Source organism: Macaca fascicularis, chromosome 12 (genome assembly GCF_037993035.2).
Source record: "Macaca fascicularis isolate 582-1 chromosome 12, T2T-MFA8v1.1".
Taxonomy (NCBI): domain Eukaryota; kingdom Metazoa; phylum Chordata; class Mammalia; order Primates; family Cercopithecidae; genus Macaca; species Macaca fascicularis.
The window spans coordinates 105,605,326-106,167,120 of NC_088386.1; the positions used below are offsets into that span (position 1 = coordinate 105,605,326).

The 561,795-nt window shown below is 37.3% G+C and overlaps 5 protein-coding genes, 2 long non-coding RNA genes and 3 pseudogenes across 78 annotated transcripts; 5 read left to right on the forward strand and 5 right to left on the reverse strand.

Moving 5' to 3' along the window:
* The first annotated feature begins 12,086 nt into the window (after positions 1–12,086).
* On the forward strand, positions 12,087–242,693 carry UNC80 (unc-80 homolog, NALCN channel complex subunit). Of its 25 annotated transcripts, XR_012421433.1 has the most exons (66): positions 12,087–12,686; positions 13,626–13,674; positions 16,458–16,614; positions 17,834–18,135; positions 26,959–27,082; positions 30,819–30,892; positions 34,434–34,573; positions 56,991–57,252; positions 58,348–58,482; positions 60,243–60,459; positions 61,171–61,311; positions 62,362–62,630; positions 63,669–64,037; positions 69,341–69,487; positions 72,660–72,807; positions 73,785–73,933; positions 76,358–76,524; positions 77,268–77,366; positions 81,365–81,579; positions 82,684–82,790; positions 84,500–84,596; positions 91,606–91,778; positions 118,577–118,789; positions 124,399–124,570; positions 127,443–127,576; positions 129,854–130,019; positions 135,849–136,052; positions 138,005–138,105; positions 146,427–146,627; positions 154,810–154,917; positions 156,071–156,209; positions 159,778–159,959; positions 160,532–160,663; positions 163,529–163,715; positions 164,566–164,697; positions 169,520–169,663; positions 172,524–172,624; positions 173,623–173,709; positions 176,458–176,641; positions 178,355–178,449; positions 179,507–179,596; positions 180,192–180,293; positions 182,169–182,349; positions 183,760–184,028; positions 185,918–186,052; positions 187,583–187,721; positions 188,388–188,484; positions 197,520–197,690; positions 201,184–201,276; positions 202,661–202,696; positions 203,031–203,249; positions 211,252–211,452; positions 213,608–213,731; positions 214,674–214,799; positions 216,048–216,171; positions 216,908–217,114; positions 219,943–220,127; positions 220,722–220,887; positions 222,326–222,505; positions 225,637–225,775; positions 227,637–227,689; positions 228,296–228,352; positions 235,597–235,678; positions 236,750–236,861; positions 237,501–237,700; positions 238,766–239,116. XR_012421433.1 is itself a non-coding variant. In XM_045367643.2 (65 exons), exons 1-65 carry the CDS (start codon positions 12,595–12,597, stop codon positions 239,030–239,032), a joined length of 9,975 nt encoding a protein of 3,324 aa, XP_045223578.2. In that variant the 5' UTR covers positions 12,087–12,594; the 3' UTR covers positions 239,033–242,693. The 25 variants fall into 25 exon arrangements, 20 of the variants coding, with proteins under 20 accessions (XP_045223578.2, XP_005574199.3, XP_065382075.1 ...); XM_045367643.2 differs by lacking the exon at positions 227,637–227,689 and having other exon boundaries at positions 81,365–81,573; positions 124,399–124,534; positions 238,766–242,693; XM_005574142.5 differs by lacking the exon at positions 227,637–227,689 and having other exon boundaries at positions 238,766–240,635.
* On the forward strand, positions 51,081–53,463 carry LOC102127508 (zinc finger protein SNAI1 pseudogene; annotated as a pseudogene).
* Positions 242,694–244,556: 1,863 nt separating the features above from the next.
* RPE (ribulose-5-phosphate-3-epimerase) lies at positions 244,557–263,219 on the forward strand. 9 transcript variants are annotated; one of them, XM_015432713.3, is made up of 7 exons: positions 244,557–244,697; positions 248,042–248,135; positions 251,623–251,702; positions 257,606–257,745; positions 258,135–258,269; positions 259,111–259,197; positions 261,310–263,219. In XM_015432713.3, exons 2-7 carry the CDS (start codon positions 248,107–248,109, stop codon positions 261,430–261,432), a joined length of 594 nt encoding a protein of 197 aa, XP_015288199.1. In that variant the 5' UTR covers positions 244,557–244,697; positions 248,042–248,106; the 3' UTR covers positions 261,433–263,219. The 9 variants fall into 9 exon arrangements, with proteins under 9 accessions (XP_015288199.1, XP_065382107.1, XP_065382108.1 ...); XM_065526035.1 differs by having other exon boundaries at positions 244,557–244,686; XM_065526036.1 differs by lacking the exon at positions 251,623–251,702.
* On the reverse strand, positions 263,065–403,105 carry KANSL1L (KAT8 regulatory NSL complex subunit 1 like). Of its 21 annotated transcripts, none has more exons than XR_012421439.1 (16): positions 402,872–403,105; positions 385,040–386,156; positions 360,405–360,546; positions 345,149–345,346; positions 340,616–340,737; positions 317,776–317,980; positions 315,407–315,458; positions 285,203–285,365; positions 281,686–281,793; positions 273,094–273,222; positions 271,056–271,174; positions 270,122–270,246; positions 268,584–268,638; positions 266,714–266,826; positions 265,660–265,828; positions 263,805–264,799 (listed from the first exon to the last, which is right to left on the reverse strand). XR_012421439.1 is itself a non-coding variant. In XM_005574155.4 (15 exons), the coding sequence occupies exons 2-15, from the start codon at positions 386,125–386,127 to the stop codon at positions 264,569–264,571; spliced, it is 2,967 nt and encodes a 988-aa protein (XP_005574212.3). In that variant the 5' UTR covers positions 386,128–386,156; positions 402,908–403,105; the 3' UTR covers positions 263,065–264,568. The 21 variants fall into 21 exon arrangements, 16 of the variants coding, with proteins under 16 accessions (XP_005574212.3, XP_005574211.3, XP_045223582.2 ...); XR_012421441.1 differs by lacking the exon at positions 315,407–315,458 and adding an exon at positions 337,881–337,936; XR_012421438.1 differs by lacking the exon at positions 402,872–403,105 and adding an exon at positions 402,063–402,464.
* LOC135966614 (uncharacterized) lies at positions 264,681–296,376 on the forward strand. 4 transcript variants are annotated; one of them, XR_012421444.1, is made up of 5 exons: positions 264,681–264,820; positions 270,008–270,107; positions 273,851–274,167; positions 276,528–276,614; positions 276,697–276,866. It is a non-coding gene; the product is annotated as an uncharacterized lncRNA (long non-coding RNA). The 4 variants fall into 4 exon arrangements; XR_012421443.1 differs by lacking the exons at positions 264,681–264,820; positions 276,697–276,866 and adding an exon at positions 295,840–296,376 and having other exon boundaries at positions 269,600–270,107; XR_012421446.1 differs by lacking the exons at positions 264,681–264,820; positions 273,851–274,167; positions 276,697–276,866 and adding an exon at positions 295,840–295,919 and having other exon boundaries at positions 269,600–270,107.
* Positions 330,478–331,786, forward strand: LOC123567945 (large ribosomal subunit protein eL6-like; annotated as a pseudogene).
* A 6,240-nt stretch (positions 403,106–409,345) lies between the features above and the next one.
* ACADL (acyl-CoA dehydrogenase long chain) lies at positions 409,346–458,762 on the reverse strand. Of its 14 annotated transcripts, none has more exons than XM_074010008.1 (11): positions 458,500–458,762; positions 453,804–453,959; positions 451,154–451,291; positions 449,570–449,734; positions 442,716–442,782; positions 438,168–438,332; positions 437,109–437,210; positions 435,554–435,667; positions 427,218–427,345; positions 424,819–424,905; positions 409,346–409,735 (listed from the first exon to the last, which is right to left on the reverse strand). In XM_074010008.1, the coding sequence occupies exons 1-11, from the start codon at positions 458,574–458,576 to the stop codon at positions 409,636–409,638; spliced, it is 1,299 nt and encodes a 432-aa protein (XP_073866109.1). In that variant the 5' UTR covers positions 458,577–458,762; the 3' UTR covers positions 409,346–409,635. The 14 variants fall into 14 exon arrangements, with proteins under 14 accessions (XP_073866109.1, XP_065382087.1, XP_065382086.1 ...); XM_065526015.2 differs by having other exon boundaries at positions 457,707–458,762; XM_065526014.2 differs by lacking the exon at positions 409,346–409,735 and adding an exon at positions 418,990–419,293.
* A 25,176-nt stretch (positions 458,763–483,938) lies between these two features.
* On the reverse strand, positions 483,939–488,812 carry LOC135966450 (uncharacterized). The gene is made up of 3 exons (XR_010579770.2): positions 488,694–488,812; positions 487,753–487,819; positions 483,939–484,730 (listed from the first exon to the last, which is right to left on the reverse strand). It is a non-coding gene; the product is annotated as an uncharacterized lncRNA (long non-coding RNA).
* Positions 488,813–533,357: 44,545 nt separating this feature from the next.
* On the reverse strand, positions 533,358–559,178 carry MYL1 (myosin light chain 1). Of its 4 annotated transcripts, none has more exons than XM_005574168.4 (7): positions 558,925–559,178; positions 545,576–545,603; positions 541,498–541,641; positions 537,319–537,492; positions 536,793–536,870; positions 534,141–534,183; positions 533,358–533,585 (listed from the first exon to the last, which is right to left on the reverse strand). In XM_005574168.4, the coding sequence occupies exons 1-6, from the start codon at positions 559,048–559,050 to the stop codon at positions 534,155–534,157; spliced, it is 579 nt and encodes a 192-aa protein (XP_005574225.3). In that variant the 5' UTR covers positions 559,051–559,178; the 3' UTR covers positions 533,358–533,585; positions 534,141–534,154. The 4 variants fall into 4 exon arrangements, with proteins under 4 accessions (XP_005574225.3, XP_015288205.3, XP_005574226.1 ...); XM_015432719.3 differs by having other exon boundaries at positions 533,358–533,597; XM_005574169.4 differs by lacking the exons at positions 545,576–545,603; positions 558,925–559,178 and adding exons at positions 545,856–545,880; positions 546,623–546,696.
* LOC102135435 (ATP synthase subunit f, mitochondrial pseudogene) lies at positions 550,405–550,833 on the reverse strand (annotated as a pseudogene).
* Positions 559,179–561,795: the final 2,617 nt, after the last annotated feature.

Sequence of the window (561,795 nt, forward strand, 5' to 3'; positions counted from 1 at the left end):
AACCATCTATGACAAACCCATAGCCAACATCATACTGAATGGGCAAAAGCTGGAAGCATTCCCCTTGAGTACCAGAACAAGACAACGTTGCCCATTCTCACCACTGTTATCCAACATAGAACTGTAAGTCTATGTCAGAGCAATCAGGCAAGAGAAAGAAATAAGCATCCAAATAGGAAGAAAGGAAGTCAAACTATCTCTATTAGCAGATGATATGACTCTATGCCAAGAAAACCAACATAGTCTCTGCTCAAAGGCTCCTAGACTGATAAATAACTTTAGCAAAGTTGTAGGATACAAAACCAATGTATAAAAATTAGTAGCATTTCTATACATCAATAACATCCAAGCTGAGGGCTGAATAAAACATGCAATTCCATTCACAATAGCCACAAAAAGAATAAAATACCTAGAAGTACAGCTAACCAGATAGATTAGAGATCTCTACAATGAGAATTACAAAACACTGCTGAAAGAAATCAGCAATGGCACAAACCAATGGAAACATATTCCATGCTCATGGTTAAGAAATATCAATATTGTTAAAATGACCATACTGCCCAAAGTAATCTACAGATTCAATGCTATTCCTATCAAACTATTACTAATATTTTTCACAGAATTAGAAAATAAAATTCATATGGAACCAAAAAAAGAGCCCGAATAACCAAAGCAACCCTAAGCAAAAACAATAAAGCCATAGGCATCACACCATCCAACTTCAAACTATACTACAAGGCCACAGTAACCAAAACAGCATGGTACTGTTACAAAAACAGACGTAAACCAATGGAACAAGCTAGAGAACCCAGAGATAAAACCACACACCTATAGCCATCTGACCTTCAACAAAGTGGACAAAAATGAGCAATGGGGAAAGGACTTGTTATTCAATAAATGGTGCTGGGATGACTAGCAAGCCACATGCAGAAGATTGAAATTGGACCACTTCCTTTCACCGTATACAAAAATCAACTCAAGATGGATTAAACACTTCAATGTAAAACCTAAAACTATTAAAAGAAAGCCCAGAAGAAAACCTAGTCAATACCATTCTGGACACAGGAACAGACAAAGATTTCATGACGAAAACTCTAAAAGCTATTTCAACAAAAACAAAAATTGACCAGTGGGACCTAATTAAACTAAAGAGCTTCTGCACAGCAAAAGAAATTATCAACAGAATATATAAACAAATGACAAAATGGGAAAAAAGGTTTGCAAACTATGCATCTGACAAAGGTCTAAGATCCAGAATCTATAAGGAACTTAAACAAATTAACAAGTGAAAAGCAAACAATCCCATTAAATAATGTGCAAAGGACATAAACAGACATTTATTTAAAGAAGATGTACATATTGGAAGCAAAAAAGTATATATACACACACATATATTTACACATAAGATTGTAAAAATATTAGAAAAGAAAATCAGTACTTACAGGTTGAATCAACATCAAACTCCATATCTATGTAAGCATTGAGCACATTCAAAAAATATAATTAAAGTAGGCAAATTAGATTTTGAATTACTTCTCAAAGGAATCAAAGAACACTGACTATTACACACTATGATACATACTTTGTGTTAGTCCTGTTCCATGTTCAAATGTTAATTAAAGGCTTAATGGTAGAAATTGGTAGACTGTCTGCACTTTGATGGCATGTTTTTTCTGCTTTTCCTAGTGGGAAAAAAAAAAAACTCCACTTTCTTGGCTAATCCTTTTTATACAACAGTTAGGATTGTTTAAGTCTACCTTTCAATTTTTTATGTAGCCATGTTTTCTATACTAAAATAATAAAAATCAGATAATTAACATTTTGTTCCTTTAACATATTCAGCCTTCACCTTTGGGTGGGGCTACTTACCTGCTTTTACTACTGCACATCTATTTTGGATTCAGTTGGATTTAGGATGCCATGCTTCATTCTGTTTGCACATTAGAATCATCTGCAGAGCTTTGGAAAAATATTCAGAAGCTTGCCCTCCCACCAAAAAAATCTAATTTAATTGATCTGGGCTAGAACTCAGATATTCATACTTTTAAAATTCCTCTGGTAAGATTCTAATAACTAGAATTTTAAATCATTAGTTTTGAGAAGCCTACCCAACCTCTTCTAGATACCTAGTTATTCAACATGAAGATTGATTTGTGGCTTAGTTCTCAATGACATAAAATAATATTGATCCAGGTGCACACCACTTTGAATCATGAAACAGAAAAAGAGATGGGTCTTGGTATATTGGTAACTCAGAGGTGCCATGTGAAATGTCATTTCACAGAGGGACTTAGGAAAGCTTATGAGATCTTGGTTTCATCAATTGGAAGGATAATGCTGAAAATAAAGAAAATTAAAGTATTCCAAACCAATTAATATTTACTTGTGTTAGTAATACTGCCCAATCATAATCACTACTGTTATTCACTTTCAATGCCAGCTACCCTCAATTAGTTCCTTGGTTCTATTAATAGATATTGCTTGCCTCTTTAAAAGAGGAAACACTAACTTTCAGAGTTTGATGATATTTAAAATCAAATCGCAAATGCTTCTGCAGATTAGCTTCCCCTCCTTTGGGGAGAAAGTGCTTCCCATGATTATACTGTTGGGTTTTCTGGAAGCAGACTCCTGGATACACTTGTGGGTACAAAAAGTAATAGTCATATTCACTGTGGAGTGAGACATTTCTCTCTACTAGGGAGAGGTCAAGGTCTGAGGTCAGCACTGCTGTCCTATGGCTGAGTCATGGACAGAAGCTGCCATTCTGGGAGAGAGCACAAGTGAAGAATGAGGAATAAAGAGACAAGAGCAGCAGCAAGGAGGAAGCACTTCAGCAATACCTTCTCTCCCTGTTTCACAAGGCAGCTTAAGCATTACAGCCTCTCTTCACCAATTAAGGTATTTCTGAAATTTCCAGTCAGTCACACACAAACAAACATTTCATGAATAGAAAAATGTCAATAGAATATTTAAGTGCAAATGTTGCATTTCCACATTTTACAAGAATACACTTTTTAAAATAAACTATTTAATTTTTTATAAATTGGCTCCTCTGAAGAAATGGTTTAGAAGCTAGGAAAACATGAATTGCAGTATTGTTTAACAAGTGGTAGTATAAAGAAGGTTTTTAAAAATTTTTATCTATACTTCAAGGAAAAATTAAAGATATGTTGTTTTCTAAAGGGCAGTTCAGCATTTTTCACCTTAATAAAATGAAGCCTCCTCCATTATGACATAATATGAAATGAAAGCTTGAACATCTTCATCATCATCATATGACAAACAGGATTAAAAATATTTCAAACCATATTTGTGTCAAAGGAAAATGAATACTGGGTGACTCAAAAAATATGGCTTCTAGCACCACGAACCTTTTATACAATTTAAACACTGAAAGATGTGATTGTCTATAAAACAAGAAACAAATTAAGGAGGCTTTAAGATATTGAAGTCTACCTGAAGTACAATATATACATTTCTTTCTGCCTTCTTAAATCTCTGTAGAAGAATAAGATTTTGTACTCCTGAAACAGACTGTGAGACAATTGATAGGAATCAGAGAACTGGTATAATTTTTTTCGGTGAAGCCACTGAAATTAAAGTTAAAACGGATATCTGGCCAATTAAAGAATTGACCATTAGTTAATGGTCACAATGATTTCAAATATGTGAATCTAAAATGGTGTCAGGAACTAGCATCTACCTCTGTACTGTGCAGGCTTCAGTGTGTGATGCTGAGTCACTTAACCCTGTGCTTCAGGGATGTGTTGACTAATAAGCCCTAATAAGAAGTCAAGTGAAAAAAAATGTAAGTGCATTGGATTGCAATATTGAGACAGGATGAAAAAGAAGACTGAGCTACAGAAGAGTTCATTTGAAAGGCTAAAAGCCTATGTCATCATGTGAAAAGAATGTTACTAATGATATAGTAGAACAGGCACTGTTCCAAGTGCTTTATCTATATTGTAGTAATTTTAAAACTTTCCAAAATTTCTTTGATACTCCTCCTCATTGAGATTTGAGGTTTATATCTCTTCCTCTTGACTCTGGAGCCACCTTGGCGACTTGCTTATAACCAATAAACTGCAGCAGAAATGTTGTTATGTGACTTTTGAGATTAGATAAGAAAAGACTGTGCAACTCCCTTCTGGTACTCTTGGGATGTTCACTCTGAGTGAAGTGAGCTGTAAAATGTCAAACCACCCTGAGACTGACACTTAGGAGAGGCCCTGTGTATTCACTCCAGTGGACAGTCCAAGTTGAGCTCCCAGTTGTCAGCCATCATCAACTGTCAGCATGTGAGTGATTCATCTGCTGTACATGGTCCATTCAAGTCTTCAAAATAACAACAGCCCCAGCCACATCTTACTGAAATTGCAGGAGAGACTCTAAATGAGAACGTCTTGCTGAGATCTCCCAAATTCCTGACCCATAAATCGTGAGCACAACAAAATGGTTGTTTTATGCTGCTAAGATGTAGACTAACGATTTGTTATAAAACAATGGTAACCAAAAAATATATTAACTCTAATCCTCATAACAACCTTACAAAATAGCTACTCTTATTCCCATTTCTTGGATGAGGAAATTGATTCCCATTGATATTAAATGGAATTCCCAACGTTACATGACTTGTGGGCAGCAATGCTGATATCTGAACCCAGGTAGTCAGGCTCCAGAGTCATTTCTCTTAAGTATCTTGAAATGAATGTTGTCATGTCTGAATTTATGTGCCATTTCAGATCCTTTTGGCCTCACCTGTCTCTGGAGCCAGTCACCACTTGTTTCAGCTGCAGTCACCTCTACAGAGATTAATGCTAAGTGGACTCTTGCCAACTTCATCTTGCCTAATGCCCCTGCTACCTACTGTCAACTAGTGACCCAGAAATTCCCTATATTGATGCTACGACATGAGATGCTGTAGTACCCTCTCTGAGCCCACACATATGTGTCTAGGCAGTGTGGAGGAGCTAACACCCCATAAAGCAAAATGTACCTCCAGAAAGAACTCTTCTCCTTTTCTTCTGTAGACAAACTCTCCTAAGAAGCAGTAGTTCCAAAAGTGGGCTCCTAGAAGGTAGTCTCCAGATCAAATAATCAATTGCATTTGATATCAAGTAGTACTCAGTCTGGTAATGCACCATCCTATTAGCTGTGCCTTCTTTCCCACTTCTTCTGCTTTTCTTCACTCCTGCCGCCTTAGATTGTACTCACCAATAAGAACTAACAGATAGGCCAGTGTTTCAAGTCCTGCTTTTTGAGAAGCTTGGACCAAGATAATGTCTAAACATGTTTTTATCAAATTATTATGCCTATATATACCTAAAATATATAGCATTGTTTTGCATATTTTAAACTAAAATAAATATTATTATACCATAAGATCATTTCACAAGTTGTTCACTCAACACTGTATTTTGGAAATTTCCCTATGTAGCTATATGGAGCTCTAATTCATACATGTTAAATGTTAAATATTATGTTATTGTATACATATGTTACAGATAATTTATGTATTCTCCTGTTTATGAATATGCATAGGATCCCTAGAATTCACTACTAAAATATTAGTGTAATGAACAATTATTGTTCTTCTTTGTTTGTGTGTGCATGTGATAAGTCCTCCAGGGGCTACTTAGAAAGAGAATTGTTAGATTGAAGTACGCAAATGTTGCAATTTTACTAGATATTTTAAAATTGGTTTCCAAATGATTTTATAAAGTAAATCCTTACTGGCACTTCTGCAAATTCTTAGTAAAACTCGGTATGAGTCTTTTAAAACTCATTTAATTTTGTGGAATTGGAAAATAGTGAAATTGTTGGTTTTATTTCCCATTCCCAGATTATTATTGAACACACTGATTATTATTGAACACACTGATTATTATTGAGGCTACTGATGAGATATGAGCATGTTATCATTTCTCATTTTTTTTCACTTTTTGTCTTTGCTTTTTGATTTTGCAGTAATTCTTAATATATTCGGGGTCCTAGTTCTCTGTCGATTGAATGTATTGCAAATATCTTTTCCCAGTATAGAATATCTATTTTTATTTATTATGGGTCTTTCATTGTAGAGACTACTTAATATTTTAAAAGATCTATACTTTCTTATGTAGCTTTAACTTTTTTTAGTCTTTTACAAGAAAAATTCAATTTATAAGAAACCAGGAGTTTAAACAATCTATGTTTAAAATTAAATTTTACTTTTCAAATTTAGGTCTCTAACTCATCTTAAACTTACTATTTGGTACAGTTTCACATAGAAATCTTATTTTTTTCTCAATAGAGACAACACATCCCACTGTGTCACGTGATTTTCTTAGATTTCATTGTTGGACATTTTATTCTTTTCTACATGTTAATTTTCTATTCCTATGTTATTGTCACATTGTCTTAATTACTATACAGCATTATAATTCATCAACTAGTTTCTTCTTTTTCAAACCTATCTTAGCCATTTTTGATTCTGTACTTTCCTATCTGAATTTTAAGAACAGTTTTTTAAGGTTGCATTAAAAATCACAAAAAAATAGATTTAAAGAATATCAAAATATGTCTGTATTAAAATGAGTCTTCCTCATTTTTGCAAGTCTTTATACCTTTAAACAATTTATTATGTTTTTTCCACAAAGGTATTCAATAATTTTTGTTAGACTTATTCCTGGTTACCTTACAGACTATTATGCTATTCTCTAGGCTTAACATAGCAAACTTTAAAACAAATAAATATGATATATTCAGAGAATGATGAATTTTATGAAGTAAAACACAGAAGAATGTAATAGAACATTTCTGGAACATGATAGGGTAGACTATTTCAGGCAAATTAAGAAATAGCCTCATATGAGGTGAAGAAGTTATAATTAGACTGGTGCCAAGCCACATGAAGATATGAAAGAAAAAATGCAATACAATGTCCTCAAGAAGCCAATGTGTATAGAGTAAAATGGAGCAGAAAGAGATGTATGAAATGACATCAGAGCATGGAGAGCCTTATCAGCTGGTGTAAAGAGCTTACATGAGTATAGGCCACGGGCTTTGCAGCTTTATTCTGGCACTGAGGTATTACTGAGACTGTCGTCTTTGAACAGATCCGCTATTTGGGCTAAGGATGAACAAGACACATGGGATGTATCCACTTCCACATAGTGGGAATGACCCCAAGGTAAGTGTGCCCTTTGTAATCATGCTTCACCTTCAACTTCTAATGGGTTGCCACAGAGTAATCATCATACACTCCTGACTGACGCATGATACAGCAATCATACTTCACCTTCAACTTCTAATGGATTGCCATGGAGTAATGGTAATGGTAGGCTTTTTTCAAAAACTGCTTTCATTAACTACTATGACTATTAATATTATTAGTAGCTTTCATGTACTTACAAAGCATTCCAGATTCTGCCTACTGTAGCAATATTTTCCAAAACCCAGCCAGAGTTCTCCTCTGTTCAGCCTATCTGCCAAGAATATTTTTATACACATCTGGCAACTTGGAATCTGGTCACTATGAAAGTGTGTCCTTCTGTTAAAAAAAGAAGATAACCTTGAGGGTCGACATACCTTTAGTTACACCTGTCTAAATCTTAGAGTTTCCTTTCACATGCTTCCTAAGGTCCAGTAACCAGTTTTCTCTCCTGGCTCAAGGTCACTACGTCACTGGGCACCATCAATGGGAAAGATCCACATCCAATCCAATGTCTTGCACAGTGAGATGGTAATAACATGTAGTGATTACCATAGAGCTGGTTCATTGGCTGTGGTGGTGTAATTTACCACACAAATTCAGTTCTTAACTTTCCTCCAAAAGTGCTTACCTGAATTCAAAATCAGACGTATGACAGAAGGCAGTGCAGATAAACTATTTAGATAGGACAGGTTTTTTCTTCACACATGAAATATTTGGGGGTTTTCAGTGAGTACATGAGAAGTAAACCACAATGGTAATATTGATTCTTCACTGAAAAGTTATTTTAAAATCTGATATTAACAATGCTTATTATTATAGATTTCCCCACAAGACTCACTGCCTCAAGGGAACTTGGGAATGGAAAGGGACATTAGCTCTTCTTTATTTTTTACCATCAATGGAGTAATTCTTTCCCATGTCCTTGAGCAGTTTTCATTCACATGACTTACAGCACTTCGTCCAAACCCTCACAACTAACAATATGCAGTATTACAGTAGAAAGTAGGAAGAGAGCTTTGAAGTCAGACTTCCCAGTTTCCTTCATTTATTGTATAACCTCAAGCAGGTTGTAAAACCTTGCTATGTCTCAGTTTTCTCCTCTTTAAATATTGTTTTAATTGACTAATGTGCTTAAAACAGACCTTGACATATAAAAAATATTCAATGTAAATTATCTGTACATTATCCATTAATATTTTTCTGAAAAATGCCCTACTCCTCTGCCTTGAAATCTCACTCTTACAAAATTACCTTGTCAATTCCTTTACAGTTTACGTAGGACATTAAGCCTGAACTCTTCTATTCTTATCCTTCCCCTTTTCCTGCTAACTTAGCCTCTACCATTATTACTTTTTAATTTCCCATTGTAGGAATTATTCCTGCAGTCAAGGATGATCAATCCAACTATGCCTAAAATGTAGTCTCTTTCAGAGTCTTGTTTGTTAATTATTTCCCTCTCTGAATTATTCTTAGCATTCCTTTTTTTAATGACCCTCTATTTCTGACCCATAAATATGTCCAAGTCTCTTAAAAAATATGTGGTAGAGCCATTTGGAAGATATTTTGGCATTTTCTACAAGGCTTCTCATAGTCTTAGCCTACAATTCGGCTATTATGCTACTAGGTATTTAACCAAATGAGTTGAAAACTCACATTCACAAAAAAACCTGCACATGAACACTTGTAGGAGCTTTATTCATAATTGTCAAAAATTGGAAGCAACTGAGATGTCCTTCAATAGGTGAATGGATAAATAAACTGTGACATATACATATAATGGAATATTATTCAGCAATAAAAATAAATGAGCTATTAAGCTACCAAAAAACGTAAAGGAAACTAAAATGCATGTTGCTCAGTGAAGAAGCCTGTCTGAAAAAGCTACATCCGATATGATTCCAATTATATGATATTCTGGAAATGGTAAAAACTCTTAAGACAGTAAAAAGATCAGTGGTGGCCAGAAGCAGGCAGAGACAGGGAAAGGGGTGACTTGATGGAGCATAATAGACTTTTAGGGCAGTGAAACTATGATACCTTCATGATGGATTACATTATTTGGCAAAATGTATAGAATTATATATTACAAAGAGTCAACTCTAATATAAACTATGGACTTTAGTTAATAATAATGCATCAATATTGCTTCATTAGTAATAACAAGCATACCACACCAGTGCAAAACTGTTAATAACAGAACAGACTATGGCTAGAGGAAAAAGAGTGTTTATATACTGCAAAGCTGCCCTAAGAAATAAAGTCTATTAATAATATTATTAATATTTAAAAACTCAAGAAGATTAATACAAATCATTTCCCAGCAGCACTTAGATTAGCATTTGCTTGAGTAATTGGAGGAAGGTGTGTGCATATAACAGGACATGGGAATCTTGGGGGCCGTCTTAGAATTCAGCCTATCCCACTATCCTATTCTATCCTGTCATCCATCAACAGCATTTTTTGTGACAATAAAGTTGATGTCCCCTACACTTCCAAATGGGGCCTTTCTTTTCTCTTTCCATTTATTTGCCTGGATTATTTTATGTACTTCCAAGGTTTTAACTACTTTTTATACAATGTTAACTAAAAAATCATTCTCTTCTACCCAATTAACTCTTTTAAATTCCACACAAATATTTCTAGCTACCTCCATTTCAGATTTCCAAAAAAGACTCAAGGAAAACTCATAAATGCCATTGTATGCACACATAAAATAAGAACACGATTCTTCTTGTCAACTCTTTCTCTTTGAATGAGATCACCACTTACTCAGTTGCTCAAAACAGAAAACTTGGAGCTTTTGCTGACATTTATTGAAAGCTTAGTATAGATCTGAGACTCTTAAATTCTTTTTTTAAATTTTTATTTTAAGTTCAGGGGTACATGTACAGGTTTGTTACATAGGTAAACTTGTATCATGGGGGTTTGTTGTATGGATTTATGTATGTTATCACTCAGGTATTAAGTCTAGTACCCATTAGTTATTTTTCCTGATCCTCTCCCTACTCCCAGATTCCACCCTTTGAAAGTCACCAGTGTGTGTTGTTCCCTTCTATGTGTCCATGTGTCCATGTGTCCTCATCATTTACAAGTATTAACATTCAGTCCTCACAACATCTCTATGGGGGAAGGTATTCTTTGAAAATCTTAGCAGAGTTTTTTCACTTTTCTAGGATATTATATTTAGTTAATGGTAGGGCTAGAGCCAAAACTGTCTGGCTCAAAACCTAAGCTCCTCACCAATGTGCCATTTTTCTTTTCCTATACCCACTTGGTCACACGTCCTATTAATTCTACCTCTGCAATATTCTTCAAACTCACCCCCTTGTCTGTAGTTGCTATTATGATCAGGGTTCAGGATCTCATAAAACATTTCTCCAATCTCTATACTGGTGTTCATTAATACAAGTCTTGCCTGTTTCAAACAATCCCTACGTTCCTGTCATGTCATTCACACTTAAATGGATATGAAGTTTCTACTTCTCTGCTTAAAGGTCTTCTAGGCAAACTTTCTAGCCTGTCATAGAAAGTCTCCATCTGATTCCTGCACATAATTTCTGCCTTGACCCTTTGTTCATAACTGAATCTGCATTCATATCTCCCATGATTCTTTTCTCTTTTCATGTCTGTCTTCTCTTAATATTCAGACTTCCTTGTGAGCAAGAGTCCATGTAATTCCATATAGCTATATGAGTATATAAAATGCACTCAACAAATATGCCTTGAATAAACTATATTTAGAATCTTTCTTTGTTTCAAGATCCATATTTGAGATCATAAGATCCATATTTTTGAGTTTCATAATAAAAGATATCTTCAAGAAAGTAAATGAAGAATTTATTTCTATGGTGAAAAGTATCAATATTTACTATGTTGTTAATTATATATGAAATATTACATCTGTTGAGATTACGACCTGGAGTCTGATTCTTCACTTCATCGATTACACAAATATCTTTGCTCTGAAAGATGAGGCCAGGCATGGTGGCTCATGCCTGTAATCCCGGAACTTTGAGAGGATTGCTTGAGCTCAGGAGTTTGAGACTAGCCTGGGCAACATAGTGTGACCCCCCATCTCTACAAAAATAAAGAATTAGCTGGGAATAGTGGTGCACACCTGTAGTCCCAACTGTTGGTGAGACTGAGCTGAGAGGATCTCTTGAGCCTGGGAGGTCAAGGCTGCAGTGAGTCGTGATCGCACCTCTGCACTATAGCCTAGTTGAAAAGTGAGATTCAGTCGAAGAAGAAGAAAGAAGAAGAAGGAGAAAGAGAAGGAGAAGAGGAGGAGGAGGAGGAAGAAGGAAGGGGAGAAGGAGGAGGAGGAAGGAGGAGGAGGAGGAGGAATTGCAGGTAGTTACTATTCCGATTGCTTCACCCCACCTCACCCTCCTCCCCGGCCTACTTGTTTTACTACTAAATAATATATCTAACAACAATCCAAATATATATATATATAAAACATATAGGCATTTGACTATTACAACTGAAGGAAAATGGTAGCTATAACTGTGGGCGAACAGGATCACCCAATTGCATTTAATGGACTGTAATAAACCGCATTTCCTCACAGCATGATTCAAATGTTCTTCCTCACTTTGCAATTAACTGATATCCACAACTGGTTACTTTGGGAACTTTGTATTCCTGCTTTAAGAAAACAAAAGGTTTATTTCTTGTGGTTATCATATAAAAGTAACTTCTCACATGTGAGATCTTTCAAGCTTCCTCTCACTTGCCAAGCCTGCCTCCCCTTCCTGGTTTACACATTTAATAATTTTTATGTGTTCCTCTGGCTAAACCCTGGACTCCTGACCTCCTTGTTAGAGGTGAGAATGATGCCAGGGTTAGTGACTGCTCTGCGGTTCCCCAAAGCTCCTCCTACCCAGACGGTGACAGTTTGGATGCTGAGGTCGGAAAGCAGGACAGGGGACACTCCTGAGTGCAGCTCGGAGCGGGGAAAGCCGAATTCCAGGGGCTGAAGAGGCCACGCAGGGGACCAGCGCCTGCGATGCGGAGCGCGGACTTCTTGGGCCATACCTCTGAGGCTCAAGCTGCCCCGGATTCGCTTCTCCGGCAGTGCAGCCCGGCGCGGGCCGCTGTCCACAGTGGGAGGTGCTGAAAGCAGGGAGCGGGTGCGGGGGCGGCGAGGCGGACGGCTGCTCCGAGCGCCCCCCTCCTCGCTCCGCGGCTCCTCCAGCCCTCCCCTCCTCCCGCAGCCATGTTCCACGCGCGGGGAGGGGTGGGGGGAGGGGAGAGGCACGGGGGATCAGGGCGGAGAGAGCCGGCTCTGCCTCGGGGAAGGAGGGGATGAGAGTTGGGGGGAGCAACGGGAGGAGGCGGCGGCGGCGGCTAGCGAGGAGACAGAGCTGGGTCCTGCAGTAGGACTCCCGGGAGCCACCATCATGGTGAAGAGGAAGAGCTCCGAGGGCCAGGAGCAGGACGGCGGCCGTGGCATCCCCCTGCCCATCCAGACCTTCCTGTGGCGGCAAACCAGGTGAGGGGCGCAGAGGGCGCGCCGCGGGCCGCCCTGGGCTGGGGGCGCTCCCGGGGCCGCCCGGGTCGCCGCCGCCGCCGCCGCCGCCGCTGAGGCCGCGCCACAGCCTGCAGCTCCCTCTCTGGGGCTGGAAAACAAGCCCTCTGCACCCGCTTAAAAACACGCATTAAAATATGTATATATATATTTCAGTGAAGTTTGACGACAAGCAGATTGGCAGTTGTCGAATAAATGTATACATTATTTTAGGGGGTGGGAGGGCAGAGAGCCTGGGAAGAGGGGGCGGGGAACTAGGAAAGATAATTATGACTGGTTGTGCTCCTGCGTCCAATTCCCCCTCCGTCTCCTGCTGTAATTCTAGCCCGGTGACCTGTTGTTTTTCCAGCTCCTGTTTGGCGAATATCTGCTATGCCCACTTGTTAACCATTTTGCTCAGATTAATCTCCCCAGTTAAAGCTCCTGAGGATCTGTGATAAGGGACCCTCCCCCCTAACCCTGGAAAGGCCTCACACCTATTCCAATAAACAGAAAAGGTTTTTTTTTTTTTTAATTATTATTGTTATTTTAGAGATTTATCAGGTAAGAAATTAGATTCTGGAAATCGTGACCCACAAGCCGTGTTCAATTTTCAGTTTTTATTATGGCTGTACATGTAAGTAATGCACCACTTCTGACCACTGACGATTTAAAATCTTAAAAGTCTTCAGAATAAGAGTGGATACCAAAAACCATCGAGATCCACTTCTCTTTCATATATGCAATTACACGCGTAAAAGAAAATGTCATCAGCTGTTCAACACCTGCTCATTAAAAAGCTATAAGGAAGCATGAAATTTGAATTTCATAGCACCCTGTCTTATTCATTGAAAAATATGTCACAAGGATGCTTTAATAATAATTTTACTTATGTTTATTAACAAATATCTATTAATTTTTCAGTGCATTTTTGAGGCCCAAACTGGGGAAGCAATATGAAGCTTCTTGTGTGGTATGTGATTTTCACCATTTAATAATTATTTCCCTATTCTGTGTGGTGGTTTGAACCCAAAGACAGGTTTTAAATCAAATGGACTATATATATTAATTCACTTGGCAAATATTATTGATCACCCACTGTGTGCCAGGCACAATTCTCTGTGCTGGAACAAAGCAATGATAAAAACAAATAGAGTGTTTACATCCTAGTAGAAAGGGGACAAGCCACAAACAAATAAGTATATACATAGTAAGCCAGATGGTGGTAAGCACTATGGAGAAAAATTAAGCAAAAAGAGATACTAGGTAGCACTAGGGAGGGGAGTTTTATAAGCAATGGATAGATAAGGCTTATCTATCTATTAATGTGAACCTTGGCCAAAGACACAAGGGGAAGGGAGGGAAGGACAGCTGAGGGAAGAGCAGAGGAAACATGTTAAAGGAAATTAGCACCTACTGGGGAATAAGTGAAAGGGTGAGGAGGGATCCAGTGGTAGAAGAGAAGGCAGAGAGACAACAGAGAACCAGGTGGTGGAGGGTTTTTTTGCCCCCTGCAAGTGTGAAGTCGAATCCTTAATCAACAAAACTGAGACTTACAGTGGAAGTTCATATGATAGAGTGCCTGTGAAAGAACTACTTGAACAAAATATATGCATCTCTGCACTTTTATGTCTTGCATATGTTTTCCAATTCTAAAAATGAATAATATAAAATAATTGTGAAAATAATACTGCTAATATTTATACAAAATAAAATGCATTTGTCCTGAGATTCTAAGGGAATCTTATATCCCTATAAATTCTTATTTTACAAATTGAGAAAATAAGACATGAAATCATGAAGCAAAATTAAAATGGACTTTTCACAGCCTTCATTAATATTTGGAGCTTACCTAAAAGTCTTTACATTGCATATATTATAACCTAAAAATGGAAATCTACCAATTTGGATATTGCCATGCATATTTACGAATAGCTACGTGGATGACCTTGTGGTAAGGAGCTCTGAGATGTGTTAGGGCAAAAAATTCTGATGGAAGCCAACTGGAAAGTTAAACACATACCTGCCCATGCAATGTAGGAATTTGTTTCGTTGCATCTCCTGTCTTTCAATGTTGTCACAAACACATTTTTTTTTTAAATATAACTTTCTTATAAGGACCTTTTAATGGAATTTGTTGTTGAACTTAGCTTGTTAGAGTAATTTGACACTTGAAATCTCAGACTTTCTTAACCATGCTGACAATTATACTAGCTTAAAATAATCCTGACTTTTCTCTGTTCTTGGCACAGATATTTCTGACATTTTTAATGTAGTCACACAATATCAAATAGTAAGTTACATTAATGGATAGATAGATAGGGATAGAGATACATAGATCTCAATATAGAAAATAATTTCCCAAGTTTAAAAAAAAATATTAAAAGTTGTATTAGTGACACTTAAGGAGAAACTGACATTACCCAGAACACTCTGAGATTATGAAATGCATAACTCATCCTCTACAGTATAGTCATTAGAGTGTATAGATTCTTTATAATCTTTTAGTCTCTAATATACACACCCTTTACTTAATGAATACTTAGATACCTGAGGACTGGTGAATTTTATAATATTTGTATTTATATCACCAACATATCTAAAGGCCTTTATCTAGTTTCTTAAAGCAAAATATTACATCTCTCATTATGCTCTTTGCCAAAACATCAGTGTGCCCTTCATTATAAAGGTGAATTTTTTATTTTTCTTTTTTTGAATCAAAAAGTAAAAAGTTTTCTTTGGAAATCTCTGTAGTAAGCCATATTAGGATACCTGTCTTTCTCATAGGTATTGTAATAATTCCAGTAATACAGTTTGAACACTTGGTACTTGTATTGTGATTATTATATAGAACATTTATATAATTTTCTTGACTGGGGCATCAAGTGCCAATCATGTTCTTACAAGTCAAACGTTTATTAAATTTATTCTAATATTTGGTAACTACATTTTCTCCAACACCTTACAGTGATATTCTCTCCTCTCTCAAAAGAAAAAAAAAATAATTGAGTAGGTCAGAGTTGTTACTTGTTCTGGAGTGCTACGCTCTCTGATACTCTCTGAGTATCTCTGGCAAGGATAGAAAATTTAATAATCAGCGAAGTAAAGATGGCTTATTTTCCTCCTCCCTCCCTCCTTCCTGCTCTCCCTTTCTTTCTTTCTTTATTCCACAGATATATTAAGTATCTTTTATTGTTCCAGGCATTAGGTAGAGAGTGTTCTGTGCCAGGTCATTGTCAAGCCATGAGATAAATCAGGGATTCCAAAATCAGAATCCTTGAAAAAGTTATATCTTAGTTAACACCAGTTGAAGAAATTGACATAAATTCTATTTCTCAAGACACTTTGACAAAAAACTCATTTTGGTCTGCAGTTGTGACAGCCTTTTGGATGACTCAGCAACATTTTATAAACTATACATCCAAAAATCTCATAAGGTTAAATGTTTTGTTCCTATTTGTTAGAGGAAGCTTACTTTAACAGAAATAAAAATCATTTGTTAATTCAAGCCATTTACTTTGGCTCAAAAGCCTGCAAATGGGTAGATAATAGAAAATTATTACTGACCCATTGCACATCAACATATACAAGAAAATGCAATGAGTTCTCCCTAAAGAATTTGGTCCAGTAATTTGCACCTTTTAAGGGGTACAGTACCTTGCTGTTCATTTTTTCACTAATCAGAATCTTCCGTTTCTTAGTTTACATGGTTTTGGATTTTGGCTTTTCTTATTGTTTTTGTTTTTGAATTTACAGTCCTTTGAGCGAGTGTTGGTAGAAAACAAGCTGCATGGCCTCTCTCCAGCTCTCTCTGAAGCCATTCAGAGCATTTCCAGATGGGAACTGGTGCAAGCTGCTTTGCCTCATGTCCTCCACTGCACTGCAACCCTGCTTTCAAACCGAAACAAGCTAGGTTGGTGCCCTGCCTTACTTCTTTATTGCATGTCATTGCCCTTTGTGTTCAACACTCATCATAGTAACCTGTATTGAGTAGTTTCTCTTTTCTTAAGCACTGTGCATACATTATTATCTCATTTAATTATCACAAAATCCTCCTCACACTTATACTATCATTATTTTCGTTTTACCAATAAAGAAACTGGCTGTCTTGTTTTTAATTTTTTAATTTTACAAGTAATATATGAATATTTTCTCCTCTTAAATATTGAAATATGCTGGTTGTGGTGGCTCATACCTGTAATCCCACCACTTTGGGAGGCTGAGGCAGGTGGATCACATGAGGTCGGGAGTTTGAGACCAGCCTGGTCAACATGGTGAAACCCCGTCTCTACTAAAACTACAAAATTAGCCAGGCGTGGTGGTGCGCACCTGTAATCCCAGCTACTTGGGAGGCTGAGGCAGGAGAATCACTTGAATCTGGGAGGTGGAGGTTGCGGTTAGCTGGGATCACACCACTGCATTCCAGCCTAGGCGACAAAGTGAGACTCCGTCTCAAAAACAAACAAACAAACAACAACATCAACAAAGTTAAAATATTAGAGGTAAGCTAAGACCTTCACCTGCCCAAGATGAGTCCTAGCCAAGGTCATCCTTTTTGTTCTCTCAGTTCCTAAAGCAACCACTCTCATGAACTGGGCATATTTGCCTCACACATTTTCCAACTTTGTAGTACTGTGTGTGAGTATGTGTGCACATGTGCGTAAGAACTATTTTTTATAATATTTTACAGATTGCTATTCTCATCTGGCAATGTGTCCTACCCATGTACCCCACGTTAGTGTACATACTCTTCTCCACCCCATTTCCTCCCCTTGTTTGAGCCTCTGCTCAAATATTACTTCATAGAGGGACCTTTCTAGGTCACATTGTCTAAAATAGGATCGCTTTTATCTTCAGAGCCTATATTTTTAACCACTATGCTGCCTATTTGGAAATATATTTGGGTACCTAACTGAAGAAAAGTGATTCAGCAGTTTCTGCCCCCATGGCAGCATATCATTCTGCGGAGATTACAGCCAGTAGGGGAGTCCAAAAAACAAGAACGAGCCCTGCTAGCAGTGGTTGTAAGAAGTGTAGAGAAAGCAGGGATATTCTTCCCAGACCCAACGTTGACATCTATTGCTCTGGTCACAGAGTTTGCCTTAACCTGCCTGTGTAATTGTCCCCTGCAGGCCACCAGGATAAATTGGGTGTTGCTGAGACAAAGCTCCTTCACACTCTACACTGGATGCTTCTGGAGGCCCCCCAGGACTGCAACAATGAGCGATTTGGGGGTACAGACCGAGGCTCCAGCTGGGGTGGAAGCAGCAGTGCTTTCATCCACCAGGTTGAAAACCAGGGTTCTCCAGGGCAGCCTTGCCAAAGCAGCTCTAATGACGAAGAAGAGAACAACCGAAGAAAGATCTTCCAGAACTCCATGGCTACCGTGGAGCTCTTCGTGTTTCTGTTTGCTCCCCTGGTACACAGGATCAAGGTAAGCAGAAACCCAGTGTTAGAGCTGGAGTGGGTGGAGATGTGGTGAGGATAGACTTCAAATGATATTTCCATATTTGGTTGGGCATGTCTTTGTATGACCTTACAGCAAGTCAGGGCATGGAGAACTTTATTTCTGTGTTAAACTACTGAACATTGCTTCAAAAACACAAATTTCCACATAGCTTTTACCTACTTAAAAAATCCTCAGTGGTTCTCCCTCTGCCTCACCATAATGCCTAACATATTAAACATAAAATAAAAGATCAACTATGACGTAGGGTTTAAATTGCTTTCTTGATTTATAGACTATTGGTCCCTACTGTCCACCTCATGATCCAGCATTTGAAACCATGGCAGCCGTTCTCTGAATATGCCCTTGCTGATTGCTGTACTCTCCTTTCACCCCTCTATTCTTGTCATAGTGTTCAAACTGCAACTTTAATGTCATCTTTAACATGAAGCTATTCCTTGGACCTCACCATCTAGACTTCATTACTACCTCCTTCGCATTTTTATAGCACCTTGTAACTACCTCTCTTATAATACAGCGTCTAAATTTTAGTGGGGTGTGGTGGCTCACGCCTGTAATCCTAGAACTTTGGGAAGTGGAGGCAGGTGAATCACTTGAGGTCAGGAGTTGCAGGCCAGCCTGGCCAACATGGCAAAACTCCATACAAAATTTAGCCAGGCGTAATGGTGCACACCTGTAGCCCCAGCTACTCAGGAGGCTGAGGCAGGAGAATCTCTTGAACCTGGGAGGCACAGGCTGCAGTGAACCTAGAACATGCCACTGCACTCCAGCCTGGGTGACAAAGCGAGACTGTCTCAAAACGAAAAAAAGTAAGTTTTAACTTGTTATGTTCTGTAGACTTTTAGACAGTTGGGTATAGCCTAAGAATTGCTTTTTAAAATATTTTTAAATGCTTAAAATACAAAACATAGGATTACATGGAAACCAGTTATCTCAAAATACAATCATATCCACTTGGAGGAGACAATATAATTTGAAATCACTGTGCCACCACTTTTTAGCTGTGTGATTTTGTTGATATTACTTAACCCCTCAGTTGCTGTAACACAGGGTGAGTATATGTAAGACAGACACGGCAGTTCCAATGCATGAAAAGAAATCAAGAACTATTTGTTACTTCTGTGAATGAATAAATTAACAAATTTCACTTAAGTGCTAAGATAAGAATTGATATGTTCATCTACTCTTTAATAGAATATTATAATCCAGTGAATGGATCAAGTTAACTGTGGTTCAAGTTAGCAATGTATTTATGAAGGTGGTTCTGAACATTAACAGTCACCATGAAGGGAACAGACTAGAGAGTATTTTCATTCATTTTTAGTTTCCTAAAAAATTCACTTTCCGTTAACTCTCCCCATTGCTAGGAGAAATAGATTTGAAACTACCTATAAATTCCCAAAATGCAACACATACACTGACCGCATTGCCCATCAAACATACTAAACTCTTTAGGTGTCAAGTCAAATTAAATTGCCATTTTAAAATCTCTAGCTTTCCATTTTAAAGTATTTTATACAGGTGATACTTAGTAAGAAGCTCTGCTTTAATAGGGACTGTCCACCTGGCCTGTGAGCCCTGCAGGACCTACCCCTGCGTACCTCCTGGGCCTCAACTCCCTCTATCTCACTGGCCTTTCTCTCATTCACTAACCCCCTTCAGGCTTGTGGGAGGCTCATGCTCAAACTTGACAAGTGCATTTTTGTGTTCAGATCCTTGCACTGTTTTTTTCAACTTGAAACACTGACCCTACCTTCTACACTCAGATTTTCACATGGCCATGTACTTGTCATTGGTTTACTCACAACTCAAATGGCAACACTTCAGAAAGTACTTCCCTGGCTACTCTCGAGCAACTAGCAAGCTATCCTACATTTTTTTCCTTGTTAGCACTTACCAGAAGCTGGAATTATTTATGCATTTGTCTGCATGTTTGTTGCCCTTCAGCCTCACTGAACAGAAATCCTTGAGTGAAGGGAGTCTGCCTTTCCTGATGACAGCTGTATCTCTAGTGTCTCAAATAGTGTCTGTCGTATATGAGGCTCTCAATAAATATTTAATGACTGACACACTGAGTAGACTTGTCATTATCAGAAGCTGATCCAAGTGCTAAAAACAGCATATTTAGAAATGAAGCCGTTAAAATGGAGAGGACAGGAGAGAAGTCTTCTTAAAAAGTAGCCCCAAAAAGATGTTTATATGTTGACAAATATCACCTGGAAAAATGTGGAAATATAGGAGTGCCCAGGGTGGCTGTAATTTTATTTTTAAGACATGGATGGGTGTCTAAGTTTTGGAAACAGATAGGCCTGTATTTGAATCCAGTGCCTGCTGCGCTCTATAAGAGATTGTGCAAATAATTTCTATAAACCTCCATTTTCTCAAATATAAATTGGACCTAAGAATAAATGTATAGGGCATTGTGAAGATTGAACAAGTTATAGTATTCAACCTGATACAAAGAAAGTCATTAACAAATGTTAGTTGTCTTTAGTGTTGGTATTTTATTGCTGCTGGTATTATGTATTATTAGTAGAAAAGAAGCAAGGTCTCCTTTCAGGAGAGACTACTCAAATAATTGGAAAAGCTGGCTGAAGATCCTCATGTTTAACTTATAGCTTGGGAATGGAGCATTTAAAAAGGAGTAAGACAATTCATACAAAATACTACACAGTGGTTGATATACATAAACAATTATTGTTAGTGGTATTAATAACATTTTTATCATTTTGTATTATATTATTATATTATCATTATAGTTTCATCATTTTGTCATTGCTATGAGGAAAGCATTGTTCTTGATGCTGTAGAGAATAAAAAGTATTCATTTGATAATTTTTGCCATAAGGCCTTCTCTGCTTGAGAGATATCTGGTTTTTTCAAGTTGTTGGGAATGTACAGTCTCTAGATCAGGATTTCTCGGCCTTGGCACTGTTGGCATTTGGGGCCAGATAATTCTTTGTTGTGGGACACTGTTCAATGCATTGTAGGATATTTAGTAGAGTCTCTGGCCTCCATCCATTAGATGCCAGTAACAACCCATTGCCCCTGAGTTGTGCCAACCACAGATGACTCCAAATGTTGCCAAATGTTCACAGATGGGTGTGTGGAAGGGAATTGGTCCTGATTGAGAGCCACTGCCTTACATCTTTCATTTGCCTGCCGTTATCAGGCTCTGTTGGAGCCTATCGTCTTTCCCTACCCATGTAAACTTCCCCTCACCAGCATCATTAACATCCTTTTATCCCTATGCTTCTTTGCAGTTGTCTTTCATGACTCCAACTCCAGATCAAGACCAAAATTCACATTTTTTTTTTTTTTTTTTTTTTTTTTTTTTGAGACTGAGTCTCTCTCTGTAGCCCAGGCTGGAATGCAGTGGCCGGATCTCAGCTCACTGCAAGCTCCGCCTCCCGGGTTCACGCCATTCTCGGGCCTCAGCCTCCCGAGTAGCTGGGACTACAGGCACTGCCACCTCGCCCGGCTAGTTTTTGTATTTCTTAGTAGAGACGGGGTTTCACCGTGTTAGCCAGGATGGTCTCGATTTTCTGACCTCGTGATCCGCCCATCTCGGCCTCCCAAAGTGCTGGGATTACAGGCTTGAGCCACCGCGCCCGGCCAAAATTCACATTTTCTATCCCCACCCAGAAATCTGCATGCTGCTGGGGAAACCACACAACCATCCAGACTAATGTTTCTGCAACACCGTGGTCTCTAAACCCAGTGTGCCGTGCTGCCCCACTTGTCAGTCCTTTCCTTGATTTTCCCCCTCAGGTTCCCACTCAGCACTTAGTGTTGCAGGATGGGGCTTGTATAAGACATGGTGCTGTAGGAGGCATGGGAGCCCAAAATTTAATCAAAGCATGAACCCATGCCTCCATATCCTCACCTCCCATTTATTTACTCTTCAATCTTTTATTCTTGCTTCTAGTTGCTTTATTATGTGACAGAATATTTTCACTATCATTTCTAATTTTTACAACTACCCACAGGATGTGTGTATCTTTTCTCCATTTTACCAGAAGGGAAATTGAGGTCCATAGAGATAATAGTAAAGATTGTGAGTAACCAAGATGGAATTTAAACCCAATCCCATCTGATTTTGTATAAAACTACAGTTTTTTAGGTTTCTGTACCAGAGGTTTTTTTTGTTTTCTTTTTTTTTTCCACTCAGGTCATGAACAACCTCTGAGTTGTTGAATCTAATCTCTATTTGCAGCCCTCATTTCATTAAACCTCAGCTGCATTTGAAATTACCATCATGCCCTTTTCTTTCAGTTCTCCTGATGACACCACACCCTTCTGGTTCTTCTTGCATCTCTGACTCTGTCTGCTCTATCTCTATTGAGAGCTCATCTTTTCTGTCTGCCCCTTTAACACTGGGGCTCCCCAGAGATGCATTCTTCACGCTTTGTTCTTTTCACTCTCCTTTCTCCTAGGAAGACTTCCTTCGGCTTCATTTACCATGTGTGTCCTGCATGCTGAGGTCACCTAATTATACATTTCAAATCCAGGCTCCTATCTTTGCCTGTTAGACCAAATTGTCAAATGACTTTTCCAAATAGATAATCCATGGGAAATTCAAACTGCACCTGTAATGAGCCCCGTCCCTAGATTCTATATTTTAGATAATGGATGTATTCACAAAAACTCAAACTACCTTTCACTATCCCTCATCCTTACTTGCATATTCCACTAATCACAGAGTCCTACTCATTTTTTATCCTAAATATTTCCCAAATTTATTACATATTTTTCATTCCTACTTAACTACCTTAACCCAAGCTTTTATCATATCTTACATGGACTGTTTACTTCGACCATTTTCTTACTAGATTCAGTCTCCTGGCTTGTCTCATAAAATCTAACCTCAACACCAAGGTGACCTATCAAAAATGTAGACAATATCACCAACATACTTAAAATAATTTGGTGATTTCTCATCATACAGAGAGTACAACTCCAGCTTCTTAGTCTGGTAAACTGGGCCCTCTATGACCTGTCTGACTACTTCTCCTGTCTGTGAACTCCAGACGTTTGAAGTCTCCCCAAGAACATAGCATACTTTTTTTCAGATCTTTTCTCATGTTGGTCTTGCTGACTGGAATGCCCTCATACCTGACTTCTCTTTCTAGAAAACTCCTACTTATCCTTTAGGACTTCATTTGAGATCCATCTTTCCCTCTTTCTCTACTTCCATAATATTCTAGGTACAGCTTTATTTTTATACTTTGTTTATTATCATCTCTTTATGTGGCTGTCTCCCCCACTAGATTCTAAATGGTCTGTTTGTAGGAATTATCATTGTACACATGATAACTAACATAGTATCTGTGTTTAATAGGTATTTAAATAATATTAAGTGAATAAATTAGTTCACTAATTTGTAAATAAACCTAATATAAATGACTAATGCTTTTGTAACACAGTGTATTATTCAATGCATATTTTATATTCTTTTAATTTATAATTAGCTAAAATAGTTTATATAAAATTCACAGTCTGAAAATCCTGTGTAATATATTATTAATTTTAGACCAAATTTAATTTTATCAATGAAAAATGATGAATGTTTGTTAAACTAAGGCATCTTCTTTAAATATGGTATCAACGTTGTCATGATTTTGTCATGTTCACTTATTTTTTCAACAAATACTTATCGAGTGCCTGCTATATGCTAACTATTGTTCAATGTCCTGGAGTAACAGCAAGAAATAAAATAAAAAGCAAGCCCTTCAGGAGATTTTAACAAAATCCATATGTGTAAAGTAAACAACTTTAAAATAGAACTTAAAATAATAGTTGTTTCTTTAAATCTCTCAAAGCTACTAGTAAATACATTCAGAATTGCTTTATGTCATCATGGAAACAGGTTCTCAGTGAAAGCAAGAAAAGTATCTGAAATGTGGGGATATTACCTCTATATGTGCTTACATTTCTGGCTTTTCTCAGGACCTTCTAGACTACCTGCTTCACAACTGTTTGGATGATAAAGAGTGTCCTCTCCAGTTATTGAGTTTCTGCTTGTGTATGTATACATAGCATTGTGTGTTCTATTAAAAGAAACTCTAGAAGAGACATTAGAGGCCCAGAGTTTATACATTCATCCAAGTTAGGAAGACTTACAAAGGAAGATACCAGCACAAGAGAAGGCCACAGGTGCTGCAGGCATTCAGGTCTGAAGAGTGATTGGATTTATTTGGAGAAGGTAAAACATGTTCAATTAATGAACATGTTAGTTTGGTATTGTATTGATGTTCGAGGAAGTGCACAGAAGAAGGAGATCTCAACTTGTATTCAAGAAATATACAATCTACTTGGAGATGTATCAAGTAAAACAAAATGATGGCCATGACCATCAGTGAGTGCTGTGTCATGCTAATAGATCAGATGTTAAAGCCCAGGATTTCAGTACAAGAGAGATCACTCCCTGCTGCAGTTTCCACTGGAGTTTTACTTGTGTTAACATTTCTCATGAGAAACATGGAAAAGGACTGAGCTCAGAAACCAATAAATCATTAAAACAAGGTCAATTGAGGTTTGGTTTCCTGTATTTGTGGAGACAAATCTAATAAGATTTGCTTAATGTTAATTTCCTGTTTCTACATACAATACCATGCATACTTCGTCGTGTCCATTCCAAGGGAATTTGGGTTACTCTCCTCTTAACTTCACAGCTGTCTGTCTAACTGCTTACTCGGTATCTCTAGCTTAATGTTTAACAGAGATCTCAAACTTAACATGTCTAAAACTAGGCTTCTGAAATCCCCAAACCTGCTCCTACTTCATCTTACCTATCTTTCTTAATTGCAAAGCCAAAAATCCTTGACATCTTTTTCTCTCACACTCCACATCCAGACAATTAGCAATTTCTGTAAGTTGTATCTTCAAAATGCATTGAGAATCTACCACTTATCATTTTGCCCTCTATTAGTACCCCTGTCTAATCATCTTTCACCTAGATGATAACAATAGCTTCCAAAATAGTCTCTTCTTTCACTGTTGCCCTTTCTCAAACTATTTTCAACAGCCTGAGTGAACCTATTAAAATATACATCCAATCATGTCACTCTGCTACTTGAAACCTTCCAGTGGCTTCCCATCTTAATAATTGCTAAAGTCCTTATCAAGACCTATCAGGCAGTATATTATCTGGCACTCAATGACTTCTCCCATTTTTTTTCTACTTTTCTCACATTCACTTGACTCTAGGCACACAGTCTCTTGGCTATTTCTGAACACACTAGGCACATTTAGGGCCTTTGTGTTTGCTGATCCTCTTTCATGGAATACTTTTCCTGGAGATAGCCACATGACAGCTCCTTCATTTCATTCCGAACTTTACTCAAATGTCACTTTCTCAATAAGGCTTCACCTGATTCTCTGGTCTAAAATGACAACACTTTGTCTGAGACAGCCCTTCACTTCCTCTCTACACTATGAACAGAGATTTTTGTATGCCTTGTTCACTGTTGCATTTAAAACCTAGAATAGTACCGGGTATATGGTAGGTGTTCTATAAATATTTACAGAATATATGCAGAATGAATTTAACCAAATGCTTTATGTGCTTTTCTAATACTTCCACAGGGAATTCTAGAGACTTTCCCATTGTGGGAACTGTGTGGCTCTGTTGCCAAGTGGTGTCAGAATCCCAGTCTAGCCTTTAGGTTTCTTTTTACTAGGTACAGAGTTGCTTTTCTTTTTCTATTTTTCCAGTTGCTTCTGAGTTCTTTTCCTTCAATCTCAATGGTTTCCAACCCCAGCTATGTGTGAGAGTCATCGGGGGATATTAGAAAATCTCACAGGATTCTAATTTAATGGGTCTGGGTAGGAGAGGTAAGTGATACCTAGGCCTCTTAGGTTTAAAAGCTCCCCTGGTGATTATAATATGCAAGCTGGGGTTGCAAATCACTGCTGTAAATGAGCTCCTGGATCTCAGCTGTATTCGTTAATCTGGGATCACATTCTCTACTTCTATCTTTACATTGTTTTGAGAGACTGAGGTGTTTAAGATATAATCTCAGAATGTCACATATTTGTACTTATACAATATGATAGCAGAGGATATGCTCTTGAAAGATACTTTGAATCACAGATAAATTGAGTGAGTATGGGTTATAAAGTCAGCCCTATTCAGCAAGTATTTATTGAGTATCTGTTGTGTACCCAGTTCCTAATGCTATGATAAACATTGTGATGATGCTCGAGGCTGAGAGGGAAGGAGAATGCTTGATTTATCCTTGCCCTCAAGAAATTAAAGGTTATTAAGAAGACAACATTACAAAATAATACACTATGAAGGGTCAAATTATATGTGCCTGATTCCCTAAAATGTAAGAAAAGAGATGGACTGGATAATAGAATGTCAAAATAGCCATTATCTGAGTATTTTGCCTTATAAGGGAGAAGTAAGGACAGTTAAATAATTAAGAGGAATGATAATAATAACCAAAGTGAAGAGATCTGCCAAGACTCCTGAAAAAAACAAGTTTCAACCACTGCAAACAAAAAACAATAGTTTGTGTATTCAATGCTTTGCCCAAAGCTATGTTTTGATTGGTCATTAGTTTTGGATAAAGCAGACAACTGGGATTTTCATAGTAATTGCAGTGATAACTTTTGGTCATTGGTTTACTCTAGAAACATTCATCTGACTGATGAGAGAAGGTTTGGCAGATAAATCCACTCTGAAAATAACCTTATGAATGATATTAATCCTTGCATTGATTGGTCCCTTTAAGCAGTTGTTACATGTCAGTTATTGGACATAGATCTTCTCTTCCCCCCTAGGAATCTGACCTCACCTTCCGTCTGGCCAGTGGGCTTGTCATATGGCAGCCCATGTGGGAACACAGACAGCCCGAAGTCTCTGGCTTCACCGCACTGGTGAAGCCCATCAGGAACATCATTACAGGTTTGTAACTTGGACACTCAGCGGGACAGTTTTAGCGGATTCCCTCACACGTAGTAGTTAGAGTGATGGGATAATTTGCCTCTAAGAAGTCAAAAAGAAGCAAATATCTCCATGGAGTTATTTAAGTGTCCTGATATAGGGCTTATTCACATGAGGAAAAACTACTCTGAATCAAGTGCATGGACTTTGGGCAATTCATTTAGACTTCCTGTGCCTCAGCTTCCTCATCTGGAAACTGAGAATGTAAATATCATATTAATACTACTTCCAAGATCGTTACGAAATGGAGCTAATATATGTAAAACTGCCTAGAAGAATGTCTGGCACATAGTAAGTGGCAGCTGCGATTATTATTATTATCATTGTTATGTTATCATCATCATCATGGTAAATGGAATAGAGGCTCCTTAACAAAAATCATCTTAGTGTTGTATTGCTATCTAAGCATTTCTCTTCAGGAATTGTCTAATGACATAGTCCCATTGTTCAATTGTAGAAAGAACACAACATGATAGATTGAAAAGTGCATGGCAGGCTCACACTATCTCTAAATCTCCAAATCTATCTCTTACTATGTATATAACCTAACTGTCCTAAGCATTTCCATGTATGTAAAATTGAGGTGATAATGCCACCTTATAGGGCTTTTTAGTAAGAAGTAAATGAGAGTGCATTAAGTGCCTGCTTTATAGTAAGTGCTTAATAAATTGTAGTCTTCTATTCCCAAATCTATTTTTAGCATTAATAATAAAATTTAAAAAGAAATAAATTATGTGGAAAATCTACAGAAGCATATATATACATACGTATATATTTTTAAAATACACCATACACACACACACATATATAATTTGCTTAATTCATAAGGGTTTTGTGCAGATAATAAACAACCTTTTTATTAATATATAAGCTATAATTTAACACATATATAAAAACTACTAAGAAACCATGTCCCTCCATGGAAGTACTTGGGCTTTTTACCTCACCCTCCTTTGGTTTCTGGATGATATTCACAGTGGGTTTCTTTTCCCTCTGCCTGATGCCTGTGGACTTGAAGCAGTACCCAGCATCTGAGGGGAAATTAGACTCAGCTTAGACAGCATGGCCAGAAGAAAAAGCAATGGCACATGGTGACCTTGATAAATCACCTTCCTTCTCAGCACCAGTTTACTCACAATTTGAATGAGACATTGCCGTCTTAGTTTCCCGCTGTTCCTAGTCCTCAGGTAAAGATGTAACTGATTTGAATTTTACCTCCAGGACAGCTTAATGTAATAGTTAAAGCACAGACTATAAAGTCAGTCTGGGCTATAACCTTCATGCAAGGGTCAAGTGACCTTGGGCAAGTTTAGCTCACTGTATCTTAGTTTCTTCCCCTGTAAAATTGGCATAATAATATGGTAGTATTGTTGAGTTATTTTAAGGGTTAAATGAGTTATAGTTTTGTTCCACATAACAGCATTTTGGTCAATGACAGTGTGTATGACAGTGGTCCCATAAAATCATAATGGAGGTGAAAAACTCCTGTCACCTAGTAGTTTCATAGCCATGGTAACACAGTACAAGGCATTACTCATGTATTTGTGGTGATGCTGGTTTAAACAAACCTACTGCACTGCCTGTTTGATAAAAGTATAGCCTATACAATTATATGCAGCACATAATACTTTATAATAATAACTGACAACTATATAACTGGTTTATGTATTTACTATACCATACTTTTAATTGTTATTTTAGAGTATATTTCTTCTACTCCTACTATCCATTTTTATGATTTTAAAAAAAGTTAACTATAAAACAATCTTAGGCAGGTCTTTTAGGAGATGTTCCAGAAGAAGGCATTGTTATCATAAAAGATGACAATTCCATGTGTGTTATTGCCCCTGAAGACCTTCCTTTGGGAAAGACCTGAAGGTGGAAGAGAGTGATACAGATGATCTTGATGCCGGGTAGGCCTAGGTTAATGTGTGTGTTTGTGTCTTGTTCTTAACCAAAAATGAGAATGCCTGGCACATAGTGAGTAAGCAGTAGCTGCACTTGTTTTAAAACAAAAAAGTTGCCCAGGCGCAGTGGCTCACGCCTGTAATCCCAGCACTTTGGGAGGCTGAGGTGGGTGGATCACCTGAGGTCAGGAGTTCGAGACCAGCCTGACCCACACGGAAAAACCCCATCTGTACTAAAAATACAAAATTAGCCGGGCTTGGTGGTGCCTGCCTATAATCCCAGCTACTTGAGAAGGCTGAGGCAGGAGAATCTCTTGAACTTGGGAGGTGGAGGTTGCGGTGAGCCGAGATCACGCCATTGCACTCCAGCCTGGGCAACAAGAGCAAAACTCCATCTCAAAAAAAAAATTCTTTTTAAAGTAAAATAAATATATGAGTATAAAATAAGTGTATAAAAACCATAAAATATACTTTTATACTTTTTAATACATACTATACATACTACATACTAGTATATGTAGCAATATATACTATAAAATACATTAAAAGTATAAAAGATAGACGGGCAGATCACGAGGTCAGGAGATCGAGACCATCCTGGCTAACACGGTGAAACCCTGTCTCTACTAAAAAAAATACAAAAAACTAGCCGGGCGAGGTGGCAGGCGCCTGTAGTCCCAGCTACTCGGGAGGCTGAGGCAGAAGAATGGCGTAAACCCGGGAGGCGGAGCTTGCAGTGAGCTGAGATCCGGCCACTGCACTCCAGCCTGGGCGACAGAGTGAGACTCCGTCTCAAAAAAAACAAAAAAACAAAAAAACAAAAAAAAAAGTATAAAAGATAAAAAATATATAAATAAAAGTAAAATAAAAATACAAATTTATAAATATATGACTATATTAAAAAACTTATAGAATAGTTAGAAAGAAATTAAATATTTTTGTGCAGCTGTATGATGTATTTATTTTTAGCTTAGTATTATTACAGAAGAGTCAAAAAGTTTAAAAAACTAAAAAGTTTATAAAGTAAAAAAGTTATAGTAAGCTAAAGTTAATTTATTATTAAAGAATAAAAACTTTTAAAAAATAAATTTAGCAAAGCCTTCATATTCACTCACTACTCACTCACTGACTCACCCAGAGCAACACCCATTCCTGCAAGCTCCATTCATGGTAAGTGCTCAGTATAGGTGTATAATTTGTTGTCTTTCATACCGTATTTTTACTGTATATTTTCTGTGTTTAGATACACAAATACTATTGTGTTATGATTGCCTACAGGATTCAACACAGTAACACACCGTACAGGTTTGCAGCCTAGAAGCGCTAGGCCATGTAATATAGCCTAGATGTGTAGGTGGCTATACCACCTAGGTTTGTGTAAGTAAACTCTATGATGTTTGCACAATGATGAAATTGCCTAACAACACATTTCTGAGAAAGTATCTTTGTCCTTAAGTGATGCGTGACTGTATATGTAAAATGCTTAGAGAACTTTGTATATATAAGGTGCTGAGTAGGTGTTACCTATTATTGTTATTTTTAGTATTGCCAACTTTTTAGCACCTTAACTTACTGAGTCAGACTGAAGAGATGAATATCTACATTGATAACCCAAAAAAATGCTAATATTTTTGAATTGGTTATTTGAATTTCTCTTACAATATGCATTAATGTCTTCTTTTAAAGTAATAATGTTCTATTAAAATAGCTTTTCTATTTGAAAATGAAATGCACTTATGAAATAGAATGGAACTTCTTATAAAATGATGGAACTTCTTCCATCTTTTCAGCTAAGAGAAGTTCTCCTATCAACAGTCAAAGCCGGACCTGTGAATCACCAAATCAAGATGCAAGACACTTAGAGGTTAGTTTATTATAATTATAAGAAGAAGGGAGGCAGTAAGTCCTTGGACATAGTGTAGTGTGAAGGTAAAGACATGAGTTCTAGAATCATACTACCAGGCTCAAAGCCACTCCTCCTTTCTGAATGTGCAACTTTTAACAGTCTCAGGTTTTTTTATCAGTCGTGTATGAAAATTAATTTTCTGTATCTCCTCAAAGCGTGGAGGTGCGGAAACAAGACAATATACAACTAGTATTTTATCTCAGTGCTTAGTGTGTAATGAGTTGTGCTTTATATCAGTGGCTTACATGTAACACTCAATAAGTGTTAGTTATCATTACATCCCAGATTAAATAACATATCACCTTGTTCTCAATTATTGAATCCCCTAATGTTTGTTAAGTAACTCTAATGTAGGTAGAATAATGCTGCCGGAGGTCAGGAAGAGGGAGTTGGAAGGAGTTATAAGATAGTCCTACCCCTTAAGGAATCTTAAAGTTTAATGAAGGGTCAAGACTAACCCACATAAAACAGAAGGTGCAAAATATGATATAAGATGCAGAATATAATTCAGTGCAAATTTGTCATGTTTGATCAAGAAAAGAAAGAAATGAAGGCCAGAGTAATTGAAAGCTACATAGAAATCGATACTACCATTAACTTATGGCATTAAATGAACTGCTTTGACTTTCAATTCAACATGTGCAAAGTGAAACTTGCTGCCTTCCATCAAAATTGGATCCTCTTTCCAACTGTTACTGCTGCCAGGAAGATTATCACTCTTTTTACCCTTCAACCTAGAAATTTTGGAGTCCTATTACATCTACCATTTACTGAGCAATTACTAAGTACAGACACTGTGATTTATATGCTGTAAGATGTATATATTTTTCACATTTAACATATTTGAAATTGAGTATGCTTAACAATCTTTGGCCTTTTATAATCTCCCTACTGGTAGCTGTCTTGATATGGTTGTAATTCTTGTGCAGCATGAATTTGGTCATTTCCAGCATCTAAATTTGCATCATCAGGGTCAGTGAATTATAAGCATATGTCAGAGGGAATAGTGGAGAAGTATTTTAAGAGATAACACTCTTGATACAGAGGAGGTTATTCTTTGGAAAAACTCAAATATTAACAATTCGGGGTTGAAAATTTTAAATGTGAAGTAGTTTTAGGAATACCTACACCAATTTATTTCACTTATACTTTCCTCTTACATATACACAGGATGGAAATATAATAAAAAAGCTGTGCCTATAAATAAATGTAAAATAGCTCTTTCAACAAGTATAAAATTAAAAATCCCCAATGATAGAAATAAAATGTCCTAGTTTAATTAACAGGGTATTTTTTTCTTAACGTTACATAAAATAATGGTGTGTCTTCTAAATGATGACATCTTAGATACAATGAAATACATACATCTCATATTATGTTATACTTAATCCTCTTGATTTGATTTCCTGGTAAGTCATATTGTCTTCTTTTCTTTATGTTGCTCAGATGTTTTCTTTATTCTTTATGCCCACTGCTATCCTCTAAATCCAGGCCCTCATAACTAAATTGCAGTTGAACCTACCTAATTGAATTTTCTACTTCTAGACTGTTCTTCTTTGCATAAATACCACTAATAATTCCTGACTAATTTCCTAATATATCATTTATTTATTAACTCACCATTCCACGTAAGGCATTTTATGCAAGTGCCATCCTTTTATCATGTCCCTTTCTCCTTAGGAACCTATAGTGGATCCTATTGACTGTCGCTGCAAGACCAAATTCCTCTCCCTGTTTTTTTGTGCCTCCCACCACTTGGCACCACCTTTGCTAAGTGACCCTGTTTCTGATTATCCCTTCAGTCAGTTATCTATTATCTCTTAACTTACAGTGCCTGCTCATTTTAGCCTCCAAATCCTTGCTCAGATTGTTTCCTCTAACTAGAATCTTCTCTTTCTTTCATCTAAATTTTATCCTTTTAAGGACCAATTAATATCTCAATTTCCCCTAAACTCTTGTCCAATTAGTCTAAGCCTGCACTGTCCAATATGATAGCCTCTAGGCCTGTGTGGCTATTGAACACTTGAAATACAGCTAGTCTGAATTGAGAGTGTAGAATGTACATCAGATTTTGAAAATGTAATATAAAATAGAATGTAGACTTGGCGCAGTGGCTCATACCTGTAATTCCAGCACTTTAGGAGGCTTAGGCAGGTGGATAGCTTGAGCCCAGGAGTTTGAGACCAGCCTGGGCAATATGGCAAAACTGTGTCTCTACTAAAAATAGAAAAATTAGCGGGGCATAGTGGCACACGCCTGTAGTCCCAGCTACTTGGGAAACTAAGTGGAGAGGATCACCCAAACCTGGGACATGGAGGTTGCAATGAGTCATGATCACACCACTGCACTATGAATTGGGTAAGCGAGACCCTGTCTTAAAAAAAAAAAAATAAAAAGTAAACATCTTAATAATTTTTGTATTGATTCTATGTTGAAATGATAATTAGGGGTCAAAAAGAATATATTATTAAAAACAATTTCACCCGTTCATTTTCACTGTTTTTAATGTGGTCTCTACAAAATTTAAAATCAGATATGTGGCTGTTTGTGGCTTGCATTATTTCTATTGGACATGTTTCTCTGACCTATACTTACCTGTCTTGAGACATAACTGTAAGCTCATGAGCTTAAGGGTCAGATTCATCTAATTTTTTAAATCTCTCAAATCACCTAACATGAGGCACAGATAGTATGCTTATGCTAAAGAATTTTATGGTCAAGTGCAGAAGACTTAATTCATGGAATTTCTAGCTGTATTTGTCTCTCTTTCCATCATGATTGAATAATGCCTTATTTTGGTGTGTAAAAATTAAAATTGTAAGGGCTAACCTTCCAGATAGACTGTTGAGGGTCTTTATACTTTAGTAAAGAATTTCACCTATAATATCTATGGAAAAATATCTCACATTACCTGGGCAGAATTACATTTATCAGCTAAATGTAATTAAAATAAGCTACCTGGTAACAGAACTGCTGAATTGTACTTATAAATCAGAATAAAGGTCATTGTGTCTGATTAGGAAAGTGTATTGCATCTCTCCACTGATGAATGAAGAAAAAGTTAACCTTGTACTTCTGTTCTCATGTTCTGGCTTCAATTTGTTTAGCTCCTAGTAACCTAGTGCTTCTATTTTAGCCTCATGCTTCCATTCAGTTCACCTCAGTATGATGAATTCTTGATGTGTAACTCTCCTGTAGATACTGGGTACGGAAATGAAAAAGAAAATAATTAAGAACAAAATGAAACAAAATATATGAAATTACTTTGCCTGATGCTTGAAATGACACGGGTGATCCCTAGAAGTCTGTTTCTATTCTCTCTGAGATGAAATCAAAATCCCTTGGCCCATAATATCATAATTAACTATGGTGAAAAAAAAAACCCATATATGGAACCATGTTGTGGTATGGTAGCTAATTCTAGAGGATATAGCTACAGGGAAAACAAAAAACAAACAAAAAAAACCAAAACCTAATCTGCTATCTCTACCTCCAAAAGGGACTCCAGGTGGTTTGTGAAACATTCCAGTCAGATTCCATCTCACCCAAGGCCACCATTTCAGGCTGCCACCGAGGAAACTCCTTTGATGGAAGTCTGTCCTCCCAAACTTCCCAGGAAAGAGGCCCATCACATTCCAGGTACCTGATTGCAATGGTAGGGACAAAATGTGTCACTGGTCACCAAAAATCAAATATGCATTTTAACTACTTTTATAGCCTCTGTTCCTTACAATATGTGTTTGCATAATATGTGTATACATATTCTTGGTCAAGGCATAATTAATAATTGTAGAAATATGCTATGAATGGCTTTTTTTTAAACAAACTAGGGCAAAAGTGGAAAGAAGCTTCTAATTAATGAGATGTCTGAATTAGATATTAGTTAAAATGTTTAAGTGCAGAACTCAAATGATTTTATCAGAAGATTATGTTGCAGAGATGTTAAAGGATCTGTTTTAATATATAAGGATATTTTATACTGCTAGATCCTTGTATTAAAATTAATGCTTCTAAATTACATAGGAATTTAAAAGTCTATTCTTTGTAAATATTCTAACCCTGCCCCTGTTATTTGGTGTACGTAGTGAATTTGCTTACAAACACCTTCCCCAGAAACAAGAAATAGTCTATTTATTCTTATTCCCTGTTGAAATTACAGACACCTGGAGTCATGAGGTTTGACACTCTACCTATGGGGCAAGAGCTCCTGAGACCATTTGTATATCCCTATTTTCAAATAAAATTATAGCCTAGTAACGTATAGTATTTTAAAAAGGAACATTTTTAAGACTAGTTTTATTGAGATGTAACTTATATACTGTAAAATTAACCTATTTTAAGTTTACAGTTTGATACGGTTTGGCTGTGCCCCACTAAATCTCAACTTGAATTGTATCTCCCAGAATTCCCATGTGTTGTGGGAGGGACCCAGGGGGAGGTAATTGAATCATGGGGGCCGGTCTTTGCCATGCTATTCTCATGATAGTGAGTAAGTCTCACGAGATCTGATGGGTTTATCAGAGGTTTCTGCTTTTGCCTCTTCTTCATTTTTCTTTTGCCACCACCATGTAAGAAGTGCCTTTCACCTCCCACCATGATTCTGAGGCCTTTCCAGCCATGTGGAATGGTAACTCCAATTAAACCTATTTATGTTCCCAGTTTCGGGTATTTATCAGCAGCATTAAAACGAACTAATATAGTAAATTAGTACCAGTAGAGTGGGGCATTGCTGAAAAGATACCCAAAAGTGTGGAAGCAACTTTGGAAGTGGGTAACAGGCAGAGATTGGAACAGTTTGAAGAGCTCAGAAGAAGACACGGAAATGTGGGAAAGTTTGGAACTTCCTAGAGACTTGTTGAATGGCTTTTCCCAAAATGCTGATAGCGACATAGACAATAAAACCAGGCTGAGTGGTCTCAGATGGAGATGAGGAACTTGTAGGGCACTGGAGCAAAAGTGACTCTTGTTATGTTTTAGCAAAGAGATTGGTGGCATTTTGCCCCTGCCCTAAAGATTTGTGGAACTTTGAACTTGAGAGAGATGATTTAGGTTATCTGGCAGAAGAAATTTCTAAGCAGCAAAGCATTCAAGAGGTGACTTGGGTACTGTTAAAGGCATTCAGTTTTAAAAGGGAAACAGAGCATAAAAGTTCAGAAAATGTGCAACCTGACTATGCAACAGAAAAGAAAAACCCATTTTATAGGGAGAAATTCAAGCCAACTGCAGAAATTTGCATAAGTAAGGAGCAAGGAGCCTAATGTTAATACCCAAGACCATGGGGAAAATGTCTCCAAGTCATGTCAGAGACCTTCACAGCAGCCCCTCCCATCACAGGCCCAGAGACCCAGGAGGAAAAAGCAGTTTCGTGGGCTGGGCCCAGGGTCCTCGTGCTGTGTGCAGCCGAAGGACTTGGTGCCATGGGTCCCAACTGCTACAGCTTTGGCTGAAAGGGGCCAATGTACAGCTCAAGATGTGACTTCAGAGGGTGGAAGCCCCAAGTCTTGGCAGCTTCCATGTGATGTTGAGCCTGCAGGTGCACAGAAGTCAAGAATTGAGGTTTGGGAACCTCCATCTAGATTTCAGAAGATATACAGAAATGCCTGGATTCCCAGGCAAAAGTTTGCTGCAGGTCCAGGGCCCTCATGGAGAACCTCTGGTAGGGCAGTGCAGAAGGGAAATGTGGGGTTAGAGGCCCCACACAGAGTCCCTAATGGAGTGCTGCCAGGTGGAGCTGTGAGAAGAGGGCCACCGTCCTCCAGACCCTAGAATGGTAGATCGACTGACAGCTTGGATCATGCACCTGGAATAGCTGCAGACACTCAACACCAGCCTGTGAAAGCAGCCGGGAGGGAGACTGTACTCTGCAAAGCCACAAGGGTGTAGCTGCCCAAGACCATGGGAACCCACCTCTTGCATCAGCATAACCTGGATGTGAGGCCTGGAGTTAAAGGAGATCATTTTGGAGCTTTGAAATTTGACGGTCCCGCTGGACTTTGGACTTGCATGCCCCCTGTAGACCCTTTGTTTTGGCCAATTTCTCCCATTTGAAATGGCTGTATTTACCCAATACCTGTACCCCCATTGTATTGAGGAAATAACTAACTTGCTTTTGATTTTATAGGCTCATAAGCGGAAGGAACTTGCCTTGTTTCAGATGAGACTTTGGACTGTGGGCCTTTGGGTTAATGCTGAAATGAGTTAAGACTCTGGGGGACTATTGGGAAGGCATGGTTGTTTTTGAAATGTGAGGACATGAGACTTGGAGGGACCAGGAGTGGAATCATATGGTTTGGCTGTGTCCCCACTAAATCTCAACTTGAATTGTATCTCACAGAATTCCCATGTATTGTGGGAGAGACCCATGGGGAGATAATCGAATCATGGGGGCCGGTTTTTCCTGTGCTATTCTCATAAGTCTCAGTGAATAAGTCTCACGAGATCTGATGGGTTTATCAGTGGTTTCCGCTTTTGCTGCTTCTTCATTTTTCTCTTGCTGCCACCACATAAGAAGTGCCTCTCACATCCTGCCATGATTCTGAGGCCTGCCCAGCCATGTAGAACTGTAAGTCCAATTAAACCTCTTTGTATTCCCAGTTTCAGGTATTTCTTTATCAACAGCATGAAAACGAACTAATACACAGTTTAATGACTTTTAGTAAATTTACAGAATTGTGCAACTACCACTGCAATCCAATTTAAGAATACTTTCATCACCCAAAAAAGTCCCTTGTGCCCATCCCTTGTGTCACTCCCATTCCCATTCCCACACCCAGCCCCAGGTAACCACTAATACACTTTTTATTTCTATTGGATTGCATTTCTAGACATTTCATATAAATGGATTCATACAGTCTGTGGCCTTTTGAATCTGGCTTCTTTCACTTAGCATAACGTTTTTGAGATTTACCCACATTATAGCATGTATTAGTAATTCATTCCTTTCTATTGTTAAATAATATTCTTTTTTTTGCTTTATTTCTTCTAAAAAAAACCAAACAAACAAAAAACCAGACACATGTGCAGAACATGCAGGTTTGTTACATAGCTATATGAGTGCCATGATGGTTTGCTGCACCTATTGACCTGTCCCCAAAGTTCCCTCACCTCATCCCCAATCCCACAACAGGCCCCGGTGTGTATTGTTCCTCCTCTGTGTCCATGTGTTCTCAGTGTTCAACTCCCACTTATGAATGAGAACATGTGGTGTTTGGTTTTCTGTTCCTGTGTTAGTTTGCTGAGGATGATGGCTTCCAGCTTCATCCATGTCCCTGCAAAGCACATGATCTCTTTCCTTTTTATGGCTGCATAGTATTCCATGGTATATATGTACCACATTTTCTTTATCCAGTCTATCATTGATGGGCATTTGGGTTGGTTCCATGTCTTTGCTATTGTAAATAGTGCTGCAATAAACATATGTGTGCATGTGTCTTTATCTTCCTCTGGGTATATACCCAGTAATGGGATTGCTTGGTCAAATGGTGTTTCTGGTTCTAGATCTTTGAGGAATCACCATGCTATCTTCCACAATGGTCAAACTAATTTACATTCCTACCAACAGTGTAAAAGCATTCCTATTTCTCCACAGCCTCACCAGCATCTATAGTTTCCTGACTTTTTGATAATCGCCTTTCTGACTGGCATGAGATGGTATCTCATTGTTTTGATTTGTATTTCTCTGATGATCAGTGATGTTGAGCTTTTTTTCATATGATTGTCAGCTGTGTAAATGTCTTCTTTTGAGAAATGTCTGTTCATATCCTTTGCCCACTTTTTGATGGACTTGTTTGTTTTTTTTCTTGTAAATATGTAACTTCCTTGTAAATTCTGGATATTAGACTTTTGTTAGATGGGTAGATTGGAAAAATTTTCTCCCATTCTGTAGGCTACCTGTTCACTCTGATGATAGTTTCTTTTGCTATGCAGAAGCCCTTTAGTTTAATTAGATCCCATTTGTCAATATTGGCTTTTGTTGCAATTGCTTTTGGCATTTTAGTCATGAATTATTTGCCCATGCGTGTGTCCCAAATGGTACTGCCTAGGTTTTCTTCTAGGGTTTTTATGGTTTTAAGTTTTACATTTAAGTCTTTAATCGATCTTGAGTTAATTTTTGTATAAGGTACAAGAAAGGAGTCCAGTTGCAGTTGTCTACATTTGGCTAGCCAGTTTTGCCAGCACTATTTACTGAATAGGAGATCCTTTCCCCATAGCTTGTTTTTGTAAGGTTTGTCGAAGATCAGGTGGTTGTAGATGTGTGATGTTATTTCTGAGGTCTCTCTTCTGCTCCATTGCTCTATATGTCTGTTTTGTACCATGCTGTTTTGGTTACTGTAGCCTTATAGTATAGTTTGAAGTCAGATAGTGTGAGGCCTCCAGCTTTGTTGTTTTTGCACAAGATTGTCTTGGCTATATGAGTCTCCTTTGATGCTTCTTTGATACCATATAAAATTTAAAATAAATTTTAAATTTAATTTATTGTAAACTCATTATTTTATTTTAAAAAAATAAATTAAGGTTTTTTTTTTTTCTAATTCTGTGAAGAATGTCAATGGTAGTTTGATGGGAATAGCATTGAATCTATAAATTACTTTGGGTAGTATGGTCATTTTCATGATTTTGATTCTTCCTATTCAGGAGGATGGAATGTTTTTCCACTTGTTTGTGTCCTCTCTTATTTCCCTGAGCAGTGGTTTGTAGTTCTCCTTGAAAAGGTCCTTCACATCCCTTGTTAGCTGTATTTCTAGCTATTTTATTATCTTTGTAGCAATTGTGAATGGGAGTTCATTCATGATTTGACTCTGTGCTTGCCTATTGTTGGTGTAAAAGAATGCTTGTGATTTTTGCACATTGATTTTGTAAACTGAGACTTTGCTGAAGTTGCTTATCAGTTCAAGAAGTTTCTGGGCTGAGATGATGGGGTTTTCTACATAACAATCATGTTGTCTGTAAACTTGAGACAACTTGACTTCCTCTCTTCCTATTTTAATACCCTTTATTTCTTTCTCTTTCCTTATTGCCCTGGCTATAACTTCCAATACTATGTTAAATAGGAGTGGTGAGAGAGGGCATCTTTGTCTTGTACTGGTTTTCAAAGAGAATGCTTCCAGCTTTTCCCCATTCAATAGGATATTGGCTATGGGTTTGTCGTAAACAGCTCTTATTATTTTGACATGTATTCCATTAATACCTAGGTATTGAGAAATTTTAACATGAAGGGACGTTGGGTTTTATCAAAGGTCTTTTCTGTGGCTATTCAGATAATCACGTGCTTTTTGTCTTTAGTTCTGTTTATGTGATGAATTATGTTTATTGATTTGCATATGTTAAACCAACCTTGCTTTCCAGGGTTGAAGCCAACTTGGTTATGGTGGATACCTTTTTTGATGTGCTGCTGGATTTGGTTTGCCAGTATTTTATTGAGGATTTTTGCATCAATGTTCATCAGGGATATTGGCCTGACATTTTTTGTTGTTGTTGTGTCTCTTCCTGGTATTGGTATCAGGATGATGCTGGTTTCATAAAATGAGTTAGGGAGGAATCCCTCCTTTTTAATTGTTTGGAATAGTTTCAGAAAGAATGGTACCAGCTCTTTGTATTTCTGGCAGAATTCAGCTGTGAATCCATCTGGTCCTGGGCTTTTTTTTGGTTGGTAGGCTATTAATTACTGCCTCAATTTCAGAGCTTTTTATTGGCCTATTCAGGGATTCAGCTTCTTCCTCGCTTAGTCTTGGTAGGGTATATGCATCCAGGAATTTATCCCTTTCTTCTATATTTTCTAATTTATTTGCATAGATGTGTTTATAGTATTCTCTGATGGTAGTTTGCATTTCTGTGGGGTCATTGGTGATATCCCCTTTATCATTTTTTACTGTGTCTATTTGATTCTTATCTCTCTTCTTCTTTATTAGTCTAGCTAGTGGTCTATTTGTTTTGTTAATTAAAAAAACAAACAAACAAACAAACAAAAAAAAACCTCCTGGATTTGTCGATTTTTTTGGAGAGTTTTTCATGTCCCTATCTCCTTCAATTCTTCCCTGATCTTAGTTATTTCTCGTCTTCTGCTAGCTTTTGGATTAGTTTGTTCTTGCCTTTCTAGCTCTTTTAATTGTGATGTTAGCATGTCGATTTGAGATCTTTTTAGCTTTCTGAAGTGGATATTTAGTGCTGTAAATTTCCCTCTTAACACTGCTTTAGCTGTGTCCCAGAGATTCTGGTACGTTGTCTCTTTGTTCTCATTGGTTTCAAATAACTTCTTGATTTCTGCCTTAATTTCATTATTTACCCAGGAGTCATTCAGGAGCAATTTTCAATGTTCAGTTTTCATGAAATCATGTGGTTGTGAGTGAGTTTCTTAATCCCAATTCCTAATTTGATTACACTGTGGTCTGTGAGACTGTTTGTTATGATTTCAGTTCTATTGCATTTGCTGAGGAGTGTTTTACTTCCAATTATGTAGTTGATTTTAGAATGAGTGCCATGTGGCACTGAGAAGAATGTATATTCTGTTGATTTGGGGTAGAGAGTTCTGTAGACGTCTACTAGGTCCACTAATTTAGAGTTTAGTTCAAGCCCTGAATATCCTTGTTAATTTTCTGTCTCATTGATCTGTCTAATACCGACATTGGGGTGTTAAAGTCTCCCACTATTATTGTTTGGAAGTCTAAGTCCCTTTGTAAGTCTCTAAGAAATTGTTTTATGAATCTGGGTGCTCCTGTATTGGGTGCATATGTATTTAAAATAGCTCTTCCTGTTGAATTGTTCCTTTCACCATTAGTAATGCCCTTCTTGGGCTTTGTTGACCTTTGTTGGTTTAAAGTCTGTTTTGTCAGAGATTAGGATTGCAACCCCTGCTTTTTTTTTTTTTTTTTTTTTTTTTTGACAGAATCTTCCTCTGTTGTCCAGGCTGGAGTGCGGTGGCATAATCTCGGCTCACTGCATCTCTGACTCTTGGATTCAAGCAAATTCTCCTGCCTCAGCCTCCCAAGTAGCTGTGATTACAGGTGCCCCCCACCATGCCTGACTAATTTTTGTATTTTTAGTAGAGACAGGGTTTCACCATGTTGGCCAGGCTGGTCTTGAACTCCAGACCTCATCATCTGCCCACCTTGGCCTCCCAAAATGCTGGGATTACGGGTGTGATCCACCATGCCTGGCCAACCCCTGCTTTATTTTTTTATTTTTATTTATTTAATTATTTTTGCTTTCCATTTGCTTAGTAAATTTTCCTCCATCCCTGTATTTTGAACCTATGTGTGTCTTTGCATGTGGGATGGGTCTTTTGAATACAACACAGAGGTGGGTCTTGACTTCTTATCCAAATTTGCCAGTCTGTGTCTTTTAATTGGGGCATATAGCCCATTTACATTTAAGGTTCGTGTTGTTATGTGTGAATTTGATCTTGTGATCATGATGGTACTTGTTTATTTTGCACATTAGTTGATGCAGTTTCTTTGTAGTGTCATTGGTCTTTATATTTTGGTGTGTTTTTTCTGTGGCTGGTACCGGTTTTTCCTTTCCATATTTAGTGCTTCTCTCAGGAGCTCTTGCATGTCAGGCCTGGTGGTAACTAAATCCCTCAGCATTTGCTTGTCTGGAAAAGATTTTATTTCTTCTTTGCTTATGATGCTTAGTTTGGCTGGATATGAAATTTGGGGTTGAAAATTCTTTTAAGAATGTCGAGTATTTGCCTCTGATCTCTTCTGTCTTGTAGGGTTTCTGCTGAGACGTCCGCTGTTAGTCTGATGGGCTTCCCTTTGTAGGTGAACTGGCCTTTCTCTCTGGCTGCTCTTAAGAGTTTTTCCTTCATTTTGACCTTGGGGTATCTGATGATGTATCTTGGAGTTGATCTTCTCATGGAAGATCTTAATGGTGTTCTCTGTATTTCCTGAATTTGCATGTTGGCCTGTCTTGCTAGGTTGGGGAAGTTCTCCTGGATAATATCCTGAAGTGTGTTTTCCAGCTTGTTTCCATTCTCCCCACCTCCTTCTGGTACTCCAATCAATCATTAAGTTCAGTCTTTTTATGAAGTTTCGTATTTCTTGGAGGCTTTGTTCATTCCTTTTCATTCTTTTTCCTCTATTCTTGTCTGCATGTCTTATTTCAGTAAGGTAGTCTTCAAACTCTGATATCATTTCTTCCACTTTGTCGATTCGGCCGTTGATACTTGTGTGTGCTTCATGAGGTTCTCATTTTGTGTTTTTCAGTTCCATCAGGTTGTTTATGTTCCTCTCTAAAGTGGTTATTCTAGTTAGCAATTCCTCCAACCTTTTATCAAGGTTCTTTGCTTCTTTGCATTGCATTAGAACATGCTCCTTTAGCTCAGTGTAGTTTTTTATTACCCATCTTCCGAAGCCTACTTCTGTCAATTCAACCATTTGATCCTCCATCCAGTTCTGTGCCCTTGATGGAGAGATGTTGTGATCATTTGGAGGAGAAGAGGCACTCTGGCCTTTTGAGTTTTCAGCATTTTTTGGTTGATTCTTTCTCATCTTCGTGAGTTTGTCTAGTTTCCGTCTTTGAGGCTGCTGACCCTTGGATGGGGTTTTTGTTGGGGCCTTTTTGTTGTTGTTCTTGTTGATGCTGTTGTTGCTTTCTGCTTGTTTTTCTTCTTCAAGAGTCCGATCTGGTCCCTCTTCTGTAGGGCTGCTGCAGTTTGCTGGGGGTTCACTTCAGGCTCTGTTCATCTGATTTGCTCCCGTGCCTGGAAATGTCATTCAAGTAGCCTAGAGAGCAGCAAAGATGGGTGCCTGTTTCTTCTTCTGGTACCTCTGACCTCGAGGGGTACCAACATGATGCCAATAGGATCGTTCCTGTACAGGATGTCTGAAAATCCTCTTGGAGGGTCTCACCCAGTTGGGTGGCACAGAGGGCAGGACCTCTTTAACAAAGGACTTTGTCCCTTGGTGGAGAGGGTGTGTTTCACTGGGGAGAAACTCACTCGTCTGGACTTCCCAGATTCCTCAGAACTACCAGGAGGAGAGGCTAAATCTGCTGGTCCACAGAGACTGTGGCCACCACTCCCCCTGGAGGGGATCTGCCTAGGGAGATCTGAATTCTGTCCCTGAGCCTCTGTCTAGAATTATTGGAGATGCTGCAGGGAACCCCCACCCAATGAGGATGGATGGGTCAGGTTTAGGCCTGAAGAGGCACTCTTGGCTGCAGACTGCCACAGCCAGTGTGTTAGGCTGTGGGGACAAGTCTTGGGACCAAGCCGTCCAGCCACCCTGGCTCCAGCAAGGAAAAAGCACAGCCTGGAGCTACAGAAATGGGTGCCTCCCTTTCCCTGTTCAGGCAGCTTAGTGTGTTAGGCATTTGCCAGTCCAGGTGCTGGCTGCTGCCCCTTCCGCAAGGAACTCAAATGGCTTAGACAGCAGGCTGCCACAGCCGTCTGGTTGCCCCTCTCCCTGGGAGTTCCTAGGCTTAAGCAGATTCCAGCTGAGAGGCTGTAAGTATCTGAGTGTTCCGGGGTTAGGACGCTCAGGCCCCAGTGGCATGGGTTCGTGAATGGAATCTTCAGATCCGTGAGTTACACAGTTACACGGGAAAAGCACTGTCGCCCTGGCTGGTAGCAAGTTCACTCACCGCCTCCCTTGGCTGCGGGGAGGGAGTTCTGGGACTTCCCCATGTGACTCTCAGGTGGGCTGCTGCACCACACTGTTCTTCCTTCTCTCCATGAGTGATGCCAGCCTTCTAGTCAATTTTGATGAGAGAGCCTGGATACCTTGGTTTCCAGTGAAGGATTCACACGCTTATGTTTTTTTTTCAGCGGGAGCCTCCGAGCACCACGGCTTTTAGCCAGTCATCTTGGCCCATGTTGTCTTTAAATAATATTCTATTTTATGGATCTATCTTATTTTTTATCCACTCATCTGTCAATAGATATTTGGGTTATATCCACTTTTTATCTGTTATGAATGATGCTGCTAAAAGTGAGCACTTATGAATTTTTCCGTGGACATAGGTGTTCAATTCCGTCGGTAGATACCTACGAGTAGAATTGGCGGGGTGCATGGCACATTCAAGTTTAATTTTTTAAGAAATTACCAACCTGTTTTCCAAAATGGCTGTACCATTTTACATTCCCTCTAGCGATATATGAAGGTGTGTTCCTTTATATCCTCAAAAACACTTGTTATTGTCTCTTTCTTATTATAGCCATTCTAGTGATTATGAAGTGGGATCCAATTGTGGTTTTAATTTACTTTTCCCTAATGAGTAATGATAAATATATTTTCATGTGATTATTAGCTATTTGAATATCTTCTTTGATGAAATGTCTGTTGAAATATTTTGCCCCTTTTTAACTGAGTTGTCTTATTATTAAATTTTTGAGAATGTTTTGTATATTCTGGATACCAGTCCTTTATCCAAAAAAAAAAAAAAAAAAAGGGTTCACAGATATTTCCTCCTAGTATCTGGCTTACCTTTTCATTTGATAATTTTTAAATGATCTACCTCCAACTGGCACTAGAATCAGGCTACATGGGTGCATTGTTTTTGAAAGATTTCTTAGAATTGTTGAAAGCACAGTCATATTAACACGATTTTAAACCAAATTACTACTATCTTATGCTTTAAAAAATAATAGGTAAATAATGTATATGTCTTTGTGTCTTTCTTTGGACCTTAAAAGCAAGTGGCCCAGTTGAATAATCTTCTGCTGGTAGAGAATATGAAACTTTGATACCAATTTTGGTTGTATAAACAGGGTTGTTCGTATTTATCCACTGATTCACTGTCCCAGGTCAATAGTGATAAGCATTTAAAATTATACATGAAATCTTAAAAAGTGTTGAACTCATAGAAGTAGAGTAGAATGGTAGTTATCAGAAGCTGGGAGGAGGGATGGGTGGGGAAAGGGAGATGTTGATCAAAGGGTATAAAATTTCAGTTAGATGAGAAGAAGGAGCTTTAGTGATCTGGTGCACAGAGTGGTGACTATAATAAACAATAAAGCATTGTGTATTTCAAAGTTACTGAAAGAGCAGGTTTTAAATATTTTTACCACAAAATCGTATGTGAGATGATGATGAATCTGTAACTTAGTTTGAGTTAATCATGCCACAATGTAAACATATATTAAAACATCACAATGTACTTCATAAATATGTAATATTATCCATCAACTTAAAACAAAAATTTGAAAGTCAAAAATATTAAAAGGTAATATGGAAGGGACTCTGTGAGGATAGCCAATCCAGTCTCCTATAACTTAGCTGATGTGCTAACAACTTTAAGCAATGATCAATTTAGTGCTCCCTTATGAAGCTTGTTTTATTTTTAGGTAGCTCTATTTAGTGGAATGTTCTTGTAGGTGATCAAAATTTGCTTTTCTGTAGTTTCTATGATTCTTGCATTTGTTTTTACTGCTGTGTAACAAATTACAACAAGCTTAGTAAATGAAACAGCACACATTTATTATCTTTCAATTGTAGGGAAAAACCCAGGCCCAACTTAGTTGGGTTCTCTGCTTCAAGGTCTTACCAAGCTGAAATCTAGGTGTTGGCGTGGACTGCAGTTGCCTCACAGGCTTAACTGGGGAAATATCCACTTACAGTTTCTCTCAGGTTGTTGACAGAATTCATTTCCTTGCAGTTCTAGGACTAAGATCCTTATTTTCTTGCTGGATATTGGCTGGTGACTGGTCTTAGTTTCTGAAGCCTGCCCACGGTTATTTTCCATGTGGCCCTCTTCATAAGCTAACTCAAAATATGGCAGCTGATTTGTTGAAAACCAGCGAAGGAGAGAAATCCTCTTTAATTCCAGTCTGCTAATACAGTGTTTATAATGTGACATAACCACAGGAGTGATGTCTCATTAACTTTGTCATATAAGTAACCTAATTATGGGAGTAACATCCCTTTGCCTTTTCCATATTTTATTGGTCATAAATAAGTCACAGGTCCTGCCTACACTCAAGAGAAGATGATAAAGGGTGTGAACACCACCAGATGGGAATCAAGGGTGTCTCTCCTAAAATCTGGCTACACAGTGCTTTTGAAGATGTACAAACTCTTCCCATATTAGCCTTCCACTGATTCAAAAGTAAGCATTATGACCACCACCACCTCCACAAGGGTTTCATTTTATTTGATGATAACAAAGTTATCAGTGACATAATTAAATCAGATTTGGGGAAAGGTAGTTACTTAGGACACGGACTAAGAGAATAACAATAAGAACTACCTTTTTGGATATCTATGTGTGCAAAATCGTGCTAAAGTCTTTACATTTATTGTATTATTTAAATATTCATATACTCATTTATTTCTATGTCAGTATATGCCACCACTATTGGCCTAGATATTCTAGTCAAAAATGTGAGGTTCACTCCACACCAAGTCCTTTACATTCTGCCTTCTTAATGTCTGTCAAATCTTTTTTCTCCAACCTCATAGTCACTGGCTTAGTTCATATCCTTATCATGTCTTACTTGGATTTCTTTTTTTCATTTAATTTTTTAGGGACAGGGTCTCACTCTGTCACTCAGGCTGGAGTGCAATGGCATGATCACAGCTCACTGTAACCTCAGACTCCTAGGCTTAAACAATCCTCCTGCCACAGCCTCCCAAGTAGATAATGTGCACCAAAGTCCTACTATTTTAAAAAACTTTTTTTTTTTTGTAGAAACATGGTCTTTCTATGTTGCCCAGACTGGTCTTGAACTCCTGGCCTCAAGTGATCCTCCTGCCTCAGCCTTTCACAGTGCTGGGATTACAGGTGTGAGCCGCCATAGCCAGCCTTTACTTAGATTTCTACAACTGCTTCCAAACAAGTATTTCTACATTAATCATTACTTCCTACTCATCTATTACCTATGAGATGTTACCAAAGTGATTTAAAATACCTGTGGACTAAAGAGATACAGTTATCTGCACCAAACACGCCCAATATACAATGGTAAAATAGGCATAGGATACCTGCTCTGGACATGTCTATTCAAAGAGAGAAAATGAGAGACACTGGTCTTTATTAGCTTTGAAATTAAGGTGGAAAATTGTTGGAAGGTCCTTGATTAAAACTCAGTGCTATTCTTGCCCATGGCTCTTGGCTCCACCCTCTGGGCTATTAATTCTATCCTCCAAATCAGCTTTCCTTTTTCAAAAAAGATAGCATGCGTTTACAGCTGAGTAGTTTCCTCAGCTTGCTTCCTGCCAGTAAAGTTTTGGGAGTCTAATAGCCTCTTTTTTCCTCTTGTACTGACTCTGGAAGTGTTTTTGCTGATATAATTATTTTTAAAACTTTGTGGGTTCACTGTGAATATTTTTACAGTCCAATAGAATGGAAAAAATCCACATCTACAAATCTCTTTGAGATAATCTCGTTTCTGTTTTGTGCTTCTGTTGAACCTCTAAGAAACTTAAGGGCACTTAAGGGCACTTAAGTTTCTTAAAAGTTATATATATATATATATATATATATATATATATATACACACACACACATACATATATATGATATATATGTAAAAGAAGTGATAACTATTTGGATTTGAATCACACTCTCAACGTTTAATTTAGAGAGGGCTTTTTTTTTTTTTTTTTTTTTGAGACGGAGTCTGGCTCTGTCGCCCAGGCTGGAGTGCAGTGGTGCGGTCTCGGCTCACTGCAAGCTCTGAGAGGGCCTTTGATCTAATGGAACGGCATTCTTGGGTATGGTCTAGGATCATTCTGAAGCCTTAACAAACGACTGTACAACTCCCACCCTTGGCTTCATCTTTAGACCACGTTTTTCCAAAAGTTCTTTATATCTGATATTTTATTGGAAGCCATTTCTTAATTTTAGAATTATTTGCCATCTGGAGAAGCTGAGATTTTTCAAAATCAAGTTCCAGCTCATTAGTCTTTAACAGTTCTTCCTTTAGTTCATAACTTTTCTCCCTCAACTTACTATAAGCAGCAAGAGGAAATTAGAAGGCACCTTCAACACTTTATTTGGAAGTCTCCTTTGTTAGATCACCCAGTTGGTTAGGCACTTATTTTTTAACTTTCCACATCACAGCTAAGCAACTTTCTGTTAATATATAACAAGGATTCTCCTTCTCCAGTTCCCAGTAGTACACCCCTTACTTCTTGTTAAGAAACCATTTTCAAAATTAGGGTTTTATCTTGGTTCCAAAGTCTGTATTAGTTGTCAATTTCTATATAACAAATTATCCCAAATCCTAGCAGTTTAAAACAAAGGACATTTATTTTTTTGCATAGTTTCTGAGGATCATGAATGCTGAAACAGCTTAGCTGAGTGATTGTGGCGCAGAGTCTCTCAAGCTGTTGGCCCGGCCTGCAGGATCTGAAGGCTTGACTGGTTTGGAGGCTTTGCTTTCAAGCTCACTCAGACGGCCGTTGGCCAGAGGACATAATTCCTCACAATCTGTGTTCCATAGGGCTGCTCGTAACACAGAAGCTGGTTTCCCCAAAACAAATTATTCAAGAAAGAAAGGGAGCATCCAAAATGGACGCTTTTATAACCTAATCTTTCATAACCTCATCTTCTATAACCTAATCTTTTATAACCTAATCTCTGAAATGACATACCATCACTTCTGCTATACTCTTTGGATCACACCAACTAACTTTAGTGCAGTGTGGGAGGGGACCACACTTAAATGTGAATACCAGGAGGCAGGGATCACTGGGGGCTATGTTGGAGGCTGGCTATAATAATGATAATGTCACCATCATTTAATATATTAAAATGTTTATGGCTCTTTCTGTACATATTTTTTCACATCGATTCTTGAGCATTCCTCCTCCACTAATTGTATCTTATACAAATTCCAAAAAGTTTAACTTAATTTCAAATAAGAATAAGTAATCTTTTACTTCAAACACTATGCCTCTGTCTGACTTTCAAACATGTCATAAAAACCAAGATCAGTGTAAAATCCTGAGGTCATAAAAGTATTCATTAGCTAATATTTCTTACATAATTTTTCTCATCCATAGTAAGCATAGAAATTTAGAAATATAGACATATAGACAGTAAATGATGTTTCTTTTCTCTGGCAAAATCAAGTGTTAATGGTTCCATTCTGATTTGCCAGTAAAAACAAAGCCAGCTATAATGTTCAAGACTACTATTTGTGAACATTTTTTTCTTATTCTCTGATATGTCTACACTCAAGCACTATATATATATATATATATGCATATATATATATATGCATTCCCTGACACATATATATATATATGCATTCCCTGACACATATATGTGCATAGTCACCCACAGCAACATACACTCACGTGTGTTAATTAGATATGAATCAGTGGCACTTCGGAAAAATGAGTTAGCTTTTTTCTCTCTGCCCAGCTGCAGTGGTTGGTTGCCATGGAAATGATGCACAAAGTAGAACTTTCAGAAAATACAAATGTTAATGTGTCTTTATTGGAAGAGCTCATGTATTGATCAGAAAAGAAGAGAACTTTAATAAGAAAGCAATGCAAATATCCTAGTAACAAAAGCTGTCTACTTGTATCAAATACAATTCATTATCTCTTTTGCTCTGAACTTGAATGAACTACACATCAGTCTTCTCTGCACTCTGCAATAAGTAAACAGGTAGCTAGTTTTTAAATTAATGTTAGATTTCATCTTTAATTACTATATGCAGAGAGTTAATTTATGCTTCAGTAAATACTGCATAGAGTCAAGACTGACAATTCTTTGCTTCCATAGATTGGTATTTCCCAAGTGCTTATCTGCCTTCAATACTTTCTGCTATCAGATCTCAACCCTAATTAACAATAACTTGACTTTCCAAAGCCATAGTTGCTTGGAAAATAGACTAAAGAGATTCTTGCCAGTTTTGAAATTCTTTTCTGTCATAATATGTTGTTTATTCTACGCATGTAATTTTTGTATAGAATCAATTACAGAAAAAAATGTAAATATATAAAATATTTTTAAAATAAGTGAACATCATCCATGAGCCATCAGGTAGCTATAAACATTATTAACTTTTTATATATGTGCTTTTCTTCATTATTTTTACATATATCATTTAGAAGAAAAGTTGTGTTCATATTCTTTTATAACATTTTTATTTTTAATTTTTTTCCAGGAAATAACTTTTAGATTCAGAGGATATTAGAGTTGAAAAGAACTTTTCTATCACATGATCTAAGAAGCTTCCCTCATGTCATTTTTTTTTTTTTTTTTTTTTTTTTTTTGAGACGGAGTCTTGCTCTGTTCCCCAGGCTGGAGTGCAGTGGCACTATCTCAGCTCACTGCAAGCTCCGTCTCCCAGGTTCACACCATTCTCCTGTCTCAGCCTCCCAAGTAACTGGGACTAGAGGTGCCTGCCACCATGCCTGGCTATTTTTTGTATTTTCAGTAGAGTCAGGGTTTCACTGTGATAGCCACGATGGTCTCGATTTCCTGACCTCGTGATCTGCCTGCCTTGGCCTCCCAAAGTGCTGGGATTACAGGCAGCAGCCCCCTGGCCAGGCCTCCTTCACGTCATTTTTATCCAGTTGTGAAAATGTATTTCTCACATGTCAGTCTGCTGGTTAATTAAAATGACTTTATTGGATGGTGATACTTTGATCGTACCTGATAATGCTGTCTTAAATGAAATAAAAATATTTATTGATAGTTCTTGCTTTTTACTGAATATTAAGTGCAGCACAGCTCACACATTAAGTCAAAAAACTAGTGATTGAATAACACCTTAAAGCGAGGTACTTAAATATTTGCTACCAAACGTCTTGTTAATTTATTGATATTTTCAAATGGAGTCTCTTTCAATATCAAGCAATTGAAATGTGATTTTACTTAACAAATTTTGATTACGTAAGATACGGATACATTTCTGCTCTCTGATCACAACCTTACGTTGTTGGATTCTTGCTGTTCTGCAGCCCATCATTTGCTGAACTAACATGCCCTGTTAGAAAATAGTTAATGCTTATGGGACTCAACTGTACAGTTGTTAATTACTTTCAGTCGATAAATTCTGTATATAGAGAAAGATACCAATTTATTCATCTATTGCCCTCAGGGACAACACCGTCAGCATATCTTCTCAGTTACAGCACCTCCATATGGGATTATTAAGAGTGTTCAAGGCGGGGCGCGGTGGATCACGCCTGTAATCCTAACACTTTGGGAGGCCGAGGCGGGTGGGTCATCTAAAGTCAGGAGTTCGAGACCAGCCTGGCCAACATGGAGAAACCTCATCTCTACTAAAAATACAAAAGTTAGCTAGGCGTGGTGGCGGGCACCTGTAATCTCAGCTACTCGGGAGACTGAGGCAGGAGAATCGCTTGAACCCGGAAGGGGAGGTTGTAGTGAGCCTAGACCGCGCCACTGAAAAAAAAAAAAAAAAGTATTTAAGGAGGGCACGAGCTGCTCCGGTGCGAGCCCAGCCCCGCCCGGCCCACTTGCTCAGAGCGTGGCCTTCGGGGGAGGCGCGCCTCCAATTGGCGCGAAAGTGATAAAGAGGCGTGGCCGGAAAGGTTCCGCCCTGCTCGCCCCTGGAGTACTTAAGGGAGTTGGCTGGGCGGCTGCGCTCATTGCTCCAAAACTCCGCTTAGCGAGTGGGTCGCCTGCACTACTTCTGTGCTACTCAGCGACCCCGGTGCCTCGCCACCATGCCGCGCTCTTTCCTCGTCAGGAAGCCCTCTGACCCTGATCGGAAGCCTAACTACAGCGAACTGCCGGACTCTAATCCAGAGTTTACCTTCCAGCAGCCCTACCACCGGGCCCACCTGCTGGCAGCCATGCCACGTTCGGAGATCCTTAACCCCTCTGCTTCGCCGCCAACACTCATCTGGGACGCTTTCCTGGCGCTCCAAGCCCAACCAACTGCCAGGGCCTCCCTCCAACTGGGACTCTCCCAGGAGAGTTCCAAGGTGGCAGAACTGACCTCGCTGTCAGATGAGGACAGCGGGAAAGGCTCCCAGTCCCCCAGCCCACCCTCACAGGCTCCTTCGTCTTTCTCCTCCACTTCAGCTTCTTCCTTGGAGGCGGAGGCCGATGCCACCTCCCCAGGCTTGGGCCAAGTGCCCAAGCAGCTGGCCCAGGTCTCTGAAGCCAAGGATTCCCAGTTTCAAAAAGCCTTCAACTGCCAATACTGCAATAAGGAATGCCTCAGCCTGGGTGTCCTCAAGAGACACATCCGAAGCCACACGCTGCCCTTCGTCTGCGGAACCTGCGGGAAGGCCTTCTCCAGACCCTGGCTGCTGCGGGGCCATGTCCGGACCCACACCGGTGAGAAGCCCTTCTCCTGTCCCCACTGCAGCCGTGCCTTCGCCGACCGCTCCAACCTGCGGGCCCACCTCCAGACCCACTTGGACATCAAGAAGTACCAGTGCCAGGCGTGCACTCGAACCTTCTCCCGAATGGCCCTGCTCCACAAGCACCAAGAGTCGGGCTGCTCAGGGGGCCCCTGCTGACCCTAGAGGCTCCCACTTCCTCTCCATACCTGACACCCCACCCCGCGCCAACCAACAACCTCCCCAAGCTCCAGAAGGAAGGAGGTCACCATGTCCTCATGCCACAGAATTCCCTCTCGAGCGCCCCCATTTCTGGATGCATCAGTCGCACGAGACTTTCATGAAAACCATTTTCTGGTTCTGTTTCCTCTGCCTGGATCCCTCAGTGGACTCTAAAAAAGGACCTTCCGTGGCCATGTCTGTGGATGGCTGGCGGGAGGGCAGCTGGCAGCCCCAGCTCGGGGGCATTCTTGAACTGGCTTTTCTGCATGTGTTTGTGTATTCAGAACTGTTTGGATGCAGCTGTTTCAGCTACAGGACAAGAGCTGACAGACTGACTGGGAAGTATCCACCCCAGTCAGGGGACCCTCCCCACTGCCTCCTCGAAGGAGGCCTCAGGCCACCCTCCACCAGGTGTGACTATGCAATAATCCACCCCCAGGTTCAGCCACGGGGCCTTCCAAGGCGGTGACTGACACCAGGACATGTCTAGAGCCTGAGATGCCCTGAGCCCGGACAGCTATTTCAGCTTCCTGTTTGGCGCGGTTGGCACCTGTTTCCCAGGCAATTTAACAATGTCTCAAAAGGGACTGTGAGTAATGGTTGTCACGTGTCGGTGGCCTAAGTGGGGTGTTCTGGTCTGCCCGATGTATCTCCCAAAACTCTTTTGGGAGCCCAACAGGTAGGCCTGGGAGGAAGATGTTTACATTTTTAAAGGTACATAGGTACTTATATTTCACACATTTTGTATCAAGGAAACGTTTTGTATAGTTATGTGTGCAGTTTATTGATATCCAATAAAGCAATTTTTGTATTTTTAAATAAAAAGTATTCAAGAGTACCTGAGAATATTGTTTAAAATAAAGATTCCAGGACCATGTCCTCTGAAATTCTGGTTTAGGAAGTCTGGGGCAAGACCTGGTGCCTGCGTTTTTAACAACCTCCCTCCTTCGTATCCTTGGAAGGAAGGATTCCCATGAACGTGGTTCATGGTTATCTTGTGTGGAGCACTGCTCTAGGGATTTGAAGTAATTTATGGAACTCCCTGATCTAATTTACTAACTAGAAACATTTGGGGACTTTAAAGTGTGGGGCAGAGGGTAACGGGTGAAGAATAACTACCAGCTATTCCAATGGGGAGGAAATAATTTGGTTGAACTAGTAATAACTGTCTTAACCATAGCAGCCTAGTCAAGAAAACAACAGTTTCACAGGCTCTTATAATAAACCAAATGATTGTCACAAAGCCTTGAGGACCTAAAATTACCCAGCTGGTAGCCAGCCAACCCTATACTTTGTCTTTTGTTTATAAATCCAAGATTACAGCATGGGGGCGGGGGGAAAGAAATCCTATCATCTGAGGTATAAATGATAGGCTGAGAGGAGTGGGTTGCGTCATGAATCTTTAAGGAGAAATGGGATGGGTGGGGGAAGGGAAGAGCAGTGAAAGCCTTTTAGGAAATGGGTAGAAATGAAAAGGTTTTTAGTTTCCTTCAAACTGGGTCACAGGAGTAAACAAGTGGCACTCAGGGTCTCAGGAGTAAACAAGTGGCATACTGGACAATTTGAGAAAATATTAAAACAGGACTTTTTACCAAAAAATGTATCTGGGGCTGAGAGGCAATAAATCAATAACTGGCACACCAGGGCAAGCATAACAGAGAGTGAGTTTGGAATGGTAAACCCAGCCAGACTATTCAGGCCTGGTTCACTACTGTAAGGGAGCTTGCATTTTATTCTAAGGGGATTGAATAATGTACTGAAAGGGTTTGAGCCAGGGAGTGGAGGAATAAGAGGAGAAACTAGTAGATTAGTAGGAGGTAATTGCAATAAGCCTGATGAGAGATGTTAGTGGCTAGGATTAGGGTGGTGTCTGTGGAACTGATGAGAAGTGGTTGGAAGGAGATTCTATGAGACTTTATGATAGATTAAAAGTTGTCACAAAACTGATGTCCAAAGAATATTCTAGGTCTCTGGAAAAAGGATAAACTCTGGCATAGCACATATGGGAATTTAGGGGATTGTAGAAGGCTTCTTTTCATATGACTGCCAACTCACTTTTGTGTTTAAACTTCAATTTATATTTATTTCCTACTTGTCAAAATATTCAAGAATATTAGACTGTAAGATAGCTTTGAAATTCAAAACCATTGTGTACATAGGCAATTGCACCTCAACCCATCAGACAGTGCTATTAACAAGAGAAAAAATAATAAAGTATGGTATGTGCTTCGATAGGGAAGTGGAAAAGCTGTAAAAATAATTTGCAAGGCACAGATATGGTTTGGGTTTGTATTTTTGAACTTTTTACTGAAACCCACAGTCAGAAATGTATTTTATCAATGACTCATAACAAACGTATCAAGTGAGACAAAAGTTTCACCAAACATCCAAGTCCTTACTCCATAGTTTTTATTCTAGTTAATAGGTTAAAATAGTAGCTGTGTCCTATGGAATTATTTTCTTGAACCACTAGTGAGCCGTAGACTTTTTAATTAAAAAAAATATGAGCCTAAGAAGTTTAGGAAAATCCCTACTCACTCTCCGTGGCGGCGTCTTTTGTGAGAGCACTTTGTGTGTGGGTAGCATCATTTGCTAGTTTATGGGAGGGTACGAACATCTCTCTTTTGCATCACCTAAATCAGAAGGAAATTTTGCTTGGGAGTTAAGTTTAGATTTTAGATTTAGGATACCATCTTGGATCCCAGAAGTTCTAAGTTTATATTTTGTTATTTATTTCCTGTCTTTCTCACCAGGCCATATGTTCTTCAAGGTGAGGAAGTTAAAGTTACCTTTAAATCTGAATTTTTGGGGACACAAATTTTCAGTTTGTTGCACCTAAGATACATAGGGTGATGTATTAATCTGAGTAATTTCTTAAAACTACTTTGTAGTAGAATTAAATTGAACACTAGGTAGTGAATATATTACGTGTTTAAATTGAATAATAGAATCCCAGGAACTTGAGATTTTTAAAAAATTAGTCTTGCTCTCTTGCAAGGATATATAACTTTAGAATTCTCAAAATTATTTTATTTATTTTCCTCATAGAAAAACTTCAGTTTCTTATCATTTTGTAGCTTTTCTTTAGTTATTTTACATAGTATTTTCACAACTGAAGTTAAAATAGCTCAATGAAGTAGGCAAGGCAAATATCATTTCTATTTCTATCGGGGTAAAAGTCATACCTGATCTTAGCATAAAGGAAGCATTGTAATCTGAACCTCATCTATTTCTATAGCTCTCACTCTCATCATTGTCCATCACCCAGATTACTCACCAATTACTTAGGTAATCAAACTCATGATTTTAAAAATTCATACCTTTGTAGGCAACGTTCCCTCTAACAGAAACGCCAATCCTCCCTCCTGCCCAAACCTCAACTTTGCCTGGCTAATTCCTATCCATCCCTCAAAATTCTTTCAATATCTCTACTTTCAAGAGATGTTTAGTGAAAATGGAATGAGAGAGACCAGTTGGAAGGATATTAGAGTAAACCACATAAGAAACAAGTAAATGAATAACTAAACAAATGAGAAAAGTAGAGCTATAAGCCATGCTGTGCTGCCCCTCTGAAAGCTTGATTGCCAGTATAATTATCTTCTTTCTGCCATTGGGAACAGGGCCTCTCTTGTGATACCTCCGTGCCAAAGGTCCCGCTATGCCACCTACTTTGACGTTGCTGTTCTGCGCTGCCTACTTCAGCCCCATTGGTCTGAGGAAGGCACTCAGTGGTCTCTGATGTACTATCTACAAAGGCTGCGACATATGTTGGAAGAGAAGCCAGAAAAGCCTCCAGAGCCAGATATTCCTCTCCTGCCCAGACCCAGGAGTAGCTCCATGGTGGCGGCAGCTCCCTCACTAGTGAACACCCACAAAACGCAAGTAAGAAAAACTCAGTTCATTGTCATTCAAACCAGCAACTTTGCCATAATGGATTCTTTTTTTCTCTGTGCATCCAGCTCTTATATACTCTAGTGCTGACTTTTTGGTTGGTGGGTTACACTGTTGCTATTATCTTTTGCCTTCCATCTTGCACGCTTGACCTTTGCTGCCCTTTAGCACTTAATCATTTGAAGAAGTGCACCTCTTACACATGCTAATTTAGTATAAGTCTTTGTTTATCTAGAATAGTGGAAAATTGGGTCTAATGGATAATCAAAGTAGTAATTAACAGAGAGTTCTGACATTTAATCTGTTGATTACCAATATCATAAAATCTGTGACATAGGATTTTACTAAACATGGTGTAACCTCTTTTGCATAACTCAACATTTTTTAGTGTCTTAATGTCATTATTAGGAATACTGCATTTTGATAGTCTTGCTATTTATTATAAATGTTTGGAGAAGTAAACTGAATGTGTACTAATATGATGATATCCTCATGACAATTGCTTTTTGATAAATGAATGACCTAATATCAGCTTGAACACTTGTTCTTGCCCTCTTTCTCATCAACACCAGGTGTTGAAAATATAGAGAAAAATGTGACTTGTAGTGTGTTCCAGTTGTTTGGATTTACTTAAATGTGAATTGGCTGAGTCTGAAATTTGCTTCTGCATATTCTGAAAACAAACATGAGCAATAGCAGAGGTAAAAAGAAATATAATCTGTTTAGTAGTAGATATTCTGCCTAGGTGGATATCTGCTTTACTGAATCATTCAATGGAAAAAAAACCACTCTTTTTAATTAAAAAAAAAAGAGAGAGAGAGAGATCCATCTTCTCTCTATTTTCTTAGCATTCTAGATCTGGGGCTACATGACCTCACTGCCGAAAACTCCAAACAGGAATTACAATTAATATGAAATACATATTCTCACTAGCAGAATTTGGATTCCAGAAGTCCAGACATACAAGTTCAATTGTTCAAAGGTATCAAAGCAGTAGCGCATCCCTATTAAAAATGTGACATTTCAATAAGAAAAGTATTTGGATGTAAAGTCCTAAGTCCTTGATCATTGTCTTCCTTTATTAAGGATCTCACCATGAAGTGTAATGAGGAGGAAAAATCTCTTAGCTCTGAGGCCTTTTCCAAAGTTTCACTGACCAATCTGCGTAGGTCTGCAGTCCCAGATCTTTCTTCAGACCTGGGCATGAATATTTTTAAAAAGGTGAGTAGAAATGCTTATGCTCTTTGATATTTTGGTAAATAAAAAATGTCAGTGGGACATGAGATGTTTCTGATCATACTGCGGTATGGGGTGGGGTGGGAAAGGGACCTTAGGAACCGAAGTCAGCTCCTAGATGTAACACTGACTTGCAGCATACCCCTGTGCAAGTCCCTCTGTGTGTATGAGTGAACTTCCTATTCTAAATGCTCCACAGGGTTGTCGTGAAGCTCAATCCTGATCATATGCATAAAGCAGTGTAAAGCAGTGTGGTGGTGGAAATAATTGTGGTAACATTGATGGTAACTTTCATTTGTATGGTTCAACTCATTTTTATCAAGTACTTTCTATAAATAGTTCTCATTTAATCCAATGACATCCTTATTCTCCTCATTTTGCAGGTAAGAAATTGACCCTTAGAAATTTTAGGTAGCTTGCCCAAGATTGAGTCCAAACTCAAAAGTAGGTCTTCTAGTTAAATACTTCATATTTTTCTGCCATTACTCTGCCTCTTTTTTGTAAGTATATGGAGATAAACAGAAAATAATATGTGTAGACCTATGTATATGTGTATATATAGTGGTTTGCTTTCTTTTTTCCAAAACTGTTAGTTTAATTATGCCGACGAAGAACAAATAACACGATATTGACCTATTATGAGCTGGAAGTGTTACTAAGTAAGCAGTTTTCTGCCTTTGTTAATGATGCAACAAAAGACAACGGCCATCAATTTTCTTAAAACATTGATTATTTGAAAGGAAAAAGTAGTTTTCAATACTGGCTGCATATGATAATTTTTAAGGAGCTTTAAAAAATCTTCAGGCTCAATCCCAGACCAATTAAGCCAGAATTGCTGAAGGTAGGCTAAGGAATTGTTATATTTTAAAAGCTTCCCTAGCAATTCTAAACTTTTAGTTGCACTTGGTTCTGAACTTGTTTGGTAGGAATAATGAGTTTGTGGCAATGTATGGTCTGTATCTTCTTTGACTCTTTATTAGTTAGTTTCTGTTATTAAACTAACAGTTTTGGAAAAGAGAAAGCAAACCACTATATATACACATATACATAGGTCTACACATATTATTTGCTGTTTATCTCCATATACTTACAAAAAAGAGAGGCAGAATAATGGCAGAAAAATATGAAGTGTTTAACTAGAAGACCTACTTTTGAGTTTGGACTCAATCTTGGGCAAGCTACCTAAAATTTCTAAGGGTCAATTTCTTACCTGCAAAATGAGGAGAAATTACAAACAGTGGCACACATTTAAAGTTGGCTAATTGGAACAATGGATCACTATCATGAAAAATGGAACAGAAAAAGACAGGCTGGTCCAAGTAGTGACTCTAACCATGTGATTTGCAAACTTTAGTGTGCGTCAGAATTACCTACCAGGCCTGTTAAAACACACATTGCTGGACCTCAGCTGCTGAGGGTCTGATACAATATGTCTGAGAATTTGCATTTCTAATAAGTTACCAAGTGATGCTGATGCTGCTGGTCCAGGGACCACACTTTGCAAACCACTAGTCTAACCCAACCCAGGAGAAAGACCCATGGAATAAGTGACCTTTTACTTAGTTTCTTTCACTGTTTTAACATGAAACTTCTCCAATTTCTATTGGATGATATTCAGTGACTTTCTGGGTCTCCTCTTCCTGGAACATTTCTTATATTTTATTGCAGATCATGGAGCCCCTTGGGAAGCAGATTGTAACGTTTTCTTTGCCCTGTCTCTAATTCTACACCTTTCATCACTGTAGTTCAAGAGTCGCAAAGAAGACCGAGAGAGGAAAGGCTCCATTCCATTCCACCACACAGGCAAGAGGAGGCCACGGAGAATGGGAGTGCCCTTTCTGCTTCACGAGGACCACCTGGATGTGTCCCCCACGCGCAGCGCATTCTCCTTTGGAAGTTTCTCTGGGCTCGGAGAAGACAGGCGAGGAATTGAGAAAGGAGGCTGGCAAACCACCATTTTAGGTGACCACGAGTCCTTCCAAAATAGGGCAGAGTTTAAGTGGCCTGTTTAGAACTGGATCTAGGGCTCCTGGGCAAATTTGAATCTTTCTCGAACAGTTCAGCCAAGAAATCTGGGGCTCAAATGCAGGTTCTCCAGTACCAAAATTATGCTGTGTTTTCACAGCTGAATAAATCCAGATAATTGAAGTAATTATGCAAGAGTTCTGTGAAATTAGACAGGTAACAATCTTATTTCTTATATCATTCTAGACAAAGAAACGTGGCCTTAGGGCGCTCTGTGCATTAATTTCCATTGTGAATCTAGACAGCAGATATTTATTAAACTTGGATTTATTTTTCAAAAAACAACAAAGATATATATATATATAATATATATAGCTATATATATATATATATATATTTTTTTTTTTTCTTTCTGGATTGCATATTAAATAGGCCAGTTTAAAGTTGGGAGCTGACAGCTAGCTGGGCCACAACAGATGTTTTCTGACATTTGGCTAAGATTGGGGCTGACCTTATCACAGGCAGCTTCATCAATCATCCTGACCCTGAGTATCCCCATGGCAAGTTCAGTTCTTGCTTTGTTGTCTGTGTTTCACACTTTTCCTAACAGCCCCGCACTCTCCCTGCTGTCCTTAGGAAAGACAATATCTTGGCAGAAAACCTTTCAGATTTTAAAACTCTCTTGTGGGGTGCTCTTATTCATCCCAGGGAAATTGACCCGGCGAGGCAGTTCAGATGCAGCCACTGAGATGGAGAGTCTGAGTGCCAGGCATTCCCACTCCCATCACACCCTGGTAAGCGACCTGCCGGACCCCTCCAACAGCCATGGAGAAAACACCGTCAAGGAAGGTGGGTAGGAGGTGAGGCCTACGGGCAGGAGTTCAGATTTCTTTTCTTGTTTTCTGTCCTTACACCATGTTACTTTCCCATTGTAATCTGCTTCCTGTGTTTTCTGAAAACTGGCATTCTTGTGCTGTATTGCTTGGTAATTTACTTGTTAGCCATTCTTAGCATATCCTTAGCAGCAAGAACTATTTAATACCGCACTGTAAACACCATACCTCTCAGAGGGATAGCAAGGACAAGCCATTCATATTTGTTCTCAAAAGGTCATAGACCCACAGGGCTGAAAGAGACCTTGGAAGACATCTAGATTCAGTGCTTCAATCCCCTCTATGAGATCCCTCTGAAGGGCTTGTATACCTTCAGCAGGAGGAAAGTCACTGCCTTCCAAGGCCACCAATTTTTTTTTTTTTTTTCAGACAGCTTCTATTTTAGATAAGTTCTTGTGTGTTTTATGTGGAACAAACATGTGTCTCTGGGTGTAATCCAAGACAGGTTCTCATTCTGTACTTTTAACAGAATAATTGATTTTTTTCTTATGTTCTCATGGAAGCATAAATTTAGTCCCTCTTTGATCTGCACTGTATTTCAAATATTCAATGACATCTGTTAGTTACCATGACAAATTTATATTCAGTTACTTTTAGCCAAAGGAGAAAAAATTATTCATGTTTGTTGTTCCTTAATATACTAGATAAAAATGCTATAAACAAATAGTTTGTATCAGTATAATCTATCATCTAACAGTGGGTAAAATTCATCTATTCTGATCAACTAAACTAAGTCAGTGTTAGCAGAAGTTAAATCCTAATCTCAGCCTTAAGGAAGCTAGTTATAATTCACATTTTTCTACAACTTTTAATATTTTCCACACATCATATGGCCTTAGTAGCTTCAGTAGTCCCATGAGAGTTGAGAATAACTTTGAGACTATAAGTTAAATATTTTCAAAAACTCAGCTGTTATTGTGGTCATGATTGAAGTAATAGTATAAATGTCTAACTGATATTGTAGGTTAATGTAGGAAGAGCTAAGACATTGCTTTCATTTTATTAGTGCGATCTCAGATCTCCACCATCACAGTTGCGACCTTCAATACCACTTTGGCGTCATTTAACGTAGGCTACGCAGACTTTTTCAATGAGCATATGAGGAAACTCTGCAACCAGGTGCCTATCCCGGAGATGCCACATGAACCTCTGGCATGTGCTAACCTACCTCGAAGCCTCACAGACTCCTGCATAAACTACAGCTACCTAGAGGACACAGAACATATTGATGGGACCAATAACTTTGTCCACAAGAATGGAATGCTTGATCTTTCTGTAAGAAGCAAGAATTTTTCTTACCAAAGTTAGACAGATATTAATTATTTGGTGCATTTTTGCAACGTTGTATAAAATGGGCATATAGATTCTTAGAAATTATCAAACCTTGAAATGAAAAAGCCACCCATTGAAAAAATTCACCAATGTGTCAACCATCATAGGTGCACCTTACTTTTTTTTTCAAGCATTGCATTACATTTGATCAGATCTCAGAATATTTTTATAATCCAAAACCATTAGTGATTCCTGAATATACATGTGTATGTGTTTAATAAGTCTCTTTTGTCTAGAATGAGGGCAAAAAATTATTCACTTATTTTATTTTGATATCAACAGGACTAAAAACCTCCTGTGTAGCCAGAAAAAAAAATGAATAAAAGTTCTTAAAAGATTTAAGCTTGCATTCTCAAGAGTGCCTATCTTGAGTATAGTTATTAGCAAATGAAGGGGTTGTTATATTTTACAATTATATTTCACAAAATTTTTATTGCACATTAGGAATCCTGGCTTAGCAAATAATTTACTGTATTAAAACCAATAAAGGAACATAATTTAAACATGCAAATATTTTGTACTTTAAATGAAGTATGAATAATGATACAGTCATGAACGAGCAAAAGGAAATCACTGTTCTTTATCCATTATTAGTAATGAATGAAAAGCAGGGGATTAAAACACTTTTATTTTAAAAAATCAATAGAACAAGTTTCCATTTGGACAAATAATTACTCTCCCATTAACTCACTATGCTTCAATATCCTCATTAATTGTTGATATCATAGCATGTTTTGGAAAGTTTACATGAGATAATACGTGTATATCTTTTTAATACTTTGGGTGACTTATACTCTCTATTAAGAAAATACACAAGATTCCATGGCAACTTTTATAGGAAAATTTGACAATTGTCTAAATTATTTCTACCCAATTTCATAGACTAGCCTAAGGAAATGTATTAAACATAATAACCAAATCTCTTTAGGAAGAGGGAGTGCAGGTAACTTAATCATGCAGTGTTTATATTGTCTTCCTCAGGTAGTTCTGAAGGCTGTTTATCTTGTCCTTAATCATGACATCAGCTCTCGTATCTGTGACGTGGCGCTAAATATTGTGGAATGCTTGCTTCAACTTGGTGTGGTGCCGTGTGTAGAAAAGAATAGAAAGAAGAGTGAAAACAAGGAAAATGAAACTTTGGAAAAGAGACCAAGTGAGGGAGCTTTCCAGTTCAAAGGAGTATCTGGAAGTTCCACCTGTGGATTTGGAGGCCCTGCTGTTAGTGGAGCTGGAGATGGCGGAGGAGAAGAAGGAGGAGGTGGAGATGGAGGAGGCGGAGGAGGTGATGGAGGAGGAGGTGGAGGAGGTGGAGGCGGCCCTTATGAGAAGAATGATAAGAACCAAGAGAAGGTATGACTGAACCACCTTATGTGTCCTCATGAAATGTCATACTAATTTCTTTCTAAAGCTTGCTTGCCAGCAGTTTATTGACTCTGAACAGCACCTAGTCACTAGAGCAAAAAAGTGGAGAGTGGAGAAATCTCTTCATTAGGTTCTCAGTAGGCATTAGTAGAAACAGTTAGATGAAACTATACTCTAAATCCAATATCTATTGCAATCCAAGCAGTGTTAGAGCTAATTCTCTAGTCATGTTATTTCTGCAAGAGAACATTTCAGTTATGCTATATTGCCATAATTCTCAGTCTGACATCAAGTATAACCTTTCTCAAAACTTTTAGACTGACCTGATTGAGGAATGTCTTAGTTTTCTCAAGCTGCCATAACAAAATACCATAGACTGAATGACTTAAACAGTAGAAATTTATTTCTTATGATTCTGGAGGCTGGGAAGTCCAAGTGCTGTCAGGTTTAATTTTAGTCGGAAGCCTCTTCTCTTGCTTTAGAGGTGACCACTGTCTTATTGTGTGCTCACATGGCCTCTTCTTTGTGCATACAGAGAAAGCAAAAGAGAGAGCAAAAGAGCTTTCTTGTGTCTCTTCTTATATGGGCCCAATCCCACTAGACCAGGCCCCACCATCATGACCTCACTTAACCCTAATTACCTCCCAAAGACCCATCTTCAAATACCATCAGTTTGAGGGGTTACAGCTTCAACATGTAAATTTTGCGAATGCACAAATATTCAGCCCATAACAAGCAATATAATTTTTCCTCAATATAAAGTTTTTTCTTTTAAGTAACACATTTATGGCAGCCAGCTTCAACCACAGTTAAGGAGAAAGCAAGGGAAGAATTTTGCTTGATTAGTTGGTGTTGGTTTGAAGTGGGAATAACTCTCTTAGTCTCACTCAGTCCTCTCATGTCTCAATGTGGCACATCCTGGTGGCTTTAGTCTTTCTATTATTAATTGTTCCTAAATTTAATTCCCTCTGCCTCGTCAACATCTGGTATATGATTTCTTAACATCAATAATTGGTTTTCTTCTTTAATTTTAAATACAAATTACTACAGCTTAAGTTCACATAACTTACACTAATCTCAATTTGTGGTTTTAGCTAGAAAATGATATTCAGAAATTGAAATCAACAAGATTTTAATCTCTAGCAAATACTGTACACATCATGTCAAGTGTTTACACATGTGAAGTTATATTGTGTAGAGTTCTAGATATATACCATCTAGATATATATTGTATAAAATATAAATTGTCCATTTTTCTTACATGCGATAAGATTTTCACATCTGAGCAAGCGTTGCAATACTCCTTCCTCTTTCACGATTTCTTCCTCATTTCTTTCGAGTCCCACTTGACACGTGTTTAATATGCATTTATCATCTGGTTTCTTCATTTTATTGTTTACTTCTGTCTTCCCAATATTCATGGACTCTGATCCAAATATTCTTGCTCCGATAATCTTGGTTGTTGAATCTTTTCTTTAGGATTTTCTTCTCCTGCCTTAATCATATTAATCATAAGGCAATTCTAATAAACTTTATTGATTTTTAAGTTTCCCAACACTTTAGCACCTTATCCATCACTGAGGACAATGCGAGGAACCTCAGATCTGACTGTAAATGAAAATTATCTAAATAATGGTACAGATCACAAGAGATTTGATTAGAGATGCTAAGATCTAAAGAATCATTCAGTGATCAATTACTTAGGAATTAGCAAACAAATACAAGTTATAAGGACCAAATTTACAAACACAGAAACTGGTGAGATTCCTACTGAATTTCCATTCTTTACCTATCAACTCTGTCTCAACAAAGAAATTAGAAATGGTATTTTGCCCATTATAATATTCAAGGGAAATTAAAAAGAAAAAAAGAGAATATTATGAAATATTGATAAGCTTTTATCAGCAAAGCTTAGATGTTCCAACTAAACTGATGAGGTTTTGTGTGTATGCTAAGGATCTCTGAGGTTCATAATTAGTGTTTCGTTTTCATTTGTGCTTTTCCTTTTTTAGTTTTGAAATTTTATCCAAGTGGCATTTTAACCACATTTTTATTGAAAACCTACAAGTATCTTGACTATTTAGAACCTATATATAATCTAGAATCTATAGCTTGATGTAATAGATGTTATTCTGACCAAAGTTATCACTTTTCATCAGTATGGGATTTTTAAAGTCAGATTATGTGGTCTCCAATACAGCCACCAATATATATATGTTTCATAGTTAGTTCCCAAAATAATATTCTTTTTAGTACAAATAGTTTATAAAATAAAACCTGATGGTGGGTCAAGTGCCTTCTGTTTGTGATTCACAAAGGTCTGTTCTGCCCCAAACCCATCTGTTATCTTCAGTGGAATCAGAAGGTTTATCTAATTTTGCAACTTAATAATAACAGAAGCATAGGAATTGATTAAGACAGAAAGGAAGATCTAATTTCCATTTCTATATTTGCCACAACTTGTACTGAGTGCTTGGAATGTTATTTAATATCTTCAGTTTTTTTGCCTGTAAGTTGCTACATCTTTCTGAATTCTCCTATGAAAGCAATCTGAATTCCAAGGACATCTGAAGGTCTAAAGAAATAAAAACCTGAATAGATATTTACAAAGAGCTTTCAGAGCTAGAAAATTTTTAAAGGAGCTTGTAATAATTTTAAAATATGCATAAATCAGTCTTCCAAATAAGCCCTTGCTCAGGATAACCTTTTCTGAGGCACTGCTGCATAAGGCTTTGTAGCCTGTACAGAGCCCCGTAAACAAAGTCTGTTGACTAAAGAGGCCAGTGAGGATTGAAATCCAGCCCAACCTCCACTTTTGGAACCACTCACCAAAGGCTTGCATCCATTCAGAGGGCTCATCTTCTTCTAATTCTCCACCTAGAGGGGTGCCTTTTCTAATTTGCATAAAGGTGCTCCAGAGGAAAGCAGTGCCCCACACTTTTATTATTATTTTTAATTAATATTATTTATTAAAATAATAATATTATTTTTAATTAATATTATTTAAATATTATTATTATTTATTAATATTTTTTATTAAAATAATATTAATTATTATTTTTAATTAATAATATTAATCATTGATATTAATTAGTTTTGCTATTATGTGCCTTTCATGTTTTGACTCTAATTCTCACAACTCTGTGAAACAGATATTATGATTCTGATTTTGTAAGTCACAGGTAGGTTAAGCAGTTTGTCCAAGGTTATATAGTTAGTAAAGGTTGAAACTAAAATCAGAATTCAAACTAAAAATCCAAAAATCTGAAACCTAAAATTCTCCAAGATCTGAAACTTTTTGAGTTCCAACGTAAAGCCACAAGTAGAAAATTCTATACTTGACCTCATGTGACAAGTCACAGATAAAATGCAAACAAAACTTTATTTCGTGCACAAAATTATTAAATTATATAAAATTATCTTCAGCTTGTGTATGTAAGGCCTATGTGAAGCATAAATGAATTTTGTGTTTAGACTTGGGTCCTATTCCCATCTCATTATATATATGCAAATATTCCAAAATCTGAAAAAATCTGAAATCCAAAATATTTCTAGTCCAAGCATTTTGAATAAGGATAGTCAACCTATATACACACAGAAGTTGATAAGTTTGAGTCTTCTATTTGCAACCTTCTGAGCTATCTTAAGTAGGGCTCCCTGGAAACAGACTCCAACATGAAGATATGTGTGCAGGCAATTTACGGGAGTGTCCTCACAGGATTAACCTCTGTTAGATATGAAGAAGCAGGATGGGGCATAGGGAGAAATTGAACTGCAGTGTAGTTGTAATAGAGGCCTAAGCTAATCACAGAGAGCTCTGAAGCTGGGATGGCTCTTTAAGTAGTCCCCAGGTGATGCAAAGAGACCTTTTTAGCAAACACGTCTGGGGTCCCTTTATGGCCCTGTCCAGTCATTAGAGGTAGACTGCCTCCAGGAAGAGAGTATCATGTTGGGTGAGGCAGCTCTCTAGCTGTGGCCTTCAGAGGCACTCATCTGAGGGCAGTGAGCCATCAGTATGTTGAATAGCTCAGAGAATGAATGCTGCAGTGCCAAGGGGGAATATCTGGAGTTCAGTACCACCTCCACTACAAAAGCTTACAGATAAGAAAAGGGGGACCAACTGGATAACATTAGGGAAGGAGAAAGTCAATCTTATAGTAAAGCCCATGCTAATGTATAGATAAGCCCCTATTCCTTCCATACCACATGCACATTTGAGTACTTATATCTGGTTCCAAAGTTTATGCGTCAACCCAATCATGTGGCTATGGAAAAGTCCCTTACAATTTGCAAAACAATTCTCATCCATTATTTAATTTGCCCTGCATAGTAAACCTATGAAGTAGGAAAGGCAGCTATTAGAATCCTTAATTCATAGGTAAGGAAACAAAAACACAAAGAGATTAGTTAACTTATCTAACATCATGTGCAGTTAAGGACCAAGTGCTGGAATCCAGGTTTATGGTGTACATGCTGATGATAGAATGTGGTAGAAGGACTGAGACAGGCTGCAGCTTCCTAAAGAAAGTGACTCTTCCACACTGGGCTCTGCATCATTTCTTGGCAACTGCTTCTTTATGCTTCTTCGGAAATAATTCAAGGAAGTTCCTTTTATGGAAGCCATGTTCTCCGCTAACAACAAAGATTAAATTGGGCAAAAAAGAGGATGATATCAATTCTCATGACTTGTCTCAGGGGGTCTTCCTATTTATCCTCAAGGGAAGAATCAAGCTGAAAGTGTTTATAAAGTTCTGTATATTCTCACTTTGCTTGTGCATGTGTATTATAATACAGTAAAGTATACAATTAGAAAAAAAAAGCCCTCAAAAATGTCAGAAGTTGCCATGAAATTTCAAAGTTCCAGACTTTGATCAGTTCCAGAAACTCGGCAGTAATCCTTGCCTGGTGTATGAGAAGCCTACCAATGAGGATAGTTTTTAATAAAACTTAATTGCTTTCATCACTGATAGTCTCCACTGTCTCTCTTTAGGTGGTTGTCTGACAGCAGTCAAGGATATAAAAAGCATATCTTCTAACAAAAAGGTCTCTACTGATATTCTCTAGCAACAGGGGGTGTTCAAAATACATAGATTTTTTTTTCTTTTAAATCATATGCTAAATTTTGGAAAACTGAGCCTGTTTGTTGAGCCCATTACAATTCTGTTTTCCAAATTGCAAGTGCTCCCTGTAAAACATATAAACTTGATTTAATCATACAATAGAACCTTAGTGAAAGGACCTCAGTGACAAAGTAAACAGACTTTTCTTTCTTTCTTATTTGTGGGTACCAGGATGAAAGTACACCTGTAAGCAACCATAGGCTTGCTCTAACAATGCTCATCAAAATAGTGAAGTCTTTGGGATGTGCCTATGGTTGTGGAGAAGGACATCGAGGGCTCTCTGGAGATCGTCTGAGACACCAGGTATTCCGAGAGAATGTAAGAGAATTAAAGTAGACTCCATTTCCTCTCCCTCTTCCTTCCTTTCTGTTTAAGAATGAGTCCTTTGACAATGAGGGTCAGTGTTCCCTGAAAAATATTATATTTTGTAGGAGTAATTAATGCTGTTTTGGTGTGAGGAGATTCTCATGAGATATCTCAAGATATCTAAAACCCAGGCTTAGGACAGTTTAATTGGGAAAACATTTCTGCTTCCTGCCTAGGGCAGACCAAATCCCAATTAGTGAAAGTATATATAATTGGAATGTGTGAATTGCAGCTTGAAAGAACTTTTGCACAGATGAACACATTTAGCAAGCTTTTGATGGCCTGTAACAAATGACTCTTTAATCATCTGCCTGGGTACTGCAGAAGCATATTGCATATTGGAGAAAGGGGTCAAAGTTTTAGGACCTGGTTTGTTGTCCTTCCTAAGACATGGAAAATGGCCCTTATTGGGACAAAACAGGACTGTAAAAGTAGCCAGTCATTTTCTGGCTGCTTTATTTGAGAATGAACCTTGCCTTCTGAATATTTGAGATCATGTCCTTGTCAACTGTGTGAAACTTGAAACTCTGCATTTGTGCTTGCCAAACATAATTCTGTACTGGAAATGGTCTTCCAGCTCATTTTTATTTGCCTCTGCTGACTGTTAATTTTCTTTTTCAATTTGAACAATAACCTACTTCCACAGTCTAAGCTGGGATGGTTGCTTCATATGTATGTTTGAATTAAAATAATAAGAAAATGTTCTCTTAAAAATAAGAGTTTGATGCAAATTTGAGTCCTGGAAATCGTTTGGCATATCTTGGCAGAGTTTTAGGATCATGTCAAAATCTAATGCCAGCCCGTTTTTCCTTGATACTAGGTTTTGTCATGAAATGTTCACACAATATTAGCATGCTGACTTTCTTGCTTGATTTATCATCTCTCATCTATCCATCTATCTATCCTTTTCTGTTTTACTCTTTTATATTATGTTGTGTTATTTTCGTTTATTATGTGTATATGGGGGTTATATTTGCACTATTAGCTTCTAAATTTTGAAACTTGAAAATTTTGACCAAGATCTAGATTTTGAGGCCAAAAATTGAAAATAATAATTAATAAGGCTATAGAAATCTGGCATCTTCCCCATCTTTGCACATGTGTATTTGATTTTTTATCTTTGATTTTAAATTCTATTACAGTATGAATAAATGCCTTCAAAGACAAATAAACCACATCACTCCCCATACAGAAGACCAATTTCATGACAGGAAACACTAAAACATAATAAATAAACATAATAAAAAGTGTCGTGCTTTAGTTGGAAGTATAAACTGGCTCTGATATCCAAAATTTGTCTTTCTGGATTCACAGAAAGCAGGGTGAGTTGGATCAGAAGCCATTTGAGGAGTTGTTGTTATCACTTAGTTCATCATACTTTCCTCCCCTGAACACTTCCTATGAGGGCATCCAGCCAGTGTTCTACCTGTCTATTGATTTGACTTATGGGACAATTCCTCTATTATCTTATTCTGTTCAATGCTCATTATCGATATTATATTTGCTTATTTATGTTCAGCAAACACATTGTCCAAGAGATAGAAATTCGGGAAATTTTCCTTGAGAAATGTCCAGTTCCAGAAGCTAAATATTTTCAGATTTCTCTACCAATGACCTTTCAGAAACTACTTAACTTTTAAGATACTAAGAATATTTCTCACCTTTACCAGACAAGGTCCTCTACGTAGCCTTTTTTCTTCCAAGAAACAGAAGGTTATTCCAACGATATTTGTCAAAGTGCCCAGCAATTTCATCATATAATGCCTCAACGTATCTTACAGTATTAACCTAATCATTAGCTGGTAGTCCCCAATTATTGAAAAGGAATTCATTTCTTAGAAGTTTTATATCTTTTGAAGAAATTCAGGATATTCTTTCAGAATTTAAGTATTTAAAGTTTGATATTCTTATGCTTGCTTAAACTTCCCACTGAACTCATACAGACCATACAAACATTTTAATATCCTCTAAAGAGAAGATTTGATATTATGACTTTCTTGGTGTATTTTGTAGAAAACACAGAATAATTTGTACTTCAGGGCCTGCCAACTCAGGGTTTTAAAGAGCTTTATAAATGCTACAATAAACATCTTCACAAATTCTTTATGGAATGACAATTAAATACCTCTTCATGCAAAATATATTTTACCTAAGTGCTTTGCAAACTTCATTTTATAGCTAGCAGCATTTATTTTGCAATAAAAAATGAGTTTGTTCAATATCTGGAAACTTGTAAACTCCCTGGGAATAAAAATACCTAATTTCAAATCTAGGACATAATAAAGGAAAAGTGAAAAACGTATCAATCCATCTGACTTTTCAATACAGATGGAGAGATTATAACAAGGTTATACCAAGAAGCCTATTGCTAATTCCAAGTTTCAGTCTTTTATAATCTTTTTTCTCTCTCTCAAAATTTCCAAGGCTTTTTTCCTGGGCCTTGATTTGTCAAAATGATCATATAACTAAATTTTCTTCTGGACCACACTTAAGGGCACTAATAAAATCCTAATTCTCAGGAATTGCTTTCCCTAATCTGACTTCAGTGCCTGTGCCTGGTTGTCCAAAGTTCTCCATCTGTAATTAAGGTGGCCCTCACTAAGCCACCCCTTCTTTCTTGATCCTTACCCCTTTTCCCCTCAAGCCAGAGACTTCGGTCATTGCCCCATTTCATTCCATTGTATAGACATTCTTCTATCTCTTTTATTCAGATGTAGTGTGGTACACATCTTCCCACTGCACAAAGCCTTTGAGGTTTTCTAAACATGGCTTGTCAATTCTATCACTTACCTATATTTCAAACTTTGAGGTTTTTTTCATTAAGATCTTAAAATCTCGATCTTGGTGAAAATACTGAAATATTTCTGGGACCAGCATTAGACCTTAGTTTTGAGCTTTGGGGTTTTTCCTATGGAGCAGTTGTTCTCAATGTAAACACCCTCAGACTTCTCAGTCTGTCTCTGCTCACATCTTACTCACACAAGAGGGGCTAGCAGAGTTGCCTGTCACCGGCCAGTGGGGTGGTTGGAAACCCTTGCCTTCTGAAGGCGTCTGTCTCAGATTACCTGTATCCGTAGCTTAAGCTGGTACTTGTGACTTTTTCACTTTTCTTCCTTCATTGCAGGCCCAGAACTGCCTCACTAAGCTATACAAGCTAGATAAGATGCAGTTCCGACAAACCATGAGGGACTATGTGAACAAGGACTCTCTCAATAATGTAGTGGACTTCTTGCATGCTTTGCTAGGATTTTGTATGGAGCCAGTCACTGACAGTAAGTAAAGCTGCACCCAAGTTCTAGGAGAAGTCGTTGTGAGGTGAAGCAGGTAGTGTTTCAAGGGGACACTAAATTTGTGGAGGTAGAATTTAGAGGAAAAGATATGTATGTGTCCATGCATGTGTGTGGGTGTATGTATAGTGTATAAACAAGAAAAGCTTGCACATTATCTCTGATGACACATTTTGGAGGCTCTCTGAGGACAACTTACCACAGTAAATGAAAGTTTGGTAAAGCTTGTGGAGTTCTCATCTAGCCCCTCAATTTTTATACTACCGCTTATGGGACTCCTCTCTCTCATATAACCTTCTGTTGTATGATCTCTGAGACAGTGATCATATTGCAAAAAGGAGGTGGCTCTGAGGAAGGTGGGAGGTTTCCCCTCTCTACCTGCCCAAGAAATCTCTGGAAGAACTCTGAAATTCTTGGCAGGACTCTGTCTTTCCCAGGGCCTATGTGAACTTCACTGCAGGGCTCCTGCCTGACTTTTCCTTCTCTCTTCCCAGTTACCTGGTTGGCCTCACCTTATTCCACTTCAGACAGACTGAACAATTTCCATTGAGAAAGTAGCATTTCTCACCACCAGAAAGCTTGAAAATGAACTCTCCCTTGAGGGGTGATTTAGGAGCTTTTTTTTTTTTTTTTTTTGTAAGTAATCACCTATTTAAAACTACTCTAAGCCTAAAAGTGTTTCCTAACGTTAAGAGTTGGTTTCCTTTCCTTTGCTAAGATTTATCAACAAAACCATTCCGGAAATGTAATTGGTTGTATCATAGTAAAGGCTCTGAAGGACACTGTGATTCATTTATTTCCAGGTCTGCCTACAGATTATTAAACCAGGGTCATCTTTAATTCGTTGTTTCTGTATTTCATGTAGCACTTCACTAATTCCTGGGTGTCAAGCACTGCCTTACTCCTACCCATTGTGTAGCTTAAAGGAAACATTGTCTTTAATTTGTGCCTTTGCATTCCAGACAAGGCTGGGTTTGGAAATAACTTCACCACAGTGGACAACAAATCCACAGCCCAAAATGTGGAAGGCATTATCGTCAGTGCCATGTTTAAATCCCTCATCACACGCTGCGCTTCAACCACACATGAATTGCACAGCCCTGAGAATCTGGTGAGAAGCTCTCCTCTCTTCCCACAGGAGGTCTCAGTCTCTGCCCTGAGAAAAGTAGTCATTGTCATGGCTATAAGTAAGAGAAGTTGAAATCTAAAAGTCTACACCTTAAAGTTTAAATATCTATTTTCCCTTGTGTCACCAGTAAGTCGTAATGGAGCCATAACACTTTTCTTCTCCTTGTTACTCATTATCCTATTTGTAAATTAACCTATCTTCCTCTCCCATTTCAAAGGTTATGGAGTGTTTGGTGAAATAATTATGAAGTATGTTGAGCCCTTCAGAAAGAAGCTTCTAGAGCACAGTTTGTTGGCTCATAAAATACTGAAGAATGTTATCCCAAGCATTATTTGAAACCATATTTACTTTAAAAATTAATGCAAATATGTTGCTGAAATTGGTTTTGTTTTCTTTTATTAAGCACTGTCTGTAATCTTTTAGCTACTTGTCTTGAAAGACTGTTAATTAAACCACTAAAGTCACAATAGGATAGGGAAGAACCAGGTTATAAAAGGCTAGCGCTAAAGGCATAAGAATGACACGATAGACTTTGGGGATTCAGGAGGAGGGTGGGAAGGAGTTGAGGGATAAAAGACTACAAATCTAGTTCAGTTTTTACTGCTTGGGGGATGGGTGCACTAAAATCTCACAAATCACCATTAACGAGCTTACTCATATAACCAAATACCATCTGTTCCCCAAAACCTATAGAAATAAAAAAATTAAAAGGCTAGTGCTTAATTACCACCAAGAAGATTGTGGTTTGGGATACTAAAATGTAGATTAAGGCTGAAAAACCTGACACAAACAGGTGAATTCAGGTATCTTTGGGAGGCAAAGTAGCATTTCTCTATCCTACCAGTCTGTTAGATATTATGATATCCTATGCAGAAATCAGCCCATTTGCACATGTGGACCCTATCAGCTAATGTACCCAAATCAAGGAAATTATTTTAAGCTATTATAACTATTGAAACAATTCATTTAACTTGAGATAAACAGGATAAAATCCCAAACTAAAGGAATTGAAATTTGCTGACAGCCAAAGCCAACCCAGCAAGTTTCTTGGAGCTTGAGTGTAACACAGGTACCATCCATGCATGCAATTTGGTCATAGCAAAAGTAATTTAACAGGTTGATTATGATATACATGACTGCTTATACATCTTTTTTTTTTACGAACTCATGTATAGAAAAATACTGTATTTCTTAATTTTTTAAAAAAGGAATCTTCTTAAGTTTGACTTTGAACTCCCATCCCGTAAGAACAGTGGGACATCAAACTTCTGTCATTCTAGGGGTTTCCCACTTCACAGTGTTGTGTAAAGACCCCCAAGTCTTAGGTAGCATCTAGAGACTGGGGAGGTTCCACAGGTCTCAATTATTAGTCCACACCTCTGGTTTCACATAGTACTCTTCGCTGTGTGCTTAGGGCTGTGCACCCTCTGGTGAGTTTGGAGTCTTTCCTTTTTGGAGTCTTGCCCCATTCCTAGAGGAACTACTGCAGAGCAGAGTGAGGGGCACAGGGCCCTGCTTCCCACCGAACCCAAAGGGTTCTCCATCCATGTTTTCCCCAAGGGTCCTAACCTTCTACTTTCCTAAAAATTATGGACATAATTGTCCCAGTGGTCTTAGGTTTTGAAAACCAAAACTATTGAGGTAAGTGTTCTTTAGACTTCTGCATTCTGCCTTACCATGAACTTTTCCTAAGGCAAAAAAATACAGTAACTGCCTTCTTAATGAGCAGAGAGAGAGGAGAAATGCTGGATACAAAGTTTAATTTCTCAAGTAAAAGTCCAGCATATATTTTAAAATATTGATTCACCAATATATTGGTTTTAATAGCCCTACATCACCTTGAGTTTGTAGTCAAGTTCATGTTCAAATGGGCTACAACATATATGTAATTTGCTAAATCTGTCCAGCAAAACGCATCATCTTTTGATTAATCTGTCTTTGGTAGAAGTGTCTAAAGGACTTAATATATTTTGTCATAATGGTGCAGAAAATTTGGAGAAGCTGAACAGGGACCAAAATCTCTAATGTAAACAAATTTTTGACTACCTTTTTCTTTGCAGGCATCTCTTCAGAAGTTATAATTAAAAGAGAAAATTAAAGCTTGGGAATCCAATAGTTTAAAATGTAAATTAATGTATTCTAATGATGCAGCCAACTTTCCGAATGAAGCGTGATAACCATCCTTTTTCATACCAAGGATGACCAGCAAAGGCCTTGGTAATGTTCTTCTATAGGAACATTGTAGAGGGAGTATACCACCAGCTTCACCAGTAGTAAACTGTCCTGTCTTAATAATTCCAATGCTCATCTAAGCCTAAGGAATTACTTTCTTCCTCTCTACCTGGAAAAACTATTTAATCGCACAGCTATCTTTCTTTCCCCAACTTCCTTCTTGCCTCCAAACAGGGACTGTATTGTGACATTCGTCAGCTGGTCCAGTTTATCAAAGAGGCTCACGGGAATGTCTTCAGGAGAGTGGCCCTCAGCGCTTTGCTTGATAGTGCGGAGAAGTTAGCACCAGGGAAAAAGGTGGAGGAGAATGAACAGGAATCTAAGCCTGCAGGCAGTAAAAGGTTGGAAGCTTGAACTCTCTGAATATGAGTGTTTGCCTTATGTTAGTAGAATAGAATCTGCTGTTGTACTGTCTGTGTGGTTCCTGTGGTGAAACTTCAGTATAGGAATGGTAAAATTATCTTGCATAAGTGGTTTCACTGGTGTGGTGCAGCTGCAGCTTAGAAAGGGAATGAATTTACTGTCAAATAAATGCCACCTGTAATATGAATTAGAGCTCAGTTGTTCTTGAATTTTCATATACTTGAACTTCACGTCGTAGCTCTTAATTAAATGGTAAAATGCTACCTGTTTTAGTCTCTTCTGTACATAATTTACACTTTTATTCAGAAAGGAAAAGCAATTACTGATACCATATGATCCTGTTCAGTAAATTCTGTTCTAAATGTGGCAAAAGACAAATGGCTAAGTAATAGCCTGTTGTTTTTCCTTCTAGTAAACATATTTATTTTATGCCTATTGTATATTAACTCCTACCTAAAAATTAAAATAAACTCCTAAACTTAAAATCCTGCTTGCAGTTAATGACTCTGTTTGCAATAATGGTGATATTGTGAAGCAAAAAGGCTGCTAGGTCTGAGTTAATGGTGCGGTATAAATTCTAAACAACATAGATTCCTGGTGACATAAAGTTCACAAGCAGCAAAGTTGTCTACAACAGAATGTTTTTGTTTATGAAGTGTATGAAGTATTAAGAGTTGCTAACCTGCTCTGCTGTAATTGTTGGAATGCACCATTTGCGTAGGTCAGAGGCGGGAAGCATTGTGGATAAAGGCCAGATATCCTCTGCACCTGAGGAATGTCGCAGCTTCATGTCCGGTCGCCCCTCACAGACTCCAGAGCAGTAAGTAGCGTTGGCTTTGTCTCCATTGCAGAGGGCTGTGCACTTCACTGTGGAAGAATTTCTGTTTTCCAAACTGCTATTTCTTTGTTTTTCATCTCCTTTGAACTTTGCCTTGTTTCTACCCTTTACATTTCATTCCCAATGCCACTAACCTCTCCAGGCCAAATCACAAATAACCAGTCTGTACCTATGAGAAGCCTCCCTAACTACATTTCCCATCTCCAATCTCTCCCTCGCTTCTGCTTTTCATGCACACTACTGAAGATACACCTTGAAAAATAGTATATATACCAGGTGGGCTGGGAGTGTCTTCCAGTTTCTTGCTTAAAATCTCTTATAATTTTTAAAAAAATTAAATGTATGAATGGCTGTCAATATGCTTAATGAAGCTTTTCTCAAAAGAAGTAACAAAAACTTTTCCAATGCTTACATTTAACTGAAGCATAGACTGTACCCCATTATACCTTGGTCCTCTCTTGAGATCCATTCCAGTGTCCTCTGACATCAGTTAGTCTACACTTTTCGTAATGGAAAAATAAAAAACATATTTAAATTAGTGTCCTCGGAAAATATAAGGGTTAGTGTAGACACTAATTGTACAGCCTAGTTCTATGCAAGTTTTATTTGTATTTTTTCTCTGTTTGAGAACTACTAATCCACAAGTGGAGTGAAAACATGTACTTCGTTTAAGGTATACCATTCTGCTTCCCCAAACCTTACTCAGTATTAAGTGATTTTTCTTCTAGGGATCCTACAGTATATTCTAGGTATTATGGTATCCTTTCTTCACAGTCAGGGAAATCAAAGTGAGAAGCAAACAGCCATCAGATAGGACCTTAGTAATCCATAGCAAGTGAACAAAATCTTCAAAGAAAAAATGCCCACACAGTTCTTGGGGCACTTCAAAATCTTAGAGATTTTGTAGTAAACACAAATTTGTGATATTTAGTGTTTTGTGTTTTGTGTTTATTTAGTGTTTAAGTAGATCAAGTCCATGGGTTCACGGTACATGTGAGTTTTTGCATATGGCTCTAGCCCCAGTATGGAGACTGGGCTTGCTCATAGTAGGCACTTAATCTATATTTCATGATTGAATGAATGAATGATTCAATCAATGAATGAAAGGATAAAAGTGTCAGATTATTGTTAAGCTTTCGTTTTCTTTAGCTTCCTTTCTTAAAATTCAGTTTTAGTTTTCCCTTTAAGGTAGCCTTTAAGGACATGGTAAAAAATCAAACATAAGCTCTAAGGAAAAAAAAATCAATGTGAAAGACAAAGTTCTGTGATTGAATAGCCATGAGACTAGTTAAAAGGCTTTATACACAGAAAGTCTGCCCAAAAAAGAAGAGATGATTTTCTTTTCAGATAACACTCAGATAACACCAGCAACTATTGAGCTAATCTGATCAATGAGAATGATCAACTAGGCAAATTGGATTTAAAAAATAAAGCCATCGACTGAATATTTCTAGGTTATTAAGTTTTCTAGATTCCAAAATATTCTCTTAGTTCAGTGTTCTGTAAATACCACCTAATTTCTTAGCATTTAGCACATCTATTCTTTCTTCTTATGTGAAGATACATGTTTTAATATGCCTCTACATAAATATTTCCACTTAGAGTGATGTCATAAAATGTCAAACATGGAAATTTTCATGATCTCAATAGGCCCAAAAGGTAACCATGTCAAATGTCCCCTAGTTAGCACTGGAGAAAGATGGGTGGTTACTTCAGATGACACTGGCTCCTCCTCTAGCTTCTCTTTCTGTTTCCTTCTCTCCCCTTGTGGCCCTGTGTCTTCTTCTTTCTTAAATAATAGTCACATTCCCTGAGTCATATTAAAGCAGTTTTATGTACTCATTTCTCTGAAACTCAATATTGATACACACCACTGAACAAAGCCAATGTAACATTTTATTGAGGAAACTGAGAAATTATAACCTCCCCAGATGTTTTTATAGCCAGACCACATAGTCATACACATATCATTATGCCATGCATTTACCAAAAGTCAGAAATGCTTCATACCCTGTGATTGTTTGATAAAAAGTAACTAAGAAATCAAATTTTAGAAAACTAATTTAAATTCATACCATATTTGATAAACAGAAGGCCCTATTTTTAAAAAAAGAATTTAAAAATATTTAGTACTCTGATGAGATTTTAAGAAATTCTGGATACCCATATAAATATCTATAGAAAATGATTGCTGTACACAGTACTGTCAAATTTTGGGTTGATTCAGCCCCAAAGCTTGTAAGAAAATCAATATGTAAAACCCCATAAATAAGTTTCATTATGTATTTTCTATACCTTTTCCTTTCCAAATTACTGGAGTAATATATGTTGCTCAAGCTGACAAATGTAGAAAACACAGAAAAACATAAAGGGAAAGTAGTTTAAAAATGGAAATACCACCAACTAGAGATAACCTCTGTAAACTCTTTGTGTATTATGTTGGAGACATTTTTGAGCATGTGTGCACACAAAACCACACTCAGACACGTGGTCACATGTGTACTTTCTTTCCCAACTAACCTGGTGATGTTTTTTTAAAACCATTTGATTGTTGCCTTTTCACTTCGCAGTATATAGTGAATATTTTTCATATAATAGTCCTCTAAAATAAAAGTATAATGACTACAGAGTATACCACCATATGGAAATCCCATAATCTATTCAACTGTTTTCCTGGTTTTGAACATTTAGATTGTTTCCTCCTTTTGTAAGTTGACCAATAATAACTCAGTGAGTATTTGACCTTCTAGTACCTACATCTTAGTATGTTGTCCCATAATTTCCATGAGATTACTTTCTGGAAATTGAATTTCTCTGTTAAGGGCGGTGATATAAGCATTGGATATCGTATTGCCAAATTACTTTAAAGAAAGGTTGGATCATTTTACCTCCCCACTGGGAGTATGATAGGAACTATTGCTTTCTCTCCTCCCCACCACCGCCCCCCCCACCATGAACTCCCTTAATCATTGCTAATTTATTGAGTAAAAATAAAGATCTTACTTCAGCTGCCTGTTTTTTAATTTCTCGTGAGATTAAATTCTGCATGTTATTGACCACTGGTCTTTCTCCTATTGTGGAATGCCCTAATCAAAAATCCCCTTGCAGGTGTTCCTGTTTGCCCTACTGAGTTGTACTTATTTTTTACTTTCAAGCCCTACCTAAGTTTCTTTGACTTACTGGTTGTAGGATGATGCATTTCCCGGGTATGGTGTGATGGCATTCCATTCATTTAAATATTTTTTGTAAGTTTATTTGGTGTTCAAGTATGATACTATACTGGGGTGATGGGTGGGGAATGAGGAACAGTACTGCACAAACCTCAGGGGTCTTTAATAAAAAGTTAAATATTGGCCGGGCGCGGTGGCTCACGCCTGTAATCCCAGCACTTTGGGAGGCTGAGGCGGGGGGAATCATGAGGTCAGGAGATTGAGACCATCCTGGCTAACACAGTGAAACCCCATCTGTACTAAAAATACAAAAAATTAGCTGGGTGTGGTGGTGGGTGCCTGCAGTCCCAGCTACTCAGGAGGCTGAGGCAGGAGAATCACTTGAACCCGGGAGGCGGAGGTTGCAGTGGGCCGAGATTGTGCCACTGCACTCCAGCCTGGGCGATAGAGCAAGACTCCATCTTAAAAAAAAAAAAAAAGTTAAATATTTACTGAAATTGTAAGTGCTTCTGGTATTATGACTCACACCTGCAGATGAATACCTGCAATAATATTTAATGTTTTTATTAAAGTTGAAAAAAACCGACCACCTCAAATTATAGCTGAGACATGACTATTTTCAAGAAGAGCTCAGAAGATGAACCTTGATCTCTTTCCTCCCACTTCAATGCCCACTCTTCCCACATTTCAGTCCATCAAAGATTGTTTTGCATGATTTGCCTAAATATCATTGACAGGAAGTTGAAAGAAATTTAGGAGAATTTCTCAAGTGTTGTCAGAAGTTTAACTCTATCCTCTGCTTGCTTACAGTGATGAGCAAATGCAAGGAGCCAACCTGGGGCGGAAAGATTTCTGGCGTAAGATGTTCAAGTCCCAGAGTGCAGCAAGTGACACCAGCAGCCAGTCTGAGCAGGACACTTCAGAATGCACCACTGCCCACTCAGGGACCACCTCTGACCGACGTGCCCGCTCAAGATCCCGCAGAATTTCCCTCCGAAAGAAGCTTAAACTCCCCATAGGTAAAAGTATGTCTGTATTTGTTTATGGATTATCTTATTACCAACCGTGTCCTCAGATCAATTCAGTAATGCATAGTAGGGCTGAAAAAGAAGATCTTCATGTCATAAGACCTAAACTGACTTCATTCATTCATTCATTTAATTTTTTCCACATGTATTTTTTAGTGCCCTAGTATATGCCTCTTCCATGAGCAGTCACTACACTAGCCATCAAGGATTAAATAGCGAACAAGTACACACACCCTCCCAACTTTGCTAAACTTGCAATATAGTAGGAGCCCCAGTCATTAAAGCAGATAATCATACAACTAAGTATAATTGCAAACTATGAATTTTATGAAGGAAATATACATAGTTCTATGAAAACATGCAACAATGAGACCTGACCCAAATGTGGGGGAGGAGGCAGAAATCAGGGAAGGCTTTCTAGTGATAGTGGCATTACGATCTCCAGGATACTTGGGAGAAGGAACGAGAGCACTCCAGGTAGCCATTATATGCAAAGATATTAGAAGGCCAGAGGGAAGTGAAGGAACTGAAACAAGGGGACAAGTGGCTGTATGACTATAGTAGAATGATAGAGGCCAGGTCAGGTTGACTTCTCATTCTACATCCCTGGATAGCCAAGATGCGATGTTGAACAGGAGGTAACTCAAGCAAGTAAACTTTTTCCAAAACATCACTGAGTGGAAATCATACTGGAGGGAGCTTGAGTAGATAAGGGAGACCAGATGGAAAGTTAGCTAGTAGGTTAGGTATAAGTAAATGGAAGCTTGAACTGGGTGGTGGCCATGTAGGCAGAGATAAATGAACACATTTGAGAAATATTTAGGAGGTAACATTCACAATCTTTAATGAGAGATGTGAAGCTGGATAAATGATGGTTTCATCTCAACCCAGATTCTTTTTGTCCTGGCCCCACATGCTCATGTAATTTTATAGTCTAACACTGAACATCTTTATTCAAAGCATGTACATTGAAAACACTTTGTTTTTCTATTTGTCCAAGTAATGTAACTTTCATCGCTTGTTGGGCTTATGCTGACATTTCTGTTTAATTGATTGGGTAGAAAATGCTACATTGATCTAAATGATTTAACTATTAAATAGGGAACTGGCTGAAAAGATCATCCCTCTCAGGCCTGGCAGATGGTGTGGAGGACCTCCTAGACATTAGCTCTGTGGACCGACTCTCTTTCATCAGACAAAGCTCCAAGGTAAACAGGACATAACTTGTGTAAGTGAATGTTGAAGTCGCTGACAGAAACATGTGAAGGCTGAGAAATAGCAAACACCTGCAGGAACCAAATAAGGAAAAGCTGAAGAAACTCTCCAGATGAACTAACTTTGGAAACTTAGATAAGCAATGGAAACTAAAATGTTTAAGTAGTAGGCTATCATAGGAAAGGAAAAAGGAAAAGTGTGGTCAAAAATTATGTAAAATTATAATGCAGATGTGGAGATGTATATAGACATTTTTTCCAGCCATTTTTAACTTTTGACACACCTATGAAATGACTGACATTTCAAACTCCTATCCAAGAATCCGGTAATTTTACAGTGATTCCTTTTACATATTAAGACACATATAATCCATTCTTTTTCCACTACTTTTGGCACCATATGAACCATTTTCTGTATTGAAAAGAAGAAGGAAACTCAGGATGACTGTTTTCACTACACTCCTCCTTCATAATACTGTGAAGCATTGGAGTAGCATAAGATTTCTTCCAAGAGTCTTCTCTGTGGATGCTCCATGGCCTGGTCATTTGTATACCTAATTTTCAGCAAATGTAAGAGTTATGTTTCCTTATATGTATACAAATTATTTGCTTACATTCTTTTGTTTTCTAATCTCAGTAAAACCAGGGGCTTTGTTTTGTTTTGTTGTGTTGTGGGTTTTTTTGTTGTTGTTGCTGTTGTTTTTGTTTTTGTTTTGTTTTTGACAGAGACTCTATCTGTTGCCAGGTTGGAGTGCAGTAGGTGATCCTGGCTCACTGCAACCTCCACCTCCCGGGTTCAAGCGATTCTCCTGCCTCAGCCTCCCAAGTAGCTGCGACTAGTGCGTGCCACCATACCCAGCTAATTTTTGTATTTTTAGTAGAGACGGGGTTTCACCATGTTGACCAGGATGGTCTCGATCTCTTGACCTTGTGATCCGCATGCCTCGACCTCCCAAAGTGCTGGGATTACAGGCGTGAGCCACCCTGCCCAGCCAAACCATTTTCTTTTATCTAGTCTGTTTTAAAAGTGATATTTTGAAATTATACAAGTAATATGCAAGACTATTGGATATTTAGAAAATATATGTATCATTCCTTCCTTACCTTCTATTTGCTAGAAAAGCATAAGTCAAATATTGGAGTTTGTGTGGCTCATAGCTTCCTTGCTGTGCAAAAAATTTTGAGTACTGCTGACCTAAAAGCAAGATGAAGAACATATTTTAATTCTTAGAAAGAGAAACATGTTATTACATTTTCATTATAATGCACTCTATAAATTAATTTATACTGATTATTTCAGAGATTTAAAGTATTCTATTTGGCTATCTTTCACTTTGGTCTGATTCTCAGTTGTGATGTTTGTAAAGATTAACTATGTCTTGCTATTCATTATTTCAGTTTGGACTTTACCAGATTTAAACTCTAAGAATATCTCAATTATTTTTATAGCACCAGATTATTTAGCTTTAGTTACCTGGGACCTGGTTCCTTTTTGTAGTTACAGTGATATCTTTTTTGGCACATGAGAATGAACTACACTGATGACTAAACTAACCAGATGTGGGACCCAGAAGAGCAAAGTAATCGCATGAAAATGAGTCAACAACTCATTTTCAAGTCAAGGATTGATCTAACCACAAAGATTTACCTTTGAATCTTGTTATCTCTCTACTTTCCTTTTTCTTTTTTTTTTTTTTTTTCAGGTCAAATTCACCAGTGCTGTGAAGCTTTCTGAAGGTGGGCCAGGAAGTGGAATGGAAAATGGAAGAGATGAAGAGGAGAATTTCTTCAAGCGTCTTGGTAAATGTCATGCATCCTAAGAATTCTATTCAATGTTCATCAAACAGAACAAAAACTTGATTAGATTAAGTGTTCCATTTTCTATTTTCATTGGTTTTTCATTCATTTCTTTCTCATACACGCTTTTACCACTATCTATAGCTTCTCTTTTTGCAATTTGATTCAACAGACATTTACGGAAGCCTTACTATGTTCCTCACTCTGTGATGGGCACTGGGTTTGCAAAGAGTAAGATCCAGCCTCTTCTGCTGTTCTATCCTTTATTAAAATCTGAGAACTTTACAAAACTTCCAGAGATCCTTTTATCCACCCACCTATCTACTTACAAATTCTGCTCAGTATATCCCTGACAGGTGGCCAGCCGCCCTCTGCACACTTTCACTGAGGGGGAGTTTATAACTTTACAAAGCAACCTGTTCCAGAGCAAGACAGCCTTAATTATTAGAGAATTTTTCTTCACATTCTGAAGACATACTTATCCACAAATTTGCTTCATTTGTCCTAGTTATGATGTCTGTACCAAGATGCACACACATACACATCACATACACTCTCACACACACATACCATGCAAACTCCATATGTTATCCATTTCATGTTCTCTCTTTTGATCTCACTGCTGCTAGCTAAACATCTTTGATTTCTTTACTTTTCCTTACGTGGAAGTGTCTCTAGATCCGTCACCATTCTGATTCATTTTTATTATGTATTTTAGTTAGATGATATGCTTTTTTACAAAATGTGGAACTTAGGATGGAATGCAGTATGCCATATTTAAAATTAATTAGTATAGTGGATAGTGTGACTATTAAGCTTGAGGACCACAGGAAGTATATGAACACAATTTAATATTACATTTTCTATTTTCACATTACGTAATTGGTTTGTATTGATTAATTTTTTGCTGGCTTTTTTTCACATGGATGAATATTTTGTGGTATATTTTGATGTAGCCATTATTTGTTCTTCATTTCAAAAATGATGAAAATTTATTATTTCATTAATTTAAGAGGTAGTTAAGTCACTTCCCCAGGAAGGAAATTAAGAGACAGAATCCATAATTTTGAGAAGTATCCATTTTCAATCCTTTTACACTCTTTCCACTCTTTATAATCCATAATATTTGAGATTTTATATTAAAATATAAATAAATAAGCAAATGAATGAAAAGAGAATCAAAACTAAATCAAACTCTGTCTTTTCTTCTTTCTACTATAAAGATCTGTCTGCAAAGACGTGCACATTTCCCTGTTCTCGTCCAAGTTGTTCATACTATTTCTGAACAGGACAAATGCAAAGATATAACTCTAAGAATACTTCTACTTGACTTTGATTAATTAATAATTTGTGGGTACAGATTTTTAGTGAACCATGCACATAATTTTCTAGTGATCAGAGAACTTTCCCATATCACTACAGAAACATCATCAGAATTTTCCAGAACATGCCTATGATATCCTTACACTCTATCAAAAAGAAGAACGTGACTTAGTTCAGCATAATGAAGTTACAGTGACTCCAATGATTACTTCTCTTTTGAAAATGTTCCTATCTTATTTAATTGTCTCTTATAGAATTTGGCTAGGGCAAACATCAAGTTTATTAGTCTCTGTGGTTTTAAGAATCTTCCTAATAACCAGGACATTCATAATTTTCAATCCTTTTACACTCTTTCCACTCCTCACAATATTTTGGAGACAATATGTCTCACGTTCAGACGTCAGTATTATAAAGAAATTTTTGTTGTGCTTTTTTGAGAATGAAGTGTGGAGCTAAAGTGTGTTCTCCAGGTATGTGTCATGCTAACTGGATGTCATTTGACTGGAGCTGCAATCACATCTTTAAGTTCTCTTTATGCACTAAAGTATAACTGAGGCTTAAACTCAAAGAATGTAGGGTCTCTCACATTTGGTGAATATTTCTTCTTTTTTCAAAATTCCTTCCTTCCTTCCTTCCTTCCTTCCTTCCTTCCTTCCTTCCTTCCTTCCTTCTTTCCTTCCTTCTTCCTTCCTTCCTTCCTTCCTTCCTTCTTCCCTCCCTCTCTCCCTCCCTCCCTTCCTCCTTCCCTTCCTCCTTCCCTTCCTCCCATCCTCCCTTCTTTCTTCTCTTTCTTTCTCTCTCTGTCTTTCTTTCTTTCCTCTCTTTCTTTCTTTCCTTTCTTCCTTCTTTCTTTTTGAGACAGGGTCTTCCCCTGTCACCCATGCTGGAGTGCAATGGTACAATCATAGTTCACTGCAGCCTCAAACTCCCAGGCTCAAGTGATACTCCTGCCTCAACCTTGCAAATAGCTAGGATTACGGACATGCAGCACCGTGCCCCACTAAATTTGTTTTACATTTTTTGTAGAGATGGGTGGGGGGTGGGGTGTCTTGCTATGTTGCCCAGGCTGATCTTGAACTCTTGGCCTCAAGTGATCCTCCTACCTCAGCTTCCCAAAGTGCTGGGATTACAGTCATGAACCACCATGCCTGCCCAAATATTTCTTCTTAAGTGAACTTTTTCTGTCTACTGCGAACTGAATGTGTATATCCCCAAAAAATTTGTCTCAAAGCTCTAATCCCCAAAGTGATAGTATTTAGAGGTGGAGGCTTTGGGAGGTGATTAGGTTTAGATAAGCTCATAAGGGGGGCACTTGTGATGGGATTTTAATGCCCTTATTAAAAAAAAAAAAAGAGGAGACATAAGGTCTCTCTGCATGCATACACCAAGGAAAAGCCACGTGAGGACATAACCAGGAAGAGAGCCATCACCAAGAACCTGACCATGACGACACCCTGATCTCAGACTTCCAGCCTTCAGAACTGTGAGAAATGAATGTTTGTTGTTTTAAGTCACCCAGTCTATGGCATTTCCTTATAGCTGACCTAACTGATTATGGCACTATACTCCCCCATTTGTAGATTTTTCTTCTTGGTGGAAAAGATAAAAGCATAATTAACTTGTTTCCACTCTCCTTTTAATTCTCTTACATTCTCTTCTTATTCATGTTCCAAACATGTTATCATTAGCATTTCTTACAAACATTAGTTCATTCTGGAGTTTGTGGTTTTCTTACCACGATTCCTATGGATTTTAGCCATTGTTTCGTATATTCTTTGTATTCCATTCACAGATTCAAAAGATCTGATATGGAATATTCATAGAGCCAGATTCTACAATGAGTTTGTGTCAACAATACCTGAAATATCGGCAGTTTATTTTTGCATGTCTGGAAAACAAAGCCATAGTATTTGAGATTGTTATCTGGAATATTTTATGTGCTTTGGGCTGGCAAGAGAATATAGCTTATATATCACTATTCTTTGCCTATGTTCTCTTGCTTGTTAAAAATTATAAAAGATATGCTGTGAGATTATTCCTTTGGAATTGCTTGCAGAAAATAAGTATCTCCAGCTTAAACAACATTATCTGCTAATCTAAGTACATCATATTTTGCAACAACTACTTCCCTTAATCGTGCAAACATCATTGTATTTTTGAGCCTGCTTTTTTCCTTACTTCCTTTTCTCCTTCCTTCCTTTCTTTCCTTCTCTTTTCTTTCTCTTGCTTTCTTTCTTGCTCTCTCCTTTCTTTCTTTTCTTTCTTCCCTTTCCTTCTTTTTCTTTCTTTCTTTTGCAATCTATGTGTACAAATGATTTGTACCCAACCATGATAGATGTGTTGTCTTTTCTCATCTAAATTATCTTAATTACAGAATTTGTTTCTTTCTTTAAAGTTGTTAAAGAGAACAAACGTCAAACCTTCTTACCCTCAGTTTAAACGCATTATTTCAACTTCAGTGATTTGAGATGAAATGCCAATAGAATTTCTTTAAAATTTAAAAGTTATTCAATAAATGAAAACTGTATCTGGTGAATGTGAAATAGAATTGAAATTACATTCAGAAATCAGCTATCTTTTTCTTTTGTGTTTTCATATTCACTGAAATTATTTCATTCTAAAAATCATGTTGTCTCTATTTGAGGGAAGGTGTTTGATTAATTAAAACAATTTTTTTCAACTAATCAACACGTTTACTGCATATCTTCTATGTTCTCAGCTGTGCCATCAACACAATGGGAAATACTGCTTAAAGAAATACTAGATTTTATATGTCTGAAACTTTGTACCCATAAATGTATATGATAATGATCTGCCAATTAAAAATAATATTAAAAAACAAGTAGGATATTTTTATACATCCCTTCTTGGATTTAAAAGCTTATAAAAATGCATTCTATGTAAATAGAATTATAATTACACCTCAATATACACCTCAACATAAAAAATAAATATTAAACAAATGCAACTAAAATATACTGAGGCTAAAAAAGTAATCATTATGTCTAAGGAAGCCAAGAGGCATTCTCACATCCTAGTGTATTGCTATAAAAAATTGATAAAAAATACATTTTGCAGCCAAATTACTTTTTGACATTTCTTTTAGTAGTACAATGTGGAATGCCAGCAGGATACAATTTTATCGTCAGTTTATCATTAAAGATACAGGAGAAAACCCAAGAAATATAACATGTACAATGAGGAATTATTTCTTACATTAAGTTTTTCTAACATGATCACTACCTTCAGCAGAGTATAAAAGTCTGACCTTCTTCCATATAAACATTTGGTATTTTAGAGATTACATTGTGGCATAGTGGTAAGAGTGCAGGTTTGTGGTCAGTAGATCTGGATTTAAATCTTGCCTTTATAACTGTCCATTGTATAAACAGATTGGGCTGCTTAACCTGTTCCTTCTTTATCTCTCTGTCTCTGTCCACCACTATCTCCTCACCAACAGACCCATACATCCCAAAAATACATTCTCTTTTAAAATCATTTGTAAAAACTTATCTTATAGGGCTATTGCAAAAAATAAAGAAAATTAATTATAAAACATTTCATACAGTACTTGGGATCTACTAAGTGCTCAAAATAGTACCAAAATTATATCAAAAATATATTATTATCTATTAATGCTATATAAATACAATGGAAAATTTCCATTATAATTAGCTTTTATTAATAACATGACTCTTATGTCCTGTGCTTATAGGATTCTGCTTATCTTCTCACCTGTAACAAATACATATTATTCTGTGAAGCAAAGAATATAGGTTCTTGCTGTCAGTGAGTGTTTTGATGACTTCTGTCTTCGTTATTTTACTTACGTTCCTTAACTGCATTATTTTTGAAATTCTTGCAATTAAAATGACACTTCTTTTAGCAATAAAGAATAAAATTCTTTTGAAATTAGTAATCTTGTCAAATAAAAGTTGAAGAAAACTGTGAAATACATATTCTTAATGCTTCCTTAAATAAAATAATGGCAACTGTTCTTACTAAATTTGATAAATAAGAATAACTTCATTGATCATCTATCTGGTCTTATGTATTAATTCCATTACAAATTTTAGGTAGTTATTACCTAATGTATTTTAAATCTTAATTATAGTAACAAATAATAAAACAACTGGATTCACAAAAAAGAAAAATCTTATTATTTGGGATGTCTCTTCAATTCAAAGTTTAAGGGACTGTTTATACTTTTTAACAGATGAGAATCCTTTGGTATACATATTAGTATACTTTATATACTATTAAAGGGGTATATATAAATGATTAATGAAGTGACATATAGTTATAAAGAATAACAGGAATATACCTGTTCTAGTAGCTTTGGTGGTGTCCGGTGAGGAAATAGAGTAGCATTTTGAAAGGGAGCTGCCTGAAAACAAGGCTCTCCTGGAATTGTTTGTTCCTCATCTATAGCTTTGTATCATTTGAGATTTTGTCTTTTGAATTTTTTCCACCATCAAATTCTTCTCATGGTAGTTCTTTTTGCATATGATAAAAAATAATGCTATACTAACTGGCAAAAAAACACTGAAGGTATTGAATTTTGAATTTTTGAATATGGAATATTTGTATCTGAAAAAGAAACAAAGCCATAAAGAATGAAATATAGGAAATTTCACTAATGATACTTTATCTTCTGAGGCCATTTTTGAGCTTATGAAAATGTTCAAACATAGGCAAAAAGTAAAGAGAATGGTTCAATGGATCCAAAATATTCATCACCCACTGGAAAAATAATTTAGAAATTGCCATATTTGCTTCATCTATCTTTCATGCTCTTTTAAATGTATTGTAAAACAAATCCCAGACATCATGTTATTTCATACTGACATAGGTCAATATGATTGAGTCATTGTGAAAGTTGTAGACCAAGGCTGGTAATTATTTTTATGCCTTGCCATAATTTTTAAATCTGGTGATAATAAAGTCTAAGTGAATCTGTGTCCCAGGCTTAAACTGCTTCCAAATGATGTGTTCCCTGATAGAGTAGGTTCCCGCATTTTTACATTAGTGGATATGGTGGCTGACATCCTTGTGTGTGGCACACTGTCATGATAAACCCAGGCCCATAACTGTAAACACCCCGTTTTATCTACTATGAATGCAAATTGTTAGAGTGGTAACCCTAATTCTGGACCTCCAGTAGCCAGTGATTCTTTGTGCTGTAACTGATAAAAGGTTTTTCCTTTCACTACAATGCTTTCACCACACCAAAATGTACCAATTTGTACAGCATGCTGTACACAATGTACACATTATACGCAATGCTGTACCAATGCTGTATCAATTTGTTGTAACAGATTGGAAATTGCACAGTGACTGCAACTTCCATAAAAACAGAAGTTGTTGATTACAGGAAGAATAATTTTAAATACACCAAAAGCTCTTACTAGTAGTCAAAAGAAGACCTGCAAGTAAAATGATCAAACACTATATTTAAATATTTCGGTAAAATCTTACATTTTCATATGTCACGTGTTACCAGATTCCCAAAAGTCAGGATGTGTTTAAATCAAACATTAGGGTGGAGAGCAAGGAAGTGGAGTGAAGGAGAAAGTTTTCTGGCCAACACTGTAGTAAATACACTGTTGTATCTTTGAAACTCTTTTTAAACCTGTGATCCATTACATTCTCTCTCTTTCGTTCCTCCACCATGGCACCACTCCTATAGGTTGCCACAGTTTTGATGATCATCTCTCTCCCAACCAAGATGGTGGAAAAAGCAAAAACGTGGTGAATCTTGGAGCAATCCGACAAGGCATGAAACGCTTCCAATTTCTCTTGAACTGCTGTGAGCCAGGGACCATTCCTGATGCCTCCATCCTAGCAGCCGCCTTGGATCTAGTAAGTTGGTGAAAGAATTTTCCCACCCTACCCCGCATCCCAAGTAATACTATTAACAGAGGTAAGCATGAATCCCCAATTGTAATCCTCCTGTGTTTGTTTGTTTGCTTTTTCAGAATTAGTGATAAAAGGGGGAAGAAAGATGGTGAGGTGAGAGAAAAGAAAGGGAGAAACATCCTAATTAATATGCCCTTGGAAATAGACTGTCTAAATATGTGAGGGCTCTGGAGTCAGACTAACTGAGTTAAAATCACTCTGACATTTACCACCTGAACCTCTGTAAAATGAGTGTAAGATCAATAACAATACTATAGCTGCCTTCTAGGGCTAGTGTGAAAACTAAACGAGGTATTAGATATAAAGCCCTCATCACAGTGCCTGAAATATAGGAACTACACAATAAAGTGGGCCATTATTATTATATTATTGGTCCTATGTCTGCCATGTATTAGTCCTTTAAATTTGCCAAGCCTTGATTTCATTATCCATCAATTGGAGGAAAAATATGAAGCAAGGATCAATTGAAATGAATTGCACAAAAGCACTTTGAACATTGTATGGTATTATACACATGTAAGGGATTAAAGAGTATGAAGTGGATCTTGGTTAGAAAGTGTTTTTGTCTGGTAAATTAGGCCCACATGTGAATTTTGAACTCAGCCTCTCAATTTATTTACCTTTATTTATAAAGTCATCATATGCCGCATAAACACGGTACAAAATACCAAGTAAACATCAATAAATAAAAGTATTTTATTTTAACCTTTTAAAAAGACAAACTGAAATAGATTTTTATTAGAACAAAAAATTTTAAGCCTGCCAATAAATGATCTTTATTTCAGGTTTTATGACACACAAATGAGTGACCAGTGGTTACTCATATTTTACCTTGGAAAATAATACAAACCTTATAATATAATTCATGAAATTTCTCTGTGACATTTGCAGCTTTTGCTCTCAGGATATTTAGTGACCAGCAAGGTATGTGGCTTCACTTAAGGCTGAAACATTAGTACCACTTATAATCATCCAAAATGATTGCTTTCCATTATATAAGATTTTTTCAGGCTGGGCGTGGTGGCTCATGCCTGCAATCCTAGCACTTTGGGAGGCCGAGGTGGGCAGAGATCAGGAGATCGAGACCATCCTGGCTAACACGGTGAAACCCTGTCTCTACTAAAAATACAAAAAATTAGCCAGGCGTGGTGGCGGATGCCTGTAGTCCCAGCTACTCGGGAGGCTGAGGCAGGAGAATGGTGTGAACCTGGGAGGCGGAGCTTGCAGTGAGCCAAGATCGCACCACTGCACTTCAGTCTGGGTGACAGAGCAAGACTCCGTCTCAAAAAAAAAAAAAAAAAAAAAAAAAAAAAAAAAAAAAAAGATGTTTTTTTCAGTCAGTTTCTCATTATTGAGTAGTGACCATTGAGATTTTTTTAAAAATTGCAGCATGTTCAATGTGTATTGATATGTGCCATGGTGACTGTAAAATGTAGAGAATCACAGGTCTCCAGGAGAGCTGGGGTTTGTGGCAATTAAACAATCAAAGTACAGTGAGATGTCTGCCTAAAGCAGGAGAGCTTAACAAGGCAAGGAGCCAATCCCCTGTTTTCTAGGTGGGACAGTGGAAGCTTAGCTGTCACTCTTTTGAGTCATGCATGGTTTGTCTTAATCACATCTTGCTCTGTTCCCTAAGGAGCAGATTAAAATAAATAAATGCAATAAATTCATTAGAAAAGAATAAACAATCAAACTCTTAAATAATGGAAAAGTGTATGAACAGCCAGTCACCAAAAATACTAATAGTCAGTAAACTATACCACATCTTATTTGAACTTAAGAAATGCTCTGTTAATTTACAAGTTTAAAAAAAAGTAAAAGAAATGCCTATTAAAATATCCAAGATTCCTACTTTATAACTCTCAGGTTGGCAATGATTTGAAAGTGCTGATATGAGTAGAAAATATCAAACACCACATGCAGGGTCAGTAGTGGTGTAAGCAGCAGGATTTGATTAGGAAACAGAAGGAATTCTTGGACTAACTGGGTGATAATGAGAACAGTGATGGTGAGTGGAGCACTCCTCAACTCCTCAACTCCTCCCTGAGTAGTAAGTAATTTTGGACTGTATATAGTCAGACAGGAAGAGTTAGTAGTTCTTTACATACCAAATACATCAAATGGAAAGGGTGGTGGTATTAAAAAGCCCAGAGTCAATGTGAGTTATAAGATACTCACCATATAATGATTAATTAACTCAGCAAATGTCTTCTGAGGGATTCCTGTGTGCCAGACATGGTTCTGTTAATGATAACACAACAAAACTCAACTGGAGGACTGCACCTATTTTTCACTTTTTCCAGTGAAGATTGTGTTTGTATAGTGATCTTTTTTCCAGATGTCTTAGTCTACAGCATTCTAAGGTTGATTAATGAATGATTAGTATTTATTGTATGCCCACCCTGTTGCCAAAGGGAAAAACTGAAGCACGGAAAGACCGATTAATAGGCAGGGCTACTAAGTCAGCAAAGGATGGAGCCAGATTGGAACCTGGGTCTATCTTCCAAGCCCTTCTATTTTGTATTCTACCATACTGACTCTCTTATTAAAATATTATGTGAGACCACTTACTTTAAAGCATGCAACAATAACAAATTCCGTATTTTATACCCAATAGCTTAAATGTGGTTAGGAAAGTGAAGGTGACAGAAGCTGATCAAACAATTATTCAATACACAGTAATATTTGCCGCTTTACAGATGGTTGAAGCTGAAGTGCTCCAAGGGTACTATCATGTCCATCGTTGTCTCAATCCTAAAGTCACAGCTACTTTTGGAAAATTTTTAGACAAGTGAGGCGTCAGAATTTTCAGGTAACTGACTAATGAAATTAAGGACAATTGTAACAAGTCATCTTATTTCAACTTGTTGAAAAACTGAGTGAAAAATATAGGCACAGCTTGCTGTAGAAATTGGAAAATGATGGAATAATAGTAGAGGATAATAATAGTAATAATAGGTCAAGTAATTTTCATTATACTTGACCATTTTTAAAGTAAAATAAGCACCTGATGAGAGTTGACAGATTGTCCTTCATTCACGGGAAAGGTCTAGGCCTCACATTCTTTCAGAGGTCCTGAGCTGAAATTTCTGCATAAATATGGATCATGCCATGTTAGGGGCTCTATCAAGTGGTCTTTTCATTTGCTTGTTTTCCATATGAGGGAACAAAAGCCCCAAGAGCTGAGGTGAGTTTGCTCAAGGTCACATGAATTAGTTGTTGCAAAAACTGGCATCAGAGCAGATTCTTCTGCTTCCATTCAGGACTCTTTTAGCAATGCCATATGCTATCACTGTAAAAAAGATGACTTAAATAAATCAGAATGGGTATCTCTTTGACATACTGAAAATGTGCTTAAATGTATATGCCCTCCTATAATAAAAAAGAATGTGAATGACTTTTAATGGTCACAAAGCATTTGAATCCTTAAAAGTGTTCCTTATCATATGAACACATGATGAATTAATAATAGAAAAATGTAAGATTTTCAATCTTAAAGATTCATACCACACATTCACTCTCTAAACTGGTGACTCTTAACATTTAGGGACATAGAGTCTTTCAAAATTGGATAAAGTTATGGAAATTCTCTCAAGAAAAGTACATTTATAGACAAAATTTAATTTATAATATCAGAAAGTTTATGGAGTCCCCCAAAACCCACCCATGAACCCAAAAATATTGAGAATTCAACCTCAATGAATGCATGATTACTGTCAAAAAGAGACTCTTTCATTAAGTAATGGAAATTACTTTATTAATATTCATTGGTGATATAGAAACAGAAGGAAACCTGTCATAATTACTTCCTACATGGAAAGCTTTTAGACTTTATGTAAGATATGTGAGCATGGGAGAAACAAAAGCCTTGTCATAAAGACAGCAACACACTTAGAGATTTAAAAAATAATCCCAATAAAACAAATTAATACTGGCTTTATGGGGGTTATTTTAAGAAGAATATTGATGAACAGTTAGATAATCAGGTATCTGGGGTATCGGGACTTCATTCCCTTTCATCAAACGATTTTATACCTATCTGATATCCAACTGCTGTACTACTTAGAGTTTCTGATATGATGTCATACCAGAGTTCCCAGTTCTAAGTACACTCTGTTTCTGACTGAGGCTTGACTCCTACCATTAAATTGGGCTGGATCATGTAGAAAACTTAAATTTCTTTTTAACTTCACCAAAATAAGGCTATAACTAGATGATTACCACACCGCTAGATTCTCCTTTCTTCTTTTCCTGTGGAAGCTATTCTGGCCCTGCTGGGCCTTCTCGATCTCATAAGTCTCATGGTAAGAAAGAAAATGAAGGAGCGCTGGAACTTATAAGCAGTGTCTTTTGAGCCATCAAGTAAAGAGGCATTTTCTCATTAACATACGTGTCCACTGATTGAGTAGCCTGCGTCTGGAAATACCGAGGTCTTTGTTACTAGACTGGATCCAGTGGGGGTGAATGTACAGGAGGATCAAGCAGTATGTGGGTAGTAGGAGTTCCTTTCATACCTGACAGTCTTTGATTCGAGGTCAGGGTCAAGCTGTGTGTAGCATTCAGAGGTCAAAATTCCAGAGGTCAGAATCAATCAAGGGTTAAAGGAGCTCAGTAGTTTCCATTATGAGGCAAAAAGAGAGAGAATCTGGGTAGACATGATTGGTTGGATAAAAGGCATAGATGATGATGGTGGTGGTGGTGGTTGGCAGAGGTGTTGGTAGAGAATAATAATCGTAACGTTTTCATTATGCTTGATGGTTTATAAAGCACCTTCACATTCATTATCTTATTTGTTGGTATGAGAGCAAAAGGATTAAGCCAAGAGATGAACCCCAAATAAGGACACACTTACAATCAGTTTCTCAGCTATGGAAAGTGAAGGAACTAAAGGGGCTGGTGAATTCTGACAGACTGAGAGGAAGGTAATGCAGCTCCATGTTGTATGTGCTTGAATCAAAGTAGCATTTGGTGTTTACTGTCATTTGTACAGATGTGACAACTGCAATTGCTCATACCTATTGATATGGGTTAGGAGTTCCTCAGGGTTATGCCAACTTTCACTGATGTTATCTGCGAAAGGTATTTTTAGCTTTTGTTTCCTCTGTATTTGGTTTCATCCAATATCTGATTCACCTGCTTCCAATCTTGCAAGAATGCCTCAGTTTTTAAGTATGTTTTATGTGTTTTCCAATGCATTGTGGTTTCATTTAGATACATGTATATAATATAAATAGATATAAACATAGAAATAAACACAGATGTAGATATGCTAGGTAGATATGTAAATGAGGTACAGATGTGGATCTAGATATAGGCACAGATACAGATACAGATACAGATAGATATAGATATATAGAGATAGATAGAAACATAGATTCCGCCATTTCATCAAATAGAATTTGGAGGAGGAGGGGAAAAATAAATGTGCTCAATTCATCATCATATTTCAATCCTGCATTTTCTCCAACCTCTCTTTTATTGTTTTGCTTTGTTATATTTATTTTTAAGTGCAGCTTAAATATAATTTTTGCATTTTGACATAATTTTTATATTACAATGGTTTCATTGTTTTATGTCCTTAATAATAGAATTTAAATGTGATTTTTTAAGATTGTAATTTTCTTCAGAATTAAAAAGTATTATTAGATGGAATAAATATTGGAAATGTTAGTGTTCAAAGTTTTGCTGACCTGTTTTTCTGTTGGTTCTAAACAATCCTACTTTTATTATTGCTACGACCACTAAATGTAGGGATAATTGATTCAATTTTAAGTCCAACGCAGCTTTTCCTCACAATCTGTCTCTTTAGGGTTAATTTAGCAGATGCAACTGTAAGGCATCTTTTAAAAGACATGTTTTAGAAAGGATTCATTTCATCTCTAGGTTTATATAATCTACAAATACAAAACTAAAACAAAAAGAAAAAGAAAAACAGTTCAAGCAAAAGGTATTTCCATTTCCTTTATTTTTCAAGTGAAATAGTCTATCCTTATTTATCCAGGTGAATTTGTAACATGCACAAGCAGTGATTTCTAATTTACTGGTAATTTATTAGCATGAAAAACACTAATAATAATGCCAGTTTGCTTTAGGAACAATTCCATAAATATAGGACCATCCATAAGATCATGGAAGGGGAACATCACACACCGGGGCCTATCATGGGGAGGGGGGAGAGGTGAGGGATTGCACTGGGAGTTATACCTGATGTAAATGAGGAGTTGATGGGTGCTGACGAGTGGATGGGTGCAGCACACCAACATGGCACAAGTATACATATGTAACAAACCTGCACGTTACGCACATGTACCCTAGAACTTAAAGTATAATAACAATTTTAAAAAAATCATAGAATTATCCCTAGTCTATGAATGGAGGAAATCTAATGTTAAATTGTTTAGCCTCATAAATAGACAGCTTTAGAAGAAGTGAATATATAATTCTTTTTCAAAATAGGACACTTTCAAGAGTGAAAGAGTTTTCAATAATTATGTGAGGAAAACAGACATAAACTGGTACTCTCCTAGGAAAAGACCTTCAGTTACCATAGGCCTAATTCACACGTACTTCCAGGCTTATTGCATGAAGTATAATTCATATTGGGGCTTAACATCCAATATATTTAATAATCAATGCAAATTAGGTCCTTTCAAGGAGACATGAATGCATGAAAGGAAATACCTTATGATTCTCTTTTGAATCATAAGAAAATTAGAAATAATTTAGTAATAACAAAACTAAACTATCAAATTATCCTCTTAATCTAGTGGTAATGAATGTTGTATGTGCCGCATTTTCTTTTTATTTTTACAATAAAATAATTTTTTCATTATACTTTAAGTTCTAGGGTACATGTGCACAACGTGCAGGTTTGTTACATATGTATACATGTGCCATGTTGGTGTGCTGCACCCATTAACTCGTCATTTACATTAGATATATCTCCTAATGCTATCCCTCCCCCCTACCCCCACCCCACGACAGGTGTGTGATGTTCCCCTTCCTGTGTCCAAGTGTTCTCATTGTTCAATTTCCACCTATAAGTGAGAACATGCGGTGTTTGGTTTTTTGTCCTTGCAATAGTTTGCTGAGAATGATGGTTTCCAGCTTCATCCATGTCCCTATAAAGGACATGAATCATCATTTTTTATGACTGCATAGTATTCCATGGTGTATATGTGCCACGTTTTTCTTAATCCAGTCTATCATTGATGGACATTTGGGTTGGTCCCAAGTCTTTGCTATTGTGAATAGTGCCGCAATAAACATACGTGTGCATGTGTCTTTATAGCAGCATAATTTATAATCCTTTGGGTATATACCCAGTAATGGGATGGCTGGGTCAAATGGTATTTCTAGTTCTAGATCCTTGGGAATCGCCACACTGTCTCCCACAATGGTTGAACTAGTTTACAGTCCCACCAACAGTGTAAAAGTGTTCCTATTACTTCACATCCTCTCCAGCACCTGTTGTTTCCTGACTTTTTAGTGATCGCCATTCTAACTGGTGTGAGATGGTATCTCATTGTGGTTTTGATTTGCATTTCTCTGATGGCCAGTGATGATAAGCATTTTTTCATGTGTCTGTTGGCTGCATAACTGTCTTCTTTTGAGAAGTGTCTGTTCATATCCTTTGCCCACTTTTTGATGGGGTTGTTTTTTTTTTTTTTCATGTAAATTTGTTTGAGTTCTTTGTAGAATCTGGGTATTAGCCCTTTGTCAGATGAGTAGATTGCAAAAATTTACTCGCATTCTGTAGGTTGCCTGTTCACTCTGATGGTAGTTTCTTTTGCTGTGCAGAAGCTCTTTAGTTTAATTAGATCTCATTTGTCAATTTTGGCTTTTGTTGCCATTGCTTTTGGTGTTTTAGACATGAAGTCCTTGCCCATGCCTATGTCCTGAAGAAAACTCTAGGTTTTCTTCTAGGGTTTTTATGGTTTTAGGTCTAACATTTAAGTCTTTAATCCATCTTGAATTAATTTTTGTATAAGGTGTAAGGAAGGGGTCCAGTTTCAGCTTTCTACATATGGCAAGCCAGTTTTCCCAGCACCGTTTATTAAATAGGGAACTCTTTCCCCATTTCTTGTTTTTGTCAGGTTTGTCAAAGATCAGATGGTTGTAGATGTGTGGTATTATTTCTGAGGTTTCTGTTCTGTTCCATTGGTCTTTATCTCTGTTTGGCACCAGTACCATGCTGTTTTGGTTACTGTAGCCTCATAGTATAGTTTGAAGTCAGATAGCGTGATGCCTGCAGCTTTGTTCTTTTGGCTTAGGGTTGACTTGACCCTAAGTGGGCTCTTTTTTTGGTTCCATATGAACTTTAAAGCTGTTTTTTCCAATTCTGTGAAGAAACTCATTGGTAGCTTGATGGGGATGGCATTGAATCTATAAATTACCTTGGGCAGTATGGCCATTTTCATGATACTGATTCTTCCTATCCATGAGCTTGGAATGTTCTTCCATTTGTTCGTGTCTTATTTTATTTCATTGAGCAGTGGTTTGTAGTTCTCCCTGAAGAGGTCCTTCACACCCCTTTTAAGTTGGATTCCTGGGTATTTTATTCTCTTTGAAGCAATTGTGACTGGGAGTTCACGCTGTCTGTTATTGGTGTATAAGAATGCTTGTGATTTTTGCACATTGATTTTGTATTCTGAGACTTTGTTGAAGTTGCTTATCAGCTTAAGGAGATTTTGGGCTGAGACGGTGGGGTTTTCTAAATATACAATCATGTCATCTGCAAACAGGGACAATTTGACTTCCTCTTTTCCTAATTGAATACCCTTTATTTCTTTCTCTTGCCTGATTGCCCTGGCCAGAAATTCCAAGATTGTGTTGAATAGGAGTGGTGAGAGAGGGCATCCCTGTCTTGTGCCAGTTTTCAAAGGGAATGCTTCCAGTTTTTGCCCAATCAGTGTGATATTGGCTGTGGGTTTGCCATAAATAGCTCTTATTATTTTGAGATACGTCCCATCAATACCTAATTTATTAGCATGAAGGGCTGTTGAATTTTGTCAAAGGACTTTTCTGCATCTATTGAGATAATCATGTGGTTTTTGTCTTTGTTTCTGTTTATATGCTGGATTGCATTTATTGATTTGCACATGTTGAACTAGCCTTGCATCCCAGGGATGAAGCCCACTTGGTCACGGTGGATAAGCTTTTTGATGTGCTGCTGGATTTGGTTTGCCAGTATTTTACCGAGGATTTTTGCATCAATGTTCATCAGGGATATTGGTCTAAAATTCTCTTTTTTTGTTGTTTCTCTGCTAGGCTTTGATATCAGGATGATGCTGGCCTCGTAAAATGAGTTAGGGAGGAGTCCCTCTTTTTCTATTGATTGGAATAGTTTCAGAAGGAATGGTTCCAGCTCCTCCTTGTAGCTCTGGTAGAATTCAGCTGTGAGTGCTGGTCTGGTCCTGGACCTTTTTTTTGGTTGGTAGGCTATTAATTATTGCCTCAATTTCAGAGCCTGTTATTGGTCTATTCAGGGATTCAACTTCTTCCTGGTTTAGTCTTAGGAGGGAGTATGCGTCCAGGAATTTATCCATTTCTTCTAGATTTTCTAGTTTATTTGCGTAGAGGTGTTTATAGTATTCTCTGATGGTAGTTTGTATTTCTGTGGGATCAGTGGTGATATCCCCTTTATCATTTTTATTGCATCTATCTGATTCTTCTCTCTTTTCTTCTTTATTAGCCTTGCTAGTGGTCTATCAATTTTGTTGATCGTTTCAAAAAACCAGCTTCTGGGTGCATTGATTTTTTGAAGGGATTTTTGTGTCTCTATCTCCTTCAGCTCTGCTCTGATTTAGTTATTTCTTGCCTCCTGCTAGCTTTTGAATGTGTTTGCTCTTGCTTCTCTAGTTCTTTTAATTGTGATGATAGGGTGTCAATTTTAGATCTTTCCTGCTTTCTCTTGTGGGCATTTAGTGCTATAAATTTCCCTCTACACACTGCTTTAAATGTGTCCCAGAGATTCTGCTATGTTGTGTCTTTGTTCTCATTGGTTTCAAAGAACATGTTTATTTCTGCTTTCATTTCGTTATGTACCCAGTAGTCATTCAGGAGCAGGTTGTTCAGATTCCATGTAGTTGAGTGGTTTTGAGTTCCTTAATCCTGAGTTCTAGTTTGATTGCACTGTGGTCTGAGAGACAGTTTGTTATAATTTCTGTTCTTGTACATTTGCTGAGGATTGCTTTACTTCCACCTATGTAGTCAATTTTGGAATAAGTGTGATGTGGTGCTGAGAAGAAAGTATATTTTGTTGATTTGGGGTGGAGAGTTCTGTATATGTCTATTAGGTCCACTTGGTGCAGAGCTGAGTTCAATTCCTGGATATCCTTGTTAACTTTCTGTCTTGTTGATCTGTCTAATGTTGACAGTGGGGTGTTAAAGTCTCCCATCATTATTGTGTGGGAGTCTAAGTCTCTTTGTAGGTCTCTAAGGACTTGCTTTATGAATCTCCGTGCTCCTGTATTGGGTGCATATATATTTAGGATAGTTAGCTCTTCTTGTTGAATTGATCCCTTTACCATTATGTAATGGCCTTCTTTGTCTCTTTTGACAAAGAAAGCCATTTTGTTGGTTTAAAGTCTGTTTTATCAGAGACTGGGATTGCAACCCCTGCCTTTTTTTGTTATCCATTTGCTTGGTAGATCTTCCTCCATCCCTTTATTTTGAGCCTCTGCGTGTCTCTGCACATAGATGGGTCTCCTAAATACAGCACACTGATGGGTCTTGACTGTATCCAATTTGCCAGTCTGTGTCTTTTATTTGGAGCATTTAGCCCATTTACATTTAAGGTTAATATTTTTATGTGTGAATATGATCCTGTCATTATGATGTTAGCTGGTTATTTTTCTCGTTAGTTGATGCAGATTCTTCCTCATATCGATGGTCTTTACAATTTGGCATGTTTTTGCAGTGGCTGGTACCGGTTGTTCCTTTCCATGTTTAGTGCTTCCTTCAGGATCTCTTGTAGGGCAGGCCTGGTGATGACAAAATCTCTCAGCATTTGCTTATCTGTAAAGGATTTTATTTCTCCTTAACTTATGAAGCTTAGTTTAGCTTGATATGAAGTTCTGGGTTGAAAATTCTTTTCTTTAAGAATGTTGAATATTGGCCCCCACTCTCTTCTGACTTGTAGAGTTTCTGCTGAGAGATCCACTGTTAGTCTGATGGGCTTCCCTTTATGTGCAACCCAACCTCTCTCTGGCTGCCCTTAACAATTTTTGCTTCATTTCAACTTTCGTGAATCTGATAATTATGTGTCTTGGAGTTGCTATTCTCAAGGACTATCTTTGTGGCATTCTCTGTATTTCCTGAATTTGAATGCTGGCCTGCATTGCTAGATTGGGGAAGTTCTCCTGCATAGTATCCTGCAGAGTGTCTTCCAACTTGGTTCCATTCTCCCCGTCACTTTCAGGTACACCAATCAGACGTAGATTTGGTCTTTTCACATAGTCCCATATTTCTTGGAGGCTTTGTTCATTTCTTTTTATTCTTTTTTCTCTAACTTCTCTTCTTGCTTCATTTCATTCATTTGATCTTCAATCACTGATACCCTTTCTTCCAGTTGATCGAATCGGCTACTGAAGCTTGTGCATTCATCACGTAGTTCTCATGCCATGGTTTTCAGCTCCATCAGGTCATTTAAGGACTTCTCTACCCTGGTTATTCTCGTTAGCCGTTTGTCTAATCTTTTTTCAAGGTTTTTAGCTTCTTTGCGGTGGGTTCGAACTTCCTCCTTTAGCTCGGAGAAGTTTGATTGTCTGAAGCCTTCTTCTCTCAACTCATCAAAGTCATTCTCCATCCAGCTTTGTTCCATTGCTGGCAAGGAGCTGCGTTCCTTTGGAGGGGGAGAGGCGCTCTGATTTTTAGAATTTTCAGCTCTTCTGCTCTGTTTTTTCCCCATCTTTGTGGTTTTATCTACCTTTGGTCTTTGATGATGGTGACGTACAGTTGGGGTTTTGGTGTGGATGTCCTTTCTGCTTGTTAGTTTTCCTTCTAACAGTCAGGACCCTCAGCTGCAGGTCTGTTGGAGTTTACTGGAGGTCCACTCCAGACGCTGTTTGCCTGGTTATCAGCAGCAGAGGCTGCAGAACAGTGAATATTGCTGAACAGCAAATGTTGCTGCCTGATCATTCCTCTGGAAACTTCATCTCATAGGGGTACCCAGCCATGTGAGGTGTCAGTCTGCCCCTACTGGGGGGTGCCTCCCAGTTAGGCTACTTGGGGGTCAGGGACCCACTTGAGGAGGCAGTCTTTCCATTCTCAGATCTCATACTCCGTGCTGGGAGAACCACTACTCTCTTCAAAGCTGTCAGACAGGGACATTTAAGTCTGCAGAGGTTTCTGCTGCCTTTTGTTTGGCTATGCCCTGCCCCCAGAGGTGGAGTCTACAGAGGCAGGCAGGCCTCCTTGAGTTGTGGTGGGCTCCACCCAGTTCGAGCTTCCTGGCTTCTTTGTTTACCTACTCAAGCCTCAGCAATGGCAAGCGCCCCTCCCCTATCCTCACTGCCCCCTTGCAGTTCAGTCTCAGAATGCTGTGCTATCAATGAGTGAGGCTCTGTGGCCATGTGACCCTCCGAGCCAGGTGCAGGATATAGTGTCCTGTTGTGCTGTTTGCTGAGACTGTTGGAAAAGTGCAGTATTAGGGTGGGAGTGACCCAGTTTTCCAGGTGTTGTGTCACAGCTTCCCTTGGCTAGGAAAGGGAATTGTCTGACCACTTGAGCTTCCCGGGTGAGGCGATGCCTCGCCCTGCTTCGGCTCATGGTCAGTGGGCTGCACCCACTGTTTGGCACCCACTGTCCCACATGCCCCAGTGAGATGAACCCGGTACCTCAGTTGGAAATGCAGAAATCACCCATCTTCTGCGTTGCTCACGCTGGGAGTTGTAGACTGGAGCTGTTGCTGTTTGACCATCTTGGAACCGCCTGTATGTGCTGCATTTTCTTTATTCATTCACCTGTTGATTGATACTTGGGTTGAATCTATGTCCTGGCTATTGCGAATGGTGCTGCAATGGACATGAGAGTGCAGATTTTAAAAATGAATATACAGCAAAAGAAACTATCATCAGAATGACAAGACAACCTACCGAACGGGAGAAAATTTTTGCAATCTATCCATATGACAAAAGTCTAATATCCAGAATCTACAAGGAACTTAAACAAATTTACAAGAAAAAAAAAACATTAAAAAGTGGGCAAAGGACATGAATGGACTCTTCTCAAAAGAAAACATTTAGGCCAGGTGCAGTGGCTCATGCCTATAATCCCAGCACTTTGGGAGGTCAAGGTAGGCAGATCATGAGGTCAGGAGATTGAGACCATCCTGGCTAACATGGTGAAACCCTGTCTCTACTAAAAAATACAAAAAATTAGCAGGGCATGGTGGCAGGTACCTGTGGTCCCAGCTACTTGGGAGGCTGAGGCAGCAGAATGGTGCGAATCCAGGAGGCGGAGCTTGCAGTGAGCTGAGATCACTCCACTGCACTCCAGCCTGGGTGACACGGTGAGACTCTGTCTCAAAAAACAAAACAAAACAAAACAAAAAGATAAAACATTCATGTGGCCAACAAACATATGAAAAAAAGCTCAACATCACTGATCATCAGAGAAATAGAAATCAAAACTACAATGAGATACCATCTCACGCCAGTCAAAATGGTGATTATTAAAAAGTCAAGAAACAACAGATGCTGGTGAGGCTGCAGAGAAATAGGAATGCTTTTACGTTGTTGGTGGGAATGCAAATTAGTTCAACTATTGTGGAAGACAGTGTGGTGATTCCTTAAAGACCTAGAATCAGAAATACCATTTGACCCCGCAATCCCATTACTGCGTATATACCCAAAGGACTATACGTCATTCTACTATAAAAACACATGCACACGTATGTTTATTGCAGCACTATTTACAATAGCAAAGATATGGAATCAACCCAAATGCCCATCAATAATAGACTGGATAAAGAAAATGTGGTACATATATAACATAGAATACTATGCAGCCATTAAAAGGAATGAGATCATGTCTTTTGCAGGGACTTGAATGGAGCTGGAAGCCATTTTCCTCAGCAAACTAATGCAGGAACAGAAAACCAAACACCACATGTTCTCACTCATAAGTGGGAGCTGAACAATGAGAACATATGTACACATGGACTAGTGGGAACAACACATACTGGGGCCTGTCAGCAGGGTTAGTAGGGCAGGGGAAGGGAGAGCATCAGGACAAATAGCTAATGCATGCTGGACTTAGTACCTAGGTGATGAGTTGATAGGTGTAGCAAACCACCATGGCACAAGTTTACCTATGTAACAAACCTGTACCTCCTGGGCATGTACCCCAGAACTTATAAAATAAAATAAAATAAAACAAAATGAATATGTATCATAAATAGATAGAATTTAAAGGAAAAAATCTAAAAGTCACATATCCATGACACAAATAAAACATTTCCAGTTTCTGTGTTCCCTTACCTAATCAAACACCCTTACCTCTGAGAAGATGCTCTTCTTCTGAACTTTATTTTAATATCTTTCTCGTGCTTTACTTATTTTATCACATTGGTATGTGTCTTTAGAGAACATATTATTTTGTTTTGTTTTGCTTTGTTTTGTCTGGTTTTGAAATTAATTTATAGGAAGTCATGCTATCCGTTTTCTTACTTGTTTAACATTATGTTTGAGTTCCTCCTTGGCAACGCATTTAGTGTTAATATGTTAATGTTTACTCATGAATGGTATTCATTTGTTTGAACATACCACAATTTATATATCCACTCTATGTTAGGTGGACATTTTAATTTTTTCAAAATTCTGGCTAATTTTTTAGCAATATCTTTATAAATATTTTTGTGTATGGGTCTCGATTCATATATAGTTTCCTAAATAAACCTATGAGTAAAATTATTGACTCACACTTTTACTATATGATACCAAATTGTATTTCAAAGTAGTTGCAAAAATTCCAAATAAGTGCCAACGGTATAATGAAAACTCCTGTTTCTCTGTATTCTTGCCAACACTGTATTGCCCAATATTTTTATTTTTAACAATGTGGTGCTTTAAAGTAATAACCTGTAATCTATATTTTAACCTAAAGCTTGAGAAGTCTTGTCATCAGTTTATTTACCATTTCTGTTTCTGCTTTGGTAAAAGATTTCATTTGTGTCTTTTGTTCATTCTCTTATTGGAAGATTATTTATCTTTTATTGCTAATTTGTAAAAGATTATAGGTGATGTCAATTTTAATCTTTTTTCTCTTCTTTGCATTGCATCATCTGCCAGTGTTCAGCTTGTTTTCATCTTCAATTTTTTTCATATATTTTAATGAAGGGAAATTTTAATTTAATATAATTCATAAAAATTATCCTTCATGACTAGCACTTCTGTCTTGAAATTCCAAGGTAGCAAAGACATTCTTATATTTTTCTCTAAAAGTATTAAAGATTAACTTTCACAATTAAGCCTTTAATGAAAATGTTCTATGTGAATAGTATAAGATAGGAATTCATTTTCTTTATTTTCTTTCATTCCTGTGGAAAAATAACTATCCTAGCACAATATATTGACTAGTTAATGCATTCTTCTCAGATGTGCATTTCCATCTTAATCAAATGTCAAGTGTCCTTACAAACATGATGTAATTCTGGGATTTTTGTTTGTTTGTTTGTTTTTGTTTGTTTGTTTGTTTTTGAGATGGAGGCTTGCTCTGTTGCCCAGGCTTGAGTTCAGTGGCATGATCTCAGCTCACTGCAACCTCCACCTCCTGGGTTCAAGTAATTCTCCTGTCTCAGCCTCCCAAGTAGCTGGGACTGCAGGCACCCACCATCACGCCCAGCTAATTTTTGTATTTTTAGTAGAGACGGGGTTTCACCATCTTGGTCAGGCTGGTCTAGAACTCCTCCTGACCTTAGGTGATCCACCCACCTTGCCCCCCCAAAGTTCTGGGATTACAAGCATGAGGCATCGCACCTGGCCTGGGTTTTGTTTTGTTCCATTTCTATGTATCCTGAGTCAACCTACTCTGTATTAATGTTAGAACTTTAAACATCACTTAAAAACATCACTTAGGCTAGTCGTGGCTCTTCATTCTTCCACATGAATTTTATAATTAGCTTATCAGAGTCCATGAAAAATCCTTGATTTATTCTTGGAATTGCCTTGAGTCCACGGATATATTTAGAGATGATTGAAATTCAGATCTGAAATGATTATTCAAAAGTTCTATTTCTTCCTGAGACAGTTTAAGTAATTTTAATTTTTTCAGTAGTTTATCAATTTAACCTATATTTTAAGGTTTGTTGGCATAAATTTAATTAGAATACATTCTTATTAGTTCTAATCCTTGCAGTATCTGTAGTTATCTATTTTTATTTCTAAAATTGTTTCCAGTTTTTTTAACAAGATGTACCAGTCATTTGTCTATTTCATTATTCTTTTTTAGTCTTTCTATTGTATGTTTGTTCTCTAATTTATTAATGCTTGCTCTTATTTTTATTATTTTCTCTCATGCTTTGGGCTAATTGCATTATTCTTTGGTTAAGTTGATTACTTAGTTCATTGATATTCTTTTCTCTAAGAAACTAAGAACTTAGCTATTAATTTTCCTCTAAGTACTACTTTAACTGCATACCATAAATTTTGATAAGCAGTATTTTTGTTTTAATTTACTTTTAAGTATTTTCTAATTTCTTTAATTATTATTTTTTGACTCATAGGTATCTAGATATGTGTGTGTTTTAATTTATAAAATCCAGGGTTTTGTTAGAAATCAATTTGTGTTATTAATTTCTAAGTTATTGATTCTTTAGAACTAATTTAGACTTCCTTTATGACCTAGAATATTATCAGTTTTTATAAATGTTCCATGTGTTGTCAAAAAGAATTTGTATTCTCCAGTTGTAGAACACAGTGATTGATATACATATGGTCAAACTTGTTAATTGGGTTATTTGAATCTATATCCTTATTGTTTTCTCACTGTTTCATCTGTCAATTACTGTTAGTTATGTTGAAATCCCTCACAATGATGGCAAATGCGTTCATTTACATTTACAGTGATGACATTTTTTGTTTTATTTATATGGAAGCAAACAGATCTAGAAATATGACAAGTTTCTAATGATTTGAACCTTTTATTATCATCAAGTGGCATGCTGATTTTTAGTAATACTTTCTACCTTAAGATATGTTTTTCTACAATGGTAATATAGCTACAACAATTTCATTAGGTTAGTATTGGCCGGGCATGTCTTTTTGTCAATCCCTTACTTTCAACTTTTCTGTTTGTTACTTAGGTGTATGTCTTATTAAAAGGAAGTATTTGGGCTTGGCATGGTGGCTCACACCTGTAAGCACAGCACTTTGGGAGGCCAAGGTGGGCAGATCACTTGAGATCAGGAGTTCAAGACGAGCCTGGCCAACATGGCGAAACCCCGTCTCTACTAAAAATACAAAAATTAGCCATGTGTGGTGGCACATGCCTGTAATCCCAGCTTCTTGGGAGGCAGAGGCACAAGAATAGTTGAACCCAGGAAACAGAGGTCGCAGTGAGCCCAGATCACACAACTGCACTCCAATCTGGGCCACAGAATGAAACCCTGTTTCCAAAAAAGAAAGAAAGAAAGTTTATATTGAATTTTGTTCACCATTTAAACAATTTTTTTTCTAGAAAATTTAGTCTATTTGTACAGATTGTGATTCCTGATACATTTAGATTCACTTCTGTCATTTTTGCTTATTTATTGTACTTTTTGTTATTTCATTGTGTGTGTGTGTTTGTTTCAATTTCATGCCTTCTTTTAGATTGTGTTAGGGTTTATTTCTCTTGCTTTGGTATAGTTTCACATTTTAAAAGTTATTTTCCTTTACTAGTTTGTAGATTATTATATTCCTTTTGTGTTTATAGAAATCACATACATATTTAACTAAAAGTCTAAAATCAACGAATTTCTTTTTTAAATTTTTTTCTTAAAAAAAGGGATACATGTGCAGAACGTACAGGTGTGTTACATAGGTGTATGTGTGCCATGGTGGTTTGCTGCACCTATTGGCTCATCCTCTAAGTTTCCTCCCCTCACCCCCCATCCCCTAACAGGCTCTGGTGTGTGCTGCTTACCTCTCTGTGCCCATGTGTCTTCATTGTTCAACTCCCACTTATAAGTGAGAACATGCAATGTTTGATTATCTGTTCCTGTGTTAGTTTGCTGAGGATGATGGCTTCCAGCTTCATCCATATACCTGCAAAGGACATTATCTCATTTTTTATGGCTACATACTATTCTGTGGTGTATATGTACCACATTTTCTTTATCCAATCTATCAGTGATGGGCATTTGGGTTGGTTCCATGTCTTTGCTATTGTAAATAGTGCTGCAATAAATATATGTGTGCATGTGTCTTTATAGTAGAATGATTTATATTCCTTTGGGTATATACCCAGTAACGTGAATCCTGGGTCAAATGACATTTCTGGTTCTAGATCCTTGAGGAATCGCCATACTGTCTTCCACAATGGTTGAACTAATTTACATTCCCATCAATAGTGTAAAAGTGTTCCTATTTCTCCACAGCCTTGCCAGCATCTATTGTTTTCTGACTTTTTAATAATCTCCACTCTGACCAGCATGAGATGGTATCTCATTGTGGTTTTGATTTGCATTTCTCTGATGATCAGTGATGTTGAGCTTTATTTCATGTTTGTTGCCTGTACAGTGTCTCCTTTTGAGAAGTGTTCATATCCTTTTCTCACTTTTTGATGGGGTTGTTTTTTTTCCTGTAAATTTGTTTAAGTTCCTTGTAAATTCTGGAAATTAGACCTTTGTCAACTGAGTAGATTGCAAAAGTTTTCTCCCATTCTGTAGGTGGCTTGTTCACTCTCACGAGTTTCTTTTGCTGTGCAGAAGCTCTTTAGTTTAATTAGATCCCATTTGTTGATTTTTGCTTTCGTTGCAATTGCTTTTGGCATTTTTGTCATGAAGTATTTTTTTGTCATGAAGCCTGTGTCCTGAATGGTATTGCCTAGGTTTTCTTCTAGAGTTTTTATGGTTTGGGGTTTTACATTTAAGTCTTTAATCCATCTTGAATTAATTTTTGTGTAAGGTGTAAGGAAGGGGTCCAGTTTCAGTTTTCTGCATATGGCTAGCCAGTTTTCCCAGCACCATTTACTGAATAGGAAATCCTTTACCTATTGCTTGTTTTCAGCAGGTTTGTCGAAGATTATATGGTTGTAGGTGTGTGTTGTTATTTCTGAGGTCTCTGTTCTGCTCCATTGGTCTATAAGTCTGTTTTCGTACCAGTACCATGCTGTTTTGGTTATTGTAGCTTTGTAGTTTGAAGTCAGTCAGCCTTGTAGTTTGAAGTCAGGTAGCATGATGCCTCCAGTTTTGTTCTTTTTGCTTAGGATTGTCTTGGCTGTATGGGGTCTCCTTTGATTCCATATAAAATTTAGAATAGTTTTTTCTAATTCTGTGAAGAATGTCAATGGTCATTTGATGGGAATAGCACTGAATCTATAAATCATTTTGGTCAGTATGGCCATTTTCACGACATTGATTCTTCCTGTCCATGAGGATAGACTGTTTTTCCATTTGTTTGTGTCCTTTCTTACTTCCTTGAGCAGTGGTTTGTAGTTCTCCTTGAAGAGGTTCTTCACATCCCTTGTTAGCTATATTCCTAGGTATTTTATTCTCTTTGTAATGATTGTGAATGGGAGTTCATTCATGATTTGGCTCTCTGCTTGTCTATCATTGCTGTAAAGGAATGTTTGTGATTTTTGCACATTGATTTTCTATCCTGAGACTTAACTGAAATAGCTTATCAGTTTAAGGAGTTTTGGTGCTGAGTTGATGGTGTTTTCTATATATAAAATCATGTTGTCAAACAAAGACAAGTTGACTTCCTCTTTTCCTATTTTAATACCCCTTATTTCTTTATTTGCCTGATTGCCCTGGCCAGAACTTCTGTGTTGGCTAGGAGTGGTGAGAGAGGGCATCCCTGTCTTGTACTGGTTTTCAAAGGGAATGCTTCCAGCTTTTGCCCATTAAATATGACGTTGGCTGTGGGTTTGTCATCGATAGCTCTTATTATTTTGAGATATGTTCCATCAATACCTCGTTTATTGAGAGTTTCTAACATAAAGGGATGATGAATTTTATCAAAGGCCTTTTCTGCACCTATTGAGATAATCATGTGGTTTTGGTCTTTGGTTCTGCTTATGTGATGGATTACATTTATTGATTTGTGTATGTTTAACCAGCCTTGCATCCCAGGGATGAAGCAGACTTGATCGTGATGGATAAGTTTTTTGATGTGCTGCTCGATTTGGTTTGCTAGTATTTTATTGAGGATTTTTGCACTGATGTTCATCAGGCACATTCTTTTTATATTGTCTCTTCCAGGTTTTGGCATCAGGATGATTCTGGCTTTATAAAATGAGTTAGGGAGAAGTCCCTCCTTCTCAGTTTTTTGGAATAGTTTCAGAAGAAATGGTACCAGCTCCTCTTTGTATTTCTGGTAGAATTCAGCTGTGAATCCAACTGGTCCTGGGCTTTTTTTGGTTGGTAGGCTATTAATACTGCCACAATTTCAGAACTTGTTATCGTTCTATACAGGGATTCAACTTCTTCCTGGTTTAGTCTTGGGAGGGCGTATACATCCAGGAATGTATCTGTTTCTTCTAGATTTTCTAGTTTATTTGCATGGAGGGGTTTATAGTATTCTCTGATGGTAGTTTGTATTTCTGTGGGGTCAGTGGTGATATCCCCTTTATCATTTTTTATTGTGTCTATTTGATTCTTCTGTCTTCTTCTTCTTTATTAGTCTAGCCAGTGGTCTATTTTGCTTATTTTTTCAAAACACCAGCTCCTGGATTCATTGATTTTTTTGGAGCATTTTTCGTGTCTTTATCTCCTTCAATTCTTCTCTGTTCTTACTTATTTCTTGTCTTCTCCTAACTTTTGGATTAATTTCTTCTTGTCTCTCTAACTCTTTTAATTGTGATGTTAAAGTGTTGATTTGAGATCTTCCTAGCTTTCTGATGTAGGCATTTAGTGCTATAAATTTCCCTCTTAACACTGCTTTAGCTGTGTCCCAGAGATTCTGGTACATCATCTCTTTGTTCTTGTTGGTTTCAAAGAAACTCTTGCTGTGTGGTGCTGAGAAGAATGTATATTCTGTTAATTTGGGATGGAGAGTTCTGTAGATGTCTATTAGGTCTGCTTGGTCCAGACCTGAGTTCAAGTCCTGAATATCCTTGTTAATTTTCTGTCTCATTGATCTGTCTAATATTGACAGTGTTGTGTTAAAGTCTCCCACTATTATTGTTTGGGAGTCTAAGTCTCTTTGTAGATCTCTAAGAACTTGTTTTATGAATCAGACACCTGGAAACATTATCAATCTAAGAACATTTTTTAAAATTATTTTTGGGGGTTGGGGGGCATGGAATTAGCCCATTCCTGGTGCACCAAACTGGTACGAGAATGTGGGATTTTGTTAAGCATTCTCATAAAAGACTTTTTCCTTTTATTCCCCTCCTCTGTCCTACCCAGAGCCAAACCTTGTCAGGCAAACCAACTTCTTTGGGGCAGATTTTTTTCTTATTCATCCACTGCGGGTGGATCCTGGCTTTATGTCAGATGAGTATATGATCTGACCACCAACCCACTTGTGCCAATTTTTAACTTGTGGCCCATTGGAAACCCATCTGGTCTCTCTACAGTCAGCAGAAACCTTCAGGACAAATATTTCTATCTAGTTTATCCCTACTCCCACCTCCAGAATTGCACTTTCTTGTAATTTCTACTTTCCAGTTGTCTTCAATCTCACTTTAGAAATAAAAGCAAAATAAAAATAGACATTTTTTGATATTTTACCCACCATTTCAGGTGTTCTAAATCAAATGAATTCTTCACTCTTAATTCATCATATTGTCAGAAACAGAAGTCCTCATTTGGTTTTTAAAATACCCAAAATATTAGCATGATCTGAGTAAGTGCTAAAATGACTAGCCTTCCAGACCTTGTGCTAACCTATAATGTTGATCTTCGGCCTACCCACAGCTACTGTAGAAATGGGCAGGGAAGGAGGCAGCCTGTTAGCTAGCGAGTCAGTTATTTATTGATCCAAGTCAGGCAGAGAATTCAATGCAAACTAAGTAATAAATACTGACTCAGAAGTATATGTCCCCTAGTAAAGAACTTTCCAATGCTTACTAAGACCCAAAATAACTGCTTATTCCCATTGGTTGTAGATAAACAGGTATCCTGCACCAGCAACAGCTTTATATTTTATTTTGTAAGGCAATAAAAAAAATATGTAATTCCCTAGGGGCCCACGTAAAATATTTAGTCTTTAAAAACAGTTTCTATCCAGTGTTATATGAGTTTTCAGGATCAGTCAAGGTTTCTTTGCACATCATAAGCTTAGATATAGTTCTCCAGGGAAAGGAATGTATTGCAATTATAAGCTTCAATTAACCATCATATCTTGGCAACAATATTTTTTAGGTCCCCAGGCAAAATAAAGCACAGCTGCCGAAATTAGTGTCTCAATTCTCTGCCTCACTTTCATAAAGGAAGTATTCAATATACATAATGATCTTATAAAATTCAAGGAAAAAAAATGGCAAAGAAGTCGAGGAAAGTAGCCAGACTCCTGACGTTTTCTAGCTGTAGACTGTTAGAGACCCCCCATGCTGTGCATTGACATTCATTAACTTTTTGTAATTTCAACTGGACAAGCCTGTAACCCATGCAGAGAACACCTCATACAAGATTGAACTATATGAAATTGCTGATATGACTATTTCTGACCTTCAAATTTAGAAATTTCATAGGTTCAATCTAATATTTTGCCTTCTCAGTTAAAATCGATTCTTGCTTGTCTGGAAACTACAAAGTTATAATATAATGGAATAGAAGCCTCTCTGTGACATTATGGAGCATAAAAAGGGATCTGGGCAGACATGTTAATAAGAAAGAAGAAATTTAAATATGCTTACTTTTCTTTTAGGACCACCAGCAAATTCTCTGTGGTATTCCAATGGTGTCAAATTTTGTTTAGATGTTCACCTGTAACTGTGCCTCTGATACTCTGTGGTTCTTTTCAGCTATGCAGCATTCTTCCGATTCATTTTTCTCCATTTGTGCTGTTTTTCTCTGTGATGTGAATCCATCCCTATCCATTATGTCATGCCTCCATCTTTTGCTGCTTCTTCAGATTGCACTGAGCCATAAGAGGTAAGCTCCATCAAAAGAGGGAAAATTGACTTTCCTTTATGCTCAGGAGGAATCCTTTGTCCAAGGTATTCCATAACCCTGCCCCTGAAGTCAATACTTTCTAAACTACATTTTAAAAGGAACTGAATGAAAACGATTCCACATAGCCACACTCACACCAGAATTCCTTGAATGCTGTTGCACACACATTGCAAACTCAGCAAACTTAATTAGCTGCTGCTGACTAATGATCTTGGACATCAGTACCCTTGGCTTTGAACCTTAGCATCACCCTCAATTTTCAGTATAGTAATATATATACTAAAATACCCCATAAATTAGTATTATTTACTGCCATCTTGAATATAGAATTTCTAAGACTGACATCATCCACTAGGCTAATAATGATTATAATAAAAAGGCAATATTTGAATGACTCTATGTCATCTTCCTTGATGCAAACAGTGACATTTCCAAACATTAATGGATTTGGCTATTTACATGCATAAAATTCATCAGACAATAACCAACCTCCCCCTTAATATTTTACCATATAGTTAATGAGAATTATTTTTATATTGATATCAATTTCATTTCCAAACTTGGATTCGAATTTCCCACAGCCTGTAACTCATAATATCTCAGTTTTATCATGAGAAGTTTTTGAGAGCAGGAGAAATGAAGTTGGTTTAGATTCAAAAATGCCTTGGGCTTCTTAAGCAGCTAAAATAATTTTTAAGTAATATTTTTTAAGAATTATTTTATCTAAAGTAGGCAAACTAATCTATATAGGAAGCCTCACATATTACTATTTAGATTGTTCATTCATCTATTGTTAATCCTCTCAGTTGCCATCTAACACTTAGAGGCAATAAAATGATCCTCTACCCCATACATGTGGTCCACGTTAAGTTTCACCCTTGTTAATCCTGAAGGAGCCAGGGTTCACAATATAATGCTATTTCAGGAGTGTTACTTATGTCTTCCTGTCATTAAGCTTTGAATCCACATTGCTTTATATTGGGAATGTGTCATATTGTGACAGGCTAAGAATAAATTTGCATCACTTGCCTGACCTCTAAACTGACATTCTGTTTTAGAGACAAATGTTCCAACCTTTTCCAGACACAGATTTGCATATCTGAACTGTTTAGTGAAATGAATACTTAATACAAGAAAGAATATAGATATTTAGTCTATATGGTATGGCACTGCAATACTATTGGGTTTAATGCAGAAGGTCATCTGACTCCTTGCAATCTCAAGTTTTTCTATCCCTGTGACCTGCTTCCTAGTCTTGATCCCATGCAGTTGATGAGATAGACTCTCATCATTAGTATCCAGCTTTTGTTAAGGATAAATTCTCACCATTAGTGTTCATCTTGCATTCTGTCTTTCACATAGGTTAATTTTTCATGTTGTGGTAATACATAATATTCTTTGTAAAATTAAGTACCTACATAAATATATTTTCATTGTAATTTTTGATGGCTGCATTTAAGACATATACAATGAAGAAAGGCTTAAGGAACTAACTTACTTGAATCATCCAGTGTGTTTGGGATACTTTGGTACCCAAAAATGTAAAGTAACCAGCTCTGCCTGACCAGGGAAGGGATTTAAGAAGGCTTCTCAGAGGAGGTAACTAACTGAATCCTGAATCTTAAAAATGGGAATTTTCTGGGTAGAAAAGGAGTTTCAAGGCTCTGCAAGCCACGAGACAACATATGGAATGGTAGAAGATGTCATATCTGGGAGACAGCAACTAAGTTGAATAATTGGATCATAAAGCACTTGGGATGGGCATAGAAAAGGAGATGACCCAAATCACAAAGCTTGGATATCTTTGTTTTATGGTTGAGTATGGAGCCTGTAATAGATCTCAAATGGGGAAATGATATGTTTATATATTTATGTTTTAGAAAACAATAGTACATGGAACTAATGTCCCACTTTAAATATTAATAGTTAATTTCTACTTGCACTCTAGAAATTATCTTTTACTAAGATTTATGGGAGTATAAATTAAGACAATGTAAATGCCAAAGAGAAACTGGCATAGGACTGGCATCAGTGAGACTTGGGTTGAATCCTATGTTCCTATATTCACCCCTTTCATGCTATATGATAGTGAAAAATTATACCTCATTTTAAAAAATCTTAAATGAGGGACATTATTTATAGATCACAGGGATGTTATATATTATAATTCTAAAAGTTAACTGACATGTAATTGACACTCTATATTAGCCTCTATTTTAACTTTATGGATTGATACATTGCTTACAATGGTTATTAAAAATTATTTCAGTTTGAAAATCTGTGGTTACTGAGTAACCCTAAAATGATAAATAATATTGTGATATATTTTTTAAAAACCTGACACAAGTCAAAATACACATGAATAGTTGATACATATTTTCTTATGATCTATTGACCTTCTATGGAAAACTTCTCATTACTTCTTTCCTTAACTTTAAAAAAAAAAAACTTTCAAAGATTTCAGTAGAGTATTTGATTCTTACCAGATTCTGGATATCAACTAAAAGATGTTTCTTCTTTTTTCCTTTTTTTTTTTCAAGCACATCGTGACATGACAAGGTGGAGTGATATTTTTCTGAAGAAATGCTGTATCATTTATCAATTAATCTCCTCTTTATCAAATATTTTCAATGAAAACCATGCCTATTTAAGTATAATCCAGTCAGTTATTTATGACAAAAGAAAAAAAAAAGACTAACTCAACAAGATTGAGCTTCCTTTTCTTTTTTGTTTTTTGAGATGGAGCCTCACTCTGTCTACCAGGCTGGAGTGCAGTGGCATGATCTTGGCTAACCGCAACTTCCACCTCCCGGGTTCAAGCCTCAGCCTCCTGAGTAGCTGGGACTACAGGTGCACTCCACCACGCCTGGCTAATTTTTTGTATTTTTAGTAGAGATGAGGTTTCATCATGTTGGCCAGGCTGGTCTTGAACTCCCTTTTTTTAATAGCCAAAATGTGCAGAAGCAATTTTACCTCTTTGGAACATACGGATGGTTATAGACAAAAGACTATTGCTGGTACAAAATTACTTCTGACGCTCTTGGTTAAAATAGGACTAATTCTAGAAATGGAATATTTGTTTGCTTCATGTAAAATTTTAGGGTTCAAAAAAAGGTTCATATTTAAGACCTCACTAAAAGCTCTTTCACTCTACACTCAAATCGCTGCCACCCTTAAATATACAAAGTTGGAGACATGTAATTACTTGAGATTCTTGAGAAGAAGGAGAAAGCAACACAGAAACCTACTTAAAATGTCTAATTCTTCAAGATCCACGTTTTCTTTGGGGATTTTACTTTCCAGATTTCTCACTACTGTCTTGGCTGTACAGACACAACCCTAGGAAATATGGTCAAACTAAATCAAAACATGAAGAGGAAAATAAACTAAAAGTACACAGTCATTCCCTTTAAGACCAATTTAAAGTTATTGTTCATTAATCCCACATTATTCTTTCCTGAACAACCCTACTCAGGAAGCACCTGTGGTGGCCAGAGCAGCCTTGTTCCTGGAATGTGCTCGTTTTGTTCACCGCTGCAATCGTGGCAACTGGCCAGAGTGGATGAAAGGGCACCATGTAAACATCACCAAGAAAGGCCTTTCCCGGGGACGCTCTCCCATTGTGGGCAACAAGCGAAACCAGAAGCTGCAGTGGAATGCGGCCAAGCTCTTCTACCAATGGGGAGACGTGAGCTTTCGGTTTTCTTCTATAACAATTAGGATGCTTGAGTGAAGTGGAGTCATTTTTTGATTGATTGTGTTGGTTTTGAAGACAATTTGTTGAGTGTTTGATATGTACCAGGTACTGAAGGGAACCCTTTGGGGGAAAAATAAACAACTCATTTAATCGTCCCAATAAATCTATGAGGTCAGAAATTACTCTCTCTGTTTCACAGTTAAGAAAACTGAAGTTTATACAGGTCAAGCGCCCTACCAAAGTTTACATATATATTAATAGTAAGTAGAGGAACCAATATTCCATCTCCCAGATTAGATTTCAACGCCTTGCTTCTAATTGCTGTATTCATCAAGAATTGTCTTTTTGATAGTTGTTGTTATAATTGTAAAATACACCCTTATTTTGGATTCTATTCTAATTTATGTTTTGTAGGACATGATTTTTTCTTTTTTTTTTAAAATTTATTTATTATTATTATACTTTAAGTTGTAGGGTACATGTGCATAACGTGCAGGTTTGTTACATATGTATACTTGTGCCATGTTGGTGTGCTGCACCCATCAACTCGTCATTTACATCAGGTATAACTCCCAATGCAATCCCTCCCCCCTCCCCCCTCCCCATGATAGGCCCCGGTGTGTGATGTTCCCCTTCCTGAGTCCAAGTGATCTCATTGTTCAGTTCCCACCTATGAGTGAGAACATGCGGTGTTTGGTTTTCTGTTCTTGTGATAGTTTGCTAAGAATGATGGTTTCCAGCTGCATCCATGTCCCTACAAAGGACACAAATTCATCCTTTTTGATGGCTGCATAGTATTCCATGGTGTATATGTGCCACATTTTCTTAATCCAATCTGTCACTGATGGACATTTGGGTTGATTCCAAGTCTTTGCTATTGTGAATAGTGCTGCAATAAACATACGTGTGCATGTGTCTTTATAGCAGCATAATTTATAATCCTTTGGGTATATACCCAGTAATGGGATGGCTGGGTCATATGGTACGACATGATTTTTTCTAATTTCTTAATGAAATTTTCTCTTTTGTTGATGTGCCTCCTTTAAGTTGCCTGAAAGCCTTTGGAAATTGCACACACACATACACACATATGTATGTATGCATATGAGTAAGTGAATAAATTTAAAAGTGAATGAATGAAACTTCTTTAGGAATTCTAACAAAATGGACCCTTAAAATAAGTCTAACTTCTTTACCATAGAAGGAAAAAAGGTGAAGAATAAAAAGAAATTCAAGAGGACCAAGTTGTTTCTGTTAATTTTAGGCAGAGCTGAACATAAACATACATAAAGAGGTTCTATATATTCCTCTTTTCTTAAAGATTACTTGGAATAACTATTATAATTTCTGTTAATAATTCAGCTGAATGTGTCTACCAATGTGCTTACCAACTAAGGGTATTCTTCCTCCAGTTTTACCCACATCTTTTTTGTGAAGTGCCTGAGTTATTCAAAAGGCATGAATTGTATTCAGTATATGTGCAGTCTTTCTACAAGTGTATCAGTCTTTACTTCATTTGCTGTTCTTTGGATTTTCTTATAAAGACATCCTGTTTAATTTTCTATATAAAGACATCCTGTTGAAAAGGATACATGAGTGTGTGTGTGTGTGTGTGTGTGTGTATTTATATGTACATATGATACAATGGAGTAGAACACTTTATTAATGCTAATGTCGATGATCAAGACTTAGCACTGCCCTTTTCAGGCTTCTATTGCACATTATATATATGAGAAGACACAGTTTCTCCTATGTAATATCTGTTTTTGTAAATAATTGAGCTAAGTTATTATGTGATTCCATTGTACTTATCCTGCATTTAATTATATTTGGTTTTAACAGCACAAGAGTTTATACAAGTCAAGCAGTGTCAATGAAATGCATATCATGAGATACATAGAGACACCAATAATCTCTTTAATGTGGAGAGATGTTTCAGCCCCTCATTTATTACGTATCTCATTCAAGGAAGGTCTTATTGAAAGGCTTCTCTGAAACAACAGTCACAATTGATAATCCCATTGGCTTCCTTCAGGAGGGGAAAACCATGAAGTGCTGCGCATTTGAGAGTTTCAGGTTTATAGGGAGATTGTGACTGAGAGATTTCACAAACAGGTGTTTTCAGGAGAAGTGTCTTCTGACTTTCTTGCAGCATTTGACACTGCCAACTGCACATATCTTTGTCTTTTTGAAACCATTATGCTCCAGAGTTTCCTTGCATCTCTGTGCCTAATTCTCTGTGTCCTTTCCTAGTCCTCTGTCTCCTCCCTCCTCATAAACAGATATTCTCCAGGATTTCTCTTAATTTCTTCCTATATAACTTACTTTAGGGTTACGTTTATTTTTATATTTCCAACTATAACCCGTAAGTACAGACTTCCCTAACCATAGCAATTTTCAGATCCCAGGCCCACATTGCCAGCTGCACTTTGGAAACATTCAGTTAATATACTAGAACTCAATCTTCCAAAATAAAACCCTTCTCCTCAAGTAAACACATTGCCACCTACAACCCTTCTGAGCTTTCTATTCTTATTGACACCACCGTCATCTGAGATGCCAACCTTTGAGCATATCCCCATCTCCTCCCCTATTGATCCCCCCTCTTCCGTGTCACTGAAGCCCCTTAGGTCTGATTCCATGACTTCTCATCTGGATGATTAAACTTTTTTCCTATTTGGTCTTCTCCTCACAGTCTCCTCTCATTTAATGCATCCTACACAATCTCAGTGGAAAAGTTCTTCCTATAGCCCAGCCCACCCAAGATATGACATTCATTCTGATCTCCCAGCCTCCAGACTTGCCGCCTCTAATTCATTCTCCAAACTGCTCTCAGAGTAATTAGGCTACAATGCAAATTATAGTGTGTTTCTGATTCACTTAAAATGTTTTCCGTGGCCCTCCTTTTCCCTCAGAATAAAACCCAAACTGCTTAGCCTGGCATCACTGCCCTCTCCATGACCTTCACTCAAACCATTCCAAGATTATGGGTGATGAACTCAAATGAGTCAATGTACCCAAAGAATATGTATTTAAATACTTTCCTCCTACTATATGTTCAATAATAATAGGTTCTGACATGAATTTTTGAAAGCAGAGTCCATACTTGTCTCAGCATTCCTGGGCAGCTAGTACAATGTCCCTGGAATGAGAGATCAGGTTACTTCCCCCACTCAGAAACTACCTTTCATCCTTCTCAAGAATGTAAAATGAAGTTCAACTTCAAGAACTGTAGGATCTGATCCAAATCTACCTTTTCAGCCTTCCTGTACATTATTTCCTCCTTCAAAATTGAACTTCAATTCAGTGGCCCCTCTGGCAGTCTCTGAGCACATGGTGCATTTCCATGAACATAAATCTTTCAGGACCGTCTCCTCGAATGTCTACTCTCCCCATTCTCCATCAGTCAAAACACCAATTTGTCAAAGTCTACAAACTTTGAGACCTTCTGTGAGATTTTCTGTGGTTCTCTGAACTAAATTTTATCTTTATTTCTTTATTTTTTTTATTTCAATGACTTTTGGGGTACAAGCAGTATTTGACCACATAGATGGATTAATTTTACAGCGGTGAATTCTGATATTTTAATGCATCCATCACCCGAGTAGTGCATGTTGTACCCAAAATGTAGTTTTCCAGTCCCACAGCTCCGCGACCCTCTCCCTCTCTGATATGAATTTAATCTATCTTATGAGCTAATAAAGTGTTTCCAGTCTCTTTAGCCACTTAATTAGTTGTTTTGTTATGTTATTACATCCCTCAATAGACTGTAAGCTCATTGAGAGAAAGAAAGAAAGAACACAGGCATAGATAATCAGACATCCTATGTTTGAATCCTGCTGAGCGACCTTGGGCAAACCTCCCAGCCCTTCTAGCCTTCCTATTTGCCAAATAGGAATCTTTCTTATGTGGGCTTATAATTTACCAGGGCACATTAAACAAAGGTACTAATGTACTCTAACAACTTACTCAACTTTATGTTGTATTTAATACCTAACAAATTACCTCACTTAATAAATATTTGATGAATGAAGGAAGAGACGAAAAAACATAGCCCTGAGGCATTATTCTAGCTTTGGATGAGAAATAGAGATATAAATTATTATTTAGACATACAGTATTATACCAGACAAGTTCATTTTTTGAGCAGCCCTTTAAGCTTTATAAACTGTGGATTTAATTTAAGTTGCTTAGTTACAACATCCTGGAATGGTCAATGTAGACATTTTTCCCCTTTGAGTCTCACTATTTAGTTTGTTGGCTCCATTCCAGACTCATAATTGCATGTCTCCTCCTTAACAGAGGATCTCCAAAATAGCAGCACCAGGATAAGGCTTTTTGGTGTGGTGGTGGTTTTGTTTTTACAATTTGTTTTGTTTGCTTAAAACTTACCCAGTTAGCAGCTAAAATTTTAGAATCCCACATACTGCTTTCTATACTGCTTTCTCCTTGGTATGGTTTTTGCTTCCTGGTTTTTAGCTCCTCACTTAATTCCAGAGTTTAGGGAGACTTTTTGTTTCCAGATATCTACAACATTCAAAAATGTCTTTTCATTTAAAGAGTTATGAGCATAATCTTCACTTAGAGAGCTTGAGCATGTTTGTTTTCAGTAGTAAGTGTATTTTCTTACTTGCTGAGAATTTAGTAACTTTTCTAAATATTTGCAAAGTATGATACAGAAAGAAAGAAGAAAGTTAGCTGGAATTTTGCTCTTACTTAAACAGAGAGTGTCCAAACTGTCAAACCCCAAGTTCAGTGATCTGTTTAACTTTTTCTCTCTCACTCCTGAGCCTGTGTCTCTTCCATTGTTGCATGCAGTGTATAATTGGAAATAAAATAAATTAGATAGAAATAGTGTTTTTTGTCTCTTCTTGTGGAAAATTCCTTTGATAAACCAGACAGTAGTGCCTGATGATTCAATAACAGATAGCAAGGATGTTAGTTCTAAGAATACCATGTAAAAACCAATCTTGTCCATGTGCTGAGTTATTAAGAGTCATATTTCTAATGTTGTTGGGCAGTCTACCAAAAGAAAACTTAGCATTTCTTATTAATTCATAGAGTATTATGGAAAGAGGAACAAAGTCTATAAAAGAAGCCAATAAGTACATATATAATGACATATAGAAAAAAAAATCAGCAACAGAATTCTGGCCAACTTCTAAACTCATTAGCGTGACAGTGACATTCTCATTAAAAATAGCATAATCAGAAGCACTCTGAGGAACTGTGCCTTCTGATGTTTTACTGCAACAAAATCCTCCATTAAAAGCAACTGTGTACTCCCTTTTATCATATCTATAAAATAAATAACCTTTGAGTAAATGGAAATATTTTCAGAAAAACTTTTGTACAAATATACAAAGGTGTCATCCTAGTTTTTATAAATCTTTAGACTGGATGACCTTGGGGATAGTCATTTCTTCCATATCTGGTTTCCATACTGGCAAATATGGTGGAAACAACACTGTAGCATACAGAAGAGGCTTATGCTGGAAATAATTCTCATTAATTGGTTGCTTATGTCTGCTGTAATGTGAGAGCCTATTTTAGAGTTTGACTTAGTTTGTGCCGTTTCATTGTTTTCCTTCCCATTGTAGGCAATTGGCGTCCGATTGAATGAGCTGTGCCATGGGGAAAGTGAGAGCCCAGCCAACCTTCTGGGTCTCATTTACGATGAGGAGACCAAGAGGAGACTTAGAAAGGAGGATGAGGAGGAAGACTTTTTAGATGACAGTAAGGAGACTCCCTTTACTACAAGAACCCCTGCTTGTAAGAACCTCTGCTTTAGGAGCACTTAATACTTCTCTTTTCTCCTTCATATTCTTACCACCTCCCCATGTCTTCCCACTGCGCCTTATCCCCTTTTCCCTGTGCATGGTGTAAAGCATGTGCATAAAGCCACACAGAGACAAGGCAAGAACCAGAAAGAGAAGACAGACAGGGGCAAGGAGGTGCAGGCAAGATGGAACATTTATTATTTTTCATCTTTGACTCTTGCTATTATACAAATATTGGTATTTGACTTCTCTGAGAAAACATCTCTGAAAGACTACAGTTGCAGAAAATTTACTGTCCTAGAAGAGAGTTTTTCAGGTTTTGTGTTTCTTTTGTGTTTTTTTGTGTGTTTTTGTTGTTGTTGTTGTTGCTCCAGGAAACAAAATCAGACGAAATAAAATTGAATATGATTTTCCAAATCAGTAAAATACTGAAAATTTTAAACAGAGTATATTATAGTATTTAACATGATACACTGAAATATTAAAATATTCAGAGGTTGCTAGAACTATGAATGTCTGCTGTACTGTACCTATTTATTAAATTTGGAACTGAATCTCATCATAGAAAAGTAGAGACAAAAGGATTCCTATTATATCCTTCTTCAACATCATTTTGTGTATACATGTGTTCTATACCATACAAGCTTTTGTGTATATGTACCACTGCCTTTTATGGAATACAAAATTCCAGTTATAGTTAAGGAATTAGTATCTTTATATGGTGAACGTATTGAGATCTCTTCCTTCTGACCTTCCCCTGTGGTTTGAAATTCAAGTTCCCTGACTACATGTTAAGAGTTGTCCTTCATTAGGTGATTCAGACCTACTGCATCATTGCAGTCATGAAATGTAAAAGAATGGATGGAGTGTAACATTAGGCAGGACTGAATAATAATCAAAGAAAACTCTTATGATCTTCCCTTCCACGTTCCTTCCAAAGTGGTTTTTTTTTTGCATTTTTTAAATCATGTTGCCCCTTCTAAGACCTTATCAAATCAGAGCAAATCTTCTTGACGTAGCCATTGACAAAACACCAAATTGTTATGTCAGTCTTTCAGCCTAATAATGAAGGTTGGCCCCAAAAATATCTACAATAGCCTAAACTATCTTAGAATGAGGTTTATCCAGCAATCACAGAACCTAGGGAAGGCCCACCATAAGACCCATCTAGCCAGAGGGCATTCTAAACCACCCTGGAACTTCCAGGGGGGCCTTCAGAACAGAGAGAAGCTGAAGCAACATTAAATGCATGCATCCTTATAGGCCAAAACAACTTGAATCCCCATTAGACTGCATAAGTGTCGTTTACCAGTATGTTATGCCTAGAATATTAGCTTTTTGTTGAGACTAGGTAGAACTCAATCCTTGTTTATTAAAACAGGATATTTAATATGATAGCCATGAAAGAGCCTAGACTAAGACTAAGCTCATTGTCTACAGGACTGGTAAGAAAAGCCTGGATGATAACCTTAGGAGTGAAAAGACAGACCCAAAAGTCTATACTGAATGTCTAGTGTTCAATCATTTTTTAAAAAGTGTTGCATATCCAGACAATATTTAGTCAAATAGCCCCTATAAGACATATATAAGATTGATATGTCTGATTTTTACTTCCACTTTCAAGTCAATACACAGTTCATCTTGCATTTAAAGGCTAATTATGGTGCAAGCAACTTTCGGGCTGGAAATTCTACAGAAGCTTGTCTTTTCCATTCTTGATGAGAGGCAAAGTCCCCAGCAACAAATTAACTCGGGAGAGAAAATGGTTTTCCTGAGAAAACAATAGCTTAAATTCTACAGAAAGACATAATTTCCACCTATTTTCAAATGAAATCATGAAGTTTGTATTCAATTCAATTAAGAAAGCTTAACATCCAGGAAACATTTTAGAGATATTTTTAGGACTGTTCATATGTAATGGTATTGTGATTGCTTGATGACTTGATTCATTTAAAATAGACAACCATTTCCTTTGTTTTATAAGAGAAGGAATTCTACATGGCTCTGATTTTTTCTGAACACTTAATCAATATATTTCTGCATCATCCTGTGCCATCAGTTGTGATGACACATATCTGAGAACTAATTCTGAGAATTTAAAAAATCACTATGGTGTTACTGTGGCCATTATCTATCTTTAGAGCAAAAACTATTAGTTGGCTTCTAGTGGATACAATGCTTTACTAATTCAAAGGTCAATATTCTTCAGAGCAAAAGAGAATATTTGTACATTTCTAGTATAGCTATGCCTTAATTTGACAGGCTAGCTTGCACAAACTGTATGATATGTGTGATCCAGTAAGTATGTCTTGTCTATGTTGCAGAAACACATTTGAACTAGAGCTGAAACAACTTCACTGCCCTCAGAACAGCAAGACAGACATCCCTCATAAAATGAGCTGGCAGAATTTTTGTAGCTCCAAATCTAGTTCACTGCCATATGCATAGTCTAAATCTGATTGAAGAGCAGCATAGAAATCTTGCGAGATTACCTCCCATTTCTGTTTTCATTAAAAGCTATTCTAGTTTAGTTGGAGCTGCATTTTGTTACTCTACGATGCTTTAAGGAAAATAATTTAGTTCTACTTGTTCGATATTTTAATACTGAAGCACTCTGTAGAATTTGCAAAATGGAGGAAGAGAGATGCTTATGGTAGTGCATAAATCATGCTAAAGGGAATAGGTAAATTGAACTTACATAGATATAGATGAAGTCCTCATATGTAATTGAATGTTGGACATATATAGGTAACATTCTCATATTCAATTTGATTTTACACATGTGTAGCTATGTCCATCAAACTATGCATTTCTGTATTTTTTGTTGATTTGTCTCCTTATGAAAGAACACTTTCATTTCACAGGTACTGTGAACCCCTCTAAATGCGGTTGCCCCTTTGCCTTGAAGATGGCAGCATGTCAGCTTCTTCTGGAGATTACCACCTTCCTGCGAGAGACCTTTTCTTGCCTGCCCAGACCTCGCACTGAGCCTATGGTGGTAAGTTAAAGCATGCATGTTAATAATCAGGTTACTTGGTGAGGCGAGGCGTGTGTCTGGGTTTCCAAGATTCACAGTTTTCTTAAATGTTCCATGGCTAATGTATCACATAATTTTAAAAATTCAACCAAGGGATTTTGAAACATAAAAAGAAATGCTCTTTTCCTCATTACAAATAATAATAACTCCAAAGTTGATCTAGAAATCAGTGAAGGTTGTCCTACTGGATATAGTGTTTCATTGATCATTATCAATTATGCTGGGAATATCTAGGAGCTTTTAGCTTCCTTTACTCTGAAAATATGAGGAGTTTTATGGCTAATATTTTCCAGAACTCACCAATAAATTTTTTATACCAACTGCTCATAAATCTGTATAAAAATTTGCTTCTTTTTTTTTTTTTTTTTTTTTTTTTTTTTTTTTTTTTTTTGAGACGGAGTCTTGCTCTGTAGCCCGGGCTGGAGTGCAGTGGCCGAATCTCAGCTCACTGCAAGCTCCGCCTCCCGGGTTTACGCCATTCTCCTGCCTCAGCCTCCGGAGTAGCTGGGACTACAGGCGCCCGCCACCTCGCCCGGCTAGTTTTTTGTATTTTTAGTAGAGACGGGGTTTCACTGTGTTAGCCAGGATGGTCTCGATCTCCTGACCTCGTGATCCGCCCGTCTCGGCCTCCCAAAGTGCTGGGATTACAGGCTTGAGCCACCGCGCCCGGCCGCAAAAATTTGCTTCTTAATGAGTGTTCTCATTTAAATTATGGTTGAAAGTACTCCAGTATTTAGTGTCTAAACATCCCCAAACGTACATTGTTATTTCTGTAGCATTTCCTATAGATTATGGATAGACAGAAATAAGACCATGCGTGTGTGTGTGCATGCATGTGTGTGCATGCATATACACTCATGTGTGGTGTGTACCATGAGGGCCTGATTTGTTTAACCAATGATATAAATAGAAATACTACGCAAGAACCAGGCGCGTTCACAGAGTGTGTGGCATGGGGCACACCTTGGAGCCAATTTTCCTTCACTCCTAGTTCCCTCAGGGGCACCAAGTTTCCAGTGGTTCGGTCATCACAGGCATCATCCAGCTGGAGCTGAGGAACTGGACTAACTCATTTTTTTCCTTTCTCGGTTCACATAAGACTTATGGCACTCTCCCAGAGCAATCATAACGTAAACAATCTATGTGTTACCATTTAAGCAAATTTTACAATCCACAATCCACCTCCTCTCCTCCTTTTTTTTGAGACAGAGTCTTGCTCTGTCGCCCAGGCATGAGAGCAGTGGTGCGATCTCGGTTCACTGTAAGCTCCGCCTCCCGGGTTCGCGCCATTCTCCTGCCTCAGCCTCCCGAGTAGCTGGGACTACAGGTGCCCGCCACCTCGCCCGGCTAAGTTTTTGTAATTTCAGTAGAGACGGGGTTTCATCGTTGGAGCCAGGATGGTCTCGATCTTCTGACCTCGTGATTCGCCTGCCTTGGACTCCCAAAGTGCTGGGATTACAGGCGTGAGCCACCGCGCCCGGCCTCCCATCTTTGTAGCTAGAAACATGGTATCTCTCTCATCTTCCTTTCATAGCCACAGCTTCTGCTGACTGCAGCCTGAAAAGGCTCTCCACTTTTAAGGATTTGTGATTGGGCCCATTTAGCTAGCTCAGAATAATCTCCCAATCTTAAAGTCCTTAGCCTTAATCACATCTACAAAATCCTTGTTGCCATGTGAGGCAACGTATTCACAGGTGCCAGGGATTAGGGCATCTTTGGGGAGCTATTATTCTGTCGAACACAGTTCCGAGCCTGATTTCTGAGCTCCTACTCTCAGTCTTAAAGTTTATCACTTGTTTGCCTTCTTAGTTTCTATCTTGGGATTCTGAGCTTCTTTAGAGATTTAAAAAAATTCCTTATTTATCCTTCAGTACCTAACACATCCATGCTTGATGCGTGATTTTTAAATAAAAGATAAAGGCCAAAGATACAGCCAAAACTGTGGACAAAGAGTTAGAAGGTAAGGAAGATAGTTGTGGATTTGGATCAAGGCCTATGCTTTTGGAAGGTAAAGCATGTGAGGAAAAGGGGAAAAATACTATGAATTAGGAAATATTTTATTTATTTTTAAAGTCTAGAATAGCTTTGCATGGTCACAATCTAAAATTAGCAGCAGATAAAGGAATCTGGCTGTTTAAGCGCAGTTGCGTATAATTCAAAATGGAGGGAGGCTTGCCGCCAGAGCAATGCAGTGCGGGGGAGATGCCAGCACTCACGTGCTCCTCACTGGCATTTTAGGACTTGGAGAGCTGCAGACTTCGTTTGGATCCCGAGTTGGATCGGCACAGATATGAGAGGAAGATCAGTTTTGCTGGGGTCCTGGACGAGAACGAAGACTCAAAAGATTCTCTCCACAGCAGCAGCCACACTCTCAAATCAGATGCAGGAGTCGAGGAGAAGAAAGGTATGGAAACACAAAGACTCCTTCATGTTTCAGGGTTTCTCATAGGATATTTGCACTGGGGTCTAAACTACAAAATTGTGTCCCCAAATTGTTAACTCCCTACAGTACTGACTGTGTAGTCTTTATGATGGAAAATCATGCTTGTTAAAAGTTGGTCTCGGCAGTCAGAGAAGCCTGGCTTCCAATTCCAGCTCAGAAACTCTCCTTATTCCATTAAAGCTGTAAGATGAACCCTTATTTTATTTACCAATAAGAAAAGAAAAATACTCCCAATTGAACTTTTACATAATACTCTCTTATCACTTAGCTTGTCTTTTATTGTTTTTTTGTTTGTTTTTGAGACACAGTCTCACTCTGTCTCCCAGGCTGGAGTGCAGTGGCACAATCTCGGCTCACTGCAACTTCCGCCTCCTAGGTTCAAGTTATTCACCTGCCTCAGCCTCCCCAGTAGCTGGGATTACAGGTGCCCACCGCCACGTCCGGCTAATTTTTGTATTTTTTTAAATTTTCCTAATATGCTTTTGTTAAAATGTAAAACATAATAAAAAGAGAAAAAATAATATTATATTTCTCAATTATCTTAACATCAATGGCATCCATTCGTACCAAATTCTTGGGGACCATTACTTAATGTAAAACTAATTTGGTAAACAGAATCTCGTTTTAAAAACTACACCTCTGCTAAACACTTGTAGGGCTAATCTCATCAATTAATAAAGCACTAGGCTTATTTAATCATTTTTATGAAACTATGAAGAGAGAAAGAACAGCTACAGTCTTTCTGCATTGCTAAATGCACATTAGAACAAGTTCCATAACCATGCAATAGATCAGATATTAACCAGATGTGAAGGTTTTATATTTGATTTTTTAAATGGGAGACTACCTTATAAGTCTTCTAGTAATATAGTCAGCCTACAGGTTGCTTGTAATTTTTTCAGTAGATAAGAATGACCTAGAAAAGTTATTTATGGAACCATGTTATTTAAGAAAAAAGTGTTACAGCGTTTACAGAATTTCTTTTGGCCTGGCTAAGAATGTTTTCTAGACAGTGGTATTTTAAAAATAGTTCAGTATTTTCCATCTGTACATATCATTTCCATTATAATTAACTTAAATTCACCCACTTGCATGCACATACACACCTTGGCCTAATTTGGTCATGCATGTTTTTGTCCCTCTGTCCGTAAGTCTTTTTTTAATACTTTAAGTTCCGGGATACACTTGCAGAACGTGCAGATTTGTTTCATAGGTATACACGTGCCATGGTGGTTTTCTGCGCCCATCAACCTGTCATCTACATTAGGTGTTTCTCCTAATGCTCTCCCCCCCAAGCCTCCCACCCCGTGGCAGGGCCTGGTGAGTGATGTTCCCCTCCCTATGTTCATGTTTCTCATTGCTCAACTCCCACTTATGAGTGAGAACTTGCAGTGTTTGGTTTTCTGTTCCTGTATTAGTTTGCTGAGAATGACGGTTTCCAGCTTCGTCCATGGCCCTGCAAAGAACACGATCTCATCCTTTTTATGGCTGCATAGTGTTCCATGGTGTATATGTGCCACATTTTCCTAATTTTTGTATTGTTGGTAGAGACAAGGTTTCACCATGTTGGCCAGGCTGGTCTCAAACTCCTGACCTCAGGTGATCCAACTGCCTCGGCCTCCCAAAGTGTTGGAATTACAGGTATGAGCCACCACGCCCAGCTGCTTGTCTTTTATTCTTATTGAAAAAGGACTTTCAGACCTAATTAGATGTTTATTATTATTATTATTATTATTACTATATATAATTCTCATGCAATCCTCTCTCTATATATATATATAAAAACTGGTTAAAGTTTTTGTAAACCATCGTCAACTCAGAGTTTAAATCTCTTAATTACTTTTCAACTCACAGTTATCTAATGTCTATGTTTCTATATATGATAACGTCCTCTGTGCCATCACAATGTTAGTGATGCATCGTTTCTTAGACGGATTCACAAAAGAAGTAAAGCTTTTTGTGCTAATTACTTAAGCCAACTTGCACCCATATGAAGTTAGCCCACCTTTAGTCCCTCTTAAGGAATGTTGCTAAACACATCTGACTTACCACCTCACACACCCACCTACCCCTCACTATCACTTTGTTCCTTAGGGTTAAAAGATCCTGTCTTTCTGTTTATCTTTTTGCTGGTGTTTTACATTTTTCACACAGACAAGCAATAACAAAGGTGTCACAACTGCTACCTGGTGCAAGTGATCATAAGATGTCATCTCTTGCATGTCAAATACTGATTTCCAGATATGTTAAAATGTGAACAACTTAAAATGGGTGAAATATAGTAACTCACTATGTGGCCTTGTCCAAGTTATTTACCTTCTAAGACACAGTTCTCTTTTCTGTAAAACTGGGTTAACACCTACTGCATTGTGATGTTGAAAACTTTTAATAAGACGATGCAAGTGAAGTGTAAACTTAATACCTGGTGAATTGTAGGTACACAATAAATAGCTGTTGTTGGGTTTTTAAATATACATCGTGAGCATCTAGATTAGAACCCACATAGAAAATCCTAACTATGAACTAAAGATTGCAAAGTTTTAAGTTGCCCTCTAGGGCCTCCTTTAAACTGCCAACTTCACTATTTGATTTTGCCATTTTAAAAATTCCATTGCCCTTCCATGTTTTTCCAGTGAATTTCAATTAAAAGAACATCTGCCCATTTGCTAGAAGAGTCAAAGGTTATTTTATGCGTTGAAGTGTTTTCTAGCATCCTACAGACAATGAGTCAATAAATTTTGGATAACAACGAATGAATGATTCTTAGAAGGAATAGCCCTGTGTAGAGAAAACAAAAAATATTTTAAAGGGAATAGATATACATTGGGAAAAGTTTGAATAGTTCAAGATCAAAATGTCACAACATTCTTAAAATACAGATAATCATATATCATATTCTATTGAATTTATGGCCCAAAGAGGCCATGTTGCAGGAAGGATAAGTCAAATCTTGAGCGATTTTTGAGGATGAAGAAGTATCAAATCAATATTTTTTCAAATATTACTTACTTCAGGCAATTATACTGCATGTGATGAGAAGCTTCTCTCTTTTAAACATATCCCAAAGAGATTTTAATTTAGAAGGCAATCTTTTGTCATTCAAAGTTATTATGCTAATTATATTTAAGATAGTAGATAATTACTAATACTACACGATTAAACTTCAGCAGAGTAAATTTTACACCATTTTATAAAATAAAATATCTGATAAATTTTAAGAACACTTTAATTTGATGATTATTATTTATGTAAATTGGCTTAATATTTCAACACTCAAATGCTCAATATTTTTTCTACTCACAGAATGGTTATGTTAATATATGAAAGTTGTTTAATAAAGAATGGAAAACTGGAGCTATTATATATATATCTCCATAAAATGTCCTTAATCAGTTGACAAAAATCTTCCCAAAGATTCCTAAATATTCCTTAATCCATTTGACAAGCTGTCAGCTACTGAAGCCTATGTGAAAATGAAGACAATAGAGCCACTGCTAATTACAGTTTTTAAAATTTTATACCATTTGGTTTTATAAAACCTGAAAATGCCAGTTCTTGAAATAAACACCCTGAGGACAATTCAGATTCTACCAGGAAAAATTCAAGTGAAATAATTATTTAGAATAGTAGGAGATGGGTCGGAAATGTAATGCAAAGGGCAAACAGGGTCTGGTAGATGTGGTTAGAAATTTAATTCTGTTTTAAGTGCATCAGAGTTGTTGGTAGGTTTTACCAGAAATGTGATATAAAGTGTGTATTTATGATTTATGCATTTAAAAGATGACTCAATCTATGGAGTAGAGGGAAAGGTGAAGCAGTTAGGTAGTTACATTAGTCCAGGGAAAAGGGGATGGAGCTGTCAAAATCCTATGATATTTTGAAATATACAGCCAACAGAACTTGCTAATTGATACAATGTAAGGTGAAAGAAAAGGCCAAAGATGTTTTATCCAATTTAGATGGATTTGTTTCACTTTTATACTAGTTCTTGTTGTCATGGAGATAAAGGCTACAATTCAATGCTGCACAATCTCAACTGATGTTTTTCATGTACAATACCAAATATAAATTCTAACTGCTGTGCCCCCTTGTAAATAACCAATGCCACAATTCTGAACTGTAATTTTTCAGTGCTATAGGATATCTCCAACTATCCATTTTGGTGGAACAAGCTCTCAAGATTAAATTTCTTTCTGATTACATTAATTTGGGTTTATTTTGCTGCATCTGTAGGCCAAAAAGTGTCATAAAATTGGGCAAAGAATATTAGTGTGTACCTCTGTAAAAATCTAAGAATTATCTGTTTAATATTTTCTGTACTTCTGAATCTACTTAGACATGAAATTGCACTTGTAGTCATTAAAAAATTTTAATTATATTCTGTTTCAAATGTATTTCAGATAGGTGATAAAGTCTCAACTAAACATAAAAATAATATTGAAAAATATAGTGTGTGCTTTGTGCCATAATTAAAATGCAGCATTATGGTTCATAATCTTTGTGGGATTTGTCTAACTGTGCCACAAGAAATTCCATCCAGATGTGAAATTCTACTCAGATGTGTTTAGGGAGCTCCATGGGGCCTTTACCAGCTGCATGGTGATAATTTTTTTATTTCTCCATCACAACAGTAAATCAGAACTTTCACATTGTTCAGGAGAAAGTCTTCTGACCTCCTTTAAATGGTGTTAAAAGTATACATTTAGCTAACGTTTTAGTTATACAAGTTCTATCACAGTCACATATTAACTCTCTCGTGAATGAGAAACCTGAAACTAACATGCAAACTTTCTGATTGGTACTTTTAAAATATTAGTAACTGTGCCTTAAACAATTAGTAAGAAATCTTGTTCATGTCTTAAGATGCTAAGCTTATAAAACTGGCTCCTTCCTGATAATGGACTTTAAGCCCTAAAACTTACTTTATCCCACCCTTATAAAATCAATGTTTGACAACACCAAATCTTCAAAAGAAAAGGAAGGTGTGTATATGACTATGGGAAATAAGGATACTGTTGATTTAAATAAAGATAGGCTCCAAGTTTAAATGCATTTCTTTTACTCTTTTATTTTCCTCACTAATTACTATTTCTTCCAGAAGACTAAAGATGAATAATGCATATTCTTCTTGGTATGCATAGACTGTTATAAGATTGGCTCAGGGGTTTGCACCATTTGGAATCACATTTCACCCAGCCTTTTGACTGACAGGAGGATAGTATGAAATCATTAGGTACATTGAAAAGAGAGCCATTTCACACTCATGCTCACCCGAGTGAAAACAGATTGTTTAGTGCCTTTTCTGAGGAGCAGAGTGGAAGCCACTGCTGACTATTGCAGAAAGAAGCACCTTTGGTTCTTATTTCTGAATGAGGTATTCCAAAATGAAGGGGTTTACGTGACAGCTTACAGAAGTCTGTAAGTCCCATTTTGAAAGGGAAGCAAAAGCAAATGGTTTGTGGTTCTCTTGAATCAAGGAATCCTGTGATACAAGTGTACTAATAGTCCTAGTTGATGCTGCCCCAAAGGCACACTCATGCTTGTGAAACCTGGGCCAGAAAGAGAGCAGGTCGTTCCCAGTTCCGATGAGCTTTGTGTCCAAGAAAGAAGCTGCACCAGCCCTTCCTGGTGGGTCCTGCAGGACTGGGGGCTTGGGAGAAGCTCCTTGTTCAGAGTGCTCATCCAGGCCAGCAGAGGCGGCTGATCAGGGACAAGTTGGGGAGAGATGGATATAACACTGGCTGGGGAACACTAAGGGGGAAAAAGCCCTATTTTATTCTTTTAATACAGTTCCCAGCAGGAAGATCAGGATAGGAGGTTCTCGTCTGCTCCAGATTAAAGGAACCCGCAGTTTCCAGGTGAAGAAGGGGGGTTCCTTGTCCAGCATTCGCCGGGTCGGCAGCTTAAAGAGCAGCAAGTTATCACGGCAGGACTCAGAGTCTGAGGCTGAGGAGCTGCAGCTGTCCCAGAGCAGGGACACTGTCACTGACCTAGGTAACATAGAGGAGTGGGGTGTGCAGGGACGTGGGGGGTAGGAAGACAGGGCCCAAGTCCTGAAACAAGCTGAAGTCCATTTTCTTACACATAAATAGATGGAGGGCAGAGCCATAGGGTAGACAAGCTATTCAGCCTGAAAACCATACTACCCTTGCTAGAGCAAGGCAGCTGAAGCGTTGATGTGCATACAGGTCACTGGAGAGGCTTGTTAAAATGCAGATTCTGATTCAGCAGATCTGGGGTGGGGATCTGAGATTCTACATGTTTAACAAGCTTTCTCGTGGAGCTGATGCTGCTGATTCAAGGACCACACTTTGAGCAGCAAGGGTGTGGAGTATATGTTAGAGAAAGAAAACACTTTAATGACCAGGACAGTCTTTGAAATTCAGATACTTGTGTATTCATTCTTTTGATCAGAACCTTCAATGTCAAATGTAGTAATTCCCTTGGGGAGGACTACCTAAAGATTCTCTATATTTTAAAGTCTCTATTTAACAATATGAACAACCAAAATATCAGAGAGTTAAGATAGTCTAGACCTGACAATGAGTGATCTTCAACAAGTCATTTAGCTTCTCAGGGATTTGTTTTCTCTGACTACACAGTGAGAATAATTCTTGCCTACAATGCAAGGATGCTGTAAAGATAAATTAGAAGATGACCATACAATGTGTCAAACACCTGAGAATGAACTTAATATACAGTCAAAGCCTGAGAGTTATAGATTGTCATTGTAGGCTCTAAAGAAATTCCAAATACCAAAATACAGCAGTCCAAAATATGGGCCCTAATTAGTATCTTAATAGACAAGCAAAAGATACAGTAGGCATGAAAATAGAACTCACCAGCTGCCTAACATTAAATATTAGGTAAAAGTTGAAGCACATTCACTTTGCCATTCAATCTCTGTATGCAAGGCAAAATAGAAAGCTCTCCTTACTAGGTAAGTAGTTTCAAAAGTCAGCAAGAAGTGTGGATAAATTATCGATCAAGTCTGCTGAAAAAAAAGCCGAGTATATTTCATCAAAGAAGGTTTAAAATAGAAAATGCTTCTGTATCCACCCACCCTCGCCTTTGAAAATAGCTGATTTATGCATTACTTAAGATTCTGCTTATTTCCTAAGGAGACATTTTTTTAAAAGTATGTATGATTTCTTTTGTTATAAGTCTGAAGCTAGAGCATTATTATCAGTTAACTTGGGGCAAAACTATTGCAATTAATTATTTAAATTGATCGATTTATCCTGACCAATTGAGTCAAAATAGCCAGGTTGAAGACATTGTTTTGTCATTAAAAAGATCTATAAAATTTTGTAGATTTGAGGGAAAACTTTGTTATGTAGTGTACCAAGTAGGGAATTTTTGAGAGATATCTCCTTTATACTTTGCCATAGAGAGGAGTTTGGACACAAGGGCTGTCCACAGTTGGACATAATTGCTTCCGAATTCCCTTAGTTTTTCATAGGTACCTGCCCATCTTTGACATAGCTGTGGTAGCAAAACCTGGTGGCTAGAGGAATAGCGCTAGCTGCAGTCACAGAACAATGGAGACAGCAGTCACTGTGAGGCCGGTTAGTTGCTGTCCCTCCTTAAATACACCTGCAAGGTCTGGTCAGTCTGGAATGGGTTTGGGCACACTCAGTCAATAACTGGCTCATCTCAGCAATTCAAGGACTTGACTCTGTTTTTCTTCTCTGCTCCCATCTCTCAAAATGGAAGCCACCATAACAGAGATCATAAATGTCTTTGAAATTGCCAGTTCAGCTGGTGATGAAGGGGACAGCTCCTGTTAATATTCCTCCAAGTCAGTGCTATGCCCTGTAACCCACTGGGCCATGGTAGTCTGCCCTAGGATTCAGAAGCATGGGCAACTGTACCATACCAACATGCTCTCCAGGGAGACCGAACACTGAAACCTTTCTTGGTATTTTTTTTTTTTTTTTTTGAAGAAGGGAGTCCTTGGAGTGCAAGCGAGCCCAGCATCGAGCCAGAGGGATTGAGTAATGCCGGCACGGAGGAGAATTACCACAGAAACATGTCATGGCTTCATGTAAGTAGAAATCTCAGAAAGAGCCCTGAGATCAATTTCTTTAGACCCTGGGAAAGATCTGAGGAGGGAGGACGAGATTATACTAAATCATCAAATCCAATCTAGCCTCGAAGAAAAAGCAGGGGCTTATGTTTTAGCTGAATATCTCAACACTCTCTAGGATTGGTATTCTGCTGAACTGTACTCATCTTAAGCTTAACTCAGACCAAGCTTTTTTTGTTATGGCTGGCTTGTGGGTCACCATAAGTCAGGGAAAATCATGAGGCCAGGTTAGTGGTCAAGATAACCTGAGTGACACAGCGTAGGTATCATCATCAGTTTTATACAGGTTACTGCGAATTCTGAGAAAGGTCATGGTGTTGCTCTTGGGTATGTATTAGACCAAATTTTAAACTGGGGCAAGGTCACTCTAAGATGGTGAATGCCATGTGTCCAAGGGTGAGCCAGAGGGCACAGGCAGGAGGTGATCCCTAGGAAACTGTGGGCATGGGGTGGAGTTCAAGACTCGAGCTGAGCATGAAGAAAGAAGTTAAGGAGAAAGGGGCCGGGCACGGTGGCTCATAATCCCAGCACTTTGGGAGGCTGAGGCGGGCAGATCACAAGGTCAGGAGATCGAGACCATCCTGGCTAACACAGTGAAACCCCATCTCTACTAAAAATACAAAAAATTAGCCAGGCATGGTGGCAAGCGCCTGTAGTCCCAGCTACTTGGGAGGCTGAGGCAGGAGAATGGCATGAACCCGGGAGGCGGAGCTTGCAGTGAGCCGAGATCGTGCCACTGCACTCCAGCCTGGGGGACAGAGCAAGACTCCATCTCAAAAAAAAAAAAAAAAAGTAAGGAGAATGGTAAGGAAATGTAAGCTCGGTTATACAAGTGGCAGGGTATCCCTAGGATCATCACTGGGGTCACCGCTCACCCTAATTTTAATCTGACTTCCTGGGAAAGTCAGATGAGCTCTAGCTGGTGCGTAATGGTCCTTGGGTGTGTGGTGGCTCACCTTCACTATGGAAGCAGTCCCCAGAATTGACTGATTTGAGAATCTCTGAGGCAGCTGTGTTTTAAAGTAAACTTTTTATTGAACTCTAACCTACCCACTGAAAAGCATACAAAACCTATGTATACAGCTCAGTACATTTTTATGAAGTAAATACACCTGTGTAACCACTGCCAGGTTGAGAAAACATTATCAACACCTAAGAAATCCTACACAGGTCTTCTACCAGATGCTACTCTCCCCTGACAGTAACCACCGTTTTACCTTCTAACACCATAGATTCATTTTGTCTATTTTTGAAATACATGTAATTGGCATCATATGCTACTACTATGTTGTGTCTGGTTCCTTTTCCTCATATAAATGTAGGCCCTCCAATTTTGTTGTTCTTCTCCTTCACAATGGCATGGTCTATTCTTGGCTAGATTCACATTCATTTAGAATCACCCTATTTTAAATGATTTTTAAAAAAAACTTCCAAAGCAGCCTTGAGTGTAATACATAGATGAATTTAAATGAATCATATCTTTATGATATTGAATCTTCCAATGTTTAAAATGATCACTCCACTAATGTCTGTTTCTCCATTTATTTAGAGCCTCTTTAAATGTCTTTCAATAATGCCTTTTAGTTTTGTGTGTAGTGTTCCATAAATAAACAGCTCTGGAAGCGTTGTGTAAGAGCAGTGCTGTTTCTTCTTTAAATATTTGGAAGAAATCACTGATCACACCTTTTAAACCTAAAAATTTCTTTGTGGGAGAGTTTTAAGTTACAGATTCAATTTATGTAATACAGCTAAGACCATTTAGATTTTATATTTCTTCTGGGAGCAATTCAGGTAAACTAATATTTTTTGCTGAGATTTTTTTCATTTAATATGAATATTCAAATTTATTAGCAAAAAGATTGTTTAAAATATTCTCTTAAGATTATTTTAAATTCTCTAGGATCTGGAGTGATTTATATTTATTGTTTTTGATATTGGTAGATTGTCTTCTCTTCTTTTTTTAGTAGTGTCTTTCTAAGAGTTTGTCTATTTTGTCTTTTAAAAGAACCAGAACCAGATTTTCATTTTGTCATTTTTAGAATGTTGAATTTTTGTTTTACTAATATTTTCTGGTATCTTTATTACTTTCTTCTACTTTTCTTTGAGTTTAATTTGTTTTTTTTTTCCTTAACTTCTTGACACAGATACTCAGATAATTGATTTGCAACCACTTTACTAACATATGAATTTAAAGCTATAAATATTATCTAGAAACAGTTTTAGCTGCATCATACAAGGCTTGATATATGTTCATTATCATTCAGTTAAAATATTTTAAAATTTCCATTGTGATGTATTCGTAATTGATCACAGATTTTTTTTAAAAAAATTTATTTTTAATTTTTGTGGGTACATAGTAGGTGTGTATATTTGTGGGCTACATGAGGTGTTTGATACAGGCATGTAATGTGAAATAATCACATCAAGAAGAATGGGGTATCCATCTCCTCAAGCATTTATCCTTTTTGTTACAGGCAATCCAATTACATTCTTTTAGTTATTTTGAAATGTACAGTTATTATTGACTATAGTCATCCTATTGTGCTATCAAATAGTAAGTCTTACTCATTCTATTTTTTGTACTCATTAACTTTCCCCACCTCTCCCTCAACCCTCTATTACCCTTGCCTGCCTCTGGTAACCATCCTTTTACTCTCTGTGTCCATGAGTTCGATTGTTTTGATTTTTAGATCCCACAAATAAGTGAGAACATGTGATGTTTGTCTTTCTGTGCCTGGCTTATTTGACTTAACGTAATGATCTCCAGTTCTATCCATGTTGTTGGAAATGACAGGATCTCATTCTTTTTTATGGCTGAGTAGTACTCCATTGTGTATATATACCACATTTTCTTTGTTCATTCATCTGCTGATGGACATTTAGGTTGCTTCCAAATATTAGTTATTGTGAACAGTGCCACAAGAAACATGGGACTGCAGACATTTTGATCAGGTCCATAGCTAATAAGTTCAATATATGAATCTATTTTCTTTACTCTTCTTGGTCCTGCTCCTAAAATGCCTTGTAATTATATTGACTAAACATGGTGTATAAAAAAAATTATAGAGGTGCAGTGGCAGATACATGTCATTATACTTTTGTTAAAATTCATAGAATGTACAAAGCAAAGCATGGACCCTAATGTAAACTGTTGACTTTGGGTGGTAATGCTGTGTCAATATAAGTTCATTCTAATAGATGTACCACTGTAAAGCAAAATGTTGATAGTAGGAGAGGTTGTCATGTATGCGGACAGTGTATATGTGGGAACTCTCTGTACTTTCTGCTCAATTCTGATGTGAAGCCAAAACTGCTCTAAAACATAAAGTTTATTAATTTAAAAAAAGCACCAAAGCTCTAGTTGATGTTTTCTCTTTCCAGAGAGGATTCACCCTGTCCTCTGGCAGACAACAAAGAAGCAGATCACTTCAGTCCAGTCAGAGACTACACTAGCTGGACTTGGACTATTTCTAGCCTGTCCTTCCCCACCCCCTACGCACATCTTTTTATATGAAGATGTCCAAGACTCCCAGTGAGAGTCTGGGGTATGTCACAGGGCCTCTCATTCTTGATGAGTCAGGAACTACAATTTTTGTTTCCCCATCACAATGAAATTGCCAAAGTCTGTACTCTGTTTGTCACCTGGTCTTTGCTTCTCTTCTTAGCTGCTCAATCAGTCAATGCCTAGAAGGGAAAACTGTAACCCAGTGTCAGTCTGACTTATTTGGACCTCATTTCTCTACAGGATCTAGACTATTCAGTTTCTCCCTTCTTTGGTAATTCTAAATTCTAATTTTTACCTCCTAGCCCCCGTGAGATTGCCTAAGGCTCTGCCTAGCTTCTTGGCCACTTGTGCCTAAGATGTAGCAAATGCCTCAAGGAGAAATGTGGTGTGTCTTCACATTGTCCTCACCTCAGCGAATATCCTTTCTCTCCACATCATACCCTTCATCCTGACTGCCTCACTGTCTTATGCATTCAAATATGTATATTTATGTATCATGTCTGTGTGTATACAGGTATGCCTCATTTTATTGTACTTCACTCTACTGTGCTTTGTAGATATCGCATTTTTTACAGACTGTAGGTTTGTGGCAACCCTGCATTGAGCAAGTCTGTTGGTGCTGTTTTTCTAAGAGCATGTGCCCACTTTGTGTCTCTGTGGCACGTTTTGGTAGTTCTCACAATATTTCAGGCTTTTTCATGATTATCAATTTTATGGTGATCTGTGATCAGTGATCCTTGATGATATTATTGTCAGTTTTTGGACACCATGAACTACACCCATATTGATGTTGAACTTAATCAGTAAATGTGTGTTCTCATTGCTCCATGGACCAGCTGCTTCTTGTCTCTCTCCCTCTTCTAGGGTCTTCCTATTCCCTGAGACACAGCAGTATTGAAATTAGGCCGATTGATAACCTTACAACGCCCTCTAAGTGTTCAAGTGAAGGAAGAGTTGTATGTCTCTCACTTTAAATCAAATACTAGAAATTATTAAGCTTAGTGAGGAAGGCATGTTGAAAACCAAGATCCACTCAAAGGTGGGCCTCTTGTACCAAACAGCCAAGTTATGATTTCAAAGGAAAAGTTCTTGAAGGAAATCAAAAGTGCTACTCTGGTGAACACATGAACAATAAGAAAGTGAAACAGTGTAATTGCTGATATGGAGAAAGCTTTAGTGGTCTGGACTAAATTCAGAGAAAAGTTTTAACTCTTTTCAGTTCTGTGAGGGCTGAGAAAGGTGAAGAAGCTGTAGAAGAAAAGTCTGAAGTTAACAGAGGTTGCTTCATGAGGTTGAAAGAAAGAAGCCACCTCCATAACATAAAAGTGCAAGGTGAAGCAGCAAGTACTGATGTAGAAGTTGCAGCAAGTTATGCAGAAGATCTAACCGGGATCATTGATGAAGGTGGCTATACTATAAAATGATATTTAATGTAGAAGAGCCTTTTGTTGGAAAAAAAATGCCATCTGGGACTTTCATAGCTAGAGAGAAGTCAATACCTGGCTGCGAAACTTAACAGGCTGATTCTCTTGTTAGGGGTTAATGCATCTGGCAGCTTGAAGTTTCAGTCAGTGCTCATTTGCCATTCTAAAATTCTAGAGCCCTTAAGAATTATGCTAAATTTACTCTTCCTGAGCTCTATAAATGGAAAAATAAAGCCTGGATGACAGCCCATCTGTTTCACAGCATGGTTTCCTGAGCATGTGAAGTCCACTGTTGAGATCTACTGTTCAGGAAAAAAAAAAAAGATTTCTTTCAAAGGATTACTGCTTATTGACAATGTAGTTGGTCACTCAAGAGCTCTGATGGAAGTGTGCAGGAAGATTAATGTTGTTTTCATGCCTGCTAACGCAGCATCCGTTCTGCAGCCCACAGATCAGGGAGTAATTTTGACTTTCAAGTCTTATGATTTAAGAAGTACATTTTGTGGCCGAGTGCGGTGGTTCACGCTGGTAATCCCAGCACTTGGGGAGGCTGAGACAGGTGGGTCACAAGGTCAGGAGATAAGACCATCCTGGCTAACACGGTGAAACCCTGTCTCTACTAAAAATACAAAAAAAAAAAAAAAAAGAGCCAGGCGTGGTGGCGGGTGCCTGTAGTTCCAGCTACTCCACAGGCTGAGGCAGGAGAATGGCGTGAACCCAGGAGGCGGAGCTTGCACTAAGCTGAGATCGTGCCACTGCACTCCAACCTGGGCAACAGAGTGAGACTCTGTCTCAAAAAAAAAAAAAGTACATTTTTCAGGGGTATAGCTGCCACAGATAGTGATAGGGATTCCTGTGATGGATCTTGGCAAAGTAAATTGAAAGCTTCTGGAAATAACTAACCATTCTGGATGTCATTAAGAACATTTGTGATTCACAAGAGGAGATCAAATATCAACATTAACAGGAGTTTGGAAGTAGTTGATGCCAACCTTAATGGATGACTTTGAGAAATTCAAGACTTCAGTGGAGGAAGTAACTGCAGATAAGGTGGAACTAGCAAGAGAACTAGAATTAGAAGTAGAGCCTGAAGATGTGACTAAATTGCTGTAATCTCATGATAAAATCTGAATGGGTGAGGAAGTACCTCTATGGATGAGCAAAGAAAGTAATTTCTTGAGATGGAATCTACTCCTGGTAAAGATGTTATGAACGTTATTGCAGTGACAACAGAGAATTTAGAATATTACATAAATTAAGTTGATAAGGCAGCAGCAGGGTTGTAGAGGGTTGATTGCAATTTTGAAAGAATTTCTACTGTGAGTAACATGCTATCAAACAGTATCACGTGCTAGAGAAAAACCTTTCATGAAAAGAACAGTCAATTAATGGGCCAAACTTCTTCGCTGTCTAATTTAAGAAATTGCCACAACCACCCCAACCTTCAGCAACCACTTCTCTCTCTCATCAGTCAGCAGCTCTCAATATCAAGACCCTCCACCAGCAAAAAAAAAAAAAAAATTACAACTTGCCAATGGCTCAAGTGATTGTTAGCATATTTTAGCAATAAAGAATTTTTAATTAAGGTATGTACATTGGTTTTTTAGACATGATGCTATTGCACACCTAATAGACTATAGTATAGTGTAGACATGATTTTTATATGCACTGGGAAATAGAAAAAGTTGTATGACTCACTCAAGTGCAACATTTGCTTTATTGTGGTGGTCTGGAACTGAACTTGCAATATCTCCAAGGTATGCCTGTATACATGTGTGTATGTGTGTGTGTGTGTGTGTGTGTATAGTCATCCCTTGATATCCATGGGAATTGGTTCCAGGGCCTCCCATGAATACCAGGATATACAGATGAGCAAGCCCCTGATATAAAATGGTATAGTATTTGCATATAAACTATGTACATCCTCCCACATACTCCAAATCATCTCCAGATTACTTACAATACCTAATACAATGTAAATTCCATATAAGTAGTTATTATACTGTATTGTTAATGATTCCCAAAAATGTCTGTGCATATTTAGTAAAAACACAATTTTGGGGGAGATATTTTGGCATATTTTTGATCTGCAGTTGGTTGAATCCACGGATACAGAAACCATGGATATGGAGAGCTGACTTTGTGTGTGTGGGGTGTGTGTGTGTATAATATATATATTATATAACATATATATGTGTGTGTGGACAGTGTGGACTTCCTGTAGGAAATTGTGTGCAGTGTGGACTTCCTGCAGGAAATATACATGATTAGAGGGGGAATGTATTAATTTTCTAGTACTGCATACAAATTACCACAAACTTAGTGGCTTAAAACAATACACATTTATTATCTTATAGTTTTTATGGGTCAGGAATTCTGGCACAGCTTAGCTAGGTCCTCTGCTTTAGGATCTCTCACGTGCCTGTAATCAACGTATTGGCCTTGCCCACATCGTCTTGTTTTGTGCTCTCTTTGTGTTCAATATGGCACACAGTCCCTCACCGGTTAGTTGTCAAGGTGGGAACTATTATAGATTCATGAAGGATGGAAGCATTCAGAAGATACTGTGCACACTATTACTGACCTTGTGGCTCTGTGTATGCTATTGCCTTTTAAGAAAAGCTCCTTAAGAAGTTCCAAATGCAAGGGCCTTTATTCTTTATCTTAAAATAACCCATATCTTTTAAATCAACTGAATTCCTTTCTGTAATTTTAATGGGAGAATTATAGGAGATGTGAGGATTTGATTTGGATTTAGCTACAAGAGAAGAGCTAGAATGTTCTAAAAGCCAGAGGAAAAAGAGCACTTTGCAGAGAGTGGAAATGAGACTGTACAGTAAGGTTCAAGTTCTAGTTGAATATTATTGGCCAGAGGAGAAGAAGTGGAAATGTTTTTAAGTCCCACATGGGTGGGCTGGCATTAAAGGTGTCCCACAGCTGTCAAAGGCTAGCCAGATCCTCTGGGACAGAATTTCTCACCAGTCTGTGCCTTTCCGTCTGGTTCCTTTCCCAACATAAGAACTGGAAAAAAAATTAGTTTTAAGTTCAGAATCTCCATTTGAGAATATTTGGAAACCATACGCTCCACAATAATTGTTTTAATTTTTTGAAGACCTATTAACCTTTTAATGTTTCAAAGAGATCCTTCTATCAAGTAGGAATGGAGGGAGAACAAAAGGCTAAAGGGATAAAGAACTTTTGTTCTCCTTTGGGAATTATTGGATCATTGCGATTTCAAGACACATCCAGGGAAGCTGACATTCTGACTTCCCAGCTTCCACCCCATAGATATGTTCAGTTTGTCTGTACCCAGGTTGCCTGGCTGAGTCTCAGGAATGCTTGTATTCCAGGTGATGATCTTGCTGTGCAATCAGCAGAGTTTCATCTGCACTCACGTTGACTACTGCCATCCCCACTGCTACCTGCACCACAGCCGCTCCTGTGCCCGACTGGTCAGAGCCATTAAGCTACTCTATGGAGACAGTGTGGACTCTCTGAGGGAAAGCAGCAACATCAGCAATGTGGCTCTCCGGGGCAAGAAACAGAAAGAAGTAAGTAAACGACCACTGAGTGATATTCCAATACTAGGGAACATGATGTCCTAACAATTTCTTCTCTGGAAATAAGAATTTTCAAGCAAATGCAATTGTAACAATCAGGCCTGTGTGCATCTAAACAAAAGCAGAAGAGATGTACAAGAAAGACAAATGTTTTGTCTTTTTGTCCATGAGTAAACATGGAATCTTTCCTCAGGTTTTGCCTTACTCTGTAAATAAATATGAATGCATAGGGATGATGATGATGATGAATAAGTTATTGTGGTAGGCAGAATAATGCCTCTCCCACAAAGATACTCACATCCTAATCTCTGGAAATTGTGAATATCTTCACATGGCAGAAGAGATTTTGCAGATGTGACTGAAAATTTTACAATGGGCAGCGTGTCCTAATTATCCAGCTGTTCTCGGTGTCATCATAAGGGTCCTTATAAGTGGAAAAAGGAGTCAGGAGGGTCAGAGGCAGAGAAGGAAATGTTGTGAGAAAAGCAGAGGTCAGTGCGATGCAGGGCCATGAGCCAAGGATTGCTGGCAGCCTCTAGAAGCTAGAGAAGACAAGGAAATGGATTATCTCCTAGAGCCTTCAGAAGCAATCACAGCCCTGCCAATCTGTTTTAGACTTCTGACCTCCAGAATTGTAAGATAATAAATTTGTGTCATTTTAAGCTGTGAAGATTGTGGTCACTTGTTACAGCAGCAACAGGAAACTAACACAACTATGTACTAAAAAATATGCGTAAACGGGCCCACTATTCCCAGCCAAGTAAAAGAGTCATCTAGGTCAAATCAGACTAAAGGAGATTCCTTCAAGAAACTATTACATTTTTCAAGTATTCAGCTGCCCTTTTCTGAAAACTACCCTGAGCAGCTGAGCTGGCAGGAGACGAAGACAGTGACCAGGGCTGCTGTGCTCCTGCCAGGGAAGGCCTGAATTTTCCACCTGCCCCTGAACAGGCATCACAGCCAAGATGCCTGACTGAATGTTGTGGCCGCCCCTGCAGCTGCTTTTCCCAAGCGGTTTTGCAAAGAGATTTTTATATAACACCTATTCATTTCAGCAGGCATTTATTATGTGCCCTCTGTTGGCACAATATTAGGCTAGATATTCTGTTAAGAAAAAATAAAACCTAGAAGCAGAAAATCTTTCTAAGGAATTTACAAACCAGGTTTGGACTGGGGAGGGGGTAAGCAATAATATATACATCAAACAATGAGAGAATATGAGCAATAACAACAAAAATCCACAGTTGAGTTGTGTAGCAGTTTTTTATACCTTAGCACTCACTAAGGGATTTTTTTAATTACAACTTTTTTATTATGAAAGCAATACATGTTCATTGAAGAAATTTTTAATAATACAAAATACTCTTTTAAAATTACATATCTGATATACCTCGTAAGTGTGCAAGTTCATCCTATGGAGTATGATCTTTTAGTATTTTTTCTAAATGTATGTGTGAGGGTATAAAGTAAGTACATTTCATTGGCAAGTGCCTTTTGATTCTTAAAAACCATCGCAAGAGTTATTTTATCCCTATTTTACAGGTTTTTCAACTGTAGGGGCTCAGAAAGTTGGGATTATTCACAGTTTATATCTATAATGTATTTAGCTAGACTTTAACCTTAGAAATATGAAACATCAGAATCAGGGCTTTTTAAACTAGACTCTCTTGCATTTCATGTTATTCAAATAATACAAATTCTGAGGGGAATGAAGGTGGAGAGTAGACCAGTGTGGGGTACAAATAAACTGCTAAATAATGACATAAAAAGAAAAGAAGTAAATATGTTTGTGTGTGCATACATGTATACGTATATAAATCATATATATATTTCAAATGTAAATGGCACTGCATTTAAAGAAAATCTATTTTTATTTATGTAAATTCTTTGTTACTATAAAAACTCCCTTAGCTTTAGGTTAAAACCATATACGTTGAAAGTTTCAAAAATATATGAGCCTAAATTATTGATCATTGTTCTCCATAAACACTTCAGAATTTCTTACTGCTGTGTTTTTTGCTGGAACTGGGCCTCTAATCTAACATAGCCCAACCCAAACATTCTTTAAGATCCAACTCAAATGCCATCTCCTCCATGAAACCTTTTTTGATTCTTCAAGTGTTAAGCACAGGGCCTACTGCAGATGGACACTTAATGTTATTTTCCTTATTTCCTTCTTCAACTAAATTATAATGGTATTTTACTCATGTTTTCTCATTATTTAAATCATCCATCCATCCATCCATCCAGCCAGCCAGCCAGCCAGCCATTCATCTATTCAACGAACTTGTAAAGAACGTGTAGATCATACTGAGCCCATACTTTGCACTGGGTACAATAATGGGCAAAAAAAAAAAAAAAAAAATACAGTTTGTACCCTCATATACTGCACATAATCTAGTCCAAGATAGACATTGATCAAATAAACTTCCCAAATTGATGTAAAATGGCATCTGCAATAAGTGAAATAATGGAGAGCTTCACCATGCTGAGAGAGCTTATGAATGAGGCTTTGGTCTTGTAGGGAAAAATAAAAGCCTTTCCAATAAAGTGACAGGTGAGCTTTGACTAAAGGATGCATAGATGTTAACTGGATACAGAGTTTCCAACCAGAGGGAAGAGGTGAGTATGAAGGGCCATGACTGGAGCACAGAGGACTGTGGTGCATGATGAAGCTGCACAGGCAGCTCGAGACCAGACCTTGTGGGATCGTGGGAAGGCTTTCATTTTATCCTGTGAGCAGTGGCATGTTCTTCCACTTAATAAGCTTTTTGAGAACTGAGGAAGTCTTTCACATTTTGTATCCTGCATGATAAAGAGTACTCACTTATATAATAATAGAGCAGTCATTAATATTAAGTGAGTGAGTAGAGCTATAGTCCTAGGGTGTTTCATGAGTGCCCTCCACTCTGCCTCAACCAGGCCACTGGCCTGAAGCAGTAGAAAAGGCTTACCAACTTTCTGCTATTGCTTACATTTCTGAAAAGAAAAGGAAAAGTAAGGCATGAATAAGTGGCTTCTAACTTTAACACTTTGAAATTAGTCATTCAGGTAGAGAGCTGAAAAGATGAATTGACTCCTCTGTGATAAACATTTTATTTCGAAAATGCTAGCCTCCTCCACAAGCTCTTTGCTTTCTGTCATGGCACTTTTCATTTGCCTGTTGTGAATCTGCCAGATAAATGAACAATGCCCACATTCCCAGATGATAAATGAAAACAGAGTAGGCAATAAAGCAAGAGTAAAAGCAGTGTTCTGATTAGAATCGTGTCTTATGAGCAATTGGTATTTCATTCCTGTTTTCTTTTTAATTAGTTTTTTATGGCAGAGTATATTTGTGGCAGCTAGTACATTTTGTAACCCATCTAATTCTGATCGATTTGCTAATCTACATTTCAATGCTCAGGGACTCACTGTACAATCTGTTAGTCTATTTTAGTGTACTTCCAAACTTGAGGGTTTTTTAAAAACAAACTGTCATTCTACATGTATATATCACCTTTACCAAAGAATTCTGAGATTTTTCCTCTATGTCTGTACTTTGTCCAAAGCTATGTTATAAGTAGAGTAAATGTTTAATTAATGCTTGCTCATTTAAAAAAGGAGCAGATTAAATTTTTCGCCTTTCAACCAAAAAGGAGGGGGGAACAAATTGTGATACATGCTCACAAAAATAAAGGACACAGTGTGGGTAAATTCCATAAAGCAAACTCCAGTGCCAATGTCAAGAGGTCAACTGACTTCCTGCAGAACCAACATTTTTCCTAAAGCTATCTATGAACAACATTATTGTAAGGCCAGGACCAGGCCCTGGGTCTTAATTTCATGGACCAGGATGACTGTCCACCATAACTTACATAATTCATGTGTTAAAGGTGTATGAGGCACAAAGAGTCTAGGTTACCTTTTGGGAAATATTGCATTTCTGTTGGCATAACCTTCTTCCCAGAAACATGAGGAAATTCCTTTCTCAGAGAGCCCAGTAGGCTGACTTCAATTTCCCCAAATTTTAAACACCTTGTTATAGTGTTACAATTATTTTAGAATTTAAAAAAAGAAGAAAAATATAAATACTTTGTTATTTCCACACTGAGTCCTCCTTCGTGCATGCATTTCCTTTTCTGTTTATCTTGACTTTTCATTTGTTTACGTGTTTGTCATCTGTCTTTCCTACACTTCTCTAGGAGTGCAGGTACCTACTCCAGAAGTTAGTCTAGTTCCTGGCATATGGTTAAATCAAAAAATGTTCTTGAATTATTCAATGAATAGGCAAAATTTTATTTAAAACCATTATTATTCCTCTCTAGTCAGTAGTCTTGTTGTAAAGAACAAAAGATTGAACTTGTTCAAACAATTAGGGAGATTCTTCAAAGGATACAGTAGAATATCATGAAACTAGGAACAGAAAAAGAATCAGCTAAGCCTCAGGGCAATGAGAACCAAAGCTGCTGTCCATTTCAGGATGAACATAGTCTTTCATCTCAGCTTCTTTCTGCATTGTCTCCATCTGCACTAACATTCTGTCCCCTGGCTGCTCCTGTTGCTGTATTCGTCTTTGATGTAGACTGAAAATTTCAAGATGGCATCATTATTTTTCTGCACAGCAACCATCACTAAATGATTCAAACTCTGTTCCTCTTAATTCCCTAGGACAGGAATTTGAGGGGGCCATCTCCTCCTCTTTTAGGCCAAACACCACAAGTGATAAATCCTTAGCCAGTCAAAAAATTGGTTTTGCATTGGTAATCTAATCAAAAGTGGTCAGGATGCAGAGAGGAGACACAGAGTCAACTAGGATGGATTTTTCTAAGACAGATACATAGGAAAAAATGGCATTGGTCCAAGTTTTACACTATCCCATAGCAAGGATTCCCAAGTATCCCTGATAGATCATGAGGCTGCATAACTGCTTCCCACTGAACACAGCTCCCTCCGGTAGAACCACCTCAACAATGACTGAGTAGAGGAATTCATCACTAATTTATTAATACCAAAGGACAGAATTTATCACTAATCTCTATTTATTGCTAATAGAGGCATCTACTAGTGGTCCTTTGAAGAGTTTGAGATTTCACTGAACTGCAAGATGCACATAGTGGTTGAAATTACAAATCAAGCAGGGAACTGTAGAGAAACTCAAGACTAGCAACCCAAGACCAAAGGACAGAATTTGTCACTATTGTTTCCAGAATCTATCTCTATTCTGTCCTTTGGTCTTGGATTGCTAGTCTTGAGTTTCTCTACAGATCCCTGCTTGATATGTCATTTCAACCACTAGGTGCATCTTATAGTCCAGTGAAATCTCTAACTTTTCAAAGGACCACTAGTAGATGCCTTTGGAACTAGTCTCCTACTCCTTCCAGTAGTCTGAGTTAGGAGTCACACCAGTAGAGGGACTTTAAGACCTTTACAAGAGTGTACCCAAGTACCCATCACACATGTACCCCCATCTCTGTGATATCTATCTTCTAATCAAGTCATTAAAAAAGAGTTACCAGCTTATCACCTTGATGTGAAAGCCCTTCCTGCTTCCTTCCTTTTCCACTAAAACAAGCACCCTAAGTATCATGAGGCCACCAGAACACACCATGCTTCCTAAGACAACATGGTAGGATATTAAATATTTGAAGAGCTTGACTTATACTTTCTGTTCCTGGTAGGCAGAAGCACAGAGTATCGGGGACAAATATAAATGCTCATCTTTGTGTGTGTGTGTGTGTGTGTGTGTGCGCGCGCGCTGAGTATTTTCCTGTATCTGCCTGGTTAAAATTCCTGTAATTTAATCAAGAAGTAATTGTTCAAAAGAATTCCTGGAGACAAAATGTCCAACCAAAAGAGAAAGTGGTAAAATATTTGAAAATTTTAAGAATTATATTTTTAAAAAATTGTAATGAAAAAATACTCATTAAAAAATCATAGTAAAATGAATCATTTAAAATTATGTGCCACACATAGCATCATCACAGTTGTGCTAAGATGCATGGGGGAAAAGGCTGAAAGGAAACTAATAATGGCTATCATTGGGTTGTGGATTGTATTAGTCTGTTCTCATGCTGCTATGAAGAAATACCCTAGACTGGGTAATTTATAATGGAAAGAGGCTTAATTGACTCACAGTTCTTCATGGCTGGGAAGGCCTCTGGAAACTTACAATCATGGTGGAAGGCAGCCCTTCACAGGGCAGCAGGAGAGAGAATGAGTGCAAGCAGGGGAAATGCCAGAAGCTTATAAAATCATCAGCTCAGATGGGCATGGTGGCTCACACCTGTAATCCCAGCACTTTGGGAGGCTGAGGCTGGCGGATCACAAGGTCAGGAGTTCGAGACCAGCCAGGCCAATATGGTGAAACCCCATCTCTAAAAATACAAAAATTAGCCAGGTGTGATGGTGGTGCCTAGAGTCCCAGCTACTCGGGAGGCTGAGGCAGGAGAATTGCTTGAACTTGGGAGGCAGAGGTTGCAGTGAGCCGAGATCATGCCACTGCACTCCAGCCTGGGTGACAAAGCAAGACTCCATCTCAAAAACAAACAAACAAAAACAAAAACAAAACAAAATATCATCAACTTTCATGAGACACACTCATTATCACAAAAACAGTAGGGGAGGAACCACCCCCATGATCCAATTACTTCCCACCGGATTTCTCCCATGACACATGGGGATTATGGGAACTGATGAGATTTGGGTGGGGACATAGCTAAACCACATCAGGAATTACTGAGACTTTTGTTTTCTTCATAATTTTTCTTTCTTTTCCAGATATGCTCCAATGTACATTTATTATTTTATAAATATAAAGAATAAAACAGAGAGATGCCAGTTTTTAGTATCTTGACTGTTTTGCAAGGGTCAGATACACCTGTACATTAGTATGGAAAACTATTCCTATATATGATTTTAGAACAGTTTTCAAACTATATAAAATGGGCATACTGTTTATGCTATATATTGCTTTCACATACACAGGGTAAAAAAGCAAAGCAATAGTTATCTCTCCAAATAATATGTGTTCCCACGTCTGCACCTCCTTGATTTTTCCTTTAGAAAGCACAGCAAGAGCTCTGATGCACTTGTTTTCAAGTAGGTTCATTTTAAAAGTTGATTCTATACTTGTCACATAATAGATGCATTTTCTTGGGTCTTTTTGTCAGAGTTTTGAAAGACTTTCTTGGAATATCCATGCACTTTTAGATTTGCCTTTTCTTTTAAAATATCTTTATCCATAACACTATGAAGCTCTGTTCAAAAATTCTTAAGAAGTTCATTTTTTTTTCCCTTGGCTAGAGGGAGAAAGTGTTTCATTGACATGCCTCTGGAAAAACAAATGAGCATTTATTCCATGTGAGGAGAACCATTCCCTCTTTGCACAGCCTGGAGTGCAAAAATAGAAGAATCAGGACTCTGGATAAATAAGCCTGCCTTCGTTAGGTTCAATCCTTCTCCCAGCTGCACTGTTCAGTCCATCTCTTGGCATTGAAGGAGTTAGAGGAAGAAATTGTCTTATCTGTTCTTATGTAGGTGAATCACCTGGTTGAGGAGACAATTTCTAAGAAGAGCTGTTGCCTCTTACAGAAGAGTATGGTTTTTGAAAAGAAATCATTTTACCTGCACAGCTAGGTCCTTGATAATGGATACTATGAACTCATACTTCCTTGACGAGTCCTGTATTTGACCTTTAACTTCCTAACACTTCTCTGTGAAATATTTTTTCTCTTTTATGACCAAGTTGTTCAACTTGTAGCATCCAACCCTGTGAAGGGACTATTGGATAGAGTGGATTTTATCTCACTTAATATTTTAAAAGATTTGTGTTTTTCTTGATGAAATATAATTAGCCTTGAAATGGAAATGGGGAGATCCTTGTCTTTTCCCTTTTCTGCTAATAACTAGCTTTGCAGTTCAGTCAAGTTCTCCACCTCTCCGGATCCCAGTTTTCTCAAAGGTCAAAGAGGACTTCATTACTCAATATCTCTAAGCTATTTTTTTATTATAAAATTAACTGCTTTTATAAATAAACTACTTTTATAAATTTTAGAAAATGTAGACCCACCAAAAGGTCTTTAATTATCCCTTCCACTAGAAGATGGTTGCCTGGAGAACTGCGGGGACATACAGCACTGTTGGGTTTTTAGAAAACACACCACTCTTCTTTACATATCCCTGTTCTTTTCAGTGCTCAGATAAGTCATGCCTGAGGACACCTTCTCTAAAGAAGAGAGTTTCAGATGCCAATCTGGAAGGAAAAAAAGATTCCGGAATGCTGAAGTACATCAGACTTCAGGTATTGGCACCTGGATCAGAAGGATTCATGGAACTTTTAACAGGGAGGGAACTCCAGACAACCTATTTACTAATGTTTGGGACATACAGCGTCAGTTGGTACAGTGTTGGCATAAAGCCCCTTCAGTTGGTGAGCAAGAGTGCCACCAAGTGTGCAAGAAAAAAAATCTTTTCTTGCTAGATAACCAGCTTCCACAGGCAAGGCTTGGGAACTTTGGTTCAAACCACAGCTCTCCCCACTGTCCTCACTGCAGGAGAGCTAACTTCCCACGTGTGTGTAACAGCTACACTTATGGGTTTTGGAATGAAACAGTCTGGGTTCACATCCCATGTCTGCTGCTCTGGCTCTGGGACCTTGGGCAAGTTATTTGATTTCTCTTGGTCTCAGTCACCTTATTTATAAAATGGGGGTTACAACACTAGACGAGTCCCAAGGAATTATTGCATGGATTAAAGAAAATGGTACATGTACCTACTTATCCAGTGCTTGACACATTGTTATGTTATTATTACAACCTAAACTCTAAATCATTATCTCCCCCCCAAAAAAAACTGTTCATATTTTTCTGGAATGTGAAATGATGATGACTTGTCTGGAACCTACATTTGTCACCTAAATTGTCAGAAATAATGGATTAAATAGGATTTTGTGGGTTAATCTGGGGCAATAACCACAATGTATTATGTATTTCGAAGGGAAATGTCATGCATGTTCACACTGGCTCAGGTAACTTTTCAAATGGGCTTTTTCATGAGTTACAGGCTGCTTATAGTTTTCAGTGGAAATCTACTATTAGGAATGAAAATAGGAGCCTTTAAAAATCTATCAAGACTTTTAACACAAAGATGTATTTCCTGGGTTCTTTCTTTTCTCGTGGGGTTGTACTCAATCTATGGTTTACTCCTTGATGGTTGCAAAGCAATTTTGTGGTGAAAACATCATAAAATTAGTGGGTTTTTTTCTAATTATGCTTCAGTTAATAAGGTATAAAGCTTATCATATGCGCTGTCAACTAAATATGCTCCCATTTTAGAAAGTATTTTAAGGTCACTTTAGGCAATCAGAGAGAGGGGAAGTGGCTTTTAAGTTTCAGGAGAAGTGTAGTATTCACTGTCTTAAAAAATTTTAAAACATGATTTCCATCTTTTCCCAGGTGATGAGCTTGTCGCCTGCTCCCTTATCTCTGTTAATCAAGGCAGCACCAGTTCTGACAGAGGAGATGTATGGAGACATCCAGCCAGCTGCCTGGGAGCTCCTGCTCAGCATGGATGAACACATGGCAGGGGCAGCAGGTAAATAAAGACCCCCTGGAACCCTGCGCCTGCTACCACTGCCATTACTGATCCAAGTGTTTAAATAAGAGAGAGGGGCTTTCATTCTATTTTTGCTCCTAGGTCAAGTTAATGGCAATTGCTATAACTGTAGACTCTAGAGCTGTGTGTTATAGGAAGGTAGACCCAGGATTTGTGTGCTGCCTTCCAATTTCACCATATGGTCTGCACCAAAGCATATGTCTCTCTCAGGGTGTTACCAAATGATAGAGAATGATTTTCCCCAGATCCTGCACTTTCACTATATTTCACAAGAGACAGAATTATTTTTTGTGTCCTCTCCTAGATTTAACATGCACCACCATAATTAACTTTATCAAATCTTATGTGAGTAATGTTCTATGTCCAAAAGGTGGTATCGAAGCAAATGTGTTAACATTTAAGTGATTTGTCCAAGGCCACATAGCTAGAGGCAAAATGTGTATTCTTCACTTTTCCACTTTTTGTACAGATCCCTAAATTTGTATGTGGTTATTTTAATTTCAAAATACACGTGATAAAAATTCAAGTAATACAAAATTGTATGAAGTTAAAAGTATTGCCCTCTCTCCTGTGACCCGCTCCGCTCTCCACATTCCCCAGCCCCCTTCCCCCTCCCCCCGCCATTCCTTTCCGCAGAGGCAACAGTTTTTAAGTTTCTCAGGAATCCTTCTAGGGTAAACTATGTGTAGATATATATATACACACACACACTCACACACATATATGTATGTATGTATGTAAGTTATATATTGCATGTTTTGTTTTTCATGCAAATGGGACATGCTGTAAGTGCACTTTGAATTTTTTCATTTATGTCTAGCAGACTGCTTTTAAATGTCAGTTTATAGTTTTACCTCTTTTTAATGGCTACAAAATATTCCACTGAATGAATAGACATATCATAATTTATTTAACCAAGACCTATTGATGAAAATTTAGGTGGAGTCCAGCCTTTTGCTCTTTTATACCACACTGCAATAAATATCTTGGTAAAATATCTTTGTTCACATTAAAGCTTAGGTTTTTGCTTCTCAGAGAGCACTATGGGAGTTCAGGGAATGGCACACTTCCCAAATGTGTGATAGTCATGGAAACTTAAATATAAACAAATGGACTGGCCTTTAAAGAACACCTAGAAGTTAGCCAGGCGGGGAAAATGGTGGGTGCAAAACTGGGTGAATGTGGAAGTGCACTGGGCTTTTTGGGAAGCCTGAGGTGACTGAAGACTAGCATGGCTTTTGTAGAGGGGTCACGAGTGCATAATATTAGAAAGGTGAGTAGGACTTAGCTTGTAACCGGCTTTGAATATCAGGCTTATGACTGTGGACCTTGCATTGAATTGTGAAAAACCAGTCGTGGCTTCTGAGCCATAGAGCAATCTTGTATACAGAGTGTGAATTGTTACTAAGTTTGATACTGCAGCAATATGTGGAATACTTTGGTTTTAAAAATAGTGTTTTGTTGTAGAGGAAGGATGAAGAGAAGCTGGCTAATGGGTACAAATGTACAGTTAGGAATAAGTCCTAATGTTCAAAAGCATAGTAGTGTGACTATCAGTAGTGTGACTATCATTAACAACAAAGTATTGTATATTTCAAAATAGCTAGAAGACAGGACTTGAAATGTTTCCAACACATGGAAACAGTAAGTACTCGAGGTGGTGGATATTTTAAATAATCTGACTTGATCATTACAATCTATGCTTATAATGAAATTACCACATGTACTCTATGTGTACAAATATTATGTACATATTTGTAAAATAAATTTTTAAAATTTTTTCAAAAAGAAATAGTAATTTTTAGATGAAGGAGAGTTGGTAATATATGGTTGGTGACATGACACTGAAACTAAAGAGGAAGGCCAAAGTTAGAGGTAAACTTGGGGAACAAGTTGATATACATGACAGCTGAAATAATGAGAGTAGATGGGCTCTCTGGGAGAGGGTCAGTAGAGAAGAAAGAGATGAGGAATAACCACTAAGCCACTGGTCTTCTCCACATCTAGAGGACCAAAGGAAGAAGCCCAGCTAGAAAAAGTGATGAGAAAAGTACACAACTCAAATAATCTCAAGCTGTGGAAGCAAAGGAAAATAGTTCTTCAAGGTGATTGTTATGAAGGTATTAAAAACTGAAAGGAAACAACTGCTATAAAACTACCTTTGGATCTGAGGATTTGTGAGCATTACAAGAAAACTTTTTCATGAGATTAAGATGGAACTCTGCAGTGACTTAAAGAATGAGCCGAGTGTTTAAAAAGTGAGGCAGGGTAGAGTACATTTTAAAGAAAAGCAAAGAAAGGAGAAAGAGTGGAGATTTAAGCACCTAGTAGGCTAAAGAAAAATATTATCAAAAGATAGTGATTACAATAACTTGCATTTGTTATAGAACTAGATCATATTCGTTATCTTATTGATAAACCATTCTATAGATGAGCCAACTTGAGTCAGAGAATTGGAAGGACGTATCTAAGTTCACACAGCTCAAAGGGCAAGGACACCAAACCCAGATTTTCTGACTGCACAGATAGATGCCCTTCCCATTACAACTATATTGCCTCTATTTTTAAAAAACAACATGCATTAGAAATGTGTTGTACTTTTCACTACACAAAGCACTTTCTTATATATTCTTTTATTTTCTTCTAAAAACAACTTTGGAAGCAGGTATTAGTATTATTATTGTTCTAAAAGGTATTAGTATTATCATTATCACTATTGTTTTTCTGGGAGGTTTACCAATAAAGAAAATTGGAATCTAAGAGAAGTTAAGAGGCTTGCCCAAGATCTTTTGGCAGGGAAGTATCAGAACTACTAGGATTTAACCCCACTTCTTCTGGGACAACTGCCTAAACACATTGTTACGCTCTGTGAAAGAGAACATGAGAGATTCATGACATAATCATGTAGGGTATGTTTTTATAACTGCCACTGGCTCCTCTATCTGTATTATAAAGTTTATTTACAAAGTCATTATTCATTAGCTTTATAACTTACCATGGAACTTGGCCTTTCACTTACTGATATTTGGCTTTTCACAAAAATTTTTCATGGTATTATGACTCATTAAATCTCTTTTGGCTTCTCAACCTCTTCTATCTCTGGGAAGGATATATGTTTCTAATAGAGTCTATGATGTGGAATTTTAAAAATGTAGCCAATGTAACTGAGGTAGTTTTTAAAGGATAACTTTATTTATTGTCCTTGGGTTACTAAGAGATGACTCTAGCCATCTCCTAAAAATCATACTTCAAGATGTACTTTTCTTATTTCATTTGCTTCCTCTGGCATTCGCTTTTCACTGTGAGTCAAAGGAAACTTTGCTTAGCGTGAGTGATTCTACTGAAATGTCATGTTGTTGCTGCCCTCGCACCAGCTATTGGAAGGCTGTGGGTGGTACAAAGGTTTGCTTTTGCCAGTGCTGGTAGCCGAGCTCCATATAGCTCAGGAGTCATTTTCATAAGATATAAGCAGTTTCCACTTCTCCCCAACCCCGGGAACTCAGCAGCATTTTAAAAGCATAGCTGATGAAATATTGACTGTCTCCAGCTGCCATGTTCCTGCTGTGTGCAGTGAAGGTGCCTGAGGCCGTGTCCGACATGCTGATGTCAGAGTTCCACCACCCAGAGACCGTGCAGAGGCTGAACGCTGTCCTCAAGTTCCACACGCTCTGGAGGTTTCGCTATCAGGTCTGGCCCCGGATGGAGGAAGGAGCACAGCAGATTTTTAAGGTGAGGGATACTTCTCACAGAGGAGTTACATTAGCAAACCCAAACCACTGTTTGTTTAAACCCTTGAACCTCAGAGTCACAGTGTGTGGCCAAAGATATTCTAATTTTTTCTCTCTGATTATATAAGTAAACCTAACATACATGAATGTATTCCTACTGTTAAAAAGTTAAAACACAGAAGAGTATAGAGTAAGAAAATCAAGTCTCTATAAACCTCAAAATCTCACCAGCATTTCCAGAGGTAAGCATATGAAAGTCTGGGGAATTATCTTCTAATCATTTTGCTATATATAAACTTACAGGTGTGTTTTGGAGGATGGGTGATAAACTCAAATAGAGATCATTTGATTGAAAGCCTTTAATGAATTAGTAAACTGAGGCCCAGATAGGTTCATCCTGTGCTCTATAACAGAAAATCTTGGCAAATAGCCCTTTTCTAAAATTCTTGCACATTCTGTGCGAAGTCACTTGGATCCTTAACACTTCCTAAGACAGATTGTGTCATTATTATACTTCAGCCTCATTCTAGCTTATATTCCCTCTCACCTAATTTTTCTGATGTCAACTAACAGATTCCGCCTCCCAGTATCAATTTCACCCTTCCCTCGCCGGTGCTTGGAATGCCATCTGTCCCAATGTTTGACCCTCCCTGGGTTCCTCAGTGCAGCGGGAGTGTCCAGGACCCCATTAATGAAGACCAGTCTGTGAGTAACACACATTTCCATTCCAATATCTCCAGGTTCCATGGTGTACATGTAAAAGAGAACAATTCATGTTTGCGGTAATTTGTTCATTCTCATCATAAGAATGTAATGATAACACAGAAACTTAGCACAAAAAGTCTTTGTCCTTGTGAATATAATAGAGGGAATAATATCCAGTAGTGAGCACTTGCAGATCTAAAAAAAAAAAAAAAAAAAAAAAAAGTATTGTTTTATAATCAAAGCAGAAGCCACCTTCTAAAGCTACTAAAAGCATTAGGCATTGATTTCTTGGCCAAAGGTAGCCCTTTTGCCTCTGTTTATTACATAATGAACATACTCATTTAACCAATAATATGTAAGCCAAGTTAAAGACATTAGCCCTGAAAAAATAAGAAAAAGAAGAGAGTTGGCAGCTATTTCCTTGTTTGAACCTTAGTTTATTCTTCATTTTGTCGATCATCAGTATCATCATCACAGACATCACTCTGAGACCCCTGCTCTTATTACTGCTATGTGTAATATAACTCATAAATGGTCAGATTTAGAAGACAGTCCATTTATAGACAAAAAACAAGAATATGCACCTTTTGAAAACACTGATCTTCAAAATATGCCTTTTTCACCTGTTTAATAGTATTTTTCTAAATTACAAGAGTAATGTAGAAAATTTGGAAAATAAAGCAAAAATAGAAAAAAGAACACCTCTTTGCACAAATCTATCATTATTTCCTTGCATAAATTCCTATGGGATTTATGACAATAATAAAATAATAACCGTTAAAGGTTTTTGATGCATCTCACAAAATATCCCCAGAAAAGTCATATCACTTTGTCCTTATAGAGTAGAATTGAAAAGTATCTTATTAACTAATGTTATTATTTTAATTGCCACTTTGAATGGCCAAAAACCACTTACTGTTTATTTTATTCACACTTCTTTGAAAAAGTTAGTTGAATATATGAAATTAGTTTGAACATCTTTCCATATTACTCATAGCATTTCTAGGCATTTGTAGCTTTCTTTGGAGAACTGTTTTTTAAACTCTTTCCTATCACAGTATGCCCATTTTATTTTAATTCTACCTTCATATCTGATGGTACCTTGCCGAAGGGAAATACACACCTGGTTCTTCTCCCACACGGGCAGTAATTTCAGCATCTGAGCCACCAACATAAAGATCTTTGATTTGTCTCCTGAAGAGGTGATGGGTTCATCTGAGCTGGCCACAGTCTGTATTCCAAGCTCACTGCAGATTTGAAATCAAGTCCCTTGATTTTATATCCAGTTATTTTTCTCATTCCACAGTTCTTACCTTATGCCTTAATATAATAAACCAGCTTAGCTACCTGGCTCTGAAAATGGATTGTACTAAAAATACAAAAATTAGCTGGCCATGGTGGCAGGTACCTGTAATCCCAGCTACTTGGGGGGCTGAGGCAGGAGAATTGCTTGAACCCAGGAGGTGGAGGTTGCAGTGAGCTGAGGTTGTGCCATTGCACTCCAGTCTGGGCGACAAGAGCGAAACCCCATCTCAAAAAAATAAAAAATAAAAAGTAAAATAAAAATACTCTCAATTGCTACTCTGTCATTCAACATAGGAAACCTTTAGTCTTACGTTAAGATCCTCCATAAAGGGATTGTCTACAAATGCAGCCCTGTAGAAGAGTGATCAACATCCCCTGCCTGTCTCTTAAACACCGTGTGACTATAAGCCAACAAAGAGATGTGGAATTGCCATTGTGTATAAACATTACTTCAAGAGGTTAGAGAAGAACTCCAGTGATCACTTCTCTGCTCAGGGACCACTGACTCTGTCTTCAAAGCTCTTGGAGCTCTTGGAATTTGTCTGGGCATAAGCATCATGATTAAGACATGAATAGAATAGCTATTTTACAGTGAATCTTCTTTTCTTCATTGTTCCTGATCCTTCATCTATGGAGGAGTGAGTTTTTCTTAATATTTTTCCAGTATGCTTTAGCTACTGTTAGTCAGATTTTATATTCAACCTTAGTAACACTATCAGCTCTCATAATTTTCATTCCATAACTTTGTTCCTACAAATATTATTAAGTGTTTATAGTGTGACAGATACTTGAGCTACAGAAATGAAGTAAGCCATATAACTAACTGGCTTATATGAGAGATCTCTTTCTTCCTCCTTTCCATGGTTCTGACTTTCAATTTTATTAACCTTATGAAATAAATGTCCTTCGTTTTTTTTTTGAGACAGGGTCTCGCTCTGTTGCCCAGGCTGGAGTGCAGTGGTGTGATCTCCACCTCCTATGTTCAAGCAATTCTCATGCCTCAGCCTCCTGAGTAGCTGGGATTATAGGCATGTGCCACCACGCCCAGCTAATTTTTGTATTTTTAGTAGAGACGGGGTTTCACCATGTTGCCTAGGCTGGTCTCGAACTCCTCACCTCAAGTAATTCACCCACCTCAGCCTTCCAAAGTGCTAGGATTACAGACGTGAGCCACCACACCCAGCCTAAAATAAATGTCCTTTTAAAAACAGATCAAAAAATTCTAGAAAGGAATGGAGTACTTATAAATTTTATTTGATCTTAATATTTAAACAGGAAATCATTGATATCCCCCCACATCCTAAGATGAAATAGGATTCTTTCCAGAAATTATAGATGTTCTTGAAGAATCATTCTGATTGAATGAAAAAAAAAATAGCTTAACTATACGCAGCTTGGAAATTTGGTAAAAAGACAAATATCCATGAAACTGGATCATGGGTATCCTAACATTTCCTGAGGACAAACTACTACATTTGTGTGATTCGTTCGAACACTCTTTATACCTGTGACCTTGCAGAAGAATTGCTATTAAATGAGCTTGCCTTTATGTCTCCACAGAAATCCTTTTCAGCCCGGGCTGTGTCCCGCTCCCATCAAAGGGCAGAACACATCTTAAAGAACTTGCAGCAGGAGGAAGAAAAGAAACGTCTTGGTCGAGAAGCGAGCCTCATCACCGCCATCCCCATCACCCAGGAGGCCTGCTATGAGCCCACATGCACGCCCAGCTCAGAGCCGGAAGAAGAAGGTGCCCTCTGCACACAGGATTTCTTGGGGGGCTGAGTCTCAGGGAAATAACGTGCTCTGAAATTAACATTGACAATTTTATGTGACATGAGGTGATATGCCCCCTTCCGTCTCTCTCTCACTTCCTGACACTAACCAAACTTTCTGAAGTTTAGAGTTAGCCATTTTCAGAGGTGGACATTAGTTACATTAAATGAATGACTTGAGGAACTGCTGAATCCAGTAGGTGTATTAAAGTAAATGCAACCAATCTTTCAACCTTCACAAGTACAGTTTGTCAGTTGGTATCAAAAAATGATTAATCATTCTGAATTGAGTGATTCTCTGCCCTGCTTTTGTAAAAACTTCAGGGGATATTTTCTGTCTTTCCTCTGTAGAGCTTTTTTAATTTTTATTTTTCCTTTTCTTTTTTTTTTTTTTTTTTTTTTGAGGTGGAGTCTCGCTGTGTCTCCCAGGCTGGAGTGCAGTGGCGCGATCTCGGCTCACTGCAAGCTCCGTCTCCCGGGTTCATGCCATTCTCCCACCTCAGCCTCCCAAGTAGCTGGGACTACAGGCGCCCGCCACCACGCCTAGCTAGTTTTTTGTATTTTTAGTAGAGACGGGGTTTCACCATGTTAGCCAGGATAGTCTCGATCTCCTGACCTCGTGATCCACCCGCCTCGGCCTCCCAAAGTGCTGGGATTACAGGCTTGAGCCACCGCGCCCGGCTATTTTTCCTTTTCTAAGTACACTCAAAAAAATTTAAGCCTTATGGTCTGAGAGCAGTAAGCATTTGTGATATAAGAGCAATGTGATAATGATAACTGTTTTGTTATAAAGCCAAAGTTCACATTCCCCATTTTGTTTGCCAGTAGAAGAAGTCACCAATCTGGCATCCCGTCGACTGTCTGTGAGTCCATCCTGCACCTCCAGCACTTCCCACAGGAATTATTCCTTCCGCCGCGGGTCAGTCTGGTCAGTGCGTTCAGCCGTCAGTGCTGAAGGTGTGTCCTCTTGCATACGTTTATTTCTCCTGACTTACGTGGTTTGAAACACTTCCTGGTTAATATCATTATCTCACTTGATTACACTGTCTTCATTAAATAACTTGTCTCATGACTTGACATTCTAAAAAAATTAGCATGACATTCTTTAAAAAAATATTGTTGATTTACCTCAGCAATGTCATTTTTAAGTTGGCTCTATTTTAATTACATTGCATGTAATCATATTGCTGAGGGTTCAGAATACATTATTCTAGACAGTTAATAGTTTTCCACCTAGCTACAGTATATCACAACCAACTGGGAAGCTTAAAAAAAAAGTTCCAACCATACCTAAGACCAAATCAAAATCTCTGAGGGTAAGACCCATCAGTGTTTTTAAAACCTCCTCAGCTGATTTCAGTGTGTGTCCCTAGTTTTTTTTTTGTTTTTGTTTTTAATTTTAACCATCCCTGTGGGTGTAAAGTGGTAACTCAATGTGATTTTTATTTGCACCTCCCTAATGACAAACGATATGGAGCATCTTTTCATATGCTTATTGACTATATGTGTATCTTCTTGGTAAAAGTGTGTTCATTCAATCTTTTGTCCACTTTAAATTGGGCAATTAGTCTTTTTTTTTTTTTTTTTTTTTTTTGAGAGGAGTCTCGCTCTGTCGCTCAGGCTAGAGTGCAGCAGCGCGATCGCGGCTCACTGCAAGCTCCGCTGCCAGGGTTCACGCCATTCTCCTGCCTCAGCCTCCCGAGTAGCTGGGACTACAGGCACCTGCCACCACGCCTGGCTAATTTTTTTGTACTTTTAGTAGAGACGGGGTTTCACCGTGTTAGCCAGGATAGTCTCGATCTCCTGACCTCATAATCCACCCGCCTCGGCCTCCCAAAGTGCTGGGATTGCAGGCTTGAGCCACCGCGCCCGGCCTAGCAATTCGTCTTTTAACTGTTAAATTATGAGAACTATTTATACATTCTGTATATAAGTCACTTATCAGATATATGATTTGCAAATATTTTCTCCCATTTCATAATTTGTCTTTCTACTTTCTTCACTTGATCTTAGCCAAAAGGCTGAGAAGTGAGTGTCTTTTTTACTTTCTTAAAGGTAACTTTGAGGCACACAAGTTTTTTATTTTAATTGAATCCAATGTGTGTGTTTTTTCTTTTGTCATTTGTGCTTTTAGTGTCATATCTAAGAAACAATTGTCTAATCCAAGGTCGCAAAGATTTACTCCTATGTTTTCTTCTAAGAGTTTTAGCATTTATATTTAGGCGTGTGATCAACTTTGAGTTAATATTTGTTATATTATGAGTTAGAATTTTACATTTAGATAACTAGTTGTCCCAGCACTATTTATAGAAAAGACTATTCTTCTCCCTTGAATTTTCTTGGCACCTTTGTCAAAAATCAATTGAACATTAGTATATTTATGGTCTTTCATTTCTGTTCTACTGATCTGTATGTCAATCCTTCTCTCAATACCATGAAATCTTGATATGCAGATATTTGTATAATTGTTATGTCTTTCTGATTGATCATTTTATCATTATAACATGCTCTGTTTTGCCTGTAGTAAAAATTTTTCACTTACAGTATACTTCTTCTAATGTTAACATAGATACTCCACATCATTTTTTATTGCTGTCTGTATGGCATATCTTCTTTCATCCTTTTCTTTCATCTTATTTGTGTCTTTAAAACTAAATTATGTATCTTAGAACATAACAGTTGATTCATATTTGTTCGTTTTTATCCATTCTGCTAATTTTGCCTTTTGTTTATTTAGTCAGTTTACATTTATTGCAGTTTTGGATAAGGTAAGATTTATGTCTGCCATTTTAATATATAACATATGCCACGTGAAAGACATAGTTTTATTTATACCTTTATCTTATAACTTTATAAGATAGTATGTTTTCTATAAAATGTATAACATATTAAAATAAAACATATTTATAATAGCTGACAAAATCTTTGTCTAGTAAGTCCAACATTTAAGCTTCCTCAGGGTTAGTTTATGTTGACTACTTTTATTTCTGTATATGGGCAATATTTTCCTGGTTTCTTATATGTCTCATAACTTTTATTGAAAAATGGACAATTTGAATTATATAATGTGGCAACTCTGCAAATCAATTGTCCCCCTTTCCTCATGAGGGTTTTTTGTTGTTATTGTGTTGCTATTTGTTTGTTTAGTAATTTTCCTTGACTAATTTTGTAAAGTCCCTAAGCTTTGTTGAGTATGAGCACTGAAATCCCCACTTGGTTGCATTAGTGGTCAGGTAATGATTAGACAGAGATTTTAAGTGCCTCGAACTAATAAGTCTTCCAGATCTTCCAGCCTTTACTGAGGACCACTTTGGATGTGTTGAGGCACATCTTCAGTGTTCCAGTAGTTTAAAACTCTGCCTTAGCCTTCATTTTTGTACTTTCTGTTTGTGTAGAGTTTAAACGTTAGCCAAATATGAGAGATCAGGAATTTCTCAGGTCCTTCCTGGGCATGTGCACAACATTGTACACATGTACAGCCATCTAGATACCCAGGAATATGCCAGTGATTTGCAAGCCCTCTAGAAATCTCATTCCCCAGAATTCCCTTTTAAGTTTTTTGTCAGCCTCCAGCTTCTCCCAACTGATATGAACACCTCAGACAGCTACGATGTTAAGTAATTGTTGCTGATTTTTTCTCTTCTTTTTTGTAAATGCCCTGGGATAAAGCTATTTGCACTAAGTAAGCTTTGAGTCAAGCTAAATAAAGACAAATCCTGTGAATAGGGATTTTCCATGGGGTTCTAGATAGGTCAAGTAGTGACAATTCTCTGGTGTTGAGGCTTTTAGGGAGCCCCAAAACTGCTCTGCCCATCCAGTGGCTACTAGGCTGCTGGTTTTCACAGCTACAATGGTTGCAAGGTTGTCAATTTTCAAGGCTCCTAAGGACCTAGGAAGAGGGAGAGGTGAGTAAGTAGGGCAAGTTAAAATGCCAGAAATACTACTGGTCTCACCAAGAGTTTACGTTTCTTTTTCCTTTTTTTTTTTTTTTTTGTTTGTTTGTTTTTTTAATACATGGTCCTCAAATAGTTCCAAGCTTTTGGTTAATTTTGAAAGCTCCGAAAAAAAAGTGTATTTCACAGTGTTCTCATTGTTTTTATGGAGGAACAGATTTCAGGGATCTATACTCCACTGTTCCAGAAGTGCTTGGCCCACTATATCTATATACATTTTTAAAGATTTCCGTATGCATCTTCTATGAGGCTGTGTCCAGAATTTATTCCTTCTGGTGGGTTCTTGGTCTTGCTGACTTCAAGAATGAAGCCACAGACCCTCACAGTGAGTACAGCTCATAAAGGTAGTGCAGACTCGAAGAGTGAGCAGCAGCAAGATTTATTGTGAAGAGTGGAAGAACGAAGCTTCCACAGTGTGGAAGGGGACCCTAGTGGGTTGCCACTGCTGGCTCAGGTGGCCAGCTTTTATTCCCTTATTTTACTTTATTCCAGCTTTTATTCCCTTATTTGGCCCCACCCACATCCATTGGTCCATTTTACAGAGCACTGATTGGTCCATTTTACAGAGTGCTGATTGGTCCATTTTACAGAGTGCTGATTAGTGCATTTACAATCCTTTAGCTAGACACAGAGTGCTGATTGGTGCAATTTTACAGAGTCCTGATTGGTGCATTTACAATCCTTTAGCTAGACACAGAGTGCTGATTGGTGCAATTTTACAGAGTGCTGATTGGTGTGTTTACAATCCTTTAGCTAGACACAAAAGTTCTGCAAGTCCCCATCCAACCCAGAAGCTCAGCTGGCTTCACCTCTCAAAGCCAGAACTGAGAATGACAGTATAAGTCTCTTACCCTCTGGTCCATAGGCCTTCTAAAATTCCAAATAGCCATGTAAGTTTTAATATGAGAATCAAACACTCACAGTTCTTTAGTGCTTTAGAAAAATGACATGTATATTTTCATATTAATAAGCTGTTAAATACCTTTTCTACCTTCCTCGCCTACTAAATCTAAACTTTTTCCTTTATTCCTATATGCAATTATATTTATTATTAATTTGTTATTGTATTTATCAATGAGGATGAAAACATTAATATGAGTGGACTATGTCATTCTTATCCTAAATGCATGTGTGTTTTCTTCTACCCCATATTACTGCTTACCATCTTGCACACACTTACATGCACACAACCAGTTGCATCTATGAAAAATGTCTTAGTCTCTGCTTAGAATTTTATCTTCATTGATTTAACATTCTGAGCTGATCCACATGTCCCAGAATGTCTGTGCTTTGCTTCTCTACCAAACAAGAATAGTGGTACTTGGAAAGTGGGCTGGTTTTTTTGTTTGTTATAAAATGCAGAGGCACTTTGTGTAATGTCATCTTTTTTAAAATGTTGGCATTTTCTCATTGGTAGGATTATGCTGTTAAATAAGTAGGCCTTGAACTGAGAAATGTTGCATTAAAATTACATTACTGAGGCCAGATGCAGTGGCTTATGCCTGTAATTTCAGTACTTTGGGAGGTGGAGGTGGGAGGATTGCTTGAGCCCAGGAGTTCAAGACTGACCTGGGCAACATAGTGAAGACTCATCTCTACAAAAAATAAAAAAAATTACATGTGGTGGCACACCTGTGTGGTCCCAGCTACTCTGGAGGCTGAGACAGGAGGATCTCTTGAGCCCAAGAAGTCGAGGCTGCAGTGAGCGGTGATCATGCCACTGCACTCCAGCCTGGGTGACAGAGTGAGACCCTGTCTCAAAACAGCAATAACAACAAAGAATTACATTACTGAGAAAAGCACCCTGATTTTGTCTCCCATTTTAGATGAGGAACATACCACTGAACACACGCCAAACCACCATGTGCCTCAGCCCCCACAAGCAGTGTTCCCAGCATGCATCTGTGCAGCAGTACTTCCCATTGTTCATCTGATGGAGGATGGTGAGGTGCGGGAAGATGGAGTAGCAGGTACAGTTTTGAACAGTTGGATCATCAGTGATATTCTTAAGCTGTTTATCTGATAGAAGACAGTAGGTTGCTCTTAAACACATTATCTACTGACCACGTGTTGAACTGTTTTATGCATATATTATAATTAAAGATTTCCAACATACTGCACTAACACTATCACTCTCTCCACTTCCTTCTCCCTCTACCTTTATGGCCAAAAAATTGCATTTAAAATAGATAGTTGGGTCCAGGAGCATTGTTTGTGACCAGAGAACAGAACACTAATTTGGCCACATAGAAATCAAACAGTCACTTTTAGCTATTAACTTGACACCACTAATACCATCTCTCTTATGTGATTACCTTTCCAGATGTACTAACTACCTAAAAAGAATAATTGCAAAATGAAACAATAAAGTAAGGGAAAACATGAGTAACATTTGTGATGACAAAGGTTAATTTCTTAACATTACATTTAGAAAAGCTCTTATAACTCATTCATAATTTTTAAAAACCCCATTAGAAAAATGGGCAAAGGATATAAGCAGGCAATCCAATGGCCAGTAACACCTGGAAACAACATTGTTGTTTAAAACAGTAACTAAATCTTACATTTTGGCTACAAAGTTGGCAAAGATTATTTTAAATGAAAATATCTATTGCTGGCGAAAAAGCAGGAGAAAGAGCATCCTCATACTTTGCTGATGAAGTATAAAACTCTGTACAAGCATTCTAGAACAGAGTTTCATGATATGTATCAAAAACCTTAAAAGTGTGAAAAATTTTTGACATAGATCTGGCTTCTAGCAATTGCCTGACATTCATGAGGGCTATATAAAGGACGTTGTACATTGATCATTATTTAAAATAAAAAATTTTAGAAAGACTATAAATCCCTAATCATAGTTAATCATAGTACCTCCATATGATAACATTCCGTGAGCACTGGAATTGCATTCTAGATGAATATTAATATAAAAAGTGTTAATATATTGCTAAGTAAAAAACCAAATATCAAAGAATATTTTCTATATATAGTACTATTTTAAAATACATGTAAGTTGAGTGGGCATGGTGGCTCATGCTTGTAATCCCAGCACTTTGGGAGGCCGAGGCAGACGAATCACTTGAGACCAGGAGTTCAAGACCAGCCTGGTCAACATGGCAAAACCCTGTCTCTGCTAAAAATACAAAAACTAGCCAAGCGTGGTGGCACATGCCTGTGATCCCAGCTACTCATGAGGCTAAGGCAGGTGAATCGCTTGAACCTGGAAGGCGGAGGTTGCAGTGAGCCGAAATCGCACCACTGCACTTCAGCCTGGGCAACAGAGTGAGACTCCATCTCAAAAAAATAAAATAAAATAAAATAATGCACGTAAGTATATGTTTCATGTATGTGAAAGGACATACTCCAAACCGTTAATAATTGTTTCTGTGATGAGTGGACTTCCCAGTCTTATTTTTCTCCTTGCGTTTTTTTGTATTTTTCATGTTTTAAGCATGAAACTGCCTTACTTAAGCAATGAAAATAAAAATAATATGAACATTTTGAAGTTTTAATTGATACATCATAATTGTACATATTTATGGGGTACAGTGATATTTCAATACCTGTATACAATGTGTAATGATCAAATCATGGTAATTAGCATATCCTTCACCTCAAATAGCATTTCTTTGTGTTAGGAACACTCACAATTCTCTCTTCTAGCTATTTGAGAATATAGAATAAATTACTGTTACCTATAGTCACCCTCCAGTGCTAAAGAACACTGAAACTTATTCCTGCTATCTAGCTGTAATTTCGTATCCATTGACCAACCTTTCCCATGCCTCCCTCCTGCCTACCCTTCCTAGCCTCTAGTTAGCACTATTCTACTCTCTACTTCTGAGAGATCAACTTATTTAGCTTCTACAAAGAGTGAAAACATGCAGTATTTATTTTTTTGTGCCTGGCTTATTTCACATGTAAAGATATTTTTGTAATCAATTTCAACGTGAGAAAAACTCATACCTATTTTAATTAGTTGTAGAGACACATGAAAGCTACAGCTCTGGATTTATATTTTTGTTAATATTATGTATATGTCCTTTAACTTTAATTGCATGGTTTGTTTCTGAATCAAAAATTGGTATCATTTATTTGAAATAAAATTTATGCTAAATTCTGTATTCCTACTTTTGAAAACCAATGGATTTGGGAAACATGTTCAAACTAAAGACCATTTGGTGTTTACTGGCCCTCTTTTTTACCCACCTGCTTTCTTAGTCTGGGCACTTTTGGACAATCTTAGCCTGACCACTTTTCCCACGGAAATAGCACTTTCTTTCTCATTAGGATTATTTATTCTTAAGACTTCCTCATTAGAAGTGAGAACCTAATTGTTACTGGCTCAACTACTTTATCTTGCTGAAGGAGATACTGTTTGAAGTATTCATGTGGACAGAAAAAAAAAATCCCTAATTCATATGCATTCTAAACCAAAACATATTTTCAAAAACCAAATAGTCCTTCACAGTTTCTCCATAAAATAAACAATAAACTATGACTGCAATTTAATAAGTGCTTACTACTGCTATTATTGGGGTGATTTCCACAACAAAGACAATTGCATATATTCACAGAGATATTCTTTGCAAAAGCATGGCTGATACCTGAAGACAACTCCTACACTTTTTGGTAACCTGTTCTTTACATATGAAAATGTTCAGAGACAACAACCAAGAGAACAAATATCTACCTTTCAAAAGAGAAAAGAGTTCACAGAGCCTTTTTAAGGCAAAAAGGAGATACTAAAGCTTGTAAATTGTCAAATACTTTATCTCATAGACTTATCTCCATTTAAGACAAATGTTCAACTTTCTTTCTCTTCTGAAGTGAGTGCTGTGGCTCAACAAGTCTTATGGAACTGTCTAATTGAAGATCCATCAACGGTTCTTCGACATTTTCTGGAAAAACTGACCATCAGCAATAGACAAGTAAATTCCTCTTCCTTTTTAGTGTAGCTCTGTGGCTACAAGTGTGAACACTGTTAAAATCATGCAAAGAACTTTGTAGTGCAGTGCATGCAACTCAATGCCCTCCAATACACAGCCAATAAGTACTTTTTAAATAATGATAATGATGAGCAATACTTAATTGCTGTTTTCTTTTTAATTTCTCCATTAATTCATGCTTCCATGTGTGTATGTTACATTGCTAGTGAGGATCCTAAAATACTGCAAGATTAAATTAAGTATAATGTTCCTACTATTGAGTACCTTCATTGAATTCTGATTGCTTGGCAGTCTGATACAGGTATGATTATTAGAATATGTTAAAATTTTTCATTAACCCAAATCCTGATTTGTCAGACCACCCTGTAAGAAATAATATGCCAAATAAAAGTAGTTTTTCAAGCAATGGCAAAATACAGCGATGATTAAAAATTATCTGTTCATTTATATACTATAGTCATATTCACTGGAAGGTTAAGTTTAGTTTCTGAAAGGTAAAGTTAATTACAGACATTTCAATCTATCCTCTCGTAACCTCTCTTTTTCTCTTTGACTCAAAATCTAGAAAGCAGAATTAGGAAGTTCACAAAAACCTGGTTTGTTTAATGATTTTTCAACATAGGTCCTCCTCACATTCCCATCATATCAGGCTACCATGGCCAATAGAGTTAACTAAATATACAACTTTCCTGTGACTTGCCTGTGACCCACACACACAGTGTCAATTTAAAAAGAACAAAGTCGTGTGCTGCTCAGTGATTTTTAAGTGTTAGCTCCTAGGAGAAAGGTATTCCAGATGGTTTAAATACTACTTAACAAGTATCACCTATACTATATGAAAATCTTGAACATAATTAAAATCAATATGTGGGCAAAAGTAAGAAAAATCCCTCCCCCAATCCCGAATTTTCAAGAAGTTAATTTTATTTTCTACAGCATGGCAGCTGAAGGAAACATTAAAAATTCCGTTCCTCTTTCAGGATGAGTTAATGTACATGCTGCGCAAACTTCTCTTGAATATTGGAGACTTTCCTGCTCAGACATCTCACATCCTATTCAACTATTTGGTGAGTTATAAATGTTCATTTCCAATTACGAAGCAGCACCATGATGAAAAGGTCTTAGGAGATTTTTTTTCAATAAATGTCCATTAATTATGTCACTAAAGGCAAATTCTGGTCAACTAAATTCACCTACGCTTCCCTATACTTTCTGTGTAGGGAAGCCCCTGCCTGGCATACTCTTTGGCATATGGAGGGCAGTCAATAGAAATGTCAGTTTCCTCTCTGTCTTCCTTTAGCAATATATAACTTCCTTATGTTTGTTCTTTATTTTGGTTTTCTGTTGAGAAAACATGTGTTCTTTTAGTATTTTTTCCTCTTTTCCTATCTGTGTTTAAACACACACACACACACACACACACACACACACACACACAGATGCAACTGTTGTCCTAGATGGAAAGTTTCTGTGTATGTATTTTTCCATGGCAGCGTCTATGACAGTTTTAACTGCCCTGGCAGTTCTTTCCTGATCCTCTGAGACTTACCAGTTCTTCACATTCTTTTTGTAAACCCCAAATGAATATGCAGTTTGGGGACTAGAACCTGATGACTACTGCTTGAAACTGCCCCTTAATCCAGGCAGACCAATAGCCAAATTAGTGTCTGTGCTGGGCATACTCCTTCAGTTATCCATATGCATATGCATCCCTAGCAGGGTGATAAATTTAACTCACACCACAACCCCCATGTGCAGAGAACATTTGTAATTCCTTTCTCTTGTCTAAGACTAATTTGGTCATCTTCCTCCTGAGTGTCTACTTGCTGGTTGCCAAGGGAAAAAATATGAATAAATATCCAATCCAGATTTAAGTTCAGACCAGTACCAAAACATAAACAGTACTTTTTGGTGGTTTTCAGTCTCTCTTGGATAAAAATGCATAGTCTCTAGGAATTCTCCCTCCTTCCCACTGCTTTTGTCTCTATAGCTATGTGGAGTTGGGTAGAATAAAGACCTTCGTTCACATCTTACCCCTTGCATTTTATCTGAGTCGTTCGTTTGTGAGACCATGTTCTTCGGCTGGTTGCTGGATAAGCACAAACTCAAGCCCATGGCTACTGTCACTCAAAGCCTGTCTGCTCCTGGAAGTGTTTGCTGGGAGATTCAACCTCCCCTCAGCTTCTTTGGGTGCTTTAGACCCCTTGAGTTCTTGCCATGAGTCCCATATGGCTCTAACATAGGAAGTCCACCAGCTACAGCAACCCGCTCAGTGACAACAGCCTATGGCCATTCTATCTGGAAAGCTTTCCAGCCAAACATCCACTACTTCTGGGTTCTGTCTACACCATACAAAAACCAAAGGTGGATTTGGAAAGCGAAATGTTAGGGCCTCCCTCAGTTTAAGTGTGTGTCCTGCTAAAATTTACACTGCATCCAGGTTGGTATGGAAGGAGCCCAAACAGGGACTGGAGGCGAGAGTGCTTTCAGTGTTTCTTTCGCTTGTCCGTGTACCTGCCTCTTCCCCCAGGTCACTGAATAGGAGAAATGCTTGCCCAGACCATTGCTCTCCTCCATTCTTTAGCTCCGCAACAAAAATATTTTTAAAAGACCTTGATGCCCAGATAGTTTTAAAAGAAATAAATCTCCAAATGCTCAACTTACAGATACGCACTAACACTTGTTGAGTAAATCTGCCATCTCAACCATTATTCTAGCGCACACAAGGAAGACCCGCCCCATCATCCCAGAGCTTACCAGGCTGCACTGACAGGCATGTAGGTTGGAGAAAGAATCTGTATTCTATGTTATTAATAGTTTTAAGAAATCGATTTTTCTGATTGATCAATGCACTTTAACCCATAGAATTTTCTATCTGGTCCTATGTTTTATAAATTTCTATTAAAGGTGAGAGTTGGCCATCCTTAGGGTGTCCAGCATTTAGAACACCAAAACAAATTAGGTTTGCAACTCTGATTCTTTCAACATAACTAGAAAGTTTTCCAGGACTACAAAATTTTTGAAGAAACAGTGGCTAAAACACACAAGAAAAAAAAAAAAGTACACTATTTCTTTCTGAATATTTGCACATTATTGAGTAAGATAATTGAAACTTATTTCATCAACTATTCCAATTATAGTCAGTCGTCATCTTATTTCAATGTATAGAATGCTGAACATATTCTACCTCCTATTAATAAAAAATAAATTTCGAATGAGACATGTTAGATGTCAACTTTAAAAAGTGCAAAAGGGCACACAGTTTTTCCAAATTACATTAGAAGGTATGCAAACAACCCAGCTGGTAAAATAATGTGCACAACAAACCTCATGACATATTTACCTGTGTAACAAACCTGCGCGTGTACCCCTAAATTTAAAAACAAAAAAAAGAAGACACACAAAAATTTTGAAGTTCACCAACTTAGCCAAGTAGAGTGCTCTTAGCTTTGAGACTATTAGACATAATCCAAGCTGCTAATAGTGCTTGGGCAAACTTCATATACAGATGAATTTTGGATGGCTTAAGTACCTAGCTACCAAGTGACATGATGCCTGGGTGGGGGGCGGGGGGAATGGTCTGCTTTTTTCTTAAGAATTCGCCATTTTAGTGATATATGAAAATGTACAGCAGCCTGTGTGGTCAGTTTTCCAGTTATGCCCTCTCCTGGTAACGTTGAAAGTGTTACAGAAGCATTTGAACGGAGAATACGAAGGCACAGAAGATCGAGTTTAAAACAAGAAAAGCTAAGGAAATGAGAATGTGAGCTCAGGATTATTGTAGCTTTGTGAATTCTTCTTATCCTGACTTCTAGGTAGGATTAATCATGTACTTTGTGCGGACCCCCTGCGAGTGGGGGATGGATGCTATTTCAGCCACCCTGACATTCCTGTGGGAGGTGGTGGGTTACGTGGAGGGCCTCTTCTTCAAGGATCTCAAGCAGACAATGAAGAAGGAGCAGTGCGAGGTGAAGCTCCTGGTGACCGCTTCAATGCCAGGTAAGCCACTAGTACTTTTTAGTAACATAACTTAAAAAAAAAAAATTATAAATAGTCCTTTGAAAGACTAAGAGGCTCGTTCATTCATGAGAAAATTTTCAGAGTCCTAGCCCGCAGTATTGAGTGCTTCAAAGAATTTTTGTTTAATATAATCAGAGGAAATACAATAGACCCTTTAAAAAGTCAGCGGTTGCCAGCTGAAAAGGGAGACTCAAAACTGAGATCCGCATGAATCAGTCCTTGAAGGGCTGCCAAGGTTGAAGATTTATTTAAGTCTATCGCAGAGAGCCAGCTGAACTGAAAGCTTTTTTGAGTGAATTTTTGGCAGTGCAAGGAGAATAATATTGTTTGTATGGCATGGACTCTAGTTCTTTGTAAACTCCATGAGAGAAGGCTTTATGAAAAATTGGAAAAGGGGAAAGCAGGAAGAAGGAGCATTACAAAAGAACATGAAGCATGATGTAAACTCAAGATACGATTCCTTTTCACTTCAGATAGCTTGTTTTGCCTTAAGACAAAGATTTTGACAATCCCTTTATCCTTGTGCAGTGACTAAGAAAATTTGAGATGATACATGTATTGAATAAAAGTGAAAGACAGAGTTATGTAGAGATGAGAACACAGGTTCTCTCAGCAAAGAAGCCTGTGTTTAAATCATAGCACTGCCATTTATTAGTCACATAACTAGTATTAACTGTGAAGAAGTACATCATTTCTCAAAGCTTTCTTTCCTTGTGTATAAAATAGGGATATAATTCATACTTCACGATTGTGAGGAATAAATGAGTTGAGATATGTGAAATACTTGCTGCCACACCTGGCTTATGATAAGCATTCAATAAATGATAATTGTGTATGTATACGTTCTGTAGATTATCCAAAAAAAGTAATCAGTTTTTATTATAGCGAAGAAACTCCTATTTTTAACATACTTAAAGACAACTCACTAAAAGTCAATGTATATCATAATGTTCACAAAGATTTGTAATTTAATGAATGAAGTAGAATAAATATTGTCTCAATCAGCCAAGAAGAATACAGAAAATGTAGCTTTAAGCTACATTTCAAGTAGTTGTTTTGGTTTTGCTAATATCTCTGTCTATATTTTCTTAACCTTTATTGCCTGGTCACCTCATCTAGAAAACAGGGATGTATTACTTGTTGCAATGCTTGAGGTTTGAAGTCTAACTCTTCCACTAAATAAATATGTCTCTTAAGTTATTCCATTTCTCTTTTTCCTCATTTGTAAGATAAAAATCATAATACCCACATCATGGGGTTGCTGTGAGATTTAAATACAATTATGCATGTAAAAGACAGGTAGAAGTATTGGGAACTTGGCCGAGCGTGGTGGTTCACTCCTGTAATCCCCACACTTTGGGAGGCTGAGGCGGGTGAATTGCTTGAGGTCAGGAGTTTGAGACCAGCCTGGGCAACATGGCGAAACCCTGTCTCTACTAAAAATAAAACTTTTTAAAAAGTATTGAGAACTCCATACCTATCACTTTTAATAAGTGAATATATTTAAAATATATATGTATTAATATTAAACTTCCAGATAAAAAATAAATAAATATATATGTAACTATGAATTAAGTATTGTAATTAACAGTAAAAACATCAGATTATTGTTAATATTTTAATACTTTATGCTTTGAAATACAAATTTTCCTATAGCAAAAGTCAGTTTATTATTCTTTTTATCTTTCGTAGGTACTAAAACCTTGGTAGTTCATGGACAGAATGAGTGCGATATCCCAACCCAGTTACCAGTCCATGAAGACACTCAGTTTGAAGCCCTGTTGAAGGTAGGAATGACTTTTAACAGAAATAATTTTTTTAAGGACAACGCTATGGCCACCTCATTGAAGATTCATTTTAGAAGAAAATGGCATTTTTCTATCTTTCAATGGATGTTTATGCATTTCTTTACTCTTCTAAAATCTGCCCCACTATTATTCCCTTATGCTATTTCCTTCCATAATTTTCCCCACTTCTACTGACTTTAGTCAGTAAACTGTCAGTAATCTGATTTTCAGGAACACAGTTCTGGGCCCAGATGTAAGTAGAAGAGACCTCTGGAAAAAAATCAACTTTTCCAAACTCATGCATCTTATTTCAGTGGAAAGGGTCATTACTGCTCCTTTTGGCTTCACTCAGACATCTCCAGAGAATTTCTAAGGCCCAACTTCAACAACTACTCCATTTCTATACTCATGATGAATGGTGGGATAGCAGGAAGGCAAACAGAGTACATTCAAACGCTGCCTTCACCACAACCAGTGTGACCTAAATCAAGTGATAGGACTTCTCTAGTCTCAGTTTCATTTTCAACAGTACTGAGATACTGGTTCAGGTTATACAAGTTATCTATACCTAGTATATACTATATAATGTGCACAGTGCATGATAGTTTATATTATTCCTAAATGTTTCTCTAAACATGTTTTCTTCCTGATGCTGAGACCAGTAGGTGCCACTGTTCCTCCACAGTCCATCACTCAGTCTGATTTATAATCGTACGTCTTGGACACTATGAGAGCAGATGGTTTATATCACATTATCAGTCTTTATGGTACCATTCTTTGGATAACTCTGTGTGGGTATATATGCAGCCATGGTGTGTGTGTGTGTGTGTGTGTGTGTGTATGTATACATATATACACACACACATATCTAGTGTATACAGTTTATATAAGACACACACATATCTAATGTATACAATTTATGTAAGACATCAATATATATATATAATCCTCGTAAGAGGTTACCTTGTTTTTTCGAAATTTGTATCTGTCAGCTTACTACCTAGGACATAATATCTTCCTGGTAAACATTTAGTAAAATTTGTTGCTATTGTTCTAGGAGTGTCTGGAGTTTTTTAACATCCCAGAATCCCAGTCAACACATTATTTTCTTATGGATAAACGATGGAACCTTATCCACTACAATAAGGTAAGACACCAGTAATGACATCCCTGTTGAGTTGTGCCAAAGACTTATCATGCCTACCTGAGGGTGGCTCATAATCAGGGAGGCATCGCTTCTTAGAAGTTAATAGTATGACCACCTGGGTCACACCATCTTACTATCAGTGGGGCTTTTGACTGGCAACTTCACCTTTCTACCCTTTGGTTTTCTTTTGTGTAAAATGAAGGTAATGATAATGGTATCCATGCTAGAGCAGTTGTAATAGTTAAATGAGATAAGCTAGATAAGACACTTAGTTATTGATCATTATTACATGAAAAATTACATTGCCCTTATAATACCTGTGTGTGTCTATTTGGAATTTGAATGCCATTTTGCATCTCTGTTCTACCATGTTAAACATGACCATGCTGACCTGATCAAATGAGCAGAAGGGGCCTCAGGATGCTTGCTGACATCACTTTACAGTGATCTTCCAAAGAGTTGTTTAGTACACTGCCTTTAGCTGCTTTTTTCCTGGCATAGCATCCTAGTACTTAGACCTTTGGGTAAAGAAGAAATGAGAATAAATGTTTAATCTTTTGAACTCTTTTTTTTTCTCTTTGTGTAATCCACACAGACCTATGTTCGAGATATTTATCCTTTCCGGAGGTCAGTATCTCCCCAGCTGAACCTTGTACATATGCATCCGGAGAAGGGACAGGAACTCATTCAGAAACAGGTGTCTGACCACGTCAGTTTTATTTCATGGTTTTGTCATGTTGTTGGAGTAGATATCTGTTCATATATTGCCAACTTTGAGATTCTATGATTCCATTATGACCCTCTCTGGAGACCATAGTTGGCCCTTACTCAATAAATTGTTCCCCCAAATAGTATAAGATTTACAAATTGGATCATTGCTTAAAGGTGTTAAGAAACACTCACTTGGAGTAGTGTAATGATGAATTATTGAGTATAAACAATAGAAATATTCTAATTTATTTACCTATTATTTTCTAAATGTAGATTTTCATTTCACATTCTGTAAAATTGGATTGGAAATACACATAATGTAATTATGTAAGTTATCCCAGTGGTTTACACTAGCTGGCTACAAAGTAAAAGGGGTCACTCTAGTATGCCTGAAAAAAAAAAGCATTAAACTAAAGTTCAAAGATTTGGACTTCGTCCCAGTTCTGCCTCTGACCGGGGATCTGACCTTGGGCATGTTATTAATTTATCTTGAAACAGGAAGAGATATAGTCTAGCAGCTGTACTTAGGTTTAAGGTTGAAGAACAGAATAATATTCACATCTAATCTCAAATCAGACTTTGAGCTTAAGGAAAGTCACTATTCTGCATGCAAAATATAACTTTAGTACACAATTCTAAAAATGATACAATTTTAATATTGCATATTTATTGCATTCATTGTTTAAATAAAATCTTTAAAGAATTTCAGGATACTTGATCATTTCAATTTTCTGTACATATCAAGGATAATAATTTGGCATCAAAATATCCAAAAACATCTTCATGAAATGAGTGAGAATGGCATAGAATTAGACCACTTAAGTAATTAAAAATATAGCTACCATTAACTACCTACATTCTATTTAAAAGAAAGAAAATACTGAATGTGTTGCAAGGTGTGAGATGTTGGGCAAAACTGTTACATTTTAAATATAAACAATTTCTAAAACCATTCTCCCCAAATTACCCCAGCCCATGATTTTAGGATAAGATAATTAAAACCCTAATCAATAATGGTGCTTCCCTAGTGTCTCTCTCTCTCTCACTCTCCCCCTCTCCCTGTGTGTGTGTGTGTGTGTGTGTGTGTGTGTGTGTGTGTGAGTGTGTGTGTTCATCATGTTTAAGAACAAGTTGTCAAAGAATGCCATCAAATGGAGTTCTTGCTGTCATGTACACTTCAAGTTAGAGCCTTTAGACTTCTAAGTTCCTCAGGGAGATTATAATATGGAGGCCTATGAGTCTAGCTCAGAAGTTTCCTCAGTAGCTACTCACTGCATATAAAGTTCCTAATCATCAACAGAATAGGACCTGAGAACCAAGAGCCCCATGTGTATGCCCTTTAAACTCGGAGCGCCAATCAAGGACCCATGAGCTTCTGTCCCAAGATAGGTTTTTCCTGGATCTCACATCAGTCTTTGTTCTTTTAAAAGACAAACCCGGAACTCTCAGGAAACAGCTTAAGGCATTGGTGGCAATGGTAGAAGCAATTGGAACTGACTGACGGGCTCCCTGTTAGTGAAGGTCTTCCATATTATAGCATCCAAACAAATGGGCTCTATTTAATATTGAACTATTCTTGACAATGCCTGCCTTATGCTCCTCTCCAGCCTAAAACTCCATAAGGAACATTTCCTACATTTCCTTCTGTAAAGCAGGCAGAAGGAAGTGAGAGGCAATTAAGTATTGTTTGCTCTTTCTTCTGATAAAGGAAAAAAAACACGTCTCCCTCTTTTCACTTTTCCCCTTTTCCCACTTTATCGACCCAGTTTGCCATTAAAGGTTTTTCCTTCAGTTTCTTCTCTCTGTAAATCTGGAGTTTCTAATTCTCCTTTTTGTCTGCTCCTGCTTTTATTTTCTCCAGGTGTTCACCCGGAAGCTGGAAGAAGTAGGGCGGGTATTGTTTCTCATCTCCCTAACCCAGAAGATCCCCACAGCCCACAAACAGTCCCATGTCTCCATGCTTCAGGAAGACCTCCTCCGCCTACCCTCATTCCCTCGAAGTGCTATTGATGCTGAGTTTTCACTCTTCAGTGATCCTCAAGGTATCAAACAAAGAAACATTGCCTCTCTGGGGCTTTTTCTAACGCACTTGTTTTGTTCTCAAATGGAGAGCATCTGAATCAGCAGAGGGTGCCGTAAAACCAATGGCTCTCAGACCTGAGTCTGCACAAGAGACCCCTGGAGGACTTGTTGAAACACAGATTTTTGGGCCCCGCCCTCCACCTCTGTGTTTCAGGATGGGGCCCAAGAGTTTGCATTTCTAATAAGTTCTCAGGTGATGCTGATGCTGCTATCCCAAGCACCCAATTTTGAGAACCACTGCTCTAAGCTAATCATCAGCAGTTGAAGCGTGGGTAGGATGGTGTTGTTGGGGTAGGAGAATACTTGACTAAACAAGGACCAGGTATTTCTGTGAAGTTCAAAAAGAGGCAAAACTCATCTAGAATGATAGAAATCAGAATGGTGGTTGCCTCTGGATTTGGAGGAAATGAATTTCCTGGAAAGGGGCAGAAGGGTGATGAAAATTGTCTGTATGTTGATTGAATGTTGCTTACATGAGTGCATAGTGCATATTTTTGTCAAAATTCAATGAACTCCACATTTAAAATCTCTGCATTTTACTCTAAATAATGCCTCAATTGAGAGAAAGAGACATAGACACAGAAAGAGACCCACTTTGGAGCCTTGCTCTGTTACTCGGTTATTAATTTGAGACAATTAAATTAGCATCCCTGTGCTTTATCGCCCTCATCCAGAAGCTTCAGACAGGCTGGGCAAAATGACTCATGCCTGTAATCCCAGCCCTTTGGGAGGCCCAGGCAGGCAGATCACTTGTGGTCAGGAGTTCGAGACTAGCCTGGCCAACATGGCGAAACCCTGTCTCTACTAAAAATACAAAAAAATAAATTAGCTGGGTATGGTGGCGGGCACCTGTAATCCCAGCTACTCAGGGATCTGAAGCATGAGAATCACATGAACCCAGGAGATGGAGGTTACAGTGAGCCAAGATTTGCGCCACTGCACCCCAGACTGGGTGACAGAGTGAGACTCCATCTCCAAAAAAAAAAAAAAGCTTAGCTTCAGCAGGAGTAGATAGAGCTGTAGCCTCTGACCATTAATTAAAAGACCAAGCAGTAGTCCCATCCCTGCCATTTTCTAGCTGAAATAATTTATTTTTCTCCAACTGACAGCTTATTTAGCAGTAAAACGCTGCCAATGCCTGCTCTGCCTTACCCACAGTTAGTTAAGAGGTGATGATGAAAGTCCACGGAGAAACAGGAAGTGCTGTATTAAGGCCAGTAATATTGTGCTGGAAAACATTTCAGCAGTAGATCTTCACATCCTGGAGGTGGAACAAACGGAGAACAGCAGCGCCTTGGGTTTGATCACCTCCCAGGCTGACAGGATTGGTGTGGGGCTAATTCTGTCTCTGCTGTTTCATGTTCTCACAGCTGGAAAGGAACTGTTTGGCCTCGACACTCTTCAGAAAAGCTTGTGGATCCAGCTCCTGGAGGAAATGTTCCTGGGCATGCCGAGCGAGTTTCCATGGGGAGACGAAATCATGCTTTTCCTCAATGTTTTTAACGGGGCTCTGATCCTCCACCCAGAAGACAGTGCCCTGCTCAGGCAGTACGCTGCCACCGTCATCAATACCGCGGTGCACTTCAACCACCTCTTCTCTCTCAGCGGCTACCAGTGGATTCTCCCCACCATGCTGCAGGTGCCCAGAACCTCCTCTCCTAACCAGAAAATTAACATGAGTACTGCTTATATCTAGCTGCTCACCTAGATCTATACTGAAACTTTTTAATGATGGAGTTATTATCTTCTTTTGTGACAACAGAAGGCAACAAATGAAATCCCCCCATAAATTTGCAAGAGTTCACAATATTCCTTTCTACTCTGAAAGCCCCAGACTTGGGATATTTCCCATTCAGTCTAGGACAGTGATTCTTAAGTTGTACTCCCTGGGCCAGCAGCATCAGCATCAACTGGAAACTTGTTGGAAATGTACATTCTAGCCAGGTGTGGTGGCTCACACCTGTAATGCCAGTGCTTTGGGAGGCCAAGGTGGGAGAATCTCTTGAAGTGAGGAGCTCAAGACTAGCTTGGGGAGCATAACAAGACCCCATCTCTAAAAAGAAAAAAAATTTAAAGAAAGAGAAATGCACATTCTTGGAGCCCATCTCAGGTCTACTGAATCAGAAACTCAGAGATCAGGGCCCAGTAATTTGTGTTTTTGACAAGACCTTCAAGTAGTTTTGATGTCCTAGAACAGGAAGCCTCTACCTCTGTGCCATGGACCAGTACTGGTCTGTGGCCTGTAAGGAACCCCCACCCCTAGATTTTCATAGGAGCCAGAACCCTATTGTGAACTGTGCATGTGAGGGATCTAGGTTGCATGCTCCTAAATCTAATGCCTGATGATCTGAGGTGGAACAGTTTCATTCTGAAACCATCCCCCCCCACTCACCCTGGTCCATGAAAACATTGTCTTCCATGAAACCAGTCCCTGGTGCCAAAAAGGTTGAGGACCACTGCCTTAGAAAGTTTGAGGACTTCTGTTCTTGAGTCACATGTATGGCAAGTGTTTAGCTGATGTTTCTCCCAAGAGATTCCCTGACTTCTAACTGAATAGAGATTTTCATTCCCAGTAAATATGATGTAATGGGATTTGAGAAGGTAATTTAGTGAACAATTTTTATTTACTCGTGTCTAATGTATAGCTGGCTACATTTAGGAGTACTAAATAAAATCAGGCAGGGCGCAGGGGCTCATCCTAGTTCTCTATTTTTGAGGAAGTTTTGATAAAAATTATGAACACAACACATACTTATACAAAGTGAAGTTTGCTAAACCTATGGGGGCAAGAAAGTTGCTATTGCACGACTCTCTTCCCCATTTTTAGATAGTTGCAATTTTCTCTATTTTTTAGTAAGTATTTTTTTACTGATTACCAAAAGCAAGAATGTTCATTACAAAATTGAAAAGATGAAGAAAGTTTAAAGCAAAAATAAGGACCACTTAAAATCCTTTCTCCCAGGTAATCGTTGTTTATACTTCCAAATCCTAGCACTCTTTCCTACACACATACACACACACACACACACACACACAGAATTATATATTTTCAAGTTTGTAACCTAGTTTTTTCATATAGCACTAAGAATATCGTAGGCATTTTATATAGCTACATTTAGCCTTACAGCATTTTTTAAATTACTACACAGTATGCTATGGTTTGTATATACCGTAATTCACTTAAGCAAGTAATATTTATGAATAATTTGTTTCAAGTTTTCCATTGTTATAACCAGTCTTGCAGCAGGCATTCTTATATATACATGCTTATACAAGTGTCTAGTCCTTTCCTTGAGATAAATTCCTAGTCACAAACTTCCTGGAAAAGAAGTATGTTTAGATTTTTAGCATTTTGAGGTGTATTACTAAATTTATCTAGAGAAAGTTTATACCATTTTACATTCCTCTCTACCAGTTTACGAAGTTAGCTATTTCCCTCCAAGCTTCCTATGACCATGAGTTTTAAAAGCGAATACAACTTTGATACTTTATTAAGGCATTTTTCAAATATCTGGCATTTCTCCATAGGTATACTCTGACTATGAAAGCAATCCCCAGCTGCGTCAAGCCATCGAATTTGCCTGTCACCAGTTCTATATTCTACACCGGAAACCCTTTGTGCTCCAGCTGTTTGCTAGTGTGGCCCCTCTCCTGGAATTTCCTGTGAGTAAGCTCTGTGGGAAAAAAAATGAAGACCAACAAAGTTAGAAAAACAAGGTTATTTATTAGAGCTTACTATGCCAAAGGAGTTGGCTACCATCACTTGTGTTTTGGCAGAGATACAAAGGCAGGCAGAGGAGTGGGAAAGCTGTGTACTGAAAAAAAGTGGAGGCTTCAGGTATGTCCTAATTGGAGCTATTGTCCTGGGGAAGCTGCAGGTGAACTAACTAGAAGTGGGGCATCTTATAAATGATGTGTTAGGGGTGTATATTGGGCTTTCTCTGGTTGGTCCTAAGTTGGAAGCAGGGACAAAAATTAGGAAAGCTCTCAGTTATTATGCAAGTCCTGGTTACTTTGGGTCAATTGTTACAGAGGTTATTGTTTGATCACCACTGGAGCTAGTAGCCTGACTTCCTACAAGCCTGACTTAGGCTGGCTTCCTGGGCTGGTTATTGTAGACAATGGGTTGCTTTCCTGAGAAGGTTGCTGCAGGTTGTGGGTCAAAGTTCTATTTTTGTGTATGATCTAGTCATTGACAGCTTGTATATTCAGTCTCTCAGCTCTCTTTCTTTAACCAATGAGACATGCATACCATAAATAAGTTTTCTTTCAACAAGCATATCATTTCTCTTCAACATTCCTCTTCAGCTTTCATCTCAGCTCCTAACACATAAATAGACCAACTCTACAGTTTTTTAAATATTCAATTCATAAAAGAGATGGAAAATAGAAAATGGTAAAAGGAAAGTTTGCCAATTTTCATTCCTTTTTGTCACTCTCTACCACCTACCTTGCTTTGTTTTTCTTTTTCTTCAGAGTTTTTACCACCATATCACGTTATATGTATTTGTTTTATTAACATGAATTTCTACCACACTCAACCAACAGAATTTAATCTTCATGAAAGCAAGACCTTTGTATGTTTTTGTCTTTGCTTGTTTGTTTGGTTTTAGTTATTGTTGTATTGTTGTTTTATTTGCATTTTGGTTTTGGTTTTCTATAACTTCAGTGCGTAGTGTGGTGCCTGACACACAAGAACTTCATAAGGATTTGTTGTTTCAATGAATTATTTGAAGCCATCTTAAATAGATTTGAAATTGTAAGTATCTCCATGTGGAGATACATTATCAAAGAAGACCTGTGAAATTCCCAGGGTTGTTAGTTAAAATAAGTATATGTTCCTCAAGCATATTTGTAGTATTCAACCAATCAATTGTAGAAATTTCCTTAGTTCTACCATCTTCGATTAAAGGAATCATTGATATGAACTTTTTGGAAGTTCATATATTGCTGTATTTTTATGAGCTTTTACAAATACCTCTTTTGTTCTAGATTAGAATTTAATAGATCCCTTAAAAGTCAGGTGTACCACTCCAAAATCACAGCATTGCTGGATGCAGAATTATGTAAACTGAATTCCAGGTAGATGTTGTAGTTGTTACTGGTAATAGCGTTTATAAAATTTGAATTCCTGTCAAGCTATAGTTGTATGGTGGTGGGAGTCAATAAACTAAAATTGTTTTTCTTTATCAGGATGCTGCCAATAATGGGCCCAGCAAAGGTGTGTCAGCTCAGTGCCTGTTTGACTTGCTGCAGTCCCTAGAGGGAGAGACCACCGACATATTAGACATCTTAGAACTGGTCAAAGCTGAGAAGCCTCTTAAGTCATTAGGTAAAAGCAAAACTTGCTTTGACATTCTTTCTTTCATTGCAATTGTTAAATATGTGTGTGTGTGTGTATATAAAATACACACATATACATATACTTAAATGTGTGTGTATATATAGCTAAATCAAAGTAGCAAAAATAAATTAAACAGTAGTCGAAATTGAATGAGTACTTTTTTTTTCTTAAATTTCTTATGAATCCTAAAGAGTAGGGAATTACCTGCCATGAAAACTGTATTAAAATGATGCTCAGTAGACCATTGCTCTAGCACTGCAGTTTTCAGAAAGTTGGGTTATCTTGGGTAACTCTTAAGTGAATAACCCTCCAAAATGGTCTTTTATTATCATGGAATGTGTAGAACCAGAGACAACTCAAGGATAAAGCCTCAACCTCAGACAATTTAAATGCCCTTCAGTGTCTTCTATTATCTGAGATTTTTTAAAACACATCAGAAAAGTACTTTTATTTTACATCTGATTGTTCAAAACTAGAAAACAGAATTTCATTCCCTTTAGATGAAGAAATTAGTAGTTTTCACGGTGTAGGAATAAAATTTAACAAGAAAAAGCTATAGTATGTACTGGAATTATAACATTAGGAGTAATAGGTGCTTCTTTATCTCCTGCTGAATCCACTCTGATGGTGTGCCTTTACTTTTTGTTCCTTCAGATTTCTGCTATGGAAACGAAGATCTGACATTTTCTATCAGTGAAGCCATTAAGCTCTGTGTCACTGTGGTGGCATATGCTCCCGAATCATTCAGAAGGTATCTGCAGCCCTTTATTCTGTGCCTTGTCATAAGTAAATACAGCAAAGAAAATAAAATTGAATGAATACAAAGGTTATGCTGAGTAATATCAGTCTGTAACATTCTGACAAGTAAACTTTCAAAACGTAAATTTAGGCCAGGTGTGGTGGCTCACACCTATAATCCCAGCACTTTGGAAGGCTGAGGCAAGAAGATTCCTTTAGCCCAGGAGTTCAAGGCTAGCCTGGGCAACATAGTGAGACTCTGTCTCTACAAAAAATTTAAAAAATTAAAAATTAGCTAGGTGTGGTGGTGCACGCCTGTAGTCCCAACTTTTTGGGAGGCTGAGGCAGAAGGATAACTTAATCCAAGGAGGTCAAGGTTGCAGTGAGCTGTGATTGTACCTCTGCACTCTAGCCTGGGCAACAGAGTAAGACTGTCAGGAAAAGAAAAAAGAGAGAAAAAAGAAAAGAAGAAACAAACTAAGTTTAGGAAACATAGCATAGGTTCTGGAAAACAATAGTATATCTTCATTCATTTGAAATCCCTTAATTTGGATCTTGTGCAGATGCTAAGGTATTTAGTCTTGTTAGAAAATATTTTTCCTCACAAGTAATACAAATTAGTAGCAAACGAAATGTCATAACAGATATTTATTTAAGAAAACTCCTTTCAAGGGGCAATAAGAATTTCTGTAACACAAGGGGCAAGAATATCAATCTTGCCTTCATTTTGCCAAGTGCAGAGAATTCAAAAGACTCCCATGAAGAGTGAGTCATCCCAATTCTAAGATGTTGGCTCTGGTCTGAGATTTAAATCTGATCTATTAAAAGCTGTACTCTGTTGACAAGCTCTTCCAGGAAGAAGGAAGGAGCCAGGCTGATTATGCCGAATATATCTTTATACATTTTCCCTGCACCTTAAGCCTGTTTCTCTCCCCCATAAGAGAATGAATAAGGGTCAAGAAGAGCCAGGATTTATATTAATTGAACTCTTTTTTACTGGAAGAAAACATGAAGAATGAGTAAGAAATGTTTTCCCCAACATTCTCGAATTTTTGTCTTCTTGAGCAATGGGGAGAAAAACAGTATGCCTGTGGTCAGGCACAGATGTGGCTGTGGCCCTCAGGAGAGCAAAGCTGCAGGATGGTCGTACTCCCACTTTCCTGCTCTTCCTATAATACCACAGATCTAGAAAAAGTTCCAGAATGGATCGAATCCTGCATTAAGTTAACTCCAAATCCATTCTACAGACGATTGTAAACATCTTCTATTTGCTCTATTTTCCATTCCAAGTGTGTCCAGCTACATTGTTAACTGGATATGTCAGAGATACTGCAATTGAGACACTGCAAAAATAAAATGCATATAGATTCTCCAATATTAAAATTCCCACAACATAGGGAACACCTAAGTTTGACTAAAAAATTCTCCATTTCAAATTTTACCAAATTTCCATTGAGTCATAAAATTATCTTTCACGTTAAAATTGAAACACATTGAAATCAAAAGGTATGAGAGTTCACAATCAAATTCGCTTGTCATTGTGAGTTAAAGGCCAGTCTAATATTGTTAAGTTAAATTAGAATTTTTTTAAATCCTCCCTAATTTTCCATTCTGTCAGTTTAAACCAGATGACATCTTGATATGTCAGTAAGGTCAGGTTTTCTTAAGCAGTGGTTCCCTGGGATGTCTCTCATGGGAATAAGTAACATACTTACAGGACTTCAACATTTGTAATAGCAAGTCTCTGTTGCACTTAATTTTTTTTAAAAAAGTATTTTATTTAAGTGAAACATTCACATAAAACATTTAAAAATCACAATTTTACAGTTCCATAAGTGTTCATAATGTTATCACATCTACCTACCACTTGGATAGAAAAATCAGATAGAGGCACTACTATCCTGATTTCTAATATGATAAATCAGTTTTGCCTATTTCTGAAATTTATTTAACTGAAATAGTATAGTAGCTACTCTTTAATGGCTGACTTCTGTGATTCAGTATTATTTCATGAGATTCATTCATATAAATGCATATAAATGTGTGTAACAGTAGTTTTCTTTTTCATTCACTTACAATAGTTCACTGTATGACTATGCTACAATTTATTTATTTCTTCTCTTGTTATCAGGCATTTGTGTTGGATCTGGTTTGAAGGTATTATAAATAATGCTACAGTGAATGTTTTTGTACACAAATATGTATGCATTTCTATGGATGGAAATGCTAGGCTAAGTCATGGAATATGAGTATTTCTTGCTTTAGTAGATACTACCAAAAAGTGGTTTCAATTTTCATTCCCACCAACAGTATGTAAATGTTCTAGTACTTTATGGCCTCATCAACACTTGTTATCTTCCATCTTTTTATTTGGGTTGTAGTGACATTCATTATCATTTTAATTTCCATTTTCCTCTTGCAAATTAAAAGGTTTGGAAGCTTTTCAGATAAATGTTTATTGAAATGTGGACATCTCCTTGTGCAAAGTGCCTACTGAAGTCTTCTGCCCATTTTCAAATGAAGTTAGCAGTATTTTTTATTTTATATGTGTGATCTCTTAGTGTTTTCTATTTAATTAATTATGTTATCTGCAAATCATGAGAGTTGTATTTTATCCTTTCAAATTCTTATTTATACACGTTATTCCTTTCTCTGTCCTTAATGCACTGACTAGAACCTTAATACAAAATGGAATAGAAGTGATGATGGAGGCTGGGCGCGGTGGCTTATGCCTGTAATCCCAGCACTTTGGGAAGCCAAGGTGGGCGGATCACGAAGTCAGGAGATAAAGACCATCCTGGCCGGTGGCTCAAGCCTGTAATCCCAGCACTTTGGGAGGCCGAGACGGGCGGATCACGAGGTCAGGAGATCGAGACCATCCTGGCTAACACGGTGAAACCCCGTCTCTACCAAAAAATACAAAAAACTAGCCGGGCGAGGTGGCGGCGCCTGTAGTCCCAGCTACTTGGGAGGCTGAGGCAGGAGAATGGCGTGAACCCGGGAGGCGGAGCTTGCAGTGAGCCGGATCTCGGCCACTGCACTCCAGCCCGGGCGGCAGAGCGAGACTCCGTCTCAAAAAAAAAAAAACAAAAACAACAACAACAACAAAAAAAAACCATCCTGGCTAACACGGTGAAACCCCGTCTTTACTAAATAATACAAAAAATTAGCCAGGCGTGGTGGCGGGTGCCTATAGTCCCAGCTACTTGGGAGGCTGAGGCAGGAGAATGGCATGAACCCGGAAGGCGGAGCTTGTAGTGAACCGAGATCGCGCCACTGCACTCCAGCCTGGGTGACAAAGCGAGACTCCGTCTCAAAAAAAAAAAAAAAAGAGGCCAGGCGCGGTGGCTCACGCCTGTAATCTCAGCACTTTGGGAGGCCGAGACGGGTGGATCACGAGGTCAGGAGATTGAGACCATCCTGGCTAACACTGTGAAACCCCGTCTCTACTAAAAAAAATACAAAAAACTAGCCGGGTGTAGTGGCGGGCGCCGGTAGTCCCAGCTACTTGGGAGGCTGAGGCAGGAGAATGGCGAGAACCCGGGAGGCGGAGCTTGCAGTAAGCCAAGATCGCGCCACTGCACTCCAGCCTGAGGACTGAGCAAGACTCTGTCTCAAAAAAAAAAAAAGAAGTGATAATGGTGATGATGGTGGGATCTTTGTCTCATTTCTGATCTCAGGGTATGGAGGGGATTTCCAGTATTTCATCACTAAGAATAATATTTGCTAAAGGATTTTGTTGTAATATAACAGTAAAGATTAAGGAAGTAATTTTATTACTCATTAATAAATTAATTATTAAGGAATCTGCCTTGTATTCTTAGTTTAGTTGAGTTTTCTTATTGATGGACAATGAATATTACTAAATGTTCCTATTTATAGAGATGATTATATGATTTGTATTCTTTATTTTCTAAGTGTTATAGGTTACACTGATTTATTTTCAAAATTAAAACTTTCCTGCCTCCTTAAAAATAAACTGTATTTGGGTTGTATATTATAATTATCATTTTTCAGTATTGCCAGATTTGGTTTGCAATTTTTTTAGCATTTTTACAACTATGTTAATGAGAGCTATATCTGTAATTTTTATTTTTTATAAAGGTATTATCTAATGAATTTTATTGCTAGGATCACAGGGAAGTTAGGAGTAGAAGAGATATTCTAGGTAGTTCTGTGTCATTCAAGATAAACCAATTCTGGATACTTAAAAAAGTTACAAGTGCTTAAACAAAAAGGATGTCTTGCTTAGCTACTACTTTATTAACTACCCACTGGTAAACATTTTAGCAGGTTTATTTGTAACCCTCCATTATTATAAAGTCCTTGTAATAATACTATAGCCTGACTATACTATAGGCTATAGTATCAAGGATATGAAGATTAAGCTGGACTCATAAAATAAATTGGAAAGTGTCTCCCCCAACCACCCCCCCTTTTTATTTTCTATTATTTTTGAGACAGAGTCTCACTCTTGTTTCCCAGGCTGGAGTGCAATGGCACAATCTTGGCTCACTGCAACATCTCCCTCCTGGGTTCAAGCAATTCTCCTGCCTCAGCCTCCCAAGTAGCTGGGATTACAAGCGCCCGCCACCACACCTAGCTAATTTTTGTATTTTTAGTAGACAGGGGGTTTCACCATGTTGACCAGACTGGTCTCAAACTCCTGACCTCAGGTGGTCCGCCCGTCTCGGCCTCCCAAAGTGCTGGGATTACAGGCGTGAGCCACCGTGCCCAGCCCCCCACTCCTTTTTTTTAAAACTCCTATTCTCTGTAGAAATTTAGTGTGGATTAGGTTTTTTTAATTTTTGAAACAGAGTCTCATTCTGTTGCCAAGGTTGGAGTTCAGTATCAGGATCATGGCCCACTGCAGCCTTGATCTCCCAGGCTCGAGCAATCCTCTCACCTCAGCCTTCCAAGTAGCAGGCATTACAGGTGGGTGCCTTCACACCCTGCTAATTTTTTTGATTTTTTGAGAGAGAAAGTTAGTTTCACTGTGTTGCCCAGGCTGGTGCTCCTCCCACCTCAGCCTCCCAAAGTGCTGGGATTACAGGCAGAGCAACTGTGCCTGCCTCAGATGAGCATTTTGTCTTTCCAAAATATTGAGTAGAATTTATACACAAAACTGTAAGTAATGTCGTTTCTTGTGGGAACATTTTAAAATTAAGATTGTTTATCCTGGTGGTGGCTTTGGTAAGTCACATTTTTCTAGGAATTTTTCTATTTAATTTAAGTACCTGAATTTATTGGCATAAATTTGTTCCTGATATTCTCTTTTTTTAAATTTTTAACAACTATGGGGTTTTTATTGTGTTCACTTTTTTATTTCTAATACTGGGAATTTTTGCTCCCTCCCTTATTATTATTCTTTCCAGGAGTTTATCAATAGCTTTCCCTTTACAAATAATCAGTATTTGGGGCTTTGTTGATTTTTGCTATTGTAGTTTTATTGTCTGCCTTTTCTTTCCTTTTTTATCTTTATTATTTTCTACCTTTGACTTTTTTTTTTTTTTTTTGACGGAATTTTTGTTCTTGTTGCCCAGGCTAGAGTGCAATGGTGTAATCTTGGCTCACTGCAACCTCCACCTCCCAGATTCAAGCAATTCTCCTGCCTCAGCCTCCTGAGTAGCTGGGATTACAGGCATGTGCCACCACACTTAGCTAATTTTGTATTTTTAGTAGAGACACAGTTTCTCCATGTTGGTCAGGTTGGTCTCGAACTCCTGACCTCAGGTGATCCACCTATCTCGGCCTCCCAAAGTGCTGGGATTACAGGCATGAGCCACCGGGCCCGGCAGGCAATTTTTTTTTTTTTTTTTTTAATTTAAAGAAAATATTCAGGCCAGGCACGGTGGCTCATGCCTGTAATCCCAGCACATTGGGAGGCCAAAGCAGGCAGAGTGCATGAGTTCGGGAATTTGAGACCAACCTGGGCAACGTGGCAAAACCCCATCTCTACGAAAAATACAAAAATGAGTGGGGTATGGTGGTGCATGTCTGTGGTCCCAGCTACTGAAGAGGCTAAGGTGGGAGGATTGCTTGAGCCCAGGATAAGGCTGCAGTGAACTGAGATTGCACCACCGCATTCCAACCTGGTCAACAGAGCAAGACCTTGTCTCAAAAAAAATTAATTAATAAAATAAAAAAGAAGATATTCCATTTTCTACTGACTTATATCTGTTGAAAAATCAGCATTAGATTTTATTGCACATTTGAATTTAATGTGTCCTTTTCTTCTTTTCTTTTCTTTTCTTTTCTTTTTTCCTCTTTTGAGATGGAATCTCGCTCTGTCACCCAGGCTGGAGTGCAGTGGCGCGATCTCAGCTCACCACAACCTCCACCTCCTGGATTCAAGTGATTCTCGTGCCTCAGCCTCCCAAGTAGCTGGGACTGCAGTCATGCACCACCACACCCAGCTACATTTTTATATTTTCAGTAGAGACGAAGTTTCACCATATTGGCCAGACTGATCCCAAACTCCTGACCTCGTGATCTGCCCACCTCAGCCTCCCAAAGTCTTGGGATTACAGGCGTGAGCCACACTGCCCCGCCCTAATGTGTCTTTTTCTCTGGCTACTTTTAACATTTTCTCTTTGCCTTGGGTTTTAAGCAGTTTGACTGTGGTGTGCCTAGTTGTGAGTTTTCTTTGTATTCATACTTCTTGGGGTTCATAGTGTTTCTTGAATATAAAGCTTGATAACTTTCAACAATTTTAGAAAATGTGACAAATAACTCTTCAAATATCACCTTTATCCCATTTTCTCTCCCCTCTCCATTTATGTATATATATATATATTTTTTCCTCCTTAACCCCGTGCTCTATATATGTCTCTTATGTTCTTTCCTGTATTTTCTATCATTTCTACCCTCTGTTCTTCTGTCTTGATGTTTTCCATTGTTCTTTATTACATTTCACATTCATCTCTTCCTGTATCTAATCTACCATTAACACTTATCTTTCAGGTTTTTAATTTCAAATATTTCAGTCTTCAGTTCTTAGAATTTCCACTTTTTTAATAGATTTCAGAGTTTTGATGAAATTATCCATTTTGTTATTTCTCTTATTTAACATTTTAATCATTATTTTATAAAAATCTGTCTCTGATAACTTTAATATGTAGATCACTTGTGGCTCTGTTTATATTGTCTGTTCTTTTCCTTGGATTTTGATCATTTGGTTTTAGCAGGACTGGGTAATTTTGACTACTGAGTATTGCATTAAAAAAAGTTGGAAATGCTTTGAGGATCTACCCGATGTTATCTTCCTCCAAAAATGATTCATTTTACTCTCTGACTAGTAACTGTGGTAGGGCAGATCATTTTAATTCAGTCTGTGATTCATTTGATTTAAAGTTGGGTTTCAGTCTTTGTAAGGGCTGTTCTATCTATTTCACACTCCTAGGATACAGCCTTCCATGGGTCTAACTCCTCTTTGGAAGTCCCTGAACTCCAATATATCTTTCTTCGCCATAATGAGGCTACTGAAAATTCTGCTTAGCTTCATAACTCTTAGCTGACATTTCTGCCTGGATTTTTCCTTAGCCTTTTGGCCCTAAGCAATTTACAAACTAGCAGATGCCTAGAAAAAAAGAGTGCTGCACAATGTCTGGATGAACCGAAGAAGCTTTCTTTCCCCCAGAAGTCTGGTACCTACAAAAGGTATCTGCTAGCCTTAGCTTCTACCTAATACCTTCAATATGTTTTAAAAATTTTGTCCACCCTTTCTAGTAAGACAATTAGTTTGCAGCAAGGTACTTTTTATTATTACAGAAAGCAGAACCGACTTCTTGCCTCCTTTTTTAAGTTGCCAAAAAATAGGAGAACTCAAAAAAGTATCATAGCTCTTTCTCCATACCCACCAAATTCTGATAATTGCCATTTCCTGCTTGTAGAGCACACATTATAGGCAAAATTATATTACCAGAAACCAGTATTCAGTATTTTAAAGAGCATAGCAAAAACTCATTGGTATCTGTAGGGAAAAGAATGGTTCAAAGAAACTTGATTTCAGATTCTCTGGGATATCAACCGATCCCTGCTGTTTTCTAGAACCCACAATTTGTAAACTTTAACATAATTGGGGAATCTCTAAAGAAAAGATGGCTGGGTGTGGTGGTTCATGCCTGTAATCCCAGATCTTTGGGAGGCCAAGGCAGGAAGATTGCTTGAGGCCAATAGTTTGAGACCAGCGTGGCCAACATGGTGAAACCCTGTCTCTACCAAAAATACAAAAATTATCCGGGCACCGTAGTCCACGCCTATAATCCCAGCTACTGGGGAGGCTGAGGCAGGAGAATCACTTGAACCCAGGCAGAGGTTGCAGTGAGCCGAAATCATGCCACTGCACTGCAGTCTGGGCGACTGACAGAGTGAGACTTTGTCTCAAAAAAAAAATCTATATTGATGGTGTTATACACTTTACAACTTTAGAGGGGAAAACCCACTTTGCATAATAACTACTTAATCTCCATTTCCCCTTCAAGGTGTTTCTGACACCCCAATACTAAATTGAGTGTGGGCCCTATCCAGTGAGTGGTGTTCACTCACGTTGGTAAGCAGGCATTGTCAGACCTCATCATAATGGCTGTTTCCAACATTGTTTGCTATTTAATTCCTTAAGCTTAGGAAGCCAGCCTCCCATGAAAGGGTTTTATGTTGTCTCAAAATTGTTGCAGCTGGAAAATCACTCTCAGCAAACTCCTGAATTGAAGTTTTGTTCTGAAGCCTGTTTCTCTAGATGGACTATATAGCTCCACCTATTATTCTGTTATTCTTTCAACCATTTATTTGTATATATGGCTAATTCCCCCGACTAGATCACATGTTTCTTTAAGGCAAGATTCATCGCCTTTTAGCAGGTGGTTAGTGAATTAATAATTGTTGGTCAACATTTCCAGCAGCTTTAACTACTTTTGATTTGGAGAGGCAAGGGGGCTTAGAATTCATTTTATCTCTAGATGCTTTTCATTGTTCTGTGCTCCTAAATGTGACACAACCAACAAAAGTAGAATGTAAAAGGTGACTCAGTTTTCTTTCTGTTGCTTAAAGTCTTCAGATGCTGATGGTCTTGGAAGCCTTAGTTCCATGTTACCTACAAAAGCTAAAGAGGCAGACATCACAGGTGGAGACAGTACCTGCTGCCCGAGAGGAGATTGCGGCCACTGCTGCTCTTGCGACGTCCCTACAGGCCCTTTTATACAGTGTAGAGGTCCTCACCAGGTAATCCCATTGGCAGAAATAGCTGCAGCCTTACATCATATGTATCCACTGGGGAAAAAAAAAATGTGATGGGTAAAAATCTAAAACCCAATCTTTATTTACAGATATCTCCTAAACTCAGCCCTTTATGCCTTATAACTGTGAACAGTTCCTGAGTTATTTGAATAAATAATGTTAAGCACTCTGATTAGTAGTAGTAGTAGTAATAGTAATAATATTCTTACTATCATTGCTAAACACACATTTGCATATAGCTTGCTGAGCTTCTCCAGCAGTTATGACCCAGTGGTAAACACGTCTTGTGTAAGAGGGCCAATTTAGTGAATTTAAAGAGGTAATCTACATTTTTATTGGTTATTATATTATTTTATGAGACATGGAATGCCTACAATTCCAACTAAGTATTCTTTTATTATTTTACTGTTTGTGAAGTGTTGTGTTTTTTAACTATAATTTCAGAAACTACATAACCAGTATAAACAGCAGAATGTTGTCCTACTATTAGAATTAATAGATTCTCTGTGGGACAGGACTAAACAATGCTGGGAGATGAGAAATTTGGGAATGGGAAGGTAAATTGGCACCAGAGTTCAGCCCTAAACAAAGTTCAAGCAGTTAGTCCTGTCGCAAGATGCTTGGGTGCAGAAGCAGAGTCACTAAACTGCCATATGGCAGGAAAGGGGCAGGCAGGGAGCCCTGGATGAGATCAAAATAAAATAAAATCTGAGTGGGGAAGGTGGATGCAGGACACTACGCATACTATGGGCTTTCCTGCTCCGTTCCCATCTAAATTAGCTGCCAGGAAATATTCTTCCCCAGGATAGGGATGGGGAAACCTTTTATCTTTGCTCCTCCATTCCATTCTGCCATGCTGTGTGTCCAATCTAAAGTTCCAGATCCTTAGTGTGAAATTGTCTATGCCTCCACCAAAAGGCACCAACTCCCCCAGCCCCATCTTGCTGTGTTGGTAAGGGGGAAGCCCTTTAGTCCAAGAAGGACTTTTTCAGCATGCATCAGCAAGAAAGACAGCAAGTGGGTTGTAATTCATTAACATTAATAGATGTTTAGTTTCTAATCATGAGCTACATTGCCAAACTAGACAAGCAGAATATTGCCCAAAAGCCTTCTGTAGACTATCATCCTGAAATGTTCATATGCACCTAATCTAAGGAAATGGGAAGAGTTGGCTCAGAAAGCCATGACAAATTGCCTCCTCCAAGGAGAGATAGTTTTCTGTGCTATTGCTGATGGTTTCATGAAAGTCCCAGAAGAATATCCTAAAGAGGAAGGAAAGACTTACACTCTTCCTTCTGTACCCATCTGGTTATGTAACTAGCTTTTTCCTACAACTAGAGGAAAGAAAAGCAGTCAGTAGTTCCCAATTGCCACTGTATTTCTATTATATATCTATATCTATATCTATATATGTACAGATACAGATATATAGTTATCTATATCTATATATCTATGTATAGATATATATAGAGAGAGAGAGAGAGAAAGAGAGAGACTCACTCTGTCACCCAGGCTGGAGGTCACTGGCATGATCTTGGCTCACTGCAACCTCTGCCTCCCAGGTTTAAGCAATTCTCATGCCTCAGCCCTGCAAAAAGCTGGGATTATAGGCATGTGCCACCACACCCGGATAATTTTTGTAGTTTTAGTAGAGACGGGGTTTCCCCATATTGGCCAGCCTGGTCTTGAACTCCTGGCCCCAAGTGATCCACCCACCTCGGCCTCCCAGAGTGCTGGGATTACAGGTGTGAGCCACCATGGTCAGCCTATTTCTCCTCATATTACATAATGTTAAAGCTTTCCTCATTTCTATACCTTTTTATAAGGATAAGTCAATTAACTTATCCAAAACTGACTTACTCAAAATGTCACAAAGAGTTATGGATGGAGCTCTAGCATTTAAAATTCTGTGGCTTTAAATATTCCAGTGCATTTAATATTCTTTTGGCAGAGAAGACTAGCCTCATTCGTTGGTAGTAGTTACTCAAACCAAAATTGGCTTCACTGTGTTTACAAAAAGCAGGTAAGAATCCCCTAATTTCTCCACATTCCTAGTTTTTTAAATCTCAAGACAAAAGAAATTTAACAATTGTATAGGTAGTATTACATAAATATATCACAAGTACATTAGTTTTAACTGTTGTATAACATGTTATACAAACTTACAGCCTTTAAGCAAAACCCACTTATTGTCTCACAGTTGTGTAGGCCAGGAATCCAGGCAGGCTCAGCTGGATTCTCTGCTCAGGGTTTCTCAAGGTGGAAGTCAAGTTGTCAGCTAGTCCGAACTTTTATCTGAAGGCACTGGGGAAGAATGCACTTCCAAGCTCATTCAATTTTTTGGCAGAATCTAGTTCCATGCAGCTTTAGGTCTGAGGTCCCATTTCCTGGCTGGCTGTCAGCCAGGCCCCACTCTGCATTGAGAAGGCACCTGCATTTCTTCTCACATGCTCCCCTCTACCTTCCAGCCAGCAATAGCACCTTGAATCCTTATGCTTCAAATCTCTCTGCCCCCAGCCAGAGAAGACTCTGCTTTTGAAGGGTTGCTATGATTAGATTAGGCCTATGCAGACACTCCCCCTTTTGGCCACATAATGTAACATAATCACTAGAGTAACACCAAGGGGCAAAGATATTGGGAGCCATCTCTAAATTGTGTCTATCACAACAGGCACAGGACAAGGAGATCTGGTGTGATTGTTAAAAGCTTACTTTCTAGCCATCCCCAGCAGACAGAAAGTAAGCAACAAAGAAGCAAGCCTTGATGATTTCATAAAAGCAGTTGCTTTAAAAAACTGCATTATGCCTTTTTCGTCCTAGATGCCAATACAGAGGCAAATTTTACCTATTATTTAAAGTAAATCCGGCAGATATAAAATGAGACAATTCAAATCTATTACTAACCATCTAAATTACTGACTTACAATAGATACGAATTTACTCACTTTCCTGGGTAGCGTTAGGTGTGATGTGACTAGGAGAATTCTTTTATTCTTTGATAGTTTCTCAGAAAAAATAGAGTAGTTGATAATGTAGGTGTAGTTAATGTAGATAATGTAGTTGTAGTGTAAGTGGCCAAAGTGGTACATACATCCTTGCCTTTTACTTATCATCTAGAATGGTGAACTACCAGTAAAACTGAAGAATGAGCTCTTAACTCTCCACTGGTACAGACTTAGAAGTCTGTAGATATTTCATAAATGTCTTGTTGGAAGAGTCATTTTGATGAGTTTATTACTCAGAGCCAAGAAGTGGAAGAAATTAAATCATGATGAGCTTATAAACCCCTGGGAATCAATGTTCCTTTAAAGTGCCTCTCAGAACAAACAGAAAAGCCCAAAGCTAGACAGCCTGTCTTTTGAAGACTCTAAAACTAACTTAAAACTTATGTGTGCTTCAGTAACTTGAGGATTTAATAAATGTTTCCACTTCTGTTTTTGTTGTTGTTTTGCTGTGGTGATTACTGTCATTGTTACAGGCCCATGACAGCCCCACAGATGAGCAGGTGTGACCAAGGTCATAAGGGAACCACCACAGCCAATCACACCATGTCGTCTGGGGTGAACACCAGGTAATTCACTGGCCCTTATTCTTCTATGGTCTCTCAATTTCATACAACCCGAATGTCAGCTGTTGCGAATGAAAGGAATCCTGAAAATAGTCAATATTGAGTGTGAAAACCTCCAAGGAAAAGAAAAGAAGGTGAGAGTTTAGAGTTACAAGAAAATACCAAGGCTTCTTTTGAAATTGCCAGAGAAATCTAAACCAACTTCATAAATAGGCATTTGTGTTGTTTTGTTTGCTTGAGCCTGCTAGATGTTCTCTGCCTCCTGGGTGGTCTTTGAACTAGTCCGGTGTTGTTTCATTTGCCTTCAACAAAAGGCAAATAAACAATAATAATCAGGAGGTGGTTTCTCATTCCCAGGGCACTAAGAGTCAACTTACCTTCATCTGGACAGATTTTCTGCAGACATTTCATCCAAACTTTGACATATGCCCTCAGATGACGCTTTTCATGGTTGTTAACTTAATCTCCTTCTTTTGTTTTGGTGTAACTCAGCTACTGGCTATACTAGTTAATATTTTACCCGTTTCATTCCATCTGTGTTAGCTTTAAAGATTCTGAAATACACAAAAAGCCTAATTAGTTTCCTTCTACAAGGGAGATTTAAGATAGGGCAAACCAAAAATCAGCTTAAGAAAAAGTTCTCTTTTCCCAGTATGAAGTAGTTGGCATGGAAATCATAAGGAGAAATTCAATAAATTTTCACTCTCTCTGAAGCCTATTTTTAAGTGTGTATCATTATTCATGTAAAGTTAATTCCCTGCTCATCATATATATTCATATTAAAAATAAAACAAAAATAAATTCCAAATCCAGCTATAAATTGCCTGGTGTGATGGTTAACTCATGCCTCAATTTCCTATATTAAGGGAAAATGATATACTGTAGTTTAAGTGATATTTAGGGACTTCTCTAGGCTCATTGGGTTAAATGAGGGCTTCTAAAAAAGAAAGAGGGCTTCTAAAGTCTTAATATCCATGAATCACAAAGCAGTAAATCTCCAGAACTGAAAGGAAGTCAGCCATGATTCTCCTTCCCATCACTTAAGACAGAGCACATGGTATTAAAACTATAACTTAAATTTCAAAATGTCCAAAAATTAATCTCATCTGGCTATATTCCATGAGTTTGTATATATTTTTATAATAGTTGTCTTTACCCAAATCACACAACAATAAAACAGCTTTTGTAGCAGCTGTAATTGCAGTATATGTGGTAGCCAAATGAAAGATAAAGCTTTTATACTTTAGGAGTAATATATGTATATTTGTGAGCTTATCAAAATATATAGCTTCAAGGACTTGTCATATGAAGAAGTCTATAAGAAGCCCCAACCAAAGGACCCTGTTCTTGCTCTAATAGTTATGTAGACTGTTTCTCTAACTCCCAGGTACCAGGAACAAGGAGCCAAACTGCACTTTATCAGGTACAGAAAAACTTGCTCTAATTTCATACCAATTCTGACATCTTGAGATGATTGCCTTTTAAACTGGTTTATGGCTCTGTTAGATTTCGTTTGACGAATAACATACTATTTCCGGGTAAACCCCAAAAAGTAGCTTTACTACAATTTGGGATGACAATCTCTTCTAGGCTGAGAAGTTTTCTTTATCCTTCGGATGAGGTTCTCCTTGGCCTCATCCTACTGATTCGTTAACTCATTAGGATTCTTATATTTTTCTTCGGTGTGATACCCTCTTCTCACAACTGCCACATGAATACATTTTGAGACCCCTAGTTAATCTTTTACAATTTCCCAGGGAAAACCTTCATTTACTGGAGGAAGGACAAGGCCTTCCCAGAGAGGAACTGGATGAACGAATTGCTCGGGAAGAGTTCAGAAGACCCCGGGAGTCCTTACTGAATATTTGCACAGAGTTCTATAAGCACTGTGGACCGCGGCTGAAGATCTTGCAAAATCTGGCTGGGGAGCCTCGGGTCACTGCCCTGGAATTGCTGGATGTGAAGTCTCACATGAGGTACTGGCCTCGCTTTCCCTGCCCCAAGTGTGAACACAGCTTGGCCCACATGTCTGAATGTGTGTGTTGGGTTGAGAGTGGGCGTTCTCCAGGAAAAACACTTAAGATAGAAAGATTTGTTTCCTGTGACTTAGGTACACATCATACAGAACCCTCTGGTCAAGTGTGCATTAAGTCCATCAAACAGGATCTTAGGGTGGACAAGGGGAAAGTGTTCTTAAGACAGAAAAGCATAGTTTATATGTTCGCTTCTCAGTAAAAAAGAAAGAAAGGGAAATTTTATCACCTGAATTCTTAGAAAAGTAGCCGCCTTCTCATTACTATTTACTGCCCAGATTCTAATTTTTCACAAGAATTGAATGTTTCTTCTCTGTTATTTTACATGAGGAACGCACAACAGCTCTCTGCTTCCAGGGTCCCTAAAAAGCCTGTAATGAACCCTGCAGGAAAGTAAGCAGTTTTAACTCAGCCAACTTGTTTATATATATCCCCTTTATTTTATTTTATTTTTTTTTTTGAGACAGAGTCTCGCTCTGTCGCCCAGGCTGGAGTGCAGTGGCCGGATCTCAGCTCACTGCAAGCTCCGCCTCCCGGGTTCACGCCATTCTCCGGCCTCAGCCTCCCGAGTAGCTGGGACTACAGGCGCCCGCCACCTCGCCCGGCTAGTTTTTTGTATTTCTTAATAGAGATGGGGTTTCACCGTGTTAGCCAGGATGGTCTCGATCTCCTGACCTCGTGATCCGCCCGTCTCGGCCTCCCATAGTGCTGGGATTACAGGCTTGAGATATATCCCCTTTATATAAACAGCCTTCCAACCGTTAAAAAAAATGTGTCCTGGTAAGAATTCTGAACTAGATGAGGCCAGTTGTCATTTACATGTTTTGCTCTTAGTGTGCTAGGGAAAGGCCCCAGAATTACATCCCTGTGCACTCATATTTCATCTTCCTACAGGGTTGCTATTTCACTTGAAATTCATGCTAAAGGCTGTATTTGTGTTTCAAAAGGAACGTGATTCCAGAAGACCTTCTATTCAGATTTATAATCATTTGTTAAGGGTGATGAAAATCCCTTCAAAGAAAAATGTCATGGATATCAGAAGATTCACTTGGAAAATTTAATGTATCTATAAAGGTTAAGGCAGAGTTAGGTCCAGCCACTTCCAAATAATGTTGCAATTTGGCAAAACTCACAGTTTCCTGGTTATTGCCTTTTTTTAATTTAGGAAGTACTCAATGAAGGAAAATGAGAAGACAGAAATGTACAGTGAACGCAGGTTCTTTTTCTTCCAGTGTAATTTCACATTCTTTGAATTGCACACTCACACCCAGCACTGCCCTGGAGAACCCCAGGGCCTCACTGGAGTTCACACTCCCTGCTGTGCAGTAATGAGGAAGAGCTTATTTCACACTGAAAAGTTCAGCTCCTAGAAGGGAGCCTTCAGAGAAAGGGGAGGGACATTTGGAGTGTCAAGGTCCTGCTGTCATAGCAACCTAGGGATCTATTCAGCCCCTCCACTTCCTTTTCCACTGGTCTGCTCTAGCTGACCTAAGCGATTCTGTGAACAGAGAAACATCACATTCCCAGAGTCAGAAAATCACTATGACCAATGGCCATTTTGTGAGAGAAAGGGAAAAATATTCCTAAAAGATAGATGTGTGTGTGTGTGTGTGTGTGTGGGGGGGGGGGGGAGAGAGAGAGAGAGAGAGAGAGACAGACTATGAGATAGTGACTGTCCCATAACCTGACGATCTTCCTTAGGGCATTTGGAGGGAGGGGACAGCAAGAGTCAGAGAGGCCTGGAGCTCCCTCTAGAGGCCAATACCTATTAAAGGTTAAATGAACTAGAAATGATTTAGCTCCGAGCCTGGCACTGATCTGGACACAATAGATACTAATGCTAACGAGAATGGTCCAAATACTGTGTTAAACACTGGGGATGTACACTAAGGTCCTGGTCTTCAAGATTATCATGGCTCAATGCAAGAGGCACATAAGAAAATAACTATAATACAAAGTTGCAAGTACTATAATCTCATAGGCATTTATGTATTATTATGTAAAGGATTTGAGGCAACTCAGCAAATATGTGAAGGGAGAGTATATACAAATTATAGAGTCAGGATAATGTGAAAGATTTTCAAGGAGTTAATTATCTTTATGATAAGATTAGCACAGGAAATCAATATAAGATCATATTAGATTTTATTCATGAACCATAAATTTGACTTTCTTAGTTATCAAAGCAATGAGTGAAAAAAAGATTAATTACAAAATCATAATATAAATAAGTTAAAAACAAAACAGTTGCTCGGTAAAACAATACTTTTTTAAAATACGAAGAACAAGAAAAATCTTGTAGGGGCCAAGGGAAATTTTCCCCTTGAGTCTCTGAAGGTTTGCTGAAAATCAACTGATAAAAGACAGATAATAATCAAAAAGCATGAAAATGTATTTGATCATAGTTTTACCTGACACAGGAGCCTTCAGGATGAAGACCCAAAAATACAGGGGAAGCTCTGCATTTTTGTTTAACAAAGTATGGATAGCCATGTATAAATATGATTGGACAAAAAGGGTATGATCTCATTAGACCAAGTGAGGAAACCCAGCATGGCCTGTGCTTTTAGATTCTTCTTGGCCTTTCTGGTTAGCATTCCTTCCTTCTGGGAATGGGGCAAGACCGTTTCTGGGAAGGGGGCGTTCTTACGACCTACAGTCAAACAAGATGGGTCAGACAGTTTCTGTAGGGCTAGTTTTTACACAGAAAGATGGGGTAAAATTAGTGTAATATCTCTAAGTTTTATGACTGGCTTCAGGAAAAAGGGTTCTGGTTTCAATGACCTGCTTTGAGGAAAAGGGTCTCCAGTTTCCATGACTAGCCTTGGAAAAGAATGAGAGGCCACAGAGAGGAGGGCAGGAGAAGATCAGTGAAACACTTTGGCTTCTGAGGTCTTCATTTTGGGGTATTGCTTTCTGAGCTTCAACAGTCTCTTGGTTGGTGTTTGTTAAAGGAAAGAGTGGTGAGAACAGAGTCCTCAGCAACATCCCTATAGTAGATAAAGTGCTGGTTGTACATGGCTGGATGCCTGTTAGTATATAAAGTTGCCACAATGTCATAATGCAGTTCAGCAAAAGCAATTGATCTGAAGCCAGGATAATGTCATTCAAGAGCACAGCTATTTCATGGCCTGGGTCGATAGGAGGGCAACATTTTTATTGCCCAGGGAATATTTAGACTAAATGCCCTTTATTGATGCCATTTCTCACAACAACCTTTTGAAAAAGACAGGCCTGCCATAGTCTCTGACCAAATAGAGATATTCTATGTTGCTGAGTAGGGGCGGATCCAGATGCTTTGAACTTACACTAAGCAAAGGATGTAATTAAGGCTCCTCTTATAAATTAAGGGTGCCCTTGAATATAAGTAGAAGTCAGAGCTTAATATATAAATTTGCGAATTGAGGGTAGTATTAAATCGTTCTTAAATTATAAGAATAGATAATGTCACCCAAGAATGAAAAGTTGATTTTTAAAAAGAGAAAGAGAAATGGGATGATATAAAAAATACAAATGTTTGCCGAAATAATTCGAATCAAACCAACAAGTTAAGAAGCATTGCTAAGGCAATCTGTACTTCTGAATTTGCAGAATGTATGTTTGATTACAAGGCTCTTGATGAAAATATTCTTGATTAGATAGAGTCTCTGCCCTACCGAAATGTATTGCTTCATTTGTCCAACCCAGTGCTGCCAAAGCAGCTGGATAACAGAATCTGCAAATTCTCTCTCTCTCTCTCTCTCTCTCTCTCTCTCTCTCTCTCTCATGTGCGGTCTCTATCTCTCTCATTTTCTTTCTTTCTCTTTTCCTATCTCCCTCACCCTCTCAATGGGAAAATCTCTTCTGTTCCCACTGGGAAAGAACCATAGGAAAGTTTTTTGGTTATGCATGTGATAGTACAGCAAAGACTGTGGGAAAGGGAAATTTTGTTTTATGTGCAAAACGAATTTATTTTGTCACGTGACTGGGAATTAGATAAATTCAGGTAGTAATCCATAAAATGGCTCTTAAATTCAGCTCTAAATATTCTTTGGAAACTTAAAATAGACAGATTGATTATTTCACAAGCACTTCTCAATGTTACCTTTAAAATAATAAGAGAAAAGAAATAAGTGCATATAGATATACTCTTATTTGTCACACAAATAACCTGAGAAGTAAAGAATTATTTTCTGTATATCAAATTCATGAGAAAGAGATAAACAAAAGAATGTATAAGCCTTTAAAATGATTTCTTTAAAGCACTCACATTCACACACAATTCCAGGACAATGTGAATATGTTCAGTTTGGAGAGAAAACAGTGGGAATTAGGAGACAATAACTATTTCTTGATAATGAAGGGTCATGATGGAGAAGATGGATTGGATTTATGCTTTCAGAATTAAGCCTAGTAGGAAGAAATTAAAGGGAATTTGGAGGCCTAACATGAAAGTAACCTCTCACAGTGTGGACCTCCAAAGAGGAAATAAGTTGCCTTGTACAGTAGTGAATTTTCTATCCATGGAGCTAGTCACATAAAGCAATTGTAGAACACTCTAAATAATCAGAGAGGTAATGGCCTTGGCTGTGATTTGTAAACCAGGATGTCTATCAAAATCAGCTGAGGAGCTCTTACCCTCTAGATCCTTTCAAACAGTTATTCACTCTTCTGTTCTCTTGGAGTAATCACAATTTCTCTTTATTACAATATGTGAGATAAAGAATTATATGATATTACCACTGCACTACTCCTAATGCGTCAGTGGATCTGTGCAGTGACTAAGAACAGCTAATATCGTAAAACGAGTGACAACTAGGAATCCTGTACCTCCTGGCGGAAGTACACACCACACACACCACCTGCTAAGTACTCTTGCCAAAAAATCAAAACTGAGTCTGCAGTTGTAGGCCCTGGATTTAACTTCCAATTGAATTAAATACAAAGGCAGTAGGATAGATTAAATTACACTGTGGAGATTCAATCAGTAGAGTGTTGCTACAGAGAATTTCTTTAATAAATAACAAGATAAGGCCGGGTGTGGTGGTTCACGCCTGTAATCCCAGCACTTTGGGAGGCCGAGGTGGGCAGATCACGAGGTCAAGAGATCAAGACCATCCTGGCCAATATAGTTAAACTTTCATCTCTACTAAAAATACAAAAATTAGCTGGGCGTGGTGGCACGTACTTGTAGTCCCAGCTACTCAGGAGGCTGAGGCAGGAGAATCACTTGTACCTGGGAGGCAGAGGTTGCAGTGAGCCGAGATCGCACCATTGCACTCCAGCCTGGCAACAGAGCGAGACTCCGTCTCAAAAAAAAAAAAGAAAAAAAAAAAAAAAGTCAAGATAGCAAAAAAGTACAGAAGAGGGGGAAATCTACATATTAAAAGAGACTTAAAGACATCAACAAATTGAAATTTATGGGCCTTATTTTTTCCTAATTTCTAAAAAAACAAAAAGTAAGTATGAGATAGTGTGTGAATATTGAAAACTGACTGGATATTGGAATTTTTCAAAAAGAAGAATTATTTTTAATTTGTTAAATGTCATATTGTGTTGTGTTTAATTTTTCTCAGTCCATAATAATTTGGAGACACATACTGAAATATGTCTGGGTAAATGGTATGATGCTTGGGATTTACTTTAAAATAGTCTAGGGTGGGGAAAGGGGGAGTGTTTGAGGGTATAAGTAAAACAAGAGTCACTGTAGGCCGAGTACAGTGGCTCACACCTGTAATCCCAGCACTTTTGGCAGGCTGAGGCAGGCAGATTGCTTGAATCCAGGAGCTCAAAACCAGCCTGACTAACGTAGCAAAACCCCATCTCTACAAAAACTACAAAAATTAGCAGGGCATGGGGCTGTGCACCTGTAGTCCCAGCTACCTGGGAGGCTGAGGTTGAGTGATGGGTATATTGGGGGCTTACTATATACTCATCTCTCTACTTTTTTATATGTTTGAGATTTTCCAAAAAAAAAAGTTAAAAATATATAGATTTCTGGGCCCAGACCTTAGAAGTTCTTTTTTATTTTTAGATGGAGTCTTGCTCTGTCACCCAGGCTAGAGCGCAGTGGCGCAATCTCAGCCTCCCGAGTAGTTGGGATTATGAGCGCCCACCACCACGCCCAGCTAATTTTTGTATTTTTAGTAGAGACAGGGTTTCACCATCTTGGCCAGGCTGGTCTTGAACTCCTGACCTCATGATCCACTGGCCTCGGCCTCCCAAAGTGCTAGGATTACAGGCGTGAGCCACCACGCCCAGCCAGAAGTTCTTATTTATGAGATTATTGGAAGTCCTGGGAAATTATATTTTTTTCATTTTCCTTTTAAGTTGTGTTTTAAAAAAATAAAAATAAAAATAAATAAGAGGTGCCAGTGTGAACCTGACTGCCTACAGGATATTATGACTATTATGAGCTTTTTCAACCCTAAGATTCCATGACTCAGGGAAGATTATTTCCAGAGCTTTTCCAGTACAAACTTGTCAAAACAAACGAACAAACAAACCTTATTTTTCCGTTTATCTCAAATCTCCTCCTCTCTTTAGTAACAATCCTGAAAACTTTCCATGTATGGTATGGCTGCTCCTGCTGATGCCATCCACACATGCATTCCTAGGTAACATTATGCCTGTCTGCTCGCCTCCTCCATCAGGAGTCCTCTGTCCTACATTCCAGTTCCATAGAATCCTTTGCCTGACTAACTCAACATGTACTGATTGAAGCCAAAGATTCAAATAATGGGTGGTAGTAACTTAATGTATTACCCTTCCTAAAGATATTTGTTTTCAAATGAATTTTCAGTATCTTGACAAAGAATATGAACATTTCAGCCACTGTATCTTAGGTGTATTTTTTAGAATATAAGCTTTTTTTGAGGAAAAAAAAATCAAGCTCGAATCATACAGCATGTTGTAAGATACTTTTATGAATGAGTATACATTACCTCTTAATATTATCTTGTACACGTTCTGGATCTACTCAGTATATTTTATCAGGAGCCACCGTAAAGTGTTTAAATACTTTCTCCTTCATACAAAATTAAATTAAGTTGGCTTTAAGGCTATGTACATCTTTATATTTGTATTGTTTATTATTTGGAAATTGGTAATCCATATCTAGTTCTAAAGATTATTTCGTTAACTATTACATTTACTAGAAACCTTATTTGCCCAATTAATCTATTTGGCCAATTCTCCTTCAGAAAATCTAACACTTAGAACATCAACACTTGGGTCTGGTGACTGCAAGCCTGGGCCAACCCTGAGGGAAGCACAACTTTCCCCCTGGCAGTTTCTGTATGGAACCGAGTTGGGAAATCTAAGAAGTAGAGACAACCAAAACCAATGTCATCCAGACAGTACAACTGGGTCTATTAGATAAAGAATCTCAACAGAGAGGAAGGATCCATGTATAAGACAAAAAGAGAGGAGGAGACTTTAAAGGAGAGGAATGGAAATGGAGCCTGAAGAACTCTTTGGGTTGCAACAAAAACCAATAGCATTTTTTATAAGGTGGCTTTGACCTTGACTATGGGTACTGAGAGAGTTCTGAAGCCATGAAATTTCCAAGGACATTTGATATTAGTGATTTTATTGTTCATTAAAGTTAGGTTCTCTTTTATATGCATATATGTCATATATATAATATACATGTACATCCTCAGAAGTGACATTCTCTAAATATATTTGGCCTATCCTTAATCTCTGGATTGTAGTTTCCTTATCAGATGCTCTTTACATGTCGTCTCTGAAACATTCTATGATTCTCTATTAATATGGATGTGTAGGTATCACTGTTCTGGTATATGGGAGAGCAGAGGGATAGAGGATGTTGGGAAGAATGTTCTTAGTTCAGGCAGTAGGTGGTCTGGAAGGGGTGATTAATATGATGCTGTGTAGAAAAATTCCCATTGTGTAATTCTACGCTTATTTTATATATTCATATATACGCATGTATATATTTTAGGTTGGCAGAAATTGCACACTCCCTTCTGAAGCTGGCACCATATGACACTCAGACAATGGAGAGTCGTGGGCTTCGGCGCTACATCATGGAGATGCTACCCATTACCGACTGGACAGCTGAGGCAGTGAGGCCAGCCCTCATCCTCATTTTAAAAAGATTGGATAGAATGTTCAACAAAATTCATAAGATGCCTACTTTGAGGTGAGAATGCCTCCTAGTTAGCTGTTGCTATCACAAATGTCAAAGTTAAGATTTCTCATTTTTTAAGATGGTAGATCATTCTGGAGTTGAATGAATGACTTGAAAGTTTTCTCTGGTATATGTGCATGGTTAATAGGGTCTATGAATGCCTAAGTGGCAAAGCCTACATTTTGAGAAAACTAACATTTTCTTTAAAAGTATATGTGCTTATCTTGAAAAATCTATCCATTTCTTAGCTGTCACGCTCCTCATCTGACACAAATAAAAATTTCAATTAGTACCCTTTAATCCCTTTTAAAATAAGGGAGGGTAGGCATTATAAATGGAACAACTAATGAGAAAAGAAAATGAATTTTATGTTCAATATACTATATTTAACGTAGCTAGTTAACATATTTAGGTACCAGTTTAGAGAAATTCCAAGCTTTACAATAATCGCCAAGCAGCAGCTTAAAAATTCACAGGATTGAAAACAAACACCTAATTTTCACTTTTTAACCTAATTCAGTGTGGTGCTAATGAACACTATTAATGCTTGATCTTTGTTCAGTGACCTGGGAAATATTCATTGGTAGCCTACATATTAGCAGATGTTTTTGAACCACTCAGAGATGTGAACCCAGTTTGGAAACTATAGTGATAGTGAGCAGATAGTTCAACAGGTTAATACTGGTAAACCCACTTACTCAGAAATTTCAAGTTTGGGCTAGTGAGAACATTTTCTGTCCTTTTAAACTAAACCCAAAAATCAGTGCAACTCCTTCCCAAGAATTTATAGCACTTAATGTTCAATTCATCAGAATTTTTCAGATATTAGTCCATCATCTCCTTCACACTAATCCAGCCTTCAGGAGTCATTAAAACAAATTGAAAATTTTTATTCTAATAATTGATTATTTGTTTTTATATTCTTTTATACCATGGTGATGACTGCCTATACATTATTTCAAGGTTATTTATTTCAATGGCATGGAAATGCCTGTTTTAAAACACTATTTCTTTAGTGATCCCAATAGAACATTTGTGTCTATCAGCAAATGGCTTATCAAAGATTTATAACTGTCTTACAAGGGTGTGTCGAAATAAATTCCTTTCTTAAATACTTGGTATCTAAAGATGTTAAACATCTCTAAAAATGACCCATTTCTCATATAATTAAGCCCACTATAAAGAACATCATGCTTCCCGAAAGTAGATTTCTGGATTAGTACACAGGCTTGGTCAGTGGTAGGCAATTTTCTTGGGAGATATGCTATGAATATGGAGTTGGCTTGGATTTAAATTTGGGGGGTGATCTCAGTTCAACACAAGAAATGTTGGCTGAACCTGACCTGCACGTTACCTTCAGTGACGGAGATGTCACATAGCCTCATTTATGAATATGTTTCCATTTGTCGTTGCAGATCCCATTTTGCTAGGAAATATAAGCTTAGAAAGTATTGCCAGGAAAATATAAGGAAATACTGTTAATATCAGTAAAGCCCAAGTTGTTTATTTTGGGGCCATAGGGATGAATCTTTCAGTACTAGGACAATTATGAAATGGATTGACTTTTATTACAGAAAATTCCATATTCATTTAATTGGGTTATGTATACAGTAACACCATTTATACTACCATACAAAGTAGCCAAAAAATACATATCATTTCTTGGGAGGCCAAGAAAGAACATTGTTTAAGTAAACTATTTTCTTCTAATGTGATCTTCTTGGCAGGAGTTAAGCTATATAAATCAAATCAGTGGTAGTCTGGTGTAAAAACTGATGGGCATGTGTAGTCTGATAAACAGGTTTCAGAAATGTAGCTGGGGTCAGATTAGTTCTATTGGGAGTAATTACCCCTGTGATCAGTTTTCTACGATGGTAGTCGTAGGACCCTCTGTCAAAGCTAAAACCAGGGAAATTAAAATGCAACCCGTTCATCATCTTTGTTTTTTCTTCAATAGATTTAGTCGAATGGGGCAGGCCTGCCTCTGCTACGTTTTCAGTATCTTCTTCCCCTCCCAGTGTGCTCTGTGCTTTTGGAACAATATGGGTAAACTTCATCCCAGAGACACATCCTGTCTTAGATGGCGTCAGAATCACTGTCTCATTCACTTGTTTCAGACTCTCCAGAAGGGACCCAAGCCGCTAATGGCGCCTATATTGTATTCCAGGCGACAGGTTGAGTGGGAGCCTGCCAGCAATTTGATTGAAGGGGTTTGTTTGACACTTCAGAGGCAGCCAATCATATCCTTCCTGCCTCACCTTAGGTCACTGATCAATGTCTGTGTCAATCTGGTGAGTAGCCAAGTGGCAATCTTACGAAACTTTGCACAATGTAACTCTGCTATTGACTTCTCTGAATTGAAGATTTACAGGTCAACCACTTTGTGCCCCTATCTGCCCATGAAAACAGACGGCTCAGGTGACACTGAAAATAGTGAGGTACATTTCAAGGTGGTGTGTGGGGAGATCCAGGAACCCATCCCTACACAGAAGGGATTTTGGTGTGCTGCTTCCCATGCGCTACTTTGACAATTCACCTCTTCAAGTTGCGCTGAGAGTTGAGGGCTGCCAGTTGGAGAGTGGGGTGGCGGAGCCTGCACAATTGGCTAGAAGTTGAGGTAGTCTGGGTGGGGGAACTTAAAATGCAAAGACGATTTTTTTCTTTTATGGTGCAAAATGACACTATGAGTTGGCCAGTCTAGGATTTATGTGAAGGAAAAAATATTTTTAATTGTTTATGTAATATCTAGAGTCTGGTCCTGACAAGGTTTTGTAAAATGTATAGAAACCATGTTAGAGCATCTCATTAAATAGGACCTGCTGCTTCACTAGCTGAGCAATAAATCTGTAGTTGGAATGCCTAGTGCAAATAGAGCTGTTGCCATCATCATTGTTGTCAGTATTTGCTCCATCAAGGAATGTTGACTGCATTCCTTTGAATTCACAAGTAAGTGTCCAATTCCCTGATTAGAATAGCTTTTTGATTCATCTCTCATTATTTACATAGTTAACTATAAACAACATTCTACAAAACCTTGGCTGAATTCAGTGTAATGTTCGATCTGACTCCAGACATTACATGCCTTCAGAAGGCATCAAGAAAGAAATGATTGAAAGTAACATGCCCAACCTTCAATTTATTATTTTTATTATCATCATCATTGAGACTCCCTTACTACGGTTGCATGAAGTTGCAATAGTCAAGGCTGGTCATGTGCTCTGTTTGTATTTCAGGTCATGGGAGTGGTAGGACCTTCCAGTGTTGCTGACGGATTACCCCTTCTTCATCTCAGCCCTTATCTCTCACCACCTCTACCCTTCAGCACAGCTGTTGTCCGGCTTGTAGCGTTGCAGATACAGGTGTGACTGCCTTACCTGTTTGTCACGCTCATTAAGTTGCTGGTTGAGGCACCAGATCATGGTGTTCTCGTTTTTTCTGCAAAGGCTGGGCAAAATCTGTGAAACAAAAGTGTAAACATCTCCAAACTTTTATAGATTTGGAGCTTCAGCCCTGAGCTTGGCCCTAAGTTGTGCTTCTGTAATTCTTCTTGAGATCTCAAATATAGCAGAGTCATTTAGTCCTGCCACAACTTCAGGAACCACTTCAGTCATTTAAAATGTGTGCAAAATAATGGTTCACAGATAATCAGCTCACAATTGTTAATTAAAAGAGGCAGTAATATTCACAGTCTGGTTTTAAATTATTTTCAGAAAGAATTGCAATATAAAATTCTTTCAGATGTTATCACTAGACTTTGAATATCTTAATTTTCTTTAATGATTGTGGGTTGAATATTATGTGTGCTTTTTAAAAGGAAATTCTCCCCCTTAATTTATTTCTTAAAATTAAAGTAATCATTCCCAAGGCCAAAAACAAAAAAAAAAAAACCAAAACTGCAGAATCCCAAGTCTCCTGAGTATTTCTGTGTGTCAACCAGTTTTACACAATGAAAAATCACTGGAAAGCTCTTTAATCAATGGAAAGTACACAACTGATGTAAGTGGATAACTGACCCATCCATTGTTTGACAACCAAACTTGATGGCTCATCATCCAGAGAATGGGTAGATGATAGAAAAGAGATCAAGTAAGAGCTATGGCTACTGTGCAGAAGAGTGACATCCCTAAAGTGATACACGTTAATAACTTATGTACAAAGATCACATATTTCTTTCTATATTGCATATTGTTTCCTGGCTTGAAGAAGGCCTTTCATGGCAGGTGCCAGAGGAATAACTCCCAAATGGAGCAAGTGAGAAGTTCTGATTTTCTTCCTTCTCCTTTGTTGTTAAAATATTTATTGGTGGAAAAATAGAGAAAATTAATGGGGACATGAAGTTGTTTTTGTACCTGACCATAAGTATTTTTATTTTTCATTTAATATTCAAGATGTTACTATCTTTTTAGGTATATAGCTCTCAATTATATCAAGACAATGGTAAAGTATCAGTTTTGGGTGAAGCTTGTATGCTCTACAGATGACAATTGAACTCATAGTTTACAGGAGCAGCCAGCAGGGAGTCACCGTCTCCATCATACTGTGTAAAAACAAACATACTAAATGGGTGTGGTGGTCAATTAATCTTTTTTTCTATTATTGCTGCACAGGCTTTAAAAGAAGATTTTCCTTTAAGCCATGTGATCTCCCCATTCACCAATCAAGAGCGAAGGGAGGGGATGCTTTTAAATCTGCTCATCCCATTTGTGCTCACAGTAGGATCTGGAAGCAAAGGTCTGATTAATTTAACTAAAGGAAATTTATCATTGTCGTTGTGTTTTCTTAAATGTCAGGCTGCTATTTCTTTTTCCTGTTCCCATGAAGGCTATCACTGAAGTCAATCTGAATGATTTAAATAGGGTCATCTTAGGGAATAAGAGTTTTTCTTTCTTTTCAGTTTAGCTACCTGGGACCAGAGTTTCTCTGCTCTACTTCTTAGAAGATACATCCTATTTAAAGACATTTCAGTACAGCAAAAATCAGGGAACAGTGGTTCAATTCAGTTGAGAAAATGGTATTCATTGAAGTATAATATAAGAATTGACAGGTGAACAAACTTGTACAACCTACAGACACTGGGTTTAGCAGAAATCCTGCCACTATCATTAAATTACAATGTATTTTCATTACTCTTTCTTCTTAGGGGTAGAGGGATTCTTTTAAAAAAAGTTTATCTCAAATGTAAGTACAGTGCATCATGAGTATTTGCAAAAAGAAAGGAGATTGAAATGGTAAGCGAGACATTTGGCTAAGACCACAAGGTTTTGGGTACCCACTATGGAGAAAATACTCAGGTGCCAGGAACACTGTCTCTGTCCATTGGTAAAGCTGTACTTGATGGGAAACACCTGAATTTCTAGGGTGTTGTAGTTTGGACTTGGAAAGAGCTGAGTTTTTCTGTATCTAATGTGGACAGTCTACCTTGTGATGTTTTTCTTTCCACTTCCCTCTTCCAAATTCTGCCCCTTAGATAGTCCCTGGCTGGAGCAGCCTGAGGTGCAGCTGCTGCTGCAGACGGTCATCAATGTGCTCCTGCCACCGCGGATCATCAGCACATCTAGGAGCAAGAACTTCATGTTAGAGAGCTCCCCAGCCCACTGCTCTACCCCTGGGGATGCAGGGAAAGACTTGCGCAGGGAAGGGCTGGCTGAGTCCACCAGCCAAGCAGCATACTTGGGTTGGTACTTTCTTTATCTCTCTGTTTGTGCATGTGTATGTATATATATGTGAAAACATATGTGTAGATAGCTAGATAGATAAATAATTAGATGTAATTAGTTAAGTTCCAACTTAACTCAGAAAGAATTTGGAGAGACCTTAAACCAGAATATATTTAAAGAAACCTCAATCCAGAATGTATTTAAAGAAGCCACTTGAACAAGAAACATTACCGTTGCAAAAGAGTCTGGTTTCCTTCAGTAAACATATGCCAAAAAACAACATGGTTTCACATCTGCCATGCCTAAATTACTTGGCTGTTTTATGTAAGAGTGTCTGGGTTTGTAAGGAAGGCATCTGCAGTAAAGATTCTTCCATGCTGATTAAGTACAAGTTCACTAGTGAGATTCAGTAGCTGCTATGAGATCTAAACTCAGTCTAGTATACAAAGACACAACATTGCACAACACGTGGGACTCATTGGTCTGTCACCTATATAAACGGGGTTCTGGAGTTGGGTAGTCTACATCCTGTGCAGCAAGATTTGGTGACCTTGCAATATGTTATGCCCCCTACTAGCTATTTTTCCTCCCTTAAAATGTCTTTAATCTCCACCTTGATCATTACTCTAGTGAGGCCAATCCAGTCCTGCTCCCATAGGCTTCCCAATCCCTTTCCCTCTTTGACTCCTACTTTCCCATTATCCCGTGCTACCTTTAACCTGGTCCTGACCCATGGAGCAATGGAAAGCCACTGTTTAGCCCTGAATGAACTGGGCCAGCAGGAAAAGACTACTCTTGCCATAGCGCTGAGAATAAGGGGCACTGGCAGTGGGGAATTTCAAAAATGAGAAAGTATTGCCTGACATTTTTCAATTCACCAAAGCAGATATTGGTGGGAAGTATAAGATGAACACAAACACACTGATGAAAATGAGTCCTTGGAGTTTGGAGTATGGGGGATGTTTGAACTGCATTATAATGGGATGTGTTTGAAAATGAGGGGATTGACAATGAAAATTAAAAAGAAGAAAAAGACACAAGGAATGCATGTACCCAGGACCAAACCATATGGATGCTCAGTTGGCCAAGGTATTCAAAGTAGAATTCAAATCTAGGCTCTATCATAGAGCCCTACATGAAGTTTAGGATTGCACAGAGGATGACGGAGAAAAGAAGTTTACCATGTACAGGAAGGATTTGAGAAGACACTTGATGAGTTGCCATCCTCTCCACTGTCTGCCTTTTCAGTGAAGAGTTGTTTTTACTTTGTTACGTGGCCAGGCTACTGAACCTGTATTTTAAGTTTATTTTTACATTTATTTCGAGCACTTACTGTGCACCAAGCAGTTTTCTGTGCTTTACACTATTACCACATAGAATCCTCTCATCCTCTCAATAACTCTAAGAAGTTAGTGTTATTCGCATTTTAGGAGTGAAGAGCCTGGGGCCCAGAAAGGTTGAATAACTTGCCTGAAGGCATATATCTTAATAAGTGACAAAGCTAGAATGAGTCTCTGTTCTTGAGCCCCTTTTATACACTGCTGTGTGTTGGGCTGATGGAAGTTTAGGTGGAAAGTAGAGTGGCAGAGAGCCAGCAGGCTTAGTAACGGTGAAAACTTCATCAGAATTAGGGTAGAGAAAGAAGAGTGTTGTTTTTTGTTTGTTTGTTTGTTTAGTTGAGGGAAAGGAATTGAGATGAGCATTTGCTGTGAAAAGTGAGATTTTGAGGAGGAATATGGGTAAGAAAGAATCTTGCAATCTCTCTCTCTGTGTTACATGGCATGGTTCTTTCCTGGAAACATCCTAAGGATGGTAAAGGCATATATGACTCTTGAGGATTTTAGAGAATTGGATTTCTTTGTGCATTTAGTCACTCAATGCCCTTAAGAAAGATTTTTGTGTTTTCCTAATTAGAATCAAAATGTGTTTAGTATACACATTGTTTAGGTGCTGAGATTGATGGGCATTAAGAACAGTCCAGAAGGCTCAGGTCACTTGACTGTCCCGTGGCAGACTCCACGGTAAAAGCTGTAGTGGCAGAGAGAGCTCCTGTCATCATCTTTGACATCTTCACAATATTCTGGTTTGTCCTGACATGGTTTGGGAAATCTGCTTCCTGAAAAATAAAAATAAATGTAGATTGTGAAGGGCTGCCAGAATCTGAGAGGAAAGAGATACGGAAAAATAAATCTAGCAGGGTTTAGTAATAGACGTAGTGTGTGATGAAGGAAGGAGCTGTTTTTTATTTTTGGAAAGATACACTGAACGCATTTACTGGTTACCTCTGGGGAGCAGTTTAGTGTGGGGTCAGGAAGGGAACTGGGAAGGAAAAGGACTTAATTTTTTTAACTTTGTGCACTTCTTCATGGTTTTATTTTCTTTTAGTAACACAAATATTTATTTTTATGGTTAAAAGAAAAAAGGAAAAGATTTTTAAGATCCATGTTTTAGCTAAGAATGTGAGTGATATGTCCATATCACCATGAAGTTATTATGACAAAACTTTTGGAAGGTAAAGCGTTAGCCACACATCATGTTTATAAAATATTTTCCTTTCAATTCAGTCGACCACATTGCTTTATATTTTCCAAAATAGTAGTTTTTAAGATGCACTTAAGAAAGATACTTGGGTACTCTTCATCAGAATCAAAACACTTAACATACACGTTTTTGTCTCGATGTTCAGAATACTCTTGCTTGGGAATACATATGAAGTTTTTAGAAACATGGGGAGAGTTTAGAAATTTAGAAAATTTCTAAAGGTGCAAAAAGGGCTCTGGATGTCGGTTGGGTTCCTCTGAAGCACAGGTCCGCAGGCTCACTTTTCTCTTTTCCCGGTGTGAAGCGCTGAAGGTGATTCTCGTCTGCTTTGAGAGGCAGCTCGGAAGCCAGTGGTACTGGCTGAGCCTCCAGGTGAAGGAAATGGCTCTGCGGAAGGTGGGAGGCCTGGCCCTTTGGGACTTCCTCGACTTCATCGTGCGGACCCGAATACCCATCTTTGTGCTTTTGCGCCCTTTCATCCAGTGCAAGGTGTGGTGTGTGCTTCTCCTCCTGAAAGTGGCAAGCTCGAATAAATGTGTGGCTCTCTACTGAGGCAGGAATATGGCAGGAGTGCTCATGGTACCTACTGTTGCCAGTTAGTAGGGCCTGTTAATACTATGCTTGATGAGAAAACCACCAAAAAATATATTCCAGAGGATAAAATTTCACACTAGAAATGCCTTCACAGTAAGAGCTTTATTGGAGTCTGTAAAACTTTGCCCACTCCCTACTAGTCATCCCCCACTCTACCCACCCAAAAGATTGGTACAGTGGAATCGTTTGGAGAATCTTCTATCTTCAGTGGCATGACTGAGATCTGATTTTAAATAAACAGATAGGATACTTAATGTATGTTTTTCCTCCAAGACCCCCAGTACCCATCTATGTTTGTTCTTTTCATGCCCCAATTTCTTAGGGTAGTGATTTAAAACAGTGTAATTATTAAGCACTTCCTGTGTAAAGTGCCATTCTAGGAACATCACATGCTTTACCTTATTTATTCCTCGCAACAATGGGTACAGCAATTAGCCCATTTTACTAACGGAAAATTGAGACCCTGAGAATGTTATGCCTTCCTTTCAGCTGCTGGCCCAACCAGCAGAGAATCATGAAGAGCTTTCTGCCCGGCAGCATATTGCCGACCAGCTGGAGCGGCGCTTCATACCACGCCCTTTGTGTAAGAGCTCGCTCATTGCTGAGTTCAACAGTGAACTAAAAATTCTAAAAGAGGCAGTTCATAGTGGATCGGGTGAGTGTGCCTGAGAGTATTGTGAATTTGTTTTGACTAATGGAACTCACAGCCTACAAAGAATCCCTCCGTCCAGGTCACCACACTTTTTGGAACTATGAATACGTTAGCCATTTTGGTACACTACTAGATTTGATGATTTCTACTAAGTTAGCCATTTGACCACTACTAGATTTGACTTCCTCTTTTGTCAGTAACGAAATAGAAATTAAAAGGATATCATAAGAATTTAGTTTTCTTCCTTTTCTATGTATTTTTTAATCTTCACTTTAGTAGTTAATCTCTTTCTTGAATATTTAATTGGAGAAAAAATGGTTTAAATTATTATCTTTATTTCCTTTTTGAAAAAGAGAAGGGGGACATTCATTTATTGAACTTCTATTTAATGGCAGATTATTTCCTTTAAGCTATACAAATACCTTCAAGGTGTATAATTGAAAGTCCCTGTAAAGAATGAGGAAACAGACACAGTAGAAAATAGGTAAATAACTTACAAGTACATAACTTACTACTATCGCATAGAAAATGATTATTGTAAGGGGATTTTTCAACAGATCTGTATGATTGATTTATAAAGCCTTTAACTTTTCACACATCAGAAGGGGAAGGATTCCCTTAGAGCTGGCAAACTAGGAAGTACTTTCTTTACATTATTTTACATTATTCTACAGGTATTCTTTGAGAGTACATTGCTTTCTTTCTTATATCCTTAGATTACTGAGGAAGGAAAATAAAACATTATTTGCCATTAGAGGGCAGTCATTATCCACAAGTAAAATGTAATATGTGCTAGGTCTTCTTTTTTGTGGGAGGGAAGGGTTATTTCCTTTCTTTTGAAAGCTTTTATTGTTCTTTGCAGACAATGTGGTAAAAACAAAAAATTGATAAGTATAATCCTGGTGAAGTTTAAACATTATCATTTAAATATTCTACTTTGTAATAAAATAACCTGACATAGAAATGAGGGGTATTTTATAGGTTGTAATTTCCAGAAAATGAGAATGAAAACAGTTTTGATTATGCATTCTGATTGTGGGGTTCACATCAGACAACTTATTTATTACTTTGATATGTTTGTGTCAGATAAGATATATTTCTTAGTAAAAATTGCCAAGTTGGAAGTTACAATTCAGGTCAAAGTTAATTTGCATCCTACCAACCTTGGAAAATAAAATAGAAAACCAATAAGAAAGGCAACAATGTCAAAGCATTTAATATTGTTACAGATGTTATGTTCTGGCAAGGGAACTACTTAATTATATCAGTGGCCAATATTGATTCTTTAAAATAAAAAATCCCCACTTTCATTTGCAAATTCGTTATAAAGACACATTATTTAACGAACCTTTCCTAAAAATTACAAGTGATCAGGGAGGACTTTGAAGCAGACATTTAAGATTCTCACCATGCATTTCCTTTGGTCTCTCGAATCCTCTAGCCTACCAAGGCAAGACATCCATCAGTACCGTGGGCACCTCCACCTCTGCTTACCGCCTGAGCTTGGCCACCATGTCCCGCTCTAACACAGGCACGGGCACTGTCTGGGAGCAGGATAGTGAGCCATCCCAGCAAGCTTCGCAGGACACCCTGAGTCGGACTGATGAGGAAGATGAGGAAAGTAGGTCATTCCAAAGAATGTGGGTGGAAGACACGGCTTGGCCATAGGAGCAGGGGCTTGGGAAGGATTACTGCCCTCTGACCTTTTCCACTTCTGATCCCCTAGTCATTTTTACAGAAGGAGTTCTAGGGAAAATATGACTGATTCCATGACTCCTGATGCCTGCTTTTCTATACATTTCTTGATATCCTTTGGTCATTTAAAAAGAGTTCAGGAAAAAAGCAAATCATTAGTGACTCCTAAATTTTCTTTAAACCTGTATAGTCAACTTTTTCCACTAACTCCCATTTAAATTGTGGATAACTAACCAAGGAAAGCACTTACTCTCATTTTTCCTGGACATCTTGCTTAGAGGGTTAATCGACACCTAAATGGCCTCATTAGGCAAGGAAAAGTGAGCCGTGTATATACCTAGGACTCAGAAAAGACCAGTTGGCTCTGCCAGCCAGTATGTAAACCAGCAGGCTGTCTTGAGGGAAAGTACTCCAAATTTGAGTTAAGAGAATCCCCAGTGACTAGGTCAGCCCAGAAGCTTCTAAGGTATGTGCTAGAGATTTGGTGTGATGACATGAGGAGAAATACTACATATATATGCTTCACAGGAGGTTATAAAAAGTAAAATTAGGGTGAAAGATTCCATTAAATGCTACTGTCATTTCAGGAGTCTTAAAATTGCATAAATTATTTTCCACTTGTATGTTACAGCGTTTGTAGCTAAGTTGTGTTGTCAATGCCATATGAATGAGAACAAAGTTTAGATCTTCACTCAGAGGCTCTCCATACCAAACAACAACAAAATGCTCTACTCTGAACTAAATTAAATAGAAGAAATGAGAGTTGAGGTTAGAATTTTAATTAACTAAGATGAATGAAAGTGTTTTAATGTGCTACGACAGTTGGGAATGTAAGAGAAGAGAAAAAATAAATGCTTTGTCAGTACTTACCAGTAATATTTGCAGATTTAGCTTCAGCATCGATCAAAGGAAAAATCATATTGTCCTGCGGCTGACCTATAGACACATTTGTGTCTAAATCACCCTGGTGACTGCTCATGAAAATACAGCTAAAGTGGTAGTTAGGGAAATCTTGACTGAGAAAACACCATGAAAGAAAAGGATCAGCAGTTTAAATATCCATTAAGTATGGGTAAAACTTAAAGAAAATCAATTTTTTATTTAATGCTTGAAGTAGCCTCTCCCAGCAATTCTTATTAATTATAGGAAATTATATCACCTATTTTTGTAGAGCTAAATATATTTTGCAGGTAACCTTATAAATAATGGATTACCTAAGCCGTAGGAAGGAGCTAGGGAAGAAAAGTAAGTAAGACTTAAACAGGGATATCACTGGCCAAAAGCCAACACTAACATACTGATGAGGCAGCAGGCGGATTGGGGAGCCATGCAATTTTTTGCTTATATCTCTGATCACAGACATCACAACGATCCCAATGAAAGCAAGATTACTAACAAATGGTATTGTGTGTTTGTGATATGGGTGTGTATTAATTTAAACAAGGAGAGCTATGAAAAGCAGTTCATTGTTTTGAATTAAACTTCCTTACATTCAATAATCAGACTTGTATTAAGGCCTATCAGGTATAAGATAAGGAAGAAGGAAGTATGAGAAAGATACGTTCTCTGCTTTCTAAGACCTTATAATAGATATAGTTATGTAGAGGAGATAAGAGACATTTACAATAAAGAACACTTAACAAAAGAGTTAGTGGAAGACAGCACATGATTAATCACCAAACAAATACTGGGGACATAAGTGTTACGTGATATGTGAGTACAAATAAGGGGGAATAATCAATAGGATTTGGGAAAGGCCTTTGTAGAAATAGCTCAATCTATCCTACCACGTGTTTTTTTTAATATATTTTTAAGGCACATTTGTTTATTCTCCTTCCTGTGGACACATGTAAAAAAAAATATCATTCTATAACAAGAATCAATTGTCAGTCAGTGATTATATAGCAAATTAAAATTGCTAGCACTTTTTATATTCACGTTTTGATTTGAAATAAGTTCAATTAGAAATATGATTACTTTGGTATTTTAAATAAATAGTATCAGATGATCTTATATGGTAGCACACATTCTCCAAAACTCAATATGTTTATCAAAGAACGTTAGTGTTCATCAACAAACAACATTAGCTCTTTTAGAATTAGGTCACTTTGTCATAAATACTGTGCTAAAGCTAATTTTCGTATGAATTTGAGTACATTAATTTCTGCTTCTGGCTGGGCACAGTGGCTCACACATGTAATCCCAGCACTTTGGGAGACTGAGGCGGGTGGATCACCTGAGGTCAGGAGTTCGAGACTAGCCTGGCCAACATGATGAAACCCCATCTCTACTAAAAATACAAAAACTAGCCAAGCGTGGTGTTGTGCGCCACTAGTCCCAGCTACTCTGGAGGCTGAGGCATGGGAACCACTTGAACCTGGGAAGCAGAGGTTGCAGTGAGCCAAGATAGAGCCAGTGCCCTCCAGCCTGGGCAACAGAGCGAGCCTCTGTCTCAAAAACAAAAAACAAACCAAAACCAAAAAAAAAAAAAAACATCTGCTTCTATGGAGAAAACAAGATCACATACTTAAATTTTAAAATTTTGGTTAAAATAAGCATTTATTTCTTAACTTTATAGCTTTCAAATATTTTTCCTAAAAATGTCTGAAATTGTCTTTCCCTCAGCAGTCTATAAATTATTAACTGTACTGAATGCAGTTTTTTGAATGCCAAGGAAATGTATTTGACTCATTCAGTAACAAAGTCCCCTGAAGTATTTATGGAATGTTTTTAAAAAATTATGTGCTAGCTTTTCTCAAATCTTAAATTTGCTGATGCCTGTTGACTTTCACAAATAGCCTACTTGTAAAAATTTACATTTATTTCATGAAGGATGTTCTAGTGGAGAAGGGTGGGAGATGTATAGATGTGAAGAATTATCATTACCCCCAAAAGTCTAAGTTGTTTTTATCTGTATGAAGGGATCAATGATAATTTAGCTTTACAGACAGCCGTAAGTTGTATACAAGCCAAGGACAGAACCCAAGTACAGCTTTGGTTGGGTTTTTCTGATCAGTGTCATAGTTTTTTAACACTCTATTCCTTTGCCCCTTTTAGATGACTCTATAAGCATGCCCAGCGTGGTAAGTGAACAAGAAGCTTACCTCCTGAGTGCCATTGGAAGGAGGAGATTCTCCAGCCACGTCTCCAGCATGTCTGCACCTCAGGCTGAGGTGGGCATGCTACCCAGCCAGAGGTAAAGAGCTATGGTTATATTATACTCTGCATTTGGGGGCAAAGTTATAAATTCTGAAAATACACTCCTGTTATTCTACAAAGACCAAAAGAGAAGCAAGCAATGGTAATGCTTTTAGATAGATCATGCCACAAAGGATTTGTCAGCTAGGTTCCTGCAGGCAACACTTTGCAGTTTTCTAAGCCAAGCTAGTAGAAGGGATCCCAGTTTCTCATCCAAGTATTGTCTCTCCTTAAACATTTTCCATAGACACATGGTTTTCTTTCTGTTGTCAAATGACATTCTTGTATTTCAGATTTATCATTAGCTAAGCTAATGATGGGTACTTGGCAAGAGTTAGGACCATCTTTACGTATTTGGTAAAGTTTAGGCTTCTGATATATTATTAGGATTCAGTTGTAGGTAGTGACGCTTAACCAAGCAGAAAAGGATCTGTGCCGCTGCGTGTGACCTCGGGCAGGCCATTTAACTGTAATCCAGTTCTTCCCTTCATAAAATGAAGAGGTTTGCTAAAATGACCTTTAAGGTAACTTCTCCATCTATAGTTCTGTGATTCCATGACAAAACCCCTTTAAATATTTTATTTGTGTGTCCTGTCTTTTAAGAATGTAAGTAAAAAAAAATCCAAGATATGTATATACAATAAAAGTATAATGAAAACGATCTGACATGAGTCAAAACATTTATCTTAAGTAGATAAATGTTTTGGAACCAATGATATTTTCACTTCAGGACTGAGTTTTTCAAGGAATTGACCTTATGTGATTTTAGTGTGTTGCTTATTTTTAATACCTATAGATTCATTGTAGTACAATTCACACATGGAAAATAATAAAATTCAGGGCATATTGTGATGTTCACATAAAACCAGTTTATATGTAGAAATAATTATCCTGTACCCAAATCCTTTAGCAAATGGTTCATGGACTACACAGATGAAATAAAATTTGTGAAATAAAGCCCAAGTTTGGAGAATATCAAAGAATAGGGTAAAATGATAAATCATTAATAAGCAAGTTGTGTACTTTTTAAGAAGGCAATGTTTTATGTAAGTACCATTTAATTATTACAAAGATTAATACTATATAAAGGTTTGTATCATTGTAAGAAATTGTTTTACCTACTATTTGGTAATTTTCCTTTGAAAAGGAAGTCTTATAAACAAAAAGTGTGAACAAAATCAAAGCCAAACAATAACATGTCCAAAAAAAGATATAAAGCCACACAAGCAGCTAACATTGGTAGCTATCAGTGTATTTTTAATTGCTAGCAATGTGCATGGTTCTATGAAGAATATTTTTAAAAATCAATTATTTGAAAGTTTTATTTAAATTATAGAATTGTAGAAATTTCATAGAGGTTTTTTGTTGTTATTTACCTAAAATAACCAGGCCATCAATTTCCTTTTTACATATTCATTAAGGGGTCAAGTTGATTGCAGGGAGAAAATTTGTCCTATCATACATATCTTGATTGTACATTTTCTTGTTTTCTAGAAATCAAGAAAAAATAATGTAGTTAAATAGTTTGGGTTTCATTCATATTTTGGAAGACTAGCGAAGGTAATAATACTGTATCTGTACATAAGAGAAGTGAGTCTCTTCCTAGGGACAGAGGCTGTTTTTATGGTGTACTTTTAGGTGAGCCTCAATTCTTTGGGGCCAGGCACTCCAGTTTTCTAAATGGTTTAGTTCTCTCCAACTTAACAAGTATTTATTGAGTGCCTCACAGATGCTTAGCTCAATGCGAGGCGCTGAAGGAAGGACAGATAAAGCATGACAGTTTCTGTTCACAAATCTCAGTTCAGCTACATACATATCAATCGATAAACAATTTAATTATTCTCTCACCAACCTGACAGGTTTCTTCTTTTGGCATTTACAATTCAGTCACTAGAGGATGGAGAGTAAGGAGGTAAATGCGAGTTCCATGTGAATTTTCCAAGATATCTTCCTTTCGTTTGTTTACTTGCATTTTCACTGCAAAATTAGCAGGGAAAGTTGTGTTCTTTCTTTGCTTTTCTTAATGGCATCAGTTCCAAGAGCTTGGTTGTGGCAGTTCATGGTAAGTGGTTTCTGTGTGCTAACGTTAGAATGCACAAGAAAGAAGCAGGGTCCTGGTCAATGAAACGCCATGTACATAAGACAGGTTAAAAATAATCACCACCTAGTCAAATGGTTACCAAAGGAAGTGATAGTTTCATCTTCTACAGATTCATTCTGCAATGTGTTTCAGAGCCTATGGGCCCATTTGGAGTTGATTTTAACTCTTGACCAATAAATAGGTTACTCCTCTGAAAGTTGTATCCATCCAAAGCCCTTCCTCCCCCATTGCCTTGAGTCCTATGTCTTGACAAACCCAGCACAAGGTGAAATGGTTGACTGTCTCCTTTTCCTTCCTTGTTCTGTTAAATCTATTTATTTTTGGTTCTTGGAAGCAGAAAATTGCATGCCTTTTTTCTTTTTTCTTTTTTTTTCATTTTCTTTCCCTAAATGCTTCATCTCCCTACCCCTCCTGCAGTGAACCTAATGTCCTCGATGACTCCCAGGGCCTGGCCGCTGAGGGCAGCCTCTCTAGGTACAGTGTCAATGCTACCTGTCTATTGGTGTCTGTGCTGGGAAACTAGCTGTTCCCTGTCTCCTCTGTCTCTCTGTCTTCTCTGTCTCTTCTCGCCCCGTCTTAATATCTATTTCCATTCCTTGCCCTTTGTTGTTCATGAACATATGAGCCTGGAAGTCAAAGGTGTAGCAAACCCTCCTTCATTTTCAGCTTCAGAGCTCAATCTCAATCAAGTAAGCCTGAAAAGCTTACTTTAAAAAAATTTATAGAATTCTTTATGGGGCGTTTCCCATGGATGTCTAAAAAGTTTGGTATGCCAAATGTTAAATTTATCCCATCTAATTAATCCCTCCCACACTGATATTAAGAATTGTTTTTCAGAGGCCCATCATCAAGAAGCCCCTTATTAAATCAAGACAGGTCTTTTAACTAATACCATGGATGGTAAGAAAACAGACAATGATGTTATAAAATAGTAGTAATGTGGATACAATTTATATACTATAATTCCTTCTCTTTAATGCATGCTATTGGGCAGACTTCTATAGTAGCTTGTTTCAGCAACACTTATATAAAGAATGTCTGTTCTAGCACAAAGGTGACTCCAAAGCTTGCATGAAATGTCAGACACAAACATTTCTTGGTAAGTAAGAGAAGTCTTATGATGCAAATAATATAATGTCTTGGCTACTGGTTTAAAGCTTCAGAAAAGGGGACTGCACCTTTAACACTCAGATAAACCACGTCAAACATTCCTAATCTTGTGCTGTTGATTCACACCTCTCAACTAATCCTCATTAGGGGTAAGACTTCTTGTTCATTCTTAGAGTATCTTTGTGCCATCTCAAGAGATAACATTCCCTTTCAGGTTTGCACTGTATAGTGAGTACAATACACCCATGTTTATTGCTTTATCACAAAGATGAGGAAATGTTGAGAGGCTGTTCCTGTGAAAGGTTGTCTTTTGTTTTCTTTGCATCTTGTTCAGATTTCACATTTTCTTTTGCAATTGAAAATGGGAAATGTAGTCCATCATTGGGTGTATTTTTTTTTTTTTAACCAGACCCATAATTCATGACATTCGTGTTTGCCAGCCCTCACCTTGACAGATCAGTCTCTTATTGGTGGTAAATGTGGAAGTGCTGCAGAGTGAAGACTTAATTCCATTAGCAGGAGCTTTGGGGGCAAGGAGGAAGTTGAGAAACAAAACAGTCCTCAAGAGGACTTCCCTTTTTTGTTCAGGGTGTTGGAAGAGATCTGAACCAAGTCTAGCAAGGATGGTCATTGCTTTCAAAGAAAGCAGGTATTTAATGTTTAAAATTACATGTGGGATGGGAACCTTGATTAGAAGACAATTTCAGTGTCCTACTGAGAGTAGAGAGTATTAAATCAGACTTCCACTTAGCTAGCTTTGTGCTGGGGCTTTTCTAATTAGGCCAAATTCTACTCTTGATAAGTAAGGACTAGTACAGGGTTGGTGAAAGAAGGCAGGAGTTTGAGATTATTTTTATGAATTCTCCCAAGTATTTGGCCCTCTCTGGTAGGCTCAGGGTTCAAAGGACCTATTTGTAGTTTTCTAAACCAATTCAGTGTGTCCTGGTTCCAGTGTCAATGGAAATAAACACAAAGTTTTTGGTAGGTGAGACTGGTTCAGAGCCGAAGCTATTGATTTGTCTACAACTGAATTAGTCAGTCATGGTAGTACTTTGATGACTGTCTTACATCATCCGCTGTTGATCCATTGTTTTCTGTGACCATTGTGTTTTAGTTCTGGGTGTGAGTCACCCAGACCCAGTTGTGGTCATTAAGAAATGGGAAGATGAGGCATTCACTTTGGATTCTGAAATAATTCTGATAGCACAGAGGCTTTCTACCAACCAGTAGCACATCCACTTTTGCCATACCCTGCAAATTGTATCTCTTGAACTACATCATGTCACCAAGTTCTCTTTGGAGGAGAGGAACTTTTGGCATTTACTAGGAGGTTGGTTTATAAAATAGGAGATATACTTTTACTTCCAGATTTTCTTATTTTTGTCATGAACTTCCTTTAAGCTGCAGACTCTTAAAATCCTGAAGTAGTAAGGCATTAACCACGTAATTACACTTAGCATACACTCCAACACTGAGGACCTAAAATACACCCAAAGTAGTCCTAATGAAAATCTGGCCTTAAAGCTTAGAGAATATCAGGAAAATAATAAACTCTGCTGTTCCCACCCTCTTATAACATTTTACCAAACTTGCATGAGAATTTGCTTTTGAAAGTACATTTGTTTTAGACAAAAGGGGTAAGTTGGATGGAGTGGGCTAAATGAGGAAGAGACCAAGATAACCTGATGAATAGGTGGAAATCAATAAAAATTTTCCATACCTTTCGAAAATTACTTCTAGGATTTTTTTTTTAAATGTGCCAACTGGTTTCTTTTAGATTCATCCCCAGAAATAGCCTATTAGAAACACTATGCTCTGCAGAAAAGATTCTTTGTATTGGAAATAAATAAACTGAAATAATATTCCATGGGAGAATTCTCTTCTCTAGAGAGTGTTGCTCTTAGGGATATAGAAATTCATTGTAGATGTTCCTTCTCTGTCTCTACCATGAAACATACACACATATCCATGGACATGTTTTCTCTCCAGAAGAATAGAGACATACAGAGGCTATTCAAGAACTTACGGCCAGATGTTTACAGCAAAGAATTAGATTTTGGTTAGACATGTTAGAACATTTTGAAAGGCAGGAATTGACAGTCAACTCTTAATTTAAAAAAAAAAAAGGTTATAATGCTATTTGATTTTGCAAGGATACTTTTAATCACAGTGAAAAATAAAAACATTTAAACAAGACTATATAGTCTAGGTGAAAAGAAAGAAAAATAACCTCTATAGTGGAACCCATCTCATGATTATACACTTTCGAAGCATAAAAACTTGGCAAGAACTCTTAAAGTACAAAAAAAAAACAAAAAAAACAAACAAAAAAAACTTTTTAAGTAGCTGAGAATTAATGACTAAGAAAATGTGTTGTGATACACAGATATCTACTTTGCCATTGCTAAATCAGTTCTCACAGTATATCTAAGATCCAGATTATTCCCTCTTTCAGTGTGATTTTACCCTGTAATCTCTAAATTATGTGGCACTTAAGATATAGTTTCTCAAATGTTGCTGAGGTTAAGTAAATTTTAAACAATAATCTTTTATTGAGAAAAGGGGGAGTAGGATTTATTTTACTGTGTATTTCCCTGCTCTCTACAGATGCCTTATCGCTCCCATGAAGTGCTGGCTTCATGCATTCCTGTCACAAGGCAATCACTCAGGGTAAACGATGATGCTGCATGTCTTTTGTGCCACCTCTAAATTTCTCTAACCACGTTAAAATTGAAACCAAAAGCACAGATAAAAGCAATGAAAATATGAATTCACTTTTCCATGTGCTGGTCTCACCTAGTGCTTCTACTTAAATTTTTAATTTGTGAGAAATCTATTTCAATCTATAATTTTTTTATAATTTTGAAATGAGTGATAGGAATTTTTATTGCATTAGTGAATGGCCCTTGTTTACCTGTCCTTTCTACCTTATTTATAAAGTGCATCCTTTATAAAGGACAAAGTGTATATAGTGCATAAAAGATACACTTTATAAAATATATCCTTTATGCACTATATACCTCCATAGTATTAGGTATATATTCCATTAGGAGAAGCATACATATTTATATACTGCAATCCAGGGCATTATACTGATATAGGAGAGAAGAGGTCATCTATGTCAGAATTGTCTACCTAGCATTCTCTGAATTTCCCTAGCTTATAAGTTACTTCCTTGCATTTCAAAAAAAGATGCTTTTGGTTTTTGTAGATAATATTGGTCACAACAGTTCTGCTGAACCCCAGTTGCATTTACTTCTCTAAGACCTAGATTATATGGTTTGCCATAGTGATATTTTTCATTGACTCAAAAATATGAGATTATTTACTCCTAAATATATTGTAAGATGTTAGCTTCAATTTAGAAAACTTTATTTGCTTATATCCTTATTGTTCCACCCTATTACATGGCCAAAACTGTGGAAATCAGTCATATCTCATTCCCAAGATTAAAAATTTTAGGAAACCTGGCTGGGTACCATGGCTTATGCCTGTAATTCCAGCACTTTGGGAGGCCGAGGAAGGCAGATTGCTTGAGGCCAGGAGTTTGAGACCAGCCTGGGCAACATGGTGAAACCCTGTCTCTACTAAAAATACCAAAAAAAAAAAAAAAAAAAAAAAAAATAGGTGTGGTAGCACACGTCTGTAATCTCAGCCTCTTAGGAGGCTGAGGCATGAGAATTGTTTGAACGCAGGAGGTGGAGGATGCAGTGAGCCAAGATAGCGCCACTGCACTCCAGCCTGCGCAACAGAGCAAGACTCTGTCTCAAAAAAAAAAAAAAAAAAATTAGAAAACCAGTTTTCTTTGTTGGACAGTTTTAAGAAGTTGTCTCACTAGTCTGACATATTTCGACAGATAGTCTCAACTTTTCAGAACATGAAATAAATATTTCACTTATCTGAAAGGATTCAGTTGTGTATTGGAGTATGATATTTTGTGACCATAAAATACAATATAATAATTTAAAATTTGATTATCAAATATAACATTGTATTTCCCTAAAGGGAAAAATAATTTTGATTACTGCAGTTGTAGTAGGTAGGAACTATGATGGGACTGTTTCAAACAATTTAAATAAAAACTGGACATAACATAGAGAGGTGCTTAGTGAAAACCCCTTAGTCTTCTGGTTCATTCTAGTATTGCACATCTTATAGTCATACATCACAAATCCTGCAGATGACTGAAATATTACATGATGTGGAGAGAAGCTAAATTGAAACTTTTTATATGCAACTTCAATTTGATATAAACCCCAGAAAAAGAAACATGATCTGTATAAATTATCATTGTGAACTTTTTTGGATGCTTATTCCTAACTGTACAGAGTTAAGCCAGCCTTCAGTATTCCAAATATAAACATGTTAGCGATCACATTTTTAGAGTGAGTATAATTCATAAGCTGGGATATTTCCAAGGATATATTTTGTAATTTCATCTTTGATGGGTGCATTCCATGATGAAATGCTATATCATTTACGGAACAGCTAAATACTAAAGCTACAAACTTGATGCATCTCTTAGATATAAGCCTCTCTATCCATAGAGAAAATTTCAGTGCTTATGATCCTCTCCTGGAATAATCATCATGAAATTACCATTATGTTTTGACATTTAACACTCCCTAAGTAACGTGAATTTCTTTTCTTTTCTTACACCATTTTTTCTCACAATCACAGATTCCTGAATAAAAATGAGACAAGTGGACTGCCTCGATTTCATTTTCTCTGCCCTATTATTTTCAAAACATTTTATTACCTGCTTCCTTTTAGTATTCTAGAAGCAATAAACTCATTACAACATCAAATGTAAAACAAGAAAGCATGCTATGTACATCACTTTTCATGTTCACACCATTGTACATCAACTAACTTCTTTTCTCTACCTTAATGGGAGGTAGTTGGTAAGTATTAACCTCCTCTTAATGGCCAAGGGAACTGAGGTAACATTTAGATGTCAATGAAGAATCCATTCCAATGAAAGCTTTGCTTAGTATTAGGAGAAACTTGTTTCTACTTTTGTGCATATGGTTATTGAATACTCTTTCCAACTTAACAGACACGTTAACATGTATAATTAATAAGGAGATGTCATTTCAAACATGCCAGCAACTTAGTCTGGATTGCTTATCAGAATTTATTGCATTGTTCCTTTGGGGTAATTTTCTATCTTCATGGAAAGGTCATATCTGTTTCAGCGTTATATATGTATAAGGATAATGAACATTGATCTTTTTGAAGTTGACATTCAGGAGAACAAGAAAGTTTAAAAAGCACCTGTTTTGGTACCCTTTATGAATTTTGTTATGGTGAACCCCAAACGGTGTAATTACATCCTTATTTCATAAAAACTGTGATAAACCCTATTTGGGAATCACATTGATTTTTTAGTGGAAACGTAAGACTTTAAAAAAATGACAAATGTGACTGTGTCAACTTTGTGATGATTAACCAATTATTAACACAAAAGGGGAACATCTGATTGCCTGTCTTGCCACCAGTTTCTCTCCTTACTACTGCAGCTGGGTATTTAAGTAGCCCTTAAAAAAAAAAAAAGGAAATAAACAGATATAGTCTTTCTTTTCCCTGGACAGTTGCTGACTCTGGATTCCTCTGTGGAATATTATACTCTTACGAACTATCTGTAGATGACTCTCCTTTTGCAAAGGCAAAGCAGAAATTAATTAACCATTAACCAAAGAATCACATTGGCATCATCCACAGAATTATAATATTCTCTGGGGCACAGGATACTTCTTTTCTTCACCCCCACTCCCATTATAAATACCTTTTATACGTGCATGCAGAATGAAAAACGACCATGGGCCCATGTCAGTATTTTCAGCTTCACCCAACACTAAATAGCAACTATTTCCAGTCATTTTTGCGTACAAAAGACACACATACACAGTACATTTGGGGGGAGCAGGTTGTTGCTTTTATAAACTGCATGGTATGTTTGAGTGCAGTTACTCGATTTTAAAGCTCCTGAGTTGTAATGATAGCTTAACTATAGCTATACTTTGCCAGCCTTTTAAATCTAAAACCATGTTTTTAAAAAAATTGTTTACCCATGTGACTATTCATTTACTTGGTAGTCACAGAGACTTCAGGCTGCAAACATGTGTTGAATGTGCCCCTTCACCCAAATAAATTCTGTGTCTGATGTGTTCGATATTTGTCCATCTTATTTTCATTTAAATTGAAATTTTAAAAAGGTGTTCCCATCCATGTGATAGAGTTGTTTGTGTTTGTTTGTCACCACCGTTTCCCTTCCCCTTGGGAAAAAAAATTGAGATTAGAATATGACATCTTATACCTTTTGGTGGCTTCCAAACCAGGGGTGTGATCAAACCAATGTTTTCTGAATGATAGATACGGCATCAGTGATTGAAAACAGAATCTCAATTTTGGAAGCTTGGGGCTACAGGCCTTGTCCTCCCTCCCAAACCTTTGAAAACGCCCATCCCAGGGACTCTCCCAACCATCCTTCAAAGATAATGGTATCTTTGAAGTGACTGTATCATACAAGTGGTTTTGGCTAACACCCACCAGAGGATGGTCTCCTGTACTCTCTGGGGTACACTAACACTGTTGATGCTTGGCAGGGTGGCAAGTATACAGAGTGAACCTGGTCAACAGAACCTCCTCGTTCAGCAGCCGCTGGGGAGGAAGAGGGGCCTGAGGCAGGTAAGTAGACCCTTAAAGCACAAGAGAACCATCCTACGAATTGGAAGCTCTGTGTGATTTTTAATGCCCATGTATATTAAGATATTTTGCTGCTGGGTGTGCCCGGAATCCCAGTTACTGGGGAGGCTAATGTGGGAGGATTGCTTGAGCCCAGGAGTTAGAGTCCAGCCTGGGCAACATAGTAAGACTCTGTCTCTTAAAAACTAACTAACTAAATAAAACAATGTATTTTTTTAAAAAATTTACATTTTGCATTCACCCTACCAAAAATAAGCAGCACAGAGCAACTTTAAAACATGGTAAGTACTTAGGCAAGCCAAATGTTTCCATCTTCTCTTTTAGCTCTGAATGTTCTTATTAGCAAAGCTGATTATGTGGTAAAGTAAGTGGGGCTATAATTCTGTTTGTTCCTTACCCAGAAACCTTCTTTACTAGCCAAACTTAGTGATAGAGAAAGATTTGTTATACAGTTGATTTAAGGCCTGTTTCTACATAAAGGCAAAGAAAAACAAGTCCTTTCTCATTTCAAGGTTATTTAATTTAAAGCAAACTGAAGTAAAGATCATCTTTACAGATTATCTTAGATGGAGTTCTTTTACATCACTTGCTAAATAAAAATCTGAAAGCGGCTTATCACTGTTGCTTCCACAGGAGCTTCCCATTATTGATTGAGGTACCAGGCACTTGGCCAGCATCTGAGGTTTTAAAAATAAACCTCCCCTTTGAAAGCATATGTTCAACTATAAGTTTTAAATGAGCAATGAGCAAAGGTTGATCAGTAAGCAATAGTTACTCATTTTGCATCCTAAAATTACTGAAATTCTCAAGTTTATGATCTAAATTGTGTTAGTCAATGTTCTTGGCATATATAAAGGAGTCATAATTGGGAGATGAACTAGCTAAAGGGGATGTCAGAAGAAAATACTTATAGTTAAATATGCAGAAATAAATTTATCAGCTATAAATGTAAGGAACAACCATAAGAATTCACAGAAACATATAAATAAGGAAACAATTTCCTCCTAAGCCGTTAGACCCTCTTGCAAGTTTTATTCTGCCTATTCTCTTTAGCTAAGACGTCCTCTACTATCACGTCAGAAAACTCAGACTGAATCCAGAAATCGCCATGGGGCTCGGCTGTCAACCACTCGCAGGAGCATTCAACCTAAAACGAAGCCGTCTGGTAAGGCCTCCTGTGTCCCTTCTGACTATACCATTGACATGATGCCATGCAACTCAGCCAGGAAGGCTTACAAAAACCAAGCTGATGGAGATAAGCACACCTTTGGGGAGGTGCTAACATAAGGGAAGGAGTTTCCCAGAAAACTGTAGTGTCTTTTTTTCTTCTTGCCATCCCCAATCCCTGTCTCTACCCCAAGAACCTAGAAAAAATGAAAGAGCCCAAGGTAAACCACTAATACTGGGAAATTTGACTATAAAAGGATGTGATTTCTTTACTGAAGCCAAGAACTGGGCTTGCTATATATGTCATTGAAGGTAAAGCTATGATGAATAATAGGAACTTTTAAGTCCTTTTGGCTGTTGTTATGAGGAATGATCAACTTCAACTAATGCTCTATACAAATGTTATTTTAGGCCATTTATGTGAAAATGTTTTTTCTACCTAAGTCTTATTCTTTGTAAGAAGATAAAATCAAACATGCGCAAAATGTTCAAACATGTTCTCATGTATTAATAAACCAGCAATGTTTTTGTTTAAAAAAAAAATCCCCAGGAAACACTGGTTACAATCAACTATTAAGCATTGACAGTTCATTTCCGCCAACTTCTCCCCAATTTACTGTTTCACTTCTACCTGCAGCGGATCAGAAACGATCTGTGACCTTCATTGAAGCTCAGCCAGAGCCAGCAGCTGCCCCAACAGATGCACTTCCTGCAACAGGCCAACTACAGGGCTGCAGCCCAGCCCCATCTAGGAAACCAGAAGCAATGGACGAACCAGTCCTCACATCTTCTCCCGCCATAGTTGTTGCGGATCTCCACAGCCTGTCTCCTAAGCAGGTGAGGGCACTAGAGAAACAGGCAAGGCTTGCTCCCTGTGTACTTACTTCTAGCAGCCACTTGGATATGCACATTTATTCCATATAATTAAGTCCAGGTCTGCAATGCTTTGTTATCCAAACAGATACTGCTCCTGCCATCATGAAAGAGAAAATCTATATAAAGTATAGCCAGGAATATATCCACTTAAGAAGGACCAAGGAAAGCCTTGGTATTTTTACTTATGAAAAACCCAAGAGAAAATGCTTTGCAGCTACAACAGCTATTTACAACAGGTTTATATAGGTTGAGCATCCATAATACAAAAATCTAAAACCTAAAATGCTCCAAAATTTGAAACTTTTTAAGTGCTGATATAACATTCGAAGTTCATGTTCAAAGAAAATGCTTCTTGGAGCATTTTGGATTTCAGATTTTTGGATTAAGGATGCTCAACCAGGTAAGTATATAATGCAAATATTCCAAAATTAGAATCCAAAGCACTTGTGGTTCCAAGCATTTCAGATAAAGGATAGCTGAAAGATACTTCAATTAAAAAAAATGAAGTTACCAGTTTAGATAAAGCCTTTAAATATAGAACCTCTATGTCCTATAAGATGAAAGGAACTTTTCGTTTTGATCTTTTTCCTCATTGTTTTGCTATTTTTCCCACTGATATTTTTCTTGTTTTGGTATATTTTTTCTTTTCATTTTTATCAATGAATTCTTAGACTTTTACCTTCTTCTCATGTGGTATTTAAGGAAAACTAAAGGGCAATGTTACTGTATACATTTGTATAGACTTTAATGGTTAAAAAACATTTTAACACTAAGCTTTATTATCTCATTTGATCCTCACAGTTTACAAGATAAGCAAGACAAAAAATTGTGTTCATGTTCCAGGTTCAAAAACTGAGGGTTAGAAAGTTGGAAGGGCTTACATAATATCCTACCTATTACAAAGGCTGGAACTGGGACTAGCCATCTGATTCCTTTTCCCATTACCACTAGACAACAACATTTTTTGATGTTCTTCTCTGGTACCCATCCTATCTTTCCATAATGTTATGATCCTTTCGATCACAGAGTGAGAACCTCCCCACTGAAGAAGGAGAAAAGAAGGAGGACACAGAAGCGCAAGGTGCTACTGCACACAGTCCACTCTCTACCCAACTCTCTGACCCTGATGACTTCACAGGCCTCGAGACATCCAGCCTCCTCCAGCATGGAGACACTGTCCTTCACATCAGTGAGGAAAATGGCATGGAGAACCCACTACTGTCTAGCCAGTTCACCTATACTCCCACTGAGCTGGGGAAAACGGATGCAGTCTTAGATGAGTCTCATGTTTAATTCTGTATCTTGTAAGCTCTGCAGGTATAGAGAAGACATGAAAGTGATCTTTCTACTACAAGTTCAATACTTTTGCTTGAAAAAGATTAATTACAAAATAGCACTTTACTTTTAATGGGTGGCACAAATCTGAATAGGTTTTGCTGCCAATATACATAATGTTTCATAAACATTTTAAGAGTCAATGGCTGAAAGGATTTAGTTGTGCAAAAATCATAAAACCAGGGAGGAATAAGGGGAAAGAGCCATTTCACTGTACATTGTTTATGATTCAAGAAGCCTTCAGCAGTTAAAAATATATACTATTCAGCACTGCTTTCAGAGAAATATTAATAATAGGATCTAAAAATAGAATGCAATTTTTTGAGATTACTCACATTATACATCTCATGCAAATATTTATTTTTATAGTTTTAAAAATATTAATTCAGGTTGGCTATATAAGTAGCAATTTACATTAAAAAAATAAGGAAAACATTACTTTGGGGAGACTAAATAACAAATAAGCCTACAGCCATTTTTGTTTTGATTAACAATACAGCCATTTAGATGAAGAAAAAAAACTATATAGAGAGCTGTGGACTTTTAGATATTTATTTTTCAACTACCATTTTCATTGCATGTTGTAAATCAAAATGCAAATGGCATAAGATCATCCCATTTCATAATATATCACATTAGAATATTAGAGAATATTCTAGAAATCATCAGAAATAATTCTGAATTAAGAACCTGAACAGCCTATACAATTATAAAAACCAAATGTAAATATAATCACTTAAAAGAGATGGTATTCCTATTCCTAGCCCTGACTACATCAATACCAAGATTAGAAGATACTGGAAAATGTGATTAGTAATACTTTTCCTTACAGTATCCTGTGCCTGCCCTGGAGGGCATATTTTCAAATATTAAAGTTAGTGTTGTTAGAATCGGTTTAATAAAATAACATTTTCTTAATAGAAACAATATTCTTATGATACTTGGAACATCTAAGTTTATAAGGAAAAACGTATAAAGTAAGCAATTTCTTCATAGACACCTCCAGTTTATATATTTTACAAATAGGCCTTTAACTTGAAGTTCAGTTACTTCAAGAAAAGTGTAACACTTAGAAGGCTTGTGAGGCCAACACCTAGTGTGTTACTGATCCTATAGCAGGGCTGTGCATCATGTGGTTCACAATTGAATTTCAAAATTTTAGCAGTTTACATTAGAAAACTGTTACCTAACAACTAAGCATATACAAACTCATATACATACTTAAATTGGTATGGTGGTGTATGTGTGCGTGCGTGTATGTGTTTTAGTCCTCAAGATGAAGTTAAATATAGACTTTGATTACCCTGCAATGAATTTAAAACACATTCTGTATGCTTAAACTTTGAGTGTGTTGGCTGTGAAATGTGTACGTATATAAAGAAGATACCTACTAAACCCACCTTAATCATAAAGGAAAATTATTTTTTGTTAGAATTGCTTATTAAATAGGCATTGTTTATATTGTGGTTTATAATTTCAAATATAATTTGGGGTTATGGTCCTATTCAGTAAGAGAATGAAAGATATCCATGAGTTAAAGATATAAGAACAAAACTAAAAATTTCAAATCTAACAATTCAGAAAATGGAGGCAGTAAATGACCTCTTTTATGTTTTACAATATTTTCATGTTATTTACAGTTAATGCTGAAATAATTCTCAAGTGCAGGAATATAAATGTTAAGTGGTTTTATGATTCCAAGCTGATATATTTCACCTGTTAAAAATTATGCTGCTCAATTAGCATTAGAGGCCTTATGTTTGGTAATTACAAGTGTCTGGGCTATTGTGCGTCTCTATGTATGTGTGTGCTTTGTTCCAGTTTCTTGATTCAAATTATCTATGTATAATTGTATGAAATATTTAAATAGCAAAGAAGTCAAAGAAGATTGTTAAATATCCAACAAGAATCATAAATACCTTTATATGTATTTAAAAACTGTTGGGCTGTTTTGAACATGATTATGCTGGTCTGTCTGCCTTTTAGCCTGACTCCTTCACTCTTGTGTGTGGAAGTCTATTAGAAACTTTCAATAAGCTAAGCAATGTTGTATCTTGCAAAAAAGCCTCCACTCTGAGAAACAGGGCCTTACAGAGTAGGAATGTTTTCATACTGGGACTATTGAAATTTTGCAGATGTGTGCATCTGTTCCATTTAAGGTGCCCTTAAATGTGTTGAATGTAATGTGTTGAATGTTTATGTGTAATGGCTAAAGTATCTATATGTATGTGCATAAAACTGTCACAAGATGTATTCTCAGGAATACTGTTACCTGGAGTTTGAAAGGAATAACTATTAAAAAAAAAAAAAGTTGGGGAAGATTAGAAAAAAGTTCAAGATAAATATTCAAAATATTATTAAGTACATGACTAAAAGCTAATTACTACATATGATAAATACAGTGTTGGTAATATAGATCATTTCTTTTCAGCCATGATGCTTAATGATATTTATCTTATTCAGAGGAAAAACAAAAAAGGTACCCACTTCCCATGTAGAAAAAATTAGACTCCACAAAGAAGTTGCTTCTTCTGAAATTAACTTTTGAGAGACCTTGGAATAAACCATGTGTTCTCCATGATAGTATGACTCAGATGCAATTAAAACAGTTTAAATCCTGGATATAGGATCTCCTATAGCAAAACATTTTACTTTCATTTTTCAGTATTTGCTGCTTTCTAGATTTCTATTAGATAAGCTATGTCATTTTTCTGAAAAAGAAACTGAGTTATTGAGTGCATTAAGACAAGGCACTTAGAACTACAGTGTCAAAATCAAAAGGCATAAATGGGCATGGCAGTGCTGGTGGAAAAATCTGTGGTACTAGTGATCTGGTTAGGGCTTGTTGCACAGGCTGGGAGTAACTGGTTTGCTCTTTCAAGCCTCCAAGAGTACCTTAAACAAGGTGATAGCTCCTCTCTTCTTTAGCATTATATTCCTTTAGTCAACAAAGAACTTTCTCCACTCTGCTGCCCACCTCTGAGAGTATCTAAGATGAGAATACAGGGAAGAAAGGGTCATAAATGAATAGAATTATAGTCAAAAACATGAATTAAATATCCTTCCTCAAGTTATAAAGGATACTTTAATAGAACAGTCTCCAGAATTTGCTGCTATCACACCAAGTCATGCTGTTGCCCTATGACCTCACTCTTCCAATTCCATGACCTTGTCTTGCTAGGGGGTAAAAAGTCCCATTTCTTTTACTTTAGTGGGTTTCAACTGCAGCATTTCAGAAACAAGTTTTGGTTTGACACTCAGGAGAATAAAAACAAGTTGAGGGCAGAATGTATTTGGAAAAGCTTAAGACAAATTTACTTATATTATTTTATGATCATTTAGGATTACAGATCAATTTACCTCCATAAATCTTTGAATAGTCACTGTGACCACAGGATGAAAATCCTGTATTAGCCATTTTATAGGTTAAAACAAAAGATTGACTACACAGCCGACTTCCCTCAGATAACTATAAAGTCTATTATGAACATTGAATGACCAAAGAACATGGAAAAAATACATATGAATAAATACTGAAATGTTTATGAAAGATATTTATGAAAGATATTAAGACTTCTGTGTTTAGGTATGCACATATAATAAAATACATCTAAAAACATTTAAGATGCCTGTTTCATTTCTTAATGTAGGGAATAGGTTGACTCATTCAGGAAGATGTTCATTTTGGATCCCTGGGGTGTGCCTTTGTTAATGCCTTGCTGTCCATCCTCAACCTCCCCGGTCTGGCCTGAGGTCACGACCATCCAGTTAGATACCTCCAATACACTCCCTGTCACCCCTCCCAACAAACTGAGCTCTACTCATGCTTTCCAAATCTACCTTTCAAAATAAAAATAAACTTCTCTGCCCAGGCTTTGACCTACTGGAATAACTGGTAGATTTCCCAGTGGGATTGTTAAAGATCTGGTTGTCCTCACAATGTGGCCAGAAACACCACGTGGTCCAAGTTACCACTTCCGTCTTTTATACAAAGTGCTCTATTCTGACCCCTTAAGGATTGCTCTTGCTAAGTCCATTTTTTCCCCCTCATGTGGTTTTACTTCTGTCTCTTTTTCTGACCCTAGGCACATTTAGCATCAGGATACTCTTATCCATTTCTGAACCATGAACAGCACACAAACCTATCACAATTTGTGAATGAGCACTGGAGAGGTGTAGGGGTCAAGGGAAAACTTCCCCTTCACCCTCCAAAGGTTTCCTGAACATCACTGACAAAAAGAAGTTTAACAGGATAAAAGGCATAACAACTTATTTGATCATAGTTTTACCTGACACTGGAGCCTTTAGAATGAAGACCCAAAGGTACAGGGGTGATTACCCATTTTTATACTTAGGTTCAACAAAGTATGGACAGCCATGTAGAAATACGATTGGACAAAATAGGCGATCTAATGCTAATAGTCTGACCCGGCCTTGGCCAGTCTAGTTTGGATTCCTGGCCTCTCTGTGCAGCATTCCCTTCTCCTGGATATGGGATAGAACCTTCTCTAGAAGAGGAGTTTTATAACCTACAATTGAAGTAGGTCAAATAATTTTTGGCCAGTTTTTACACAGAAAGGTGGAGGAAAGCTAGAGTAATGCTTTTGGGTTTTATGGCTGGCTTCAAGAAAAGGGAGTTCTGGTTTCAATGACTCTTCTTAGGGAAGAGGGGCTCTAGTTTCTATGACCTGCCTCCTGGGAGAATGAGATTGAGAAGAGCGCAGGACATGAAGTCAGAGAAACACTGTTGCGTCTGAAGCCTTCACTTTGGACTATTATTTTCTGAGCCTCAACAGAGGGAAAAACAAAAAAGATAAGGAGGAGGAAGTGCAGAGGCAGAAAAAGAGGGTAATAATAACTACCATTTTGTACTGAGCACCAGGCATCCTGCTGGGCGCATTATCTGGCTTCACTCATTTAATACAACCCTAAAGCTGGGCACTGTCTTTACAGATGAGGAAACCGAAGTAAGAAGTGACTTGCCAGGTCACCCAGCTAGTATTTAGCAGAGCCAGGGTTCCTCCAACTCAAAAGAAGAGCTCTAAGAGAAATACGAGGGAAGAAGGTTTTTAATTGTTGTTTTAAAGGGCCAGCATAGTCGCTGGAGAGGAAAGGAACGCACATGCAAAGGGTGGAGAGAAACAAAAGGTGATGTGAAGTCAAGAACCGAGGAGAAAGAACTGTAGGGGAAGCAAAGCGAAAAAAGGTTGAGAAACGCCTTGAGTGCTGCGAGGACTTTAAGATTCAAACAGCATAAGAAGGAAGGTCAGAACTAGGAACACGACTCCCGTGTGCCACGCCCCGCCCCGCCCCAGGCGGACAGCAGAGACCGCCTCACGCCAGGAGGAGGCGGAACTTCCTCATCGCAGAGTCGCTGCTTCCCGTACAGTCCGGAAGCCTGTACGGAGAAGGGGCGGGGCCAAAACTGCCCGCCCAATCGGAGTGACGCTCTAGTCTTGCCGGGGGACTCGTGGGGTAACTTGCTCTGGGGAGCCAGCGGTATGGCGTCGGGCTGCAAGATTGGCCCGTCCATCCTCAACAGCGACCTGGCCAATTTAGGGGCCGAGTGCCTCCGGATGCTAGACTCTGGGGCCGATTATCTGCACCTGGATGTAATGGACGGGTAACTCCTCCGGGCTCCGGTCGGGCTTGCCGCGCGGGGGGCGGGATCAGCGCACCTTTATTGAGTGCCTGTTGGATGTACCGCGTCCCTGTGCCACCGAGCGCCTCACTCTGAACGCCATGCTAGGAGGGGAGTTGGGTAGGACCCCTGGAGGCTCTGGCAGGAGCAGAACTGTCGCGGCGTCCTGGGTTGCGGCCGGATCCCAAACCTCAATTCCTCCCCTCCCCCCCCACGTAACGTGTGGTCTTCTATCACTTAGGACCCGGAAGCGACCTAAATCTTTAGGACGTTTCTTCACTTTCAACTACAGAAACTGAGGCCCAAGGGGAGAAGCATGACTTGCCCAAGCTCATATAGCTAGTTAGTGGCAAAGCTGGGGAGACAGACTTCTGTAACGATTAAAGTTGGCACCTGCAGCGAGGTTCCCGAGTTCTGCCACTTGCTGGGTTACCTTGGACAAGCCACTAACCTCATTGAGCTTCAGTTTCATAATTTGAAAAATGAAACTACTAATAGAACCTACCGCTTAGGCATCTTTGGAAGATGAAATGAGCGAGTACATGTAAGGTTTACAGTGCCTGGCGTATATTAAGTTCTCTGTAATTGTTAGTTACATCATTATTAAAAGTCTGATTTCCTATTTTCTCTTCAGGCACCCTGTTCTTCAGGGAGGTCAGTTTTTTGTAAGTAATTTTTAAGCACTGTAGATACAGCACATAATATTGTTTGGAATCAGGATATTAGTTTCTGAAGTTGGTAATAGAATGAGGAAACAACCCCACAGAAAATAGTAAGACTCCCTCAAGATTACAGAAGATTGTGACAGACTTGCAGCTTGGCCCTTCCTGGGTTTGCCAAGTAGTTCTCTGAGCCCCACTGTTAACTGACTATAAAAATCATAAATGCCATTATCTTGAGTGGGGATGGAAAAATAAATTTATTTTAAATAGGTAAAAACCCTGTGTTTCCTCATTCAATTTGCAAATTGGTGTCATTTTCAAAAGGTGATGATTTCCTTTTCTTTTTAATGTTAATCTGACTTTGAAGAATTTTATCTTCCATTGCTCTATGTGGTTAAATGTATTGTTTCTCTTTTGCATTTTACTCAGTTACCTTAGGAGTCCACCCAACTGATAATGACAAAACTTTGACCATCGAGTACTAAGAATAGGCCAAATGTGTAAAAAGTTTAGTAAATGTTCTCTCTCACAAAGGTTGGCCTTTAGTTGGCCATTATATGTAATTGTACTTATTTACTTCATTTTTAACACCTTTGCTTGAAAGCCTTAAACTGTCACAGGTAATACCCTGAGTGTGTACCTCAAAGATAAGTAGCTACATTTTTGTGCTAGAGTAAACACCTAGAGGGTCACAGGATGGAATAAGCTACATGTATATTTGTGAATCTGTTTGACACAGAAAGCAATTTGGTTTTAATTAAACTATGTTTGAGTAAGTTAATGGTTGGGGAAAGTAATTGTTTCAGTTCACCAGTCAGGATTATTAATGATAACCATAATAGCAATGTTTATGAGCACTTGACTATTTCCGTTCTGGTGTTTTTTTTTGTGTGAATTAACTCACCCAGCCGTTTGAAATTGATGTTATTACCACCAGCATTTGACAGCGAGGAGTTGGGCACAGAGAGGTTAAGTCATCTGACAGTGGTCTCGAAAATAGTGGAGCCAGGGTTGGAAGCAATGCAGCAACTTGTGTTGTCTCAAATTAAATGCTTTCTGTGGGTCCTAGGTTTACAGGGAATGGTCTTTGGCCTCAAAAAAGCAACTAATAATTTGTATACTTATTTTTGTTAACTGTATGCTTATTGTTATTAACTTATTTCATGTCTTTCCTGCTCCCCTGTAAGCTTCCTGAAAGCCAAGTTTTTTTTCTTTTTGCTCACCTATGTATTCTTTGCTGGAAAAGCACCATAAGGAGCTTAGTAATCATTGGCTGAATGAATGAATGGCTTAATCATAATAGGAGGAGTCTCTCAGGAGTCACTTTTGTCCCCTCGCAGCTCTATGGCAGACTGAGCTCAATAAGATAAATTGGATCCATAAAATGGATCAGAGTTTTGGGAACAAAAAAATTTTTAAAAAGTATTTGTTTTTTATTTATTCCTCTTCCCCTTTGCCAGGAGGTACTTTGGTTTGGAGAAACTGAATTCTGCATACACAATTTTAAAATTATTTCTCTTTTAATCTTCTCTACTTTCTGAGTTAAAAGCTGTTTTTATTCCCCTTTTGCAAAGGAGAAAACCAGTGTAGGGAGGTTCAGCTTCTTCCCTGATGTCTCACCAGATTCAGCAGAGGCCGGCAGAGCTGGTGCCAGGGCCCCTACGTGATGTGCTGTGGTGTCTAGCTAGGGCCATGAAAGTGCAGCCACAATGTGCCTTCCCTCTCAGGACTGCCTTCATGGTTTTTTTTCCTGGCCCCTTTTTAAAATCTCATCCAACATTACACTTTGGATGTGCTTGTTGTTTTCTAGTCTCCTCCCCACCGAGACCTCCAATTTCTCCCCTGGTTACAACTGAATTTCTTCATTTAGAAAGTCGGAAACTGGTTTGCGGAGTACTGTGGAAGATGGAGCACTAGCATGACTGGATATGTGAAACAAAGGACAAGCGGATTATCTGGGGGAAAAAAACCTAGAAAACATAAATACATCATGACAGGACAGTGACTAGAATGTGTTCATCCTAACCATGGGAACAGAGCAAAGAATTTCTAAATTAGCAAACTAATTTCTAAATTAGCTACCAGGATTTAAAACTGGGACGATTTCACATTTCTGACTTTTGCTGCATTTCTCACTTTTGGGGGAAAAAAACAAAAACAACAACAACAAAAAAACAAAGACTTCCAGCACTGGGTCCTCAGTCTTACAAGGTGACACGCGCTGGAGCTGACAGGGGCAGCGTCACCTTTAGTCATCCGGGATGTACTTCATTTGGTGCCTTTCCCTATCTGCTCTGTTTTGCTCTTTGATGTTATCTACTAACCCCCAGCAGCATTTGAGTTTGTGATTCCTGATTCACAGGAAGATTGTTTTCTAGTTACAGTCCTGTACCTTTTATAGGAAGATTGTTTTCTAGTTACAGTCCTGTACCTTTTATAGCGACTCTAATCCTCCTCTTACCATCTTTGCCTTGTTGGGAGATAGGGTAAATGGCTTGATCTGTCTGCAGTAGATTGTGTTAGAATTATGTAAGTAAAGCTTAGGAGTGATGATGGAATGTGAGAGAGAAAATTGTATCGTTGTATTACAAAAATTATAGTGTAATTCCAGTGAGTCCCTGGGAGAAAGGGATACCTTTTTATTGTATTTTATTTCTTTCACAGTTAACCGACTCCAGAAAATAAAGGAAAAAGAGGCAGAATAAGATAATGATGAAGCATAATTTTTAATGAAGTTTCTCTCCATTAAAGTGAAACAGTTAAGTGTTTTCCAAGCTGGTCTGTTAACTCCCTCTGGCATTTATTAAAAAGTCAGATTCCTGGTCCTCTTTGGAGTCAGTAGGCTGAGGTGGAGACTGTAAATACATTAGAACTGCTCTCATCGTTACTGTTTGGTAAATTTGAGACACCCTGACTTCATGCTTAGGATTGTAGCCCTTTTTTGTTATGGCTCAGCATAGCCTTTGGGTTTTTTGAGACTACTGGTGCGTTTTTGTTCTTCCAGTATACTTTGTGAACCTAGCATTTAATTGATTTTCAGAAGCACAAATTAAGTCACATAACTGTAGGGATAGTATTTTTATACGTTTTGTTTAGGTTTTCCCAAAAAAGTAGAAGTGTATTTTTTTTTTTGGTTCTCGTGTTTACTCGGGAGGTGGATATTATACTTTTATTTTCATGATAAATGAAACCTACTGTTAAGACAACAAAACTATTTCCCAGACTACACAGCATAATAAAAGAACAGTATGTGAAATTCAAATCTTTAATTCCAGAGTTGTAAAGCATTCAGTAGGCCTTACTGCCTGCTTCTGTGACCCTTATTTCAAGTTTTAAGTAAACACATACATCTTATCCACAGCCCTGACAATCATTGCTCAGGCAAATGGTAGAATCACTTTTTTCATGATAGAAATTAAACCTCCAAAGACCAAGGTGTTATTGAGTGAAAGTGTCTGTACCCATCCGCCTTACCTGTCCCTCTCCGACGTGTCCTGAATCCTTACCTCTCTCTCTTGAATCTCTTCTCCGCTAGACTTGTTCCCCATTTGTTTCGTTAGTTGTTGTTATAGGGACAGATGAGCATAGTAGTTAAGAGCCTGGACTTGGTAGCCGTAGTGCCTATGTGTAACTCCCGCCCCCAGCGCTTACTGGTTGTGTGACCTTGGGCCTCTGTTCCTCATCTGTAGGATACAGTTAATAAAAGTACCTACCTCATAGGGTTGTTGTGAGGTTTTAATGATTTAATATATAGAAAGTCTTTAGAACTGTGTGTGGCCCACGTATAAGTTTGGTTTTTATTAACAGTCATTCTACCTGTCATCTTAACTGTTAGGCCTTAAACATAGTTTGTATTTTAACTCCCCTCCCACACACCTAATCATTTAACGGATCCGATCAGTTTTGCCTGTTTTGTCATTCTTAGTGTTCCTTGCCACTTACCAAGTGGCAGTTGCAATTACCTACCCTGTTGTAATTTATTTCCCATTCTATCTTATTTATTAATATTTCTTGCTTTAAGATCTTACTTCATATTTCCAGCAGGACAAAAGTCCAGACAATGAGCTTGGCCTTTGATGCCTCTCATGTGATACTACCCACCTCCCATCTTTTTTTCACACTAGCCAAAGTCGGTCAATACCACTCTCCACGTCTTTGACTATAACTTGCTTGTTTCTGCTTCTGCTTCATTTTCAGCCTTTGTTTCTTTTCCCATCTTTATAAATCCTATTTTGTAAATCTCATGAACTTCTTTCTTAATGTTCTCTAATACTTGCTCTTATTTTATGTATATTTTGTCTATAATCACATGTTACCTGCCTGTTATTGTATAGCTTTTCTTGTAATCCTCATATAGGATAATACCTGCTGCTTTAACAAAGCCCAGATTTCAGTAGCTTAGTTCTAGTTTCTCCTCATGTAAGAGTTCAGCGTGAGTGTTCTTCCATTCTGTGTCTCTTCCATTCTGTAAGGGCTTTGTTGGCAGAAGGGTAAAGTGGCAATAGGAAAAGAATTCTCCTTAACCTTCCGGACTCTGCAGTGACACACGTTACTTGCACTCACAGTCCGGTGGTGAGAGTTATTCACATAAGCCACTTGGATGTAAAGGGAACTGGGAACTGGGATGTAAAGTCACATGAGTCACTTGAATGTAAAGGGAACTGAGCATGAGAAGGTTTGACTGAGTTGACATCCCACTGACAACTATACGATAGCAGTAGGGTTGTGAATTCTGGTGAGTCCTTAGCTGTCAATCTCTGTCATCTCTTGCCAGTGAGATGGTAAGCTCCTAGGAAAAACAGGAACTGGAGCATATTTCTTTACAAAACAGTATTCTGAAGCACCTAGTATGGTACTTGCATATAGGAGATTTTATTATTATGATTATTGTTTTTATTTTTATTTTTTTTGGAGACGGAGTCTTGCTCTGTTGCCCAGGCTGGAGCGCAGCGGCGCAATCTCGGCTCACTGCAACCTCCACCTCCTGGGTACAAGCGATTCTCCTGCCTCAGCCTCCCGAGTGTCTGGGATTACAGATGCACGCCACCATGCCCAGCGAATTTTTGTATTTTTAATATAGATGGAGTTTCACCATGTTGGCCAGGCTGGTCTTGAACACCTGCCCTTGTGATCCGCCCACCTCGTTCTCCCAAAGTGCTGGGATTACAGGTGTGAGCCACTGAGACTGGCCCTGGTTTTGTTAAATATTTAAGTGAACTAGTGATAGAACAAAAAGATTAACTGGAGTAAGGTAAAGGATAAGTACCGTGGGTCTGGTAGACTTGATTCATTTTTGTTTTTGTTTTTGAGATAAGTCTCGCTTTGTTGCCCAGGCTGGAATACAGTGGCGCAATCTTGGCTCACTGCACTCTCCATCTCCCAGGTTCAAACGATTCTCCTGCCTCAGCCTGCTGAGTAGCTGGGATTACAGGTGCATGCCACCACTCCCAGCTAATTTTTCTATTTTTAGTAGACACAGGGTTTCACTACGTTGGCCAGGCTGGTTTGAGCTCCTGACCTCAAGTGATCTGCCTGCCTCAGCCTCCTGAAGTATCGGGGTTACAGGAATGAGCTACTGCACCCAACTGGTAGACTTAATTTGAATCCACTTCACAAATTATTAGCTGAGTTACTTAAGGATTTTATTTATCTTGTGCTCTTCAAAGGGGATAATAATAGCATCTACTCTATAAGGCTGTCGTGAAGATGAAGTGAAGTAAATTACAGTGCTTGGCATGTAGTAAACCCTCAGTGAAAGGTGGTCATTATTAATAAACACATCACATTTCTTTATTAGTCTTCTTTAAGAAAGTTTAAAGAAACTATCATTTAATGCCCTGTGATAGAAGTGATTAGAAGTAGTCACAGGCCTCGTGAGACAGACTAGGATTCAGATCAATGTTAAGAGTCCAGAACTTACTAACTAGTGTGTGACTTGGGCAAGTCATAAAGCCTGAGGGTTTCTGATTTTGTCATCTCTCCATTTCTACCTGTCATGGGTTGTGAATTACAGAGTCAAATCATTATGAAAATATATGTGACATGATTTGTTGAAATGTCAAGAAGACGTTACCTGGTAAAACCAAAATAACCCGGTATTTTTAGTATTATTTAATACTGATGATTAAGTATTAAATTGAAAAACATTGCACACAATCCCCTCAACCCGTGTCAGAATTCATATTGAGAGAGATACAGAAACTGAATTGAAAACATTTTCAGAGTAGATTTTGTTTGTCTTGTAGGCATTTTGTTCCCAACATCACCTTTGGTCACCCTGTGGTAGAAAGCCTTCGAAAGCAGCTAGGCCAGGACCCTTTCTTTGGTAAGTGGGTGTTATGCCATCTGAAGCTGGATGTGTTGCTCAAGTAAAGGAAAACTGGATGGTTGATTTTTTTAACTTCCAAGTTCATCTGGCTCCCTTTCCCCAACTTCCCTATGCTGGGTCTTCATTGGCGTGACTCCAGTAACAAGCCAAACTTCTTCCTGCCTCTGGGCCTTGGCTCATCTGCGTGGAAAGGTAGAGGCTTGGCTGGCTGCCACATCTTTGGGCCTCAAGTCATTTGTCAGTTCCTCAGAGAGGCCTTTTTGAGCACCCTCTCCCAAATTAACCTTTATCTAATTATCTTATCACCTGTTGATTTTCCTCCAGAACTTCCTTTGATCTGCGATGACTTTTATTAGACTGTAAACTTTGAGGGCAGGGATTGAATCCACTTTATTTACTGTGGTTTTCCTAAAGCTAAGCATAGACATGATCAGGGTTCAGTGTGATTGTTAAATGAGTTTATGAATCAGTTGATTTATGGTCCAGAAGCCATTTGTTTTGTGCAAATTGGAGCTTTCTACAAGTGGTGCCTAAATATTCACTCCAATGTCATAGTACAATGTAAATTAAGATTTTTAAGATTACTTAGTGGCCTACAAGTGATTTATATTAAGTTAGCAATGTCTCACCTGTCAGATCTCTTAAACATGAGAAATTGTACACGTTTTTTTAAGTAGTGTTATTTATTTTTTTCTTTTTTTAAAAAAAGAGACTGAGTTTTGCCATGTTGCCCAGGCTAGTCTCAAACTCCTGGGCTCAAGCAGTCCACCTGCCTTGGCCTCCCAAAGTGCTAGGATTACAGGCTTGAGCCACCACGCCTAGCCTAAATAGTTTTTTAAATGTAACTTAGAATTTAATAGAACTTAGATTCTTTTTAATCAGCATATTGTTGACCAGTTTTATGAAGGACTCTGTGCTGTTCGCTATGGTAGTCATAAGCCACATGTAGCTACTAAAATTAAATAAACTTAAGTTCATGACCAGAATGGCCAACATGGTGAAACCCCGTCTCTACTAAAAATACAAAAATTAGCCGGGCATGGTGGCGCACGCCTATAATGCCAGCTACTCAGGAGGCTGAGGCATGAGAAGCTCTTGAACCTGGGAGGTGGAGATTGTAGTGAGCTGAGATCATTCCACTGCACTCCAGCCTGAGTGACAGTGTGAGACTCCATGTCAAAAAAAAAAAATTTTTTTTTTAATTAAATTACATAAACTTAAAAATTCAGTTTCTTATTTACATTAATCGCGTTGCAAGTCTTCAGCAGTCACATATTGTGCAGTGCAGCTATGGGACATTTCCAATGTCACAGAAAATTCAGTTGGATACAGTCTTCAGCCCCTGCATTTGAGTACACCAAAGAAAATGTACATTATTACCTCATTTATGTGGCATGAGGAAACAATGTTCCACCAATATGCTCACCATTTTGAAATTTCCAGATAATGGGATATAGTCCTCTGATTATCTAAACTTTTTTTTAAGCCATAGTTAGCTTATATAGCAGATACCATGACTTTTCCTTTGAATTAAGGTTGTTCTCATGACCGTGAGAGGTGGATGAAATACATAGCATTGTTTGCTCCCACTGTACAATGGCCAGAATCCTCGCTTCTGGCTTTGTTGTGTGGATTTTTTTAATGCTTTCTTTTTTTTTTCCTTTTTCCTCCCTTTTATTTGGGCTCCCATTGTCACACCATACTATTGTCTATATCATTTCCTGTCAGTGCCTTTCCTTTTAACAATCCTGTGTTGCTGACACCACACACAATCTGCTTTTTCTTGTTGTTTTTAATTTGTTGATAAACTTGCTAATTAATATTTCTAGAATTTTATCTGAAAGATAAATCCATTTACTTTAATGTTTGGGTTTTGTGACCCTTGTTTTTCGGTTTTTGGCTTTTTGTTGTTGTTGTTGCTTTAAGGGACAGACTCCGTCTATTACCCAGGCAGGAGTACAGTGATACAATCATAGCTCACTGCATCCTTGAACTCCTGGGCTCAAGCAGTCCTCCCGCTGCAGCTATAGCTAGGACTACAGGTGTGTGCCACCACACCCGGCTATTTTTATTTTTATTTTTATTTTTTTACTTTTTGTAGAGATGGGATCTCCCTGTATTGCCCAGGCTGATCTTGAACACTTGGGCTCAAGCCATCCTCCTGCCTTGGCCTCCCAAAGTGTTGTGATTGTAGGTGTAAGTCACTGAGCCCAGCTACCTTTGTTTTTTATATTAAGAAACATTTGTTTAATTCTTGGATTTTGGTTGTTGGATAATTGATACATGAATGTATTCTAGGACCAAGATTACATGTTGTGTTGTATATGTAACGCTAACATTCTTAACTCTTCAGTTTTCATGTTGAGTAGAAATAAACGTCTAAGAAATAAAGTGATAGGGAAAAGTCTGTTCCTGTTATTGTCTAAATCAGTGATCCTCAAGTACTTTGTATAAGGACTCACACAATTCCTTAAGACCCTTGCAGGTCATCCATGAGAGTATATCAAAACTATTTTCATAATACTAGGAAATTATTTACCATTATTTCTACTGATGGTTCAAAAACATTGATGAGTTAGTTTGCTTGTGCCTTAACCAACTCAAGGCAGGGACTATATCAGGAGTTGTTATATTCTTCATCATCATGCATTTGCAATAAATATCCTTGATGAAGCAGTACAAATTAATAAATCTTGGTCCTTGAATACATGCCTTTTTAATACTTTGTGTGACAAAGTAGGAAGTGCATATAAAGCACTTGTGCTGCATTGCTGCATATTGGAATTGGAACATAATGGTTTTCTCAAGGAAAACTACTTGTACCATAGAGGTATGATCTGAACTAGCTGCTTTCCTCCAGAACACTATGTTTATTTGAAAGAACAACTGAGAGATAAACTATGGTTTTTCAGACCTGGCTATTTTAATGACTTTTAAAAAATGTTAACTAAATGCGGCTGTCTCTTCAAGGAAAGATACTTTGTCAGTTTTTGTTCCCAAAATTAGAATTTTGAAGAACTTGTGTATCTTACCACTGTGGATTTGATAGCGTCCCAACAGTTAACAAGCTTTTCTGATGAGATCTGTAGTTATTTTAACAAATGTAATTTTGGGGTACTATGGAATGAAATCTGTCACTGTTTGTCAGATGTGTGTAACTCAGTAAATCAGTACTTAAAATACCCATTCAAAATACAAGACAAACAATGGGTTTTAATGTAACAAAGAATGAAAAGCTTATTGATAGGGTTTACAGAGTGCACATTGCAGCTAACCTTTATAAAATTACCACTCAGCACATTTAAGGTAGGCTAGGCTAAAGCTATGACGTTTAGTATGTTAGGTATATTAAATGCAGTTAGACATAACAATATTTTCAATTCAGGATGAGTTCATTGGGATGTAACCCCGTTGTAAGTCATAGAACATCTGTATTACAACAGATTGGATATGGAACAGATGTGAGAATATAGGTGTCTTCTATTAAGCCAGACACCAAAGACTTGCAAAAATGTAAAACAAACAATACCACTCTTAATTAATATGTAATAGAGGTATCTTTTTTGAGACAGTCTTGCTCTGTCGCCCAGGCTAGAGTGTAGTCGTGGCCTTCATACCTCGTTGAAGCCTCAGTCTTCCTGGGCTTAAGCAGTCCTCCCACCTCACCCCTCCCCTCCAGTAGCTGGGACTGCAGGATCACACTACCATGCCTAGCTAATTATTCTGTTGTTATTGAGAAGGAGTCTTACTACATTGCCCAGGATGGTCTCAAACTGGGCTCAAGCCATCCTCCCTCCTCAGCCTCCTAAGATTATAGGTGTGAGCCACCGTACCCGCCAAAAATTACATGCTTGAAAATGTCTTAGTTTGAATTTCTTATACATTAAATATCTATAAATATAACCCATATCAACAGAAGTTTCTTGGGGTCTTTATTAATTTTTAAGAGTGTGAACTCCTGGGCTCAAGCAATCCACTTGCCTTGGCCTCCCAAAGTGCTAGGATTACAGGCTTGAGCCACCACACCTAGCCATATATAGTGAGTGTTTTTTTTAATGTAACTTAGAATTTAATAGAACTTAGATTCTTTTTAATCAGCATATTGTTGACCAATTTTATGAATAATAGATTATGATTGTAATAGATGATAATAGAATGATAATAGAATGTTTGAGAATTGCTGATCTAATGTTAACTGTACACGGATTTGCTGAGCTACTGACTCCCTAAACACCAAAGAAATTCTCCGTTGAGGGTTGCTAGTGGTTACTGGATGCTAGAGATTGAGTAAGGATGACATAGCTAGCAGTCTGGTAACTTACGGAATGAATAGAGTAGGTATTTTCAACCAGCTTGAATTTTCCTTGTTTATAATTCAAAGAATAAGAAACACCAGATTTAATACTTTTTTTAAAGAATAAAGTTTTACCTATTAAAATATGTTCTAATTTAGGCTGGGTGTGGTGGCCCATGCCTATGATCCCTGCACTTTGGGAAGCCAACATGAGAGGATCACTTGTGGCCAGGAGTTAAGCGAAACCTCATCTCTATTTAAAAAAAAAAAAAAAAAAAAAAATTCTCATGCAGTTACTTTTGGTGGATTAGAAATACAAATGTTAATCTTGACTTTATTAGTCAAGCTTTATACTCTCTTTTTCTGACTTTTTTTTTAAAGGCTTTGTTGTATTTCATAATTGTTCTGGAATGTTAGAAATTTTTTTTCTTAAGTATAACTTGGCTGTATCAGAAATGTGCTTCCTCTAGCAAAATAAAAAACTCAAAACCTCTCCTCACTACATTTATCAAACACAGGATGCTTCACAGTGTTATTTCTTGGTTTAGCTTGTTTTAAGCTGCCCTCTCCTTCTCATGATATGCTATTATGATTTAAGTCAAGATCTTTAAGCAGGCCATGCCCATTTTCACCTTATATGTTTATATGGATCAAGCTTTAGCATTAGGATGGATATCAGGTTTCTTGTAGTCAACATGTCCTTCCCCCTAAATTTGTTCTTGCAGTCTTTTGCCTCTCAATTAATGGCAGTTCCATTCTTCTAGTTAATAAGTCCAAAATCCTTGATGCCATCTTTGTTTTCCTCTCATCTGTCTATCCGTGGAGGATCTTCTCGTCCTCCACATCTCATCCATCCACAGCTCTCTTTGCTCTTATTTCAGAACATATCCATCCTGAATTGCTGCCATCATTTTTCACCTGGGTTATTGCTATCGTAGCTTCCTCGGTCGATAGTATCTTGTCACTTCACTGTGGTGATTTCTCCCAATGGCCTGCAGAATGCCGTAGGGTTTCTCCTCACCACGTGCTTCCCTGACCTCTGACTGGTGTATCTCCTTCCCCATGCACACCAGCCATATTAACTGCCTACCTAGTGTGCATTTTACTTCCTTGTTTATTGTTTGACTGTCCCATTAAGAATGTAATCCCTGTGACAGGAGAGTTTCATGTTTTTGCTCTAACCCTAGGACCTAGAATAATTAATAGTGCAGTAATTGCTCAATAAATTGAAAGAAGAAATGAAAAGAATCACTTAATTTTCCTAGAGGAAACTAGTCTGCATGGATAATATGACATATTCTTTAAGTTTTGTAGAGTGGCATTTCCTGGACCTGGACCTAGATTTCCTGATTTTTAGATGTTAACTTTTTATATACAGCACTGTATGCATTTTGTGGGAAAAGGGTTTTTGTAAATGAATTTAAATAAATCCATGTCTTCAGAATAAGAGGAAACTACCTATACTGAATTATAACTATTGAAATAATGATTTGTGTGATGCCCAAAGAGTTCATATCCGAAGTGGCAAAAACTGCATACAGGTTGGCTTCCAATAGCATGAACCAGGTATTTTTCAGTAATATTTTGAAGTGTCTTTTTTTTCTAGACATGCACATGATGGTGTCCAAGCCAGAACAGTGGGTAAAGCCAATGGCTGTAGCAGGAGCCAATCAGTACACCTTTCATCTCGAGGCTACTGAGAACCCAGGGGCTTTGATTAAAGATATTCGGGAGAATGGAATGAAGGTAAGAAACCAATGATGAGAGTGTTTTGTAACATTCACTGTCAGTTGGGAAAGATTTGCTGGAAACAGGAAATTTTCTCTTTTTTTGAGACAGAGTCTTGCTCTGTCGCCCAGGCTGAAGTGCAGTGGCACAGTCAGGGCCCATTGCCTACTTTAGCAGCTGTTCTTCATCTATGATGCCAGGATTTAACTTCTTTGTCAAATAGCATTTATATATTCCACTAATATTTTCTGAAAGCTACTGCTTGCTGGAAGTACTTACATTTAATAGTCTTGTTAACTTTTGAAAAATAAGAACAGATATTTCTACTGGGCCTGTTGTGCCACATAATGTAATACAGAGGGAATTGTAAATGTCAATGTGATACAGCATATTTGTGTCTGTTACAGGTTGGCCTTGCCATCAAACCAGGAACCTCAGTTGAGTATTTGGCACCATGGGCTAATCAAATAGATATGGCCTTGGTTATGACAGTGGAACCGGGGTTTGGAGGGCAGAAATTCATGGAAGATATGATGCCAAAGGTAAAAGAAGTATTTGATTTTGGGGTGAGACTTTTACCGTGTGTTCATTCAGTAAGCATTTATTGAAAGGCTTGTATATTTAGGCATAACCTGTTCTGAAGGTGAGGAGATGGGGATGCTTACAGATCATTCTGATACAGTATATAATAAATGCTGTAATAGAGTTCTGATTTGAAAATCAGAGAAGTATTACATCTTTATCTTGAAATTTTCTCTTTCTTTGAGACAAAGTCTTGCTCTGTCACCTGGGCTGGAATGCAGTGATGCAGTTAGGGTTCATTGCAGCCTCGACCTCGTGGACTCAAGAGATCCTCCTGCCTCAGCGCCCTGAGTAGCTGGGACTACAGGTGCACACCACCATGCCCAGCTAATTCTTACATATTTTAGTAGAGGGGAGGCCTCACTGTGTACCCAGGCTGGTCTTGAACTCCTGGGCTTAAGCTGTCCTCCCTGCTTGGTCTGCCAAAGTGCTGGGATTAGAGGCGTCAGTCACCACGCCTAGGAGTCTTGAAATTGTCTTTTGAAACTGTTATCTCTGTAACCTTTAAATCTCTTGGAAGTTGTCATTGACTATTGAGGATTTGTCTGTCTTCTTTCCATGACACACAGTCTCTATAAAGACATTACAGATTGCTGTTTGCCAAATAGAACAAAGCTTGCTATTAAAAACCAAGTGTTCCCCGGTAATATATTGTATTGGTATAGTTTTTGTGTGAGACAATTGGAGTTTTAAGTGCTAATTTTGGCTGTTGGATTTTTTTGTTTATTTGGTTGTCTACCCGCCCACCCCCACCGACATATCCACTTTAGGAGTTACTTATTTCCTCATGTATATATCTAGGTTCACTGGTTGAGGACCCAGTTCCCATCTTTGGATATAGAGGTCGATGGTGGAGTAGGTCCTGACACTGTCCATAAGTGTGCAGAGGTGAGATTGCTCTTCAACTCTGACTAGAACAATTTCCTGTCAAGTATGTCTCCAGGACATTGTCTCATGGGCCAGCGATTCCCTCTATGGTTCCTAAGTTGACTTTCTTTCTTGGAAAAGTATTTTTTGTTCACATGTACAACTAGGAAAATAAACAGCCATAAGTGGATTTTTTTTTTCTTTTTCTGAGACAGTCTGTCTTTGTAGCCCAGGTTGGAGTGCAGTCGTGTGATCTCTGCTCACTGCAATCTCTGCCTCCAGGGTTCAAGCGATTCTCCTGCCTCAGCCTCCTGAGTAGGTGGCATTACGGGTACCTGCCACCGTGCCTGGCTAATTTTTTTTATTTTTAGTAGAGACAGCATTTCACCATGTTGGCCAGGCTGGTCTCGAACTCCTGACCTCAAGTGATCTGCCTGCCTTGGCCTCCCAAAGTGTTGGGATTACAGATGTGAGCCACTGCATCCGGCCCATAAGTGGATATTCTAAAATCACATAAATTGTTAAATAGTAAATCCTGGTTGTCTCAGGAAGGCTGAAGAAAGTTCTTTTTTAAAAAATAATATGTTGAATTTCAGCCCTTTGGAAGATCATTAAGTTCCAGGGCCTTGGAAGTGAGAAATTTTTCCAAAATATGGAATTAAAAGATACCTCGTCTCCAAGGGGGATAAAAGTAGAGAAATCTAATTGACCTAATTATTACGTTATTCTTTAGAACCTATATATTACTTAGTTGTTCCTTGTAAGAACTTGCTAGAACCATTTTTGATTAAAATTTAGCCCTGATACCCCTTTGGCTGTCTCTATATACCTCTTTGGCTATCTGTATATAAATAAAAACTTTTTTTTAACTTTTTTTTCAGATAGCTAGTCTAGCATAGTCAGGCTCCCGAGGATGCCAGCCCTCCTAGTAGCACCACAAGTGATTAAAATAAAACTCACATGACCTGCTTTTCTTTCACAGTGTGGTGTATCTGCTTCCAGGTTCTGTATAACTCTCACACTTTTCTGCTTGATATATACCCATCAAAAGCTTGACAGTAGTAAATACTTATGCAGGAGGGGCTGGGCAGATAATGACTGAGCTCATATCCTTTTGACTGCTTGTGGAATTGCTTTGTACAAACTGTGCTTTGCCAGTATACTACTCTGCTTTTATGCCAGAGGTTGCAAATTTTTTTTGTGAAAAATCAGACCTTGGTGATGATCTTAAACAGCAGGATATGAAGAACTCCCACAAGCTTAGCATTCCAATAATGGAACACTAGGCATAAATGGGTTAACTGAAGAGATATTTGCAGTATTAACCCTATAAAACTTACCTTTATAATTTCTGTGAGGAATATTGTTAGAAATGCTGTCATACATAAAGTGACACTGTCTGGAAAAATTTTCCTCAGCCTGTGGTTCTCCCACTTCTCCCTCTTTGTTCTAGCAGTGAATCACAAAACAGATTGGGTTTCCATCCTCGAATCAAATCCTAGGAAGCTCAGAGTTACATTTGGACCCAATTTTTTAGCTTTTCTTTTTTAATTTCTTTGCTTCCATATTTAAACATATGTTAAAAACTTTTTTAAAGCCACTTCAAAACCATTCTGGAATGCAATGAAGTATAAAGAGAGACATTCATTCCATTTTTTGACACAAAAATGAGAAATCACTTTAATTTTGCCGTAATTTATGGATAATTTCACATGGTAGCAATAATTGTCCTTTCACACTCACAAATTAAGAATAAAAGTTTTTTTTTTTTTTAGTAACTAATAAAAGCATTGGTGCATATTGGGAAAAACCTTAGTGGGCTTGAGGAGTAAAGGCTTTTAATAAACCTTATCTAAAGAGTAGCAAAGATACCATGTAGATTATTAAGAGTTGGTTTACTAGAAAGGTCAATGATTTCTTAGACACATTTAAAAATAATCTCACATCCTCATTTGTGAACATTTTAAATTTTTCTTATTGAACTAGATTGCTTAAGTCTGCTTAATCTCAAAGTGGCTCTCATATGATTGAAATGTTGACAGATGCAAGGGTAGACATTCTAGTCCAGGAATTCTGTTTTAGGTTTTTCTCCATTTTCCTTTGAGGCGTAACCTAACTGTTTACTTCTTCCAGGCAGGAGCTAACATGATTGTGTCTGGCAGTGCTATTATGAGGAGTGAAGACCCCAGATCTGTGATCAACCTATTAAGAAATGTTTGCTCAGAAGCTGCTCAGAAACGTTCTCTTGATCGATGAAACCATAAGGAGCCCAATGTTTCTGTTCATGAAATCTCCCTTTTACTGGAAAACAGGAATATTGACTACCAAATCATAATGCAATTGAAGCTGCACTGCTTTTTTGAGCAGTTATTCATTCCAGTGATTAAAACTGATTGTGTAGAATATTCTAAGAGGTTAGAAATTGGTGTGTATAACTATGTTTTTAGTGATGCAGCTTAATGATTAGTGAGTAAGATACTGTTTTTATTGAGAGACTTGATTTTTATAAAGAGTAAAAATACGGCTGTATTAAGGTTACAAACAGAAAAGTGTCTTAATGCCTAAGGAGGGCATATTGACTACACTACAAAAACAAATTTTGTCTGTACTTCTGAAAAGAATTTTGTTGTTTCTCAGCTGTTTTCCAAAAGCAAAGGAAGTCTTTATGGTTTTTTTCTATTTCATGTTATTTGTGGTTTGTTTATAAGTTTGGGTGGGATGGCATACCATATTCTTGGTTCTTAAAATCTATCACTTTTAACCTTACACTTGATGTGTGAAAAATATAAAAACAATGTATGAAACCCAGGGGTTGTAAAATACAAGCATAGATTTTATCAGGGTGTTTTGTCAAAGCAGATTATTCAGTGATTCCTCCCCACCATTCTTAAGGACGTTAAATAATGCTGTTGTGTTAGCTCTGAGTAGAAAGGAAAAAGTAAAACCTCTGTTTGGAAGTAATACTGGGTTGAATTCTGACCGCCCCTTTCTAGCTGGACCTTTAACAAATCACCCAATCTTTTTTGCATTTCTCCTAACTCATTTATACATTAAATGTAATTATAACAACTGTGGGGTTGTATTGAGAATTAAGAGGTAATACTATATACCTAAAGTTTCCAGTACTAGTCCCAGAATTTAGAATATGCTCAATACAAAGTAGATAGCATTATATAAGTTTATATTTCATGAGTTATAAAGTACTTTGATATATTCTCATTAAATCTGTAAATCACCTCTATAAGTAAGTGGTAATAATAAAGCAGGTATTTTTGTCCCCATTTAAAAAATGAAGAAATTAATGCTCAGTAGTAGGATGGTACCCTGAAAGGATCTAGGAAGTGGTAGAATTTCTGGTCTGTACTTTTACAAATGGAGCCCTTGGGAGGTCGGTTAGGTAAGAAGCTTTTTACTTAACATTGTCTTATTTCCAGTCTAATTTTACACTGTAGCAGAACCAGATGGCTGAGAATATTCTGGAACTATGGATCTTGACCCCAAGGATATATTATTTTATTCCAAGAAAGATCAGGTAGGCGAAAAGATGACAGGATGCAGAGTCAATCCATAAACTAAGTATTTATAACTGTTTGAATTATAGAGAGTCTAAAAATATGTGTCAGCTATTTCATTCCTGTAAATACTCTTGCTGTGTTATAAATATGGCAAGAAATATCAGTACCAGTATCAATAGACTTCTTGAGGCTACTATAAGTTTTGAGAAATAAGGTTCAAAAAGTAAGAATGCTAACAGTTAAGCTTAGACTAGAGCTTGCTTGGGTTTCTTCCTGCATTACAAGGTAAAAATGTGTTAATGTTTGTTTTTATTTCAGCTTAGGAAAGCTTTGTGCCATGAGTAGGTCGCATTTAATAACAAGCAACACAAGGTATATAGAAATAACTTTAATTAAAAAACTTACATAGAAGATTATAATATCAGACATGACAAAGATTTGAGTTTATTTGCCTGGACAACTTGGGTTTGTCTGGCTTTTGTTTTCTTTTTCTTTAAAAATAAATGTACAGTAAAACTACAAGCAAAAGTTTGTCAGTATTGAATTTGGATTTTTTACCCCTTAAAAGGACTAGTATAATTTCCAATCTCTAACAAAAACTTAGTGTCAAATCTCACAGATTAGGCCAAATGGCCAATATTTTCAGTTATGTGGGTAGTACAACTTGAATAACGTTTTTACATGACAAAAAGTGATTTATATAAATTGTCCTCAACTTTCACATATAAAAAATGGTTTTATAGCTTCAAAAGGAATTTTCTTTCATATATACTCTTTAGTATCCAAATATTGAAGCTTTGTTTTTTGAAAATGTTTAATTCCCAATCTAGGATGCAAGCAAGAATATATGTTTATTTGAATAGAGTAAGCTATGGCAAAGAATGACCAAATTAGCTAGAAATAGAAATCAGGCAGAATTACTAATTTCTTGCTAATCTAGAAATACAATCTTTTTTTTTTTTTTTTCAAATTTTATACTGATAGGACTTCACTGTTTGTGGCTCATTTTAAATTGGTGTCTTCATGAGACACATTAATTGGTAAAACTCAAATTGAGTTTTCAAAGATGTGATAGTATTAAATTGCACCAATATTTAACTCAAATTTGCTTGCTTTATTTTGTTAGGAGTAAACAGAAAGTAGCCTGTGTTTAGTCCCAAAGATATCAATGATTTTGGATAAAGAAGTTTTGTGTTATCTGGTATATAAATTTCTGTAAATAACTTCTACTGTTGGTTAAACACGTTAAACAGAAAAACAACAAAAAACTTAATCTCTATATTCAAGATGTTCAGATGTCTTTTATCAGTGGAAACCTGTGTTTTATCTATACTGCAGCTTACATTTCATAGGGTAGTTCATACATGCATTTCCAAGGGGAGTGGGTCATTGCCAGTGTTTCAAAAACTACATAGGGGGATGTGTGTGTGTGTTTATTTTATACACACATATTTGTATATTCTAATATATTATTAAGGCAATTTTAATGAATTACCATGTATATAAAAAAATAGCTGTCACTTGGCGCACAGGTTTGTATATATGTGTATATATGTGTATGTATGTATGGTGTGGGTACATAGTCTTAAAAATTACCCAGTAAGGTGATTTGACATCAAGTTGCAGCAATTAATATCTTGGTGTTTGTAAGTTGCATGATAAACACAAATGACTACCACTTGTCTGTAGATGAAAAGCTGGTTACCCTTGTGGTTCCAGAAGGAAAAACAGACTTATCTTGCCTGTTTCATAAACAGCATAAAAGATTAATACATGCAGAACATGCTCTTATTCTGGAGGGGATGGGAGATCCAGAACAGGGCTTTATTTCCTCCCATCTTTCCTACATTTACATAGTTTTCTTAACCTGTTCCCTGTCACCTATTTTTTTTAACATTAGTAAGTCCTAGATCAAAGGTTTTGTATTCTTCTATTCCATCTGACTGCTTTTTTGGATGGTGGCCATTCTCTGGTACACTGGTACCGAAGATTTCACCATGGAAAGCTGTGCTTGACCATTCAACCCGATCGTTTTTTTCATCTTCACATAATAAGGCTGCCATGTCTTCACCCTTCAGTGGAAAAGTCCGTCGTTCCCACCACAAAGACTGAAAGGGGAAACATTTTCAGTTAAGTTTCAACTAATTTGTTTTGTTTAAATTCATCTAACAAGTAATCTGTACATATCTATATTGTAATAATTATTGTTCTGTTCTTTTAGCACATAACTGTACAAATTTTCATTTCAACTTAAATAGCAACTCAAAAGGGAATATACTGAGAATTCTTGAGTGACTTTTGGGATTTATTTCTTTACTTTGCCTCTGCCAAGAAGAGGAAATGCTGCCACAGGCAGTGGTCTTCATTTCCAACCTAAGAGCACTTTGGGAAAGTGTTCTCAGGTTTGATATACTTCTACAATGTCTTCATTTTCATTATTAAAGGTACCTATTAACTTTTTCTTTCCTGAGCTTTCTGTAACTTGCCTGTTAATTCTATAATCTCCATTCCATTCTAGATCTAGTTCTTTTTCAGTGTCTATTTATGAAGAAAGGTGTAAGAATTTTATGGATGCAGTGTTAGAAAGCAGTACCTTTAAGGTAGGAACTGGGTCTGTGGTGAGGCGTGTAAAAATCTTAAGATATGAGGAGAAAGAAATAGCAGCTAACGTTGGCCATGTAGCAGGTGCTATTCTTCATCAATCAGGTTTGTTTTGTAATGAAACTTTGATAGTACTCCATTCTCTAATAGATGAATGAGTACTTGGAGGTTCGTATTGACTTGTTACACAAGGTGACTGTAGTTAGTAGTGGACACAAAATGCTGGAATACAGATCTTCTCTACCTATCTTATTGAATTTGTTATGTAATGATGTAATAAAGAAAATTAATTTTTTTCAAGTAGTTTCTACAAACAAGTAGTTAAAAGGCAAGGAATGGGAAGTTTAATCATATATATTGCACTTACCTTGGTTTCTTGGCTTTGATTTAAAGAAGGTAAGCCATATGCACACAGATCCTGGTTCTCTGAAGGAAGCTCAGGAGGACTTGCAGCAGCACAGTGCTGACTGCTACTAAAGTTATTAGGGTATTCTTTCAAAAGCAAGTCATGTCCTTCAACATTTTTACTGTAAGCTCTAGCAAGAAAATCAGGAAAACACAATTATTTGTTATTTTTTGAGGTCTTGAAAACTTATGAACAACCCAAGGTATCACTGAGTCAAGTTAACTTGGTAACTTTAAACAGTTTTGCCCAAAGATTTTTAAAAATTCCTCTGGTGCTATTTATTACTTTCGTACTCAGAGGATGAAACAGTACTTTATGAAATATTTTACCGAATTATAATAGGGGGAGGGGTGTTCTTGCTGTTTATTTGGTTTGTCTTTTGTTTGACTAATTAAACAAAAGATACTCCTTAACTAAAACGACTACCAGACTTCACACAATCTTGCTTTTTGAGTTTTGGCTCTTTTAAAAATGATCAAATGTATAATAAATATAAAATAACAGGGATTTTCTCACATAGTAATTATGTCTGATTTACTTCCCCTTCCCTCAAAGCTCATTTGTGTTTCTAAAAGTATTTTAGGCTTTTTTGCATTTTAGACTAAACAGGTTTCTTGAGAAATTTTTTATTTTTAAAAAAAAAACATATTTTAGAAGTAGTGATGTTAAAATGGATTACCTAAACTCCAGTCCCCAGTGTGAGGTCCATTATTAAAGTAGATTGAAATGAACTACTTCATATATACAGAGAATTTTCACATTGTTAGTTAGTTAAATCTATTCCTGAGGCTGACAATGTAAGAAACAGTAAAATACATAATTTCATCATTATAGAATTAGCTCAAATATATTTTGAATACAAGCTCATTCTGTGTAGTATTTTACTTCTGGTGCACAAATAGCTGATGTTACAACATCATGGTTTCCTTTTCAGTGGTCTCACCGAAAACTCATGCAGAGGTTTTGTTCATTTCACATGAATTCTATGGTTTGGGGTTTTAAATTTATAACCTGCCTGCTGTTTCTTCTGTGCCACTTGCTTTGCTCCCATAGTGACCACCTGGCTTGCTCTCTCTCTTCATATTTTTTGTGCCTTAGGGAGAAGACTTCATCAGAAAGATCTTCTATCTGGAATTAGAAATAAATATTTTTGCTTTAATCAGAAACATTTTGAAATATAAGATCAGGCTGGGCACGGTGGCTCACGCCTGTAATCCCAGAACTTTAGGAGGCCAAAGTGGGTGGATCACGAGGTCAGGAGTTCAAGACCAACCTGGCCAAGATGGTGAAACCCTGTCTCTACTAAAAATACAAAAATTAGCTGGGCGTGGTGGTGGGTGCCTGAAATCACAGCTACTTGGGAGGCTGAGGCAGAGAATTGCTTGAACCCAGGAAGCGGAGGTTGCAGTGAGCCAAGATCGTGCCACTGCACTCCAGCCTGGGTGACAGGGTGAGACTCTTGTCTCAAAAAAAGAAATACAAGATCGAGTTTCAAGGTTTCAAAGAGTTTCTCATGTAGAAAACAGTAGGAAGCAAACTAAAATGCTATCTGTGTAAGTTGAGAGAACAAATGTTATCAGATGAACTTCAAATTCCTATAAAAGGGGAGTCAAAAATGTTTTAAAATTATTTTATTATTGTTATTTTTAGACATGGGTCTCTGTTGCCCAGGCTGTAGTGAGTGCAGTTGTGCAATCATAGCTCACTGCAGCCTCGAACTTCTGGGCTCAAGCGATCCTCCTACCTCAAAAAACTTAAAAATACTTGTGTACTATTGGTTCATATTTGAAGACTTCGGTAGACTACAGATGAGTTCATAGTGCTTTCCATTTGCCATAGCTTAGTACCAGTAGTCTTAATGCTTTGTTCATTCAAGAGCTTTTATGGATTGTGGAGGACACACTATTCTAAGATGTTAATATCAAAGAAAAGTATAAAACTAGCTTAAATCAGAATTAATTTAATGAATGACTTATCTAGGTTTCGAACCTGGAATACTACCTTGGTTATGGTATTTAAGAATTTGGGTTTCTTGGCTAGGATCATTCAGAAATGAGGAAGAATACATTAGAAGAGGAAAGGGCATTAAAAGGTAAATTTTGGTAGTTGAAAAACGTGACCACTGGACATAGAAAGATTGTTACTTGACAGAAACTAAGTGTCTTCAACAGTGTCTTCTAGAGACCATCACTTTGGAATTAGTTTGGTTATAAAGTATTTTTCCCTATAATCTTATCTTGATAAAATTTTATCCATACATATTCACAACCCCTTACCTGCAATTCCAAAATCCAAAAATCTGCAAAAACAAATTTTTCAGAATTCATTTGGTGACATAGCCTGATCTGTAATGATGTGAGGCTATTTTTAGTGTTTATCCAACTCAACTATGAATATTTCACTACAGAAACATTAATGTCTGATTCCTCTTACACCCTAGACTCTACAGGTATTACATGATGTATATACCACATTACTTTTTTAAAGTCTGAAATTTTCCAAACTGAAGAGCAAATTGGCCCTACGATTCTGAAAATGGCATTTAAACCTTAAAATAATGAGTGAGACTAATCTCATGCAGAAAAATATAATACTGACAATGAATGTGGATATTCATGTAAATTCAGTATCTCAAAAACTCAAATGCTGTATTTTTTTTTGGCTTTTTAAATTATTGTGTATTTGTGTATTATGCTGGTAGTCAAATTTGCACAAAACATTTTTTGAATATTCTTTTAAAAGAACTTCCTTTTCATAAGTGAAAGGAAAAAAAAATCAGTGTAAGTTAAAGGGTTTATATATTCCTTTAATTCCCTGAATGTCAAAGCAAGCAGGTTTCATTATTCATAATGTATAATTATCCCATTAAATGAAAGGCAGCTTACCTCTTCTTCGCCTAAATTATATTCATCCAAAGGCTGAAGAACAACCATCCTCCAGCTGTTGAAGAGAAAAACCAATGTTAAACAGCTTTTATTTATCTAAATGTGGCAATTTTATACTCTAAGCACAGCTAAGTGTATTAGTATTTTTTTTCCTTGGCACTTCATGGTTCAAATTGTGTTTTAATACTTAATTTTTTTAAAAGAAAAATACTTGTATTATGAGTAAAGGATAAAAGAGAAAATGAGATGTGACTTTTGGCTTTATGGTGAATAGTCTGTTCTGTATAGCTGCATTTTATACATAATAATTATGTACTGACTGAAGTTAGTGGTATGCTGATAAACCTGGCCTGGCCAAAATGTAACAGAAGGAAAAAAACCCTGGTTTGTATGTTTGCCAGTTTCTTTGGTGTGAAAATACCTACCATAGCCCCTTTTGAGTCATCAGTAGTTTAATAACTGGCTCACAGAAGTCTTCTATATTTAACTATCTACTCAGCCAGCTAGCTCCAGCCTACCATTGCAAGTTGAAATATATTTTTGCTACAGAACATCATAGCCACAAATGTTACTCATTACTTATGCAACAAGTATCCACAGATTATAGGAGTTCTCATAGTAGAACTCTTATAGAATATAGAGTTCTTCATACCTCAAGGTAATTATGAATAAAAGAAATTATGAAATTAGAATAGAGATGTATAGCAATTAACTGAAATTGTCACCCACCTGTCTCTGTTTGCAACCTTTTCTGTCTCTACTTCCTGGTGTCATATTTATATTCTTAAGAAACTGCACTCATCATTTCTAAAAAGTTGGGCTAACTTTACTGCCAGTAGGGAGCAGATCTGCGTATGGCATTCAGGGACCTCCACAATCTGGACCTAACTTTGTTTCTAGCCTCCCATTATCAACCTGCACAAAACAGTATCTGGCTAAACCTTACACGCTTGTCCTGTGCCTTTGTTGTGGTATCGCTATGTAAATACCGTCTCCACCTTCCCATTCCTTCATGGGTGACTTCCCAGACCTTCCCACTCATCTTTTGAATGTGTTTATTGCTGACCTGGCAATACATCACAATTTTTTTTTTTTTTTTTTTTTGGTCACAGGTATTACTGTCTTACAGTGTGAATACCCCATGAAAAGGCAAAACTTTGCAACTTATGTCACACCTGTATCTTTAAGGGCAAGGATTATTTGTTGCTATAGTTTTTATGTCACTAAAGTGCCTTTTAGTGTCATATACACAGTAGATAACTAAATGACATTGAATAATAAAGACTAAGAATGCTAAAGTAGTCTAGGAATTCCCAAATCTTAATAAAAACTCAGAAATAAACTGCGATACTATATAACACTTTTTCTAAAGGCATGAGTAATTTTTTTTTTTTTTCACCGTTTCCCCTCCATGGCTATGAAAGAACTGGGAGAAGGATCCTCCTTTGATTAATTAAAATTCGAACTTCACTTTGAAAATTTAAGTTTATTAAGGAAGGAAGGAAGAAGGAAAAATATGAAGATGTGAGTATACGTACCTTGGAGTAAGTATTTCCTTATATTGGAGTTTCTCTAATTTAGCTGGGGCTACTAATGACATGGGAATCACAATGTTATCTATGTCATAAGAGCTCTCACTTCTCAATCTCCGTCGTGCAGTATTCTGCAAAGCAGGATTACAGTAGATTTACAGTACTGTCTAATTACTTCTAATGATACCCTCCTTTCATCAGTTACATAAATATGGCAGTACACATGTTACATAATTTTTGTAAATACATTGTTATAAAGTCTAAAATGTGTTCAGAAAACTAAGAAAATATTTCTGTATTTTGTAAATCAGAACAATCTCTTGGTAGATGTGTAATGTATTTATGTGTGCAAGCATACAAGCTTATTTTTAAGACCATAAAAAAAAGTCTTAAATGCAAAACTCTTTATCAGAAAAGACTAACATACATCACCCTAAATGTCAATGAAATGATCAGTAACCCACTTTTTATTAGGAAAGGCAGTGAAATATTTTTGGTCAGCCCTTCAGTATACTCTTCATTTGTGCGTTCCTGGTTCCTGAGCTTCAGACTGTTCATTTCTAAACACTGCCACCTTTTGACCTCTCTGTACCCTGGCCAGATAACCAAAAAAGCAGGATAAGAAAAAGACAAGTCCTGAATTCTCATTAGTAAGATTTTATTTAGCTTCATATGTTAAGGAATAGAGATGATCGTGATAATCTAAAATTTTAACACCTAAAAAGAAGCTATAACCAAATATTAATGAACTTTTAGCTTCATAGTTAAAAATAAGTTGTATAAATCAAATTTATTGTTTTCTAACAAGATAGTTATAAATGTCTATTAATATGTGCTAGTAAATAAGGCTGTTATAGATTAGCAAAATATAAATTATTTTCAAAATCAGGTGTTTTTATTTTTAAAGCCATTTTAGAGTTCAACATAGAGAAAAACCTACTCGTGATGATGAATTCTGGATTCTTGATAAAACGTTGACATTAGAAACAGCTGTAAAATTGCTATGGGATCCTGATTCTGTGTGTTGAAAATCAGATTCTTCAAGTTTAATTCTTTCTCCTGCCGTGGAAAGAGCCATTGAATATCACACATTAAACATGACTAATAGGTATCATTAGAATTACTTTCCTAATTAGATGACAGGTGATTGATTCCTTGTTTTTTGTTTTTGTTTTTTAATTCGTGTATTAGAAAACAAAAAAGGAAATGAAAAAAGAGGAGTCTTACAGTCATGCCATAAGTTATCTCCATTTTCTGGGGTTTTGGCAGTTTTTATCCAATATATTTCATATTGTTCCCTGAATAATCCTTCATCTCATTCCTTTATTCTTGTTTCCTGTGACTCCTATTTGTGGTTGAACCACCAGAACTATCTTAGTTTTCTTATCTAGTCTCATTTTTCATATTTGACTTTTTATTCTAATTTCTGTGAGGTGTCTGTCCTTGGTCTTCTGAACACTCTGAATGTTTTGAAAAAATGCTGCTATTAAAATACATATTTCCAAAAGTACTTGTTCTCTAGTACTCTTTTTTTTTAAATAGCATCCTGTTCTTGTTTCGTAGATGAAATTTCTCATTTCTCTCAGGATATTGATTAGAAGTTTACTTCTATTAGTATTTTCTGTATTTCTTCCAAGTTCCTTTTTTTCCCTGTTTTGGTTCCCTGTTGTGTGTGTGTATACAGTAAATATATATATGTATGCATTTACGTACTGCCCTTATTTTAGTACAGATCTTTTAAAATGAGAATATTTTCCTGTATAATATAAAATCTAATACCTAGTCCATATTTACATTTCTCCATTTGTTAAAAACGTCCTTTATAGCTAGTTTCTTCAGATAAGGATCTACATGTTAAAATTGGCCATTGTCTCCTAGGTTTCTTATAGTCTAGAATAAATCATTTTTCATTACATTGACTTGACAGGCTGGACCAGATGTCCTGTCCTTTTGGAATTATCTAGTTATTTCTGTGTAGTATGACATTTCTTTGTTTTATTCCTGTATGTACATCAAACTTGAAGTTAGAGCTAAAGTATCAGTCAATTTAAGAGAAACATTTTATACCTTAGGTAATATATACTTCATGTTGCATCTTATTAGATTTTTTTTTTAAAGCTTAGTTATGTTTTGGTATGCATATATGAAAGTTCCTCAAAAGCTAGGTGAATACTTGGTTGTTCTTAGAGTGAGACACTAAAGAGCTTAATGAAACCAGCTCTGAACATGTGTGGGAATTTGTTCACTTTTTGCTACAATGTAGCTGATCAGATAGTTATCAGGTAGTGACTAGGTAGGTCTTTTATCGTGGGATATCTGAAGACACCAGAGATAAACAGATTAAATCCATTCTGTATAATTAATACATCTTGGGTGTAGTTTCTAATTTATCTTGCCAGTTAATTTTTATTTTTTATCATTTGCAATAACTGTGGCAACTATCTTGTCCCAAATCTCCAAAATAAATCCCTTTGTATTACTAGAAGAGTTCTAGTTTCCAAAGCTTTCTCTTGATCATCTTGGAACTCTATAGGCTTGTAAGGAGCACTGAACAGGGTAGTTTAGCATTTCACTTGAAGCTTGTTCACTTTCTCAAAATCCTGAGGAATCTGCAGTGCATCAACATCTCCACAGTAGGTACCATAAATGGTTAACAGTTTCTATAAGGCAACTTTACACTAGCCTATTTTGAGCCTAAAACACAACTTTGAAGATTAAATCCCATCCAGGGAGTGATTGGTAGAAGACAACTAGTCAGGGAACATAGGAGGGAAATAATTGCCATAAAGTAGGTAGATACCAGTCCACAAATAATTCTAAATTAACTACGAATATGCTGTTTCATGTTTGTAGAGTCATAGATGTTTTGTGTAATTAGTGGCTGTTCTGGATTATAAACTCCCATGAGACAGGTTATTTTAAAATCAGAATTTTTTATTTTTAACATCACTACTGCTTATATCCTCACTTTAACCTACCTAATGCTGTTTCACTCAAATGTCTTTTCTTTCTTCCCTGTAACAGTTGTGCAGAAGATTCTGACCTTATTTCAGGCTTACGTATAGGTGAATATCCATTTCTCCATTGATTCAGAGAAGTACTATGTACTAAAACAAATGAAAAGGAAATTTTAAGTTTTAGTTCCTTAACACAGTGAACATGTTAATCTGTTTTTATTTGTAACTGCAGAATTTTAAGATACCATTTCAAAATTACAGATAAATATAACCTTAAATACTAAGACAGACAACTCCAACTAAAAACATCCCCAGGAATTTCCAGTTTCTTGTATTTTCTTCATTTTTTTTGAGGGGAATGAAAAGGGAAGATGATCTGTTCTCAAAGTCTTCCAAATTACAGAAACTTTATAGAGTGAGGATTGGCTCAGATACATAAATCCTGGCAATCATCAGAATCTTTAAGTTCTTGCTTACCCTAAATCTGGAAATCATTTGGGACCAAGTAAGATTCAACATGGTGAGACTAGAGCAAGAATCTGAATCATTTAACATCTCTGATGCCTTAGTTGCATCACCTGTAAAATAGGGATAATAAAATAGGGATAATAGCGACCTTGGGTTTATAATGATTACTTGAGTTTATTCCTGTAGCAGTAAGTAAAAGCATCTGACGTGATAAGTGTTCAGTAAATGTTAGCGTTACCATGATTGTATATCTGAACCCCCTTATTTCCAGTCTTGGTCTAATAACCAAATTGGCTTCCTTTTTTGAAAGGTTTGGAGATGTGGAAAGGAGTGGAAAAAGAAATATGTAAGCTGAAGTGCCAAACTCACACTATTGATATAAAGGGCATGGCCTACCAGCTGACAAGGAGCGTCTGGTTTCAAGATGGCAAATGACCCTAAATATGATAGACAAATACTTTTTACATAGGTACATGCACAGATATGCGCATATAAATCCATATTTGCAAGCAAAAAGTGGAACTTATAAGGCAGAATTTCTGAGGAATCTCTGAAAGACTAATACTATGTGGAATTTGAAGAGGAAACCCAGAGCAGAAGCACACAGTGAAGTACTGCCACAAAGAGGTGCGATGCCACCAAAGGTGGTCTAGACCCACAAGAAAGGAAAATTGGAAGCAGGACAACTATCTGGATATTGACTGCACATGTCAATATCTCAGTCAGACTAACAAAATCAGCTTTAGGCAGATAAATGAATGGTTGGAGAGAGAAGGCAATGCCAAAGTGCCCCGCTTTGAAATGTCCGGCCCATCCCCAAATTAGTTGAAAATTTCAAATGTAGTATAAATTCCCTTCCCATCAGAAGTGTCCCATAAACAGCAGTGGTAGAACAGTTAGTTTTAACTGAGTATCACAGCTTCAATGATGAGCATAGAAAACTCCAAAAATCTGAATACCAACACTAAATCAAAAAACAGGTACAAACCACAAGTGGAGAACCATCTCAAGAAATAATGGAGCATTCATGGAATACATATTAGCAACTCTTTTAACAGTTAATATTGCCAAGAGAAACAGGTAAGAGGCCCTCTGGAGAAGTGTCAGAAATAGAAAATATAATTGTCCAAATGTTAAAATCATCACTAGGCTAAGTAACAATGGAAACAGCTGAAAATCAAAATCAAGGTCTGGAAGAGGAATTCCATATCTTGATGGAATAGAGTGATAGAAAATATGGAGGGAAAAAGACCAGAATGGGGTAACAGATGAGACTAGAGAGAATGAAAAGGAGGGAATAGTTGAAGATAGTTGAAGTGTTTTCCAGAATCAATATTAAACCCTAAGATTTCAACGATGCACCTGAATGTCAAACAGCAAATGAAAATTAAATCGTAAGTGCATCACAGATGATGATACCCTGAAAGTTATTAATACAAGAAAACAGCATGGCAGGAGTAATCTAAACTTACTAAAATGGTAACTAGAATTGTGAGAGGTGGATTTTAAAATGTATATGTTAAAACGTATGTAGGTATTAAAAGTGTCCATTCTTTTAATAACATTTTGCTGTAGCATTTAAGCAAATTGTAGACAATTAACGTTTCTCTTATTTTCTACAAGCAATTTTCCACTCTTCTGAAAACATCAAACTTTGTGAAAGAATCTTAACTTTCACAGAAGTTGATTTTTAAATTAAATTTTATTCAAATGTTTTCTTCACATTTATCATTTTCCTTCTAATTCGTTATTGTCTTGTAAGGTTTTCATGGACCCTTGAAATAGTAGGAAATGTATGACAATTCTACACATCCTCTTCACCTGTTCTATTGATAAACCTCCCAGCCTTTCAGTTCTTGCTCTCCCAGTCCTCTCGTAGAGTTCATCCTAAGATCACACTTTGATAGCATTTCTCATATATCCTGTCTTTACTTCCTTCCCTTTTATTCATCCAACAACTTTACAGAGATCCAATTACATGGCAAGCACTATTCTAAACCCTAGGTAAGCAAAACTAGGATTTGTAGCAGCCCTTGTAGTTTACAGGTGTTATTTCAAGGAATGCAATCGTAACGTGATAGAAAAATACGCATTTCAGTTGTGAAACTACATGATGTTACTGAGAATGTATGAGAGTACTAGTAAGAGCTCTGGGAAAGGCTTCCCCAGATGAAGTCATAGATTCTAAATATGAACAGAAATAGCTGATAGCTAGGGGAAGGAGGAGAATAGCATGTACAATGGCCCAAGGGAACAGGACAAGTTTGGGAACTGAACAGCTATGTAGTGTAGAGTAAGGAAGCATGGTGAGAAAGAATCATGAGGGAGGGGCCAGCCTATGTAGATAGGGCTTTAAGGTGTTAAGAATATTCCTTCTCGAATGTTTTAACGGGATGGTGTGGGGAGCAGGTGTGACATTAGATTTGCATTTTGAAGAGATCACTGCCTACAGTGATTAAAGGGGAAACATGGATTAAAAGTCTATTTCAGAAGTATAGATAAGAGATCATGGTGGACTGTGAGAGTAGTCGAAGGCAAGAAAGGAAACACATAAGATCATATTGACAACTTGGCAATTGGTTTAGACAGGAGGAAGTGTAGGTGACAAAAACTGAGCTTTATGTTTCTGGCTTGCTTGTGTGGGTTATGGTGCTATTGTTCCTCCTCTTCCATCTATCTGAGATATAATTTCAGAATTACAGAAAACTTGAAATGGAACAAATTTCTGTAGACTCTTTTCTGAAATCCCCCAAATGTTAACATCGTATCACATTTGCTTTACCTCCTTCTTTCAGACCACAAATGAAATTTAGTTGCTGACATGATGCCCCTTTAGCCCTAAAAACATCAATGTATTTCTGAAAACAAAGGACATTCTCTTATGTAGCCATGCAGTTCAGTGCCATTAGCTAATCTATAGACTTTATTCAGATTTCACCAATATCTCTATAATGTTATTTACAGATAATTTCAACTATTCATTGCAGATGGCATTGCAGTTGTCAGATCTCATTAAGGTCATATCTGAAACAGTTCTACTGTCTTCCATAACTTTCATAACTTTGAATATTTTGGTAAGTATAAACTCTTAAATTGGTTTTGTCTGGTATTCCTCATGATTAAACTAGTCATCATTCACTTTTCATCCCACTACAGTTTGGCTTTTCTCTGCTTGTTGCCTGAAATCAGCAATTCCATTGTAAACTGCCAAATCTAATGGACCATACAGGATAAATCCAAGCAAAGATCTGTCTACTGCCTTCACACAATTTGCCCTACCGGAATGCCAAGTTATTTATAGATATTTGTTGTTGTTTGTTTTGAGATGAAGTCTTGCTCTGTTGCCCAGGCCGGAGTGCAGTGGTGCCATCTCAGCTCACTGCACCTCCGCCTCCTGGGTTCAAGTGATTCTCATGCCTCAGCCTCCCAAGTAGCTGGGACCACAGGCGTGCACCACCACCCTTGGCCAGTCTTTGTATTTTAGTACAGATGGGGTTTCACCATGTTGCCCAGGCTGGTCTTAAACTCCTGATCTCAGGTGATCCACCCGCCTCAGCCTCCCAAAGTGGTAGGATTACAGGCGTGAGCCACTGCACCTGTCCTTATTTATAGATATTTGAATATATCATACTGTGTCATTTCTCCATGACAAGACATATGTTTGTTTTTGTTCTTTAAAGACTTGTTACTCAATATGGGCCAACAGCATCCGAATCACTTGGGACCTCGTTAGGAATGCAGAATTTCAGGTCCCATTCCAGATTTATTAAATCAGAATCTGCATTCTAACAATATCCCCAAAGTAACTTGTTTACATTTTAAAGTTTGAGAAGCACTAATCTGAAACACTTCATCCTTCTTTCTCTGTAAATTCCAATTCAGTAGTTGAAGCTGCACTTGGCATCACCATCTTTCTAGAGTTCCTCTCCTTGCCCATTTCTCATCTCCCTTAACCTCTCTTTTTCTGCCTTCTAAGCAGAGTTACATACTCCTTCTTATTTATATCTTATATAATTTCTTTTTAAGATAGAGTCTCACTCTGTCACCCAAGCTGGAGTGCAGTTGTGCGATCATTGCTCACTGCAGCCTCGAGCTCCTGGGCTCAAGCAATCCTGCCTCAGCCTCCTAAGTCACTGGTACTACAGGCATGCACCACCATGCCATGTTGCCCAGGCTGGTCTTGAACTCCTGGGCTCAAGCAGTCCCCCTACCTCAGCCTCCCAAAGTGCTGGGATTACAAGCATGAGCCACCACACTCAGCCTTCAAATGTGTTTATCCCCATTATACTATATAACAGTTATTTGTGTCTTCCTCCATTACAATTTTGACTTCCTGTAATTCACCTTTGATTCTTCAGCACTTAATAGTGTGCCTGGCACTAAGTGCTTAATAAATTCTGAACTCTAATCACTAACAGCAAAAGAAAAATTAATGACCAGCTATTTAAGACAGATATATAGGATGAAATTTCTCATTACATTATTTATGCATTCCCCTTAATTGTGTGCCTAACACGTTTAACTGCCTTATTTTTTGTTTTTTTTTTCTTTTTAGAAACAGGGTCTCACTTTGTCACCCATCCTGGGGTGCAGTGGTATAATTATGGCTCAGTGGGAGCCTCAACCTCCCAGGCTTGAGTCATCCTCCTGCCTCAGCCTCCCAAGTAGCTAGGACCACAGGTGTACACCACCATGCCCAGCTAATTTTTGTATTTTTTGTGGAGATAGGGTTTCACTATATTTCCCAGGCTGGTCTTGAACTCTGGGCCCAAGTGATCCTCCTGCCTCAGCCTCCCTAAGTGCTGGGATTACAGGTATAGGCCACCACGCCCGACCTGCCTTATTTTTTTAAATCAAATAGAACAACATTAAAAGAAACATAATTAATCTCTAATAGCATATATTTTCATATTTGCCTACTCTTTCAGTCAAAACGTTTTATATTTCATATATCAAATATGAAATAATTTTAATTAAATGTATACTTATATTTTTATCACAACTCTTATTTTTTCAGATGGCTGTATAACATTCCTCTGATTAGAAACAATGTTCTTTAGCTATTTCCTAGCTGTTGACCATGATACTTATCATCATAATGATAATGCTATTAAAGACATTCTTAAAATAATCATCTTCATGGATACATTTTTTTCCCTTTTGAAAAAAATCTAGTCTTAGGACAGATTCCAACAAGTGAACTCGCATCATTAAAAGGTAACTGCACATATTACTTATATTTTTCTGTATTTTAGGCTTTTTCCCCTTAGCATAGATAATTGTTTTTCATCCTTGGTGCCTTCATCTTTTTTCTCTTTAATTTTTGCTGTGGAAAAATTTCAGATAAACACAAAAGGAGACTAGAATAATGAACTCCCATATACCTATCCTTCAGTCTCAGCAGTGAACAACTTACAACGAATCTTATTTCATCTCTCCCACCAACATTTTTGCTAGAATATTCAAAAGCAAATCCCAGACATATCTTTTCATCTGCATATATGTTAGTGTGAATCTCTAACAAACTGAAAAAGTGCATCTGGGTTTATGTAACCACAATGCATTATTACAAGTAGCAAAATTAACAATAATTCATTAATATCTAACAGCTAGTCCATGTTCAGATTTCTCGTTTCAAAAATTATGTGTGTGTATATAAACAGCAGGTTTATTCAAATCAGTCTCAATAAGGTCCACACATTGCATTTGGTTGATATAAGAATAAATATTTCTACATGGCTATAATTGTACCAGACACACAAGTAAAATATTTTCATCCTTTTATATCACAACATTCTTTGATGAGTATGTTTCCATCTTTATATGAACTTTTAAGATATTTTTTAAGGCTGTATATTCCACTGTAGTATATTTAACCATATCCCTATTGTGCTCTTCAAGTTGTCGCTAATTTTTCATTATCACAAAAACATGATAAGATGAATATAGTTGTGAATAAAGGTTTCATATTTAGGATTAGACTAGATTCTTGGAATAATTGGGTCAGAACATAGGGTTATCAGTCAGTAAACATTTATGGGGAATAGGTACAAAAGTAAACAAGGGAGTTTTTAAGCCACACTGAACTTATAAAAAAATACATAGTTTAAAGGCCTTGTAATGCATTTCGCAGAGTTCCCCAAAAGGCTTGTATCAATTCTTAATATCCAAGATATTTGAGGGCACTATTTTTACTATAGTTGTGCAAACTTGATGATTATGTTTAAAATCATAAATGTTACAGGCAAAAGTAGTAAACTTTCGCATAGTGTCTGACTATAAGCTCAGTTAATATTATTATTTTCATTATCATCAAGTACACTTTTTCTTGTTATTCTTTTAAGACATTCATTTTTAACATTGAACATTTTAATCCATCTGAAATGTATGGATTTTAATGTTCATCCAACTTAAATTTGTTTTAAAGCACTTTGTGAGTTAATGATCTCACTTTTTAATTCTTCCAAAGAGTCGTTATTTAATACCTTTGATTACAAAGGAAACTTGGTTATATAGAGCATAGCTCCAAGCCAGACTGCTTGGGTTTGAATTCTGGCTCTTCTATTACTCAACTGTAATTTGGGGAAGATTAGTCAAGGAGAATAGTAATACCTACCTCACAGAGTTATACAGACTTAAATAAGTAATATAAAGCCCTTCAACCAGTGCTGACATATAAATGATGCTTTATAAGAATTTGTTGTTGTCATTATTCTTTATTGACTAAGTCATTTTTTCAACATAGTAGGAAATACCAACTTCTGTCTCTAGAATTTTTTTAAGCTCCCTTGATCTGCCTTCTATCAGAACCATGTTTTCATGATTATAACTTCATAGTCCTGCTATTAATCTTCTAAAAATTTAATTCAACATTTTCTGTCTGAGATAAACTTCAGAATAAATTTGTTCCAATAATACCTCTGATTCTGATTAGGATTATATTCTACTTGTAGATTAATTTAGGGAAAATTGACAACTTCAGTTATGATACTGTCTTCTGACAGGAAGAGGATATTTCTCTCCATCTAGGAATGTCCTCATGTTTCTCACTAAACTTTTGAAGTAGTCCTCATGTAGGTACTTGTTAAGTTTGATGAAAAATACTTTATATTTTCATTGTCAATGTGTCTAACATATTTTATTCCTTTACATAGGCTATCTAGTTACTATTGGTACTTATAAAAGCTGTTATTTTTATAAATTTATTTTATAATACCCCAGTTCTAACAGGTATTCATTTCACTTGAGTTTTTGAGGTAGATTATTTCATATAGAAATAATTTATATTAAATTTATAAGACTTTTCTGATGTTTAGATTTTAACTTTGTGGTTAATCAAAATATGTTGTTTTCTTTCTTCTAATTGCTTCCAAGCATAGAATTCACCCACATTCATAGAACTCATAAACATTTCGTTATAATTTCCTCAAGTTTTATTTTGTAGTTTTAACGTTTTATGTACAATTCTTGGAATTAACTAGAAGTTATTCTGATTAATAGCATTAAATGAGTATGTAAAAGAATTCTACTGGGAAAGACTAACAGTAATATTTTCTCCATGAGAAATGTTCCACTTTCCCACTGATATACAATTCTTCCCTCATATATAATCAACTATAGAGTTTATTTCATTGATCTATTTTCTTGAATAGGAGCAAAATAGAATCTACATTATTATAGATTTTTGTCATGTTTCCATATGTGGGTTGGCTAGATTTTCTCTAAACTTTTATAGTAATTCTTTTTATATTTTCCCCTGTTTAGTCTTCCCATTGTGCTTTAGAATTATTTTAAGTTAAACAAATTCTATGAGAACTTCATATTACATTACATTAATCATATGAACTATTAGGAAGAATTTATATCTTTATTGATCTTACCATACAGAAATACTGTTTTTCCATATTTATTTAAATTTTTATTATATTTATCAGTAATAGTTCATAATTATTCAATAGGTATTGCACATTTCATGTTAAGATTGTTCTTGTATTTTATGTGTACATGGTTTGTAAAAAGTGAGTATTAAAAATTAAGGATTTTCATTTATTCTTTTGTTAAATTTTATTTCCTTAGAATGCAAAAACAGTAAGTATAAAGACATAAAAAGGCATATAAAGTACAAGAACTGTAAATGTGACATACCAGGTGATGGAGATATGATATATTCATCTACAAATTTATTTTCAGCAAGATTGCCTTTTATTTCAGTCCTTTTTAACAGTGTTTCAAAGTGAAAATGAAGAGGCACATCTGGAAAAATAAAGTAAAAAAGGTATTTTCAAATACCACTCTTTGTAATACCAGGATTACAGATTGTAACATTAAAATTGCTTTCTTTCTGTAAATAGCACATAAGCTTAAGAAAATAAGCAAAAGTTTGAAATGTAACAACTATCAGAATTGACAAAATACTCTTTCCAAGCATGTTGGTAGCAGTATTTTAGAAATTACTGGTTAGGTGCACCTAATCAACAAATTAAAAAGCTAACAGAGAAACAACTTCATGAACTTCCTGAAATAGTACATAAGATGAAGAGTACTTCTAAATATTAATAAATACTATTCACAGATGAATGGAAACAAATATACCCAAGAAGTCTTTAAGAAAACCTACACCTGCTAAATCCATTCCCATCCCATCCCGACAAACTTTGCATTTGAAATAATGAAATTTCCAAAAAATTACATACTTTTAACTTCTTGGGAGAAAACCACTATAAGTCAGATGCAACCTTTTATGAAAACATCAAAGTTCATATTCCCTTATTTTACTATATTATATATCACAATGAATCTACTTTTATAAAGATTAAAACCTGTTGACAACCTAGTTTTGTTTCTAAATAGAGGCTTGGAGACTTTCAATTCACTATGTTTGTATTCTGTACTCTCACAACCAAAGAGGAGTTAAGCAATGTAGTAGTTATGCTTCACATTTACTAAAGGTTTTTTCTTTCAACCAAGAATGAAAAAACAAAATCATCTGAAAAAGTATTTATTAAGAGACACAACTTTTCCTTGAGAACATATTTTATAACTCAGTTAATAATGAAAATTTGGCTATTGAAAGAAGGTACTGTAAGGAAACTTAATTTGAATACATAAATGAAGATAGACCCAGGAAGGGCCTGGATTTTATTATTTGTTTGTTTTATTCTTGAGACAGGGGCTGGCTCTGTTGCCCAGGCTGGAGTGCAGTAGCATGATTCTGGCCCACTACATTCTCAACCTCCTGGGCTCAAGCAGTCCTCCCACCTCAGCCTCTCAAGTAGCTGAGACTATGGGTGCACACCTCCATGCCTGGCTAATTAAAAAATTTTTTTTTCTTTAGAGACAAAGTCTTACTGTGTTCCCAGTCTGATCTTGAATTCTTGAGCTCAAGCAATCCTCCCACCTCAGCCTCCCAAAGGGTTGGGATTACAGGCATGAACCACTGTGCCCACCTGGCTGGGTCTGGATTTTAAACAGAAAAAAATTCTCTCTTCTTCAAAGGATGTATCTTAGTGGCAGATCCATACTCAAGTGTGGGAAAATATGCAAAACAAAAATTAGTTCATGAGTATCATCATGGAATTTGTTCCAAGGGACAGATGTAAGATGAGTTTGAATCTTGGTATTATGATCATATGAAAATTAGGTGACAAAATGAAAATGGGAATAAAAATTAAATATTCTTCTTTAAAATGCTCCTTAAACATTTCAGGATTCTGATATTTTCCAATTACCTAAACATAAGTTTGTTGCATTTGTTTCTCCAAAGCAATATTATAAGGAGAGTATTACCAGTTCTACCACTGTTCTTTGTGATTTGTGCGAAAACATGATTTAACAAGAAAAGGTCGTTGTTCCGTCTATATTCCTTTCTTAATATCCACACATGACCTGTCAGCTTTTGTAAAACTATTTCATTGCCTTTTATTGTACTTATTAGTTTACCTTTCAGTTGTTTTAAACTAGAATGCAAGTACCTTGAGGGATTTATTTGTATTTATACTCCTAGCATTTATTTAGTACTTACATATAGTAGGTATTGAAATTTTTATTGAATGTAAGAAGGAATGGATATAACGAAATAGTAGATAAACAATCTAATCTTATTTATTAGAGGGGGCATAAGAGTCTTAGGATAAGGAGTATTTATACCAGCTCTCAGGGTTATGTCATCAGAGAAATATATTTGCTAATAAGAAAACAGGCAGTAAAGTAATGGTGAGGAGTTTGGTTCTGGAGAATGACTACCTCAAATCCTGGCTCATCATTTATTAGCCAAGTAATCTTGGATGAGTAATATCATGAAGCTTAGTTTTCTCATATGTCAGATGAGCAGAACAAAGATATCTATTCTCATGGAGTTGTGAGAATTAAACAAGAAAATGTAATGTGCTTAATATATACATGGCTCAATATGTGCTAATACTAAATATTAGCTACATTATTATTGTTATATGGATTATTTCATCATATTATTAAGGTTTCCTTAAATATAGAATAAAATAGTTCTTGTTAGAAACTTAAATCAAGGTAATGGTGTAGCTAAGAAGCCACTCTACTACTGATAAAAAACTAAATTGAGATTCAGGGCAGGGGGACAGGTTCAAAACACAGAGCTTTACAAATAGGATCAGTCCCTTGATTTTGAGAATTTAAAAGACCATTAGAACTATAAGCGGAAAATGGAACAAAAGCCAAGCTGAGATATCCCCTAATAAAGAGAAGAACCTGAGATAACCAATGTGAGGGATATTTTCTTTCTCCCCTAAATATTTACTTTAGTTCCAATATAGACAAGAGTGTAAAAGGTTCCACAAAAATCAAGAACTGAAAATTGAAAACCACCTAGAGTAATCCTAGCATTTTTGGGAGGTTGAGATGGGAGGATCACTTGAGGCTAGAAGTTCAAGACCAGCCTGGGCAATATAGTGAGATCCCATCTCTACAAAAAAATTTAAAAATTAGCTGGGTGTGGTGTCATGCACCCAAGTAGTTCCAGCTACTTGGGAGGCTGAGGTGGGAGGATTGCTTGAGCCCAGGAGGACAAGGCTGCAGTGAGCTATGATCATGCCACTGTACTCCAGCCTGGGCAACAGTAGCAAGACCCTGTCTCAAAATAAATAAATAAATAAATAAAATAAAAAACACTTTAGAGATGTAAGGATGTATAAGCCTCATTTACTCAGTTATAGAATACTGATACTCTTGAGGTTGACTATACTTATAGGTACACAGTTTTCCCTCTGCATTGAGAAATTCAATGCAGATTATAAATGGAGAAATATTTTATGGCAGGGAAACCTCCATGTATAACAGTACATTAGAAAAAGAACACTGAATTACGGTTACTCAGAAACATTTCAACAGCACAGCTGTGTTACCAATAAAATGCTCAAAATTTAACAAGATAAAAACCTATTAATTTCCTAAAGTAAATCAAGTTCGTTTAGAAGGAATTAAAGAATCAACTTACACAGATAGAACATTAACAGTGCATGTGACTAGATTAATTCCTCTATAACAAATTTAGTTCTCAAGGCATTGCTTAGTTCTAGTATCTACTGAAAAAAATTGGTAAAATCAGATTATATTAGATTCTCTGTATCTAGAGGATTAGATTTCAGTATAGAAAATATCGTTACTTAGAAATTGTTACAAGGAGGCTTACCTGATGGCAATGATAGAACAGAATGGAAAGAGGAATCTAACTCTGATACATGGTCTCTTAATAGGTAAGACTCTGAATTGCGTTCATAGCTACTCCAAGTTGAAGCTGATTGCAGGCAAGGCATTTGGGTAGTGTTTAAAAATGTTTCTTTTGAAGGCAAAGTCTGCAAGGAAAAACCATATTAGAATATCACAGCAAAAGCATCCATAAATAATAGCATATCTCTACATTTATTTAGGTTATCTTTAAAATTTTCCAATTCTACAAAGTTTTACAAATATTTTGCTAGATATATTCCTAATTAACTTTAATATTTATTCAATCATAAAAGGGATTTAAAAATACAATTAACTTTTATATATTGAAGTATTCTACAACTTTGCTATAAACTTTCTTTTTCTAATAATATACAGCTTCTTCTAATCTTTGATTATCTAAACATACTAGCTGGAAATAATAACAGTGTAATTTTTTTTCTTTCGATCCTACTAGTTTTATTTTTAGGGAGTTCCAACCATGCTGGTTGGGTTCACCAATTTAATAATGAATAAAAATGATCAAGGGAGACATTTGTGTTTTGTTCCTGATGGTAATGGGAATGCCTTTAATTTATCAGAATAAGAATGCTATGAATTGCAGGTTTTTTTGTTTGTTTTTTTTTTTTTTTTTGGTATGGTTCTTTATCAGAATATATTCCTAGCTTGCCAAAAGAACTTGAAAAGAATATGTTAATATTGAATTTAATCATATGCTTTTTCTGAACCTAATAAAATGATAACACGACTTTACTCTATTAAAGTGACAAATTGCATTAACAGATTGTATTTTTTATTTTATTTTCTTTTTGAGACAGAGTCTCTCTCTGTTGCTCAGACTAGAGTGCAGTGGCAGGATTTTGGCTCACTGCAACCTCTGCCTCCTGGATTCAAGTGATTCTCCTGCCTCAGCCTCCTGAGTAGCTGGGATTACAGGCACACACCACCGTGCCCAGCTACTTTTTGTATTTTTAGTGGAGACAGGGCTTCACCAGTTGGCCAGGCTCGTCTCGAACTCCTGACCTCAAGTGATCCAGCCTGCCTCAGTCTCACAAAGTACTGGGATTACAGGTGTGAGTCACCCCACCCGGCCACATTAACCGAGTTTTAAAATGTCAAACCAAAGTAAGATTATTCTTGAAGAATCCTGCTAGGAGTTTATCAAGTTTGTTAACCTCTTCAAGGAGCCAGTAACTGGACTTGTTCACTTTCTATATTGTATGCATGTTTTATATTTCATTGATTCCTACTTTGCTTTAAGATTAATCAAATATTTTCTTAAATGTTTCCCATCTCTTACTTTTTATTCATTCTTTTACTTTATTTTAGTGGTTTCCATTGAGATTACAATGTGCATCCTTAGCCAGTTGGCTTTACAGTATAATACAAATTATTCCTTTTACCATTTCCCTGAAAATACTAGGACATTAGAACTCCATTTACTCTCATGTTTTTGCATTATCATTGTTAGGCATTTGAATTCTACATATATTTATGACCCCACAATATACTGCTATTATTGTTTGTATCATCAACATTCATGCATACCACTCATATATTTATGTGGTCTCATTGCTTGTAGCGCCTTCGTACAATTCCCTACTTCCAATGTGGGATCATATTCTCCCTTTGCTATTATCATAGTGTAGGTTTGCTTTCTCCGAATTCTCTCAGTTTTTACTTGTCTGAAACATTTCCATCTTACCATTTTTAATATTTTTGTGGATACAGAATTCTGGGTTGGCTTTTTTTTTTTTCCCAGTACTTTAAGGATACTTTCATTCTTCTGGTTCTCATTATTTCTGGTGATTAGTTAGCTATAGGTTTTATTATTGCCCCCATTTGAAAGTAATGTGCCTTTTTTGCTCTGGCTGCTTTTAATATTTTCTCTGTGTCTCTACTTTTTTAGCAGGCCTTACCATAAGATTTCTGTCTTGGTCCATTCAGACTGCTATAACAAAATACCATAGACTAGGTAAATAATAGAAATTGACTTCTCACAGTTCTGGGGACTAAAAAGTACTAGATCAAAGTGCTGGCAGATTTAGTGTCTGACAAGGGTCTACTTTCTCACTGATAGATGGCTGTAACCTCACATGATGGAAGGAAGAGCTTTCTGGGCTTTCTTTTATAAGGGCACTAATTCCATTAATGACTTCATGACCTAATAACTTCCCAAAGGCCCTATCCAAATAACATCACATTGGAAATAAGGTTTCTACATATGAGTTTTGGGGGAGACACATTCAGTCTATAGCATTGCACCCAAGCCCCCCAAAATACACGTCCTTCTCACATGCTGAATATTTCATTCCATCCCAGCAGCCCAAAAATCTTAACTCATTCCAGCCTCAACTGAAAAATCCAAAGTCCAGAATCTCATCTAAATATCATCTAAATCAGATATGGGTGAGACTCAAGGTATACAATTCATCCTAAGGCAGATTGCTTTCCAACCGTGAACCTCTAAAACCAACATGTTATGTGCTTCCAAAATACTATGGTGGGAAAGGCATAGGATAGATATTCCTATTCCAAAATAAAGGAATAGGAAAGAAGAAAGAAATGACAGGTTCTGAGCAAACCAACCCAACAGGGAAAATTCCATTAAACCTTAAGGTTCCAGAATAACCTTCTGCTTGATGCTCTGCCTTCCAGACTCAGTAGGCTATGGTCCCATCCCCACAGCTATTGGCTGGAGTCCCAAGTCTGTGGCTCTTCCAGGTGGTTATTCTGCCTCTGTCATTCAAGCTAACTTGGGGTCAGGGGCCTGTGGCTCTCCTAGGCTAGAATCATGCACCAGTGGCTTTGCCACGCATAGCCTAAGCCATGGCTCCCTAAGTGTTGGCAGAGACTGTAGACACCACCAAAATCTACCACCTGTGCTGCCTACAGGGTTGGCCATCACAGCCTACACTATACCAGGCCCACCAGAGCCACACTTTAGAGAAGCCAGTGGTGGGGAGCAGAACCTATAATGTAAGGTTCTATTGGGCAGTGCATGCTGAGGTCTCACAGGCTCAAGTGGCTCCATATTTGAAACTTCTTTGCCCCAAGGGACTTTGCACTCTGGTCCTATGCTGGGAGGGGCAGCCTCCATTATCTCTATACTGCCTTCAGGGTCATTCTTCTATTGTCTTCTGTTGTCTTGGAGAATATCTCCTGACTTCTGCAGAGAGGGCTGATCCATACTAATCTCTTTATCAAAAGGCCCCTTGGCCACACCCTTAGTGTTTTCTCCAAAGCTGGCTTTTTCTTTCTTTACAATATGAGTAGGCTAAGACTTTTCCAAATCTTTAAGTTCTGCTTCCTTTTTGATTAACAATTCCTCTTGTAGTCATTCTTCTGGCTTCTATCATAAGCGGTCAGAAGGAGGAACCAGGTCAGTCCTTCAGCAATTTTCTAAGAGATTTTTTCAGCCAAATAACCAATTTCATGGCTTGCGATTTCTACCTTCCACAAAACACTAGAACATGGATACAGTTTCACCAAGCTCTTTGCCACTTTATAACAAGGATTGCTTTTCCTCGAGTTTCCAGTAACATGTTCCTCATTTCTATCTGAGGTTTTATCTGAATGGCCTTAACATCCATATGTCTACCAACATTCTGTTCAGGATTATTTAGGCATTCTCTAAGAAGATGGAGGCTTTCTCCAAAGTGCTCCTCTTTTCTTTCTGAGCCCTCATTAGAATCACTTTTAAAGATCTGGTCACAACAATATAGGTGTTTTCTAGCATGCACCTCAAAACTCTTCCAGCCTCTATCCATTACCCAGTTCCAGAGCTACTTCCACATTTTCAGGCATTCATTACAGCAGCACTCCCACTTCTCAGTACCAAAATCTGTGTTAGTCATGACTTTCCAGAAAAACAGAACTGAGAGAAAGAAAAAAATTTATGATAGGAATTGGCTCATGCAATTATGTAGGTCAAGAAGTCCCATCATCTGCCATCTGCAGGAAAACCGATAGTGTAACTCAGAATCGAAAGGCCTGAGAATCAGAGGAGCTAATGGTGTAAATGGTGTAAATCCCAGTCTGAGTTCAAATGCTTGAAAATCAGGAGACCAATGACCAATCAACTCCAAAGGCCTGAGAACCAGGAGTGCCAATGTCCAAGGGCAGGAGAAGATATACCAGCTCAAGCAGAGATGGCAAATTCAGCCTTTCTCTACCTTTTTGTTCTAGTCATCCCCTCAACAGATTGAATCATGGTCACTTGCATTGATGAAGATAATCTTTATTTAGCCTAAAAATTCAAATGCTAATCTCCTCTGGAAACACCCTCACATACACACACAGAAATACTGTTTTACTACCTATCTGACCATTCCTTATCCCAGTCAAATTGACACATAAAATTAACCATCACATATGCCTTGATGTAATTTCCATGTATTTGTTCTCTTGGAGGTTCACAGAACTTCTTGAGTTTATGGATAGATGACCTTTATTTGAGGGATATTATTATTTTTCAAATGTTACTTCTGCCTTATTCTTTCTCCTTTTTTCTAGGCTCCAATAACATATATGGATTTTTTTTCATCTAGTCATACATTTCTCTATTTTTCTGTATTTTTTTCTTTATCTCTGTGCTTCCATTTTAGTGTTTTCTATTAATTTTTTCTATTAAGTCTTTCAGTACACTAATTTTATCTTCTGCTCCACCTAATTTGTAGTTAAATTTATCTGGTGAGGCATTAATTCCTCATGTTATATTTTCAGTTTGAGAATGTTTATATAATTCTTTTTTAAAAAAAGATATCTAATTATCTGGTGAAATCATGTGTTTTCTTCTACCTGTTCTCTATTTTTTTTTTAAACATACGAATTATATGAACACAATTTAGCCAAGCTCTTTGCCACTTTATAACAAAGAGCACTTTTCCTCTAGTTTCCAATAACATGTTCCTCATTTCCATCTGAGGTTTTATCAGAATGGCTTTAATGTCCGTATTTCTACTAACACTCTGTTCAGGATTATTTTAGGCATTCTCTAAATAAAATGCATTTAAAGGCATTCCTTTTAAATAATCATTTAAAAGTTTTTGCCAGCTAAATCTAGTATCAGACTCACTTGAGTATCTGTCTCTATTGTCTGTTTTCCTTTTGAATTTTGGTCATGTAGTTCTTTTCACCATGCCTACTAATCTTTGATTGAATGACAGATGGTATGTTTTAAAAACCACATAGGCTCCAAAGGATGTGATCTTTCTCTAGTGGGGGTTCTCTCTCCCCACTACTAGCTGGATAAAATAGAGACTTCTCTCCTTAATCTGAGAGTATGAGTAGTTAAATCTGGGTTGCAGCCCTAGTATGATTCATACATATGATTTGCCCCTCAAGGTTTTCAACCAAATATTTATTTTATAGCATTATCCCCAGTCATCCAGACCTCTAATCTTAAGAGTATACTGAACAATGCCACCCTGCTTACAGGGGACTTTTGCCATTTATGTTTTAAGCATCCTGCTCTGTGCAGCCTCAGTGTTCAGCAAATGTTCTGAGGAAAACATTGGTCAAAAATGCTCTGAAGTGAAAACTGGCCATGTGCTTCACGCCTCCTAAAACATCACCAAAAGCATCCCCCATAACTATCATTACTGGCATTTGCATCAAATCTGAAACTTCCTGCCAGAGCTTCAGGGTAATAGTGGTTGCAGAAGCCAGCTTCTGGGGACCTAAGTTAGACTTTCTCCTCTAACCTTTATTTTTATTAATTATTTTTTCAATTTCCATTTATTATTTCTCTCTGTGCTTTTGTGTAATTTTATTGAGCTCAATCTTTCAACTCAGTTCTCTCTTTAGCTCTGTCTATACACTTTTTAATCATACTAGCAATTTTCTGATGTATTTTCCTTAAAAAAATTACTTACTTTTACATTTTGTATAGGATAATTCTAATATTTGAAGTTATTTTGTAGGAATATGTGTGTGTATATGTGTGTATATATATGTATACATATTTATACAATATCTCTAAAATGTTTGTGTATGTGTATGTGTGTATATATATATATACTTCCAATTAATTTCTTCCATATATATACACACACACACACACACACACACAAACATTTTAAGAGATTTATTTTGTATATTCATACATTTGCATGCATATATTAACACATATGTGTATGGTTTTTTGTTTGTTCATTTCTACTGACTCTCATCTTGTGTGTTCTGTGATTTTTTTTTTCTTCTTATTGGGAATTCATTTTTGTTGAAACTTTGTTCATGGGATATTTGGAAGCTTCTGTTGAGAGTTTATTCCCCTAGAAAGGATGTCTATTGTCTGAGCCAGTCATCTAGAACTACTGTTCTAACCTATTTTAAAACCCAATTTTTATCTTTAAAACAAAAACAAAAACACTTGAGTAGCATGATTTCAAACTTCAAAAATAAAAGAGGCCTGACTTCTTATTTTAAATTCTACGTAGACACTCTATTTTCCCTTTTCAACCACAGCCCAAGGCTAAGAAAGGCAAATTCTCTGCATCTCTGTGCAGTAGATCTGAGTTCTAGTTCACCCATTCACAAAGTCTATAGCCTGCCATTGGAGACTCTTGGCTTTATGCAGAATTTCTAAAATGATTCCTCACATCTTCCAGGTTTTTGCCTCCAGTCACTCTCAGGAATATCAAATAAAAACTTCTATGGAGTTTAATTGGAAAATACTCATAAGAAAGCTTCAGACTTCAATGGGTCACTTCTTTCTCTGGATTCTTAGTATGTTTCTCTTCTGCCCCCCACCACACTTCTCTTTCCTCTCCCTTTCTCTTATTCTGAGCATTTTTTTTTAACCAGATGATTTCTGTATTGTACAAAATATTCTTTCTATTTTACATTCTATTTTGTGGTACCTGGAGGTTTTTCTACGGTAACGTTCCTACCATATCACTGGAGTCAGAAGTGCAGAATTGGACCTAGCAACTGAAAGGTCACTCTGACCTTTAAAAAACTGTCTCAGGGAGGCTAGGTGGGAGGATCACTAGAGCCCAGGAGTTTGAGTCCAATATGGGCAACAGAGTGAGACCCTATCTTTAAAAGAAAAATTTTCTTTCGATAAAATGATTTTGTTGGCTGGCATACTATAATAGGAAATCAGAAGCTAAAATAAGAAACTAGACATTATAGTGCTTCTCAAGGAATGCAATGTGTGACAGAGATGATCACAGACACTTTCAAACTTGTGGAGAAAAGATATTAAGCAATAGCTACAATTGGAGTTGCTATTAAAAAATCAGTTTTGACAGTAGAAAAGGCATTTTCATTTCTGCCCATGAAGAACAGCTATAGGACTGATGTCAAACAACTGTTTTCAGAACTTGGACCATAGGCAACACATGAGTGGTATCTCTGGGAAATGAACAACAAATGAGGCAATCCTGTATATCTACCAGTTTGTTGCATGGTGGTATATTCCCAGACTTTGGCACAAACAAGGTGGCTCAGGTAGGGAGTAGCAGTCTAGCTGACTGGCAGAGATAGATATTTGAGTTGGGGAAGAACAAGGCAGCTGTAACTTGCAGAACAGAATGCCAGAAAAGAAGCAGAGAAAGGCTCCAGAAATCCTCTTAGGGTATCTTTTAATCTTTTGCTAAATAATAATCTATGTATGCATAGAGTGAAACAACAGACAAATTTAAAAACAATTAATTACAGGGGTTGGAAAAAAAGCATAAGAAAAAAACACAAAACATGGGAAAAATAAAAAACAAATGGCAAGATGGTCAATTTAAACCTAACCCTATCAAAATTACATCAAGTATAAATGGTCTAAGCACTTCTAATTAAAAGGCAGAAACTTCAGATTGGATAAAAAAGCCACACCCAAATATATAACATCCACAAGAAAACCACTTTAAATATAAAGTAATAGGTAAAAAGCAAAAGCAGACATACCACTCAAGCGCTAGCCAGTAGACTGCTGAAGCAGCTGTGTAAATATAGTAGTCTCCCTTATAGTGGATGCCTAAAACTTTAAAGAGTGGCAGGTGCAGTGGCTCACACCTATAATCCCAGCATTTTGAGAGGCCACAGCAGGAGGATAGCTTGAGCCCAAGGAGTTCAAGACCAGCCTGGGGCAACATAGTGAGACCCTCTCTACAGAAAAAAAAAAAAAAAAAATTAGCTGGGCACAGTGGCACACACCTATAGTCCTAGGTACTTGGGAGGCAGAGGTGCAGGATCACTTGAGCCCAGGAGGTTGAGGCTGCAGGGAACTGTGATTGTGCCACACTCCACTCCAGGGCTCAAGTGATCCTTCCACCTCAGCTTCCCAAATAGCTGGGACTATAGGTGCACACCACCATGCCCAGCTAATTTTTGTATTTTTTTGTAGAGACAGGGTTTCCCCATGTTTCCCAGGCTGGTCTGAAACTCCTGATCCCAAGAATGAGCCACCATATCCAGCCCATACACTCTTTTCAAGTGTGCATGGAATGTACATGATGAACGTTTCATGGCAGGAGGATCACTTGAGCCTTTAACATATTTTAATATTTAAATTACATAAATAGTATTGCTATGGAGAACTCATTCTGGGCCCATTTGTTTATACTTGAGCTAGTTCCCACATACTGTATTACTGTAAGTCAGTATCTGGTAGTCCTGTCCACCCTCCTTCCCTTCTCTTCATGGACCTTTATTTGTCCATATTCACTTTTGAATGTTAAGTTTCCAAAATAGACAGCTGGTATTCTGACTAAGATTACTTTAAATTCAGGAAACCGAATGTCTCCCACTTTTAAGTCTTTATATCTTATATAAAAGCTTTATATTTGTTTCCATAGTAGTCATATATATATAGTCAATTCTTAGAAAATTGACAGTATGCTTTTGGGAATGTAACTTGTTTTTTAATATATTTTTAACTGGTTATTACTAATGTGGAAAAATAGTTCTAATTTTTTGATTCTGTTGGATTTTCTATGAAATTACGTCATGTGAAAATAATGACAGTTTTATTTCACCCCTACAATCAAAAAAATTTTCCTTCAGAACTTTAAAGACAATTTTCTATTTTCATCTAGCATCTGGAGTCATTAATGAGAATTTCAATGGCAGTTTCATTCTTACCCATTATAGGTCATAATTTGCTTTTGTTAGCTGTTTTCCCTTGAGAAGCTTTAACATCTTATGTTCTAGATATTCAGAAATTTCATAGGAATCTGTTTAAGTGTGGGCTGTTTATTTAATTCATAATGCTCAAAAGTTTGTGGGCCTTATCAAACTGTAGACTTCATGTCTTCATTTTAGCTGTGGAAATAGTCATGTATAATTTTTCTTTGTGTTCTGGGAGATTTATTTGACTCTATTTTCTAGTTCTTATACTAAAATTTTAATTCTAGTTATTTTATTTTAAATTTCTTTCGTACTTTCTTTTTTTTTTTTTTTTTTTGAGACAAGGTATTGCTGTCATCCAGGGTGGAGTGTGGTGGCACGATCTATCAAGGCTCACTACAGCCTCCACTGCCTGGCTCAAGCAGTCCTCCCACCTTATCCTCCAGAGTGGCTGGGACTAGAGGTGGACACCACCATACCTGGATCATTTTTAAATTTTCTGTAGAGACAGTATCTCATTATGTTGCCTAGGCTGGTTTTAATTCCTGGGCTTAAGAGATCCTCCTACCTCAGCCTCCCAAAGTGCTGGGGTTACAGGCCTGAGCCATCACACCAGGCCTTATTTTAAATTTCTAAAGGCACTTTTTTTTTTTTGTTTTGTTTCATGATTGTTTCTTTAGTACAACAAGCTGCTGTGGAAGTTATTTTCTGTTCTTTGAATTATTAATTTCTTCCAAGGTCAGCTATATTCTCCTTCTTGCTGATGGCTTTTCCTCATATGTTTAATGACTCAGAAATACTGGAAATGCTTTACCTCTAGATCTCTGTGTGGTTTGTTCCCTTCTCACTTCAATCAAGTCTCTAAGCAAACGTCAGTTATTCCAGAAAGTACTTCTGACTCTCCTATCTGAAATAAACTCCTTTCTCCTAGAATTCTCTATCTCCTTACTTTAGTTCTATTTTTTTCCCCAAAGCACAGCATTAGTTAACATTTACACTTTTTCCCTCAATTAAATATAAACTCTATGAAGGTAGGAACTCTTTCTATCATGCTCACCATGATTATCTCCAATGCCTAGGCAGTGTGTGGCACACAGTAGGTACTTAATATTTCTTTACTAGAAGATAGGAGGAGGAGGGAAGGAAGAAAAGAAAGAAGGAAAGACAAATAAGTAAGCTATTCTAAATAGTTGTATATGCCTCTGCTATTGTACATGAGGGTCTGCTTCCTCAATAGGAGTCCTTCCTAAATGGAAAGACAATTAAATTTTGCATATGTCGGCTTTGCATATGTGAATGGGACTTGTCAACTTGGCAGGCTTAACCTAGTGGAATTCTGCATCTCTCAAGTCTCATTGATGTTAAGCAGATGCTAACTAACCTTATGCTCATCAATATGAAAGGACAGCATAAATGAGAGCATATTAAGAACTATAGCCATTTAAATGCAATGTGTATAATGCTTTTTATCAGGTAACTTCAAGTTTATTTGAGGGCCTGAAGGGAAGATAATGGTTCATTTTTTTTTGGTCATAGGTGAAGTATCATTTGGATTACAATGGCTGTTTAGTCCTTCCAAACTTCTCCCGAACAATTAACATTGGGCAATAAAATAATCTCTAGTGAAAACAAACGGGCCAGACGTGGTGGCTCATGCCTGTAATCCCAGCATCCCAACTTTGGGAGGCTGAGGTGGCCAGATCATTTGAGATCAGGAGTTCAAGACCAGCCTGGCCAACATGGTGAGACCTTGTCTCTACTAAAAATACAAAAATAAGCTAGACATTGTGGCAGGCACCTGTACTCTCAGCTACTTGGGGGGGCTGAGGCAGGAGAATTGCTTGAACCTGGGAGGCGAAGGCTACAGTGAGCCAAGATCACATCATTGCACTCCAGCGTGGGAAACAAACCAAGATTCATGTCAACACAAATAAACAAACAGAAAAAAAAATACAAGATAATTATTTTGTAACTCAAAATAAGAACAATTTTGAATTCTGACTCAAAACCCAAAAAGTATAATGAAAAGGTTGATCAATCACATTTAAAAAAATCTTCTGCACAGAAAGAAAACAATTAAAGAGAAAAGACTGTGAAAAAAAAGTCATAAAAAACAAAAGGCAAATTTCCTTAATATGTATGTATATATCAGAAAAAAATGTAATAAAATACAATTTTCCTAATATAGATAAAGAGCTCCTACAAATCAATATGAAAAAGGCAACAAATCCTCAACAGAAAAACGAGCAAACGGTATAATCAGTTTACATTATATAAATGAAAGAAAATATAATGGCTCTTGAAGAAAGAAAGAAATATATAATGGCTCTTAAACATATGCAAAGAATGGTCAATCTAACTCATATTAAAATAAATGTAAATTGAAACTAGATGGCCAGGCACGATGGCTCACACCTGTAATCCCAGCACTTTGGGAGGCCGAGGCGGGCGGATCATGAGGTCAGGAGATTGAGACCATCCTGGCTAACACAGTGAAACCCCATCTCTACCAAAAAAAAAAAAAAAATACAAAAAATTAGCCAGGCATGGTGGCAGGTGCCTGTAGTCCCAGCTATTCAAGAGGCTAAGGCAGGAGAATGGCGTGAACTAGGGAGGCAAAGCTTGCAGTGAGCCGAGATCGCACCACTGTACTCCAGCCTGGGCGACAGAGCAAGAGTCCGTCTCAAAAAAAAAAAAAAAATTGAAACTAGACTATAACACCATTTTCTACCTATTGTATTGGCAAAACCCAAAATTTTAATAATTTACTGTGTTATAAAGATGTTGGCAAACAGGCAGTCTCATGCATTCTGGTGGGAATGTAATTTGGTTCAATTCTATTGATGGCAATTTGGCAAAAAAAAATTAAAATTTATAAATGTAAATACTCTTTGTCCCAGCAATTCAGCTTCTGGGATTCTAAGAGACATACTCACAAACATGTAGACTGAACTTCCTCAACATGATAAAGGGCATGAAAAACTCACAGTTTATATCATACTCAGTGAGGAAGACTAAAAGCTCTCCCTCTAAGATCTGGTACTGATACTCAACATTGCACTAGAAGTTCTAGCCAAAGCAATTAGGCAAGAAAAAGAAATAAAAAGAAAGGGAAGAAGGAAGGGTAGGAAAGGGGAAGAGGAGGGGAAAGGGAAAGAAAGGGAAGGGGGAAAAGAACGGAAGGGGGAAAGGAAGGGAAATGGGAAAGGGAAAGACAAAAAGGAGAAAGACAAAGAAGAAAGAAAGAAAATACTCCCTATTTGTAGATGACATGTTCCTAGATATAGAAAACCCCGAAGAACAAACAAGGTTACTACAGTTATTAAATGAATTCAGAAAAATTGCTGAGTACAAAATCAGTACATAAAAATCAGCTGTGTTTCTTTTCTGTGTATCAGTAATATGGTTTGGCTGTGTCTCCACTCAAATCTCATCTTGAATTGTAGTTCCCATAATCCCCACATGTCATGGGAGGGACCCAGTGGGAGGTTATTGAATCATAGGGGTGTTTACCCCCATGCTGCTGTTCTTGTGATAGGGAGTTCTCATGAGATGGTTTTATAAGGAGCTTTTTCCCCTTTGCTCGGTACTTCTTCCTGCCACCATGTGAAGAAGTACATGTTTGCTTCCCCTTCTTCCATGAATGTAAGTTTCCTGAAGCCTCCCCATCCATGCTGAACTGTGAGTCAAACCTCTTTCCTTTTTAAAAAACCCAGTCTTGGATATGTCCTTACAGCAGGGTGAGAACGGACTAACACAGTAAATTGGTACTGCAAAGAGTGAGGTGCTGCTATCAGGATACTGGAAAATGTGGAAGCGACTTTGGAACTGGGTAACAGAACAGACTGGAACAGTTTAGAGGGCCCAGAAGAGAACAGAAAAATGTGGATAAGTTTGGAACTTATTTGGAACTTCCTAGAGGCTTGGAGGCTCACAAGACAGGTACATGTGGGAAAGTCTGGAACTTCCCAGAGAATTGCTGAATGGCTTTCATGAAAATGCTGATAGAGATATGGACAGTGAAGTCCAGGCTGAGGTGATCTCAGATGGAGATGAGGAACTTGTTGGGAACTGGAATAAAGGTGATTCTTGCCCTGTGTTAGAAAAGAGATTGGCAGCATTTTACCCCTGCCCTAGAGATCTGTGGAACTTTGAACTTGAGAAAGATGATTTCGAGTATCTGGTGGAAAAAATTTCTAAGTGGCAAAGCATTCAAGAGGAAATGGAGCATAAACGTTTGGAAAATTTGCAGCCTGACAATGCAGTAGAAAAGAACAACCCATTTACCAGAAAGAAATTAAAGCCTGCTGCTGAAATTTGCATAAGTAACAAGCAACAGAAAGTTAATCACCAAGACAATCGGGAAAATGTTTCCACGGCATGTCAGCAACATTTACGGCGGCCCCTCCCATCACAGGCCTGGAGACTAGGAGGAAAAATGGTTTTGTGGGCTGGGCCCAGGGTCCCCCTGCTCAGTGCAGCCTTGGGACATGGTGCCTGCATCCCAGCTGCTTCAGTTCCAGCCATGGCTAAAAGGAGCCAAGGTGCAGCTCAGGCCATTACTTCAGAAGGTGCAAGCCCCAAGCCTTGGCAGCTTACATGTGGTGGTGAACCTGTGCAGAAGTCAAGAACTGAGGTTTGGGAACCTTCACCTAGCCATTGCACACAGCCTCTCTTAGCTAATTTCTGTTCCTCCATTCTCCACCCACTGCAAATGGTACTGTCCAAGGAACCAAATTAATCTTTCAAAAGTAATACTTTTATCATTTCACTCCTCCACACCAAAACCATCACTGATTCCCTGATGTTGTGCCAATCATTAAATCATTATCATCATCAACATCATTCACATTTGATGAGGATTTATATGCCAGGCACTGAGTAAATAATTTTTTTTTTTTTTTTTTTTTTTTTTTTCTTTGAGACAGTCTTGCTGTGTCACCCAGGCTGGAGTGCACTGGTGCAATCTCAGTTCACTGCAGTCTCTGCATCCCTGGTTCAAGCAATTCTTGTGTCTCAGCCTCCTAAGTAGCTGGGATTACAGGCATGCGCCACCATGTCCAGCTAATTTTTATATTTTTAGTAGAGACAGAGTTTCACCATGTTGGCCAGGCTGGTCTCGAACTCCTAACCTCAAGTGATCTGCCTGCCTCAGCCTCCCAAAGCTTGGATTACAGGCATGAGCCATCATGCCAGGCCTGAGCTAAGTATCTTTCAAATGTATTTTCTTATTTAATATAAACACACCTCTAGAAGTAGCCTTTTTTTTCGTTTCTTCATTGCTGATTCAGCGAGTTGTCCTTGTGTCCCAAAGCAGAGGCCAAGGCAAAGATTGTTTAATATTAAGGTCACAAATTTCTTCCATCCCTGTGTGTATGCCCTTATTTCTCCATCCCTTTGAATCTAGGCTGACCAAGTCACTTGCTTTGTCCTACAGAATGCAGTGAAAATTATGTTGTTTAAGATCTGTTGGGCTGGGTGTGGTATTTCACACCTGTAATCCCAGTATTCTGTGAGGCCAAGGTGGCCAGATCACTTGAGGCCAGGAATTCAAGACCAGCCTGGCCAACATGGTGAAATCACATCTCTACTAAAAATACAAAAATTAGCTGGGGATGGTGGCACCCGCCTGCAATCCCAGCTACTCGAGAGGCTGAGGCATGAGAATCACTTGAACCCTGGAGGCAGAGGTTGCAGTGAGCCGAGATCGCTGACACTGCACTCCAGCCTCGGAGAGAAAGTGAGAGTCTTTCTCAAAAAAACAAACAAAAGGGCTGGGCGCTATGGCTCACGCCTGTAATCCCAGCACTTTGGGAGGCCGAGACAGGCGGATCACGAGGTCAGGAGATCGAGACCATCCCGGCTAACGCAGTGAATCCCTGTCTCTACTAAAAATACAAAAAAATTAGCCAGACGTGGTGGCAGGCACCTGTAGTCCCAGCTACTCGGGAGGCTGAGGCAGGAGAATGGCATGAACCCAGGAGGTGGAGCTTGCAGTGAGCTGAGACCACGCCACTGCACTCCAGCCTAGGTGACAGAGCAAGACTCTGTCTCAAAAAAAAAAAAAAAAGATCTGGAGCCTAGGCTTCAAGAGGCATGTAACTTCCTCCTTGTCATATTGGAGCACTGTCCTGAGGTACCATGGAAGGAAGCCATTCTAGCTAATGCAGCATGAGAGGCCACAACGAGAACTGAGTTGCCCCAACCAACAGCCAGCACCACCTGCCAGAAAAGCAAGTGAGTCCCACTTCCTCCAGCACAGCTGGCCCTCCAGCTGAATGTAGCCATATGAAGGTAGCCCTATTTTTATGGATGAGGAAAACAAAGTAGTAAGTAATTTGCACAGTACTGCACACTATTAAAAAGTAGAACAAGGACTACAATCCAGTGTGTCTTCTAGAACTTATGTATGAAACCACCAAAATGTGCTGCTTCCCTACAAAAAATAACTTTTAGACTCTTTTTAATTTGGTACCTTTCAAATTTATCTACAATTATATAATGCATATTTTCTCACAGAAATATGTTATACATGCTATAAATTTGTATCTCCAAGTCAACCCATAGAAGTCCCTGGAGTACAGAATTGTTACAGCAAGGTAAGGAAATCCTCAACTAAGATAATTCCCATTTTCTAAAGCAGATGCTGCAGTAGGTGTGGCACCAAAGAAAGAGTTGCCTTCCCAGCAGCATAAAAATACTACTTAAGTAACTTTTTTTTGGGGGGGGGGGGGATAGCTAGAGTGCAATGGCATGATCTCGGCTGATTGCAACCTCCACTTCCTGGGTTCAAGCGATTCTCCTGCCTCAGCCTCCCGAATAGCTGGGATTAGAGGCGCGTGTCACCATGCATGGCTAATTTTTTGTATTTTTAGTAGAAACAGGGTTTCACCAAGTTAGCCAGGTTGGTCTCGAATTCCTGACCTCAGGTGATCCACCCACCTCAGCCTCCCAAAATGCTAGGATTACAGGCGTGAGCTATCATGCCCAGCTTCCAGTAAGAATTTAAATTTCTATGAGATGATATCTTATTTTTCTTTAAAATCTTCTATTATTTGTTCAAAAAAGTGGCCTGCATTCACATAAAGTTTACAAACCTAATCATTCACATCTTAAAAAGGAAATGAAACTTTCAAATGAAATTATTATATATACCTTAATTCATACCACTGGATTATCTTATTAAACCACTCAGCATTATGATTTGAGAATCTATGAAATAACAATGATGATACAGACTACAAACACTACTTCTGCAAATCTGCCATAGGAGACAGATAAAAGATCACAGATGAACAAATTAAAATAGGAATAGTTCTGCCTTATTTCATAAAGGTTATAATATTCATTAATTTTACTTCAATTTATACATGTTAGGTCACTACAGCTGTTTTCATAAATATGAAATGGCTTGTGAATTACATGCTAAAATTCATAAAAAATGAAAAGATTATCCTGCTCAAAATAGTTTCCCACCCAACATTCCATAATCTAATAATGTGACCATTTTGAATTGAATTTACTATTTCTGCAAGACCAGCGTCTCGATATGCAAATAGCATTCTTCAGAGTAACAGTATCATTGGTAAACAGCTTACCAGAGATTAGCGGGTCAACTAGTGACAAAACAGTCTAGTTATATTTGTACAGAAATAAGAGGAAAAGAAAAGAGTTGGGTAATCTGAAGAATACCATGAGCAAACAGGAAGCATACATAACATCACTAGATACCAGAGGGGTGGGAACCCCATGAGGGGGATAATAAAAGATAAGTGAGTGAGTGTCCTGCAAATAAAGTTTCATTTATTTAAAACTTCCTTCCAGGTCATGTTTCTGATATTTACATCACATCAATTTATTTATTATTGCTCAAGGGCTGCAAGTATTAATAGAGAAGAAGTAATCGCCACTGCTACTCCCCACCCCCAGTATGGAGGAAGGTGATTGGGAGCATGACCAAATAAAACTCTGAGCTTTTCCCTACTTTCAACCAACTATCTCTACTTTTATTAATTTCATATAAAGTAACCTCTGATCGAAGTGACTGAATACACTTCTTGACCTATCCTTGCTCAAACATTCAGGTTTATTAACTAAAATCTTATAATACAGTAAGTAGACTGCCCTAACTCAAAATATAATTATTGTAACTGTTAGCTTCCTATATAAACAATTTGTATGTCCAATCACCTACAACCTGCTTCTATAGAAACTGTATTAGGAATTCTAACTTTGGATGCCAGAGGCCTGTGTTCACTTTTCCCAGTGGGAAAGAGAACTTCCTTTGCCAGGAGTTAATCAGGGTGCCTTCTGTTATCTACGGCTGAGACATCAACAGTATAGGGCCTAAGGTTGCATGGTAACTGGGTATAAATACTATCAAGAAGGAGCTGAAGAAACATATTATGATCAGATAAACATTTTTAAATTATTAATTGCAAGTGAAATTTTAAAGAATGCTATTAGCCACATTTATATTTTAAGAATTATATTAGAGTATTATTCTGAAGAACATGTTCACATCTAGCTATGCCTACCAGTGTATTTTCTGTATCTAAAGATACATCTATATTTTAGGTAGATAAAGCAACATTATCAAACACAAAAAAAGCATAGATTCTCCAAGCATAAACTAAAGTGTACCAGTAATGAATAAACTGGCTTAGACACCAAAGATGTGATTCTCTTAGAATAAGAGAGCCAAACATTCTTTAACAGCCTTAGAAACTATGTGACATTTTAACAATTGATTATATGGGCTAGTCATAGAAAGAAACAGTCTGAAAAACTCATAAAAGATTCAAATCAGATGTAGAAATCAAGCTTATGAAACAAGTAGTGTTAAGATCCGGCATTAACACTTAAGAGAAAACTACCACATTTGTATGCATATTCATTTAAATAGCGCTAAATATGTGTATCTTCTCATTCCACTTTATACTTCAGTTTCTCTAAGTAAAATGGGGTATGAATATCAAATTAAAAATATATTTAAAGCATTTAGAAGTTGATATGGTTTAGTTGTGTCCCCACCCAAATCTCATCTTGAATTCCCATGTGTTGTGGGAGGGACTGGGGAGAGGTAATCGAATCATGTGGGTGGGTCTTTCCTGTGCTGTTTTTGTGATAGTGAATAAGTCTCATGAGATCTGATGGTTTTAAAAAGAGAAGATACCCTGTACAAGCTGTCTTCTCTTGTCTGCCACCATGTGAGATATGCCTTTCACCTTGGGCCGTGATTGAGAGGCATCACCAGCCACGTGGAACCGTAACTCTATTAAGTCTCTTTTCCTCCCAGTCTCGGGTATGTTTTTATCAGCAGCATGAAAATGGACTAATACAGTAAATTGGCACCAACAGAGTGGAGTGCTGCTGAGAAGATACCCAAAAATGTGGAAGCAACTTTGGAACTGGGAGACTGGAACAGCTTGGAAGGCTCAGAAAACAGAAAAATGTGGGGAAGTTTGGAACTCCCTAGAGATTTGTTGAATGACTTTGACCAAAGTACTAATAATGATATGGACAATGAAATCCAGGCTTAGGTAGTCTCAGATGGAGATAAGGAACTTGTTGGGAACTGGAGCAAAGGTGACTCATTATGTTTTAGTAAAGAGACTGGTGGCATTTTGTCCCTGCCCTAGAGATCTGTAGAACTTTGAACTTGAGAGAGATGATTTAGGGTATCTGGCGGAAGAAATTTCTAAGCAGCAAAGCATTCAAGAGGTGACTTGGGTGCTGTTAAAGGCATTCAGTTTTAAAAGGGAAACAGCAAAAAAGTTTGGAAACTTTGCAGCCTGACAATACAATAGAAAAATCCTGTTTTCTGAGGAGAAATTCAAGCTGGCTGCAGAAAGATGAATAAGTAATGAGGGGCCAAATGTTAATTCCCAAGACAATGGGGAAGATGTTTCCACTGCATGTCACAGGTCTTCATAGCAGCCCCTCCCATCACAGGCTAGGAAGAAAAAGTGATTTTATGGGCTGGGCCCACGGTCGCTGTGCTGTGTGCAGCCTAGGAACTTGGTGCCCTGTGTCCCAGCTGCCAGCCATAGCTGAAAGGGGTCAATGTAGAGCTCAGGCTGTGGCTTCAGAGGGTGCAAGCCCAAACCTTGGCAGTTTCCACGTGGTGTTGAGCCTGCAAGTGCACAGAAGTAAAGAGGTTTGGGACCTCTGTCTAGATTTCAGAAGATGTATGGAAACACCTAGATATCCAGGCAGAAATTTGCTGCAGTAGTGGGGTGCTCATGGAGAACCTCTGCTAGGGGAGTGCAGAAGGGAAATGTGGGGTCAGAGCCCCCATAAACAGCCCCTACTGGGGCACCATCTAGTGGAGCTGTGAGAAGATGGCCACTCTCATTCAAACTCCAGAATGGTAATCTACAGACAGCTTGTACTGTGTACCTGGAAAAGCCACAGACACTCAATGCCAGACTGTGAAAGCAGCCAGGAGGGGGCTATACTCTGCAAAGCCACAGGAGTCCATGGCCACGGGAGCCCACCTCTTGCATCAGTGTGACCTAGGTGTGAGACATGGAGTCATAGAGATCATTTTGGAGCTTTGACTGCCCTGCTGGAATTTGGACTTGTATGGGGCCTGTAGCCCCCTTGTTTTGGGCCAATTTCTCCCATTTGGAATGGCCATATTTACCCAATTACTGTACCCTCATTGTATCTAGGAAGTAACCAACCTGCTTTTGATTTTACAGGCTCACAGGCGAAAGGGACTTGCCTTATTTCGAATGAGACTTTGGACTGTGGACTTCTGAGTTAATGCTGAAATGAGTTAAGACTCTGGGAGTGTTGGGAAGGCATGATTGATTTTGAAATGTGAGGACATGAGATTTGGGAGGGATCGGGGTGGAATGATATGGTTTGGCTGTGTCCTCACTCAAATCTCATCTTGAATTCCCACATGTTGTGGGAGGGATCAGTGGGAGGTAATTGAATCATGCGGGCAAGGCTTTCCCTTGCTGTTCTTGTGATAGTGAGTAAGTCTCACGAGATCTGGTAGTTTTAAAAAGAGGAGTTCCCCTGCACAAGTTCTCTCTCTCTTTGCCTACTGCCATCTATGTAAGACATGACTTGCTCCTCCTTGCCTTCCACCATGATTGCAAAGTGTCCCCAGCCATGTAGAATTGTAAGTCCATTAAATCCTTTTTCCTGTATAAATTACTGAGTTTCAGGGATGTCTTTATCAGTGGCATGAATATGGACTAATACAGAAATTAAAATGATGCCTGACACATACTTGCTTAATGAATATTAGCTATTATTATTTGACATTATCATTAGTGTTGTAAAATGAGCAAAGTCAAGTAAAAAAATGCATAACAATTTATGCTTTTTATTAATCCTGTCTAGCAAAGGGATAATAACCTCTGCAAATAATTATTCTAAATAATTATGCCTATCAGTATACCTCTATCCCTTCCATCTTATTGCTCTAGTAGAAAAATTAGGCTGGGGCAGTGGCTCATGCCTGTAATCCTAGCACTTTGGGAGGCTAATGCAGGAGGATCATTTTTTGAGCCCAGGAGTTCCAGAGAAGCCTGGGCAACATAGAAATACCTTGTCTCTACAAAAAAATTAAAAATTAGCTGGGTGTGGTAATACATGCTTGTACCAGCTACTTGGGAGGCTGAGGTGGGAGGACTGCTTAAGCCTGGTAGGTCAAGGCTGCAGTGAGCTATGATCGTACCACTATACTCCAGGCTATGTGACAGAGTGAGACCTCATCCCTCCCCCACCAAAAATAATAATAATAAAAAAAATTAGTGTAACACTTCCTTACAAAAATGTGGAGTATAGAAGGAGTACATTATGAACTCATAGAGTTAGCTAAGGTTTCTAGGCAGAATGTGCAAAGGGCCAGATGGTTTCGTTTACTTGCCTATGATAAAGTATGGATGGTGCAAAATGATCTTAAAAAGAAGCTGTTAGGCCAAGCATGGTGGCTTATGCCTATAATCCCAGCACTTCGGGTAGGTGGATCACTTGACGTTAGGAGTTCAAGACCAGCCTGGCCAACATGGTGAAACCCCGTCTCTACTAAAAATACAAAAATTAGCCCGGCATGGTGGTGGTGCCTGTAATCCTAGCTACTGGGGAGGCTGAGGCAGGAAAAACACTTGACCTGGAAGGTGGAGGTTGCAGTGAGCCAAGATCGCACACCACTGTACGCCAGCCTGGATGACAGAGCATGATTCTGTCCCCCCAAAAAAAAAGAAAAGAAAAAAGCATCTGTTACATTTTCAAGCAGAAGTTAGAGAAAATAGAGCCAGTACTTTCCAGTTAAAAAATATTATTTCTCATTTCCAGCTACTCCACACACTAAAAGGTTCTCACAGTTAGATATGGTAACAGTAGAAGACCAAATCCAGGGAACTGCCAGTAAAACTGTGGCCTCAGTGTCAAGATGTAAGGATGAGACTGTAAGACCCTTTATTAACACCTCAGAAAGGTTTGCCTGCCTCTCAATTGAGGTGCCTGGACATGATTCTTTTTTTTTTTTTTTTTTGATACAGAGTTTTGCTCTGTCATCCAGGCTAGAGTGCAGTGGCACGATCTCGGCTCACAGCTGTTGCAGGAAGTCAGGGACCCTGAATAGAGGGACTGGCTGAAGCCAAGGCAAAATAACATAAATTGTAAAGATTTCATGGACATTTATTAGTTCCCCAAATTAATACTTTTAAAATTTCTTATACCTGTCTTTACTGCAATCTCTGAACATAAATTGTGAAGATTTCATGGACACTTATCACTTCCCCAATCAATACCCTTGTGATTTCCTATGCCTCTCTTTACTTTAATCTGAATCCCGTCATCTTCGTAAGCTGAGGAGGATGTATGTCACCTCAGGACCCTGTGATGATTGTGTTAACTGCATAAATTGTTTGTAGAGCAGGTGTGCTTGAACAATATGAAATCTGGGCACCTTGAAAAAAGAACAGGATAACAGCAATGTTCAGGGAACAAGGGAGATGACCTTCAACTCTGACTGCCACTGAGCCGGGTGGAACAGAGCCATATTTCTCTTCTTTCAAAAGCAAATAGGAGAAATATCACTGAATTCTTTTTCTCAGCAAGGAACATCCCTAAGAAAGAATGCATCCCTGAGGGTAGGCATCTAAAATGGCTTCTTTGGGGGCAGCTGTCTTTTATGGTCGAAGACAAAGGGATGAAATAAGCCCCAGTCTCCTGTAGCATTCCCAGGCTTATTAGGATGAGGACCTAATAAATTTTGGTCAGACCAGTTGTCTGCTCTCAAACCCTGTCCCCTGATGTTATCAATGACAATGTGTGCCTGAAACTTCATTAGCAATTTTAATTTCACCCCGTCCTGTGATCTCGCCCTGCCTCCATTTGCTTTGTGATATTTTATTACCTCGTGAAGTATGTGATCTCTGTGACCCACACCCTATTCATACACTCCCTCCCCTTTTGAAAATCGCTAATAAAAACTTGCTGGTTTTACGGCTCAGGGAGATCATGGAACCTGCTGACATGTGTTGTCTCCCCCAGACACCCATCTTTAAAATTGCTCTCTTTTGCACTCTTTCCCTTTATTTGTCAGACCAGCTGACACTTAGGGAAAGAGAAAAGAACACACGTTGAATATTGGGGATGGGGTTCTCCCGATAACTGCAACCTCTGCCTCCCAGGCTCAAGGGATTCTCCCGCCTCAGTCTCCCAAGTAGCTGGGATTACAGGCATGCACCCACCACACCTGGCTAATTTTTGTATTTTTAGAAGAGTCGGGGTTTCACCATGTTGGCCAGGCTGGTCTCAAACTCCTGACCTTAGGTGATCCACCCGCCTCAGCCTCCCAAAGTGCTGGGATAACAGGCATTTGAGCCACTCCACCCAGCCATGGACATGATTCTTGATGATGAGGTCCAAGACTTCAAGCCTGAGCCTAATGCCATAATGGGTTGAGATATCAGCGGTCTTGGAAGAAGGGGTTAAATGGTTTTTACATATGAAAGAGGGAACCAGAGGATGGACTGTAGTAGTTTTCAATTATAGCCCCAATGAACCATGACTCCCAGTATTCTTGCCCTTGTATAGTCCCTCCTATATTAAATCCTACACTGAGTCACTTTAACTAATAAATTAAACAGAAAAACACTGTGCTAGTTCTAGGATTCAGTCTTAAGAAGAACTGTTAGCTTCTATATTTGCATTTCTGGGAGCCACAGAGAGTGAAAGAATCCCAGCTATTCCAGCCCATCCAAGCATCCAGATGGCTAACCCCAGTCACAATCTTACTACAACTGTATGAGAGACCTTAGGCAAGGCTGAAGAATAACTACTTAGGTGATCCACAGAATCATGAAAGATAATATAAAATGATTTTAAATCACTACATTTGGGGATAGTTTGTTATGCAACAATAGATGGCCAAAACAACAGGGATAGGCTACTCTGAATGTGCAGCATGGGGCACATGCCCACTTCTATGGCAAAGATATATAGCATAATGAATTTTTACATAGGTATATGCCCTGGTAACCACCAGCAAGCGTATGACACATTTTCAATTCAAAAACCTAGATTGTGCCCTTTCCTGGTCAACTTCTACACTCTTCCCCCATGCTCCACTGAAGTAACTACAGTTCTCATTTCTATCATCACCGTAAGTTTTATTTGTATTTATCATAGAGTATGTTTTTGTTTTTGTTTTTGTTTGAGACAGGGTCTGACTCTGTCACCCAGACTGGAGTGCAGTGGCACAGATATGATTCACTGCAGCCTCAGCTTCCTTCAAGCAAGCTCCTGCCTCAGCCTCCTGTGTGGCTGGGACCACAGGCCCTAACCACCAAACCTGGCTAATTTTTTTTTTTTTTTTTTTGGTAGAGACAGGGTGTCACTTTGTTGCCTAGGGTGGTCTTGAACTCCTGGGCTCAAGTGATCCTCCCCCATCAGCCTTCCCAAAGTGTTGGGATTATAGGCATTGGCCACCACACCAGGCCTGTTCTCTCTTCTTTCACTCAACATATTGTCTGGGAGATACATCTTTATTGTTTTAACAGTAGTCCATCCTTTATATTGCTGTATAAATATACCACAATTCTGCTGGTGGGCATTTAGATTGCTTTGTGTTTGGGGCTTTAATGAGTAAAGCCGTTATGAGCCCTGTGATGGTTAATTTTATGTGTCAGGTTGACTAAGTGAATGGATGCCCAGAAAGCTGGTAAAACATTATTTCTAGGTGTATCTGTGAGGGTGTTTTCAAAACAGATTAACATTTGAATCAGTAGACTGAGTAAAGATCACCCTCACCTAATCTGATGACAGCACGAATAAAACAAAAAGGCAGAGGAAGGGCAAATTCCCTTTCTTCTTAAGCTGGGACATTCATCTTCTCCTGCCCTCAGTCAGACATCAGTGTTCCTGGATCTCTGGCCTTTAGACTCCAGTACTTAATATGAGGCATCCTCCTCCTCCTGGTCCTAGGGCTCTGGCCTTGGACTGAATTACACCACTGGAATTTTTCCTAGTTCTCAAGCTGGCAGACAGCATATTATGAAACTTCTTGGTCTCCATAATCATGTGAGCCAATTCCCATAATAAATCTTCTCTTATATATCTATATATATTCTATTGCTCTCTTTCTCCGGAGGGCCTTTGTGTGTATATGTATTCATTATTCCTGAGTGAGTTCCTAAGAGTGGAATTGCTGGGTTATAAGAATAAGATGTATGTTAGTCTGGGTGCAGCAGTACACACCTGTAATCCCAGCACTTTGAGAGGCCAAGGTGGGCACATACTTGAGCTCAGAAGTTCGACACCAGCCTGGGTAATATGACGAAACCTCATCTCTGCAAAAAATACAAAGGAAAAATTGGCCGGGCATGGTGGCATGTGCCAGTCGTCTCAGCTACTCCAGAGACTGAGGTGGGAGGAATGTTTCAGAGTTTGAGCCCTGGAGGTTGAGGCTGCAGTGAGCTGAGATCACTTCACTGCACTCTAGCCTAGGTGAAAGAATGAGACCCTGTCTCCAAAAAAAACAACAACAAAAAAGGATAGATGTAGTATTAATTGCATTTCCTTGATAAGCAATGATTTTAAACATATTTTCATATGTTTATTGGCCATTTGGATATCCTCTTTTACAAAAGATCTGTTCAAGTCTTATGCATATTTTAATTTTAATTTTATTTATTTATTTTGAGATGGAGTCTTGCTCTGTTGCCCAGGCTGGTGTGCAGTGGTGCAATCTCAGCTCACTGCAACCTCCGCCTCTCGGGTTCAAGCAATTTTCCTGCCTCAGCCTCCCAAGTAGTTGAGATTACAGGCACCTGCCACCACACCCGGCTAATTTTTGCATTTTTAGTAAAGATGGGGTTTCACCATGTTGGCCAGGCTGGTCTCAAACTCCTGACCTCATGATCCACCTGCCTCGGTCTCCCAAAGGCTGGGATTACAGGCGTGAGCCACTGCGCCTGGCCGCATATTTTTTATTTAAAAAAATTTTTATTGTGGTAAAATACATATAACAAAAGTTATCACTTTACTATTTTAAAGTATGTAACTGTGTTTATGCCTATTTTTAATTAGGTTGTTTATCTCTTTTTTTCTTTTTTTAGCCATTTTAAAATATACACATATATTCAGGATATAAAATCTATGTTGAACATATACACACACACACACAGACAATGCAGATGTCTTTGCTCAGTGTATACTGTATTGTCTTAATGCTGTCTTTGATGAAAATTAATTCATAATTAACAAAGTCCAAATTAGCAATCTTTTCTGATTAGTGATATTTGTATTCTGTTTAAGAAGTCAACCACCCCGAGGACATGAAGACATTCTCCTGTGTTTTCTTCTAGAAGCTTTATTGTTTTCCTTTCACATTTAGGTCTGATTTACCTTCCTTTTTATTGACGGGTAATAAGTGTTTGCAACTGAGTTGTTCTATCAGTGCATTTCCTGCCTGTAAAATTTTGGGGGTCTGACAACCTTTTTCATTTTGTCTCGTCTTTGCCCCTTTTGGTTTAAGCTGGTAGTGTTGCTTCTGGCATAAAATTCTCAAAATCCTTGTGGGATTCTCACATATGTCAAGGGAATCCATGGCATTAACACAGGAGTGTTCTCTCAAAATTCTTTCTGGATAACCCTATCTCTGTTCCTGGCTTCTGCTTAGATGACTGATTGGATCCATGAGTTATATACCTAACCTTCCCAGGAAAAGTTTGTCTCTGCTCTGGGTAATCCCCAGAGCAAGCTATATCACTTTTTGTAATAGCCTGAGAATTTTCCAAATCATCAAGTTCTGGTTGCTTTTAACCTAACAGCTCCTTACTCACTTTATCTCTTTCCTCTCATATTCTACTATAAGAAGCAAGGAGAAACCAGATAACAAATCCCACACTGTACTTGAAAATTTCCTCAGCTAAATATCCAAGTAAATGGTTTACAAGTTCTGTTTTCCACCTCACAGTAGAATATAATTCAGCCAAGTTTTGTGCCACTTTATAACAAGGATAGCCTTCCCTCCAGTTTCTAATAACGTGTCCCTCATTTCCTTCTGAAACTTCACCAAACGCACCTTTAACATTCATTCTGTTATTCACTCAGAATTCTAGCAAATTCTGTTCATGATGACATATGTATTCTCTAAGATAAGAGCAGATTTGTCTTTTATTTTCCTCATTTCCTTCTGAGCTCTCACAAAACCTAGGCTTTTCCCTATCATGCACCTTAAAATTCTTCCAGCCTTTGCTCATTACCCGGTTCCAAAGCCACTTCCACCATTAAGTATTTGTTACATCAGCACCTTACTTCCTGGCACCAAACTCTGTATAAGTTTCCTAGGGCTGCCATAATAAATTACCATAAGACGGGTGATTTAAACCAACAGAAATTAATTCTCTCATAGTTGTGAAGGACAAAAGTCTGAAATTGATGTGTTGGCGGGGCTACACTCCCTCTGATGGCTCTAGGGGAGAATCCTTTCTTGACTCATTCAGCTTCTGTGGCTCCTGGCATTCTTCTTTTAAAATTAAATTTAAATTTTACTTTTTCTGCCAACACCTTGATTTTAATTTAAATTATTAATTAATTAATTAATTTTTTGCCCCGACATTCCTTTTTTTTTTTTTTTTTTTTTTTTTTTTTTTGAGACGAGTCTCACTCTGTCACCCAGGCTGGAGTGCAGTGGTAGGATCCCTGTTCACTGTAACCTCTGCTTTCCAGGTTCAAGCAATTCTCCTGTCTCAGCCTCCCGAGTAGCTGGGATTACAGGCGCCTGCCACCACACCTGGCTAATTTTTTTTACTTTTAGTAGAGACAGGGTTTCACCATGTTGGTCAGGCTGGTTTGGAACTCCTGACCTCAAATGATCTGCCCGCCTCAGCCTCCCAAAGTGTTGAGATTACAGGCATGAGCCACTGTGCCTGGCCTGGCCCCGACATTCTTTAACTTGTGGAAGCATAACTCAAATCTCCGCCTTCACCTTCATATAGCCTTCTCTGTGTCTCAAATCTCTTTTTTTTTTTTTTTTTTTTTTGAGACAGAGTCTCGATCTGTTGTCCAGGCTGGAATGCAGTGGCGCGATCTCAGCTCACTGCAAGCTCTGCCTCCTGGGTTCATGTCATTCTCCTGCCTTAGCCTCCCGAGTAGCTGGGACTACAGGCGCCAGCCACAACGCCCAGCTAATTTTTTGTATTTTTAGTAGAGATGGGGTTTCACTGTGTTAGTCAGGATGGTCTCGGTCTCCTGACCTTGTGATCCACCCGCCTTGGCCTCCTGAAGTGCTGGGATTACAGGCAGAGCCACCGTGCCTGGCCCTCTCCTTTCTCTTATAAGGACAACAATCACTGGACTTAGGACCCATTCTAAACTCAAAATGATCTCATCTCAAGATCCTTAATTGCAACGACAAAGACCTTACTAACAAAAACATCCACTGTATTAGTTTGCTAGGTGTATTTTAACAAAATACCACAACAAGTCAAATCAAGATGTCAGCAGGATTGGTTTCCTTTGAGCACTAAGCGGAAGACTCTGTTAGGCATATCCTCTATCTTCTGGTGTTTGCTGCCAATCTTTGGTGTTTCTTGGCTTGTAGAAGTGTCATTCTGACCTCAACTTTCATGTTTATGTGGCATTCACCCTGTATGCATGCATCTGTGTCTAAATTCCTTTTTATTTTTATTTTTTAAATTATTTAGAGACAGAGTCTCACTCTGTTATCCAGGCTGGAGTGCAATGGCATGATCTCAGCTAGCTGCAACCTCCACCTCTCAGGTTCAAGCGATTCTCATGCTTCAGCCTCCCAAGTAGCTGGGACTACGGGCACAAACCACGATGCCTGGCTAATTTTTGTATTTTTTAGTAGAGACGGGATTTCACCATGTTGGCCAAGCTGGTTGCAAACTCCTGACCTCAGGTGACCTTGGCCTCCCAAAGTGTTGGGATTATAGGCATGAGCTGCCATGCCCGACCAAAATTACCCCTTTTTATAAGGACATCAGTCATATTGGATTAGGGCCCACCCTGATTACCTTAACTAATTACATCTTTAACGACCCAATTTCCAAATTAGGTCATATTCTGAGGTGCTAGCTGTTAGAACTTCAATATAACAGTTCTTAGGGACACAGTTCAACCCATAACAGTTATATTCCTAGGAACCAGGAGTTAGGACATAGACATATCTTTCAGGGTGTGTGTGTGGGGCGGGCCGGGGGGAGACACAGTTCTGCCCACTACAGCATTAGCTTTTGTTTTTAAATATTTTAAATATTTCACTCCCCTCTCTTTTTGGTTGTACATGGCTGGTACCATTCCAGAAGGAAAGTTTATTTATTATATACAATGGATGCCTTAGCCACTTTACCCTTAATATTTCAATGTGTATTTCATAGAATAAGGATATTTTCTTACATAACTGCAAAAACAATAATATTCAGGGAATTCAACGTTAATAAAATATTTTGTCTAATCTACCATCAATAGTCTAGTTTCCTCAATTGTCCCAGTAATTTTTTCCCTTGAAAAGAATTCTGCTCTAGATCACATATTCATTTAGTTGTCATGTATCTTTTTAGTGTCTCTTTCAATCTAGAACAAGTCCTTAGCCTTTCCTGGCTTTCATGACATTGACATTTTTAAAAGAACACTGGCCGGTTGTTGTTTTTTAATACTATATGTCTGATTTTGGCTTTGTCTGATATTTACTCATGATTAAATTCAGGTTATACATTTCTGGTCAGAATACTACACAGTGTTATTATATCCTCCCTCACAGGTGATAATAGTTTTGATCACTCAGGCAAAGTATTGTTTGTTTCTCTATATATAGTTACTATATGCCCCCTGGCAACTGGCAGGAGGCACTTTAAGACAGCAGTCCCCAACTTTTTTGGCAACAGGGACCAGTTTCATGTAAAGCAATTTTTCCACAGACAGGAGATTGGGGGTATAGGAGATGGGGAGATGGTTTCAGGATGAAACTGTTCCACCTCAGATCAGGAAGCTTTAGATTCTCCTAAGGAGCACACAACCTACATGCCTCAGATGCACAGTTCACAATAGGATTTGAGTTCCCGTGTGTTCCTGCCACTGATCTGACAGGAGGCAGAGCTCAGGCGGCAATGCTCGCTCACCTGCTGCTCACCTCCTGCTGTGTGGTCCATTTCTAATATGCCACGGACCAGTACTGGTCTGTGGCCTGGGGACTGGGGACCCCTGCTTTAAGATCATGCAAATATCTTGTTCCTCATCAAACCTCTCCTCAATCCTGACCCCAGATTTATACCCATTAATGATTCTTGTCCAATCAATCTTTACTATGATGATTGTAAAATGATTCTCTAATGTGACTGTTTATTCTACATTTATTAATCAGCATCCTAGCATATGGTAAAGTCTTCCTTTTCACCAATTTATCTATCATCAGTATGGACTCATGAGTTCCTATTTTTTCAATGGTTCAATATTGTCCTTATTTATTTTGATAGCAAATAGTCCTAGATTTGGCCAGTAGGGGCCTCTTCAAGCTAGCTTCTGTGTTCTTTCAACAGGCCTTTATCATTTTTTAAAACACTTCCTTGCTTTCTGTTAACATTAGGATGTTCCAAGATGATCATACCTTTTCTTCCCCAGCCCTGGAGACCAGCCATTTCTCCAGAAATCCCCGATTCCTTTTAGTAGGAAATGGTATTAGAAAACAAAATATGAGTTCCGGACATACTGATTACTTATCAGGATAAGTCTGAGTCTAGATCTGTGCTGTCCAATTTGGTAGCCATTACCCACATGTGGCTACTTAAATTAAAATTAATAAAAACAAAATAAATTAAAAATTCAGGATGGGCACAGTAGCTCACACCTGTAATCCCAGCACTTTGGGAGGCTAAGGCAGGAGGATCACTTGAGTCCAGGAGTTCAAAACCAGCTTGGGCAACATAGTGAAACTTCTAAAAAAAAAATGAAAAAAAAAAAAAAAACCCTCAGTTCCTCAATTACATAAGCCATGTTTCATGTGCTCAATAGCTACATGTGTCTAGGAGCTACGATATTGGACAGTATAGATTTATAGAGCATTTGAATCATTACAGAAAGTTCTATGGTTCTCAAGACTTTCCATAAAGAAAAAAAAAGTAAGTTCTATGGGATATGGAATATCACTATTCTAGACCATCGCAGTAGGCAAATCTAGGAAACACACACACACACACACACACACACACACACTTTGAGTTCCCATTCTCCATTGCCTTTTAAATATTTTCCTATGTTCCACTTCATTAATTCTTTAACACATTAAACGATTATTTATTGAGCACATTCTATCAGATAGGTACTCTTCAAGGCCCTGTAGATCTGGAAATAAAAAGATACAGCCCCTATTCTCTGAAAACATACCATACTTTTTTCTGAGAAGTCAGAAATGATTATAAAATAGTATAATAAATTCCAACTTAGCAAGGTTAAAACAAAATATATATATGTATAGTATATATATATGATAATATATATACCATTCTGGGGATGTCAAGGAAGGCTTCCTGAGAGAAATGACATTTAAATTAAGTTTAGAAAGGTAAATAATTATTGGGTTGACAATATGGCAGACAAGCTGAGGGTAACAGAATTTGCTATTCTCCATTACTTTTTTCATCTTTGTTCCAATTATTCACTTAAAATTCTTTCTTTCTCTTCACCATAACCTTCAAAACTCTGCTTATCTTTCAAAACTCATCTTTTCTATATATTTCCTAATACCTCTAACCTTACAAACCCTGAAATATACTGTCTTTACTGATTTCAGGCCCACAAAAGATTTGGTTTATTCTTGTTGCTATAAATGTTTATAGAAAGAACATGGGCTTTGGAATCAGATTTACTGCCTCAGCTACCCCAGTGGATGGGATTACAGGCAGCCGCCACAATGCTGGGCAAATTTTTGTATTTTTCACGCTGGGCTAATTTTTGTATTTCTAGTAGAGATGGGGTTTCGCCATGTTGGCCAGGCTGGTCTCGAACTCTTGACCTCAAGTGATCCGTCTGCCTTGGCCTCCCAAAGTACTGGGATTACAGGCATGAGCCACCACGCCCAGCAGGAAAAGTCTTTTAATAAAAGCTAATTTGTCAGAATCCACATTCCTATTTATAACTGGACCCTGATAAAAGAGTTTACAATTGGTTCCTAATAAAACAAACATCTTTATTTTAATACAAACATATTTAAATAGATAATGTAATGATAATCAGAAACTATTAAATAGTAGTATCAATAATTTCTTTCCTTTGATATATTAAGAAATCTAAAATAATTGTGGGGGGGGAAGCATATCCAGCAAGAACTAGAGATAACTTATTTTTCCTTTCATCACAGCTGGTTTAGAAGTACACTAACGGAAGTATCCCCATTATTTTGTTCACACATGAAAAATATGTTTTTCAAAATGAATGTTTCTAATGAAGTATACTTAATTTGTAAAAACTGTAAGCATGAACATCTAAAATTGTATTGCTTATATTCTAAAAGAAGGAAAAGGAACACTCAACAAAATTAATAAATACCAAACCTAAAAAGGAAAGCAATGTTACTTCTTCCAAATAACTGAAGCTGTGCAGATTTTCTTCTTCTGAGCAAATATTTATGAGACAAATATGTAGTACATTTGTGTTTACCTTCTTATCTTTGCCAGTACATTTTAAAAATCATCTTGACATTTCATTATCTCTCAAATTAGTTTAGGCATAATAGATTTTTTTTTTAACTGGGGACGTGAGAAGTTTCAGAGTACACTGCTTGCAATATTTAAAAAATTACTAAAGCCCACTTTAGTATTATTAAGATCTACTATATCATTTATAAACTATATTTGTAAGTTTTATACATGTAATTATTCAAAATAAGTGTTATTCTAAATAACAATCTACATCTTCTCATACATGAAATATGCTGATGGTGAATCTTTGATCATGTTTTCTTCCCAAAGGCATCCTTACCTGTGGAGTCCAGTAAAAAGTAGGGCTCAATCTGTAGAGTTTTCGTTTGTGGAAACTCTGAAGTGGCCTTGTTCGGGCTGATGTACTCATGAAAGTCAAGGATGAAGATTTCAGTCTTGTCCTGTCTTTTCTCTTTTTCTTACTGTGCTTCTGGTTAAGTAACCAGCTACTGGAGGAAGACAGCTCATCTAAATTCTCTGATGCACTGAAATGCCACGAAATAATTAGGGGATGGGAAGGGAATAAAACAAAACAAAACAAACAAACAAAAAAGACAAAGAAAACTAAATGTAAATTGTCTTGATCTATTATGACAGAAGATTATTAATTTTAACCAATTTTGTGGTAACAATTGGTAAAATATTTTGTATTAATGGGAAATTACATATTCAAGTCATGAAAACCATTTTTACATCTATTTTCTCCTGCAAAACAAATATCCCATAAGTTAGAAAATGCTCACGAGTTTACTAGTGTGATGTAATTGCTCATTGTAAATCAATAATTCATGTCAATTACAGTGTTTTAACTACACAAAATTCTTTTTGTGTACGATGAAAATACATAGATTACAGGTATTTAAAAGGGCTAAAGTCATCACTCCATTATCAGTTTCTCTTTTTTTTTTTTTGAGACGGAGTCTCTCTCAGTCGCCCAGGCTGGAGTGCAGTGGTGCGATCTCGGCTCACTGCACACCACCGTCTCCTGGTTTCAAGAGATTCTCCTGTCTCAGCCTCCCAAGTAGCTAGGATTACAGGCACCCGCCATCATGCCTGCTAGTTTTTGTATTTTAGTAGAGATGGGGTTTCACCATGTTGGCCAGGCTGGTCTTGAACTCCTGACCTCAGGTGATCCACCCACCTTGGCCTCCCAAAGTGCTGGGATTACAGGCATGAGTCAGTGTGCCTGGCTATTAGTTGCTCTTATATAAGCACTATATATTAATAACATTTCAGTGAATTTTGAAACAGAGCTGTAACCCTACTATATTTTAGGATTTAAAAAAAATTTTCCAGTGCTACAGAAACAACTATAAAATAATGAAACAGATCACCTAAGCTACACATGAAAACAGCATAATAATTTTACATTTATTCTTTATATATTTTTGAACATATTTAAATATTTCAAATATTTTATAATATCAGAACATCAAGAGGATAACCCTCATTGCCACATAAATTTAACTTCATTTACACTATTATATATACAATAATTAAGCTTTTCAGGCCCTACAAGGTACCAATTTCAACCTTAGTTATGTAGACAAAAGCTAGTCAATTTAGTATTCCAATATTAACAAATGAATCTGCTACTATGTGATACTGCTGTTCAATATGTAAGTTCTAAATATGCTATTTGGTAGAATTGGTGTTTACCAGTAAATATAAAATATGGTTTTTCTATAGCAGTATTGTGTTTGAATCATATTTATGGCTACTCTAAAATATTATATTAGCTTGTGGATAAAGTAAATAATTCAAGAATGCTTCACATAGTAATGAGAAACCAGAAATAAAGGTGTCTGAATGGCTTATGTTGATAACACTAAACAGAATAATTAAACATGGTATTTGGTGACTATCATACATTCAACAAATACATAATTGATTATGTACTACTGGCCAGACCAGTACAGAAAAAAAGAGCTGATGACAACTATTTCACTTTTAAAATATTAAGTCTCCAGAGAGCTCTAGCAAGAATGCTTTAAGTCTCGGAAAATAAAAGGTTCTAAAAATCTTTCATCATGTTGATGGCTAAGAAAGATTTAGGGTATAATGCTTCTCTCAAATTAACAGGTCCAATCTCACAACTAGATTTTATTTTCTGTCATATCAAGGGGGAGCAGAAGGCATACAGGAGAGCCAGTATGAAGTTAGGCACTGAACAGGCTAAGTGGCTAGCATAGAAGGGAGTCAAGGTCAAGAAGAAGACAGATTTCAGTAGGTAGCTGGCATTAGAGGCAGTTAAGTTAGGAGACGTAGGATCCAGGAAGTTAGGAGTAGATCCAGCACCAAAAGAGGTTCTTTGTCCAGCAAGTCAGAAGCACCTTTAGGCAGAACTTACACTGGCTCTTAAAAGACATTGTTCTAGAAGTGTCTAGGGAAAATTAAAAGCTTATTCTGGAGCCTGAGACCTACTTAACTAACTTTTACCTCTATTTACAACTCTAGCTGTTAATGAGATATTAGCTTTCCCCTCCCCACAGAAGGCTTAGCCCAAAGAAGATGAGCCCACATCTTATGAAATGAAAGGACACAACTTCTGTACTGGCTAGAGGCTCATAGGCTGGCTTAAAGATAATTGGAAAGCTTATTATTTGTGTCACTAAATGTTATACAGTCGTGTCACTTAGCAATGGGGATACCTTCTGAGAAATGCGTCATTAGATGATTTTGTATTTGTGTGAACACCACTGAGTGTACTTACACAAACCTAGTTGGTAGAGCCTACTACACACCTAGACTATATGGTATAGTCTCTTGCTCCTAGGCTACAAACCTGTAAAACATGTTACCATACTGAATGCTGCAGGCAACTGTAACATGATAGACATGGTATTAGTGTATCTAAACATAGAAAAAGTAATGCATTGCTCTACAACATTATCATAGTTACAATGTCACCAGATTAATAGAAATTTTTCAGCTTCATTATAATCTTATGGGACTACTGTTATATATGTGGTCCTTCGTTGACTAGAAACATCATTATGTAGTGCATTACAGTATATAATTTTTAAATTTCTAAAGGGGCTGACATATTATCAGAGAAAAAAAAGTTCAGTTTTATTCTTTTCTTTATGTTCCCAACTGCAGGCAATTTATCTTTAGATTCTAACACTTTCTAATTAATAAGGATTCTTGCAAAGTATCAACATCTACCCTCAAATAAATGAAGGAATGCATGAAAATTTAAAGATGTGAAATATGTTTATTTCACTACTAATCAATGTGCAAACTGCATATTCTCATCAAAGCTAATGTAGTACAAAATCATTTCCATAAATAATGGATGAAGGTTACTGTAAATGGTTATTGCAAACCACTGATAAATTCACTTATTTCACACATTAACAATAATGAGACAGTCCAATCAATGAACCTCACTGAAAGCAAAACATGAGGAAAATCCTGAGAAAATTTTGAGGAAGACAACACAAGTCTGATCCTGTGCCTTTGTAATCTAAAGCTTTTTCCCCAGGAGATGATGATTCAGGTAATTAAGTATTGACTAAAATAGGAACTTAATGATATCTGTAAGACAAGGATATCATTAATAAATCAATAAAAGACACCATCATCACATGACATTCTTTTTTTAAAAAAATAAGGTTTATTGCTTTTTAAAAATCTTTCTTTATTTTTTACAGACAGGGTTTCCTTCTGTTGCCCAGGCTGAAAGGCAGTAGTACAATTATAGCTCACTTCAGCCTTAAACCCCTGGGCTCAAGGGATTCTCCTGTCTTAGCTTTCTGAGTAGCTAGGACTACAGGTGTGCACCACAACACCTGGCTAAATGACAGTCTTTTAAAAAAATTTTTAAAGTCACAATAAGAAGAGGAGAAGGTCCAGAAGAAAAAGACTATTTCAATAAATGATAAGGCTTAGTGTTCCCACTGAGATTAAAGTGTACCTATGAAATCCTAGAAACTGAGGATGCAATAGGCCACCGTCAAATATTGTTACAGAATAATTATCAAAATACAATTATTGGCTGGGCACAGTGGCTCACACCTGTAATCCCAGCACTTTGGGAGGCCAAGGTGGGCGGATCACTTGAGGTCAGGAGTTCAAGACTGGCCTGGCCAACATAGTTAAACCCCGTCTCTACTAAAAATACAAAAATTAGCCAGACCTGGTGGCACATACCTATAATCCTACCTACTCTGGAGGCTGAGGTAGGAGAATCACTTGAACCTGGGAGGCAGAGGTTGCAGTGAGCTGAGATCGAGCCCCTGTAGCCTGGGCAACAGAGTAAGACTCTGTCTCAAAAAAAAAAAAAAAAAATATATATATATATATATATATAAAACTATATATATATATAGTTATCATTGTACTTCTGAAAGAGCAAGCTTACAAGTGGGAGAGAACCAGGCGAAGAAATAAATTATTGTTTTTTTTCAGATTTCCAACTGGATGCTGGAGAATAATAAAAATCTTCCAAATGATATAGTTTAGATCCTTTGGGTTGCAGGCATATAACATAACTTGGTCTGAAAAGGAATTAAATAATTGAGGATGGAGAAGTAGTGACAGTGGGTTTCAGGCTTATACTTTTCTATATTTCCCTGGCCTCCTCCCTAATCCAAGCTATCTTGTACCAGCGTTACTCAATAACCTTGTAACTGGTCTCCCTCATCCATCTAGTCCAATAGACACAGTCTCTGCACTACTGACAGTCTAGAGAGGAAGACACAGGTTAATCAGATAATCATGCAAATAAATAAAAAAATTATCACTATGAAAATGCTAGGAAGGAGAGGTGAACAGTGAGTGCTCACCTTTCAGAGCTCACAGGGAATTTGATCCAGTCTTTGGAGGGAGACCATGCAGGAGTTCAAAGAAAACTTCCCCAAGGAACTGACTTTGGAACTGTCCATCCCCTCTAGTCCCTTCTATACCAATTATTTGGAAAGAACAATCTGATCCTGTCATACTTGCCCTGCCACCCTGCCACACAAACACACACACACCGCTTAAAATCTTCCAACAACCTCCCATTGCTCTTGAAAGACTTAAATCCTTAATCTTTTAAAAGGCCCTGATAGGTCTGGCCTCTGCCATAGTTCTCTTGCCTCATCTTGCATGATGCTTTCCCTTGTTCTCTGTGTTCTGATAAAGAAAACAAACCTTTAATCTGAGAAATGCAAGTCCCTTTAAATTACCAGGCCCAGAGAAGCATTAAAATGTGACATGTCATGCCTATAGTCCCGGCTACTCAGCAGGCTGAGGCAGGAGGATCTCTTGAGCCTAGGAGTCTGAATCCAACCTGGGCAACAAAGCGAGACCCTGTCTCTACAAAAATAAACAAAAATGTGACAGCAGTCATGTTTTGCTCCCCGCTTGAGCTCAATACTTAACTCTTGAAGTCACTTGCTATGTGGGCTCTAGACTAATTGACACCAAATAGCCATAACATACCATACACTAGACACCTTAACAAACTATAGTTCAACAACATATAGCCAATCAATAATCAATGTTACTTTTGTAAGCCAGTAAGAATTCATGTCAAACAAAAATTTGTATCAACCCCTTTTGTGGGCTTAGACAAAGTCCCTTGTCCCTTTTTGCCTTTAAAAATCTGCTTGTGGCTGGGCACGGTGGCTCATGCCTGTAATCCCAGCACTTTGGGAGGCTGAAGCAGGTGGATCACTTGAGGCCAGGAGTTTGAGACCAGCCTGGCCAACATGGTGAAACCCTGTCTGTACCAAAAATACAAAAATCAGCCAGGCGTGGTGGTGCACGCCTGTAGTCCCAGCTACTCGGGAGCCTGAGGCATGAGAATCACGTGAACCTGGGAGGTAAAGGTTGCAGTGAGCCAAGACTGTGCCACTGCACTCCAGCCTGGGCAACAGAGTAAGACTCTGTCTCAAAACAAAACAAAACAAAACAAAACAAAAAAACCCTGCTTGTAACAAAGGCCAAATGGGGCACTTCCCAATGTTTCCCAGGCTGCAGTTCTCAACCTTGACCCAAATAAAGTCTCTATATTAATTTTGCCTCATTTTCTTTCCTTAGGTTGACATTTCCAACCACACTGCTTCCTTTCTTTATAAATAATTCACACTTCATACTGTACAAGATCTACATGTTATTTTTGCTTCCTAGAATCTTCACACATGCTCTTCACTACATACTTTCCAATAATCATCTAACTCAGTTCCAAAGTCAGTTCCTTGGGGAAGTTTTCTTTGAGCTCCTGCATGGTTTCCCTCCGAAGACTAAGTCAAATTCCCTACGAGCTCTGGAAGGTGAGCACTCACTGTTCACCTCTCCTTCCTAGCACTTTCATAGTGATAATTTTGTATTTATTTGCATGATTATCTGATGAATCTCTGTCTTCCTCTCTAGACTGTCAGTAGTGCAGAGACTGTGTCTATTTTGTTTATCCTTGCATCAGAAATTCCTGATACTATGCCTTGCATATAGCAGATACACAATGATTATTTGTTGACAGAATGAAGAAATACTATACATACATATATGTTGTCAGGTTTATCATATAAACCAGGTTTAGTACAGCATATGCATAACATATACTACACCTAACTAGTTTGGCGAATGAGTAAATGTTGAACATTTTAAGAGCCAAAAAAGCTCTAAATAGAAGGCTACAAGACAACTTTAAAAAAAGATACGTATTTTCACTGTCTTGAAGTTTCCTTCTAAATCTGACTCTTTGGTTTACAAAAGTTAGGGTTTTTTGTTTTTCAGACAGAATCTCATTCTGTCTCCTAGGCTGGAGTGCATCTGGTATGAACATAGCTCACTGCGGTGTCAACCTCCTTGGCTCAAGTGATACTCCTGCCTCAGGCCTCCGAGTAGCTGGGACTACAGGTGCATACCACCATGCCTGGCTAATTTTTTACGTTCCATACAGACGGAGTCTTGTCAAGTTTCTTGGATGGTTTGGAACTCCTGGGCTCAAGCGATCCTTCTGCCTCGGCCTCCCAAAGTGCATATTCCATTTTTGATGAAATACTATAATGCTGATAATTTCTAAGGATGCATTTACCATTCAATCAGAAAGATTACAACATGATAGATGACTGCTTTGGAAAATGCTGCTACTTAATGGTATGTGATAAAAGTGTTTTAGACATTTGGAATCAAAGACATGTACTAAACTACATTCAGCACTCAATGTCAAGCACAGGAAAAGAAAATTCAAGGATCTTCAGCATAGGAGTGTGAAAGATCCATATCCTTAAGATATCCTCAAAAGCCAGGAACTACTCACAGTAAGGTGGTCATAACTAAAGACTTCCCTTGTATACCAGGACAACGATTAACTGAAGAGCTATACTTTATGGAAAAAACAGACCAATACCAGCACATGCTAAACTAATGGCCTCCATCTTTTCATATTACGACTTCATAGTGCATATATCCTGCCCTTCGCTTTAAAATACACTATGGAGCCAAGGAAAGTAAGTTCAAGGAATAGCAGCAAATAAGGACTTATTCAACATATAATTTGAAACTATTGTTTTAAGTCAGTAGTTTCTAACATTTCCCCCACATTCACACCACTCTCAAATTAAACTACTTAAGTAGAAATAAACTCTGAATAAAATAATTAGAATGTGCATTCCTAGGTGCCCCCCTCCACCCATACACATATACACAAATACCCACACCCACTATACTGGGGTGTATAGTGTCTCCTCAAAGTTCATGTCTACCCAGAACCTCAGAATGTAACATTATTTGGAAATACTTTGCAAATGTGATTAGTTAAGATAAGGACACACTGGATGAGGATGAGCCCTAAATCAAATCAGTGATTTCTTTACAAGAAGACACACACAAAGAACGCACGCCATGTAAAGATAGAGGCAGAGTTTGGAGTGATGTGTGTATGTCCTACAAGGAAAGTCAAGGACTGCAGGCAACCACCAGAAGCTAGGAAGAGGCAAAGAAGGATTCCCTAGAACCTTCACAGGGAGCATGGTCTTGACACCTTAATTTTGAACTTCTAGCCTCCAGAACTGTGTCATAAGAAACATCTGTTATTTTAAGCCACAAATTAGTGGCTTAAACTACAGCGGCCCTAGGAAACTAATATAGCCATAAACACATGCACTTAAGAATCAACGTGTTTGCATGACTTGTAATCTCTATTTCAAGTTTCTCCTTTTCCAGTTGGAAGTTCTTTGATGAATTCAACCTATTGTAACTAAGGTAGGCAGCAACTTTTTCCATACTTTCCCTGCTACACAGAGTCCTTCCAATATCTGAATTTATCACCTCTTTTATCCTTGATAGTACTGGGAGATACAAATGTGTCACACATTCAGACAACTCAATGGCATTTAGGATGGCAGTAATCAAATTTGGATGGATCACGAGGTCAGGAGATCGAGACTATCCTATCATGGTGAAACCCCGTCTCTACTAAACATACAAAAAAATTAGCCAGGCGAGGTGGCGGGCATCTGTAGTCCCAGCTACTCGGGAGGCTGAGGCAGTAAAATGGCATAAACCCGGGAGACGGAGCTTGCAGTGAGCCAAATCGTGCCACTGCACTCCAGCCTGGGCGACAGAACGAGACTCCGTCTCAAAAAAAAAAAAAAAAAAAAAAAAAGAAAGAAACTAATAAAAAATACGACTTAAACTTAATAAGAGCATTACTTATCCTCCAATTGCCAAAAGTAAATACCTCTCTCAAATGATCATATAGATCAAGATCTGGCATGCCTGGTATAGAGAAAACAGTGCCTAGACCATTTCCCTTACTCTGGGTAATAAGTAGAGAAACTACACCTCTTACTCAAAAATGCAAGTCTCTTCAACTCTAACAATAAGAAAATGTGTTGTAGTACACACTGTAAAATGACATTCTTTACAAATAAAATGTGGTATCTAAAAAAATTAAGGCCGGGTGCAGTGGCTCATGCCTGTAATCCCAGCACTTTGGAAGGCCAAGGCAAGCAGATCACCTGGGGTCAGGAATTCGAGACCAGCCTAGCCAGCATGGTGAAATCCTGTCTCTACTAGAAATACAAAATTTAGCCAGGTGTGATGGCAGGCACCTGTAATCCTAGCTGAAGCACGAAAATCACTTGAATCCAGGAGACGGAGGATGCAGTGAGCTGAGATCACACCACTGTACTCCAGTCTGGGCAACAAGAGCGAGACTCCGTCTCAAAAAGAAAATCTGAGATTCATCTTATTGTAGCGACTAAAGTGGGAAATATGTATTTTAAGTATAAAAAGCTTCAGATATAATATTAACTGAAAAAGGTATAAAATTACTTCTAATAGATCTCAACTATGAAAAGCTATATTAAAAAGATGGCAAGAAAATATACTCTGAGCAATATAGTGATTTCTTTTTTTTTTTTCTTTTCTCTTTTTTGAGACACAGTCTTGCTTTGTCGCCAGGCTGGAGTGCAGTGATGATCTCGGATAACTGCAACCTCCACCTCCCAGGTTCAAGCGATTCTCCTGCCTGAGCCTCCCAAGTAGCTGGGACTACAGGTGTGTGCCACCACGCCCAGATAATTTTTGTATTTTTTAGTAGAGACACGGTTTCATCATGTTGGCTAGGATGGTCTCAATCTCTTCACCTCATGATCCACCCACCTGTCCTCCTCTCCTCCCTCCCCTCCTCTTCCCTTCACTCCTACCTCCTCCCCTCTTCTCCTCTTCTTCCCTCCTCCCTCCTCTCTCCCAAAGTTCTGGGATTACAGGCATAAGCCACCAGGCCCAGACTTTTTTTTCTCTTTTATTAGGATGTCTAATACATTTTGAAATGGCTTTTGAAAATAAAAGAGACTTAGGAGACATAGTAACCAAATGTAATTTATGGACTTTGGATACTGGTTTTAACAAATTAATTGTAAAAAGATAATTTTGAGACAACTGCAGAAATTTGAATATGGATAGAGAATGTCAAAACTAACAAATTATGGTTAACAGTATTAAACCTGATAATAAAGTGGTATGTTAAAAGGCTTATCAATGAAATATAAAGAACTATTTACAGTTAAAATAACCATCACTAGAAACTGCTTTACAAACGCCTAGAAAAAGAAAGTGTGTGTCAGGAAAAGGAATAAAAGAATTAGCAAAATTTTGAAAACTGTTAAAGCTGAGAATATGTGGGTTCACTTTACTATGCTTTCTATATGTCTGAAGTTTTCCACAATAAAAGTAGATGGAGAAAATGCCAATTTATTATAGAACTACCTGTCATTCTTATCTCTGGCTCTTAACTTAAAGTGGGATGTTTTAATACACAAAGGCAAAAAGATGAGGAAACCGATAGCCATACTTTTCTACTTGATAATTGAGACATAAAGTTTGTCAAATATTTGTCTGATCTGAGACACTTACAGATAATTACTATTTTATATTTTAAGGAAAACAAAAACACAAAAAAACTTGAATAAAAGCTAAAATATTTTTCAAAATCCCATCTTCTCAACAGAAATACAGTTTTCATTTATACCCTTCAAATCTTTTTTCTATAAAATCATATTGTACTATAATTTTAATGTCCTGATTTTTCCACTTAACATTCCAATATAAGCATGTTTCCATATGATTATACATTTTCTATATACATAATTTTGTATAGTTACATGATATTAGATCTAGTGGTTGTATCACAATTTGTTAATATATTCTCTTATATAAGATTAGGTTTTAGGCTTATATTAAGAGTATAAAGGAAAAAGTAAACTATGTATATAATATGTATCATAATATTAATCATTATTATAATATTGTCATTCACAGGAATCCAAAATTATACTGAAAACATCAACTTAGAATATGCTTCTAACAATGTTATCTCATAACTGAGAAGTGACTATTGAAAATATTGAGGGTAAAAAAATTACTTTTTATGTGATTAGTTTGCCAGCCTAACTGCAGTTTTTCAATTATGATATCCAATTAAGAAAGGATAGTTGCATTTCACACAAGATAATTATCATTAGTAGAAATAAATAGCATGGCAATAATTCATTGGAATTTAATTTCATGTCATATTCTGGGACTCATTAAAGCAAAAACAAAACAATGACAAAAATCTAGACACTATTTCAAGTAGGAATTCACTTTCTGAAAGATAATACCCCATGGGATAAACAAGGATTAATTTATAACATTTTATCTTCATTTTAGAGTATGAGATCTGAAAACCAAAAACTATCCCTATGATAATAAAATGTAATGCTTCATTTGTTTAAAGACTCAATCTTCTTAGTTGCACAGCTCCTGGTGAGTCATCTGAGACCATACTGCCAAGATTAATAAAGCTAAAAAAAAAAACTCTGACATTTTTCTAGGAGATATTGTTATTAAAAGATAATAGTAATCAATAAATAGCAAGTGTGCAAACATGCCCTGGGAAATAATTAACCAGGTACGTTTACTTTAAATGCACTGTGAGGACAGATCATTACAATTAATACTTAAATTATGAAGAATTCATATTTAAGTATGAATACTTAAATACTTAAGAGAATTATATCAAACAGAAGTTCTATATGATCCACAAAAATTAGTAAACAAACAGAATGAGGCTAACCTTTAAAAATTAAAAATTTAAATGTCTCCTAATTATATACAAAAATTATGATATAATGTGATATAAAGCTATAATAAGCATGCTTTATTAGAAGAACTGTAATATTTCATTTATGAGGTTACTTACCTGGCAACATCAACTATATATATAGAATGTAGCTGAAATTTTTTAAAGGCCTTTAAATAACAAAAAGAGATCTCAGTAAGTCTATGCATGAAAGTTCACTCCTGTTTCTTTCTTTCTTTTCTTTGTTTTTGAGACAGGGTCTTGCTCTGTCACCTAGGTGCAGTGCAGTGGCATGGTCACGGCTCCCTGCAGCCCTGACCTCCTGGGACCAAGCAATCCTCCCACCTCAGCATCCCAAGCAGCTGAGACTGCACGCATCAACACATCTGGCTCACTTTTTTTTTTTTTTTTTTTTTTTTTGTAGGGATGGAGTCTTCCTATGTTGCCCAAGCTGGATTTCAACTCCTGGTGATCCTCCTGCATCAGCTTCTCAAATTATTGGAATTAACAGGCATGAGCCACCATGCCTGGCCATCCTCCTGTTACTTTTAAGAGAGGCCTTCTCTCTTACTTGCAGATTTTTTAAAATGTCTCTTATTACAGAGACATCTGTGTCATCTATCACATTGGTTATCTGATTTTCTAGTCCAAAGTCAAATTATGAAGAGAAGCAAAACTACAGGAGACAGCCACGAGAGCAACAAATAGAATATCAATCTGACGATAGGGAAGAAAAAATATGTTAAGTACAAAATATTCCTTATGAATGCTGAGTACGGGCAAAAAATCATGAACATTTCATTCATTCAACAAATATTAATTCATCCCCATGATGTGACTCTCTGATCCAAGTGCTAAGGAAAATAACAGTTAAGTAAGATAGACCAAAAAATTCTTACTTTCCTGAAGCTTACATTCAAGTCCAGAAAGACAAATAAGCAAGTAAAAAATTAACAAAATAATATCACATTTGTTACCTCATTTGATCTTCACAACACAACCCAGAAAACAGGCTGTTCTCATTCTATCTGTGATTCAGATTGCTGTGCAGGATCACAATACTACCAATTGGTCAATTTGGGATTGAACTGTGATCTAATTCCAAAGTAATATTCTTAACAATGAAAATTTTCTTCATAGCACTTGATCAAGGTTTAAAATTATACATCTGTGTGATCATTTAGGTAGTGTCATTTTTTTTTCACAACTAGACTTTATATTACAAGGACAGAAATTCCATTTGGTTTTGTTCATTACCAAATACCTGGTACCCAATCCAAATGCCTGGCACACAGAAGTCACTCAGTAGGTACTTGTTGATTATTCAGTGAATTGTTTTATAGGTATACAGCTATTTATCTCAGTAGCCCCTGAGAATGTGATCATGGTGATGAACCTGAGTTATCAAAAAACTTAAGTTCAGCTCTTTCCCATCTTGCAAGATGGCAGGTGAAAAAGTCGAGAAGCCGGATACTAAGGAGAAGAAACCTGAAGGCAAGAAGGCTGACGCTAGTGGCAAGGTGAAAATGGGTAACTTCAAGGCTAAAAATCCAAAGGCCGAAATCCTGTCCTTGTCAGAAGAATCGGCAGATACTCCCGATCTGCTATGTATTCTAGGAAAAGACATGCATAAAAGGAAATACTCACCCTCTAAATCCAAGATTGAAAACAGAAAGGAGAAGGTTCTTACAGCCATTAGAAAATCAGTTGGTGGTGACAAGAATAGTGGTACCCAGGTGGTTAAACTTCACAAATTGCCTTGATACTATCTTAGGGAAGACGTGCCTTGAAAGCTGTTGAGCCACAGCAAATAACTCCAAGCCAGTTAGTACGTAAGAAAACTGCAAGCCAGCTCCCAGGAGCATTCTGATCATCCTCACTGGACGCCACAGAGGCAAGAAGGTGGTTTTCCTGAAGCAGGTGGGCATTGGCTTGTTACTTGTAACTGGATCTCTAGTCCTCAATCGAGTTCCTCTACAAGGAACACACCAGAAATTTGCCATCGCCACCTTCACAAAAATTGCTTTCAGCAATAGAAATCCCCAAACATCGCCGGGCGCGGTGGCTCAAGCCTGTAGTCCCAGCACTTTGGGAGGCTGAGACGGGCGGATCACGAGGTCAGGAGATCGAAATCATCCTGGCTAACATGGTGAAACCCCGTCTCTACTAAAAAATACAAAAAAATAGCCGGGTGAGGTGGCGGGCGCGTGTAGTCCCAGCTACTCCGGAGGCTGAGGCAGGAGAATGGCGTAAACCCGGGAGGCGGAGCTTGCAGTGAGCTGAGATCGCGCCACTGCACTCCAGCCTGGGTGACAGAGCGAGACTCCGTCTCAAAAAAAAAAAAAAAAAAAAAAAAGAAATCCCCAAACATCTTACTGATGCTTACTTTAAGCAGCAGCAGCTGTGGAAACCCAGACATCAGGAAGGTGGGGTTTTCAACACCAAAAAAGAGACATATGAAATTACAGAGTAGTGTAAGGTTGATCAGGAAGCTGTGGACTTGCAAATGTTACCAAAAATCAAAGCTATTCCTCAGTTCCAGGGCTACCTGCAATCTGTGTTTGCCCTGATGAACGGAATTTACCCTCACAAATGGGTGTCCTAAATTTCTTATGCAGAATCTCATTAAATGACTGATACATTTTGGGGAGAAAATTAAGTTCAGTACCACACAAAAAAGGCAATGTGTAAGACATTTTATTTAAACAATTCTTCCCAGTTTAATTGAAAAAGGAACTTAAGTGGAATCCACAATCCTCTTACTGTCATGGATACCTCTTTCCATATAGTTTCTAGGGTAGGGTTTAAAGTCATTAAGGCACATTGAGTACAGTAATTTCTCTATATTTACCAGTTCTCGATTTAGGCTAATATAAAATTATTACATACAAAAGAGCATAACAGTGATGTTATAAAGATATATACATCAGATTGGATTGGAACCTTTATGCTTTTACTGTAATTGTTTGAAAAAATAGAATTCTTTAAAATAAATATTTAAAATGGAAGAATATTAACACTAGTAACTACTTTAGAAAATATGTTCCATTAAATTTAAAATAAAGAAGTGCGGTATAAAATTAACACACCTGCCCAAGGTCACAAAATGTCTAAAGCAAACAAAATACATAAAAGCTGTGTATTCTCATAACTACTTTGCCTTCAAGCCACTAAATTATAAAAACATTACAACTGATTAAAAATAAAAAGTTAAAATTTTGGGGGGAGGGGTGCAGGGGAGATTAAAAGTCTCAAGATGGTCTTTTGAGGAGACAGATTTTGTATGAGAATAAAACCTAACAGTGTTTTTATGCTGATTTTTAGAGTGCTTGATTTAGTTACAGAGTCCCATACAAATGAAGTAGACCAAAGGCAAGAAAGAAAACAACTTCCCAAGAGATGATGGAAAAATAGATCGTGCCTCAGTGACTCCTAGTAACTGTATAATGAATGTCTTTACTAACAGCTGGCCTACTGTGCCATCTACACAGTTGTGTGCGAAGGGATACCTACAAATGCCCCCAAATCCTTACCCTAATTCAGGTCCACATTGAAGCACTTGTTTTTAAAGAGTAAGAATAGCTGAATCAATGACTAGTATACTATCTAAGATAAGAAATAAATAAGACTATATCTAAAAGTTTAATATACTTTATGTCCTCACATTAAAATATCAATGGCTAACATTATTAGGCTGTTTCTTACATGCCAAGTTTTGTTCTGAGTTTTTATAAATGCTATTTCATTTACTTCTCATACAACCATATACTGTTTCCCAATATCTGGTATGTTTACTGTAAGCCATACATTTGAACTCTTCGTCAGTGATCTGCTGAGTAGCATACTACATTTTAACAGACCCAGCATTTACCCTTCAAGATAATATTACTGTAGAAATTGGATTAGAGGGGACACTGAGTGATTGACAAATGTGGGTTAAGACTTTATAAATTTTTTGGAACAGAGAATATAAGTATTTAGGCACCATAATAATTTTAAGATTATGTAAAACAAAGTATATATTATCACGGTAAATTACCAAATGTCCTGCTTTGTTGTTTTTTGGGTTTTTTTGAGATAGGGTCTCACTCTGTCACCAAGGCGGAAGTACAGTGGCATGATCATGGCTCACTACAGCCTCAACTGTCCTGACTCAAGAGATCCTCCCACCTCAGCTTCCTGAATAGCTGGGACTACAGGTGTGCACCACCATGCCCAGCTAATTTTAAAAAATTTTTGTAGAGATGGGGTCTCACTATATTGTTCAGGCTGGTGTCAAACTCCTGGGCTCAAGCCATTCTCCTGCCCAGCCTTCCAAAGTCTTGGGATTACAGGCATGAGCCACCATGCCCAGCCATGTTATTTTTAAATATACCTTTTTACCTGTATCTATAAACATTCTGCAACTTCCTATTATATTGTTACTATAATATCTAATGTTTGTATTAATTTACACATTTCAGCTCAGTGTGTACCTCAAAATTCATAACTAAATTTAAGAGTGCTTTTCAGGTCACAGAGGACAATTAAAATAACTGTAACTATTGGTCCTTTCCTTTAGACATTTTTCATTGCCTTCTAAAAGTATATAAGATGACTTTTTTCAGGAAAGACAGAACAGACATCTGAGATTAAGACAGATTTGACAGATAAAGGGTAAGAATTATAAACTCAACAACTAGATCAGTCCCCATCACCAAATTTTAGGGTAACATGAAATAAGATTTAGTATTTTGTTTCCATACCAACAAACTAAATACCACATTCCTGTGGGACTAGTCAAATTTTGTTCATAGGTTTAGGATGAATAATGTCATTGAAGTATTTTTTCAAAACTATGAAGGCAAATGTGACTTCCTATGTGACTATTTTCTATTTATCCTTTTTGAAGTATATAGTTTATATCCTATTTTTCTTAACCTTTTAAAAAATACAAAATGTAAGATACATATGCATAAGTACTTAAAGCATTTATCTCATGTTTAGCTTGTAAATATGAAGCAATAACTCCCCTTACTCTTCCACTTTCCCATAACCACCACTCAAAGGTCAAGAAACAGAACACTATTAGCACTCAGGAAATGCCCCTCTTATGTGAAGCTCTTCTATTATACTTAATTTAGGAATAATGAAAGCCAAATCAGTACTTTTTACTGAGATCCTGAATAATTCAAGCACCTCAGTACAATTTGAATCCATTTTATCCTTCTGACCTCTATGTTATTGCTGTTATAGACTCTTTTTAGCCCCACTAGACTTATTTTACTACTGTTCACTTACACATGCCCATATGGTTACTTACCATTCTGTTCTTCAACCCTTCTTCATCTCAAATTTTCCATCCAGATAATATACTACTGCCCAAAGTATATCCTTTATGTTTAGAGTCTACTAATCTACTCTCTCAGCCTTGGTTTGTCTCCAAATGTTTGTCCTTCACACTCAGACTTGAAAGATGATTTCTCTGTGTATAGAGTTTCTAGGTAAATGGTTATTTTCTTTCAACATACTAATGGTACCACTCCACTGTACTCTGGCTCCTATTGTTACCATTGAGAAGTCAGCTGTCAGTCTATATTTCAATTAAGATTATGTCTTTCTCCCACTTCTGGTTGCTTTTGGACATTCCATTTAGCTTTGTTTTTTCACATTTCCTCTATGTCCAGAGGTAGATTTCTTTTTAGTTGTCCTGATCCAAAATCTGTGTTTGGCTTCCTGAATGTGGTGTCTTTCATCAGTTCAAGTAATTTTTCAGTCACTCTCTCTTCAAATATTTCTTCTATTTCATTCTATAGTGCTTCTTCCACATCTCCAACTAAGTGTCATATTAGGCCTTCTCACTATATTCTCTACATTTTAAAATGACTCTTCTGTATTTTCCATTGTTTCATATCTTTTGCTACATTTTGGAACTTTTCTTCTGGTACTTCTTCTATGTCACACATTCTCTCTTCAATTGTGTCCAGTTTGCTGCAGAAACCACTTACTTAGTTATCATATTCAGTATTTTTAAGAAGTCTTACTTAGCCTTTTTCCAAATATGCTTATGTCACTTGATATAGTTTGTTCCCTGCTGGTATTTTAGGCCTATCTTTTATTTCTATAATTAGGCTACCATTTTAAAGTGATCAGTGTTTGATAATTCTAATGTCTGAAAACTTTATGATCTTTTTCTGCTGTCTGTTATGTGCTCCTTATTCTTACTTTTCTTGCTCTGTCTCCTTATGTTTGGTTATATTTGACTGTTTGTTAACCCCTGCCCTTGGCAAATTATTCATGAGAATTTCCCAAGGCTAAAAAAGAAGGTGCCTTCCTCCAGAGGAAATCTGCATTTGCCTCTGCCATTACAGAACCATTTAAAACTAGTGATCTCTTGGATCACTCATTGATGCAAATTTGGACTGAAAATTCATGTAAAAAGTCTCCACCATGATTAGCCATCTCAAAGATAGGCTTTTTTTTTTTTTTAATCTTCTGCTCTGCTTAGCCCCAAGGCAAATCTCCCTATGGTCCCTAGTGGTGGAGAAAGGGAAACAGTTTTACTTCTAATTTACCTTTACTGTAATGGCATAGCCCCTGAAAGAGAATGGTCCCTACTAAATACAAGGATTTTATTTCATCTTCCTGCCATGGGCAGAGCCAAGGGCTTCGACCTAGGTTATTTATTTATTTATTTGAGACACTCTGTCACCCAGGCTGAAGGGCAGTGGCATGATCTTGGCTCACTGCAACCTCTGACTCCTGGATTCAAGAGATTCTTGTGCCTCAGCCTCCCAAGTTGCTGGGACTACAGGCATGCATCACCACACCTGGCTAATTTTTGTATTTTTAGTAGAGGTGGGGTTTTGCCATGTTGGCCAGGCTAGTCTTGAACTCCTGGCCTCAAGCCATTTGCCCATCTTGGCTTTCCAAAGTGCTGGGATTACAGGCATCAGCCATCTCAACCAGCCTGATTTACCTTTAATCTATTAAAACTTCAGCTTGATTTTGCTGGATTTAGTTTTAGTTTCTCTCCTCCCTTCCCCCAAAATATATCAAAACTTCAATTTAATTTTGTCTAAATTTAGCCTCACAAAAAGCAGACTGCTGTGATTTGCTTACTTTTTGAGCTCTGGCTTTCTCTTAGCTTTTGGCTTGGCAATTAACATTTGCTAATTTCTCATTTTTGAAATAAACAAAATTTAAAAACAGAATTATCACATAATCCAGCAATTTCACTTCTAGAATACCCAAAACAATTAAAAGCAGGGACTCAAACAGATATTTGTTCATCCATGTTAATAGCAGCCTTGTTCATAATAGCCAAGAGACAGAGGCAATCAAATATCTATCCAGAGATCAAATGTTGTCTATATAAAAATAGAGTATTATTCAGCCTTAAAAAGGAAATTTTGACACACAGGCTACAACGTAGATAAATTCTGATACTATGGTAAGTAAAATAAGTTTGTCACAAAAGGACAAACACTGTGTGATCCACTTATAAGGTACCTAGAGTAGTCAAATTCATATAGAAGGTAAAGTGGGAGTTGCCAGAAGCTGACAGCAAGGAAGAATGGGAAGTTATTGTTTAGTGGGTACAGAGTTTCAGTTTGAGAAGACAAGAAAAGTTCTGAAGATGGACGGTGGTGATGATTATACAACATTTTGATTGTATTTAATGCCATTAAACTTACATTTAAAAATAGTCAAAATGGTACATTTTTGTTATGTATGTTTTATAATTTTGAAAAATATTTACGATTTTTCTTACCTACCCATTTATTATAAATACATAAACACATTAATAGTATTTATATGCTTCTGCAAAGTATTTATATGCTTAACAAGGACGTCTTCAGAAAGTGCTTTGTGGTTTAACTGTCAAGTCTGAAATACCATTAAATAGACTAAGCCCTTACTCATATAAACATTTGAATCTGAAAGATGTTTTCTTCATATAGAACTATGTGAAGGAAAAATAACAAAGGTATTGGAAAATAGCAAGACATAAGAAATAAAATTAGGCCTCATTTGATATTCTACTCCCAGTGTCAAAAGGCTCATAGAGATACATTTCACATTACTTCAATCCAGATATCTTTGAATCAAAGCTATTTCATATAATGCTATAATATAAAATTGTATCTCCAATTAATTTTAAAAATCTATAGTAATATTCTCAAACATGAGTAATATTTAAAAACTTAGATTTGTAGAATTTCACTACTATGTATTTATTTTATAAAAAGTTCAATTAGAGAATATTTTAAAAGTTGAATTCTTAACGAGTTGTATAAGCATCAATTAAGTACTTTTCATTATAAACATATTTATAGTTAAGGGATTAAAAAAAAAAAACTTCTTATAAACCACTAACACCCTTTCCTAGGGGTGGTTACTCAGGCTCCAAAAATAAAGAAGGGGACAGGAGAGGAGGGGAGGGAAAATGAGAAGGAAGAAGGGAAAAGGAAAAATGTTTTGCTTGTCAAAGCTCCTCAGGCTCCCTTTACCACTCTTAACTACTCTATTATCACCTTAGAAACAAATGCATCCACACCTATCTTAATCTATTTCACACTACTTTTAAAGAACAGGCATATTTTCTGTAATAAGATCCCTCCATAACTTTGTGATAAGGTGTTTCTACATTTCTCACCTGTGGCTCCTTCCTTTCCCTTTATTTTAATAAAGATGCTTAAATTTCCTCCATCTTAAAAACAAAAATATTTTCTGTGACTTTGTATGTCCCTTTTATCATGGCCTTTAAAATCAGTGGCCTTGAAGGGTAATCTTGACTCCCTCTCTCCACTTCTTCTCCAATTCTCTTATTAATTCATTCTTACCTCTTTCTCCATCCTGCTCTTGTCAAAGTCTCTCTTGCCAAAGTCTCAACTCATTACTGAAAAAACCAACAGATATTTTCAGTACTCTCTTTGGCATATGAAACAATAGACCATGTTTCCTCAAAATTTGCTACTTTTCCTTCAGTGTTATTCTTCTTATCTGCAATATAGTCTAGTTTCTATGTTTCTGGTTAAATAGATTTATAGACTTTTTTATATATATTATCACAATTTATGGCATCTTTACAAAACATTTTAATGAAATCAGGAGTCAGGAGTATCCCCCAAAATCTTTTGTTTTACATGGTAGTTTGCTGGTTATCTGGTAACAAAGCATTTATAAAGAACTATTAAACTTAAAGATAAACTATGCATTTTAGATAACTATCAATTGTTCTAAATTTGATCACTCTCTCTTTGATAAAAAGTAGATAAAGTATTACATTATCGAGAAAATGTTAGAAAATAAATACCTTTCCTGCAAGGAAAATATGATATTTTGACAAAAAATGAGAAAATAAATGCTTTTTGAAATACACATTATGTAGCAACTATTTTAAAAAGAGTTCATTGTTGCCAAAAATGTCATTAATTAAAACATATCAGCACACTTCAGAAATATGAAAAACAAAATTTTTATCTGCTTTTAAATCTATCAAAACATTTTCATAGGTTCTGAACTTGTTAAAACTTTTGAAAGCAAATCTTTTCAATTAGTCTGCAGCAACAACTAATTGACATGAGGAAAGACAGTATTCAGTAGCTGATTTCAACAAAAACCTTTGAACTACTAGTAGACAGAATTAAAAAAACGTAATTTAGTAAGCATGGCCAATTTTCCATTTCTTTCATTTGGATCTACATATCTTTATGAGGTATCTTTTTCAAGTGTAACAGTTATTAAAAGCCAGTATTCAAACAACTACACACAATTCCATTTTTATTACATAGTATTTTATTAAGTAGTTACATGTTTCACCAACCAGACTGAGTTATTTACAAGTGAAGATTTCTGTCTTCATATTTGTGTCCCTAGGACTTTGACTATGTGGCATACAATAAATAGTTATGCAATCAATGTTCTGCAAATGAATGACCAGAAATACAGGCAAGTATATTAAAATGAAAATTCACAAACACATGAACACACACCTGTAACTATGTGTGCAACTGTGTACTACTTGATTAGGTAAACAAAGTATTATCTAAAATGGGATTAGCCCCAAATCACAATGCTTACACACCAATTTGATGTGTTTTATGGGTCAGCTTAAAATTCATTCACATACATTCTGACTTTCCTAATTAGGATATGTTCTCATAAATGAAAATATCATAGTTATCCCATACTATATGACAGAATCTTTACTTTCAACATGTTTTATCATTGATATGAGGAATGAATATAAAGTCGAGAAAAAATAAAGCAAAACCAATAGAACTGTTCCCACGATAGAACAATGGATACATAACTCAATATAAATAAAACAGTAAATTAAAGATTAGATGTTCAAAATAACCAATTGGAAATAAAAATCAAACGTTAGCTTTTTATTTATTATTATTTATTTATTTATTTTTTGGAAACAGAGTCTTGCTCTGTCACCCAGGCTGGAGTGCAGTGGCGCGATCTTGGCTCACTGCAGCCTCCATCTCCCAGGTTCCAGTGATTCTTGTGCCTCAGGCTCTTGAGTAGCTGAAACTACAGGAGCGCACCACCACAACTGGCTACTTTTTTGTATTTTTATAGAGACGGGGTTTCTCCACGTTGGCCAGGCTGATCTCGAACTCCTGAGCTCACGTAATCTGCCCACCTCAGCTTTTTATTTTAAGACTTTGTTTATATCCACTAATCTCACAAAGAATTTGATGGCTACTTAGCATAATTTTCACCATGGTATAAATTTTCATTTTATGCTATATTAGAAAGTTATTAAAATAATAAATCATATAATTTTAATACAAATATTTCCCAATATAAAATTATACTTAGTTGTCTATGGTAATTAAGGCAAAGAAGCCAACATTCCAATTTTACCTGAAAAAAATTAGACAACGCACACATAAAATGATATTCTATTAGTATATCTAATAGAATATATTCTAATTTTATCTTCAAAAGGAAAAGTTCTAAGAGAAAAGGAAACAAAATAAAGTAGAACAAATGCTGTTCCCAAAAAAGGATTAGGATTCATAGAATATAAATTTTTGCTAATATAACACAGATAAATTGCTAATAATTATCGGAGTTATTAATTATAGTCAGATAAAAATTTACCTTATATAAAGCTAAAATACAAAATGATTAAAACTTAAGCTGAATCTAATGGGTGACAGCTACCAATCTTCTGTGCCTAAATTATATCTAGGGTCTTTTCTCTTCAAAATGCATTGCAAGGACAGCATGGAGCTCAAGAATACCAAAGCTACAAAATGGAAGGTATCGTAAATAAGGCAGTACTTCTATAGCAAATGTTATCACTGCTATTCTTTTTTTAAGAAACATTATGAAACTTCCCGGAAATCTTTCTCCCTCATTCCTTGATTTATCATTACCTTAATTGTGTAAATTTAATATTATCAAAAAATGTATCCATGGTATACTGATTGTACTCTAGTAGTCCCTAATGTATTAAAAAAAGTAACTATAATACTTAAAATGTCAAAACAAAATCGAAATAAGATGAAACAGGCAAAGTCAAATTTAAAAGCTAAGCTATCCCATTGATACCTACCTCCTGCAAATGCCATTAGCCAGACATTTATGGCTACAGGATTTGGAAGAGAGGGGTGATGAAGTTGGGGACAAGTTGAGAGGGGCAATCAAACTGTTGATGATCTCAGTCAACTGTGCACTCTGCAAGGAAACAGTCAACCTTTTACTACTGCTAAGCAAGAAATGTGAGTTAAAGCTCACATGTATAGTGCCAATTAATGCTTAACGTCTCATGACACGTGTTTTTATTTCAGTAAACATTTTATTAGATAGACAATTTATACAACTGATTTTTCCATTTATTACAAATAAATCTATACTTTAATTATACATTCTTTTCCATATCCTTTTTTTATTATAGTTCCTTCATCTACCCATCCCATCATTCTAACACATTTGAACCCAGCTAACAGCCTTTATATAATATTTCCCTTGAGGCAGGAAAATTAATAATTAAAAATCACAGATACAATTTATTAAGTGCCTACTATGTGCCAGGCATTATATCAGGCACCACACATAGAATATTTCTAATCTTTACAACTAACCAGCAAAGAAGATAGTATTAGAGGTATTGACATCACTATTATTAATACCTGTACAGATGAGTAAATTCTAGCAAAGAAAAAAAGATTAAGTAGCTTGATCAAGGGCTATAAAGTTGGTATGAAACAGAACTAGGATTCAAATTCAGGCCTAAATCTAACAGCACACTGTTTCTCAATATTTTTCCTAATTCAAAAATATCAGGGTTTTTTTTTTTAGCACCTAAGATTTCACTGACATTTGTCCCAAATTTAAATATATGCAATAAATATTAAATTATTATAATATGCATAAATATTATTCTCAAACAATCACAATTATAATAAGCAAAGGCCACATAAAAAGGAATAGTACATTTCTACAAAAGAATGACAACTATTTTCATTACACCCGTAATTCATCATAGAAGAAGTGGAAAATATACAGACATTTTAAAAATGAAAAGAGAGTCATTTGTAATCATACTTCAAAGAGAAAACCAGAGCTAACATTTAGGTATATATTTCTCCCTCCAGACTAAGTTTCCTGAGTATATGTAAACATGAGTGTACATTCAACATGCACACATATAATTTTAATTAAATCAGGCTACATCAATTTTTTAAAACCTAGTTTTCCTACTTAATATAGTGTGACTAACTTTTTAAAACATACAGACGTAGTTCAACATTTTCAATACTGCAAGATACTCTATTGTGAAATAAAGGGGTATATGGAATAATTAGTTTAGAATGCATCATTTGTATGAAACTAATAACATGCTATTAGAAATGAGACTAAATAATATAATAAAGACTAATATTTCATCCCTTCAAAAAGTCTTTCATGAGAAAGACCTTGAAATGTTTTCATCATTTATTTTCAAGATAATATGCACCTAATGATGTCATTTTAAAAATTATTACTCAGTTTTTAGATTAAAGCTCATTTTTAAAATCACCAATAGAAATGGATTCTTCATCCATTTAGCAAGTAATCATTAGTTTAGTCATGCAAATAAATTCTGAAGTATCTCATATCTTCTGACTGGAAACACTAAAACACTCCTGTGATTGTTCCACCTCCAAAAAACATCATCTAAAATCTTTTAAGCCACTGGAAGTCGCTAGTTGGATATATGTGAATAATGGGCCAGGAAGGGGGAAATTACAATCCCTATCTTTACCCTAAGAATCAGCCTACTCTGGCCCAATAAAATCTCGCATACCTGAGTCATATGGGGAATACAGGGAATAGAAAAGTCACAGAGAAAATGTGAATGAGAAAAGTAAGATTAAGAGAAGCATAATTTGAACTCTGAAAACAAAAACTAATCAACTGTAAGTTAAAACACTAGCTACTCTTAACAAGATTTATAATGTAAATACACCAGTAGCAAATTCATTTTAAATCACCTAAAGCAGAAGTCCCCAACCCCCGGGCTACTGATGGGTACCTGTCCATGGCCTGTTAGAAACCAGGCTGCGGAGCAGGAGGTGGGCAGAAGGCCAGCAAGAATTACCACCTGAGCTCCGCCTCCTGTCAGACCACCCACAGCATTAGATTCTCATAGGAGCTCGAACCATACTGTGAAATCCACGTGCAAGGGATCTAGGTTGCTGCTCCTTATAAGACTCTAATGCCTGATGATCTGAGGCGGAACAGTTTCATCTCAAAACCATCCCCCCACCCCCACCCTGTGGAAAAACTGTCTTCCACAAAACCAGTCCCTCATGTCAAAAATGCTGCGAACAGCTGACCTAAAGTACTAAAAATAAGGTATTAATACTTTTCAATTTATGAACTGTATATATCTAACAATGTGAGCATGTATTAATACTATGAATCAATAAGTTATTTTTTAAATGATAGTCTACAACTCAATATTGCCTTTATATGTTAACTTCCAACTCTAACAAAACTACTTTAGTCAAGTTGAAAGATTATGAGTGAACAGTTATATATCAGTAGATTATCCTAAGAAAACCATGCATAAAAATGGGCTTGCTATCCCTACCACTTAACTCACTCCTAGACTATCTTCTGCAACAAGTTTTTTTGTTTGTTTCAGATAGTGTCTAGTTCTGTCGTCCAGGTTAGAGTGCAGTGGTGCCATCTGGCTTACTGCAATCTCTGCCACCTGGGCTTAAGTGATCCTTCTACCTCAGCCTTCTGAGTAGCTGGGACTACAGGTGTGTGCCACCAAGGCCAGCTAATTTTCCTATTTTTGGTAGAGACGGGGTCTCCCTGTGTTGCCCAGCCTGGTCTCAAACTCTTGGGTTCAAGTGATCTGCCCACCTTGGCCTCCCAAAGTGCTGGGATTACAGGCATGAGCTACCATGCCTGGCCAACAAGTATTTAAAAACAACTTAAGCTTTTAAAACTTGGCCTATAAAAATCATTATTACCACATTTCAAGAACAAATGACTTGTTCATAGGCAATTTATTAACAACCTCTACAAGTAATTGCTGCTGCCCTTTCTGAATCTTTTTCTTCTGCTCTCCTTACATGGAGCCATTACTGCTCTCACAACTCTTGGTTCCCTATACTATCAAAGCCCCCTGATAGTTCATCAGCAATGAGACCTAAAATGCTACCCAGGGCCAGCTTCATGGGCATGCAACCTGTGCACCAGGCTAAGCGCAGATGGGGGCTATGCTTGCTTAGTGCTCTACTGTCACTGTCTTTAAATTCATAACTTTTTAACAAAGGGCTCCACAATTTCATTCTGAACTAGGATCCGCAAATTAGGCAGTTCTGATGTCATCTCAGGTCCAACCTAAGAAAACTGGGGATACCAAGGAGAAAGGAAAAAGTACAAGAAATCTTTTAGAAATGAAAATATCTTAGAATTAATTTAATCAGATTACAATTTCCAATGAATTTCCAATGAATAAGTAGTGACCTAAAGATGGTGAAAGTAGATTTGACTGAGTAAGCAAATAAATTACTCTAGAATGTGAAACAACTAGGATCAAACTGAACTAGGATCAAAACAACTTGATCCTATTGAATGAGGGGAGGGAAAAGAAAGAGGAAAGTGGGAATATAGAAATATAACAAAAACTAATTTAAATCACTGCCTATATGGTCAAGTGCATTCTAATTTGACATCAGATAATTACCAAACAGCTTTCTAAATTACAAAATATTCATAAGTGCCTTGATTATACATTCCAATTAAGAAAAACTCTGGGCAATTATAAATTTAACAAATACAGGGCGGAAGAAATCATACCATATTTTGGTTTACCAGGAACAATACAGTAACCTGTATTTAGTTATTTCCTGGTATGTCAGAAAAACTCAGGAAAATTAGATGCAGGCAGGCATGAATCTATATCATTTCCCAGAGAAACAATGTAATGATGCAACTATGGTGAAGAATTGCTCAGCTTTAAAGTAAAAAAGTCCTAGAAACCGAGTTTGTTTAAGAGCCACTAAAGCCTAAATCAAAATAAATTGTTCAATTTCCAAGGACAGATATAGGATATACTGGCCAGAATAATTAAGCTTGTAGAGATATCCACAATAGAATTTAAATATCAAGGAAGGCTTTGGAATCAAAGTAATTGTTAGGAGCTTTTTCGACTTTACATTTACATAATCATTTTTTATGAAGAAATACATATTCCAATATTACCTTTCACTAAAAATCTTGATCAATAAATTAGTCAAACACCAATTAAGACATATTAACTGGTACCACTGTTCTCTCTCCTTGAAAAAAATCCAATGATAAACAATTTTGTCAGAAAAAAGATTTTCCAATCCCTGTAAAAATAATCATCCTATGGCCATAACAATACCATTACTTTATATATCATATTTAAATAAATTTAATTATATTGGTATTATAATGGAAACCAGTCATATGGCAAATATTTTAATTGTATTTAATGCCAAATGGCCTAGTTTAAAACCCATATGCCAGGAAGATACACATATAATGATGTTTATTTGAATAGTTTATAAAATCGATGAAAAGTTATTTCATACCACTGATATCCTTACTTTGACTTTACCTGTTTTTCGATGTTTCGAAGAAGTAAAGTAGGGCTGCTTGGTGACATTTCAAAATCTTGTTCCGGTACAGGATCTTGACACTCTTGGGGAACCTGAGGATTCCCTAGAATGTTTAGTGAAGCTGCTTGGTCTGCAAATTGCATTTGTTTTTTCAAAATGTCTTTTGGAAGCTGACATTCTTCTAGGACCACTATCCCCTAGACAAAAAACAATGAGAAAGTTGAAATGAAAACAAACTGATTATTAAACCACCTTTAATGCTACAATGCACTTGAATCTATGCTTCCTCTTAACCCTTGGAATTCAGAAAATATAAACTTGAAAGTATAGTTTAACTCTGTAAAGAACTGGCTGGTTTAAAACATGTGCAGCTAAAATAACATATATGGCTGATAGGCTGGACTTGTAAAATATTTTCTTAACTTAAATACATGCAGTTTTTTTCTAATTGGTTTTAATTATTGGCATTAAAAGCATGACATTAAAATAAAATTAAAGGCATATTATACACAGAATATGGACATTTCAGATTGAAATCAGAATATTTCCTGATAGAATCTTCTGATATTTTGGTCACTAGCATTTCTATTTGTGCTTTACATTTGAGCACTCCCAATTTTATAAATTAAAATACCAAATTTACAAACATCCAAACAACAATCTAACTCTATCCTAACTCCTTTCAGAGCATCCTAAGGAGCCCTGCCCCTGTTGCTGTCAGCCTGAGCAACCAGGGATAGGATTGCACCACTGAGAAAGAGTACTCTCTAGGCCAAAGTTCCCACTGCTTTCAGGATATCTGTGTTAATAATAAAGACACAAGCTTTCAACTTTGATGGGGTATATTCTCAAATGTAAGGAAGTAGGGGAATGAATAGGGATTAAGTTGTCTCTGTACTCCCTGCCTCCTACTCACAAACATACTTATTCCTCAACTGGTTTGCTCGGCTTTCTCCTCCATTCCCCAGCTTCCTCACTCCAACTGTTCTCAACTTTAGGTTCCTCAGAGGCAATGAAGACAACAGAGAAAGAGAAAAAAGGAGTGCAAAGGAATGATCTTAATGGTTTCATAGTTCTCATTGTAAAATTTCTTTCCTTCCTATCCCTTCTACCACCCTTCCTCCTGAAAATAATACAGTAATATATACTGTATAATAGATATTAAACATACACAGATATTGTTATATATATACTGATATTACATATATTATATATTATATAGACACACAGGTTTTACATATATAATATATAATATATATTTGAAAAATAATATATAATATATATTTGAAATATAATATATAATATGTATTTTTCAAATATATATTACATATTAGAAAAATGCTAATAAATTCCTATAGGCTAGTTGGAAAAGTATTACACTCTTAATGTGGCTAAAATACTATATTCTTGTAATAAAAAATAACTAACATATTAATATTAGTGTTCATTATTTCAAAAATGGAATGAATTAAATGATTGCTGTGGGCCATCTATATCATGCGTAAGTCTTATTTATAAGATGGAAATTGCCTATAGGTAATAATGTGTTATATATGAGTTTTAGTTTGCACTACATAATTTAGAGAATATATAACTTTAGAATGCACATATTCAGTTATGGTATTATACGTGTATTTTATTATTTTGTAGCAACATTTTCTGTAAAAGTACTAAATGCACTTTTTTTAAAATCTGTATTTTGAATAGTGCTAACATGCTGACTTTTCCAAGAAGAAGGGGATCCACTCGATCCCAATTACTGTTTTCTTAGAATGAACAAATATGGTTGTCAAGAAATCTGAAGAAACATGCTCAAAAGTTCTTATTTCGTTTGGTATTTTAAAAATTAAATTAGATATAATAGATATGGTATCATCAATCTGAAAAACTCTTCAGAGTATCCATTCAAAATTCCTACAAGTCTCTCACTAGGTTTCTTCATAAGTACCTGCATGTAAAAGAAACACAAGTTTCCACCTTATCAATTTAACTTCAATTGTCTTTGGTTTGATTCCAGTTTATATTATGGGCCAGTCTGTATAGATTAGTCTGATTTCAGTCTGTACACATTAGTCTGATTTCATAATCCATATTTATAAATCTGCATCTATGGGAAAATTCTATTCTGAATTTCAAAGTTCTATTTCCAAACCTTTAGAATACTACCTTTCTATAAGTAGAAAGCCTGCTATAGTTAGTTTAATAAAGAACTTTATTTTTAAAATTCAACCAGGGAGGCAGGGCGTGGTGGTTTACGCCTGTAATCCTAGCACTTTGGGAGGCTGAGGCAGGTGGATCACTTGAGGCCAGGAGTTCAACACCAGCCTGGCCAACATAGCAAAACCCTGTCTCTACTAAAAGTACAAAAATTAGCCGGGCATCATGGCACATGCGTTTGGTCCCAGCTACTTGGGAGACTGAGGCAAAAGAATTGCTTGAACCCAGGAGGCAGAGGTTGCAGTAAGCCAAGATCGCACCACTGCACTCCAGCCTGGGTGACAGAGACTCTGTTTTAAAAAAAAAAAATTAGAATTCAACCAGAGAGACCTTCATAGTCAACTTCATAATCTGCTTCTTCCCCCATAAACTACTACCCTGCACAAAACTCTTGGAGTGTGAGGAGAGTGGCCCATTCTAATCCGCCACTGCCAAGAATGGAGAGGAAAGGGTTGAATATTTAATCCTCTGGGGACACAGCAGAGAGTTTCTGTTCTTAAAATCAGTAAAATGATATTCTCATACACAAAACAACATAGATAAGAAAGATATGAAATATTTTTAGAAAAATGAGTTACAACAACTGAAACAAGTGAAAACTCTAGCATAAAATGAAAGCCAATCAACTGTTTCTGAGAAGACAACTCTTGACAATGCAGGGTCTTCACAGAGAAAATACTGTGTGAAAAAAAAACTACTTCAGCAACATCTCTATTATTCACATAAATTCACCAAAGTTAATTTTAAGTAAAACTTTAAATAAAAAATTTGAAACACACAAAAGGTACAATTTAAAATGTGGAAGGCCCTACTGCAGGTTAACAAAATAAATCTAAGAGACAAACCATTTGATATAGCCAGTGTTCTCCCAAGAAAAATATTTCAATTTTTTTCTGAGTGTGAGAAGAATCTGTTGTCTTATTAGAAAGTTTGAAGCGAGGAGAAGAGGAAATACAGGAATCTGTAATATGTTGACAAAGCTGTCACAAGAACCACCAAAGGATGTTGCTAATAACTGCTTTCTTCTCTAAAAATTTAAGCAGAGTTTAGACCATATGAAGAATGGTAAAGGGGCAAATGATGTGTTTTCTGACTTAAGGCACAAACTAGCACTTATTTAAACAGGATATTTACAAAACAGCATCCCTCAATCTCTTTCATTTCCCTTTATCTCTAATTTAACTGAGAACATTTTTTTTTTTTTTTTTACATTTAAAATACATTAAACAGAAAGTTCTGTTTCAAGACAGTACTGGCCATCCTTCTCAATTTTTTTCTTACAATAACTCAAGAAGCTGTAAGAGCAAGGAAAGTGATGTTTTTCTTACATAATAACTTCTCAACTAAGCTGCATATAAATAAACAACTAAATACTTTAATTCCTAATAAATGTAATGAGAAACTACTAAAATAACCAAAACATTGTATTCTAATAGCATAATTTTGTGGCATTTTCCATAAAATATACATAATGCTATTATTAAGGGAACAAAGGGCCAGATACACATTTATCCTGAATTAAGAAAAAGGTAAGGCCATATAAATTATTACAGGGAAGTTTAGACGGCTTTCCTTAAAACAATTTATTCCAGTAGATGTTATATAAACATGCAATGAAACTTTTAAAAGAATTTAACCAAGAAGTATACAGTACTGCTTAGAAAATAGAGAATATTAAAATATCCTTTCTCAAGTTAAAGGATTATGAATCAGATTGTCTAGATTGAAATACAAATCTTATTCATTAATTTAACTGCAAACCCACTTTCTTGGAAATATCTAAACTGTTTTACACCGGACTCATTCTTAGAACTCTATTTGCTACAAAATACATGTGTGAAATTATATCCTTTAAGGAAACCGATCAAAGAAGAGAGATTATGTGGATAGGACTGGGAAGGCTTTCAAAAACTGAAGGCTCCTGTAAAGATAACAGTGAACAATGAGAAAAAGTAACTAATGTAACATGAAACTTTCATCAGGAAACACTTAGTGAATGTGGTTACCTCAAATCTCACAGAACTAGTAAGCCTAAGGTTTTATGTCTGTCCTTCTTCTACCTTCCTACAGATGCCACACCACTAATTCCTACAAGGTGTTAAACATACTTCATCACTTCCTAGCTTCTTTTCCTCTTCTCATATAACACATACTTTCTGCTCCTTTAAATACCATACTACTTTGTCATTCCTGAAAATGATCATGTTGTTTCACACCTTCAAACCTGTAAAAAACGCCTTTCTCTAGTTCCACTGATTCATCAAAAAATTACTATTCATCCCCCAAAGTCATACTGAGATGTCACTTTCTTCTCTTAATGTTTTCTCTGACCCTCTTACCCATAAGTATTCTCTCTATGGCACTCCAAATATCTTACAAAAACATGTATTCTACTTGAAGTATAATTTTTTTAAAAAAAAAACAGGTATTACTGAATATATTACATATACTGAAACGATTATGTTTTATCTCCCTTACCAGAATATAAACTCATGATAGATAGAGCCTAAAATTTATTAATCTTTGTGGACGTGCAGACCCCGACGTGGGGCTAGGCAAACTACATGGTTCAAGGGCTCTGATCCCTTCCCTTCTCAGCTTTTTCTTTCAAGGTCTATCCCTATCAACCTTCAATATTAGATTATCTCCAGGATGTCTACAGTATGACCATATAGAATACTGTTTCCCACAAAAACAAAGTTACAAATAAATATTTAGCAATATTTAGAATGCATAAGAACTCATTTGTATTATTGATTCTTTGGGAAAACAGACCACAATGAACATTCCCACTTGGAAATGTAAAGAATAAAAAATATATGTCAGCTATTGGTCTATATTAATGTTAACACTCTGCTGGACCAATATTGTAATGGCAAGCCATTACCCTAGGGGCATGGCTTAATTAGGCCCTGATTTGTGCTTCCTATTAAAGGGTTCTTTCCATCCACTGCTTTCTATGGCTCCTGAATCAGCCGGCTTCTTTCTTTTATATTACCTTCCTTGGTAATATAAATTTAAAATTTATATTGGTAATAAAAATATAAATATAAAGTTTCTTTCTTTTATATTACCTTCCTTGGCAATATCAGTAAATGTTTATGACTTCTTTAGGAACTGCAAAGCTCTTAGCCTGCTTCTTGTTCATAGAAGGTTGGCATCCTAAGGACTGGTTTAAGTCTTGGCCAGTAAAATGCTTTTTATAGGTCACGCTTATAATTTCTTTGGTACAACTCACTCAGAAACTCAGAAGGCTTCCCATCTATCTGTTTTCAGGCAGTTCCATGTACTGACAATCACACCCACATTTCTCTGATGCATTCTCAAAGGATATTTCTTTCACCCTCTAACTCCTGTACCTACCTATATATTCCTTCCTCCTGTCCCTCTTTCTCTGCCTCCTTGTGGGGGGTCTCATAAGCTATTAAGTTCTGATGGAAAATCCACATTCTTAATCTTCCTCCACTGCCCTAAGTGTAATTTTATCCAGCTCAAAGGTTTTGCAGAAAATGGTATCCTTAGTTTGATCTTTAGCTCCAAATCACTTTTGTCCGTTATTATTCAAAGGTTTTCTCAATCCTATCTCTTATCATATAAAGTGCAGAGAGAGGCAGTTTTGCTAACTTCATAAGGTCTTGAATTTCTAGAAACCTATTCCTTTTCATTCATGTTTTTAAACAGGTTTGAAAACGACCTAATTAAAAATTATCAATAAAAAGCATTATCACAAAGTAAAAGCCAATATAAAAGCCAATATACAGGACAAAGTCTAAGCAGAATATGGTCAAAGACAGAATTAGCAAATTAAAAGACAGTAAAGAATTCCTTGTGGTACAGAGAGACAAATGAGATTAAAACATTAAAGAGTGGTTAAGAGACATGAAAAATTTGTTTGAACCTCTCAACCTATGAGAATTTCACAAAAATGGAAGAGAAAAAAATGGAAAAACATGCATTATTTGGATGATAGTAGCAGAGAATATGCTAGAATTGAAGAAAGATGTAACACCTTGGACTAAACATGGACTCTGGGCTGGCTGCAGTGGCTCATACCTGTAATCCCAGCAATTTAAGAGCCTGAGGCAGGTGGATAGCTTGAGCCCAGGAGTTCGAGACCAGCCTGGGCAACGTGGCGAAACCCCATCCCCACCAAAAATACAAAAATTAGCCAGCTGCGGTGGTGCATTCTTGGAGTCCCAGCTACCCAGGAAGCTGAGGCGGGAGGATCGCTTGAGCCTGGGAGGTCAAGGCTGCGGTGAGCCGTAATCATGCCACTGCACTCCAACCTGGGCAACAGAGCAAGGCCCTGTCTCAAAAATATAAAAGAAATTAAAACAAACAAATGTGGATTCTGAAAAAAAAAACAAAAACATGTCTACACAAAGACTTATACATGAATATATACAGCAACATTATTCATCATAGCCAAAAACTAAAACAACCTAAATTCCCATGACCTAGGAAACAGATAAACAAATTATATATAGTACAATCCTACAACGGAATACTGCTCAACAATAAAAAAGAAAAAATTACTTATGCATACAGCAACACGGATGAACCTCAAAAGCATTATGCTAAGTGAAAGAGCAAAATAGAGATTACATGTTTTACTATTTGACTTATATGAAATTCTAGAAAAGGCAAAACTATAGCAATAGAAAACAGATTAGTGGTTGCCAGAGAAAAGAGCCTGAAGGAAAGAGATTGACTGCAAAAAGGAAGGAGTGAAATTTTTGAAGGTTATAGAAACGTCCTACATTATGATCATGGTGACGGTTACAAGAGTAAACATTTGTCAAAATTCAGGGAACTGTACAGTTAAAAATGTGTACTCTGAGTACCAAGCACATAAAGACAATCCTTTGATACCTGTTAGTAAGGATGTAGAACATCAACTAAACAAGAACATCTTAAAAGTTACCAGATAGAAAAGACAGTACTCCAAAAAGAAAAACAATCACATTGACAGTAGACTCCTCCTCAGTATCAAACAAAACAATAAAACAAATCTTTAAAGTGCTAAAGGAAAATAACTGTCAAACTAGAATTTAACACCAAACTAAAATACCATTTAAGAGTGAGGGTAAAATGAATATATTCTGAGATGTACAAAGACACAAAGTTTAAGTGTCCAGAGACCCAAATGTCAAAAACTCCTATCAATGCATGTCTCTTATTTCTTTCTACTTTATTTTTTAATTGACAAATAATAATTGTACATATTTATGGTATATATAATGATATTTCAATACATATAATGCATAGTGATCAGATCAGGGTAATTAGCATATCCATCACCACAAATATTTATCACTTCTATGTGTTGGAACAGGAAGCACCAGGAATCTGTCTCCCCACCTAGATACCACCTCATTGGCAGAATCTGTCTAATGTCATTATTTCAAAAATCTGGAGTTTACTGAAGACTTGCAAGTTCAAGGGGCAGGTTTGGACAGTAAACGTGCAGTCAGTTTTAGCTCTTAGCACAATAGCAGCTACCCATCCCCACTCCTAGTCCCATGGCAGGCAGCCATTCATATATTTCGGAAGCAATCTACATACAGCCTGCATAAGCCAGGGTAGGGGAAAAGGACTCTGCTCTGCAAAGATTAGGGATCTGTGTTCTGATCACTGATTGTAACCTTTGATCACAGAGGTACAGACAAAGAGGCAAACAACCATTGTTGTAGTACCTCCCTCCTTTTATTGCAATTCCCTCCTCCTCTGGCTGAAGGCCTTCCTGGGGATTTAAAGGGCCAGCACCCTTAAAAAAAATAAATCTTCTCTTCATTTTTCTCTTTTCCCCTTTTGGGAGCCAGATATTAAAAGCAGGACATTTTAAAACAACTGCATCAATGAGGAAAATTAGAAAGCAACTGGGCATTTCCAAGAAAAGGTGCAGGCTCAGAAAAAATGAGATTCTAACTATACCCTTCAGGCTTATTCTTGCCACACCAACAACCAACAACAACAGAGAGAATCAAAATAATAAACAAAAATGATTTTAAAAGTCCTGCAGAAAGAGAAAGAATCTGATTTCCAGAGTTAACACATTATTAGATTCAAATGTGCAGTTTTCAAAAACAAACAAACAAAAAGCATACAATGAAACAGGAAAAAAGGGAGCATTCAAAGGAAAAAAAAAACAAACAGAAACTGTCCCTGAAAACAGGATGGAAGACCTATTAGACAAAGACTTTAAAACAACTGTTTTAAAGATGCTCAAAAGGCTAAAAAAAAGATGTAAAAAAAGTCAAGAAAAAGATGTTATGAACAAAATGCAAACATCAGTATGGAAATAGAAAACCTGAAAGGAAACCAAACAGAAATTCTAGAGCTGAAAAGTATAATAACTGAAATGAAAAATTCACTAGAGGTATTCAAAGGCAAATGTGAACAGGCAGGAAAAACACCAATGAACTTGAAGCCAGGACAGTAAAAATAATCAAGTGTAAAGCATAAAAAGAAAACAGATTAAAGAAAAGTGAGCAAAGTATAAGGGACACGTGGAACACTAATAAGTGGCCCAACATATAAATGTAGGAGTTCCAGAAAAAGAATAGAGAGGCAGAGAGAATATTTGAAGAAATTATGGCTAAAAACTCCCCAAATATGATGAAAGACATGATTACAAATATCAGAAGCTGAATGAGCTCCAAATAAGGTGAATCCAAAGAGTACTACAAAGAAACATTATAATCAAACTATTAAATGACAAAAAGAATCTTGAAAGCGGCAAGAGAGAAGCACAGGCAAGGGATCCTCCATAATACTATCAGTAGCCTCTTATGATAAACTTTGGAGGTCCAAAGGCAGTTAGGTCAATATATTCAAAGTAGAAAACAAAATAACAACAACAACAACAAAAATCCTGGCCAACCCAAAATCCTATTATATTCGGGAAAATCATCCTTCAAAGGTAAAAAAAAAATTAAGATACTCTCAAGTAAACAAAAGCTGAGGGAGTCATTTACCACTAGACCTACTCTGCAGAAAATACTTAAGGAAGTCCTGCAAGGTTAAATGAAAGACCTAGATAGTAACTTAAAGCTGTTGATGAAATAAAAATCTCAATGAAGTTAAATACACGCATAATTATAACAGCTAGTATTATTGTTAACAACAGTTTGTAACTCCTTGCTGTCTACATGATTTAAATAACTAGTACATTAAAAATATATATATTAGTTCCAAAGCTAGGCTTGTGGTAACTTTGGTTTGTAACTCCACATTTTGTTTTCTACATAATTTAAGAAACTAATATATTTAACATAATTATTAATTTATGCTTTGGGACACATTAGTATAAGGATATAATTTTGTGACATCAATAACCAAAAGAGGTGGGAACAAAGCTGTAAAGGAAATGAGTTTTTATATGTTACTAAAGTTAAACTGGAATAAATTAAAATTATAATGTAATAACTTTATGAGGTTAAATATAATCCCCATGGGCAACCACAAAGAAAATATCTACCAAATATATACAAAAGGAAATAAGAAAGAAATTTAAACATTTCAGGGTCAAAAAAAATCAGCTAAACACAACAGAAGACAGTAGTTCAGGAAATGAAAAACAAAAAAAGGTATAAGATATATAGAAAATAGCAAAATGACAAAAGTCTATCCTTCTTAGTAATTACATTAAGTGTAAATGGATTAAACTCCCCAAAACACAGAAATTAGAATAGATAAAAACACAGAATCCAACTCTATACTGTCTACAAGAGATTCAACTTAAGTCCAATGACACAAATAAGTTGAAAGTGGATTTTTTTAAATCATACGCAATATCAGACAAAAGAGACTTTAAATTAAAAAAAGTTACAAGAGATAAGGACATTATATATTAATAAGACTCAATATAACAAGATAAAACAATTATAAACATTTATGAAACCATGCCACAAAGAGTTAAGAAAACCAGTCTAAATTCCTATGTTTATAGGATAACAGATAAGAAAAGAAACAACTTGTTGAGATACTGAAACTCAAACTATAACCCAAAGAGTAAGAAGTCAATAACTAGCAAAAATTCTTGAGTTTGTAGGATAGCAGATAATTAAAACATAACCCACTAAGACGCCAAAACTCTCTAACCTTGTGAGAACACGAATAAACTGGCAAAAATCAGTTAAAACCAAGAGTTTGCACAGAATGACCTTACTGACATCACAGCCTAAATTTCCACTGCATGTTTCGTATTAACACCCCCTTGATGCAACCCATGAGTTAGCATGAAGCGATAACTGCACATGCCCAAGAACTTTCCAAAACTCTCCTTTCCTTCTACCAATCACCTGTTAATACCAATATCTACCCCTAAATCTATTCTAATAAAAATGTTGCCATAAAAATAGCATGAGAGAGGGGAGGCAGAACAAGATGGCTGAATAGAAGACTCCAGCAACTGTACCCCCACTACCTCCCAACATAGGAACACCAAATTGAACACTAGCCATATAAAAGAGCATCTTTGTGAGAACTAAAAGTCAGCTTGGTTACCAGCTTGGCCACAGTGGGGTAAAGCACCAAGCATTTCTGGACCTACCCTGGTCCAGAGGGGAACCCACTGTCCTGAAGGGAGAGACTCAGGACTGGCAGCATTCACCAAAAGCTGAATGAAGAAGTCTTGGGCCTTTAGTAAACACTGGCCATAGAGAGGCACTACTTGCTGTGGCCCTGGGGCAGTGGTGGCCATGGGGAGGGACTGCTCTCCTTGAGGAAAGAGGAAGGAAGGGTAGGGAGGACTTTGTCTTGTGACTTGGGTGTCAATTCAGCTGCAGTAGAATACAGCACCAGGTGGAGGCCCAAGATGGCATCTCTAGACCCACCTGGGGCTGGGGAGAACTTGCCACCCTTAAGGGAAGGACAGAAGCCTGAGTGGATTTGCCACCTGCTGATGGTAGAACCTTTGGGCCTTGAGGAGACACAGACGATAGCCAGGTAGTGGTCATTGTGGGCCTTAGGTGAGACCAGTGCTGTGCTGTCTTCGGATCTGACCCTGTGCAGTCCCAGTGGTCCTTGTGTCATGCCTCTCCTAGCTCCAAGCAGCTCAGTACAGAGGGTGAGACTATGTTTCCCTGGGGGAAAGTAAGGGAAGAGAACAAGAGTCTCTGACTGGTAATCCAGAGAATGCTTTTGGATCTTACCCGAGACTACTAAGGTAGTGCCTCTATGAGTCTACAAAAGATGCAGCGTTACTAAAGTTGGGGATATGACTGCAGTGACCAATGGCTTAGATCACAACACCCAAGCCTGTTTGAATATCTGGAAAGCATTCTCAAGAAGGACTGGTACAAATTAGTGTACACTGCAAAGACTAATAAATACCTAACTTTTCAATGTCCAGACACAGATGAACATCTACGAGTATAAAGAACACCCAGGAACACATGGCTTCATCAAATGGACTAAATAGGGCACCAAAGACCAATGCCAGAGAGACAAGGATATGTGATCTTTCAGACAGAGAACTGAAAATAGCTGTTTTGAGAAAGCTCAATGAAATCTAAGGTAACACGAGAAGGAATTCAGAATCCTATATCAGATAAATTTAATAAAGAAACTGAAACAGTTGAAAAGAAACAAGCAGAAATTCTGGAGCTGAAAAATGCACTTGACATTCTGAAGACTGCACTAGATAGAGTCTCTTAACAACAGGATTAACCAAAAAGAAGAAAATTAGTGAGCTTGAAGACAGAATATGTGAAAATATACCGTCAGAAGAGACAAAGGAAAAAAGAATAAAAAATAATAAAGCACACTTACCAGATCCAAAAAATACCCTCAAAAGGGCAAACCTAAGATACTGGCCTTAAAGAGGAGGAAGAGAAAGAGATCAGCATAGAAAATATATTCAAATGGATAATAACAAAGAACTTCCCAAATCTAGAGTAAGATATCAATATTCAAGTACAAGAAGGTTATAGGGCGCCAAGAAAATTTAATCCAAAGAAAACTACCTCAAGTAGTTTTAATAATCAAACTCCCAAAGGGAAGGAATAAAGAAAGGATTCAAAAAGTAGCAAGAAAAGAAACAATATACAATGGAGCTCCAATATGTCTGGTAGCAGACTTTTCAATGGGAAACCTTACAGGTCAGGAGTGAGTGGCATGACACAGAAGTCAGGTGCATTTCTATATACTAACAATGAACAATCTGCAAAGAAAGTCACAAAAACAATTATATTTACAAGAGAATCAAAAATAATAAAACACTTCAGAATATAATAAATAACCAAGGAGTTGATAGACTTGTACAAACTACAAAACATTGCTGAAAGAAATTAAAGAAGATATAAATAAATGGAAACACAACCCACATTCATGGATTGAAAGACTTAATGTTGTTAAGATGTCAAAACTACTCAAAGCAATCTAGAGTTTCAGTGCATCCCTATCTAAATCTCCACAACTCTTTTTATAGACAGAAAAAACTTATCCTAAAGGTCATACAAAATCTCATGAGACCTCAAAGCCAACACAACATCAAAACAACAACAACAAAAAAAAAAAAAAAAAAAACAAATCTAGAGTTGGGCTCGGTGGCTCACGCCTGTAATCCCAGCACTTTGGGATGCTGAGGCAGGCAGATCACTTTGAGGCCAGGAGTTCAAGACTAGCCTGGCCAACATGGCGAAATCCCGTCTCTACTAAAAACACAAAAATTAGCTGGGTATGGTGGTGCATGCCTGTAATCCCAGCTACTCAGGAGGCTGAGGCATGAAAATCACTTGAGCCTGGAAGGTGGAGGTTGCAGTGAGCTGATGTCATGCCATTGCACTCCAGCCTTGGCAACATAATGAGACTCTATCTCAAAAATATATATAAACAAATAACAAATCTGGAAGACTCACATGTCCTGATTTCAAAAATTACTACAAAACTACAGAAATCAAAACAATGTGATACTGGCCAGGCATGGTGGCTCATGCCTATAATCCTAGTACTTTAGGAGGCTGAGGTGAGAGGATGGCTTGAACCCAGGAGTTCAAGACCAGCCTGGTCTTGAATATAGGGAAACTCTGTCTCTATTTAAAAAAAAAAGAAGAAAAGAAATTAAAAACCAAAAACAAAAAAACCCATGTGGTACTGGCATAAAGACAGACCTATATCCCAATGGGATAGAATAGACAACCCGGAAATAAATCCTAACATATATGGTCAAATGTTTTTTGACAAAGGTTCCAATCCAAGGCCATTCAATGGAAAAACAGTCTTTTCAACCAGGTAAACCTGAATATCTGAATGAAAACGAATGAAACTGGACCCTTACCTAACACCATACACAAAAATTAACACAAAACGGATCAAAGGCCTCAATGTAAAACCTAAAACTATAAAACCCTAAGAAGAAATATAGGGTAAGTGCTTCATGACATTAGATTTAGCAATGATTTCTTAGATATGACATCAAAGGCACAGGTAATAAAAGAAAAAGTAGACAAATGGGACTTCAGAAAATTTTTGAAAATTTGGGCAGGAAAAGATAATATCAACAGAGTAAAAATGCAATGAACAAGGCTGAGCACAGGAGCTCACATTTGTTATACCAGCACTTTTTGAGAAGCCGAGGTTCGGGGATCATTTGAGTCTAGAGTTCAAGACCAGCCTGGGCAAGAGAGGGAGATCCCATCTCTACAAAAAATCAAAAACTTAGCCAGTCATGGTGGCACGAGCCTCTAGTCTCAGCTACTTGGGAGTCTGAGGTGGAAGGATTGCTTGAGCCTGGGAGGTCAAGGCTGCAGTCAGCAGTGATCACACTACTGTACTCCATCCTGGGTGACAGAACAAGACTCTGCCTCAAAAAAAAAAGCAACACACAGAATAGCAAAAATATTTATAAATCATATCTGATAAGAAATTAATATCCACAATACATATAGAATTAAAACGCAACAAGAAAATAAACAAGCAAGCAACCCCATTCAAAAATGGGCAAAGGACTTGAATAAGTACTTCTCCAAAGAAGATATCCAAAAGCCAAGCCAGTAACACATGAAATGATGTTCAACATCACTAATCATTAGGCAAATGCAAATCAAAAGTAAAATGAGATACCATCTCACACTCATTAGGATGGTTACTATAAAATAAACAGAAAATAAATGTTAGCAAGAATCTGGAGAAATTTGAACCTTGTGTACTGCTGGTGGAAATGTTAACTGGTATAGCCACTGTGAAAAACAGTATGGTAGATTCACAAAAAAATTAAAAATACAGTTACCATATGATCCAGCAATTCCACTTGTGGGTGTTTACCCCAAAGAATTGAAAACAGCGTCTCAAAGAGATATTTTAATATCCATGTTCACAGCATACTCACAATAGCTAAAAACTGGAAGCAACCCAAGTGTCCATCAACGGATGACTGAATAAGCAAAATGTGATATATACATACAATAAATTATTAATCTAAAAAAGGAAAGAAATTCTAATATATGCTACAATATTTATGAAACTTGAGAACATTATGCTAGTGAAATAAGCTAGCCACAAAAAGACAAAAACTGTTATGATTCTGCTTATATGAGGTACTTAAACTAGTCAAAATCATAAGAGACAGACATAGTTGCCAGGGGTTGAGAGAGGAAAGTGGGTAGTTATTATTTAATGGGTACAGAGCTTCAGTTCTAAAAGGTAAAAAGAGTTATGGAGATGGATAGTGACACATGAATAACATTACGAATGTATTTAATAACACAACTATACACTAAAAAATGGTTAAGATGGTAAGGTTTTTGTTATATGTATTTTATGATTTAGAAATTTGAAAACAAGTTTATCACTTACATTAACTGGAATCCAATAAGGAAGTTCTGAATTGCTCAAAAAGTATGATAAAATGATCTTAAATACAAAAAGCCATTACAAAGATAGCTTCAATTTATAATAACTAATATACCAAACATTTTGACATAAACTGGCTACATTCTTATAAAACCTTGTAACAATTATTTTTGTGATGAAATGAGAAGGAATGAAAACATTAACAATTTTCAACAAAAGTAGAAGAACATAGACAGACAATACCTTGGAGGCACGAATTTGCCTGTGAATGTCTGTTAGTTGTTGGATTTTGCATTCTAGGTCTGAAATCTGGGCTTGAAGCCAAGTCCATCGGCTGCCAACTCGTGCTCTGTCTACAAGCCACTTCCATTCAGTACTACAGTTACTGTGAACAAAACAAACGCTGTTACTCAAAGTACAAAAGCAATCAAGTTTCACAGACACTGCTTAATAATTCCTTAACTCCCATAATAAAAGCAAATTTCCTTTCTACAACATGTAATTACAGGAAGACAGAATGGCAGATTGACTTCTTATCAAAGAAAAAGATTTAATTTTCTTACCTTTCCACCCCACAAATACCCGTTTTCATTAAATATTACATACCCTGTAGTAGGATAATTCCTCTGCTACTCAATTCTTTATCAATGCAGAAGGTCTTAAACAGGGATAAATCAGCAAAGAAAAGGAAACGTGAATGACAATGCAAACACCATGTAAAAACTGTTACATAAAACTTACATGTAAGTAGATGTCAAGTACCAGACAATCCATTTGAATGGTGCTAAATCTAAGTCCATGTAATAAACTGCAGCATATTCAATTTTACTATAAGTAATTTTTATTTGCTAAAATAGGCATCATTATTAGCTAACTACTTAAATCATTTTTTAAAAACCATCAAAAATTATAAAAAATATAAATGCTCTGCTACATTTCAAATAAGCATACCAAATATATAGACCTTAAAATATTTGTTAAGATAAACAGTTCATTAAAAATCTGATTCCTAGGATTCACAACCTAGAGATCACAAAGAATTTATATAAAGCCTTTCTTTCATGCATATTTAAAAATAAGGGTTGATTCCTAGCTCCTCCTAGTACCTCTGTCATTTGGCAAGAGCACTACAGCTAGAGAAAAATTATTGGGGATTATGGGTGGTATATGTGTGTGATATTTAATTAGGAGATGCAGATTGCCACAAAAAAAAAAAAAAAAAACTGACAGAAAATGAAGATATAACTGTAGGGCAACAATGACTTAATGACAACATATAAACTTTATAAAAAACTTATCTAAAAATTCATTTATTGTCAAAACCCACTGACTGTAGAACACCAGGAGTGAAGACTAATGTAAATAATGACCTCTGGGTGACAATGACGTGTTAATGTAGGTTCATCAATTGTAACAAATACACCACTCTGGTGTGGGATATTAACAGTGGGAAAGGTTGTGCGTTTGTAGTATGTGGGAACAGGGAATATGTGGGAACTCTTTGTATTTCCCACTCAGTTTTGCTGTGAACCTAAAACTGCTCTAAAAAATAGTTTATTAATTTTTTAAAATGCACTGGACCATAATGGAATATCTTTCAAATAATCTTTAATCGGAGAAAATATTTATTCTAAGAGATCATTTGCTGTCAGATAAACAGAACACAATTATTATCTATAACAGGATCTTACATTATATCAATGTTTCTGAAAGGCTGCTGTTTTTAAGGATTCTAATTGCATACAATGTGATTAAAGACACCATATGATTGACGATTTCTCTTGGTATTATTATGTATTGTTTATAGTCATTACTGTGGTTTCATAAATTTGACACTTAAAAATCACATTTTCATAACTGTGGACAAAATAAAATGCCTATTCAAAATACACTATTCATAGATAACAGTTAGCAACACTAAATGCCAATCATGAAATTAGAGAAGGCAAGTGCCCTAGCATGTAGTATTTTGCACAGGTGAGGATAAAATGTTTGGATTTTAAAACAAAGTGGAAACTACTGGCAAGGAGGTAACAATCTTTTTTTCTTTTCCAAGAACTTTGGCTACTAGGTGGAGAAAGCACTGTAGTAGGAAATGAAAGAAAGTAAAGAAAACAACTAAGATGTTACCTATAATAATCTGGGTGTGGTACAGATCATTGTGATCTCCAAATATTTCACGTGCCACCCTACACTTCCCAGGCTTATGCATTTACGTTGGAGCCATTTGACTAGTTCTGACCAAATGGGCTGTAAGCAAAAGTGACATTGTCATTTCCAGGTCACCTGAGGATCTTCAAAACCACGAGTGCAGATAATATAGCTACAAAATGGAGGAGGAGAATAGCCTAGATCACACTGGACTTTATGTAAGCCGCAGTACACCTCTGCTGTGTGAAACCACTGAGATTAGGACGCTAATTTGTAACACTAAATATAGCCTATTCTAAAACACTGAATATAAAAATGGCTTTGACTGGGAAGGGGAGGGGAGACAAAGATATGTAGATAAAAGGACAGATTCAAGGTTCATTTTAAAGTTGATAGGACTTGCAGAAGTATGGCCTAGAAGTAAGCATAGGGCAATCAAAGATGATCTTAAACATTAAGTATTGCTCCAGTAGGAAAATTCCCCTATAATATGCAATTTGGTTTGGCTATAATATTGATGATTAGTGAATAATGAAATATAACAGAAAAAAATGTCATAGAACTCATATTATTGTACTTCTGGTAAAGATATTCTGATACTCAAGTTAGGATTATAAAAATCATTGTTATGTTCATATACTACACTAAATTATACTCATATAGAAAAATAGCAATACCAGATTAAATTTAAGTAAACCAAATCACATCGGACGCTTTGTGATATATGAAATAAATTTTCTTTTTTTTTTTTGAGACAGAGTTTTGGTCTGTCGCCCAGGCTGGAGTATAGTGGTGCGATCTCTCCTCACTGCAACCTCCACCTCCCAGGTTCAAGTGATTCTTGTGCCTCAGCCTCCTGAGTAGCTGAGATTACAAGCATGTACCACCACACCCAGCTAATTGTTTGTATTTTTAGTAGGCACAGGGTTTCACTACATTGGCTAAGCTGGGCTTCAACTCCTGTCCTCAAGTGATCTACCCACCTCGGCCCCCAAAGCGCTTGGATTACAGGCATGAGCCAGCAAGCCTGGCCTGAAATAAATTTTCTGTAGAGGGTAACTTATCCTACATTTTAATAGGAGGAATAAAACATGTTTGCTATGCATATAAGTGGTAAACAAAAATGTTTCCTTCCTAGAAAACATGTTTTTCTAAAAAAAGTAAGATTGTTAATAATTAAGATGTTACAGATAAATATATGGCTAACTTGCTCAAACAAGATCAACATGTTATACCCCAAAGTCAAACATTTTATGTAAACAACTTATATAATCAATGTTAATGGTTTACATAACTTACAGTGTAACCAATTAGCATATAACTAATGCACCAGCATATTCAGAGTGTCCCAACTCCCCAGTTAGCATATAAAAGCCTGGTCTGCCATTGACTCCCTGAATCTTTCTAGAGTATGCAAAACTGATCACAGACCACCACATGCTGACCATAATGTGGGGTCCCTGTCTCTAGTAAAGATCAAAGACATTGGTGAGTGGAGACCAACTGGTCAGTGAGAGATCACTCATTCCCCAGAAAGGTAGCATTATGACTTCAATTCCCATCCTTCCTTGCTTTCAGCCACCACTTAAGCTTGCTAAAAGAAATAAGTACAAGCTATTTAAACTTAAGTGGTTTTGAATGTAATTTATCTTGGTACTAATTACTTGTCGGCATCACAAACTTACATCTTTGTTTTGACCTCCTGGTATGAACTCATTTGGTCATGATGAATTTTTACAGTTTGCTAGACCCTATTTGCTACTTCATTTAGGATTTCTCTTTGCATCTATAGTCAAAGAAGATATGGATCTGCTGTTTTCTTGTCATATTTGGTTTTGGAATCAAGCTAATGCTACCCTCATAAAATGAGAAGTATTCCTTCCTCCTTGATTTTCTGAAGGAGTTTATGTAGGACTGGAATGATTATTCCTTGAGTTTCAATAAAATTAATCAGTGAAGCCATCTGGGTCACAAGTTTTCTATGTGGGAAAGTTTATAATTATTAATTTTTCTTTTTAACGTAAGGTTTTTCAGGTTTTCTATTTCTCATTGTGTCAGTTTGGTCGATTAGCCTATGTAGCTTAAATTGTTGAATTTATTGGCATGTAGTTGTTCATTATACAGTGATCCCTTAGTATCCATGGAGGATTGGTTCCACGATCCCCTGAGGATACCAAAATCTGTGGAAATGGTCAAGTCCCTTATATAAAATGACGTGCATGTGCATATAAGCTACATATACTCTATTGTATACTTTGATTTCTAGATTGCTTATATCTAATACAATGTAAATATTGCTTATAATACCTAATATAAACAATTGTTATACTCTTTTTAATTCTTATTTTTTATTGTATTATTTTATATTTTTCTTGACTATTTCCATTCATAGTTACTTGATACACAGATAAAGAGACTGGGAATACAGAGAATGGTTTGTATTCCCCAATTATTCTACAATGCCGGAACACCTATAGTGATATTTTTCCTTCTTCCTGCTGTTAGTATTTTCCTAAATAATTTGCTAGCAGTTTGTAATTCTCTCCATTGTTTTTATGTTTTATAATCTGTGAATATCCAAACTTTATCATCTTTTCCTTCTATTTGCTTTGGGTTTAATTTAGTATTATTTTTATTGTTTCTTAAGTAGGAGACTTAGATCACAGACTACACTATTCTCCTTTCCTAATATAAACATGTACAGCCATACAGCACTACTTCAGTAATTTAGTACCTGCATCCCTCAAATTCTGATATGTCATGTTTCTAGTATTATTCAGTTCAAAACATTTTAAGTTTCTTGTGACTTCTTCATTCACGAGTTATGTGGAAATGTGTGATTTAAAATCTACATATTTCAGACCCACATATTTACCGTTTCTTAACATTTCTTTTTTCCTTTATGTAAATCTCAGTTTTTACCCAGTATGATTTTCCTTCAGCCTGAAGATCTTTTAAAATTTCTTTAGTGCATGTATACTGACAACTTCTATTTTTACTTATCTGGAAATATCATTTTGTGTCTATTTTTTAAAATATTTCACTGGGCAGAGAATTTTAGACTGATTTTTTTCCCCACCTTTCAGCACTTTAAATATATCATTCCATTTTTCTGGCTTACATACCTTCTAGTGAGAAGTCAGCAGTGATTTTTATTAACCACTTCTTCTGAATGTCTATTCTCTTGTTAGCTGAAGTCGTTTTCATTTCAGATATTTTTAGCTTTTGAAAGTTCAATGGTTCTTTATATGTTCGATTTATTTCATTATGTTCACATTTTCCTCTTAAGTCCTTGAGCATATTTACAATAGATATTTTAAGCTCTTTGCCTACTAATTTCATGATCACTATCATTTCCAGGTCAGTTTCCATTAATGATTTTTCTCTGCTTCTTTGCATGCCTAATAGTTGAATACACACATATGCACATACACACATCTAGTAGGTTTTATATAAATATACATATTAATGGTACTATGAATATTATGTTGTTGAATGTGTGGATTTTGTGGTCTTCCTTAAAGAGTGATCAATTCTGTTCTGACCGGTTATTATATTACTTGCTGTTCAACTTCTTAAACTTCAGCTTACTTTAAAGCTTTGTTAGAGCATGTGTAGGGTAGCCATTACACTAAGGCAGTTCTCAAATTGAGGGAGAGGTGGATAGTCCGAGGAATATAACTAGTAAATTAATAAGTGTGTAGGTTTAACAACTATGACCAAATGAGATCTTTGGTTGTGATATTTTCACATATAACTGACAGGAAGAAAAGAGAATGGAAACCTACATTTCGGAGGGAACTCGACTAGCAAAATACCACCACAGGCCTAACAGAGACTGTCCCTGGGAACCAAATCCGCACCAAGAGAAAGCAGGGTGAAAATGCAGTGGTGTCTCCAATAAGAGTACACTAACACCCATGTTAGACACAGTCACAAAGAATTATGGACAAAGAGTAATTCCCAAAGAGCAAGGTCAGGGACAATGAAAGACAAAAGACAAGGGAGCTTATCTCAGAAAGAAAAATTAAGGTCCTAGCAAGACCTTACTCCACTGCCAGAGCAAGAAGTGTATTATTGTAAGGAATAGGAACTATCATATATGACCCATTCTTTTTTTTCCCAGTGGGAATTTTCCTTGTTCCTATACCATCATACAAGCAAGAGGTCAAGAAAATTAGGAAACTTGTTTATTAGTTCATTGGTTACCACATCAAGATGAACCACATACAAACCTGATACAGAGGACTTTACCCAATGAATGTGACTTTGGGTTATCATCCTTGAGAAGATGGTATGTTTTATGAACGAGAAAGAGGTACATGGACATTTGGGTAGCCAAAGAGGCAAACTGAATAGACTTCTTGTTTTCCCCTAATGTCCATCCTCCTATACTTTTTGGATAATAGAGTTCCTTGGGTTTCAGCTGAGCCCTCAGCAGCTCAGCTTAGAGACCTTATTTTTCCCAGCCTTACTTGCAGTTATGTCTGACTATACAACAAAGTCCTTGAAAACAGAATGTGAGCCAAAATTATGTGCACAACTTCTAGGTCTGGCCATTATCAATGATTGGGTTTGCCATTAAAAATGACTGAATATGGAAATGAAATGAAGTGCCAGTGACTCTCAACAATGCAGGCAAGGGCAGCATCCTAAGGAACAGCAAAGCCAAAAGGTCTCTGCTAAATCCTGTAAAGTGTATCTAATTCTTGACAGTTAAATGAGAGAAAAATAAATTATGTATATTTATGTTGAGTTCTCCTTGTTATAACGGCGTAACATATACCTTAAATAACATATTCATCCCTCAAAAATATTTCATACTATTAGGATCATTTGGGTTAACAAGCTCGCATTTAAAATGTTCATTGTCTTTAAGATGAGCCTTATTGACATATGTTAATAACTTACATACTCTATCAAGTTGTACACACACAATATAGACACACATATGCACACATTCATGAAGTAAACAACAAACAGAAACAAAAAAATAACTATACAGTTGTGACCTCTAGGAATTCTGGCATGAAAATAAACCACATTAAAAGGTACAGTTGAGGATGTCCAAGGACTATCTGAGATTGGAACTTAAAAAGGGTTCCAAAAAGGAAGAATAAATGGAGTAAACACATCTTGAGATCTTACGCAATTCTGCTTAGAACTCTGGCAGAACCTAGTGTCAACTGCCTAAACTGAAATTTTCAGTATTAATTAAAAATAATTCATGCAAGGGATGGGCAAATTTGTTCTCTTATTAGCTATCCTCCCACCCCCCCAAAGAAAAAAAGAAAAAAAAGGAGAGATTGGGAAATATTTATGCACTCTATCGCTACCAAACCTCTTCTCTTGTATGGAAAGAATTTTGAAAGTTATAGCCTGTAAAATAGTCTTAAATATGTTTGTAAAATCTTTGTGTAACAACAAACATTGACAAATAAGGACATATTTTTTAAAAGGAAATACTGTAAATAAATGTTAAACTAATCAAAACATTTATTTGCTAAAGAAACAATTTCACTGTTCAATGAGCATTATGTGTATGTATGTGCATGTGTCACTTTTGTTCAGGAAGCCAGGCAACCATGTAGTGTTTTCAAACTAAACTGTACATGGGCCTGGATGAAGGGGCAAGTAAAATCCAACAAGAGTTTTGTACTCCAAACCCTGCCATTGCAAATCTACATCTGTTCAGTGGAAGGAAAATATTTTCCTAATGCACACAAATGAGCTAGCGATGGGCCTGCCAAACACTATAATGGGCCTTGAAAAGAAACAGGATAAAAATTAAAACTACCTTTATTAATCAAAAAGACGACTACCACCAAGCCAGAATCAAGTACAGGCATTCCTACTCTAACACAATATACGCCCTTCTGTATAACCTCATATTCTGCAAAATAAAAACAGCTAGACTTATTGTGAAGATCATTAGTGGCAGACCACACAATACCTAAGGAACTTTTAAATCTGAGCCCTAACAAAACAATAATGATTATTATAAAAATTGAAAGTTTCCACTGGCATTTGTACCTAAAATAAAGCAGCCCACATTTAAAGCTTCATATTCCGGGTCTCATGCTTCTTTTTTTGATGTGCATCCTTGAAGACATTAGTTCTAATAGAAACCAGTTTAACAAAAATTAAAAATATCTTCTAGAGACAGCATTTTTCATTAATCAATTTCTTTTTAACACAAGCAAAATATCTTTAAAGCTTCGTAAACACAGAAAAATGTATAGCCAATAAACCAGCAACTTATTGAGCTACAGGAAGATATTTCTACAGGATTTTTAGCATTTTGTTTAGACCTTCAGATACTGCTAAGAATTCCTCTTTAGTTGAGAAAAGCTTGATCTTCATCATTTCAAAACACTAACATGTTTGAAGTAATCTGGAAACAACCCACATTGTGGATATACACACAAAGTGTGTAAAAATCTACATTACATTGACATCATTCCCCTAAATGCCAAATATACACACAAATTTACATTTTAAAATGCTGTAACAGAACGAATTACATTTTTAAAATATCACTAGACATTAAATGAAAAATATTTCTAACAATCTTAATATTATGCAATATGCTATTTTAAATGATCCTGATGCTTACATGCATAAATTTGGAATATTGCATTTCCTCAGTGCTAAAGATGACATAAATTTTAAATACCATCAATTTCATAACATAATTCCCTGAAGTGGGAAAATAATATAATATTAATTGTATACATCTGGCCAGGCACAGTGGCTCACGCCTGTAATACCAGCACTTCGGTAGGCTGAGGCAAGCAGATCATTTGAGCTAAGGAGTTTGAGACTAGACTAAGCAGCACAGCAAAAACCTGCTTCTACAAAAAATAGAAAAATTAGCCAGGCATGGTGGTGCATACCTGTAGTCCCAGATACTAGGGAGGCTGAGTTGAGAAAATCCCTTGAGTCCAGGAGGTTGAGGCTGCAGTGAGTCATGATTGTACCACTGCACTCCACCCTGGGCAACACAGCAAGACTCTGACTCAAAAAAAGAAATTGTACATAACTGTATAAGGTATATCTCACTATTAGAAACATTAAAATGTGATTAAAAGGTGCATTTTGGAATCCAAGAAGCATGTTACATCGAAAGTACACATTTTCATGAGTTGTGATTTTTTTTTTACAACTATGAAAATTTATTTTTAAAAACAGTGCTAATCACAGTAACAGAAAACCAAATACTGCATGTTCTCACTTATAAGTGGGGGCTAAATATTAAACATAGACATAAATATGGCAACAATAGACACTGGGGACTAATGGAGGGGAGAGGAAGTGGGGTGGGTAAGGGTTGAAAAGCTAACTTGTGTATTATGCTCACTACCTGGACGATGGGATCAATCAGACCCCAAACTTCAGTATCATGGAATATATACATGTAACAAGCTTGCATATGTATGCCATAAATCTAAAATAAAAGATAGAAGCATTTTAAAAAGTTAATATGAATTCTATAAAAAAACTTTTAGAAACAAACAATATTTGTAGTATTTAGATTTGTCTAAGGAAGCTTAACATTGGGATTCATGCTTTTTAAAAATCATTTTTAGCTTTATTAAGATTCAAATGACAAAAATATTACATATTTATGGTGTACATATTTATATATTAACATGATGCTGTCCTATATGTACACATTGTATAAGATTAAACCATGCTAATTAACATATCCATTGCCTCATATAATTTTTCTATGGTAGGAACATTTAACATTTTTTATGGTAAGAACATAGAAAATATCGTAAGTCAAAATGCACTGAATTGGTCAGGCGCAGTGGCTAATGCCTGTAATCCCAGCACTTTGGGAGGCCAAGGCAGGTGGATCACCTAAGGTCAGGAGTTCAAGACCAGCCTGGAGAACATGGCAAAACCCCATCTCTACTAAAAATATAAAAACTAGCCAGGTGTGGTGGCAGGTGCCTGTAATCCCAGCTACTGGGGAGGCTGAGGCAGAAGAATTGCTTGAACCTGGGAGGTAGAGGTTGCAGGGAGCCAAGATCGTACCACTGGACTCCAGCCTGGGTGACAAAGCAAGACTCCATCTCAAAACAAAACAAAAAGAAAAGAAATGCATTCAATTATGTCTCAATAAACTCAACTTAAAGTTGAAAAATTGTAAGTTGAGCCATCATAAGTCAGGGACTCAATACAGTATGTTATTATTAACTACAGTCACCATGCTGACAATCTCCAGAACTTATTCCTCCTGACATCCACACCTACACACACTACATTTTCCTTATCTATTCATCTGTCAGTGGTCACAGTTTGACTGCATACTTTGGCCACTGTAAATGAGTATCAACATGCGAGTGCAGGTGTCAATTCAACATACTGATTTAATTTCCTTTTGATATATACTCAGAAGTAGGATTATTGGGTCATATGGTAATTCTATTTTAAATTTCCAGAGAAACCTCCTTACCATTTTCTGTAATATCTGTGCTTATTTACATTCCCACAGTGTACAAGAGTTTCCTTTTATCTGTATCCTCTCCAACATTTGTTATTCTTTGTCTTTCTTGTAATACCCATTTTAATAAGTGGAGATGGTATCTCACTGTAGTTCTAATGGGTATTTCCCTGATGATTAGTGATGTTGAGCACTTTCTCAGCTGTGTCTTGGTCATTTGTATACTTTTTTTTTTTTTTTTTTTTTTTGATTCAGGGTCTCACTCTGTCACCCAGGATGGAGTGCAGTGGCGCGATCTTGGCTCACTGCAACCTCAACCTCCTGGGCTCAAGTGATCTTCCCATCTCAGTCTCCTGAGTAGCTGGAACTGCAGGTGCATACCACCATGCCTGGCTATTTTTGTATTTCTTTGTAAAGACGGGGTTTTGACATGTTACCCAAGTTGGTCTCAAATTCCTGAGCTCAAGCAATCCACCAGCCTACGCCTCCTTGGCCCCTTTGCCCATTTTTTAATCAGGTTATTTGTTTTCTTACTATTGAGTTGTTTAACTTCCATATGTACTTTGGAAATCCCCCCTTTTCAGATGTATAGTTTGCAAATATTTTCTCCGATTCATAGGTTGTCTCTTCACTCTGCTGTTTCTTTTGCTGTGTCAAATCTTTTTAGTTTGATGCAATTTCATTTGTCTACTTTTGCTTTTGTTACCTGTGCTTTGGAGTGCATATCCAAAAAACATTTGCCAACACCAATGTCGAGAAGCTTTTTCTCTGTTTTACTCTAATAATTTTACAGTTTCAGGTCTCATGTTGAAGTCTTCAATCACCTCAAGTTGATGTGTGAATTTGGGGTAAGATAAGGGTCCAATTTCATTCTTTGATATGTAGATAACCAATTTTCCCAACACTGTTGAAAAGGTTATCCCTTCCTCATTGTGTGCTCATAGCATCTTTGTTAAAGAATAATTGGCCATAAATGCATGGATTTATTTCTAGGCTCTCTATTCCGTTTCATAAGTATATGTGTGCTTTTAATTCCAGTAGCATGCTGTTTTGATTATTATAGTTTTCTTAATGTATTTTGAAGTCAGGTAATAAGGTGCCTCCAGCTTTGTTCTTTTTGCTCAAGGTTGCTTTGGTTCGTGGGGTCTTGCTTGGTTTTACATAAATTTTAGAATTTTTTTCCCATTTCTATGGAAAATACCAGTGGAATTTTGATAATAATTATATGGAATTTGTAGATTGCTTTGGGTGGTATGGACATTTTAACAATTCTTCCAATCCATGAACACAGGATGTTTTTCCATTTGTCTTTTTCCATTTTTTCATCAATGTTTAGTTGTTGGTGTACAGATCTTTCACTACCATGGTTAAATTTATTCCTAAGTATTTTACCATTTTAAGTAGGATGGTTTCTTTTGGACAGCTTTAGTGTATAGAAATAATACAGATCTTTGTAGATTGATTTTATATCCTGAAACTCTAACTAATGTATTTCTAACATTGTTTTGATGGGGTCTTCACAGTTTTCTATCTCTAAGATGTCATCTGCAAAGAAAATTTAACTTCTTCCTTTCCCTGATTTGGATGCTTTTTTCTTTTCTTTCCTCTCTCTTCCCCTTTCCCTTCTTTTCTTTTTCTTCCTTCCTTCCTTCCCTCCCTCCCTTCCTCTTCCTCTCTCCCTTTCTTTCTTGTTTGTCTTTCTTTTCTTCCTTTCTTCTTTTCTTTCCTTTCTTTTTCTCTCTTATTTATTTTTACGCCTAACAAACCTGTCTAGCAATTCCAGTATATGTTGAATAGAATGGTCAGAATAGGGGTATGATCTGAACAGTGTCCTCAAAATTCGTATGTTAAAACCCAATTCCCAATGTGGTGGCCTTAAGAGGTTGGGCCTTTGGAGACAATTAGGTGATTAGGCACCACCTTTATCATGAGATTAATACCCTTATAAAAAAGGCCTGAGGAAGCTTGTTTTCCCTGTCCACCATGTGAGATGAGAGGCAGAAAACACCAACATGAGGCAAAGAACAAGTCCTCACCTGACACTGAATCTGCTGACAACTTGGTCTTGGACTTCCCAGCCTCCAGACTGTAAAAAAATTCTTTTGATAATACGTTACTGAGTCTAAGGTATTTTCTTACAGCAGCCCAAGCAGACTGAAATGGTCTTAGAGGAAAAGGTTTCAAGTTTTTGCCACTAAATTGAATGTTAACCCAATTCATATCATATATGGCCTTTATTGGTAGAGAGGTACATTTCTTCAATACCTAATTTGGTGAAAGCCTGAATTCTGTCAAATCCTTTTGCTGCAAATGTATTGAGATAAGAATATGTTTTTTGTCCTTCATTCTATCAATGTGGTGTATCCTATTTATTGATTTGTATATGTGGAACCATCCTTGCATCCCAGGAATAAATTCCACTTGACTGTGGTGAATGATCCTTTTAATGTGTAGTTAAATTCAGTTTGTTAGTATTTTGGCAAGGATAGTCACAAAGGACATTGGCCTATAATCTGTTTTTTGTTTTTTTCTTATAGTGTCCTTTTCTCGGTTTGGTATCAGAGTAATGCTGGCCTCATAAAATGAGTTTGAAAGTATTCCCTCCTCTTTAAATTTTTTTTGAGTACAGTGAAGTCATCGGGTACTGGGCTTTCCTTTGATGGGGGTCTTTATTACTGTTTTCATCTCTTTATTTGCTATTGGTTAGTTCCAATTTTCTATTTCTTCATGATTCATGTTAGAGTGTATGTGCCTAGGAATTTATGCATTTATAGGTTATGCAATTTGTTGGCATAGAGATGTTCCATAATAGTCTCTTATGATCCATTATATTTCTGTGGTATCAGCTGTAATGTCTCCTTTTTCATTTCTGATGTTATATATTTGGGTCTTTTTTCATTTCTTACTGTAGCTAAGGTTTGCTAATTCTGCTTATCTTTACAAAAAATCAATTCTTGCTTTCATCGATCTTTTCTATTGTTTTTCTAATATCTACTGCTTTGATCTTATTTCCTTCTTGTACTAATTTTGGGATTAGTTTGTTCTTCTTTTTCTGCTTCCTTGAAGTATAATGTTGTTTGAGATGACTTTTTTAATGTAGGTGTTTTTTAATGTCTGGCTTTTCAGAAACATTTTGCTTAATTTCCACATATCTGTGAATTTTCCAAAATTCCTCCTGTTACTTATTTTTCATTTCATACCATTTTGGTTGGAAAAAATACTTGATATGATTTCAATCATGTTGGTTAAGATTTGTTCTGGGGCCTAACATATGATCAATCCTGAAGAATGTTCCATATGCACTTGGAAACAATGTATATTATGATGTTGGATGGAATATTCTATATATGTCTGTTAGGTCCATTTGGCATAAACTATAGTTCCAGCCCAATGCTTCCTTTTGATTTTGTCTGGATGATTTATTCATTGTTGAAAGTGGGGTATTAAAGTCTCCTACTATTATTGTATTGCAGTCTATTTCTTCCTTCAGATCGATTAATATTTGCTATATTTAGATTCTCTGATATTGGTTACATACGTTTATAATGTACTATCCTCTTAACAAACTGGTGTCTTTATCAATATCTACTTACCTTTTTGTCTCTTTTTACATGTTTTGACCTAAAGTGTATTTTTTTCTGATATACATGTAGCCACCCCTGCTCTCTTTTGGTTCCCATGTGCATGGAATACCACATTTTATTCTTTCACTTTTAGTCTGTGTGTGTCCTTATACTTGAAGTGAGCCTCTTACAGGGCACATATAGCTAGCTGGGTGTTAAAAAAAATCCATTCACTGACAATATGTTTTTAAATTGGATAATTTAATATATTTATATCTAAGGCAATTGTTGATAGGTAAAGGTTTATTATTGCCTTTGTGTTCACAATTTTTTTCTTTTAAATTTTTTGTTGTTGTTGTTAGACAGAGTCTGGCTCTGTTGCCCAGGCTGGAATGCAGTGGCGCAATCTCTGCTCACTGCAAGCTCTGCCTCCCAGGTTCACGCCATTCTCCTGCCTCAGCCTCCAGAGTAGCTGGGACTACAGGTGCCTGCCACCACGACCGGCTAATTTTTTTGTATTTTTAGCAGAGACGGGGTTTCACTGTGTGAGCCGGGATGGTCTTGATCTCCTGACCTCATGATCCGCCCACTTCAGCCTCCCAAAGTGCTGGGATTACAAGCGTGAGCCACCACACCTGGCCTGTTTTTTTTTTTAATCAGATTCTTTGTTCCTTTCTTCCTCTCTTGCTGTCTTCCTTTGTGATCTGGTGATTTTCTGTAATTATATGCCTGGATTCCTTTCTCTTCATCTTTTGTATATCTACTATAGGTTTTTGCTTTGTGGTTACAATGAGGCTTAAGAGAACAATTCATAGTTATTAGGAGTCTATTTCAAGCTGATAATAACTTCAATTTCATATACTAAATCTCTGTACTTTTATTCCTATTCTAGCTTTTGATATCACAATTTACATCTTTTCATATTGTACATCCTATGACAAATTATTGTAGCTATTTTTAATAGCTTTGTCTTTTAATTATAAAAACATAAGTGATTTATATACCACCATTACATTATTAGAGTATTCTGAATTGACTATTTCCTCACTATCACCAGTGAGTTTTACACTTTCATATGTTTTCATGTTCCTAATTAGCATTCTGTTTTTTTCAGCCTGAAGAATTCTCTTTACCATTTCTTGTAAGGCAAGTTAGTGATGATGAACTTTCTCAGATTTTGTTTGTCTGGGAAAGTCGTCTTTCTCCCTTTCTGAAGGACAGTTTTGTTGGGTAAAGTATTCTTGGTTGGTAGGTTTTTTTTTTTTCCCCCCAGCACTTTGAATATATCATCCCACACTTTCCTGGCTTACAAAGTTTCTGCTTAGAAATGTGCAGATAACTTCCTGAGGGCTCCCTTGTATGTGAAGATTTTCTCTTGCTATTTTCAATAGTCTCTCTGTGATTTTTGACAGTTTGATGATAATATGTTGTAGTATGGTCTTTGGTTTGAAAATGACTGGAGACCTTGGACCCTCCTTTACCTCAATGTGGTATCTCTCCCCACATTTGTGATGTTTTCAGTCATTATATCTTTAAAAATGCTTTCTACCCCTTCTCTCTTCTTCCTTAATTGCTATAATGTGAACAATTAGCTCTCTTCCCCAGATTTGTGATGTTTTCAGTCATTATATCTTTAAAAATACTTTCTACCCCTTCTCTCTTCTCCTTCCTTAATTGCTATAATGTGAACATTAGCTCTCTTGAGGATATCCCATAAATTGCACAGGCTTTCTTCACTCCTTTTCATTATTTTTCCTTCTCTGACTGGATATTTTCAAATAACCTGTATTTGAGTTCACAGATTCTTTATTCTGCTTGATCAATTCTGCTGCTGATGCTGTTGCATTTTCCACTTTCTTCAGTTTATATTCAGCTCCAGAATTTCTGCCTAGTTATCTTAGTTATCTTTTTTTCTTAATAATTTCAATCATTCTGTTAAACTTCTCATTTTATTTCTGTATTGTTTTCCTGATTTTGTTGAATTGCCCCTCTGTGTTCTCTCGTATTTTACTTAAAAGAATCATTTTGAATTATCTGCCAAGATATTCATAGATCTTCTATTTCTTTAGGGTTAGTTCCTGCAAAATTATCATGTTCTTTGGTGGTGGTATGCTTCTTTGGGTTTTCATGTTGCTTGTTACTTTGAATTAATGTCTGCATAGTTGATGAAGCAGTCACCTCCTTCTGACTTCATATACTGGTTTCAGTGAGGAAAAAAACTTCTCCTTCAGGTGGGTGTGAGGACAACAGCTGGGTGCAGTGTGACACGTCTGACTCCAGTAAATGCATAGCAGCAAAATCTCTGTATAGCTCTATCAACTGATGTTAGCACTGCCAAAGATCACAAGGATCCTCAGCAGCCACTGTCTACAGCAGTAGCAAGGGCTATTGGGTGTTCCAGTCATGAAGACTGGTGGGGTCAGTCCTCCTGATCTCTTTTTCTCCTACCAGGAACGCTGTGGCCAGTGGAATCCCTCTTGGCACTGGGTCTAACTTGCAGGTGCATTTGCAGTGGTGACAGCAATGGTATCTCATATGAGTCATCCATGAAACAGCTAACAATTTGGATTCTGGAGCATGGGCATGTGTAGGAACCATGGCTCCAGGGTCTAGTGCTGAGGTGGCACCCATATCCAGAGTGCAGGTTCCCCCATTCCCATGTTAGTAACAATGTGCAAGATGTGACTGCTTTTGGAGCTGCCAGGGGGCTGAGATCCAAAGCAGCAGCACACACAGAGCTACAATGTTTCCAGGGTCTGGGGCATGGAATCACTGTGGTAGAAGTAGTTTCATAGACAGAGAAACCACAGCTCCAGGGCCCAGGGTACAGATTATTCCATAAAGGCAGTGGTTCTTGTTTCTGAGGCATGGGCACACAGGGAATTACAAAGGTTCTGGGGTCCAAGGAGTGGGCTAGTACATTGTGATGATGGCTCAGATGTCAGAGGCACAGATGTTGAAAGAGTGGCAATGGAGCCAATGTTCATAGCAAAGCAACCTGGGCTCCAAGGCTTGGATTGAGGCTAGTCCACAGCCACGATGGCTCTTGTGTTTGAGGTGAGAATGTGCATAGTGGGACAGAATCTGGAATGTGGATATGTAGTCATGGAGCCAAGGTCTGGTGTGTGGGCATGCACGGGGCAGTTGAAGCTCTAGAGTCTAGGGCTCATGTTAGGATTGGGAGGGTGGTGGTCCCAATCTTGGACACGCAGCTCCTTCTTGGTGGCGGTGGTGGGGGTAGGGGATGCAACCACATCTTCCTCTCTAGGGATCCACAGTGGTGATGGCTGTTGATCACCTCAATGGCAAAAGATACTGATGTTGTGGCCAGTGGTGACTATGGTAGCACCCACCATGTACCTCATACTGACAGCCCCCACCTTTCTTTGTTTCTAGCCATCTCCAGACGTCTCAGGTATGCCAGTCTCCCCAGCTATCCTTTCTGTGCAGTTATCCTCTGGATTTTTGTTTGTTTGTTCACTCCACTATGTTGTTGCAGATTTGTACTTAAACATTTGAGCCCTCCCAAGGTTACTTTCATTCACGGAAAGATACCTAGTTCTTGTTTTTTGTTCGGGAATGAAGACTGGTATCTCCTACCCGACTATCTTGCTTATATCACTCAGCTGAGCTGTGCTTTCTTGTCAAAATTAGGAAAACAAAGGTGATCATTTCCGATGACAAATACAATTAACACCTGCATAACTTCTGCAAACAGTTTTACTATTCTGCTTTCTCCATACAGGACATAAATGCCATTTTGTTTCATCTATGAAGGTGGTTTATTTTTAAGTAAAGGTATATAGAACATTTAAGTGATACATATTATATAGAAGTCTCAAAGAAAATTATGTTATGATCACCTGTAGACTTTTCTAAGCAATATGGTCCAAGAGGATGAGTTTCTCCACCTCTCCCCAGCCTGTGAGAATCAAGGCAATCAAAAGAGTTATTTACTTGGTCATCCTCAGATGTGTTGGGGTGAAGAAGAGAGGATTGTGATTCACTAATTTATAGCAAGATTTAAAGAAATTAATATATATACAAGCAATCTGATGCTTTTTTTCATCAAAAACTTCAACTTTATAGTAATATCTTAATTTTCCTTTGAAAACAAAACACCTTTTTTTGTTATGTGGATGTTGAAAATGACTCAGTCAATTTAACTTTGGCCTAAGCCAGCTAAAGTCTGTAGATATAGAAGTACAGCCTTAAATGGGAGTTAAAGGATCCAGGCTAAAATCCCAGCTTTGCCATTAACTAACTAACAACACTGAGAGAAAATCTAGTACACATGTAGTCTTTTAAACATCACGTTGCAAAAAAAAAAAAAAAAAAAAAAAGCCTTTTTAAAATCAAATGAGCTTATTTTGATTGAAGTACTACTTCCCTCAAAGATGTCCACATGCCACAGTAGACAATATTTCTTGCTTGGGCATGGTAGCTCATGCTCTGATACCAGCAATTTGGGAGGCCAAGGCAGGAAGACAGCTTAAAGCCAGGAATTCAAGACCATCCTGGGCAACATAGCTAAACCTTGTCTCTATAAAAAAATGTTAATATTTAGCCAATCATGATGGCACACATCTGTAGTCCTAGCTACTCAGGCAGGAGGATCCCTTGAGCTGAAGAGTTCAGACTGCAGTGAGCTATGACTATGCCACTGTACTCCAACCTGGGCAACAGAGTTGAGACCTTGTCTCTAAAAATAAAAATAAAAATAAATAAAATATTTCTTTCCCATTTTTAGCTACTAGTTCATTCACAATTACACTTTTGAATTTTTGCCCTTTACTTCCCTTCCACTTCTCCCACAGAAAGGAAAAGGTTCTTCATTTAAGTATCATTTGCAAATTCCCTAGAATTCACTCAACTTTTTGTTTTCCTTATAAACAAAATAAAACAAAATTCAACTTGTCCCATCTGTCAGACATGCAGGGAATAAAAAAAGATAACAAATACAAAAAAACCTATAAACTCCACATTATACAAATACAAAGTTACTCTTGTTTACAATGAATAATGAAATGTTATCAGTCTCTTTGCCCTCTGAATCTTGGCACTGAGTTTCTACTCCTATTTATCCAATTCCTCAAAGGGAAATACTGGATCACCTTGCTTTTCAGTTCTTTTCCTTTCCATTAGCAAAGCAGGAAAGCAAGAACAAAACCATGAGTATCCATTTCTATGGGTCTGCAAAAAATTAATTATTCTCTATTTTTTAATCTGGAGTCTCCCAACAGCTCTTACTAAACATCAACAATTCCCCTTTCTTCTTTGGTGAATGCCTAAATCTATTGAAAACAATTCCCTTAATCAAGTCTGCTTATTTACATATCTAAGTAAAAACTTTAAGAAAATTTGAATATATGGTGACCAATTTAGGGATAGAGTGGGATTTTTTTCCCCCAACATTTGAAACAATTGTGTGATTTGGAAGATATTGGTAGGTTTCCTGGAATAAGACAAGTAGCATTATTTCTTCCTTTTCCACAACCCTTGGAAAATTAAAACATGCCTGTGTCAAAATCTGTGCTTCCCCAAAATGCAGCCTGGAAAAATGTAACTGATCCTCATTCCCCCGAAGAAAAAGAAAAGAAATGCTAGAATTCTATGGCTCTACCATCAGATGAGAAATAACATAATCGTAGCCAACTTTTGTCAGTGACTCACCCACATCCTCTCACATTTAACCAGTTCAGTGCTCATGGACCTTACTGGACAAATAAAAAGAACACTGGAGGCAAAAATCTATTCATATTACAATGGAAGGACTACATCTTAAACCTACAAAAAACAAAGTCTCCCTATTATGCTTTCCAAAGGAAAGTGACTTTCTTTTACTTCGAATGCATACTAGCCTCTCAACCAAAAGTTATTATTAATGTCAATTAGTAACATCATTATGAATTAAAGTCTATTAGTAATATCATTAGGAACTAATTTATTGCCTACTACATTTTTGGAGGAAAAGTAAAAAAGTCAAGCCAAATATATATTTTTTTTAAAAAAAAGGTAATTGTAATGACTAATGTGAATAGTATCCAATTTTCTAAAACAATTATATTCCTTCACAGCTAACTTCCTGATCAATTTTTCCTATTAGGGCTACTGACTCAAAGAAAAATAGAAGGCATATAATATTAATACCATCTAAAATTTTTAAGGTAAATATAATGCATTTTACTTATCAACTTTAAAAATTGCAAACATTGAATATTATAATAAAATCATTACTTTTAAATGTCCATATTTTGGTATATTTCATTTATTCAGTCATTGAACATTTATGGGAAGGTCTATGCTGTACAAGAAACATCCTGTGGCCAGTTTAATATTAGAAACAAAGGAAGGAATGGAAAAAACATTAAGTAAACACAATGCAACTCCACAATGAAATTTTTAAAAACCATATATAGAAGAGAGAAATTTCAGATTGCCAGCCTCAATGTTTATGTCTTTACAACTACATATACAAATACAGAAATAGTCATTCATTCACTCAACAAATACCAAGCAATCATTAAACAGAAGACAATACTAGGCTATACGATGAAAGAGTAGTACTAACACTCAAGCTGCTTAAAATTAAGTTGAAGTCAACTTTAGTATTTACCACTCTAGATCTTATACTTTAAGAAATCAACATATTCAATAAAGACAATGAAAATTTGTGTTAGCACTCACTTAAAAATTTAGAACCACAAAATGCATCTGTTTACTTAGTATTTTATGTTTAAAGTTTCACTCTGAACTTTATACATTAAAAATACTCATGTAGATTTGAAAACTCTTTTCACAAACGTAGAGAAGAAAATAACAAAAATAAACTTATAAGGATATTTTATATTTAAATATGAATTTAATGACCTGAGATAGAACTGATTAATTCCAACTTTAAAAAACAGAAACTGCTTTTATATTCACACCAAGAGATACAAATAAAGTTATGTCATTTGTTCTTAATATTTAGTCAACTTCAAAATTAATATAATGTTGAATACAGTCTTTCCCACAAGAAATCTACTAGTGTTAGCAAAAATATTCAAAACAAAATTTTGTATTTAATGTATGGGAAGATATATGAAATCAAGAAATGTTGAATAGATTTCAAGTATTAAAGAAAACCCAAAAAAACAAAAACAAGTATCGAATAATTCAGTGATATAAAAAATATAAAGAGCTGTTACATAAATTTAGTATTATTGATTTGTATAGATCAGATGAGTTTAACCTTAAAGCAAAGTTTATTTGACCTTCAAAAAATTCAGGTGGGTCTTTAACAACCAAGGTATTAATCATAATATTAAGAGGCCAATAATGCAAGAGGCCAGAATCCTACCTTAATGAACTGACAGTAAATTTCTTAGATTCATTATTTTCTTAAAATTTATGTCTAGAGTCTCTGAATCCCCTCTAGCTGATTATGGGAAAAAGAAAGACAGTAGGAGAAATAAACTTTTCAAACCAGAACCCAATTTTTTCCAGGTTACTTTCCTTCAGTTTACCTAACAAACTTGCAGAGTTGGTTAAAAATAGGAGGTACATTATTTTGTAAAAAAAAGTGTTTCTATCATTTGAATTTCACCATTTCTGTGTTATGTTTCACACAAATGTCTAAACTTAGTGTTGCCTCACCAAATTCAAGAAATAAATGTAAATCTCAAAATGTTTTGAAAAATCAAAATTTATATGCCTTTGATAAGAAATTATCAGAAAGTTCGCCAGGCACAGTGGCTCACGCCTGTAATCCCAGCACTTTGGGAGGCCAAGGTTGGCAGATGACCTAAGGTCAGGAGCTTGAGACCAGCCTGACCAACATGGAGAAACCCTATGTCTACTAAAAATACAAAATTACCTGGGCATGGCGGTGCATGCCTGTAATCCCAGCTACTTGGGAGGCTGAAGCAGGAGAATCGCTTGAACCCAGGAGGCAGAGGTTGCGGTGAGCCAAGATCGTGCCATTGCACTCCAGCCTGGGCAACAAGAGCGAAACTCCATCTCAAAAAAAAAAAAAAGAGAAAAAGAAAAAGAAAAAAAGAAATAATCAGAAAGTAAAAAGTGTGGTATCTACCCTTAATAGGGGTTGGTTAAGACTAGCAGATATATTAGCAAACTGTATAGGACAAAACACAATTTAATGACAAATTGTATGGCAGACTAAGCACTATAGGAAATCAGTGAAGGGACTACTAATGAAAATAACATTATAGTTCAAAACGGTCTGAGAAAACAAAATTTTCTTTCTTTTTTTGATATGAGTTTTACTCTCGTCACACAGACTGGAGTGCAAGGGGGTGATATGGAATCACTGCAACCTCCAACTCCTGGGTTCAAGCAATTCTCCTGCCTTAGCCTCCCAGGTAGCTGGGACTACAGGTGCACACCACCATGCTGGGCTAATTTTTATACTGTATTTTTTGTATAGATGAGGTTTTGCTATGTTGCCCAGGCTGGTCTCGAACTTCTGGGTTCAAGCAATCTGGCCACCTGGGCCTCCCAAAGTGCTGGGATTATAGGCGTGAGCCACCACACCCTGACCAAAAGTTTCTTATTCTTGTTTCTAGCTTAAAAAAGACAAATCGCTCCATTAGCTCTTCTCAACAACAAAAAATACTTAATTTACTGAATGTGCCCACTAAATTATATTTAAATACTTCAAAAGTATTGTATACACAAAAATTGGTAAACTTTCAGACTTCTTTCAGAACACATGTACCTAATAATTCTTGTAGCTATAAGTATCAATGATGCAATGTTGAGAAAACAGCATGTTACAAGAGAATAAGCATATGTTTAGAGTCATATATGTGAGCAAAATCCTGTTTCTGCCACTTACTTGGCTTTTTAACCATGGGTAAGTTACTTAACCCATGCTGAGTCTGTTTCTTCTTAAGTGAAATAAGGATAACAACCACCTGCTAGGGTTGTTGAAAGAATTAAATGAGATATCATATGTTAAATAACTAGCACAATGCCAGCCAGAAAAATAATCTGTGCTTATTAACTACTATAAATTCCACATGCAAACAAATTTCAACTACAGTGATATCAGAACACTAGAAGACTAGAATGCCCACTTTGCTTTATATTTTATTTCTCACCATAAAAACTAATACACTGACCTTCTATTTCTTAGTAAATATCAATGTGTTTGGTTTCCAATTCTGTAATTCTCATTTATTTTTGAGAATTTGAAAAAGTTTTTTTTTAACTTTTATTTTAAGTTCAGGGGTACAAGTGCAGGTTTGTTACATAGATAAACTTGTGTCATGTGGGTTTGTTATACAGATTATTTCATCGCCCAGGTTTTAACCCTAATGCCCATTAGTTAATTATTCCTGATCCTCTCCCTCCTCCCACCCTGCACCCTTTAAAAAGCCCCAGTAAGTGTTGTTCCCCTGTACGTATCCATGTGTGACAGACTTCTTTCCCCCAAAATGCCATATATATAAACAGTAATTTACATTAATTTGGGAACAGTAATAGATTCCCTGAAAACTAGATTAAAAATTATGCTTTTTAGACCATTTCAATTAAAATTTAGTCAATTAAATAAAATTAAAAACTCATTTCCTTAGTATCACTGGCCAAATCTTAAGTGTTTAATATCCACATAAGGCTAGTGCCTATTGGATAGCACACATATAAAAGATCCATCATCTCAGAAGTTTCTATTGGACAGAGCTGGTCTGTAGTGTTATCATGGTGTGATAATTGAAACTACTTTTCTCTGCTTTTTATTTTTTAATATGGTGATACCTGTCTCTCAAGTACATGCCCCAAAAGGCAGAGGTTGTGAACACGTTGCTCACAACTGAATCTTAGTGTCTAGCACATTATAAGCATTCAATAGATATCTTACAGCTGACATTATAGTTTTGTTTTAGTTATACTAAGCTAGCAAAAACTGAGTTGGTAAAGGCCAGTTCTGAAAGCTGTAAGTATAACGAGTAGACAGTTAAGGAAAAAAAGTAGTAAGTCAACACACATGTGCTCTCAACTGATACGCTCCCAAAGACAATGAGGGCTCCGTATGTACAGACTAAGATTTTTTAGTTAGATACACATATTAACTAGATCACTTAAACAAAGATTAGGCCTTGTCCACAGACTATTCAAGAATAGAAAAAATGCCTATTTATAGCTCAATAATTTCATTATTCCCGTATGGGTTTTTCCTAGTTTGGTAAATTTATTTTTAAATAGTATTTATATACTCACACACAATAATTTAACAAATAAAACATTTTAAAAATTCACTGAAAGTTTTGTAACATAAAAGATTATGGTGGCTGGGTGTGGTGGCTCACACCTGTAATCCCAGCACTTTGGGAGGCCGAGGCAGGTGGATCACAAGGTCAGGAGTTCGAGACCAGTCTGACCAACATGGTGAAACCCTGTCTCTACTAAAACTACAAAAATTAGCTGGGTGTGGTGGCACACACCTGTAACCCCAGCTACTCAGGAGGCTAAAGCAGGAGAATTGTTTGCACTTGGGAGGCAGAGGTTGCAGTGAGCAGGATTGCACCAGTACACTCCAGCCTGGGTGACGGAGCAAGACTCCATCTCAAAAATAAAAATTAAAAAAAAAAAAAAGAGTATAGCATCAAGATTTTAGAAAATCCATTTCTTGTCAATGTACCTGGAAACTAAGATAATTGCTGCTATATATGCAATAGAAAATAGTCTAATAATAATTTTGCACTTACACTGCCATATTTTTTCTAAGGGTATATTCATCCAAATCGTCATCAGAGCTGCTATCAGTTGCATCGGAATCCAAACCCTCTTCAACATGAGACAACAGCCCTGTAGCAGACAACGCAAATCTTTGGATTTCCGCAGCTGTACACCGTGCAAAGCCATTTTTTGCATCATCCCACAATTTATTCTCTGCAGTCAATGTGTTAACTTCTGGCTTAATTTCAGTGCATTTAGGTAAACTGTTACTCAAAATTGTGGTAGGTTCATGAAACATCTTCATTTTGGGGAGTTGGTGTTTCATAGACAATTTCATCTGCTGACCATAGTGCTTAACAACATGCTTTGCCAGGAGCATCTGCAAATGTTTCTGAGTTCTTCTAGCCTGGCTAAGTAAAATTTTCTGTTTGCTTACACAATGAAGTAAACGAGCATTTACTTCCTCCTCTTTTTCAGCAGCTGAAGAACTAATAGACACATTTGAGTGGCCAGCTACAATTTTCTTTTGAGCACAGTGCAATAAACCCTTTTTAATCTCAGCATCAGTAACTTTATCCAAAAGTGCATTCTCTTGATACCATTTACAGTTTTGTAGTTGTACTTTATCTACATTAGTGTCTTTGGTTATATTTGAATCCAAAATAATTTGTACATCTTTCATGCACTGGCTCGTGGTATCTGATAAAGGTTCCTTTTTGATGAACTCTTCAGAATGAGAAAGACAGATTTTACCAAGCTGAATGTTGCTGCCATTATACAGTATGTTTTTCAGCTTATTGCAACTGGGCTCCCCTAATTTCTTTTGTTTATAATTCTCATTGTATTTATTTAATGTAGAATTAGATCTCATTAAAAAAACAGTCTGGTAATGTTTTGAAGACTGAGGGGAGCCAAAATGTTTTAAATTCACAAAATTAGTATTAAGAGTAGATTCGGGAGTTGGAAATCCAAGCATCTGAGAAAAGGTGTCTCCCTTTAGCTTTTCATCTCCAGTTCTTGGACTTTCCATGTAGAGCATCTTGTCAGACTCCATGGTACTTGGCAAAGATGAAAAGCTGATACCCTTTGCTGTTGCCTCCCTCAGAGCTGGGGTCATGGCGATTCCTGTAGATAAGTAATGGAAACCTACAATAATGTAAAAATAAATGGTCAAATATCTAGAAAAAAATTTTATGCTTATACTTTTTTCTAAGGGCAACATGTCCGATATTTCTGATTAAAACATGAAGGAACAAAACTCCCCCTTCATCTCCCAAGTCCCAACATTATTTCAACAAAGATAAAGCTATTCTTCCCTCTGACTGGGGGCCTAATAGCTAAAGCTCCAATTAAAGCTACACATTGCTAGTACACAATAGGTGTTCAACAAATATTTGTGGATGTAATTACATCTCAGAATTCCATTTTTTTACATTTAGTTACAGTCCAAAGAAAAAATATTCCAGCCTAGAATCTGATAATAACAATTGAAAATGTGACTCAATTGCGCACTTTCAGTCAAAAATACGAATTACTTATCTTTATAAAATATAATAAATTGCTCTAAAGTTCTATTCCTGAATTTAATCATCACAGCCTGAACGGTATTAATAACAAGAATTAAAATATAATAAATAATGTGTAAGAAGACCTAAGTGAGGCCGGATGTGGCAGCTCACACCTGTAATCCCAGCACTTTGGGAGGCCGAGGTGGGCGGATCACCTGAGATCAGGAGTTGGAGTTTACCACGGCCAACGTGGCAAAACTCTGTCTCTACTAAAAATATAAAAATTAGCCAGGCATGGTGGTGGGCAACTGTAATCCCAGCTACTTGGGAGGCTGAGGCAGGAGAATCGCTTGAACCCGGGAGGCAGAGGTTGAAGTGAGCAGAGATCACGCCAACGCACTCCAGCCTGTGCAACAGAGACTCAAAAAAAAAAAAAAAGAAAAGAAAAAAAAGAAGACAACCTAAGTGAACAGAACTAAAAACATATAACTTCACAGCTGTTAAAAATATGTAATAGTAAAAACTTGCCTAATGCAATGTTTCCTCTAAAAATATCTGCAATTTTACCCTTTTCACAAATGAATATGCACCAGAAGGCATTACTCCTGCCTAGAAAATAGTGGAGACAGTGTCAGATAACCACTAAAGATTTATCCCATAATTAAACAAATTTCATTGCATATTATCAAAAGTATAAATCCATATACTGATTCACAGAAAAAGGCAACCCAGTACCATTAAACATTACGAAGCCTGGTTAGTAAAATAACTGTACATCATCAACAATTATAACTTTTTAAAGATACCTAGTATTTTGTAACCTTGATATGCCATAATTTTTGTTTCAGCACATAACAGTTGATAGTCATTTAAATGGATACACTCTCACAGTTTCTGTCCCCAAGAGCTAGTTATAACTCTACTTCCTTTATTCCTACTTAAAAACACAAAACCAAAAGCTGATTCTTTACAAAGTCCAACAAAAACGATCAAGAAGAAAATAAAAGCACAACAATGTCTATGTAATAAAAAAAAAAGGGTTATTAGCAAAATGACAGAGTAGGAGAAAATATTTGCAACATATATATCAGACAAGTATTAGTATCTAGATTATAGGAGGAATTACTACAAATGAGCAAAAGATAGAGCAGTCAGGCACTTCACAGATGATGATATTCAAATGGTCACTAAACACAGACTTAATCATACTAGTAATCAGGGGAATATAGATTAACAAAACAAGAGCCCAGTTTTCCAATCACCAAACTGATACAGACTTTTTTTCTGAAAACATCACATACATATCATGAGATGTAAGACTTCTCATATCTATTGGGATCCTAAATTGGTTCAGTAATTTGACCACAATGTAGAAAATGTGTTTGTCACAGGTACCAAAGAGTAATGTTCATAACGGCAAAACATCCTTTCAAAACAATCTAGATGCCTAACAATAACAAAATAGATTTTTAAAAATGTAACGGAATACTATATTGCAGTTAAAAAGGAATGACTTAAAGCATCAATACGGAAAGACCTTAAAAACAATATCAAGTTAAAAAGAAAAAAGAACACTGTAAAATATATATAGTATAGTACCATATAAATATAATACAAACACAAAACCTTACCATATATATGTATACATTCGTGTCTGTCTGCAAGAATAAAAAGTGAACCAGAAAAATATCTACCAAACTTGTAACAGTAGTTGCATCAAGTTAGGTTCCATAAAACAGAATTAAAAGTAATAGTTTAAGGGGATTTGCATTTTAACTACAAAATCTTACTACTTGAAGGGAAAAGACTAAATGCAAAATGAATAAATGTTAATAGTTGTTAACACTGAGTGAAAAAAATTATAGACTTTTTTTATGTATACACTTTATTGTATGTCTCAATGAGTTTTCCCCAAATTCAGTATGTCTCAAAATTTATACACTTTTATATAATGCCTCAAAAATAAGCAAATAGATTCCCATTTATCCTAAATGGAAAAAAAAAAAAAAAGATTTTTTTTTTTTCAGTTTATACTCTTCTTTTATGGAAATAGAAAAACAATTCTAAAACAAGCTAGCATTAGGAAATTTCTTTCAAGATTCAAGTTGTTCCGTGACCAACTCAAAGACCTATATCTTCTAATCAATAAACACCCATAATAGTATTTAGTATCTACATTGTTCTCTGAGGCAAACTGCTTTAATCACAGTTCTTGCTGATGTTACAGCAATATTCAAAAGATACTAAACTTTATCTCCCACACCACACACCTGTCCCTCTCAAAAATCTGAACAGAGTACTATGAATATTAACAAACTAGCTAGCAGCAGGGACAGAGGTGAAATATCACAAGGCAGGAGAATTCATCTTAGTCCCTGGATAAAGATAGGGAAAAGCTAAATATAACAAGTAGAGAAATGAGGCTGGGTGCAATTGCTCATGCCTGTAATCTGAGCACTTTGGGAAGTCAAGGTGAAGGATTGCTTGAGTCCAGGAGTTCGAGACCAGCCTGGATGACATAGGGAGACCTCTTCTCTACAAATACTAAAAAATGTCCTAGGTGTGGTGACATGTGCCAGTGGTACCAGCTACTTGAGAGGCTAAGGCAGGAAGATCACTTGAGCCTGGACGTTGAAGCTGCAGTGAGCTGTGATTATACCACTGCCCTCCAGCCTGAGCAACAGAGCAAGACACTGTCTCAGAAAAAAAAAAAAAAAAAAAAAAAGATACACATGGCTGGGCACAGTGGCTCATGCCTATAATCCCGGCACTTTGGGAGGCCAAAGAGGTGGATCATTTGAGCCCAGGACTTCAAGACCAACCTAGGCAATATGGTGAAATCCAGGCTCTACAAAAAAAAAAAATAATAATGCCACTGCACTCCAGCTTGAGTGACAGAGCAAGACCCTGTCCAAAAAAAAAAAAGCAGATTAGTATTTAAGAAATACAATTCGTAGCAAAAAGAGAAAGGGAAAAAATGCAAAGATTAAAAGTGGCTAAGGCCCATTTATGGTAGAGAACTAGAAAAAAACATATACACAAAATCTCTGGTGAGATTTCTAGGCCTTACTGGTAGGATAAGTAGCTTCCAAAATGACCTTAATAATCCCCACCCTCTTAGTATTCATGCCCTTGTTTAATCCTCTCCTAGAATAAGGACTGGATTTAGTGACTCACTTTTAATGAAAATGTAGCAGAGGTGATGAGATGACTTCTGAGATTAGGTTACAAAGAGACTGTGGCTTCCATCTGGCCACCCTCTCTTATTCAGGAAAGCCAGCTGCCATGTTATGAAGTGGAAAGACCAACGTGGTAAAGAAACGATGTCTTCAACGAACATATAGCAAAGAATCTGAAGCCTGCTAACAGCAATGTGAGTGATCTGAGAAACAGATCCTTCCCAGTAATGCCTTGAGATGACTGTTGCTCTAGCCAATACCTTGATTAACAACAGCCTTATGGAGACCTTGAGCCAGAGGCACCCAGCTAAGCTTACATGCCTAGATTCTCAACCCACAGAAATTATGAAATAGTATGTAATTTAAGCCACTAAATTTGGGGGTAACATATTACACAGTAATAAATAATGAATACACTTGGATATGAAGACTTTTAAGCTCTGGTCTATGAAAGACCTGGATATATCATAGCTCTTATTCTGCGATTTCCAAACCTAGCCTAAATAAGTCTCTCTACTTTGCAACCAAAACAAACTAATGAAAATAGCTATGTCTCCTATAAATAAAAAAGATTAAATTATGTTCAGTATAGCTTTAGCATAAAATATAAGTAGATTTCTTCCAATTATTTAAATTATCTAGATATATAATCATTTTATATAACAATGTTTCCCAACTGAATATTCCAAACTACCACTTCTCATGACCTTCATATTATATAAACAACTACACTTACCACTAACACTTCTAAGCTCTTCAAAGGCTTAGATTTTTGAACAGTTTTATTAACTACTGTATCCTCAACATGCAAATCTATCTGACACACAGAAGATGCCCAACAAATACCTGGTGAGAAAATGAGTGGTTGCCAGTATATTTAAAATCCAAAGTTGTCCTTACTATAGCCTACAAAATTGGTATTATCAGGTTCCTGACTACTTTGCCTTCTACAACTGTTTCCATGAATTACTACACTCCAGAAACACTGGCCTCTATACTATATTTGAAACACACCAAGCAAGTCTCTGACACAGGGACTTTGTGTTTGCTATTCTCTCAGCCTGAAAATTTTTTTTACAAATAAGATGGCTGGCTCCCTCACTTCATTTGTTTCTCTTCTGAGGTCACCTCATTAGAGTCCTTCACTGACCAATATATTTAAAATAGCTTCAGCCTCTTGGTTCATGATTCTCCATTCCCTTACACTGCTTTATTGCTCTTCATAGCTACCTGACATTATATTACATTCTAGGAAAGAATGTAGTTTAAGTGCAAGAACTCAATGTTCTAATCTCCAGCACTAGAATAATGTCTGGCACACAGTAATTATCATGTATTTCTTGACTAAATTCATAAATGAATTGATCATGATATTTAAAGGCATTTCAATGGATTCTGGTACTCACAAGTAGTAACAACACCTATTTCAATTACTATTTTTTAAATGTACAAAACAAAAATATATAGAAAGGATACTATGTTCAAGTATGGCTTATTTCATGAATACAAGACTGGTTCAACATTAAAGAAAACAATAGGCTGGGCACGGTGGCTCACGCCTGTAATCCCAGCACTTTGGAAGGCCGAGGCAGGCGGATCACAAGGTCAGGAGATCGAGACCATCCTGGCTAACACAGTGAAACCCCATCTCTACTAAAAGTACAAAAAATTAGCCAGGTGTGGTGGCAGGCACCAGTAGTCCCAGCTACTCAGGAGGCTGAGGCAGGAGAATGGCATGAACCCGGGAGGCAGAGCTTGCAGTGAGCCAAGATCTCACCACTGCACTCCAGCCTGGGCGACAGAGCAAGACTCTGTCTCAAAAAAAAAAATTAAAAAAAGAAAACAAAACAAAACAAAACAATAACTAAAACTCATCATATCAAAAGACTAAAGAGAAACCATATGATATGATGTCAATAAATGGAGAAAAAGCATTTGACAAAATTCAATATTCATTCATGAGAAAAACTCAGCAAATTAGCAAGGAGAGGGAATTTCTTTAATCTGATAAAAAGCATCTACACAAATGCCTATAGCTCATCTCATAATTAATGGTGAAAGACTGAATGTTTCTGCCGTAAGACTGGGAATGAGGCAAGGTAGACATTTCTCACCACTCATATTCAATGTTGTAGTGGAAGACCTAGTTAGTACCGTAGGGCAAGAAAAAAAAGAAATAAAAAGCATACAGATTATAAAGTAAGTAAAATCATCTCTATTCACAGATGACATGATTTTCTACATAGAAAATCCCAAGGAATCAAACTCCTCAACTAATGAATTTAATAAGGCAGCAAACGCAAGGTCGACATACAAAACTCATTTATATTTCTATATGCTAGAAATGAAAAACTAGAAATAGAAATTTTTAAACAGTCATAATTCTAACACCTGCAAAAATGCTTTGGTATAAATCTAAATAAAAGATGATGCACATGATCTTTATACTGAAAAATACAAAACACCCATAAAAATATCAAAACCTAAATAGTGCATTACACTATGTTCACAGATAAAACTATTCAATATTGTTATGATGCGAATTCTCCTCAAACTGATTTACAAGTTTAGGCACAAAATCTTGGCAGGACATTTTGCTGATATCTACAAGCTAATTCAAAGATTTATATGAAAGTTAAAGGAACCAGAATAGCCAAAACAAATTGGAAAAGAACAAAGTTGAGGGATTCACACTACTTCCCAATTTATAGTAGCCAAGACAGTGTGGCATTAGCAAAAGGATAAACACACAAATGGAAAGAACAGAGCTCAGGAACAGACCCACGCACATATGGCCTTTTTTTTTTTTTTCTTTTGAGACTGTCGCCCAGGCTGGAGTGCAATGGAGTGATCTCGGCTTGCTGCAACCTCTGCCTCACAGGTTCAAGTGATTCTCCCGCCTTAGCCTCCCGAGTAGCTGGGATTACAGGTAGCCGCCATCATGCCCGGCTAATTTTTGTATTTTTGTAGAGATGGGGTTGCACTATATTGGCCAGGCTGGTCTTAAACTCCTGACCTCAGGTGATCCGCCCACCTCAGCCTCCCAAAGTGCTGGGATTACAGGCATGAGCCACTGCGCCTGGCCTGATTATTTTGACAAAGATACCAAGGCAATTAAATGTAGAAAGCCTTGTTTCTTAAATCGTATCACTCTAGACTAACTGGACATCCATAGGCAAAAAAAAAAAAAAAAAAAAGGGAAACTGAATACATATTTCTACCTTATATAAAAATGGTCAGACCTATTGGCCAGGCGCGGTGGCTCACGCCTGTAATCCCAGCACTCTGGGAGGCCGACCAGCCGGATCACGAGGTCAGGAGATCAAGACCATCCTGGTTAACACAGTGAAACCCCATCTCTACTAAAAAAATACAAAAAATTAGCCGGGCGTAGTGGCGGGCGCCTGTAGTCCCAGCTACAGGAGGCTGAGGCGGGAGAATGGCGTGAACCCGGGAGGCAGAGCTTGCAGTGAGCGGAGATCGTGGTACTGGACTCCAGCATGGTCAACAGAGCCAGACTCCGTACAACTTCTAGGAAAAAAAATTAGAAAAAATGTTTGTGACACTGCTTTAGGCAAAGATTTTTTTAGATATGATACCAAAAGCATTATTCACAAAACGCTGCTAAATTGGACTTCCTAAAAATTAAATACTAAACTTTTAAAAATAATTATTTAAAATAGTACTGCTGGGAACCTCTGACATATATATTCAGAAGATAATGTGTTCAAGAGTTAGTAGAAATCAGATGTGCATATTACTGAAAGTCACTGAGTTTATCATTCAGATTAATGCTGAATGGTGGTTTTGACCATGATATAGTTTTAAATTTTATTTTTTTTAGGTATTATTTCATTTATACAGATAGACAATTTGTTAAAGGCAAAATGAGTAAGGAGGAATACTGATTTGAAAAGCATAAAAATTCTTTTAAAAAATTTGTTTTAATTTTTGTGGGTACAAAGAAGGTGTATATATTTATGGGGTAGACGATGAGTGTGCATGGTGGCTCACGCCTGTGATCCTAGTATGGTGGGAGGCCAAGGCGGGAGGATCACTTGAGCCCAGGAGTTTGAGACCAGCCTGCGTAATATGGTGAGACCCTGTCTCTATTTTTAAAAACATATATACACATATATTTTTTTCTAAGACTAATTGGATATATCCAATAGATATGAAGAATTGGTGTTCATATCCAAGTGTATTCATTATTTATTACTGTGTAATATATTACCCCCAAATTCAGTGCCTCAGGTATATATATTTATATATATAAAAAAATAAAAATTTAAAAATTAAATTCAAGACAGAGTCAACAACGTTTGACAAACACTTAACAGGAATTAAGGGAAAGGAAGGAATCAAGGATGACTCCTAGGTTTTTGGCTTGAGCACTGGGTGGTCAGGTCAGTGGTGCTATTTTCTGAAAGGGGGCGGACTCAGGGAGAAAGAAAGTTGAAGAAGAAAAACATAAAAATTTCTGTTTTGGATATGTTACTTTTTAAGTGTCTATTAAACATTCAAGTGGAAACAGCTATAAAAACAAGTCTGGAGTTCAAGCAAGAATTCATAATTAGAGAGATTATTTTGCAGAGTCACTGGCATATAAATAGTATTTACCCTAGGGAGTGGGTATAAACAAAGAAGAGAAAGGAGCCCAGGACAAAACGTGGGGGTTTACTAACATTTACTTGAGCAAAGGAAGAGGAGCTATAAAAGAGGAAGAGCCCTAAAAGAAAACTGAAAAGATCATCAGTGAGATAGGAAGAAATCCAGAAGTGTATGAAATCAAGATACCAACGTGTTTAGAAGTGTATAACATGGTTGGTTCTGTCAAATGCTAAAGAGGTCAAGCAAGGTGAAGACGGCAAGGCCAATATTACTTTTTAAGGAATGTATTGAGAAGTCTTGCTTTTAAAAAGTTACATATTAACTAAATATCCAACTCCAGCAGCCTCTAGCCATTCTATCCTATCTAAGTGGAGGAAAAACTAAGAAGCAGGAGTGAAGTTCACAGCCCAGGGCACAAGCTCACTGAAAGACAGACTTTACCACTGGCATACAGAACATCTTTTCTACCCTTACATCTTATTAAAAGCCTATTTACTAGAGTTCTTTTTACTCAGCACATCATGTTCAGCTTTCAAAACTACAAGGCATACTAAAAGGCAAACAACAGAGTTTGAAGAAAAAGCAAGCATCAGAACCAGATTAGATATGGCAGGGATGTTGGAATTACCAGACCAAGAATTTAAGACAACTATGATTAATATGCTAAGGCCTCTAATGGAAAAAAAAGCCAACATGCAACAAATGACAGGTAATGTAAGAAGAGAGATGGAAATTCTAAAACAGAATAAAAATGAAATGCTAGAAATAAAAAACACTGCAACAGAAATAATGCCTTTGATGGACTTAGTAGTAGACTGAATGTGGTGGAAGAAAGAAGCACTAAGCTTGAAGAGATGAAACCTCCAAAACTAAAAAGGGAATAGAACAAAGATGGCAGGGGGTTTGGAGAAGAAGAGAATATCCAACCAAGAACTGTGGGACAATTACAAATGGTGTAACATATGCATAATGGGAATACCAGAAGAAGAGAAAAAGAAAAGAAAAAAATACTTGAAACAATAATGACTAAGAATTTCTCCAAATTAATGTCAGACACCAAACCACATATCCAGAAAGCTCAGAGAACACCAAACTATCACTTAATAAATGAAGCACTATATAAAATTGTATTACCTGAAATTTATATACAAAAGTGTTCTTACAACAAATAGTCCATTTAAAAATGTTTACTAGAAATTACTTCATCACATATTTTCCCCAAATAGATCAAAAGCTACATGAAGGCAGGTGTTATGTGTTCACTCGTCATGGTATTCTAGAATAGTTTATGGCACATAGCAGGCTCATAATAAATATTTCTTGAATAAATACTACCCAAAATGGTAAAATTATTTTAAAGTTTCAGGGAAGAAGGTTCATGAGATATTTTATTGTGAAGGAGTCTCAAGGCAAAAAAATTAGGAAACATTAGTATAGAATGTAACTGTCCAATAGATATATGACGTGGTTACACATGTAATTTTAAACTTGCTACTACTAGACATATTTTTAAAAGAAACATGAAAAATTAAATTTAATTTCATCCTATATATAAAATATCATATATCAACATGTAATCAATATATAAACATCTTGATATTTTCTATTCCTCTGTATTTGTGCCAAGCCTTACAACCAGGGATCAATTATTGACTGTTGTATTTCAGTCCCCCAATTTTTTGGCCAAATATATTGCTTAATATTTTCAGGCACCTATAGTATTCTAGGCTATACGGAAAGTTTATGGAAAATAAATCCTCAAATAGCTTTCTAAAAATCACCTTGATCTTCCTATAAATACTCAGTTTCTAATTATTTAGGTTTCCAATTACACACATAACTGGGCAGGAGTATTTGGATCCTTGCTAAATCTAAGACATGTCTTTATGTCTACCAAAATACTTCATTATATTACTCTAGGCACCACCATCATCTTTGATGATTATTTCTTTCATATACACCCAGGATACTTAGGCACAATAGGTCCCTTTTCTAAAAGAATTTAGTCTAATGATGCAGAACTTCAAAGACCTAGAAGGAAGAAAACTGGAAAGAAGAATTAAACTTTTTGTCACAACACACAGAAACTAAAATACCAAGTTTACGGAATTTAAGAAGCAAAACTTAAGTTATGAAAATATATCAGTACTCTTTCAAAGAGAGCAACTAGATACATAATCTCAATTCTGTCAATAGGCAACAGTTCTAGATAATCCAAAAACCAATTATGTTTCTTGGGTATAAATTTTACTTTTATTTATTTATTTATTTATTTATTTGAGACGGAGTCTCGCCACCTAGGTTGGAGTGCAATGGCACAATCTCAGCGCACTGCAACCTCCACCTCCTGGGTTCAAGTGATTCTCCTGCCCCAGCCTCCCAAGTAGCTGCGATTACAGATGCGTGCCACCATGCCCAGCTCATTTTTTTGTATCTTTAGTAGAGACGGGGTTTCACCATGTTGGCCAGGTTGGTCTCGAACCCCTGACCTCGTGATCCACCCGCCTTGGCTTCCCAAAGTGCTGGGATACTTTTACGTTTTTAGAACAGAATTTTCAACTTACATTCCAATTTCACTTAAAAAAAAAAAAAAAAGAAAACTTCCTTAGCACATCAGCAGCCCAGAAGTGTTATGGACGGCAAAACAAAACAAATAAACAAAAACCAGTCTGTTATAAAACTGTTACAGATAGTCTATCAAGTAAATAATCCTCTAGTAAGCAATTCCAATCTCAGTGTATCTCTGTTTTTTTTTTTTAGTGTCTTATTAAAAAACACCAGAGAGAATTTCAGTAAGACAAGACAAAGCTTATGTCTTTAAATAATAAATATTTTTAAAAACTAGAGTCAATTTTTTTGGTTTTTGGTTAAATTTGTTATAAATAAAATTAATCTGATAAAAAACAAGGGGGGATTGTAAAGTCAAATCTACACCATCAATTCTAATTTTTAGACTACAATTTAATCAAAAGAACAATCACTGTTAATTAAGGCATTAGTTGCTATTGGTTGCTCTGAAATTATTATAAATAAAATTAAATTAATCTGATAAAAACAATGGATAGACTATAAGGTTAAATCTATACCAAAAATTCTAATTTTGGGTCTACAGTTTAATCCAAAAAACGTTCATTGTGAATCAAGGAAAGCATGAGTTACTATTAATTGTTCTGAAATTGTATTACAGTAGTCTCCCCTTATCAGCAGTTTCACTTCCATAGCTCCAGTAACCTGTGGTCAACTGCAATCCAAAAACAGGTGAATACAGTATAGTAAGATATTTTGAGAGTGAGCAAGAAGAGCACATTCACAAAACTTTTATGTATAGTTACAATTGTTCTACTACTGTTGTTGCTAATCTTTTACTATGCCTAACTTATAAATTAAACTGGATCATATGTATGTATGGTTAGAAAAAAATAAAGTATATATAGGGTTAAGTACTATCTGAGATTTCAGGTACCACTGGGGATCTGGAAACATATACCCCAAAAATAAAGATGGACTACTGTACTACAAATAAAAGATCTTGCCCTGTTGTCTCCAGACTTTCCATTAGGAGCTTAATCTATATTTTTAAAGATTTATCAACCATACATATTTATAAATTTTGTATTAAGTAAATGCAATCTGATCCCTTGGACATCATGAAATACATTAAAGCCATCATCCTCAAAAGGTGCATGTACACAGTGAGATAATTACCAAGTCAATAGTTACTGAGTTGGTGTAGACAGTTAATAATCAGAGCTTTACAAATTAATACATAGGTCACATATTTCAAATACTTTTTGACAAACTTCCTAAAGAAAAATAAAAAATTCGCTAATCTAATCTCAACGCTCAGAGTTGAAACTGCTAATCTATGTAAGAACCACTCTTCCTCCTGAGAATGTACATTAAAGATTAAAGGCCAAATCTGAATTCCTATCCCCTAAAATATTGCTCCAGATTCTGATTTATATTCTAGAATGCATACATATATTCCATATATGCCATGGAAAGTACCCTATCCAAATCTGCCCCTGAACATTAAATTTATTCTTTTAACTGGAATCTGGATAATCCCAGCTGTCTTAAATGCACAGCAAAGAAACAAACAAGGAAAAAATATAAGAAAGACAGTAGATTTACACTTAATGCTACAATAAAGTGAAAAGACTGCCAACAGTATTTTGAGAGGGGGGAGAACCCTGAAGTAGGGTCAAATAATAAATTATTTCCACACTTGTGACCTAAATGTTTCATATAGCTAACCTAGGCTAATCACAGAAAGAAAGAAAGGGCAGAAAAAAGACAAATTCTTTTAGCAAAATATGAGAAGTTTTTAAACATTATCACTAGACTATAAGGGGACTAGAGGAGTGCAGTCGTGCCACTGCATTCCAGCCTGGGCGACAGAGAGACACTATCTCTACAAAAATTTAAAAATAAATAAAAAATACATGAGGATTCAAAGTTTCTGAATTGTAGCAGGGAAAAGTCCAATTAAACAAACAAACAAAAAAAGAATGACCTCACACTGGTACAATTTCATTCCTCAAAAATACAGGAATTAATGGAAGGTAGGAATACAAAATACAGTGTTGTTTTCAAGATTTCTTCATGCCACTTTATAGGAATTCTCAATTTACTGCAGAAAACATTGCAGTAATTGGCATGACTAGGATTCAGTCAGCTCAGTACTTTATATTCAATGATGTTTTATAAGCAAGAACTTCTTCCACTTTGAAAACTATGCCTAAAAAGGAATTCTCTTTGAAGACTAAAGGAATTTAATTAAAGATAAAGCCACTTGGGTGGCTACATAACACATCAAACAGATCATACTTCAAGCAGAATTATTACTTTTCACTTGTAAGTGCATGACTCATAGGAATATAAATGAAGTCATTTTTTTCTGTATCAATTTGGATCCAAAAATCTACATGTAGAAGTACACTATCACATTTACTCGGTCTATATACTTTGGCTTCAATTCAACTTCACATGAATAAACACTGATTAATGACCTACTGCCGAATAAAAAATTGTTTAAATAAAAATAACACACTTGAGAATTGTCTTGGACTGGAAACAAAGCCTCAATATTATATAAACAAAAGTTCATAAATATTTTTAAAATATTAACAAAGTCTCAATATTACTGAATTTTCACGTCCATATAGAAATGTTTCTAGGAACCTAAAAATAACATTAAGTATTTAAAATTTCCATTATGAATAGTCTTTGGATTTTTATTATAGACTATCTACTGGCAAGTTTAATAGTACCATTTTTATTAAATTTGCTGGGTGTTTATTTATCCCACATGATTAGGGAATAAGGAGTACAATTCAGTGAAAAGTCCCTATAAAACAACATTTAAAAGAAAAAGAAAGGTATAAATCTCCTGGAAATTATGTATCTTCCTTGCCTTTATAAATGGAACATACTAAAAGTAATGTAAGATTGTATTTATGATTCAGGGTCATCATGATGTAAATTACTCCATTGAAGTACTATAATGCAGTATCAGCTTTAAGGATAGAGATACAAGAGATATGCTTTAAAATTAGTAAATTAGTTGCTAATTGCCCAATAACTGTCACTCCTGTTGCAAGCAGCCCCAATCTTTTGTTTGTATCTTGATGAACCCAATCAGTAAACAACCCTAAGCACAATTCTATACCTGAAGAAAGCAGCTCTCTGCCTCCTCCAACTACCATCTAATACTACATAGACAAAATAAGGGTATGGAGAGATTATTCGAATGCATGAAAAACATCATGAAAACAAGGATTATGTAGTATTTATAAGATTTATGTGGTAGATTAAAGGGCATAATGGATGCTATCGGCAATAATAGGTGAGCTACCAAGAACAATCTCAATAATAAAGGAACTTTAGACAGTAGGCATCGTTTTTTGCCAAATACAGTAAAAGCTACAAGTGAAACTACATTGATCAGTGAAACTTTATGTTCATTCCATAGCAGACAGATGAATGAGTAAAGGAAATGAAATAATCTAAGGTATCATGATAAATGGCATCAAAATTGGATGAATCTCTCTGATAATGCAGCAGCTGGGCTATGAGAAGTTAATTGACCTTTCAGTAGACAACTGTGATCAGATCACTGAGGCCTCACCTGAATGAAAAAGTAGTAAAAGTTATGAATCCAACAATAATAGTATACTACTAACAATGTACTAGTAAACTGAGTAAAACAATAAGCAAAAGACAATTTCCTGATCTTCCACAGACAAAAAAGATAAATATTAACCAACTAGCAAGTATTTATTGAGCACCCACTAAGTGATCTGCAGCATGTCAAACATGAAATATATTTCTTTCTCTCAAGCACTTTACAATAAGTTAAAAAATAAAATAGATACATCACAGATTAGAGTGAAAAATTTTAAATGCAAATTAAAGCAAGGTTTTTAGTTTTAAAGCCTAATACTAGGTGATAAAGACATAATGGGAGGCACACGCAAACCACTAGATCAGTGTAAATCAATACAACATTCTGTAAAGTAATTTGGTGATGACACAAGAGCCTTAAAAAACACACATACAAACAAACAACAAAAACAGACTTTTGGGCCCAGTAATTCGTCTTCTACAAATCTAAGGGGGGGAAATTTCAAAGATTTATGTAAAAGGATATTGTCTGTAGTGAAATATACACTAGCAAAACCTGAAACATCTCACATATGTGCCAATAGAAAAAATTTAAAATACGATAATTACCTGGTGAAATGTTAGGCAGCTATTAAAAATATTTTTTCAAAGAATATTTAATGATATGGGAATGTCTGAGTTAAATGCAAATACCATATGATCTCAGTTTTAGGAAAAATACACATATATGCATACAGAAATACTTAAAGTACAAAATATTTTTATTTTTCTTATTTGCACTCATCTATTTTCCAAGTTACTTTATAATAAATAATATTTAACAAAATAATCAATTGCTATTTGCAAATGCACATCACGAAACGAAATTAAAATGTAAATGTTAAAAGTCAATGTGAGAGAATTGGCCTGGATTAGGAAGTTTCACATAAATCATTACTCCAGACAGTTTGCGGGAGAGAATAATCTATGTAGATTAAAACCATGAGGAAATGGTTGCAGACGCTGACACTGATCTGAATAAGTAGGTGGAAACTGAGGGAGAACCAAAGATAATAGTTACAACAGATTTTAAAGATAATCAAATATATTCTATTTCATGACTAATTCATTGTTTAATTTCCCCAACATGCGGGCTTTTAAAAAAAATGGAGTTCTGTTATAAAAATAACACTACTTAGCAATTGGTAGAGATTAGGAATCACTTTTCCTAACCCAAGGGATTTCTTCTTTCTTACAATCTCTTAAGACAGAAACCATACTATGAAACTTTACAAAAAGGAAACAAATTTGACATCAGAGAGGTGACTAACCCAAAGAAATGGCTACTTATTAAGAACGGGAAAGGCAGAGACCACTCACTACTAAGCCTCTTTCTCAATACTGAATTATTTTTAGAGACACTTTTTCCTAGTCAGAAATTGGCAGTTTTGTCTGCAGTGCTCACAAACATTTCACTTGGGTTTTGTGGCTAACAAACCTGCCTCATCCAGCAATATTTAAAAATATTACTGACCCAAACTCAGATTAAGTTAAGCAAACTGGCTAAAGACGAAGGAAGTTTGTTTCTTAAACCTCGCCAGAACGTGACTGTCCTGAAGTTTGGGGAATCAAAAACGCAATGTGCTTACCACAGTTCAAACAAACAAATAAACAAAAACGGACTCTCCCAGAGTAAGAAAACATTACGAGAACGTCCATCCAGTGCCTGCCCTCCGGGCTGCAAAGCCAGGCTCTTTCTTTTCCTGCGGTTTCTGAAACGGCCAGGATACCGCCTGGTATTTCTTGCTACCAAACACCACGCAGTCTCACTTTTTCCAGCAAGACCGGTCCCTTCCTCAGCACACCGAAGTGACACAAACTTGGAAGCACCATCCCTCAATAATGCGCTAGATTCTGCTCGATCCCATCTAACTCTAAAGCCCAAATCTACGTTTTCCTGAAAGTGTGAAATAAATAAAACAGGGGTCTCATCAAATCCAGTCTGCTCCGCCTCACAGCTGCCTCAAAAGAACCGTCGCCACACCCGCAATGGGTGAGGCTCAGCCGAAGAGGCAAGAGGCGGGTCCAGGAAACCACGTGTTCTGCCTTCTGCGCACGCGCCAGCCAAAACAAAAGGGAGGTCTGCCAAGCCCCACCCCCCACGTGACCGCCGTCTAGGTCCGCCCCCACCCCTCCCTAGACCCCTTCCCTCCCCAGCTGCCAAGGCTGTTAGGTTTAGCCGTTTAAATTTGGCTGCGGTCGGACCCCTGCCCTAGAGCGCGATCCCGTGCCGAGACCAGAGTCCAGCAGCCCAGAGGATTCGGGGGCGAAGGGGCTGCCGGTCGGTCGCCTGACCCGCAAGTCCACCCGGCAGTCTTCTCCCCTCCCCGCGCTGCCGCCTTCCCCAAGAGGGGAGACCCACCCCCGTCATCCCGCCGCTGAGACGCCGGCCACTCGCCTGCTGGGGCGCCCTGGCTCCCCTCCGCCGCCGCACCTTCGGTCCGGCCGTGGTGGGGGCTGCTGAGGTGACCTCTAGCTGCCCGCCCGCCTCCCCCACCCGGGGCGCCGCTGTCTCGTCTCCAGAGCGCGCCCCGCTCCCGCCCCGGCCGCCGCCGCCGCCGCCGCGGTTTAACAGTCCGCCCGCTGCCCGCAGCTCCGTGCGGCTCGGGGGGACGGAACCCCGCCGCGGTCTGGGAGCAGTGGGCGGGGCCCGGCGCCGGCCAATGGCAACGGGGGAGGGGCAGCGCCATGCAAATGAAGCGGGTGGCGGGGGAAACCCCGGCAGGGGGCGGGGCCTGCGGAAGCGGCTCGGAGTGTTCTGGAAGTGGTAGGAGCACAACGCCCTTAACTCTGCTGCAGGGCTTACCTCGGCTCCTTCGGGGCGGGTTTCACGCAGCTCCCGCTTCCTCCTTTCTCTTTCCCAGTGCCAGCCCGGGGGAAGGGGAAAAAAAAAAAACACGGCCGGCACACTTTCCACCCCTGCTTTGCTAATTTTGTACCTCCGTGACAGGAAAACAAAATGCTGAGGAAAAATCAGTCCACTTCACTCCCTGCCGCCCGCGCAGGGGCCTCGACTACACTTGGCGTCCGCGGCTTTCGCCCGCCGCTCCAAGCACGAGTTTTAAGAGATTTCTCACAATTGTCAAGTCCTCAAGCGTTTGCTTTTATTTGGGCCGTGCGCTCAAATTCACTCGTAATTCTTTCTGACCTCACCTGAAGTAGGTGACAAATTTGCCTTGGATCCAATAGGGTGGTTTTATGATTTAAAAAAACACCAGAGAAAGCATTTTTAAGTCTCTACAAATCTGGTTTGAGTGGCGCTGGACTTCCCTCTGTAGTAACACTGTCAAATAAATAAACGGAGTTTATGTGGAGATAGTTGGCCAGCGACACCCAAAAACACTTCTGAGCGTCTTGCACCTGGCCCCGCGCTCCACTCACCACAAAACAAACCTGCACCTGGGCACTTCCCCAGCCACGAACTAGATTTTTTTTTTAAACAACTCTAAATGTAGCTTCTTAGATGTTGTATCACAGCCTTTCCTAAGCACCTAATTTACACATGAAATGATTTAAGGAACGAAGAGCAATAGGCTTTTTAAGTCAGAAGGATGATTGCCATTATTTTAACCTTATCAATTGGATAAGATCCCAGGGGCGGGAGAGGGGAGAAATCCAAGGAACTGCAGTCATAACAAAGCGTAATCCGTAGCATAGATAACTGGAATTGCAAAATTGCAAAATTACTTGTTCCTGGTTCTTTTAGTAGATTGTGATATTACTGAAATAATTTTTATGACCAGCTGCATTTATTGGAGATAATTTTTAAAAATTTACTGAATAATTGCACCTCAATATGGGGCAAGGGAAGAATTTTAGGAAATTGATTTACTTTCATTGTAATAAAAATTGTAAGCTAATGATGTGTTGTGAAAAATAATTAAATCAGCAAGTATTTATTGGATATTTACCATATTCAAAGGACTGTCCTAGTCCCTGGGGAGAGAAATGCAAAAATGAATAAAGAATTTTTTAAAGTTTTGTTTTTTTAATTAGCAGTTCGAGACGTCTAATAAGCATGTGTTAAGATAGATCAAAGGAAAATTCTGGATTTGAGTTGGATATTTAAAATACTTTAGAGAGGGGAGGAAGGCATCAATAGTTCAGGAGATAGTATCCTTGGGTGATTTGAGGAGATGTTGTGTGAATATTTGCGGGGTAGAGAAGTACGTTGTCAACTAGATTGAGTAAATCTTGAATGACAGAAATTCAGATTTTAACCTGAGGGAACTGTAGAGACATCAAATCATTTGATGGTACAGTTTTCTGTGAAATAATTTTTTGTTACCAAACAAAATATTTATATATTTGCCAAATGTTTATTGAACACATGTTTTGTGATGGCTAATGAAGATATATTAGTAAATTCCCTGTCATGGAGTTTATAGGGTATGACAAAGGTATTAAGTTTTGTAATTACAGAAATAGTAATTCATACAGCATTTCTACATATATTTTCTAATTTGTTCATCACATAGCCATGGGAGGTAGGCTGTTTCCAATACTCTAGATTAATTCTTTTTTTTTTTTTTTTTTTTTTTTTTTTTTTGAGACGGAGTTTCACACTGTCGCCCAGGCTGGAGTGCAGTGGCGCCATCTCGGCTGACTGCAAGCTCCGCCTTCCGGGTTCAGGCCTTTCTCCTGCCTCAGCCTCCTGACTAGCTGGGACTACAGGTGCCCGCCACCACGCCTGGCTTTTTTTTTTTTTTTTTTTTTTTTGTATTTGTAGTAGAGATGGGGTTTCACCATGTTAGCCAGGATGGTCTAGATCTCCTGACCTGGTGATCCGCCCACCTTGTCCTCCCAAAGTGCTGGGATTACAGATGTGAACCACTGCACCTGGCCACTCCAGATTAATTCTTTTATCTTCTAGTCAGCCCTGCTGCTTGCCAGATGTTACAGACCTTAAATAAATATTTCAATCTATCAAGTTGTCATACATGTACATTTTCCCTATTCCTTTTATATTCAGTTTAATAGGAATGTGGGGAGATGATTAACAAAATAATATGGGTTTGATATAAAAAATATAGGAAAGCACAAAGAAGAAAACCACAATCATATGCAAAGCCTGCTGTATTTTATATGTATGACACTGTGCATACTGTTTTTAAAATCCCATTTAGCTACATATTAAGCACACTATCCCTTGACACTGAATATTGTTCTAAAGCATGATTTTTTTATATGTAGCATATACATGCCAGTTTTCCAGACACTATAGAATATCAGTTCTCCTTATTACAAAAATCGACATACTGAATCATTTGCCAAATTATTTTCTATATTACTCAGCAACAGCCTGAAAAGTGCATGTAGCTAATATTTTTTTTAAATCAAGGACATATTATTTAGAAGGTACATTAAAAGCATTCTGATTTCCAAGAAAAAAATGTAACAGTGGTAAGAATAGAACACTTTAAAATCCAGCAAGAACAAGGAGAAGTAAAGGGCACCATTCTTGCTGACATAATAATTACCTATCTGGAAGCTTGTAAAAATGTCCAGGTAAGCAGTATTACAACGATTTCATGAGATAAACTTCTCTCTTCAACACTGGTTTTTATTCAGTCATTCCTTTCACTCAAGAAACACATTCATGCAACACTTAGTATAGCTGACACTGTGATAAATGCTAGAGATAAAGGAGAAAGATCAATCTTTAATTTCAAGCAACTCACAGCCAAAAAGGGGCTTTTCTATCCCCCTTCGTGACTTTTTCTCCATAGCACTTATCACCATCTAATGTAACATAGATTTTGATTTTTTTACTTTTGTTGTCTATCGCCCTAAATTAGACCATAAGCTCCATGAAGTCAGGCACTTTTGCTGGTTTGCTCATTGCTGTATCCCCAGAGCCTAGGACAGGGCTCTGTCACATGTGGATTCTCAACGCATATTTATTGACTGGATAAATTAATTTTCACATCCCGCAAAGTGAATGTTATATTCATTTTCCAGGTGAAAAAAAATATGAAGCTCAGTGAGATTAGTGTTCCTAGATTCTTATGCTAATAAATGGCCCATTTTGAAGACAGACCTGACTGGCTCCAAAGCCAGAGTTCTTTCCTCACTACCTCTCACAGAATAGAAAGCTATCCTATCCCATCCCATCCCGTCCCGTCCCGTCCCGTCCCATCCCATCCTATCCTAGCTTGTACTATTTATTTCTCTATATTTCTATGCTCTGAGAAACTGTCCCCCACTGTTATATTCCAGTATATTTAATTCTTTTTGTATGATCAGGTTTAGAAAGGGAAACAGAAGAAGCAGAAGGGTTAAACATGATAATCCCTACTCAGGACAGACTTAGCTTTAACCAGTATCTATAGACAAGCAAAGGGTAGAGGTAGGTAGCAAGACCTATAAGAATCTTCAAACCAGGGCTAAGTACAACAGAGAACAGAACTGGCCCATGACTAAAGGGGAACAAAATGACTTCCTGTGTATACGAATATCCATGGCACTTTTATTCACAACAGCCTCAAACTGGAAATAGCCCTAAGATCCATCACCTTTGAAAGGATAAAGAGCTGGGCACAGTGACTCACGCCTGTAATCCCAACACTTCGGGAGGCCGAAGTGGGCAGATCACCTGAAGTCAGGATTTCCAGATCATCCTGACCAACATGGTGAAATCCTATCTCTACTAAAAATACAAAATTACCCGGGCATGGTGGTACATGCCTATAATCCCAGCTACTTGGGAGGCTGAGGCAGGATAATCACTTGAACCCAAGGGGACAGAGGGTGCAGTGAGCGGAGATCATGCCATTGCACTCTAGCCTGGGCAACAAGAGTGAAACTCCATCTCAAAAAATAAAAAATAAAAAATAAAAATAAATAAAGAAATTACAGCACATTTATATAATGGAATACCACTCAGAAATAAAAAGAAGAAACTACTGATATATAAAACAACAAGGGGCCGGGCGCGGTGGCTCACGCCTGTAATCCCAGCACTTTGGGAGGCCGAGATGGGCGGATCACGAGGTCAGGAGATCGAGACCATCCTGGCTAACATGGTGAAACCCCGTCTCTACTAAAAAATACAAAAAACTAGCCGGGCGAGGTGGCGGGCGCCTATAGTCCCAGCTACTCGGGAGGCTGAGGCAGGAGAATGGCGTGAACCCAGGAGGCGGAGCTTGCAGTGAGCTGAGATCCGGCCACCGCACTCCAGCCTGGGTGACAGAGCGAGACTCCGTCTCAAAAAAAAAAAAAAAAAAAAAAAAAACAACAAGGATGAGTCTCAATCAGTATGCTGAAAGAAGCCAGACAAAATCATAAATATTATATGATTCCATGTATATAAAGCTCTAGAGAAAGACAAATCTAATCAATAATGACAGAAAACAAATCGGTGGTTTTTTAGGGCTGGGGTGGGGAGAATTGACTTGGATGGGATTAAAGGGTGACAAAAAAGTTCTATATCCTGACCATGGTGGAAGTCAAATGGGTACACTCATTTGTCAAAACTCATCAAAATATACTTAAAATGGGAACTCTCTAATGAAAGTGGACTAAGAAACCCCAAGAAGTTCTCAGTCTAAAATGTAGACAGGCAGAAAAATTAAAAACTAGGAAGATAGGCTGTGTATAATGTATGAGAAAACTCAAAATAATGATAGCTTTAAAACAGAAGGGTTAATCCTTTAACATATTTTATTGATTCTAAGACACATTTTTTCCATACTTTAACATTTCAGAGATCAGAATAACTTCACAGTTCATGCAGTAAGAAAGTATTGTATGAGTTTGATTGGCAGTGGTTTTTTAATGATACATAAATAGTGCATCTTAAGAATCAATGAAATGCAGTAAAATTAGCCTACAGGTTAATTGTCCCAGAATTGTTATAACAGCTCCACAAAGTCACCAGAGACCCAGGCTCCTTTCTTTTATTTTATCTCTTCCATTCTCAGCCCTGGCTTCCATTTTCAAAGCAATCTCATGGTCCTAAATGGCTGCTGGAACTCCAATCATAACTATCCATTTCCCAGGCAGCAGGCAGAAAGAAGAGCAGGAAAGCAAACAGGGCCTTTAAAGTGACTCTCCTGAGTCCCTCTCAACAATTCTACAACTTCATCAAGTGGATAAGTTAATATTTTATTTTACTTGTAGCTATGGTAAATGGGTTTACTTTCTTGATTTCTTCTCTAGATTGTATGCTGTTGGCATACAGAAATGCTACTGATTTTTGTATGTTGATTTTGTATCCTGCAACTTACTGCATTTATTTATCAGTGTTAATAGTTTTTTTGGTGGAGACTCTAGGTTTTTCCAAACATAAGATCATATCATGTACAAACAAGGATAATTCTTCCTTTCCAATGTGGATGCCATTTATTTCTTTTGCCATTTTTACAAATTTGCCCCGAAAAAGTTTTATTTCTTCTTCTTTTTAAACATTTTAAGTTCAGGGGTACAAGTGCAGGTGTGTTACATAGGTAAACTTGTGTCACGGGGCTTTGCGTTCAGATTATTTCATCAGCCAGGTATTAAGCCTAGTACCCATTAGTTGTTTTCCCTGATCCTCTCCCTCCTCCCACCCTCCATCCTCCAAAAGGCCCCAGTGTGTGATGCTCCCCTCTATGTGTTCATGTTTTCTCATCATTTAGCTACCACTTATAAGTGAGAACATGCGGTATTTGGTTTTCTGTTCCCGAGTTAGTCTGCTAAGGATAATGGCCTCCAGATCCATCCATGTCCCTCCCATGGACATGCAATGGACATTTCATTTTTTTATGGTTGCATAGTATTACATGGTGTATATGTACCACATTTTCTTTATCCAGTCTAAAAAGATACTCTTTTCAATAAGTAATGTTGGAACAGTTAGACATTTATGTGCAAAAAAAAGTGAGCCTTAACATGAAACTTCATGCTTTATTAAAAAATTACTAAAGGGAATACAGATCTAAGTGAACAATACACAATATAACCTTCTTAGAAGAAAACATAGAAAGAAAACCTTATGATTTGGGTTTGGGTAAAGAGTTCTTAGACATGACACCAAATGCATGACCCACAAAATAAAAAAAATGGTAAACTGAAATTCATCAAAATTAAAAACTTTTGTTCTGAGAAATGAACTGTTAAGAGAATGAACTAGCTACAGTGAGAAAATATTTGCAAACCACGTATCTAACAACGGACTTGTATCTATAAAAGAACAGCTCCACAGCGGCTGACAACCTTGCATAGGCCACATAGGCACAGCTTGAATGGCAGCTGAATCTTGGCAGAATGCTTTGTGATCCTCCTGGAATGGGAAAGCATGGGGGCTTGTGAGGTACTGCTACATGCCATTGCTTACTGGCTTCCCTCTATACCAAGAAGGCTGCCAAAGACCCTTTGTCATTATCTCATGGTTTCTGATGAAGTACAAGGGTTTCTGTTTCACTACGCTTAAGGCACAAATGCAGCTATAAAAAAACTGCTTAGCAGTATCATGGAATGGGCTCCTCAGCAACAGGGTATCCTATCATCCTTGCTGTGGTCATCTGACTTCTTCTGTTTCACTGTCTCCCTATACAAAGGTAATGAAGAGCTAGCTCCTTTAGCTACTCTTCTTTTTACTCTCATGTAAGCAATAAACTGGGTCTAAAAAGGTCTTGTTTTTTTGTAGCTGAATCTGTTAGCCTAGCTTTGCCTTGTACTTGACAGTATCCAGAATATATAAAGAATTTTCAAAACTCAACATAAAGAAAACAAACAATACAATCAAAAAATGGGCAAAAGAAAGGTAATATGTGAAAGGCAAGTAAGCACATGATATATTATTCTGCATGATTAGATATAAATTCAAATTAAAACCACGGTGACATACTTCTACACACCTATTATAATGGCAAAAATTAAGAAAACGAAGTGCTGGAGAAGATTCAAAGTAACTGGAACTCTTACATTGCTGGTTGGTCAGTAAAGTGGTACAGGCACTTTGGAAAAACAGTTTCTTATAAGTTTAAACACACACTTACCATGTGACACAGTAAGTCCTCTCCTGGATATTTAACCTTAACAAGATGGTAAGATTTAATCTTAACCAATGTGTCTGTAAACAGATGAATGAATAAACTGTGGTACATGCCTACAGTTAGCACCAAAAAAGGAACAAGTTATTGACTCATGCAACATGGATGGATCATAAATATATTTTGCTAAGAGAAATAAATTATTCTCGAAAGATAACATACTATATGATTCCATTTATATGACCATCTCAAAATGACAGAACTGTAAAGACAGAGATTAGATCAGTGAGTGCCAACAGTAATAGGTGTGGAGAGGGTATGAATATAAAGGGCAGAATTTTTTGAGGTGAAAAGACTGTTAAGGGAGTTTTTTGGGGATGATAAGACTGTTCTGTATATCCTAATTATGGTGGTGATCACATCAATCTATAAAAGCTAAAATTCAGAGAACCAAAAAAGGCAATTTTACTGTTATGTATGAATACCAAAACAGGAAAAATATGCTATATGTTAACTTTCAAAATAAAATGTATAAAGAGAAAGGAAAAAGAGAAAAGGGAGGACTGCTATTTTAAAAAGGAGAGAGACAGAGAGAGAGAGACCAAATACAATTTGAAGACCTTGTTCAGATCCTGATTTGAATAAACTAACTACAAAAGACATTTTTGATGCAGTCAAGGAAAATTTAATGTGAACTTGGAATTATGTGTTAAGTTTTTTAAAGTATGATAATAACCTTGTGGCTATATAAAAATATCTTTACCTGTTAGAAACATATTCTGAAATACATTTGTGTTTGTGAAGTAACATTAAGTCTGGAATTTGTCCTATAATACGTGAGGAAAAAACTGGGGGAGATTGGCAAATGTTGAAGCTGGAGGTTCATTCTATTGTACTCTATTTTTTAGTAAGTTTTACGTTTTCCATACGTTTTTTCTTAAAAATGACATTTTAAAAACTATAGTAGAGCTTCTTTTCCTCATTTATTGTAAAGCAACAGACTTAGACCTACAGTTGGTTTCAATCTCAATGTCAAATCTTTCCAGTGACTCCAAATAAATAAATGCTGTGTGTGCCAAAAATAATACTGACATGAGAAAAACAGTTTGCTAGAAATCTTATACTTTGAGTAATAAACTACTAGAATTACTAGATTAGTAAAAATTTGAAGAGTTAGATTTTAAAATAGCAAATCAAAACAGTTTTCAATGACACCATCAAAGAAAGAAAGGTCAAGAGTAATTTTAAAGCAATCATGATCCTAAAACTCTTAGCCAACAAACAAAATTACTCAGGCTTTTAAACTCTCATTTATATTTACACAATGTTTCTTTCTTGCTGTGTTGGTCCAGCCTGTTCTTTTGAGCATTATTATTATTTATCGTTTCTTGAGCACTCAGCACTGCATGAGATACAGATGATAAGTTCCCTCCCTAGGGGACAACAATCAAAGCTACACAAGCAAAACATAAAGATAAGCTGTTTAAGAAATAAAAACCAAATGAAAGATTAAGAAGCACATTGTGAATTCCCTTTTATTGTTTGTTTCAGCTTTAAGCCCATGATACAAAACATGCTTCTTTTGGGGGTGTAAAACAAGACTGTAGTTGTTAAGATAAAGAAAGCCACTGGCTTAGAATAGAAAATATACCAGAGATCATTGCAAGAAAATATCCTACCTTAGAAATCTTTTCACTTTCTGCTATACATAAATTACTAGAACCTATTCCTAGCTCTAGAGGAATGTAATCACTATGTATGTGTGCACGTGTGTGTGTGAGAAAGAGGAAGAGAAGGAGAGAGATTTAGGTCTGCCCACTAGCCTTTTTTGTTCCTTTTCTTTTGATAATACCACACTGCTTCAGAGACTGCTTTTCCCAGTCCACATATTCCTGATGGAACTGTCAATCATAGTCCATTTCTCCCCTACCTTATAATGACGGATGCAGGCCTGAAGCAGCACAAGGTCATTTTTACAGGGCTCATAATGAAGGTCTTCTACAGGGTTCATTAGGCCAATTTGAAAGAAAAGTAGAAATAAATGGATATAGCATAAATGCTGGGAGTTCTCAGCTCCGGAATCAGGCCCTTGAAACTCCATTTCCTGCAGGCCTTTATATGAGCTGCTCTGCAATACTTTTAAGCAACTAAACTTAAGTTTTTGCCTAGGGTGGTTTCAACTGGGTTTCTTTTGTCATTTGCACCTGACAAAATCCTGGGAAGGTAAACAACATACCGGAGGTTGAGTGGCTCCTAAATGGTAGTCATTCAAACCTAACTCTATCCATCTCTACACAATAGACTTTTCCTACTGTGCTAATTTACTTTTTTAACCTACAGATATTTCATTCCTAAAATCTAATTTTCTTCAAGATTGGGAATGGAAGGAAAAGAGGCTGCAGTGAAGTGGGGCAGTGTGGAAGGGGTCCGTCTAGTCCTATATCACTTTCTGGCAGTAGGAGAAAAGTGAAAGCCACAAATACAGTAAAATCTAATAAAAAATTATTTTAATCCACTTTGCATATGATAAAGATCCTAAGCTGGCAACTATACAAACTTCTGCCTAAGAGCAAATCAAAGCTGTATAGTTCTAGAAAAGAATGGTGTAGGTATAGGGTGATTTCTGCATTTCCAACTGAGGTACCCAACTCATCTCACTGGGACTCATTAGACAGTGGGTGCAGTCCACGAAGGATGAGCTGAAACAGGTTGGGGTGTTGCCTCACCCAGGAAGTGCAAGGGGTCAGGGAACTCCCTTCCCTAGCCAAGGGAAGCCATGAGGACTGTACTGTGAGGAACTGTGCATTCCAGCCCAGATACTACATTTTTCCCATGGTCTTTGCAACCCGCAGACCAGGAGATTCCCTTGGGTGCCTACACCACCAGGGCCCTGGGTTTCAAGCACAAAACTGAGCAGCCATTTGGGCAGACACTGAGCTATCTGCAGGAGTTTTTTTTTTTTTTTTTTTTTTTTTTCATACACCAGTGGTGCCTGAAACACCAGTAAGACAGAACCATTCACTCCCCTGGAAAAGAGGCTGAAGCCAGGAAGCCAAGTGGTCTAGCTCAGCGGATCCCACCCCCACAGAGCCCAGCAAGCTAAGATCCCCTGGCTTGAAATTCTCGCTCCAGGCACAGCAGTCTGAAGTCAACCTGGGATGCTCGAGCTTGGTGGGGGAAGAGGCATCTGCCATTACTGAGGCTTGAGTAGGTGGTTTTCCTCTCACAGTGTAAACAAAGCCACCTGGAAGTTTGAACTGGGCAGAGCCAACCGCAGCTCTGCAAAGCTGCTGTAGCCGGACTGCCTCCCTAGATTCCTCCTCTCTGGGCAGGGCATCTCTGAAAGAAACGCAGCAGCCCCAGTCAGGGCTTATAGATAAAACTCCCGTCTATAGATCACCCAGAGGAAGGGGTGGCTGTGGGCACAGCTTCAGTACACTTAAACACGCCTGCCTGCTGGCTCTTAAGAGAACAGCGAATCGCCTAGCACAGCACTCAAGCTCTGCTAAGGGCAGACTGCCTCCTCAAGTAGGTACCTGACTCCCCTGCCTCCTGACTGGGAGAAACCCCCTAGCAGGGGTCGACAAACACCTCATACAGGAGAGCTCCAGCTGGTATCTGGTGGGTGCCCCTCTGGGACAAAGCTTCCAGAGGAAGGAACAGGCAGCAATCTTTGCTGTGCTGCAGCCTCCGCTGGTGATACGCAGGCAAAAGTGTCTGGAGTGGACCTCCAGCAAACTCCAGAAGACCTGCAGCAGAGGAGTCTGTTAGAAAGAAAACTAACAAACAGAAAGGAATAGCATCAACATCAACACAAAGGACGTCCACACAGAAACTCCATCCTAAGGACAACAACATCAAAGACCAAAGGCAGATAAATCCACGAAGATGAGGAAAAACCAGCACAAAAAGGCTGAAAATTCCAAACACCAGAATGCCAATTCTCCTCCAAAGGATCACAACTCCTTGCCAGCAAGGGAACAAAACTGGACAGAGAATGGGTTTTACGAATTGACAGAAGTAGGCTTCAGAAGGTGGGTAATAACAAACTCCTCCGAGCTAAAGGAACATGTTCTAACCCAATGCAAGGAAGCTAAGAATCTTGAAAAAAAGGTTAGAGGCATTGCTAACTAGAATAACCAGTTTAGAGAAGAACATAAATAGCCTGATGGAGCTGAAAAACGCAGCAGGAGACCTTCGTGAAGCATACACAAGTATCAATAGCCAAATCAATCAAGCAGAAGAAAGGATATCAGAGATTAAAGATGAACTTAATGAAATAAAGCATTAAGAAAAGATTAGAGAAAAAAGAATGAAAAGGAATGAACAAAGCCTCCAAGAAATATGGGACTATGTGAAAGGACCAAATCTACATTTGACTGGTATACCTGAAAATGATGGGGAGAACGGAACCAAGCTGGAAAATATTCTTCAGGATATTATCCAGGAGAACTTCCCCAACCTAGCAAGATAGGCCAACATTCAAATTCAGAAAATACAGAGAACACCACAAAGATACTTCTGAAGAAGAGCAACCCCAAGACACATAATTATCAGAATCATCAAGGTTGAAATGAATGAAAAAATGTTAAGGGCAGCCAGAGAGAAAGGTCGGTTTACCCACAAAGGGAAGCCCATCAGATTAACAGCAGATCTCTCTGCAGAAATGCTACAAGCCAGAAGAGAATGAGGGCCAATATTCAAAATCCAGTATTCAATTCAACATTTTTAAAGAAAAGAATTTTCCACCCAGAATTTCATATCCAGTCAAACTAAGCTTCATAAACAAAGGAGAAATAAAATCCTTTACCGACAAGCAAATGCTGAGAGATTTTGTCACCACCAGGCCTGCATTACAAGAGCTCCTGAAGGAAGCACTAAATATGGAAAGGAAAAACCAGTACCAGCCACTACAAAAATGTACCAAATTATTAAGACCATCGACACTATGAAGAAAATGTATCAACTAACAGGCAAAATAAACAGCTAGCCTCATAATGACAGGATCAAATTCAGACATAACAATATTAACCTTAAATGTAAATGGCCTAAATGCCCCAGTTAAAAGATACAGATTGGCAAATTGGATAAACAGTCAAGACCCATTGGTGTACTGTATTCAGGAGACCTATCTCATGTGCAAAACACACATAGGCTCAAAATAAAGGGATGGAAGAATATCTACCAAGCAAATGGAGAGCCAAAAAAAGCAGGGGTTGCAATCCTAGTCTCTCTAAAACAGATTTTAAACCAACAAAGATCAAAAAGACAAAGAAGGGCATTACAGGGATCAATGCAGCAAGAAACGCTAACTATCCTAAATATATATGCACCCAATACAGAAGCACCCAGATTCATAAAGAAAGTTCCTAGAGGCCTACAAAGAGACTTAGACTCCCACACAATAATAGTGGGAGACTTTAACACCCCACTGTCAATATTAGATCAATGAGACAGAAAATTAAGAAGATATTCAGGATTTGAACTCAGCTGTGAACCAAGTGAGCCTAATAGACATCTACAGAACTCTCCACCCCAAATCAACAGACTATACATTCTTCTCAGCACCACATTGCACTTATTCTGAAATTGACCACATAATTGGACGTAAAACGCTCCTCAGCAAATGCAAAACAACAGAAACCACAACAAACAGTCTCTCAGACCACAGTACAATCAAATTAGAACTCAGGATTAAGAAACTCACTCAAAACTGCACAACTACATGGATACTGAACACCACCTACTCCTGAATGACTACTGGGTAAATAACGAAATTAAGGCAGAAATCAAGAAGTTCTTTGAAATGAATGAGAACAAAGAGAAAACATACCAGAATCTCTGGGACTCAGCTAAAGCAGTATTTAGAGGGAAACTAATAGCACTAAATGCCCACAGAAGAAAGCAGGCAAGATCTAAAATCACCACCCTAACATCACAATTAAAGGAACTAGAACAGCAAGAGCAAACAAATTCAAAAGCTACCAGAAGACAAGAAATATCTAAGATCAGAGCAGAACTGAAGGAGTTAGAAACATGAAAAAGCCTTCAAAAAATCAATGAATCCAGAGGCTGGTTTTTTGAAAAGATTAACAAAATAGATAGACCTATAGTCAGACTAATAAAGAAGAAATGAGAGAAGAATAAAAAAGACACAATAAAAAACTGATAAAGCAGATATCACCACTGATTCCACAAAAATACAAACTACTACCAGAGAATACCATAAACACCTCTACACAAATAAATTAGAAAATCTAGAATAGATAAATTCCTGGACACATACACCCTCCCAAGACTAAACAAGGAAGAAGTCCAATCCCTGAATAGACCAATAACAGGCTCTGAAATTGAGGCAGGAATTAATAGCTTACCAACCAAAAAAAGCCCAGGACCAGATGGATCCATAGCCATCTTCTGTCGGAGGTACAAAGAGGAGTTGGTACCATTCCTTCTGAAACTATCTCAAACAATAAAAAAAGAGGGACTCCTCTCTAACTCATTTCATGAGGCCAGCATCACCCTGATACCAAAACCTGGCAGAGACACAACAACAAAAGAAAAAAGAAAGAAAATTTCAGGCCAATATCCCTGATGAACATCGATGCAAAAATCCTCAATAAAATACCGGCAAACCATATCCAGAAGCACACTGAAAAGTTTATCCACCATGATCAAGTTGACTTCATCCCTGGAATGCAAGGCTGGTTCAACATACACAAATGAATAAACTTAACCCATCACATAAACAGAACCAATGACAAAAACCACATGATTATCTCAATAGATGCAGAAAAGGCCTCCAATAAAAATCAGCACCCCTTCACAATAAACTAGGTATTGATGGAATGTATCTCAAAATAATAGGAGCTATTTATGACAAACCCATAGCCAATATCATACTGAATGGGCAAAAACTGGAAGCACTCCCTTTGAAAACCAGCACAAGACAAGGATGCCCTCTCTCACCATTCCTATTCAACATAGTATTGGAAGTTCTGGCCTGGGCAGTCAGGCAAGAGAAAGAAATACAGGTATTCAAACAGTAAGAGAGGAAGTCAGATTGTCTCTGTTTGTGGATGACATGGTTGTATATTTGGAAAACCCCATCATCTCAGCCAAAAATCTCCTTAAGCTGATAAGTAACTTCAGCAAAGTCTCAGGATACAAAATCAATGTGCAAAAACCACAAGCATTCTTATAGACCAGTAACAGACAAACAGCCAAATCATGAGTGAACTCCCATTCACAGTTGCTACAAAGAGAATAAAATACCTAGGAAGCCAGCTTACAAGGGATGTGAAGGACCTCTTCAAGGAGAACTACAAACTGCTGCTCAAGGAAATCAGAGAGGACACAAACAAATGGAAAAACATTACATGATCATGGATAGGAAGAATCAATATAGTGAAAATGGCTATAGTGCCCAAAGTAATTTATAGATTCAATGCTATTCCCATCAAGCTACCATTGACTTTCTTCACAGAATTAGAAAAAACTACTTTAAATTTCATATGGAACCAAAAAAGAGACCACATAGCCAAGAAAATCTTAAGCAAAAAGAACAAAGCTAGAGGCATCATGCTACCTGACTTCAAACTATACTACAAGGCTACAGGAACCAAAATGGTACTGGTACCAAAATGGATATACAGATATATAGACCAATGGAACAGAACAGAGGCCTCAGAAATAACACCACACATCTACAACCATCTGATCTTTGACAAACCTGACAAAAACAAGCAATGGGGAAATGATTCCCTATTTAATAAATAGTGTTGGGAAAACTGGCTAGCCATATGCAGAAAATTGAAACTGGACCCCCTCCTTATACCTTATACAAAAATTAACTCAAGATGGATTAAAGACTTAAATGTAAGACCTAAAAACCATAAAAACCCTAGAAGAAAACCTAGGCAATACCATTCAGGATATAGGCATGGGCCAAGATTTCGTGACTAAAACACCAAAACCAATTGCAACAAAGCCAAAGTTGACAAATGGGATATAATTAAACTAAAGAGCTTCTGCACAGCAAAAGAAACTATCATCAGTGTGAACAGGCAACCAACAGAATGGGAGAACATTTTTGCAATCTATCCATCTGACAAAGGGCTAATATCCAGAGTATACAAGGAACTTAAACAAATTTAGAAGAAAAAAACAACTCCAACAAAAAGTGGGTGAAGGAGATGAAGAGACACTTCTCAAAAGAAGACATTTATGTGGCCAACGAACATATGAAAAAAAGCTCATCATTACTGGTCATTAGAGAAATGCAAATCTAAACCACAATAAGATACCATCTCATGCCAGTTAGAATGCCAATCATTAAAAAGTCAGAAAACAATAGATGCTGGAGAGGATGTCAAGAAATAGGAACACTTTTACACTGTTGGTGGGGGTGGAAATTAGTTCAACCATTGTGGAAGATAGTGTGGCGATTCCTCAAGGATCTAGAACCAGAAATACCATTTGACCCAGCAATCTCATTACTGGGTACATACCCAAAGGATTATAAATCACTCTACTATAAAGACACATGCACACATATGTTTATTGCAGCACTGTTCACAATAGCAAAGACTTGGAACCAACCCAAATGCCCATCAATGATAGACTGGATAAAGAAAATGTGGCACATATACACCATGGAATACTATGCAGCCATAAAAAAGGATGCGTTCATGTCCTTTGCAGGGATATGGATGAAGCTGGAAACCATCATTCTCAGCAAACTAACACAGGAACAGAAAACCAAACACTGCATGTTCTCATTCATAAGTGGCAGCTGAAAAATGAGAACACATGGACACAGGGAGGGGAACATCACCCACCAGGACCTGTGGAAGACAGGTGGGTAGGGGAGGGACAGCATTAGGAGAAATACCTAATGTAGATGACAGGTTGATGGGTGCAGGAAACCACCATGGCGTGTGTATACCTATGTAACAAACCTGCATGTTCTGCACATATATCCCAGAGCTTAAAGTATAATAAAAAGGCCAGGTGTGGTAGCTCACACCTGTAATCACAGCACTTTGGAAGGCTGAGGCAGGCAGAACATGAGGCCAGGAGTTCAAGACCAGCCTGACCAACGTGGTAAAACCCCGTCTCTAGTAAAAATACAGAAATTAGCCAGGTGTGGTGGTATGTGCCTGCAATCCCAGCTACTCAGGAGGCTGAGGCAGGAGAATCGCTTGAACCTAGGAGGCGGAGGTTGCTGTGAGCAGAGATCACACCATTGCACTCCAGCCTGGATGATAAAGCGAGACTCCATCTTTAAAAAAAAAAAAAGTATAAAAAAAAAATTAAAAAAAAGAATGGTATCAAAATATTTTTTCTTCCCTCTCCTCTTTCCAGCTGTAATGGTTGTATTAAAAAACAATGTTTAATATCAACAATACCAAACAAAATGTTTGTATTCTAAGTTGAGTAAGAATACATCTATTTCCATTTTAAAACTACTTTAAATTAATGGTTTATTTTTTGTAATTACTTTTAAGTCTCAAATCAAATGTCATTTCCTCACTTTTGAATTTTAAATGCTTAATTATTTACATTGCACTTATGCTTGAAATTATTTCCTTTACATATTTACTTCTTATCTTATTTTACTACTTATTTGTTTATTCACTTATTTTTTAGTGATCTTGCCAGTTTTGTTTGTCATCACTGTATTAACAGCCTGGTTTATAGAAGACATAAAGTAATCATTAAGTTACTAAACACATTAACTGTTGCAAAAAAGCCATTGCTTTGATACCTATAAAATGTACCAATATCTTGAAATTAAAGAATGATGGATTATTCTGTGTTATCAGGTGTCAGCAACTGACAGAACCAAGGCATTCCCTGGTCAGGGTTAGGCAAATACTTAGCTGAGTCCTGGGGGTTTCAAGGCAGTAAGGTATTACGGCTTCCGGCTTCAATCAAAGCAGTTCTCACTGCTTTTCACAGAGATGTTCTGCATAAGCTTTTGTTTGAAGAAAGAGTTCCATTGCTTAAAAACAGGGGGTTGGAGTACAGTGGTAAAAACCACTGTTCTAGGGAATTTGGAGCAAATGGTAGCCAAAATGAGTTTACATTCTAAGTATATTTACTTTTCCCTTTAAAAGTCAATGTGCTATCTTATTAATGTTTTCATATTATAACGACATAAAATTATTTCTGCCTCAGTTTGAAGATTTGAACAATTTATGCTTTTTAGAATTTTAGAGATAAATGAAACACCTAGGCATCTAGATTCAGAAAATCTTTTACCTTTGGCTACATAAAAAACTGTAAGTTAAACCTTATATTGGAAAACTAGAATTTTGGCTTCAAAGATTTGTCCTTCCACTGTGTTAATTTTATATTTATATTTTATTTCCTTCTCTACAGAGAGAGCAGGTAAAAACATGTTTAGTGTTCCTCGCTTCCAAGTTACATTTTATCTTGAGCAGATTTAAAACCAGATTAGCTGTAATAGGATTCCAGAATGTGGGCAGATGTCTACTTGTCAAAGACGATCTCTCTTGCAATCAGCTCCTTCATTATTTCATTTGTACCACCATAGATTGGCTGAACTCTGGCATCTACATAAGCTCTGGATAAATCAGAAGATGATTGAATAAATAAAACATTTTAGAAACTGTAAATTTTGTCTTACCAGGTAACTCTTAAACTATTAATTTAATGAAGTACAAACAATAAAAGTCCTTCACAAATTACTAATTTTTTCAATATGGCATTCATCCTAGTAATAGTAAAAAAAAAACTATTAAGACGTTAATAGTATGTATAGCTTTGTATTAATTTGATTAAAGAGATTACAAATTCAAAATAAAAATAGTAAGTATATATCAGCTGATTTAATTTTGTAAAATTCAGCACATATGATAACACTCTTAAAAAGTCTGTTTTAGATTAGGAAAAGGACAGAATGTCTTAGTTTCTTTTTATCTTTAACATTTCCTAAAAAAGTTGAAATCCACTGGTTTTATAGAAAACGAAAGAAAAAAAGATTCATATTTTCTAGCATTCCCACAACCACTATCACTATTAGGAATATAAACTGATGCTTTAGCAAATATTATTTCCCAGAAAGTTAACAAGTAACTTGTTTTTTGGAAATGGTTAATAGTCACTTCAGTGATGCGTGGAGTTAAAATACAAAGTGGCTGAGTCCATTGCCATACCCACCCATCCCCCGAAAAAAAAAAAAACAAAAAACCAAATATCATCAGAAGTTCACTTTTGATAGTCATGATAACGACCATGCCACTGTGCAGTTGTTTTTGTCTTTTCTCATCTCATTTTATCCTCTCAGCTCTGGGATTGGGGAGGGATAAATGTTAGTACTGTTTTCCTGGTAAAGGAACTAAGGTAGAGAGAAGTTAATACATTTCCTAATTAATGGTTGCTGTTTAATGGTCACTAACAACACATCATTGGCAGACTGGAATGAGGATGTAGCTATTCTGCCTCTTTTTCAAATATTTTTTTTTGTATATCGCAACACTTTCATTGGCCAAAGCACTTAGAGCTAGTTATTGAACTTTGGACTTTCCTGGTAGACCCACTCAAAGGCTTTTTTTCTTTTTTCTTTTTTTTCTCAAGTATAATCTTGGTGTTTTGTTTTGTTTAAATTTGATTTTTAAGACAAATTAAATGTGCCAGCTCTCTAGGAACATACCATTTTTGGACTTATTCTTCTCCATATTCATCAGGGTTCCTTACAAAGAAATGGGCACTCAGTAAATATTTACTGATATGATTTACTGTATTACAAAGGAAATTTAGAATCTCAGAACTTTTGGCTGAAAACGTTAAAAGCTTGAGATATTTATATTTTCAAACTTTTTTTCTGAACAGATTTTGCTATTCTCTACAAAATCTAGCACCTGCATTTTGAGCACTTACCTACTGTAAACCTACTTCAGCAATCGCACTGCATTTAGAGATATATATATATTTTTAAATGGGCTAGGCTTCTTTTTACATTAAAGAAGTTCCAATGGAGTAGATAAAGCAGAGATTAGTAGACCTTTGATATGTTACTAATTAAATTTAGTCATCAACTAAAATTAACAGTGAAAGGCAGCAGCAGAAATGTTTAACCACACTGCAATGAAGTTCTACATCTAAGGTTGCTCTTCCTAGCATGGCAGAGAAATCTTTAAATGGCAAAGCTTAAATCTCACTCCTCACAGCCTCGAGTCTAATGAGTAAGACTTAAATAAACCCACATGCTGAAGACCAGTTATTTAAAAAGACAAAAACAAAAAACAAAATAAAAAAGCAGAGAAAGCACCTCTTATCTATGAAACCAATGCTCAGCAACATATATATAAACTAATGCAGTTTAGTCTGGGGGATATAAGAAACACAATTAGAATAACTTTTTTTAATCAAGTCAAAGTCTCTACATTACATCTACATATTGCCTACTGTGTCTACGTGGCTTTTTTTGTTTTGTTGATTTGTTTTTTTGAGACAGAGTCTCACTCTGTCGCCCAGGCTGGAGTGCAGTGGTACAATCTCGACTCACTGCAACCTCCGCCTCCCAGGTTCAAGCAATTCTTGTGCCTCCGGAGTAGCTGGGACTACAGGCGCCCGCAACCACGCCTAGCTATTTTTTTTGTATTTTTAGTAGAAATGGTGTTTTGCCATGTTGCCCAGGCTGGTATTGAACTCCTGACCTCAGGTGATCCACCCGCCTTGGCCTCCCAAAGTGCTAGGAGAGCAGGAGTGAGCCACCGCGCCTGGCCTAAGTGGCCTTTTTGATATTAGGCGATACATGGGAAGAGAAATAGAAGTCTAGTTTAAAAATTCATACAATCTTTGAACAAACTGGCCAAGAAAGGTGATTATTGTTTCTTAAAGGGAATATAAGTCTCTCAAACTAAAACCAGAGATTTCAAATAAGCCATCAAGCTACAATGTTTGCTTGGTACCAACTTGAAGGAGTTGATTCGGAGAAAACAGAGATCAAGGCTTATGCCATACTCTAATCTTAAACCATTTAGATGATTGCCTTCTCCCCACCTAATAGGCCTTTCTTAAATGTGAACTAAACCACACAAACATTGAGCCACTACATAGCTTCTGCTCTTAATGTAATTTTAGTAAAATATTTTTTCTCACTAAGGACTATAAGCATATTAAATGTTTCCAATTATACTTGCCAAAAAGATAAATTTGAAATCATTAGGCTGCCAGTTTGAATGTGGGTTTCATAATTTTTTCCTCTAGATACTTTATATTAAGATAAAAATCTTAAAACGTTTTTAGAAGCCTATATATAGCATTCTTACTCTCAGATTCAGAACAAATTGTACTTTTCTGTATAAACCAAAAATTTCCTTGGGAAAATTTTTCTAAACCGAAATCATTGCTAAATAATAAGAAATATATATTTTCTAGGGTGATAAGGAGAAAAGCTATGGGGAGACTTCTGAGGTGAAATACTATGTTAAGAGAAAAGGAAATTCTGGAGATTGAGGAAAAAATATGGATGAGGACACTGCCTATTTATAAATTAGTACTGCTTCAAACTGATAAGAATATTCATATATGATAAAAAGATATATTTGATTTTTTCAATTTGAAGGAAATAAAAAATCTATTTAGAAAAAATAAAGATTTTAAATTTATTTTTTAGAACAAAACAAATAATCAGATATTTAAGATATGTGACAACTTAGATCCTTTTCATATGACAGTTAAATTTTCTGTATTGCTTTTTTTTTTTTTCAGTTTTAAAAAAAAATGTAGTATTTGGCCAGACACAGTGGCTCACGCCTGTAATCCCAGCACTTTGGGAGGCCAAGGCAGGTGGATTACTTGAGGCCAGGGATTTTAGACCAGCCTGGCCAACATGGCAAAACCACACCTCTACCAAAAATACAAAAAAATTAGCCAGGTGTCATGGCACGCACTTGTTAATTCCAGCTACTCTGGAGACTGAGGCACAAGAATTATTTGAACTTGGAAGGCAGATGTTGCAGTGAGTCCAGATCATGCCACTGTACTCCAACCTGGTGACAGAGTGAGACTGTCACAAAATAAAATAAAATTAAAAATTAAAAATTAAAAAAAGTTTGAAAATGCTATTTGTCCTTCTACATAATGATTCAAATAAAGCCAAGGATCAAGCTTTTGTATATTGGTCTCTTTACTTTAAGAAAGATAAAATCCTAGTAGGGAGTTGATAAAAAATTTTTAAAAAGCTGTTTCCATTTGCTTGAATACATTTTGTCTGTATTCAGCTGAAAAATTCAAAAGATTGCACACCTCCTTTCCCTCTACATTTGATGTACAAAGTAAACAAATTTTCCTTTTTCTTCACATCATAAAGAGGAGTATATCAAAAAACTGTACTTACTTGGCAATTGGGTACTCCCACATGTATCCCCAACCTCCATGGAGCTGTACACAGTCATAAGCTACACTATTTTGTAACTCAGATGCCCTAAATGACCAAAATAAAAGGCAGAAAAGAAATGTTTGAAATGGATTTTCATGAGGTGCTTCAAAACCAGAAAATTAGTTATTTACAATTGTTGAAATGTGCACATGTATTAAGCGATTAGAACGGCATATTAGCCAAGCAAAGAAGATGATAAAAATTACACATGAAATAAATTTCAAGAGACTTTTCATATAAGAATACCTTTTTCATCAATTATATTTCTTGCTAGGTTTTTGCTAGCCTAGAAACAAAAGGTAGAAAGCTCAGATGATTAGGTTTTGGCTATTTCAGGCTAGAAAAAGATACAGTAAAAACTTGAATATGTTCTAATTTATTTGGATTCTCTATATGATCTAAATTACTCAGCCACCTAGTTCTTTTTGCCCTTGTAATATGCATTTTTTCTCCAATGATGTCACTTTCTACTTGAAGATCATGATTCTGAATTTCAGTATAAAAAAGCAATTTTTTAGGGGTCTGACTTTTCAGAAATAAATTGAAGATAACAGTGAAAACCTGAGAGGGCACACTAACAAAGTGTATGCGATCATATAGGAAACATTAGAAAATTATATAGAGATTATTATTCCTGAAGTGTGTATATTAGTAATATATATATTGTTTGTATATATAAACATGCAGTGCTTAAGAAACATTCTTTTCTGATAATATCACAATTCTATCATTAAAATTCATAATAGAGATTTTATTCACCTTAACATAAAAATATGTTAGTTCCAAATTTTTTTCTACTTGTCTTTTCTTTCTTTTGTTTGTTTGTGTGTTTGTTTTAGTGATGGAGTCTCACTCACTCTATGGCCCAGGTTGGGGTACAGTGGCACAATCATAGCTCACTACAGTCTTGAACTCCTGGGCTCAAAGGATCCTCTCACCTCAGCTTCTCCAGTAGGAGTTACTACAGTGGCAAGGTACAGCACCCCACTACTTATTTTTCAATAGTGGGAAGCATAAAGCAAAAATAAAGATATATACTTTTTAAAATTTACAATAATTTTAAACTCAAACCATACGACAGGTGAGGATATTTCTAAGCAATATATTAACAATATAATTATTAATAGGCAAGACTTTGGGGACAATAATAGTTGGAATTTGATAGTTTTTTTGTGTTTGGCAAGTATTTTAGTGAAATATTTACTGGGCTATAACTAGCTGCCTCCTGTGCTTCAATGTGAAATACCAGCATGTGTATAAACCTGAGGTTTTCAAATAACAAGGTCAATGGCTATCTGAACTTCTTTTTCCAAAAATATGTAAATTTTTTTTACACTTTTTGCCACTAGTCAAAGAACTTGTTGTAAATGTAAATATAAAAAGTCTCCTCAAAAGTGCAAGTTTCTGAAAAGTAATTCCACACTACTTTTCAATCTGGCAATTTTATTATTATGGGATCATTACATAAAGCACAAAATATTTCCCCTGTTCTACTTGTGACTGAACTGAACACAAGTTAATGAATAATGACAGGAATTTATTCTAGGTTACTCTTGGGCTAATGATATGTGAGAATGTTTGTTTTTAAAAAGAGGAAACCAAATCTACTTCCAGAATCTGATTTAGACCGTATATTCCAAAATCTTAAAATATACAAAAGTCTGACATACAGGGATGTTTTTTCAATCAACTCATCTTTAACACCATCGCTAATAATCTTTAATTCAAACCGAAGTCTTTCTAAACTTAACAGGATTTTTATTTTCCTTTCACTTAATACAGCCTGTGAAACTTTGATTGGACAGCCAGTTCTTCGTGATTTTTTTCTTACATTTGGAAAGCACCTTAAATAGAAAAATCGTGTCCAACTTAGCCATTTCACAGATGATAAAAACATTTTCCTGGATGGAATTAAGTTTATTATAGTTATTTAATAAAAGAATTGGGACTCTATCTCAAGACTCCTAAGTTTTACCGTTCCCTTTCAGCCTCACTATACTGTCGCTCTTCAGATAATTTGAGATTAAACTATTACTTGAATGAACGAATTCGTCATCCTATCAATATCACTCTTCATTATCCCACTCTTAATATTTTATTTTCAATAGCAAGTTAATAATTAAATACTAACTTTGCTTGCCTATTAGGATAAAAAAATTAAATACCAACTTGAATAATTTTTAGCACATTATATGTATGCTTAATGGAACTTTTTAGCATTTTTTTTTTTGAGTCTTACTTTTATTTTTCATTTCACAGATTTCCTTCTTTAAGACCCTCAAGGTTGAGCTTAAAATTGGCAGAATTCCATAACAGTCTGAGCACACACCACACTCTAGTTACTGTAGCATACATACCAGTATTTCGCCATGCAAGCAGTGGCAGAGTCCAAACGTTTCGCTTCATGCAGCTGGAGACAGTTGTCCACAAATGCTCTGGTTACACATATATGTGTTTTTAATTCTGCTAATTTATGTTGCACTGTCTTGAATTTAAAGTAAATAAAAGAAAAAAGTGAGCCTGGTAGAAATATAAACTTTTTTTTTTTTTTTTTTGAGATGGAGTCTTGCTCTGTTGCCCAGGCTGGAGTGCAGTGGCACGATCTCGGCTCACTGCAAGCTCCGCCTTCTGGGTTGACGTCATTCCCCTGCCTCAGCCTCCCATTTAGCTGGGACTACAGGTGCCCGCCACCACACTCAGCTAAATTTTTTTTTGTATTTTTAGTAGAGACGGAGTTTCACCATGTTAGCCAGGATGGTCTCGATCTCCTGACCTTGTGATCCACCCGCCTCGGCCTCCCAAAGTAAGAAATATAAACTTTAACCCACTTAACATATCAAAAATTATACAATAAAAGATCTTTAGGGCAAACAAAAGTGGAATTGTTGTTTTTTTCCTCCATAAAGAGGGCATTTGTTAGCAAATCAGCTAAATTTAAAACCCACTGTATTTCAGTGCTAAGGAAATTTGTACTAAAAGATGCAAAAATAGTTTAAAACATAAATGTCTTGTTTCAGATTCTAAAATTTAGATGAGGCAAACTTCTTGAAAAACAGCATTACTTTAATGTGTGAGCACCGTCTTGTGGTACAGTTATTTAGGTACAGCTGTCAAAAACACCTATTGTATTTTCCTCCAGAGACTAAATCCTTGAAGATTTTTCTTTATTAATGAAATTAAGTATACAGATTTTCCTGCTCTGCTTCTAACATCTGGAGGGATAAGGGGGTTCTATATATGTTCATAAACACATCAAAATATTTATAAGGTATTATTTAATATTGCACGGTATTTAATCTAGATCTGTAGAAAGCAATATAATAAAATCAGAGCACTAAAGAGATCAAAGTCCAGTACCTTCATCCTCTTTCATCCCTTCACATGATCCCTCTTGATATGGTTTGGCTGTGTCCCCACCCAAATCTCATCTTGAATTTTAGCTCCCATAATCCCCACATGTTGTAGGAGGGACCTGGTGGGAGATAATTGAATCATGGGGGCGGGTTTGTCCCATGCTGTTTTTGTGATAGTAAGTCTCATGAGATCTGATGGTTTTATAAAGAGCAGTTCCCCTGCACACACTCTTTTGCCTGCCATCATGTAAGATGTGCTGTTGTTCTTCCTTCACCTTCCACCATGATTATGAGGCCTCCCCAACTATGTGGAACTGTGAGTCTTTTAAACACCCTCCTTTTTTAAAAAAAATAAATTACCCAGTCTCAGGTATTTCTTCATAGCAGTATGAAAATGGATAAATACACCTCCCATACCTCCCAATAGCTTGTTTAGCAGTCTCTAGCTTGGACTGAATGGTCTGGGATTATCAATGTTAATACAGCTATGTACCTACCTCCTCCTGCTGGCCATGGACAACCCATTAGCATTTTTGGAAAGCATTCTATTTAGACCATTGTCAATTGTTCCTGACTGTCCTTGCTTCAATCAAGTTTTATTTCATTCCTGACTCTAGGATCTCACACTGAACTTGGAGTTTATATCTGTTCTCTCTGGCACTGACTCTTGAGCTTTCCTCAGGAAATTGGCTTGAACTTGAAATACTGGGTTCCCACTTTGGGTAGCCTCCAAAAGTATACCCCATTCTAGTTTATTTCTTAGGTCCCAGGCCCCGATATGGTCAGCTGGCCCTATCTTCTTTGTGAAAATACAGATAGAAACAGAGTTCTGATCATTCTGCTGTGAAATGAGTAAGAACTTCACTGTGGCTTATAGAAAGCATACACATGGAAAGTTACCGGCAAAGGTGGTGCAGTGAAACTCAAACTAGAAGTTAAACACACACTGTCAAGTCCAAAGCCACAGCTGTGTTCTCAAAGGAGGGTGGTGGGCCAGATTCTCAGAAGATGCAGGGTCTGCTTTTAATGCTGGCTACAACAGTTCTAAAATTATAAAACTGATTTTTTCAGTGTCATTGTTGGTTGGGACAGTTTTGATACTTAACCATTTCTGGAAAAGAGTAGAATGGGAGTGTAAAAAGACCCAGGACCAACCAAGACCAGGGTGTATCAGGTGGAGTAGAAGCTGTGAGGGGCAGATTCCTTACAGGAATATCAACATAACTACTGTGCTGATGAAAACTCCAACTGACTGTCTTTCCCTTGGTTTTATTTTACCCTGTTCTAGAAACAGAGAATGTAACTGGCATTGAATGATTCCAAAACTAAGCAGTGAGAAGACTGGCACCCCACTCCTTCCATCTCTGTATTCTGGCCTCTAATTCTGAACATGCTGGGCCACATGAAAACTTACTTCCCCTCTTGTTGTTTCCCTTACTTTTTCTATCTCCACTTCTATTCATTATATATTTAATTAGGTCAAATATCTACCCTTTAATCAGCACAAAGTTTCCCACTGCCAGCCCATACACTCCAGTTTACTCATAGACAATCTAAAGATGGAACAAAAAAAAAAAAAAGAAAAAAAATAGGGAAATAAACTATATATCAAAAACAGATGAGTATTCCATGAAAATCCCTGAAGATGGTTTCTAAGTCTACTCCTAGTTTAGTTCAATGACACTATGTATGACACTATATTTGGAAAATAAGGGTGGATCCAACAAATCTTAAGATTTTTTTTTGCCTACGTGATGCCACATTTGGGAATTTATGCACTGTCTTTACAATATGAAAGAGTAAAGATATCTAAGCCTGATTCTCTCATACAAGAGTTGTTCCTTTGTAAATGTAAATGCTGGAAACTTCTAGAAGCTGAAGTAAAACTTCAAACCAGAATAGAATGATTTAGAATTCTTGCATCAGTGCATTCAGTGAAGTTCAGAGGTCTGAGAATAATGTCTCCAAGAGTATATAATTTACTCTGTGGGGATAAAAACTTGAAATACGTATTCTTGCCATTGGGTTGAGCATTACTAAACAGATTTGGTCTTTGTTTTTCACTGCAGACACTGCATTATGCTTTCTGAAATCATCCTCTAATCAAAGGCACTAAAAATTGGACCACACATTATTAGCTAAGTACTCTTTGTGAATGATCGACAAGCTCATAGCAGTATTTTTAAGTCATTTATATTTGTTAATAAATAATACTGCAGTTAGCATTAAAAAATTATTATGAAGTTACTGGGTGGGCTGGATAGAGTCTTTTTCAGAGTTCTGAATGACAGAATTCTTAGAATCATAGAATTACAGAACTGGAAAACACCTTGGAATGGTTATCTAGCCCAGTACTCCCTTAAACAGCAGCAGCAGTTGCTCTAATATATTATGCTTAAAATATAAAATAAAACACACTAGGTTTGCTATTTGATAGTTAATTAATCCCATGCTCAAGGTCTTAAGAACTGGATATTCCCATTTTAGAGACATGTGAAGGAGAAGTATTATTATTTTTTTCCTCTCTATTCCTTTGCCTAATTCTTTATGCCCTTAGAATTAAGAACACATACCACATAGGAAATGACTAACCAAGAGCTCTCATTAGATTAGAAAAAACATTCCATTTTCACTTCATTGTCCACTGAGTGAAGGAAATAGGAATAGAAAAAAGGCTCATCTGCTTTGCACTTCTGGGCAGTAATAACAGTATATAAGTGAAGCGTGTAGGTTCTGGAATTAGAATATATGTGTAATTTGGGGCAAGTTACTTAACCTCTCTATACCTCAATTTCCTTAAATGTAAAATAAAAATAATTAAAGTACTTATGATATAGATTTGTGAAGAAAAAGAATGAGGCAATTCACTTAGCAGTGTCTGGCAGATAGGGAGCAGTCAAGCCATAATATCCATTATTACTATTTAACATCTGGATTTTACTATTTTATTGTCTATTCCATGAAAAATCATAAGATTGACATAAACTATGGAGAGTATAGATTTTAAAAAGCCCGATAATTATTGCTACATCCATATGGTAGGTTTCTATTCTAAAAAGAAAATAAGTTTTGTGACATGCATTTCAACTGGTCAGAAAGCCCCAAAACGTTCAAAATTCAAGGATAACAAAGAGAATGGAAACTGAATAGTTATATAGTTATAAAATGACATGTCGCCAAGTATATTGTAACATTTAAAGCTCTTCTATTTCAATTGAATAACTAGAACCATAGTGTAACCAGCTCTCGAATACAAGGTATAGCTATGTACAGTATTGGTTATTCATCGTCTCTGAATATATTCCTAGCTTGAAATATGAAAATATTATTCAAATATATTTATTTAGATAAAATAGGAAGATCAGAAGACATATCTCAGAAATCTCAGAATTCTCTTTGGAATTTCTCTTACTTGGAAAACAATACTACTAGCTATCAATGTGACCTGTGGAAGTAGAATGCTACTGCCACCTACTGAAAGTTTAGGGAACTAACTTTGAAAGAAGGCAACAATAAAATGACACTTCTTTAAAAAGGAATGATTAAAATTATTTATTTTTTGCTATTAAAATACAATAAATGTATATTTTAAAAGAATCTTTTTCCTCTATAACAAACAATATGGACAACTTTTCTATTTTCTTCATGGTTAAATGTCAAATTACATGCTTTCTGAGTCATTCAGGCAATCTGGGTAATATTATAGTCATCCTTGTCATGTAGTATGAAGCCAAAATAAGGTTAAAGGTATATTTTTGTTTTTGTATTTGTTTTCGTGGGTAGCAGGGAGACAGGGTCTTGCTATGTTACTCAGGCTAGAGTACAATGGTGCAATCTCAGCTCACTGCAACCTCTGACTCCAGGGCTCAAGCGATCCTCCCACCTTAGCCTCCTGAGTAGCTGGGACTACAGGCACACGCCACCACACCTGGTTAATTTTTGTATCTTTTGTAGAGATGAGGTTTTGCCATGTTGCCTAGGCTGGTATCAAAATCCTGGGTTCAAGCAATCTGCCTGCCTAGGCCTCCCAACATGCTGGCCTTGGTATAAGTGTTTTAGTAAACATTTGATGTTTAAGTGGTGGTGGTTGGATATCAGAAGCAAATGATACTCATTCCACTTTGGGGACAGTTGAGAAAATCAGAGTGATATCAAGTGGTAACACTTCCTTCATATTGCCAGGAGTGTAGTATGTGTTTTGAGAGTCACATCCATCAAATTACAGTTGAACACATTACCTTAGGAGGCAATCAATATATATTTGTTCAGTGAGGCAAAAAGGAATAAATGATATATGTCAGTGTTTCCCAATGGGAAATTATTGATATTTTGAGTGACGCAATTAGTTGTAATCCAAATGTGCATTATAGGACATTGAACAACACTGTCCTCCAGGGCACTATACAAGTTATACCTCCAGCCAACTGTGCACACCCACCCCTACCCCATTCCTGACACTTCTAAACACCTGGAGGAAAGGGCATGCACTGAGAACCACTGATACGTGTAAATCAGTGATCCATAAAGGAAAGGGAATATAAAGTATAACATCCTTGCTCTTAAGGAAATCACAATTTAGGCAAGTTAAGTCATATTGTTTTGTTAAATGTTTTCTTGATTGAGTGTGTACCTCATTTTTATAGATTCAGAACAACTGTCTTAGGTTTGTTATGTCAATAAGAAAAGTTAGGATGTAAATACTTTTTTTCAGGATGAAAAAAGTTAATTTGATGACAATACAGGTAGCAAATAGTTCCCAAAATGACACAGAGAGGGTCTAGATCAAGAACAAGAGGAAGTAGATGATAAAAAGTTCTCCCATATTGAAACAAAATGGAGCAAGGCATTATGTAAGAAATAAAATAAGGGTAACAGCTAATTTTTAATGAGGGCTTACTTTGCCAAGCAATATTCCAAACGCTTTATGTATATTACCCTATCTAACTGATAGAGACAGGTGACAGCCCAGGGTCTCTGGCAAAACCCTGCCTTCAAGCCTAAACAGCCTAAAGGCTGAAAACCCCGACTGCTGGTCCCAGATGAAGGCTGCCCTTTCCCAACTGATCCTTTCTGAATAATGCCTGTGCACCGGGAGGATGGGGTGGAGCCTCGGGAAGTTCACACCGCTTGCAGAGGAGAGGAGCCTCGCCTCTCTTGTTCTTGTGTGCTGACCTAGGATTCAATCTGTAAGGTGGGAGACCTGCTAGCAAGACTTTGTCTCGCTTTGCTGAGAGTTCCTTTTTCATTTTCATTTAATAAATCCTGCCCTAGTCAACCTACAATGTGTCTGCGTGCCTAAATTATCCCGGTCATGAACTCAGTTTTTTCTACAACATAATCCTCACAACGCTATGAGGCAATCTCTGATATTCACAAATAGGGAAATATTTTATAAATATTTACAAACGTTATAAATTTTAAAGATTTATAGTCATAAGGTTTCACAATTTTGCAAATCAAACACATATTATAAATTTACAAATAGGAAACTATTTTTGAGAGAGAGAACATGCCTAGACTACAGAGATTCAAGTAGCTGGGTTAGGACATAAACCACACTTGAACATAATTTCTAGAATGCTGGTCCTGAAAAGCCACCAAGTTGTTTCATTTCTACCTTTCCCTTCACAAAGCCTTTCAGCCAGTCATTCTACTGAAAAATTTTTAAGTCAAATCCGAACTCCAGGTTTTTTGCTGGTGAAATGTTTCACCAATTTGATGACCGCATGAAGGCATTATAAACTATTCCTTCATTTAAAAAGAAACTATAGGGTCTAAAATTTAATTAGCATATTTAGTGACTGTGGCCACCATATACTGAGTTCTTTTGCAAAAACCCTCAAGTTCCTGGGGAAACTTAACCCTAGGTAAACACAATCATCTGTCTTTTCTCTATGTTTGTACCTGGGAAGCTAAACTCTTATCATAAAGCTGATTGATACACAAAAAGCAGAAAGTTCAATTTCTCATTCTGAAGAAGGTATTTCATACCTCCCTCACCCTTCTCCAACACCTCCATGCCTCCTTCACTCACCTGTCTTTCAAGGACTAACTTTCCCTATTGTTATTTATTTATTTATTTATTTATTTATTTATTTGTTTATTTTTGAGATGGAGTCTTGCTCTGTAGCCCAGGCTGGATGGAGTGCAGTGGTGCGATCTCGGCTCACTGCAACCTCCACCTCCCGGGTTCAAGTGATTCTCCTGCCTCAGCCTCCCAAGTAGCTGGGATTAGAGGCGTGCACCACCATGTCTGGCTAATTTTTGTAGTTTTAGCAGAGACAGGGTTTCACCATGTTGGCCAGGCTGGTCTCAAACTCCTGACCTCAAGTGATCCTGCCTGCCTCAGCTTCCCAAAGTGCTGAGATTACAGGTGTGAGTCACTGTGCCTGGCCACGTTATTTAAAGAAAGAGAAGTCTTCTATAAATAACTTTTGCAGTTTTCTACCAACAGAGTGATGTATCTGTCTGACCTCATAGATGTCCTTTGCTCCTTTCTTCCTGTGCAAATGAAGGAATCCCTCTCCTGTTGATGGGAAGGCCTATCTTTCCATGTGTCCGCATCCACAAACTCACCCTTTCTCCAAGACCTTATGCAGTTGATTATTTCCTTCCTATCTACAACCTTTCCCTGTTTATTAAATCCTTTCTTTATATGTAGGTATTAAACTATGCACCCACATCCCCATCCTAAAAATAACGACAAAAAATTAATAACTCCCAAATATCTCCCTTGACTCTCAAATCTCCTTCCCCTCCCCTCTTCCCGCACCACCCTTTCACTCAACTACCATTCACAGCCAAACTCAAGAAAGAGCTGCTCACCATCAGTATTGTTTCACTTCCTCATTTCTGTCTACTCACTTGGGTCTGTCACCCTCCATGTCCATTAATGGCTCTTACTAAATAATCTCCATATCATTGTATTCAATGAGCACTCTTTGCTCTTCATCTTATTTTTCCCCTAAGCAGCATTTGATCCCACTCCCTACTCCATGAAATGCTCTTTCCTTCCAGCTTCTGTGACAAAGTTCTCCTAATTTGCTTTCTCCTTTCTAACTGTTCATTCATTATCAGTCATCTTACAGGCTGCTCCTAATCAGACAATATGAATTCCACATATGAATTCTACCTTTAAATCTTGTAGTCTTCCTCAAGGACTGTGTCCTAAGACCACTTCCTGTCTTACTCTCTACTATCTCTCCCTTAGTGATCTCATCCACTTCCATGGTTTCTAATATCACCTTACATGAAAATAACCCCAAACTTCTGTTTACCCCAGGCCATTTCAGATGAGTAAGTTGATATCATCTAATACTAAACCACAGTGACAAGCTTACCTGTAGGTGGGCAACTGTTTTGCCAAAAGCTTTTCTTTGTTTAACATAGTTCCTGGTTTCTTCAAACATGAACTCACTAGCTGAAACTGCCATATCAGCAATTAACAGCCTTTCCTATAACACAAAAATTAGGTCTTAAACATTACTCTAATTATGCAAGTGATTTTCACACAATTTCAATTACGATAAATCCTATAAATTAACTTTATAATAAACTCATAAAGATTAATTTATGTCTTAACTCTTTATAAGAAAACAGATTTATGAGATTCTTTTGACATATCTCTTGTCACTTTCTAAAGCAAATCCTTTATTTTTATGAATGACTGCTTTTATTTTTTTTAAATCTTTTTAATTTTTTAAGGGACGAAGTCTCACTCTGTTACTAAAAATGGAGTACAGTTGCACAATCACAGTTCACTACATCCTGTAATTCCTGGGCTCAAGTGATCCTCCCATCTCAGCCTCCCAAGTAGCTGGGATAACAAGCGCATAACACCATGCCCACGAATGACTGTCTTCATTATATATATGCAATTTATTTAATTTTTTCTTCTCTTTACTCACATATGAGTTAAAAACAATCCCTAGTTGCTTATTTCAAGTTATTAATCTCTGCACACTGTATGACTCAATATATCTGTGGAAATAAACATCTTACAGCACATAAGTTAAATTCTACCTATTAATGTAAAAGTAGTCTTAGTTTAAATCCATCATGCTGGTGATTTTCATGGTAGTCACTAGGCAGGAGTACCCCCTTACACTGGCATCTGAGGCTCAATAATCACTTGTCAACCATACTTTAAAACCATAGCTGTTTAGGGACTGACCCTATGTGGCTAAAACTTTTCAGTCTGAATTTTACACTTTTCCCTTTGATTCACAGTTGTTATTTAAAAACTGGCAAACTATCAAATGTTTTACATGACATTTCCTTACAAAGAGCTAAGTTTTTGAATTGTAGTTAAGAAGCTAAAATCATTCTAAGAAGGAATCACAGAACTGAAATATCTGTTTTTCCTACTCACTTTTTTTTTTTTGAGATGGAGTCTCGCTCTGTCGTCCAGGCTGGAGTGCAGTGGCGGGATCTCAGCTCATTGCAAGCTCCGCCTCCTGGGTTCACGCCATTCTCCTGCCTCAGCCTCCCGAGTAGCTGGGACTACAGGCGCCCGCCACCACGCCCAGCCAATTTTTTTGTGTTTTTAGTAGAGACGGGGTTTCACTGTGTTAGCCAGGATGGTCTCGATCTCCTGACCTTGTGATCTGCCTACCTTGGCCTCCCAAAGTGCTGGGATTACACGCATGAGTCACCGCACCCAGCTTTTCCTACTCACTTTATAACCTTTGATTGGATATTACTGAGTTCAGTTATTTACTTACCTACCCTATAAAACTCATACTTTTATTACAACTTTAATACTCAAATGATTAGCTATTTCACAAGTTTTGCATGTATAAATCTGCATGCATAATATAGAAATAGCATGTTTCTATATTATTCTATTCCAATTCATTATTTAGTCAAAAGATGGAATCTTTAAACACTTCTGACCTGTGGAAGCTCTTTCATGATGTAATAGAAGCCTTTATTCTCTTCTCCAAGTAGGGCACTAGCTGGCAACCGTACATCTTCAAAGAATAGTTCTGCAGTATCCTAAAAGACCATACAAAAAATGTAGAGCGTGATCTCATTTAAATCTTCCAATAACCCAGTGAATATTGGAGTGAATATTATTTTTTCCAAAAAAACAAAAAACAAATTGGAAGCCAAGTTGGAGTGGTTAATGAACATAACTAGTAAGTGATAAACCAGGGATTTGAACTCACAGCCATCTGATTCCAAAACTTGTGGCTTTCCTACTGCAACACACTATCATTCCTGCTCTAATATTGTCCAGTTCTCAAGGTACTTGGAACTAAGGATTTCTAATACATATTAAGCAAAAAATATGTTTTTGGTAATGTATAGAAAGAACATTTTCTGTTTTTTTGTTTGTTTTATTTTTAATTTTTTTTTTGAGAGGGAGCCTTACTCTGTCGCCCAGGCTGAAGTGCAGTGGTGTGATCTCGGCTCACTGCAACCTCCACCTCCTGGGTTCAAGTGATTCTCCTGCCTCAGCCTCCAGAGTAGCTGGGACTACAGGCGCCTGCCACCACACCTGGCTAATTTTTTTATTATTAGTAGAGACAGGGTTTCACCATGTTGTCCAGGCTGGTCTCGAACTCCTGACCTCAGGTGATCCACCGGCCTCAGCCTCCCAAAGTGCTCAGATTACAGGTGTGAGCCACCGTGCCTGGCCACACTTTCTATTTTTACTTCATATTTTTCTTTAATACATTTTACAAATAGATGGCTTGTTACCATGCAGTTAATTCTGCCATTTCTAAAAGCAGATATTCAAAATACCTTGATTCATTTCTATTGCTGACCATCAGAAAGAGATAGAGAGGTATAAATGGGAATAAATCTCATTACCATATCAGAAAAGCGTATTTTAGGAATTCAGCATAGGAAATAAAATTGTGCCACATGTAATCCTCTTTATAAGTCTCCTATCTGATTAATAGTAAACTCAATTAGTATCTGAATATGATTTACATTATCACTCACCTGTGCTTTTAATCCCATTTTATGTAGCTTTCGTCCCTTGATAAATCCTTTCATTCCATTTTCCACCAGAAAAAGGCTAATACCACGGGCAGGGGAGGGAGCTTCATGATTTGTGACCGCAACTACAATCACAACATCACTTAACCACCCATTACTGATGAACACCTGTAAAACCCCAAGTACACTAGTAATGCACCATGATAATTCAAGTCTATGTACAAGTTATTATTGGGAGAAAGCACATTCCAGAAAACTAAAACAGACAAGGCATGCTCGATATGTCTCTCAGTACCCTACCCAAATACCTGCAGAGTTGATTATTCACACATGATGTTATCAAGGATCGGGGAAAAATTACTTAATGCTTCAAAGAATGAAACCTATAGATTTTCTTTTCACTATTAATATTATACACAATAATAATAAGCAGAGATTATTATGTTCTTTAAAAATGAAACCAAATTGTCTATTATGATGATAAATTGTATTTTAGAAGGAAGACACTGGTAAGAAAAGAAAATCTGGCGGGACCTGCTGGCTCACACCTGGAAGCCCAGCACTTTGGGAGGCCGAGGCAAGAGGATCATTTGTGCTCAGGAGTTATGACCAGCCTTGCCAAAATAGCAGAGACAAAAAAATTAAAAATTAGCTGATATGGTAGTGTGCACCTATATATAGTTCAAGCTACTTAGGAAGCTGAAGCAGGAGGATCGCTTGAGCCTAGGAGTTTGAGGTTGCAGTGAGTTATGATTGTACCACTGCATGCCAAACTGGGTGACAGAGTGAGATCCTGTCTCTAGAAAAAAAAAGAAAAGAAAAGAAAAAGAAAAAGAAAGAAAATCTGCTGTAAATGGCGCCATATTATTTATTCTTAGATGTATCAGTTTTTGAAAAGGACTATTTTTGATTTTTGTAATTGATATCCTGCTTCCTTTAAAATGGCCTAAATAGGAAACTATGATTAAGGAGGGAAAAATGACAAGCAAATGAGAGGGATTATCAGATGATATTGATTCAGAAAACAAAATATACTCCAAGCAAATATTAATAATTATCTTCTCATTCTGCCTCTTTCCTGGTTCATCTCAATCATTTTCATGGCTTGAGTCACCCTCTACATGCTGATGACTCCAAATATTTATCTATGCCATGTTTCCTTTCTTTTTTTTTTAGAGACAGGGTCTCTCTCACCCAGGCTGGCGTGCAGTGGTGTGATCATAGCTCATTGCAGCCTCGAACTCCTGGTAAGCCACATTTCTTGATAGGACCTGGACCTGAATATGTACTTGCTTCTGAACAGTTCCACTTGATGACTCATGGGTGGGACATACTCCTTCCCACCCCTACTCCTATCTAATCCTGATTATCAACCTATTTCTCTATCTCAATGAATGCTTCAATAGATTACACTGTCATCCTGCTTCTTATTCAATTCAGCATCTAGTTTTTTCTAACCCATCTTAATACTTTTGGAATTTATTCACTTCCTTTCAATTCTATTGTAATTACCTTATTTCCAGCCCTCATCATTTCTTAAGTTCCTACAACTGATCTCTCTACAGCTGTATCATTCATCATGATGTCAGAGAGAATTTTCTAAATGCAATCTGATCATATTGCCTTCACACTTAAACATTTTTGAATAGCTCCTAATAGGCTTCAGGGTAAATTCAAAACCCTTAGCAGGAAATAGAAAACTTATCACAAACTGGCACTAGCTTACCTCTCCTTACCTGCCTTATTGCTTGTCCCACTCTCCCCAATTTCCTGTTCTCCAGTCAGCTACTAAATTATTTGCTGTCCATCACATTGCGAGATCTTCCTGACCTTTGAGTCTTTGAAAATCTTGTTTCTGCTGCTTGGGAAAGGCCCTTTCCCAACTCTGCTACAATGAATTGTACTCATCCTGGACGGTTTAGACATCAGACTGGCCAAAAGGTCTCAAATTCTCCAGGCTGGGTTAAGCATTCCTACAACACCTCAAATTTACCAAAATGATCTGTTTTTAATCTCTCTCCCTTTGAAATAGTAGGGGTATAAAATGATGTTGGTTACTCCCATCACCTAAAATGCACAGCACTGAAACATACAAATAATGAAAAATGGGCAAATAACGTTAGTGTTGTCTACACAATAGCAAATGAAGATAGTGGTGGCAGTATGGTTATAGGTGACACAATAATAAAAGATCATCAACATGCCTCCTTACTAGGAGCTCCTAGCCATTTCCTATTCATATATCTATCTTAAGTGCTTAGCATTCTTTTTGGCACAGATGAGGCCAAAGGATGTTTTAAAAATATATTTTGAAAAAGATGTTTCTCAAAAAAATTTCTATACATCTTGGCAAAAATATTTTTTCAACAGTATTGCTCGATTACACCACTCCCTTGCTCAAAAATCTTAAAAGTCTACCAAGTTCCTACCTTTCTGTGTAGTTCCTAGTATCTGTGTAGCTACCACAGTTGAAATGCTATGAGTGCTTTTTGTTTGTTTTGCATCACACAGCATCCAGGAATTAGTATCTACAATATGCTCTAAAGTGGTCTCATACACGTTTTAACTACAGATAATAAATAAACAATGGAATGGAAAGGAAGGGAGGAGCAATTCATTGGGCAAAAACTATTCATTTTAATACGCTGAGCTCAATTTGGTAAATCAAGTGGAGTTCTCCAGAAGGTCTTATTGGAAGTAATTACAGCAAAGGATCAATAAAATCTGAACCATTTCTACAACAGTGTGACCTAATGTGAATTTTAACACCATGATGGATCCCCCTTTCTAACAGAGTTATATGAGAATTTTCCTTGCCAGTGGATTTTCTCAGTTTGTTTTCTAACTATGACACTCAAAAGTTTGAATAGGGCTGAAATTACCTCTAATGAGGGTCAACATTTTGGGGTGGTGGGAGGATATTAAATGCTTATAAAATAACAGAAACTCATTGCAGATATTATATAGAGAATGTAAAATTCTAAAGAAAAGGGAAAATATAATCCTCCATAAGTATATAATACAACTATCATTCATAATTTCCTTTCTCATCTTTTTAATTTTAATATAGTAAAAATGTTTCTGTACTTGCATTCTATCTCCTGTTTTTTCACTTAATGTATAATTATTTCCTGTACCGTTAAAAACTTTGTGGTGCTAATGTTAATGGCTGCACATTCGTTCAGATGCACTGTATTTGCTTACCCATTCCTTTACTTTTACTTGCTTTCAATTTTTTGTTATTTCTAATAGAGTTTTTGAAACAGAGTCAATGGTACTTTTCCTGTGTGGTTCCCACAAAACACTATGGCTGAGCAGATGAGGCCTGCTTAGAGAGCTAGAGGTATAAGAGAATGTGGTTCCCCTTTCACTTCGAACCAAATATCCTACTCTCTTTCAAAACAAGCCTTCTGTATGCGAGGAGTTAACTGATTATATATTGGAGCTATCATCTGTTTAATTATAATCCTTAGGATAAATTATTTAGACAAATATTTATTAAAGTATATTTGAAGAACACCAATGATTCAGTTTTGTAAATACAGAGCTATTAGCCCAAACAAACATATAAAAACTAATTCTTCAACAGACCTTGGCACATATTTTCAGAAAGACTGTTTTATAACCATAAATAAAATGATCATCTTTCCTTCACGTAACACTCAGTCAACAACAAATATTTACTGAGTATATACCAGATACTATTTTAGGTGGGTAATATCACTTGCCCTCAGTGATACCAAATGCATTTGCCCTCATTGATATCAGGGATCCTGAGCCCATCTGTAACCTTAATTGGAAGCACTCTCCAATTCTATCAGTGAGTTGTTTGATTTAGTAGAACTGAATGGTTCTCAAATTCCATCACTGTATCACTGATATCTTTTTCTCCTAGGATCTTTTTTTTTCTTTGAGGGGGGTCTTACTCTATGTCAACCTCCTTGGCTCAAGTGATTCTCCCTCTTCAGCCTCCTGAGTGAGTAACTGGGACCAAAGGGCACACCACCATGCCCAGCTAATTTTTTAAATTTTTACTTTTGTAGAGACAGGGTCTCACTTTGCTGCCTAGGCTGGTCTCAAACTTCTGGGCTCAAGCAATCTCTTGCTTCAGCCTCCCAAAGTGCTGGGATTACAGGTGTGAGCCACTGTGCCTGTCCTTCTCCTAGAATCTTTTGAAATTCTTCTTGATCTACATGAGAAAGCTTTTTCCCCAATCTTTTATCAACATAAAGTTTAAGTATTATTAATATTTGTCCCACATTTGAGCAATGTGAGTCTCACCTTGTCTTTTTCTGGTTTGATAAGGGCTGTTTGGAAGCTAAAACAACCTTTGCCATATTAGTGAGGGGGCATGCAAAATGAAACATAGAAGAAGCTACCACAGATCTTAAGTAATATTTATTGTAAATTTGCTGTCTCCAAAACAGCTTAGGTAAATTCAATTCCTGCATGAGTCCCTAGATTTAACAGAATTAATGAGTTGTCTCTGAGACATTGTTACCCACGGCATGACTCTGAAAAGAAAGGCTATAGAAGTCCCTCTCTACACACCTTGCTTCCATTGAGAATCCAGTCACTTCCATCCTTTTTAGCATTTGTTTTTATTCCTTGTAAGTCACTGTAATCGAAAGAAAGGATAAACAATTCATCAAATGATAAAAATTGAATTATGTAAATTATGTAAGTATGTATGTAAATTAGATTATTCAAACTGGCTACACCATTATAAAATTGCTGAATATTAAGAATGTTCACACAATTGCACTGAAAAACCATGCTGATCTATTATATTCTAAAGCACTTACACAAATGAATATATGATTAAGATTTATTATATAAACTAGCCAGATTTTATACAGTAGTATAACGAAACCCAACTAACATTCAAGACCCCAATGAGACTCACATAACATTTCAAACCTCACTGTATCCCTGAGATTACGTGTCACCATGTACTTTGCTGCCTTTAAACACCTTGGTTCCTTCCCCTATCTCTATTGATCTAAAATTTAGCTATTAGGCAGGGCGTGGTAGCTCATGCTTATAATCCCAGCACCTTGGGAGACTGAGGGGGGAGGACTGCTTGAGCCCAGGAGTTTGAGACCAGCCTGGGAAACAAAGCTAGACTCTATCTCTATAAAAAGTTAAAAAATTAGTTGGGTGTGGTGGCACATGCCTGTGGTCTCAGCTATTTGGGAGGCTGAAGTGAGAGGATCACTTGGGCCTGGGAAGTTGAAGCTGCAGTGAGGCATGATCATGCCACTGCACTCTAGTCTGGGTAACACAGTGAGAATTTATCTTAAAAAAAAAAAAAAAAGAGCATGTCTCAAATGCCATTTTTTTTCTAACAAACCTGCTCTAAGCGTAGAACAGATTATTTTTCTAAATATAAAAGAAGCAAATATTACTAAAGAAAATATTAAGAATATAGAGAGCATTCCAAAGGAGAAAAATAATTTTAAAAATAATTTTATCTCCTGGAATGAACATTTTAAAGGTATATCTTTCCAATATTTTCCTATGGATATAACTATACATATATATGCATTTTTATAAAACTGGAACCATATAATATGATTTTGATCTGTTAACAATATCTAATGACTTCTTATTAGCTGAACAGAACATCATCATGGATTTACCATAATTTTAAAAAATAATCCCCTATTGTTAAAACACTTAGGTCCCAAAATCTAAATATCCTACAATAAACAGCACAGTATATAAATAGTCCACATTACTTGTGTAATTTTTCCTATTCTTCTTTATGTGGGTGATATGGTTTGGCTTTGTGTCCCCACCCAAATCTCATGTTCAACTATGATCTTCAGTGTTGGAGGAGGGGGCCTGGTGGGGTGATTGGATCATAGGGATGGACTTTCCCCTTGCTGTTCTTGTGTTAGTGAGTTACTTATCATGAGATCTGGTTGTTTAAAAGTGTGTAGCACATCCCTCTTCTCTCTATTCCTCCTTCTCTGGCCATGTAGGACATGTCTGCTTCCCCTATGCCTTCGGCCATGATTGTAAGTTTCCTGAGGCCTCCCCAGCTATGCTTCCTATATAGCCAGTGGAACTGTGAGCCACTTAAACCTCTTTTCTTTATAAATTACCCAGTTTCAGGGTTTTTTTTATAGCAACACAAAAACAGAGTAACACAGTGGTGTTTATATTTTACGTCCCTCGGCATTTTTTTTTTTTTGAGACCGAGTTTCCCTCTTGTTGCCCAGGCTGGAGTGCAATGGCACAATCTCGGCTCACTGCAACCTCTGCCTCCCTGGTTCAAGTGATTCTCCTGCCTCAGCCACCTCAGTATCTGGGATTACAGGCGTAGGCCACCATGCCAGGCTAATTTTTTGTGTTATTAGTAGAGACGTGGTTTCACCATGTTGGCCAGGCTGGTCTTGAACTCCTGACCTCAGGTGATCAGCACACCTTGGCCTCCCAAAGTGTTGGGATTACAGTCGTGAGCCACCGCACCCAGTTGCATTTTTTTTAATCACTCTCTGTATTAGGCTGAATAATGATACCAAAGATATCAGGTCCGATACCCTAGAGGCTGTGCTACCTTACATGGAAAAACAGTCTTGCAGATGTGTTTAATTTAAGGATGTTCTGATAGAGAGATTATCACGAATGATCCGGATGAGCGCTAAATGCAATCAGAAATGTCCTTATAAGAGAGCGGTAAAGAGAGATTTCATAGACAGAAGAGAAGACAATGTGACCACAAAGGCAAAGACTGCAGTGATGAGGCAACAAGGCAAGGAATGCCAAACAGACATTAAGAGATAGAAGAGGAAAGGAGTGGATCCTCCCCTATAACCTCTGGAGGAAGTGTGGCCCTGCTGATACCCTGATTTGGGTCCAGCGATACTGATTCTGGACTTCTAGCTTTCAGAACTGTAAGAGAATAAATTTCTATTGTCTGAAGCCACCAAGTCTGTGATAATTTGTCACAGATGCCATCAGGCAACAAATATACTCTCTTAGAGCACTTACTTTCAATTGCAATTATAATAAAAAGCAATTATCTTTCCCACATACTGCACTTATCTGACTCAAGTTTTTTGAAAACACGTGGTGTATCAAGATCATATTTATATGCTCTGTGCCTAGCATGCTGCTTTGTACATAACAGGCACTCAATAAACATTTGTTAAATTATATTATTAAAATGCCAAGTATACAGAAAAGAATTAATAGAGCAGGCCTGAGAGTGCTATCCTTAGAAAGGCCTATTGCAACATTGCCTGTGGCTAGCATCTGGGAATCCGGATTTCAGGAGAGTTCTCACCGTTCCCAGTACCCATCAAAGTGGCTTACTGTATAAACTGTTTGTGCAAACAATGAGGCTTATGCTGAATACCTGCTTTCCTTCTGGGGATCTGAACTTTTGGTACATGCCAGGAAGAGGGTGCCTATATGACCGACCTCCAATAAAATCCTTGGGCACCAAGTCTCTAATGAGCTACACCTTGGCACACAACATTTCACACGTCACAACTTGCTGAAGCAATTATGTCCTGTATGACCTCATTGGGAGAGAACTCCCAGAAGCTGCTATTGGCTTTCTAGGGACTTTGCCCATGAGACTTTCTCTTGGCTGATTTTGCTTTGTATCCTTTACTATAATAAATTGTAGCCATGGGTACAATATATGCTGAGTCTTGTAAGTCCTCTTAGCAAATCATTTGAACCTGGGGGTAGTCTTGGGGACCCCCCAACACACAAATTCAAGGCTTATCCATTACACATCTAATCACTTCAAATATCACAGTAAGTTTCAGAAAGAGACTGTATAATACAGAGCCACCTATCTGAAACATAGGTTAAATGGCACAGGTATGTGAACCAATCTGTAGTGTGATTATCATCAAAAGGGTGGATGCAGATTGTGAACACAAAAGTTGAATGCTATTGTATTCTTTTTTGTTGCTGTTGTTTTCGAGATGGAGTTTCACTTTGTCACTGAGGTTGAAGTGCAGTGGCACGATCTCGGCTCACTGCAACCTCCACCTCCCAGGTTCAAGCAATTCTCCTGCCTCAGCCTCCCAAGTAGCTGGATTACAGGTGCACACTACCCACACCCAGCCAATTTTTGTATTTTTAGTAGAGACAGAGTTTTGCTATGTTGGCCAGGGTGGTCTTGAACTCCTGACCTCAGGTGATCCACCACCTTGGCCTCCCAAAGTGCTGGGATTACAGGCATGAGCCACTGTGCCTGGCCTGAATACTATTGTATTCTAACATCGTATTTTTCATCATAAGTATGTATAAAGTATCACTAACTAATGTCTGCACATAGTTTATTAAAACAATTCTTCTAAGGCTGGGCGTGGTGGCTCACATCTGTATTCCCAGTGCTTTGGGAGGCGGAGGCGGACGGATCACCGGAGGTCAGGAGTTCAAGACCAGCCTGGCCAACCTGATGAATCCCTGTCTCTACTAAAAATACAAAAATTAGCTGGATGTGGTGGCAGGTGTTCATAATCCCAGCTACTTCGGGGGCTGAGGCAGGAGAATAGCTTGAGCGTGGGAGGTGGAGGTTGCAGTGAGCCGAGATCGCACCATGGCACTTTAGCCTGGGTGACAACAGCAAGACTCTATCTCAAAAAAAAAAAAAAAAAATCTTCCTATACAGGGATACATCAAAGGAAATAAAGGTAATGGCATAGCTCAGTTTGTAAATTTTTCCTAAGTTTTTGAATGTTATATATGAAATATTAAAAATGAAAAAGTATACTACTTAGTAAAGCCAACAGTTTAGACCCTCACAATAATCTTCTTAAGTATCATTATCTCAATTTCACCGATAGAGACATTGAAGCTCAGAGATTTTTACCCAAGATCACACAGCTGGTGTCAGAACACTCTGGCTCCAATGCTGTCAACAATTTGTTCTATGAACTTGGTCAAAATACTTCATTTATTATTTTCTGTTTTCTTCTTATATAGAAATCGTATCTTTATATTCCATATATCTCATTATAATAGCCATATAATAAAATTAACATGAGGTCAGGTGCAGTGGCTGACACCTATAATCTTAGCACTTGGAGCGGCTGAGGCAGAAGGATTGCTTGAGTCCAGGAGTTTGAGACCAGCCTGGGCAACATAGCAAGACCCCCATCTCCATTTCTTTAAAAAATAATAAAATAAAATCAATATGAAAGCATTTATAAAATGCTAAAGTAATACAACATACAAAGATACGTAATTATATATAATGAAGCGTTCCTCCATGGAAGGGGAAAGGGCCAGTGAAACTCTGGATGTTTTTCAGCAATTGCAACCTTTACTTTCTGTGGAGGCCAAATCAAACCAAAAATACAGACAGTGCTCAATTCATCTCCGAGGGCAGTCAAAATGAACCACATTCCATCTTCTATCTTCTTTTCTTCCCACGTGTTTTTCCCTATTTCATGCCAATTTTACACCATAATTCCATAATTCCTCAACACTCTAGTACTCTTCTTCAACTGTGGCTTTTCTCTGTTCTTATATTCTCTTACCCACATGGACTCTTTGCTCATCTCTCTAAATACCTGACTTATTTACTATCCTCTCATGACTTTCAATGACTTTCCAAACAAAAAAAGAAAGAAAGAAAGAAATCTGCTTATTTTCTCCATCCTCATTCTTAGATTTCCTTCTTAATTATATACACTTAACCACAGATAAGGCCAAAGACTTTAAACCAAAATCAAAAATCACACGAACCTTTGTTTGCATGTATAAATTAGAGATAAATCAAGATCTCATTTATTCTATAGCCTCTTTGTGAGTGCTAACATGCAATGAGCTGGAAGTGGAACATGCTAACCACAGAGCTAATACAACTCAATCTGAATATTGGCAGTCAGCCAGGTAGTTGTTTTAGAGAATGAAATTAAAAGCAAATTTTAAGGAAGAAGGTTAAATTTCTACTTGTTTAGATCACACTTTTAGGCAACAGAAGTGAACAGAAGCCTTTAATCTTTGACAAAATTAAGTGTTAGTATTGACCTAAAATTAGGGATTTATATCTTAAAAAGATAAATATAATGTAAACATATTGCAAGTCATGCTATAGAATATTAAGAGATTTAAAAATAAATAACACTGTTAGAAAAGAAAATTTTACAATAAAAAAGGAGGGCCTGACCTCTGCAAAAACAATTCCTGGATTTTCACTTGCCACTTCTTTGGCATCTTTAAGTTCTTCCTTTGCACTGTTCGCTTTCTGTTGACCCACAAGTTGCTACTGTCTTTAACATACATCATTTCCCCTGCCAGTTTGCCTCAAACCACTGCCCTCTCTTTCCATTTCTGTTTACCACTCAGCTCTGAGAAAGATGACTCTGAGTCCTCTGCCTCTGTTTTCTCAACCACCTCACTCCCATAAAAAGTAACTTCTGCCCCTCCACCCTACTGAAATCACAAAGGATCATCAGGCCTGCCAGAACCTCTTCTCCATTCTCAACATCATGGTGGCCTTCACATTGCTAACTTCTTTCTCCTTTCCTACAGCCTTTCCAACTGACTTCTCTTCCTATTCGTGTCTGGATTTCTTTGAAACTCTCAATCCTTCTGTCTCTCTTGCTCCATCATTTTTTGTACAGTTCCAAATGAAACATAATGCCCAGATTTTCCTCCTTTGTTCCTTTTTTGTCTTTCATTTTTCCTCTTGAGGATCAGGTCCCCACTCTGGAAGCTCTTTCCCCCATTCTTATAAAACTGGTTCCTTCCCATTTGTCAAACCTCAGTTTAAATACAACTTTTTATAGGCCTTTGTTAGCATTCATATCTAAATTTGTTTTTCCATATCCCACCAAACACAAACATACCATTAGTCTATAGCACAGTACATTTCCTTCACAGTACTTATCATAATTTATAATTACAAACATATATACTTGCTTATTTCTTGCCTTTCTCTTCATTAAGCACAGAGGCCACATCTGTTTTGTTCACTACTGTATACCTGGCACACTGAAGACATTTACAAAATAACCAGCAAATAACTGAATACGTGATCTTGTTCATTCCTATTGTATCAACTCTTATAAATGAAAGACTTTTAAAACCTATTGCTACTCCATCCTTGTCTCCAGAATTCCAAGTACAATTTTGTAACAAACCACTTGACATTTACATGTGAATCTCACCCTACAAGTAAAATTCATTATGGTGAAAATTCGACTTACACACTACCATTTTCTTTGCATAAAACTATGTTAATATCTCAAACATAGCATACATTATAATCTGCTTTATTGTTATTTTCCTACTTGAGGTCATGAATTATCCTGTGTTCATCTTTGCATTCCTCCTAGCACATAGCTCAGTCTATGTATTAACCAAGTACTAAGAAAATGTCAAGGCACTGCTTCCAAGAATCCAAAGTCAACTAAATATTAACTTACCTTCCAGCTCCAAGCTCTGTCATTGCTATAGCACCAATACATTTGCCTGCAGTCATCTGGGGAATAAAGTGCTTAATCTGTTCTTCTGAGCCATAGTTTGTAATATAGGACATGACAATACCTGAATGAACACTAAAACCTGGGCCTGAACAATTTGAGTAAGCTCTTAGAATGAAAAAAGAAGAAAAATTAGAGCATAAACTAGCAATTAAAAAATGACTATTATAACAACAACGTATTAAAGATCCTGTCAAACTGTTTGGTAGTGGCCTGTCTCATCACAAACCTATGACATTTCTGACTGTGTTCTCTTTTTTTTTTTTTTTTTTTACTAATTTTAAAATTTCTGGTTTCAACACAATAACAGTGCTAAACAGAGTTCAATGAACACTTATTTAATTGAGAGATAAAATATTTTAAAATATGAATCACCTGCAGTTATATTCCTCTAACACAGTGGAATAATAACTGTATTCCTCTAACGGCCTTTGCCATGAGGATATATTCTAATCAGATGGAGTCTTGGTAAAACAAAGAAACAAAAGAACAAAAATAAAAAAGCAAAAAATAGAAAAAAGAAAAACAGAACAAAACAAAACATGGAGTCATGGAGTGAATTGTGTACTTTGCTATTTTCTTTTAAAATTATGACACACATACACACACAAATAAAAATTTAAAATTTAAAAATAAATTCTATGACACAACAAAATCCTATTTTTTCTTAGTAGATTTTAATCTGAAATAGCTGCAAAATATTATAAGTTGTTTATGTACCATAATTTACTTATCCATTCTCCCACTGCTGGACATTTAGATTGCTTCAACATTTGGAGGACTGTGACCTAACATGACAATGATTTCTGAACACAGCATCTGTATTTCCTAGTAAATTATTTCCTTAAAATGAATTCTCCAAAGTAGCATTTTATGTCAAAAAGCAGGAACATATTTTTTAAATATGTTTTCACCTTTTTAATCCCCCCCAAAATTTATTGTTCTAATTTATAAAGCCACCAATAGTGTGTCACTTTCACTGCAATCTTGTCAGCCCTGGGTATTAGGATTTTTCATTTTCACTAATTTTATAGATACTCAAAATGATACCTCCAGATAAGCTTAATTTGCATTTGTTAGTAAGGATGAAGTTTTCTCATTAAAAAAAACTTATTTGCATTTCTTTTTTGATGAATTATTGCTTCAAATTCTTTGCCCATTTTTCAACTGCAATCTTTATTTGCTCTTATATATTAAAATTCTAGTATATTTGATGGAAACATTTTTCTACTCTGTTGTTCTCTTTCAAATATCTTTTCTAAGGGCAAAAAGTAATCGTAAGCATTGACAGGAAAAAAAAAAAGATCTCTTTAATTTTCAATAGCACCTATTTCAGCAACTTAAAAGGATTTTCTTATTATCCCACATTCAAAAAATGTATAAGAGTGCATGAGTGGTATAGTCCTTTACATTTTACACTGAATTTTCAATCTTCCAAGATTAGAAAACTTTTTTTTTTGGTCATTTCAGAAAGTTGAGTGGTGTGTTTACAAAACAAGACTCAGCCTTAAAGCTCTCCATACTTACTGCTCCTCCCAGACAACAGCTGCGTAGTACAAATCCCCTCCAATTCCACCAAGATGCTCTGCAATATTGACACCAAGCAGTCCTTGTTTTCCAGCTTTTTCCCAAACCTCCCTACTTACTTCTCCAGCTTTCTCCCATCTGCAAATACCAAATATTTTAAAATCAGAGATTTTTTCATATTATTTAAATGGCTACAACTTTGAACTTATGAATGATTTTGTGCAGAAATGCATTCTTAATTTAAGGTAATTATTTGCATTAGCCATATACTTCTATTTGACTCTGACTCTTTGATCACTTCTCTTCCTCCTTTTTTCTGCTTTTTTTTTTTTTTTTTTTTTTGAGACAGGGCTGTCACCCAGGTTGGTGTGCAGTGGCACAATCATGGATCACTGAAGCCTCAAAATTCTGGGTTCAAGCAATCTTCCCACCTCAGCCTCTTGAGCAGCTGAGACTTCAGGCACATGCCACAAGGCCAAAAAAAATTTTCTTTTGTAGAGATGGGGTCTTATTATGTTCCCCAGGCTGGTCGTGAACTCTTGGCCTCAAGCAGTCCTCAAACCTTAGCCTCCCAAAGTGCTAGGATTACAGGTATGAGCCACTGCACCCAGCCCTCTCCTCTTATTTGTATTTGCCATTGTCTTTCCCCATCTTGACTATTTATTGGACTTGAAAATTATACCCACTGATGTAGTTTTGCTCAGCTAGTACTCTTACATGCAAGCTTAGTTGTGGCATGTCGTCATGGGAATCTGCCTAACCTGTATTGTAAGAGGCAATTCTCCTTGGCATATTTCCTTAAAGTGCTGAACTTATGGGACAAGCATATAGAAGCTGACAAAATAGGGAACCTCATTATAGTTTAGGAAGAACAGGAGAGCAGAAGCACCTCGCACTATAGCTCTATATCAAATGAACTTCTGAAAATATTAGACATTTGTGTAAGATAGGCAACCTCAGCTTTTCTTCTTTAAAAATGAGAATGGCAGAATGAGGAAACAGATGGCTAGCTGGAGATAGTGAAAAAATATCGGAGAATTTTTGTATTTTTAAGTGGATTATAGTGAGACATGGGGTATTTGAAGATACTGATTGAAGGTAATTAGAGACACTACAAAAATTTTTAAGAGTTGGATTACCATGTGTGTTTTGAATGCAGTTGTTGCCTAAAGTAGCTTTGGAAATATTTTTATTATTGACTTAAAATTTGTCAGCTCCTGTTATTTTATTTCAAAGCCTTCTCAAGATTTTTTCTGGAACAAAATTTAAAAGCAGTGAAGAAATAAACAAAAGAGATTGTACCAGAGCAAAGTGTACCATGTCTCTCTTGTCTATAAGAAGCTAGTTGAAGCCTGATGCAGTGATTCACACCTGTAATCCCAGCACTTTGGGAGGCTGAGGCAGGATTGCTTGAGCCCAGAAGTTCAAGGCTGCAGTGAGCTGTGATCACGTCCCTGCACCCCAGCCTCGGCAAGAGAGTGAGACCATGTCTTAAAAAACAAACACACAAACAAACAAAACCCCCCAAAACAGAAGCTAGTCGCTTTTCACCAAAGACTAGTTATGGCTTCCGGCTTCTGAGTTTAGCTTATTTTGGTCATTCTTACCAAGAAGGTATTAGTAAAAACCTAATGGAAGTTACTTTTAATGCTATTTAAAAACCATTCTAAATGTTGTAAAATACAGATGTCTCTGACTTATGACAGTTCAACTTACAATTTTTTTACTTATGACGGTGAAAAAGCAATACACATTCAGTTGAAAACATGCTTACTTCAAGTATCCATATAACCGTTTTGTTTTTCACTTTCATTAGAATATTTAATACACTACATGAGTTATTTAATACTTTATTACAACGTGGACATTGTGTTAGATGATTTTGCCTAACTGTAGGCTTATGTAATTGTTCTGAGCATGTTTAATGTAGGCTGGCCTAAACTATCGCGTGTAGTAGGCTAGGTGTGTAAAACCTCACAAACCTATGATGTTCCTGAACCATTTCTCTCTTCATTTTTACTAATCTTCTAATTTCTGCTTCTAATATAACTGTGCTGAGATTTGTTTGTTTTTATAACATAAGAACAGTGTTAACATAATAACAATGCATTTTTGACTTATGATATTTTCAACTTGTAACCCCTACTAAATTCAGGAGCATCTGTACTGGCATTGAGTGAATTTTGGAAATGAAGCAAAATCTTATTGTAATAGAAATGATAAGTTTCTGATCAATAAAATAATAGTAATTAGTTAATCAAGAAATATCCAGAGGTAACCAATTCTTACCAAGGTTTGCATTATGCTGACTTTTTGTGTTTTTACAGTTTAATTAATTCATGAAGCAGAAAAAGAAAGACTAAGAAATTGACTAGTATTTTGTTGCCAGTTACCCATGGTTTTCAAAAATACTACTCTTAGACTAAGTTGCAAATTTTTAAATTTTCTTTTTTGTGTATAGTACATTTTACAATTCATTTTAAAAACTGCAAGAATCCTGGGATCTTATAGTGTTACAGTGAAGAGCAGTAAAAATGTTAATAAAGCCCTGAACATACTATGTTTTCTGTATAGTAATATATGGCATTCTAGGAAATGGTCCTATCACACCCCTAGCATACATTTCATTAGAGGAAAATGTGCCACTTACTCTGAGTGATGAGGAATCACTTCTTCTTGGAAAAACTTCCTTATACTTTTCCGGAAAATGTCATGCTCTGAAGAAAAGATTCTTCGAATTCCTATATCTGTTAAGTTTTTAGCAGAAGGAGTTTCTAGACGTTCTTCCCCTCCAGAATGAGAACATCTTAAAAAATATATATGCAGTAGGAAAAGTAAGTGAATTGTTACTCTTCATATCCGAATTAATACCACTGAACAACATGGATTTCTTTCACAGAGAAACTTGAGAGGCGAGTAGAGAGTTTGAATTACGACAAACCTGGGTTCAAATTTGAGTGCCACCACTTTTGATGGGATCTACCTCATATAGCTGGAATTAAGAAGTACCTTATCAGTATTCAACTCAGTCTCCATCTCCAAATCCTTAAAGAAGACGATGCCTAGAACTAACCACAGGTCTGACTTGAGGTGAAATGCAGTATTGTCATGTGACATATGGATTACATTATGTAAAGTTCAAATAGTACAATAGAGTAATACTGATAAATTTTCATATCATGTACAATGTTTAAAATAATGCAAAGCTTCCAAAATTAGTATTTTAACCAGAATCACACAATTTCAAATTGCAGGTGTATAAGATGCAAACTGTGTTGATGTAATTGCCACATTACAAAGACAATCTGGGTGGAGATAAAAATACTCATCAATCTCTGATAAAGATTCTGTAAAATGGAATTATTTAGGACCTACTCCCATCCCTCCCACACTGAGCTTAAAATGAGACTGCTCTGTAGTTCCTTTAGTTCAGTGGTCTTCAGCTTTTTTTTCCTTGAAGTACCCCTGAAAGAAATTTTGAAAATCTATGCATCATTTTGTACATTTTCAAGTTCACATCTAAAAAACTTATCATATATTCAAATCTTGCCAAAGGATGCTTTTTCTATTTTGCATTAAATTCTGATTTAGTGTATTTCTTCCTTAGTTGGACCCTGCCTTTTCTTTTCTAGTCCTTATCCAGAAAAGATCTATTTCATGTAATTAATCAAAGTAGACTTAAAGCGTTCTTAAAAAAAATAACTCTACTATTACATGTTTCTTTCCTTTTTTTTTTTTTTTTTTTTTATGAGACGGAGTCTGGCTCTGTTGCCCAGGCTGGAATGCAGTGGCACAATCTTGGCTCACTGCAACCTTCGCCTTTCTGGTTCAAGCCATTCTTCTACCTCAGCCTCTGGAGTAGCTGGGATTGCAGGTGCTGCCACCACACCCAGCCAATTTTTGTATTTTTAGTAGAGTTTCACCATGTTTAATAGAGTTTCACCATGTTGACCAGGTTGCTTTTGAATTCCTGATCTCAAGTGATACACCCATGTTGGCCTCCAAAGGGCTGGGACTACAGGCATGAGCTACTGCACCCAGTCGCTATTACAACCTATTTCTAAGGTTTCCCTAATTATCATGTTTTTAGTGGCTTATTCATTCATTTAGTTAGCAAATATTTACTGAGTGCCAATTCTGTGCCAGGCACTGTTCTAGTAACTCGGGATACAATAATGAACAAAGGACTAAGATGAGGACAAAGATCTTGGCTTTTAAGCTTACATTCTAACAAAGGGAGACTGAATAAACAATAAACAATAAATAAGCAAATTATATAATACCATAGAAGGTGATAAGTATTATGGAAAAAGAAAAGTAGAGAAGGTATCAGGAGTATCTGGCTGGGGGGAGGCAGAGACAGAGGTTGCTGTATGAAATAATGTAGTAGGCTTGGCTTGGTGGCTCACACCTGTAATCCCAGCACTTTGGGAGGCTGAGGCATGAAGATTGCTTGAGCTGAGGAGTTTGAAACCAGTCTGGGCAACATAGCGAGCCCCTGTCACTAAAAACAAAACAAAACAAAAAAAAAAGAAAGAAAGAAAGAAAAAAAAAATACTGCAGTCAGGGTAGGTCAAACCAGAAAGGTGAGATTTGAGCAAACCCTTGAAGGTGAAGAGTTAGCCAGGCATACCTCTAGAGTCAAATAATTTTAGGATAAAAGAACAACTAGAGCAAAGGCTGTATGTCTGAATCGTGTCGGATGTGTTCTAGAAAAGCAAGAAGGCAAGTGTAGCCAGAGTGGGCTGAGAAGAGTAGATGAGGTCAGAGATTCTAGGAAGAAGAGATAACAGGGGACCAAGACATGCAGGGGAGCTTGACCATTGTCCTGTTGCATTAAATAAACTAACATTTACTTTATCCCTATACTGGAAATGATCGACTCCTTTTTCTTGCTAGTAGAGATAAAACTATAAAGCACGTATTTGTCCATATAGATTTTCCATACTAGAGAGTTTTCCTCAGGAAAAAACTATGCTGAGATTAGGAAACTGGGGCCGTAAGACACCGAATCATTTGTCAACATAATAAGTAAATAATAGAGCCAGAATTTAAAACCGAGTCTTACTGGATCTTAAAATTGAATAGCCTATCCTGTGTTAAGGAAATATCTGCAATATTTTTAAGTAAAATACATTAAGACACAGGAAAGCAAAAGAAATGCCAAAACAATAAAGACTTTCAGGTCAGTCAAAGGTGGTCAGGAGAGAATATGCAGAGGGAAGAAAATCAAAACACGTGGCAGCAAGTTTATTGCAACATGTATTTCTTAATCTAAAGATGAAGAAATCTGTAATGGAAAAATTGGCATTTTTTTCTCTAAGGCAATAAACTGCAACTAATCTTATTTGATAGGCTATAATTTTTTTTAAGCCTCCTTTACATTTTAAAAGGGAGACAATCTCCACCAGCACCTTCCACACACCTGGAAGCTGGTTTTAAAGACACAATCTCAGGCCCCATCCCAGACCCACCGAATCAGAAGCTGTATTTTAACAAGATTTCCAAGTGATTCCTTTGCACATTAAAGGTCAAAAAGCTGTTACAACAAAACTGAAGCCCCCCAGCCCATTCAGAGGGTCTCTCAGGTCTCCCTTTTTCCAGTGTTCTCTATTTGAGGGTAGATTTTCTTGCCATGCTTCAATCAAACTTACGCCAATGGATAATACAGAAGCAGATATAATTATCTGGTTATCTTTTACTAAGCCAGACATTAAGGGAGTTGTAAAAATGTAAAACAATGTCACTCTTTTCACTTTTTTTCTGTTTAGGAAAAGTTATTTTTCATAAAAACTGTTATTTATGTTAATATGTAATGAGATTATTGTAACTTTTTTGGGGGGTTTATTATTATACTTTAAGTTCTAGGGTACATGTGCACAACGTGCAGGTTTGTTACATCTGTATACTTGTGCCATGTTGGTGTGCTGCACCCATCAACTCGTCAGATATTGTAACTTTTAAACAAACCAAATATTTGTAAAGTTTCTCAGTTTTGTAGACACCCTTTGATAACGACATAAGATAGATATAACCTACATAAACAAAAGTCCTTTGAGGTCCTCTAAGTTTAAGAGCATAAGGAGTCCTGTTACTAAAAAGTTTGAGGCAGCACTTTGGGAGGCCGAGGCGGGCAGATCACGAGCTCAGGAGTTCGAGACCAGCCTAGTCAATATAGTGAAATCCCCGTCTCTACTAAAAAAAATACAAAAATTAGCAGGGCTTGGTGGCACGCGCCTATAGCCCCAGCTACCCAGGAAAGCTAAGGCAGGAGAATCGCTTGAACCCGGGAGGCAAAGGTTGCAGCACTGAGCGGAGATCGTGCCACTGCATTCCGGCCTGGGCGACAGAGTGAGACTCCGTCTCAAAAATAAATAAAATAAAATAAAATAAAACAAACAAACAAAAGTTTGAGGATCACTGTCTTATAATGTTCCAGGTAAGAGTTAAGTATGTATCCTAAAGAAAAATCACCTTCTCAGTGAAGTCTTCCCAAACCTCCCCAGGAAGAGTAGGCATTTTGTTTCATAGCTCTCAAAGAAAATTAGAGTACCTTACACCAATGCTGTCATTCGCAAATTTGCCAGTTCCTTCACCCTTATTAAATAATGAATTCTCCATGCTTTCAATTTGTTTACCCAGTGAATAGATTTTATGTTTCAGACGGTATCTGAAACTTTTGATCATATTATAAACACCACCTTACGAATCACTGAGCCACTCAGACCATAGACTCTCTCTTCATTAATCCTCTGTATTTAAAGGATTTGTTGATAAATCTAAACCTAATTTCCTTGTTTGACGGAACCCTCGCCAAGTCATTTCTATCCCAGCTTGCCCTGGACACTTCTGGTCCGCGCCGCAGGCCGGGCACTGTGTCCGGGTCCCAAGTTCACTACCGCGCGGCGAGTCTAAGCCGTGGGGAACGACGGATTCATAGCTCGAACTGGGACATAGATCGCAGCCCGCGCTCCTGCAGCCAGGCCCAGTGGGTGACCACCTCCTCCCAAAACGCAGGCTCTCGGGTCCCACTGCAGGCCGCTGAACTAGACGGGCTGGAATGGGGCTCCGGAATGAGCTTCTGGAGAAATCTTTCGGCTTTCCCCGACGTGGCCTCGCACGGCTGACACCCCTTTTTCCTCCGCCCCGCAGCTGGTTGCACCCAGTCCGCAGGATCCGGGAAACCAGGCCAGCTCTAGCCCCGCGCCGGAGTTGGGGAGCACTCCCAGCCGCGCGTGCCCCGCCCCGCGTGCCCCGCCCCGCCTCAAGCCAGCGACAGGAGTGACTCGCTGCCTCGCCCCACAGCCTCCCGGCCGGCAGCCGCGGAAGTCCCGGGTGCCACTCACCGCAGGGCGGGCAGCGGACGCGCCGCACAGTGGCCGCCCAGGAAGCGTAGGGACCCTCGGAGGAGGCGCGCGGCCATGGCCGGAACACTAGGGGCGGCGGGGCGACGGAGGCGACTCTGCGGCTACTCGGCGACTCGGGGCAGGGCCCCGGGAAGGAGAACGGTCGGCTGAGGCGTCCACGTGTGGTGTCCTCCCAAATAAACGCTCGCACACGCCCTGATAAAGGCGCCGCGCGCGCCCTTCCGGAGCCCCAACAACGCCACAGGCTGGTAGCGAGGCAACACGGCCCTCTTATATGTCAACAATAGGATTTTACAGCGAAACTGCTGCCTTTGCTTGCGGCATTCTTTCTTGTTTATCGAAGCAGTTCTGAGCCTTTTTAGGGTCCTGAAGCGCTTTGAGTAACGGATGAAAGCTATGGAGCCCCCACATACGCCAAATACCTAACCATAAAAATGTACATGAAGTTGGCCGGGTGCAGTGGCTCAGGCCTGTAATCCTAGCACTTTGGGAGGCCAAGCTGGGTGGATCATGAGGTCAGGAGTTCGAGACCACCTTGGCTAACACAGTGAAACCCCTCTAAAATACAAAAAATTAGCCAGGCGTGGTGGCGGGCGCCTGTAGTCCCAGCTACTCGGGAGGCTGAGGCAAGAGAATGGCGTGAACCCGGTAGGCGGAGCTTGCAGTGAGCCGAGATCCTGCCACTGCACTCCAGCCTGGGTGACAGAGCGAGACTCCGTCTCAGGGGGAAAAAGAAAAAAGTACCTGAAGTTTATTTTGTAACGTTGGAAATTGATTTACTTAAAGTAGGCAACTATTTAAATACTGGTTTCAAAGAATTGTGCCCTTTTCATTTTTTTCTTAAAAAAATTAGTGGCTACCTGCTGAAAAAAATTAAAATATATGTAATATGCAAATAAAAACCGCCACGTTCAGTTTTCCAATAATACTTGACTTGAATTCAGATCTTGCCATTACTTTTTCACTTAAGTCACCAATGGTGTTTAATAATCTACATTTCATTTCAGTGAAGTCTGAGCTCTTGAAATTTTTTTTTTTTTGTAATAGAAAATACCTGAAGATTTTTGAACTCTAAAGAATGTGCACAGTGGATTTCAAAGGAAGTAAAGCAAGAGGTTAAGGCCATTTTACTAATCAAGGACAGTTACTATGGACTTGAAATGGTAGAAGTGAAAAAGAGGCATTTTGCATTGGAAATCAGCAACTAACTAACTGAATGTAGAACATAAAGAGGAAGTTTTAAAAAGAAAGTTTGACCAGGCAGGCAGCTCATGCCTGTAATCCCAGCACTTTGGGAGGCCAAGGCAGGAGAATAGTTTGAGGTTCTAAGTTCAAAACCAGCTTGGACAACACAGGGAGACCCTATCTTTATAAAATAAATAAAAAGAAATATTTAATTATATTATAAACAATTAGAAGAATGTGAATATTTTTAGTTGGCAGAGGCTTGAGCACAAACCTCCATCAGTCTCCCTAGAATTCTGGACTTATGACCTACCATCCCTACTCTACCATCTGTAGTGTGTGACAGGGGATGCTGGCTCATGGGACCAAACAAAGGCAGGATAGGTAGGAAAGGAAGTAGCCATGTCCTCTAAAAGCAGTGGCTGTGACAACCGAACCTTCAACACAAGAAGCCCCAGCATTTGCACTGTAGTAAGCTCATTCAAGCAAAACTATCTCCAGTGGAGAATGTCCCCTGTAGAGAGCATGAGCCTTTTGATTGACCTGTCCTCAGACTGACCCTTTTACTCATTGTAATAGTAAAAAACACACCCCGGGATGGAGATTTAAGATGCTAATAAGACATGAGATGTATGAACAAGCATGTAAAGCTACTGCACATGTGCACCCAGAAGACCATCCAGAACATGCTTACTAATGACACTTCTTCTCACCCCTTTATGAAAAATCATGTAAGACTCCCATAAAGGGAGTTTCCCCAGTAACAGTCAACCTTGTCTCATCCTCACCAGAAGCCTTCTCTGAATCATCTTTCAGGGTGTACTGTCTATTCTGCACCTAACCCTCAGAATATTCTTTCTCCATTGCAATAAATCCTTCCATACTGAATCTCCTTTGCTGCCTGTCTCTTGTTTAAATTCTCTTAAACTACAAAGACCAGAATGGAGGTTTCACAACAGTTGTTAACAAAACTCTTGGTCTTTCAAGGTGATAATTAGCTGATCAAGTAACCTACCAGTGTAGGGGCAATAAGGGACCTGTAAAGGAGGATACAAAACTATTTTTCTCTCTCTTCATACTCAATACACTCCACTTCAGCAACCAAAATATGTGGGATTTTTTTCCTCCACATAACAAGAAATTTTCCAGAGGACACCAACTTGATGCCCTATAATTCAATTAAATTCAATCCTGATGCCACTTACCTGGAGTAGTGTCAGATTCCACAAGCTAAAGGCTCCATTACACAAGACTACCCCCACTTAAGCCAATGGCAAGTCCCAGGTTGTGCCCCCTACTTCTGACCAACCAGCTATGAATTAGGATTCCCACAACGCTTTCTCTGTGTGTTCCATAATTTTCCAAGATGGCTCACAGAACTCGGGGAAACACTTTACTATGTTTGCCAGTTTATTATAAAGGATCTAACTGAGGAATAGCCATATGGAAGAGATGCATAAAGGAGGGTACCGGGTGGGGGTGGGAGGAGTGGGGACTGCGAAGCCTCTCTAAAAATCTCGTTTTTAGAGAGCTTCATGTCCACCTCCTCTGCTTTTCTGGAGATTGGTGGGTGAGGCTGTAAATTCCAACCCTCTAATCTTCTAACCTCTTAATTTTCTGATGACCAGCCTTAGTCTGGGCTAGCTAGGGGCCCACCCTAAGTCACCTCATTAGCATAAACTCAAGTGTTAGGACCTGGGCTCATTATAAGTAACTAAAGACATTTCTATCATTCAGGAAATTTCGAGAGTTTTACGAACTCTGTAACAGGAACCAGGAACAAAGACCAAATATATTTCATATTATACCACAGAACCCTTCTCCTGCATGGTCTTGCTGAGCCTCTAAAAAATGAGGATGATAATAAAAACTACTTTAGCGCGCCTAAGTATGTTCTGACAGTCACTATCAGCAACAGCACCTGTTGAATCAGAATTCCCGATGATGAGGTAGAGGATTCTGTGTTATTAACAAGTCTCACAGATGACTCATGTACACTAAAGTGTGAGAAGTGTGGACCACTTCTAAAGTTGCTTTCAGTGACTAACAAGATATTTCATGTAAATGCACAGCACTGGGCTTGGCACATAACACTCAGAAAATGTTAGCTGTTTCTGTTCTTCTCCACTTACATACTCACAAGCCTTCCTTGTCTTTTCAGGTGATGGTCACTTTTAACAATGGCCTTTTATAATCAATTAGGAAAAAATCAGGTTTTCTGTTTGTGTTTTTGTTTTTTCTAATTCAAATACTGGCTTTAGGCTAGGCACCATGACTCACACCTGTAATTCCAGCACTTTGGGAGGCCAAGGGTGGTTGGGGTGGGGGGGGTGGATCACTTGAGGTCAGGAATTCGAGACCAGCCTGGCCAACATGGTGAAACCCTGTCTTTACTAAAATCACAAAAATTAGCCAGGTGTGGTGCCATGCACCTGTAATCCCAGGTACTCCAGAGGCTGAGGAACAAGAATCATTTGACACCTGAAGGCAGAGGTTGCAGTGAGCCGAGATGGTGCCACTGCATTCCATCCTGGGTGACAGAGAAGACTGTCTGAAAACAAAAAACATACAAACAAAAAAACGAAACAAATAACTGACTTTAATCGTGATTTTTCAGATCAAGTAAGAGTGCTAAAGCAGAACTGTAGGGGAAATAAATTGGACACCCCAGACTTTGTGATGCTCCTCAAATCAAATTATGTTGGTAGCCATGTTTCTAGCCTGTGAGTAGGGTCAGGGGTGCCCATGTAGATGACAGAGGCAAGATTCTTCTACAGGCTTTAAGAATTGCTGCCAATGTCCTTAGGAAATACATGTAAGATTCCCCAAGTCTCCTCATTTTAGAGGAAGTACAGTCCATCCTCAGAATCCACAGGTTCCACATCCAAGGATTCAACCAATCTTGGATCAAAAATTCTCCCACGTCAGCCTCCCAAAGTCCTGGGATTATAGGCGTGAGCCACCACACCCAGCCTGCTTTTAGGTTTTTCAATGGCAGAATTGGTATATTGTTGGGGTGGCCAGACCCAATACCAGCTCGTGGGGGTGATGAAGTCTGGCGGAGTCAAAGGATTGAGAAAAGACAGTTTGAGAGAGAGAAGTGGGACCAGGGGCCATTGCAATCATGGAGGCTGCAAAGGCTGAGCTCTGGAAGCCCATGCTATTTATTGGTAATCCAACAGAGAAACAAGTGGTGAGAACATGAGGGTCAAAAGGGCAAGCACATGATCTACAGCTGTGATGGTATAGCCTTTATATGGAACATGTTCTGCTACTTGAGATAATGGGAATAGAAGCCTAGGAGGGCTAGAAGCAAGGAGCCAGCAAGTCTAGACACATTCCAGAAGACATGTCAGTCATGCAAGCCCTGCCTCAGCTTTCTTCCCAACCCTCAGCTTTTTTCCCAACATGCCCCACTTCTCTTTTTTGTAAAAGAGAAGGTATCATTATTAGTATAATCATTACTAGCTATCATTCTTACTAGAGTCGCTCTGGTTTGAATGCTTCCCATATATCTCCCCTTTTCCTTTTACAAGACCCTTAGTCCTAGGGGTTGCAGAAGGATGAAGGTCCGTCTTCTATAACTTCCTCATGCTGAATAGGGGTGATGATTTCCTGCCTAGCTATTAGGGTCTCTTGTATTCGTGGTAGAGAGGAGCTGAGTCAGAAAGCATTGGTCCATTAAGCATTGTGACTCCGGTCTGTGTTTGTTCCATCTTCGCATTCAGATTTAACTGGCTCATGGCTTGTACTGGGGGAACCCAGTCCATGGTTGGGATCCATGGGTCCCTCTAGTCTCCTGTTCTGTGGTCGTACACATCTTGAGGGCATCCACATGGTTCATTCATCTCCTGCAAAAACACAAGCATACCCCTCACCCCCACAGTAGTAAATCTACTGGAACAGAACAAAAATTTTTGTGACTGTAGCCAGGAGGCCACTGATAATGAGAAACAGGCCCCTTCTAACAGAAGGCACGGGGAAAGCAAATAGAGTCTTTTCAAACCTTCAATTCGCACTGTACAGGTGGGTCTACTAGATGCTATGGCTCATGATAGATCCTCAGATGTTTGGTAGGCACCCCCACAAGCACCTGATTGTCTTCTGGAGAGACACAAGCAAATCCTCTTCCCCATGTAATTATCTTTCCTTTTTCCTAGCTCTTTGTATGTTCATCCCTCCACCATATATCTTGTCCAGTCTTTTTATTTTCCTTTTGCCCTGTCAGGTGTTGTTCCACTGCAGTTATGGGTTGATCTTTTTGCCAATTAAAAAAATTTAATGTTAATAAAGCTAGATGCAGTTGCATATGTGGTGTTTTATATTCCTGGTCTCCTGCCTTCTGCTTTTGTATTTGAGTTTTTAAAGTATGATTAGCTCTTTCCACTATTGCCTGTCCTTTCCTTGGGAGTTGTATGGAATACACATAGTAAGGGCAATATTCCATTGCTGCAAAAATGTAGCAATGGCTTTACTACAGTATCCTGGGCCATTACTAGTCTTGATTTTTTCTGGAATTCCCATAACAGAAAAGCAAGATAAAAGATGTCTTTTAACATGAACTGTACCTTCCCCTGCTTGACATGTGGCCCAGATAAAATTTGAATAGGTATCTACTGAAGCATGAACAAAAGACAATTTTACAAAAGCAGGAATATGCGTTACATCCATCGCCAGATGGAATTTGGAGATAAACCTCTAGGGTTAACTCCTATTCCTTGATGTGGCTAATGCAGAACTTGACAGGCAGAACAGTGTTGCACAATTTAGCTTGTTTCCATGATATACCATGTCTTCTTCTAAGGCCTACAGCATTAAGATGGGTTAAAGAATGAACTGTTTGTGCATCAGCAAAAGTTGCAGACACCAATGCATCTGCCCTTTGATTAAGTTTAAAGGGCCAGGGAGGTCAGTATGTGCTCTCATATGAGTGATATAGAAAGGTGAATGCCTTTGTTTTACTGCTTGTGGTAAAGAATGAAATAAAAAAAAATAAGTTGTTCATCAGTCACATTTCGAATTAAGGCAAATTCAATACTTTGTGTGGCTTGCACTACATAGGCTGAATCGGAAACAATGTTTACTGACTGTTTACAAGTTTTTAACACTGTTATCATAGCCATAAGTTCAGCCTTTTGAGCAGAAGCAAAGTCAGTTTGCAAAACTTGTTAAGGTCCTACAAATAGGCTTTTCCATTACTAGATCCATCACTAAAAACAGTAATGGCCCCTTTAATAGGGATTTTTTGAGTAATAGAAGAAAATATCCAGGATGCTAATTTTAGAAACTGAAATATCTTAGATTTAGGATAATGATTATCAAGAATGCCAATAAAACCTGCCAAATTAACTTGCCATTCTTGAGAATTAACATAGGCTTGTTGAATTTGTTGATTAGTTAATAGAACTATGTGGCTTAACAAACTTAACTGCATTTAAGCAAAACAGAAGAGTCTTGTTCCAACAGAAACTCCAGAGCTCTGTGGGTCTCTCTTCTCTTGTAAGAAGTTCCTTTTGTTATTGCCATCTTCACTTTGCTTGAAATTTCAAGCAAATTATGAATACGTGACCAAATGTTTTGTATCGGAGAAGCTTTGAGCACCATTTAAATCTCATTCCTTCTCTTTTTTTTTTTTTTCAAATGGCATCAGCTTTTTCAGCTCTCTTACTTTTTTCCTTAAGTTGCATTTATTCCTAAGGTAGGTGGGGTATTTCCTAGTAAGCATACTTTAAGATGGAGGCCATTTGGTTCCTGGAAGAATAGGCAGCCCCACGTTGGGCGCCAGATATTGGAGGAACCAGCCCCTAATTTTAATAATTAAAATAAAGAAATATTTAAATTTCTTTTCCATTTTCCCTAAGTGTCAGACCGAAAAATAAAGAAACATTTTAATTTCTTTTCCATTTTCCCTAAGTGTCAGCCAGTCTGAGAAATAAAGAGAAAGAGTACAAAAGAAATAAATTTTACAGCTGGGTCTCCGGGGGTGATATCATATGTCAGCAGATTCCGTGATGCCCCCTGAGCCACAAAACCAGCAAGTTTTTATTATGGATTTCAAAAGGGGAGGGGTGTACGAATAGGGTGCGGGTCACAGAGATCACACGCTTCAAGGGCAATAAAATATAACAAGGCGAATGGGCAGGGCAAGGTCTCAAGGCCAGGGCGAAATTAGAATTACTGATGAGGTTCCCTGTCCTGCTGTGCACATATTGTCATTGATAAACATCATAACAGGAGACAGGATACAAGAGCAGAGAACCAGTCTGACTAGAATTTCGCCAGGCTGGAATTTCCCAGTCTTAACAAGCCTGGGGGCACTGTAGGAGACCAGGGCGTATTTCATCCCTTATCTACAACTGCATGGGACAGACACTCCGAGAGTGGCCATTTTAGAGGCCTCCCCCTGGGAGTGCATTCTTTTCCCAGGGCTGTTCCTTGCTAAGAAAAAGAATTCAGTGATATTTCTCTTATTTGCTTTTGCAAGAAGAGAAATACGACTGTTCCACCAGGCCCTGCAGGCAGTCAGACTTTATAGTTATCTCCCTTGTTCCCTGAAAATTGCTGTTATCCTGGTCCTTTCCTAGGTGCCCCAATTTCATATTGTTCAAACACACATGCTCTACAAACTATTTTTGCAGATACCACAATCATCACAGGATCCTGAGGTGACATACATCCTCAGCATAGGAAGATGACAGGATTGAGAGATTAAAGAATGGCATAGGAAATTATGAGTATTGATTGGGGAAGTGATAAATGTCCATGAAATCTTCACAATTTATGTTCAGAGATTACAGTAAAGACAGGCGTAAGAAATTATAGAGATATTAATTTGGGGAACAAATAAATGTCCATGAAATCTTCACAATTTATATTCTTCTGCTGTGGCTTCAGCCAGTCCCTCTGTTCGGGGTCCCTGACTTCCCGCAACAGAACTATAATCTGATTTGGATCATATCCCATTAGCTTTGTTGTGCGCAGCCTCACTTGTCCTACTAGCACAGCAATTTGACCTAACTACATAGTGAATGTTTTGGGTGTATTGTGAAGTAGAAAGAGCCACTCAACCAGTTCATCCGGTTGAACTATAACTCCTGTAGGTGAATGCTTAGTAGGAAAAACTAAAAACTGTAAGGGCTGTATCAGATGAATTCATTCTACTTGTGCTTGCTGAATTTTTTCCTCAATTAAAGTTCATCCAATGCTTCTTTGGACAGTGGGGCATTTACTGTTAAGGGTAGAATCACCTTGTAAAGTAGAAAAGAGGTGAGACATAGAATAGGTAGGAATGCCTAAAGTTGGATGAATCTAATTGTTGTCTCCTAATACTTTTTGAAAGCCATTTAAGGTTTTTAAATTATCTCTTTGAATTTGAACCTTTTGAGGCTTAATAGCACTTTGCTCTACCTTCATTCCTAGATATTAAAAGGGAGTGGAAGTTTGGACTTTATTGAGGGCTATAATCAACACTGCCACATTTACAGCTTGTTCTGTTGGTAGCACATCATCGATTCTTCCCTAGTTTTAGCTGCACACAAAATATCATTCGTGTAATGGATAATATAACATTTTAAAAACTGTTCTTTAACTGGCTTAATAGCTTTCCCAACATAAGTTTGGCAAATAGTTGGGCTATTCAGCATGCCTTGTGGTACTATTTTCCAATGGTATCTGTATGCTGGTTCTTTATTATTTATGGAGGGAACAGTAAAAGCAAATTTTTCATAATCTTGGTCAGCTAAGGGAATGGTAAAAAAGCAATCCTTTAGATCTATCACTAGGAGAGGCCAGTATTTTGGGATCATTTTTGGGTAAGGTAACCCTGGTTGTAGCACTCCCATGGGTTGAATTACAGCATTAACAGCCCTTAAATCTGTTAACATTCTCCATTTCCCTGATTTTTTCTTAATAACAAATACAGGAGAATTCCAAGGAGGAGAAAGTAGGCTCTATATGACCCTTTTGCAACAGTTTCTGTACCAGTTCTTTTAAAGCCCCCAGTTTTTCCTATTTCAGTGGCCATTGCTCCACCCAAACCATTTTGGCAGTTAGCCAAACAAGAGGAATGGGAGCTGGAGGCTCAACAATGGCTGCTTCTAAAAATGACACCCCAATCGGGTCTGATCTATTTGTCCTTTTAATTCTAAAGGTTCCGATTGGCCATTTTTATCTTTTCCTAGTCCTTTTCCCAGGCAATATCCCATATTTCTTATCATTTGTCTACTATTACTACTACATTGATCCATAGGAATATATAGGAATACATAGGAATTGATCCATAGGAATAGATATTTCAGCATCTCATTGTTGCAATAAGTCTCTACTCCATAAATTAACAGCCTAAATTGTCCCTTCCTGGCCATCCAGCCCTTCACATGGTAAAATCAAGAAACTTTGAAAAACTTCCAAGGTAGCTCCTACTCCAACAATACCAATGGATGCTTTTTGCTTAGGCCAATGCTGGGGCCATAATGGCTCCAATGGGGCCAATTCTGGGGCAATAAGAGACATCAGCTCCAGTGTCAAGTAGTCCTTCAAAATCTTTTCCCTGAATAGCTACTGTGCAAATAGGTCTTTTGTCAGACACTTAATTAACCCAATATACAGACTTTCCTGCTGGATTAGTACTACCAAAGCCTCTTGTTCTTTTCACTGTGCTGCTTCCTAGTTTTATGTAAGGTAACAGCAACAACTGAGCAATTCTCTCTGCTGGGGAGGCAGACCACAGAGTTGAGGAACTAATGACTTATTGAGTTTCTCCAGTATAATCAGAATCAATTATTCCCATATGCAGAGTGACACCTTTCAAATTTAGACTAGACTTTCCAAGTTATAAACCAACTGTTCCTGAGGGTAAGGGTCCCCTAACCCCCGTAGGGATCTTTTTTGGTGGCTCTCTGGGAAGCAAGGAGATGGGAATTGTGCTGCAGAGGTCTACAACAGTACTGCCTGCTGTGGCAGGGGACAATTGTACATTTGTAAGGACACTGGCTGTGCCAGATATGCCTCAGTTTGTTGAGCGGTTCAAGGCAGGCCCCTCTTCCCATTTCCCGAGAGAGTCTGTCCATCTTTGCTAATTTTAGAATGACACTGACTTGCCCAGTGATTGCTGTTTTCACAATGGGGGCATACACCAGGGTTTTTCTGTTGTTTGAAGGTAGTAGCTTTCACCTTTGGCTTCCTTTTATGCATTCCTTTTTTTGTGTGTCCAAATTGCCCACAATTGAAGCAAGAGCCTGAGAAATGGGGCATATTCTTTCTAACTTTTAATCCAGCCCTAGCCTGAGCTTAAAGAGCAGCCTTATGTAAGTTACCTCCAATGCCATCACAAGCCTTAATATATTCAGCTAAATGAGTCTTCCCTCTCAGGGGTCTAATAGCAGTTTGACACTCTGCATTAGCATTATCATATGCAAGAAGCTGTATTACAACATCCTGAGCTGTGTGTTATAGCTTTACACACAACCTCTTGGAGCCAAGCAATAAAATCAATATATGATTCTTTAGGTCACTGTCGGACAGAACTGAAGGAAGGATATTTTTTCCCTGTAACATTTATCCTTTTCCATGCCTGTAAGCATCCAGAGCACAGCTGAGCAATGGCAACATCCTCCATTACTGCTTGATTTACTAGTCGACCCCAATCAGGTCTGACTCCCATTAACTGTTCAAAGGAAACAGGTACAGGTGGTTGTGCTTGTGTATGTTCCCTTGCCTGAATTTGAGCTTCGTCAGCCCACCAGGTTTTAAACTGCAAGTACTGAGATAGAGTGAGAACAGATTTTGTTAAAGTATCCCAATCATATGGTATTAATCTATTATCAAGAGAAACATTTTTTAATAGTTTGCACAAAAGGAGCATTTGGCCCATATTGACCAATGGCTTGCTTGAATTCCTTTAACAGCTTAAAAGGAAAGGTAGTCCAGTTAGCTATATTCTGTCCTCCCTGTTGGATTATAGTTATGGGAAATTGCCATGCTTCAAGGTTTCCCTCAGTTCTAGCCTTTTGAACAGAATTTTGTATAGCACCACCAATTGCTCCAGGTTTTAATGTTGCAACTACAGGAGCAACGTTTTGTAGCTAACCCATCTTCTCACCCATTAAGGGGAGAGAGAAGAGTTGACCTTTCACTTAGTTCAGCAAGTGGAGCCGACATACTTTTTTCGGTATCCCTTTCTTTAATTTCCCCCGTTTCCTGTTCCTCACATTCAGAATCTGAATTTAGTTCTTTACACTCATCCTCCTCTTCCTCATCTGAATCTGCCTCATCATCTGTTTGAAATGCCTCAAGAGCTACTTTTATTAGTGCCCACATTGACCAAACCGAGACTGGAATTTTTGCTCCATCTTTACATGCTTTTTAAAAAAAATCTGCCAATTCTCTCCCATTCATCCAATTCCATAGTCCTTTGTTCCAGGAACCATGGGCAAAATTGCTTTACTGCACTAGAGAGTGAAAACAAATTCTGAGTACTAACTTTCACTCCCCCTTTTCGTAATAAATGCCTTAAGAAATTTAAATAAGCAGAATGTCTGCTTTCACTTTGTCCCATTGTTACTCTGGTTCTTCTGAGCACTCAGCTTTCCCACCGAGCTTCTTTTAGACCTCCTCTGGTGTCTTTTGACAATGCGTCCTCCACTTTCGCATGCTCTGGTGTTCCTTCACTGGGGTCTTTGCCACACCATGTTGAGCAACCAGGAATGTTGGGGTGGCCAGACCCCACACCAGGTTGTGGGGGACGAAGTCTGGCGGAGTCAAAGGATTGAGAAAAGACAGTTTGAGAGACAGAAGTGGGACCGGGGGGCCATCACAATCATGGAGACTGTGAAGGCCCCAAGCTCTGGGAGCCCATGCTATTTATTGGTAATCCAACAGAGAAACAGGTGGTGAGAATGTGGGGCTCAAAAGGGCAGTTGCATGATCTACAGCTGTGATGGTTTAGCATTTATATGAAACGTGTTCTGCTACTTGAGAAAATGGGAATAGGAGACTAGGAGGGCTAGAAGCAAGGAGCCAGCAAGTCTAGACACATTCCAGAGGACATTATGTCAGTCATGCAAGCCCTGCCTCAGTTTTCTTCCCAACCCTCAGCTTTTTTCCCAACAGTATATAAATAATGTGATGTCTCTTTCAATACAGGTGACTCTGATGCTAGTTTGTTCCATTATTGGCAAAGTTAATTTGAATCACATTTGGTTAACACAATGTTTATCAGTTTTTGTCTACTATGTTTCCTTTTGTGAAATAAGAACAAGTATGTTTATGAATATAGAATTAGCTGTGTTAAATGAAACGAAAAGTCAAGCAAAGTACCCAGATAGTTTAGGCGAATCACCCAGGATTTCATGAACCCTTTGAGCCATTTATGTTTCCCTTGAGGGATATTTCACATCTTTTACCTGAGAGTTCTACAGGGCATGCTTTTATTAGTTGAAATGTCAGTGAGGGTGAGAGTAAGTGTTCAACAGATGTAGTTGAACTTGGACCTTTAAGACTGAACAGAACGGAGAGAAAAAGCAAGACACTAGAAGAGGGCAGAAAAAAATTAAGAAAGGCTTTTAGGGAGGAAGAAAAGAGGAAGGATGATAAGGAAATGAGTCTAACTGGAAGGTGTTTATTGAAAAGAAGTAGGAAATCAGGTTCAGTAGGTAGGTAAGGCAGTGTGCTATAGGGTTTAGTGTACAGATTTAGGTATGAGATTACCTGGATTTGACTTCTGGTTCTGCCTTTTGCCAGTTGTCTACAGTCATTGTGGGGATTATGTATATTGATTGCTTGTGAAAGGTACAGCACAGGTGTTGGCTTCATTGTAATTATTCAATTATTTTTGGCTAGTCTTTTTATTACTATTGACTATCAAACCGAAAAATTTAGATTTGATGTGGGAGGAGATTAAAAAGTCCCCAAGGCTAAGGACAGCAAAATGTATTTATTAATTAATTTATTCATTCTCTTTTTCAATAAATACTTACTAAGTTCCTCCTAATGTTGAGGGTATGACATTGTACATGATAAAATTCCTGCTTTCAAAGAGTTTGAAATAAAGTTAGGAAGATAAGACTAGTGTAAGATGATTTAAAATGCAAGACAGCGTGTGTCTTGTGTTGTGGCCAATCCCAGGGTTGAATAAGGGTTACCAATGTTAGCTTTAAGTCTCTACTTTGTTCATGTCTTTCAATAGCTTGTTCTTTCCATTTTAGAGAAAGCAAGAGAGAAAATGTCAAAGTCCCCTTTACTAATACCATTTAAGAAAATACTGCCCTTGGTATCCTTTGACCCAGAGTTCATAATCAATACTGGGGACTTTAAAAACTAATACCAAATAGGTTAATGTGCAAAAGAGTTTTGTCTAGCTTCTAAAACTGAGTAATAATTTTGGCTAACTGTACTGGTCTAGGATAAGCAATTGTTAGAAATGTCAGACTTTTATCTTTTCTACCTTTTGGAGATTAGAGCATTCATTCTTCAAGGGAGAGCATAAAATTTCAGATAATTAAGATATAGAAAGGTTGTCCAAATACTTGGAGGCTTTAATAGTCATTTAGCTATAAAGATGACTATGTACTGTGATGGAGTCACATGTCAGACAGCAGGAAAGTTCATGAATGTGGAGCCAAGAAGTCCATCAAAGTTAAGAGATTATCTCAAAAATTAAAGCAGAAGCAAAGGAAGGCTGGGCAAGGTCAAGGCTCAGCTGGAATTTACCAAATGTCTGGAGACTACTCTGGCTGGCCTGAATTTTCTGAAGGCTCCTTTATACACAGGTTGATTTGAACAGGCCAGCTACTAAGAGGCATGGATTTGGTAGGTACAGCATAAATTCTCTCAACCTCCATTTACTCACCTGTAAATGAAGAATAACAATATCTATGTCATAGGGTTGTTGGGAAGATTTTTCAGATAATGGAGGTCAGGTGGTTGGCACAAAGACAGGAATACAATAAACATTCAATAAATGGTGGTTATTGTTGTCATCATTGAGAAATACTCATGTTTTGTAGTACACAAAAGAAAGAGCAAATCCTTAAAAAAAAACCCTCTCGTTTGTGTATTCCAATGCCTATTCAATTAGAAGGCAAATGTTCAAGGAAAGGAACTGCTTATGCTTTTCCTCTGATATCGGGTAGTAAATGTCATGGGCTACATGGTCCTTTCTAAAACCCATGAAAATGCCAGCTTCTTTAATCCAAATAACTACCTGTATCTGCATCTGTATCTGCTGGTATCTGTACCTGCCTGTTTATAAATGTATAAAAAGTGAGTGATTTGTATGTCTTAACATCCTTAGGAATCATCTGTCATTTTTGTAATGGCTCACTTACCCATTTGTACCCACTCATCAAATATTTCTGAGTATTTAGCACACATAAGACTCCCCTTGCACATCCTTTGTACTTGTGGGGATACACAGACACATAAGAGATAGTCCCCACCATCAAGAAACTATTTCATCTGTGCTTCATTAGCAGTTTGTAAATATCTCTATAACTGTGCCTTTTACATCAGCTTATAATGTCTATGCCCATTTCTCTCCCAAGACGGCAAGTTCTTAAGGGCAAAAACCAGGTCATATTCATCTTTGTATCCATAGAACTCAATAAATGTGTGCTTCTGTGTGTGCCTGATTGACGGAATCAATCTGGATGGGGAATAAAGTAAACACACAAAAAATTCACTCTGCAAATCAAATTTTTAAGATGATCATATGAAAAAAGTTACATTATGTTCAGAGGATTTTACCAGATGCAGATGACATATATGGCAGGGTCAAGGCCACGTGGTCACCAAGCATTTCTTTCTCCTCCTGAGCATAAAGGAAGACTATATTCTTTAGACCCCTCACATCTAGATGGAGCCAAGGGAGTCCAGGTGTGATCACATGATGAGTTATAGCCTATGGCACATAGGTCAAAAGAACATAGGCCACTTCCAGGCCTGGCCACTAAAGTCTCCCTTTAGATTTCAGATCTGCTCACTCTTGCTTTCTTGGCATCAAGTCCAGGGGAAGAGATTCTCTTTCCAGGCTCAGAATTGAGTTTATTTTCAGAGGACATGATTAACATGTACGGCTCTAAAATCATCACAGTCACAAACTTTCAGCTGTAAGAATATAGCAGCCCCATTATATCCGTTACCTTTTGCTGCAGTAATGCTGCATAACCCCAAATCACAGAAGTTCAATGGACTACAGTGATAAGCATGTATTGCTCACATGCCTAAGTCTGCTGGGATTTTGCTAGGAAGGCTCTGGTTCTTCTCATTGCCTTCTCATGGGGTGGCAGGAACACAAAATAATAATCAGTAACATGCAAAGCTTCTTGAGGCCTTGGTTCACTTTCACCTAACTCTATTGGCCAAAGAGAATCAAATATGTTGGAGACATAAATTCCAACTTTATGGGAGGAACTTTGTACCCAACCTATTTAGTTACAATGTTCGAGTTAGTAGGGGGATTTAATAACTTGAGAAAATTTAATAACTTGAGAAAATTATAAATAATTGCCAGGATGTAATGAAATGTAGTTTTTGCTTAGAAGGCCTATTTCTTGCATGAAATTTTGAATTCTGATCTCTCATTTACCTACTGAAAGCTTTCATTCAACTGTGAGTGAATATTGCAGTCTCCTGAGGAACATTTTTTAAATACCTGCTCCCACATCTGATTTTGTGAATTAGTGACTGGAAGGCAGAGTCCTGGTTGAGAACCACTAGTTTACTGCATTCACCTCTTAAGAATTCTGTCTTCCTGTATCGACTTCCTATTGCTGCTGTAACAAATTGCCACAATTTTGATGTCTTATAAGAACACTAATTTATTTTCTTACAGTTCTGGAGATCAGGAGTCTGAAAAAGGAACCTATTCCATTAGGGCATCAGCTAAAAACATGAAGAAAAATGATCATCTGGTACTTTCTAGAGGATTATTGTAGCCAAAAAATAATGATTTAATCTGTACTCAAAAAGTAAAGACTGAAATCTAGTATTAAGTGTTACACTTTACCCTTGAAACAATTTTTTAGCCACTCCTTTTTATTAAAGAGAAAATTATAGCAGGGCCAACTTGTGTGCAGGGAAGTTTTAGACTTATTATGCTTGCCTTACTGTCTGCATAAAATGCAGCAAGAATTGATTGCTATATAGACTCCTTTTGAGTTGGTTTTGCTGCAACTTTACCTAAAAAGAGGCTATTTTAGTTTCAGCCTTGGTAAAATAAATAATGTCTCCAATTGTTTTTAAAAAAACTATCATTGAACTTATGCAGACAACTCTATTGTCTGAAATCAGTTCCATTGGGCTAAAATCAAAGTGTTCCTTTTGGATCCTCTAGGGAAGCATCCATTTCCTTGTCTTTTTCTTTTCTAGAAGTCGCTCGCATATCTTGGCTCCTGGCTCCTTTCTTGACTCTTATTTGGAAAGAGTGTTGTCCAGATGCAATCAGTTAAGAAGAGAGTAGACTCATAATCCACTATGTCTGGTGTCCTTATAAGAAGGGAAAATTTGGAGACAGACATATATAGAAGGAAGATGATGTGAAGTGACAGGGAAAAAAATGGCCAACTACAAGCCATGGAGGAAGGCTTGGAACAGACTCTGCCCTCATATTCCTCAGAAGGAACCAACCCTGTTGACACTATTTCAGACTTCTGGGCTCCAGAACTGTGAGACAATAAATTTCTCTTATTTAGCTACTCAATTTGTGATACTTTGTTACAGCATCCCTAGAAAACTCACATACCCACTATAACAGTTCTTATATCGTAGGCCAAGATACAAATGTGAGAGTTCTGAAAAATTTCCATGTATGTCTGTTTCCATTGTACACTTAGGGAATGACCAGTGGTGTGTCCATGGACATAGTGGATCCACCGTGAAGCAAATCTGGGCTAGGACTCCACTTATTTTCTGGATTCTATATATTACCACACTGTCATGGGTGCCACGATAATACTTTGGGTCTCTAGTATGTATGTTAACAGTTCTCAGTCATCTGAGTAAATGGCCATAGATCCTTTTGGGAAGATGAGGGAACTATCATTGTGTACTTCTGCTGTGGTGTTTCAGGATTGTTTCTTCAGTTTCTCTTCAGTCTGAAGAGAATTCTGGGTCTGAATACTAGTTCATGTCTGAAAATTGAGCAAGAGGTCACTGTGACTTTACTTGTAGCAACTGCCCTCAAGCTCCTGATCACCCAGTCTTGCTTTGTTTAGATTTTATAGATTGAGCAATACCTTGCTTCTGTTTTGCTCCTGGTTATGCTATGATCTATTAATTATCTCCATAGATCTCTCTCTTTGCAGGTCAAGTCTCTCTGGTTAATCCTTCTAACTTACTGGTTATTACAATATTTGTGCTCATCTTGCTTATTGGTAAGTGTGCCCATCTGGCCTCTATTAATCTAGGAGCCTATGATCTCAATTCCTATGAAAGAGCTCAGTTCTGTAATAGCTGTCAACCCTGGCCTCTGGGAGATAGAAACCAATGAATTTAATGATGCTGATGCCTCTCTCAGAACTACTTATGTATTATTTTTGCAGACAGAGTGTCCTTCAATATACTCCTCTATTGGGTTTTTCAGACTTACATAATATGTCCATTTTAGCATGCCAACTTCTGAGGGTCTTTTGATTCCTTTTCCCACTGTCATGTCAGTTCTAGCATTTCTATTTCACTTCTGTGGACAAATGCTTTCTCCATGCTGTCTGAAAATATCCTTATAGCAGAATATTACCATTTACAGAAGTCCTTTATTGGGTGTTAAATCTTGTACCACTGGAGAGTGCTCCCATATTGACAACCTCTCCTTATTTATTTATTTATTTATTTATTTAGACAGAGCCTCTTTCTGTGCCCAGGCTGAAATGCATGCTCTTGGCTCACTGTAACCTCCACCTTCTGGGTTCAAGCAATTCTCTTGCCTCATCCTGTCAAGGAGCTGGGATTATAGGTGTGTATTGCCACGCCTGGCTAATTTTTGTATTTTTAGTAGACACGGTGTTTTGCCATGTTGGCCAGGCTGGTCTTGAACTTCTGGCCTCAAGTAATCTGCCCACCTTGGCCTCCCAAAATGCTGGGATTATAGGCATGAGCCACTGCGCCTGGCCCACCTCTCCTTATTTAACTTTATTTTCAATTCTTCTTGGTCCATCACCGTAAAGATCCAATCTCATACATACTCTCATCCCTCCTGCCAGTACATGTTGGCTGGTTCCTGCAGCTCACTTGGGATAGAATTCTATTCCTATATTAGTAGGCTCAGCACTTCCTCTACCAGATTATACTGTGACAACCTGAATTATTGTTCTTGTGGTCAGAAGAGAGGGAATGAGAATAATCTTGAAGGAGGTACATATTGCTTTTCAAGACAGAGCCTCTTCACCTGAGAGTCATTAGAGAGTACTAGTCTTTAATAGGGAGGAGTGGGCCACCTCTGTAGACCCTGAGGATTTAGGAGGACCTGAGATTCGAGATTCTTGATTGTCTCAAACCAAAGTCCTCATCCTATGTTGTAGGGTCTCAGTACTTTCCAATTAGTGAACCCTCAAACTTGCCAAGATTGAGAATTCAATTTCCCCTGGAGCCCTGATATCTTTGAAATCAAATCCCAGGCATGATCCTCAGCCATTCCTCTGCCTGAAATGAGAGAGATGAGAATCTCTTTACATGTTTTCAAGAATGTCCCTAGTTTATACATCTATGCTTCAATTGAGAATTAAATTAAATTTAATATGCCTCTGTCCTCTCATTTTTTCCCTAACACATCTCTCCCTCACCTTTGTTATGAGTTGAATTGTGTTCCCCAAAATTCATATCTTTTTTCTCTCCCTTCCTTCCTTTCTGTCTGTCTCTCTTTTCTTTTCTTTCTTTCTCTCTCTCTCTCTTTTCTTTCTTTCTTTCTCTCTCTCTCTGTCTCTCTCTCACTTTTTGTTCCTTCCTTCCTTCTTCCTTTTTTTTTTTTTTGGGTGGAGTCTCACTCTATTGCCCAGGCTGGAGTGCAATGGCATGATCTTGGCTCACTGCAACCTCTGCCTCCCAGGTTCAAGTAGCCTCAGCCTCCTGAGTAGCTGGGATTACAGGTGTGCACCACCATGCCCAGCTAATTTTTGTACTTTTATTAGAGACAGGTTTCACCATGTTGTCTAGGCTGATCTCGAACTCCTGACCTCATGATCCGCCTGCCTCAGCCTCCCAAAGTGCTGGGATTACAGGTGTGAACCACCATGCCCAACCCATAGGTTTATGTGCTAAACCCCACTACCTCAGGTTGTGACTGTGTTTAGAGATAAGGTAATTGCATATGTAATCACCTAAGTTAAGATAAGGTTATTGGTGTTTGACCTAATTCAACATGATTTGTATTTGTATAAAAAAAGGAGAAATTTGGACATGAAGGGAGCATGCCAAGTGAAGGCAGAGATGAAGGTGGTGCTTCTGCAAGCCCAGAAACACCAAACATTGCTGGAAAACCACCAGAAAATAGGTGAGAGGCATAGAACAGGTTCTCTCATAGTTTTTAGATGGAAACAACCCTGCTGACATTTTGGTCTTAGACTTCTAGTCTTCAGAGCTGAGACAGTAAATTATTGTGGTTTGTGCTAGTTTGAGAAAGCGATTCTAGCAAACTAATATATCCCCCAAGGTCATCTAATACCATAGGCCTAATATTTACTTCTTCCTCTGAATTTCTCAAATGCCTCAGATTTGGTTCCTTTCAGTGCACTGCCTTTGATCTACATCTCACCTGAGCTTACTACTCATGAAAGTCTTAACAATTGCATTGGTACAGCTTGCTGGGGGATATTCATGTTTTTTCTACCTCCAGTGATGGAATCCTCATTGCCAGTGATGACATGTGATCCAGCTCCAAAAGTCTTATTTTAGAATTTGCCTCTTCAGTACGCACATCGAACCAGTGGTCTTAGACTGGGTCCCTAGAGAAGACTTTAAGATGGAAATGTGCCTGTAGAAAGTTTATTGAGGAGTAGTCTTAGGATCAATATCTGTAAGGATAAAAGAAAATAGCATTAGTCAGAAGTAGGAATTAAACTGTAATGTTGTAGCAACAAGGGACGCAGCCAATCCCACAGGGAGCTCTAAAGATAGGATAACCCTTCAGATTTGTGAATTGAGACAAGAGTGCTAGGCCTTTACAGACCAGCATTAACCTGGTGTTGAATGTGGGCTGCCACTGGAGGTTGGGCTGAAGCTGTCATTCTACCACACTCCCAGAGCTGGGGATGAGGGCCACCTTTCTGAAGTGGGGAATCTGGCCAGTGCATAGCATCTATTGCTGTTTCCATTATGAGACATGTAGACATATTAGATAAAGTATAATATACAACCTCTGCATTCATAGGAGGCTTTTGATGTGTACCTGACTACCTGAGTCAACATCTTTCTCTTTCTACTCATAAACATTATTTAAAAAGCAACTCTAACAACTTACAACTTATAAACTCCATTTGTAACAACTTACAAACTCAATATTCTCCTGAATTAGGAGATGAGAATATTTTACAGAGTTTAACATAAATACAGTCTTCACAAAGCACCCATGAACTGATAAAAACCTCATAAGAAGTAGAAACAAAGTACATAGAACAATGAGATGGCCCAGTATTGATGGATGTAAGAAATTGCTTGTGGAAAAGCCTCTCCTAAAATGCAAAAGACATAACCCTCCTTTGCAACCACCAAGTGCAGGATGCTACTGGGCAGAAGTCACAAAAATATGCTTCATGAAAGTAAGGAACTCACCCTTAAATATAGAAAGTTTCTCCTGCGTTTGCAAAAATATGTGGGAAATGATGTGAGTAGGGCTGAAATTGAGCAGACGCCTACAGGAAAAAGTGAAAAACATACAGGATGGTTAGAGCACCAGTGGCAGCAGTTTTCAGAAAGTTCAGGAAAAAATATACTTTCTAAAGTTGAGGGGCTCACTCTGAATTGCAAAGGCAATATTTATTTACAAAAAATGGGTTGGCAGGCCAGACATGGTGGCTCACGCCTATAATCCCAGCATTTTGGGAGGCCAAGGTGGGCAGATCACGTGAGGTCAGGAGTTTGAGACTAGCCTGGCCAACATGGTGAAACCCCATCTCTACTAACAATACAAAGATTAGCTGGGTGTGGTAGCAGGTGCCTGTAATCCCAGCTACTGGGGAGGCTGAGGCAGAAGAATCACTTGAACCTGGGAGGTGGAGGTTGCAGTGAGCTGAGATCACGCCATTGCACTCTAGCTTGGGCAACAGAGCAAAACTCCATCTCAAAATAAATAAATAAAAATAAAACATGGGTTGGCAATTGAACTGGTGGTAGAAGGCCTGCATACAGTGTGTTTTGTTTTTGTATCTTTAAAATAGACTTATTTTTTTCGACCTGCTTTAGGTTCAAAGCAAAATTGAGCAGAAAGTACAGGGAATTCCCACATGTTCCCTGTCCTGCTCAGGTATACCTCCCCACTATCAACATCAATGCACCAGAGTGGTACATTTGTTAAGATAATGAACCTGTATTGACACATCATTACCACCCAAAGTCCATAGTTTACATTAGAGCCAACTCTTGGTGTTTGTACATTCTGTTGGTTTTGAAAAATGTATAATAATATGTGTCTAGTGTTATAGTATTATACCTAATAAAAATAATTAAATAATGGAATAAAAATCCTCTGTGCTCTGCCTATTCATTCCCTCCTCCTTGCTCATCACTAAGCAACCACTGATCTTTTCACTATTGCTATGGTTTTGCCTTTTCCAGAATGTCATGTAGTTGGACTTATACAGCATGTAGCTTTCATGTTTGGTTGTACCACTGTTTATTTATCTGTTCGCCTACTAAAGAATATCTTGGTTGCTTCCAAGTTTCAGCAATTATGAATAAAGCCTCTATAAACATGCAGGTATAGGTTTTTGTAGGATATAAGTTTTCAATTCATTGGGGATAACTACTGAGGAATGTGAATGCTGATCATATGGTAAGAGCATATTTAGTTTTGTAAGAACCCAGCAAGCTGTTTTCCAAGGTAACCATATCTTTTTACTTTCCCATCAGAAATGAGAGTTCCTGTTGCTCTGCATTCTTGTCAGCATTTGATGTTGTCAGAGTTTTGGATTTCGTTCATTCAAAAACATTCCCAGTGGGTAGTAGTATCTCATTGTTGTTTTAATTTACATCTCTCTGATAACATATGTGGAACGTCTTTTCATTGCTTATTTCCATCTGCTTATCTTCTTTTGTGAGGGGTCTGTTAAAGTCTTTGGCCCATTTTTAAAACAGGTTTTAAACCTGCTTTCTCCTTACTGAGTTTTAAGAATTGTTTGTATATTTTAGATAACAGTTCCTCATCAATTACACTTTTTGCAAGCGTTTTTCTCAGTCTGTGCCTTTTGCAGAGCAGAAGTTTTAAATTTTAATGAAGTCCAGCTTATTAGTTGTTTCTTTCATGGATTGTGCCTTTGGCATTATATCTGAAAAGTCATTGTGATAACCAAGGTTATCTGGGTTTTCTCTGATGTCATCTTCTAGCAGTTTAGTTCTTTTCCATTTTCTATTTCTGTCTATGATCTATTTTGAATTTTTGTAAAGGGTGTAAAGTCTGTTTCTAGATTCATTTTTTAAAATGTGGATGTGTAGTTGTTGTAACGCCACTGGTTGAGAATCTTCGCTTCATTGCATTGCCTTTGCTCCTTTGCCAAATATTAGTTGACTCTGTTTTTGCTGAATTCTCTGTTCTATTTCATTGATCTGTTTGTCTATTCTTTCACTGTCTTGATTACTGTAGTTTAATAGTAAGTCCTAAAGTCAGGTAGTATCAAACTTCTGACTTTGTTCTTCTCCTTCAATACTGTGTTGGCTATTCTGGGTCTTTTGCTTTTCCATGTAGATTTTAGAGTCCAATTAGTTAATATCTCAAAATAACTTACTGAGCTTTGATTGGGATTGCACTGAATCTATTGATCAAATTGTGAAAACCTGACATTTTGACAATGTCATAGTCTTTCTATCAATGAACATGGAATATCTGTCCATTTATTTAGTTCTTTGATAAAAAGAAATCAGAGTTTTGTACTTTTCCTCATACAGATCTTGCACATTTTTTTAGATTTGTACACATGTGCTTCATTTCTTGGGTGCTAATGTAAATGGTATTATGTTTTAAATTCCAAATTCCACTTATGCATTGTTCATATATAGGGAAATAATTTACTATATGGGAAAATAATTTACTTTTGTACATTAACCTTGTATCCTATAATCTTGCTATAATCACTTATTAGTTTCAGGACATTTTGTCGATTCTTTTGGATTTTATACATTAACCACATCATCTGTGAACAAAGGCAGCGTTATTTCTTCCTTCTGATTTACATACTTTTAATTTTTTTCTTCTCTTATTGTATTAACTAGGACTTCCAATAAATGTTGACAAGGACTGGTGAGAAGGGACGTCCTTACTTTCTTCCTGATCTTAGCAAGAAAGCTTTCAGATTATCACAGTAAGTGTAATGTTAGTTGTAGGTTTTTTTTTTTTGTAGGTGTTCTTTATCAAGTGGAGAAAATTCTCTTCTACTCCTAAGTTTGCTGGGAATTCTTATCATGAATGAGTGTTGGACTGCATGCAGTTTTGATTAGGGAATCATGTTTAATAGTACAAAGGAAAACAACTAGAAGAATAATATTATTCACTAAAAATGAATGGTGAAAGAGAAAGATTAGTGGGCAGGTAATGAAAGCAGACTAATTTTATCATTGCTCATAGGAGAGAGTTAATAGAGGATCAATGGGTTTTACATTAAGACATCATTCTGAAATTGTCACTAGAACAAAAGTGTAAAATGTCTTAGGTAACAAAAGAATGATATAGGAAAATTGCTTCTACATAGTGAAAAGGTTTAGAAAAAAATAAGAAAAATATCAAAATATGACAAAAGACCAAATATATACAAAATATTTTTAGATTAAAGAGCAAAATTAACTCTTTGTGTTGTAATGAATATATTATTTGAATGTTTGTGATCTACTGAGTTAGAAAAGCTGGGGGTGGGACCCCCAATCTTTGTTTTAACCAGCCCTCCATGTGATTCTGAAACACACTGTTTGAAACCATCAGTCTAGGAAAGAAACACATCTGCCCACAAAAGGACATCTATAAGTGTATTGCAGAATTATTTGTAATCATATACAAATTAGAAATATCCTAAGTCTTTATTAGTAGGCAGAATATATAAATAAATTCTGTCATAGTCTATAATAGAATACTATACTGGAGTTAAAATGGTGATATGGATAAATCTGAAAAATATAATACTAAGTTGGCTGGGTGTGGTGGCTCATGCCTGTAATCCCAGCACTTTGGGAGGCCAAGGTGGGTGGATCACTTGACGTCAGGAGTTCAACAGCAACCTGGCCAACATGGTGAAACCCTGTCTCTACTAAAAATACAAAAATTAGCCAGGTGTGGTGGTGGGTGTCTGTAATCCCAGCTATGGGGGAGGCTGAGGCAGGAGAATTGTTTGAACCTGGGAGGCAGAGTTTTCCGTGAGCCAAGATCGTGCCACTGTACTCCAGCCTGGGTGACAGAGCAAGACCCAGTTTCAAAACAAAAAGCAAAAACATAAAACCAAAATAGGACACTAAGTTAAAAAATCAGGGCACAGACTTTCTATAATAAGATACTCTTTATATGTATTAATCTGTTCTCATGCTGCTAATAAAGATATACCTGCGACTGGGTAATTTGTAAAGGAAAGAAGTTTAATTGACTCACGGTTCCTCATGACTGGGGAGGCCTCACAATCACGGTGGAAGGCAAAGGAGGAGCAAAGTCACATCTTACATGGTGGCAGGCAAGAGGGTGTGTGCAGGGAAACTGCCCGTTATAAAACCATTCGATTTTGTGAAACTTATTCACTATCAGGACAATAGCACAGGGAAGACCCACCTCCATGATTCAGTTACCTCCCACCGGGTCCCTCCCATGACACGTGGGAATTATGGGAGCTACAATTCAAGATGAGATGGGTGGGGACACGGCCAAAGCATATCATTATAAAAAGTTTAAAAAATAGTATACTGTATTTATGAATATTTACATTTGTCATCAAAGTATAAAATATGCATATGAATAATAATATCAGGGGAACCAGCCACCCATATTTCAATGTAGGTTCTTTTCTATTTTCCCTAAGTGTCGGCCAGTCTGAGAAATAAAGAGAAAGAGTACAAAGAGAGAAATTTTACTGCTGGGCCTCCGGGGGTGACATCACATATTAGCAGGTTCCATGATGCCCACCTGAGCTGCAAAACCAGCAAGTTTTTATTAGGGATTTTAAAAGGGGAGGGGTGTACGAATAGGGAGTAGTAGGTCACAGAGATCACATGCTTCAAAGGGCAATAAAAGATCACAAGGGCAGAGCAAGATCACAAGGCCAGCGTGAAATTAGAATTACTGATGAGGGTCCGTGTCCCACTGGGCACGCATTGTCTTGATAAACATCTTAACAGAAAACAGGGTTCAAGAGCAGATAATTGGTCTGACTAGAATTCACCAGGTTGGAATTTCCCAATCCTAGCAAGCCTGAGGGCACTGCAGGAGACCAGGGTGTATTTTATCCCTTCTCTCAACTGCGTAAGACAGACACTCCCAGAGTGGTCATCTATAGGCCTACCCCTGGGAATGCATTCCTTCCCCAGGGTTATTCCTTACTGGGAAAAGAATTCAGTGATATTTCTCCTATTCAGGTGCACTGATTTCATATCGTTCAAACACCCATGTTTTACAATCAGATTTCATATTGTTCAAACACACATGCTTTACAAACAATTTGTACAATTAACACAATCATTACAGGGTGACATACATCCTCAGCTTATGAAGACAACAGGATTAAGAGATTAAAGACAGGCATAAGAAATTGTAAGAGTATTGATTTGGGGAACTAATAAATGTCCATGAAATCTTCACAATTTATATTCTTCTGCCGCAGCTTCAGCCAGTCCCTCCATTCAGGGTCCCTGACTTCCTGCAACATAATAAGAACTAAATCAGAATAGTAGTTACTTCATGATGGGGAGGGCAGGGATGGGATCAGGGGAGAGTTTTACAAAATACTTCATTTCTGTTTGTAAACTAATATTTGATAAGCTTTGTGGTGAGTACTCAGGTGGCTGTTACATTATTGTATAATTTTTTATGCTTGAAATATTCTATTAAAGAGAGAATAATTTTAAATAAAAAAATGGATTATATAGGGATATCCAGTGGGGACTAAGGCAAACTGAGTATCCAGGCCCCATCCACAGAGGACAAAGTCTACTCAGCGCCAGCCCATTTGTTACCATTGAGCAGGGCTCATCTAGTTGTAGATCTTTCAATTTTTCAAGCATAATAAAAAACTAGGATTGTTATATAAATACCCTAATATTTGAATGTTTGTAAGTAATTGAAAAGAAATCCACAATGCAGATTGAACGAAGTGGGATTTAGCTAGCTTCAGTTAGTGGGTTACCAGTTTGCTGCTTCCTCTTCTATTGATATGTCAACTCTAAGTCATTAAAAGTTTAGGATAATTTCATCTGATTTTGTATTTGTCCTGTTCTACAGATACATTTGGGTTTATGAAACTGTATCAGTGCTATAGTGTTTTAATGAACAACATTCTCCAATTTGTGTGCAGCTGACTACAAACCTTCAATAATGCTGAACATTAAGTTCAAAGGGAACAATGGCAGGGCATAAGAGTGGAAGGGTGTAGACAAGGGATGGATATTGTGTTCTTGTATTACTTTACATGACTGTTTAAAGAGTCATATATTCTGAAGGAATTAAGTGCTTCATAGAGCTTTAAGGAATATATACACACACACACACACATATATATATATATTTGTGTAATGATAAACTCTGGCTGCCGTATGTCTGTGGAACATCTGGATGACTTTGAATAAACATTTTACTTTCCTTAAGGCTCTAGATTTTCCCTATGGAATGAGCCACATCTTGGCTGTCCTCCCACAGGCAGTCAGCTCAATCCTAGATTCATTAATATTTGTTTAATATATAAATTAACAAATGAGTAAATTATATATAAAGCAAAGAGCTTAGTCCAAAGGTATGCAAAGTTCACATTCTGTGATACATAATGCTATGAAAATATTTCTTCCCTACCTGTACAAACCAGATCAACATTTATAAAATGCATTTTATAATAAAACCAGAAGATGGCAATAGAGTAACATAAATCTAAACAGTACAGGCACTTGATGTAGTTTTATACAGCCTTTATCCTTCGATATACTTGCATTGACCACTCCAACCCTTTGTCTCCAATTCCTATAAATACCTTATTATGCAAGTGGGCTGAAACATACACTTTCCTTAAAAAGAATCAGTAACAAAAACCCACGTAGTATAAGCATCCTCTTGCTGTGTGCAAAAGAATAGCAGGAGCCCTTCTCACACAGGTAAGTTCTCAATTTAAGAAGTTTGTGAGAACACAAAAAGACTGTCCAGAGAAATTGCCACACCCCAGATTTAATTAGGAGACATGTAATTGCTTTCAGCTCTAATTTCTGATATATAATATAACACAGTGGTTTTGTACTTGAGCTTATGCTGAAATATTTGTTTATTTATTTATTCAAGACAGAGTTTCACACTTGTTGCCCAGGCTGGAGTGCAATAGCATGACCTCAGCTCACTGCAACCTCCATCTCCCCAGTTCAAGTGATTCTCCTGCCTCCGCCTCCCAAGTAGCTGGGATTACATACATATGCCACCATATGTATGTATTTTTTTTTCTTTTTCTTTCTTTTTTCTTTTTTTCATTTTATCTTTTTTTGAGATGGATCTCGCTCTGTTGCCCAGGCTGGAGTGCAGTGGCCAGTCTCGGCTCACTGCTAGCTCCACCTCCTGGGTTCAGACCATTCTCCCAACTCAGCCTCCCAAGTAGCTGGGACTACAGGTGCCCACCACCATGCCTGGCTAATTGTTTATATTTTTAGTAGAGACGGGGTTTCACCATGTTAGCCAGGATGGTCTCGATCTCCTGACCTCATGATCTGCCCACCTCCGGCTCGCAAAGTGCTGGGATTGTAGGCATGAGCCACTGTGCCTGACCTAATTTTGTATTTTTAGTAGAGACAGCGTTTCACCATGTTAGTCAGGCTGGTCTCGAACTCCTGACCTCAGGTGTTCCACGTGCTTTGGGCTCCCGAAGTGCTGGGATTACAGGCATGAGCCACCGCACCCGGTGCTTGCTGAAAGATTTGGGTTTAATTCTGGTTTTTCCATTTACAGAATCTGTGACTGTGGGCAAGTTTTTCTGACACTTAATTTCTTCTTCTGTAAGCTAGGATAATAATAATAGCTGTTATCTTGTGGTGACATTATAAGGATTAAATGAAATAACACATTTAGCTCAGTGTCTGACAAGTAATAGAAAGCTAAAAAATGTTAGCTATTATTCTTGACACTAAATTTGGATGAAAGAAACTTGTTTTGTATTAATTTTGAAAGAAGGCTAACCACTGAGTGGCTTCAGAAGAATTTTTGTTGTTTGTTAAGTAAATAATTGAAGCAAAGTAAAAGATAAAAATTTCCAGGAGCAGGTTGCAAGTTTCTATTTACTGTGGATATTAACCAACTACTACTTTTATATAAGAGCTAAACAGACTAGTGTTTCATTTAGTTTCCCTTTCTTTGCCAAAGATTATTATTATCCTTAACACTCTGCATTCAGTCTCCCCTAATCAGTTTATTAAGTAAATATAAGCCCACTTACATTTATTGATGATGTGGTTAGAGACTTAGAGAGCAGGATTATGTGAAGTGATCTTATTTGTGACTGCGATGGTGTTGAAAATATCAATAAACTGAGATCTTTCTATTGCTCGACGAGATATCTGGTATTCAACAGGAACATGACTGTTATGTTTATGAAGTTTTGCATTTTTAACTTGCATAAAATAAAAACTGCATTCAGATGAGTAAAGGGGTTCCAGTCGCTAACTTGAGAGAGAGAAATATCATTAAGGGTAACTTACCTTCTCAGAAGTCTGTGAGCTTGTAGAGAAAAACCAGCACCATAATTGACAACTTCTTTTATACCAGCTGAAGCAGAGATGAGAGTCAGTGAAGTATAAGTACACAGAATGATCACGTTCACTGTCTTAGTAGATGTGACATTTCCTGGTCTACTGTTGTTTTTTCTCTTTGGAATCTAGACAGTATGAGTAATTGATGCTAAGTACTTGCATTTGAATACTAAAGTTCTACCAAGCCAGCAATTCTTATCTCTGGCTGCATGTTAGTAACACCCAAGAGTTTTACAAATGTCAAAGCCAAGGGTCTCATTCCAGAGCTCTTAAATCAGAATTTCTGGAGGAAGGAACATAAATTATTTTTAAAAAATGTTTCCTAGGTATAGGCTGGGCACAGTGGCTCATGACTGTAATACCAGAACTTTGGGAAACTGAGATGGGCAGATCATTTGAGGTCAGGAGTTCGAGACCAGCCAGCCTGGCCAATGTGGCAAAACCCTGTCTCTACTTAAAAAAAAAAAAAAAGAAAAAGTAAAAAGAAAATTAGCTGGGGCATGGTGTCCCATGCCTATAATCCCAGCTACTTGGGAGAATGAGGCAAGAGAATCACTTGAACTGGGAGGCAGAGATTGCAGTGAGCTGAGATCTTGCTACTGCACTCTAGCCTGGACCACGGAGAGAGACTCCATTTCAAAAAAAAAAAAAAGTTTCCTAGGTGAATTTAATATTCTCCTCAGCTTCCCTTCCACACCTTTCAGAAGACAACCCTCTACTTTAGCAAATCAACTTCATCTGATGGGATTGTCTTAGTTTTCTACCGCTGTATTTCCTAATGAGCCTCTACTTTACAGATCCAATTCTCTCTCCTTGTGTCAAAGGTTGAAGCGTCTTCACCACCACACTCCCCTACCCAAGGCTTTCTCCTCCACGTTAAACATACCTACCTCCTTCAGGATCATGTTCCTTCAATTATCCTCTCTCATTTTGAGTTTTCAGTTCAGGCTTAACAAACTATTGAACGCCTCGTAAGTGCCAGATGCGAAGACTACAAAGGAGAATGAGAGAAGGAGGAGTCAAGAAAGGGAAACAGAAATACAGACCTAGTTATACTGTGGTATGATTTGGGCAATAAAGGAAATATGTAAAGAACATAGAAGTAGCAAAAAGGAAGGTGATTACCAAATCTTTCTGGACCTAATTCCTTTTATGCTGGAAAAAAATATTAATTTTGTATATCTCAAATGGCAATAACCTTCCTTTGATTCTTATTGTCCTTTTTCCCATTTTTACGTTCATTTCCAAATTTATTCAAAGGGTAACTTATATTTCATGCCTTCAGTTTCCCACACATTTCTTAACCTTCTCCATTCTGACATCTGTTTGTTCTGCTAATATTTTCCAGCTCACCTTTTTTGAAAATCTCATCAAATTATCACTTTCATCTAGAAAAGCAATCTAAATATGGATTTAGTATCTTGAAAGTGAAAACAGCATCTTTTTTTTTTAATCCCCAGTGCTACGTATATTTTTAAAACCTCCAGTGTTAGATTGACGCTTCTAATACGCGTAGAGGTTAGATCAGTTCAGTTTAATAATCTCCCAACTTTCAGTCTGTATTTCTAGTGGTCTGCTGATTATCTCTTCATGCTCTCAAAAATTTATTTTGTCCTAAACTATTTTTTCATTTATTCTCCTGAATTAATCCATTCACATTTTCAACAAATATTGGCCGAAGGACCACCAGCCACCAGGCACCATGCTAGTCACAAGGAATTCATTGGCAAATAAAGATGACATGGTCCCCTTTTTCATAAAGATTACCCTCTAAGGAGGTTCTTGATTTATTATAATATCACTACATTTTAGATATTTAGGCCTAAAATTTTAAAATGATAACTGACTTCTCATTCATTCAACAAATCCTTTATATTTTGTCTTCCCAATGGCTCAATACAGCTGAATCATTGTGATAGTCTTCCAGAGTTCTTAAATCAGAATTTTTGGAGGAAAGAACATAAATTATTTTTAAAAAATGTTTCCTAGGTTTAGACTGGGCACAGTGGCTCAATTGAGTTCCTCTTCAATTTCTTATTTTTCTAAAAATATTCTTAGAGCCTCACTTTGAGATCTTTACTTTTCCATTCAAATAATTTTAGTGGTTTCATTTCACTTCTCTGCTTAAACACTTTCACTGGGTTCAAAATCCATAGGCTAAAACGCAGGGTCCTTTACAATCAGGCCCTGCCACTTTTGCCTAAAGTCTCTGTGCTATTCTCTTACATGTACGTTTCCACTCTGACCATACTAGTATCCTTGCGGCTCCCAGAGCACACATTTCACATTCTTGTCTCTGGGTCTTTCTCTTGGCCTGGTTCTTAAGATAGCCCCCTCCTCTCCTTTTCTTATTCATTGGATCCCAAGTCACCCTTATCAGTTCAGCTCAAATTCTTCCTCCAGTTTTCACCCCCCTTTCTCTCCACTCTACATACTCTCCTTTACCTGGGAATTGCTATAAGGATTAGTTGTTGCATTGGCTTGTTTGTTTTATTCCTAGAGTTTTGTGATAATCTATTGCCTCTATCGCTGTGTGGTAGACTTACGTGACAGCAATCACTTAATTAAGCACACCCTGAGAATAAGCCTTATAATAGACACACTTGAAAGCAATAACTTAACTGAAGAAATGTGTTGCCACGTGGAAGTTGCTGGCTGGTGGGGGCGGTTGCTAACCGAAAGTGCTGTATAAATTGCGTGCTTTTTTTTTGTAAGCAGGGACTGGTTCTCCTGTTCAGACTGCTACCGTTGGACTGCCCTGGTATGTGAGTTCTCTCAAATGAAACCCCATGTCTTATTTGCTGGATCTGGGTCTCTTCTTCGGCCTTTTAAACCTGGTGCCATCCCTGCTGAGGTTAATAGGGGTTCAGAATGACAATCATATACAATCTGCATTCATTTTTCTGGTGGAAATATTACTAATACACAAGACCGATAGTTCCAATTCAAGCTACTTTTTCTATAGGACATGTCATTTTTTTGCCCAAGCTCACCAAGTTATACTACTAGGTGTTTCTATGCTCTTTTATGAGAGGAACAAAGTAAATAATATACTCATTAAGCAACTAAGAACTTAGTATATGCATTATTTTAATCTTAACGCAATCAGAAAGATTTGTATTGTGGGCTTATATTTCACTAATGGTATTTTAGATTACTTATTTCTATTTGAAATTAGTAGATATTAAGAAATCAGTATTACATTGAAATATTCAGGAATAAAAGGGCCTGATGTCTGCAGCTTACTCCCTTGTATATGCATGTGTTTGGGGCTGGTAGAGATTCCAAAGAAAGAAGCACTAAATGCCAGGGTGATCAGGCCAAAGCATTTATTAGGGGAAGTTACTTACGGAGTGCTGCAGCAATCCTCATGACAGAGAAAAGAGGTGTTCTAGCTAAGTATGTCTCCAGTGAGGGGGGGACAGTTTGCTTCAGTGTTTTGGGCAATGTCTTAGATACCTGGGAATGTTTAAGGCCCCAGTTTTGGTTCAAGTCTGCTGGGAAAGGCCTGCAGATGGCTGGGTCACAGAGTGGCCCAGGCACTTCATGATTTTTGGTCAGAATATAGAAAGACAGCTGGGGACCCTACAACATGAGAGAGGACAATAGAGCAAATGTGGAAACATTGTACTTGTATTATATAAAAATGGTTGTGAATTTAGTGGAAGACACATGGAAGTTCTTTGTACTACCTAGCAATTTTTCTGTGAGCCAGAAATTGTTTCATAAAAAATTGTTTTAAAAATATGAGACGTAAATATATTTTCTTCTACTGTTTGATTTGAGGGTAATGCCAAAATAAGTTTCCTTGAATATCAATAAACATAATTTTAAAGCTTTCAGGTGGTCAAAATTAAGAAACCATTTAAAACTCTTTCCATTAAAAACCTAATTCAAAAGAACAACATGTTTTCATTTTTAAAGATAATTAGTATAACTATATTTTGTATCATAAATATTTCCCAAGAATTCTTATTGACTACCTACTTTGTGCGAGGCACTGTTCAAGGTGCTGTATACAAAGACTGCTCTTATGTAGCTTATATTCTGCTGGTGGTGGTAGTAGTGGTGAAGATATTAAATAAACAAATAATGGCATATCTGAAAGTGATAAAGTCTAAAAAGATAAATGAATCAGAATGAGATGAGTTGCTGGTTAGGGTCAATGATAAGTTACATCTGAGCCGAGATTCAGGAAGTGAGGGAGGGAGCCAAGAGGGTAACTTGGAGAAGCTGTCTAGGCAGGAAAATAACAGGGTTAAAGGCCTTGTGTACTCACCATGTTCAAGAAGCGGCAAGACTAGAGTAGCAAGAAGAGAATATAAAAGAGGGGGAATAATGGATGAAATGAGAGATGTAGTGAGAGCTAGACAATGTAAGACCTTGTAGAACATTGTAAGGTCTTTGGCTTTTACCCTGAGTGAGCAGAAAATGCACTGAGGGTTTTGATCAGAGGAGTGAGATAATCTGATTTAATTTTAAAAGGATAATTGTGGCTGTGTTGTGGAGGATGGACTGTAAGACAGATGATGATAGAAGTAGGAAGATGAATCTAAAAGCTGTTGCTATAATCCAATTGAGTTCTGGTAGCTTGAGAACCAGAGTGCTGGTAGTAGAGGAAGATGCAAAATGGTCAAAACTTGCACCTATTCTGCAGCTAGAGTTGAAGGATTTGTTAATAGATTGAATGTGAGGAATGAGAGAAATTGCTGAATCAGGAATTATTTCAAGGTTTTTCACTAAGGAGAAAAACTGAGGAGGCGGCTTTGGAAGAGCAAATTAGGATTTCATTTTTGGATATCTCATGCTTGAGATAACTATGAAACATCCAAAAGAAGAGGTTGACCAGACACTATGTTATGTGAGTCCGGAGTTCAGGGAGATAGCTAGGCTACAGAATTAATTTGAGAGTTGTCAGCATATAAATGGTACCTGAAGTTATGAGACTGAATGGGATCCCCTAGGAAGTGAGTAAAGAGAAAACCAGATAGTTGAAGTCAGGAAAACAAAAGAACTTTCAGGAGACAGGAGGACAACCAGGAGAGCATAGGGATCTGAAGACAGTATTTCAAGGAGGAGGGAGTGATCAGTTTTGTCAAATGCAACTGACAGGTCAATTAAGTTTAGGTCTGAGAATTCAATTAAAAAACGGGAGTACAATATTGCTTTGATCAGAGCAGTTTTGGTGGAGTGGTGGGCATGAAACCCTAGTAGATTCAAAAAGAGGAAGACAATAAGTAGAGATGTTTTCAAGGAGTGTTACTGTAAGGGAGAGCAGAGAGTAGGGGTAAGAGATAGAGGGGAAAGTGGAATTAAGGTTTCTTAAAACATGGGCAATATTACAAGTATGTATATTGACAGAAACGATCAAATAGAGGGACAATTAACAATTCCTTGGAGGGATGAGGGGGACAGAATTGCAGAAGTTATGTTCTTGAGAAAGCAGAAGATGGACAAGTTAACCAGGTGGTCGCAGTCGGCTATTCCATAGTAACTGGAGGAAAGGCAGACTGTATGGGTAGAAATGCAAGTAGGTGGGTAGAGAGGTGGAGAGAGTTTATGGCGGCTATTCTAGTTTCTTCTGTCAGTAAAATAGGAAGCAAGACATTTTCACTAGCAGAGAAAACAGTTCTCAGGGAAAGGCCATATTTTAGTTAAAGTAACAAGATGATGTGAACTTAAGATATTCAGAGTGCACTTTTATTTCTTCTCTCTGCCCTTTTTAACTGTTCGGGGCATTTTCCTTTAAGAGATTAACAATGGTCTATTCTGCCATAAACTAATTTAAGAATATTGCTGCCCATCATGGCTACATCAACTGGAGATGAAATACTTATAATCTCTATTTTCCTTATGAAGCATATTTTTGGTAATAATTTTATTAGAACGCTCTAATGAAGTATAATCTAAGATATATTGGACCAGTTAATCTAGAACGATGGAAGAACAATATCTTTTTCTTTGTGGTTAGTCATATGTTCTGAACATAATTATCTGATCAAAGAAACAGTATTAAGACAGGAATAGTAGGAGCTCCTACTGAAAATACTTGCCTCACTTAAAAGTAAATCAGTTTTTCTTTCACACCAAATGAGGATGAATATTTAGAGTTTCATGGATTGACTTTCAAATGAGACATGTGAAGAATGATGACTTTTAGATTTTAACAATCCAGTTTGATAAACACAACTTGAATGGACCTTGAGCAAATTATTCTGAATGCAAAAAAAGCCAATCATGAATGATGGTTTTTATGAAATTCTTTTTTTAACATTTAAATTTTTATTGATGTATAACATGCATACAAGAAATGCATGTGCAAGGTGTTCATGTAAATTCTTGAAATAAGATGACGTTCTTGAAATAACACAATTATAGAGATAGAGAACAAATTAGGGGTTAGGGATCTGAGAGGAAGTGTGTGGCTATAAAAAGGTAACAAGAGGGAGTCTTGGGGTTATGCAATATTTCTATATTTTCATTGTGGCAATTGCATAAAGCTACATATGTGATATAATTTCATAGGACTACAAACATATACACACATGTACAAATGAGTGTATGTGTAACTAGTGACATCTGAATAGGCTCCGTGGATTAATACTGATGTCAAATTCCTGCTTTTGTTACTGTACAATAGTTATGCAAGATGTCCATATTGGGGGAGGTAGGATGAAAGATTCATGGGACTTCCTGTATGTTTTCTTTTAACTTGTGAATTTACAAAAATAAAGTTTCAAAAAGTCCTACTAGATACCCTAAGAAATAAAACAAAAATCACAGCAATCAATCTGTGCATCATTTTAAAACGCCATGGTCAGTTGTGGAAGAAAAATAGTATGAAATTTAAAAGTGACTCAAAGAAACCTCTCCTGTCTTTAATGCTTTGACACCATGGACTGGTACTCCAATTGACCTTCCGACAGTTAACAGACTAGGAAATTACTTTTAATACTGTTCACATATTTGTCTTAACCCGTTAGCTTTTTTTAAAGCTGCATTCTTGACATAATTTCCCTTAGAAATGGGTCCCATAAACTAAATATATCTATGTAGTCAAATTGCTAATACTTCCTTTTAGAAAACAGTGATGGTGATGTAGTCCCTTGTTTTCATTTTTGCTTTGACTCTTTGAAAGTTCAGAGCTAATAATCAGAAAAATACAAAAAGATTTACACACAAGCAAAAGCAATTACTTTCACACATGAGTAGGTAAATGGGACAAAGATTTTTAAAATGTAGATGTAAAAGAAGAGTATTCTGTCACTTAGCCTGTCTGTAGTTCTTCTGTGGCCCTCTCTGTTTCAGTTTTTCAGTAACGAACCTGACTTGATTACCACATCTAATGCACATTTAACCTCAGTCAACTTATTTGTTTCTCAGAGCAGCCTGCTTATGCTCCGCCTTCTTCCAACTACCAAAGCGTCTCTGTTCCAGAACAATTTCTATCTCTTTAGTTTCACTAACCACCTATAGCAGATACTAGGAAATAACCTAGGTTTTCTTAAGGGAATGTAGTGTTCTATCTGCAGGCAAGACTGTGCTCCAATAGTTAAATTGCTTCTGTTTATTGAAATTCTTAAAATCATAGGATCCAGAAGGAAATATTAGAAGAGACACAGCCTACTCAAATTCAACAGCCAGTAAGAAATGTGTGCAGGGCTCCATATTCCCTGTCCAGTGCTCCTTCCACATGTATCATGAAGTTGGGGGAAGAGGTATGCATATAAATGATTGATGACATTAGCAAGTTAAATAATTTTTAATAAAAGGAGTAATTATACTTTAAAATTTAATTGACAGTAAAAGTACTTGAAAATGTGATAAAATAAAGGGGAGAAATATATTTTCTATTTATGTGTTTTTAAAATATCACATTTAAATAGGCACCACTATATATAGAGTTTTTAATGATAAAAAATATTTCTAGGTCTTTGTGGCTAGCAGATGATAATGATGACTTACATTTGTCCAGTGCTTTTCTAATTCCTCAATTCTTTCCATTTGATACTCATAAGAATCATGTAAAATAAGTGGAATTGGTTTTGTCATCATTTTGTGGCCTAGAAAATTGGACTGTGGCCAGAGCCAGGGGAAATAATAGAATTAGAACTCACATCTTCTGATGTTAAATTTAGTGCTTGTTTGACTAAATAAAAGTCCTTGTCAAGTCTGCAAATGTTGCTTAAAGACCTGTGCAGGAACATGCTGAATCTCCACGCTTGCTATGATCATTCCATCGAAAACTTGCACATCTTAAGGGCAGGACAGTGCAGCCCAAGGTGAATGTAAACCCCGGAAGTACAGTTAATTTACTTCAGATTATGGAACAAGGTGTTCCTCCAAATATAAAATATTACTACAGAAACGATTTCATGAAAAATCACATCAAGCATTTAGACACTGCACAGAACTATTTAATGATAGTAGTCTAGCTTCAGTCTAAAGGATACAATCTATGTCTGATCATATTTAGTGTATTAGGTGAGAGAGCTTTTCAGAAGCTCCTTCGCAAGGAGGACCAGGAGACTTCTGCGAAAATTTATTAAGGAAAGATGAGGATGTGCACGATATATTTGATGAAGTAAGAAAGCCTTAGTTCTTGGTTCTTGGGGGTGGGTGAATAGAGAGAAGCATGATTCTAAATACCACATCGTGGCTGTCACTTGGTTTGGGTCCCCACCCCAGCCCCGCTAAATGAATGTGTGTGCCCCAACCTGCTGCCACGCCTTGTAGCACTGTTGCGCAAACCAGAATAAGATGCCCCCTTTGGGCAGATGCAGCCCTGGGAGCACAAGACTCTGGCTCAGCAAGATGATGCATCCTTTGTGGAAAGAAAGTCTTCTCATCTTTCAAGGAGGTATAGCCTCTCGCCAATAGCTTACCCAGCAGTACATTGGCTAACAGGCCCTGTTCAACTCTTCATCTGGGCAAAAATTGTGTATCCTTACACAGTGTCCTGTGCATGGTACAAAATCATACTTAAACAAATTTCTTTAAACTGTAAATATTGATCATAGCAGCAGCATTGTGTAGGGACCCTTTAATAGAATTTAACATAAGGATAAAGTGGCGTTATCTTTTATTCTAAACAGAAAACTGTTGTTTTGACATCTTAAGAGGTGTCAGTGGCTCAGTAGGGGTAGGAGATAGTTGTGCCTGAGGAACATGGCCAAATGCAGCAGATGCACATTGGCAAATTGTGGGTGTCCAATAAATATTCTGGTGACTAATGGATGCCTGTGGAAAATGGCAAGTCCTCAGCAGATTTGGTAGTACACAGCAGGTGCCACCAAGCAAAGGCACATGGTGGCTCATATTGGGTGCTGAGTATGATTGGTAGGAAGGATGTGCATGAGTGTCTGGGGATTCTTGGAAACGCTGGGAGCAGAGTGAGGGGAGTGAGTGTCCTATGTAAGAGCCTGAATGTCTTGTCTCAATAAATTTGGGGATGGGAAATGGAACATTAGTGAAATTTGGCTTTTTGCTGTTATTGTCAGCCCATCTGTTTCCACAATCTGGGGAAGCCTAGAATAGCTCAGGTTACACAACTGCTTAATGTAGCCCATCCTTCATATTTTGTTTAAGGTCAAATATTAAAAGGATTTTGAGAAAAAAGTGAAATAAAATGTGATTGGCTTTTGCTACTTTTTTTCAGAGTAGCAAATCATCCTACATCCAAATTGTTCTATGATAAATTCTTAATATAAAAAGGATGTTTTTTAATATAAAAAGAGATAATCCTCCATAAATAACTTTAATAAAAGCTGAGGTAACAGCTTTTATTAATAAAAAAATAAAAAAATAACTTTAATAAAAACAAGGAGGTAATTAGGGTGAGGGTCATTGCATAGGTATTATACAAATAATGGATTTTAGAATTTAACTAGTCAAAAGAAGAAAATGACATTTGGGGAGTTAAGCAAATCATTTATAAAAGGTTTTTTTTTTTTTTTTTTTTTTTTTTTTTGGAGACAGTCTCACTCTGTCTCACTCTGTCACCCAGGCTGGAGTGCAGTGGTGCAATCTCTGCTCACTGCAGCCTCCGCCTCCTGGGTTTAAGCGATTCTCGTGCCTCAGCCTCCTGAGTAGTTGGGATTACAGGCGTGTGCCACCATACCTGGCTAATTTTTGTATTTTTAGTAGAGATGGGGTTTCACCATGTTGGCCAGGCTAGTCTCAAATTCCTGACCTCAAGTGATCTTCCTTCCTCGGCCTCCCAAAGTGCTGGGATTTCAGACGTGAGCCAGAAAAGTTCTTTTGACATTTGATTTAATAATTCTGCAGAGGATGGTATGATGCAGCACAAAGACAGTGATATAGCTGCACAGCCATCATTGCCTTTTTTTTTTTTTAAAGAGGCAAGATAAAAAGGACTTGTATTTCAAAATAACTGTGTTTGAGTGGGCTGAACTTGAGGGAGTAGAAGCCAAGAAACAGCTTTATTCAGCCTCACTAATCCCCTTAAGCTGCTCTCTGTTGACATCTTCCCTCTTGGTTAAAATCCTCCAACATTTACAGTGAATTTTCTACTCTTACATCATAAAAAAACACTCCTGGGCCCACTGCAGTGGCTCACACCTATAATCCCAACACTTTGGGAGGCCGAGGTGGGAGGATTGCTTGAGCCCAGGAATTCAAGACTAGCCTGGGCAATATGGGAAGACCTTGTCTCTATAAAAAATTTTAAAAATTAGCTGGGTTTGGTGGCATGACCCTGTGGTCCGAGCTACTTGGGGGACTGAGGCAAGATGGTCACTTGAGTTCAGGAGTTTGAGGTTGCAGTCAACTATGATCGTGCCGCTGCTTTCCAGCCTGAGCGAGAGACCCTGTCTCTAAAAAACAAAACAAAAAACCAAAACCCATTCCTGTTACTTTCAGTCAAAAGAAAAATTTTATCTTAGTAATTAAAATGTCCAATTTATTTTAACTCCAAATCCAGTGCAAAATGTCTCCTTAGCCCCAACTCACTCCTGGACAGCTGTAGTGAGAAATGGGCTCAGCCTCTCCTGTCTTCCTCACTCCCCGCAGACCTCCTCCCTAGCTGCTTTTTCTTAGCCTTGATGGACAGATCTGGGGAGTGGGTTGGGGAGAGAATTCAGATAAAAGGAAAACAACTTTCAGTGGCTGGTGTGGTGTGGTAGAGCAGTGGTTTCCCTCTGGCTGTGGGGAATGCACATTTGATGCCTGTGGATGGCCATCGCCTCTCTGGCTCATCCTACTGAGCTCTCAACCTCGAACTTTCAAGTCTACCAGACACAGGCACTTTTTGAGTCTCAGAGGCCCTCCAGGCAGTGCTCTGGAGTAGGATTCAGAGTGGTTCCAGATGATTCCCTCCACAGGTCCACCTGGCCCAAGGCAAAACTCTGCCCTCTTGCCCTGCAGAGGAGGCAGTACAATTTCCTCCTATGCACCCTTTTTCTCTTCCTATTGCTGCCTTACATGCATCTCTAGGCAGAGCCTTTTAAGTCCCTTCAGACATTTTCAGGAGTGAAGATGGAAGACCTTAAGATTTCCTAACTTCAGGGGCCTGTGCCGAGTTCTTTGAGTGGCTGTCTTGCCAGTCCTATCACTTGGTTTGATATCAGTGGGTTGAAGGGTACATGCACCCTGACAACTCTCTTCCGTTTTCCAACACAGACACTTATGTTGGGAGACTGGGGATTATTGCTGCTGGCTGAACTGTTTCATAATGGCATAGCAAGTCCTGCAGAGGTGTTCCGATGCTATGCAGCAGGATGTGGGATACTCACCATGCTCTGCAGGAGAAGAAGTTTCTGTGGTCTCTATATGTGTTAACAATGGGAGGTCATAATGAAGGTTGATTTGATGAGGATCATGATGGTAAGTTCTCAAGAAAACACTGTTTAGCATTCTATTAAGAAAGTACCCCAGTTAATTTCTGTGGGCCTCTCTGAATCCATTTTCTAACCTTTCCTACTTTGCTCTGTGGCCAGGAGATCTAATATTTCCAGACTCTAATATATACCTACACTCCCTTGCCCCTTTCTTCTGGTTGGATTTTGTCACCAGAAGGCACTTGCAGCCAACTGAAATATGGGAAGCAAGAGAAGATGGAGCATTCTCTTTTGGGATCTGAGGTAGTGATGGCTTCCTATTGTTGCCAGTCCCTGGATACTTTATTCTCTCTTGGTGGTTTTTTTTTTTTTTTTCTATTTTCTCCTCAATTATTCCTTTTGAGTATCCATATGAGAACCTATATATAATATATATTTATTTATGAGAAATATATAAATGATATTTTATGTATCTTATAAAAATATTTTTCCATACAAAAGAGCTACAATGTAAAAAACTGAAAACATTAGAGGTGGTTTAGAGGATGAATGTGGGAGTCATCCTGGACCTTCTGCATATTGCAGCTCTATTTCCCAGTTGTGTAATGCTGAATAAGTTAGTTCATCTCCCTGAGCTCTGACTTTCTTATATTTAAAATGGAAATAATAATACTATGTATTAGTAGCTCATAGGGTGATTTTCATGAGTAAACAACCAAATGTATGTAAACTGCTTAGTTAATTAACATTATAGCTTTTTCTGTTATTATTTAGAACTATTTTTATTTATTTACTTTTCTGAGACAGAGTCTTGCCCTATCACCCAGGCTGGAGTACAATGGTGTGATCTTGGCTCACTGCAACCTCTGCTTCCTGGGTTCAAATGATTCTCCTGCCTCAGCCTCCTGAGTAGCTGGGATTATAGGCACCTAGTACCATGTCCAGCTAATTTTTGTATTTTTAGTAGAGATGGGGTTTCACCATGTTGGCCAGACTCGTCTCAAACTCCCGACCTTGTGATCTGCCTACCTTGGTCTCCCAAAGTGTTGGGATTATAGGCGTGAGCCACTGCACCCAGCCTAGAGCTATTTCTTTTTAAAACAGTAGAGGTCAGGCATGATGGCTCACACCTGTAATCCTAGCACTTTGGGAGGCTAAGGCAGGAGGATTGCTTGGGGCCAAAAGTTTGAGATCACCCTGGTAGACACGGTGAGACCCATCTCTTTAAAAAAAAAAAAAAAAAAAAAAAAAAAAAAAAAAAAAAAAAAAGCTGGGTATGTTGGTGAAACCAAGGCCTCATCCAAAATCAAATACTCAAAAAGTTTCTAGGCTGGTCCGAAGGTAGAGAGTTACCTCAGTTGATTGGTCACAGTCAGTTACAGATAAAATTCCTTGTTCTGCTCTTTCCCCCCATTTTACTATTGCACTTGACTAGTCTAAAAAAGCAGAAAAAAAGTTGCTATTGGAGGTTTCTTGACCTGCAAACCATACAATCTGATTGGCTTCTTTTAGGATAAATGAAAATTAATGGAGGAATATGGAGATGCTTCCAGGTCACAGGAAAGTCTGGAGGATCAGGCTTGAAATAGAATTGTGGTGATTCCCAAAGGAAGATGATCCCTGGAACATTTATCCCTGATACATTTTTACCTGACTGCTGCTCTAGGACGAATGTCCTCTAATAATTTATTCTGTCACGGAGTCACTTTGCTGAAGAATTCAGACACTAGAAGAAACTTTCCTGTTAGTATTGAGGTCACGTGCTTACCTGTGATAGTTAACTTTATGTGTCAACTTGGCTAGACTGGTAACAGTTGTTTGGTCAAACACTAGTCTAGATGTGGCTGAAGAGGTGTTTTCTAGATGTGATTTACATTTATAATTGGTTGCCTTTAAGTAAAGCAGATTAACCCCTGTAATGTGGGTGAGAATTGTCCAGTCAGTTGAAGGTCTTAAGAGCAAAAATGAGGACACTTGTGGAAGAGGTAATTCTTCCTTCAGACTGCAACATAGACATTCTGCCTAAGCTTCCAGCCTTTGGACTCAAAACTGTAGCATCAACTTTTACTCAAATCTCCAGGCTCCTGGCTTGCCCTATGCATTTCAGACTTGCTAGTCTCCACAATTGCAGGAACCAACTCCTTAACTTCTCTCTCTCTCTCTTTCTCTATCTATCTACATACCTATCTACCTACCTACCTCTATATAGAGATAGATACATAAATGGATGTGTGTATATCTATCTACCTAGGTATCTAGGTATCTATCTCCCATTGGCTCTATTTCTCTGGGGAGAACTCTCACTGCTACATCATGCTTCACATCTTATCTGGACCACAGGAGAAAAGCTGTAGAGAAGGACCAAAGTCCCCTTTGGTGGGAGAGGAGAAGGCAACTCTGTGTACTGTCCCACCAAGAGTGAATGCAGTGGGGGTGGAGGTATTTCCTCAAAGAAAATTAGGATATGGTTAAGAAGAAGGAACAGATATTGGAAGGTCAAAATCCCCCATATCCTCTAAAGACATTATCTCTGCCTTACAAGAATCTGTATCTTAGCTAAAATAGCATGTTACTAATTTAGTCATGAGACAGAATCTCAACAACTATTGCCATATAACAGAGGCAGAAGGATGTGCTAAAGAGAACCCTAAGCAAAGTAAGAATGTACGAGTACTGATCCTTATCTTGCTTTGCAAACTTGAACAAGTCCCTGCCTTTAATTTCCTGTCCATATAAAATTGCAGGTTCTAGAGAACTTATATACTCTCTAGCATATTATAAAAATTGCTTTATCTGGCATTTTTCTATAAATAAACATCCATGAGAATCTCCTTTCTAAAATTTATCAGCAAATCTTTCAGGAAAACTTTTCTGAGTTTCTTAAACCACTCAAAACCACAAAACATCCCACAACATCCTGAAACTCAGTTTATCTTGTAATTATTTATGTCTGAGTCTATCCAGACTGTGAGCTCCTTAAGAATAAGACCATATTTTACTGACCTTGGGATTCAAGACCCAATACTTGACATAAAAGAAATATCTCATAAATATCTGATGGTAGAAGAGGGAAAAGGAGATAGAGTAAAAAACAATTCTCACTAATATTTTGACAAAATTTTTCCCACATGCTGATTATCTATCAGAAAAGTAAATAAGTTTATTTTAGTACATCGGTTCATTCCTGTTGACCAAGATTTATTAATCATTACCTTTGGGTTACATTGTCAACTGTTGTTAACTATGTAATACGTGTTCTATAAAGAGCCACAAACTATTGGGGAAGAACAGAAACTAACACACTGCCAACATAAATGCTGTAAAAGCACAGAGATGTTTTGGGTGTGGGGAAGGAATAGGTTACAGACATCTTCAACTAAAAGGGCATGAATAACTTGAGTATTGAAGGATAAATGGATTTCTCCCTATAGAGAAGAGGGAAAAGGGCATACCTGATGGATGAAACAAAATGAACAAAAGTATGGAAGTAAAAGTTTGGATCTTCTGTAGTCTTTATAATGATAACAATGGCCAATATCTAGTGACAGCTAAGAACTATGCTAACTGCCTAATGTGAATCATCTCAAATATCATAATTCTGTTAGGTAGAAATTGTTGTGCTCATTATTATTATTCCTATATTACAGCTGAGAAATCTCGACTTGAGTTTAAGTTAAGTAACTTGCCCAAGTTCATAGAACTAGTAAGAAGTAGAATTTGGATTTAAACCCAGGCAGATACAATAATCCACTCTTAACCACTACACTTTAATATGGATGTGTTAAAATTGAGACTTGTGTGTGTTATCATTAGGAATAGCGTAGGTCTGTTGTCAGCTCATCTGCCTCTTTCACTGTCCTGAAAGAACCCACTTGTAATATGAGGAAGTCATTTAGAAATTTCTAGAGACTTCATAGAGAAAGCAAGAAGAGTCTCTATATTATATATCCTATAGCAAATAGCTTCATAATCCCCTTTAGACTGACTCTCTTTGAAAGCCCCTCTTGCCTATCAACACCCTCCATCAATCTCTGCACACTCTCTGATGATATAAGTTATAATAGAACTACTGCAGTTCTATTATGTGGGCCAAATTTCCGTGTCGTGCTTATCTTTGTGCTCAACAAAACAAACACCAAAAATAAAAACCTGAAATTAGTTGGATCTACCTTCCTTAGAAGGCAGTTCAGTAACTTTGGGATTGGACTCCATATTACGTGGAGCACACTAAAGTATTTCTTGAAACCATATACAATACGATTCCCAAGAACAGTTCTATTCTAATATGTTTCTTTATCTTATTAGTCAACCATGCTTGGTGGAATTAAATGAAAAGGGAGATTGGAAATGGTGGAAAATGCTTTCATTCGTTGGCATTGTTTTCTGTCTGATGGGATATGCGTTGGATTAGAGGAGTCTTGCTGACAGAGACCATCTCCAGTTATAAATTATTAGAAAACCACCAAAGCATTTGCTTTACATAATTAGAGCTTGCAAGGTGAGATAAGTGTCAGTAATTAAAGTAAATGGAGACTTTTTCTTTGGAGGAGGAGCACTTTTTCCTGCTTTTTGAAACATGTTAATCCCATTCCACTTCCCCAGCTTCAAAGGCTTGGGTCCTTATAATGACGTTCTCAGCACTGCCTGCTGCTCCTCCAGCAAGCTCAGCGCTCCTTTATTGGCTCTGCCACAGTGAGTCACTAGAGACTAACTGGCATGCCTCCTATCTTTAGGTAGACGGTTTTTTAGGGCTTTCTAGGTATTTGTGAAGAGACCAATTCTTGTATTTTCCTTCCCAAAATTATTTTATCCATGCCTACATAGTATTATGTATTTTTAGAACGATAGACAACCAGGTGACTCCCTAACTGTGGGTAAATCATTTCCATGAGTCCAAGTATTAATAGTTTACTCCCAATTTCTTTTATATTAAATCCCAAAGGGGTCTTTGTGAGAGAATTAACCACAAATATGTAAGTTCCTTTATTAAAGTTAACCAGAGAAATCAGATGTTTTATATTATTATATATCTATATATACAGTATGTAGATACACACACACACGAACACACAGTAGCCGAAGCAAAACTTATAACACAGAGCAGTAAGTTACACATGGTCATCAGAATAGTAGCTAACACAGAATAACTACTATATATGACAAATTCAGGCTATTTCACCTAATGCACATACCTGGGAAAGTAGTAGTATCCCCGTATTTTACAAAAAAGGAAACATTCAGTGGGACTAAGTGGCCTGCCTATAATTTCTTATCTAAATCTTTCTGGCTTTCTAGTCCGTAACCTTCTATCACAACACTGTACTCAAAGAGCAGAAAAAATGCAAGTAACTTTCCTCAGTCCTTTAAGAAACAGTAAATGAGCTGTCATTTGTTCAATAAACATTTAATTGAAAATTGTATCTTTCTCTTCATTCCAAAAAGGGTGAGGAACCTTATCAAAGCATTAGTAAGCTCAGTAGTACACAAAAGAGAAAAGCAAACTAGATGAATTAAGGGGGATAAAGTTACTATAAAGTGTTTATAAAAACTGTATTGCAAAGTGACCCAAAGACTTATACTAAAGAGAATCTTCCTTGACTTTTAATCTCAAGTATTAGATAATACATTTCCAGTATTTCACATTTTGAAATTGTATTCTTTTATTTCATAATTGAATATCCAGTCAACCAACACATTGAGTATGGTATTAGGGCTGATTTAATGCTTTATTGTACTTAATTTTTATCTTTCTCATTTTATTTTTCATTGTTTATGGACTATCTACTTCTTATCCATACCATAAACACCTTTAATTTTCAATTTTGAACTTTTTTATAGGATATATACAAAATTCAATATCACATTAATATAATTCTGGAAAGACAACAGTAGGGTAAATTCACTGCACAAACCCAGATAATTTTGCTGGCCAAAGATGAACTGTTACTTTGTAGGAAATGACACCGAGAGAGGTGAAAACAGCCATTTGACTGGAGGTTTAAAAAGATTAATTTAGCATATCAGACATGGCTAAAGGATGTTATTGAATAGTGTTCAAAAGAGCAAATTGTACAAAAGTTAAACCTCAAAGACTCATACACAGGAATTCATGTTATAGAGTCTTGCATAGATGCTAGAGATGAGTTGCAACCATCATGGCAAAGAGAAATAACTATTACAAGGTTTATAATGTCATGAAATTGGAAAGAAACCCATGGTTTAGGACAACTTTTTCTGGTTCTGCGAGAGTTTCTTGAAGGGAAAACATGTAATGTAAATACTTAATTTCTGTTTCTTTAAAAATCAAGAAGTGGCCATTGGGGAAAAATGTCTTTAGTGTATGCTTTTGTTTCCTGTTTTCCACAATCTCTCTAATAAAGCTGGGACAGAAATTCATCAAATGACAAGATTGACTTCTAAGCCTGTCGAGGATTCTGGTGGTAGGCTTGTGTTATGTACAGATTCTCTTTGGTTTGCATTTAAGCTTAGCATAGTATAACAGAAAACACACAGAAGGCTGTGATGGCACAGTAATCAAGAATGGAATGGGATTTTAATTTCAATTATGGTTACATACAGGTATTATGAAGGAGTTTTCATATGCAAGTTGGGTCACTGAAGTAAGGAAATCCACAATAAAGGAGTTCATTTTATTATTAGTTCCTTGCAGGTCTTTATATTTTCTATTATGTTATTATAACAGTTCTCAATTTTGACCTTTTTCAGTTAGAACAGAAAAACTATAATTTTGTTGGTTTAGAAAACTTCAGTTAATTCCCTTTTTATCTGGGTTTAGCAAAGTCAGCAAATAAGGTGCTAGGCTCAATCTAAAGCCATGTAAATTTCAAGGGAAATTCAATGTATTTCTGATTTAGTTATACATTACTCGTTGAAATATTATTTGGTGGAAAATGCTTGATGTCCAGAAACCTTATGATCCATTTTATTATCTTTTTTATTTGATCCAGGAAGTTGATTTTCATGGGTAGTAAATAAAGTTTATATCCAGAAAGATGAAGCCATGTAGTCTAACAATATGCTTATTATAATTTACACCACCAGTATTTCCAAACAGATTTCATATGACTTACAGTAAAAGAATTCTCAATAGGACAATTCAAAATAAAGGTAAAAATTGAGATGAAAAGGTGTAGAGGAAATAAAAAATAACTATATGAGGAGAATTATAAAATATATTAAAATGGTTCTGAGCATCCTGACTGCCAAGGCAAAAGGCAAACCAAGTGATTTTACTTGGAAGCCAATTCTGCTACTTTGGTTTACCATCATCATGGATAGTACACACATCACATTACAAATGCAGAGGCTTAGCAAATCAGTAAACAGGAACACTGTCCAGCTACATGTATTAGTCTGTTCTCACACTGCCATAAAGATACTACCTGAGACTGGGTAATTGATAGAGGAAAGAGGTTTAATCGACTTACAGTTCTGCATGGCTGGGGGAGCCTCAGGAAACTTATAATCATGGCAGAAGGTGAAAAGGAAGCAAGGCACATCTTACATGGTGGCAGGAGAGAGAGAGTGCAGAGGAAAATGCCAATGCCACTTTTGAACCATCAGATCTCCTGAGAACTCCGTCACTATCACTAGAACAGCATAGAGGAAACTGCTCCCATGATCCAATCACTTCTCACCTGGTCCCTCCCTTGATACATGGGGATTCCTTTTTTTTTTTTTTCTTCAGACGGAGTCTTGCTCTGTCACCAAGCTGGAGTGCAGTGGCGTGATCTCGGCTCACTGCAACCTCTGCCTCCCAGGTTCAAGCGATTCTCTTGCCTCAGCCTCCCGAGTAGGTGGGAATACAGACATGTGTCACCATGCCCAGCTAATTTTTGTATTTTTTTTTAGTAGAGACAGGGTTTCACCATGTTGGCCAGGATAGTCTCAAACTCCTGACCTCGTGATCTACCCGCCTCGGCCTCCCAAAGTGCTGGGATTACAGGGGTGAGCCACTGTACCCAGCTGGGTATTACAATTTGAGATGAGATTTGGGTGGGGACAGAGTCAAACCATATCACCGTATTTCCCAAAGTAAATGAAAACTCAAGGGTTCTTGCAAAGTAATTCCTAACAGAAATACCTTCATTCCTGTGTTTTGAAATCATGTGAGAAAATTGCTGTTTTTTTTTTTTTTTCCTCTGTGAACAACTAAATAAAAACTAGGTAACTTTGGTAATTGTGTAGAATTTTTCATTAAATATCTATTTAATTTTTATTTTTCATTAAATATCTGTTTAATTTTTATTTAATTTGAGGTTTTTTAAGAACCTAAAATTCCTTGCATTCTTTTGTTGTCATCGTTGCAAGTACTAAAAAACAATTTTAGAAAACCCAAAACAACGACAAAAAAGAAAACAGCCATCACTGAAATCTTCCTTTGACCCAATTCCTTTTCCATTGAGTTTTAAAGATTAAACGCAGCTTTTATTTTGTTTTTGTTAACAGCAAAAGTAATACACCGCAAATTTAAAAAAAGCCAAAAATGCCTACATAAAGAAAACATGCAAACAAACAAAAACCTTATAATTTTACTTATCTATAGATAATCATTAATAATAGCAAGGTACATCTCTCCACTTTTGGAGTGTGTGGTTATGTTTTGTAGCATAAAGTTTTATTGTACTTTATTTACCAAAAGTAATGAAACCTGAATTTGGATTGTTGAGACAAAAATCAATGGCAGAAATGCACTAGTTTTACTAGATTAAATATCGGTAAGTTTTTTTTTCTATATGATGTTCAACTTAATGAATTTGACAGATTCTGAACTTATATATTGGTAAGGAAATATACCAATGATTTTGAATTACTTATCTATGCAGAAGAAACCGTTTTTGGAATTAAGACCATGTGAAATAAACTGGGTTAACGTATTTCAATTTTTTTCTCAACTTCTCAACTTTCTCAACTTGCTCTTCACTGGTCTTTTTTTTTCCCCCTAGCTGTCCCTTTCCTTTTGCACTCCATATTCTCTCTCCCCTACTTTATATTTTCCTATAGCACTATTATTTTATAATTTCCTATATAACTTATTTAATTATCTATTTCCCAGCAACAGAGTATAAATTGATGAGGGCTGCTGTTTTTTAATGTTTTATTCATTGACCTGTGTAAATTGAGCAGAACCAGATGAATAATTTCAAAATGTGGATAAGCTTAATGTTGTCCTTATAATATTTGACATTAATAGACTGAAGAAGAGAATCGCCTAGATTCTCAGGAGCAGCAATTTAATGACATGCATGCCCTTAGTTTCGCCCCCATCTTATGTCAGATATCAAAATATTCACAATTCTTTCAATTCTAATCAACATGCTTTTCTATTGAACTTGGGCACAGTCACATAATCCTGGTTAAAATAGTGTTCCACCTATTTTAAGTGGTTTCTCCACTTAAGTGAGGGAAGATCAACTGACGAGATGATACCTACAAGATGTCAAATCATTCTCTGAATAGAAATTTTTATAACAATTTCTTTATTTGTATGTAAAGAATGCTGCTTTTTTTTTTTTTTTTTACATTAAGTTCTGGGATACATGTGCAGTACATGCAGTTTAATTACATAGGTATACATTTGTCATGGTGGTTTGTTGCACTTATCAACCTGTCATCTAGGTTTTAAGCCCCACATGCATTAGATATTTGTCCTAATATTTTCCCTCCCCTTGTCCGCCACCCCCCGACAAGCCCCAGTGTGTGATGTTCCCCTCCCTGTGCCCATGTGTTCTCGTTGTTCAACTCCCACTTATGAGTGAGAACATGAGGTGTTTGCTTTTCTGTCCCTATGTTAGTTTGCTGAGGATGATGGATTCCAGCTTGATTCAAGTCCTGCAAAGGACATAAACTCATTCTTTTTTATGGCTGCATAGTATTCCATGGTGTTATGTGCCACATTTTCTTTATCCAGTCTATCATTAATGGGCATTTGGGTTGGTTCCAAGTCTTTGCTATTGTAAATAGTGCTGCAATAAACACACATAGGCATGTGTCTTTACAGTAGAATTATTTATAATCCTTTGGGTATATACCCAGTAATGGGATTGCTGAGTCAAATGGTATTTCTGGTTCCAGATCCTTGAGGAATCACCACTGTCTTCCACAATGATTGAACTAATTTACACTCCCACCAACAGTGTAAAGGTATTCCTGTTTCTCCACATCCTCTCCAGCATCTGTTGTTTCCTGACTTTTTAATAATTGCCATTCTAACTAGTGTGAGATGGTATCTCATTGTGGTTTTGATTTGCATATCTCTAATGACCAGTAATGAGCTTGTTTTTCTTATGTTTATTGGCCACATAAATGTTGTCTTTTGAGAAGTGTCTGTTCGTATCCTTTGCCCACTTTCTGATGGGGTTGTTTTCTTCTTGTACATTGAAGTTCCTTGTAGGTTCTGGATATTACACCTTTGTCAGATGAGTAGATTGCAAAAATGTTCTCCCATTCTGTAGGTTGCCTGTCCTCTGATGATAGTTTCTTTTGCTGTGCAGAAGCTCTTTAGTTTAATTAGATCCCATTTGTCAATTTTGGCTTTTGTTGCCATTGCTTTTGGTGTTTTAGTCATGAAATCTTTGCCCAGGCCTATGTCTGGAATGGTATTGCCTAGGTTTTCTTCTAGTTTTTTATGGTTTTGGGTTTTACATTTAAGTCTTTAATCCATCTTGAGTTAATTTTTGTATAAGATGTAAAGGAGGGGTGCAGTTTCTGTTTTCTGCATATGGCTAGCCAGTTTTCCCAGCCCATTTATTAAATAGGGATACTTTTCCCATTTCTTCTTTTTGTCAGGTTTGTTGAAGATCAGATGGTTGTACATGTGTGGTGTTATTTCTGAGGCCTCTGTTCTGTTCCATTGGTCTATATATCTGTTTTGGTACCAGTACCAAGCTGTTTTGGTTACTGTAGACTTGTAGTATAGTTTGAAGTCAGGTAGCGTGATGCCTCCAGCTTTGTTCTTTTTGCTTAGGATTGTCTTGGCTATATGGGCTTTTTTATGGTTCCATATGAAATTTAAAATAGTTTTTTCTGATTCTGCAAAGAAAGTCGATGGTAGCCTGGGGGAATACTTTGGGCAGTATGGCCATTTTCATGATATTGATTCTTCCTATCTATGAGCATGGAATATTTTTTTCCTTGTTTTTGTTCTCTCTTATTTCCTTGAGCAGTGGTTTGTAGTTCTCCTTGAAGAGGTCCTTCACATTCCTTGTAAGTTGGATTCCTAGGTATTTTATTCTCTTTGTAGCAATTGTGAATGGGAGTTCACTCATGATGTGGCACTCTGCTTGCCTATTATTGGTGTATAGGAATGCTTGTGATTTTTGCACATTGATTTTCTATCCTGGGACTTTGCCAAAGTTGCTTATCAGCCTAAGAAGTTTTTGGGTTGAGGAAATGGGGTTTTCTAAATACACAATTATGTCATCTATGAAGAGACAATTTGACTTCCTCTCTTCCTGTTTGAATACCCTTTATTTCTCTCTCTTGCCTGATTGTTCTGGCCAGAACTTCCAATACTATGTTGACTAGGAGTGGTAAGAGAGGGAATCCTTGTCTTGTGTCAGTTTTCAAAGGAAATGCTTCCAGCTTTTGTCTATGTACCATGATATTGGCTATGGGTTTGCCATAAATAGCTCTTATTATTTTGAGATACATTTCATCAGTACCTAGTTTATTGAGAGTTTTTAGCATGAAGCAATGTTGAAATTTATTGAAGGCCTTTTCTGCATCTATTGAGATAATCTTATGGTTTTTGTTATTGGTTCAAAAAGTTATGATTGCAATAATAGCAACCTTTTCATTTATTTAGCTACTACAATATTTCAGGAACTTTACCTATGTTATCTCATTTAATCTTCACAGCAGAACTTTGTAAATATTCTATTTAATATATGAAATGATGAAGTTTGCGTATCTAGGATGTGCTAGAACATATTAAACTCAAGTCTATCCTCTTATCTACCACCACACCATTAAGCATGATTGGGAAGAATAATTAAGAAATACCAGAAGATAAAACTGAGAAAGTTCCCAAAGGGCCTTGCACATATTGAAGTCCTTTGGACATTAACTTCTAGGCAGTAGGGTGTTATTAAATATTTAAACCAGAAGAATAACATAAATAGTTTTAATATTTAGAAAGATCGGATGTAAAAGTGAAAATAAGGAGACCAGTTTATAGGTTATTTTGGTAGTCTGATGGCAAGATGATGGAGGTTTAACTATGTAAGTGTGAAAATGAAGAAAACCTTCAGGGTAGAATCATCAGGTTTTTGATGATTGGATTGATGTGGAGAGAGGGAGAAGTACATATTGAATGTAATTCCCAAATTCCTGATTCGGGCTAGTAGGTGGATGTAGGATACGAAATATAAGAGAAGAAGAGAAATCATATATTTGGAGACGATAATTCCTTTGATTTTGGATGTGTGCAAACTGAGATGCCTCTTGATGTCCAACAAACCTGTTTGGCCAGTGGTCAGTTAGCTGAATTTAGTGCTCTGGAGATGGGTCTGGGTAAAGACACAGATATGAGTGTTGCCAGCATTGAATTACATTTGTAATGCAAGAGAATAAGAAAGTGGAAAATGAGAATAGAGGACAGAGGACAGAACACGTGGAACATCTGAGGAAAAATACATGTGGAAAGCAGAGAAAGAGAAATCAGAGCAATGGAGTCAGAAAACAGTCTTTTCCTCAGATACCAAAGAAGAGAATTTCAAGAGGTCATACTGAATATTTCTGAGAGGTTGAGAACTGAAAAAATAGCTTTAGACCTGATCACTAATAATTTCTAAAAGAGTGATTTCACTGTCTATGGAAATAAAACATTTGTAAAAATTTTGTTTTCTCATTGCTGAGTTACTGGGACATGAAAAATTGAATATCAACTATAATATTCTCTTGAAAGGTGTAATAGTGGAGAAAAGTAGTAGAAACCAGAAAAGCAGTGAACAAGACTCAATGCCTGTCTTCAAGCATCTCATTTAATTCAATCATATCTGTATTAATATTGTGTGTTTATATTGAATATCTAATAAGGGATATAGATAATAGAAAGTCCTGACAGTAAAAATCTAGGCTAATACATGCTATAGTGGGTTAGAACACAATGTTACAGAAAAATAGAGGGGAGATATCCAATTTATCCTAGGCTACAGGACTTCAGAACTTTAGCTGAGCTGTGAAGGCTAAGCAGGAGTTAGTCAGATGAAGTTGTGGAAGGAGGAAGTATAATACCTTTGAAGATAAGGTACAGCATTTGAAAATTTCCAGAAATGAACAAGTTGGGAGTATGGGCAGCTGTCAAGAATTCAGCATGGCTAACATGTATAGTGTGAGAATAGGTGAGGAGTAGTGAAAGATGAGGATTGGAGAATATAAAGAGATCAATCATGGCCAGGTGTGGTGGCTCACACTTATAATCCTAACACTTTGGGAGGCTGAGGCGGGTAGATCAGGAGGTTAGGAGATTGGGACCATCATGGCCAACATAGTGAAACCCCATCTCTACGAAAATACAAAAAAAAATTAGCCGGGCATGGTAGTACACACCTGTAATCCCAGCTACTAGGGAGGCTGAGGCAGGGGAATTGCTCAAACCCAGAGGTAGAGATTGCAGTGAGCCGAGATCATGTCACTGCACTCCATCCAGCCTGGTGACAGAACAAGACTTTAAGTTTTGCAAGCTGGGTGGAGAGTATCTGGAACTTATCCTGGGACCAATAGCGCTCTTAAAGTGATTAAAGCAGGAGAGTGACATAATCAGATTTACATTTTAGAAAGATGACTCTGATTGAATGATGAGACTAGGTTATAATGGAGTTGGAGATGAAGGTAGTAAGATGGGAGTCAAAGTAGGCTGCAAAACAGTAGGCTGCAGTGATCATCCAGGAAGAGGTTGATGATTGTGTGAACAAAGGCAATGACAATCAAAAAGTAGAGAGTTAGACTGGTTAAAAAGATATTAAGGAGATAGATTATTGATTGAGTGTGAGGAACAGGGATGAGGTAGAGGGTAAAGTCAAATATGACATTGTGAATTAGTTGGAAGAAATTATAAGAGTTCTCTTTTGGATATTTGATTTTAAGATGATTTTGAGACATCAGTGGCTTATGTCCAGGAAGTTGTTGAATACAGTCTTGAAGCTCATGGGAGAAACTTTACCTCGTATAAGATAAAGATTTGGAATCAGGAGTGTATAGATGAGAATGTAAGACATGGAGAGATTGAGATTGCCCAGAAAGAGTGTATAGTGTGAGAAGAAAAGAGGGCTGAGGACAGAACCCTGAGCAGCAAAAAGATTTAAGAGATGAACAGAGAAAGCAGCAGCAAGAAAGTTAGGGAAAAAAGCAAAAGTGTAGCATCCCAGGAGCTCATAAACCAAGGAACAGAGTGTTTTAAGGAGAGTGGATAAATAATACTACATGTCTCAGAGAGATAAAACAAGAGAAAAACTAAATGGAACTTGCTAATTCTATAATAAATTGTTTTGGGGTAGGGCATTGTTAATTTCCATCCGTATTTCTGGCTTAGTTTGAATGAATAGATTTCTCTGTAGTTTGAACTTGATCTTTGCATGAGTAATATACGAATAAAGTATATCCAGTAGTGTGACACATTCATAAACCCAGAGGACTGTACCAGAAGAAAAGAAGAAAAATATGAGTGCTTCCCACATGCCAAATAATTCACATTTTAAAATTTTTATTTTAACTGAAACATAATTATATTTATGGGATAAAATGTTGATAGTTGGATACTTGTATGTAATGAGTAATGATCATATCAGTAATTAGCATATCCATCATGTCAAACATTTATCATTTCTTTGTGTTGGGAACACTCAAAATCCACTCTTCTAGCTGCTTGAACATATATGATAAATTGTTACGGTCACCCTACAGTACTATAGAAGACAAGAATTTATTCCTTCTATCTAGCTGTATTTTTGTAGTATGTGTTAACCAACCTATGATTATTCCTCCACCCCTGCCCTACCCTACCTCTAGTAACCACTATTCTATTTTCTGCTTCTATGAGATCAACTTTTAAAGCTTTCACATATGAGTGAGAAGATGCAGTGTTTCTCTTTCTGTGCCTGGCTTATTTCACTGAACATGATGTCCTCCAAGCTCATCCATGTTGCTGTGAATGACAGAATTTTTTTTGAATGGCTAAAATCCCATTCTGTGTGTATACCACATTTTTTCTATCCATTTGTTGATGGACACTTACGTTTATTCCATATCTTGGCTGTTGTAAATAGTGCTGAGATAAATATGCAAGTGCAGATATCCCTTTGATATACTGATTTCCTTTCCTTTGGCAATTGTATTAGTCTGTTCTTATGCTGCTAATAAAGACATACCTGAGGCTGGGTAATTCATAAAGAGAAAGGTTTAATGAACTCACAGTTCCACATGGCTAGGGAGGCCTCACAATCATGGCAGAAGGAAAAGGAGGAGCAACGTAACATCTTACATGGTGGCAGGCAAGAGAGCATGTGCAGGGGAATTGCCCTTTATGAAACCATCAGATCTCATGAGACTTATTCACTATCATGGGAACAGCACAGGAAAAACCCACCCCCATGATCCAGTTATCTCCTACCAGGTTCCTCCCATGACACATGGGAATTATGGGAGCTACAAATCAAGATAAAATTTGGACGGGGCACAGCCAAATCATATCAGTTATATACCCAGTAGTGGTATTGCTGGATCATGTAGTAGTTCTATTTTTAGTTTTTTTTGAAAAACCTTCATACTGTTTTCCATAGTGGCTGGCCTAATTTACATTTCTACCAACAGTGTACAAGAATTCCACTTTCCCCACGTCCTCTCTAGCACCCATCATTCCCTGTCTGTTTTAAAAGACAAAAATAAAATAAAATAAAAGCTGTTTTAACTGGAGTAAAATAAATCTCATTGTGGTTTTGATTTTCATTTCTCTGTTAATTAGTGATGTCAAACATTTTCTTCATATACCTTTTGGCCATTTGTATGTCTTTTTTTGAGAGATGTCGATTCAGCTCATTTGCCCTATTTAAAATTGGATTGTAATTAATCTTGCTGTTGAGTTCTTTGTATATTTTGGATATTAATCTCTTGACAGATGAATACACTGCAAATATTTTCTCCCATTCTGCAGATTCTCTTTGTTGAATTTTTTTTTTTTTTTGAGACTGAGTCTTTCTCTTGTCACCTAGGCTAGAGTGCAATGGCATGATCTTGGCTCACTGCAACTTCTGCTTCATGGGCTCAAGCGATTCTCCTGCCTCAGCCTCCTGAGTTGCTGGGATTACAGGTGCCTGCCACCACACCTGGCTAATTTTTGTATTTTTAGTAGAGATAGTGTTTTGCCATGTTGGCCAGGCTGGTCTTGAACTCCGGACCTTGTGATCTGCCTACCTTGGCCTCCCAAAGTGCTGGAATTACAGGCGTGAGCCACTGTGCTGGCCTTATTTATTTTTATTTATTTATTTATTTATTTATTTATTTATTTATTATTGCTGTGCAGAAACTTTTTAGTTTGATATTATCCCATTTGTCTATTTTTGTTTTGGTTGCCTGTGCTTTTGAGGTCTTCTCTGTTAAATCTTTGCAGTGTCCTAAAGCATTTTCCCTGTTTCTTCTAGTTTTTCATAGACATTTAAGTCTTCTTTAATCCATTTTAGGTTGATTTTTATATATGGTGAGAGAGAGGGGTCTAGTTTCATTCCTCTGCATGTGAATATTCAGTTTTCCCAGCACCATTTATTGAACAGACTGTTCCTTCCTCAATGAATCTTCTTAGTGCCTTTGTGAAAAATCGATTGGTTTTAAATATGTGGATTTACTTCTGGGTTTCCTATTCTGTTCCAGTGGTCTATCTGTTTTTATTCCAATAGCATGCTATTTTGGCTAATATAGCTTTGTGTGTATGTGTGTGTATATATATATGTGTGTGTGTGTGTGTGTGTGTGTGTATATGTAATATAACTTTGAAGACTAATATTGTGATGCCTCCAGCTTTGTTATTTTTGCTTAGGATTGCCTTGGCTGTTTGATGTCTCTGTGAATCCACATAAATGTAGAATTTTTTTCCTGTTTCTGTGAAGAATGTCATTGATATTTTGATAAGGATTTCATTGAATCTATAGATCACTTTTGGTTGTATGGTCATTTCCACAATATTCTTCTAATTCATGAACTGGAATATCTTTCAATTTTTTTTTGTATCCTCTTAAAACTTTTCTCATCAGTGTTTTATACTTGTCCTTGTAGAAATCTTTCATTTCACCTCCTCAGTTAAATTTATTTCTAGGTATTGTTTTCTGTAGCTATTGTAAATGGGATTGCTTTCTTGATTTCTTTTTTCTATTTTGTTGTTGATATATAGAAATACTACTAATTTTTGCATGTTGATTTTGTATCCTGCAACTTTACTAAATTCATAATCAGTTCTATAGTGGAGCGTTTAGGGCTTTATATATTTAAGATTATATTGTTTGCAAACAGGTACAACTTGACTTCTTCTTTTCTAATTTGGATGTCATTTCTTTCTCTTGCTTAATTTCTCCGTCTGGGGTTTCTAGTACTGTGTTGAATAAAAGTGGTGAATGTGGGCATCCTTGTCTTGTTTCAAGTCTTAGAGGAAAATCTTTAAAAATTTCCCTTTTCAGTGTGTTATTGGCTGTAGGTTTGGACATATAAAACTTACTAAAGGCCGTATATGGCCTTTACTTTGTTGAGGTATGTTTCTTCTATACCTAACTTGTTGAGAATTTTTGTCATGAAGGGATGTTGAATTAGATTAAATGCTTTTTTCTGCATCCATTGAAATGGTATGTATTTTCAAGTGGATCTGTCCCACTTGATCATGGTGAATAATCTTTTTATTGTGTTGGTGAAATTGGTTTGGTAGTATTTTGAGAATTTTTGGATCCATGTTCATCAGGGATATTGATCTATAGTTTTCTTTTCTTGTGTTCTTGTCTGGTTTTGGTATCAGGGTAATGCTGACATCATAGAATGAGTTTGGAAGAATTCCCTCCTCTTCAATTTTTTGGTAGAATTTGAGAAGAATTGGTCTTAGTCCCTCTTTAAATTTTTGATAGAATTCAGCATGGAAATGATTAGATCCTGGACTTTTCTTTGATGGAAGACTTTTTATTATAGATTCCATCTTGTTACTAATAATTGATCTGTTCAGGTCTTCTATTTTTTCTTGGTTCAACATTAGTAGGTTGCATATGTCCAGGAATTTATCCGTTTTCTCTAGGTTTTCTAATTTGTGGGCATACAGTTGTTTGTAATAGTCTCTAATGATCTTCCATATTTCTGTGGTATCAGCTGTAATGTCTCCCTTCTCATTTCTTTTTTTTTTTTGTATTGCCTTTTTTAAAATTATTATACTTTAAGTTCTGAGATACATGTGCAGAATGTGCAGGTTTGTTACATAGGTATACGTGTGCCATGGTGGTTTGCTGCACCCATCAACCTGTTACCTACATTGGGTATTGCTCCTAATGCTATCTGTCCCCTACCCCTAGACCCCCCAACAGGCTCTGATGTGTGATGTTCCCCTCCCTGTGCCCATGTATTGTCATTGTTCAACTCCCACTTATGAGTGAGAACATGCAGTGTTTGGTTTTCTGTTCCTGTGTTAGTTTGTTGAGAATGGTGGTTTCCAACTTCATCCGTGTCCCTGCAAAGGTGATGAACTCATCCTTTTTTATGGCTGCATAGTACTCCATGCAGTGTATGTGCCACATTTTCTTTATCCAGTCTATTATTGATGGGCATTTGGGTTGGTTCCAAGTCTTTGCTATTGTGAACAAGCTGCAATAAATATGTATTTATAGTAGAATGATTTATAAACCTTTGGGTATATACACAGTAATGAGATTGCTGGGTCAAAAGGTATTTCTAGTTCTAGATCGTTGAGGAATCGGACACTGTCCTCCACAATGGTTGAATTAATTTACACTCCCACCAACAGTGTAAAAGCATTCCTATTTCTCCACGTCCTCTCCAGTATCTGTTGATTCCTAACTTTTTTTTTATTATTATACTTTAAGTTCTAGGGTACATGTGCACAATGTGCAGGTTTGTTACATATGTATAAATGTGCCATGTTGGTTTGCTGCACCCATTAATTCATCATTTATGTTAGGTATTTCTCCTAAGGCTATCTCTCCCCCATCTCCCCACCGACAACAGGCCCCAGTGTGTGATGTTCCCCGCCCTGTGTCCAAGTGTTCTTATTGTTCAGTTCCCACCTATGAGTGAGAACATGTGGTGTTTGGTTTTCCGTCCTTGTGACAGTTTGCTCAGAATTATGGTTTCAGGCTTCATCCATGTCCCTATGAAGGACATGAATTCATCCTTTTTATGGCTGCATAGTATTCCATGGTGTATATGTGCCACATTTTCCTTATACAGTCTATCTTTGATGGACATTTGGGTTGGTTCCAAGTTTTTGCTATTGTGAATAGTGCCGCAATAAACATATGTGTGCATGTGTCCTTATAGTAGCATGATTTATAATCCTTTGGGTATATACCCAGTAATGGGATTGCTGGGTCAAATGGTATTTCTAGTTCTAGATCCTTGAGTAATTGCCACACTGTCTTCCACAGTGGTGGAACTAGTTTATACTCCCACTAACAGTGTAAAAGCCTTCCTATTTCTCCACATCCTCTTCAGCACCTGTTGTTTCCTTACTTTTTAATGATCACCATTCTAACTGGTATGAGACGTTATCTCATTGTGATTTTGATTTGCATTTCTCTGACCAGTGATGATGAGCATTTTTTTGTGTGTCTGTTGGCTGCATAAATGTTGTCTTTTGAAAAGCGTCTGTTCATATCCTTCACACACTTTTTGATGGGGTTGTTTAATTTTTTTCTTGTAAATTTAAGTTCTTTGTAGATTCTGGATATTAGCCCTTTGTCAGATGGGTAGATAGCAAAAGTTTTCTCCCATTCTGTAGGTTGCCTGTTCACTCTGATGGCAGTTTCTTTGGCTGTGCAGAAGCTCTTTAGTTTAATTAGATCCCATTCATCTATTTTGGCCTCTGTTGCCATTGCTTTTGGTGTTTTAGTCACGAAGTCCTTGCCCATGCCTACATCCTGAATGGTATTGCCTAGGTTTTCTTCTAGGGTTTTTATGGTTTTAGGTCTAACATTTAAGTCTTTAACCCATCTTGAATTAATTTTTGCATAAGGTGTAAGGAAGGGATCCAGTTTCAGCTTTCTATATATGGCTAGCCAGTTTTTCCAGCACCATTTATTAAATAGGGAATCCTTTTTCCATTGCTTGTTTTTGTCAGGTTTGTGCAAGATCAGATGGTTGTAGACGTGTAGTGTTATTTCTGAGGCCTCTGTTCTGTTGCATTGGTCTATATATCTGTTTTGGTACCAGTACCAAGCTGTTTTGGTTACTGTAGACTTGTAGTATAGTTTGAAGTCAGGTAGCGTGATGTCTCCAGCTTTGTTCTTTTTGCTTAGGATTGTCTTGGCAATGTGGGCTCTTTTTGGGTTACATATGAACTTTAAAGTAGTTTTTTCCTACTCTGTGAAGAAAGTCATTAGTAGCTTGATGGGGATGGCATTGAATCTATAAATTACCTTGGGCAGTATGGCCATTTTCATGATATTACTTCTTCCTATCCATGAGCATGCAATGTTCTTCCATTTGTTTGTGTCCTCTTTTGTTTCGTTGAGCAGTAGTTTGTAGTTCTCCTTGAAGGGTCCTTCACATGCCTTGTAAGTTGGATTCCTAGGTATTTTATTCTCTTTGTAGCAACTGTGAGTGGGAGTTTACTCATGATTTGGCTGTTTGTCTGTTATTGGTATATAGGAAGGCTTGTGGTTTTTGCATATTGATTTTGTATGCTGAGACTTGCTGAAGTTGCTTATCAGCTTAAGGAGATTTTGGGCTGAGACGATGGGGTTTTCTAAATATACATTCATGTCATCTGCAAACAGGGACAATTTGACTTTCTCTTTTCCTAATTGAATACGCTTTTTTTCTTTCTCCTGCCTGATTGCCCTGGCCAGAACTTCCAACACTATGTTGAATAGCAGTGGTGAGAGAGGACATCCCTGTCTTGTACTAGTTTTCAAAGGGAATGCTTCCAGATTTTGCCCATTCAGTATGATATTGGCTGTGGGCTTGTCATAAATAGCTCTTATTATTTTGAGATACGTCCCATCAATACCTAGTTTATTGAGTTTTTTGCATGAAGGGCTGTTGAATTTTGTCGAAGGCCTTTTCTGCATCTATTGAGATAATCATGTGATTTTTGTCTTTGGTTCTGTTTATGTGATGGATTATGTTTATTGATTTGCATATGTTGAACCAGCCTTGCATTCCAGGGATGAAGTCGACTTGATCTTGGTGGATAAGATTTTGATGTGCTGCTGGATTTGGTTTGCCAGTATTTTATTGAGAATTTTTGCATCGATGTTCATCAGGGATATTGGTCTAAAATTCTCTTTTTTTGTTGTGTCTCTGCCACATCTTGGTATCAGGATGATGCTGGCCTCATAAAATGAGTTATGGAGGATTCCTTCTTCTATTGATCGGAATAGTTTCAGAAGGAATGGTACCAGCTCCTCTTTGTACCTCTGGTAGAATTCGGCTGTGCATCTGTCTGGTCCTGGACTTTTTTTGGTTGGTAAGCTCTTAATTACTGCCTCAATTTCAGAGCCTGTTATTGTTCTATTCAGGAATTCAGTGTCTTCCTGGTTTAGTCCTGGAGGGTATACGTGTCCAGGAATTTATCCATTTCTTCTAGATTTTCTAGTTTATTTGTGCAGAGGTGTTTGTAGTATTCTGTGATGGGAGTTTGTATTTCTGTGGGATCAGTGGTGATATCCTCTTTATCATTTTTTTTTTTTTGCATCTATTTGATTCTTCTCTTTTTTCTTCTTTATTAGTCTTGCTAGAGGTCTCTTTTGTTGATCTTCTAAGAAAATGAGCTCCTGGATTCATTGATTTTTTTTTTTTGAAGGTTTTCTTTTCTTTTTTTTTATCTCTATCTCTTTGAGTTCTGCTCTAATCTTAGTTATTTCTTGTCTTCTACTAACTTTTGAATTTGTTTGCTCTTGCTGTTCTAGTTCTTTTAATTGTGATGTTATAGAGTGTTGATTTTAGATCTTTCCTGCTTTCTCTTGTGGGCATTTAATGCTGTAAATTTCTCTCTACACCCTGCTTTAAATGTGTCCCAGAGATTCTGACACATTGTGTCTTTGTGCTCATTGGTTTCAAAGAACATCTTTATTTCTGCCTTCATTTCGTTATTTACCCAGTAGTCATTCAGGAGCAGGTTGTTTAGTTTCCATGTAGTTGTACGGTTTTGAGTGAGTTTCTTAATCCTGAGTTCTAATTTGATTGCACTGTGGTCTGAGAGACAGTTTGTTGTGATTTCTGTTCTTTTACATTAGTTGAGGAGTGCTTTACTTCCAACTATGTGGTCAGTTTTGGAATAAGTGTGATGTGGTGCTGAGAAGAATGTATACTCTGTTGATTTGGGGTGGAGAGGTCTGCAGATGTCTATTAGATCTGCTTGGTGCTGCACTGATTCAAGTCCTGGATATCCTTGTTAACATTCTGTCTCATTGATCTGTCTAATATTGGCAGTGGGGTGTTAAAAAATCTCCCATTATTATTGTGTGGGAGTCTATGTCTCTTTGTAGGTCTCTAAGAACTTGCTTTATGAATCTGGGTGCTCCTGTATTGGGTGCATATATATTTAGGATAGGTTAGCTATTCTTGTTGAATTGATCCCTTTATCATATGTAATGGCCTTCTTTGTCTCTTTTGATCTTTGTTGGTTTAAAGTCTGTTTTGTCAGAGACTAGAATTACAACCCATTTTTCTTTGCTTTCCATTTGCTTGGTAGATCTTCCTCCATCCTTTTTTTTTACTCACACATTTTGAGCCTATGTGTGTCTCTGTATGTGAGATGGGTCTCCTGGAACAGCACACTGATGGGTCTTGACTCTTTATCCAATTTGCCAGTCTGTGTCTTTTAATTGGGGCATTTAGCCCATTTACATTTAAGGTTAATATTCTTATGTGTGAATTTGATCCTGTCTTTATGATGTTAGCTGGTTATTTTGCCCATTAGTTGATGCAGTTACTTCCTAGCATTGATGGTTTTTACAATTTGGCATGTTTTTGCAGTGGCTGGTACCAGTTGTTCCTTTCCATGTTTAGTGCTTCCTTCAGAAGCTCTTGTAAGGCAGGCCTGGTGGAGACAAAAATCTCTCAGCATTTGCTTGTTTGTAAAGGATTTTTTTTCTCTCCTTAGCTTATGAAGCTTAGTTTGGCTGGATATGAAATTCTGAGTTGAAAATTCTTTTCTTTAAGAATGTTGAATATTGGCCCCCACTCTCTTCTGACTTGTAGAGTTTCTGCCGAGAGATCTGCTGTTAGTCTGATGGGCTTCCCTTTTTGGGTAACCTGACCTTTCTCTCTGGCTGCCCCTTAACATTTTTTCCTTCATTTCAACCTTGGTGAATCTGACAATTATGTGTCTTGGGGTTGCTCTTCTTGGGGAGTATCTTTGTGGTGGTCTCTGTTTTTCCTGACTCTGAATGTTGGCCTCCCTTGCTAGGTTGTGGAAGTTCTCCTGGATAATACACTGAAGAGAGTTTTCCAGTTTGGTTCCATTCTCCCCATCACTTTAAGGTACACCAATTGAACATAGATTTGGTCTTTTCACATAGTCCCATATTTCTTGGAGGCTTTGTTCATTTCTTTTTACTCTTTTTCTCTAAACCTCTCTTCTCACTTCATTTCATTAATTTGATCTTCAATCACTGATACCCTTTCTTATACTTGATCAAATCAGCTACTGAAGCTTCTGCATGCATCACATAGTTCTCATGCCATGGTTTTCAGCTCCATCAGGTCATTTAAAGTCTTCTTTACACTGTTTATTCTAGTTAGCCATTCGTCTAATCTTTTTTCAAGGTTTTTAGCTTCCTTGCGATGGGTTTGAACATCTTCCTTTAGCTTGGAGAAGTTTGTTATTACTGACCTTCTGAAGCCTACTTCTGTCAACTCGTCAAAGTCATTCTCCGTCCAGCTTTGTTGTCTTGCTGGCGAGGAGCTGTGATCCTTTGGAGTAGAAGAGGTGCTCTGGTTTTTAGAATTTTCAGCTTTTCTCCTCTGGTTTCTCCCCATCTTTGTGGTTTTATCTACCTTTGGTCTTTGATGATGGTGACCTACAGATGGAGTTTTGGTGTGGATGTCCTTTTTGTTGATGTTAATGTTACTCCTTTCTGTTTGTTTTCCTTCTAACAGTCAGATCCCTCAGCTGCAGGTCTGTTGGAATTTGTTGGAAGTCCACTCCAGACCCTGTTTGCCTGGGTATCACCAGCAGAGGCTGCAGAACAGCAAATATTGTAGAACAGTAAATATTGCTGCCTGATCCTTCCTCTGGAAACTTCCTCTCAGAGGGGCACCCAGCTGTATGAGGTGTCAGTTGGCCCCTACTGGGAAATGTCTCCCAATTAGGCTACCATGGGGTCAGGGACCCACTTGAGGAGGCAGTCTGTCTGTTCTCAGATCTCAAACACAGTGCTGGGAGAACCACTTCTCTCTTCAGAGCTGTCAGACAAGGACATTTAAGTCTGCAGAAGTTTCTGCTGCCTTTTGTTCAGCTATGCCCTGCCTCCAGAGGTGGGGTCTACAAAGGGAGGCAGGCAGGCCTCGTTGAACTGTGGTGGGCTCCACCCAGTTTGAGCTTCCTGGCTGCTTTGTTTACCTACTCAAGACTCAGCAATGGCGGATGCCCCTCCCCCAGCCAGTCTGCTGCCTCACAGTTCAATCTTGGACTGCTGCTCTAGCAGTGAGCAAGGCTCTGTGGGTGTGGGACCCACTGAGTATATCCCAGACACGGGATATACTCTCCTGGTGTGCTGTTTGATAAGACCATTGGAAAAACACAATATTAAGGCAGGAATGTCCTGATTTTCCCAGTACAGTCTGTCACAGCTTCCCTTGGCTAGTAAAGGGAAATCCCCTGACCCCTTGTGCTTCCTGGGTGAGGTGATGTCCCACTCTGCTTCAGCTTGCCCTTTGTGAGCTGCACCCACTGTCCAACCAGTCCCAGTGAGATGAACCAGGTCCCTCAGTTGGAAATGGAGAAATCACCCGTCTTCTGCATCGATCACACTGGGAGTTGCAGATCAGAGCTGTTCCTATTTGGCCATCTTGGAACCCAGCCTCTCCCTTCATTTCTAATTATATTTTTACCTTACTCCAGCTAATGTGTTGTTGATTTCGTTTATCTTTTCAAAAAATAAACTCTTCACCTTATTGATAATTTGTATTTTTTTTCGTTTCAATTTCATTTATTTCTGCTCTGATCTTTGCTCTTTTTTTCCTTCTGTTAATTTGGGATTTGGTTTATTCTTTTCTAGTTATTTGAGACACATTGTTAGATTTTTTTTTAATTTGAAACCTTTCTATTTTTTTTTTCCTTATGAGACAGGACCTTTTCTGTAACCCAGGCTGGAGTGCAGCAGCATGATCATAGCTCACTGCAGCCTTGATCTCCCAGGCTGAAGAGATCCTCCCACTTCAGCCTTCCAAGTAGCTGGCACTAAAGGTGCACACCACCACTCCCAGCTAGCATTTTTAAAATTTTGAGTAGAGGCAAGGTCTCCCTGGGTTGCTCAGGCTGATCTTAAACTCCTGAGCTCAAGTGATCCTCCTGCCTTTGCCTCTCAAAGTGTTGGGATTACAAACATGAGCCATCATGCTTGTCTTCTTTGTACTTTTTTGATTTGGTTCTTATTGCTATAAACATCCCTCTTAATACTGCTTTTGCTGCATCCCATAAGTTTTTGTATGTTGTATTTCTATTTTCATTTGCCTCAAGAAATTTTTAAATTTTCTTCTTAAATTCTTCATTGACCCATGGGTTATTTAGAAGCATGTTGTTTAATTTCCATGTATTTGTACAATTTTGAAAGTTTCACTTGTTATTGATTTCTAGTTTTATTCCATTGAGGTCAGAAAAGATAATTGACATGATTTTAATTCTTAAATTTGTTGAGACTTGTTCTCTGTCATATAATGTGGTCTATCCTTGAAAATATTCTGTGTGCTGATGGAAAGAAGAATGTATATTTTGAACAATTGGGTGAAATGTTCTTTAAGTGTCTGGTAGGTCCATTTAGTCTAAACTGCAGTTTAAATGCAATGTTTATTTGTTGATTTCTGTATATATAATTTGTCCAATGATGAGAGAGGGAAGTTGAAGTTTCTAAGTATTGTATTGGGGTCTATCTCTCCCTTTAACTCTAATAATTGCTTTTTATATCTGGATGTTCCAGGGTTGGGTCCATATATATTTATAATTGTTATTATTTTTTTTGCTGAACATTTACTATATAATGATCTTTCTTGTCTTTTTCTTCCCCAAAGTTTTTGATGTAAACTGTATTATCTAATATAAATATAGCTACTCATGCTTGCTTTTGGTTTCTGTGTGCATAGAATACCTTTTTTCTTTTTTTTTTTTTTTTTTTTTTTTGAGACGGAGTCTCACTTTGTCGCCCGGACTGGAGTACAGTGGCTGGATCTCAGCTCACTGCAAGCTCTGCCTCCCGGGTTTACGTCATTCTCCTGCCTCAGCCTCCCGAGTAGCTGGGACTACAGGCGCCTGCCACCTCGCCTGGCTAGTTTTTTTTTTTTTTTTTTTTTTGTATTTTTTTAGTAGAGACGGGGTTTCACTGTGTTAGCCAGGATGGTCTCGATCTCCTGGCCTCGTGATCCACCCGTCTCGGCCTCCCAAAGTGCTGGGATTACAGGCTTGAGCCACCGCGCCCGGCCAGAATACCTTTTTTCATCCCTTCACTTTCAATTCAGTCTTTACAGGTAAAGTGAGTTTCTTGTAGGTAGCATGTAGTTGGGTTATGTTTGTAATCCAGTCAACCAGTCTGTTTTTCAAGTGGGAAATTTAATCTGTTTACATTCAAGGTTATTATGGATAAGTGAGGACTTAGTCTTGTCATTTTGTTTTGCGGTTGTTTTGTATATCCATTGTTTCTGCCTCTTTTATTGTTTGTCATTGTCGTTGGGTGGTTTTCTGTAGTGACAAACTTTGATTCTTTTCTCTTTATTCTTTGTGTATCTGCTCTACCAGTGAGTTTCATACTTTTGCATGTTTTCATGATAATAATTATCATTTTTTTGCTTCCAGATGTAGGACATTCTTGAGCACTTCTTGTAAGGACAGTCTAGTGTTGATGAATTCCTTCATTAGTTGCTTAAGAAAGACTATTTCTTCCTCATTTCTGAAAGATAGCTTTACTAGATATAATATATCATCCCATTCTGTCCTGGCCTGTAAAATTTCTGTGGAGAAATCTGCTGTTAGTGTAATGGGTATTCCCTTATATGTGACTTGATGCTTTTCTCTTGATGTTTTTGGAATTTTCGCTTTGTCTTTTGACAATTTGGAACAAGCACAATATAGTCAAACTTTCTAGAGTAACTTTTATAAAGAAAAGCTTTCATCTGTAGGTGGGTTTTACTGTACCAGTTGAGAAGGGTATTGTGATTGTTTCTGGATAGGTGCAGTGGTACAGTCTCCGTGCAGCTGCTTCAGTGGCATTCAATATCAGGAATAACCGTGAGTGCCTCAGTGGCCTAGGCTGTAGAGGTTTGTGGCAGTGGCAGTGATGGCATAAATTGTTAATGTCATAGGTGTCAAGGGTTTTTGGAGACCTCCTATTCTCATTTTCTCCACAGTGGGGAGACATAACTGAGGAGATCCATCTTGGTATCAGGTCTGAGACAGCCTATAGGCAGGTGTAGTGGCATTAGGTTCCAGGTGCAGGTTTTCAGAGTGGCTGTGGGGATGGGGTCCTAGGTTCAAGGTCTTACAAGTCTATTGTAGTAGCTGAGTCTTGGGGTACATGTTTGTACTCTGTGACAGAGTTGAATGGAGGTTGTCCACAGAGCCAGGATCTGTGGCTCAGGAACCCCCTAGCAGCTTGGGCCCAGAGGGCCACGTTGTAGCTATGACTCTACCCCTGGAGGGCAAGGCATAGTGCTGGCCCAACTCTGGGGAAGAAACGGTAGTCTGGAGGTTTGTACCCATGGAGCAAGGTGTGATTGAAATTTAGGTACCTGAGCCAATAGGTTGGTTCAGAGATGACCCTGGGATGGATGGTTGGGCTTGGCAGTATCTCAGGCCCTGTGAAGCCAGATGCAGCATCAGCAGCAAGTACCCCAGAATGGCAGAGCTAAGTTGTCTTTTGGGCCCCCAGGGGACAAGGACCCAGCACAGCAATGATTCCACTTCACAGGGAAAGAGGTGTCTCAGCATCTCAGACTCTAGGTGACCAGCTCCAGAGAAACAAGGTATTAGAGTTGTTTGGCCTATAGTGCAGTATGCCTCAGCCTAGCCACTGCTCTGTTTCCCTGTGATGTGAGGTACTATGTCATCTCAGCCCTAGGATGCACAGATGCTCAACATGGCCAGGGCAATTATTCCCCAGGGGTGATGTGCTGCTTCAGCCCAGGCCTGGAGGCCATGACTGTTCTGGGTGGATTGAACACTATTTCCCTGGGATGTGGAGTGCCACTTCCGCTTAGGTACTAGTGAATGTCGCTCTGGGTGGCCAAGGCACTGTTTTGTGGGATGCAAGGCACTGCTTCACCCTTAGCACTGGGAAGACATGACCATTCTGAATGGTCAAAATACTGTTTTACCAGGAGACAGGGTACTGCTTCAACTCTGGCCTAGGGGTTGGGGGTAGGGGTAGGTGGAGCAGGTCCACCTTGAATGGCCCCAGTGGGAAAGAATGTAAGAGCGGTGCACAGCTCAGCTCAGGGATGTTGGGCCACTGGGCTGTGGTGCCTTGGTAGTGGCTTTGCCTCAGGGATAAAGTGGAGCCATAGCTACTCAACCCTCGGACGAGACACACTCCAGTCATAGTCCCAGTTCCAAAATGGTGTAGCACAGTAGCTACTTGAGCCATAGGGAATATAGCACAGTGTCAGCTTCTTCTCTGAGGGAGCACACAACTATGTGGACTCCAGTTGGCTCTCTCAGTGGAGCTTAGTGCCTGTGAGGGCTGCAGGGGGCCCCAGTTGTGAGGTCTGTAGGTGTCCAAGGTGTTGATTGGGGTTGTTGGGGTCCTGAGACTTTACCTTCTTTCTGTAGGAAGTTGCTCCTGGTTCCAAGCTGATTGCAGTTGGGGATGGGGTGGTGGAAACCTGGTGTTTCCTTCTGTTTTCCATGTGACTGTCCTGAGTTTTTGTGCTCACCAGGATTTCTGTTGCTCCTCTGATGCACTTGGGTCCTCTCCCTCAGTTATTTCCACTAAATGCCGTTTATTTGTTGTTCTGGCTGTCTTTATGAGGGGGATGAGTGTTAGGGTCTTCTAGTAAGCCATCTTGCTTTACATTCTTAATTTATTTTAATTCACAAAACAACTCTTTTAAATTCCATTTTGTAAAAGATGACCTTGAAATTGACTACAAGTAATTTCCTGTGGTCAAACAGCTGAGAAGTGATAGCAGTAGAATTCAAACCTAAGCCTGACCCTGAATCATCCACTCTTTAGGGCATGCATTGATTCCTCTCAAGAAGTCTAACAGATGAAGGTGGAAAAGCAAACAGAAGAAAGCATGTTTGACATTTGGACATTTTTGCTGAATTATAGTTCAAACTGAACTTCACCAGTTGTCATCAAATGATTACCATGAAGTATACTTTCATAAATATTATGTGTTGAACCTCTAACATAGTTTTTAAAAAGTATAAAAAATATTTTTCCCCAAATACACTTTTGCTTATTACTTTAAAGTTACACTTTTTTATTGTACCACCAAGCATTATTGATTACTTACTACTATGCTAATAGCATTGTACTTATTCTCATTTTATACAGACTATTATGAGATAAGTTGATGTTTTCTCTTTCACATGTTGAAAGAAGACAATAGGAAAGGACAATCTTTTTTGTCTTTTCACGGATAGAAAGAAAAATCTAACCTTCATGCTACTAAAATTCCTCTTGCTAACTACATGATTACTGACTAAGGAATTTGCTATCATTTTTTAAAAGTTGAAAGAAACTGAGTATTTCTGGGCAATTTCAATATCTGTCCCTGAAAAGTCTGAACTTTATTCCTTCCCAGAAGGTTCACCCTTACATTTATTAGGCCTTTGTCAAAAGTACAAACAGAGATACACACCATAAATTTAAATATTTGTTATCAAACTGTTAAATAATACTCTTATGTCTTCCCTTGACAAATATAGCTTTATAATAACTTAGATGACCAGGTTAGAACTTCTGACCTCCTTGGTCATCTTCCCCAGAATACAGTGGCCTGACCTCTTTCAATTCCCATCTTTAGCTCCATCCTGCACTGTAGGGATCTTGTAGGCAACTCATCCTTACTTTAAACAAAACAAAACAAAAACAGCTGGCTTTGGCACATCTTGATCTTAGGATTGAAAACACTAGTGGCAATCTTCCCTTAGGGGGATGGACCTAAGAAGAATCCCACCCATGTCCTGGAAGAAAGCTTAAAGCCAGCCATTCAAGCAAGGTAGTCTGGAATCCTGGGAATTCAAATTGTGGCCTAGAAATGGGGCCACCAGCTCTGGAGCAGCATGCTCTATTTCTGCATAGATTCCTTGGCTTTGTGGGTATGTGGCTGGAGGAGGGCTGGAGTGGCTCCCTCTAAAATATAAGATCCAGGGCATCAGCCACATTTGCCCTTGTCTGAGAATGGTACTGCCTTTTGGTTTTGCATGGCCATGGTGGAGGCAGAGTAGCTCTGGATAATCACATTGCTGGCAGATGAAGGCTAGCGCAAGGTATAGCTAGTATTCTTTCTTACCAATTATTAATAATCAACTAAAAAATCGATCTTGGTGTGAAATTTTTGACAAGATTCCCAGCAGGTCTTTGGAACCTCATCACCCTTCCCTTTTGCACTGACTTCTCATAGCTTGGGGCTCACTCATGAAACTGTAAAGTTAAGATCATTTCTGAATTTATTTCTTCATTTTGTTCTTCATTAGCTTCAGTTATCTTGATAATTCAAGCGAGCATAATTCTTTGGACTCCAAATAATTGTTGTTTAATCTCCTCTTTCTTTTTGGAATATAGAGGTGGTTTACCGAATATATCTATAGATTCAGGACTTCCTCTAGACTTAGAACTTAAATGAAGATACTTTTTCTCTGTTCTCTTAAATTTCAAGTTATATTTGCCACCACGGGAAAAGAAGTGTAGATAGAATTCAAGAAAGACACATTATGAATTCTTTCCTATATAATGTTTCTCAGGTCTCTGAGCCCAAGCGAAGTCATCATATCCCCAGTGACCTGCACATATACATCCAGATGGCCTGAAGCAACTGAAGATCCACAAAATAAGTGAAAATAGCCTTAACTGATGACATTCCACCATTGTGATTTATTTCTGCCCCAACCTAACTGATCAATGTACTTTGTAATCTCCGCCACCCTTAAGAAGGTTCTTTGTAATTCTCCCCACCCTTGAGAATGTACTTTGTGAGATCCACCCGCTGCCTGCAAAACATTGCTCGAAACTCCACCGCCTATCCCAACACGTATAAGAACTAATGATAATCCACCACCCTTTGCTGACTCATTTTTCGGACTTGGCCTGCCTGCACCCAGGTGAAATAAACAGCCATGTTGCTCACACAAAGCCTGTTTGGGGGTCTCTTCACATGGACGTGTGAGACAATGTTTCTTGAATTTTTCTTGTGAAATCTAAAAATTAAAATTTTCCCCAATATAATAATAGTTTGTTTTGTCCATAGAGAATAAATTAAGTTCCTGTGCACTCTTTAAGTTTCAAATTTTCAGCAAAAATTTGTGTATAGTATTACATTTTGTCAGAAAGGTAACTTGAAGATAACTAAAAAATAAGCTTAAAAATATTTGCTTATGCTGCATAGGCTTCTCAAAAGTTATTTTTGAAGACTGAGGAATTGGGCACCTGTCATTTTTGCCAGCTGGTGTAGATGTTAAAAATTACTGTCACTCTTCCGCCTGCTACTTTATTTTGCACCTGCTGTTACTTGAGTTACAGGCATTTCACACATGGTAATTTAATAAGGTTAGTTCCCATGACAATGTACTAGATATTATCCCATTGAGGGTTAAACTGGTTTTATAAGGTCTTGAGGGAGAATCACTAAATATAAAACTTGAGATTAAAAATGTAATACCTTGCAGACATCACATTTTTCTAATTAAAAATTTTTAAAGGAGTATAGAAGAAATGACATTTAGCCACATATCCCAAAACAAAAATGAGCCTTTTATGATTGAATTATTTGTACCAGTCAACTTCTCTACATAGTGTCATTTGTAATTAAAACAAACAATTTTAATTGCCTGGTATAACACCTGCAGATAAATATATATTGAGAGCTGTGAACAGTGGTTCAATATAGTAGTCAAGAGCCACATGTTACTATTTAAATTCAAATTTAAATTAATTAAAAGAAAGCAATTAAAAATTCAATTCCTCCGTCACATGGGCCACGTTTCAAATTTTAATTGCTGCATGTGGCTAGTGGTTACCATATAAGACCGAGCAGATATAGATCTTCATTTTCACAGAAAGTTCTACTGGATGATGCTGTGTGATATTTCCAGTTCCTGGTCTTAGGGAAACTTGGCCTTAAAGATCATGAGACTATAGTGCACTTTCCTTAAGAGTGATTGCAGTGTCACAACATCATCATATCAACTACAAAACAGAGGCTGAAATCAAAGTTCTGCCACTGAAATCTGAGTGACCTTTGCTAGACAGAAGGAACACGTTGATCTGAAGCTCCCAAAATCAGGAGAAAGTTGTTTCAGCTTCCAAAGATCTATAGGCAGGCAGGTACTTTTCAAATATTTTATAATCCTGTATATTACAATTATCTTTTGAGGGTGGTACGGAGAACTATTGACCACTCATCTCTTCTAAATAGTCAATTTTTTACCCTCAGATTGTGTCCTAAAGAAAAAATGATAGGTGATAGCATTCTTAAATAAAGTTTATACTATGAACTTTTCTGCTAATTTGTCTTACCACTTTTGACATCTATTAAAAGATTGAACTGATATTTTGGGACATGGGCATGCAAAGGGGAGGGAATTATAGTTGGAGAGAGAATATTAATAAACAGGATCTTGAGTCCTTAAGCAACAGTCCCATCCCAGAGGGTTTTTTTAAAAGTTACAGCTGAAAGGTCACTCTAAATCTTATCCTTGAAGACATTAAGTGAGAAGGATCAAGGTCTTGCTAGACTTTTCTAATAGGCCAGATTGTCACTAGAAGTGAAATAGTTCAAGCCATGAACAAAATGATTTACACAGATCTGAAGAAAACTGTTTTCGCTTTAAATTACCTGCATAGTTTTTAGAAAAATGTCTCTTATCCAGTTTGAATTTCCTCAGATTTCTATTTCACTTTTTCAATAACATACGATTATCTTTATTATTCAATTTGTTATTGCTATGTAGACTGCAGTGATTTCTTCTTTTAAAAGTTTATAAATTGTCAATATTCTCTACATTTAACAAAATAATTGAAGTTTTAAAAATTATTTTCCTTAAGAAAATAAAAAATGCAATGTGACTTTAACATTCCAGACTGACCAAAATTGTTTATTGATTTATTGTTTTAAGAATGTTTGTTGATTCATAGTAGATAATAAAGAATGGTGCTTGGATTTGAGATTGTCAATATTTTATTCTTCTCGTCTAGAGCAGCAGATACTTTGTGTGGTATGAATACAATTCAGAGAAAAACTGAAGATGTATAAAAATTCAGGGAGTTGCTCAGTCTTGAACAGTCCAGATTGCTTTGTTTTTCTGAATGATGGTAAACAGATCTGGAGAGTTTGTCATGGGTGTGATTAAAATAAATTTCCAGCCAGTCTTCCTAAACAATGCTTGTTCTGTAAAGAAAACTGGAAAACGAATTAGATATTGATTGCATCTTTTCAGGAATAAAACCCCCGAGGAAATAATGTGAAGTGTAAGAGAATAAAAAGCACAAAGCAAACCAGCACTTAAAAGATGAGCCATTTCCTAGTTGTAAGAACCTGGTTGCAAGTGCTTGAATTTGGACTGTTATAACATGGTTTTCTAGAGCAGAAACTGTTAAAAACTACTTTAGCTATCCAAAAAACATTTGCCTGTGCTTTTATTAGTGTTCTGTTCCAATTAAATTAATCAACTAGTCTCTGATAGTCCACTGCATAATTGTATTACAGTCACAAAGATAGAATTTATGAATGGAAACAAAAACCTCATAAGTTTTGCTTATACACTCATGCAAAAATGCTTTATTTCTAAATAACCCATCTCAAGGTGTTAGTATTTTCTAATTAAATAAACATCTCTTAATTAAGAACTAATATTAATCTACAGCATATAAACTGAAGCTGTCAAGTTTTAAAAAACACAGTATCAAGAAAGCCTTAAATATTAAAGAGGGAACAGGTATATACCTTGAGAGCTCCATTCAGATAGACATAATGTGCTTGACAAAAGCTGTAGGGGCAAAATAGACAAAATAGACAACTTAGAGTTAGGAAACAGTCAAATGTAATAAAAGAAAGGTTTAATGAGTTAGCTCAATCCTATTTTTAGCTGTAACAGTAGTTTCTTTTCTTTTGTATTTAAGGTGTATAGCTCATAATTCTTAGTAGTGGATTTATGACCTTTGCCCAGATTTTGCAAATTAATTTTTTGAATAAGTGGTACATTCACATACATTTTTATTTTTTAACATGGGGTCTCGTGTTGTCAAGGCTTGACTCAAACTCCTGAGCTCAAGCGATCCTGCTTTACCTCCCAAGCAGCTGGGACTACAGGCACATGTCACTGTGCCCAGCTAGGGTTAAATTTTTTTTTTTTAACATATGAAAGGATATATAACAACAAAGTGTTTCCCATCACTGTCTGCCAGGCAACTGGTTCCCCTTTTTATAGCTAAATTGACAGAGCTGTTTATGCACATACAAGAACACATAAATATGTTTCTAAAAATCTTTTAACACAAAATGGCATACTCTATATACTGTTTTGTATTTCTTTTTTCAATTAATAATTTATCTTATAGATATTATAACTGTACACAAGAGTGTCCCTGTTTTTTAGGGCTGCAGAGAATTTCACGTTGATACATGGATGGACATTCGATTGTTTTCACATTGATATGTTGGTGAAATTATACATTGATGGACATTAAATTGTTAAAAAAAATTGGCCATTATGAACAGCACAGTAATGAATAACCATCTATATATGGTCATCTCACTTGAGTGAAAGAATATCTAGAGACTAAGTCTCTCCAGAAGTAGATTTGCTGCTATTAGTAGTAACACATCATCACCTAGGGGTTTTAACAATATGCATTCCCATCAGTAATACACGAAATTGCCTGTTTCCATACCCTCTACTCAGCCCAAAGTGTGCCCAAACATTTAATCTTTGGCAATCAGCTTATTGAAAAATGATGTCGCAGTGTAGTTTTATATTATTATTATTATTTGAGACGCAGTCTTGCTCTGTTGCCCAGGCTGGAGTGCAGTAATGTGATCTCTGCCTCCCGGGTTCAAGCGATTCTCGTGCCTCAGCCTCCTGAGTAGCTGGGACTACAGGCGTGCGCCATCACGCCCAGCTAATTTTTGAATTTTTAGTAGTGTCAGAGTTTCACCATGCTGGCCAGGCTGGTCTGGAACTCCTGACTTCAAGTGATCTGCCTGCCTGGGCCTCCCAAAGTGCTGGGATTACAGGCATGAGCCACTGCGACCAGCCGTCAGTGTAGTTTTAATTTGCATTTTAAAAAATTATTAATGTAGTTTTTCATTTTTTCATTTTGTTTCCTATGAATTGTCTGTTCATGTACTTGCTAATTTTCTATTGGATATGGTATTTTATTTGTAGTAGTTCTTTTTTATTAGGAAAATTAGCTCTTTCTGATATTAATTGCAACTTTTTTTTCTGGTTTGCTATCCGTCTTTTGACTGCTTTAGTGGCTTTTGCCATATAGACTTTTAAAAGTATGTGTTTAAATTTGTCAACATTTTCAATGCCTTCTGGTTTTTGTGTCACTGTTAGAAAGAAAAAACTTAATCATTCCAAAGTTATAAAATGAATTCTTCCGTGTTTTTTGTGCTCTTTGTTTTTAGCTTTTACATCTCACATGTAAATTATTTGAAATTTGTCCTGGCATAAAATTCAGATTTGACTTTATTTTCTAGATGACTGTCCACTTGTTCAAACAATATTTATTGAATGATTCTCTATGGAGTGTATTTATGGTAATAGCCAAATGTGAAGAATTGTCACATTAAGAATTAAGAATTAAAAGTGAAGTTTAATCAAGATTGTCAGTGAAGATAAGCTTGGCTAAACCCTTTCTTTTTGTCCTCTTCTCCCTCCTTTCCTTTCTTCTCTTTTCTTCCCCTCTTGTTCTCTTCTGTTCTATGTTTTTCTCTTTTTGTCTTTATTTATATGTAACTGGGTTCATTCTCTTTGGGGACAGAAAAATTTTTACATTTTCTTAAAAAAATTAAATTTGTAAATTATATTATGCATCTTTGTTTTGTGTAGTGCATTGCTTTCACACCCTCTGGGTGAAGCTGCTATAACTTGGTGGTAGGATTTAAACAATTGGCAACTGTGGGATGACTTTCATTAAAGCAAGAACACTAGACAAGGAGAAGAAATTTTAGTACCAGCCTGGCCATCAGTTGTTTGACCTTCACCAAGTAACTAAACCTCTTTGGCCCGAAGTTTCATTTTCATAATTGCTTCATACTAGTAAAAGACATTGAGATTTCTTCAAGTTTAATATTCTATTAAATTTGATTCTGACATCAGCCCTGTCTATCTCATAGGGATGTTTTGAAGAGCTAACAAAAAATATATGTGAAAACACATTTTAAGCTTAAAAACAATGCACAGTATTGCTAAAACACACTGGAATAAATGTTATTTATATGTTCAGATCCTCACATATCTTTTTAGAGTTATGCAATTTGTTGTCATATGTATGTCAATTAGGAAAGAAGAGGAAAAGAAGTTCAAAAGGAGCCCATCATCAATCTGATTAGTTAAGAGTTGCTGTAACCACCAGTGAGCATTGATTCTACCTTCATAGTTGATGCAGCCATTGGAGTCTTCTTGACCTGCCATCAGAGCTTCCACTTCTTCCTCTTTCATCTTTTCACCTGATGAAACAAAACTCTCCTTTTAGAAAGAAGTCCACGTGGTATTTTCAAAATCCACCATAGGTCATCAGCCAAGGGCTTCTGGAGACTAAACTCTTGGCATATAGGAATTGTGACTTTCCCATTCTTTTGGTACTTAATACATTGTCAACTAATTGGTTTTTGAATGAGTTAATTAAATACAAATTATCCCTTGTCATACAAACTGTATCCTATAAGAACTACTATGCTTTCCTTTACTTATTCATTACCAATATTTTAAGTTAACATTTTCACCAAACTCACTGCCACTGAGGCCAATCGAAATGGTCATTAACTTTTGACTATTTCTTTTCCCCCATTTTCCCTTTGTAGTATTTCCTCCTATTTTGGTGATGACATGATTCTCCTGTCATGTTCTTTTCTGTATATTCTGTCTCACTAAGTCCACTGAAATAAATTCCCTTACCCAGGGTGGCTAGAACATGGCGGAGTTCAGCACCCATGACTGTGCCATTGCCTTCCTTGTCAAAGACACGCAGACCCTCAACAAAGTCTTCGTAGGTGCCCTGGTCCTTGTTGTTGGAAATGGCTTGCATCATAGGCAGAAATTGTTCAAACTCAATTTTCTTGGCATTCAGCTCTGTAAGAAATTGCAATTTTGAGGGTTATTAGCTACCATAATACTAACTCTGAGTCACAATTTAAACTTCAAAAGTTATTCTAGGTTATCTGAAAAACCTTGACACAGCTTAAATTTCAGCTGGTAAATTGCTAAAATATCAAGAATATGGTAATAGTTAATAGCATGAGGGTTGGAATTCCAGTGCCTGAACTTTTATTCCTAGTCTACCATTTGCAACTCTGACAGTGCACAAGTTAACCTTTTTGTGCCTCAAGTTATCTGTAAAATAGAGATAACTAATAGGGTTATTGTGAGAACTAAATGAGGTAATGAATGCAATGTTTAATATAACATCTAGGATAAACTGATTGCTTAATAAGTGGTAGCTTATTTTTAGTATTGTCCATTTAATATTTCCCATAAATACTTGCAAGCCATAGAAAAATGCACTGAGATACAACAAACTCACTAGTGGATTAAGACAGTAAAACTTAACTTCAGTACATATTCCACCTTTGTCCCCAGCTTTTGGAGGGCCTTCCCTTTCTTTAAATTTTAAGTAATTTAAGAAGTTTACAAGGAGAGAGTGTGTGTCAAATATTCTGTGATCTCCCGACTTCTTTGTACCTTAGAAGCCTGGAGATGATAGGCCTTTATTGTCTTCTGACAAGGTAAATCTTATTCATGGAAAATCTAGACAGTCTATTTTATACTATCCAGATGTATGCAAATGGGTAAAGTTATGTATTCACCAAATCAAATCTTTTTACTACTCTTCTATATTTCTATTATACGTTATTTATACTTTTACATTGAAATTATATTGAGTAATATTTAAAAAATTAAATTTGAATGCTGAATAAATGAGTATTTTACCAAATAATTTTATGAAAGATGGATGTTTGCTAAGTTGGAAAGTGACATTTAAGGGTTTCAGCCAGGTTGCAGTGGCTCACACCTGTAACATCACCACTTTGGGAAGCCAAGGCAGGTGGACTCCTTGAGCTCAGGAGTTTGAGACCAGCCTGGGCAACATGGCAAGACCCCATATCTACAAAAAAAAAAAAAAAAAAAAAAAAAGGCCAGCATGCTGATACATGCCTGTAGTCTCCAGCTATTTGGGAGGCTGAGGTGGGAGGATTGCTTAAACCTGGGAGGTGGAGGTTGCTGTGAGCCAAGATCACGCCACTGCACTCTAGCCTGGATGACAGTGTGAGACCCCATCTCAAATAAATAAATTAAAATTAAAATTAGATTTGACTGGGTGTGGTGGCTCACACCTGTAATCCCGGCACTTTGGAAGGCTGAGGCAGGATTTCTTGAGCCCGGGAGGTTGAGGCTGCAATGAACTATGATCATGCCACTTATTCCCACCTGGGTGACAGAGTGAGACTCTGCCTCAGGAAAAGAAGGAAAGAAGGAAAGAAAGAAAAAATAAAAATAGGGTTTGTCCTATTGCTTGCTCACTTGATCTCATGCTCTCGGCTTTTCTGCATGGTATAATTGGATATTTCCTTCCAAAGAAAATGAAGTCAGCAGGCTGATTTTGAGTTTTGTTGAAATCAAGTTTTCTTTTTCTAACAAAGGAAGGTCTCCAAAAAATTTTCAGTTGTCAAGGGAAAGAAAAAGATTATTTGTTATCTCACGCCCCTCTCTGTTTCCTAATGGCAAAGATAGACAGCCTGAATATCTATTTGAAAAACTTCAGTTTTGTATCTCTTTCAAAAATTATTTTTTATTGACACATACTTATTGTACGTGTTTATGGGGTAAAGTGTGATATTTGGATACATGTACAATGTGTAATGACCAAATCAGGATAATTAGCATACCGATCACCTCAAACACTTATCATTTCTTTGTATTGGGAACATTCAAGATCAACTCTTTTAGCTATCTGAAAATGAATGCTGCTAGCATAGTCATCCTATAGTGCTTTAGAACACTAGAGCTATTCCTCCAATCTAGTTCTAATTTTGTATTCACTAACTGACCTCTGGCTGTCTCTTATTCCCTCCTCTCTTCATTAAAGATAGATGTTTAGTAAGTTGGGAAGTGGCATTTAAAAATAAGGTTTCTGTTGGGTGCAGTGACTCATGCTTATAAACCCAGCACTTTGGGAGGCCAAGGAGGGCAGATACCTGAGCTCAGGAGCTTGAGACCAGCCTGGGCAACATGGCGAGACCCTGTCTCTACAAAACAAATTAAAACAAAACAAAAAGTAGCTGGGTATGGTGGTGCACATCTGTAGTCTTAGCTACTCGGGAGGGACTAGAGCACGAGAATTTATTCAGAACACTAGAATTTATTCCTCCAATCTAGCTATACTTTGGTATCTATTAACCAACCTCTGGCTGTCTCTTATTCCTTCTACCCTTCCCTGTCTCTAGAAAGCACTACTTGCTACTTCTCTAAAATAAAATTTTTTAGATTCTACATATGAGTGAGAACATGTAGACTTATCTTTCTGTCCCTGGCTCATTTTACTTAACATGATGTCTTCCAAGCTCATCCATATTGCAGCAAATGATAAAATTTCATTTTTTATGGTTAAATAGTATTCCATTGTATATATATATATATATCTCATATTTTCTTTATCCATTCATCTGTTGATGGACATTTAAGTTGATTCCATATCTTGGGCATCGTGAATAGTGTTGCAATAAGCATGGGAATACAGATTTTTTTTTGACATACTGATTTCCTTTTCTCTAGAAATATACCCAGTAGTGGGATTGCTGGATCATATAACAGTTCTATTTTTAGTTTTGTGATAAACCATACTATTTTCCACAATGGTTGCACTTACATTCTCAGCAACAGTGTATAAAAGCTCCCCTTTCTCTGCATCTTCCCCAGCATTTATTTTTTGTCTTTTTAGCAATGACCATTCTAAGCGGGTGAGGTGGTGTTTCATTATGGTTTTTAATTCATGTTTCCCTGGTGATTAGTGATGTTGAGCATTTTAAAATATACCTGTTGGCCATTTGTATATCTTCTTTTGAAGGATGTCTATTCAGTTCATTTGCCCATTTTTTGATTGGATTATTTGTGGGGTTTTTTTTTTTTTTTTTTTTTGGCTGTTGAGTTTCTTATACATTTTGGATATTAATCCCTTGTCAAACAATTTGCAAATGTGTCTTGTCTGTTTTGTTTGAGTGTCATTTTCTGTTAGACTATTATGCTTTTCAGTAAAACCATTGGGATTAAAAGTAATTTCCTTATTCTAGAATAATGACTGGATTTCTGGATGGAGTAAATGACTTCTGCAATTTTGCCACTTATATTTCTCACTTATTTTTTTCCTAGGATTATCCCTGTGCTCTGTCTTTTGACACCCTGCTTCTGTCCACTCATAGAAGCAGTGTGTCAAAGGACAGAGCACATGGTAGGCAGCATGTATTTTTCAGTTGCTTGACAAAGTTGCAATTTCATTTCCACAGCTTTTATCAGAGAAGTTCGCTAGAACTGTGCCACTGGAATTTACTCAGAATTGTTTATAAAGTGTTTTAAGTCATATTTAACATCTTTGCCAAAATGTGTTTTTGCCTTTGAAGATTTGAAGTCTGAAAAAATGTGCAGATTTGGATATTATTTCATTAGCCTTTAATTATGAACATTTGAAATGATGATAGCATTAGGTATTATTTCTAATATCTAAAGTTAAACATTGACATTTGACATTAGATATTATTTCTAATATCTAAAGTTAAACATTGACATTTGACATTAGATATTCTAATATCTAATGTTAAACATTGACATTTTATCATGCTTGCAAATTCTCAAATGAAGTTTAACTTATTTTGTAAAGAAAAAGGCTGAGACTATATGGCTAAGAGGCGCACTTACCACAATCAGGAATAAACTGAGCCCTATTACGTGAAACATTTTTAAATCAATCTCTCTCTCTCTCTCTCACACACACACACACACACACACACACCACACATACCACACACACACACTGCTGCACACTTCCCTATACTTCAACACTTCTTGGAAAAATTGATGGGTTACCTTCATTGCTGGGGTTTCCCAGAACTTTCCTGACCTCTGCATTGGTGGGATTTGTGCCCAGAGCTCGAAGGACATCACCAACCTGGCTTAAGGTGATCTTGGAATCACCTGTTCTGTCAAACAGGAGAAATGCCTCCTTGAATTCTGCAAAAAGCAAGAAGCATTAGAGTGCTTTTTTTCTTCCTCTAACCTATTAAATCTAACTCAATCAAAAATTCAGTTCAAACTCTTCTGTTTTACAACTTTTGCCAACTGTGCAAGTTGTTTTCCTGGATTCTCTTTTTGTATCTCCAACTATCATTGGCAAAAACTTAGCATTTCTTTTTGGGATTATTTTAAAGCAGCATTTCCAACTTTAAGTTGCCTGTTGTTGTTAATCAGATATGGAAATTGGGGCTCCTAGTCATATTCATATTTTCTTTACCTGCCTGGAAAGCAGGATTGGGTTAAAAAACATTCTAAGGCCCTGAGAAATTTTAATAATCTCTCATATAATTAACAAGATTAACAAAATTTCAAAAAGAACAAATTTTCAATCAGGCTCATGGTATGTGAGGTTAACTCAGACTTTTCAAATTATATAGAAAAACCTCCTCTTGAGGTACAAATTTCCTAGGTTATCCCTTTAACCAGTTTTCTCCAGGAATACCTTTATTTTTCAGGAAAAATTTAGAAAGGTGAGACAAATCCATACATTCTATAGTTTGTTAACTAATGTGTGACTCTATTAGTCTCCAGGTGTAATCAATTCAGAAGGAGAAATATTTGTTTTGGTATGATAATACCATTGTTGCTGTGAGAATCTCTTTATACTTTACTGTTTTTTCAAATAATACATATGACATATGTTGCTATATCTACTTCAGAATTTCGGTATGCCTTGTAATTACAATTTTATGGAGAAAATTGTAGATTCACATGCAGTTGTAAGAAATGATACAGAAAGATCTCCTGTATGCTCTGCCCAGTATCTTCCAGTAGTAACATTTTGCAAAATTATATTATCACAACCAAGATATTCACATTGGTAGGCTCCATCAATTTTAGTCACATTTTCCCAGTTTGCTTGATTCATTTTGTGTGCATGTGTGTATATTAAGTATACACAGCCATTCCCATTCTTTTCTGAATCATATTTTAAAGTGTTCTCTATTCTAATTATAATAATTGCATTGCTTACTTTCTCTAAATTTCATCATTCTCTTTTGATAGAACTGGTTTGACTTTCAAAATTATAGTGACAAAGAGTTTAGAAATGTATATCAAAGACAGAAAGGGGTGCTACTATGAATTTGGGGGCCAGGAAAACCGTTTTAATTAGGACTTATAAACTAGATTACGTTTTCTGGGAAACCCAAAAGTACTGACGGTGACTTGGAGTTAATATCAACAATACTCAAAAAATCGTTTTTGAATAAATTGGTAAAAGTGAAAGCATTTTTTAGGCTATCAGTGGTTTCAGATCAAAAGGTGCTGTCTAGATAGATTACTCAGCAAAATATTCCATCTTACTATTCCTCCATATCCTAATCTAACATCACACTGACATTATATTCACAATTCACTGCAGATCATGTTACCATTATTTGTTAAAAACTTCCCCCTCAAATTCTATGCAGTTTGGCTACAGATCAATTCCCTACGCTAGAAAACTTGCTGCAGGCACTAAGAAGTCATTAGTCAAATATTATTTTTCATCTTTCTAAGGGACATGTGAAACTGAACTATTCTTGTTACTGGCTTCAGGCTTTCATGAACAGACTGCTCAGCAGGTTCACTATTACCCTGGTCAGATGCCGAAGTGGAAAGAGGATTTTATGGGCTGTAATAGAATCACTCTGACATTAACACTTTTGGTGATTTAAAGGCAGAGACCAGAAAGACACTATTTTTCTTACTCCAGATTTTTAACCCAAACTTTAGTTATTCTCTTGAAGAATTAATACCAGGGCTGGTTATACTATTTTCCAGGGGCTGGTTGCCTGTTTCTTTTTAATAAAATTTGATTCGGATACAGCCATTCCCATTTTATGAATAGTCTATGGCTTTCTTCACATCTCAGTGACAGAGTGGAGTTGCTTTTACAGAGACTATACTGGCCGCAAAGCCTAACTTATTTACTATTTGGCCCTTTTAAGAAAAAGTTTGCTAACTTCTGGTGTATAACAGTATTGTTCTAGAACTTTTTGGTAATAATGGAATTGTTGTCATTCTGGGCTGCCCAAAAAGGTGACTATTAACTGTTGCTCTTGAACACTAAAATGTGACTAGTGCAAGTGAGGAAAATGGATTTAAAATTTTATTTTTAATTAATTAAAGTTTAAATAGCCACATGTGCCTAGTGTCTACTGGACAGCACAAGACTTAGACCTTTAGAATGCTGTAATTTTCCAGTTTTTGCCCCTTTTCCTTCAATCCTGTGATAGATTCCAATAGAGCAGCCATGAACACAATTCTTTAACTGCTAAACAATGAAACAAACTAAAGAATACTTTCATTTAAGAAACTATAGGTTTTCCACATCATTTAAAATGCTGGCATTTGTTTTCCTGCCACAAAGAAAACAGTACGCTACACCCATGTTTACTGAACTTCTGTGTCTGAAATCTATTTCACAGACGGAATAAAAGGTTTAATGTTCAACATTAAATCCTCGCATCCTTGCAAGGGTTTTTAAGTCTTCCCTTGCTTGATCCTACAATAGTTTGGTCACAACAACTGTAAATGAGCTATTTGAGAGGACTGGGATGCAGCGGGTGACAATGTAGCAGCATCACTAGTAAAATGCATTAAAAATCAAACAAATTATAGTAGAATCACCAACTGTTTTCAATGAGAAAAAAGTCCTTCATGCTATAATTTCAAATAATCTTGAGTTATGAGTCACTAAATCATCTAATCTGTCTACATGAGGCCATCAACCATGATACAGATGCATGTGAGTCTGAACTACAGTAAATATCCCTTTTTTCTCAATTTGTGTTCAAATATGAACTATTTCAGACACAGAAACAGACTATAAGAATAGGAATCCTTTAGGTAGAGAACTGAGTATTTGAATAGATTCTTATTAATCACCTATAATTATAATTATTTATATTTTGCATATCATAATATATGTAATATAGACATACTACTTATGACTGATATTCTAATTTATACAATATTTTGAAGCTAATTTTTTCTCCTCCTTCCATCTATAAGTTTATTTATGTCTCAGTTCATTTAGATATGTGACTCTTTCACTCCGTAAAACATTCCTCACTGTACTTCCTAGAAAACATCAAGCTCCTGTGGACTAATGGGATCTGTCGGATCCAAAGACCCAAAGGTGAAAAAGTTGACTTGTTAGGGAAACTATTCAGATTCTCTTGAATCTTAAGAGTTTCGAGTCTCCTAGCTAGTAATTGTTTTTATAAAATAAATTTTTAATCAACTTAAACTAATGTCAGATTTTGATCCCAGCACTAATTCTTTGAGTCATTGACAAAGTCTTGTCACATCTCTGGACTCTGTCTTGCATGTCTCAGGGAGGGGTTAAACCAGGATACATTTAATGTTCCTTCTATAGTTCTATGATAAATTAATCCTTCTTCTTTGTTTCTGAATTCATTTTTATTCTACAACTCACTATGTTATCCATTGAAATGATATAGTTTTAGTAATTGGGCAGTTTTATAATCAATTTTATTTTTCAAATTGACAATTCAGACTTGTCAAATCCCTCTTTAGGGATTATATTAGCAATTTAGCCATCTAAAATCTACTATATATATATATAAAATCTCTCTCTATATATGGTATTATCTATTGTATCAAATTGGTTTTATTTAGGTATCAGTAAATATAAGGGCCTATTCTGTGGTGCTTATCTTGTTAAACCTTTGATTACTGAGTATCAGCGAGGGTTTCAGGTTGAGCTAATTTATATTTAGAGTGATCGAGAGCAATTTATATTTAGAATGGCAACACCAGTGGGGATAATTAGGAAGAGCTAATCTCATCCCAAGGGAGTTGGTTTTCACACATGCCATCTTTATGAGTGTGCACATTTAACAACCATAGCTTTTAAACTTACCATCCTGCTGTTCCTTAGAGAACTCGATCTGTTAGAAAGAAATTGACCACAAAGAATGTTTTAACCAAACAAAAATGTTCTGATTTTTAGTTGTATCCAGCTCATTCCCTGAGTAATCTTCAAAGTAAGCTCCAAAAGTCAGCCTACTTTTCAGAGTTCAGGCATAGCTTGGACACTAATAGGTTGAGCTGCAATGAAACATGCCTTGAAGATAAGTAATATTGCAGAAACTAGGCAGTGCTGTGCCTACATCTGTAGCAGAGAAACTCAATTCACTTACCAGCAATCTGGTCAGCACTGAAGGACTGCAGTGGCGAGGAAGAGAAAGAAAAAACAAGTACTCTTTCAAATGCATTGACAGAAGAATGAGTGCTGGTTGCTCTGAGATTTTTAGGAAGCTATGTAGGTGTCTTGGCATAAGAAGGTTGCCTTAGGACACTTTTGAATCTAGGAACATAAAAAGCTATTGCAAAAGATAATTAGGGAATATCTTTCTGTATCTTAATGATTTAACAAATGCTACATTTAATACTTCTAGGAAAATCTACAGTATATTTAAGATATGTCTAATAAGATACACATTGTTTGAGTACAGATATACCCATTAAAAAGACTACCTTAAGTCTGTCTTCTATTTAGCTAGTACTTAAAGAAAAGTATACAAAACCCAATGCATCAAAAGCTGTTTACTTAGTTTTAGCTATCAGCATCACTGGATTGTATTTTAAGGTATAATATTTTGCTGTAGCTACAGGTTTTTTTCTTCTAAATTTAGGTATAATGAATCTTATGTGATACAGCAAGAGTTGGTGAAGCATAAAGCACAGCTCTTGGAAGTAACATGTATTTTTCCAGTTGATAAACAACTCTAATTATTTTCTTCTATCTTTAATGGATCTCAACAAAACCCAAAAGTAGATACTAAAGATTCATATTGAATATGTTCTCTCCTCAGTTCCATTCTTTGCCTATCTTTCTTCTCAGTAAGATCATATCCTCTATCTATTTTCTCCTATAAATGACAAATCATTGTCTCATACGACCCACCATGATGGAGTGGCTGGGCTGCAACACAGCAGGAAAGCCGAAGAGTGAGTTGAGGGTTGCTCGGGTCCCTGAGTGGGGTCCTCCCTGGCTGAGGCTTCCTTTTATTTCTGGGCAAGCTTTGACCTCACAGCTAGCATCAGGTTTCAGAGATAAGTTGCCACACCCCTTGGAGAGTTCTTTAGCTTTCTTAGGGCAAAGGGAAAGACGGATCTGTACCCTGAGAGCTATTTTTAGGTGACTAGAACCTGGGAGTGGACAGCCATAGTGAGATGGAAACCTGTCAGTACTTTTATGGTCTTTATTTCCAAGAAGTTCTCTTGGAGCATCTTCTTTTAAGAAGCTTCCTATTTGTTCGATGGCAGAAGAGCTTAGAAGTTCTTTAAGGTCTTGGGCCAGACCCTTCTCTTGATGACCGTGGATTTTGAAAACTTCTAGTCAGCAAGTTTTGGTATTAATGCAAGTTTTTGAATGGGACTGGTTTGGGGTTTCAAATGGCAACTGCTATAATAGAAGGAACATCCTCTGAAGTGCTATCCTTTATGGTAAAGTTCAGAGGACTTGAAAAGGCCGTGCACATTCTGCATGTTTCTTAGGGTGCACCCAAGTGACAATCTGGTTGGGTCTTGCAATCTCCAATTAAAGATCACCCTTTTGCAAGCATAATCTAAACCAGGAATAGTTTTGATCTCTGCTTTTCACCATTCTCCTTTAGTCTCCTGACGTTAGGTCTGGTTATTTTCCTCCCTCCTTGTTATCTTTATAATGGCTGAGTAGTCATATTTTTTTATTTTCAGAAGTTTTTCTGAGCAGAAAAGCTGATAGATCATTTTTACATTCTTTTTCTCTCATCGTATACATTTTTTTTTTTTTTTAAACTACGCATAAGTTCTTACTAGAACATGCTGTTTCTGTTTCTGCTTCTGCCTTGGCAAATACTCTATGGCTCAGCCCCTAGACCAAGAAGGCAAAAGAATGCAAGGCAGAGCTTGTGGAATGCAAAATTGTACTTTATTTTATTATTTTTGAGACAGAGTCTTGCTCTGTCACTCTGGCTGGAGTGCAATGGCACAATCACAGCTCACTGCGGCCTTGAACTCCTGGGCTCAAGTGATCTTCCCACCCCAGACTCCTTAGTAGCTAGGACTACAGGCATGTGCCACTGCACCCGATTAATTTTTATTTTGATTTTTTGTAGAGACAGGGTCTCGTTAGGTTGCCCAGGCTAGTTTGAACTCCTAGCCTCCAGCCATCATCCTGCCCAAAGTGTAGAGATTACAGGCATGAGTCACCTTGCCTAGATAAAACTGTATTTTAGAATTTTAAAGGTATCTAGGGGATTGGCCAGCAATGGGTTTTCATGGTAGCTTACCTGAAAATAGCGGGCAACTCCCTTCTGGAAATGGTATTGGGAAAAGTGGTACAGGGAAAGATTCTCCTAGGATGTCCGCTAAAGTTCAGACAAAATATTTATCAGTTTTCTACATGTTTAAAGCAGCTCACAGGCATAATGTATATTGGAGATTAATTGTAACTTGAGTACTGCTTCAGCAACTGTTTTTAAGGGGATGGTCACTTCTAGAAAGACATATACTTTGTAGCTTCTCCTCAAACCATTTCAGAAGAAATCAGCATTTAATATACACATCTCTTCTGGCTCTAAGTTTATAAGTAGTGAAAAAAATCTCATAGAATCTTGAGTCCCAAAATGAAGATTGAAAATATAATTTTAAAATTATTAGTACCCAGGTAAACATTTTCATAAATAGCTTGACCTTTTGAAAGGTTATTGGGAACTGAAATTTAATAGAAAAATTAAAAATGCTTTGAATCATTAGGGGCAAATGGAAGGGAAAGACAAAGGTGGAAATGTGTAAGCTTTGAATATTACAAGATTTGGAATCTTACAATTTTTGACATAAATGAAAGCATCAGAGCCTACCATGTTATCTTTGTGTTCTTTTTTAGCTTTCTAATTATATTTATGTAATTACATTATTAAATTTGAATTGTCTTATTGAGAACTAGCATATATCATTAGTTGAGCTAATAACTATAAATAATACAAAATTAACCATCAAAATTGCCCTACTAAACATAATTATTTTCATATTTAATAATTTTTTTCAGGTAAAAAAGTGTCCTTGCCTAGATATAAAATATGGTTAATCTGTGTAAAATCTATTGAGTAAACTGGAAAGTAAGTTTAAAATTTGTATTTAGGGCTGGGTGTGGTGGCTCACACCTGTAATCCTAGTACTTTTGGAGGCCGAGGCAAGCGGATCATCTGAGGTTGGGAGTTCAAGACCAGCCTGACTAACATGGAGTAAACCGTGTTTCTACTAAAAATACAAAATTAACCGGGAGTGGTGGCGCATGACTGTAATCTCAGCTACTTGGGAGGCTGAGGAAGGAGAATTGCTTGAACTCCGGAGGCAGAGGTTGCGGTGAGCCGAGATCGTGCCATTGCACTCCAGCCTGGGCAGCAAGAGTGAAACTCCATCTCAAAATAAATAAAATAAAATAAAATAAAATAAAATAAAATAAAATAAAATAAAATGTTTTATTTATGCCAGGTGTGGTGGCTCATGCATGTAATCTCTGCATTTTGGGAGGCCTAGGTGGGCAGATTACTTGAGACCAGTAGTTTGAGACCAGCCTGGCCAACATGGTGAAACCCCGCCTCTACTAACAATACGAGAATTATCCGAGCCTGGTGGCATACGCCCGTAGTCGCAGCTACACAGGAGGCTGAGGCAGGAGAAACACTTGAATCCGGGAGGAGGAGGTTGCAGTGAGCTGAGATCGCGACATTGTACCCCAGCCTGGGCTACAGAGTGAGACTTCATCTCAAAAAGAAAAAAAAAAAAAAAGTTGTATTTATGTTATGAATAAGCTATTCCTAATGACTTGGATACTATAAAGTTTGTTATTAAAATAGAAGCAGTTAAGTGATATGCAGTTGTTAACTGTTTCACCCTAGTCTTTCTTCATACCTTTGTCACATAGAGAATGCATTTGGATTTTTTTGGGTACTTACTGGGAATCAACATAAATATTTGAGCATTTTATTTGACAACAGTAGGGAAGGCTACAGTATGGTCTAGAGAAAAAAAAAACTGTAGTTTAAAAACTAGAAGACTAGATTCTGTGCTCATAGAATAAACGGGAAATCCAATTTTTTTCTCTGGCACACTTTTTTTGTTGTTGTTGTTGAGACGGAGTTTCACTCTTGTTGCCCAGGCTGGAGTGCTATGGCGCGATCTCGGCTCACTGCAACCTCCGCCTCCCAGGCTCAAGCGATTCTTCTCTCTGGTTTACTTTCATAAATGGCACAACTTATCTTCTCTCTCTTCCTTGGGGTTATAACGATGGGGTAATCAGTCCTTTGAACAAAGGCAAATTAATTGTGTAATATGAATACACAATGTCGGCTGGTTTTCGCTTGAGTTCTCTGTCATCAAATAGTTTTAAAAATCAGATTTACCTTTCTTCTCTCTGGAATGTTCTCTCATTGCTTCTTTTTAGAAATTGAATATGCGACAAGCCCTGATAACATTTGTTTCCCTTGAGAGAAACGTTTCCTCTCTGTTTTCCCCAGTATTCAACATCACCCAGGTCTTCATCCCACTGAAAATTTTTTACCTTCTTGATTGTAAGCTTCTGGGAAGCTTAGGCCATTCCCGAAGTCATTTGTTCTTGATGTAGACCTGGATGTGAGCCTACCCCAACCTGTCTCCAATAGAGCACTTTGCTTGCCTTATTTTTTATTTTATTTTATTTTTACATGTACCAGTCATCTTTTATTTGGAGGTTAATTCCCATTAGGATATGAAAAGATTCAGCAAGATCGAGATTGTGTTCCTCACGGAGGGGCTGGGGCCAAGGTCATGGGGTCAGGGGGTGGTGCAGAGTGTGTCCCCTTCAGTGGTATTTGCGGAGCCGCTCGTGCTTGAGATGCTTGTAGGAAAGGCAGTAGTTGAAGAGCACGTAGCATGCCAGCACCATGGTAATCCCCGAGATGCTCCCCTTCCTCACGTTAATGTACTTGTTGTAGTACCGGTAGTAACCTCTTCGAAATGCTCTGAGAATGCCACTAGGGCTGAAGTCTCGCATCAAGATCCAGCTTGGCAGCTCCCCCAGTTTGACCTCCAGAAGTTTCTTGTCCTTCACTGGTAGGACTGACGCCATCTTGGAGTCCTGGTGTCTGCTGTATGCTTGCCTTATTCTTAGGATTTATCCCTCCATAACTCTCTGTAGAATACCTTGCCTATATTTGAAGCTCAATAGATTTTCATTAAGTTAAAATCATTAGAATATGTATATCCTAAGCTCCCCCTTCAGATATAAACTTCTTCTCTAGAAGGTTGTGTACCATGAGGGAAAAGACTTCACCTGCTCAAAGTTAGCATGCTCATTTTGAATTATTGATATATGTACCTTTATATTTCTAGCACCTTCCTTTGGACTTTATATAAATGTTTTTGACCTGGACTTCTAATTTTCCAATCCCCAATTTTTTTTTAAGGCTCTTTTAAATTCTAGCCTACATATTTATCTTAGACTCTTAGTAAACTAGTTACATTCCACATTTTTATGATTCGTGCTATCATATGATGTTGGATTTAGGTAATAGTAGTCTACAACATACTGCTACTAAAAAGAATTTTTATTACAATGTTTACAAATTCATTTTTACTTGGAGAAGCATCTAATAGTAATAATGAGATTAAGTTAACTGATTAAACATCATACAATGTATCTATTTGGTTGGTGCAAAAATAATTGCGGTTTTGCCATTACTTTTGTACCAACCTAACAGAAAGAATTGAATTATAGAAAAAAATATTAAAATGCTGTTAATCAAACAGGCTCTGGAATTGATGTAGGGTAAGCCTTAGTAAAAGAAGAAGAGCTGTAATTAAAGATAATTGAGGAGACATGTAATATTGAATACTGGGAGAAAATGCCCTGGGAAGGAACATGGACTACATTCTTCAAAGAACTCGATGGTCCTTGCAACATACAATGGGGACTAATGACTGGAAAGGCTAAAGAAGCTAATATAATCAGGGCCAGTTTTCAATCAAAGAAAACACTGCTGTATGCTCTCTGATTTAACGCCTGGCAGAGAGACCAAAGACCTGGATGTATATAAATCCTTAAACTTACTTTACCTAATTTTCACTCCAATCTCACAGAGTTTCTAGGAACCACCATAAAAGGCCAGGAAAAGCACTATTTGGGAACTCTTGGGAGTTTTGTGCTTCAGAATAACTCACTTAAGTCAAAGGAAATAAATATTTTTGCATTTTTGACTTCAACATAGGACATACTTAGGCTAGTATATATCTAGGCTAGTTACTATAATATGGTATAAACAGGGGAAATTAAGAGTATTGAGAATATGGCACCAGCCCAGTTTCTCTAATATAAGAGAGATTAGATGGTTAGATTGCATAAATTGATCTGGTCTGAGATAAAATATTTAATTTTGTGCTATGAAGTCCTAGATTAGTCAACTGAATTCAGTCACATAAGAGCAAAAACTCAATTATTAAAATAAAACAATTCAGACCTACAGGAACTAAGCTAAGTCTAGGTGAATTTTAATAAAAAATCTAGAAACACAACCTGTTACACTTCTTCTGTTTTCTCATTAGCTTTCTCATGATTAATAATTGATAAAGAAATTTAAAGTTTCTTGAGAGCTGCCCATACTTTTGTCTCCTTTGTGCATTTGTTTGCATGTAATTTCTTAAAAACCTACATTGTGTTTTTGTTCATTCTTTTATTTTAAAAAATTCTTTGTGTGTTTTAAGACATAAGTATCTGCTTCTTCCTATTTGGAATAAAAGTTCCTTTTGTGACAGCAGGGATAAGAATATTGGCATTGCCATTCTGGAGACTTCGAGAACTTATGGAAAGAGAACTAGATTGGGAATTTTGTTTTAGCTTTCTTATAAATCATGTGTCTTTTGATTAACTTCTCTCATCTAGGCTATAGTTTCGTCAGCATAAAATATTCTACTGCACGATTTCTAGGATTTCTTATGTTTCTTCAAGGTTGTGAGTTTTCCATCCTTTTGTCAGTAGAATCTACTTCAACTCACTCATTTTAATGGAAAAGGAAAGATGCCTAAAAATTCAACAGGTAATATTAGTCTGAAGTGATTTAGATAAACAGGAATTAAGCAAAACATAACTTCATAACACCATATTCAAGCCAGTTGGATTTTTTTCATAAACAGGAGACATACTCCACTGGGCATTTAATAGGTACTTTATCACAGTGAAAGGAAGAGCATAAAGTTGAGAAGATGTAGTTACATTTTTAGGGATGCTTTTCTTCTCTGGCTTCACTGTTATTAATTTGTGACCAGAATAGCCAGAATTTATCATCCATATAATATACCTTTTAACTAGTATAATTGAAGCCATTTCTACTTTTATATTGTAATTTTTGCCCTTCACATTCTGATTTAAGGTAAGAAACAAACTGTAGAAGTTGATATAGAAATAAACCACAGAAAATCTTATTTTTATATGAAAAGTATTTCAGTCTGAAGAGCAGCAGAAGAAAGTGTAGTATCAGCAGACTAAATATAATCCTTTCCACCATGAGTCAGATGGTGCTTAATACTAGGTAATTATGGATTGAGTTCTAAAAACAACTTGCCAGGGGTTCATTTGCAGCACTAAAATGCCGAGAGCTAAATTTGGCACGGTCACTTTATGGTCTCCTTATCCCGCAAATATTTAGTTTTACTTAAAAGTGTTATTCACTATTAATTGGTGAACAGATCTCTTATTTTCAAAGCTACATTTTCCTTTCAAAGACATTATCCTTCAAAATATAATTCTAGAGAAAATTACAAAATGCCCTTTAATATTTTCCCACTTCTCCCCACCTGTTCTCTTCTGTTACAGCATAGATATTTGAAAGAGGAAATGTGATACTGATACCTAGTAATAGTGTCAAATAATTTCTGATTTGCTCCTGAGGTTATATTCACATTGCAAATGGATTAATATTGCAATTGGCTAACATTATAGTTGTATTAAAAATTAATTTGAACTATTAAAAGGCCAGAGTAAAAGAAAACAAACTTTTAAGATTATGTAAGGAAAAGTTAGAAACAACCTATACATATTTTTACCTATGTTTTTCTAATTAGAAATTGACTACATGTGTTCTTTTACTCAGAGTAGTTAGGGTTAAGATTTTATCATATTATACATGTGGCATTGTATTTCTGCATACCATCCCAAAGAATATAGGTTGGGATTTCCAGTTTAAATAATGCTGTTTATTTGTAAATAGAGATCTCATACCCTCCTTAGAATATTAGCCTGATGGCAAAAATTGAAGGTCATGTTTGATGTATGTGTATTTAATTGAACAAAAGTACTAAAAAATCTTAATCAGTTTCATTATATCTAATAGCATTTAAAAATATCCATTTTCCATTTACAATATCCTATAGGAAGATGGAACAAAAGGAGTAGGAATATTTCTAGGTTCCTGATATTGCACCCTCCTTCTGTAAAACAGAACACCCAAGTTGTCAGGTGCTAAGACAGGGAAATGTAGAACAGAATAGTAGTGAACGGTCAAGGTCAAAGTCTTGGTGAACTTGCTCTGATGTGTCTGTCATCCCCTCTTCTGGTTACACAGGACTGTGCAGGGCAATATAAAAACCACTCTACCTCATACCCTTAAGAGTAAAAAGGGCTCCTTTACACATTCTTAGAAACAGTAACTTACTTTTTATAAATGAGGGTGATAGTTTTGGATATGGTTAACACAGTTGACTCTGGATTTTGCTTGCTAAGTTAAACCCTAGGTCCATCACTTAACTACTTATTTGATCATATGTATAGCACTTACCCTCTTTTAAGCTCAGTTTCTTTACTTGCAAATTGTGGATACCACAACTTCAGTGTAATATTGTGAGGATTAAATAAGATAACATGGCAAAGAGTAAATTCACAATGAATATTGGTTATTGTTACAAAAAGCTTTATAAACTTCAGAGCCTTTCGTGGAGCATGACTTCATTTGATTTTTCTCAGAAATTCTTCTAAAGGAAACTGGATTTATATTAGTCTTGTTAAAAATAAGAAAAAAGAACTTACAGGTGAACAAAAGTAATCCTATACCTGGGCCAAAACAAATTGGGTGCCACAATGCATATACAACTATCTGCCTCCATTGAATCCCCATCAGTAAGTAGATGCATTTGGGAACATTAGATTTCTACCTTATACATTAAATTGAAAGTTTAAATCTTCCCAAGCATGTGGTCAATTGTTGAAGCAAGATTTCTTATTTGATAGTTTCTGTCAATGCATTCTGTACGTTTACCATGTTTTATAATACCGCTCACAATATCTAGTCAGGGCTGACCTGATTAAGTGGTGAATGCAATGAGAATTAAAACTCAAACAGCACAGTGAGAGACATAATTCACAATACCATCACCTCACAGCAATACTGCCATACAATGCATGCATCATGCAGAAAATTTACTTACACATTGAAGATCTAGAATCTAGGCACATGGTTATGTTATTACTTTCATTATTTTACTTGGTTGCAGTTTTGAACAATGTGTATTCTTGTTTTTGAACCTACAACCATACTTATGCTGGGTTTTAATTCCTGTAACGGATTCTGTTAGGCTGTGTTCTTTTGGTCTGGCATTGTTACTGGAAGTATTAGCTCTCTGAAGGCAAAGAGTGCTTAGAACCACCAAGGACAATAACTTTAGTGTTCAAATATCAATAGTACTTTGTTGTTGAAAAGGGTACTCATAGAAAATCCATTAGGATTGGACATCAAGTAAGCATTCCTTCAGAGAGTATCATAAAATTTGTGTCAGAACAATTGAAGAAATGTTGTAAACTAGTAACTAACAAACCAGGAAATCAGGTTGGAAAGCACATTTAAGAAGGTGATAAAACTAATTAATTATATTCAAGATTATTCAAGATTTATCGAGGAATCAAATATATGGCTATTAAATATAGTATGTTACAATATGAAACATAGATATTAGCTGGGAATACTATGGAGAAATTAAATTTTACCATGGCTGTGACTATAGTACTACACAAAGGCAGTTATGATTAAACTACAGCATTACTCAAAGTCTAAGGGACAGCTAAGTTTCTAATCTTATATGATTTATGAAAGAAAGTTTATAATCCAATTAAGTTTTGTTCTTTGTTGAATTTTTGGGAAGTTAATGAATGCATATAACAGCTCTATTAATTTCTTTTTTTTTTAAATTTATTTATTATTATTATACTTTAAGTTGTAGGGTACATGTGCATAACGTGCAGGTTTGTTACATATGTATACTTGTGCCATGTTGGTGTGCTGCACCCATCAACTTGTCATTTACATCAGGTATAACTCCCAATGCAATCCCTCCCCCCTCCCCCCTCCCCATGACAGGCCCCTGTGTGTGATGTTCCCCTTCCTGAGTCCAAGTGATCTCATTGTTCAGTTCCCACCTATGAGTGAGAACATGCGGTGTTTGGTTTTCTGTTCTTGTGATAGATTGCTAAGAATGATGGTTTCCAGCTGCATCCATGTCCCTACAAAGGACACAAACTCATCCTTTTTGATGGCTGCATAGTATTCCATGGTGTATATGTGCCACATTTTCTTAATCCAGTCTGTCACTGATGGACATTTGGGTTGATTCTAAGTCTTTGCTATTGTGAATAGTGCTGCCAGCCATCCCATTACTGAGTATATACCCAAAGGATTATAAATTATGCTGCTATAAAGACACATGCACTCGTATGTTTATTAATTTCTTTAAAGTTCATTTTCTCCGCTTGAAAAAATTGTATAGCTTTTATGAGGTAATATATCTAGAAACATTATTAAGTGATTAAAAGCATCATAATGTAAAATGTTTTAATGTATGTTTTAATTAGGCCTGTTACCTCCTGGGATAAAACTAAAGTTTATAAAATTCTCAAGTTGTATCAGTTTCTTGGCTGTGCTAGAATACATCTAAATATGCACTGATTTATTTCATATTAATGAACGCAAAGCATTGAAGACATTTACATTTCTTTACAAAAGTGTGTTAGTTTCCGTTTGTTTCTCTTTTTTTTTGTCTGTTACAAATGGGCCTTCTGAATGGAAGATAAAGGTTATTTTTTTGTTTGTTTGTTTCTTCAAGAGTCATTTAACTTCTTTTTGATTTGTGTCCCTTACTGGAATCCATCACATCTCTTGTTCTGCAATGAAATAATAAAGATAGAGCATGCCCCATTCTCACAGAGACACTCCAGGGGTATTTCCTTCTTTTGCTTAGTTGTACAAACTCATATTGTATCCTCACAATATTACACAGTATTGAGCTTGTACAACTCAATTTAACATATTGACAGAAGAATAAACAATTTTTCAAGATTCTGAAAAGTGTTGTTTCTCTGCTGACTATGAATAAGTAATTGGCTTAATTTCTGGATTAGAAAAGAGATGTTTTGTCTTTTCTTGGAGATCTCTCACCTGCCAAACTACATTTTTATTTATGTACTCATTCTTACACAGTCCTCAGGGAAGAAAATTAATGCCTGTTTTTATTAGACACTTTGTTTGCTTCTTAGGTAAAGAGGTACATCTTCTTTTCTTTCCAGAAGTTTGTAATACCAGATACAAAAAGATGACATTGTTTTATAAATCACAATAAGTATAAAAAGGAATAGCTTTGACACTGATTCATATTTCTAATGTTACTATAGAGTGAAGAGTTAAAGATGAGGGACAGTCAGAATTACTATCATGGCTATGATCTCACTGTGTAATGTAGTCAGTATGCATATGTAAAGGATACATTAACTAGGATTGCTGGAGATGAAAAATTTGGTTTCCTCTTAAAGAACTGTATACATGCAGTCCTCAAGGTAGAAAAACATTTATCAGAAGAGCTGACATGCATTTTATGTCCTCCTAAATCGATATACATTAAGAACAGTTCTTAACCAATATTATATCCTATGACCAATTTTTTTAAATACTTCAAATACCTACAAGCTAAAGATTAAATATTTGTGATAATTTACTTATATTTTAAACAAAATTTCATGTTTAACTGGAATGTTATACAAATTATGAATATATTTAACTTCATTACATAATGTCTAAGGATGATCTAACTAAATATTTTTGGGTCTTAAAAAATTCTTCAGTTATATTAAATAATGAAATGTTTGTTTACGGGTCAGCATCATAGTCACAAGTAAACAATGGTAAATTGGCAAAATTGAGGTTTATTATGTATACAACTTTTGGTTTAAGTGGAAAGATCACCTCATGGGTACTTTTGCTCATTGGTTTTCCATATAAGGCAGGTTTCCTTAGATTAAAATTTTCAAATTGTGATATGAGCCAATCAGAGCTCAGTGAATGAAGAGAAGGTGCACATTTAATGAGTCACATCATTGGAAATTAACAGACGTATCCATTTTCCAAAAGCAGATAATCTTTTGGCAATTGAGAACTTTGATCACAGCAAAGTGTTGACACAATAATTAATCACACTTTTCTTAGTTCAAGATCAGTATGCAAATACTCTAAGACATAAGCTAAAAGCCATGCAATAACAAGTTTTATAATTATTTTTGTTAGTTTCATTTAGAAGAAACTCACAAATTCTGAATTAAATATTGTGAACAAATAAACAAGATGACAGTTACAGTCACTGAAACACTTGAGTGCATAATTTTCTGCACTGAGATCTTATTTAGTGTTATATCAAATTTTATTAGGCAAAGCTGAAGGGAGAATTAACTTGAATTGCAAAAAATAGAGCAGCTGTCAAATACATACAGGACAACTGGGCCATCAGCTGTTTTTAAACTTCTGGAAATAAGTAGGGGCTAAAACTTTCCTTTTGATGTAGTTGTAAGATAAGGGATCTGGTTTCCAGAGAGATTTTATTTAAAACCCAAACACTGGTTTAAGTATTCTTAAATGCAACACCGTTAAATATATATACTTTTCTCCTAAATAGTAAAAGTGCAATTTAGGGAAAAATGGAAACTTGAGAATAAAAAGTAGAGCAAGCACAGGCTTCACATATGATACCATACTCTAATAATCTTTGAAATTATATGCTGGGATTCATTTTTTAAAGCAGAATTCTCTTCTTCAAAATCTACCAGTTCATTAAATAATGCTATTCCTCTCAATGAAAAATACATGCCTTTGCAAGTTCCTAGAGTTCTTTACTATTGAAAGATGTTTCAGTGACCACACAATTCATCCGTTTAGTTACCTTAATGGCAGAGAGGTCAATTTTTTCTTCTTTGGGTTTGGCTGGGGCAGGGGCAGGTGCAGGTGCCGGTGCCGGTGCCGGGGCAGCCGCGGCCGCAGGTTTCTTCACGTCTTTCTTTGGTGCCATTTTTTTTTTTAAAGGGTGGGTTAAAAAGAGAAGGAGTTCCTCCAAAAGAACCTGTCAAAATGATTCTTGGAAGAGGAGTGGTGGTTCGGTTGATCCACAGCCCAGTGTCTTGAAGGTGGACCCAGAGTGTTAAACGGTATAAGGGCATGCATATATATTTCACTTAGTGCCTAATAGAATCTTGACACATGCGGCTGGATTGGATAGTTCTCTAGTCAAGGGGGATGGCATTCCGGCTCAGACTATAAATGGAATCTAAAGGGTCAGGGCTTCATCAATTTTTTTTTAACTCTCTCTCCTTTCCCCCCTCCCCCACACCTCCATATATAAAGGAGAAAGAAATATGACAGAGCCAGCTTCAGATCCTTTGATGACAGTGAGGTAGATTGACTGTACTTTTTCTTGGTAGAATTACAGTTCTGCTGAAGTCGTAAATCTTTTTTTCCCTCCTTGCCTAAGAGACTTTACTGAAGGATTCCATTTCAACTTGGAATTTTGTCAGGGAGTATCACCAACTTTCACACAGGTTCTTTGCTCATGCTCCTCCCTCATTGCCATAATTTGCAAGGAAGTGTTGGTCAGCAAAGAGGTGGTGGTGGTTAAAAATAAAAAAGCAGACATATAAGGAAAGCCCATCATGTCTTAAAGTGGCTTCCCTTCTAGGGAGCACAGATTCTGGCAGTCTTTCTCTCCTTTAATTGTAGTGAATTCTATGCTAAAATAACTTCAACATGACTTCCTATAATTTAACTTTCTTTGTATAATTTAATGGAGCATATCAAATGGATGGAAATGACAGCAAGATTTACCTTCTTGCAAAACAAATTTTCTAATAGTAAAGTAGCTTTCAATAAAAGTAGATATTTATTTTCTAAATGGTGCAAAGTCTCATTATCACATAAATCTTTTGTCCATATGAGAGAGACAAAATACATTTTTAGAGACATAAAGAGAGAAAAGAGCTTTAATTATCAACACTGTGCAAGTTGTGGTAACTTGAAAGTTTTTCCTTTTCTGTCCTTGGTTTCCTCCGTTTGCAAGGCTAGACTCATATTAAGAAATATAAAACAACCAATGGGCACTTTATAACTTTGCATGTGGTAAATTCTGCCCAGAGAGGGGATTACTATTAGTAATCAGTTATTGCTCAATCCCACTCTCATTTCTGTTGTTTTAACTTGTGAAATATTTAATTAATGAGTAGTTATTAACTAGTTTAAAAAATAGTTTGGGTTTTAAAAGCACATTTATACATTTTAGATATATAAAGGGTATATATACATCACATATACATTTACTTTATGTGTGTATATATACATCCATACAAGTATACAAATGTATTATAAATACACACATATTCTAATTGTTAAATGTAGTTGTGTTTAAAGATATAGATTCATTAGCCACTTTCTTGGGTCTGATATAAAAGCATTCACCAACTTGGAGAAGGTCACTATTTCTGCCATATATTACAACTAAGCAAGATTAAGACTCTCAGAGCAGAAATAATTCACCTTAGTTACAATTGACCCACAATTAATCAGTCTCCTATTTCACATGGTGGCATGAACTACTGGATTATTTTATCCATGTATGTTACAGGAAAAACATTTTGATAGCTCCTTCCCTTGTTTCCCCATACCAAGGACTCAATCATTACCTAAATTTAGCTGCTGGTGCTCATTTTTTACATACAAGACAGAAGAATCTGAACATATTTTACCTAGAATATTCTCATATTTAAATAATCAGAATAGATTTTAAAAATAATGCTATGTTTATAACAGAAATATCTTCATAAATAGCAGAAATTTGTTCACCAGTTTTCCTTTGGATCATTCAAAGATAGACTGGGATTTTCTGCAATTACTGATAGATAGATATATTTTGCTTTAACTCATAGTTTGCATCAATACTTTGTTTCATGTGCACAAACCCCTTAAAATCTATGACAAAGTTAAACAGATAAAGGAGATTTATGTGTTCTGGGCAAAACTATTTTGATCTTCCTTGCATTCAAAAAAGAAATTAAAACAATATAAAATATATTAATCCATATGTTTTATCCACTCACTCCAAATATGCTTTACATTAGTAATGTCACCAATGATCTTGGGCTTAAAAACTCAAATACCCCAAATTTGAAATAGGAGCACTTTATTTCATAATATGAAGGGAAATTGCTTGATTCTACTATATATCTAAATCCCTTTGTGTTATTAACTACATATATTACTGATTTGTGAATGCACAGAGGAATATATGTTGGTGTAGAATTTTTCCCTCAAAGTAGAAATCACAAAGTACCATTCTTATCATATCAAGGGTATCTGCTCTTAGCATGGCATGACATTACTTTGATGTTAACCTTGACCATATGGTTGAGGTAGTCTTTGACCACCAAAAACCCATAGCCCAGTCTAATCATGAGGAAAAGCACCCATCAAACCCAAATTATGGGAATATTCTACAAAATTTCTGACAATAACTTCTTAAAATTGTCAATGTTACCAAAATAAGGACTGTTTGAGAAGCTTTTACTGCCTTGAAAAGCTTAAGGAAACATCGTGAGTAAGCGTAATGTAGTATCCTAGATGGAATCCCGAAAAGAAACGGGCATTAGTGGCCGGGCACTGTGGCTCACTCCTGTAATCCCAGGACTTTGGGAGGCCGAGGAGGGCGGATCACAAGGTCAGGAGATGGAGAACATCTTGGCCAACATTGCCAAACTCTGTCTCTACTAAA

Bases quoted from the DNA above. Each gene is read 5' to 3' on its own strand.
- KANSL1L (XM_065526010.1), bottom strand. From the start codon at position 402,132: ATGGACGTTCTCGTAATGTTTTCTTACTCTGGGAGAGTCCGTTTTTGT. The intron at 360,547-385,039 runs GTAAGTGCAAAA...TTTTGTTCACAG, and splicing joins CTTAGAAAAAATATGGCAGT to TAACTGTAGTACTGAATGGA. The intron at 271,175-273,093 runs GTAGGTTAAAGT...TTTCCACGGCAG, and splicing joins TTTGAGTGAAACAGCATTAG to GAGAAAGAATTAAACTTGAA.
- MYL1 (XM_005574168.4), bottom strand. From the start codon at position 559,050: ATGGCACCAAAGAAAGACGTGAAGAAACCTGCGGCCGCGGCTGCCCCG. The intron at 537,493-541,497 runs GTAACCCATCAA...AATTTCTTACAG, and splicing joins GGGAAACCCCAGCAATGAAG to AGCTGAATGCCAAGAAAATT. The intron at 534,184-536,792 runs GTAGAATCAATG...TTGCCCCTACAG, and splicing joins TGGCTGCATCAACTATGAAG to CTTTTGTCAAGCACATTATG.
- RPE (XM_065526037.2), top strand. From the start codon at position 244,576: ATGGCGTCGGGCTGCAAGATTGGCCCGTCCATCCTCAACAGCGACCTG. The intron at 257,746-258,134 runs GTAAGAAACCAA...TGTCTGTTACAG, and splicing joins TTCGGGAGAATGGAATGAAG to GTTGGCCTTGCCATCAAACC. The intron at 258,270-259,110 runs GTAAAAGAAGTA...GTATATATCTAG, and splicing joins TGGAAGATATGATGCCAAAG to GTTCACTGGTTGAGGACCCA.
- UNC80 (XM_005574142.5), top strand. From the start codon at position 12,595: ATGGTGAAGAGGAAGAGCTCCGAGGGCCAGGAGCAGGACGGCGGCCGT. The intron at 69,488-72,659 runs GTAAGAGAATTA...CCTTCATTGCAG, and splicing joins ACCAGGTATTCCGAGAGAAT to GCCCAGAACTGCCTCACTAA. The intron at 84,597-91,605 runs GTAAATGTCATG...CCACTCCTATAG, and splicing joins GAATTTCTTCAAGCGTCTTG to GTTGCCACAGTTTTGATGAT.
- ACADL (XM_065526013.2), bottom strand. From the start codon at position 457,840: ATGATCAAAAGTTTCAGATACCGTCTGAAACATAAAATCTATTCACTG. The intron at 449,735-451,153 runs GTAAGTATGGAG...TTTCATTCTAAG, and splicing joins GCTGTTGTCTGGGAGGAGCA to AGCTTACTCAAATTGTTCAG. The intron at 435,668-437,108 runs GTCAGAAGTGTT...TTTGTGTTATAG, and splicing joins TCATGAAAGAGCTTCCACAG to GAAAGGCTGTTAATTGCTGA.